Here is a 560109-nt window from a genome sequence, read left to right on the forward strand (position 1 = left end):
GGAAAGTTATTATGTAACTGTAATCCTATCTGGAAAAATAACTGTAGAGTGCTTTTTTTTGGAAAAATAAATTTTATCATGCTATCATTGGTTCTGTGTGCATTCAGTCCATTACGAAAACGTACGCAGGTAACAATATTAACATTTACATATCAGAAGTGAATATTCCTGGAGCTACAAATTAAGGACAGGTTCTGTTAGAAACTTAACTATCATCATTTTAAAGGTGGTAAAAGTATACGAAATATCGAAAAAAGGCATTAATGTCATAAAGTATTTCACCCGCCTTCTTAGCATTCCTTCGTGGTGTTGTTATTCGCGAGTACAGCTGTAATTACAGAGCTCGCTGTAGCTATTCGTATTAGAGTGGCGATTATTCGATTCCCGGCGAGAGCATTGCTCCTTTTCACGTCTCTCAGCATCAAAAAGTCTAATGTCTCTACATTGGCGCCCGAACTAAAAAAGATGGTAGATGATGATTCTTCACCACCAGGATTTTGTGATTGGTTCCCCTAATCCCCAGTCGCCCTTTAAAACGGGGAACATATAAGGTATTTCTCCCGTCTTCTTAGCATGCCTTCGTGACGTAGTGGCCAGCATGCTCGGCGCGTATTCGAGAGGTTCGTTGGAGTCTCGGCAAGGGCATTGCTCATTTTTCATGTCTTTTGCTTCAAAAATCCTAAGGTAAAAGCTTTCAATTATCTTTGTTCTTATAAAACGATGGAAATTGCGTGGAACTATATAAAATCCTAAGGTAAAGCTTTCAATTATCTTTGTTCTTATAAAACGAAGGAATTTGCGTGGAACTATATAAAATGCTCTGGACCACATTCCAAGCTAATACGGAGAAGTCAGAGATTTATCCCCAAAATAGTCAAACACAACCTAAACATTAAAGTGGATTTAAAATAATGGTTTGCAATAAAATATAACCGCAAATTTGCTAGAAGAATCATTAGAGAATATAGATTCAATGCGCGGTCAGGAAGAAGGAAGTTCTTCATCAGCAAGAAATTTACGGCAAGCAAAGATTAATCATATTAAAACAATATGATACTTAACCAATGATACAAAATTGAATACATATAGTTTCGCTGGACGGAATTCCTGTATGGCGAAAGTCGGATAAAAAATTTAATCCAAAATTTTCCTGTCTATTTTCCTTCTTAAGCGTGTTGATGGAGGTATGTAATGAAGATGTACGTTTCGTTATCTCGGAGATGGGAAATATAGTTTATATAAGAAATAATGAGTGTAAATAGTATATAAAGATTCTTAACGAAAACCTGAAAGTATGTGTAGAAAAACTTGGTATGCCAAATATAATTCACGTATTATCATGATAAAAACCATAAGCGTAGAACCCTAAATGTTGGCTTGTGGTTATTATACAGTTGCTCCTTCATATTCTTCGGTAAAGACGCTGAACACTGGTAGTTCGGTCTGAGGTTCGAATCCCGCGAACGGGCTGGCTGCATGGGCGTTTTCGTGGTTTTCCCCATGTGTAACGTGTATACGAGCCAGTTTCCCTTAGAAAGTCCTCCACGAAAGGCATCCCTCCCTTTAGGCAGATAGCCCTCGTGTGCTTTGCCATAATTAAATACACCACACCACACCACCTTCATATTCTTCGGACATAACTCCTTTCGATCGTGTATGAATGAGTTGGAGGGAAAAAGGTAGGGAAACATTATATTTCTTCAAAAGCTGTACTAAAAACAGTTCTTACAGAGGAATAATAAACAAAATGTGTACGAAATAGAACACAAAAAATGATAGTTTAATTCACGAAAAGTGTGTGAAAAGTGTAATTTTAGCTAAATGATATCCAATAAAATATTTAATGCCCCTTTACTTTCATGTGTTATTATATATAAACTATACTTCTCAAAACAATTAAGGCTATTGTGAGTTCGGTATGAAATAACCATATAATCGTTGGTGTAGGTGTATTTAATTATGGCAAAGCACACTATCTGCCTAAGGGGAGGGATGCCTTCGTGGAGGACTTTCTAAGGGAAACTGGCTCGTATACACGTTACACATGGGGAAAACCACGAAAATGCCCATGCCGCCAGCCCGTTCGCGGGATTCGAACCTCGGACCGAACTACCAATGTTAAGTGACTTTACCGCTCGGCCGCTGATGAGCCCATATAATCGACTACTGTTTTAATAAAAATGTAATAGAGGAGATTAAAAAGGAAAAGTAAAACGTTTACAAAGTTGAGAATATGCAAATTTTGTCTCTGACGTCCAAAAAGTACGCGTTTTAGATAAGAAGTGAAAAGCCACCTGAAGCATTCCTGCTGTAGGAAGAATTAAAAACAACTGATATGCGTTGAATGTTAGTGAGCACAAGGTCTCAAGCAAGAAGACTAAGCTGAATCGGTAGTCTGAAGGGCCATCCGTTAGTGTTTAGAGGTAAGTCAAACACAATCCGTTGGAGCGGAAGCGTTTCTCAAAGTGTCATTTACAGACTATGGAACCGGGTTTTGAAAACTGGAAATATTTGTCAAAGATCGGAACAAAGTCTTATGCCTGCAACACACAAAATGAGGATCGGCATTTAACACTATCCGCCAGAAGAAACCGCACGATGAACGTCACTTTTCTGCAACATCACTTTCAGAGGAGTACTAGTACCAAATTTCGACTCAAACTGTTCGGAATTGACTCCACCATGTGGGCTTGCATGTACTGCAAACCTATGGTTTGTGTTTCGTTGACATGTTACCAACGTGATGCCGTAGGAAGTGGGAACAGGAACGTCTAAGATGGGGGCAAGATAAGTGGAGCAGCGTGCTGTTACGGAAGAGTCCCGCTTTAGTGAACACCTGATAAAAGGCGGATTCTCATTTGGATGGAACCTGGCACACGGAATACTCTTGCATTTGTACTTGAAAGCATCCAATTTGGCGGAGGTAGAGTGATGATATGGGCCGATATTTCTATATGCGGTTGCACCGACCTGCACACTATCAGGAACGGAACACTAAAGGGCCGTTTCCACTGGGGTTTATCTGAGCTAACGAACACAAATAACCTAGTTGACCCATCTCCAAAATCAGTTTTTTCCCATAGGGCAGCAAGTTGAAAAATCTCAACTGCAGGCACAGCGGAGCTAGTCCGCACATGGAACTGACTCCGCTAGCTCAGATAAACTCCAGTGAGAACGGAGCTTAAGGGCTCAGTGATGTAGGGATGAGATCCTCTGACCTGTTGTTGTCCTCTACGCTTGCAGTAATCGGGTATGAATTCATTCTCGTGGACATGGATTATAACACTAGACTAAATCGCGATCAGTTAGTGGACAATTTCTTTTTCAACAAAGGAATTCTTCGAATGGATTAGCCAGCATGTTTTGGAAACATGTTTGGGATATTCTAAGGAGAAGAGCTGCTAGTTGCCTAGCACCCCCCGAAACAATTTAGTAGTTGAAAACCTCTCTTCTACAAGAGTGGAAGAGAATACCCCAGTCCCTCACCTCGTTGATTACATGCGTCGTAGATGTGCGACATTGATTCAAGTCGGGGGAAATGATACCCTTTATTGAAGTTCATTTGTACCCGAGAAATCACATTTTTTATTTGTTTTTGTAATATGCAAAAATTGCGTATTGTTAAGCGACAAATATTGTTAATAAAATTTAGTTATTCCTTGTCCGTTGCTTTCTTTTCTTTTTTCATATTATTTCGCTAGTATTTAGTAACTGATATTTACAAATAAAACTGGAAAACACGAGAATGCGAAAACAAATGTGAGTCGCTTTAAATCTTACTTTTAAAACGAGTTGTTTGTTAAAAATGAAGCACCTGATACAAATTTTGTTGTGACGTTTGACGACTTTAAATTAAAGCCATTTGGAAACATGCGCACTTATTTGGCAAAAAAAAAAAAGAATTACTGAATATATGCAATAGATATTTTTTTTTCTTGTTAAAACACGAAATCCGTTTCCCTGAAAATCTGAACATTTCTGCATGGTTTCTTCAATTAAAAAATATGGAAAAGAAGAAAAAAAGGGAACTTTTGATAAACCTTTGACGTGACGTGACGTTTAATTGATGTGTTATTCAATAAGACTCAAATAACAAATTAAATTATAGAGTCTCGTATGCTTTGATAACATAAACTCACGAGGTCTAGAAAGACTGTAGAGGAATTAAACTCAGGTCTTTAGCAATAGGCAAAGTTAGAAGAAGAGTATAAATAGCCCTTTTATTTGATCACAAAGGACTGACAGTCGACCGCACTTGGTTTCTCACAAGCCAACACTTCTGGCTTAACTTAAGGCAATTAATGTTGAACTTAAATTAAAATGTAATTTAGACCAGCCTAAAGGCTCAATGTATAAAAGTAAATTAGCAGGAAGGCTCTGATTTCTAGAAGAGCCTTCCTGCTCGTTTACTTTATACAATAAGTAGAAGAACGTTGAGTGTTTCTAGCCATTAGGCTTGTTCTGCAGTTCTCTAGAAGCCTGCGGAACAAACCTAGTGGCTAGAAACACTCAACGTCACAGAATCAAATCGCTGTTAAGTAACGGTAACAACGTGGCATCCAGCAGGCAGAACACGCTGAAACATCACCTTACCCATCGCTTGAATAGCATTTCTTCCTCCCTTAACCTGAATAAACGCGCGCTATCTTATTTACATTCTGGCATGGAAAACATGTGTGAAAAGGAACGTAAAAGGAAAGTAACTTTAATTAAAAATTAACTATTAGTCAAAATAAATAAATAAATCTGAAAATTTTCAGATATTGCTAGTAGCCAAAAGGACTTTTCTAAAACGTAATAGGGTTTATCAGTAGAGACTATCAACGGAGATTGCCCAGATGTAATAGCAAAACGTTTTATAGCATATTATATGAATATGCACTTATAACTAACATAGAAACGTTCTATATCAATTGTATACTTAAAAAGTAAAAAGAAAATGTATAACGTTATTCAGTAAAAATACTCAATATTTTAATTATATATATTTATAACGAAATGCATTTTATTTTAATCAATCAGACTCATATAAGCCAAAAAATAACATTCTTAAGGACCACATCTACAGTTTTTGAATACCGTATATTATAGCATATAATGCACACCTATAATCTCAAAATATATTTTTTAGTTTTTAGGTATATTCGCCATATAATGCGCACGCTTTTCTTTACGAAGTAGACTGAAAATTATATGTGTGATGCCTCTACTTTGAAGTCATTCATTAGCAAATTTTCCCCAGGCTTTGGAAGAATAGTATACTGAACTGACAAAACGATTAGGAGAACAATATATGTGTGAGGGAAATTCTTGAATGATATATAATTCTGAAGAGAAGGTGCATTGTATTCAATGCAGATGTACACAAGAATGTTATTCTAGTGTTTCGAGAAAAGAGAGACAATATTTGAAGTAATAATGCACTTCAGAGCAGAATGAATTCGTGGAATTAGCAGTTAGATACTTTCTCTTTCTGTAGCCTCTTGAATCCATGATTTTGGGGTGAAAAACCACAGTCAATAAAGAATAAGGACACCAGATGCGTCATGCCGGTCTAGAAATAGTGTATGAGTGAATAATAAAAGCATGGAAGGAAATCAAACCCTATTTAATTCAAAAGTCATTAAAAAGTGTAGTATATTTAACAATCTGAATGGAACGGAAGATAATTATTTATTTATGGATCAGAATAACAGTGATAGTGTTGATGAAATGGGATTCGATGATAACGGAAGACGAATGTGACAAACTTTTCATGCTATTAGATAAGGAAATTTTTTTAAGTTCATAGAAAATGGCATTTCTTTTAAACAAGCAGCATTTAGGTGCCCACGTACAAATAATCCCTAATTTTGCATGCTCATAATTTTCATAATAATCTCTAATTTTGCATGCTCATCCCTTCCTTATTTTTAAATCTATCATTTTTATATCCGACGTCAAAGCGCACCTGTAAATTTCGATCTTATTTTTTGCATTAGAAGTCCCTGTTATGCACCGGAATATATGGTAGATTAGTTTGTTCATCTGTAACAAAGGGATTCCGAATCTGAAGGATAAATACCTTACGTTTTTCCGAATGGCAACAAACTCGAATGAAAGTGAAACAAGCATCGAATTAAAAAAAAAGAAAGAAAAAAAACTGTACATGAAAATTACATTTTCACATGTGATGAGAAGGATCGGTTTATCACTGATCCTAAAGTCCTAAAACCATTGAATTAGGCACAATATTAAAAACAAAGTTTTAAACTATTAAGTAACAGGTTTATTTATTTTAATTTACTCAGCCTGTTAATTAATTATGATTTGAAGAATAAATTAAAGATATTAAGTTGCATCGAACATCAACACCTGAAGAAATTGTCTATTTGCCAGGTTGTTTATAAGATAAATTAAATACCTTATTTTCTCGCGTATTTTTAGTCCTAACTGTTTAACACTAGGTTCTGAAAATTTTAAAAATATTTACTTCATTTTGCCCTTCTTCAGCTGTACATAGTTGTTCCCTTTGAGAGCGAATTTAATGGTAAATTGTATTACTTTGATTATTTTTATTTTTATTCAGTGCATTAAATTTGTATTTGCAATTTTTAAATTGTTTTTTACATCAATATTTCATTCATTATTTCCTCCCTTGCATTTGTTATTTGAGACGCATTATTTACAGATTATTTTATAAACTACCCGGGCGTGGCATCAGAAAAAAATTTAAATGATAGATTTAAACTTAAGAAACTTCCCAAACTTTTAATTTCCCATTCCTTCTACTATTTGCGTTCCAACTTATTGTGGCGTTACGTACTGCTGATGGGTTCAATCATTCGAATTCCGGGTCTTTTGTTCGCTCCCATTCTCCTTCATTTCTCCGCTTTCCTTCTTGGAACTGAGGTTAAATTTTATTCATGCGAAGTACCCCAGAGTTTTACAAAATATTAAAACGGACACCGGCCTAATTACCGTTAGATAACTGCTTGAAATCAGTCAGATATTGTAATGTTAATATTACTACGTTTTCTTATTGAATGTAGGTTTCTTTTAAGCAAATAATACTTCAGACCCCAAGTGGTTGGTCTCTGTATTCCGAAGTTCCGGAAATCTCTGTAAAGATAGAAAAATAAAGGGTTTCGTATACCCTTCCTGTGTGTATTGTCTACTTCACAATTTATTGAACATAGCTTGAGTAAGCTCCCTGTTCCGACTCAGGACAGTTCATGTTTTGTTTTCAAGGCAAGTAAAGAGGAACACAAGTCCTGATAGTGGCGCCCGAAGACGAAGAATAACCATGGCCTTTCAAGAAGAACCTGAGGTGCCTGCAGCAGCTGCTCAGAATCGAGAAATGCCAGCTGCCGCCCTGGAAGGAATTGGTTACATTGTCCAGACCATGCGCGCATCGATGAAACCAGCAGCAACCTTTGATGGAAACTCACCGGTAACCAGTTTTTTGGAAAAATTGGATGATCACTTCATGCTCTACCCCGTGCACGAGTTTCAAAAAGTTACCTTAGCTACCAGCGCTTTGAGGGACCAAGCGCTTAACTGGTTCAAATGTATAGGCAGAAGTCTCTTGGGTCAAGCGGGAAGCCCCACCTACACTTACGAAAATTTCAAGACTGCCTTAGTAAAAGCCTTCCCTGTCGTAAGAAATCGTTCAAAATTAGAAGCGGAACTCTTCAGCATATACCAGCAACGAATTGAAAATCTCTCAAGCTTTATTTCAGGAAACATTCCCGTCTTTAAACTCTTGTATGGAAGCCGTCCGGATCCTGAGATAATCCAAGTGATTTTGCCGAGGTTACTTCCCCAAGTACAAGACTTTATTGAATTAAGGAATCCGACTACAATGGAAAAGTTATTTGAGCTAGCAGTCCAGTTCGAAAGTAGAAGAACGGCGGACATTGAAAGAAGACGCCGGTATGAGCAACGAAGCCAATTTGGTGCGCCAAAACCACAGCAAAGGCAAGAACACGGCTACGGAAGCAAATCGAATCAGTGGGCAAAGAAACCTGAGTATCCAAAAACAACCGGCGAACGTCGACAGTTCAATAGTAAGCCAGAAAAAAAGTCTGAAGGCCAGCGGAAAAAAAAGGAAGGCATGGAAAGGAAGAAAGAAAATTTAAACTAAAACGGATTTCTGCTGACGGGAGGGTGCGGAAATCCGAAGGCCAAGAAAACCCCTCTTCCTTCAAATTAAATACAGTTATTGTGAAAATTTGACTCTTCCAAAGATTGAAGTTTTGGTGAACAACATCCCAGCTACCGCACTCCTGGATACAGGCGCGCAGTGTTCCTGTGTGGCAGAAGATTTTTTTAGGAAGTACTTCCGTAGATACCGAATATATAATTCGGATAATAGGACAGTGTTAGCTGCGCAGGGAGAAAGATGCAAATGCATAGGTAAAATACCATTATATATTCGCATTAAGGACGAGCAAGTAAAGATCATGTTTTTTTACCGTAAAAAATTTACAAGCACATGTCATTTTAAGGGTAGATTTTCTTTCAGAGGCAGAAGCAACGCTGGATTTCAACCAAGCGTCCCTTAAGCTGACCATGCAACCAGTTCGGGAAGAAAAAAGAGAACCACCCACATTAAACCTCAACCACTTACCTAAGGGAGAGCAACAAAAAATTCGACAAGTGCTAAGTGAATTTGCTTCGTTAGTTAGTGATATTCCCGGATTTACTCAAGTTACTAACCATAGTATCGACACAGGAGATTCACTGCCAGTTCGCCACAAACCGTATCGGTACGATAAGAATAAAGAAAAAATTATAGAGTAGCACATTCGAGATATGTTACGTAAAAAGATCATAACGCCCATCTCAAGTAGTTATGCTAGCCCGGTTGTGTTATGTAAGAAAAATAATGACTGTCCAGTAACACATCCGAAAAGGTGGCGTTTTGCAATTGACTATCGTCAATTAAACTCCATGACTAAATATCCGGTATATCCGTTACCTATTATTGAAGACATTTTAAGGAACATAACTTCTACGAAATATATGACTACGTTAGACTTAACGACTGGTTATTTTCAAATACGTGTTAGACCAGAAGATGTACCTAAGACTGCTTTTATAAACAAGTCTGCCACTTATGCATTCTTGCGTATGCCGTTTGGCCTTTCAGGGGCACCGGCAACATTTCAGCGATGTATGGACATTGTGCTAAGGCCTGTTCTAGGAAAGACCGCATTTATCTATTTAGACGATATCACTATTAGTAGTGATAATCTGGACCAACATGTACAGGATTTAAGACAGGTGTTTTCATTATTAAATGAGGCCGGTCTAAAAGTTAATGTCGAAAAGTGCAAATTTGCAGCCCCTGAATTAAAATACTTAGGTTACAAAATATCTCAGAAAGGAATCGAGACAGACGAATCAAAAATAATCGCTGTGCAAAAATATCCGCCGCCAAATACGGCGAAGAAGCTCTCTTCTTTTCTAGGACTTTGTTCATATTATAGGTCCTTTATAAAAGATTTTGCAGCTATTGCTGAACCATTGTTAAAATTAAAAAGGAAAAAGACAAGATTCTCGTGGACGGCCGAAGCCAATAGTGCTTTTGAAAAATTAAAGCAAGCATTAACGCAAACCCCTGTTTGAAATTTCCTGAAAACGATGAGAATTTAGAAATTTCAGCGGATGCTTCGGATTATGCGGTAGGAGCTGTACTTTCGCAAAATCAGCAGCCCGTGGCATTTTTTAGTAGAACTTTAAATCAAACACAAAGAAATTATTCCGCGACTGACAGAGAGGCACTTGCAGTTCTGTTAGCAGTGCAAAAGTTCCCAGTCTATTTTGGAAGGGCGCCAATAACAGTGTATTCTGATCATGCGGCGGTAACTAGATTGTACTCAGGGAAAAACTTGTCCCCAAGGTTAATAAGATGGGCTCTCAAGTTACAAGAGTATAATTTGGTAATTAAGCACACCCCCGGAAAGGAAAATATCGTAGCAGATGCCCTATCCAGAATAAAAATAGATGAAGAAGAAAATACTGTAAAGGTGGCAATGCTCACAGCATGTACGATACATTCCCGAGAAACTGTAATAACCGAACTGGGTAAGGATCCTGAATTTAAAAATATTTATGATTATTTAAAGGATCCTGAAAATTTTAGCCACCAAGATATTGTGGCGATAAGAAATAGGGCGGCCCATTACGATAGACTAATATAATTACCATAACTAATAGATGGTCTATTATTTTATACAAAAACTACGAATTCCAACAACGAATTTCGACCTGTTATCCCAGCTAGTCTTAGATTAAATATACTGCAGGAGTTACACGACTCCCCTTTAGCTTCTCATGCTGGTATTCGAAAAACCATCCAACGCGTACGCGAAGCAGTTTATTTTCCTGGGCTGCAAAACTTAACAAGGGCGTATGTCCAGTCCTGCCCAAGATGTCAAGCAATTAATTATATTAATTTCCGCCCGGTCGGGTTTCTAAATAGCATTAAATCGGAATTTCCAAATGAAATAATTGGCATCGATTTATTGGGCCCTTTCCCAAAAAGTCAGTTAAATAAAAGTCGGTATCTCCTTGTTATGGTTGATCATTTTAGTAAGTGGACCGAAATTGTTCCCTTAAAACGAGCCTCCGCAAAATTAGTTACTGATTCTATTTTAAATAAATATATTTTAAAATACGGGGCGCCCCTAAAAGTTATATCGGATAACGGTCCTCAATTTGTAAGTAATATATTTGAAGACATGTGCCAAAAACTGGGCATACGTCATTTAAAAATGGTCCCGTATCGGCAGCAATCAAATATAGCGGAACAAGTCAATAGAAATACAGTGAAAATTATCCGTATTTATGTTAAAAATTTTCATAAAAGCTGGGATAACTATGTCAATGAATTTGCTTTCGCCCTTAGGACCGCAAAACGTGATACGACGGGCAAAACTCCTGCTGAGTTATTTTTAGGCAGATAGATTATAACGCCGTTAGATAAATTATTTTATGTTCAACAAAGAGCCCCAGAATTTAAAATGGGCGATATAGAAAAATTAATTGAAGAAGCAAAAAAGAACACTGAAGTAGCACAAAGAAAACAGAAGCTCTATTATGATATGAAACGACGGGGAGTAACTTATAAAGTAGGGGATGAAGTGTTAAAAATTAAGCATTCACTTTATTCAGCACCAGAAGATAAAACTGCCAAATTTTATCCACGATTTGAAGGACCATATGTCATAGAAAAAGTAACTCAGGCTGTAGTGGTGTTAAAAGCCAGGAATGGTGAAACCTGCACCGCAAACGTTGACCAGATAAAACCATTTTATACTCGTAATAAAATGCCAATATTTCAAGATCTTTTGCAGGATCCGGCACGGCAGGCACAATCTCCAGAGGTGGAACAACGACAATCACAAGGGCAAGCCATTAGTAGACAGGAGCAATTGAAAAGAAAGTTCCCCCGTTGGAAAACTGAAGGTAACAAGAAAAAGAAGCCGTTCCACCGACCAGAAAAAAGAGGGCACGACCACCCCCAGAATGAAGAAGGGAGAAGTACGACTAATGCAAAGAGAGCCAGGAGAAATGGCAGCAAATATAACACGGCTCCAAAACGGAAGATCTACCCATCGGATAGGAGTCTACGCAGCAAATGTCGACGAATTGATGAAGGAAGACCAGCTGCAGATGCAAAGAAGCAAGAAAAATTTGAACAGCCAGCAACGAGATCCAGGCAACAACGAGAGACAGTTGTCCCGGTTCCGCCGAGGCCAGCTGCCATCAAACGGCCGAGACCACAAGCAAATGCTAAAAAGAAGGTCTTCAAGGGTGACCGAACTGGAAGAAAAAGAAAGCTCATGGAGGAAGGAACCGACGCGAACCCGCACAAGAAGGAAGATAAACCAGATAGTAGTCTTCGCCAATTTCCAGGACTGGGCAGAAAAAAGGATGTCTGAATATCACAAAGATAAGTAAAACTTTATGTTACTTTGAAACCTTAATTTTTCATTCTTACTGCAAGTGGCAGAATTCAAGAAGTTTTACCTCATGTGAGGTCTACCTTTATCGCCAAAAAGGCGAGAAATGAGTTGTTACCTATTTTGGTATTGTTTGTCAATTACTCGCCAGTAAAACTAAAATTAATGTATAATAGGAATGTGTAAATACTTGAATATTGTAAAAGCATTGATAATCTTTGAGAAAGGTACCTTAAGAAAATTGTAAAAATTATTGTATAAAATTTTATTTAAAAGATTCTGGCAAGAAAGAAGTTTTAGTCTGAAAGACTTTTGAAATGTAGTATTTCAACGTAGAAGAATTGGCACTTGCTTGGAAAAGAATAGAAGTTAACAATGTACTACTAATGTATGTTTTAAAATGCGTAAAATTAACGGCATGTTAATATGTCCTTATATACAATGTGAACTGTTATCTTAAAAGTTAAGAAATACTGTGATATGTTAAAAGTGAAAATATTAGAGTAATGCCAAAAATTTTAACTTATTGGTGTGACTGTAAAAAGTGCAAATTATTGTGATATGTGTTAAAGGTTGAATGAATGTAGTTAGGCTCTCTGACGCTACACTTCAGAGTTAGCCACTTTTCAGAATAGTACCTCAGGGTTTAGAGATGAATATAAGGTGTGTTCTGAGGTCTTGTTATGTTGAATTTTAACACGTTAGTGTTTTGATTGCAGGCGGTAGTGTTGAACACTTGTGCATAGACACGCTCGTGTTTGGTGTTTTTCTTTACAACACATGTCAGAGAGCACGGGGAGATAATTAAATAACGTCATGAATGAAATAAGAATTTTAAAAGAGAAATATAAATATTCATGTTACTTGAAATTTGATTGTGTAACATTTCATTAAACTAGTTTTCCTTCCAGATCTCTAGAACGAACCATATTTCAACTAAGAAACTTCTGTTTATAGATGCAGTACAGATGAAAATTACTTGTCCATGGAGTTGATAATGTAAAAACGACTTTTTAATTTCTAATTTCTAGAGAGAAATGTTTTTAAAAGATTGGCCTTGCGTTAGATTCTAGAGCTAAAAGTTTTCAACAAGGTCGCTTTAGACCTCAGTTTCAAACTAATTAACTCTGGCGGGAAGTATGTAAGGATCCTAAGTTTTACTAACGTTTATTTTATTTTAAATCTTTATTATCACTTCTTATTTTCTACTTCCGGCCAGAATTAAAAGCTTTAACTTATTTATGCAAATTTGTCTTGCTAACGCCAAGTACTTAAGTTGTGACTTTTTGCCAAGCAAGGGAGAGGAGGGAGTTATTAGAAGCAGGCCGCTTGCCGTAGTAGTTTTACTCGGTTGCTGGTTGCCTTCAAGGCCAGAGGTTTAGTCCTCTTGATAATTTCAAACGTATTGTAGTTTTAGCAGCTCTCTGTACTACATACGGATTTTGTTAAATAACGGCCAATCTTAAAGTTAGGTACTTGTATATTAATCCAAAGTTAGTTTTAGTTAGAGTTTTAGTTAGTAGTTTTACATTCTTACGTTCAGACCACAAGTGGTTGGTGTCTGTATTCCGAAGTTCCGGAAATCTCTGTAAAGATAGAAAAATAAAGGGTTTCGTATACCCTTCCTGTGTGTATTGTCTACTTCACAATTTATTGAACATAGCTTGAGTAAGCTCCCTGTGTACGAGTCAGGACAGTTCATGTTTCCAAGGCAAGTAAAGAGGAACACAAGTCCTGATATAGTTACCAGTAGTTCATTGAATGGCTACTTTTCATTTTTTATTTGTATACTGGTAACTGCGTCGTTCTAAAATTAAATTATTTGGAAAATTTCCCAGTCTCTATTTTCGTACCATAAAATTAATTTAAAAGAGGGGAATGCGCTATTTTACGGTATTTAAGGTACGATAACAATGCTTGCGTAGTAGTAGGAGTAATAAATACTTTAGCAACTTAATGTGCAGAACAAAAAAAAAGTGGAAAGAGTCAGGTTAGATATTTTTAATTACCGAAAAAACTGATTCGGAGATTTTTTTTTTTCATAGACTATGTCTCGAACTGCAAAAATCTCACTTTGTGTAGCATTTAAACTGTTAACTTGGAATCTGAAATATCCCTCTGTGATGTTAGAATCCTTTTATTAAAAACAGAATTTTAAAAAAAATTTTCAGCAAATTTTATTAAAAAGATAAAAGTGTGGAATACCTTCTGTCGGGAAATAAAACGGAAATTAACCAATTTTCATTCAACGATTCGATTGAATAAAAATACTTTACTGAAAAACAGAAACAGATGAGATAAAGATATAAAAATAAAAGTTTCTCTTCTTCAATATTGGCAAACGGAATGCCTTATTGGAAAACGAAAAACTAAAGAGAATTCTTTTAAGTTTCGACAGGAACTTTATTCTTTCTCCCTCCGCAAATCTAATGAAAATTCTTGAATTTCAATTCCTTGTCTGTGGATCTCAAATATTCAAAGTAAAGTTGTTTACAAGAAATTTGAGAATGTTGTGCTTTCCAATAAATTCTAAATTAAATATTTTATCAGCTTATTCATATTTATATAAAAGAAATTCTATTATTAAATTTGTTCTGATTTTTTTAATATCTGATACGAAGGTTTTTTTTAACTGATAATGAAGAAATAGAATTAAATACTATTAGTTTGACGTATGTTTAAAAATGTAATAAAATATATTAAATTCACGTGTAGAAAAGTTATCTCTACTCTAAATTTGTCCCAAACATTTTTCTGTCATTAAGAATTTTGCATTTAATAATTAAATTCTTTCGCGAAATTCGAGACGTCTTTTCGGAAGTTCTAGAGAGATTAAAAAGATAATTAATTGCAAAAGAGATCTTGTAAAGAAAAAGAAGAAATGATTGTAAAGACCTTGAAAAGATTGTAAAGAATCTGTACATGTAAATATGTATGTTTGTTCCTCGCTTTCTGGGAAAGCGATAGAACATAGAGCAAACAAAGTTTGAACATACAGCATGAACATGTGGCACCTCGAAATCCGAATATTGAATTTCGAATTTCTTTTTGCTTCATTGCATATTTTGTAAGAATTTAATCAATTCTTCATTAATAAAACTCTACGATTTGAAAGCGAAAAGTGGCAGCACTGTTCAAAACAAAACATTTTAATTTTCAATCCAGATTATTGCCAGTCAGCAGAATATAAGATATTTATCTTTCAGTTTTAATGAGCAACCTTGGTTATCCGAAAACTATTAGTTACCGCTATCTGAAATAAAATAATTTTATCACCTAAGCGCCAGTGTTTTGTCATTTAGTAAAGCGTAAGAAGTATTATAACTGTAAGAAGTATTATATATCTATCTTTCATAGAGTAAAAAACTAAGCAATATAAGGTATTTTTCCCGCCTTCCTAGCGTGCCTTCGTGGTGTAGTGGTCAGCACACTCAGCGCGTAATTGAGAGATCCGTGGTTCGGTTCTCGGCGAAGGCGTTGCTAATTTTTCATCTTGCCTGCTTCCAAAAAATACCAAATGACTCTATAGTGGCGCCCGAAATAAAAGGGTGGTGGATGATGATTCTTCCCACCCAGGATTTCACGGTTATGTCCCCTAAAAACCCCAGTCGCCCTTTAAAAGAGGGAGTATATAAAGTATTTCTCCCGCCTTCGTGGTGTAGTAGTCAGTACACTCAGCACGCAATTGAGAGATCCGTGGTTCGATTTCCGGCGAAGGCGTTGCTAATTTTTCCTCTTGCCTGCTTCCAAAAAATACCTTAATGTCTCTACAGCAAATTGAAAGTAACAAACGCATTTCTTGAGGATATTAATTCCGCTTTTTAATTTCATTGGTTTATATAAAAGCGCATTTTAATCATGAGATATATATTTAAAAATATTAAATATTTTTATTAAATAAAAAATAATCTAGACTCATTAGAATCATTATATACTTTTTATAATAAATATTAAAGGTAGCTGACCGCACAAGTGACTAGTTAAAAGACAAAAAAAAGGAAGCGAGAATATTATTGCAAATATAAACAGAAAATGCTAAAATCTGCTTTTATGCAAAGTCTTATACTAAAAGACGCCGAACAGGAGTAGTTCGAAACCCGGTGAACAATCTCGCTGCATGGAAGTTTTCATTGCTCTCACCATGTTTAAAGAATACGAGCCAGATTTTTTACAAGGAACGTCTTACAACCTCGAACTTTCAATTTTTCTCAAACACATATATAAAAGTAAATATGCTTATCAAGAAATGCTCAATAGTGAAAAAATGTGTGTGGGGTTGATGCACTCGTTGATCTATGTTTACGTTTACAGAGTGGTAAGTCTTGCCATACCTTTTCTTAGTATTCGCTATATTATTATTTTTTTTTTTTGATGAAGATATCCGGATTTGCTTCGGTTATTTTTCACTATGTTATGAATTAAAAGAGCTTTAAGTTATACGAGTTGTCTATTTTAGTTATTGTTCACTTAAGTAATTACTTATTGTTACTTTATTTATTATTTCCAGCGTTAGCAGTGATATCAGTATCTTGGTGAATGTGAAATTGGATTGAATGTTAAGTTGGATATATTCTCTACTTGTTAATTCTACCATTCTCATTTCCATGCAATTCACTCTAGTATAGCGAGTGTCACGTAGCTTATTCGATTCGTTAGAGAACCGGGGAGCTTATCGGTTTATTATTATTTTGTGTATTTCTTTATTTTCAATAATCCTAATTGTTTTTATCGAAAGCCCATCCTTAATTTTTAGTAAAATTGTAATCTGTAGTTCCGTGAGCTTTGGAAAAAGAATGCAATGGATTCCACGTTTTTAAAATTCCACGTTATTAACTTTAACAGTTTATCATATACTTTACCGTAATCTAATTAAAACAACCCAGTGTATTAAAAACAAATTACAATTACAATTAGTTTTGAGCTTGACATAGATTTTAACCAAGATTCTTTCGATTTCCAGGAAGAACAGCTACAAGTCCCTTTTCACCGTGAGCAAAGAACTTCTGCAAAGATAGATGTCACCAAAAGCGAAATGAAATGAACGTGAACGTTGCGCCATCTGTTCACAGAAATAGTAACAAAGTGAAGAGTAAATAGAATTTTAAAAATGTTAGTGAGGATCATAGAGGTAAGAATAAACTTCCTTTCTGCCTTCATGAGGACTGGGTTTGAATTAAAGCCCTCACTAAACAAGATAAATTTTTGTGAATGTGAAACTCTTCAAGGAAATCCAGTTCACCAACTGAAGAAACTTATTTGGGCAATTTTTACAGACTGAAAATTGTGATTAAATTTCCAACTACGATTAATATCAGACTTGCTTATTTCTTTCTTCTGGATATAAGATTCTTGTTTCTTGATCAAAAACTTGAGCGCTACTTTAGTCTCAAACCACACTGATAAAATATGTTGTAAATTCCCAAGAATTAAAGTCACAGATGGAATCTGTAAGAAACGAAGTAAGGATTCTGTAGGATAGGCGAGAAAAATTACGTAAAAATTGAATTTATAGAGAATCCGTGCAATTTTGTAATTGAGAGAAGGATGAAATGGGAGAATCGTTAATCATAAACTGATTACATTTGGTTTAAAATAGCTTTTAGTCCTTATTAAATAGTTTATAATAGCTACACATAAATAGTCTATCGAATTATCAGGCTGAATACATTTTCGCACATAAATTCCAAAAATGAAGGTTTGTTGTCTTTGCTTTGACGCCGGTTTTAAGCAAAACAGTGCTTGTTATGGAGCTAGAGCATTTACAAATTTCACAGCTATTCATGTCACAGAACTTTCCTCAGACTGTCTTATCTGAACATTACAATGTATATCTAAAACGAAAGCTCATGTTTGGGACGAAATATTGAAGCAACATAAAGAGTGTAACACTAATGTAGAATGACCAATAATTAACGTTACGATTTAAATTGCAAATGGCTTTTTGCACCAGAAATGCTATTAGTCTCGAACCTCACTATTTTTGTCCATATCACTTTTCAGGAAAAAGAATATTGCTGCCATGTGTTATCGCCATATTTTTTCTATTATTAAAAAATGACGAATCTATACAAATGCATGTGTATATGTATGTATGTTCATCGAATTGTGCAGAAACTGTGGCGCTTAAAGCCACCAAATTTTGAATATACGTAGTTTTTCACCAGAATATGGGCTCTTCGAAGCTAGAATTTTGAACTTGTAATTTGTTTTTGATTTATTTCATATTTTATACAAATTTCGAATTAATGAATTTTTGATTAACAAACTAGATTATTTAAAAGCGAGTAGTGACAACAACATTTTGTCTTCAGCGCCACAGATTGCTGCCATTGCGGAACAGTTATGTTTTAGTTTTAATCAGCAAACTCGACTAAATGTGTTGCTACTGTATGAGACAAAATACTTTATCTTCTCCACTCCATCATGTCATCATTCTGTAAAGCATCAGTTACTTAGCTTTCACGCTAGATCCACCTGTTATTGAGTAAAAAAGTAAGCAATCTAAAAGCAAAAAATGAAGTTCTTAAAAATACTTTTTCTACTTTTCAATCAGATTGATTTAAATGAAAAATGCATTTATATCACGCATTGCTTAATAATAAATATGAAATAGCAATATCTAGACGCATTAGAATTATTACATACATTTTCCCTTTTTATGATAGCTACTTCTAGCAAGAAACCGCGCAAGTGCGTAATATTTTTAAAGAAATAAGATAGTGAATACCCCCCCCCCAAGAAAAAGGGATTGCAGCGCTTAACACTCTATACGGAATTCTAAAGGCATGCTGCTTTTAAATATTTTGGGACTATGCTGTTGAATATTTTGTGGCGTAAGTGGGAAGAAAGTTTTATTTAACAATAAAGTGAAGAAAAACCATTGCTTAGGTCATCTTGTTAAGACAACGGATCTTGTTAAGACATCTTACCATTATGTTATTATGAAACAGAGGAAAGACTGAAAAATTTTGAGAATGTATGTCCATGCTTAACTTTCTATCAATAATTCTAAAAATAGTCTGCTTTTAAAAATTTTGTGATTTTTACTGTTGAATTTATGTGGCGATACTTAACAATAAAGTAAAAAAAAAAAAAAAAAAAAAATAGAAGGAGCAGTGGCGTTAACAGGACTGATTCTAAGAGCAGATTGTTAAGCTGTAGACGCAGAAAGGTTTGGTTTAAGTTGATTATTCACGTTAGGCTTTTTCTTGCCTAAAAGAAGAGATGGCTTCGTGGAGGATTTTCTTAGGAAAACTGGCTCGCATCCACGTGCGGAAAACTAGGAAAGCGTCCATGCAGTTAGACCGTTCGTTCGAATCTAACCGAGAGCAAGCTATGATTGTTCAGCTATTTTACCGCTCAGCTACTGGAGAATTACGCGAGCTCAGCGAGAGCATAAAAGAACGTTAGCAAACTCTTTTTTTTGGGGGGGGGCAAATTTTTGTTGGGACGTTAAAATCTGAATCCTTTCAAATCTTTTATTATTGTAATGATTATTATAATTACTTATTTTGGGGCTCACTGCTTAAGAAGAAAGGTGTGTGGAGCAAATAAGCCAGAAACCAGCCGTTTTAAACGAATCTGCGAAGATCAGTTCGAGTTAGAGTAAGAGCTTTGAAGAACATCTCGATAAAGCACATCAGTTTGAGGAAAACGATAACCCGAATTTACTAAATATTAGAGTAGAACCCCGATTATCCGAGTTTTGATTAACCGCGCAGTTTTGTTACTGGAGGAGTTTGTTACTGGAGGCAATAAATAATAAAATGCCATTAAAATAGTCTCGTCCGAAAGGCAAGCAATCAATAGACTTAGGTTTTAGCACTAATTACAAAGTAAAAGTGAAGATAACTTATTTAGAGAGTGTAATGTTAATTTATCATGTATTCTTAATGGAATGTAAGTTTCTTTTAAATAAATAATACTGTGATAGCAATAGTTTATCCACGAATATTTCTTACTTTTATGTTCTTACTAAAGGGAAATTAAATTATTCGCCTAATGCTCATAATGATTGAAAACCTCTCTCAGAATGAACTCTGGAGGAACAGCAACTCCCTTATAATAACTACTAAAGGATCTAAAAATCGTTTATAATGACTTCGGCTGAGCCATTTTACTGGAATCAATGGACATGCACAATGATAATTCAGTGAAAGACAGGGAACATAGGTGCAGAAGCTGATGCGCACAGCAAACATTTTTCTCTTTATAAAGCAGTTAGTGTTAACACTACTAATTTTGAAGGTGAATTCTAAGCAATTCGTGTGTAATAAATGGATCTTTCTCCAAAGCCATCGGACTTCTCGGAGTCTGTCCTTCTGATCCCAAGTCAAGTCAAGCCAAGTTTGAATTACAATGGACACCAAATGTTTAACAACATGTTATGTGAGTATAGTCCAACTGCATTAAAATGATTTAGACTGCAACACAAAGAGGACAAGGGACCGGCCGAGTATCCGAAGATTGTTTTGCAGTTGGTGTTTTTCGTACTTACATTTAGAACAGATGATGCCTTTCGCTTGTACAATGTTTTGAACAGTTTGTATCTTCTTACAAAAATTTAGAACACTTGTTTCTTTTTGCACTCATAATGCTTTAAAGCAATTAGCAGCTTTCTCACTTACGTACACATAAAACAGTTGGCGCCCTTTTCTTCTAGAACGACTAAGAGAAGTTGGTGCCTTTCGCACTTGTGCTTTTCACACAAAAATTTAGAATAATTCATTTTTTTCGCGATCACAAGGATTTATAACAGTTAGCTCCTTTATCACTTACATAAATACTGAGTTCTCTACAGTCTCCAGCCAAAGACCCTAGACTAATCATTAATGAGAGTAAAACAAAATTTATGGCAATAGTAAGTACAACACATAATCCTCTCCCACTGGGGGAAAATAAATTCTTATACTTTCGAAGGGATTTGCTCAGTTAAAGTACCTCGGTGTTATCTCTTTAATGGCAACAATATTAAATTTGAAATTTACAATAGATTATTTAGAGCTAATAGATTTTATCATGGTAATTAATAAACTTCAAGACAAAAGTAAATCTTTATACAACTTTTATTAGATATATCTATCATATTGTATAGTAGTGAATGCTTGGCCATTAACAAAAATAGATGAAAAAGTACTTCTAATCTTTAAAAGAAAAATACACCGAAAAATATATGGCGCAATTGGAGAAAATAATAGATGGAAAATTTTATTTAACCACAAAATCTATAGAATATACAAACTACCTAATATTGTCCTAGTCATCAGATATTATCGTATCAGGTGACTTGGGCACATTTTAGATGTGACAAATTGAACCCTGTTTAAAAAGAGACATTTGCAAGTTTAGAGGGTATGAGGAAAAGAGAAAGCCTCACACAATGTGGATAGACTGTGTGGAGGCAGATCTCAAGACTTTAAAAATCAATCATTAGAGGACCGTAGCTACTGATCAGATCCATTGGAGCAAGCTTGCTGAAATGGGCTGTAATAGGCTGTCCTTGGCCTGTAATAGGCTGTTCTGCAACTGTAGAAGAAATATTGAACAGTTGGTGCATTTCGCTTTTACAACGATTTATAACAGTTGGTGATTTTTCTCACTTACAAAATTTGCACATTCAAATTTTCCATACCCATGTTCAATTTGAATAAAATACTTATTTGTTACAAAATGTATGTGCATAATATGCATTATTTACTAGTTCATTTGTGAAAGGATTGTTAATGCAACAGAACTTGTGTCTCAAAATGCATTATGAATGCAGATATCTTTTGAACAATTTTGCTAACTCAGTGGAACTATATTAGGCACCAGAGCTTTGTAGAGTACAAAGAAATGAAAGTGCAGATTATCCGGCAAAGAAGATAACACGACTGTCCTTGTGTGTCCAGAAATCTTATGAACTTTCTTTATGCTAAAATACTTTTTACTTCCTTGTACGAAGTAAAAAGGAAGTATTGTAATCGTGAAAAGTTTCAGGCAACATATTTCAACGAAAATATCCATTTTGACCGCTATCGAATGCAATTTAACGATGTTTTTGCGTAATATCTGCGCGTAATGACAGAATAAAAGACACCTTTCCTCCAAAAAAATTATAAAACTGCTTTAAAATCAACTCTGAAGAGAATTTTTCGTGACGTTTGTACGAACGTATGTACGTACGTACGTATCTCGCATAACTCAAAAACGAGTAGCCTCAGAACGTTGAAATTTTGTATATAGGACTGCTATAACATGTAGATGTGCACCTCGTATTTTGGCTGCAATCGGCCGCAGCAAACGTATATAAATATATTTATATATATATCCACTCTGTTACCCGGCTCAGTGATTTCAGTATCTTTACTCTTATATGTTTGTGAATTGGACATTTTTTGCTTTAAAAATGATTGAATTATGTTGTTTTTATCTTCCGGTTAAGGTTTTTATGCCTTTCGTGATTCTGGAAGCAATATTTGTACAATTATCAACAATTTAAACGCTGTTTAAGTGCGAATAAGTTTTTGGCAGACATATTTGTTTACATTTGAAACAGCAGAATTGTAGATTTGTTGCCAATCTAGAGAGACTAAGCTTCGCAACACTAAAATAACGCCTTCATTTATTATTTCGAATTAAATCATGCTTAATCTTTTCTGGAATTTTTTCGAGGAAATAAGTGTCAAAGATTTACTTCGTAATTTTTAATGCAGTTATTTTGAGTTTTTATGTATTTTTGCCTTGTCGCGAAGTGAGAGCTGAATTAATTGAATGAGAAATACTAAATCGTCTATGAAAAACTGTTTCTTTTCTGTTTTGTTTGCTTAATTTCTTTCATACATCGTTTTAGCTTTATTATAGTATTTGAATAGCACATGTGGCAACGATAATTCTTCAAATGATATAAATTTTGTGCGTTCAGAGTGTCGTTATAGTAAACAAGTATAGTGAATTTTAAAGAGTGCATTTATTCTATTGTCGTTTATGCGCTGTCGACGAAGTAGATTTAATTCAATCCAATCAATTTAATTGAAATTCAAGAAAGAATGCGTATAATTTAATATTCCGTACAAGGAAGTCCTGTGGTGGACACATCAGACTTTTTCTATAAAGTGATGGCACAACAGCCACACATAAGATTTTTTTAATTTCTGATGGCACGCTACAAGGCAACTGAACATCAAACAAAATACAAAGCAAAGACGAGGTAAAGGAAATTATACATTTATAAACTCAGGGCGTTCCTCCCCACCCAGTAGAATTTCAAAATCGAAATACGAGTGAAAACAGGGCGTTTGCGGATATGTGGCAAGTCCATGTCTTTCTTGAGACTGCATAACGGGAATATAAAGTCAGGAAGGACATTGATGCGTTTGAGATGCTTACGAAGGCATTCGTGGGCAGATATAAGAAGGAACAATGTAACAGATTTCTTTCTAGGCCATTCGGGTACTTCAAGAATTTGTCTAAACCATAATTTACTTTTATTTCTATCTACATGTTTTTAAAATAGGAGTCCCTGAGGGCTTTCCTAACAAATGACTTGTTGCAAGGGAGATCACTTGTTGCAGGTTGTGGGACAGAAGCTCCCTTTTTAGTCATGAAATGGAATTTTGAAAGATCCATAGTTGAGATCTGTGCACAAAAGCTAGAGGTGAGACTTCACAATGGATATTGTTGCGTGCGTACGAGTTCGTAATAGATTAAATTCACAGGTCGATAATAGGTTAATAAAATTTATTCTTATCAAAAGAAATATATCAAAACTCTGGAAATTTTCTCAGATATTCGTACAAGTGTTCGCAATATCACGCAGTTTAATCAATAGTTATACTTCAAACCACTACAAACATTAAAATACAGCGCGATGCAATGCGTATTTAAAGAGAAAACTAACTCCGATTTATTTCAGTTCACGTGAAAGTACAATTCGTAAAAACAGTAACCAAGAAATTAAACAACTGAACTGAGATGCTGTCTCTCCAATCGCGATAAATTACTAGTAATTTCTGCTTCTCTAGATTTCTGCAAAGCAATGAAAGGATGGAATTACGATTACAGCTAACATAGCTGTCAATTACATATATTCAGTTTAAATACATATTACCGAGATATTCATTTACTCACTTGCTGCCATATTTTTACTTCTCCGGCAGAGCTTTCTCTTAAAATTTGTCCCGAGCTGCATTGCACGGAGAAATACAACAATTTGAATTATAATTCTACTAAAATTAGCTATCTAAATACAAAATTCGTAACAATATAATATCCCTGATTCTCCTCAAGCTACAATTGTGACTTCATTCCGTTTTTTGACTGGGCACGATTACCTTAACTCACTCTTTTTCATCAGGTTCAGGAAAATCTCCAGAGTGTTCGCTTTGTGACCTGCTTAACATGCAGACGAAGGACACTTAAACCCTACTCTGCGTTTAACAGTTTCAATTCCATCATCCAGAAGTACTAGGAAACAAGACGACTAATGCCGTAAGTGCAACAAGCAAGCATTTATGTTAACTAAACAAATACTTTTAACGCTGTAAAATATTTATATTCTAATGAAGCAAATACAGATAAATTCAGGTTAAACAATTCTTGCATTCCTGATGAAATGAAAAGTGCATTTGTCTACAGAAAAAAAAAAAATAAGTAGTAAAATCCCATCATTACTTTCTCGAAAAGATTTTTCATCACTGAAATTTATACCAGTTTGAGTCCCCAATATACTTTTGCTTTTCGTGAAAAGATAAAAATTTCTTGTTTTAAAATAGTACTCAGTATTCTTTCCAGCACTGCAAGTAGACAATGCTTGTCTGTCTCTGGATTCTTAAAGTGCTTTCGGATTTACAAAAATCTAAACCAAGAAACAATTTCTTTTTCGCCTTTTCCTAAAAGGTAGAGAAATAAATAAACGATTTTGTACTAGGTACTCATTTTAGTATATTTCATAAAAGTATTTAATATTTCTAATTAGGTATCTCATGATAAACGTTTTGTTTAAATCAATCAGATTAAAAAGAAAAAATACTTTTAAGAAGTGCGTTTATTTTTTTTTTCATCAGTTGGTTTGAACAGAAAGATCAATCTGGAAAATTAAATATTTTAGTCTTCATTGAATGGCAACACGCTGGTGCATGAAGATAAAAAAATATTTTATTTGAGGCAGTAGCGACACATTATTTTCCAAAGGCTGAATTTGTATATTAATATTGAAAAACAAATATCTTACGTTTTGCTGAATGTCAGCAGTTTGATGTGCTGGGGATAAAAATGTGTCATTTCTAACAGTGTTGCCTCATCTCGCTTTCAAATCGCTGAGCTTTCTAAGCAAAAATAATTGTAATTTCTAATTACGGGTAGATATCTCATGATTGAAATGCATTTTTATTTAAAGCAATCGGATTAAAACGTTTTAAAAAATCTTAAGGAAAGTGGTTATCGCTTTTAAATCGCTTGGTTTCTTAAACAGTAACAAACAGATTCAATTTAAAAGTTAAATATTTTAAGCTTTATTGAATGGCAACAGGCTGGCGTGGTGATAATAAAAGTACTTTAATTCAAAACAGTTGCAAAACAGGCTTTTAAATAGTAGAGTCATTGGTCTTCAAGATACAATAGGCATTTAGTATTTAAATTATGCTTTTTACTTGTATTTGAAGGTTCTGCCTGAGGGCGCTGGCGTTATTTAAATGTTTAAGAGCACAGCAGTGCTCACGCGTAAAAGGCCAATCCATGGATGAGTGCGCCACTAACGACTGAAAGAGTCTTTTGAGTGTAGGGCAGGGAGAATTCGAAGATTTAAGCTTGAGAAACAATTAAAAATTTACCATTTTGGATTGTGATGAACGGTTCTTGGCCTTTTGACAGTATGTTCAATAGTTGGGACATAGTTTACAAGTTCTCTTGTATGGTGGTATTCTGAATTTTTCATTTTCTGGAAAAAGTTATGGCAAGTAGAAAGTATTTCGTTATGTATGGAATCGATCTTCATTTCTTTAAATATTTGTTTGTTCCGAACATACCACGGGACGTTTAAAATTATCCTTAGTAATTTATTTTAAAAAACTTTTAAATTTTTACGATAGGTGTTTAGCAAAAGTGCTCCAGACAGGAATACCGTATAGTAATGTGGGTCGAATCATAGTGAGATATGGCATACGCATACGTTTAGTTCTTATGTGAAGTTTCGAGTTTCTTCGTAGGAGAGGATAAAGGGCAATAACCCTTGTGCTAGCTTTTCGTAATGCATTCATAGTTTGTTTTTTAAACAATAGTTCGTCAAAGAGTACACCTAGGTATTTAATGGAGCTGTTAACTGGTATCTGCGCATTATTAATTTGAATATCAATGTCAACAGGAATAGTAGGTATAAACCTACTAAAAATAGTCACGTTACACTTATTTGGGTTTAATTTAATTCTCCAGATCTTGAAGCAATGATCAGCAATGTTAACTGTGAACTTCAGTTTGTCAATAGCGAGTTACGGCTTTAAAGACTTCGTAAGAAGAACATTATCATCAGCATATTTAGCGATTTTTGCATTTAATGGCTGCGGCATGTCATTTATAAAGATGTTAAACAGGATCGGCGCTTTCTTGAGGGGCGCCACTTTTAGGGAGAAGCGCTTTTTGAATTTTAAAGAGAAGGCCGGCGTGCCACACTCTGTCAAATGCCTTTGCTTTGTATGAAAAGCATGCAGCAACAGCATTTTTCTTAACAAAAGCTTCAGCAATAAATTCAATCACATTAATGAACTGGTGGGCGGTACTATGTCCTCGGCTAAATCCATATTGTTCGGAGTCGATAATATTATTCTTTTCTAGGTTATTAATTAGTCAAATTTGAATAATTTTTTCGAAAATTTTACCAACTCAGGGAAGCAGGTTTATTGGGCGGTATCATTGCCGTCTAAAACGAAGACAGCGATTGATTTCAAGTGACAGTGAAACAACATTTCTTTGACACAGTTAAGTTAGAAAATGTTAGGTTTTTTGGTGAACATACCTTGGATTAAAGGTCGTCCCCCACTTCCAGGTAATTTTAACCTTTCTTTTAACCTAAGTTTCAAAATTTTACCATCAAATTTTAATCTAGGGGGTCGAACGGGGCGACCGGACTTAGGAAAAAATAAAATTTTAGTTTTGGCAGCATTTGATTTCATTTGTTTCTCAGAGCACCATTGATTAAAAATTTTGTGTTATTAAATTTATTTTCAACTTTTCCTAATGATTCAGCTGTAATTAGGAAAACCAAATCGTCCGCATAAGCAACCACGTCGACCCCCGAATCAAATTCTGCCTTTAAAAATGTATCGACTATGAGGCCCCAGAACAGAGGATCCTTGTGGACAGCCTACAGGATCCTTGTGGACAACCTTTGAAGATACTTCTCAATCATGTTATTCGGTTTATAGACTATAATCCTATTAATGAAAAAAATCTCTAATGAGTCTGAAACTATTTGAGCTAATACCAATATTACACAAGGAGGACAGAAGAGAAGGCCACGAAAGGGCGTCAAAGGCACCTGAAATATCGATACAGACCACCGTGACATGTAGATTAGGTTTATTACATCTTATAAAACCAACCACCCAGTAGAGGGCACCCTCTGTTGACCTACCAGGGACAAAAACAAAGCCCTGTCTTAGCAACATTTCTCTTTTATTTGGCAATTTTTATAATGTATTTTGAATTTATTTGCAGACTTTACTTCAATTTTAAAAAATTATTCTATAATAGTTTTATCTTAATAACGAATTGTTGATCTCAATGAGCGATGTGTTTCCCATTCTTTCATAAACAAACGGGTGGACCTTCAGCAGTTCAATAACAATAGCCGAAAATTAAAACTAGCCGCGATTACATTAAGCGGCATATAAACGTGCTTTTATATATTATTTTTGGCTCACGGTTTACAAATTCGATGGCGAGCACCATTTAAAGAATATTACCCTTAGATCAATCTAACGAACATGAAAATCGTTAATTTAAAATGTTTCTTCTCGCGTATATTAAAACGTCAGTATTGATGCCTGTTCATCATGGCAAAAGCATGCTACATTAAATTCTCATTTAAAAATTGTTAGTTGCAAGAATAATATATCGCTTCATCATTTTAACGCAAAACTTGCGTTTACTACTGTTTACTCCCTTGCTATGATTACAGCACAACACGCAAACATTTAGAATGCAAAACGACAGCTGTTGCCAGCGGTGGAAAGTAAAAGCTTTGTAGTTTCCATTAACTATAGAGGAAAAAAACATTAAATATTAAAGTAACCTATTTTCATCTTCAACTTTGTTCATATGATTGGATTACGCAATTTGGAATAATTACTCGTGCCAGGTCCTCCCGTTTATAATGACATTAGAATTGTTTCAGTACCTAAGAACTATGAACACTAAATGGTGTCTATATAACAGCATTTTTTAATTTCATTTACAAACAAAGAGTTAGGGGAAGAAATGTTTGTTTTTATTATTTTTTATTGAAATTGACTATATCTGTAATCATTAATTTAGATGCTAATTTGATTTCAGCTTAATGAACGTCTAAGATTATTGCTACGAATTTTGTCCGTATGTAAATAATTTTAGTGAATTATATGTGAAATTGTAATATGTTTTTCCATTGTGATTTTTCATAATGATATGATGCTTTGGTTTCATATTATGGTTTACAGCGGGAATTAGCTCTTACCAGAGCTTATCACGGAATCCCACGAGGGGCCTTATACATAAGGGCTCATGAAATTGGTCCACCATAAAGGTGTGTACCTTAAGATAAAATACAGTAAAAAATAAGAAAACATTGAGACGCATTGTCTCTGGAACCTCACTGGTGGGTCAGTATGAGATGACAGAAGACTAGCATTGTCCTGTTGGGGCTGTGGCGGCAGTCCTTTAACTCTTGCTGAGCTACTGGAAGTTTTTTTTAAGTCCAAAAGTTTTTGCAATAAAATTAATACGAAGGCTACACATGTTGATCTTGTCCTTGCGTGTTTGCGCTTTTTAAGAAAAAATCTGAAAGTGGCCTATTATTTCTGTCTTTAAGTATTTCGTAAGCGAAAATACCTGCAAAGACGGCGGACGTATTCTGCGTAGCTTTATCATTAAATTTAGCTTTTATTCTCTGCAGAAAATCAGAAATATGTTCCACTTTCAGGTCTGCATGCAGATTTTTGTTTCTAACATAGTATGAAGCTCCAGTGATTATCCTGAGAATCTTGTTTTGAATTTTTTGTAGGGAATAGATGTCATTTTCGCTGGCGCTTGCCTAGGTAGGCGAGACGTATGTAAGAACAGACCGGATGACTGAGGTGTAAATTAGCATTTTACGATATAGTGACAGGAGCCGATCCTTTAGAAGGGGATATAATTTCAAGGCTACTCCCCACGTCTTGCTGCGCACTCGTTTGCTGTGAGAAGACCGTATAAATGAGCGATTTAATGTAACTCCAAGGTATTGAATTTTTATAATGTAACATAAAATGCTTAAAAAGTAGACGAAGCTCTGCTAGAAAATTAAGATAATAGGGGCAAGTCTACTCAATACTGAGTATATGTCTATCTCGCTAAGCTGGTGATGGATTTGGCAACTAATTTTTGTCATAAAATGTAGCGAGAGATTGCTACATTTTATGACATTTTACGCCAAGTCACCAAACTTGGCGATGATTTGGGGACATTTTTATCCGGTCCTTGTATTATCAGGTTCAATGTTCCGTCTTACTTTCTTCGGGAACATGCAAGGACCTGACTCGGAACAGAGAGCTTACTAAAGCTATGTTCACTAATTGTGGGAAGTAGACAGGATACACAAGAAGGGTATACAAAACCCTTTATTTTTCTCTATTTACAATAATTTCCGTACTTCGGAATACAAAGACCCACTACTTGTGATCTAAACGTAAGAATATAAAAATATAACTAAACTCTAACTTGACTTTGAAATAATAAACGTGGAAGATTGGCCTTATATTAACAGGAAGCCGTATGTAGTACAGAGAACTGTTAACACTACAATACGTTTAAAATTATCAAGAGGATTAAACCTCTGGCCTGGAAGGCAACCAGCAACTGAGTAAAACTTCTAAGGCAAGCGGCCTGCTTCGTCTAACTCCTTCCTCTCTCTCGCTTGGCAAAAAGCCACAACTTAAGTACTTGGCGTTCGCTAGACAAATTTTGCATAAATAAGTTAACGCTTTTAATTCTGGCCGGAAGTAGAAAATAAGAAGTGATAGTAAAGATTTAAAATAAAATAAACGTTAGTAAAACTTAAGATCCTTACAGTATAACTGTAACTAGTATTGTGATTGAATAAATGTTATTGATTCCTATATGTAACTGTAACAGTATCCAGTCTTCCAGTAATTTCCAGAAGTTGAAGGTACTAGAGATTTCTCGGTGTCCTGCGGAAAACGCCATAAGACCGGAGACAGCATCAGAATCTCAATTGTAAGTTAGAGCTGAATTCGGAATATTGAGATATCCATGAGCGCTTCTCCTTTTTAATAGCGCTTTGCATTTCTTTGTGTTTAATGTCGTTAGTAATTTAAAGTGTAACTACTGGTTGGGCTCTGTAATATTAAGAAAAGCTATACGCGTATTTTGTAAAAAATTTCAGAACTAAAAAAATTTTTTTTTTTTTTTTTTTTTTTGTAAAATAAATTTTATCAAGCTATCATCTCTTCTATGTGAATTGAATCTATTACGAACTCATACGCATGCAACAGTTTTGGGTTCACTGGGGTGACTGAATGCCGCCGACCACAGCGATAGCGAGCAACTAAGATAGCTGTTGACTGACTGTGTGGCATTCTAAGAAAAGATGGTAGGGGCTATCAACTCCGTTAAAATGTGAAAGCTAACCAAGAAAGACGAAAGGGACCAAACAATCAGTTAAAGACGAGATAAAAACTGGATGTGAAAGAATTGAAGAGGCCCTCAACTAAGTCCAAAAAGAGATGAAAGCGGGCCAAGAAAAGACGGAAAGAAGTAAAAAAAATGAGAAATTGCTGCCAAAATAGCGTTGCGTGAGTATGGGTTCGTAAGTGTGAATAAGTTGTGATACCATAAGCGAATTTTATATCATCTTGGGGCCCTATGTGAGAGGAATCGACTGATATCACGTGCTAGGCAATAGGATTAACCATCGAAACGTTATTAATCGAGCAAAATTAAAAACTTCACAGATTAGAATTGTAATTGTAAACAGTTATGAAGTAATGCAATTGTTACGTATAGCATTATAGCATTGTTCATATATAGTCAACTAGTGTAGTATTATTTTCCCTTTATTTTTGCTTTGTGACAACAATTGTAGAAAGTTTTTTTTTTTTTTTTTTTTTTTTTTTTAAAGAAAAGAGTAAATGTCTTAAAGGAGCAGCAACTTTAATACATTAGGTATGAAATTTGACAGAAAATTTAACATTCCTAACACCCTCCTTACTTCAGTTTTTGATTTTAGTGTTGGCATATCAATAATTGCTCTAATATGACTAGGATCGGCTTTTACACCTGACTCAGAAATAATTTGGCCTACATATTTGACTTCCGGTACCCTATATTGTAATTTATCAGGATTAAATTTTATATTTAGAGACCTAGCTCTTTCAAGAACCTTAGAGATAATTATATCATGAGTAACCTCATCATATCCTGCAATTATATCATCAAAATAAACTTCCACACCCTCAATATCACCAAATAAATTTTTGGTTTCTTTTCTGAAATATTTCTGGGTCGGAGGATATTCCAAATGGCATTTTGTTAAATTTATATCTTCCATAAGGAGTATTAAATGTACATATCAATATCATTAATAAAAAGAACTAGCTTCATCTAGTGGTACATGCCAAAATCCATCTTTTAAATCTACAACTGAAAATCTTTTTTACCTTCTAACCTACTAATTATATCATCTGGAGAAGGAATTTGATAGTGTTCCCTTTTAATTACTTTATTTAGATCTCTAGGATACAAACATAATCTCAGACTCCCATTAGGTTTTTCAACTATAACCAAACTTTGAGCCCAATCAGTTGGTTTATTTACTTTCGATACTATCCCTTCTCTTTCAAGTTTATCTAAAGTATCTTTTAATTTAGGCTGTAAAACCTGAGGAACACGTCTTAGGGGTGTATTACTGGTATTGCATCATCTTTAAGGGTTATATGATATGGTTCGCCAGGAAATTGCCCTGTACCTGTAAATGCATCTTTATACTGAGCAATTAAATCATTTTTATTAATGATATTGCATTTTAAGGAATCAATCCTTTCAATTAGCTTTAAAGCAGAACAAGCTGTTAACCCTAATATAGGCTTACATCTTACATCAAAACATAAAACTGTAAAGGTACATTCTTAAGCCTTTCAGTTGAACAATTAATTATAAGAGTACCTTCTGGTTTTAACTTAAAATTACCATATGCAGATAAGAACAAATCAGTTTCATTAAGTTTAGGCTTAAGTTTAACATTATTTAAAACATACAAAAGCAAAATATTTACTTCTGCACCAGTATCTAACTTAAAATCAACCTTGAAAGACTTATTATTTACATACATTGTAATACTTTTCACCCATGTTTCACTTACCTTGTGAATATCCTTATTTACTTCATCAATAGAATTTGTTAGATCTTTGATTGATTTTGCACTTATTTTAATTTAACTATGCCCGTTTACTGGTTTATCTGTCATTACAGAGTCAACAAATACACTATGTTCATTATATATACTAAGTTCATTATTTAGTATTCCAACTTCATAAATGTTGTTGGGACACCTCGCGGCAAAATGGTTCTTTTCATTTCGCACACGTCTTTGCGAAAACTGGACAGTCCCAATATTTGTGCCTTCTTCTGCACTTCTTGCAGTCATATTCTAGTGCTGATTGCTTCTGCTGCGACGACAATTTCGGTGGCACTGACTGTTTTGATTGATGCTGCTGTTTTCTATATTTCTTCACGCTGTTCGCAGTCGCTGGATCATCTTTCATGTTCCGGAGTTGCTCTTTGCTTGTTTCAGCGGCACGGACTTATGGGCCGTATCCTCCTTGCGTGCGACGAGATCTCGATACGAGAGTGATGTCACATATGACGGGTTTTTCGTGCGGAGTGACAATTTGCAATCCTCCAGCAGCGATCGAAACCATTTCGTGCGGCGTAGCGATCGTCTGGTTTTCGGCTGCTTATATGCAACCGTTTAAAAATCTTGCGATCGAAAAGTAATGGCGTCGGATGAATGTTTAGCGATGTATCTTTCAAATTGAATACATCATCGTAATTCAATTCAAAGAAGAATGTTCCAAAGCATACTGGATACGTTTGCATTATCTGTTAAGCAGTTTATAAAGTTATTTAGGGGAGATAAACAGTTGTATTCTGTTCTGAACTAACAGCTTTTGTTCGAAGATCTTACATTTTACTGGATTGCCGCCTGAGCTAAGAGTAAGTTACTTATTTGAATTGTTGAAATTTCAGTCTAAAATTGTAAATAACTTAATCAATTATTCTATAATTTGTGTTTATATATTCTGCATGTGTCGTGATTTCTGGTTTTCTGATCAATTTCAGTTGTAGAAACATTTTTTATGAATTCGTCTATACTTAACAAATAATTTTCTGCTTAATATTTTTTATGTATCACCTGAAACATTCGAAAAATTCAATTGGAATTAAGTTCCGAATTATATAATAGTAAACAGAGAAGAATATGTTAGTTAAATTTCTCTCTGGTTTTCATAATAAATTACATCTTTGGTGCATAACATTCTGTTGAACACAAATAGATTCAGAGTCTCTAGCAATCAAGCAAACAACCCACAACAGAGTTATTAAAGTTGCCTTACATGTAAAACTTGCATTTCAATTTAGGAATTCATAATTAAATGATATATTTTTAGCCTCAATTTTTTTAGTCATTCAAATTATACATAAATTATTGGAATATATCTTCAGATTGTGCTGCAAGATATTGCTGTTAATGAAAACTATAAATAATCGAATTTCTATTCTGAGATCTGTTTAAAAATATATAGATATTTTTAAGTAACCAAAAAGTGTATAAACCTGATCTAAATTCACTGACCTAAACTAAAAAAAAAAAAAAAAAAAAAAAAAAAAAAAAAAAGAATAGTAAACAAATTTTGGTACTTTTCCATTTTGCCGGCGCTTGCGATAAAGTCGCCAAAAATGATACAACCGATACCAAACGAAATATCCTCGCTGGTAATCTTTTACGCCTCATTTTCAAAACAATTTGCAGCCATTTCTTATCGATTGATTGTTTCTTTCAATACTGGTATACAATTACATAGAATTTTGACCCAGATAGTTCAAATTTATACCCTAAGGCCATTCGCGGCAATTAAGTCAATTAAGATGTAATCACACCACTCACCCGAGGGCGAAAATATAGAAAAGGCAAAGTCAAGGGTTAAATTCATCAATTTTAATGAGAATGCACTAGCGAAGTAAAGCACTGCGGTTTTACATAATTTCGGAGTAAGCTATTCGTACGAATTGAAATAATTCTTGCATTTAAACTTGTATTCCAAATTAAGATATAACTTGAAATTAATGTAGATAATTACTGAGAGAATTAGATTTTTGTTGTACCGTGAAAGCGTAGCAATTTCTTAAATTAATGTCTTTTTACAAAATTTTAAACCATATTAAAATGTTCATATCTTCAAAATAAAAATTTCTTAGAACTAACATTTGTTAACACTTTTTATGTGTGTGTTGTCGCTAATAAAGTCTGCTTGGCGAGATTTACGCCGGCGAAACGGCAAAGTACCCAAATTTTGTACATCTTAGATTAAAAAACTTAAAACTGCATAAAAAACTTCAAATGAACAAGATTACAAAAAATTTAGTTATTTAATGATCCTAAATTTCTTGAAAGAAATGCCATGGTGAAAATGAATAACAGCAATCTAAATAATAATACATAAATATGCATGTGTGTGATGTGTATAAAATATTATCTTTAATGGTGCTTTTCCATGAAAGACACAAATGTCTCTAACTGACGAGAAGTTATCCGGGATGACGGCTTATTCTAAACAGGGATGGAAAAAAATACGTTGTTTACAAATCTGTTTACAAAAAAAAAAAAAAAAAAAAAAAATTAAAGTTGCGATTATTTTTTAACAAGTCTTCTCATTGATTGTTGTACTATCGTTTGACGTCAAAATGTGGGCGGTGCGAAGGAGGAGCTAATACCTCTTTCGATCGGCGAAAGCCTTAACGTTTCGCACGGTAGAGGCGCTTGAGGATACCAGTTTTCTCTCAATCGTTAGTAGCTGTCGAACGAGAAGGAATCGCTTGCTACGTCACTCTCGTATCGAGATCTCGTCGCACGGTAGGAGGATACGGCCCTATTTCTATAGCTTTTTCTAATCCTAGGTTAGATTCTCGAAAAGAATTTGTAACGTTCATATACGACGTTCTGCCGTGGAGAACAATAATCTTCAAAAGACTTCAAGACCTCTTCGTACTTCTCCTTATTCTCAGGTGGTTCAAATCGAAACGTGTTATAAATTTCGAGTCCTTCAGTACCGAGTAAATTCAAAAGGATTGCAATTTTAGTCTTATCTGGCTTGGCATCTTTTTCCGTTGCAAGTAAATAGTTTTCTAGCTCTTGCTTCCATTTTTTCCATTTCTCTTTAACATTTCCGACGGAAAATGTTAGCGGAGCAGGTGGTCTGAAATTTATTTTGCTCCTGACACCATGTAACTTCTTGTGTAGTTTGTTAAACTTGATAACTTCTATACTTTCAAAGTAGATTCAACTAATGAGTATATCTCAAGAATTCAAAATTTTATTATATATTTTTAAACAGTTCACATGACATTCAGCTAGCACAGTAACACGTGCATCACAACAAAGGAATCGCATAGCATGAGCGCCATTAAAGTTAAAGTTATAGTTATTTACAGTTACAGTTATAGTTGTAGTTATTTTAAATATACATCACAGCGTGGCCTTGATATGTTCGAATTTACATTCCAAATCCAGTTCCTCTAATTTCTAAACGTAATAATTTTTAGTATTCATATCCAAGCCGTCTTCCGAAGAACTGCTAGTCTCTAAGTTGATAGGATCAATTTGCATATCTGACTGCTCACCTCGAAGGGGAGAGTCATCACTCTATGCGGATATATCGAACTACCCAATGACTTCATATAACAGTATATATCTCGTTGGATCTACCCCCTACTTGTATGACAGCAGGAACCGGAAAGAATTAAAGTAATAACTAAGTTAAGTGAAGATAATCATTATTTTGTGCATCTTGTTGTAGACTGTAGCTGAAACTTGGACAATGCGTTGACTTCTAGATATTCTACGCCACATAATATTTTTTTTTCAGTCCTCAAAAAAAAAAAAAAAAAAAAAAAAAAAGGAACAATGAATGACTTTTGATCTCTCATTGCAGATTCTACAGATGATCCAAACAAGCTCTTTAATCCAAGTGCCGCTTGAAATCACATCATAAAATGTGTGTCTAATTCTAAGTTAAACAAAGATCGTTAACGATTTTCGCAGCGTCTACTAGACGGTAGCCAAAATCTATATGACGCCTTGATTTCTATATTTTAATGATACAGGGAAAAAAATAGAAACTTTTTGGCAACTTTTAATACTGAAAAAGGAGCAACGAATAGCGTTCGATTCTCCGGACAACGCAATCAAGTTTATTAACCCCAGTGCTCTGAGAAATCACATTTATTTTGTTTTCAATTTTTTTTAAAAGGGGGGCACAATAAGGAAATAAATATTTCAAAAATTCTCAAAATTTGTAAAGAGACAGAAATAAAAGATTAATCTCGCGCCCTTAATTATAATATGCTTCGAAAACATTGCCTTCTAGTTACGTCTTTCTTCATTTAACTCGAATGCTTCATATTTTCAATTCAATTTCCTTTTCGGTCTACCTCATCAGCCAAATATAATGAAACGCTTATCACTCTATACTTGGATAGAGTGAATAATTTGAATTGAGTAACTAGGATTGAGTGAATAACTTGGATTGAGTGCACTAAACTTGGATTGAGTGAATTTATTTTTGTTCCATCTCTATAATTCCATCTCTATTTAATTCTGAAGTTTTTTGAAAAAGGATAGATGAATTTTTAAGCTTTCAGATTATTTTGCCTTTCTTAAAATTCATTTGTAAGATTACATCAGAAAAGGTATATTTCATAAGATTATATCAGAAAAGGGTATATTTAATAGACAGCAGTTTTATGATGACTGAATTTTTTTTTTTTTTTTTTTGTGTGTGTGTGTTCTTTGTTTTTTAGAATACCTTTCTAAAATTTGAATCCTAGCTGGCATCAAAACAAAATTTCAAATAAATATCTATTGTTATCGTAATCGACAATTTTGCAATTGTTATGTCATGGTCTAACAGTCAATTGCGGAAAGCATTGTCGTGAAATGTACGATTTTTAAATTACATCTTTTCTTAGTTCTTCTTTCCTAATTATTTTTCAAGCAAAACTGTCTTTTTTTTTTCCTTAATGTGGAATGTAATATGCATGCGAACTCTTTTATATGCGTGACATAACATCTGTTTTCAGTGAAGTATAGCGACGTTTTGCTTTTATTTCAGTTCTGTGTGCTGAACTTCACGTTTTGTACTTGTTTTGATTTCCGATCTAAATTTTTTAAATATTATTACATATATATTTTGGGAAAAGTATATGAGTATTTAAACAAAGGTAAAGAAATCTGCATATTTAATCTAAGACTTTCCTTGTGTGAAAGATGTGTCTCTGATTTCCTTATATGCGTCATTTTTCCAGTCTGTAAGAATTAACAGCGCGCTGAAGCTTAAATTTTGACCTAATTCGAAAAAGATTTAGATCTAATCAATTCAGAAAATATATTTAACATACTTCAGATGCGAATATGTAAATTTCTATTTATCCCCCCCTCCCCAAAAAAATTTAAAAGGGTTTATGTAGACATCTATCTAATTTTATATTAACTTGTAACAGTTAATCCAAGAAATAAAAGTAATATTATTGTTCTGGAAAGGAATGATTTAAATAAATATATATCGTTACGGGATATATAGCATATCCATTTCTTTTAAAGACAATTTTGTTGAGTCTCAAACATATTTTGCAGATTCTAGCGAACTTTAGTTCCTTAATCCTTAATCCTGATTTAAATAGTTTGTTGGAGTAGCTTGATGTGATTTCTTGTGTATTGTTTATGCTTATTTTATATTCCTTGAAGAATAGGTTTGTAAAAATATGTTAGGTATATTTTTATTATTAAATATAACCATATTAGACTTTGCAAAAGTATATGCTTTTTTGTGTTTTCTTATATTGTACTGGTTGAATATCTAATATTAGCATCAGAGTCCCAAAGTTTAGACTTTCAACAAATATAGGTTTGTGCTATGGTCATCTAGAGAGGGCTGTAAAAAGCCCCTTTTTGAATTTATTTGTAAGCCCTTTGTTCATTGTAAGATTATATCTGGTTTTCTTTATGATCAGCCAAACACAATGTAGATAATTTTAAAAAATTAGCAGTACTTAATATGTATCAAATTAATATTAACTTTTCTATAACAATGTAGAATTTAACAATACTTTATATGTAATATAATATGTATACCTATAAAAATGTGACTGGTTGAAAAATTACTGCAAAGGTATTTAATATTTTTTATCGTTCGTGTTTTAAAAGAGTATGAAGATACATTTTTTGAATACAATACAAAAATGTATCTTCATACTGTTTTAAAACATGATGAATACATACTCTTTTAAAACAATGATGAATACATTTTTTGTATACAAAAACAATTGGTTAATCTTTGGATTATGGCAACTTGGCGAAAATTTGGCGACCAACTCTGCTACAGCAACCTGATAGTTTTTGTTTGGACGTCATTTTGTTTTCACGAAGTAAAGGCATGTTTTTTTTTACTTAACATTTTTTTCCAACTATCTGCTAGCCGAATTACACTTATGCTAGAACTTTTATGGAACAAAAGTGCTTAATCATGATGAAGATTAGGTGCGAAATTGGGAGAAAGTGCAGAATCACGAATTGCTTGCCATGTTTTTAAGAATTGCACGGCTGATCTTTGGAATATGGTAACTGGTAGTTTGGCGACATTTTAGAGGCGATAAAGGTTACTACCTAGGACTTTGGTAATAATGTGAGAAGCACTCAGTTCCGATTACGCATTATTTTGTGTGAGGGAAATGAGAGATCATGAGATATGTCATGTGACATTAATGGACGAATTACAGTTGTTTTTAATCGGAATAGGGGGGAAATCTGGAAATTTCGTATTTAGCTATATTCTGTGTTGTGTGAAACATGACATTAATGGACAAATTTATAGTTCTTTAATCGGAAAAGGGGGTTAATTTGGAAAAGCTTCATTGTGTGTTGTGTGAAATAGTGTTGATTAATTTTCGGATTGCATGACGCAATCCATGGATCGGATTGCATGGCGTAAAGTGAATTCTAAATTTTTAATGCGTTTATCTGATAATAATAATAAGTTGAGATTGTGTGAAAGGAAGGATATTAGAAGTTTAAATGGCTGTGCAAGAAATATGGTGAAAATGGACATTTTGTGAAAAGGAGTGTAAGGAAGGGTACGTGGTTTGCTGAAAGTAGTTTGAGTATAGGTGAAATTTTATTAATTTCTTATTACTTGGTGAATAGACTTCCAGTTGACTACTGGATTTAGAAATTAGCAGTAGTACTGCAGCTACATAATGAAGATTCTGAAGAAGATTACGTAAGTTAGTATTTTTAATCATTTGAGGATATTATTTTTATGCATTGTTCTAAATGTAAGGAGTAAATAAATTAAAATGGTATTATTTGAAAATTGTTATTAGCAATGATTTAGTTTAAAGTAATTAGGATTGTAATCTAATTTTTATTGATTTAATGTATGTGCTTATTTATATTTTAAGTAGTGTTTTTAATTTAATGATCGTGATTTTGTGAGTTATATGTTTGTAGTATTTTGGAATATGTTTAAGTAGTAGTCGTTGAGTATTTTCATGCATTTTCATGAAATTTTTCTAATTTATGAGAAAAAAGCAGTGTACATGGATATAGTGAAGAGTGTGCGCAATGCCATTTTTGTGCAATTCTGGGATTTTTTTTAAGTAAAAATAAGTCGACGTGTACATGGTTTAGTGATATTTTAATTAAATGATAGTTATTTTGCGAATTTTATGTTTGTAGGAATTTGGTATACGTTTTAGTTGAAGTAAACATGCATGAAAATAATTTAAATATTTGACACTAAGTATTTGTAATGTTTGCGGTATGAATTCGTTGGTGACGTTTATAATATAATAGATAATTTAGAGGTAAACGTTTTTAGATATTTTATTTATTTTATACGTGGAAATGTTCATATTTGGAAAGGGTATGTACTTTTTCGCGATAAGGTAATTTCATATATGTTCTTTTTACCGGGTTTAAAGATTCAGAAAATTGTCATGCATTTTCGTGAAATTTTTCTAATTTATGAGAAAAAGGCAGTGTACATGGATATAGTGAAGAGTGTGCGCAATGCAATTTTTGTGCAATTCTGGGATGTTGTTTTTAAGTAAAAATAAGTCGACGTGTACATGGTTTATGTGTATGTGTTATTGTGAAAAACGCGCAAGGAGTTTCCGATTGTGCACTTTTTCCCAATTTTGCAGTGAATATTTGTCATGATTAAGCAGTTTTGTTAGATAAAATTTCTAGTATAAGTATAATTTGGCTAGTATAAGTAGATTGTTGGAAAAAGTGTTTAGTAAATAAAAAGAAAAGAAACATGTCTTTACTTCGTGAAGACAAAATGGCGGCGGGAAAAAAAAAAAAATAGAGGGTTGCTGTAGCAGAGTTGGTCGCCAAAAAATCGCCAAGTTACCATTATCCAAAGATCAACCAATTGCACATACACAGTATCCATGTACACGTCGACCTATTTTCACTTGAAAAAACATCCCAGAATTGCAAAAATGTGGCATTGCGCACACTCTTGACTTTATCCGTGTACACTGCTAAAATCCTAGTTAGTAACCTTTATCGCCTTACCAAAATGTCGCCAAACTACCTGTTACCGTATTCCAAAGATTAACCAAACAACTTTTTACTATTACAAAAATAGATAAAGCAAATAATAACTTTAGCATTATATGAAAACAATTCTAAGCAGAAATTATTCATAAAGAACTTCTCAACGCAACTACTTATCAATTAGCCAACCTTACAGAAACATCTATAATAAACAGAATTAAAACTTTTAATAAAAAACTAAATATTACTTTAAATCCAAACTACAACGGATTTACTAACCTATGTGCACTTCTCAAATTCCATAAAACGCCATTAAAATTCAGATTTATAGCTAATGGAACTAATAATTACAAGAAAAATGTAGGCTATTATTTTTCAATTCAACTTTAAAAAATCTGTCAATTTATTTTCAACGATTATAACACTAATCAGAACTATTGCTGGATCATCCATAATAACACTCCTGTCATTAATGCCATTCAAACAATTAACATACAAAACATTAACTGCTATGACTTTGAAAACCTATATACCTCACTTCCTCTAGATGAAATCTATACTAGTCTACTAGATCTACCTAAACTCTTCCCTGATATGCTCACAATTATGCCTCTTAACAAATAGAAAACCTGCCTAAAATGCACACATTTTCATAACTACATCAAATTTCAAAACTTTTTAAACAAGTCAGAGGTCTGCCAATGGGCTCACATTCCAGTACCTCTGTAATGTCTTTTTATTTATCAAAGAATTTAACTTCCAAAAAAAATCTGCAACCATAAGAGTTAAATTACTACAAGCACACTTACAGATATATTGATGACCTTATTACAATTAATAATTTTAATAAAATTGAACACTCCAAGATTTATCCAAATTGTCTTACACTTAATAAAACTAATAATTCACAAAGTAGCATAGACTATCTAGATCTTCAAATCATTAACTACAAAAAAATTTTACTTTTTGACAAAATAAGAAACTTCAATTTCTATACTAACAAATTAATAAATTGGAATTCCAGCATATCCAAAAAAAGTAATTAACAATACAATAATAAATCAAATACAACGAATTAAAACTATCTGCACAGATACAATAGATCTACAACGCAAAATTTTGCTCCTTATTAAAATTCTCAAAAATAATCTAATACCCAATCAATTTATTAACCATTGCCTTAAAAGAGCAGGCATTAAATACTCACTCTAAATCATTTAACTGATAGGGATATGATAATTTGTTCCGAAACCTGAGAAGGCGGTATAAGTTGGATGACTATCAGTTGAAGGATTTGTATATAGTGTAATTACTCAGCTGTATATAATGTAAAAAGCTAATTGTCTTCAGACTTATACTGTTACTAAAAAAATGGGCCTATTTCATAATCTTTAGTCTGTCAAATAGCTCTTTGACAGTGAAAATTCCTTTTTTCCTTTCTTAAATTCTTAATCATTTCGACACGACAATTAGCCAGAAATTAATTAATTTCCATTCACTAGTATTTTCAAAAAAATTTTATCAGACGGTTTCACTCAAATAAGAACTCCACAGAATACATCCCTCAAGAATTCCTAGTCCCACCCACTATTGTAAATTACTTTACACAAGTCTTATCGACTGATATTATTCAAAGCCCCTGCTGCCGCTAAAGAATTATCGGAAACACTACCCTTCCGAGTCAGACGCGAAGAGAACACTTTGCCCACTCCCTATTAAAAAGAACGTAAGTTAATTAATACTTTTTCTGGCCTTTATATCTTCATGTACATTCACTTTTCTTATTATATTTTTTATTTTTATTTTTTTATTTGTCTTTACAAAGTTTAAATTATTTTTCTTATATTTTGCAGTTTTCTAATGTTTATTTCAACTACTTTGAATGCTATTTTATAATGACAATTTCCAATGTTTAATTTTTACAAATAATATTGAACTCAAATGCATAAACACGAGAGTGTCGGGGGACGGTTACTCGAGCATTATTAAATTTTACTGCAGAAATTGCTTTTCACTCAAAATTGAATTAGCTAAAATGCTTAATAGGAATTAGTTCTTTGGATCTCAGCATTGGTTCATAATCCCTTCTATTTACAGAAATATTTGGCCTGACTTGAATTGCCGATTTGGCTTCGCCTTATTACTCGAGTAAAGGACAAAACACCTTCGTATTTATTTCTTAATTATTGTTCATTGAACGGGAGTTGGTTTGTTCCCCTTGAAAAGTCAACTAATTTCCGATCAATGACAATGATTACATGCATTTAATTTAAATCTTGCCTTTAATTTATTCCTTTTACAATTTAAATTTTGTTATTCATGATTTAATTCCAGTCTTCGTTAAAACATTTTTAACAATTTATATTCAAGTTACTTCAAAGCATGTTTCAAAATAGAACTTACTAAGTATGGATTCACTCTTTTAAGATAATTCTACTGTAATTAAACTTGGGAGATAATATAACCAATATTATTTAGTAAATAAATTATTATATTTTTAATAGATGCATAAAAATTTCAAATCTTTCTAATGGATACATTTTTGGATGTTAGAATTTTGAAGTCTCATAACAGAACATAACATTAAATATCACAATAAAATTAAGAAGCTCAACTTTTAAACTGAAATGCTGACAAAAACCCCATATACACTTACGGAATGAGAAAAATTAAAAATAACAGGGAAGATTTCAATGCAAATAATTGTAAACACTAATAATTTTGTAAAGTGTATTATTTTTGAGGTAGTAATATGCAGAAATGATATGAATTGTGATGTAATGACATCATAATATTGAAAGTAATATGTCTGCACGCACTTGCAATGGCCGATAATACCGACTCCCCCTTCTGCTTGAAAGTGCAGTATGTTAAAAAATATAGAAAATTCTCAATTTTGTTTTTAAAAATTATTGTTTTGAAAGAGGGTGAAGTACACTACCCGACACTGAAAATGCAAAATCTAGAAGGAGTGGCCAGAAAGTGATGAAACTTAGCAAATAGAGAGAGACAGCAATGAACATTAAGTGATCTTTATTTCGAAATGATATACATAAAATAGAGTGAGAACAGCATTGGCTCAAGAGGTCGTAGAACGACTTTGGATGGGATACATGAAGCAACACATCTAAGTACAGAGTCAATGAGACTATGCATGTTATCTTGAGAATTGGCTCTCCATTTCCTGTCAGCCATTTACCATAGTTTGTCTTCTGAACGCGGCAATGGCAATCTCTCCAAATGGCATACAATCACATCCCAATTGTGCTCAGTTGGTGAGAGAGAGATAAGGAGAGAACGGTGGCCAGAGAATCATCTGTCATTTTGTTATCAAAGTTTCATATATCTTACTCAATGTTTTCGTTGTCAGATATTTAGTCATAAGGCCACTGACTGTACTCAATTAATAATTTGTTTACATTGTGCTGGGAAACATGATGGCCTCAACAAGAATGTCACAGTGCACCTGCTTGTTGTAACTCTTTAAATTCCAATCAGACACTGAGTACTTCATATAATACAGGACACAGTTCAAACTATCGAAATTTCTGGGTATTTAAGTTTTAAAATTATTTATAGATGGACTTAAATAAAATGAAAATGGCCTTAATATTTGTAGTTAAGGACCATAAGGATTGTAATCTGTTAATTAATTATGTCAATAATTTAATAATATAATAATTGATAAGTTATGATTATTATATTTTATAATGGTCCTTTTTTTCAATACATAATTTGTGTTAAGCTGGTTGTGCCCTCAATGTGTTTGTTTCTCATATTAATAGACTTATGTTTTTGTTTTCAATAATGTTGCTTTATGGTCTAAACAGATTTTATTTTGAAGGCACATCATGTTTTTTTATGAAAAGGTTTTTGATTTCTGAAGTTTTTGATTTTCTGAAGTACAGGTGCTTTAAGGCTTGATGCAAAACTTACATTTAGGTAGATTAACTTTGAATTTTGTTATATTTTTCTTGTTCCTTGTTTTTAAAATTGCGATTTACTTTTATCGTTGTAATTACTCAGAAAAATGTACAAAGCAAACTCTTTTTAGATAGACAGTGAATATGGAAATGTGATTGGAAAAGGACTTGTACAAATGGATAAATTATAATAAACTATGGCAATTACAAATGAAATAGTATTTTATGCTCTGCTTGAAACAGACATTTTGGGCTCTCCAGAGTTTTTAATGTTAAATAATTTACTGATCTCGTATTTAATGACCATTAAATATTATAGATGTACACATCATCAACATTGGTTTCAATCTATGTATCTTATCTTTTGATTTTAGTACTTGTGTGTCTTAAGTGTGTACTGCACGTATTTAGTGTGTAACCTTTGTATTTTTCCATGGCAGCCGTCTATGGATGTAGCAGATGTAGATAGTTGCATCAAGTGTTCATTTTGTTGCAAGTCTTTATTAGATGGTACAACTGCCACTTGGTGGCCTGACCTGTACCCCTTGCAAAGCACGTTGGTTGATACAAGCTGTATGTGGATGGGTGTTATCCTGCTGGTAAAGGGTATTGGGCAATCGCTGAAGGTAGAAAAGTGTCACTGGCCACAGCACATCATCCACATATCGTTGAGCTGTCATAGTCCTCTGTATTTGAACTTGAGGTGACCTGGAATCGTACACAATTGCACACCAAAAACCATGATGCCTTATCGCCGCCTGGTGAGGTGTTCCACAATTGCTGCCAGATTGGACCTGTTTCCACATAGACGACACACTCATATGTGGTGACTATCATTGGAGAACACGACTCTGTACCATTCATTCCGTTATCCACATTGCTTTAGGCCGGCACCATTGCAGATGTTGGCATCTATGATGTGGGGTCAGTGGCAGTCTTCTTAATGGATGCTATGAGTGTTAGCCACTAGCCACCAATCGATGGCAAATGCCTCTGGTCGATATGGGAACATCCAAGGTGGATGTCATGAACATGCTGCAGAATGGAGTTCGAAGTGGCTTGCGGGTGCGGTGGATGCATCGATCCATGCGTAGTGCTGACATACCCTTTGAATTTGCCACACATCCTTGTTCCAACCATCGTCAGTGCAGCTGGTGCACTGTGAATGCGTTCAGATGTGTGTCAGCTGAGATTTGCCATATGAAACAACCTGACCTTCTTGGTCCAATCACTATGCCCCTCAGTCTGTTGGAACTGCCTCCGTTGATGATAGTCTGACATTCTCTACTATTGCACCCATCCTCCGAGACAAAAGTTTTCTGTGGTAAATTTCCCCAGCAGTAATATCGGTGATTTGAATCTGTCCTGAAATTTGGAGAATTTTCAGGCCATTCCTTTTTGGTGTTGCATTTTCAATGTTGGATAGTGTATTTGTGTTATAATTTATGAAACATTCAAACCTCTTTATGTGATATATTTTTAGATGTTTGAATTTTAAAATCTAGATGTCTAATAGCTGGAAATAATCAAAAAAATTTTGAAAATTTGCCAAAAATTCAGAAATTAAGTTTCAATTTTCATAAAAGTTTCATTTTCCAGACTCTCCCCCCCCCTTGCTCTCTTTGATGGTGCATGCAGTAAAATTCAGGTATTTTTGGTTTGTTTATTAAGTGGAGATGTGCGAGGAAAAAATTAAACATTAAACTTTAAAAAATCTAAGTCAGATTTTTAAAAAAATTGTTTCATGGCATTGCATTGTCACTGATAAACAGTGTGTAGTATGTGTGTGTATGGAATTTAAGCTTGATAGCTTACCAGGAAATAAGTTAAAAGTTGATGACAAAATTACAATCATGGTGAAACATCATAAGTAAACTAAGTAAAAGTTAATATAATAAATTCTAAAAATTGTTGCTCATCCTTTGAACCTTCTAGATGAGCAACTGAGTTCGAAGAAGAAATAATGTGTGGGAATGTCTGGCAAAAATTATACACAGTTCATTAAATTAATTAATGATTTAATAACTTAGATTTAATTAATATCTGACTATTGAATCTATTCATTATTTTATATAATTTTTATGATTTTTCTCATCTTTAAATTTTAAAAGTTTATATTTTAAAACATTTTCTTTATTCATGCACAATTATTTATAATTTATGTTTTCATAAAAAGTAAAGTATTTAATTAAAATCTGATACTGTGTATGAAGCCTTTTTTAAAATTTGCATAGCTCATTACTGGTTATGAGATTGGGTCATAGATTGGTCACTGCTAGACCAGGTGTTTCGAATTGCATCAGTATTGACCCCTTTCAATAGACAAAATTTTAAAGGGAGTTCATAATGATCAAGAGGTCGGTAGCCAAATGTTCATCAGTATAGTCAAGATCTCATTGATTATAAAAAAACTAATTAATAAAATTCATAATTATGTATTGATATAAAGCCTCAGTGTGTAATAATGAAGATTATGTTTGGTTTTCCATTCAAAAATTGGCTTATTTATATAAACTAATGTATAAAATTGTATTTCCTCAGAAGATCTATTGTTATATATAAACCACTTGTAAATTTTAAAAGAAGATTTTAATGTTCACTTTCAAGATGCTGAAAATTTAACTATGATATGTGATCTTGATATGATGCAAGAAGAGTTGATTGGATTGAAGATGTACACATCTTATTCAAAACACATGGGTATGCAAAGTCATCTGAAAGAAATATCTCAGAATAAAAGTTGTTGAGCTAATATTATTGACTTTTTCTTATCTAGTGGAAGTACCAATAACTACAGAAAACAATAAACATATATTTTTTAAAAGTTGATTTAAAAATTAATTTAAGCAATTTTGTGCTAAATGTTTTTAAAAATGCATCAACCAATGATGCTCAGCTTCTGAAAACTTGTAGAGAAAAATGTAAGGGGGTTGATGAGGAAAAACAATCTTTTGAAATGGGTTGTCGCAAGGAAAGGGTGTTGAACCTCTGTGCTATATCACAATAACAGAACCTAAGGCATTTGGATTCTTATCCATTATGCACCTACCAAGCTTTTTGGCGGCTGTGAAAAAGAAGCCAAATGCATTCCGAGACTGAATGATAGCACCATATATAATTACAATAGTAATTCAGGGTGGGTGCATAATGGAAAAGTATTGATATTTGTTTAACCAACACATGTGTCAAATTGCTTTTAACATTTGTAATATGAAAAGGTTAATTAGTTACAAAACTTAAAACCATGTACATGCATGCTTTAATCAGTCAACTTCAGAATAATGTCACTAACTGCAGTAACTTCAGAAACCAAAATTAACTGCATTAGTGCTGCTGTAACATTAAGTTGCACAAACAGTATATAAAAAAAATAGTGTAAATAGTTTAAGAATGTGATGAATCATTTAAGGTATACTCTTATCATAATTATGGCATAAAGTCTTTATGCTAAGTTACATCATGTCAGGAAAAAATAAAATTAATGATTCAGAATAGATAGTTATTGCTTTCAATGAAATTAGTTTGTCTTTTATAGTAAGATTTGAAAATATAATTTCTTTGCTTATTTTGTACTTAAAATGTTTTAATTTGACAGCAAGAGTTAACTTTCACCGATCACCTTAATCCATTACTTGATGGTCTTAGCTGGGTTCAGGAATGTTTGTCGTGGAGAAATAATATGGTAGATATCCATATTGATATTCCAAGAAATTATCATCACTTTCAGGGATTATTACCATTATAGAATTCATTGTTTTCACTTTTATTCATTGGGAATATCCTGCTTCTATTTAAAATAATAAAAGAAAATGATAGTCTTTCATACAATAATCACTTTTATTGGGAATGTTCTGCTTCTATTTAAAAAAATAAAAGAAAATGATATTCTGTCATACCATAACATGAAGGTTGAGGGAATGGAAAAAAGGGGTTATAAATACTCTTTAAGCTGTCCATTTGATAACTTTTAAATAATAAAGAATCTGTGTGCATCTATATTCCTTACAATGTGAAAAAGCAACAGATTTAATGAAAAAAACTCATTAAAAGCTGGCTAGTGTCTTTAAAATCATCTTTTTTTTTTTTTCTTTTTAATTACCCATTTAGGTGACTAGTCATGGGGGGGGAAACTCTTTTAAGATGCTGTTTCCTGGATTTATAAATATCTCATGTATTGACGGATCAATCATTTTAGTAACTGACCTTTCATTTGTGAAAAATAGAGAACAAAGTCTGAGATCCGTACTTGTCAGGACTTTTGCATTTGCAGATTTAGGATTTTTCTGGATATTAGATCATTAGTTTAAATTTTGTAAGATGATGTGAAAAAATTCAAAATATGAAATAATAATTTATGAAATGCTGAAGCATTTACGACCAGAAGGAAATCAAAATTTATAAAACAAAGAACTCAGTGTTTATTTTTTGCTTTATTGAACATTTCTTTCGATGTATGTTGTTTGATTTGTTTTGTTTTTTGTGCCTAGCTGTTGTCCGCGTTACACTATTGCCGATGTATCATGAAATTGGCAACTAAAATATTGCTTCACTAAATTTGATCTGTTTTCTATTGTCTACTAATGAAATTAAGCCTGAATTATATTAGTTATTTATTATATGCACTTTCTTAATGCTTAGCTGAGTCCCAAGCAAATAAATTCCCATATATGCTTAAGGCAGGGACAGTGCTAGATATTTTGCAGGCCAGCGCAAGCTCTGCAGTCTAAAAGTCTGCTTCCAGGCATCTCCCTAAATTCTAAAAATTTGACCTTCTGATGGCTTTCCTAAATTCTAATTTTGCCATCCATTTGCTGCTCGCTGCTGCTCCAAATACTGCCAAGGGGTGCAGCCGCATCAGCTCAGGCACCTGTCTTGGGCTTATCTGAATAACAAATCAGTTATTCTCAATTCAGACAGCACTGAATATAATCTCCTATTTTTTGAATACGGAAAGAAATTTTTCCTCATCAACACATTCAGAAGCGAAGTTAGCTAAAGAATAATCATTGCCAAGCATAATATAACATAAAGGGCTTCTTACATGTTCTTCTATATTCAGCTACTAATATTTTAAAAAAGTTATTTAAACCTTTCTGCTAGTCAAGCTGCAGTGTGTTTATCATCATGTGGTGATGAAAGCAAACAATAATAAATAATTATTTTTCAGGTTTATGTCAGTACCGAAGTGAAATTAAGAATCGGGATTCTGTGCATGTTTTATTATGAAAAAAACTATCAAATGTTCAAGTGTAAGGTATTAAAAAAAAAAAAAAAAAAAAAAAAAAGGTGCTTGTGATCTAGAGGTTCAATTTTAGATCCTTCTGGGTATTTGATGTCCGGATTTCATACTTTGTACTGTATTAGTCATAATTTATATTTATGGATAATTTTTAATCTTTTAAATTCATTAATATTTCTTTATTGTTTAGGTTAATGCTATATAGATTTTGTAGTGGTCTCAGTCATGGCAACAACGAAAATTCCTGAGCAAAAAGTAATTTTGTGTGGAGAGTTTGGCGTAGGAAAGAGTTCCCTTTTTCGAAGATTTGCGACAAATACTTTTGTTTCCAACTCCGATCGTCATTCAACTTTAGGATTGGATCATTATGATAAAATTTTCACTGTGCATGGAAGAAATGTCCGTGTGAGTATTGCAGTTATTTTTTTTTATTTTTGGAGATATATATCTATATTCCTTATTCCATCTGTTTTTGTGAAATGTATGTGCTTCATTATGAATATCACTATTACAATTAGTTAACAGAAAAAGTTATTTTGTATATATCTTTTAATATTAAGAATAGTTTACATCTTTACATATTATCACAGTCACTTTAGTAAATTTGCTTAATTTTCAAAATGTGCAAAACTCTGGCAACCATGCTCATAACCATTCTTCAGACAACCATACTCAAAACAGTTAATAAATTTAGCAACATCGCCATTTTTGTATGTATTCTAAATTACAACAGTTTCTATAAGTAAATCGTATTTTTTGACTTGAACTTAGTTCTAAAATCTGTGCTTATGCAATTCGCGTGCAATGGAAAAAACTGTAATAAAATTTCTGCAGGAATATAGTAATTTGCAGAAAAATAGCTAAAAGGAACAGTTCTTTTGAATCTGTTAAAGCGATCACCACAAAATTTCCACTTGAATAAAAAAACAATAAAAACCTGCTTGTAAGTAAATTTATTGATTGATTTTCTTGTTAAATACTTAATTAGAACTTAAAATATGTATTTAATAATAATTATGTATATAATAAAAGAATTTTTACATCTGAATTGAACAATGACTTACATAAGCATTCTTTTTCATTTTTAAAAAGTCTCTAAATAACACTAATGTGGTTGCATTAATATGTACAGGGTTTGTACGGTCCTTAAAAGTCCTTAGATTTTTTTGGTTCTTAAAAGTCATTAATTTTGGCCAAAATCAGCAGAAGGTCCTTAATCGTAATCATCTGACATTTCTGTCTGTTTTTATGACTCATTTTGAGTGTGAATTAGCATTTTGGAGGAATATTTTTGGCGATTCACTGACGTATATATGGTTATCTTTTGAATGGGTTCATGAGTTATAACTTGTTTCGTTTTCTAATATAAATGACAGGATATTCGAGTTTCTAAGCAAGAAGTAAAACATAAGCATTTTGAAATTCATTTTTTCTAATAAAGAGCTCTTAAGCAACTTTTCTCTTTGGGGGATGTGAATTCTTTTATTAAACGGTTCTAAATTTGGCCACTTTTCAACATTTTGGTGATTTTAAGATCAGATCTTTCTTTGATTCTTTTTGCATAATTCTTCTCTCTGAGTATACAGCTGTCTGTTTTCATTAAAAAAAAAAAGAGAGAGAGAGAAAGAATTGCAGAAACAGAGGCATCACATGAACCTTGAACCTTAGTGGACCTTACCAAATGCATTTCTTGTCGTTCGCTTTAGACATTTTGCAGAATTCTTTATACCTACAAAACTTTTACCAGATTTTCTTCCATTGCTGGCAAATTCCACAAGTATATATTTTAAAATTAAGGGGGAAATATTATGATTTGTTTATAAAAAAATGTTGGAACTTGGAATGCAAAAAAGGAAAAGTGAACACATAACGAAAACAATGATGTTCTTGACTAAAGGAAGTCAAAAGTTGTTAATCCGGACTCGTCAGGACTTCGGCGATTCTGGATTATCAATTTTTCCGGATTATAGATCATCAGTTTAAATCTCGTAAGATGGCATGCAGAAATTCACAAATTAGAAATATGAAACAGTAATTTATGAAATAAAGAACAATTATGATCTAAAGGATATCAAAATTTACAAAAAAAAGCTTAATATTTATTTGTTTACTTTATTAAACATTTCTTTCAATGTAAGTTGTTTAAGTTGCTTCGTTTTATGTGATAATACTTTCTCTTTAATTCTATAAACAGACATAATTTCTTGTTCAGTTACAAAGTTCCGCTGTTCAAGTCCCGTTAATTGCTGTGCTGAAAATACCGACTAACTTGTCAATCAAAATTTTTTTGTTTTCACTAACCTCTCTGTCCCAGTCTTCATGTCTTTATCCATTTTTTGCAGCAATTCCACTTTTTGTTTGATGGACATCGAAACATACTTTCGTTTTGTACGATCTTTTGGGAGCTCCAGAATCGGAAATTTTATTTGACATAATCGAAAGTTCAAGTTTACTTTTATAGTATTGCTCTTACAGTCTGCAAAAAATAATAAGCCGGATCCAATTCGAAAATTAAGGAACAATGCAATAATTAACATTAACTGAAATAGATAACTAGATAATTTTAGCTTATACCGTCCGCTATACATAAAACGCTCACACGAAAACGTATTCTGCACTTGCGCACACGCATATGCGCAGTTGTAAAAGGTCTTATGCGCACGCATAATTGCCTATGCACATGTGTCAACGCGGCGCATGCGCAGAAAGTTTTTAGCTTTGAGGTCCGGATTATGGGTGTCCGAATTAACGACTTTTGACTGTATTATGAAAATGAATGCCCGAGAAATAGTTGTAGGCATGTTTGGCAGAGTTTGGTGCATTCTGAAAATTTGGTAACTTCTAAGATGGTTGCGATGATATGCAAGTACCACAAAATCTTCCCATCAAGTGCGAGCTATTATAGAAAATCATTAAATTTTAATTAGGTTTAATTTGAAAAAATACACTAGCAGCTTGCAGCTATTAGCTGGATTAACAGCAATTTTCTTAACGCAACTACAACATTAGGAACAAAGTTATTTTATTTTCAATTGCATGAAAAACACATTATTTGATAGAATTTTCGGTTATTAAGAGGAAAATTATTCTATTTACCAAAGAAGATGAATCTTGCATCAGTGTCTCTGTTTTCTTTATATATGCTCTTCCATGTTATTCTATTTACCGAAGAAGATGAATCTTGCATCAGTGTCTCTGTTTTCTTTATGTTTTAGAATTCTTTCTCAGCATTGATTCTTAATGTGAATTAAGATTATGTCTATGTGTTCTTTTGATTTTAATACTTAATACTAAATTAAAGATAAGTCAAATAACAATAACATGAAAAAGACAAAATATTGACTTTAAATGAAGAGATGCAAGTCCATTGAGACATCAGACATTAACCGAATACTTTAATCCTGTTATTCTTTGTTTCAAATTTTGTTTGGTACCCTTTTATTTTTATGTCAACCATGAAACTAGCAAAGCATTGCAATTTAGCACCAATTATGGATAAAAAACATACTTGTAACATCTATGTTTTCATTTGATGTAATCCCAATTGATTCTTGATCAACCCTTTTTTTTTTATGAACAAGAATATGTATATACATATATTTGCATTTTGGAAAACAAATATTAAGATTTGGGATTTATCTTCCACGGATCAGCAAGCAGTGGTTTATTTTCAAATTTAACTGTTAACTGTATTTTGATTGATGAAGAATACATGCCATCTTGTAGTCTTGTAAGTGAGACTGACATGGATTAAATTCCATCAGAGAAACATTCAAAAGCCTCATATATGAACACAAATAGAGTTGAATAATCTTGTGCATGAATTCAGATTAAGTAAGAGAATAAAGCCTAATTGACAGGATCAAGGCTTTAGAAGTGAAATGTGTAGGCTAATAATGTACAATAATGATTCCATATATTGTAACAGACATAAAGATTTCATTAGTTTTTATGAAAAAGATGGTAAAATATGCTTTTGCATTGACATTTCAAGTCTCTTGGAATCTTTAGATCTATGTCGTATCAGAAGAATGGAAACTTTTTATTGATACTTCTAAGATGAGCTTAAACGTAGTACACCTTCACATTGGAAATAAATATCCATTCCTGTAGGACATGCTTTGTGACGAAAGAAACTTATCATACTTTAAAGAAACTGTTACTTGTGTTGAAATATGATTTTAAGTGGAAATAATAATAATATATTGTAAGTAATTTCTAGATACTAAATTTTCTTGCTTTATGTACAAATGGGACAGCCACGCACAAAGTTACACTACCATGTACAGAAGTGGACTTCTTGGAAATCTCTGGAATTCACTGATCAAAATGTAATTAATTAACCTTTTGTAGTGCCAGTCGACGCTGGGATTAATAAGAATTTTCATGAAAGCACTTGATCGTTATGGTAAGATATTTGCATTTATCAGAGAATTGCTCCTGTTATTATCAGATGCTAAAATAAAAGAAGGCATATTTAGAAGTCCAGACATCTGGAAACGTAATGCAAAATAACTAGCCTGAAACTGCTCTTACAAAGATAGAAAGTGACATATTTCTTTCATTGTAAAAGAGTTTCCTAGAAAATAAAACAGTGCTGTACTGCAAAGCACAACAGTATAGTTCAAAATATGGTGAAAAGTTTCAAAAGCTTAGGTTGTTATATGTCATTAAAGCTTCATTTCTTACACTCCCACATGGACCTGGAGCCAGAGAACATGGGAGCAATTAGCGATGAGCATAGTGAATAATTTCACTATGAAATCTCATTATCAATCACAATGGTATTCAGCAATGCTTGTTGACTACTGTTGGTTCATCAAGAGAGAACTTCCTGAGCAAAAAATATAAATGCAAAAAGAGGCATGAAGGTATTTGATTTAGTATACTTAAAGCATGTTCTACTGTATAAAATCAACTTCAAGAGAGATGATGAAAACTGATTAGTATGATAATGTCAGAGTGCCTGATATCCCTTTGTGACTGTTTGAAATAATGGCTTGAAATATAAACTTCCAAAATAAAAAAAGGGTTTTATTCTTAAATTCTTTCATTATTATTTATTACTAAGCTATACTTCCTGGACAAAGTAATAAATGTGTTTGTGTATGTGTCTTTTTTTTTTTTTTTGACTCTATTTTTATTATTATTTAATTTGTATGAAATTCATTGAAACGCAGTGACACACCAGTCCATCATTTCTCAATCCTTTTAAAATGTGTTCAAGTACACTGCGGGTAAATTTAAAATTTTATTGTACAATCTCCTCTTGAATTGATAGTGTAATAATCCATAATCTTTCATTTTGTTAATTCTTAAATATATAGCCTTCCTTTCCATTTTTAAGCATAAATCCACATATAGTGTAATAATCCATAATCTTTCATTTTGTTAATTCTTAAATATATAGCCTTCCTTTCCATTTTTAAGCATAAATCCACATATAGTGTAATAATCCATAATCTTTCATTTTGTTAATTCTTAAATATATAGCCTTCCTTTCCATTTTTAAGCATAAATCCACATATCATTCATTTTTTAAGAAACAATAATCAAGTAAAGATTTTTATCATCATTTTTATGTACCCTTGAGTATAATTAAAATTATATTTATATTAAAAAATTTAAGAAAAAATAAAAGTAATTTTTTTTTTTTTTAAATCAGTGGAATAAATGGAATTTTCTGGTAGTAATGAATGGAATTTTCCAGCATGTTTATGTATGTTATTTTAAATAAACTGCTTATGTAATTGTATTAAAGAATTAATATGTATGTTAAGTAAGTTCTGTTGAATTATGTTGTAATTTTAAATAAATTTCTCAAATACTATAATAAATATAAATTTAAATTCCTTCTTTATATGTATAATAAATAATTCATATTGTGTAAATATTAAATCAGTTACTATTTATATATTATCGTAGTCAGTATTGTTTCGTGCATGCTTATAATATTTCTCAACAAATCACTCTTTCTTAAGCCCAAACTTCAGGGATACTATTTTCTGACCCATTACGAATGATAGGTACCAAATTTTGTCATTACAGTACAAAGTCCCAGATCCGGACTTCGTCAGGACTTCCAGGATTCCGGATGTGGGATTTTTCCTGATATTAGATCATCAGTTTAAATCTAGTAAGATGGCATGTAGAAATAATAAAATTAAAAATATGAAATCATAATTTATGGAATAATGAAGCATTTATGATCTAAGTGGTATCAAAATTTACAAAAAAAAAAAAAGGCTTCATTTTTTTTTTTTTTTTTTGTGCTAATACTTTCTTTAATACTGTTGCGTGCGTACGGGTTCGTTATGAAATGAATGCACAAGTCCGATGAAAAATGAACAAAAATTTATTATCACAACAAAAATGCTTAAATGTTCTCAAATTATCATACAGTATTACAATATCTCACAGTAGTTATCTTTTAACTACTCAAATGTACAATAGAACGTAATTCAAAACAGCTAAAGAACACTAATCCGCGAATTCGCTATAATCAACAACAGCAGTTTTCTAAACAACAACAAACTAAGCAACTACTACAAACTGAGATGTTTTCCTCCTTTTATAAGATTTTAAAATCACGCGCTAGAATTTTCCAGTACTTTCTCGAAATCAAAAAGAGATATTTATTTATTTAATGCACGCGCTCTTGTATTTTCAATTTTCCGGCTTAGCTTTCTTTTAATATTCGTCACGTGCTGCACTGCGCGAGAAATAAAACCATTTAATTTATAATTGAACTAACATTAGCTTTTTAAATACCAAATTCATAACACTGCCCCCTTCCCAAGGACTGCACGTCCCGGGCAGTACAATCCCTGGACAGGAAGCTAAACTTACAACTGTGGCATAAATGCAACTGAGGCATAAACATTACATTACAATATCAAACAACATGAACAATAAATGCAATAACTAACTTAAACAAATCAAATACTATCAAATACTAAATACAAAACAAATCAAATACACATTTAAAAACAAAAAGGACCATGGTCTGATACTATTTACAATTATTTACATTATGTACTATGGCCATAGTAATGAGCTAACCTGTCGTAATGAACGACTTTAGGTTTAGAGTTCGAAGACTTACGAATCCGAACCATGACGTCATTTAGTCTGTTCAGCACTGTATACGGATCATCCGAAGGTGACTGTAATTTAGGACTCAGTCCTTTTCGTTGAATCGGGTTCCACAACCACACCTTGTTTCCTTTGTTGGATCTATGTCTAGTAGCTTGCGTGTCGTATCTGGTCTTCACTTTCTCCGTCGCCAAGTTGACTCGCTTTCGTGCAGAACGGTGCATCCCCTCAAACCGGGCCTGGACATTTTGGATGTGTTCCTCAGGCGATGAAGGCGCATCCGTACGGCGAGCAAACAGGCGGTCACAAGGCAGACGAAGGTCTCGACCGAAGAGCTTCTGAGATGGAGAATAGCTGGTAGTCTTGCGTTTATTTTCGACCCTAGCATGATTTCGGCGGCTTCCCGAGCTGGGTCTTTCGGACAAGGCGTCGGCATTTCCAAGTGAGGATCTCTTCTGAGGATGGATAGTCATGTCACCAGATGCTGAAAGCAGTTTGTTCTTTTTGAAGTCTAAGGAAAAATTGTATTTCCTTAAAAAGTCCAATCTGAGTATGCATGGATCTGTGATATCCGCCACATAAGCCGTGTGATGGTAGGCGGCACTTCCAAACGTGATGTTTACGTTTAACTTCCCAGTTATGTCGATCTTATCACCAGATGCAGTCTGAAGGGTAACACAGGATGGCGTCCAAATAAGTTTATCTTTAAACTGTTCAGCTAAATCTTTCCTAATGATGGTAACATTAGCTCCTGTGTCAATGATCATATCGCAAGGAACTCCATCGATATTCCCATTAATGGACATTCCGTTACTGTTGCCACTCACTGTATAAATTTTAAGCGCTTTAAAACAAGGTTTTTCATTATCTGACAACCTCCGTTCCTCGATATGGTCACTAATTTGTTTACTGCGTCGTTGCTGGGAAATGGTCTTATTTTCCGTACCTCGGGATGTTCTGCAATTCCGTCTTAGGTGACCTTCACTACCACATCTCCAACACCTTAGAGCCACTTTCTTCTCCCTCCTACTCCGTATCAAAGCGTCGACTTGTCTGGCTAAATCATCTAAACGAGCCATCAGTTGATCCACTGGCTCATGGACTCGCACAGCTCTAACTGGGTAGCGATCTCTATTAGTTGCTTGCTGGGCTGCCTCGAACTTCATGGCGTACAACAGAGCGCTTTTTATGTCCTTTACATCTGCCATTCGAAGACCTTTCTGTATTTCAGGATCCCGGATGCCGTCGATGAAATATTGCAGCGACAGGATTTCTCTTGTTTCTGTCGGGCACTCCAAAAAGGCGAGGTGGGACAGCCTTTCAACATCCGTGGCGAGCTCTTGAAGTGTTTCGGTAGACTTCTGTTGACAAGATTTTAATTGGAGCCTGCTGTAGTCTTTTAAACACTTCTCCCCAAAGCGCAGCTCCAAGGCGCCGGACAGAGCTTCGAAATCTAACCTTTTGTTTTCGGGAAGAGTCTGAAGGATATCCGCTGCGTCGGCTCTTAAAGAAGCGGCGAGATGACACTCCTTCGCTTGGGAATCCCATCCATTCGCATCCGCAACTATAGAAAATTGTGTTTTATACACTTGCCAGGATGTCTTCCCATCATATGTGGATAGCTTCAGAGATGGACGAGCAGGCATCGGTAAGAATTTAAAACCATCACTATTATTCCCTGCCATCGCTACGAATTTCTTTAAAATATCCACTTCTTTGGCTACTGCAGAAACCCTATCATCAATTTGTTGTTCGATTTGGTGTTGGACGGCACAAACTCTTCCTTCTATATGTTCTTTTACAGAAGAAACTCTTTCTTCTATTTCTTCTTTCACCGAAGAAACTCTTTCTTGAATTTGATCTTTTACAGAAGAAACGTTTTCTTCAATTTGTCCAACTTTATTTTCAACTGTGTCAATTCTGCCTTCCATAGCTTCAAATTTATTTTCTATTATGCAGGTAATTTCTCTTTTCATTTCTTCTTGACCAGCTTGAACGGCTTTCATTTCATCCTTAACGGATTCCTGGCCCAATTTCATTTCTTCTTTAAATGAGGCAAAGGCTGATATTAAATGCCTTAATTGCTCTTCCATCGCTCTTGTTATTGTCATTCAAACCCCACTCCTGACACCAAAAGCTGTTGCGTGCGTACGGGTTCGTTATGAAATGAATACACAAGTCCGATGAAAAATGAACAAAAATTTATTATCACAACAAAAATGCTTAAATGTTCTCAAATTATCATACAGTATTACAATATCTCACAGTAGTTATCTTTTAACTACTCAAATATACAATAGAACGTAATTCAAAACAGCTAAAGAACGCTAATCCGTGAATTCGCTATAATCAACAACAGCAGTTTTCTAAACAACAACAAACTAAGCAACTACTACAAACTGAGATGTTTTCCTCCTTTTATAAGATTTTAAAATCACGCGCTAGAATTTTCCAGTACTTTCTCGAAATCAAAAAGACATATTTATTTATTTAATGCACGTGCTCTTGTATTTTCAATTTTCCGGCTTAGCTTTCTTTTAATATTCGTCACGCGCTGCACTGCGCGAGAAATAAAACCATTTAATTTATAATTGAACTAACATTAGCTTTTTAAATACCAAATTCGTAACAATACTATAGACAGACATAATTTCTTATTCAGTTAATAAGTTCCATTGTTGGAGTCCTGTAATTGCTGTATATAGACTTCCAACTAACTTGTCAATTGAAATTTTTTCTTCTCTCTGTAGCGGTATTTTTTGGATTTAGAATCATACTATAGATTTTGCCATTCGGTAATTGATTGATGAGCATTGTCTTCTTTTATATTCTCTTCATTTATTACCACTTCTCCACATTTCTTTACAAAATTCGCTAATTGGAAAATTTCACCTTTGGTTTGTGATATTCGAAAACCTTCAGATTCATGGCTATCATCATAAAATTTAGCTATCGTTCACTATACATATTTCGCTATGTATTATGAGATTGGGAACTAAAGACAAGTTATTCAGCTAAATTTTGTCTTGCTTCTATCGCACACTGAGACAGTTAAACCTGAATTGCATTAGTTTAGTTATTTATTATACTTATGCTTATTTCTTGCACTTATCTGAATCCTGAATAAAAAAATTCTCACATATACTTAAGGCTTATTGAGGGCCGGTGCCCTGATGCTGTCTCTATATGGCTCCTAATTTCTGCTAATAAGTGCCTCCCTTTGTCTTCCCTAAATTCTGCCATCTGGTGCAGCCATTATGAACTCTGATGCTGGTTCTGGGTTTATATGAATAACAAATCAGTTATTCTTAATTCAAATAGCATTAAATGTAATCTTTTGGCCTATGATTATTAGTAATATAAAAAAATTATATATAAAATATCAATATAAAAAATTATATAAAAAAATATCAATTAGTAATATAAAAAAAAATATTGTTTAGGCATCTCTCCATGAGTCATTACTCAAGTTGTTATGTGTTGATAAACATGCAGTGTTGAAAGCAAAATATAATGATGCTTTCAGCACTGCATGATGATGTGTCATGTTGGTGTCAGGGGTATAAAATATTAGTAGAATGTAAAATCAATGTATCTGTAGAATGTTTCAGTTTGAGATGCATGACCGGCAGCTATGGAGCCAAATTATTGATCATACAAATATATGCTAAAATGATTGTTTTCTTCAATAATGAGGTATTTTATTTAGTGCCATTAGTGAAGTAAAATTAAGAATCGGGACTCTCCACATGTTTTATTATGTGGGGGGGAATTAAAAAAAAGTTGGTAGTGGCCTTTGAGTTCCAGATTTTAAATCATTACGGATCTCGGACTTTGTACTGTATACGTTTTTTCAGGTTTGTAGTTATAAAATAAAAGTAATTGGTTTCCCTATTATTATTGATGACAAAAATTATGGTACTCTCGCATATGCCCAGCCCATCTGCAAAGTTACCAGTCTTTGAAAGCTTTTTTTTTTTTTTTTTTTGTGCTAGCCTAAAGTGAAAAACTGTAACCATTTTAAAAAATGGGGGCGCACTGAAAAATACATAAAACAGCAATGAATTAATGAAATTAAAATGCAAGAAATATCCATAATGAACCACTGAAAAGTACATAAAACAGACATGCATCCTAAAGCACTCAAAATTACATAGACCAGCAATTAATTTGCTAAGTTAAAAATCCAATAAACATCCATAATAAAACACTTGACTGTTTTTCTTTTGGTCTTCAGTCCATGCACACAGGTGTTTGTTTTATCTTTAAGAAAAATCAGAGAATTACAGAGCAAATTGGCCTTACTGTCCACATATACAATGGTTTTAACTTGAGAGAATTTTACAAATTAACTTTTCTACTACTAAGCAAAATGCCATATTTCTGAAAAATACAACTCTTCCTTTTTTTATTCAGACAAACTCCACAATAGCATTAAAATTTAGTGCAAGAAAAAATATTCCACATACTAATGTTAACAAATGAAAACCACAAACATAACACTAGAATTTCAAAACTTCATGCATTACCACTGCCACCAAGATTGATGTTGGCATATTGCTTCCACGACTGTTGCTGAATTACTTGATAAATACATCATTGTAAAAAAATTTTATTGCCTACTTCACCCGGTGGTTCTTGTATGGGTTGGTAGGATAATGTGATAGTACTGAAATTATATTTGAGATTATCAGTTTTCTCCCTTAATTTTTTAGCTCCAGTTATGGGATACAGGTGGAATGGAGAGGGTTGCATCCATTACTAGCAGCTATTACAAATTTGCTGAAGCTGCCATTCTAGTCTTCAGCTTCGATAGCCCAGACTCTTTTAATATTTTATCACAGCATCTACTGGATATCGTAACGTATGCAGAAAGTGCCAAAATCTTCCTGTGCGGAAACAAGACAGACCTGCTCAATCAGAACTCCGAAGACTCGATCACTGATGCAGATATTGAAAATTTCTGCGAGCAGTGCCACAATCTAGTGAGTGGAATCTACAAAACCTCATGCAAGACGGGGGCCGGAGTAGAAGAAATGTTCACAGACATTGCCAAACAGCTCATTGGCACTTGCCGCGTCAAAGACATTGAACTTGAAGTTAAAGACTCATTTAAAGTGAGTGCTCTAGATGAACCAAATCAGTCCTGTTCCTGCTGATTCTGAAAATTGGAGGGGGGGGAAGCCTGCTTGGAGTGTTATATATTTTAAAAAAGAATTTTTTTTAAAATCCTAGTCACTAACCAGTTATTTAGTGATTATTTTGTTTTCGTAGCTATTATGAGTTTTCTTGCCTGAATGTGTGAGTAGAATTCGATGCCTAATGTTATAGTTTTGCTTTATGTTTATCGTTCCTAGAAGGATAGTTTTAAAACAATAAGCTACTTCAGTATATGATTTTGGTTATTACATTTTATGTAATTTTTTGAAATTTTGCAAATGAATGAGAATTTTTGAGCGTGAAACTGTACATCAAGAAATAAAAAGGCCATTATTACCTGTAAAATAATTGTTTATGAAAAAAACAATGTACCATGAGGTTCTCTTTTGTAGTTCTTTAAAATCTTAATGTTTTTGGATGATGATGATGAGCCTATATATATATATATATATATATATATATATTATTTACGTCACAGAGTATGTTTATTTGTTGCCTAGTGAAATATCAATTTTTTATATATTCTACTTACATTTCTTATAATATTTTTAAATAGGGAAAGAAACTTGCATATGAGAGAAATGGTTGTGTTAAAAAAGCTAGTTTTTATCTGGTACACTTGTGTCTGTCCTCATTATGATGGCCTTATCTACTTACAGATGTTCTCACATGTAATAAATATCAATTTATTCTTTTTTACAGTTTCATGAAGATTTTTTTTATTATTATTATTTTAGTATTTTTTTAAAAGACTGTTTTTTGCTTTTAAAATTTCATCAGTTTAGTTTGTATTGTCTTTTGATGTCAGTGTATTTAATAAATATGTAAAATACTTTTTTTTCTCATGTGTAAATTTTATAGTATGTTGATTGAAATTTTGAATTATTTAAATTTTGCACTGTAAATTAACCTCTTGCTTCCGATGGAGAGAAAATAAAGTTTTCTTGTGCGTCCCTGATTTTAGAGTGCTGAATGTAACTATGTGCCCAAGTGTGTTTTGCAGTTAAGCATAACATACAAAAATAGTTCCTCTAAAATCTGCTTTTTATCAAAATATCTGGATTCTTGCATATGTTATTTAAATGCCATTTCTTATAATATAAAGAGAAAAATCATAATACTTAAAACAAAAATTCAAAAGAAATTAATGTGCAATATTAGTAATAATGATTGTGTTTAGATAATTAAATTATTTCCATACAATAATGAAGTGGTAAACTTAATAATTTAAATATCAGTACCTATTATATTCTATTGCCATATTTATATACAATATCCTAAGGCATTTGCAGTATGTGAAATGTGTCAAAATTCTGAATGTTAATAGTAAGCATCTTGCATTTTACACTTCTAGGTTAAAATAATAAATAATATTCATGCAAGGCTCTAATTGAATGATTAATAACTGAATTCCATTCAGTTAGGTTTCACAGTATTCTGATATAATTTATGAGCATTTTTAAAATTTGAAGTAAAGATTCCATTTCAGCATATTAAATATGATATAGGGGTCACTAGTGACACTTATCATATGTGCTTTAATATTACATTTGATGCAGTGGGCCCACAGAGAGAGATGAAATGTATTGTGTATGATATGCTAGTAGTAAAATGAGTAAAGATTGAATTGAATCATTTATTTCTAGTATTGAATCATAATTTTATGTATTTTTGCCAGTTTTCGGTTTATTTTATGAATTTTGAGAACTTACTGTTAAAATATTAACTGATACTTATGATTATCTGTAGACAAATAAATGCCTGACAAGTTCTTGGAGCTGTGTATAATTAGAACTGTGCTCTGTTAATCAAAGGTTTGATTGCGTATTTGTTTAAATTTAAATCCCCCTCCTCAGTGAATTCTGAAGAATCTGGGATATGCTAATTTATGTAAAGAGAAATTACCTCTTCTTCTGAAATAATGTTATTTTCTGGAGAATAAGAAGCGCACTTGCCTTAGCTGAAAATATTCATTCATGAAAACATAGGCTAGAAGTTTAACATTGGTAATCATTGATTAAATGTAAAAATAAAAGAAGAAAGTGGATCCCGTTTATCTTTACTATGCTGGCAAATTATTATCAACATTACTCTGAAATGACAGGTATCATTTAACATGCAAGTATCAAAGATTCATATTATTACTTAATATGCAGATATTCCATAGTTGTATTCTGGTAGAGCTTTTATTCATTTGCTTGAAGCATCTGTTTTAATATTTTTGTTAAAAAAAGTTTAAAATATCTTCTTTCATTTTTGGCAGGCTTGCAGGGAATGATCATTCTGAAATGTTATTGTATAGCTGTGATAGCTTGGTGAGCTTATGCTAATTTTTTGATATAGCATTGTCATAGATCATTAAATTTTCTGCATATAGCGAACTTTCACACGGAGGCTCCCTCCATAAGACCATCAGCCCTGGAAAGTCTAGTGTGTCTGAGAACATCAACAAACTTCAATATTAAACAACACCTCTTTAAGGAGACCAGATTTGACTGGAATAATAGTTGGCCATCTTAAGGAGATTCTGTGTAGTTAGAAACTTGTATTGATAAAGAGAACGATATACTTAAGTATTAATGGAACTATCTGATGGCAGCTTGGCTTCCTCCCCCCCTATCAAAAAAAGAAAAAGAGTGGTGACTTATAATTGAAAAAAAAAAAGAATTATTACATGCATATTTTACATTTAATAGGGTGTCTATCCAAAAAGTTCATTCCATAAACCTACTTACAAGTTTTTTTGTTTGTTTATTTGTTTGTTTGTTTGTTTTTTAGTTGTTGTTCTGGTGGAAATTTTGTGGATTTGTTTTGGAAATAGATTCAAAGCAAACAAATTACTATTTTTGTGCAGAAACCTACTGCAGTTTTCTTTATTGCCAGTAATTTCCTCAAACCTGTGTTTTAAAATTAGGTTGAAGATAGAAAATACTACACTTTGTCGAATTTTAAAAAAATTCAAACTTGGAATACAGCAGAAAGAATGCATGCAAAACTGGCAGTATTGCTTCTTAAAACTGAAGAAATGCTTCATGTGGTTGCCAGAGCTGGCACATTCTGAAAATATGGCAATTTCTACTAAGCTAGTTCATTGCATTAATACATGAGGAAAAATATAATAAATACTTCACACTTTGGAAATCACCCATGGTTTTAAAAAGTATGTATGTGCAAAACCAACAAAAGGAGTTTTATTTAAAAGTTATGATGTTAGCCATAAAAGGGAAGTTAAATATAATATAGAAGTAATTTAAAAGACTGTGGATTTGAGTTTGTGTAAGTTTCTTAATATGAGCAAATGCAATGACAAAAGTTTTAATAGGGGAGTTGGCTGAAAACAAATTAGGAAAGTAATCATAATGTGAATGTTAACTGAGAAATTATACTTAAATTTTTAGCTAGCTTTAGTTTAATAAATTTATGACTATTTTATAATAAGTGAATTTTAGGTGCTTTTTATTATATTTATTTGCCTTTTGTGTTGTATATTTTTCGATGTAAGTATAAAATATATAGCATGGAAACTAAAAAATGGCAAGAAAAACTTCTGTATTATCAGATGTGAGAAAATACTTCATGAAAGAATTGGGTTAATACAAGGTGTTCAATGTAAAAAGTCTCCTTTCTAAAAGCACTAAGTATGTATATTTACGAAACTTGGTTTGTATTTAATATATACTGGTTATCATTAATTAAAGAAAAATCACAAAAATGGCGAATACTGGAAAAGGAATATAGGTCTCTGCATAAAGATTTGCAAGAGAGGCCAGCATACAAACTGCTCACAGTTTGAGAATGTTAACAGTCATATCCATGTTTGGCTACAAAACCATTTCTGATGATAAATACTTGCAACCACACAATCAACTTTAGACATAGTTGTGAGATTTCATTCACACAAATGTTCAAGAGTATCATCCCATTTGCCCTCAGACTTCAAGATCAAGAGAAGTTGCTAAAGAATATCTATCATTTCTTTTCACAACCATTCACCTACAATGTCAGCTTTAGCAACTGCAACTTTTCTTACTGCATTAGCAAATTAGCTGTCCCAAGACTTTTTATTTGCTTTACTTCAGCTTGTTTTTATAATATTTTATATTTTAAATAATATTGTATGACTAATATATAGACATATAATAAATATTACTGTTTCTTATGAAGTTACTCTTAAGCCATTTATAAATTTGTATTATGTAAAATTCAAGTTACATTTATGAAACATATTACTTACATTTATTATACATTACATTTACATTTATTACACATTACATTTACATTTATTACACATTACTTTATAAACACATTACAGGATATTACTGCATAATTGAGTACCAAAAGAAAAAACTGAAACTGCAGTTTGCAAGTGATAAGAATATTGTTTTTTTGAAATATTTTCTTAGCAATTATTTAAAATTAAAGATTTCTTTGAAATTTTTTGCATGATTGTTTAACCATTTGAGTGGCCTGGCGGGCTTTATTCGATTATGAGATGTTCTGTCAGTTGGTAAAATATTTTGCTTTCTTACTTCGTTTAATGTAAATGTGATCTTAATGAATATAAGTTAATGAAAATGGGAGTAAAATAAGTAGTTATACAAATTAGCTTATAAAAGCTGTATAAATACAGGTATTGTTGACTGATAGAAAAACTTGTGCCACTAAGAGGGTTAAGCAAATATTAAATATTAAAATTATTTAAGCAAATATTGCAAATTTCTTCAGTATTAATTAAGTCACAACTGGAAGATTTAAAAAAATTCCTTTTTTTTTTTTTTAAACTGAGAAATCAACTGTTAATCTGAAATTATTAATGTTTAATTTTAAAAGTAAAAAAAAAAAAAGAATTAAATGCTGATGTTGGTATTTTAGGAAATGTATTTTATATTTTCTTAGTATTGTTTTAAAATTTCAATAATGTTTTATTTCTGAAGACCCGCTCTTTTTATCATATATATGTTCTTTTCTTTAGTTTCTCTTGTTTGTGTTAAGGGCAGATTATCAAAATCCTTTTGTTCAACTAGTACATTATCTAAAGTCAATAATCTTTCTTTATATACTGCACACAGAAATTTTGAATTATAAAAGGAACTTGGTATGCATGTTTTAAAACCTGCTGTTCATTAAACAAAATCTTCTTTGGGAATTTTGTTTTATTGCAAACATAATGTAAAATTAAGCAATGAAAATAGAAATTTCCCTAAGTATAATGATAAAAAATGTAAATTCAAGCATTTATTTTTATAATTAGATAATGACCTAACAAACATTACTCATGACAGTAATACTTAAAACATAAATTATGAGGGTTTGAAATTACAAGTAATATAAGAAAAATAATGAAACTGCAGTTCACATGTAATAGGAAAAAAAAAAAATACTTAATGCTTTTTAAATTTATTTACTTTAAGATCATTTGAGGTAGAAATCTTTTATCAGTTTAAACTTTTGTATAATTGTTTTTGAAATTATGTGGATTATTCATTATTTTTATGATAACATTAAAAAAATTACAACTATAATGACATTAATGGTTTCTTAGAACCACTATGCTTATTCATTTATTTATTGTGCTTGAATATTAGCACTTTGTTTTGCTATTTTAGGTAAATGAAAATTGTCACTTTTTTCAGAAACTAAACGATTTAAGTTCAGTAATTTTTCTTTGCTCAGAAGTTTCAAGCAAGGTGAATAGTAATCCATTCTGTATTAAAACTTGTTGTTTGTTGATTGATATATTTAAAGCCATATCATTTTGAAAGTCATCAAATGAAGAAAGATCACTGTCATTAAATTTGTTACTTAAGTGGTATTTAATTGGGACTTATCCCATTTTTGTAAGTAGTCAATACACTTTCATTGAAAGTTTTTATTTTCTGTCTAAACTGACCTTTGCTCAAACTATCGTGTGATAGATCTTTCTGACATGAAATCAAAATCTCAAATAACCATTTAAAATTTACCTGTTGATATTCATCATGATCTATAAGGGTGTCTTCTGTCATATTCGTATCTTCACAAATATGTGATTCAAGATCACTTGATTAGAATTTGCTTGAGGAATGTTTTAATATCACAATTAAGCATTATAGAATAGGTAGAATATTTTACCTTTTAGCCTTTACTTATGATGGTGGTTTTTGACAATAAATACATTTTATTCAGTTAACAGTAATTATGCAAATTTCATACCATCACTCCTGTTTATCTGCATATTTTTTTATTACATTTTATTGGGTCTGAATTTGTTGTAAACAATTGCTGAATTTTATATGTCAATTCAGCCAATGTTTAATCAGTAAATATTTGTATTTAATTTTATTTTACATCAGTATATGTTAATTTACTAAGTTTATTCATACAATAAATAGTATGTGTACCAATTATTAATTTTATTTTCAAGGAATTATAAAATAGAATTAGCCTTACAACATAAAAATTTAGAAAATCTCATTAAATATTAATATATTTTATAAATTTAAAATATCTAATTAAATATCTATGTATATTACTTCAGTTGAATAACCTGAATCATGTATTATAAAATGAATTTAAATCAGTTTGAAATACTTCCGAATACTTAAATTCTTTTGAAATACTGCTGCACTGCAGCTCAAAAATCTCCTGCAAACTTCCAGTTTTTCATATTTCAAAATTGGTATGTGTGATATAATGGTATACTGATAAAGTTAATACTCAGCTAAAACAGAGTCATTTTTTGGAATTGGTGTGGCTAATTGCAAAACTGATCAGTCTGAAACAGTGGATTGAGAGGATGATTGTTTGTGAGCAGCTTGACACTTGTCACAATTATATCCAGGAATGTTGCTTTTTTTTTCCAGTAGATGGTGAAATTCTGGACTGGAGGTTCTTGACTTTTTTCTTGAATTGATCTGTTTCAAAAGAATGTGAACATTTCTCGTATTTTGCTGTATAATATACACTTCACAACATAATTATAATACAAATGATTGTTTAAGTATTAAATAGCTTTAGCAGTTAGCTAAGAATATGAACAAGAGTTTAAAAAAAAAATGGTTTATTGGATTTATATTTAATTTTTTGTAAATATAAACAAGTTTTCAGAAACAAAATTACAGTTTCTAATTGCACAAAATTAAAATTTTAATTCATCTTGATGTGTTACACTTAATATATGATGTAGTATTTTTAATATGTTGTATTAAATTGCTTAACACAATTTTTAAATCATCTCATTCAAAAATATTCAACTTGCTTCCTGTTTTCTATAGAAAATTATTGATTTGACCAAAGCCTACTTCTATTGGATAAGAAAAGAAAAATGACAATGTTGTTGTTTGGTGAGAATTTTTATATTTGGATAATTCTCACGGATTGGATTCTAAAATTTAGCATGCCCATGGGCTTGAATATCCTGCTTCAATGCAATCAGCAGCACTTTATGCATCATAATATCGAGATCAAATATATTGTGGTTAGAATATTGCAATGAGCCATGTTGGTATATTCAAATTTTTAGTGTCTTAGAGGTGAACATTAAAATTTTCTATTAAATTTTGCAAATAGTTTATGTATAATGTAACTTCTGAGGAAGTTTAGCATTCTTCATATTTTTTGTCTTTATTTTGTATTATGTATAATTTATGTTTTCTTGTGTTCCTATGTTTTACTTTTTTATATTTCACTTTTTCCATTAAAAATTTATATATTTTGAAAAAGTATTATTGATTATAAAAACATATTAAATAATTGTTTATTTTCCCTATATATTTATTTTATATGATTTCTTCCTTGCAACATGGTGTATGATATAACTTTTTATCAATAAACAAATCATTAGCAGTTTTACAATATAAATAATGTTTTTTTTATAATCAAAGGCTTCGTTATGTCAATCAGTTTCCCTTGCATATTTGGCTCTTGACCACTTGTTCATCTTTGAAAATAAGCTTTAAATCCTTTTGTCCATAGAACTCCTACCTTGTTGAGAACTCCTGTCTAAACCTCCTCCTAGAGAAACTCCCCTTGTCTAAAACTGCTGTTCTACACTTTATTTTGTTATATCATGGACCTGAAATTCAGCTTCATGATTCTTGATTATTTATCACTCTGACTTGATTGTTTATCACTTTGACCAAATATAAATTTTTTCTAAGGTGCAACGGATTGCTCTAAATTCATGGTGTAGATTTCTGTGAGGTGCAATAATTAATGTGACCTTAATTCACATGTATTTCCCTTTTTTTTTTTTTTTTTTTTGGTTTATTATTTTTTATAAATATTTCATCTCATATTTTGCACAAAGGCATCCTTATCTTAGGCAGATAACTCTCGAGTGCTTTGTCATAATTAAATGATTTATCCTTACTTCACATTTATTTCCCAATCCAATCTATTTGTTTGATATTTCATCTCGTAGTTACTGTTATCATAAAATTCCATGTTTCCAAACTCTTGAAAAGAAGAGAATTGCAAATCTTCAGTTTTAATATATATGTAATACAAGTTTTCTAAATTTTCAGTAATTCTGCTTTTGTAGAACTAAAATCATATATACTTTGTTGTATTGTAGCTGTAACTTTTACCTTTGTAAAAAATTGAGCTTTGTATCTCACAAAATTAAATAACAATCATTTATTTATAACAAAGAGATTTAGCCAGGAAAAAAATGTTATAAAAATGCTCATTGGTGATTTAAAGCTACAAAAAAGGCCATCATCATGTGCAAGTTTCTGAATAAGTCTTAATGTAGGAGCTAATTCCTCCAATTTCGAATTACAGCACTTAATAATGTGCACCTGCTGATTTTTTTCGGAATGAATAGAAGTTCAAACATTCCAAACATAAAAACTTTCCATCCATAATAATCATAATAAGCTAGTATAACAAATAATTTGATTAGATAATTCGAGCTTAACTTCTGCAATGTACGATAAAAGCAACACAAATTTAACAAAACAACATGTATTTAGTCACCAATCTCATACATCACCACTAGTGTGTAGCTAAAGGCAACTTGGCATTAGTCATTTGCTAAAGCAAGACAATACTTTGAAAACCTTGTATCCTGTATTATCATTTGTTTGTGGAGAAGTTTCTGTGCCAGTGCTGCATATGCAAAAGTACATTTAAAATACTTACAGGTTATCTGTTTCTTTAAAGAAATCATTATGAGAATCTACCTCTATTTTTGATCTAATTTGTCAGTATTGAAAAGCATATGAAATATAGATTTTATTTAATGTGGTGGTACCTTGGTATACTTGTCATTAAACTTTGTATGTATACCAGACAAATTTTTCATATAAAAAATAAAGGGAAAATAATTAATCCGTTTTTATAAAATAATCCTATTGTTATTATTATAACACTGTTTAATTCTGAAATACAACTGCAGTGTCTGAAACATTTACTGTACATAAAAGAAGCACTGCTCCTGATATTATATATATATATTTTTTTTTTAACTATCCATATCAAAAGCAGTTTTTCAGTAAGCTCTAATGATTCCAATCTTTGGTAATTGATTTCAACCCCTTTGCAGCATTAGCCGATTGAGTTGTGTCTTTTTTCCCCCACACTCGTGGACACCATCGTACTGGGCATATGGTATGCAATAGTTAAGATCTGAATACACATGCCATCTTTATACTCCTCAACAATATCTTTTCTTTCACCTCCACTGTGGTTCTAATAATTTTCTTTTGTTGCTTGATTCTTCTTATTCATTTTTTTTTAAACTCAGTATTAATGAAATTACCAAAATTTATAGGGAAAAAACACAAAATCACTCAGAAGTTCAGCGTTTTAGCTTGTGTTGTTATACTAAATAATACCAACAAGCATATCGTCACTCATGAGTAATTGTAGTATTGTTTCAAAAGAGGTAACGTGTAGATACACAGTTGCGACTCGACGAGCAAATTTTTTTTTTTTTTTTTTTTTTTTTTTTTTTAAATCTGATGTGGGTTTTTTGGCTGTTCAGCATTGGCCTCTCCAGAAGTGGTGGTCATTTCATTGTGGAGGCACCCAATAGGTGGCCACTGTTGCCTCCTGTGAAGGGACAAAGTTACAACCATGCCTTCTTTAGGATTTGAACCTGGGCCCTTCGGTACTGCAGTAGGCTCCCCTAACCACTTTTTCATTTTATAAATGTCGTCTGCTTAGTCGGGGCTGCCCAGGTCTGCGACCTGGTAGCTAGTGGTTGACTCCCGCCGAGTTGGTAACCAATTCTGCATGGATATATCTATACCTGGGTTGGAAGCCAACTCGGCAGTTTACCTCCCCTAAGCACTATACTGTCTGGGCAGCTTATCCAACAAATGTATACCAAACTAAAATTTCCACATTAAAACAGGACATATTTCAAAATGGGCATATATTGAGATACTACTATATTTTGATACTTCTATTTTCAAGCCTTTGGTGGCATTTTAAATTTTTATGTTACAGATTAGGTGAGTAAGTAAGTTTGTTAATTTCAGTGATTATTTTCATAAAATATCAGCATTTTCAAAGGTGTTTAATTTTATTTGAATTTCCTGTATATGTGAAAAGTGGATAATGTTCATGTACTGCAAGATGTTTTTTTAAAATAAATATAGGACCTTTCAGTGGCAAATGTTTTCTATGCCAACATTTTATTATTTTATTGTGGTAACACATTCATAAAATATATGTTATGTGTTTATTAATTATTTGTTTCATATTTATGTTCTAAACTCTTAATTTATACTGAGGACTTTGTCATGATAGTGTCTAGAAAGGGTGTCTTTCACATGTATTCCTGTTGTGATCTGAAGTAAGATGTGTAGTTAAGTAAGCTTTAAAGAAGTTATGTACATAAAAGTTTTGAACCTTTATCTGATCTTAAAAAATCAAATGTGGTGAGAATTTACTAATGTGAAGAAAAGAAAAACTGAACTGCTTTCATGTTTTTGTCTTTTTTTTGTGTGATATTAAATTAAGGAAATGGGAAGAAATAAATAGGGGAAAAATGGAATACACAGATTTTTTAAGAATAATTTTAGCAATAATATAAACTCTGCAGAATATTGAAAAGCTATGTGCTTTCTAATTACCATTATTAATTTTTTTATTTAAGGTTTATTATAAAAACTATTTTTAGGTCGATTTTTTGTTATGCTTTTTCATGAAGTGTACATATGATAGCATTCGAAATTTTATTGATAATGAATTACTGATAATTTTAAACATTTTGCATTTAAAATTTTTTGTCCATTAATTGCCAGTATTACCAATATTAATAGTCAGCATTAACATTGCCAAAAGTTATTGTATTTAAATATTTTCATAATTACAGTTCTGGCCATTTATTTTTTGGTACATGAGTCATCTTAATGAGGGATTTTTTAATGAAGTATTTAAAAAACAAGATCATAATTTAATTGCTTATTAATATAATTATGAAAGTAAAATCTTAAGGTTGAATTTTCTTCCATAGACTAAATGTCACCTTTATTAAGAGGTGCTATGGCAAAGAGAAGTGTAATATTCATAGTTCTCCACTTAAAAACCCCCATTCCAGATATGATCCCCTGGAGTATATACAGGATTCCATGCTAATGCTGTTTAATTTATATTGGTCAAACTAAGAGAGCTGTATATCGAGAGGGGCAGACAAATACATAAATACTCTGTTGGCCAGAAAATTTCAATTTCTATTTTTCTGCAGCCAAAACTATTCAAAAAAAGGTCTTGCATTAGCGAATTAGATTTTCTGGAGCCATTTCACATTCATAAAAATCTTTCAGTTTTCTAGTTAACGATCTCCATTCCAGTCCATCTTTACCTTCAGCTTTTAAGGAAATTATTTCATAGTTGTTTTAATTTTTCTTCAGTAGTTGGCACCAGTAGCTTGACTTCCTTCTAATTGTTATCGCTTGACTGTTTTTTCATCATTTGCACTTCTGCAGCTAAAGAAGATTCTGTATTTAAAATTTTGAAATTAGTCCTGGCAATTTATGAATATATTGCTGATTCTTGCCTTAGCACCTCGAATAATTGTCACTCGACATGTTATTTTAATGACATGTTATATAAATGTCTTCTTTTTTGCTAATTGTTGAAAGATTGAATGTATTTAAAGTATTCAGGTTTGCATTTAATTCATTTATGAATGTAATCTGAACTCCTGTGAGCTATGTAAGGCATATTTTTGCATATTGTTATATGTGGCAGTTATTTGAATGTTGCATTGTGATCAAACATACCAAAGACTGAATTGTGATATTCTGACATTTATTATGTCCTGTCTTCCTAGAAGATAAACAGCACATGAAAATTATGACAGCAAATTAATATTAAATGGTTTTAGTTTTGTATAACTGAAAACATAAAATTACAGTTAAAATTAGTCAGAAAAATTAATTTGTATTATTAATAAAGTGTTTAATGGAATAAAATAACTAATTTTATTTAGAAATATCAAAAATTCAATATTTAGTTTTAAATTTAAGACAAATTGTTTAATTTATTTGCATCTAAACTAAACTGTTTAAATATCTTTCGTAATGAGCTTGATATTATAGCAACAGAAGTGTCATTTGATTTAATTGTAAAAATACAATAATCTGAATTTTATTTTTTGGCAGTTTGTCTATTTTGCTTCATAGTCTGAATTTAAATATAACATATATAGTGAAAATAAAGTATAATTTGATATTGTATTAGTTATAAAAATTAATATTGCTTTGTTATTTAGGTTTCATTTGGTATTTTACCTTTGTAATGTGAAAATGCATGTAAAGGATTTATAGTTCGAAAGTTTGTATGAAGAGTTGATCTTTTGAAAAGCTTTCTCATGTCTAAAATTTTTTCCTTGATTTCTTACAATTGAAATTTGTTGCATCATTGTAGCAGATTTACTTTTTATAAACATATACATACAAAAAGCTTGCAAAACACATTTTATTGTGCACATAATTATATTTTTCTTGTGTGGTTGAATTTTTTTGCTTTGTGGAATGAAACTTGGAGGAAAATTACTTTTAGTTTCAGAATTCAGTTGTTTTTTAAACTGTAATTTTTTTTCAGCTGGTGAATAATTTTGTGTATTTGGTACCTATGTATTTTCCTTTTGCCGTTGGTAAAGATTTCACGAGACTCGTGCCAACCATATTTCTACTGAAATTTAAGAAACATTGTTTTTTTATTTAGATACTTATGGGTTGCTCATTATTGAATTAAATCGTCTATCGAAACAATTGTATTAAGAGATTTAAAAAACTTTTGTAATTTAAATCTCTGAACTCCTGCTTTCAGATTATCTGGCAAGCATGTTATTAAAATTAACCATATTTCTTAAATTTATTCCATATAATTTACTTAAAAACAAATCTATTAGGCAGTGGTTCCACGGCATCTTTTAATTGCACCATTTTGCTGTCCTTTGATGCCTTGAAGATTCTCATTTGAAAATACTTCATTGCTGGCTCTTCTGTGGAAGCAGGTCCCAAATTTTAATTTTCCCCCTTCCTCTTCTATCTCATCTTCCAGAATACAAGAAAAAACCAGGAATAGCAGTTAAGATGTATCTTGCTTAACATAAACTAAACTGGCGCGAGCATCCGAGTTGTATAAAGCCAAAGTGAAGATCTTGATGAACACATTTATACATTATTGGTGCTATGTCTCACTGTTTAGTGACAATTTTCATTTGTTGAAGAAATGTAGACGGGAAAATACATGAGTACTGAATACTTTTTTTAATTCGAACAGATTTCTGTTCCACGATACAGTTGTTTGTTTTTAATTTTTCATATTGAAATATTTTATTTATTGTATGCTTTTAAAATACAAAAAAAGAATAGTTTCCCCCCCCTCGCTCTTGGGATGAATATTTTGCTTTCCCAGATTCTTCAGTTTGGGAAGGATTAATCAATGTCAGAGAACGTAAATTTCTTATATTGACTTCAAATGAATATGGAAAATCTACAATTTCTTCCTGCCAGTTCCCATTTCCTTAGCACTGCGTATTAGCTTAAAGGAATGTTTTGTGGCAGGTATCCGAGCATAAACTTGGAAGTGTGGTAGTTTTTATGCAGCTGACTTGTGTTGAAACAAATATTTGAAATATTTTACATATTAAGCCTTAGTAATGTTTTTTTAGCTAATGTTTTTTACTATGGAACAAAGAGTTCAAAAGTAGATGTCTGATGTGAATAATATTTTTAAATTGCTTTTTTATTTCTAATAAATTATTAAAGAAATTATACTTATGCGTTTGTTTTATTTAAAACTGAAGCAATTCCTTTATTGCATTTATAAATATTGTTATAAATGTGTGACGTCAACCCACAGGTCGCATGCAGCTCCGAATACATTTCAGCTATGTATTTGTTGCAAATATGGTGCTGAAAAGATTTTTAAGATTTCAGTCATTTGAAGTCCGAGTGAAAATTAATAACGCACCAAAAAATCTGAAAATGGAGTTAATTAATATGTGGTGTTATATAAATCTTATTCAAAGATTTGAAGATGCAGATCTGATTAGCTTTTTATGCTTATTTTTCAAAAGATAAATATACGCTCAGTTACGAATTTTTGCGCTAATAATCCCATAATTTGGGAATACATTTATATGTAAACAACCTTTTTTCAGGATTGAAAATTAATAAGGAGAGAACCCGATTGACTGATGAACATCTATAATCCTCTATGAAAATAATTTCTAATAATTTTTCTTAAGACTACAAATTTTATCAGAATTGAAACACTGTCAAGCTGTAATAAGAAATTAAAAAGTTAATAATTATTTATACGCAAACAAACATATGTATTTCTATTTATGTGCAGGGACAAAATTTAATGAATAAGACAGACAAAATTGTCATTATTTAATGTCAAATTTTGTCCCGCTTGAAAAGTTTCCTCCGAAAACATAGAACGGTTAATTTATTTATTTTTAGTTTAATTTAAAGGAAAATATTTAACGGTTAATTAACATACTAAAATTATTTGAAATAATTGTCAATCTGATTATTTCATATTTAGCTGTGTATGTTTTATTTACAAAGTGTAATCTGTATCTATTTAAAGTGTGTCTGTATGTTTTACTTAGAAATCAATTGTTGCTGATGTAGCAATTTAATGTAATTTAAATTACATTAAATTGTAAATTAATTTGTAAATGTGCTTACTACAAATAAGCACATTTACAAATATCCAGCCTAAGTTGAGTCTTAATCAAGAACTTACCTACGAGAAGCACTGTAAATATCTGGGGATTATCCTAGACTCTGAATTCTCATGTCACAAGTTTATTGAACATATTGTTGTTCTGAAGAATACAAAGCGTCTAAACATTCTTAAATACATTGCGGGTAAAAACTGGAAAGCTGATGTGACTGCCCTCAGAACTACTTATTTGGCACTCAATTTGTCCCATACTCGAGTTCGGGTTTCCAATTCATTTTAATGCCTTTAATTTTAACCTAAGAAATTAGAAAAAGTTAAATTAAGTGCTGCCCGTATTATTATTGGAATGAGGCACAGCTGCCCTATGGAAATAGCCCTTTTTGGAGCCGATTTACAGATTAAAAGACTAGCTGGTCTTGTTAAATAATTTAACAAACTCTCTAGTTTTGGCGAATACAACAACACTTCTGTGGACCTAAATAAATGGTAAAACCGACAAAAACTTGTGGGGTTCCACCCTTTTATCTAACAGCTAAATGTGTATGAACCACATGAACAATTAAGCGAATAATCACTTTAGTTCAGGGACAGAGATGTAAATTTAAGAAAGTTTAATTATCCTTTATTTCTCAAAATAAGAATTAAAACAGTTGGCCCCCTTCTCAGGGTGTACAGCAAAGCCTCTATTTGGGCTTGAACTCAAAGTAAGAAGACTTAACTGATGCTTAACTAAAAAGATATAGCCGGTTTACCTTGAGGCCGGCTTCATTTAACAAAGTAAAAACTTCTTCCAGATGTTTAAATACTATGTTCATCTATCGTTTCGCTAGTGACTATAATGTCATCTAGCTATATTATTGTACTTTTTCCTAATACTGGCCTGAAAACAATGTCCATAACCTTTTGAAATGTAGCTAGAGCTTCGCTGAAGCCAAACGGCATTCTCAAAAGGGCATACACGCCTGATTTCTTGATAAAAGCTGTTTTCTCGACATCGTCGGGTTTTACCGCAATCTGATAATAGCCTGACGTCAGGTCTAGTGTAGTCATATACTTAGTAGAACGAAATTGTCTTATAATTTCATCAATTAATCGGGAGGGGCTACGTGGGGTATTTCGTTATGATATTTAACATGCGGTAATCAACCGCGAATCTGAGTTCGGGTCTGAGGGTGGTAGTCCATTTTTCTTTCTGCATAAAACTACTGAACTTGCGTAGGAGCTGGTACTTGGTGCTATAATTTTGTTGTCAAGCATTTTCTTAATATGCTGTTCCAGAATGTCTTCGCTTCCTCTTCGTCAACGGTGTCCATGTGCACCTGTAATGTAGAATTCTGGAAATTTAGTTTTGCACCGCCTGCACGTAAGAAATCGACTCCCAAAATAACCGAAGTTTATAAATTCTTTACTACCGAAAGAACCTCGTTCATTATTTCAACGTGCGTGAACTTTTCCAATGCAGATACATTGCTTTCCTAATTGTCCCGTTGTTTTAAACAATCTATAGCAACAAAAATAGTCTTCAAAGAACTCTTGCGAAAAGAAGCAGCACTGAGCTCCGGTATCGAGGATGGCGGTAGTAGGAACATCGTTCAGTAAAATATGGATCTCCGGCAAGGCCAAATTGTGTACGACAACCGTATTCAACTTAATTTCTGAGGGATTTTCCTCCCCACAACGGATGGCACTACGATCACCGAGGCAAGCGGCTGCACGTTCGCAGCGGACTGTAAATAAGTGAAAAACATTCCTTTCCCCTTAGTTATTATCAATTAAATTACTTTGAAATAGTGTTCTTTCTAGAAAACATACACCTTTTCCAAAGATTTTCAGCTCCGACGTTGATGAGAATGAAACAGCGGCCAATGTGAGGCTGTAAAGAGAAGTACCCTTCTTTTATCTAAACTAAATCAAATTTCTATAAATAAGTGCCTTTAAATCAATTAATTGTAATTTTTCATCAGTTTTTAGCATTAAATAATACTTGAAATTGCTCATTGCTTGTGGCTTCCTTTGTGGTTATAATTCCAAACAGACGCCAACGTTATCAGTTCACGTATGTCACCACTTACAGAGACCCCCTTATCTTGTCTTGAGAAATCTCGTGAGAGGGAAAATTGGGGATTAGGGACATCGCGCTAAGGGGGTTCGCGAATTTAATATTGTAATAGCGAATTTATTTAAAACGCCATTAAAATTTAAAAAAAAAAATTTAAAGAACAAACCTACTGTAAAACAGATTGTTCGCTGCCTGTTTATTAAAACATCTATAATAAATTTCAATATTTTCATTTCTTTTTTCCTTATTTATTTTTCAAAATTACTTCATAAATATCAAATTATATCAACAATTTTATACATTATAATTTATTCCTCTTATTCAAGTAATCAAATACTATTCTCTTTTTATTACAAACATTTTTTTTTTATATATATATATATATATATTTAAAACATTTTATCAATGTGATTAGTATCATGTTCTGCTTTATATTTAAAATCATTGCAGCAGTTTTCCCTTCTATGTAATATTTTTTTTACAATACAATTGGAAATAAATATCAAAGTAAGACAGTTTACTACAGATTTTAGATAGATACTTGTTCACAACCGAGAACTGGGAGAGTAGTGTTGTATTAACTGTCTATTTTGTCTGTCTGTATGTTGACGTTCATACATACGCTTAGCACTTGTAAAGCTTGAGTGATAGTGATAGTGATACTGTGACTGTCAAGTTCTCGTGTAAATGATTTAATAATTATTAATTTCATTATTAGTATAGCTTATTTTTATTATGGATCGATGGTTAAAAACGGATCGTTTACAAACGAGACATGATAATCGAGATGATAGTACTGAAAGCTGTATTGAGGCACTGTTTCACCAGACAAAAAACAAAGGAAATGATGATAGAAAAGGGAAAAAGCCAAAATATGACAGCGACTATATACAATTGGGTTTTCATTTTACTGGGGATGAGTCGGAACCTAAACCGCTTTGTGTTATATGTAACGAAGTTCTTGCCCACAGCAGTTTAAAACCATCACTTCTTCGTAAACATATATTGAAACAAAACATCCGACACACAAAGATAAACCTCTTGAATATTTAAAAAAAAAAAATTTAACAGATATTAAAAAGTGTAGCCTTTCTTCTTTCTTGACTTCAAACGAAGATAGTAAAATGGCCCTTGAAGCATTATTTCGAGTATTGCAAGATCTGGACAAGCGCATACAATAGAAGAAAATTTAATTGGACCATGTGCGAAAGATATCGCCAAATATATGCTTGGGGAAAAGGCAGCAAAGAAAATTGAGCTAGTTCCCTTATCAAACAACACGGTGTAGCGTAGAATTAATTACTTGGCTAATTATGTGGAGAACGAACTTCTAAAAAGAATAAAATTGAATTATTTTGCAATTCAACTTGACGAATCGACGATGTAACAAATGCCGCAGTCTTGCTTGTCTACATTACATATCTTTTTACGAGTGTTGTTCAAGAATATGTACTATTCGCAAAACCTTTGGAAACCTACACAACTGGAGAAGCGATTTTCGATATGATCAATGGGTATTTTGAAAAGAATGGAATAAGCTGGTCTTATTGTGTGGTTGTGTGCACAGATGGTGCAAAATCAATGACAGGGAAATTTTCTGGTTTTGTGGCACGGGTGAAGAAGATCAACGAGAAAATTTCAATGTACTCATTGTTGTATTCATAGACAAGCTTTAAAGTATGTAAGCGTATTCCTGCAGAGTTATCTACTACTTTAAGTGATGCTGTAAAAATTGTGAACTTTATAAAATTGCGTGCTACAAATTGCCGTCTATCCCGTACGCTTTGTGAGGATTTTGGAAGTTTCCACGTTTCTTTACTACTTCACACAGAAGTTAGATGGCTTTCCTGTGGTAAAGTTTTGACGCGTTTGTTTGAATTGAAGTCTGAAGTTCAAGTATTTTTTATTCATCATCCGTTTTATTTGTCTTCTTGTATATCCGATGTTCTTTGGCTGCAAAAGCTTGCGTATTTAGCTGACATTTTTTGTAAACTGAATGAATTAAATATGTCTTTACAAGGCGATGGTGTCACCATTTTCAGTGTACATGATAGAATTGAGGCTGTGTTGAAAAAGATCAATTTTTGGATTCAATGCCTACAGATGAATGAGTATGGATGTTTCGATTCTGTCAGCACTTTTTTATCAGAAAATTCAATTAAACTTTACGAAAACACGAAAAGGAGTATATGTAAACATCTGAACTATCTTCGATTAACTTTCAATGACTATTTTCTCAACAGATGCAATATATCCATCTCAAACAACTAGATACGTAATCCATTTCAAGGAAATGTAAGTTCAGAAACCTCTCTAAATATACTGGAAAAAGAAAAACTCATAGAGTTATCTTGTGACAGTTCTCTAGAAGCAATTTTTAAAGATCAATCTTTAATTGACTTCTGGCTCAGTATACAAAATGAATATCCTGTTCTGTCAAAAAAAAGTCATTGAAGTTCTATTAAACATTTTGCACAACATATCTATGCGAGAAAGGATTTTCAATATATACTTGTCTGAAAGATAAATACAGAAACAGGTTAAATGCAGAACCTGATCTAAGACTGAAAATATCAGATATTGAACCTAACTTTGAATTGCTTTGTTCTATCAAACAGCTACAAATATCCCATTAAGAGTTTTTCCAAATGTAAAACATAAGAACCAGTTTGTTAAATTTATCTTGTTTTCAACTTTTATAGCCATCATTTTAGTCTTATTAATGTTTTATTTAAATGTTTCACGATTAATATAATCAATTATTCTGTAATATGAAAAATATATATTCTATCAAATTTTACTGCTTTTTTTTTTTTTTTTTTTTTTTTTTTAAACCTGTCATTAACAACTACATAGGGGTTCGTCAAATTTTTCGGACCTTTCTTTTGGTTCGCGAGGAAACAAAGGTTAGGAAACACTGCTCTATCGGATTTGTTGGAGGCTGAGGGACTTGAAAGGTCGGAGAGGTCAACAAAACCTCTCGTTCTCTAATGGCATAGTTCGTCAGGAATGCTTCGGGCACCAAATGTGGAATTTTACCCTTTTATATAACAGCTAAATGTGTTGGAATCTCGTGAACAATTAAGAAAATAATCGCTTTAATTCAGGAACAGGGATGTAAACTCAAGAAGAGTTAATTACCCTTTATTTCTCAAAATAAGAAGTTAAACAGTCGGCCCCTTTCTTAGGGCGTACAGCAAAGCCTCCACTTGGGATTGAACGCAATGTAATAAGAAATAAGACATAACTAATGCTTAACTAAAAATATATAGCGGAAGCTATCAACATTCTAAGTAGTTGGCCCGTAAATATCGAATAAGCTGGCGAAGCTATCATAAAGGACCTGAAGTATGGCAGAGCGTAGTAGTAGCTTAGAGAGAGACGTAGCCATAAGGCGAACGCGCGCTAGTCAAGAACTCTGTCTCTCGAAGTCAGTGGAACTTCGCCTTAAATACCACTCTTACTCATTTGCATTAAACGCAATTCTAAAAACACATTCTGTTAGGAAATTGTAAGCTGAAATTAGGAAGAACATCAAAGTAGCTGTTACTAAAGATAACTGTTAAAAGCTTAGGATAAACTTTACAGACTAAAGAAAAACACCCCTTTTGGCCTAGTTCGGGGGTCGCCAACCTTTCTGGAGTTAAGAGCCATTTTTTCCTCGATGTGGTAAATTACTTTCTTAAAGAGCCAATACAAGTACATACATCGGTAAAAGTAGAAAAAATAACATAAAGATTATTTGCTGCAGCTCTCACAGAAGGGGGCGCAGCCATTACGTTTTAGGAATATGCAGTAACGATAGTCGAATCTAGCGGTTAGTTGCCAATGCGTAAGTTTCGCCGAAGCGAAGCCATCAGTTCCGAGCATGGAGGTAAAGGTTTTGAATGTCGCGTCCGTGGGAGTGGGGAGCAAGGTTTGCTAAAGCTAAGTTTATATGCATGTGATCTGCTGCGGGATTATTAAAATTTGTTTGTCAGTGGCAGTGTTGCAGCCAATTTTTCAATACTATTGATCTGCAGAAGAGCTACAAGTGTGATTCAATTGAGCCGAATGCGGCTTGCGAGCCAGAAGCTGCCGACCCCTGGAATAATTGAATCCAGCCCCTTCCCCCAAGGAAAAATGACACTCCTTCAACATAATCCAGATCACTATACAGTTTTCAGAAGTAAACTGATAGCAATCAATTTACGACTCGAGACTATACTAATGGAGAAGAATTTTGAAGATATATGGATCTTATCTGATAGCCGAAGCTCCCTCCAACATCTTAGTAATTGGATTTACGTAGGCGATAAGACTACTATCTCTGTCTTACACAAACTACGCCGAATTTCTCCGAATCATAATATTTATTTTCAGTGAATCCCATCTCATGTGGATCTTTATGGCAAAGGAGGGCTGTGGCCTTTTAACTTCCTCCTCTTCCGCCCTTACCTATTCGGAATTATACAGAGGCTGTTCGTACATTTTTTAGACGATTTTGGTAAGCGGTAATAAAAAATCATTTGCTGCAAAAGAAGTAATTACAATTGTGCTATGTTTTTAAAAGTCAAAATTATCGTCTGTGGCTTGAAAGTTATGTTTTTATTCAAAATGGCGAATTTAACAAAGCAGTGGTTGGAAGGCTACATTTACGCTCTTTCCGAAGAGAAATATGCATACTCCGTTATGCAAAAACGATGTGAGAGTCATGGTTTTGTGATATCTAAAGCGTCGATAGGTAATATCATTAACAAGAAAGGAATAAAACGTCAAATTGGAGCCTCAAAGGGGACAAAAATTCCAAACAAGTATCCAAGGAAAAAACGGACATCTTCGAATATTACAAAGGTACGTTGTTTAATGTTAAAAGAAAATCCCCCTAGTCAAAAGACAGTTGCAAAATCATTAAAATGCTCGGTGTCCACTGTAAAAAAAAAAAAAAAAAATGCTAAACGTTGATTTAAATCTTAAGAAAGCGAAAAAACGCAATGTGCATCGTTTTCTTCCAAAGCATATCGCTCAACGCTCACGCTGCAGAATTCTAGATGAGAAACACTTATCCAAAGAAAAATGGAAAACAATAGTCACAATAGATGAAGCATGGGTGTATTTAAATGATTGTAACAAGAAAAGAGCCATTTATTATTATAAAAGGGGAGAACAAATTTAAGTACATGGTTCAAAGAATCGAAAGAACGTTTTTCTAAGGGATTCATGATTGTTGCTGGTTTTTCTTATAATGGCAAGTTAAAAATAAAGAGAGTGCAAAAAAATGTCAAGATTAACTCCAAATACTATCAGGAACATACTTTATCGCCAATTTTTCTGAATGAAATACCATCGCTTTACCCACAGTGCCATCAATCTGTGAGACTCCATCAGGACAAAGCTAGCTGTCACACATCAAAATCCACTGTAAATTTCCTAAAAGAAATGGAACAAAAAATTGGTATCAAGGCCATACCCTTCACTGATATCCCTACTAAATCTCCCGATGTGTCACCTATGGATTTTTGTGCTTTCGGACTTTTAAAAACTGCATTATCCGAACGTTGTCCCCAAACCCTAACAGGAGTCTGGAAAGCTGTTCGGAAGGAATGGGATAGAATACCTCTTCTGCCACTTCAAAAGGCATTATTATTCTGGAAATTGGGGTGTCGAAAGATAGTTCAGAATAAGGGATGTCAAATAGAACATTTAAAACACAAGGATTTTATGTAATTTAGTTTGTGAATACAAAATATACATCGTCTAAAAAATGTGTGAACAGTCTCTGTATTCTCTGAAAAACATCTCAAATCATGGTGGAGTGGTTGGTGCCCCCCCCCACCCATCTCTGGTACCTGGACAGCCAGCTTGGTTGAACTCTTAACTCTTGAGCGTGACAGGAGCTCCCGAAATGCGCTCTCACGTACTGCCGGCGGTCATATTATGAGCCTCTCTTTCAAGGAGGGCATGAAAATCTTTGCCACATGCTCCAAGCGCCGTGAACATCAGGCGTCTGACGAGCACATATTAGGCTGCTTGGGCCTGTCTAGGGAGGATATTTACTCCAATCCCCTCCTTGTGCTCCACTTTCTTAGAGTCAACGGCCTTTTGGACCTTGTCTGACTCCGTCAGAAACCGGAGGGAAAGCAACAACAACAACAATTAAGTGTAACTAACAAGAGTATCTCGCAGATACCAAACGTTTTATTGGAGATAGAAAATAATTAAAATCTGAAAGTTTTCAGGTTTTATATTACGCCCAAAGGGCTGTTTTTTTAACGTTTTGTGTGTTATCTTTGCAGAGACATTAGGTATTTTTTGGAAGCAGGCAAGATAAAAATATACAGGTGACAGGTGAATGCAGGGCCCGGACACCCGGACGGCTTAATATTACAAATCGGGTGTCGTCCGGTACCCGCACCTATTTAGAACAACACAACCCTGGCGACTTCCTGAAAGGGCTGCATCGGAAATATATTAATGGAGACTATGTGGTATTGACGTGGCCAAACAAGGGCGTGTGCATATATATGCTTCAGTATACAATTAATAAAAAGTTTCATACATAGGTACATTGGTGGTATAGGTACATTGGATACACATGTATATTGGTCTAAGGGGTTAATGAGATAGGCAAACAATAAACACTTATACATTAAAAGAAATGAAACACTGACGCAACTGGCGCAATAATGCAGAAGATGACAATTAATGAATACACGTAATCGTGTGTCATCCTATATGACTATACATAAACTACTAGAAATGATATGCATAAACACATACAAATGATGGCGATAAATGAAAACACATAATCATACATTATTCTACTGGACTATACGCACATCAATAAAAATAATACATACACACCTATACGTTGACAGAAATGATACACTGAGAACGAAAATTGTGTATCAGTGTGAACGATGACAATTAAAGGTTACACATATTCGTGTATTACCTTACTTGGCTATACATATATATTAGTACAAATGATACACTTAAAGACTTATACATTAATGGAAATGAAATACTGAAAATGGCACTTATACATTATACGATAGATGAAGAATAATGGTAACACGTAATCGTGTATCATCCTAAGTGGCTATACATACAGTAATAGAAATGATACACTTATACATTAATATACATTTACATAAAGGATAGGGTTGTGGTTAAGCCGAATCACACAAGTCCTGGCCTAATGCTTGCAGTCTGTACATAATACTTTTGAGTTTTTTAAGTACCGCTGGTTGGCGAATGAAGAATCTTTTATAGGCTGGATCTGTGTTGTAAAACGGCATGTGCCACTCTCGTGTTAGTGGGCAGAAGGTGACATAATGGTTCGGGCTACCTGGCTGGCCACACACAGATGTTGGTGTTTGTTATTCTTCGCTCTAGAAAATAATCGGGGAATGGACCATGACCTTATAAAATCTAATAAAATAATAAATAAATAATCTGGTGATGTGTGGTGTTATAAATCTGGTGATGTGTGGCTGAGATATCTGTCTCTCAAGGCTGACTTTGTGAGCGAATTCGTAGGTCCTTCTTCCTTGCGGAATAGAATTCCACTCTTCCTGCCATTGCTTGAGTGCGGCGTTTAGAACAGCCTTCTTTACATAGGATTTTGGTAATTTTATTGCCAGTTGTTCCGCATCGAGATTGCTCGCGGCTTCTTTGGCTAGTAAATCTGCCTCCTCATTCCCCTGTTGTCCAGCGTGTGCTTTAATCCAGAAGATGAGGATTCGAGGGCGACCCGTGAAAAAGGTTCCGAATTGCATGAATTGCTGACAGGCTGTCGGTGTGTATTTCTGCGGTGGAGTAGCTAAATTGACTCGCTGCTAGGATTGCCTGGCGTATGGCTTCGGCTTCCGCCTGAAAGACCGAGTTGCCTGCGCCCAGAAAGCCTTTCCAAGACCTTAAGGTGCTTCCATTTCGTTTGATGGTATAGCTACAGCCTGTCGTTCCATTCACCTGGGAGCCATCTGTATAAATCTTAAGGGCATTAGAGTGATCGTTGTTGTCTTCAAGCATCGTTGTATAAGCATGGACATTCTTGCAGAAAAGGGCTGGGTGTACTTCCGTAACTTGTAGATTGCTCTCAAAGTCCTCCGGTGAGAAATGGAGGTACTGGTATTGAGCAGGTTGCTTAAGGAGAGTAACTTTTGCGATGACCGCTTCCATTTGGGCCCGTATGTGCAGTGGAATAAGTCCAGCCAGCACTGTGGCTGCTGCAGTCGCTGTGGTCCTGTAGGCCCTCGTGATGGCCAAAACAAATGGGCGTTGAACGCTGTTCAAAATTTGTTGCTTCCTTGTAGTCATTGGAAGTGCCCATATGGCAGCTCCATAGATAAGTATTTTTTCTACCACTGTGCTGTATATTATCTTTAGGATGTGGGGCCGGAGCCCCCAGTCTGAGCCTTGCATGCCCTTTATTCGGGAGGCTATTCTATGAGCTTTAATGCGTTGAGCTCGCAAATGAGGGAGCCAGGAGAGTTTTTCATCGATTAATAAGCCGAGAAGCTTTAGTTCTTTCACTCGTTTTACTCTCTTTTGTCTAAGGTTAATACATGGATTGCGATGGAGTGTCTGGCCAGGTTTATGGAATATTATATATTTCGACTTGAGCTCCGAGATTCGTAGCTTCTTTTGGTTGCAGAACATGTCAAACTGCGAGATAACGTCATTGCAGCGGGCTTCGAGAACGTGCCTGCTGTGTCCTCTGACGATGAATGTAGCATCATCTGCAAATGCAAATGCCTTTGCTCCTTCCGGCCACTGAGTGCACAAGATCGAATTGAAAGTCATGTTCCATAGGACAGGACCAGCGCATGATCCCTGTGGACAGCCCTTGGTCTGTTGTCTGGTAATGATTCCTCCGTCGTGCACAACTATGAATTTTCTGTTGCTGAGGTAACTTTTAAAAAACTGTAAAATATTGTTTGGAATATCAGCTGTGTGCAGGGCTTCGAGCACAGCAGGCCACCACAGGGAATCAAATGCACTTTGGAGATCTAAACTTAGTACTGCTACGTGTTGATTGTTACTGCGAGCTTCCGTGATTTCTTTCTGAAGAAGATCAAGGGCATGGACCGTTGATATGCTTTCCCTGAAACCGAATTGTAGCTGCGACAAGAATTTTTTCCGGGTGAGGTGATGCTTTAGTCTGGTGACTGCAAGTTTTTCTAAAACCTTCCCTATTGCCGACAACAAGCATATCGGGCGGAAGGAGGTAGGGTCATTCGGATGCTTCTCAGGTTTGGCAAAGAGGACTACTTGCCCCTTTTGAATGCCACTGGAAAATACCTGTGCTCCAGCAATTTGTTGAAATACTTGCAAAGGAATCCGGGTTTTGCCTGGTGTACAACTTTGACTATGCTGTAATCAAGCGAGTCAGGGCCTGGTGCTTTTCGCTTGGGCAGAATACGCATGATAGCGTTGACTTCCGGATCCTGAAAGGGAGAATCGTCAGTAAAAATATACAACGCCTTCGCCGGGAATCGAGCCGCGGACCTCTGGAATACGCGCCCAGCGTTGAGACCACCACACCACGAAGGCATGCCAAGAAGGCGGAAGAAATACCTTATACCTTTATTAAATATCATGTTTTTCACACTTAAACCATAAAATCCAATTCAACAGCAATATCCCAAAATTAGAATTTCCGATACACTGTCTCGCGCTCTTTTTTTTTTTTTTTTTTCCGTGCAGTGTTCCTATTGTTCGCTTTGAAACCCTTGAGTTTGTCAATCAAAAACGTTTTACAAAATATGCGAGAAACATAGATACATTCATACAGATTCTTCATTATTTAATTTCTTTAAATATAATGCAGGGCTCTAATATTTAGTGGCAACAATTTGAAAAGTGAAACGCCGTTTATAGGGAACCAACTCAAAATGCCAAACAAAATTAGTAGCCCTTCTGGACAAATTGCCCCTTTGGCTGAATATGATCCTTTGGGCTTTGAATTTTTTTTTTCCGTCATTATTACTATTGTTCACTTATGTCCTGATATATATCTAATAAGCAAAATGTAAAATTTAGTTAAAATATTTCTATTTTTTTCGCCCAGAAGGGCTATTAATTACGTTTTGGCATTTTGCGTTGAAAACTTTTAAATATACGTTTGACTTTTCAAGTTGTTGCCACCAAATATTATCGCCGTGTCTTACATTAAAAAAATTTTAAAAAATCTGAAATTTTTCAGATTTTAAATTACGTCCAAAGGGGCGTTTTTTTAACGTTTTGAGTGTTGCCTTTATTTATTAAATATCATGTTCTTTGCACTTAAACCATAAAATTCAGTTCAAGAGCAATATCGCAAAATAATGTTAAATTAAGCATATCTTTAGAATTTCCGATATACACAGTCTCGCGAGCTGGAGATAAAAGTTTTTTTTTTTTTTTTTTTTTTTTTTTTTTTTCTATATAACGTTGCCATTTCTCGCTTTTAAAGCATTGAGTTTGTAAATCAAAAATTCGTTAAAGTTTTACAAAATATAAAATCTATAATAAAACAAATTCCAAATTTGGGATTTCAAATGCCCATATTCGCAGTAGGATTTCGTCATTCAAAATTCGATGGCTCTATGTACCATTGTTTTATCACAGTGCGAGAAATAGACAATTATTTATGCAGATTTTTCATTATTTAATTTCTTCAAATATAATGCAGGACTCTAACATTTTGTGGCAACAGTTTGAAAAGTGAACCGACGTTTATGAGTCCGACGCAAAATGCCAAAACGAAAGCAATAGTCCTTCGGGATTGAAATCCCTTTGGACTAATAATGAATAATCTGCATAAATGTATGTATTTTTCTCGCATTGTGATAAAACAACGGTACCTAGAGCCATACAACGTAATCCTCCACCGAATATGGGCATCTGGATGCCCTAATTTGAAATTTGTTTTATTATCGATTTCATATTTTGTAACACTTTAAAGAATTTTTGATTAACAAACTCAACGATTTCAAAGCGAGCAATGGCAACACTATATTGAAAAAAAAAAAAAAAAAATATTTTTATCTCCAGCTCACGAGACTGTGTATCGAAAATTCTAAAGATATGCTTATTTTAAAATTATTTTGCGATATTGTTGAATTGAATTTTATGGCTTAAGTGCGAAAAACATGATATTTGATAAATAAAGGTAATACACAAAACGTTAAAAAAAAAAAAAAAAAAAAAAAAAAAAAAAAACCCTAAATGCGTATTGTAAAATCTGAAAGCTTTCAGACTTTTTTATTTTTTGATAAGTTTATTTTGTTTATTATTTAAAAAAGATTCTAGCCTGTCAGTTTTTTTCAGATTCAACATTGTGCTTGAGTACAATTTGAGTTGGTATAAATAATTGCATTAATTATAATTTAATTTTCCTTTTCCCAGCAATTAATTGCTTTTAGAAACATTTATGAAGATCTTTCGTCTTAAAATGTATTATTGCATTTTATAGAATATTTCGAGTTATTGTAATCACCGTAGGATGCTAAATATGACTTCATAAGAGGTTACTAGATCAGAATTCTTTTCAAAACAAGTCACGTGAAAGTTTAATAAAGTGTGTAGAATTCGTCAGTATCGGCAACAGATATATAGATATTTTTCAGAAATACTTAGTTTTCAAAGTGAAAGAATTCATTAAGCCGCAAATGGAAATAGCAAGTGCAGAAAATCGTTTCTTTACACCATATACGTAAAACGTAGGAAGACTTCTTACTGATTGGAATGCACCAACCAGTTTACCTGGCTGTCATTCCTTCAGTAATCCTTGAAGCTACTGTTGCCCCATAATTTAATAGAATTTAAGTCTTCAATAATTAATTTTTGTTAAAGCCCAGAAGGAGCGGTTAGTCTTAAAATGGGATTTTCTTTGGTTCTCTATAAACGGCGTATAACTTTTCGAATTTTTGCCGCCAAATATTATTTTCAAAGAAATAATGAAGAATCAGCATGTATGTATGTATGTTCCTCGCATTGTGAAAAAATGACGGTACTTAAAACCATCCAGTTTTGAGTAATGTAGTCCTCCATCCAAATTTGTGCAGCTTGAAAACTCGAATTTTGAATTTCGAATTTGTTTTATAATTTTTTATTTCGTATTTCGTAAAACTTTAATGAATTTTGGATCAACAAACTTATTTACGATTTAAAAGCGAGCGCTGTTCGAAATAAAATATTTTTATCTCAAGCGCGCGAGACTGTTGCCATTCGGAAAACTGTAAGATTGTCAATTTTAATTACCGTATATCCCGGCTTATAAAAAAGTGACAGTCGGACTTTAGCTGAGTTCTGCCCCTAATTCTGAGAAAGAGCACAAGGAGGGAGGGTCCGAGGGACTTCCTCCCCTACCACTAGCTCCTGGAGAATACTTTAGTCTTTGACATATTTTGTATGCCTCCATGCCGCACAGCCAGTATACATTTATAAACATTCATCTAAGATTTTGAAATGGACATCGAAGGTCTTCTCTGTGATTCGAACCCGTGCCCTTCGGTACGGCAGTCAGAGTCATTAACCATTGTCCCGGTTGTCGGCACTAAAAAACCTGAAAGATTTTCCCCAGGTTGCAAACAGTGGTATGCTGAACTGATAAATGATAAGGGGAACAATATGTGTGTAGGGAAAATGCTTGAGGGAGTAAATAATTCTGCAAAAAGGGTGGATTGTGTTAAATGTAGGTGTGCGCAATAATGTTATTCTAGGGTGTTGCGAAAAAGGGGACATAATTTGTGGTAAAATTGCACTTCGTACAGGAATTTCCGAAATTAAGGTGACAGATGTTTTCTCTTTTTGTAGTCATTTGAAGCTATGATTTCGAAGTGAACATCAAATGCTTAGATGAATCGTATTGAAATACAGTTGATGTGGTATTCCTTTTAGTAGTAAATGTGGCTCTTGCCAAACAAAACAAAGTACTGGTTTCAAATGCAAAGTCATTCAGTTTGCGAAAGAAAATGGAAACCGTGCTGCAGCAAGTGCATCCTAGAAAATCGCCAGAATGGATTAATTCTAAAAAGAAAAAGCGTACGTGTATTGCTTTAAAGTGGACAAAAACAGAATGCAGATGAAAGTGAAAACTTTAAAGTAACTTTGGATTGTTGTAGTCAATTTTTCTCATGGAATAATAGTATAATTCTACGACAAAAACGAAAAGTTTCGCAAAAGCTTCTGAAAGATTTGAACCACAAATTGAAAAGTTTCCAGAAGTGTGTTATTAATCTACGAAGGGAAAAAAATTATTTACTGTCACATACCTGATGTATGGATGGAACTCGAGTGGTGTTTGGTATCACAAATAAAAACAGCTGATGTGCAAGGAACATAAACGGTTTACATAAAAGCTACAGGTTACGAAAAATCTCACTTCAGTGTACTGCTTTCCTTCTTAGTGTGACCCACCAGCGGCCGAGCGGTAAAATCGCTGAACACTGGTAGTCGCGAACGGGCTGGCTGCATGGGTGTTTTCGTGGTTTTCCCCATGTGTAACGTGTATACGAGCCAGTTCCCCTTAGAAAGTCCTCCACGAAGGCATTCCTTCCCTTAGGCAGATAGCCCTAGTATGCCGTATTCTCAATACACCACACCACCACGTTCTTAGCGGACGGTATAAAATTAAAGCCCATAGTTATTTTTTAAATAATGATGATGCCAAAATGTAATTTCCGAAATGGTAAAGCTCCTTGTTGCCTTTTAAATCCAGAAAGTATTTTACTTTGGGACATGCTCTGATCCTATTTAACGAAGAATGCGAAGAAATTGTCGAGAGTATGCAAATGCAGGTGCAGCGGCAGCGCCAGACAGGCAATACAAACTCAAAAACTCTACAGAAAATCGCCAATTGGCGAAACAGTAAACAAAGAAAGTAAACCATGGTCAGATTTTTCCAAGAACGGCGCGAATTTCCGACAAGATGAACATCGGATCAACCGGATAAAACTTATAACAATGACTCCGCAAGTATACAATGTCTTGAGGGCAGCCAAAGAGTAGTGAATTAATAATTTTATCAGTGTTAAAGGATTCAACATCTGTTTTATCAGTGGAAAGCGAAATAACTTTTCGACTTCTTTTATTAGTACCAAATCGAAAAGGGTAGTAGTTATAGTTCTTTGTATTGAGTAATAAACATAACATTATAAGCCCTTTTAGTCTTCTTAATAAATTTATGATATTTACCTACAGTTTCTTTGTATTTATTTTCCTTTGTAATCATGTATTTTCATTGATATTTCTTATTTGCGATGACGCCCTCAAGGCATGGACCCTTTTGTAGAAAGCGACCAGAGAGTTATTCCACCAAATATTGTTAATTAGATTTTTGATTTGATATTCAATCATTTTCTTGTCTCCTTCATCAAAACAGATTCAAATTTGTCAACAAAGGAGTTCAATTCACTCTTATTGTGAATGTATTGTAAACTATTTTGACAAGTATTAATAAAAGGTTTGATCGCAGAATAAATTCTTTGCAAGCGATAACGATTGGAAGTCAAGATATCGCAAGAACAACTTGCAACCGCAAAATCGGTTATTTCAATAATAACATTCTTATAATCTGAGTGAGTTTCTTCATTTGAAATACCGGATGGCTATACTCCCCAGCCACCCAACGCTGGAGATCCGATGAAGAGGTCGGTCCAACCCCGACCGACCGAGCAAACAAAAGTTGGCTGACAATCGGGTTTATTGAATGAAATAAAATTGCTATTGCAAATAAAATCATTCGTTAAAATACCATGTTAATCCACAGAGTCAGCCCCCAATAAAATTTTTTCGACTTAAAACCCCCTGAGATAGTAAAACAATCCAAAAATTTTAAAACATTTTCCAACTCAAAAAGGTAATTACGAAGCTTCTCGATCGGAGAGAAGTAGACCGAAACCACTGCAAGAGATCGGTTACCGCAAAAGATCTTTATAGCAAAAATGTGGTTACGCATGTAAATTGTAATATACACATTATCATGAATATATCTAGCGGATCTGCCTCCAGTCTGCATTATAACCGTCCAGCTACCCGGAACATGTGCAGGGAAGCCGTTGATTAGTAAGGCGCTTGTATTGTTATAACGTCTAGCTTAACTTGCAACAATGACTCAACAAAATAAACGGTAAGAGAAGCAAACATATGCAAAAAAAAAGCAGAGTACGATAAAAGGAAAGGGAACCGGTCATCGTTACATAAAACGGAATAAAATGTTCGTCAAAATACAATTAAAAAAATGTATGCAATAAAAACACGCAACACAGTAAGAGAAGTTTAATTTGATACAATAACACTCAATTTCAGATAGCAGTAATCATTCAATTACTGTTTGAAATATTTTTTGTTCATTTTATGCAGATTATTCTTATGCACTTTGCACTGGTATATGTGTTGAGTAAGTATTTTAACGTTTAAGTTTTGCTATTAATTAATATCGGTGTTCGTAATGTCTAATGAGTTGAAAGAGTACAAAATATTTATTCCAAATGCAGATCTAATTGTAGTATTTTGTCATTGTGCATCCGATAAATTACGCCTTAAATTGACCGTATTATTTATAACTAATTATTCCAAAATTTAATCACTATTGTGGTATTTAATTGAAACAGTAAAAATTAATCATTGTTAGCGTTCGTTTGCAATCGTCTGAACAAAGAACATTTGACATCTTTTTCCCGGCAGGCCTTGCGAGAAAGATTTATGTAAAAAGAATATTTAGAATTCTGAATAGTAATGTATATATTTTTTGCTTATTAGCTTTAGTTTATTCTTTTTCTACGGTTACCTGATTAATTATACTTGGTTTATAACTACTAATATATATTATACTAATATGTTTATGTACGAGATGTGTTATGAATTAAAATTACAAAAACTTGAACAACACGGCCTTGCGAGAATCTCGTTTATTCTTTAGTGTAATAATATATATTTTCAGTGGTATTAATTTCTTACTATAATGTTATAATTCCAAAATGAAGTAATTATATTGATTAAAAATATGTCGCATCATACTTTTCGTAATGTTTTGTTTTACTAATTACTAGATGCAACTTAATTATTCCATATATTTTAATATACCAATATCAGCAGGCGAAAGATGGAAATGACCTAAAATATTTTTTCTAAAAATTCGTTAAACTAGTTATAAACAAAAACTCAAATTTTGTACATTATTTCCAAAATATCATTTCATTAATATTTTATGAATGACAAAATTTATTTTATTGTGTATATAACTACCATTGCATACTTATACGTTTTTAAACATTTAAGGTAGAATTTATATTTATGTTTATTTTATTTTGCCCAGTTTTAATACAGTTTTGAAGTATGATAGTCTTACTAGGATAGCATAAATCTGCTGATACAAGTTTAATACATTTCTTGACGAATGTTTCTCTTATTCATGTAGTATAAGAGCCCACCAGTGGACGAGCGGTAAAGTCGCTGAACACTGGAAGTTCGGTCCGAGGTTCAAAGCCCGTGAACTAAAAATATCTGTATTAAAAATTACTAATTATTAAAAATTAAATTAATAATTATTAAAAGTTGAATTATTAAAAATTAAGTAAATCTTAAACACTTATTTCCTCGAAAAAATTCCAGAAAGGATTAAGCATGATTTAAATCGCAATAATAAATGAAGGCGTTATCTTTGTTGTTGCTAAGCTACGTTTCTATAGATTGGCAACAAATTCACTACTCCGCTGTTTCAAATGTAAACAAGCAACGGCCGCCATCAAAAAAATTATTAGGCTTAGCGGCACTTAAACAACTTTTAAATTGTTGATAATTCTTAAAATATTGCATACAGATTTACTAAAGGCATAAAAACCTTAACCGGAAGATAAGAACAACATAATTCAATAATTTTTGAAGCAAAAAATGTACAATTTACAAGCATATAAGAGTAAAGAAACTGAGATCACTGAGTCGGGTAACAGAGTGGATATATATATATAAATATATTTATATATGTTTGGTGCGGCCGATTGCAACCAAAATATGAGGTGCACATCTACATGTTATAGCAGTCCTATATACAAAATTTCAACGTTCTGAGGCTACTCGTTTTTGAGTTATGCGAGATACGTATATACGTTCGTACAGACGCCACGAAAAATTCTCTTCAGAATTCATTTTAAAGCAGTTTTATAATTTTTTTGGAGGAAAAGAGTCTTTTGTTCTGTCCTTACTTACAGATATCACGGAAAAACATCATTAAATTGCATTCGGTAGCGGTCAAAATGGATATTTTCGTTGAAATATGCTGCCTGAATCTTTTCGCGATTACAGTACTTCCTTTTTACATCGTAGAAGGAAGTAAAAATTTTCATGAATGAGCTAGTGGTAACTATCATAATATTATTTAAAAGATACCTACATTCCAATAAGAATGCTTAGTAATATTAACATTTCAGTATCTGATAATAATAGTTTCATTCCTACTTTCCTATACCTTGAGTTTCACCCTTATTATTGTCCACTGCTACCCCCTTGATCTCAAAGCATTTAATGCATCTGAAACTGCAATTTGTGTCGGTCCTCTACAGCATGCAAGTTATCACCGTTCAGTTTGTACTACCTCGAGCAATGATATTCAGAATTACAGTATTGCATTGCATATTCCACCCCACCCAGCTTTAGAACCAGATTTTGAAAATTTAAAAACTATTTGCATAATTTTCCCCTTTTTAATGCATTCAGAAAATGAACATTCCAAGATTTTAAAATGGATTTATCGACATAATGATTGTTTCGTCATACTAACAAAGGCAAACTTTTGCACACTAAAAACTCCGTTGAACCTTTCTCTTCTAACTGTTGAATATTATGTCAGCCTAATACAAAAAATGATCTATGATAGTGAAAGCAAATACAAACTGCCATTCATTGTGCAATTTTGCAATATAAGCTGCATATTCCCCTTCTCTAATTATTTATGTATGATCTGAGGCCTAAGGAGTTGCAAGAACAACAATGAGAATGAGAGAAATTGAAATTATAGAGAAGTAGAAATGAGATAACTTATTAGATGTTGCAGTTATGTGTATTCTTATTGAAATATAGATTTCTTTCAAAGAAATAATATTGTGATAGTAGTAGTTTATCCATGATTACTTTTCATGTGTTATATTCCTACTGTGATTGTGTCCTTTGGAAATTATTCACCTAATTACCCCTCTCAATTTTCGGAAGATAAAATTAGTAAAAACAAGTGGGAATATGCAGGGGCGTAGCTAGAGGGGGGCATCTGTCTCCAGGCGCAGAATCCAAGGGGCGCTAAATTGATGTTACGACATTTTAGAATTAAATGTTTTCCATCCTTGGCAAGCAGTAGGGGGCGCGATCAAGAGCATTAGATATCCCCATTTTCTTGAAGCTGTTCCCTATTATTATTTCATCTATGATAGGCCATGCACCCAAAATCCACTAGTAAATCAGTTAGTAAGATGAAAACGACCACTACGCGGACGAAACTTTTAGGGTAATTTAGGGTAATTAGAGCACCTAAATCATTAAAACAATTTCAGAATCCTGTGCTAAAAGAAAGCTAGGGGGAAAATGTCCGAGTTCCAGTGATTCATTTGGAACAATATGTAATATTGTTTTAGAAATTTAAGGTAATACATTATCAGGTTCAATGTTCCTTCTTACCTTCTTCGGGAACATGCAAGGACCTGACTCGGAACAGAGAGCTTACTAAAACTATGTTCACTAATTGTGGGAAGTAGACAGGATACACAAGAAGGGTATACAAAACCCTTTATTTTTCTCTATTTACAATGACTTCCGTACTTCGGAATACACCGACCCGCTACTTGGGGTCTAACGTAAAAATATAAAAATAGAACTAAACTCTAATTTAACTTTAGAATAATAAACGTGGAAGATTGGCCTTATATTAACAGGAAGCGTATGTAGTACAGAGAACTGTGAACACTACAATACGTTTAAATTTATCAAGAGGATTAAAACCTCCGGCCTGGAAGGCAACCAGCAACTGCGTAACTTCTAAGGTAAGCGGCCTGCTTCGACTCACTGCTTCCTCTCTCTCGCTTGGCAAAAAGACACACACAACTTAAATACTTGGCGTTCGCCAGACAAACTTTGCATAAAAACCTTAACGCTTATAATTCTGGCCGGAAGTAGAAAATAAGAAGTGATAGTAAAGATTTAAAATAAAATAAACGTTAGTAAAACTTAAGATCCTTACATACTTCCCGCCAGAGTTAATTAGTTTGAAACTGAGGTCTAAAACGACCTTGTTAAAAACTTTTAGCTCTAGAATCTAACGCGAGGCCAATCTTTTACAAATATACTTCGCTAGAAACTAGAAATTTAAAAGAAAGAAATTTGTTTTTACAATAGCAGCTCCCAGGATACACAATTTTTTTTCATCTGTACTGCATCTAAACAGGAGCTTTTATTCAAATCTGGTTCCTTCCAGAGATCTGGAAGGAAAACTAGTTTAATGAAATGTTACACAATGAAATGGCAAGTAACATGTATAATTATATTTCTCTTAACATTCTTATTTCATTCATGACTATTTTAATTATCTCTCCCCGTGCTCTCTGACATGTGTTGTAAAAGAACACCAAACACGAATGTGTTTCTGTCTACGTGTTCCACACTTCCTCCTACAATCAAAACACTAACGTGTTAAAATTCAACATGACAAGACCTCGTAACACACCCTAATTTTAACTCTGAGGTACTATTCTGAAAGTGTCTAACTCTAAAGTGTAGCGTCAGACAGCCTAACTACATCATTCAACCTTTAACACATATTCGCCATGCTTTAGTCTTTATACAGTCACACGAATAAAAAAAAATTTAACATTCACATTTACCATATCACGGTATTTCTTAACATTTAAAATAACAGTTCACATTGTATATAAGAACATATCAACATGCCGTTAATTTTACACATTTGAAAACATACATTAGTAGTACATTGTTAACTTCTATTCTTTTCAAAGCAAGTGCCAATTCTTTCTACATTGAAATACTACATTTCAAAAAGTCTTTCAGACTAAAATTTCTTTCTTGCTAGAATGTTTTAAATAAAATTTATACAATAACTTTTTACAATATTTAAGTCTTTACACAACACTATTATACATCAACTTTAGTTTTACGCGCGAGTAATTGAAAAACATAATACCAAAATCGGTAACAACTCATTTGTCGCCCTTTTGGCGATAAAGGTAGACCTCGCATGAGGTAAAACTTCTTGAAATCTGCCACTTGCAGTAAGAATGAAAGATTAACTTAAGTTTGCAAAGTAACATAAAATTTTACTTATGTTTGTGATATTCGGACATCCTTTTCTGGGCCCAGTCCTTAAAGGTATTGCAGATAGTTGTTTGATTTATCCTCCTTCTTGTACGGGCTCGCCCTTCAGTGCCTTCCTCTGGAAGCTTCCTTTTTTCACCAGTTCGGTCACCCTTGAATACCTTCTTCTTCTCCTCTGCTTGTGGTCTTGGCCGATTGATGGCAGCTGGTCTTGGCGGAAACGGGAAACTTCTGTCGTGTTCCTGCTTGTACCTCGTTGCTGGCCGTTCAAATTTTCCTTGTAACTTTTCCTCCGCCGCTGATGGCCCTTCCGCAGTTCGGCGACATTTGCTGCGGAGAGTCCTGTCGGATGAGTCGATCTTCCGTTTTAGAGCCGGGTTATAGTTGCCGTCATTTCTCCTGGTTCTCTTCATATACGTCGTCCTTCTCCCTTCTTCATTCTGGGGGTGTTCGTGAACTCTCTTTTCTGGACGGTGGAACGGCTTCTTTTTCTTGCTACCTTTAATTTTTCCGCGAGGAAATTTTCTTTTCACTTGCTCCTGCCTCTTAATGGCTTGCCCTTGTACTTGTCGTTTTTCCACCTCTGGAGCTTGTGCCTGTGGTGTCTGCCGTGCCGGATCCTGCAAAAGATCTGAAAATATTTGCATTTTATTTCGATCAAAGTAGGGTTTGATTTGATCAATGTTTGCGGAGCAGGTTTCACCATTTCTGGCTTTTAACACTACTACAGCGTGAGTTATTTTTTCTATAACATATGGTCCTTCAAATCGTGGAAAAAATTTGGCAGTCTTATCTTCTGGTGCTGAAGAAAGTGAATGCTTAATTTTTAAAACTTCATCCCCTACTTTATAAGTTACTCCCCGTCGTTTCAAGTCGTAATATAATTTTTGTTTTCTCTGTGCTACTTCAGTATTCTTCTTTGCTTCCTTAATTAGTTTTTCTATATCACCCATTTTAAATTCTGGGGCTCTTTGTTGCACATAAAATAATTTATCTAACGGCGTTATAATCTTTCTGCCTAAAAATAACTCAGCAGGAGTTTTGCCCGTTGTATCATGTTTTGCGGTCCTAAGGGCGAAAGCAAATTCATTGACATAGTTATCCCAGCTTTTATGAAAATTGTTAACATAACTACGGATAATTTTCACTATATTTCTATTCACCCGTTCCGCTATATTTGATTGCGGCCGATACGGGACCATTTTTAAATGACGTATGCCCAGTTTTTGGCACATGTCTTCAAATACATTACTTACAAATTGAGGACCATTATCCGATATAACTTTTAGGGGCGCTCCGTATTTTAAAATATATTTATTTAAAATAGAATCAGTAACTAATTTCGCGGAGGCTCGTTTTAAGGGAACAATTTCGGTCCATTTACTAAAATGATCAACCATAACAAGGAGATAGCGACTTTTATTTAACTGACATTTTGGGAAAGGGCCCAATAAATCGATGCCAATTATTTCATTTGGAAATTCGGATTTAATACTATTTAGAAACCCGGCCGGGCGGAAATTAATATAATTAACTGCTTGACATGTTGGGCAGGACTGGACATACGCCCTTGTTAACTTTTGCAGTTCAGGAAAGTAGACTGCCTCGCGTACGCGTTGGATAGTTTTTCGAATACCAGTATGAGAAGCTAAAGGGCTGTCATGGAGCTCCTGCAGGATATTTAATCTAAGACTAGCTGGGATAACAGGTCGAAATTCGTTGTTGGAATTCGTAGTTTTTGTATAGAATAATAGACCATCTATTAGTTCGTAATGGGCCGCCCTATTTCTTATCGCCACAATATCTTGGTGGCTAAAATTTTCAGGATTCTTTAAATACTCATAAATGCTTCCAAACTCAGGATCCTTACCCAGTTCGGTTATTACAGTTTCTCGGGAATTTATTGTACGTGCTGTGAGCATTGCCACCTTTACGGTATTACCTTGTTCATCTATTTTAATTCTTGATAGGGCATCTGCTACGATATTTTCCTTTCCGGGGGTATGCTTGATTACCAGCTTATATTCTTGCAGCTTGAATGCCCATCTTATTAACCTTGGGGATAAATTTTTCCCTGAGTACAATCTAGTTACCGCCGCATGATCAGAGTACACTGTTATCAGCGCCTTTCCAAAATAGACTCGGAACTTTTGCACTGCTAACAGAACTGCAAGTGCCTCTTTCTCGGTCGCGGAATAGTTTCTTTGTGTTTGATTTAAAGTTCGGCTAAAAAATGCCACGGGCTGTTGATTTTGCGAAAATACCGCTCCTACCGCATAATCCGAAGCATCCGCTGAAATTTCTAAATTCTCATCCTTTTCAGGAAATTTCAACACAGGGGCTTGCGTTAATGCTTGTTTTAATTTTTCGAAAGCACTATTGGCTTCGGCCGTCCACGAGAATCTTGCCTTTTTCCTTTTTAATTTTAACAATGGCTCAGCGATAGCTGCAAAATCTTTTATAAAGGACCTATAATATGAACAAAGTCCTAGAAAAGAAGAGAGCTTCTTTGCCCTGTTTGGAGTTGGATACTTTTGTACAGCAATTATTTTTGATTCGTCTGTCTCTATTCCTTTCTGAGATATCTTGTAACCTAAATATTTTAATTCAGGGGCTGCAAATTTGCACTTTTCGACATTAACTTTTAAACCGGCCTCATTTAATAAAGAAAACACCTGTCTTAAATCCTGTTCATGTTGGTCGAGATTATCACTAGTAATAATGATATCGTCTAAATAGATAAATGTGGACTTTCCAAGAACAGGTCTTAACACAATGTCCATGCATCGCTGAAATGTTGCCGGTGCCCCTGAAAGGCCAAACGGAATACGCAAAAATGCATAAGTGCCAGACTTGGTTATAAAAGCAGTCTTAGGCACGTCCTCAGGCCTAACCCCTATTTGAAAATAACCAGTCGTTAAGTCTAAAGTCGTCATAAATTTGGTTGATTTTATGTTCCTTAGAATTTCTTCTATGATCGGTAACGGATATACCGGATATTTAGTTATGGAGTTTAATTTACGGTAATCAATCGCGAATCTCCACCTTTTCGGATGTGTCAAAGGATAGTCATTATTTTTCTTACATAATACCACCGGGCTAGCATAACTACTTGAGATGGGCGTTATGATCTTTTTACGTAGCATATCGGTGATATGCCATTCTATAATTTTTTCCTTATTCTTATCATACCGGTATGGTTTTTGGCGAACTGGCATTGCATCTCCGGTGTCAATACTATGGTTAGTAACCTGAGTAAATCCTGGAATATCACTAAATAACGAAGCAAATTCACTTACCACTTGTCGGATTCTTCCTTGCTCGTCATTAGGGAGGTGGTCAAGTTTTAACATCGGCGGTTCAGCCTTTTCTGCACTAACTGGTTTCATTGTCAGCTTAAGGGACGCTTCATTAAAATCCAGTGTTGCTTGTGCGTCTGAAAGAAAATCTATTCCTAAGATTATATGTGCTTGCAGATTCTTTACTATAAAAAACATCACCTTTACTTGTTCGTCCTTGATACGGATGTATAGTGGTACTTTACCTATGCACTTACATCTTTCTCCTTGCGCAGCTAACACTGTCGTATTATCCGAATTATATATGCGATATTTACGAAAATACTTCCTAAAAAAATCTTCTGCCACACAGGAACACTGCGCGCCTGTATCCAGGAGTGCGGTGGCTGGGATATTATTCACCAACACTTCAATCTTCGGAAGAGTCAAATTTTTCACCATTACTGTATTCAACTTGTAGGAAGAGGTGTCTTCGTGGCCTTCGGATTTCCGCACCCTCCCGTCAGCAGAAATCCGTTTTAGTTTAAATCCTTTTTTGTTTCCATGCTTTCCTTCTTTTTCCACTGGCCTTGAGACTTTTTTCCTGGGTTGCTATTGAACTGTCGACGTTCGCCGGCTGTTTTTGAATGCTCGGGTTTCCTTGCCCACTGATTCGCTTTGCTTCCGTAGCCGTGTGCTTGAGTTTGCTGTAGTCTTGGCGCACCAAATTGGTTTCGCTGTTGATATTGGCGTCTTCTTTCAATGTCCGCCGTTCTTCTACTTTCAAACTGGATTGCTAGTTCAAATAACTTTTCCAGTGTAGTCGGATTTCTTAATTCAATAAAATCTTGCACTTGGGGCAGTAACTTCGGCAAAATCACTTGAATTATTTCAGGATCCGGACGGTTTTCATACAAGAGTTTGAAGACGTGAATTTTTCTTAAAATAAAGCTCGAGAGGTTTTCGATTCTTTGTTGATATATACTAAAAAGTTCCGTTTCTAATTTCGCACGATCCCTTACAATCGGGAAGGCTTTTAGTAGGGCAGTCTTGAAATTCTCGTAAGTATAGGTGGGACTTCCTGCTTGACCCAAGAGACTTCTGCCTATACATTTGAACCAGTTAAGCGCTTGGCCCCTCAAAGCGCTGGTAGCTAAGGTAACTTTTTGAAATTCGTGCACGGGGTAGAGCATGAAGTGATCATCCAATTTTCCCAAAAAACTGGTTACCGGTGAGTTTCCATTAAATGTTGCTTCTGGTTTCATCGAAGCGCGCATGGTCTGGACGATGTAACCAAATCCTTCCAGGGCGGCAGCTGGCATTTCTGGATTCTGAGCCGTTTCTGCAGGCAGCACAGGTTCTTCTTGAAACTCCGCCATGGTTATTCTTCTTCGTTGGGCGCCACTATCAGGTTCAATGTTCCTTCTTACCTTCTTCGGGAACATGCAAGGACCTGACTCGGAACAGAGAGCTTACTAAAGCTATGTTCACTAATTGTGGGAAGTAGACAGGATACACAAGAAGGGTATACAAAACCCTTTATTTTTCTCTATTTACAATGACTTCCGTACTTCGGAATACACCGACCCGCTACTTGGGGTCTAACGTAAAAATATAAAAATAGAACTAAACTCTAATTTAACTTTAGAATAATAAACGTGGAAGATTGGCCTTATATTAACAGGAAGCGTATGTAGTACAGAGAACTGTGAACACTACAATACGTTTAAATTTATCAAGAGGATTAAAACCTCCGGCCTGGAAGGCAACCAGCAACTGCGTAACTTCTAAGGTAAGCGGCCTGCTTCGACTCACTGCTTCCTCTCTCTCGCTTGGCAAAAAGCCACAACTTAAATACTTGGCGTTCGCCAGACAAACTTTGCATAAAAACCTTAACGCTTATAATTCTGGCCGGAAGTAGAAAATAAGAAGTGATAGTAAAGATTTAAAATAAAATAAATGTTAGTAAAACTTAAGATCCTTACAACATATATTTTTCGAATTCTAGAACAGTTCGAGAAATTTATTCAAGTTATGAATTCTGAATATAAGTATAACTAATTAGTTATTTTATGAGGAATGCTGGTTAAATTTAAAAAGTGATTGCTTGAGGTAGCTTGTCGTAATGAGACGATTCACTGTAATCCAATTTTTTAAAGAATTTAAGCTGTTCTTAATTACTTAAGATATTATAAAGAAATATGATTAAAAGTGTTATATAAGCACATGTTTAAGACATCTATTAAAATAATTTTTATAAACTTTTTAAGAGCATAATTATGATTTTAAAAGAAATGTTTTTTTCTTTATTTAGGAGATATGGTTTACATGTGCCAAGAGGGAAAAACCATTCATTTTTTCCAAGCAGTCGAAACGAATTTTTATGAAATGTTATATTGTGTTATTTTTTAATTATTTCTTTTTTCAGGTTTTATGTAAAGTTTATGAATTAAGTAATAAATTATTTTTACTTCTGTATTTTAATTAGCATATTATTTGCTTCACAGTGTTTCACAATAAAATTATAAATTCAATAAACTTTCTTAATTAACATGCTATAATATATATATATATATATAGGGTATAAAGTTTGTTTTCTGCTGCCACATATATATTTCACTATTTTGTATACAAATCTCGAAATTTATAATAACTAGGAATAATTTTTAATCTCACTTTCTAAATGGTAAGTATTAAGCTTAGATTTATTATATATCATGTTTGTAAAAAATTATAGGTAAAATTAAAATGCATTAAATTTTAAGCTAAACTGAAGTATTAATTTTTTAAACAAATTTGTTAAAGGCATAATTGTATTAAGAATTTTAATGGAAGCCAGGCTTTAAAAATTAAGGTCAGTTGGTGAAGTTTTATGCTTATTTAAAAAGCATGAGATTAGGTTTTAATGAAAGATTCAGAGTCGTAGCTAGAGTTTTCAGCGCCCAAGGACTACTGAAGATTTCGCGCCCCCTACTGCTTGCCAAGGATGGAAAACATTTAATTTTAAAATGTCCTAACATCAGTTTGGTGCCCCTTGGATTCTGCGCCCGGGGGCAGATGCCCCCCTCTAGCTATGCCCCTGGAAAGACTTCTATCTGTTAAATCAAAGGAAATTATTTGAAGCTAAGGTAAAGAAAGTTATTCATTTACCACCTATTATTTCAAACAATAGCAGACGGTTGACTAACACTGAGTGCAGATAAGAATAAAAAGATTAGTTGGATGATGTAATTCAAGCGTATGAACAAAATTTTGAATTCCTTGTAGTAACAAAATGAAGTTCATTGCTATGTTGAATTCTTTAATTTGCTGAAAATGTCATGTTTTAGAAGGAGAGAATATAATATTTTTGAAACATGATAAGAACAGCTTTTCTGAGTTCTTCATAGAAATATTTCACAAAATGTCTTTTACTGTAATAATATGATCATATCAACATGCAACACGTTTACTCATATTAGTTAAATCTAAAGCAACATGTGTCTATTTTAGCTAAAATTACTAAAAAGGAAGTTCTAGAACATATCTTATTAATTGACACTAAGACAGGCAAATAAAACATACTGTTTTTTTTTTTTTTTTTTTTTTCAGCTATTTTACAGGGCAAATATAAATTCCAGATGCCTTTCCATTATTTTATGTTGTAGATACATTGGGATGTTTTGGAAAAGTAAGAAAGATGAAAAATATGCAACGTCTTCGCCGGGAATCGAACCGTGGACCTTTGGAATACCGGCCCAGTGTGCAGAACCACTACACCACTAAAGCACGACAAGAAGGGGGGGAGAAATACCTTATATACTTCCCTTTTAAAGGGCGACTGGGGACCCAGTCGCCAAATCCTGAGTGTGGAGAATTATTATCCAACACCCTTTTAGTTCGGGCGCGACTGTAGAGACATTAGGATTCCTTGGAAAAGCCGGAGAGAAAAAAATATGCAACGCTTTCGCCGGGAATCGAACCGCGGACCTCTGGAATACCAGTCCAGTGTGCAGAACCACTACACCAAGAAGGTGGGAGAAATGCTTTATAATGTAAAGGATATACGTGTGATTTAATAAGGAGTAGCATATCAACTTAAACTTATAAATTAATCAAAATAATAATATGAAAGGTCTTTCAATAATATCAGACATAAGTTTCTCTTCATAAAATAAAAATCCTCTGCAACAGAATAATGTTACTTTTTGAAAAAGAACATTGAATGCTGTTGAAAGCACATCTTTTAAATTAATGCTATTCTGAGGTCAAATTGGCTAATTCAAAAAGCCAAACTATTATGCTTCACTTGCATATATCTGTATGTATACAGATATTCTTTTACTCAAGACATATTGACTTCAATATATTTCATTATAATAAGCATCATTTTAGACAAAAGATCTATTATAGTCATATCCTTTAGTATTTCACCTATGAAAAATATATTCTGCGTACATAATTACTTAATGGGATATTAGTAGGAAATAATCTGAAATCTTTACAGATAGAACGATTGGAAGTTTACAGAAGAAAAGTAGTATCTTCTAGTCACATAATAACTTGCTGTAATAATACAAGCAAATAACCTGTAATGGTTACAGATATATCTGTTGAGATTTTACATGAGAAAAACATGTTCTTTTTACATAATTATTTGCTGTAACATTACACGCAAATAATCTGTAACCATTACAGATAAATCGTTTGGGATTTTACATGAGAAAAACATGTTCTTTTTACATAATTATTTGCTGTAATATTACGCGCAAATAATCTGTAACCATTACAGGCAAAATTCTTGTAAAGTTACAAAGAATACACCTGTTACTGTTACTCAAATAACCCATGGCATCCCAGTTTCTATGAGTTTTCTTAGTAACCTTACAGATTTTTCTTTACAGTGCTTCACTGGTCACAGCGGGATACGCCATCCACTACCAAGTATATAAGAAATATAAAATCCTATTTGAAACTTCGCCCAAAAAAGAGTTAATCTTATGCGTAATGAACTTCTTTGAAGTATTAGTCAGAGGGTCATTTTTAATGGCTATTTTAAGAGTTTTCAGCTTCAATACCTTTATTTGATATATTATATCTTATGTAACAAAGTTCTGTAGCTGCGAACTTGCAATGCGTTTACATTTAGTCCTGCTTCGTTTAGAAGCGAAAATACTTCGTGTAAATCTTTAAAGTGTTCGTCAATAGTTTCACCAGTAATTATTATGTCGTCTAGATAGATAAATGTGCTTTTTCCTAGAAGTGGTCTCAAAATGATGTCCATCGCTTTCTGAAAAGTCGCGAGAGATCCGCATATGCCGAACAGCATCCTTAGGCAAAGCATAAACTCCGACTTTGCGATAAATGCGGCTTTCGGAACGTCTTTCTTTCTTTACGCCTATTTGAATATATCCTGTCATCAAATTTAAAGTAGTCGTAAATTTCGTTGATTTAACGAAAAACTTCTTCAATTATGGGACAAGATATTTCTTCACACTTAAGTTTTCGGTAATTAACTGCAAAACGCCATGCTCTAAAGTCAGTAGGTGGGAGATTATTTTTCTTCCTACATAGAACCAACGGACTAGCGTAAGGGCTACTTGTTGGATTGTGATTTTACTTTTAGCATTTCTGAAAATGCTGTTCTATAATTTGTTCCTTTTCTTTGTCGTAACGACAGGGCTTGCTCCTACTGGGGCCGCGTTGCTGGTATCAGTGCTGTGGTTAACAAACTGAGAGTTAACCAGACCTATCATTAGATAAAGTAGAAAACTGACCAAACTCTCCATCCTTTCCTTTCCATCCGCAACAAAATAGTTCATATCAGTCACAGGTGGCTGTGTTCTTCGTACTTTGCAGAAGATAAATGTAATAAATGTAATCGGTTATGGATTTTTGCCATAAGTATAATCGTTTTGTTTGAGAATACATTTATATGTGAACAGTTTTTCCCGCAGTTGAGAATTAGTTAAGTCCAAAATAAGACAAAAAGCATAGTATATTTGGCTATAGCAGGCTGACTATAATTCACGATACGGATAGTTTCTAATAATTTTTTACCTATACAAACGTTACCAAAATCGAAACGCCATGATGTGTTGAAGCTGAAAACTGCAAAAAGGAAAAATATTGTTGCTGTGCTCACTTGTCTGACATATAGTCAGCCCAAGTCCACGAAATTACTCGTGGCAAAGAGCACAAGATTACCCCTGTCGTTGGCAACAGCCGTGAGCATTTAACAGGTGACAGTGCGATTTGTCTCAGTTCCGCCCCCCCCCCCAATTTTAGTGGAGAGCATCCCGGGGACGAGTCCGAGGGTCTCCCACCTCTCTCCCCTTCCACCAAACCTCAAGAGAGGACTTTTGGCTCGCCGCATATTTTAAATGCCGTCATGCTGGACCTACACTATATATTTACAAACATCCATGCCTTCTGCGAGATTCGAACCCTGCACTTTCGGCACGACAGTCAGCGACGCTAACCAATTTACTAGTTGGGCGGCAAAAGAGAAAAATTTGCAAATTTTACAAAATATGAAATAAAAATCTGAAAGCTTTCAGATTTTATATTACCCTGAAAGGGGCATTTTTTCTACGTTTTGTGGGTTACCTTTATTTATCAAATATCATATTCTTCGCACCTAAACCATAAAATTGAATTCAACAGCAATATCACAAAATATTTAAAGAGCATAGCTTTAGAATCTCCGATACACAGTCTCGCGCCTGAAGATAATTTTTTCCCCCTTACAGTGTTGCCACTGAACGTTTTGAAATCGTTGAGTTTCTTAATCAAAAACTTATAAATACTTTAAAAAATAGGAAATAGATAATAGAACAAATTCCAAATTTGGTCTTCCAGAGGCACATATGCGGGTGGAGACGTACGTTATTCAAAATTTGATGGCTGTAGGTACCATTGTTTTATTACAATGACAGAAACATACATACATTTATTCAGCTTCTTCATTATTTAATTTCTTTAAATGTAATATAGGGCTCTAATATATGGAAGTAACAATTTAAAAAGTGATTCGTCGTTTATAATGAATCAACGCAGAATGCCAAAACGAAATTAATAACCCTTCTGGGCCAACGTCGTTTGGGCTAATAAAGAAGTTCATAATTATTTACATTCAAATGCATTTATTTTTTCTGTGTGAATCAGAAAATATTTAATATTAAAAAGAAGAGAGAGAGAAAGAAAAGAAAGATAATAGGTCTTTATTCTCAAGTCTTGTCCCACGTGGAAATTTTTCGTACTTTGTTTAATTTAAGTAAGTTATTTAGTATTCCATTCAACATATTAGAGTTATTTGAAATGAATGTCAGTATTTAACTTTCAATACGTTTGAATTACAAAGCGTAATCAACAGAAATTTCTTGTAGATACCAAACTTTAGATTTCAGAAAGGAAACTAAATATAAATTGGAATTTTTTTCTTTTGCGTCATTATTATATTACTGTTTACGTATGCTTTGACAAATATTTAGTAAATGTAATTTTTATTTTAATTAAAAAATTGGTTTTGTAGAAAAAAAATTACTAAATTTTCTTGAAGGTTCTAAAAAAGTTTTTAAAATACTTAAATAAAAGTGTAAGTTTTTTTAAGGAATTTTTAAAACTGCCGCGTACAATTTGAGTTTGAGACCAATGGCCTATAGCGTTTATAATGAAGTAATGAAAGACGATTTTAGTAAACATTACGCACACATATTTAGATCTAAATTTTGTGAATAATTTAAGGAATTATTAATTCCTTGCACGAATGAGGAGGAGAAGCAAAGATTTTTGCTCCTCGATTAGAAACTTCGGTTCTATATGTTAGTAAATCATTTCTGATTAATACTATTATATAGTTTTGATTTAAATGAGTTAATGAAGTCCTTTGAAATTATCGTCCCTTTTTTCAATGACCTCGAAAATCTTTTGAAAAAAAGTGTGCTAATAAACTGGAATAATCCGGCTTGGCGCACATTGGCGTTGTTCTCTGATAGTGCAGCGTGCGGCAGTTCCACAAGCAACAACTGCTGACCAACTTGCACGTGGAAATACTTCCAAAGACCGGTGGAGCTTTTTGAAGACCTTAGAACGGGAGAGATCATGACAGGTGAGTTTCAAATTTCGTTCATTCTACTCACTATTCTATTTCTTTAACTTCTATGGTTCTTTCCGGTCAGCAAATAATTAAAAAATTGTAAGAACTGTAACAATTTATTTCTGGGGAGGGGCAATAAATTCGTCACTGCTATGTTCAATTTGACGGATATGGTAACAGTTTCTTAATTGCAATCATTTTCAGAACATTTACAATTTTTTTAAGGGATATTTCTAGAAATATTGTGTTCTAGAGGACGTGAAAGGTTTTAAATGACATAAAAACTTGTCTTGAAATTTGTCGTTTTGAGTCCAGTGAAATTTATTATTTCAGTATTAGTTGAAAATGCTTTCTCGTCTTTTCAAAGCGTAGAAAACATAGTTAAGAAATCTTTTCTGTAACTTTCAGATTAACATTTAAACAAAATTAAAAGAATAATTAAATATATCATATTGGGAATATCTTATGATTTTTAAACACTTTAAATTTTGTGAGAAAAGAATGAATGTACGGTAGTATTTTTTATATTGTTACCGGCAATGTTTGAAACGCCGGCAATCTGTAGAATACCTGGGTTTTAATAAAATGTCGGGTGCATTTAGGCAAAATATGAAATACGATATTTATTAAATACTTTCCTTAGGCATTTTATATACTATTTCGGCAGTTTATAGAAGGACAACTGCTATTTAGACAAAGTATGAAAAAAGGTCACGGTAAGGCTATTATTTAAAAGGCGCGCATTCATCGACCTATGTATGAATATACTGAATGTGTTGATATTCGAAATGAATCAAAGATTTATTTGAATACTTTGCCAGTTTGTTACTTGGCATTGCATAAAGCCCTAGGAATCCTTTCATACATTTTTATACTTTTCGCCACTTTTTGGCATTCTACAGATTCTCGGGTTTCATACATGGCCAGTAACATAGAAGAGAATATTTATACAATTAACTATTGATATTGCAGTAAATTATTTTGTCATACTGAGAATTTTTAATTCTTTAACATTTATTATTCATACGATGAAGTTAAATACTGTTGTGTTAACTTTTAGCCAAACGATATTCTTTTATTGCATTGATTAGGGAAATTCTTTTTTGGCAAGCGTAGGAAGAAAAATTGACATACTTTGTATTAGCTTTCGTGTATAAAGTTTCTGTAGCATTTAGAATAATCATTTCATTTTTAATGTACTGCGGTACACATTTTTATCCCCCGACACTTGTGTGTTTCAGTTTCGTCTACAAGTATCCAGTTTACTAAATAATGACTGTTTGAAGGACTTTTTCTTCCTCGTTTACTATTCATCATCGTTTTTTTTTTTTTTTTTTTCAAAACGGCTTGTTTGGGCAAAAGTTATTCGAAACGTTTTTGGCAAAAATTACAATTTATTATAAATTTTGAAAATAAGCTCGCATAAGTTTGCGCATACTTTGAATAAGCAGTTGGTATTTAATACAAACATGAAAGTGAGAGGACATACAAGAATTAGTTGGCTAAAATTACTTTTCTTGCGCTTTGACAAATTTAACCAATGTTCGTAACGTGTAAGAATGTTACACATTGTTCCTTTTCCACCATAGTTGAAGTTTTAGAACTGTTATGTTTTCTCCAAACTCTATAGGTTCGATAGAATTTAAGAACATGGAGCTGTTTTGATAACTTCTAGAGAGTTGTATAGGAAATATAAGCAAGCATTTAGGGCTGTATGTTTAGGATCATTATCCTGACAGAACTTAAATGTATTCTGCATTCCAAGTTTTCTTATAGATGTTTTCAGGTTGTCATTAAGGATATTTATGTATTATGTTATAGTAATTCATACGGGTTTCGATAAACACTAAATTTCTTATTTCAAAGGCAGGGAAACATCTCCAACCCATTATGCCTGTACCCTCGTGCTTAACATTAGGCAAAGGCTTTTCGAATTCAATTCTTAATCCAAATTTTACCTCATGTTAATTAATCTGTCAGACCCAAATATAATAAATTTTTGACTTTGTTGTTCCAGTATTACATAACTTTGCTTACCATGCATTTTGCTAATGAATTTTAATCCAAATAGTGTCTCCAAATTCCAATTACTATAAAATAAAATAATATATTTCTTTTCCTACCGAAAAAAAAGTTGCTTTCAATGGAGTATTAATTGAAACAACTGCAACAGTGTAAAATCTGAAAAATAACTTTGACAGTTGTTTTGAAGGCTCAGCAGCAGCCGAGAGTTAAAAGTTGTTGAATACTTGTAGTTCGACAGAGGCGCAAATCTCGCCCAACGCGTATGGGCATTTTCGTGATTTTCCCCGTGTGTAAAATGAAAACATGAGTTTCCTTTAGGAGGTTCTCTCCGAAGGCGTCCCATCCCATAGACAGCCTTTCCGAAATTTAGTATAATAAAAATTATTATTTTGAATTGTAGAGTCGTAGGAAAGCACTGGACATCAGAATTTAGGGGCGACAATTTTTTTTTTTTTAACTTAATGATGCACTGAGAAGCAGAATTTAGAATCCGCAGAAGAACGCATGAGCTGTAAAACATCTAGCGCAAACCCTAATTAAGTTATGAATTTGTCATCCAAGAGTATTGATAAAAGTTTTCACCACAGGAAAAATTTCACTTCTTACAGAGATTTTTAACCACGGGCCATAAGTTTTAATTCTCAGCTTAATTTTAATAATCTATAAAAATTTACTGATCTTTTCACATATGAGTGAATTTAACCGACAATCACCGGTGATAAATGACCTTGATGGCCACTCGAAGCCGAGCGAATAAAAGCACTGAAAACTTGTAGTTCAGCATAGGAAGTCGTTCACGAAGGCATACATAGATAGCTCTCGTGTACTTTGCCTTAGTCACTTTACATTAAAATTTGGATTCATAAATTGAATTTATTCTCTTATTACTAGGGCCGAGTGGTTAAAACCGCTGAATACCGGAAGCTCGACCTGGTTTGCGATCGATTCCAGGCGAATGTATTGGCTGCATAGTCAGTTTTCTTAGTTTTCCCCCTGTGAAACATTAATACGAACTAGTTCAGAAGTCAAACAACAAAAATCAGTTCTTCCATTGGAGAACTGGATTTTCTAGAGGCATTTCACATTCATAAAAATCTTTCTGTTCTAGTTAACGATCCTAATTCCAATCCAAATTTGCCTTCGGCTTTTAGAGAAATTATGTTTTAGTTCTGGTTTCGCCAACAGATGGCGCCACTTGCTTATTCTTGTCCAGGCTTTCTTATCTTATCTAATCATTATTTCCTATCTTGTTCATTTGCGGTTTTGCAGCTGAAGATGATGGTTCGGTAAAACCATCGAAACTAGTCAAAAAAACTGATTTCTGTTGTTTGACTTCTGAATTAGTTTATTCGATGAACTAGTTTTTCTCGAAGTTTCTCATGAAGACATCCGACACCTCTTATGCAGCCAACCGTCGTTGCTTTGCGGTATTCAGATAGCCTAACTTAACCCTGTACTTGTCCTATGCAGGTGACCTGTAGGTTAGTTATGCCTTTAGCTTTAATATTAATAACCTGATATAATGTAAAATGCATTTAGTTTCTAATGTGTTCAACTGAATTTTTAAGTTGCCGAGCGGATAAAAAGCACTGAAAATTGCTAGTTCAACTAATATTTAAATCCAGGTGAAAGATCAGTTCGCAAGAGTGTTTTCGTAATTTTCCGCATGTATACCGTAAGTACCAGTCAATTTTCCTCAGAAAGTCGTCCACGAAAGAATTTGATATGACAGGAAATGAAACGAACAAAAACAGTTCACATAAAAGCAAGTCACGTAAAATCTCACCACACCGTTATGATTTCCAGCTAAAAATAAGCGCGAGTTATACCCCATAAAAATCTATAAATCGTGCTAATTAATTTACATGAGATTAATCTTATTCAAAATTTGAAGATGCAGATTTCATTAACTTTTATTTCTACTTGTCAAAATTTCCGAATACATTTATGTGGGAACATTTTTTTTTAAGTTGAAAATTAATAACCTGAAGAATCAGGCTTATCGGTGAGATTCTATACTTCGTGATAAATTTCTAGTTGATTTCTCTAAGGTAGCAAACTATCGTAATCAAAACGAAATGAGGAGTTGTAGAGGAAAATTGCAGCAAAAAATAAAATCCTTTACAATTATTGACAAAGATATGCCTTTTCCGTATACGTCGAACACAATTTAATAAATAAGAAAGTTAATAGATTGTCATTGTTTGTTCTCAAGTTTTGTCTTACAGCTTCGTAATTTGTTTATTTTTCAGTTTTAAAGTGATTAAATAGTTCATCTTACATATCAGAATTATTTTAAATAAACGTCAGAGTGCAAATTAACTATCCTCGATACGTTTTAATTACGAAGCATAATCAAGAAAAATTTCATTCGGATCCCAAACTTCGAATTAAACCGAAAATTAATATAAATTGGATTTTTTCCTTTGCGTTTTTATTACCGTTTATGTATGCTTTAATAAATATATAATAAATAAAATTCAGAGTACAGTTTAACCAATTTTTGTAAAAAATAAAACTTTTCATTTTAGGGTGTGGAGAAGAGAAAAATTCTGGCCCCTTAGTTGTTTTCGGATTGTGCATTCAGCCCGCATGCAGTTCGATTTCAAACCATTGCCATGTGCTACGTTTCTGATATATGTTCCTATAAACTAATTGTTATAATCATTACAAAAATTTAAAGAAAAAGTTTCATGATTTGGTGCCCCAGAAAAAACTACAAATGAAGCTAATTAATTTTCACTATAACTATTTTCTCTATTCGATATAAATCTTATTCAAAGATTTGAAGAGATCTGTTTAACTTTTATTCGTGCTTGTCAAAAGGTAAAGACACTCGGTTATTAATTTGCGTACTAAGAGGAACCGTTTCGTTTGGAAATGCATTGAAATAACTTTTATTTATAGTTGAACATCAATAAGAAAAGAACCTAATTGACTGACGAGCATCTACAATCCGCGATGATAATTTCTAGGATTTTTTTTCCTTTCTCAGACTATAAATGATGAGGGTCAAAACGGCATCATTTAGTTGTAAAAAGAAATAAAGAAGAGCGTAATTAAGAGGTTAGATGCAAACTTAATTATGCATCGAAAGAGAAACTTAATAAATAAGAGAGACAAAATTATTATTCTCAAGTTTTGTCAAACTTAATAAAGTTCCTCTGAAACTTTAAAGTATTCATACTTCTTTTGTTTTTAGTTTAAAGTGAGTTATTTGATTAATTTAACATGTTAGAATTATTTCAACAAAATGCCAGTCTAAGAATTTAATATTTAGCCTTTTAAATTACAAAGTGTCGTCAACAGTGCCGTACTTTAGATTTCAGATCAGTATGTAAGTTTGAAATTTTTCCTTTGGCATATTATCGCTACTGTTTATTTTAAGTTTTGATAACTATTTAATATACAATCTGTTTAAAATATTTTATATTGTGTTTTTTATTTTTATTAATAAAATTTTTCATTTTGTTAAAAACAAATTCTGGCCCGTCAGCTGCTTTTAAATCCTGTAGTTCGGCGCGCATGCAGTTTAAGTTTTAGGTTACAGAAAACTTCTACTTAAGTCGAAATGAGTTCATGACGAAAGTAAGGTTTTTTTTTTTCTCCCATGAAATTTTAAGCTTGCAGTGTAACTGTAGAAAATTGTTTGGCGCGTACTGTCCCCAAAACGGAACAGATCGATGAATTTTCATGAACATTTGCTACATTATTTTAAAGAATAAAAGTTGTTCATAACACCATGTATCTCGTACAGAATAAATTTTAGTTTACATTTCTTGGAGCATAATTTAGAAAGCTGTTAAGTACTGCCATCGCCTTAGCCGAATTTCATATCTTACAGTAGAAAAATTTTTAGTTTCGCAAAACTAAAGAAAAAAAAACAAAAGTGATGTCTTGTTCAAGAAACTTATATTTTTATCATTTTCAAGGTGGCGTGGGAAATCCTGGCAACGGCCATTGTGAGAAGATCAGAGATTTTAATCACGTTCTAGTCACCGGAGGAGCGGGTTACATAGGCTCCGTGCTTGTGCCTTTGTTGCTCAAGGAAGGTTTGGAGGTGAGTAATGTCTCTTATTTTTTTTTTTTTCGTTCGAATTCCTGTTCTTTTTTTTCTACAGACTTTCACCGTTTGCTCAGATGAATCTTAATGTCTACTATTAAATAATGAAAAATTTGTTTCCATGTTCCTCGCATTGTGGGGGGGGGGATGGCACCTAAAGACAGAAAATTTTTAATACACTTGGTCCTTCACAAGCACATGGGCACCTCAAGGCCAAATTTCGAATTTGTTTTATAAATTTTATTTCATATTTTGTAAAATTTTAACAATATTTGATTAACAAACTTGACTATCAGTGACTGAAATGCAATAAACGTAGTTCTTAAAATATTTTCTACTTAATCTGATTGATTTAAACAAAAATGCCTTATCTCTACTCCTAAATAATGAAGAATATGCACAGTAGGCGCCGCTTAATGTGATCAGATTTGTTGACGCTGTTTTGATAACTTTAAACGATTAAAAAAATAGCCTACGAAATAATACTGAGATTTAACCAATTTAAAGTAAATACCATCAGAAACGTATAAATAGTTTCACAGTATTTTTTCAGAAAATGTAAGTTTCTTTATGAACTCCTCATAATGTTTTCATAACTTCTCATAAGCTTAGTTATGAACAGTTAATAAATTCTAGAAAGCATTTAGTGATGCTGTACTCCTAATACTCATTGGAAAAAAACATCAATGTAAAATTTAGGCAAAAAGTAGCCTCGTGGATTTGAGCCAGCTTTCCTTAGAAGGCCCTCCAGGAAGGCATCCTTCCTCTTAGGCAGGTAATTCTCGCGTGGCATCCCTCCTCTTAGGCAGATAGTTCTCGCGTGCTTTGTCATAATTAATTGGAGCAAATCAAACTTTAATATATTTCATGTCATCCCATCGGCCTTGAATTAGTCTGGCGCATAATAACCTTCAAGGTTTTGTGCCATTAAAAGTCAGCCAACCCATCGACATTGAAATTGTCGCCAAGCAGTGTGATTTAGCTTCAGTTATGGATAAACGTGACATTCACAATATCTGTGCTTGCTTTCATTTGATGTAACCCACACTATTCTCAATAAGCCACTTTTTCTTATGAAGGATATCGCTGGTCTGCCACTAGTCTGCTGTTTCAAATGTAAACAATCAATGGCCGCCATAAAAAAAATGGCTTAGCGGCACTTAAACAACTTTAAAATTGTTCATAATTCTAAAAATATAGCACACAGATTTACTAAAGGCATAAAAACCTTAACCGGAAGATAAAAACAATATAGTTCAATCATTTTTCAAGCAAAAAATGTACAATTTACAAGCATATAAGAGTAAAGAAAGTGAGATCACTGAGCCGGGTAACAGAGTGGATATATATATGTAAATATATTTATATATGTTTGGTGCTGCCGATTACAACCAAAATACGAGGTGCACATCTACATGCTATATCAGTCCTATATACAAAATTTCAACGTTCTGAGGCTACTCGTTTTTGAGTTATGCGAGATACGTACGTACATACGTTCGTACAAACGCCACGAAAAATTCTCTTCAGAATTCATTTTAAAGCAGTTTTATAATTTTTTTGGAGGAAACGAGTATTTTTTTCTGTTCTTACGTACAGATATCACGCAAAAACATCGTTAAATTGCATTCGATAGCGGTCAAAATGGATATTTTCGTTGAAATATGCTGCCTGAAACTTTTCGCGATTACAATACTTCCTTTTTACTTCGTACAAGGAAGTAAAAATACTTAGATAAATAAGCTTTCTTTCACTTCTAGGGATTTTCTCTGTGTAGAAGTGTGCGAACATTCAAAATGGGAATCAGCTTATGAACATGAAATTTAGACTATCCAATTAAATGCTAATATATTTTATATCAGAATTATTATTAAAATCAGTTCAATAACCTGAACGGTGCATTATAAAGTGAATTAGTCATTTCGTAGTTCCTTTAAAATGATGTTGCAACATGAAAACCTTCCGGTTTTTAAAGATTTCAAGATTGGCTAGTATGCAGTGTTGGACGATTTTACCGCTCGGCTGCTGGTGGCAAGACACAAATTTTCACTTGCGCAGCTTTTAGGCGAACAAAGGTATTTGTCACCAAGTACATTAAAATGTTACTATATAAAACTATAAAATTAGGCGTAAATAACCTTAGGTGAATATTTTAGTGAAGACTGTATCGATTTCGATGGCAAATAGGTAAGTTATCAGGAGCAAAGAAATCTGCAACGAGAGAGTTTGTTTTGTATTGGCGTGTTTCTTTTCTCTTATATGAAAATTACTTAATGGTGTATCTTCTGAACTTGAAATAATTCATAGGCATCGACATTAGCATTTTACTTGATTCTTTTTTTAATAGCTTCTTTAACACACTCTTTTTTTTTAAATCTTATTCGTTATTTTTAGTTTAGCTTTAAAATTCTTGAGAACTTAAAGCTGTGACTGGATAATTCATGTTTGGAGTTGATTCCGTGCAATGTTCTACTCACCAGCAGCCGTGCGATTGAGTCGCTGAACACTGTTAGTTCAGCCTGAGGCTCGAATCCCTCGAACGGGGCTGGCTACATAAGCGTTTTCGTGGTTCTTCTCATGTGTAACATGCATACGAGCCAGTTTTCCTTAGAAGGCCCTGTACGAAGGCATCCATCCCCTTAAGCAAACAGCTCTCGAGTGCTTTGTCATAAAAAATTGACCAAACTGTGCATTATCCAGAAGGTAGTGACAGTGGTAGCCCGATAGTTATCGAAGCTCGAGGCCAACATGTTTCCGAGGTCTTCTCTTATTGGAATGCTCACCATGCAGAATGTCAACCCAAATATATAAACATTTTGTATTCAATCGAAATAGTCTCAAATATCGCTATTTTTTCGGAATCGCTTTTCAGATTTTGGCACCGAATTTTATCGCCATGTAGTTTTAAAGAAATAACACGATGAAAGTTTAAAAAAGTATGCCTTCTATTGGAAATTTGAAGACGAGCTATTTTTAAATATTTTGTGATTCTGCTGTTAAATTTTATGCGGCGTATGCGATAATTAATAATAAAGTTAAAAGCACAAATAAGTTGTATAAGCCATCTTGTTAATAAAAAGGTACTGATAGAATGAATTAAGAAAAGACTCGGAAAAATAGAAAAATGGATGCAACACTAACACTCTATCGGGAATTCTAAAGATGTGCTATTTATAAATATTTTGTTATCTTGGCGTATGCGCCAAGAATAGTATGTTAACTTTATTACTGTATGTGGGGTAAGTTCAAAATGTGGGGTAAGTATGTGGGGTAAGTTGTCACGTTAGGAGCGAGTCCAATAACAAATTGGAAACCTGCGGCGCTCAGCGAGATAAAAAAAAAAAACTTAACAAATTTAGTACGACGTTCTTAACTTAATTCATTGCAAAAGTTTGCGTATCTTGTTTAATATTTTGTTCAAGGCTAGTTTGCATTTCTTTCGAGTTTAAATTCTGGAGGATGGGTGGTTCATAGTTAATCAGTAGCATCAGTTTTAATATGCATACTTTTTCGAACAAAACTCGAATTTTCGATCTTTGTAGAGTATCTTAGCACGACTTCCATGCACACAGGATTCTTTGCAATTTCTCATGCTTATCTTATATTAGAAAAAGAGAATGTATATGCTAAGAATGCAGTCAGTTGATCAAGGTCAAAGGATTTCTCCTTTTCCCACCTATTTACGAGTAAGTATCTCATTGTTCGCAAAGTTTGAGTTATGTTGGAAAGTAAAACGATGGATCCACCTTCGTTTAATATTTACCTAATATTATTCACCTATTATTAATTTCGTGTAATATTATCACCAAGTCTCATTATGTACTACAAATCGTCAGAAGTTTGATTTTCTATTTGTTAGAGAACCGAGGTCTTATTAATCATTAAATAATTGAATGTGTGTATGTTCCTCGCGTTATGGCGAAACGATGACACCAAATTTCGAACACAAGGGTTTTACTATACAAGAATAATTTCTGCGGGTAGAAAGCCGATTAGCAGTTCCATTTTCTGCTACCTGCCAAGCATTTTAATGAGCAATTAATTTCTTTTATCTTCTGTTTCTATTTCCATGTAAATTTATCAGTAAACTTAAAAGCGTAAATGAAGAACATTTTAAAAACTAAACATAATTAGTTTATTTTATGCATAATTTATTCAAAAAATAACATTGTCAGAAATATATATAAAAAGGAGCTCTTTTTGTCATTTTAAGCAAATGAGCTTAGTCAAGAATTCTGGTGTTATGCATGATTTTTCCAGTTAAGGAAAAAAACCTGACAGCTTAAGGTTTTATGCGTTTTTTAACGTTTTATGTGTTATCTTTATTAAACAGCATGTTCTTCCCACTTAAACTGCATAAATTCAATTCAACAGCAATATCACAAAATATTTAAAAAAACAGCATATCTTTAGAATTTCCGAGAGACATCCTCATGCGCTGGAGATAAATGTTATTTTCGTACAGTGTTGCTACTGCCCGCTTTGAAATCGTTGAGTTTGTTAATCAAAAATTTACAAAATATGAAATGGATAATAAAACAAATTCGAAATTCGGTCTTCCAGGTCCGCATGTTCGGGTGGAGGATAACGTTATTCAAAATGTGATGGCTCTAAGTACCACCGTTTTTCCACAGTGCGAGAAACATACATATATTCATGCAGATTTCATTATTTAATTTCTTTAAATATAATACAGAGCTTTAATATTTGGTGGTAACAATTTAAAAACTGATTCGCCGTTTATAGTGAACCGACGCAAAATACCAAAACAAAATTAATAGCCCTTCTGGGCTAATGAGAAAATTTTTATATGATAACAAAGAATTCGCCAACTTATGATTTGATAAAATAGAATTTGGTACAATGGTACAAATTAAGTTGGTATAAATTTTAAATTCGTGGTAACTTAATGCATTTTTTTTTTTTTTTTTTTTTTTTCCATTTCTGTTGGAACATTTTGGAAATCGCTTATAAAATAGCTTCGAGGAGTTTTTTTTTATTTTTTTTTTATCGTGAGCTCCTACGTTTTGCCCACCACATGTACTTCGCTAAGTACGACTTCAAATGTTTTGATGTTGCAACGTATTATGCTGTCTTACGGTTGCAACATCGTCATGCCCTCTTCGAATGACTAATAAAACTTCGCCTAGGGCAAATTGGAACATTGACGCTTACTTGGTAATATATTTTACTTGTGTAAGAGACTAATAGCATCCACTTCATTGTTTGGAACCACACCTATAGATCCATGATCAAATTATGAAATCCGTTGGGGGGGGGGAAACTGCGTTGTTAATACTTCAAGAAACAAGACCTTCCAACTGTTGCATTAGTGGTTAATTTGTGTAACAAAATTGGCAACTATTTGCTCTTTTTTGGCGAAGTTTGGTATTTTCTCAGTTAACATACAAGGACCCAGAAAAGGAGGCCTCTACTCTGACAAAGCCTAAGTCGATAAATATATGTATTTTACCGGCAAAGTATGAAAGCCGGCCTTTTATAGAATACCTAGAAATTTTATAGTAGGCCGAAAATTGGCGAGCAGGTATGAAAAGATTAACATTTCATACATTTCTTTTACTGGCAATCCGATAAGTAGGAAATCGATTCGTTTCTAATATCAATACAAACAACATTCATTCATACATTTCATTTGTCTTCTTGAAACAGAGAGGCGTACATTTTGGTTTGTATAACTTTGAATTATTTTTATGTATTTTGAATATCACTCTTTTATTTTTTGAAAATAACATTTGTATTTTTAAGAAATGCACGTCTTTTAAACGATAGCTTTATCATGATCTTTTTTTCATACTTTGCCTAAATAGCAATTGTCATTTTGTATATATAATGCCAAGGTAGTGCCTAGGGAAAGTATGATAATCCTCATATTTTACAATTTGCTTTTATAAGTGCCTTCCATAAAATAATTAGGTATTCTTTAGAATGCCGGCGTTTTATTACACTGCCTGTAACATAGGCATCACCTTATTCACTACAGTTCTTACCGGCCTTTATTTTCGCAACCGGTGATCGCACATATACTTCCCGTTACGCAACTATTCCTGTTTTGGAATTTTTTATGTAAAAAAGTCAATTTTTAAAACATTACTCAATCTAATTTGTTTTTCCGGTCTCTATATTTTAATAAAATTTTATTCTCTTTATGAAAAGTAAAATACCAAAAATTTCCTTCCCCATGCGACAAAAACTTACCTTGATATTTGACCTTAAAATTCGGAAAAATGTTCAGGGACCATGCAGAAATTGAAGAGCAAATTCTTTGCAAGTGTACTTGGCTAAAAATGAAATACCCTTTAGGAAACGTTTTCTGATAGATATTGCGTTAGGAGTATTTCTATGCAGAATTAATGCGAAAAAATATTGATCAACATAATGTTTTTCAAAATGAGGATCCTATTTACAGAATCTTGTGTTCCAGAAGGCACCGACAGGCTTGTGTATTGGCGCGTAGCGAACTCTTAATACTATTTACGTTAATTAAAAAATTAAAAACATTTATAGTTTAATGAATTTTTTACTATTACCAGGTTTATTCTAAATAAAACTAGATGACAATATTAACATATCTATAAGACTTGTGTGAGAATTCTTTCTCCGTGCCCAGTGTAAACTAAAGACTTTAATAAATCAAAGGAATAACAGTGAATGGAATTTAGCGGGGAAAATCTACCTCTATCTTACAGAGTGTGTTCACACATTTTTAGAATAAATTCTCTTAATTAACGTTTAAATTTAGTTTTTTAATGTTCATTTTGATAGCCCTTTTGGGGGGACATTATTTGATTTTTATATCAATCTTATACCATCCATTTCTGCCACAAAGCCATTAGTCGCATAACTCATGTATGCATTTCTCATTTCTTTCTGAGGTAACGGCTCTCTCTATATACTATATTAAGTCTGCTTCGCGATTTTCTATCATAGAAGGGCTTTTCGTAAAATTTCCATACCTATTGATTTCTGCCCACCAGCGGCCGAGCGGTAAAGTCGCTGAACAACTGGTAGTTCAGTCCGAGGCTCGAATCCAACAAACGGGCTGGCTGAGTGGGTGTTTTCGTGGTTTTCCCCATGTGTAACGTGTATACGAGCCAGTTTTCCTTAGAAAGTCCTCCACGAAGGCATTTCTCCTCTTAGGCAAATAGCCTTCGAGGCTTTGCCGTAATTAAATAACCTAACCTATTGATTTCTAGTTCTTTTCCACAACTTTCCAGAATTTATCCAGCATGGTAGTTTGGGCTTACAAAAAGCTCTTTTCGAGAGACTAGACACAATAGTACATAGGTGAAACATGAGCGACCTTCGCAGAAATACGTTGAGAAGTAGTATCTGCAAAACCTGTATCAGTTCATTTTTTCCAGGAATACAATGGTGCTCTTTGAAGTTTCACTCCGAAAGTCATTGAGAAAAACAAAATTTCTTCTGTGAATATCAAACATATAAATCTTTGTCTTGATACTACGTTGATTTTAATATTTTTCCCATTCTTCTTATTTTTAATTTCTCATTTCAAAAGAACGCTGCGAAACTCTTACTTAAACTGTCGTTGCATTCACGAAACCAGCTCTATACATTTTTTTTTCTCTACGTTTCCGATAATAAATACACCTTTTTATCGTTGATGTCATTTAGTTAAATCCATGCTTTATCTAAAGTCAGAATATACATTTCCGTTTATCTCCTGCTAAATAGATTTTCGTATAGTTGCATGCCTCGGCGTAAGCTGGTGAATATAATGTTTTTAACTGGTATGTCATGGTTTATTATTTTATTGTTACTACAGGTATATTTAAATACTCTGCAAGTGATTCTTTATCGAAATCGTTCTATTAAGTGTAAACACCCTTTGTAGTTTGTTCGTTAACTGGCCTCTTAATGCAAGTTGTAAATGATATCGACTATCGAACATTTTGGAGTTCAATATCTCTATAAATTTTTGTCGTACTTTTTCAAATTTTGGTGCGTTATTTTTTAACAAGTACAAAGTTTTCCTAAATATATAGAAATATCTAGGGATTTTCCTACCGAGACCAGAGGCATGTATAATGTTAGATTTCGAATTTCGAGCAAAACTGATTTTTTTTTTTTTTTTTTTTTTTTTTTTTTCAAATTCAAAAGTGTGAAAATAGGAATTTTTGAACCATTTGAAACAGTTTTATAATTGGAAGCCTGTACGACCAAGGGTTGCGAAAATAAAAGCTGGGTAAGACTTTTCGGGATACGGTGTAGAATAAATTATATTGCAGATAAAAATTTTGATGCTTTATAATTTGTATGAGCCAATTTGTATTAAAAGTATGAACCAATGTTATAAGTACATTATTTTAAGTTCTAAAAAATCACCTTCTACTCCACTGCAAGTAGCGAAAGTCGGGGGTAATAATAGGCAGGAGGGTGCCAAAAACGTTTCAATTTTTCTTTCTTGAAAGACGGTAAAGTGCCGCCTTCAAATGATGCTCATGGCTATGAAAGAACAGCGTGAGTTGGGTATACGTTTTTTTCATGAGGTCGGTGGTTCGTAATTTTGAAATGAAATTAGTGTTTGGATGATGCTGATGCTTAATGCTGTAGTGAAAGTTGTGAGCAGTTCTGGAAATGTATCTTTGGACAGATTTCTATTTTTAAATCTGTATGTAATCTTACAAAATTGGCAAAACAACCTTGTGTTTTTTGTAGATTTTAGGCAAGCCTCGATTCATTTCTAGAGAAAACAGATACAGGTCCATATTCATCAGAAGCTAGGAAATCTGCAATGAAAGAAAACCCACGGTTGTATTTATACCCAAAAGGAGTAAAGCGAACGACAAGGTAGCTCTATCTGTGCGTGAATACCGTAACACAAATTGAAAATTAAGTTCATAGAGTTTTAAAGGCATTAGGAAGAGCTGGATTGGAATTAGTTATTAACTAGGCAAGATAAATCTTTGTGAAGGAGAAAAGCTTTAAGGAAATCCAATTTGCTAAAGGAAGAATTTTTTTGGATAATTTTTGCAGACTCAAAATTGTGATTAAATTTCCAACTATGATTAGATATCGGTGATTAGTTAATTTCGCCTTTTCGAAAAAATTCATAAAGATTTATCTTATTTATTTAATGAATAGTTCCAAACTAGTCCTTCCTAACGCCTTTAAAACTCTATCAACTTAATTCTTCTCTTCTGATTACTATATCTGCCGATAGATAGTGATACCTTCTCGTTAGTTTTACTCCTTTTGAGTATAAATACAGCCGTGGCTTTTGCTTCGTTGAAGGTTTCTTTGTTTCTGCTGAAAAGGGACCTGTTCCTTTTGCCGTGTGGTAGTTTTCACTAAAAAGTAAGCCAAAGATAAATGTGTTGCTTTTCTGGTTTTATGTTTTACTTGTGCCGCGTGTGTTTGTCTTCTGTCTTAATAATGCAATCTTATATTATATAAAGAGAATGTGTCTGCCTTGGGCGCAACAATGGCTTCACCCGAAACATTGTATATACTGAAGTTTTTGACTTATTTCATTACCTGATTAATTCTAACTTTACTGCTCCTTGTTGCTCAAAGTTTGAGTTATATTTTCATTCAACCACATTCGTTTAATATTTAATTTCGTTTAAACTTATTGCCAAAACTTCTTAATTCTTCCATTATCATTGCGTTTGTTCATTCGATTCGTTAGAAAGTGGGAGTTTTACTACGCTGGTTAAAAAAACGTATTGGCAGTTTCCTATAATTGATCATATTAGTTAAGAAAGGAAAGGCTTCAAAATTTTAGCTGGACATAACGAACACGGGAGGTAATAAACACCCTAATCTAATGAAATTTTCATTTTAATATTCCTTTTACGCAAAATCCACAACAAAAACTTAAACTTTCATGTCAAAACAGTATTGTTAAAATCATACAGCAAAATGTGGGAACAGTTTAATACTTTGTATTCATACCTTTTGCATTTATAATAACTTGTAGTCTCTTTCTCATAGAGAAAACCAAAGTCTGGGTCGTACTATTAGGAATTTGGTGCCATTCTTGCAAGAGTATTTGCTTAAATTCATTTTTGTATTGAAATTTTATTGTTTATTGAACAACTTCTAGGGTTCAGTTTGTTGCATAAAATTTCAATTGGATTTATCTTGCGTGATTGGGCGGTGTCTTTAACTGGCGAGGAGCCTAATAAAGTAACCACTTTCCCCACTCCCGGGTAAGGTTCGCTGTATGCTTAGGGTCATTGTCCTGTTGAAACATGAATGATATTCCTAAGCCAAGTTTTTGGACATTGAATTTCAAATTATGATGCAATATGTCAATGTACGTGCTGTCATAATGCCCTCAATTAAGCATGGGTTACCAACTCCGTTTGGCGGCCATACACCCTCAAACTACGACGCTTCCTCTACCATGTTTCACAGTCGGTGTTGCATGTTGTTTTACTAGTTGGGTGTTTGCCTTTCTCCACGCATATTGTCATCCATCACTCCCGAAAATGCTAAACTTTGATTCGTTGGAGAAAATAACTGTGTTCTAAAACTCCTCTAATAAATTAGCATGAGATTTTGCAAAATCAAATCTCTTTTTACTGTTTATTTCTGAAATGAAAGGTTTCTTTCTAGCTGCCCTTCCATAATAACTTCCTATAAAACATTCGTATAGTCTGTACACTAAAAGTTTTATGTGAAGTATTAGCAATAATTTTAGCTAACTGGGGGAGGGAAAAAGTGCACTTATTTTAGGGTTTCCTTTAAACTCTTTGATAATGCCACGTTTTTCCCTTGCAGAAACTATTTGAGGCCCTCTACTTCTAATCTTATTTCCTATCGATCCTGTCTCTTTGAACTGTTTTATAACGCTTCTAACAATAAATAAATAAAGGAGACTGCGCATGTTCACGCCATTGCTGTGTGTTTTTTCTTGAGCTCTGGTTTTCAGCTTTATTTTGCGGTAATTAATGTGTGTAAACTATTTATTGTGTATAATTTTATTTGTGCAAGTGCTCTGCTTTATATTTGTGTAATTTGTTTCAAATTGAAAGAAGTATTGTTAATATTATGGCTCTTGCAAGATTTCGGCATAGTTAAGCCTAGCTTAACGATTTGTTTACTTCTTTTAGTAGTGCTATGAAGTAAAAGAATGCCAAGATGGACGAAGAAGACGCTGATGTGTTTTATAGTGAGCTTAAATGTTGCTATGATAAACTTGAAACGACTGAGTCAAAGTGTAATATGAACCAGAATATTCGTGAAGAGGCAAGGCATGTAATGTGTGAGTTAGTGTTTGATTACTAAGAATTTTGAACGTATTAAGTCGTTGGGTTACCGTGAAGCTTGTAGGGAAAGTCTTAGACATTTTCGTAAAACCAACGTATGCTAGTGCTGTGCTGCCATCTCCTGTGGAGAATGCAAAACAAAATTCTTTAAGTTGTGGTCTTGTTATTTCTTCGGAAAATCGTTCGTCAGAGTATATTAAGAAGATTCTTAAATTACAAATTAATCCTGTAGAGAAAAAAGTGGGTATTCTCAATCTAAAAAATATTGGAAATGGCAAGGTATTCATAGAATGTCCCTCTGAAAATGATTTAAAAGGATACAAATTGAAATTCAAGTAAAATCACCGGAATTAACTACCTTTCCTTCCAGACGAAGGAATCCTACGATCTTAATAAAAAATGTCCCTAATGAGATAAGGGATGAGGATGTTCTCGATGTTTTAAAAAATCAAAATCCAGATGTTATCGCCTCTGAAAATAAATGGAGTGAATCTCGAATTCGATTTACGTTAAGGAAATTTCAAAATACGAGACATTTAGTTGTTGAGGTGCATCCAGACATGCGTAGAGGTATTTTACAGGAATGTAGACTAAAAATTTCTTGGAGCATCTGTACTGTGGATGATTTTGTCGTGATTAATCGGTGTTTTAATTGTTTAGGATATAATCACTGTGCTGAACATTGTAAAAATCTACGCGCTTGTTATTTCTGTGCACGTGAACATGAAAGTAAAAATTGCCCACATAAGAATTTGAAAGTCTGTATCAATTGCATTAGACGCAATCAAAAAGTAAAAGATGAGGAAAAAAAATTAAATGTAAGCCCTTTGCCTTTTTCTGAAAGTTGCTCTTGTCATGAATTTATAAGAAGTCAAAATATAGCAAGAACAAATTATGGATAATAGTCATGATTCTATTTTAAAATTTGTTCAAATTAATTTACATAGATGTAAGGCTGCTACTCAGCAACTTGTTTTGAATATGGAGGTAAACAATGTTTCTGTTGCTTTTATTCAAGAACCTTACTTTTATCATGGTCTTATGCCTGGCTTTCCGAGTTCCTTTAGGTTATACTATGATTTTAACTCGGAAGTCATAAAGGCTGCTATTGTTCGAGCCGGATTTCTACCTACTTTTTTAGATTTGAGATTCTTGGATTATAATATGGTGACTTTTGATATTATTTTTAAAAATACTAAATATTCTATTTTCATACTACTTTGAGCCCTCCTGATGTATTGAATTTGATTTGCATAAAATAAGTCGGGTCTTCCAGGCTAAGGATCTTGCAAAGCTTATTTGGGGTATGGATTCCAATAGTAAATCTGAACTGTGGTTTAGTCCCTACAGTGATGCTCGAGGAAACAAGCTTGGAGATTTTGTCAGCTCCTATAACTTATACGTGATCAATGAGGACTGTGGCCCTACCTTTTGTTCGGAACAGGGATCAAGCTATATAGATGTCACAATTATGGGAGCTGATTTGCTAGCAAATGTTACCCGCTGGTGTCTCTCGGACTGTGAATCATTGTCAGATCATGCAATGATTGAATTCGACTTATCTGTTTCTAATGCTTCTTTAATTGCTGTCAGTAGAATTTTGTTTAATACTACAAAAAAAAAAAAAAAAAAAAAGGCAAATTGGGGATATTTTGAAAAATATTGTTCACAGTATATTTCTTTGATCATTAATGGTTTGGATTCTTGCTCAAGCACCGACTCACTTAGTGTGATTGTAGATTTTATAACTTCAGTTATTTTTCGGGCATGTATTAAATCTATGCCTACTAGAAGGACTGGTAGGCGAAAAGTACCCTGGTGGTCATTGGAAATTTCCATTATGAGAAAGAGTCAACGCTGCTAGACGGAGGTTCCAGAGGACTACTAGCAATGATATAAGGGACTTGTATAAGCGGAAATACCTTGATTTAAGGAAAAATACAAAGAAATGCTTATTGAGGCCAAATTCGAGTCTTGGAGGAAGTTTCTTTCCGATATCAATAATGAGAATGTGTGGAAAAAAATTTACACTTATGGTATTAAAGAAAATTTTATGAGGAAGATCGAGATCTCGGGCCTTCGGCTTTCAAGCGGTAACTTTACGTCTTCCTTGGAGGAAACTATCGATGCTATTCTTGATAAAGCTTTTCCTCCTGATTGTGTGAGGCTTGATAATGACTTTCGTACTCAGTGGCGCTCATCTGCTCGCACTAATTATGCATCTCAGATTGATCCTCCTTTTTCGCAGGCCGAGGTTGATGATGTAATTCGTAATTTAGGGCTTGGCAAGTCTCCTGGCCCGGACTCTATTCCCAATGAAATCATAAGATACTTCCATCGGCTTTTTCCTGCAGTTTTTCATAGATTATTTAATATATGTTTGAATCTTGGTGCTTTTCCACGAACTTGGAAGAACGCCCACGTTATTGTGATACCCAAGAAACAAAATTTTACTGTTCCACATGAGAATAATCTTAGGTGTATCTGTCTTCTTTCTTCTTTAGGTAAACGTTTTGAAAAACTAATTACTAACAGAATTACTTGGCATCTACATAAAGAAAATATTCTTAGTGCTGACCAATATGGTTTCATTGCTCAAAAATGTGCTGAGGATGCAGTTCTGCGTCTTAGCAACATTGTACAGAGGGGCAAGATGAGAGGTTTGTACACTATTTTAATTTTTCTTGATATTGAAGGAGCTTTTGATAATTCATGGTGGCCTGCTATTCTTAATTTACTAAAAGAAATGAAGATGCCTCAAAATGTGTTTAATGTTGTTTCTGATTTGCTGAAAGACAGGACCGTCGAGCTTTCTTTGGGTGGCACCTCAAGTGTTCGTCGACCTCAAAGAGGATGTCCCCAAGCTTTGGATTATTATTATGAATGATCTCTTACAAAAACTTTCTGATCTCTTCAGTTGTGAAGTCATTGCCTTTGCAGATGATTTGTTGATTTGCATTCAAGGAAAAGAAATGCAAAAAGCTTTTCGTCTCACCAAAGATGTTTTAGATTTCATTTATCATTGGTCAATAGATTTTAAGTTAAACTTTAACGATGCAAAATCCAAGACCATGTTTATTGATAAAAAAAAATACTACTTATGAAGGATATCAATTGCTTTTAAATGACAATCCTCTTCAGAAGGTGAATGAAATTAAATATCTAGGTGTTTTGTTGGACAGCAAATTTAACTGGAAAAAGCATATTTCCTACATTTCTAATGAATGTGAGAGACTTCAGCGTGGGCTGAATCGAATTGCATGTAATAGTTTTGGTATTAAATCGAATGTTAGCGCAATTATTTATAAACAAGGCATTGTACCCTTTATTTCATATGGATGTAGAGCTTGGGAATTGTCTCTAGAAAAGAAAATTAACTCTAAACGCCTGCTTTGAGTTCAAAGACGAATTTTGCTGCGAGTTATAAGCGGTTACCGAACTATTAGTTACAATGCTGTTTTCTCTCTTGCTGGATTTCCACCACTGGATTTGTTTATTCTGACCTTTATAGATTACAAGAATAGTCTTGCAAATTACTCCAATTCTCACTTTGATCGTTTATTGCCGTTGTCTGTTCTACCACATCCTTCTGTAAGACAACCAGTACAGATTCTGGATAGTACGGACACTGATGTAAATTCATTCTCATTTGTGTTGTATATGGATGGTAGTAGGATTGATGATAAAGTTGGTTTTGCTTTCGTTATTTTTTGAAGATGATACTGAAATTGTCACCAATTTCGCATTAGAAATGAATGTACTGTATATATTTCTGAGCTTCTGCGTATTAATTTTGCAATCAAGTGGATAATTAGCCAGAATGGACGTGGTTCCAGCTACTTAATCTGTACGGATTCACTCTCTTCCCTGGAATCTCTTAAAAATACCTCTTTATGTAATGATATTATTGTCAATATACAGCAGTCTCTCGGAGATCTGGAGAAAAGGGGTATTTCAGTGTTTTTTACATTTGTCCGTGGTCATTCGGGTAATTATGGAAACGAGAGAGCTGATTGGCTTGCTAAGAATGCAACTAAAAATGATATTAACGTTGATGTAAATATTCCAAAATCTTATTTAAAAAAAAACATTCAAAGCTAAAATGATTGAGCGGTGGAACTGTGATTATATCTCTTCTGATAAGGGATCTGTTACAAAAACATTTTTCCCAACTATTTTTGAAAGACTGAAAAGTAAGGACTTGTTGCTCAATTTTAAAGTTACGCAATTTTTGTCTGGACATGGTAAGTTTAATGTTTATCTTGAACGATTTAAGCTGACATCTTCCAATTTGTGTAATTGCAATCTTAGCGTTCAGCAAAGTGTTTTCCACCTACTTTTTGATTGCCCACTGCTTGATAAAGCAAGAAATCTTTTGAAATGTAGATTGGAATTCATTGGCCGCCGAAATGTTATGATTTTGTATCCTCGACTTCGGCCTACCGAGCTTTCAATGATTTTGTCGACTTTTATTTTTAACACTGTTAATGATTTCTTTATACATTTTTATACTTTTCCATTTACTTGCGTTTTTTTTTCCTTGTTATGATTTCATTGTGTTGTTGAAAACTGATGATATTACTTCTATTTTGCCTTTTTTACTTACGATTTGTAAGTCTCGTGTGATACTTTGTGGTGCACGAGGATTTCTTTTTCTTTAAAAAAAAAAAAATAATAAATAATTAAAAAAAAATCTGAAATTTTTCAGATTTTAAATTACGTCCAAAGGGGCATTTTTTTAACGTTTTGAGTGTTACCTTTATTTATTAAATATCATGTTCTTTGCACTTAAACCATAAAATTCAGTTCAAGAGCAATATCGCAAAATGTTAAATTAAGCATATCTTTAGAATTTCCGATATACAGTCTCGCGAGCTGGAGATAAAAGTATTTTTTTTTCTATATAACGTTGCCATTTCTCGCTTTTAAAGCATTGAGTTTGTAAATCAAAAATTCGTTAAAGTTTTACAAAATATAAAATCTATAATAAAACAAATTCCAAATTTTGGATTTCAGATGCCCATATTCGCAGTAGGATTTCGTCATTCAAAATTCGATGGCTCTATGTACCATTGTTTTATCACAATGCGAGAAATAGACAATCATTTATGCAGATTTTTCATTATTTAATTTCTTCAAATATAATGCAGGACTCTAACATTTTGTGGCAACAGTTTGAAAAGTGAACCGACGTTTATGAGTCCGACGCAAAATGCCAAAACGAAAGCAATAGTCCTTCGGGACTGAAATCCCTTTGGACTAATAAAAATAAATAAACCTATGTTCAGTTGTATTCCTATAGCACGATAAGTTAATTTCTCATTTCTGAGCTGAATAATCATGTTTTTAACATCCAACTCCTTCGACTTCGAAGCCACTTTATAACAGTATTGGCAAAATAACGTTTTAAAAAGTTTCGAAGTAGCACTGCAGTCTTTATACTAACACGGTTTCTTATCAGTCTAAACACGTGACCTCAACATAACAAAATTTGCATAGCAGTTAGAACTTTGCCAACACATTTTGACATGCAAATTTACGTTTTTATTGTATATTTTGTGTAAAAGGCATATTAAAATGAGTTTTGTTAGATTTTTGGGTTTGTTACCGCCCGTGTTCGTTATGCCGAGTTAAAATTGTCGGTTTTTAGCTAATATAGTAATTTTCGGTAATTGCCAATATTTTTTCCCACTGTAATTCTGTATACACCAAAAAGCATCCGTTATTTTCTAAGGGCTACATTTCTCAGAATTTGAATTTCAAAGAAATTTATTTTTGCAATACGTCTCCATATGAGGGTGGCTTAAAGTAAGGCTGGATGGATTATCGTTTAGTGCGAAAATTCTCGGTGAATTTCCTCAGGTCATCAAATTTTCATCAAAATTTCTTATCTCTGAACATTGTCAAGCATCTAAATACTACCCCCCCCCCAAAAAAAAACCCGTTGTGTATTGCTCAACAATAGCACTAATAAAGACTTTACTCAAAGGCGCCAAGTTTTAGATAATGTGTGTAGTAGTGTTCACTTTTATTTACCATGTCTGGGATTCTAACGTCACGTGCGTTCTAAACTAATTTACACGTGACGTTTACGTAAGTTGATGCAGATAAAACGGCTGCCTGGAATGTAAGAACTGCTTTCATCACTTATCGTGCAAGTTCAGTTAAAGTAAGATTTTTGTAAAACAGCAATTTGATACTTTGTAATTACAGTAGAATGTGGATTGTGCGAGATAACTAGAACCGTAATGACCTTGGATAATTGAATACTCGCTTAACAGTGATTTAAATTTCAAATCATACTAATTTTTCTTTGGATCCGATTTTCTGAAATTGTTAAAAATTCTAAAAGTAAGTGCACAAGTACTATTAACGTTTTACTGCACAAGTAGTTTCAGAAATCAAACAACAAAAGTTAATAACATACTGCACAAGTAGTATTAACATTTTTAAATTCTTTTAATTAGTAGATAACATTTTAGTTTCAAAAACAACCTATGCAAGATTTTATTTCATGATAAAAATAATAATCAAGGGAAAAACTAATTAACTCCATCAAAATTGCGCAAATCAAATTTCTTTATGCAATTTTGAGACATTTATTTGAAAGTTTGCTATTTTTAGTCCAAAGAGGCTTTGTCCCTGAAGGACTATTGCTTTGGTTTTGCGATTTTGCGTTGGTTCACTATAAATGTCCGTTTCACTTTTCAAACTGTTGCCACCAAATGTTAGAGCTCTGCATTATATTTGAAGAAATTAAATAATGAAAAATCAGCATAAATGTATATTTCTCGCATTGTGATAAAACAATGGTACATAGAGCCATCGAATTTTGAATGACGTAATCCTACTGCGAATGTGGGCGTATGCGGAAACCCAAATTTGAAATGTGTTTTATTATCGATTTCAGTTTCGTAAACAAACTTTTGATTTACAAACTCGAAGATTTCAAAGCGAGAAATGGCACCGTTGTACAGAAAAAAATTTTTATCCCCAGCGCGGGAGACTCTGTATCGGAAATTCTAAAGATACGCTCAATTTAAAACTATTTTGCGATATTGCTCTTGAACTGAATGTTATGGTTTAAGTGCGAAGAACGTGATATTCAATAAATAAAGGTAACAGACAAAATGTTAAAAAACGCCCCTTTAGACGTAATTTCAAATCTGAAACTTTCGGATTTTTTTTTTTTTTTTCCCCCAGTGGTCTTCGCAGGCCACATGCGGCCGCCGAAGACATTATGTATTTGTTGCAATGATTTCAAAATTTTTGACATTTGGAATCCGAGTATATAATTCCATTAAAAACGAACATAGATAATACACCGTAAAATCTATAAATGGAGCTAATTAGCTTAAAATGTGATATAAATCTTATTCAGATTTGATAATTTTTTCGAGTTTGTCCAAAAATAAAAGCTTAGCTACGAACTATCGCAATAATCGTTTTGTTTGCGAATACATTTAAACTTGTAGCGCTATCTTTCTCATTTGAAAGTTAATTAAAAAAGGAACGTGATTGACCGATGGGCATCTGCAATCCGTGATGAAGATATTTCTAATAACTTATCTTCAAAGCTATAAACTTTATAGGAATTGAAATGCTATCAAGTGCTAAACTGACGTAAGAAATAATGAATTTTGTAATTATTTATGCCTCGAAGAAAAATGCGATAACTAAGAGTTAAAATTTCGCCCCATTTAAAAAAGCTTTTATTAAAGTTAAATTATTTAATGATTAATTAAACATGTTAGACTGATATTTCTTTCAAATAATTCTAAGACATTATTTAGCAGTCGGAATAATTTGAACAACAAAAATGTCTCGAGGTGCCAAAATTTACGATAGAAATTAAATTTGAATATTTTTCCTTTGCGATATATATTGTTTATGTATGCTTTGATTAAATATTTATAATTTTTTAACGAAATTGAAAATTTATTTTGTTAAAAAAATTTCTGCCCCATCAGCTACTTCGAGATCGTGCATTCGGCCCGCATGCAATTTGAGACCACTGAAATTAGGCTCTACATTTTGCTATTATATGCTAAGAAAGTTTGAAGTGTTCCATTTAGTTTTAAGAACTGGAAGCACTGCAAAAAGTGTATTCATCATAGTTCTGCTAAGATTTTTATATCATAATCTTTATATCGCGTAGTCAGCTGAGATTTTTGAGTACAAGATCGGTTTGTGCCCTATTTCAAGTTTTCCCAATTGAGGCATTTTTGAAAAATCGTCTCATTTCAGGGTCTTTCGGTGGGGGTAAACGGGAGGTATTCTCATTTCAGCCTTTCATTCGAAACTAAATTTAAAAGTACGGTAGAAGATCACGTGAAATATGTATGTAACGATCTCGCAATGATACTTGCCTTGGACTTCAAATAAAGTTTAAATTTTATTGCAACTGTAGACTAGAACATTATCTAAAAACAAAGGTTTAACTGTGGTATTACTGACGTTGATGTTACTTGTTACTTGCAATGATAAAATTTTAAGCTATTTCCTGATAAGCTATAGAGTTCTGATTTTGTTACACACACTGTTGATCGATGACAATACAATGTGGTGAAGCGATATATTTATTATAAAAGTCTGCTCAAATTTGCATGAAAATTATAATTTCTGAATTTTTGACAATTTTCATAAAATTGCTCTATTTTGTTGTAGACTGTTCGAGCTCTATGATTTTAAAATTTTAACATCTAGAAATGTATCGGATATAAATTTTGAGATTATGAAACAAAATTTTCCCCCTCTTTTAAAATAAGAATGATAAAATCGAGCTATTTCTAAATTTTGTTTTAAAGAAATGTCTTGTAGTCTGATGCAGGCGGGAGGAAAAAAGCGTTTTGATTTTGTCACCTTAGGGCATTTAATCTCGAATTGGCAATATTCGTTTTTTCATTTTAGCTTCAAGTAAAACGCTCGCTTTAACATTTATTGCTTGTTATTACATCTGATTTCTGAAACTAAATATTCAAAGCGATTTCTTTATTCTCTGAATGACATTCAATTATTCATTTCATAATTTTCTCATAATTTATTGCTTGTGTTTTAATGACAAAAAAATTCATCATTGATAACGTGCAATTGAGTGTAAAAAAACAGAAAATCGAATATAATTAAATGAAAGCTTATAGTATAAAAAGCATTTTTAATTGCATTTTAATGATTACAGTTCATACTTAAGATATACTCACGTTGATTTTTAAAGAACAATGGCTTTTAAACATTTTCAGAAATATACAGTTTAAATGAAGCTAAAAAAATAGGAATCTGGCTAGTATAAAATTGTAGAGTTTCACTTGATCTGTTAGTCAATTAATGCAATAACCCCGAACAGATGTAAAGCGAATTATGTAGTCATAGTAGTCTGAAGTAACTACTATGTCGTGGAAAGTTTTTTAATAACATTTTTATTTAAAAAGGAACATAAATGCAATTTCTTGTACTAAAAGTAATAAGCCACAGCTGATGCAACTAAACAGAACAGTCAAATTCAAGTTAAAACGTGGAATATACTAGTCAAGGACAATTTAAATATTCTCGAAGCTGGTTCAGTAATTCTTCTGTGAGCGTCAAATCAAGGGTCGGAAGATATATATAACACAAAGCCGAATAATTAAAGCTATCAGACCTGACAGGAGCTAAATGTGGCGTGCACATGTAGGCCTGAACATGCTCTGTCTGAAAATCCTAAACATTTCAATTTAAATGATAGTTATCTCATTTACATTCTGATGAGGAAACTGAAAGGAAAAGTTAGTTTATAACTGGTTAATTTTAAATAACATTACAAAATTTTAAAATGATTTTTTGTAGTTATATCTTTAAAGAAAATGAAAAGTGAAGAAAAGCTGAAGTGGGACAGTTTTTTGCTTTTATCTTGACCATCTGCAAAGCAAAATAAAGAGCACAATTTTTGTTGCCACCTCCAAAAAGCCTGAAGTGGGAAAGTCTAAAATGAGACGTTACAAGATCTAAAATCTTGTCGTTTCTAGCCAAAATCAATAAATTATTTTATATATATATATATATATATATATATATATATATATATATATATAAAATCAATAAATTATTTTATATATATATATATATATTTCTTTGGTAGGTGACTGTCTACGATACATTTCGCTTTGGCATTGCTCCCCTTCTATCCCACATTCACGACAAAAATCTACATTTTGTGAAGGGAGACATACTTGACGAAGGACTGCTGTCGCAGAAGTTGAAGAATGTAGACGCTGTTGTCCATCTTGCAGCCATTGTCGGATATCCAGCCTGTGAGAAGGATCCCGATCTCGCACGCAAAGTGAACGAGGAAGGTACCAGGAACGTTGTCAACTGCTTGCATAATCACCAGAAGATAGTTTATTCTTCGACAGGATCGTGCTACGGAGCCGTGAAAGACATTTGTCATGAGGTAATTTAATGAGTTTTGAAAAGATTATTAATTTGTCTGGCTGTAACCTGGTTTTTTTATTTTACAGGCTCTCGTTTATGATGGCAACTAATTTCGTTGCGTTTTGATGAGTTAGTTGAATTCCTAACGGAGTCGGTATTGAATTTTATGAAATTTTAGACAGAGTCGAGGATGATCATAGGGTCGATAGCCGATTATACACAGGCCTAATCAAGATACCATTGCTTACAAAAGGATTTATAATTAAATGTTTATTAAAGAACGTAGAGGGGTGCAGACATGAAGTAAAGAATAGGCATATACATATAGCGACGTAGACGATAAGTACGTAGACATGTAGTAAGAAAGAAATCATATAGGATAAATATAAGGGGGAAGGTATACTGAAATTGTTTAATGTATATTAAACATTTTAAATATATAAACTTTTTATGCAACAACTTCAATATAAAAAAAGGTAAAACTAAAGTATGAAAAGAGGTTATAAGTATAAAAAAAGGAGCACAAGAAAAAGCAAGCTATTCCAGTTCCGTAAAATTCGATATTTTCAGTAACTCTTCACCCTTTCGGTGCTATATGAGGTAGTGTTTTCAGGCCTCTACTGTATTTAACAAGTTAATTCTAATAGATCTGCTACAGTGAAGTATAAAATGAAAGCAACAGCCATTTTTAGAAGGATGCATTTAATTTTTGAGATAACCAAAGTAGTTCTTTGACATCATTGCTGGAGTTCTTTTCGCAATGAAATTGTAGCACTTTTTGATTATCCTCACCCTTTCTAAAGTATTCATGAGACAACGCGATATATCGCCAAAATAAGCAACCCGTGGTGGTTAAAATGTGTCTTCCAAACCAGATGTCCATGCACGTGGCAGATTTCCATTTTCAACAAGCGCATAAGAAAAAAAAAAAAAAAACTGTCGAAACGAATGGAACTCTATTCACAGGCAAGAGAATACTTTATTTACAATCAGCGTAATAGATGGGAAAAGCTGTCTTTGTAATCCCCGTTAAAATTATCTACATATGGACCTTTCTCTGCCTATTACTACGAGAGAAGTACCTCTTCCTCAGACAACTGTATTTGTAGGGGAAAAATATCTCCAGAAAACTACTTCCTCAAGCCCATTTAGCACAAGCACAACGCAACGTTCAGCAACTACCTACGAACTGAGTTTCGAAGCTATATGATAAGTAAGCCAAAATTTCTTCAAAATCAACAATACTGTAAAGTACTTTTAGAACAAGGGCAAGATATTTTGTGAGCAATAACTGTTGCGGAAAAGGCTTTCTTAAGTAGTATATGCATTCTTCTAAATATAAAATATTCTTCTAAATAATGAAAATGTATTGGAAGGTTTTCATGGAACGTTTGTAAACGCTTCACTTGATCAATAGAATCACGGGACAGTATCTGTATCACCATATGGTAAAGTTCTGGTGCTTCGTATGCTTATTCCTGTGTTGCAATTAGTGTTTGTTGCAATGAATGCTTTTTGTAAGGAGAAAGCTTTTATTTCTTGCGAAATGTCACGTTATGCTTAAAAGGAATGCGAAAATTCATATTTCGTGATGTTGTACTTCCTAAACGATCTAAATTTAAGGATCAAATTTTGTGGGCAGATGCGGGATTTGTGCAATTCTCTGTTGCTTTTTTTAAAAAAAAAAAACTTCGCTGCTTACGTGCGAAGAACAGCTTGAAGAAAGCTGTTTGGTTATAGATGTTTCTTGCGTTTTTGTTTTTTTATTACCATTTTACGTATATTTTTTGAAAACTGCTGTTACCTTTTTCTTTTTATCTTGGCGAAAACTTAGACTACTTAAGTAATAGCGCAACCATCTTGGCGCAATATAACAACTTTTTATAGACAAAAAGGTAAGTTGCATATATTGCGGAAGTTGATGATTTTTGCGAGTTTCCCAAACTATCGATATTTAAGTCGGAAGACATTACCATCGTATGAAAACACAATATACTTTAGCAATTTAAAATGCACATTTTAATTACTAAATAAGGATTATGCGACATGTTAAAGAATAGAACACGCGCGTTCTTTACCAAATCTTTACTTTTTAGCGCTGTTTTTGAGCCCCAAGTACGCTGGATCTGTTTTCATTTTTAAAAAAAATCGGAATTAAAGAGACTCGTCATCTCGGAAATCCCGGTGTAATCGGCTGTATGCCATTCTCGCAAGTTCCACAGGCACGTATTTTAAAATTAAGGTAAAAAAAAAATATAATTTGTTTATAAAAACCGTTTTAAACTTGAAATACAACGAAAGAGAACACGTACGAAATATGGCGACGTTGCTGAACTAAGGAGCATTCCCTACTCGTCATGACCGATTTCGCTCAAATTTATAGGACAATGCAGGGCTTGGCTAGAAATGATGGCTAGAAATGAAAGAACCCAAAGTGAGAACTCCAAATGGCCAAGAAACTTAGAAAATAAAAATGTCTGACCCGGCTCCCTCGCACCGTATAAGCTATTTACGTTAGCATGTTTGCCAAGCAGCAGTTGGCATAGCGGTATGAGCTCGGACTAATAATTCGATGGTCGGGGTTCGACTACCCGTGTGGAGACTTTTTTTTTTTCCCTATCTTTTTCTCAATTTTTCTAAGTGAGTAAAGAGGTGAATACTTTATTTATACGCAAAAGGCATAGAAATGGTAATTTGGTAAATTTAGATTTCGGACTTTTGAACAAGGAATTGTAATTAAAGCGCATACGAAAAGACTTTGCACATGAAAATTCAAAAGTTTATTCATTGGCATTCGATGATTTACATATGTCGGGATGATATTTATGGTAGAAACAGGGGAATCGATAATTATTTCTGCATTTAGCACACGTTATAAACGCCGCATATAACCACATCGTTGTTTCACAAAGTCTTCATGGAAAAACATACTTGATTTACATTCATAAAGCATTCTCTCTCATTTCAAAGTTTAGAAGCGAGCAATGCGTAATGTAACATGTTACCGAATATTGGCGCGGGTAATTGATGAACAATCGAGTGTATTTTATGCAGGCTTCTCGGGAAGTTATTCCTTTTCTTGCTCGATTAGGTAAGAGCAATTCTGTATTTTTTAAAAAGGTTTTAACCTGACTATAAAAATATACATCACAGGGTTGCACCAGTGGAGTACATTTAGGAGGAATTACTTTGATACTACACTTTGGCAATCCTTCATCTTGGAAGAGTTCGTCGCATAATTGCAGATTTCTTTGACCTCCCCACGAGTCGGTCAGCAGAAGAAATTTGTTCGCTTTGTACGTACCAGCACAAATATTTGTGTACAATGGTGTTTTAAGTTTTCCCAGACTTTGAAGAAGGTGATGACGAGATTCTTGAATTTTGCTACGTATTCATCCACCGTTTTTTTGAATCCTCGGTCCAAAAGAGCCAGTAATCTCTCGTAAGCATACGTAAACTTTTGCTAATAGCTTTTCGGAAAGGCTCATAGCATATTACGCGGTATAACAAGTGGGTTACTTTGTTCATAATCTTTTCTTTTTACCCCTAAATGTTCCAGGGTTCGGTGATACGTCTGACTGGTACTGGCAAACCTGAAAACAGAATGTACGTAAATTTGTTATACGTGCAGTTAAACAGAGTATTTTCATTTGAGGTAGGAAAAATAAGAATTCTTGACTTACCTGTTTGGTCAGTGTTGATAACAAAATCCTTGTCGTATTGAGGAATGAGAGCTCGAGTTTAGAGTCGGAACTATCTGCCGCAGCAAGCATTTCCTCTTGTGTAGCCATCTTTTTCCGACACAAATCTTGTAATTTTCTTCTGATGACATCTTAAGCCTTTGTTTAAAGTCCATGACCCCACAATTCGGAGGCTTTGAATTCCAACTCTGGAAATTGCCTGACATCAGCGAGTGCCCAATGTTGCAAGTTTCTTGTGGTGATCTGCCTTGTTACAACATCGCGCTTCTACGAAGCGCTATCACGCGAGATGCATCCTTTCGTTTGAAAACTTTTTAAACTCCACGTTGCGCTTTGGCAAGATTGACCACCATTATTTTGTAGTCGAGTGGAACATAATCTGGGATCCTCTTCACTTTTTTTCATACTGTCTCATAATCATCACTTGACAATGGTCTGGCACCCTCCAACATTTGATATTCTTCTTGGTCGATTTCTTCGCGCCAGATCAACTCTTCGTCGCATATAAACTGATACTCCGATAAAACTTGCACTACTTTCTCGTGTACTTTATTTTCCATCTGAATAAGATTTTCGGTTATCACTTCAAAACTTTCTGATGAGATTAGATTTTCTTCGGCTAAAGATGAAAACTATAATTCTCTTCAATCGTTGCTTCGACGCTTCGCTGTGGATGCTATCGATTCTCACACAATTCAAGTTACTTGGCCAGGAGCTAGCAAACGAATGAGCTCCCTAGCTAGCGTCATCGCTAACGGTCAGGGACATCTTTTTTCTACCTGCGCCAAGAATATATTGTTCGTGTACAGCCGCCAGGAGCGACCTTCAGGTGAAAACGAATCTTATTGTGAAACAACTATTCACGTTTATGGCACATTCCCCAAGGAGGAGGGAAATATCCAATAAAGGAGAAAGAATATCCTGTGTGAGCACGTTGGAAAAGTTCCCACTTCCATCTGGTTTCCCTTGGCCATCTGGAGTTCCCACTTCGAGTACTTTCATTTCTAACCAAGCCCTGCATGCCCTATTAAAGTTGAGCGAAGTCGGTGATGACGAGTAGTGAATGCCCCCCTTGTAAGATTGTCATAAAAGTGGTTGCCAAAATTTGGAGAAGTCTACTAAGATTATTGTGGCAACACGTCAGTACCAAAATTAGTCACGAAGGTTTGGTGAGTTTCCGGGAGGAGAGTGCGGACTAGTCAAAGTACCAAAATAGCGAATATACTTGGATTTCAGACATTTAATTATCCTTTTTATTTGACATAGGAGGACATCTCTTTCGCCATTGACTCTCTACGGCGAAACCCAAAGCGGAGGCCGAAAGAACGGTGTTGGATTATGGTGGTGTGTCTCTGCGACTTGCCACTTTGTTCGGCGTCTCACCACGCATGCGCCTCGATCTTTTGGTCAATGATCTCACTATGGAAGCTCTGACAAAGAAGAAATTCAACGTGTACCAAGATGAATTTCAAAGAACTTTTCTTCACGTTAGAGATGCGGCCCTAGCTTTCCTTCTTGCTTTAGACAATTACGCCAGCATGAAAGGTAAGTTCTTGTTTTGCTCTCTTCAACACTTTATCTGTTAAAATCGATCACATTTAAAACGTGTTTGCTTTTTAAATATTCGAATGATATGTTATTTATGTCAAGTTACCAGATTAAACGCTTTTGGCAGCTTTTGAAGTCTCATCTTGATCTACAAAAGTTATCAATGTAGTTTTATAGTATTGTTGCATGAGTATAGGTTCATAATGGATTGAATGCACACAGAACCGATGATTGCTTGATAAATCCATTTTACCAAAAGAAGCGCATCACAGAGCAGTTACCACTTCAAACAGCTAAGAACTCCAAACACAGCGCAATGCGAAACACAGCTTAAAAGATAAAGCTGCCATGGAGGCCTGTCAATATTCAGAACTCGCGCTGAACTAAACAACTGAGAACTGATGGCCTCTCTAGGCTTGTATAGTTTTCTCATGGGCCCCCTTAATCTCTAGTAAATTCTACTTCTCGAAATTACTGGAAGGCATATCCGGTAAAAGTTACATATAAGGACCAAATACGTTTATAGTTATATATAGGGATCAATTAGTTATTCAATTACATTTATACAGGGAAAGGAGAAAAATGTCCCCAAGTCGCCACGCTTGACGACTTTTGACTATTTCTTGCCAAATTTAGCAACAAAATTGGTCACTCAAACCATCCCCACGTTGGCAATTTCCTGCCAATTGAGCGAGATAGCTGTTTATCTCAGTGTTAAGTACACTTCCCTATTATTTCGCCAGAGGTTTGTTTTTTCAAGAATTTAATGTTACATCATAGAAAAAGTACTACAGATTCATATAATTTTGCTAAAATTGTTTACATATCTACAACATTTGTAACAGTATTGTACGTTCAAATTCTTGCACTAGGATACCTTGAATATTTAATGATGGAACTGATACTTTCTCGTGTACTTTATTTTCCATCTGAATAAGATTTTCGGTTATCACTTCAAAACTTTCTGATGAGATTAGATTTTCTTCGGCCTAAAGATGAAAACTATAATTCTCTTCAATCGTTGCTTCGACGCTTCGCTGTGGATGCTATCGATTCTCACACAATCAAATATCAAATATCTGCAGCAATCATTTGAAGAAAGCAGAATTTCAGTAAACCAGTGCTTACGAAATAACGTAACCATCTTAGTAGAACTCGTAAAATTTTTAGGATGTGCCAGACTCTTGACAACCATGCACAAAGCAGTTCTTCGGGTAACCATACTCTTAAATTATTCAGTCAACGTCGACATTTCCATATATGTTCTTCTCTTTCTTGTATTCTAAGTTCGAATGGTATGTATAGGCAAATCGTTTTTGTCTTAAACTCTTAAAAATTTACGCTTGTGGAATTTGCCTCCAGTGGAAGAAATTTTGATAAAATTTCTGCAGAAATATGTTTTGCTGCAAAATCGCTAAAAGAAAAATCTGTTGTGAGCATGGAATAAAAGAAATGCATATTAACAGAAAATTTACTAGAATTATGCATAATTGTTATAATTAACAGAATTATGATAGAGAACAAATTATTAACAGAACAGATTAAACAAACAGAACTTTAAGTAAGAACGATTTCAAGTGAGGCCCACTTTTATACATTAGAATGTTCTGTAGATCACTTATCCTTGCCCCTTTTGAAAAGCAATTTTTTAGCATATATCACAACCAATGTGCATATGTTTTCAAAATATTAATTAAAATGAATAATTAATAGGAGAAAGTTGAATTAATTTATGTGCCAACAATAATATAGATTTCGGACCTTTGTTTCTGAGTTATGAAACCCCTTTCCCATGCAGATGTATAGAAGCAAACTATAATTTTTGAAGCATCATTATACTACGTTTTCCCATGTTCTGTTTTTCCTGGTCACAATTTCACAGGCACATATTATAAAATTGGGCTTAGCCTAAAACAATCACGATTTACGTATAAAAACCCTTCGAACATAGAGCCAAACCAAGTTTCCTCTCAGAACCATTTAATTTGACATGGGAATTAAGAAAATACAAAGAATTACCTTGTAGACAGTGATTTAGTTCATTTAACTTTGAGAATGTATCTGAAGGATATACCAGTGTACTCAGCCAAACATATATCAGCAAGAAAATGTAAAATCGATATTCTAGGGCCACCGTAAGATCAAGCTTCAGGGAACATACTTTCGAGAAATGCTGCAGCATTATACCATTTCTGAAAAACTGCGTTTTTTAGAGACCAGACACTGGTAGATGCATATTCATTATGAAATATTTGGAAGTTTTGAACAGAAGAAAATGCTGAATCAATTGAATCAGGAACTAGCTACATCTAATGAATGCTGAATGAAATGCATTAAGCTGAGTGAAATATGAACTTCCATACGAATTTTGCCGTTTTGTTGAGAGCTGCGTGCAGATTGAAGCACACGTTATGAAGAAAATTCGTCTTTACATTCTAGGCAACTTTAATATAATATTTACGCATAGACAAGGTTGGCGAAACAAATTCTGAAGTGCATTATAAATTGCACATCCTCCACCCCCAAACGTATAAGTTTACCCCCACGATTATCAAGTTTACCTCTTTTTTTATCATCAGCTGTTGATAATTTTTATATGGAATAATTGTTTTAAATACATAAGAAAAACCAAGAGCGGGACACGAAAGACAAAAACCTTCCAAAATTAGGTAATTTTGATATTAAAACATGGCCAGAGAAAAAATTCATTAGCCAGTAAGTCTCAATTCATTAGCCAGTTAGTCACTGCTCTTAAGGTTAAGACACCTGAGCAAAAAACTATAGTATCTGTTGAAGTCACCTGTACTAATAAGGGTCAGACAATAAACACACAGAAGGAACAGATACGTCCACGTTAGCAGATATAGGCAATTATGTAGGTAAAAATATTACCGATGATATAAAGATTTCTAATTGTGATGAACTTATGGGCACATTTCCAAAAGATAATAAACGAGTAATGACTAAGTACAGACTACGACATTGGTTGTGTCACTAAATCATATCGCTAACAGTATTATTTGTTTCCTAACTAATAGTTGGCTTTTGAATACTAGAAATTGCAAAAATTTAACCCTAACAACTAAAACTCGCAAGTCTTTCAATTCACATGTTGAAGCACGTGCTGTGTCTCAAGCACGAGGGAAAAAAAAATCTGAAAATTTGAAAGTAGATTCCAAAGATAAATTCGATATGAGGCAAATTTTTGGAAAATGGTTTTAGAACGTTATTTGCATTATATTTAAGCTGTCAAAAATGTGATAGCTTTTCTTGGGTATAGTTATAATGAGAATTCCTTATCGCAGGTTAAATTAAATAAATATGGCGATGTTGTGAAACAAGTTTTTGAAATGCTGGTTGGAAGTGAGCAATATTTGAGCCCTGCAATAAAACTTATATGCTGATCATAGTTTAGAACAAATTTTTGTGAATCAGAGAGATACATGCATATCCCTTTTATTCTTATTAGACTCTTTTTAAAATATATCGAAGACGTTTAGGGATCCCTTTTATCTATTAACTAAGTATGGAAGAACCTAGTGTACCACTAAGCGAACAATCGCTTAAGTCCAGAAACTTAAAACTCAAGAAGGGTTAATTACACTTTGTTGCTCAAACTAAAGGTGTGCAGGCGGTCCCTTTCTCAGGACGTACAACAAAGCCTCCACTTGGGCTTAAACTCAAAAAATGTAAGCAATGAGAATTTAACTAATGACTAAAGAGACTTAGCCGAAGCTAACACAATTTCTAACTAGTTGACCCCTAATATTAAATTAGCTAGCGAAGCTATCAAGGGCACGTAATACGGTCGAGCGTAGTAACGGCTTAGAGACTTAGGCAAACGCGCGCTATTGGGGAAATCTAATTCTCTTTCTACCGAAGTCGATGGAACTTCAAATTAAATACACTTTCTCATTTACATTTGACGCGATTCTAAAAGTTCATTCTGGTAAGAAATTGTAAGCTGAAATTAGAAGAGATAGAAAAGTGTGACAAACTTAAAATAACTGTTATAAACTTAAGGTAAACCTTACAGACGGATCAAGCGAGTCTCGTTTTAAGACGCGTTCATTTTGCAAGGGATAATTCAGAGCCCATAAATTTTAGAATTGAAGAAACATTTCTAAGATTTTATGTAAACTAAGTAAAAGGTCATTTTTCTAAAGGACTGAAGGAACTCATTCTCAATTTCTTAAATGAAAAATAAATTGCAGTTTCCTGAAAGTTTTAAGTGAAATCCACTTAAAAGCAATAAAAGAGGAAATGGTTGAAGAGCTGCAGGTGAAAAAAAAAAGGATAACGGCAGGTTTTGAATTTATTATTTGTACATTTATATGTAAAGTATTAAATGAAATAAAGTTTCAAAAATATTAGAAAACAAATATATATCTACATAAAGCTTCGTAACGACTGCATAAATATCAAGAAACTACGAAATGAATTTTAACTTACTTTAGCAGAATCAAAACAAATGGAATATTTCAAAATTTCTAGCTAAGGGGGGGGAATATCATTTAAGAAAGACAGACTTTGACCCACCATATTCACCAAGTCGGAATCAAGGAGAAAAGTTTATAAAGTGCTTACTATCTATAACTGGTAAATACTCTAAACTTTATCTGGCCAAAATGCGTTACTTCATATCTCTATTGTGTGCTCTATCATGACATACGCATCGCCTGCTTGAGCTGCAGCAACTAAAAACGGTATGATGTCCAAACTGCACAGAGAGCATAGGAAAAAAGACCAAATTTGCATTATTGCGCCCAACTCTGGCAGCCATAGGCATAACAATTTTTTGTTTTTAACAAGAGGCGTCGCCATTTTGTACTTATTATTTTCGTTGTATTGCACGCTACAACAATTTCTATAGTGACATAAATGACTTTAAACTTCATTTGTGAAATTTCTTTGCAATAAAAAAGTTCTGTGCTTTCCGTAAAACTGCTGAAAGGCACGATTGCTTTGACTTTATTACTGATACAATCTCCACGAAATTCTTACCGAAACAAAAGTGACAAAAATCCTCTTGTAAGTGTGTATATTGAATTAATTTTGGAAAAATAGCTTAAGAAAATATAATAAATGCAATAATATGTGTGTATGTAATTTTTTTTCTATTGTAAATCCTTCTTTTCTTCAGACTTCAAGGTTGGTTGCTCTAATGAGCAAGTGCGGATCAGACAAGAGAACCTTTAGATTCCTTTAAATTGTATCTGAAATCATTTAAAGTTTACAGAAATCGCCTCGAATTGCTGGTTCACCCGAGTCAAAGGTCTCGTGTTCGCGTGGTTTTATATTGGATTGTATATACATTTTAAAACAAAAACAATTTTAAGATATTTTAACAACTTTATTTTTAAGCTTTCCCAAATTCTGCTTCCGATCAAGCATAACTAACAACTACTTTAAGTTATTTAAATTACATTAACGTAGCAACAGAAGATTGCTACATAAAGAAGTACAAATATGGCCTGTTTAAAGGCGCACGAGTTGCATTATTTTTTTACAGAGAGCGCAGAAGATTAAATGCAATGTTGTTAAAACAATGCACCTGTGAAGTGCCGATGCTGCTTGGCGAGGACAGAACTCGTGATCCTCGTACATGTAGCCAGATAATAATAAAATAGCTATTATTGACTCGGGTACTCTTTGTGGGCGAAAGTTTTGACACATTTTCTTTCTGGTATTTCATTCCACTTCAGCCATTATCTTCTATTTTACAACAGGTGCCGCTTTCAACGTTGGGGATGAATCTATGAATATGACGAAACTCGATGTGGCCAAGAAGATTCAGAGTCGTGTCCCTGGATGTAAAATAATTCCAGGTACAGGCGAAGACAAAGACCAAAGAAACTATAAGGTCTCCTATGCAAAAATTAAGAAGTTAAATTTCAAATCAAGGATCACAATGGACGAAGGGATATCTGAGTTGGTCAACATCTTACCTCTTATGACTTTGGAAGAAGTAAAGGCCAGCAGGAATGTTTGACATCTCTTCTAGAACTGGTTTTAGGATCTAAATAATTGTTTTTGGAAGTTTCCTTTGTAATTGCTTCGAAAGAAATGAAAAAGTGGAATTACTTTTGCATTCAATAGCAAAATTTTATCTGGACATTCTGAATTCTTTTTAGTGCAGTATTAAAATGGACTTTTAATAAAAATCATTAAAAACTTGATTATCTTTTCTCACCATTTTACAACTTATGTGGCTCACATTTGCTTTCATACACTTGCGTTTTTAAGATTTGTTTGCAAGTATGAGTCACTAAATATCCTGCTTGTTTTCGAAAAAGTTATTCCAAACGTTTTTGGCATTTATTCAAAGTTCTGAAAAAACTCAAGTATTCAAACTTCAAATATGCAGTTAATATTTTATAAAAACCCGAAAATAACGCGACATCCACATACTCAAGGATTTAACAAATATTTTTAGGTAAGAACGTTTCATTTTGTTCCATTCCTGCGCAAGAATTTCTCTTATTAGAGCTTTCGAAAAAATGCCATGTTTACTTGTTTTCCTCCCCTCCAAATGTAATAGGATTTAAGTCCGGAAAATTTTTGATAACTTCGAAACAAGACAATTTGTATAATAACTATAAACGAATATTTAGGGCTGTATATTTAGGATAGTATCCTGACAGAACTCGAGTGTATTTTGCCTTCTAACGTTTCTTGCAGCTGCTTTCAGATTTTCATTAAAAATTTTCATATAATATTTATACTAATATACATTATTTTTGATGAAATGTAAATTTCCTATTTCAGAGGCAACAAAATATATCGAAAGCATTATGCTTCCACATTCATACCTATCAGTAGGCAATAGGATTTCTGCATTCATTTTTTAATTTTCGCTTTCGCCTCGTAAATTCGTCCATTAGATCAGAGTATATTAAATTTTGAACAGTTTGCAAATATAAAATTATTTCAATATGCTAAATCTTTGCCCAGTATGGATTTTTGCGAAAGTCTGGCATATTTTCATTGTTAATGGGGAATTGTCCTGCGAATCGCTTATATTCATGTGTTCAAATGAGTTTTCTAACAGTTCCGTCGTTAACTTTTACTTAAATCCGCAGTAAGTTTAGCAGCACTAATATTTGGGTTTCGTGCGAATTTTTATAGGATAAATCTTGTGTTAGCTTGGAATGTGGTCCAGATTTCAGTGCATTTTGAAATGTTCCACACAATTCCCATTACATCAAAGATGGCTGAACGCTTTACATCAAGAAATTTGGAATATTTAGAACGCTTTTATCATTTTTAAAATCGTGAAGAATAAAATTTCGATCAAAACTGAATTTATAGCGTTTTGCCATGTTCACTTCAGGTACCGAACTGTTAATATATTTTGCAAAACAAGCAGTTTCCAAATGCAGACGATAAATAGTTTGATTATTTTCATTTAAAATAAAGGATATCAGGAAATCTAAGTCTTCCAAAATATTTCAACAAAACTTTCTAGTGTTCTATTAACGCTTTTCGAATAAATTATTGCAAAGAACATTTTGATATTTGTTTAGTAACATGTAGGTCTTAAAATATTCGAAACACAGTATATCAGAAAAAAAATGAAGTCTATTTCGATATTGAGTACAAAATCTGTAAAATTATAATCCATGTAATTTTCTAGATTTTAGCACTACAGGTGTCTGAAAACAAATGTGAGGCACTGTAATTGCTAAAAGCAACATTTAGATAGCTGGGAAAGGGAATCTAGCATGTAAAAATGAATATAGTTTTAAACTGGAAGATAAGTGTATGTACTAAACTGAAACAAGCTAAAGAAGCTTATTGTAAATCCAAAAATGGCAAAAACGGTAGTTGCTAGTATAATAACAAAATGCAAATTGTTTCTTCTTCTGTATAGTTCTTATATGGAAGTTGGCAAAGTAAGTATGGAAAAGTTTAAAGTAATTTCATACAAATTGCTAATTTTTTAATTAATGCTGCAATTGCACATGGTTGTACACAGGATGTTCTACACTTAAACTAAAACTAATTTCAATAAGGAATTAAAAATAAATTAGAGTAAAACGTTCTGGCAACAGCTTATTACTTTAAATGAGCAACATTGCTACTTTTAAACTGATTACACTTCAAATGTCGCATGTAGGCTAGGTGTGGATTGAAGGATATATTCTGGTGCTTTCCGAAGAAATATTCGTATTCCATTTTTCAAAAAACTGTGAACTATTAAAATTTTTAAGTGCAAAATAAACATTATTAATCGGAAAGGGAAAAACCATTAATCATTTAACTTCTCCATTGAAAGAAGACTCAAAATAAATACCTGAAAAAGCATGCATTGTTTCTAATGTTTTTAAGTTAACTTCTTGACAACAAGAGAAAGAAATCGATAGCAAAGTATTTATAAATACATCTGTAACTGCAATAAATAAAATAATAAAGCAAGAGTTGCAACTTGAAAAAGCTGAAAAGCAGTGTTGAACAGCTTTCCGAGACATGGGGCTCAACGAAAAATGATTTATAGAACCTATGAAAACTATTTAGCAGGAGATAAATGAGAATATATCGGGACTCTGGAAGAATAAGTTTACCTAAATGACTGCAAGAAAAAAGTCTATTATTGGAAACGAAGAGGGGAAAAAAAGTTAGACCTGGTTTGCTTCAATGCAAACAAAGTAAGGAATTTATGATAATCACAGGATTCTCTTACAGTGGGAAATTAAACCTAGGAGGAGGGAAAAAGTTCAAATGAATTAAATTACTATTAAGAGAATTTTTAAGTCTGCTATTTAGAGAAAAAATTATATTTCTTTATCCCAATGACTTTCAAAGATTGAAACTTCATGGATTCAACGGAACAAGCCGTAATTCGAAAATTACCATTGCATTTCTTGAAAAAATTAAAACTGATACAGGTATTGCATATGTCTCTTAAGTCCCCTGACGTTTCGCTTCTGGATTATTGCCTTGTGAATAGCTCTTTCCTAGCTGATACCACTATATTATGGACATTGAAAATTAATGGAAGGTGAATGGAAATTTTACGAAAAGCTCCTCTCTCGTGAAAATATTAATAGTGACTTATATAGTCTAGAAATAAAAATCTATCAGATCAGACGTTGAAAAATATTCGTTACATTCTAAACATTCGTTAAATGTTATATAATAGTTCTAAATATTTAAATAGTTCTAAAAATGTGTGAACATCCTCTATATCTTTTGAAAAGTAACTCAGATTTTACTTAGTTATTAAAGTAAATGAAGTTTTTTCCTTTACTAAAGGCTCATATAAGCAACGTTTTCTTTTTTAGAAACTATAGGGGGTCTCTACAAAAACACTAGATTTAGTATGGCCAATAACACATTTTTAGAAAATGGGAAAATATTTTAACACGCAACAGGTAAATGTTCCAATTTAAGAATGAAGAATAAATGTATGACATGTTTTCTACGACTCGCTGTGCACCAGCGCGTTCTTTGGATGAAATTCGTAGTCCCTGTATCATGTATCTGACTATCTAGATAGCTAATGTCTCGTTCCAGTTCCTCTTTAATTTTTTCTTCTTCCAAGTTTTTTTTTTTTTTTTTTTTTTTTTTACCTCATTTTGGTTTTTGTTGTATTTTGAAGTTTTTTGGAAGTTGCAATAACATTATTATGCAAAATAGCGGTGTTTTCAAAATGACCGCCTAAATCGAGACCGAGGTTATTTATGTTTGCTCCCGAACATGTATTTTAAGTTTCTTTATCAAACTGCCAATCGTTGTTTCGTTAGGTGCACTTTCAGGTCTAAAACTAGGTGAAGTTTCCTTAAATAGGTGAAAATACTCCCACTCTTGCAATGAGTTTTCCTAATCAAAACTCTGTTCCTTTGTGTAGCGTTCCATGTCGATTAATTTGCGAAATGCACCAGGTAAAATCAAACGCGATATTCTTATATGGGAACACTTACTTGTTGTTTGTATATATATATAAATATTGCCCATTTTCTAAAAATGTATTTTTTCACGCATACTAAATCCAATGGTTTTGTTGGGATATTCTTTAAGTGTTTCGGGAAAATTCGATGTTTAAACTCAGCTCTTTTTTTTTTATTAAAAATCATGCTTTGAAAAATCCATTCAAATTAAACCCATCATTATGCCATCCGAATTTAATATTTTTCTGGTTTAAAGTTTTTCTAGTGTTCGAATACTTGATTCTATTCTATACACTAGAATTGTCTTGTAAATGTTTATTTTAAATAAAATACATAAAATAGTACATAACTCTACAATGATTCTGCAATATCGTACAATACAAAATGTAACAATCGGAACAAAATAAAATACATTCATGATTTGAAACAGATTTAGAACTCGGAGATAATACTGATTCTACATTAATGCAACCTATCAGCAATGATTATATGTTACTGGTTAATGGTTAGGTGAGTTTAAACTTTACAGCAAAGCAAACATTTTTCCTTGTTTACAACTTCTTACTAGCATTTTATCTTCCTTGCCTACAAACAATTATTTTTCTACTTAATTTTTCGTACTTATGTATTATTGCAACCACCTTACTAGAAGTCACCAAATTTTCAGAATGTGCTCAATTTTGGCAACTATACGCATACCAGTCTTCAGGCTACCATGCTTAAAACAATCCTTCGGTCAAGCAAAATCTCCATTTTCCTTTGCTTTCTTTTTGCTGTATTCCGGGTTTCAACAACAAGAGATAAATCGTCTTTGTCTTAATTTGAATTTGAAGACATGCGTTTGTAGAATTTGCAAGCAGTGAAGGAAACTGCAAGAATAGCGATTCTGAGGATAAATATGGCAAAGACAACAATGATTAGATTTGTTTGACAGGTAGCTGATGCGTCATGCCGAGTTTGTGCAATTCTCTAATATTTTTTAAGCGAAAACGGATAGCTGTGTTCATGGGGATAAGAATAGCACAAAGGAATTATAGAAAAAGCATAAGCGTTTTGTTTTTCATGTATCGTATAATATTTCTTTTATATTTAAAATTTGTATTTACAGACATTAAAATAGGTGTTTTTTTTAATATGCTGATAATGTTTGCTAACTTACGATAAACACCAGTAATTTGGGAGCGTTTTTAAAAAAATCGCCGACCGATACCTCATAGGTAAATTTTACCTTTTCATCTTCAAAAAAATCGCCAGATTGCATTGAGGTGGTTGCGTTAATACGTTTAAGTACCAATTTTTTAGCGTTCGTTCTATTCTTAAAAACAACAAATACAGTGATGAAGAATGATACAAGATGAAATGCCTATTCTTTTCTACGTCACAGACATGTATTCTTGCCATCAGAATTATGGAAAAAAAAGTATACTGTTTTTCGTTTTACACTACAATTTTCGGAAAATATGGATACCGTGATAAAATGTGATAAAAATGGCTTCATATAAATCCACTGATTCCATAAGTCCATTTCATAGCAGTGAGCCACTGATTAAATTTCGCTCTTCGTATAAATTTTCGTGTTAAACTGAAAATAAAATAATTTTGTAAAAAATGGAAAATTTATTCACCATTGAAGTTGATTTCGCAGTTATTGCTGTTTAAAAATGACTTAATAAATGATCATGCTAAAATCATTGTCACGAAGGTGTCTTAACTCCTGTTTCCCAGATTCTGACTAAACCGTGCCTGTGAATTATAACGCTTATGATTCATGATGACTTATATATTTACGATAATTTGGGGTTAAAAGGAGCTCTCTGGGAGAGCTTTCTCTACTGCACTGCTGTTTGGTCATTTGATGTTGCCAGTTCATCATCACTTATGATTTTCTTTTTCAATTCTGGAGAACGAGGTGGTGTATAAGAGTCCGATAGCTCGCTGTCTGAAGATTTTCCAGGAAAAGCTCCGCCACCAACCACGAACGAAGTAACGCTGCAATTAAGAAAGTCGTCTGCGACGTTTTCTGATGATATTCCAGAGTCACGAGAGGCAGAAGTGGTGGTGTTCGTTTTGGAAGCATCTAGTGACGACTCTAGGAGGTCCATGCTGGTGCCTGGTGCACATGCAGCTGACGCAACAGGTGTCAGAGGCTTCTCGAAAATGAAATTGGGTATGTCCAACAGGCTTTTGACCTGTAAAAAGAAAATCGTATGAAATTTGACAAATAGAATAATTTGGCAAATTGCATTAGGCGCCGGTTAATCTGTTCGGGGTTAATGTTATCGAAATTCCAAATCCTGATCTATATATGAAAACATGGCAAATGTATCCCTTACTAAGACCAACAATTCGGTTAATAGGATCAAAACATAGAACGAATTTTTTAAATTGAAGTAGTGTCGCTAAATATAAAACTCGACAGATATGATCGAAATAGAACACAAAAATGATTAAGTAACACAGCTATGTCGTCAAATTAAGGATAATGTTGCCAAGCATCTTGATTTGATCTAAGGCAGCATTAAAGGGTCTTGGAACCACGTCTCAGAAAAGAGAAGAACTGTTTTAAACATGTCAAACTTTAAATAAATGATAAAATAAAAAATGATTATGAATCAAAAACGTCTCCAACTAACATGAAATGGGAGAGATTTGCTGCCAGGCAAGATGCTTGGCAGGAATTTCAAGCTGCAGGTTAGGTAAGTTCTTGGCTGCCCCGCCCCGTGAGCTAAGCGCACTACGGGTCTACTCCTCCTTTGGGCACTTCGTGGAGGTTCATCCTCCACTATTACCCTTCCAGGGAAGCAGCGCACCACCTGGATAAGACACCAGGCAGCACTGGTCGTCAATTGATCCTGCCCGTCGCAGTGGGCCGTTACCTAACAAACCGGGGGAGAACAAGCCCCCCCCCGGCTACGGTTCCACACCGCTCAGAACATGCCAGACCCCGAGGCCGGCCAATAAGTGACCTTTCCCAGGGTCTTCAGAAACACCAAGTTTATAAATTTTATATCTCCGTGGCCGAGACTGCCTAGGTACAGATCCTAACCAGTAGCTTCGCAGAGTTCTCTACGTCGACCCCCGGGGGGGCTGCTGGTTATGTAAAAGAAGATATCTTCCTTTCACTTTCTGAAACAAATCCAGACATACCATTGATAAATTTACTGAAGAAGATGACAAAAAAATTCGGCGAATTTCTTACAAATGATAAAATGAGGGACACTCTATGAGTATTAAGATTATGAGTAGAGCATCGGACAAACAACATCCAGAAACATTCTGAAATGTTCAAAAGATGTATACTTATGTGTAAACAGCTAAATATTAATAACATCTTTCTTAACTAAGCTGCTGTTAACTATTTGTATGTTTCTAGTTATATACAATTAGTTAAATTCCACATATTTTAAAGCATATTTTTTCTTATCACTTAATGCTATTATTTGGTTAATGCTATCAAATTAGTTATACACAAACGTGATCACATTAAGCTGCATCTACTGTAAGAAGTTTATGAAGGTATTTTTGAGCATCTAAAGCGGTTACCACAAGTTTCTTGGAATTCAAATTAAGGAATGTCTGCACCGTGCCAATAAAAATCCTTACCCAGCCTTTATTTTTCTCAACCGTTGTTCGTAGACATATACTTCCAATTAGAAAACGTTTCAAATGATGCTAAGATTCATGTTTTGTCAGCTAAAATTTAAAAAAAAAAAAAAAATCTGAAATGTTTCAGATTTTAAATTACGTCCAAAGGGGCGTTTTTTAACATTTTGTGTGTTACCTTTCTTTATTAAATATCATGTTCCTCGCACTTAAACCATAAGATCCAGTGCAACAGCAATATCGCAAAATAGTTTTAAAACGAGCATATCTTTAGAATTTCCGATACAGAGATTCACGCGCTGGAGATAAAAATGTTTTTTTCTGCACAACGTTGCCATTGCTCGCTTTGAAATCCTTGAGTTTGTTAATCAAAAATTCGTCAAAGTTTTAAAAAATAGGAAATCGATCATAAAACAAATTTCAAATTTCAAATTTGGTCTTCCATATGCTCATATTCGTTGGAGGATTACGTTATTCAAAATTCGATGACTCTATGTACCGTTATTTTATGACAATGTGAGAAATATACATACATTTACGCAGATTTTCATTATTTAATTTCTTCAAATATAATGCAGGACTCTAACATTTTATGGCAACAGTTTGAAAAGTGAACCGACATTTATCCGTCCGACGCAAAATGCCAAAACGAAACTAATAGTCGTTCGGGATTCAAATCCCTTTGGACTAAAAAATTTGTAAAAATTACGAAGTCTAACTCTTTATATGTTCTTCTGGTCCCTGTACTTACACTTAGGAAAATATTATATTCGTTATAAAACATAAAGCGTAGAAATTTTGTTTCCCGAGTGATAAAAACTGACAGGGATATTTATTTTGAAAATTACTGATTTTTGACTTCACATTTGTTTGCATTGAAGGATCAGTTAATAAATAAATTAGAATAACTTGATTTTAATTTTTCTTACCTTAAATTCCATTCAATGATATATTTTTGCGATTTACTTGTCTCTTTAATTTATAATTATGCAATATTTATTGTGCGAAAGGATTTTCACTCAAGTCTTAAGTTTTCAAAGTTTAAAAACAGGTCCTTAATATTCTCATGAAATTTCATTACTTTAAATCATAATCTGGTAATCGTAAAAAGTTTGTTTAATTTTTAATTAATGTAAATAGTATTATGTTACCAGTAGCAATATCTAATCACCAATTAATCACCACCAATAGTGAATCCTGCAAGTACCTTCAGAACATGAATTTTGAGATTCTGTGAATAAGATAATTTTGGAAAAAAAAAAAAAAAAAAAACTTCTGTGGACACCTCGTGACTTTCTTGTACGGCCTATTAAACTATACACATTATGCACTTCATTTAAATTTATTTTCTCGAATTATTCTAGTTTAATAAACCGATCCCTCGAGGCAAATTGAAAATGACATCGAAAATTCCAGATTCTGAAATTAAATATCCCGCTCGATTAAGTTAAATTAAGTTAGATTTCGTTATTTGGCCAAAATTAAGTTTTTTAAAAAAAATTTGATATTGCCAGAAATGAAAATTTACGTTATTTAAATCTCTTCTATAATTGAAAGTGTATGACTGCGACCAACATTGCAAAAATAAAGGATTTTTGGATTCTAATAAAAAAGTGAGGTACACAACTAGATGTTATAATAGTCCCACATACAAAATTCAACGTTGTGGAGCTGAGTTATGCCCGATATTTACATAGGTACGTACGTATAGACGTCCCGAAAAAAAATTTATTTGAATCCATCTCACAATCCGTTTTGGTATAAAGAGTGCTTTATTCTGTCCGTACGTACAGGCGTCATGCAAACAAGTAGTCAAAATGGATTCGAAAAAGGTCAAAATAGATATTTCCATTAAAATATGATACCCTAATTTTTTCGAGATAATAATGCTTCGTACAAGAAAGAAAATGTACTAACGAATATTTTTCACAATAATATGAATAAGAACTGCTCATCACTTTACCTCTTAATATTATAAACTATATTTTACTTTTAGTTGCGTACAAATACAAGCATTTCGCTCTTCCATGTGTGTACGGCTCCTAAATGGCTCCCGATCTCCGAATTTAATATCAAATATCTCGGGCAAATTTCGTCGTATGAGAGTCAAAAGCTGTTTTTCATAATGCGAGGAACATGCATACCGTGAGTGAAAAAAGTATTGTGTTAGAACAAGCTTTCAAATAATTTTTGAAAGAATAGTTAAATACTTAATTTAAACAAAATGCTTTTTCTGCATGCCATCTCTTAGAGCTGAATGAAATCGAAAAATTTTTAATTAATTAAAAATGAAGTTAAATAAATATTAAATTTTACACTTTTCAGGCACAAAGAAAGTAATGGTCAAAAACGTACAGAAGGTCTAGACTAAAGACAAGCATTATAATTACGTGGGCGCATTCACATAATGTCTACAATCCGCAGTTTGGATTATGCTTCAGATCGTCGTCATGGTAAACTTTAATGTTATTTGTTGTGCGCTGTACTTCAAATCTTATTTTAAAACATTCAACTACATAAAATTATCAATTTAATCATCAATAAAATATAGAATTTAAACTCTGAAGGCACTCATATAGCCCAAGATCATATGGTTTTCTTCACTATGTTTTGTGTGTGTGTGTGTGATTATGGCAAAGCCTCGAGGGCTATCTGCCTAAGAGGAGGGATGCCTTCGTGGAGGACTTTCTAAGGGAAACTGGCTCGTATACACGTTACACATGGGGAAAACCACGAAAACGCCCATGCAGCCAGCCCGTTCGCGGGATTCGAACCTCGGACCGAACTACCAGTGTTCAGCGACTTTTACCGCTCGGCCGCTGGTGAGCCGCTTACTATGTTTTAATGATGGAGTAAGATCCATCATTTAAGCTCACTATTGGGTTTGCGCTACACCATTTGCTTCTAATCACTTCCAAAATATTAAATTTACTTTCATCTACAAATACAGTTGGATTCCAAGAATTTTGAGGGCTTTTAATACAGATTTTGATGAATTGTAATCATGGCCTTCAATTCGCTTTACTGAGAAATGGTTTTCTTCTAGCTATTCGGCCATAAAAGTTACATTTAAATTCTTTCTATCCCTTTTCTGGATTACTAGATTTCTTAACATTTGTTGAACTTTCAAAGTCAATCTGACTTCACTGGTTTTAGTGTTATAAAAACATTTATAGCAATCCACTTTTTTTTTTTTTTTTTTTTTTTGCATTCGATGAATCTCCTTGGATGCCTTGTTCGTTGTTTGCTTTCAAGCAGATTTGTTTTACTGTATTCCAAAATTAAACTTAAAAGTATATTTTACTTTAAAGGCAATAATTCAGCTATTTTCTTCTCTGATTTTTCACAATTCCAATGAAAAATTTTTAATTTGTTCGCAATAAAAGAAAGATGTATGCTGCTATGGTACTTTTAAACTTTCTGTGATTTTACTGTTAAATTATATATAGCGCAAGTGCGAAGAAAACGATGCTTAATAATAAAGCTAAAAAGACAAAAAAAAGGGGGTGAGTCCTGAGTGCAACAGCAGAATAGCAGACTGCGAGTTCAGCGCAGACCCGGATCGAATAGGGCCCAGTTGGAATTTTTTTTTTTTTTTTTTTTTTTTTTTGATGGTAACGCGGGGCCCCTTAAAATGCGGGACCCGGTTGGGCCCAATCACTCCAATCGCCCTTTATCCGACCTTGGTTCAGCGAGAACGTAAAAACCTTAACAGCACTTTTCAGCGACCGCTAAAATCCGACACTTTTCAGATTTTTTTTAACCTTAATTTCATATTAAAGAGCAAGGTATTTAAAATATCTTATGTATCCATTAGTGTTATTTAATATTATTCCTCGTAATAGATTTAGCATGGTATTTGTATACCCTTATAATAGCAGATTTAGCATGGTATTTAAACAGGCTAACATGGTATTTACATTTGATTGCTTTAAAACAATGAAAAGTATTTAGATTTGGAAGACCAGCTGAATTTTTCTATTACAGAATGTGTGAAAGTGTCTTATGCCCCAATACTTATCGTGGCCATCATTTACGCAGTATGTACTTTGTGCTCCGAGTGTTCGATTTGTAGATTGCATAAATTACGTAATAAAATTACGTATATGATTTTGGAAGAATATTGAAAAAAAAAAAAAAGGTATGTGTTCGTAACTAGCTTTGACAATTTTAGGAATTATTATTAGTGAAATTATACAATGATTTAAGTCACTATATGTAATGATTTTAATTAAGCCCACTAACGTAATTTCGCGGGCCCTGTAAGTAATTAATAATAACTGAAATGAATTTCCGTTTATTGTTTTTAATTTGTTTAGTTTGTTCATTAATAACAGATTAAATTTCAAATAAAAACTGAATATATTAAGCTTTTTCAAATGGTAATAAACTGGTGCGTATAAAAATAAGAGTATTTTATATTGGGCGGTGGCAATACATTTCTTTTAAATTGCTGAGTTTTTACGAAATTTCAAAGCCAAATATCTTATAACATTTTGCCGAATGGTAATGTTCTTTTCTATCGCTTGGTTTTCTGATTAAATTTTGCGTATAAATAAATGCCTTACGTTTTCCGAAGCGGCAAAATAAAGAGATTTTAATCAAAAGTTTCTTAAATTCGTACAGAGCATGAAATTAGGAATTTAAAAAATTCGAAATTCAAAATTCGTACTGCAAAACGGTGATGTCCGGGTAGAGGATTATGTGCGTTCAAGCTTGATTAGGTGCAGCCATTTTTTTTTTATATTTGACTGAAAGCGAAAAACAAATATACCGTGTATTCTGAATTATCCCGGCTAATACTGAGGAAGCAGGTCACGGATAACTGAAAAGCACGGATAATCCAAACTATCATTATTCAAACATACTGTATTCTTTTATTTCTTTAAAAAAATCAATCATTTTGGTTTGTTTTTGAGAACGTTTAAATATTTGTCGAATTCCATTGCTTATTTTTCGAAGTTCTATTTTATCATTGTATTCGAATCCCCTTTGATCGACTACGCGAATGCATGATGAAAGATACAGATTTGACATTATTTTTTAGTAGTACATGTTATTAGTAGGAAAAAATTATTTTTTCTTCCAGTTCAGCTATTACCAAACTCCAGCAATTTCTTACTGTGATTGAAAGCTTGCGTCTGAAATCTAGCTTGCTGGACGAAGTGGCCTTGGGCAAGGTGATAAATAATTCGCATGGGTGACCTTCTTGAGGATTCCCATCCATTTTCCAAAGAAAGCATGTCTGCTTGAAACGTGAGTAGCGTCCTTAAACTGAAGCATACGTGAGAATGCTTATGCAATGAAATTATGAGTAAAAAGAAAAACTTTTGAAAATTCTAACGCACTTCTGCGATTTTTTCTGCTGTTCCACGACCTTTTCTGTAGGCGGTCAGTTGTTATATAATTGAAATGAATCAGAACGAAAAATACAAGGAATTCTATTGCTGCTATAAAGTTAAAAGCGTAATATGTTTGGCTTCTTTTGAAATCACGTTTTCGTTTTTTAACCAAAGTAATTCTCAGCAGTTTCAGAGGTGATAAAGTATTTCGAAGCCTAGATCTGAAGACAGAATGCTCTTTGGTCTGACTTTGGACTTAATAGGAATATGTATTGATATATATCTGTAGCATAAATCAATTTCTGCAGAATTTGGAACCTCTTATTTCAAAACTAAGATTTCTTTTTAACTGGAAATCTTTATTTAATTTTGTGTGACTCATTTGGTACTTTTATACAGGTATCCTGGTACATTCTTATAACGAATTTATACAGGTATACTCTTATAACAGGGTTTCGCTTTTACACGTTAAGAAAATTGCGGGAACCCTCGTACAGCATGACAACACAGTTCCATTCTATCGCGTTAGTGAATACTCGTAAAATTTCTTGCAATACTTTATGGATGTTCACGTTCCAATAAAGGATTTTTATTCTAAATATTTACAAAATTAAGTTACATACTCTGCCATCGTATGTAGCCCGCATTCCGGAAATAACCGTATGCAACTCTCATGTCGAAATTCTTTCGAAGCTGAATCGTGGCTATCATTTACGCAGTATGTACTTTGTGCTCTGAGTATTCGATTTGTAGATTGCATAAGTTAGGTAATAAAATTACGTATATGATTTTGAAGAATATTGAAAAAAAGGTATGTGTTAGTAATTAGCTTTGACAATTTTAGGAATTATTATTGGGGAAATTATATTTCAGCTCCAAACACTGTCTGAAAATAATTATCAAAATAATTTTAATCCTTTGGAGATGAAAATATAAATTTTGAACCGTTTGTTGAAGGGTGAAAAAAGCATCTGACGGTGTAAAAACTCTAAGCTTAAATGAGAAAACAATAAAAAAATTGTTTTTAAAAGTTTTCAAAACGCATCTCTCTATTTTTATATTGGTTGATAGTCTCGCATAACACGGTTTCACACAAGACGGCATTTTCAAAAAGCCTATCTATTGTGTTGTAGGAGCGATACCTTCGTTTCACTTCTTGCCTGTCCTATTGTCATAAAATTTTCTGGGTCTTAGTTTGAATTTTAAAAGGTAAAAATATAATTTTTATGCGAAAAAAATGCTTGAATGAAAGCTTGATTTACGCTTGAGGTAAAATTTTGGCATCGTTCAGCTAGTTTCATTTTTGCAAAAAAAAGCAACGTAAAAAAATGCCCTCGCCCAACAGTTCGCATTTCAAAATTAGTCAAAAATTCTTCTTTAGATTAATGTCGGTTTCATAGGAAATTATGCATTTCGAAATACAAGAACCTATTTCTTTCTTTTCCTTTCTAATATTCTATGTGTCATAAAAAAAAGACCAGAGTTAAGAACAAAATTACCAAAGTTTATCTATAAACATGCTTGCTGTTCGAGAACATCGCGGAGAAGATACATATACATTTGTCGTGCCCTTGAACGAGCGTTCCGTTCTCCTCTTCAGAGAACGATGTCTTCAGTGATGTGAGATGGGTCTGAACGTTGTCTTGAAGCTCTGCATTTTTCTGGAGTCTTTAACCGCCCATCAATTCAAGGCAATCAGTTACTAATGAATCTGCTGTAACCCAACAGCCGTAAATAAGATGTGTTTGACAACCCGACTTAGCTCCAAGTAATTTTCATCTTTTCTCTGAATGGGAGAACTGGCTAGGAGGCCACAGATTCCATTTGAATGAGAAGCTTCAAAGCAACGTTTAGGCCCATTTCGTCACGAGCGCCACTGTTCTTCGAAAAGGGAATTGGGAAGCTCGTCCATTGGTATAACAAATTCCTTGATCTTCACGGCGATTAGTTGAAAATAAATCGAAATAAAAAGTAATGTAGGCTTACTATATATTTTCGTTGTCCAACACAGGACATATTTTTGAAATTACTAAAATTTTAACAGTTTAATTATTTATTCAGTTGTATTTCTCACTAGACATGACTTTTTGCAGAAATGGTTTGTTTGTTTTAATTATATCATAAAATTCACAATAGAAAAGTTTTGAATTCAGCAGATGTTTAACAGTAGATACTGAAAGTCTACCCCTTTCTGCAGGCCAAACGTTCCCATAATTGAAAAATCTCTCTCAGCTGGAGCAGATGTCCCAGGCAAAGACATCGCAAACCCACTTATTTTAGAAACATTCCAGCGAGAAATATCAGTCTTTCGAAACACCTTAAAATTGATTTCTACTTCTCCTCAATAGTATCTGGCACTTTTTCATAATTTTATAATAATGAAGGAGTAGAGAATCACACGCTGTTTTTACTATGTATAATGGGGCTGAACACTTATTTTCTTTTGCCCATTGCTAAACGATGAGACGAAAAACAAACAGAGACAAAAATGAGCAAAAACATTTAGCCAAGTTACTTCAGATAAAAAGTTGTGGCGCCTGAATCTGTAGTAAGAAATAATTCAAAATCGACGTCAGAGCTTGCTCTAAGGTCGGCTGAGAGATGCACGGCCGTAAAAGAATACTGAATACACGATGTTGAACATGTGGGTCTAAAATTTTAAAAAGTTCTTGCCTCGCTAGACATAAAATTTTCAAACCCCAGATATTTTTGCGATCCCAGACATTATTTCAGAAAGCACTAAAAACCAAGACTATCTGGATTACGCTTCGTTTTTTTTTATTTTTATTTTTATTTTTATTATTTTTTTTTATGGTATATCGGAGGTTGAAGAAAGACATCCGATGTAGTTACCACATGACTTCCTTGTACGACCTAATAAATTCTACACATTTTTTGCTCAGCTTCATTTAAATTTATTTTCTCGAATTATTCTAGCTTAGTTATCGGATCTCTCAAGGCAAGTAAAAAATGACAGCAGAAATTTCAAATTTTGAAATTTAATATCTCAGTTCATTTTGTAATATGGGAGTAAAATTTCTGATTTTATTTTTTCATAACTAGTATAAAACTGTCTCAGATATAAGTATCGGTACCGCGAGACCATATTAAAAGTTAGATTTCGTTGTTTGTCGAAAATTAAACATTTTAAAATTTGCTACTACAAAAGCATTAGTACTTTCGTCATTTAAAAAACTTTTGTAATTGTATATGGCTATTATAAGTATATGGCTACGACCGATGACTGCGAAATAAAGGCCGGGTAAGGAATTTTAAGAGCCATGTAAGGGGTGTTTTGCCGATTGCAATAGAAAAGGCAGATGCGCAACTAGGTGTCCTATATACAAAATTTCAACGTCCTGCTGCTAATCGTTTTTCAGTTTTGAGATAGATACATCATACATACATACGTACATATGTAAATACAGACGCCATAAAAATATACATTTGGAATTCACTTTACATCCATTTTGAAAAAAGATGTTCTTTATTCTGTCCGTATGTACAGGTGAAGGAGGGCGGGGAATCCTGGCCTCTAACAGAGGTAAGCAAATACACGTCCCATGTTTTCCTCTGGCTAGAAGGAACAACTCCCTGGAGCTCCATTGGAACACCCTTCGGGAGTTCAGACAAATACATTTTTTTTTTTTTAGCTTTATGGCGGGCACTTGCCTATTCAGCACTGGCCACTCCTCAGGCCAGAAGTGGTGGCCATTCTATTGTGGAGGCATCTAATGGGTGACTACCATTGTTTCATACGAAGGGACAGACATTCACAACCATGCCTCTCCGGGATTCGAACCCGGACCCTTCGGTACCGTAGTAGGCTCCTCTAACTACTATATCGTCTGGGCGGCTTAGATGAATATAAATATGTGCTTATATTCGCCGTTCATTGTAAGTTGTATATCGCACTATATGTTGCACTAAGTGTTTAGATTATGCACGGAATGCGTTGCAGCTATGCAGTGGGAATAGCTCAGTGAGTGAACGCCTTACATGATCTGGCAGATGTCCTGTTTCAGGGCTGCAATCGTGATGATAGTCTGACATATCTTATTCACAGTCACATGATTTTATATAATAAAGCGTCTATGTGTCAACATTACTGAAGCACTAACATAGGCGAATGGCGTTGGTAGGATGGCATTGATAGATGTAGTGGTCTGCGGAGGGCTCCACAGACACACGTTGCAGTTTCTGAAAGGAAAAGCAGAGGGAATAAATAGGAAACGATCCGTGGCTCGTGACAAAATTGGTTATTTGTGGTATAGACATGTGTCTTTAAAAGTTGACTTTCGGGAAGAAATGTACGTCCCCCCGGTATCATCTAAATACCGTTCCTGTTCCAATTTCAGGGTGGCTTTTTGAAGCAGCTAGTATTTTATTGTTTAAAGTTTCTATGTAGTTTTTTGTACCTAGGTTAAGGTTAAGAGCACGTTCGTTATTAGAAACCTTTCTATGAAGTAAGTAGACTACAAAAATAGTTGATTTTTGTTCTGCATAAGCTAGAGAAACTAAATTTGAGTTTTTTCCTTAAACAGAGCAATCTGTTTAAAGAATTTTAAACAACTGCCGTTTTAGTACTTACGTATTATCCCATCGACCGTGAATTTTGGCTACCATCGGACCATGAAAATTAGAGGGCATCCCGTCGAAACTGTGATAAACGTTCCTTTGGAATTCTAAAGGAACTAGCGCTTCTTTATTTAATAAACGATTAGTATTCGACCATCTTCTTTTTGCGCCTCGTAAAATGGCTTTTGCCGATTTATACTATTTTGTTAGGCCTTCTGATTTTACCAAAAGCTTTGTTTAGAGCGCTATGAGTAAAATCTTCCGCATATAATTGTTCCAATTTATGATTGTTTTGTCGATTATATTCTGCTGGCCATATCGTGTTCAATAATACAACGTTTTTTTTTTTGATACTAGGATCGTATAACATTGAAAATAATCCACTGCTTGCTCTTCTGTAGAAGACATATTCCAAATTTCAATCTTCTTTTTTCATAATACAATAAGAAGTACAGCAATGATAGTTAATTTATATGCTCGGTCTTATCGAAAGTCAATAGAGGTTATATCAAGCAAAAGCAAGATGTTATGAGGATGTTTTTACGCCCCGCTTATTCATAATCGGTGCTAAATCGTGTTGCTCGGGGACAGTTCAATGGTCGACGACGTAATACGTAAGTACCAATGTGTCCCCTCGCCTTCCTGACAAACATTATCTTACCTGTCTAGGAGGTACTTTGTAGTACTCTTCTTTCGTTGTCTCATCGCATGTTGTTTGAGTAGTTGCAGGCAACAACCATTCAGCGATTTCCTCTAATTCTTTTTGGTATTTTCCACCTTCTTGCTTGCTATGGAACGAAAGGACATGGTGTATTGTAGTGGCTAGCGATTGAAGAAGTGCCAGACTCTCTTTGCAGTACATCAGAATTTCACCTTTTCCGGTAGAACTGTCACTGAAAATACATTTCAATTTACAGTCAACTGTAAAATGTATTTAGTTTTATAGAATAATTAGCCGCTTACGCAACCAGCCGCCAAAATAATTATAATAAAAAAGGAAACTATGTAACGGTTTTACTGAGTCCAGCTAGTGTCACTTCATAAAAATATTTAATATTCTGATCAGGCATGTAGAGATTTAAATGCATTTTAATTTTTATCTATCTGCTTACAAAGCGAAAAAAATTATTCTTGGGAACTGCGTTGATTGCTTTTCAATTGCTTGGTTTGTTAATCTGTAGCAGACAGATTAAATCTAAAATTCAAGTACCGTACGCTTTACTGAATGGCAACATGCTGACGCGTGGAAGATCAAAATATTTTATTTTAGGCAGTGTAATGTTTTTAATGATTCTGTTTCAACTTCACATCAAAGGAATATTAGTCATCAAAGCAGTTATGGTTTATTATTGTATGTTATTCTACATAGGATCAGGATGTGCAGCGCAGGAGCTTTCTATTACTCGCTCACCACAGTAGAAAAGTGAAGGATTGAAAGGCAAATACATTTTTCTGGATAGCAACATTCTGGCGTGCTGGAGATAAACGAGTTTCATTCTGAACAGTGTTACCATAATTCGCTCTTAAATCAACGAATTTGTTGATAAAAAAATTCTTTAAATTGATATACTAAAATTGGAAATATTAAAAAAAGCAAATCCGAAATTCAAAATTCGAGCCTCGAATTCTATAGCCACATGTTCGAATAAAGGATTACATATATACATAGCTGGCTCTAAAAACCGTATTTTCTTCATCCTCTCCCCCGTATGTGTGACGAACATACATGCATACACACATATATGCATACAGATTCTTTATTCTTTAAAAATAGAGATTATTTAAAAAAGCGGATTCTATTTATCACTGTATTTTTGCATTTATAATATATTCGCTACATTTTAATTTTTTTAGTTTAGACCTCCTTATAAATTTTATATTTACTTAAATTCAAATAAACAAATTCTTACGTTTTTATTTAAATGAAAATCAACTGAATTTGTTACAGAACTTCATAAAAATATTTAATATGATAAATAAAATACCCTTTCTATAAATAAAAACCTTGAACCCTTTCTAACGTTAATGAACCTACGTAACCGTTATAAAAGGTGCTCGAACAGATTTATTCCAGTGTCTCTAGAATGCCCATCATATCAAGAACATCTTTTGTGACCCAAATCGTGGATATTCAGATTGCTAATTTACGTTAGGTTACAGTCTGAAAGGTGGTTTCATACAATCTACCTTTGAGGAACTTCACGAGTGAAAATTTCATATCGACATGACCTTACAAGGAGGCACAATTGTTCTTTTATGAAAATATCAGAAATTGATATCAGGGATAGTCGAAATACACGCTGTCTTGTTGGAATAATGTTCTTGCATTCTTGAAGACTATTCTTCATAGAATTGATCGAAGATGCCTATGTATACGAATGTATTTATCACCCCCCCCCAAACAAGACATTGACCTCACATGCACTCGAATGCAAAATTAAGAGAATTTGCAAATTATGTTTATTTTTTCGAAAACGTATTGAACCAAGGGTATTTATTATGGGTCGAAATATTTCGCAAAAATTCAGAGTCGAGTAGGTGGGTGTGCACATCCGGGTCAGCGGAGCTGTGATCGGGATATAAGACCAAGAGGGATTTGTGTTCGTACTCCTTCACGACATTTGCCGTGTTTATCGCAAACGTTGACTAAACTTTGCAGGGTGTCAGGTAAAACGAGTAACCACGATCGTACGGATAACGGAATGAAATGGAGAATTTTTGGAAGGTAGACCATCACAAGCCTAGAATTTCTCGAAACAGTATTCAGGGCACTGGATCAATATTGAAAAGACATGGACTAGGTCGACCAAGATCCACTACGGCGAATGAGGATCGTTATTTGACACATTTAATGCGGCGACTAATACAGTTTCACAGCTCCCACGTGAGCTATATGATACCACTGGAGCTCGAGTTTCACGATCTACAGTTGCCCTAAATCTTCGAGAGATACTATTGTATGCCAGAAGACCCGCTATTTGCGTTCTGCTCACTGCAGCACACAAGACAGTGTGTTTAGCATGGTATAGACAACATACGCTTTGCACCAAACTTCAGAGGAGCACTGTGCTTTTTACAGACAAGTCAAAATTCAGCCTGGACATGTATTCCCGCGTACTTGTATCTGAGGAGAGCTTGAAACACGGTACCATCACTCTCTGATCAAGGAAAACGATCATTAATTACCATTGTTGGTGTGCAGTGGATTGGACAGGCATCATGTTGGACTACCGCATACCCGTGCATGTATTTGACAAAGACTCTCTAGCTACCACGAAGTAAAGAGAGAAGGTCCTAGAGCCTTATATTCGACTTTTCAAGGACGCGGTTGGTCCTGAATTCCTGTTTTATTGGATGATAACTCTTGTTCACATAGGGCTCAGCTGGTCTACAGTTACCTGGAAAGTAAGAATATTCGCCGCATGAATTTTCCAACCGTATCACCTGACATCAGACTTATACAGCATATCTAGGACAAGAGGGAGGTCAACTTCATCTTGTCATTCTCCTCCGAGAACCATCCCATAGTTGAAGACTGCTTTGTTGCAGGTGTGGGATCGACTGCTACAAGTATTCCTCAGCTGCCTTCTGTCTAGTATTCCGACACGCTGTGTGACCTGTCTGGCTATGAAAGAGGACCATACTCCATATTAGACTCATTTTCAATTCGATATCACAGCGGGGAATTTGGTCATCCCAGCACAATGACCTTTACTGATAATCACGTATGATCAATGACTTTTGAAAAGCGCATCTCTTTCTCTGTTATAAATGTATATCCATATCAAATTTCATTGAAATCTGTCTTATTCTATTTTTTCGGAAATTTGACATAATATGCAAATTTTCTAAATTTTTTAGAGATGCTAAGGAAAAAAGAAGTAGCGTAATATTCATAAATTTCAGGACTAGTTTCGAAGGTTTGAATACATAATCTGCAAAAGTGCAAATGACGAAAGAAACGTCTGTGCTAAAGCAATACCGATGACATAAAGAAAGTCTAGCTCCTGGAGTCATCTACTAGTGAAAAGGGAAAAAACAATGAAGTAATTTTCATCTCACCTGCAAGTGGTCATCGCAAGAACTTTATGTACGTCTTCTATTTTGGATTGAGGCATCAACTGGAACTTGTCAACTGTGTTAAGGTACCACTCTTGAATAACATATCCCTGCTGAGGATGAATCAGTATCAGTTTCTTGGGGGTGATAGTGAGGTAGCCATAAGTCCCGAGAAGTCCGGCGTGGAATGCAAACTCGTTGTCGATCATCGACACTTCGAATTCATTTCCATACAACACTGAAAAAAAATTAAGTTGTTATTTGACTCTCGAAATCTCTAAATTAATTGCAAAATTAATGATATGAGATTGAAGTTATTTATGTATCAGATATGATCAGAAAACTCAGTGAAGAAATGTTGTGCCAGTGACCGATTTTTATCTTCCATGTGCTAGTGAGTTGCTTGTTGACAAAGCATAATTTTTTTTATTTTCCTTTCGAATTTAATTTCTTTGTTATTAATTAACAAACCAAGCGACATAAAAGCAACAATCTCAGTTCTTCATTCCGTAGGATGAAACTGTGGAGTACCAAAGAAACACTGACTTCAAGGGAAGTTTCTTGTGTAGTTTAAAAAAAAACACAACAAAAACTGATAATTAAAATTATCAGTAAAATATTTATTATGAGCATGTAATTTTAACGAGCTCGACTCTTTGAAATCGTTAGATATTTTGTTCTTTTTCATAATAACTATTTTAGACGGCTAAGTCTAAGAAATATTTATCATTTTTACATGATTTAAGAATACTCTGATGAACCTGCCACCCATACATGGACTTATGGTGTGACTTGCCCGACGTGGCCAATCTGCATAAATGTTTGTAAGTTAACCCTTCTGCAATTTAGCTATCGTTCATCAAAATATTAGACACTCTTTATGAAGCTCATTTTAACGCCACGAAAAATTCAACTTCATCAAGATTCCGAGACCTTTCCTTTTGAAATCTAAGTAAATGGTCGCCGATTTTAGTAAAAATGCCGACACCTTTTTTGAGTTAACCATTATTGATTAAGACATAAGGAGTACTGGCACCGTTGATGAAGTTTAGTTTTACGATGAAGAATGCAACTTTCATTAAAATTATGCGAGACCTTGTGAGGGTCTAAATGAATAGTTATAGATTTTAGAAGAAACACAGTCCCTCTTAGGAATTTTAGTTTATACCATGAAGAATGCAACCTTCGTGAAGAAAGCGGGACGCTTTTGCAAAGATTTGGCGTCAATAGTTTTCTACTTCAACGAAGATACCAATACCTTTTGCAAGTTATTAATTATTCATCAAGATTTAAAAAGTGTTGGGAACTCTTAAGTTCTCTTTATGAAGGATGCAGTCTTCATCAAGAGGCTGGGACGTGAAGTTTTTTTTATTTCAGTTAATATTTACCAGTATGCATAAAAGTGCCCTCACCCTCATTAAGTTCACGACTTCGATAAAGCAACTTTGATAAAAGTGCCGAGATCATTTATGATGGTTTATGCCTCGGCATCTCCATCATAAGCATGCAGACATCTTTAAACAAATGAACGAGGTTTGCCAAGGATGTCGTCACACAAAGCTGCCAGCATTGTTATAAACCCTCTACTATTAAGTTCACTTTAAGCAACTTTCATCTAGGTGCTGGTACCTTTGTATCAGGACACCTTTATTATAAGTGTTGGGGAAACCCCTCATAAGGATACCGCCACCTTTATCAAGTTCAATTTATAACTTGGAAAAAGTAAATTTCGTGTAAGTGCCGGCATTTATATGATGGCTTCTATTTTATCAAATAGTTACTGGCTTGCATAAAGGTGCCCATACCCTTATGAAGTTCAGTTTGGAACCTGTAGAAAGTAGCTTTGATCAAAGTGCTGCGATCATTTATGATGGTTTCTGTCTCGGCGAAATCTACATCTTAAAGTGCCAGAACCTTTCTGCAGTGGATTTCTATAAACCAAGGTTGTCCTGGCATAAATGTGTCGCACTTTTATGAAAGCTGGTACAAGTTCTGTTTACGACTAAAGGAAGCAACTTTTGTCGAGGTGCTGGTACTAAGAACGTCTTTATTATGAATCTTGCCGAAGATACCGGCACCATTATGAAACACAGTTCATAACTTAAAGAAAGCACCTTTATATTTCTTGTCGAGGTGCCAGCCCTTTTCTGGTACAGGTAGAAGTGGGCTGGTGTCCCACCCACGTCTCCTTGTAACTGTACCCACATGTAGAAATTTTAAGAGTGCTATGTTCATAAAAACTTACTTTTCTCAAGTTGAACAACTGGACTTGGTGGCCAGAAGATCGCCCTTATGGCAGCCATCCATTCTTGACTCATTGATTCGCTGTCGCCAGCCAAGTGAATAACTGCTTTGCTGTCGTCAGAAACAGTGAAGGCGTAAGGATGTGTTCTGGAATTACTTCTGTACACCACAGCTTTCTGGCAGGAGACCGATTTCCAGAAAATGGCGCCATGTTTACCACTGTCTGCACTGTATACGCTTATCATAAGAGACGGATATTTGGGATCGTTAACAAACTCATCGAGTTGGATGGCCACACAACGTTTCTTCCACACCTAAAAATCAATCACTGTTTTCATTTATCATACAATTAAACATCATTTTTCTGTAACGTATTATTTGCATTGAATTTTTTATTCTTGTAAGACTTGCATAATAGTAATTAAATTAGTAAGCCCTCGAATCCCTAACGAATCGAATAAGTAAAAGCAGGAAATTTGCTGCGGTATGGACTCAGAGCTCTAAATAATAACTAAAGTAACAACAAATAATGATTAAAATAGGCCGCACCTACCTTAAATCTCATACATCTCATAATTTTGTTAAGTGCATAAGGGTTCGTAATGAATTGAATGCGCACAGAACTGATTATTTCTTGATGAAATTTATTTTTCCAGAAACATTTTATAGTTCTAGAACTTTTCACGCAAAATTACTTGTACAGCCCTTCACAGTATGACAGAGCACAATAAATAGTTACACTCCAAATTACTAAGAACGTTAACATTTCATGGTCAAGCATTACACGTTACATTATGCAAAAAAATACAATTTCACATTTAATTTTACTAAAACTATTTACATCTATTCAAAATTCGTGAGACTGTCTCTTTCCCAAGGACTGCACGTCCCAAGCAGTACAATCCCTGGGTAAGAAGCTATATTTACAACTAAGGAAAATAAACACAATACTAAAACAAGAATTTCAGTAAACTTCATAAAACAAATCAATTAATAAATGCATAAATTTACAAATTTATGTACAAATGCAACCATGACTTTAGTATATTATTTACGTTATATACGTTAGTGTTATTTACACTAGGGGATTATGTACATGGCCATACTAAGTGGCTAGCCTATCTTAATGAACGACTTTAGGCTTAGAATTTGATGACTTATGGATCCGAACTTCAGCTTCATTCAGCCTGTTTAGGACTGTGTGAGGGTCATCCCAAGGTGACTGTAGTTTAGGACAGAGTCCTTTCCCTTGAAGCGGATTCCACAACCACACCTTGTCTCCTTCGTTGAATCGATGTCCTGCTCGTGTCGTGTATCGGGTCTTCATCTTTTCCGTCGCCAAGTTGATTCTCTCTCTAGCAAAACTGTGCGTCATTTAAAACCGTGCATGGAGATTCTGAATGTACTCCTGAGGCGATGAAAGGCTCATACGGAGAGCGATCAAACAACAGATCACAAAGCAAAGGTCACGACAAAAGAGCATCTGAGAGGGGGAATAGCGAATAGATTCGTGGACAGCACTGCGATAGACCGGTAAGAACAGAGGTAACTTTTGGTCGTAGTCCTGTTGGTTTCTGGAAACCGCCGAAGAGAGATTATTAAGAATGTCTCGATTAAATGTCTCCCATCAGTCTGACTACGATTATAAAGTTGTCGTTTGGGTTTTGTCTGTGCCAAATAGTTTATAGACTTATTTTAATTACAGCCCATGTGAAATTCCTTCTTTCATCGGACTGTAACTGATGAGGCACTCCAAACCTAGAAATCCAAAGCTATATCATTGCTTTGCTATCGTGACCGAAATCCAGGGCTCTGTTACCGTTACAGCCTCTTAATCAGGGATAGGATACGCTTCAGGCCATTTTGTAAAGTAATCAACGAGAAAGAGGTGTATTCGTAGCCATCAACGGTTCAAGGTCAATTTTCTTAGCGACACAAGAAAAACCTCGGTCATCAATTTTTTGTTCGACAGTATAAACTCTTTCTTCGGTTTGTTGTTGGACACCAGACAATCTTTCTTCGATTTGTTGCTCGATAGCAGAAAATTTTTCTCTTCACTTTTTCCAACTCTACCTTCAACCGTGTCTATTTTACCTTCCATAGCCTCAAATTTATTTTCTATTATGGCAGAAAGTTTTCTTTTCATTTCCTCTTGATCTGTTTCAATCATTTCTTGGCCCGCTTTAATCTCTCCTTTAATGTTGAGAGTCCCTTCCATCATTTTTTGGCTCGCTTTCATCTATGCTTTGAATGCAGCAAAGGCTGCCACCTATTGTCTTAATTGCTTCTCCATCGCTCTTGTCACCGGCATTCAGTCCCACTTCTGATACCAAAAATTGTTGCGTGCGTACGAATTCGTAATGGATTGAATGCAAACAGAACCGGTGATAGCTTTATAAGATTTATTTTCACCCAAAAATCACTTTACAGTTCTGAAACTTTGCACATAAATACTCATACAGCTCTTCTCAGTATCACAATAGTACAATCCGTAATTACACTTCAAATTACTAAGTACGTTAAACATAATGCAATGAAAAGCTCATTTAAAATGCAAAGCTCCTATGGAGATCTCTGAGTGCTCTAAATTCACGCTGGACTACACAATTCAGAAATTATGCTCAAAACCATATCAAAATTTCGTATCGACAGAAAAATTTTTAATATGCTTTCTCCGGTCTTATACAGCTTTCACTCGGCCTCCGAGACATCTATAGTACTTCCATGTCTTGAAATTACAGTAAACGTATGCAGTAATATACAGTAAAAGTTACATCTAAGGGCCGGATACGGTTACAGCAACATATAGGGATCAAATACTATTCAGTTACAGTATCAATTAGTTATACAAGGACGGGATCGACTTGTCACCAAATGGTCACCAAGTTTGGCCACTTTTGGCGATTAATCTTCAAATTTGGCGACAAAAGTAGGCGCCAAAAATAATCTCCAGCTTGGCGATATCTCACCAATTCAGCGAGATAGCCATTTACTCAGTGTTAAGTGGACTTGCTCCTGTGCTCTTGCTTTCTCGGCAGAGCTTCCCTTATTTAGATTTTGCTGTTACATTATACAAAAAATACTAGAATTTCACTAAAATTATTTACATATAAACGAAATTTGTAACAATGGGGGGAGTATGTTCTTTCATATACCACTTTCATCCCAAATATAAATAGTATAGAGAATGTAAAAACGTATGACAATAATTAATACTCTGTGGACATGAATATTGATCAGCTGATGCACCCTTGGCACATAAACTACACTGGTAAAATAAATTAAGAGAATTTGCATATTTTATCGAATTGCGTGAAAAGAACTGAACTGAAGTAAAACAACTGCTTCTAGATAAAAATGTAAATCTTGTACAGCAAATACGTAAGCTACACGTATGTGTAGGCGGAGCCAGCAGAAAAACAGGCTTTATAAGCGCGTGGAGGGTAAGACGAATTGCGTTCGGTAGCAAACCTCAGAGAATTTCTTGGTGTTATCTTGCAGCAATCGGTTAAATTCACAAAGTAAAAATGAGCAACCACCAGCGTTTAGATGATGGAATGGGGAGTCTAGAGGCAGACCAATCGCAAGTACAGATATGCAGAGAGCTTAATTTAATGCCCAGCGTCATGTGTAAACTATGGAAACAGTTCCAGGATACTGGATCTAACAAGAGAAAGCCTGGGCAAGGTTGTCCAAGAGCCACGATGGCCAAAGATCGCTATTTGTCCATTTTAGCGAGGCGTAACAGAGGGGCTACAGCTTCTCAGCTCTCTCGGGACTTGTATGCAGCCACAGGAACCCATGTAACAAGGGTGACTGTTTCCAAAAGATTGAATGAGAGAGGGTTGTTTGCCAGAAGACCGGCTATTTGCATCCCGCTCACGTCTACGGACAGGACAGTTCGATCAGCATGGTGCGGGCAGCATAGTGATTGGAGTACGGAGCAATGGGCGACCGTTCTGTTCACCGACGAGTTGCGTTTTAGCCTAAACACCGATTCTCCCCGTACTTTCATATGGGACCCGCTATCTACCCTCCAATGTCCGCGAAATCAACAATTATGGCGGTGACGCTGTAATGGACTGTTTAGGCATCATATTGAATGACCGCACACCTTTCCACGTCTTTGACAGAGGCTCTGTGACTGGTGTGAGGTACAGGGATGAGGTCTTGGAGCCCTATGTTTGCCTTTTCCGGGGCGCAGTGGGCCCGAGTTCATCTTAATGGACGATAACGCGAGGCCACATGAAGCTCTTTTGGCCGATGAATATCTCGAGAGTGAGGATATTCTCCGTCCAGCCAGGTCTCCAGACCTCAACCCTATAGAGCATGTCTGGGAAGCTCTGGGAAAGGGCAATTGCAACTCGCAACACCCTCCAAGAACCATCCAGGAACTGAAAAGAGCGTTGCTGAGTGATTGGGACCAATTGCCACAGGCACTGATAAACTGCCTTATTTCCAGTATGACATCACGCTGCGAGGCCTGTATGGCTGAAAGAGGGGACCATATCCCCTATTAACTCGTTTCTTTTGTGCATTCGGCAACAGCTGTTTCAGACCTTCAGACTCCCATAAGTGTAACACACGAACATGTATGTCTAATAAAACTGTTGAATGTTTATTTTGTTTGTATGATATCAACCTATGTTCACACTAAATTTTATTAAAATCTGTCCAGTAGTTCTGGAGATCGGGTAGATCAAACATGAAAATTCTCTTAATTTCTTCCACCAGTGTATTTTTCTCTTCGCCCTTTCTAATATAAGATTTGAAATAATAGCAGAATTTTAGGGAAAAAAATTCAAGATTATTTAATGATCGCCTTAAAAAGCAGGATGTTCAGGATGAGTAGCTATAAGCTTAAGTTTCACGATAGAAAGTGCTAGCTCGAGGGTACCTGGGCCGAAGGCCCTTACCCTTACCGAACAATTTGGGTATTTTTTAATTTTGTAAAACATAAGGTAAAAACAATAATTTTAACAATGATTATATATTGAAGCTAGGAAAAGTGCAAGAATTTAGACAAAACATTAACTATGCGTGAAACCAGTCGAAGGAGTGAAAATGCCAAACATCTGGGAAGTTGTTAGAGCTGGGGATATGAAATGCTGTAAGAGAGCTGTTTTTAATACATGAAAAATATGAGACAGTACGAAACATTCGGTTCCATACAGGGTTAGGAAGACATCCTAATCAGTGTTAGCAATCTGACGGTTAGGCCGCCTTTCCACCTTTTACATTAATCTTTAGTTTCTTGGATATAATTATTTTCATTCACTTGCTTCATTATCTCTAAGATGCCCTTGTTTCAGTAATAGTCCGTGAACAGTCTATTCACAGTATATGTGATGTAGTCGGAAGGAAAGAACTGCTGTCGAAGGTGCTCTGTCAGAGGGCAGAAGTGTGTGTGTGATTATGGCAAAGCCTCGAGGGCTATCTGCCTAAGAGGAGGGATGCCTTCGTGGAGGACTTTCTAAGGGAAACTGGTTCGTATACACGTTACACATGGGGAAAACCACGAAAACGCCCATGCAGCCAGCCCGTTCGCAGTATTCGAACCTCGGACCGAACTACCAGTGTTCAGCGACTTTACCGCTCGGCCGCTGGTGGGCGGTCAGAGGGCAGAAGAGCATGTAATAAAGTGCATCCGCGTCTTCCCCGCGAAAACCGCAAGAACAGTTGACGTCCACCATCTGTAATACGCTGGGAATTTCCCATGGTTGGTACAGGCCTGGAGGAAGAGTCGTTTGCATTTGAGCCTCTTGACTGTAGGTATTGCGAAGATGTTGTATGTTGTAAGTAAATTTCCCTGTCTCTTCTTCCTGCCATCGTGATGACCATGTCTCTTGGAATGTTGTCTTGAGGAGCCTTTTTGCAACTTCTGCGGAAAGCGGAACTTCCTAGTCAATTTCTGGTTTGAGAGCTGCGGTCTTAGCTAGTTCATCCGCTCGTTCGTTGCTTTCTGCCCGGTGTGTCCTTTTATCCAGTTGATCTTTAAAGGGATGGAGGAGCCTAATGTTAAGAGGATCTCTCTAAGTGCTGCCGTGTGCGGATGCTTTGGTGGAAAGGCATTCAGAACGCTCATGCTATTTGTGAAGATTAAAGTGTGAGCTGCTGGTTGCGTACCTAACCATAGTGTTGCTTCTTTGAGTGAGAAGGACTCGACTTGCAAGACTGAAGCGTGGTTGCTTAGACAGAACTGTGCTTGGTAAATTTCTTCATTGTTCGAAAAGACCGTGAACGCTGCCCCTACTCGTCCTGAAATTTTTGATCCGTCAGAGAAAAATCTCTCTTTGTTGTCCTGAGGGTGGCGATTTGCACTAGGAAAGGATAGGTAGATCTCTTGGGTGTAAGACAGGGGGATCTTGGAAGCTTTCTATGCTGGCATAGGATAGATGTAAATCTTCTTCAGTGTGAAGTTCCTCTTTCTCGGTAGATTGGTCTCTCTAATTCTACTTTTAGGTCGAGTGCCAGCTAGAACCTGAAGTGCTGCGGTTGATGTCGTGGTATACGCACTGGTGGTTAATGCATAATGAATATTTTGTGAAAAATCGCTATATTGACACCATGCAATTACAAAAAAGCAGTTAGGTCGTTAGGCTTTTGTTCCTCACACATACACAGATCAGTAACTGTTTACTTTTTACACATGCGCAGATGGTAACCGTTTGTTTTTCGCCAAGGCCGTTATACAAGACAAAGTACCCTTTACTTCTCTAGACATAATAATTTCAGAACTTAAGTTTCTCAGAATGCAGTAGAGAATTTACCGCCGTCAGGAAAGAGCGATTTTTAAAATACAGAACTAATTTTTTTCATATGATCCCTATATACAAGCAATATTTATAGCTACATCAAAGCTAATTGCTATATATGATCTTTCTATATCAGGATGCGCTGCTGTAAAATATTCATTATATTTTAGTAAGGTAAATGCAAAAAAGAAAAAAAAAATTTTTCATACCTTTACGTGCAAAATTCAGAAAGAACTAAATAATAATAATAATAATATGAAAGGGTTCAGATTTTAAGGATCGCCCAAAAGGTTAAGGTCTTTTACGCTCTCGCTGAGCTCGCACTCTAGCAGTCTGCTGTCGCACATACTCGTCCTCACCTATTTCGTTTTGTCTTTTCAGCTTTATTATTAAGCATCATTTTCTCTATAATCAGTTCAACAGCAAAATTGCAAAATTTTTAAACGTAACATAGCAGCATATGTTTAGAATTATCGATACAGAGTTACGTGTTGGCATACATTTTCCCTATTTTTTCAGTCTTTTCTCATTTCAACTTATCAGTATTCACTTTTAGTAAGATGGCTTATAAAACATTTTTTTGTTTTCTTTTTGCCTGCTTATAATTGATATTGTGGCTTAACTTTACGTATTAAACATAACGTTCTTCTATATTTACACAGTATCCGGTAGACAGTCTCGCGCGCTGAGTTCAAAATGTTTCCGTCAGTACTGCCACTGCTAGCTTCTAAATCGTTGTATTTGTTAATCAAAAATTTATTAAAATTTTACTAAATATGAAATATTAAATTCAAAATTCAAACTTCAGACTTCCTGATGCCCATATTAGGGTAGAAGACTATTTATAATTTGATGGCTCTAGGTGGCGTCGTTTATTAACAGTGCGATGAAGATGCATGCAGATTTTTCATTATTTAATTTCTTTAAAAATAATGCAGGGGGGTAATATTTGGTGACAGCAATCTGAAAAGTTATACAGCCGTTTATGGTGGAATACGCAAAATCTCGTTTCGAAATTAATAGCACATTCGGGTTAACGCCTATTTCGGCTAATAAAGATCAAATTTCTTAATTTGGGTACTGATCATATCGAACATTGGTGCAATGTAATATACCAGTGCTCATTCTGTTTGTGGTAAATTAACAAATTAAGTAAATAAATAATTAACTGCAAGCGTAACTAAAAACAAAAGATTCTTTAGCAAGATATGTAATATATGGCTTCAGAATTATCTTTTATTGATTCCATTTATGCTGCATAAGCTTATAAAAATTATCAATTGATATCTCGACTCTACAGTTAAATAATAAAGAATCTGTCTATATGTTCCTCACATTGAAAAAACGGCAACACTTAGAGCTACCAGATTTTAAACACACGTAATTCTTCACCCTGCAATCGAAGGCATGATTTTGAATTTGATTTTTAATTTATTTCATATTTTGCACTAATTTAATAAATTTTCGATTAATAAACTGGGCTGTTTGAAAGCGAGCAGTAGCAACACTGTTCAAAATGAAGAATTTCTCCTAAGCACGAGACTGTTGCCATTCGGCAAAATATTATAAGATATTAGTTTTTCAATTTTAATCAACAGACTCCACTACTTAAAACGGATGCGCTGCCACTAGACGAAATAAAATGCTTTTATCCGCCATGCACCAACGTGTTGCCATTCAGTAAAGCATAAGATATTTAACTTCCAGATGTATTCTAGCTGATATTCAGTAACAAATTAAGCGATTTCAAAGCAATCAACACATTTCTTAAGAATACTTTTTTCACTTTCTAATCTGATTGATTTAAATAAAAATGCATTTAAAGAAGTCTAATCAGAAATATTAAATATTTTTATGAAATGGCACTAGTTGGACTCTATAAAATCATTATATGTATACATCTCATTTTAATAATTATTTTAAGTGGTTAGTTAATTTAAATTTGGTGCCTGAAAAAAGTTTGGACATTATGGCGTCATTTTTCTATTTTAAGCAACATTCATACGAAAGAATACCGATAAGAATATGAAGTACACCTGTTTTTTGATAACGAACAAATACCATTTGATTATTGCTCTATCAGCCTCAATGACCTTTATGTATCTTTTAAATGGTGACTGAATTACAGTCGTGTGATCAAGAGATACTCTTATCGTATGATATTTTGCTTTATCTGAATGACAAATAAACCAAAAGTTCCTTTCCTTGCGTCGTTTTCCATCAGATACTTTTAGCAATGCAACAGAAAATTCATCAGCAGTATGTTAAAATTTCTAGCATTTAGTTCAGCATATAAAATAAGAGTAAATCAATTAGACCAGAGATTCCCAAATTGTGCTCTGCGGAGCCTGCTCCAGGAAAATAAAATAAATAAAATTTCCTAAGATTGAAGAATGAGAAATAGAAAGTAGAAATAAATAAAGGAAGAAAGAAAAAAATTTTAAAGAGGAATTTTTAACTATAAATGATATTCTGAATAGGAATTTGCCAAATTCAATTTTCTAGCTCCTTTAACGGCCAACGCGTCATTTGCTCGAAGGCGCACGATTTAATCGCGTTATTTATGACGCAAAATGTGAAAATAAATGTTTTGGATCATATACCATGTTTCTCCTCCTCTCGCTTTAAATGGTAGAAAAGTGTCGGCTGTGCAACACGTTTGCTATTACGACACCTCTCATATGTATAGTTAGCGATGTTGGGCTGCTGTATCGTTGGACCCGTGTTCGAATTCCGAAAATGTATAGATGCTTTAAAGCGTATAGTGTCAGTATGGTATGGAAATACTGGTGAGCCGAATGTCTTCTAAAGTACTTTGGCGGTAAGCAAAGAGGGGTAGAAAATCCTTGCATACATACATCCTTACATACTCTTACATACCATATTTTGCGTGACCATATTTTGCGTGACGCCTATACTTACTGACAGAATAAAGGATTCGTTTTTCAAAACAAATTCTAAGAAGGTTTCAAATGGGATTTTTCGTGACGTCCACATGCGTATGTATGTATGTATTTCGCATAACCCAAAAACGATTAGCCGTACTAAGTCGGAATTTTTTATATGAGACTGCTATAATATCTAGTTGTGCCCGTCTTTTTTTTTTTTATTACAATCGGCAGTAACCAAACATATATATTGTATATGTAAACTTATATATATATATATCCACCCTCCTTACCCGGTTTAAAAGTCCTTAAGCGACCTTTATTTGCGCAATCGCTGGTGGTATTTGGTTATACTTCCCATAATAAAAGCGTTTAAATTGACGAAAATGTTCATGTTTTGGCAATGTCCAATTTTTTAGAAAAATTAATTTTCGACAGTTAACGAAATCTAACTTTTAATGCAGTTTCTCGTTTTCTATACTTATATTTGGGAAAGTTAAATTATAAGTTATAATTATCCCGTACAACAAAAACTGACCGGGATATTTAAAATTTGCAGTTTTTGACGTCATTTTCAACTTGCCTCGACAAATAACTTAATTAAAATTAGAATAATTTGAAGGAATAAGTTTAAATGAAGTGTAGCAAAAGATTTGTATAATTTAATAGGCCGTTTAAGGAAGTTATGGGGTATTCACATCAGATTTTTTATTGTTGCTGTCACGAATAATTAATTGTTATGTAAATGATGTGATTTAACCAACTCAAATAACTTCTCTGTATAGCAGAGTTTTGACAAAACCGTAGATATTGGTTGCTATTTGAGAATAAACCAAGATATTATTGTATATTTCAAAATATTTAAAATAATTTCCTCGCATGGAATTATGGTATTTTGTAGATGCGTCTTTGATTTATATTCCTTTTTAATTTATCTTATCTTTATTCTCCTAAGGCTACACTTACACACTATTAACTTACAAAGTAAGCCTAAGTGGCTCCACCGTAGAAATTGATTTTCAAAAGGTCTCCACGAGAGAAAGGGTTTAGGAACCGCGGCTTTCGATAGTGAAAAACGCGAAATAAATGCGTTAGACATCAGACCTTAATGCTTAACATTAGGTATCACCGTCTTCCATCATTTGGCCCCTGTACTGCCTTGTTGTCGTTCAGGCGGTTTAGTGAACGCTATATAGTTCAGGCAGTATAATTTGACGCTGACTGCCGTACTGAAGGACCCTGGTTCTAGTCCCGGAGGAACATGGATGTTAGCAAGGTGATGTGACACATGTGTACATGGCTGTTCCGCACGAGAGACATTCACGAACTTCACCCCTGCGGGAAAATGAAATTTTTCTAACAGGTGTAACCAATTACGGTGAATAAGTGGATCTTCTACATAGCTTCTCAGAAATTGCACACAGTTTCTCCTGCGTATAATTTATTGAGAAGCTTTCTCTTAAATAGTGTATATTCCTGTTTTAACAGTAGATTTCTAATAACTATAATTTTCTTGCTCGCGTGCACGATTCCTTCGAAACCATTTTTTAGAATTTCAAAAAAATATTATTTTATAAACTCTAAATGAGTTTAAAAGGAACAACTGCTGAGTCTCTTGCTTAGAAAATTTAGAAATTATCTTTAATTATGTTAAAAATAAATGATTTTTTACCTACGAAAGTAAAATAAATTAATTAAATATTGTTTTTAAAGAAAATATTGCTATTTTTAAAGTAGGTATTTTAATTGGACATTAAATTTCTATTTCGAGGAAAAAAATCAGCTAAAAATACTGATTTCTTTATATAATGCTGCGTGCTATACATATTACTATACTAAAGTTATTTTATTTAAAATGTTTTAATATTTGGAATATAAAATAAAAGCAGCAAATACATTACTCTTAAAGTAAAGGAAGGGTGTAATGTATGTAAATATAATAAATATAAATATCCAAACTTTTACACTCATAAACCAATTATAAAGACACTGAGCTTTAAAATGTATTTTGAGGATATTTTTATATTTCTAATGTACCTGACTCCTTGAGGTAATTGTCATTCATAACAAGTTAACACATAAATAATATTAAAAAAATTGTTAAAAATCTGTGTTTGTGCATTTCAGTAACATAAACATTTTGTAAATCAAATTTATATATTAAGTTGCTGTTCCAGATTATCGGAAGCTAATCAAGATGATATGTTTTTGAGCGGAAATTGTCACTTAACCAAACAAACTACTAATATTCATCCAGCAATTAATGTTTTTGTGGGCAAATATCCTCGCTTTGTGTGGAACTGCCATTAAACCTTAGTATCTGTACAGCAAGGATACAGTCGAAATCTTCTCGAGAGGTATGTAGTAGAGGAAGAGGAGGGATACCTTTGGAAAGCCCTCGGAGTGTGCTTCCTCAGAATTGGGATGGAAACTTAATAGTGTTCTGTGATACTTGGGGAATGCACAGGTGCTGGCCTTGTTTCAATCTGAATCAGTACTGCGAAACAATGCAGTACACGAAACTGTTTATTGAAAGGCGGGATCGTTTGATTAAACTTTTAAATTTTTGCAGTTTCAGTTTTTTTTTTTTTTTTTTTCTTTTTTTCATACCCCAGTTTTCGATAATTTCCTGATTTTTTCCTGAATTTATATTTCGTTATGTCATCCCATTTTCTTCTCCCTCTTTGTCTCTCTCTGGAGACTTTTGTATACAGGCTTTCTACATTCTAAAAATCTGATTTGGAAACCACAATATTTTCTGCTATGACATATTAAATTATATACATCTTTCTCTGCACTTCATTTAAACTTTTTTCCCGAATTATTCTAACGTAACCAATTCCTCTAGGTAGTTGAAAATAACAACAAAAATGGCAAATTTTGAAGTTAAAAATACCAGTTACTTTTGTCGAACGGAAGTCAAATTTCTTTTAATTTTATTTTTTCATAACAAGTATAAAAATTTTCCAAATATAAGTATAGCAACCGAAAGACCTTTTAAGAGTTAGATTTCATTATTTGTCCTAAATTAATTTTTTTTTTTTTTTTTTTTTTTTGAATCTGACAATTCCAAAGCATGAAAATTTTCGTCATTTAAAACATCTTTTGTAACTGGAAGTGTATGACTACGATCAACGATTGTGAAAATAAAGGCAAGGGAAGGACTTTTAAGCCGGATAAGTGCCTGATATGTATACACACACACACACACACACACACACACACACACATATATATATATATATATATATATATATATATATATATATATTATTAGTAAAATGTTTTTCGTATATCATCTTTAAGGAACATAGTCAATTTAATTAAAGCGATGAATTGTTTGAATAAATTTTACTCAGTATTTTAAGTATAAGATATTTGGATTCTACTGTAATAAAATTTTTAACTTTTTTTAAATGTAAAGAAATAATATATACTTTTAGTGCTGTAATTTCAATAAAAAAAAGTAGGTGCACATCTATATGTTATAGCAGTTCCATATACAAAATTTCAACGTTCTACAGCTAATTGTTTTTGAGTTATGCAAGATATGTACGTACGTGTAGACATTAAGAAAAAAATCAAATTTGAATGCATTTTATAATCCGTTTGGGAAATAAGAGTGCTTTATTCTGTCCGTACGCACTTAAAAAAGTAGTCAAAATGGATCCGGGAAGGGTCAAAATGGATATTTTCGCTGGAATATAATATCCAAAAATTTTCGGGATTGCAGTACCTCATTTGCTTCGTAAAAAGAAAACATAAAAAAGAAATTTCGCTTTTCAGTTTAGTTTAGTAAATTATAAGTCATTATTTAAGTTTTAGGAAATTTCCAATGATTAACATACTTTGTACTTCGTTTTAAATGAGTGGTGAGTCGATAAGCTTCTGAACCTACTAAAATGTGTGTGCATTACAACATCCTTCGTAAGAATGTTAACAAGAGCGCTCCTGCATGTTTTATGCGCAATATTTGAAATTACATTGTGCCATTGGAATTATATGAAACCACAGATTATGCAAAGGGATTCAACTGAGCGCGTACGAACTTCTGAGAGAGAAAGGTTGCACAAAGAACAGACTTGGAATCATACTGCAATGTAGTATTGGAAACTCCATTTTCGTGAAGTTTGCCGATGCCCGCAGACGTACTACTATATTTTAATCACTTCTTAATTACATCGAAAGATTAACCCACTGTAAGTTATGAGGACCTTATAACGTTATGAAGTACCACTTGTGAAATCTGAGATATATACCAGAAATTCTGCAAAATGTATGTGCTTGTTTGGATCGATGATGCCAAGCATTGCTGCAACCCATGGTTGCAACTTTGAACACATTCTGCAACCTAAAGCATTTCTCAAATGTTCTCTGAAAAATAAAAAAGCAGTTTCTCTTTCGCTGTTTCATGTTGCATCTTCTCTGTACACTAAAACTTGAAAATGGCATGTCTGGCCTTGCAATGTTAACAAGCTATCGATCTTAGATATTATGCTTAACTGAAACATCCTGTAAACACGGCCGGATTAAGAGTCCCAGAGGCCATAAAAAAGTTTAAAATGTTTTGGTGCCCCCAGCAACCACATATATTTACTCTTGTCTTTTCCCATTTCTTCTCTATCAGTCTTGGTTTAGCTGTACCATACATCCCATGGTAGAATTGCAACGGTAAACGTTTTTGGTGTCCTTTTCCTTCAGTCCCTAAGTATTTTTATCTGGTGCCTTTTTTCCCTGATGCCCTAAGCCTCAGCATATTTTGCTCAGTGGTTAATCTACTTAAACTGCTGGACCACGCTACAGCTACTTTCTAAATTTCAGTAGGTGAAAAAAGTCATGAATAACATTTACACAGTGCAAATAATGAGTTACATCTTCAAACACATTCTCGTATAACATTAATAGGCACATGCATATTTTTAATAAGAAATCCTGACTGAATTTCGAGTTACAACCTTTTTCAGAATTAACACCTGATTGCTTAACTTTGTGATGATATCGTGACATGTAAAGAAACGTCAATGGAGCTGATACACGCGCTTTTTAAGAGTTTAGCGATAAGATTTAGATTTTAACATCTGGAAGACACTTCTTGAGATAATTATATTTATTCAAGAAATATATTTTGCATTTATATTTCATGATATTTACCCAGTTTTTATCGAGATATTTCATACAGAATTCAAACTTAGGTGTTAATACTGTATTTTTCGATTAACACTATCAAAGTATTTATTCATACTACTCAAAAAGTTGGCTAAAGTGCATAAGTCATTGACATCGCTGAATCAGTGCTGATACGCCAATCAGTTATACATTGTGTCCTTAAAAGTTCTTACCGGGTCTTTATTTTCGTAACTGCTGTCACAGATACAGACAGAGAGATACAAAAATTTTTGAAATGGAGAAAAGAGTAATACTGAGATTTTTAAATTTAAATAAATCAATTTTGTAAATATTACGAAATGTTTTGTATATATTTTTCCGATCTTTATACTTAAGTTCAGGAAAATTTTGTACTGGTTATGAAAGTAAAATGCAATACGTTTGATTCCCGTACGACAAAAATTTACCAAGATATTTGCTATTAAATTTGATATCATATTTATGGACGTACATAAACTGAAAAACAAACTGTTTTCATGTCTACGTAACAATACATAAACCAGTAGTTTAGGGAAAGGTTTCTTGTGAAAATCACTTGACAGGTATTTTTTAAAGCAGATTGTTATAAGATCAATAGAGATTTTTCAAACTAGGAAATTTTATTCACAGAATTTTATAGATATTCTGTAGATAAAACTGATAGGCTTCCCTATTCAACCAACTCGTAATGCTATTTACATTAATTAAAAATTAAAAATATTTGTAGCGCAATGAATTCTTTGCACAATTACCAAATTACGATGCTAAAGTAATAAAACTTCATGAGAATATTAACAAAAACCGCTACTTCTGAAATTAAATAATTCGGTCATTTTTTGTAGATATGGAAGTCAAACATTTTGCAGTTTATTTTTTATAAGGAGCACAACTTTTTCCTAAATATAAGTACAGGGACGGAAAGAATGTATAAAAATTTAAGATTTCGTAAATTTTATAAAACTGATTTCTATAAATTTAAAAATGCCAAAACAAAAATCTTTGCGTCATTTAAAGTATTTCTGAAATTGGAATTATATGTCTACGGTTGCAAAAATGAAAGCCGGGTAAGGACTTTTGTTGATAAAAGGTGTATATAGACATTACTTGTATTTATCCATACCTATATATCTTACTGCTCATTACTCTTAAGATGAATATTTATTTCACAGTGAGAGAAGGAAAATTTGCTACTTTATAAGTAAGCTTTACAAAATCCATTGGAAAATGGATTCCCTAGCTCAACAAGATTCATTCACAGGCAATCAAAAAGCACATATTTGTAAAATTACATGGCACGGGGATTGTTGTTATGGCTAAGGCTAAGCATTAAAAATATAGTATTTCCTCTCTTATTTTCCCTCTTTTAACTAATTTTATCATCCAAAAATGGAGAGGTGAAAATTATGCGAATCTTTTAATTTCCGAAGAATGCGGTTACACTAAGAACGTAACAAATGAAAAGCAGCCCGAATTAACTACACATAATCCTACACAACATTATTTTTTTTAAAGAAATCCACATTTCAATAATACATAGTAATGTTAACGTTACAATATCTGACGGATATTGAGCTGATATCTGATGGTAACCGAGCCGGATACGTCGCACTTCGGCTCAGTTACCTTTTAAAGTTGTAGAAGCACCTCGCGGGAATAAGTCTTGAGCGCAGTTCTCAAAGGGGACATAACAGAAACAAAAACGAAGGGAGGCGACCAAAAGACCGGATTTCGTAAGGTCGAACACATCGGCAATAGATAAGGCTACGATGAGCTGGAATACTAAAACAGAAGAAAGGTGAAATAACATGTTTCGAACGTTTCTTAAGTGAGATAACATCTGCTGCATCCTGGTAACTTAAAGAAGAATATTCACAAAATGTGTTTCAAATAATAAATGCAAGGGAAAATAAAATGATTTAAATACTAATACAAAAATGTAAATACAAAATTGAAGTCACTGAATAAGAATAAAACTAATTAAGGAAATACGTTTCACCTATTAACTAGCTCTCAGATAAGGAAAAAAAATATGTGCGGAGATACAGTATATCAGAAAGCAGTTTTAAAAGAAATTTAACATTACCTTTAAATGGCCTTTTCCCCTTGACTTGTGGGGTAGTTTGACATGCAGGTACCCAACTTTCCAATTTACTTTTTTTTCTTCTTCTGAAAAATTCTGCTCTGTGAGATTATCTGCGAAGTCTTGAACGTTATCGGATGTACCAGTGTCTGTGGAATTATTAAGACTTTGAGAACTTATATTTTCGTCTAAGGACATAAGAATGAGTTCTGAAGATTCTGTGATCGTGCTGCCTCGTGTTCGAACGAAGTCAGAAGATTCTGTGATCGTACTACCTCGAGTTTTAGATAACTCAGGCGATTCTCGCCCTTTATTCTCTTGTAAATTACTTCCTTCTGGAAGTGAAGCAGCAGTATCTATATGAGTTGGAATTCTGTTTGAAACATCGAGATCCTGTGATAGATTGCTATCATGCTCACAGTTTGTTTCGCTGATGGTCATTTCTTGGCTGTCGTTGGGAGTAGTGTTTTCCAAATCAGTTTCTTGGGTTTCGACTTTCTTGAAGCTTGAATCTGAAACTGAGGAATAAATGCTTGAGTTTTCTTCGCAGTCAGCTTGGTAGCCATCGAGGCCATTGTCTCTAATATCTTCAACTTCACAGTCTGTGCTGTCTTCATCCTTATGATCTTCTCCTAGACAATCTGCTTCGTCTCGCGGAATGTTACTTCTACCAGAATTTGAAATGTAATCTTCTTCCACATACTCATATAGAGCCTCACAAGGCAACTTCTGTTCAACAACGTACAATGCACACGACTCGGAACTTTCTGAATCTCTACTATCTGTAAAACTCATTTCATTTGCTTTGTAAAGACTGTTTAGGTTACCACCATCAGCTGCTGTCGCGATAGATCCTCTGATTATTTTGTTGACGCAACGATTAATCAGTTGTTCTAAGTCTTTTTCTTTCATTTGGATTATTCTGTCCTCGCAATCTCCAGAGATTTTCAGAACTTCGCTTTCACTGCCAAATTTTCTTCTACTTGTATCTCGTTCTATGGTCTTTAATGTTTCTTCCGCTTGTGAACCAGATCGATATTTGTGCTTCCTTACCCTTTGCCCGCCATTTTCTTCTCCTACGCAACGATTGTCCTTAGATGTTATAGCAGAGGAACAGTAATCTTTACCCTGCTTTCCATAATCATAATTGCAAGTAGACTTGATGGTTGCAGAACTTCCTTTTACCGGGAAAATTTTCGTAACTTCACCTAGACTCCCCTCTGCCAGCTGCTGCGCAGTATCTGTTTCAATAGAACTTTCGAAATTTTCCTCTGGTCTATGGATTAAAACGTTTTCAGTTTGCGGTTTATCGCCTTCATTACTATCATTATGAGGAATACAAATCACCGGTTTACATTCTTCTTTGGTATTTTCATTCGCTGTTATTTGTATTTCTTCTGCAATTACATTCTGTATAGATGGCGGTTTCACTTCATTGACCTCCTCGACAGATGGTACCTGAACATATTCGGAATAGCGGTTCTTAACAATTGGTAGCTGATGATTTACAATGTCAGTTTTAGCAAATTTTGCACTGATGTTTTCAACAAATGGGGGTTGCAGCTCTTCATTCACTTTCTCGACATATGATGGCTGAATAACTTCTGAGTATTGGTTCTTAACCGATAGTAGTTGTTGATTTACAGATTCAATTTTAGCATCTTCCGCACTGACGTTTTCAACAGCTGATAGTTGCGCCTCTTCTGCACTTAATCTTTCGACAGGCAATGGTTGCACATCTTCTTTCCCACATTCGGTAGTAGGTAAATGAGTATCTTCTACTTTCCCGTTTTGAACAGATGATAATTGCTCTTCTACAGTTTCCACTTTAGCACCAGACGACAGGTTTTCGTATGCAGTATTCTCGGTTTTAGTGGATACTTCCTTCTTATCCTTTCGGCTTCCTCTTTTCTGAAATAATTTACCCAAGGGCATAATGAAAGTATCACTAGAGCACTAATATAATAACTGATCACAAGAGGACATTTAGCGAGATGTTCAAACTACCATGATGTACCAGCCGGAATTTTAATATTTTGTCATAAAAACATTTCTCCCGATAGAATTCGACGAAAGGTGCAGTCTCAAGAGTAAATATAAACTTCAACAAATGCAGCGAAGTTTGAAAGAAACAATACTAACTGAGATATATAAACGACAAGGTGAAATTGATATCTGTAGCCAATCGATATCTTCATGCAATACAGACAATGCTACTGCGCTTTTGTGATACCAAATAGAACGCACTGACTCCGCGATTATCGCATTGTTTGAAACAATAGTCTTTCGAAAATATGGAGCGCAAGTACAGAAAGGTTCCTTTTTTAATAGTAATTCGAGGATATAATCTTTATTTTAATGCGCCACTTCAGTGCCGATTAAATTTTAGACTTTATGTGTAAGTCATGTTAGCAGATAACAGAAAAAGTATTTCTTTTTTTGATGAAACGTAGAAAACATTTTATCACCTTCAAAACTGGTCTGAAATGGTAATAATCTTAAAATTATAACTTGAAAGAAATATATATATGATGTGGTTTTAATGAATCCAGCTAATGTAATTTCACGGGTCAGCTGGTGATTAATAATAAATGGATTGAATCCTCTTTGATTCTTTCAAATCCCTTAATTGTTAATTAATAACAGAATAAATATTTATGTTGGAAGCCAAAATATTAGAAAGGAAAAGTGAAAGACGAATTTTATGATTCGCCAAATGGTAATAACTGGCCCGTGGAAAATAAAAATATTTTATAATGGTCTGTGCCAACGAATCTCTTTTAAATCGCTGAATTCATTTATTAAATTTGAAAGACGTTGCATAAATATCTTGCGTTTTGCAGCTCGTTTCTTTCATATCGCTGAGTTTCCTTATTAAACTTCAAACATAAATATTTTAGGCTTTGCCAGAGGCAACACAAAGCTGAGTTTTTCCACAAAAGTTTCTTATATTCGCATAAAACATGAAATAAAAAAAAAAAAATCTGATAAGGATAACGTAGAAGAACATAACTTCCTTCTACGGTATATTAAACCAAGCACATTTTTCTGCACTTCATTTAAACTTATTTTCTCGAATTATTCTAACTTAATTAACCGATTCCTCAAGGCAAGTTGAAAATGACATCAAAAATCGCAAATTTTGAAATTAAATATCCCAATCAAGTTTTGTCGTATTGGAGTCAAACTTCTTATAATTTTATTTTTTTCATAAAGAGTATAAAACTTTCCCAAATATAAGTATAGTTTCCCAAATATAAGTTCTGTGTGCAACCGGAAGAGGGCATTAAAAGTTAGATTTAGATATTTGTCCTAAATTATTTTTTTCAATCTGAAAATTCCAAAATGCGAAAATTTTCTTCATCTAAAACACTTCTGTAGTTGAAAATATATGACTATGACCAACGATTGCGAAAATAAAGGCCGGGTAATGACTTTGAGGCTAGATATATACAAAAGTACAAATATATACAAATTTAAAATAAAAACTGTAATGGAATTGCTATTATAAAAGGCCTTGTTCTAGATTTTTGCCCAATTAAATTCAATGACAGCAAAAAGAAGGCTTCGAAGATTTTCTGTAAATGCGACTTTATGATTCCTTGCATAATGATATTAATCGCAACCGTTATTTCGTGGGATATAGTACAAATCCGCTTTAAATATGCTAGGACACAAAGTGACTAGTTAACCAACCATCATGAGGAAGATAATGAAAGCATACTAATTTTGTAAAGACCCACAATATTCTCCTTATGGGGATTCTTGCCATGAAAACATAATCATAGCTGATCTGGAAATAGTTAAGAGATCATACATTAGTACATACTTACGTAAGTTAAAGCCACTCAGAATAGTTTCTACGGTACTTCGCATACAATACACCGAAGAAAACTTTGATAATTTCATTTTGAATTCCAGCTTTAAGCTTAGTTTCGCAACTTCTTCCTTTATGGAAGAGAAGCAAGTCTTAAAAACAAACAGAGTTGCACTAAATAATACTATAGATAGTATATAGTACTTGGAGCAATGTTAAAAAGAAAACTTCTGAGCTCAAGAACAAAATTCACCATTAAAAAAATTGGCAAAGCCAGCAATAATTTCAGCATTACTTCCCACCCCTATCCCAAAAAATAAAAAAAAAACCTCTAATTGAAAAAAAAAAAACTTAATTCACCTAGTACCTATTGTGTTTCGAAATGTTAAGAAAAAGCTGCTATTAACAAGCTTCATGCTTTTCATAAAGGGTTTCATCTTTTACTTAGTCTGAGAATAATAGATTTGCAAATTTATGTGCATTTCCTTCACAAACACCCTATTAAATTCAGATGTATTGCTAATGGGACAAGAAATCATAAGAAAAATTTCGACTACGCCTTTTTAAATCGAAGAAGATCTGCAAGTTTATTTTTGTAAGAGCTAGGGAAGAACACCTCGACAGTTTGATCATTTAATAGTAGCAAACATATGTAGTGAGTATGGACATCAAAGTAGCCCACATATATTATAGTTATATTGGTTACTCATTTTCCGGAGGCAAATCCGGAAGGCAAGAAACCCTCAAGGACAATCTTTAATATCATTTAACATCTAGTGATCCCACAGCCAGAGGCAGACTTGACAGTACCGCCGTAGGAATATGGTTCTAATCCTGCGCATTCATCTAATCTCCCCCATACTGTCCATTTCCAACTTATGGACGTCACGAGTTGCCAGCTCGGGGGGGAGCGATCAGCCTCGTAAGCAGGACACCTATTCCGCCCTTCCAACACGTCGAGGAAACGCCCAGGCAGGGTGCTAGTAAGAACGAACATCATGCAAAACATTGATCAGATAGATTCGGGAACTGTTAAAATGGACATAAATATGACACTCGAAATTTTTCGAGATTGAGATACTTCCTTTACTTCATACAAAGAAGTAAAAAAAAATCGTTAAAATTAGCAAACAGAAACATAGGTAAGAGCCAAACTATAAACATAGGTGAGAGAGATAATATTTTCAGTGAATAAACGCCAATTAAATTCGCTGGAAAATAGCTTCGCTGGAAAAACAGTGTTACACGAGTAAATCCGTTTAACATTGAGGTAAATGGCAATCGCGACAAATTTCTCGAAGACTAGTTTCTGTCGCCAAACTTGGCGACCGTATGTCGACATTTTTGTCCGATCCCTATATAAATGTAAGTTTATCCTGCCCGCATGTGTCTGGAACTGCCCCTACTAGTCTTCCAGCAATTTCGGGAAACAAAAGGTGCCGGAAATTTCTTGGTAGACGGAGGAAAATTATTTAAGACCACGAGAGCCAGAGTTTATCTCAGTGTATTGAGAGATCACTCTGCATTTGAGGCTACTGCATTACCTTGGGAAATTCGTGGCAAAGGGGTCAATGTTATGAATTTTGCATACATGTAAATAATTTTAAGTAATTTTTTTTTCTCTTGTGTGTAATGTAACATGAAGTGCTTTAACATAAAACGCTAACGTTCGTCATAGCTTGAAGTGGTAAATATTGACAGCGTTCTGTCATACTGAGAAGAGCTGTACAAGCGCCTTTGTGTGGACAGTTCCAGATCTGTAAAGTGTTTTTCCAAAAATACAAATTTTATTAAGCTACTAACGTTTCTGTGTGCATTCAGTCCATTAACGAAACCCGTGCCTACGTAACAGTCTGTGGTTAATAAAATGTACAACACATTTGGACTATTCTTACAATCATGTTTTTCTGTCTGTGTGTCATAATTTTTTCGTCCACGATAACTCTTAAAATTCCAAAAATTTCTGTTTTCCTATTTAAACTTTGTACGTTCACAAAAGGATTTGATTAAATTATGGATAAAATCGTATAATCTGATGTTACAGGAAGCCCATAACAGTCTTTAATGAAATTCTACTGTATTAAACTCTTATACAAAACATTTTAATTTTAGTATTTAAGACTTTTATATCCATAGGAACAACATATTAGATTTGGGCTAAAATGGATAAACTGGAAGTAATACTTTACTTGAAGCTGTGAAGACACTTACACGAAACGATATATTATGCGATAACCCAATGCTTCTAAAATTTGGTATTTAACACATGTATGTCATTGAGAACAATTTATTACATTTATAAGCATTCAATGTATTATTAAGTGCGTACGAGTTCATAATGGATTGAATGCGCACAGAATCGCTGATAAAATAAAATTTATTTTCACAAAAGAAACAATCTACAGTTCTGAAACTTCCCTCAAAAATACTCCTACAGCTTTTTTTAGTAATACATATTACATTCAGTAGTCACCACTTCAAATTACTAAAAACATTAAACCAAACACAATTCAAATTCAAAGTGCATGTAAAGAAGAGCGAATCTCGCATCATTTCAGTATCCCGAAGTCAACTCTGAACTAAAAACTGAGAACTGATGCTCTCTGCAGTCTTATATAGTTTCCTTCCGGTAACCGAGGAATTTTCAATACCTTGAATTTTTCAAAATTACTTAAAGTTATATACGTTTAAAGATACATGTAAGGGCTGAATACGGTTGTAGTTATATATAGTGATCAATTACCGTTATTCAATTACGGTACCAGTAACACTTATACGGAAACCGAATACAAATGGCCGCCAAATTTGGAGACATTTGGCGGTTTCTCGTGAAATTTGGTGACAAAAATTAATTGCCAAAACCATCGCCAGCTTGGCGACGCCTCGCGAATTTAAAAAACTAGTCATTTGCCGATATGTTAAATAGTCTTGCCCTTGTAATCTTATTTTCCTAGCAAAGCTTCGCTTTTCTTCAACTTTTTCAGGCTATAGAAAATGTTTAGTGTCTTGGAATTATGCTAAAGGCAGAGGGACTAAGCTCATTAGTAAGAGAGCCGCTTCTAGGCCATTGGCTGGCCGCGTACTTTCCTAAGATTGCCGCCCCCAAATTAAAAAAAAAAAAAAAAAAAAAAAAAAACTCATTGATTAATAAAAATTTTATTTCATACTAAGTACTTACATATGACAACTTGTATAAAAAGTACTTACATATGACAAATAGTTAATTTAAAATATTTAGGCGTGGTATCGCCGAGATTCCGGCCGCCCTCGATTTTCTCCTCCCGCATACTATTACGCGCTACAACCTCGCAAGGAAGGGTGCTGCTCATACACATAAAAAAAGGCCGTTACAGTTCCCTGTTCTTAAAGGATTTTCATACTGGTACTGATAGACTTAATAAAACATATTTTTTAAAGACAGCAAGTTGCAACAACGAAGCGGAGAAGTAAGGATGCATTCAGAAGAGCATTTGAGAGAGAGTAAAAACGTTTCGGTTCTTGAAAAAGTGGTTGACTATAACACACCTGCTTCCAAAGCATAATGCGGAATAATTTTCAAATGAAGCAGTTTAGATTAATATTGTTGCGGACGTACGGTTTCGTAATAGATTGGATGTACAAGTTACATATAAAGTTAATAAAATTTATTCTTATCACAAGAAATGTAACGAAACGCTCAATTTTTCCTTAAAGATATTCGTACAGTATCTCAGTATCATGCAATATAATCAGTAGTTATATTTTAAACCACTAAAACATTAAACAGAACGCAATCCAAAGCGCAGAGAAAGGTAATCCGATCTCACCGCCAATTCGCTACGATCAGCAAGAACAGATATCTAAACAACTGAGCTAAGATGTTTCTCTCTGGCTTTTACAACTTTTTAAATCGGCGCGCGAGACAGTTCTAGCAATTTCTGGAAAGCAAAAAGCGTACAATTACGGTTGCACCTAACATAGTAGTCAATAACATTTATTCAAATCAAAACCAAATGCAAAGATAAATTTTTATTCAATGTTAAATGCACGTGCTCTTGTATTTTGACTTTCTCGGCGTAGCTTTCTCTTAAAACTCGTCATGCGGTGCATTGCACGGGGAAATAAAATAATTTAAATTATAATTCTATTAAAAATATCTGACTAAATAGGAAATTCGAAACACTGTCCCCTTCCTAAGGACTTCACGTCTTGGCAGTAAAATCTCTGGACAGGAAGCCATATTTACAACTAAAGCATCAATTCAATAATACACATTTCATTACGACAACAAACAGCATGAACAATAATTGTAATAAGTAACTTAAAACAAATCAAATACTAAACACATATAAATCAAATACAAATTTAGACACAAAAAGGACCATTGTCGTATACTATTTGCATTATATAGACTACGTACTATGGTCATAGTAAGAAGCTAACCTGTCGTAATGAACGACTTTAGGCTTAGAGTTCGATGATGGATCCGAACCAAGACGTCGTTCAGCCTGTTTAGTACTCTGTACGGACCATCCCAAGGTGGCTGTAGTTTCAAACAGTGTCCTTTCTGTCGAGTCGGTTTCCGCAACCACACCTTATCTCCTTTGTTGAATTGATGTCCAGTAGCCCTCGTATCGTATCGGGTCTTCATCTTCTCCGTCGTCAAGTTGGTTCGCTCTCGTGCAAAATTGTCCATCACTTCAAACCTGGCCTGAAGATCTTGAATGTATTCCTTAGGCGATGAAGGAGCATCCGGAGGGCGATCAAACAAGAGATCACAAGGTAGACGTAGGTCGCTGCCGAAGAGCATCTGAGATGGGAAATAGCCGATAGTCTCGTGGACAGCACTGTGGTAAGCCTGTAAAAATAATGGTAACTTCTTGTCCCAGTCCTGTTGGATTCCAGGAACCACTAATGAGAAGTTATTAAAGACGCTTCGATTAAACCTCTCTACCATGCCGTCCGACTGGGGATGTAAAGGTGTCGTTTCGGTTCTGTCAATGCCGAGTAGCTTCTAGAGTTCTTTTATTACAGCCAAATGTAAAATTCCTTCCCTGATCTGAATGTAACTCAAGAGGCACTCCGAACCTAGAAATCCAGTACTGTATCATTACTTCTTCTACTGAGACAGCCTCTTAAGGGGGCTGTGTACCTTCGAAACATTTTTTTTTTTTTTTTTTTTTTTTTTTTTTTTTTTTATTTTTAAGTTTGTGCATTTAATTTTGGCTTTAAAGTAATTAATGATGAAAAAATTGAAGAAGCTGAGTTATTTAATGACCATTAATTTTGTATTTTTGTAATAAAGTAAGAAAACAAGGGAAAAAATCTGCAATATATACAATAAATTAGAAACACTGTGTTAAAAATGTATAATATATTTTCATATTTTGTAAAATGAAAACCCATCTTAATGATATTCTGAAGGAGGTAGACTATTATTTTAAAAATAGGAAGTAATTAAAAATTTTTCAAGCTAGAATGTGTAATGTAACAAAGAAAAAAGTACATTTTCCCATTAAAATTCATGTTTAACACATAATAACTTCATAAAAAATGCATTTATCAATTAGTAAATAGTCTGTCTCCTAACACGAAGTGTTCTAAATATATATACCAAATTGCATAAGATTTCAATCATAATTTTTAAAGACATTTTGTTTCTTGTCAGCATTAAAACACGAAAAATGAAAAACGAGATAAACGCATTTAAAGAATTCAAACACTCAATTACCTACTTTTAATCAGTTTGTAAACTTAAAATTCCCTGATTTATAACTAATGCCTTCTTAAATTTCAAAATTGACTTTTTTTTTTTTTTTTTTTTTTTTTTTGTTTTTTCGCAGCTTTTAAAATTTTTCTCTTCTTTTTAAACCCAAATCAGGGAATGACGTTTTGCATTGTCGATACGGTTACCATCAAACATTTCATACTCGTTTTCAGTGTAGTAACCAATATTTATACCTAATTTACTATATTTATACCTAATCTATACCAATATCTATCTATACCTATAAACATTAATGAATATTACTCAGTAATAAATAAAAAATGCTTTAGCAATGTAAACACAGAATCAACACACGAGCGAAAATGCGTTAGAGAATTCATAACACACAGCTTGAAAATATGCTAGGACTTTGTTTTTTTGCCATCATAAAAATACTTTTTGGTCTTTACAATGCAATTAAATAAAGTTTTAAGGCCCGAAAATAAAAGTAAACAACTCTGACACACCCACTTCGGCCTTTTAAATATTTACGTCTTGTGCACTTTCTGTATGCTTTTTGAGGACAAGGTGTCAAATAAAGTATCGTAACTCCGGTTTACATGAACGTAGGAACAAAATTCAAACAGTTTTGGAAACATAAGAAATAAGACTTTGTTCGAGAGTTAGAAACAAAAGAAGTTTTTTGACCGAAATATCGGTTTCTAAGGCATACAGCCCCCTTAATCACTAATAGGATATGCTTCAGGTCACTTGGTGAAGTAATCAATGACAACAAGGATGTATGTATTGCCATCAGCAGTTCGTGGCAGAGGTTCCAAGATGTCAAAGGCGATACGTTCAAAAGGCAATCCTACGTTGTAACGTTTCAGCTTGCCTCGGCTGTGTTTCTTCTATTCTTTCCGACCCGCACAGGCATTGCAAGATCGGCACCACTTTTGCACGTCATTTACTCCAGTAGAAGCTCTCACGAACTCTCTGCAATGTCTTCATTATTCCGAAGTGGCCTTCTGTAGGGCTGTTATGTAGTTCTTTAAGGACATACGGAATACGGGATCTTGGAAGTATCAGTTGCCATCGGAACGTCTTCCCATCATCCGATTCGAATTTCCGGTATAAGACGCCGTTTCGAATGTGAAGTGAATCCCAGAGTGCCCAGTATTGTTTTCTGTTTGATGACTCCATTAAATCAATTATGGGTTTAATGTCGAGGTCTTACAGCTAGTCTTTCCTGACTTCATCATTACTCCACGGGTCTCGATCAGCCAATGTTGATGTTGTAATTTGTCTTGCGACCGGAGTCAGCAGCTTGTATTTCGACCCTGGAACAATATCGGCAGCTTTCTTGGCAAGGTCTTCTAGACAGGGCGTCGGCGTTTCCGTGTGATGATCCCTTATGATGACGGATAGTGATGTCATATTCCTGGAGTCTCTGTATCTACCTGGCTATTTGACCCTCAGGATTCTTGAAATTTAAAAGCCAGGTCAATGATGCGGAGCAGGAATTCTCTGCCGTATAGATAGTGATGGAAATGTTCTACAGACAAAACAGCACCGACACTTTCATTGCTCGCGTCCGTGTCAAGAATAAATGGTCTGTCGAGCTAAGAATACGTCAGGATTGGAACAGATGTTAAAGCTTCCTTCAGGTTCTTAAATGCATCCTCACATTAATTTGTCCACAGAAACTGTTGCTTTCTCTCTGTCAGCTTGTAAAGGGGTCTTGCGATGGAAGAAAAGTCCTTCTCGAATCTCTTATAGTATGTTCAAAGCCCTAGGAAGCTTCTCAGCTGATGGACATTTTCGGGACGTTTCCAGGATTTAACCGCTGATACCTTTTCAGGATCCGTGCGCACACCTTCTGCAGAGATGACATGTCCCAAGTAAGTCACTTCCTTTCGGAACAATTTGCATTTAGCGGGACTCAGCTTCAGATTGGCTTCTTTCAGTTTCTGATGCACCTTTCTAAGATTATCTAGATTTTCTTCAAAACTCTTCCCGACGATGATGATGTCATCCAGGTATATCAGACAGGCTTCGTAGGAAAGACCTTTCAAAACAGTCTCCACGAGGCATTCGAATGTCGCCGGTGCATTACAGATTCCAAACGACATCACCTTGAACTGCCAAAGTCCTTTTCCAATAGTACGTAAATGTCGTCTTTTCTCGGTCATCAGGATGTAACGCTACCTGCCAATATCCATTTTTTAAATCAAATGTTCAAAAGCACTTGCTTCTAGGAAAGGTGTCCAAAATGGCATCAATTCTAGAAAGAGGGTAGCTGTCTTTCTTCATAACTTCGTTCAATAGGCGATAATCAACGCAAAATCTAGTTGAACCGTCTTTTTTCTGAAAGGACAATGGGAGATGCCCTTAGACTTGTTGAAGGCTCGATGACGTCGCTTTCTTGCATGTCACTTAGAATTGTCACTTCTTCCTGTCACTTCTTCCTGGTTAGCAATCGGTAGACATCATGGATGTTACTTGACTGGGGAATGATCGGCGATATCAATTATACGTTGTGTCAAACTAGTTCGACCCACGTCAGAAGACTAGCGGAAGAAAACATAAAACATCTTGAAATTCATGAATGACACGTTCGGCAGCATTCCTCTCTTCAGAGTTTAATTTCGCATTCTGCAACAACTCCTATATAATGCTCTCTGAAGACACGAATTCAGGAATGTTACTCTTTCTTTCAACTCTGGTTACTGCAGTACATGCTGCAAACACTTCACCTTTCTCAATAACTCTCGCCTTCTCAGTTACATTGGCAAATCTCACCGGAATGACGGATCTCGACAGGTCGACGAGTGCTGAAGTTAATAGTACTCCTTTCGGGCTATTACAGTTCTTGAGATATTCCATGACGCCGTAGCGAAAATTTCTTTTTTCGGCTATGGATAAAGGAAATAGGAATTCTGTTCTTGCTGGTACTGTGATATGGTCTTGAACTTCTTTATCATTAATTCCGAATAGGGCTATGTCATCAGAGGCAGAATGCATTTCTTTATTTTTAAATTCGAAGGAAAAATTGTATTTCCTTATAAAGTCCAATCCAAGTACGCAAGGATCTGTAATATCGGCTACATACGCCGTCTGATGGTAGGCGGCATTTCCAGACGTGATGTTAACGTCTAATTTCCCCTCGATGTCGATCTTCTCGCCGGACACAGTCTGGAGGGTAATGCGGCGTCCAGATGAGTTTCCCCTTCAATTGTTGAGCCATGTCTTTTCTAATGATGGTAACATTGGCTCCAGTATCGATAGTCATATTGCAAGTAACTTCAAGATATGTCCCATGATGAAAAGTCCATTACAGCCGTCTTTCACTGCAGAAATTTGAAGCGCTTTAAAGTGGGGCTTTTCATTATCTGGAAAACTCCGCCCCGCGAGATGGCCACTAATCAGTTTCCCCCTTCTTGATAGGAGCGATCTTAACATCCATGTCCTGGGGTGTTCTGAAGTTTTTTTGTATTTGGCCTTCAGCACTGCAGTTCCAGCACATCAGGTTCGTTCCTTGCCACTAATATTCCTTCTCAAGTTATTGAATTGTCTGGTTAAATCCTCTAGACGAGCAGAGACTTGATTCACTGGCTTCTTTACTTGAGCAGCTCTGATTTGGTGGCGGTCTCTATGAGTTTCTCGCTGAACTTCCTCGAATTTCATGGCGTACACTAGAGCGTTTTTTAAATCCTTCACATCCGCCATTTTCAGAGCTTTCTGTATTTCGGGATCCCGGATGCCATCGATACGGTACAGCAGAGATAAGATTTCTCTTGTTTCTCTCGGGCACTCCGTAAAGGCGAGGCGAGACCTTTCAACATCCGTTTCAACTCCTGGAGTGTTTTGGCAGGCTTCTGTTGACGGTATTTTAAACTGAAGTCTGCTGTAGTTTTTCAAGCATTTCTCCCCGAAGCGCAGCTCTAGCTTCGAAATCTAGCCTTTGATTTTCGGGACGAGTCTGAAAGATATCCGCTGCGTCTGCTCTCAAAGAAGGGACGAGATGACAGGCCTTAGCTTGGGAATCCCATACATTCTCATCCGCCTCTATAGAAAGTTGTGTCTTATATACTTGCCAGAAGGTCTTCCCATAATGCGTGGATAGCTTCAGTGAGGGACGAGCAAGCATGGGTAAAAATTTAAAACCAGCCGAATTGCTCTCTGCCATTGCTATGAATTTCTTTAAAGTATCGACTTCTTTCGCAACTGCAGAAATCCAGTCATCAGTTTGTTGTTGAAAAGCAGAAACTCTTCCTTCGATTTGTTCTTTGACAGAAGGACTCCGTAATCTATTTGTTGCACGACCGAAACTCTCTCTTCTATTTGTTATTTAACAGAAGAAATTTTTTTTTCAATTTGCCCAACTTTATTTTCAACCGCGTTTATTCTGTCTTCCATAGCCTCAAATTTCTTTTCTATTACGCAGGTAATTTCTGTTTTCATTCCTTCTTGGTTTGCTTCAATCTTTGCTTGACCAGTTTTCATCTCTACTTTAACTGATTCTTGACTCGCTTTCATCTCTTCTATCACAGACATGACTGCTCCTTCCAGCTTTTCTTGCAATACAACAAAGGCAGACATGAGCTGTCTTAATTGTTCTTCCATCGCTCATGTTATTGGCATTGAAATTTCACTTTTGACACCAAAACGTGTCGTATGTGTAAATGTTCGTAATGGATTGAATGCACAAGTCCGATAAAAAGTTAATAAAATAAAATTTATTCTTATCAGAAGAAATATAACAAAACGCTGAATTTTTCCTCAAAGATATTCATACAGTACCCCCAATTTCACGCAATATAATCAGTAGCTATATTTTAAACCACTAAAACATTAAACAGAACGCAATCCAAAGTGCAGAGAAAGCTAATCTTATCTCACGCGAATTCGCTACAATCAACAATAACAGTTATCTAAACAACTGAGCTGAGATGTTTCTCTCCGGCTTTTATAACTTTTTAAATCTGAGCGTGAGACAGTTCTATCAATTTCTGGAAAGCAAAAAGTTACGGTTACAGTTAACATAATAGTCAATTACATTTATTCAAATTAAATATCAATTACAGAAATAAACTTTTGTTCAATGTTAAATGCACGTGCTCTTGTATTTTTACTTTACTCGTCATGCAGGAGGAAATTAAGCAATTTAAATTATAATTCTGCAAACAATATCTAACTAAATATACGAACTTCGTAACAATGTATTATAAATAACTGCTATTTTGAGGGCAGAAAAGGCATATACCGAAATTAAAAAAAAGGATAAAGGGCCTGCTGCAAAATTTAAGTTTACAGTTTGCTTTACTTATTTTTATGTTCCTAAAAAAATAGCACTATGTAATCGTACTTGACATGTTCTTTACACTATATAATCATTTATACGTTCTTTATTGTTTATTTACCTACTTGTTCAACACAGGAAAGCAGGAATTTAAATGCAATTAAATTATTTTGCAATAAATAGCGGTAGTGCTTCCTGCATTGGCACTCTGCTTATACCTGGCGTGATACTTCATTTGTTTCTCAATAACAGACAGATTAAATCTGAAAGTTAACCAGAATGCACCTTACTGAATGGCAACACGCTGACTTTTGGGATATAAAGGTACTTTATTTCAAACAGTGACAGCATATTGCTTTTAAATACCAAGTTTGTTGATTAAAATTGATACATCTTACATTTTGCCGAATGGCAATAGGCTGGCACGCTAGAGGTAATGATGTTTTGTTTGAAACAGTGTTGCTACTGATCACTTTCAAATCTCTGAGATTATTAATTAAAAAATTCATTAATTCGCATGAAATAATAAAAAAAATCTGAAAACTTTTCAGATTTCATATTACGCCAAATGGGGTTTTTTTTTTAATGTTTTGTGTTTTACCTTTATTTATTAAATATAATGTTCTTCACACTTAAACTATAAAATTCAAGCCAACAGCAATATAGCAAAATATTTAAAAGGGCAAATCTTTAGAATTTCCGATACAAAGTCTCGCGCGCTGAAGATATTTTTTTTTTCCTCGTACAGTGTTGCCATTGCTCGCTTTGAAATCATTGAGTTTTTAATCAAAAACTCATAAATGCTTTACAAAACATGAAATGGATAGTAAAACAAATTCCAAATTTGGGCTTCCAGATGCCCATATTCGTGTGGAGACGTACGTGATTCAAAATTTGATGGCTCTAGGTACCGTTGTTTTATAACAATGCGAGAAACATACATACATTTATGCAGATTCTTCATTATTTAATTTCTTTAAATATAATACAGGGCGATAACACTTGGTGGCAACAATTTCAAAAGTCATTCGCCGTTTAAAGTGAATGGACGCAAAATGCAAAAACGAAATTAATAGCCCTTCTGATCTAACGCTCCTTTTGGCTAAAAAATTGGAATTTCGGTCTTCGAGATGCACACATTAGGTTAAAGCACAATGTACATTTAAAACTGAGTAGCTATAAGATGCCGTTGTTTTTGACCAATGTGACGAAAATACAAACTTATATATATATATACATACAGATTCTTCATTATTTAATAGCAGAGATAACCAATATAAAAATAAAAACCAGTTTAATATTTTAGTTCAGTTCAACTTCATTTAAATGCATAGTTACTGGTCCATAGATCCGTACTGCGATATAACTGGATAGCATCAGAAAAATCCGCTCATTGTTCCGCATTCACCATACTCTTCTTATCAATTCACATGTCCTTTGTTTTTGCATGTGAGAATCACAGTTAATTAATTATGATAAAGCACTTGTCCGTTATTAGCTTAATGAAAATAATTCTTCTGTGAGGGTATTAAAAAAATCTGGTTTCGACCCCACGTAACTTCCTTGTATGCCTATTACTTTATACACACTTTTTGCTGCACTTTTCTATGAATTAATCTAATTTAATGAACCGATTCCTCAAGGAAAGTTGAAAATGACATCAAAAATTGCAAATTTTCAAATTAAATTTTTCTTGCACTGGAGTCAAACTTCTTGCATTTTTAATTTTTCATAGCGAGAATAAATTAATTCCAAATATGAGTATAGGGACCGATAGACAGCTTTAAAATTGATATAGAATTCGTCATTTGTCAATTGTTTTTTAATCTGGTATTGCCAACCATGAATATTTTTGTCATTTAAAATACTTTTGTCATTGGAAATGACTACGACTAATGATATCGAAAATAAAGGCTGGATAGGGACTTTTAAGCCGGGTAAGAGATGTATATATGCATATAAATGTAATTTGCTGTACTTCTGGCAGAAGATGAAAACAATTCACGTTAAGCTACGGCCGAAACAACATTTATTCTTGAATGACGAATTTCTTAACACGTAACTGTTCGAATACTAGGGGTGCTATACGCGTCCCATAATTTTATATATGCAATTACATTTTAGATAACGGCGAATAGCTAGCAGAGGCTGAGCGACACGCTGTCAGCAGGCAGGCGAAGAGGCGAAACAGAGAGAGACTACTCAGTTAGTAGCTATTTATACTAGATAGGTGTATAAGTATAGTTAATCTGTGATTGGATAATTTTAGTTTTAGTTACCTTTCTCAAGCAGCGTTATGTAACATGGAAAGCACTCGAATTTGGCAGAACAGATGAATTTAGGAGAGAGAACATCAAATCTAGAATATTTAATTTTGGGGTCGCCAATTATTCTTAAAGCAGCCATCGTATTTTGCTATATCTTACATATTCCCTCTTCCTTCAGAAGAAAGGTTGGGAGAGCATGGTGGAAAAAAGTATTAATATTAGCCAAGCAGAGAAAATTTATCATGTGAGAAAAGACATGAGGAAGCATCAAGGACATAGCCTGGAGTTTTTCCTATTTCCCGTCATTGTCCACGACCTTTCTCTTATACAGATTATTTAATACTTAAACAACTAACTTACAATTATTTCAACAACAATATAATTTCTGAATAAAACTAAATAATAAATTAACACAAATACAATTTTTATAGTCTTTAAGCGCTTTTGAATGTCCAGTGTAAATTTTGTAAAGTCTCTTGACGAAAACAGTCTAACGAAATTCAAATGTTTTCACAAAGTAAATGTTCAGATGAAAACTTCCTTGAACTTCCTTGATGAAAGTATTTCCATTATAATACACATTGAGCTGTCAACTTTCATGTGGAAATATAACACATAATTTATGATTAATTGAATAAGTTCTTATTCTTATACACATATTTAATACAACAGAAAATTCAATATAAAAACATAATAATATAATGCAATGCTAAATAACACAATAATGCATTGACGATTACTTGGCATGTCCTCTCCAAGAAAATCAGCGTACGAGCTTGATGATGGTTGGGATATGCTTAAGTATAATATATCATAAAACCTCCATTCCTTAGTATAAGTTAACTGGTTTTTAGCATTGTACAATTGTCAACGTGTCTTGTTTCAAAAATCTTTCATATTAATTAATAAAATCCAACATTATATAAAATTGATACTGTAAATTAAGACAAATAACTCGTATCTCTGTACGAGAAAGGTCATGAATCATAAAGGGGCATAGGAAAACTTGCCGGCTATGTCCTTGACGTTTCCTTGTGTCTTTCCTCATATGATAAACTTTATCTTGCTTCGCTAATTCTTTTTCTGCCACCCTGCTCTCCCAACCTTTCTCTTGAAGGGGGATATGTAAGATATAACAAAATACGATGGTTGCTTTAAGAAATAATTGGCGACCTTTAAAATTAACGATTCTATATTTGGTCCTCTTCCCCCCCCCCCCCATAAATTCATCTGTTCTCCCAAATCCGAGATCCTTCCATGTTATATAACAACCTAAGACTACCCAATCACAGATTTGTTGTACTTATACATCAGATTTAGTACTATAAATACTCTTGGCACAATAACTACGTCATTTCTTTCCCTAGCTTCGCCACTGCTAACATATCTCCGCTGCCCTGCTTGATCGTCTAGAATGATGTCGCCCCCGTTAACCAGTGTATATAAGAAGTTATTGTATTCAAATAAATATGTGGTTTTGTCGCTAAGCAACTGATGAGTGAAATCTGGTGAAATTAACACTTTCTCAATACAAAACAGTCAGAGACAAATTCTGTGAACAAGTTAGGTTTTCGAGTGCCCAATATTTTATACTTTCCCTTTTCTTTTATTATTATTGGCAGCAGAGGTCCTAACAGTCTAGATCCTCACTTTCTGTCTGTATCACTTTTCAAATAACAGGATGTTGCGAGCAACGTCATGTATTATTTTGAAAGAAATGATATAGTAAATATGAAAAAGTGTATGTTAAGACAAATAAAAGAGTGTGTAAGGCTCTTGCATTAACTAAATGGTTATTGTGATTTTGATTTTTACTTTAACTTCTTCTTTTCGTATTCCTCAATAGAATACAAATTAGCTTCTTGTACATTTCAGCTGTGGCTTTTTTATCTTAAAGAGAGAGAGAGAGTTTCTAGCATTCGCGTAGCCTGGTTAGAATTTTGCTAGCTCTAGCTAAGTGTACTTATCTAGTCTTTGCATGCTGTCGAAGCCGATACTTATGCGCCGTTAAAATATTTGAGCCAACTTGTAGCTTATATACGTATTTAACTGCGTCTTTTTTTACTACTGATCAACGTTTAAATTTATTTGACGGTTAATATCTAATTCGCATCGCCACAAGTCGAGATTATCTGTAACACGAACCGTACAATGTTTTCTTAAAAGTTCGATTCAATAAAAAGTTTGTTTAAACCTTCGTAAATCATTTCATACTGTTTTTAGACACAACGATGACTCCCTACTTGTCTAGTAGGATTGCAGGACTAGAAGTTCAAATATCAGAAAGTACTACCTGATAGATGTTGTCACCAAATCTTATCGCCATGTATTATTTTGAAAGAAATAATATAACGTATATAAAAAAAGTGTATGGCAATCCAAATAAAAGGATGTCGTCACAAATGGCTATTGCCGTGTATTACTTACAAATTATAGCAAATATAAAAACTGTATTGTAACACTTAATACTCTATTGTGAATTCTAAAAATACGCCAATTTAAAATATTTTGTGATTCTGCTGTTGAATTTTATGCGGTATAAGTACGAGAAACGTGATATTTAATAAATAAAATTGAACACACAAAAAGTTAATAACAAAAAGGCAAAAAAATATTGTGAGTGATCTTACTAAAGAAATTGAACATCGATGGAATAAACTGAGGAAATACTGAAAAAAATTAGTGCAATACCTTTACTTATTTTATCTAAACATATGCTGCTTTTAAAAATTTATGATTTTACTGTTGAATTACTGAATAACGTAAAGAGCGAAGAAAGTGATATTTAGTAATAAGGCTAAGAAAACAGAAAAAGTTGTGTTAGCAGAAATGAGTCCGAGAACAGATTGGAAACTGCTAGCCTCTGGTGGCCCGTTAAATTCTGAATCCTTTCAGACATTCTTTCCTTTTTTTTTTTTAATATATAAAAGTAAAATTGCTGTATATTCTACCATCTTTCGACATAAAACAAAATTATTTTTTATAACTGAAAACAGTTTCATGTATTTTTTAACAGGAATTGATTGTATTTGTTTATTTCTGTGATGGCTAAGGCGCAGATACAGAAAGGTTCTACTTTTAATCTGAAACTTAGAAAAAAATAAATTCGAAAATAATTACATTTCTGAATTGCCAAAAACGCTTTATTTTTTCCCAGCTAGCAACAGTTTGTTATCATAGCATTTGCACTGATTCTTGAAAAAGAATTTTTCTTTTCTCCTTTTCTGAATACTTCGAAACCTCCCTCCAGTAAAACAATCAAAAAGCATTGAGAGGGAGGCTCACAACTCGATTTATCACTAAGATTTTTTTTTTAATAAGTGCAGACATACACGAAATCAAAGGTCATTCAAAGATTAATTGGTTGGCACTTCTCTGGTAAATTATCACCAAACAAATAATTTTTTGAAGAGGTATGGGAAAATTGTTATCATATTGAAATAAACTTGTTACTCATTTCATACCTTCTATACATATCATACAGGTTCTAAAGAACTAAGACTCGCATTTTAGCTGTGAAACTTATCTTTTTCACTAACCTCTAAATACGATGTCCGTCATCCTTCTAAGCCTGTTCTAAGCCAATGGAAATTCTAAGCCTGTTTTTCCTTAACTAATTACTTTCATGGTCAGATTAAATAGTTATTCAAAAAATGAAAAAAAAATGCGCATAAGGATTTTAATGCCATTTCACGAGTCCGTATAATTATTAATAATGATTTAAATGAGTCCGCTTTTATTCATTTTAAATCGCTTAGTTTGTTAATTAAAAATTTCTAACACTTTATAAATTACAACACGCTGTTGCGTGGAAGATAAATATATATTTAATGAGGACAATGGAAACCCATCTCTTTTAAATGGCGCTGAGTTTGTGGATTAAATTCGAAAATCAAATATGTTGCGTTTTGTTGAGTGGCAACACACGTCTTTTATATAGTTGAGGTTTCTCATTAAATTTAAAAAACATAAATACTTTACGCTTTCCGAATGGCAACACAAAGTTTTTATATCACTGGGTTAATCAAAAGTTCGATAAGTTCACACCTAATATGGCATAAGCAAATTTGAAATTCAAACTTCCCATATTCGAGTCGAGGATTACGGGTATTTAAAATAAGGCGCCCCCCTTTTTTCTGTTACGTAGAAAAGATTTAAATTTATTTTTTATATTTAACCGTCTTTTAAACTGACGAAACTGGTGCCGCGACAAAAAAAAAAAAAAAAAAAAAAAAAAAAAAAAAAAAAAAAAAAACTAACTACTAAACTTTGTACTTACATAAACAAAACTTTTAAATCTAAAAGACATCAAAGAAAGATATCCTCCCTGGTGTTTCGGTAGAATCACGATTAATTGACAAAAACAAATTCGAAAATGCACTTCCACAACCAAATCTTTAACACGCTATCTCTCACTAAATTAAAACTAATTTAGATCTCCAACATGAAAAACCTTCTTGGGAGTACCCAAGAAGCAGTAAAAGATCGTATGCAATATTGCAGTTCACTTTGCCGTCACGGACGTTGCCTACAATGCACCACAAGGAGGTAAATTTAAGTTGCATCCCTCAGTAAGAACATAATAAATGCAATGTAGCCATGGATAAACTATCTATAACTAACACAATATTATTTCTTTAAAGGAAACTGCATTCCATTAAGAATACATAATAATATTTCATGGCTGGAGGGCCTCAAGTACAAAATCATAAATCTGAGTTTCCCAAATTACATTACACATTATTCTTATCTTATGGATCGACACTTTGTCATTGGTGTCAACAACACAATCTCCTCCCCCAGGCCCATTAGGGCTGGTGTCTCACAAGGGTCCCCTATATTTTAATCTTTACACAAATGACATCCCACACACACCAACTTAGCAATGTATGCTGGTGACACGGCAATTCTATCACAAAACGCATCTCACGGGTCAGTCATCCAAATATTACAGAGTCACATCCACACAATGGAGTCCTGGCTTCTGGCTTGGACGATAAAGATCAACGTGGATAAATCGGATGCTATACTATTCACTAGAAAAAGAAATATTTATCACAGCATCCATGTCAATATGTATGACAGCCCTATTTCATAGACCAATCAGGCCCGATACATTGGCGTTAATCTTGATCAATGTCTCACATAGACCCCACACACCACACAGCTAATTGCCAAGTTCCGAGTGCGTAAACGTACACTCGCCCCCTTAATTGCTCGGAACAGAGTTCTCTCTGTCGATAATAAATTACTCATTTACAATGCCATGTTACGTTCCATTCTTACATATGCCTGCCCTGTCTGGGGATATGCAAGTGATACCAATATAAAAAATTTGCAAGTTTTACAAAATGTTGCCTTAAGGCAAGCGGTGGATTGTCCGTGGTTTATAAGAAACTCAGCGATCCATCGTGAGTTTAATATTCCTTATTTACAAGCTTATATGGCCACTCTGGCCGACAGATTCTTTAACAAAATTCCACAGGTGCAGAATCCCACTATACCTGTTTTAAATACAACTTTAATGTTTGGGCGTATAAAAAAAGGCCGCTTTCGGTCCTTAGACATTTAAATTAAATCAAAAACAAAATATCTTATGCATATCATTGTCCTGGATGTACCTGTTATATTATATCCTACGTATTACTGTGTCTCATACTGTATATTGCATTGTTATATTTTATTTTATGTATCCCCATGCATATATGTTATGCCTCTTTTCATTTGTCATTTGGTACTTATTTGACTGCTTTTTTGTTGTATATTCAAAGATGTTGTCAATTGCTGCACTTCTGTAATGTAACTGTATTTTATGTCTTCCGCTAAGAAAGAACTCTCTTGCATACTGGCATTTATTTTTAAACTCCGCACTGTCATACATTGTATATGTACGCACTCTTCGCTGGACTTGGCATATCGGCCACAGTAGTAGCATACTGGTGTCGTTTCGACTCATTTCACTTACTCGCTCGTGGACTCACCCTGTTATGCGTAAATTGCTATTAATTGCATTATTCATCTCTTTTAGTTATGCCTTCTACTAAAGAATTCGAAACCTCATAGATTCGAAAATCGGCTATGTTGATATTCCAGGGTAGCGCGGACACCTACTTGCAAAGACAAACTTTGCCTGAACCGACAGAAAACTCTCTCCTGAATAGTAATGCTGGTCCGACGTTCAACTTTTTTCGGTTCTTCTTACGCTTAATTTCCTATTGTAAGAGAAACCAGCGACAACTGTAAGCCCCTTACTAAAATTTTCCTCGCTTTGTAGGAATCAGCTTCGCGCAATTTTCCTCTTCATTTTCGATAATAAATAGACTTTTTGTTCCAGTCATTTAGGGAAACCCATGCTTTATTCAGGATCACAATGTGTTCCCATTTATCTCCTGCTAAATAGTTTTTATACAGGGTTCTAGAAATTGTTCTGCGTTGAGCTACATGCCTCGGTAAAAACTGCTGAACATTATGTTCATTGGCTTATATTTTTATTACGTTTTCAGGTTTTCTAAATTGTAAATTTTATTTTATTATTGTATTTATTGTTGCTGAAAATATGATTATAGATTCTGCAATTATTTTTTGTGTCGGTGGATTTTCTCGTTACCAAAGATTTAACTTTAGAAATATTTGAAACACTACCTACTTTTTCCGGTATTCGTTTGTAGTCTTCTTTCTGTGTAGAAATAAAGTCTGACAGTTCTTCCCTTCCCGATGCATTTCTCAACATTTTTTAATTGTGTAATAGAAATACTTCTGTTCTTAAAGCTCCAAATCAAATCCTTCAATTTGTTTGCATGCGACATTTTGAAATAAGAATCAGTTAAAGCATAAGGAGATATTTATTATTTCAAATAATAAATTACTGTCAGAAATTGTTATTCTAAAACGTTTGCATTTTTTTTTATTTTAAATTCTTTAACGAAATCGTTCTAAAAATGTATAAACGCTCTCTGTATAATCTCAAAATTTAATAACAGAATTTTTTGTTCTTATATTTGTGGAAAAATTACCTAGATATGAGACAAATCTTTAAAGAGTACTACGTGCTATCACAGCCACCTTAGTGGATGTCGACAAATTTTCAGAATGTGTCGAACTCTGGCAGCCTTGCTCATAAATATTCATCAGGCAGCTATGCTCAAATCAATCCTTCAATAAAGCAACGCTATGTATATAACGGAAATATAATAAAAGGAAGCATTTTCATATGCTTCCTTTTGTTATATTTCCGAGTTCCAGCTATTTTTATAAGCAAATCGTAATATTTTTTGCCTTAAACTTAATTTTAAAATATGGGTATGTGGAATTTGCCAGCAACGGAAGGGAAATACGGAAAATTTTCTGCAGTAATCCTGGACTTTGCCGCAAAATTCTCAAAGCGAACAAAAAGGAGGTGCCTTTTCTGGACGGCCGCTGTTGTCGAGGTTTGTTTGTGAGATACATAGTCTCTGCAATTGTCCTTTTTTTTTTTTTTTTTTTTTGAGCAAAACAGATTTCTATGTATTTAGAAGAAGAATAGCGCAAAACAAATCTAAAAAATAAAATTTGGAGAAGAATGTAAGTGTTTTATTTTTTAATGTGTCTTATGAAATAATTAAAATCTGTATTTTGAATTGCTAAAATGCGTTTTGTCTTCATATGTCGATAATGTTTGCCGACTAAGGTAGATATCGATGGTTTGGAAATCTTTACAAAAAAATTGCGAAAACTAAAAGATTGCACCCGAAAAGTAACTTTTATCTTTTCATGTGTGAAAAATCGCCGAATTGTAACAAAATGGTTGCGCTAATACTCCTTAAACATAAGCTATTGTAATTCGGCTTGGATAGAGCGATTAGCATTTCGATAAATTTCCGAAAGCGCTAATTGGCTATACATCTGCCTTGTCTTCAAAGACCTTTATGCAAATTAGTGATTGTTTACCAAGACAGAAGCCACCATAAGGGTGTTGACACCTCAACGAAAGATGTTTTCTCCAAGTTATAAATTGAATTTCGTAATACTGTCGATACTTTTATGAAAAGATTCCACGAAAACTCTTAATTAAGATGCTCTGTTATAATGGTACTAGCACTTCGACGAAAGTTTTTTTTTTTTTCTTCAAATCATAAACTGAGCTTAATAGTGTACCGGTGTGTTAAATAATAAACGAGCACAGTGCCATCTAACAGTTTTAGTAGGAACTGATAGCGGGAGTGCAACAACGGTGATGTGAACCTAAGATCGGTTTTCAGAATTCAAACTGTATAGAAATATTAACATTTATTTCTTGTAAAAAACATTAATGTGAATTCCTTGCTTAACATGTATGACTTTCACTGATAGCGGGAAAGTGACAGCCTGAGATGACGTGAACCTAAGGTAGGTAATGAGAACGCAAGATGGGTGTCGTGAGTGCACTATTCTGATATAGTTCTCTGTTCTATTCTGATCATATTCTCCGAGTGTGGAGCCCTTGGGGTGGGTTTTCGAAACTTCATGTATACAATGACCTTCCTCTTGTTTTCGACCATGCTCATCCTGGTATCTTGACGAAGGTGTCATTCTTTGTGGTTTAAAGTACATTTCATAAGGGTCCCGGCACCCCATGTTTTTAGTGAATTGTATCTAACTTGCAAAAGGTGCCATCACGTTTATTCAAGTCGGCTACTGTTCATTTAGACCATCAAAGGAAGGTCCGGGAACCTTGGTGAAAGTTGCATTTTGCATGTTATAAACTGAAAGTACTGTGGGTTCCAGCATCTTTACTGAAGTCGTCAACTATTCACTTAGATCTTCACATCGGGGTCCCAATACCTTGATGAAAGAGGCATTCTTCGTGGTGTACACTTAACATCATAAGGGGCTGGGTATTCCTTACGTCTTGATGAACAATGGCTAACTTGCAGGAAGGTGCAGGCACATTTATGCAAATTGGTTACGTCGCTCAGATAACTCTTATCCGCCCTTAACTATAATTGTATGTTTTTCATGTTACAGATCACGAGCAACTAAGAGTATATATCAGATATAATTCATTTGCAGCTGCAGCCAATTTTCGTTATTTTAATTTCAATGTATTTTAAAACACGCGAATCAATGCTTGTGATTCAATTACACATAAGGAGGGAAGGAGAATAATAATTTTAAAAAAGTATAAAATTACGTGAATGACATGTTCAAGTACAACTTAAAGCTGATATTATAACAACAAATATAATTTTAAGATAATAAACCATAGCAATTCATTACAAAAGACTTAAGAAACATGAAAAAATGTGCAGCTTTCGTTTTATTTCCCAAGCCTGGAAGATATGAGTCTAACCGATAGTATTTTGCCATCAGATAGTAACAGATGTCAAATTCGGCCGGCAATCACAAAGTCGTATGAACCTCTTATCATTAATGCAGTGTATAAGGGCGATACGTTGTTGACGTTGATAAGATACAATTGTTGTCAAAATTCCTCGGCATTTTTTTCATTTAATTATGTCACATAGTTCCCTCCTGCAGAGCGTGAAACGCCACAGCAGTACAGTTGGCGCATTTTTCCGAAAAATACTTGACTTTTGCGCTGACAAGTATCGAAATCTTTTGTTCTAACTCTTTGTTTGTTGCAGATTCATTAACCCGGTATTTCACTGAAAAGGCAAAATAGACTTAAAGAGTTTTGGCTACCATATGCAGCACTCGTTACTTTTGTCTTTAATTTCTTTTTAGCCCAGATGGGTTATATGTCTCGAAACACGATTTTGCGTTGCTTCACTTTTCGTCCGAGTCTTTTATCACTCGGTAAAATGTAAGATATTTATTTCCAAATAGATTATGTCTGTTATTCATTAACAAAATAACCTATTTATAGTTGTTCCTCTTTGTTTCGAACACTTGCATTTTTTAAATTTATTTGCATAGATCTTGCACTGAGTTTTGAAATATAAACTTCAAATTGTTTTCTAATATATTATTTTTTTCTCTGTTTTAAATCTTGCTCATTATAAAATAAACACTATTAAAAATATTCCTAATAAAATGTGTAAGAATTTATTTATTTTTATCCAACCATTTATTTTAATTTCAATTGCTTTATTGTATTTCTCGCTTTTGGTTTTCTTGCCAGAATGCAAATTTTTAGTTAGCGCGTATTCAAATGCGGTAGAAAGTAATAGTATTTAAAGGAAGGCTTTTAGATTGTTGAACCAGAGCTTGGTCCGCCTGCTGAAGGCCGCGTTAGTAGTTGAAACTCTTCAATAGCTGTCTGTTTGCGGCGTTACGTTAGTCTTGCCATTAGTGCTCGTTATTAAACAAACTGAATTTCAGGAATCAATTCTGCAGTTCGATATGAATAAGATGAAAAAAAAAATAAATATAGCCACCGGTGACGGAAATAAATAAATCCTCTCTTCATCGTTAGTTTTCTTTTCTGCAGTAACTCCGATGTTAGTCCTCTCCGAAGATACAACGACTGGAGAACTGTTGGTTCTTTTAACGCAGATCATCGGAGTACATACTGCAACAGCATTGTCTTTCCTACGGGTTTTCGCTTTATCACTTCTGTTGGCAACTTTCCCCGAGATAACTGTCCCCGATGTGTCGAAGACTGCTGAGGCTACTATTACTCGTTTCGGACTGTTACAGTTCTTAAAATATTCCATTATGCTGTGCTGAATATTTCTGTTTTCAGCTGTGAATTCAGGTAATAAAAATTCTGTTCTTGCTGTTACTGTTATATAGCCTTGGGCTACTATTTGGTGAACGTATTTAGCTCCTTTATCTCTGATTCCCAACAGGGTTATATCCTTAGAGGCAGAATGCAGTTATTATTTTTAAAGTTTAGGGAAAAATTATATTCTCTTAAAAAGTCTAATCCGAATATACAAGGGTCTGTAATATTTACCACATATGGCGAGTGATGGTAGGCGACACTTCCAAATGTGGTATTAAAGTTTCTTTCCATTCACTTGGGGGCGACATGTTGCCAAGTGTTGACCGAGGGACGCCACCCCCCGGACAACCTTCGATATCCGACCATGTAACGTCCCCACATACAAGGGGCAGAGAAGACAGTACCAGTATGGTCCTTGCCAAGCCTAAAACAACCACCTAATATACGACTGCTCTAGTCTGAAGGGTAACGCAGGGTTGTGTCCAGATGAGATTTCCTTCCAACTGCTGAGTGGAATCTTTTCGGATAATGGTAACATTGGCTCCTGTACCGATGGTCACACTGCAAGTAACTCCATTAATATGCCTCATAATGAATACTCCATTACTGTCGCCACTCGCTGCAGAAATCCGAAGCGCTTTAAAATGGGGCTTCTCTATATTTGGCAACCTCCGCCACGTACGATGGCCACTAATTAGTTTCCCTATTTCTTTCTGGGAGAGGTCTTAACTTTCCTTGGGGTGTTCTGCAGTTTTTTAGTTCGTGAACTTTACAACCGCAGTTCCAGCACTTTAGGATCGGTTTGTTGTCGCTCTTATTTCGCTTCAAGGCATTGATTTGCTTGGTTAAATTGTCTAGGTGAGCAGTCACTTGATCCACTTGCTCCTGGACATGAGCAGCTCTGACTGGATAGAGATCTCTACGAGTTGCTCACTATGCTACTTCAAATTTTATGACGTATACTAAAGCTCTTTTTAAATCCTTGATATCCGCCTTCGAAGGGCTTCCTGTATCTCGGCTGCCAGATGCCATCAATGAAGAATTGCTGGGACAGGATTTCCCGTTTTTCCGTTAGGCAATCCGAAAAGATAAGATGAGACAGCCTTTCAACAGCCGTGGCAAGCACCTGGAGTGTTTCCGTGGGCTTCTATACTAAGAGAGATTTCGGCTGACCCTTGCCCAATAGTCTTTCAAACACTTCTCGCCGAAATGCAGCTCCAGGTCATCGGATAGAGCTTCGAAGTATAGCCTCTGGTTTTCGGGCAGAGCCTGAACAATATCCGCTGCGTCTACTTTCACAGAAGCGGCTAGCGGCTAGATTCTTTAGCTTCGGAATTCCGTCCATTTGCTTTTCCATTTCAGAAAACTGAGTCTTGTACACTTGCCAAGGAGATCTTTCCATCATAATGGGACAGCTTTTCAGAAGAAGGACTTTGTTAGGACTTTAAAGGCGTCAGAATTGTGTGCAGCTATCGCTATGGATTTCTTCAAGCACTTCAAGGCTCTTACCAACAGCAGCAGAAATTCTATCATCAGTTTGTTGTTCGACAGTAGAAATTCGTTCTAGAATTTCTCTAATTTATCTTCAACCATGTCTAATCTGCTTCGATATCCTCGAATTAGTTTTCTATTATGGCAGTAGTTTCTCTTTTCATTTTCTCTTGACCTGCTTCAATCTTTTCTTCGCCCGTTTTCATCTCGGGAACGGACTTGAGCCCCCTTCTAGAATGGTGCAAAGGCTGTCACCAGCTATCTCATTTGCTAGTCCATCGCTCTTGTCACCGGTATTGAATCCCATTTCTGATACCATAAATTGTTGCTGCGCATGAGTTTCTAATGAATTGGAATTGAATGTAAACAGAATAGATGATAGCTTGATAAAATTCCTTTATACAAAAGGAACACTTCACAATTCTGAAACTTTCCACAAAAGTACTCCAGCAGGTCTTCTCAGTATCACAGAGCAAAATCAGTAGTTATGATTTCAAACTACTAAGAACGTTAAACATAAGGCAGTGCAAAGTGCATCTAAAGAGCGAAGTTTGCACGATCTCTTAATACTTCGAAGTCAATTCTGAACTAAAAACTTAAAAATGATGTTCTCTCTTGTCTTACATAATTTTCCCTAGACGTCTAGGAATTTCCAGCATCTTTCATTGCTCGAAATGTACGATTAAAGTTTTATATAAAGTCCGTATACGATTACAATTACAGTACAAATTATAATTATACAGAGACGAAACCAAAATGTCGCCAGGTTTGGCGACATTTGGCCATTATCCGTCAGTTTAGCAAGATATCCATGTACCTCAGTGTTGAATAGACTTATCCATGTAATCTTGTTTTTTCGGCAAAGCTTCATTTTCTTGAGGCTGTAATGTTCCCTAGAAAAAATTCGTTAATTCGCAATAATATCTATTTGGCTAAGATTGATATCTTTAATACCTTTTTAGCACTTCTGCAGCTGAAGAAGCATGTTGTGTATTTAAATCTTCGAAACTAGACCTGCAAATTTATGAATATTATGCTGAATCTTGTTGCTTTAACTCCTCCAATAACTTATAATTAATTCAATCTCATGACAAAGGCAAAATATTTAGAGAACCCTTACAAACTTAAACAGATGTATTAGCATAAGCAAAGACCCAAATTTCATCTCCAGTCACAATTTATTTGCTGAAAAAAAGAGTCAGGTTTAATCTACCATTTGGATAACATCATGACATACAGAAATTCAATTTTCTTACTGACCTGCAGTCAGTGAAGTGCGAGAGGAATAAAACAACATATTTTTTAAAGATTTAATGCATTTTATAATTAGCGTCTTTATTGACGTTAAGGTTATCAATTCTCATTCGAAGAGATAGACGAAAATTTTTGAGTAAGACTTGTTAAATTTTTTCGAAGTTCTCATCACTGGCGTAGCTAAAGAAGCGGCATTTTTCTTCCGAAACCTTATTCCACACGAGTTAATCAAGTGGACTGCCGAGGTGGGAAAGGAATGAGAAGATTCTGAATTTACACATGGTATTCTTTTTAAGTGGGTAGAGGCTTTATTTTTTATAACCATTAGCTTTACACCACTATAAGGGCCGGAAGTGGTAGCCATTTCATTATGGAAGCACCTAATAAATGGCCACCGTTGCCTCCTATTCAGAGATGGACAATTACAACCATGCCTTCTCCGGGATTCGAACCTGAGCCCATCGCTACAGCAGTCAGGGTCATGAACCACTATAAGATTTTAACGCCATTGGACAAGCTTGCTTTTTGTGCAGCAAAGGCAAGAAGAATTTAAATTGAGGGATATCCAGACAATTATTAATGAAGCAGTTAAAAGCTCTGACGTAGCAAGGCAGAAGCAGAGGCTCTACTATGATAGAAATAGACGAGATGTAGTAGAATATACGGTCGGTCAAAAAAGTTTTAAAAATTAAATATTCGTTAGCGTCTGCACCCGAAAACAGAGTTGCAAAGTTTGAACCCAGGTTTGGAGGGCTGCTCATCATTGAAAGAATTAAATATGGCACCTTTTATTTAAAGGCTGCAAATGGCCAGCAAGTAATTCCTAATATTAATCAAATAAAGCCATATTATAGTCGTACTGACTTCCAAGTTTTACAAGATTTGTCGCAGGTTCCTGGAAACAGGCCAAGAATTTTACCAAGTCAGACTCCGAGCTGAAACCCCGAACACCGAAAAGAAAACAGCGGCCAAACATATCAACCGGCACAAGTTCCAGAATCAGCAAAAAAGAGGAAAGTAAAACCTACGAAAAAATCTGCCAGGAAAGTGAATCCACAACCAACACCAGAACCGGTGGTGAAAAAAAGGACAGAGGATGCCGTTCCAGTAAAACGAGTACCACAACAACAAGATCTGGATTCAACGAAAGAGAGTCTGCGTTTGCTAGCGGAAACCATCCCAAGGGAGGTCAAGAGAGTTTCAGAGCGGAGAATCGCAAAGGGCAAAAAACAGCCGACGCGGGAGCCGTGCCGTTTCAACAAACCAGAAAAGCCAAGCGGAGGTTTAAAGATTTTGAAAACGAAGTGGCACCCAAGAGGTAAAGAGAAACTGCAGTTTCAATTATAAGGAATTGGAAATATTTGTAAAAGCTAGACTGATATTGTTTCTTTCCAGATAATTTGGAAGGATCAAATCGGAATATCGTGTTAAAACTCAAAAAGAAAATTTATATTTTGAGATGAATGTTTCAGTCCAGTTGTAAAAATTATGAAGTTACTTTTTTCTTTGAGAATGAAACGATATATACCGTTTCATTCTAGCGCCGTCGCAGAGCTGTGGTAGGCGCCCCGCGCATGCGCACTAGTCTTTCTTGTTCACTGACTTTCAATTGTCGCCATTTTGGTTGCTCTGGGCGGTTGTTGGGACTGTCTTTCGTGGGCATTTGGTCTGTTGGACTGCCCCCCGGGTTGAATTTGGCTTTGGGTTTGGGAGCCCGGTGCGTGGCGTCTTGTGATTCCTCTTTAGGCTCTAGATATAGGTGGACGTGGTGCTATATCGATTAACCTTTTGGTAAAGGGACAGTGCCCACGTCCTCCGTTGCTTATCGCTTATCTATGTTGTGTTTTCAATTTGCTGTGCACATTCAAAATGTTTAAGACAATTAGTTCTCCCGCTGACTGTGAGATTCGTGCCGTGATTAAATTTTTGAACGCGAGGAATGTTAAACCGGCCGAAACCGGCCCAGAGGTGAAACCATTAATGCGGCACGATATCATGAGACTTTAACAAAACTAAGGCGTGCCATTCAAAACAAACGAAGAGGAATGCTCAGTAAAGGAATTGTGTTACTCCATGACAATGCTCGGCCCCATACTGCTGGTGTCACTCAATCGTTAATTCGACAGTTTCATTGTTAGCAGTTCGATCACCCGCCGTACAGCCCGGACTTGGCGCCGTCCGACTATCACTTCTTCCTGCACATGAAGCGGTGGCAAGCGCTTTGGATCTGACGATGACACGAAAAATGATGTGGAGTCGTGGTTATCGAAACTGGCGGGAAGTTTCTTTGATGATGGTATACAAAAACTGGTCACCCGCTATGACAAGTGTTTGATCATCGGCGGAAACTAAATAATTTAAGACATGTATTTTCATGTAAAAATAAAATTGGATTCGAAAAAATTGTTTTACTATTTTTTTTTTTTTTTCCCCCAAAAACGGTACTTAGTTTCCGAATACGCCTTGTATATCAATAATTTGATGATCCACAGGAACAGATCCTATTTTTGGTGTTTTTATATATTAAAAAAAGAAAAATCTACCAGGTACTGGTGTTAGTACACCCATCATGTCCTGCAAACAACATGGGCACCGCCAAAGATTGTCACTAAAAAGACCTTTTTGTCTTGTGATTAAAAGTATTTGCTCACCTCCGACAGGGTTCGTACACATTTCTGCACACGGAAATTAAGTACTTTTAAGGACCATTAATGAAAAAAAATAAGGACCTATGAGCAAATGGGAACTGAATAAATTCAATTAAAAATATTATCTATGCCTGAACTTCTCTTTTGTAATACCATCCTAAAAATAAAATAGATCTGTAAGTAGGATGTATTATCATTAAACATGAATTAACAAAATTATTAATAAGTTTGAGAATAAAATCAACTTTATAAAATGTATCAATTAGCATTATATGTTTTACACTTACAAAAGTTGGACATATTTGAAAGAAGATAAGTGACATTATATTTATGCTTTACTAACAGTTAGCTTTATGTTGACCCCCCCTTTTTTTTTTTTTTTTTTAATGTTTCATTTTTGTCCCATACAAAAAGTCTCAGTCTAGGGGTTTAGTAAATAGCAGATAGATTTTATGTTCAAGCAGTATGTATTAAAATGAGAAGTAAGATCATAATCAGCATGATTCATAACAAAAGACTGAATGTTGTCACCGGTGCTGCTTGCCTAGAAAGAGACCTGAAGAATAAAATGACGTCTTCCATATACATGACAAAAATTTATTTAAGCTATGAAGACGTTGAACAACAGAGTAGAAACATGATATTACACAGCGCTTAGCAACATGCGATACTCACCAATGACGTTGGCTAACTGAGTAGAAAAGTATTACGCAGCAGAGAACGTGCTTATCGTGCGCATGCGCTAGGGGAATCAACGGCGGTTGCCAACATACCCCCTTTCGACTTTGATTCTCCTGTTCCTGAAAAGTAAAACAAAATACATATTGAACAGTATTCAATCCTATAATTGTACAACAGTTTTGATGTTTAACAGGTGTCAGGGGTTTGGTTAAGATATCAGCTCCCATTTCACTGGTAGGTATGTACTGCACATTCAATTCACCGCGTTCATATGCTTCACGCACAAAATTATGGCGAATGTCTATGTGCTTTGTACGGGAGTGAAAAGCCGAGTTCTTCGTAATTTTCTGAGCTCCTTGATTGTCGCAGTATATTGTTGTTGGGTTTTCTATGTTGTAACCCAGCTCTTTCAGGAAACGACGTAGGTAGACGGTTTCTTTGGCGGCCTCAGACAGAGCCATATATTCGTCCTCCGTTGAAGATAGAGCTATATATTCCACCTCCGTTGAAGATAGAGCTACACTGCGTTGTTTTCGTGATTCCCAGGTTATGGCTGAACCACTTTATATATATATATATATATATATATACAAAACCTGTGTAGGATTTTCGATCATCGAAATTTGATGCCCAATCTGCATCCACAAAGGCGATGAGTGGTTTTCCTGTTTTCGTATAAATTAGTTCTTGATCTTGGGTTCCCTTTAGATAACGAAGTATTCTTTTCGCAGCATGTCAATGTTATTTTCCGGGATTGTTGTTAAATTAAGAAATTCACGGCGTATGTGATATCTGGCCTAGTAACTACTGAAAGGTACATTAGTGATCCGATCAGATTTCTAAATGGAACATTTTTCATGTCAGCGATTTCGTTTTCGTTTTTAGGACTCATCTCTTTTGATAATTTTTTGCTATTATCTATAGGTGAACACACGAATTTAGCATTTTGCATATTATACCGATTTAAAATATCATCAACGTATTTCTTTTGAGAAATTTTAATTGCATTCTCATTTTGGCAAAATTCTATGCCTAAGCAATAACGTAATTTCCCCAAGTCTTTCATTTTGAAAGCAAAGCTAAACTATCGCGAATTGTCTCCTACGTTTGCTTATAATCAGTAAAAACGATAAGATCGTATACATAAACAATTATAATATAGTTTCACTGTTAGACGTCTTTTTAATATAAACACAATTATCTGAATTAAGAGATTTAAATTTCATAGATTTTAAGTTTTCATCCAACTTTTTGTACCACTGACGTTCTGACTGTTTAAGACCGTATAATGATCTCTTTAAAAGACACACTGGGTAGAGTAGACTTTAAGGTACCCCTTGTATTATGACGAAGTTGTTGTTTGATTTATCGCTAAGTTGTTGTTTCATTTATCGTAGCCTGAGTAGTTGAATGTTATGGAAAATCTATTGTGACGTAATCGGGTGCATGATTCTGGGAATTTTTGAATCATGGGATATTTTGTAAGCGTTTTTGTGGTGTGTGTTGGCTTGATGCTTTAGACGGTAGAATGGCCTAATGTAGTAAGATTAATTTGAAGTTTCTGTACGCTTTGGAGCGAAAAGAGCTTTAATTGACTGGTGTGTAAACAAAGGTTTACTTAGTAGCCATTATAAGTGTTCTGTATGCAGGAAGGATATGCATCTAGTCGAACCTTAAAACCGTTTAGATGGATTTGAATGGGTTTGTAGGAAGAAAGGTTCAGATGGTCACTATGTGAAGCGTTCGATTAGAAAGAGTACCTGGTTTGAAAAAAGTCATTTGAGTATGATTGATATTTTGATTTTTACGTGGCTCTGGGTGTACGAAGCGAACTCGAAAATCATGGTAAGTGAATATTTGCTTTTGGTAGTGCTTAAATGTATCACATGTTTTCCCTTTTTTATGTTATTTTATTGAGATTATGTATTTTTTGTTTGCCTATATTATAGAATTTGGTGCTCCTTTGGCTTTTTAAGTGAAAATATATCGATGTGTACATGGACAAAGTAAAGGGAGTGCGCAATGCAAGTTTGCGCAATTCTGAGATTTTTTTTTAAAGTGAAAATATGTCGACGTGTACATGGATAAAGTTAAAAGAGTGCGCAATGCCATTTTTGTGCAATTCGGGGATTTTTTTTAAGTGAAAATAGGTCGACGTGTACATGGATAAAGTCAAAGGAGAGCGCAATGCCATTTTTGTGCAATTCGGGGATTTTTTTTTTTAAGTGAAAATAAGTTGATGTGTACATGGATACCGAGTTTGTGCAATTGTTTGTCTTGTTATTTTGGCTTTGTGTAACGGTGATTTTTGGCCAAAAATCCATGTACCGCCAAAAATCGCCAAGGGGTACCCTAAACTATACTTTTACCGACACACTTTATCTGAATTAGTTTCATCGCGGAAACCTTCGAGAATTTCCATGTAGATTTCTTCATCTCAATTTTCATTTATATAGGCCATTACAAAATCTATTTGGTAACCTTTGAGACTGTGTTCTACTAAACTGTTCTAAAGACTAGTTTTAGACTAAAACTGTTCTTATGGAACTTAATCTAGCAACAGGGGAAAAGTTTTCAGTGAAATCGAGACCAGAGATTTGGGCACACCCTATAGCAACTAGCTTAGCTTTGTATTTTTCGATAGTGCCGTCGTGATTATATTTTAATTTAAGAACCCATTTACTACCAATAACTTTCTTGTTTTCAGATCATTTTACTAATTTCCAAGCCTTTTCTTGAACAAGCGAGTTATATTCTGACAGCATGGCATTATGCCAATTTTCAGCATATGGTCCATTTAATGCTTCTTGCACCGTAGTATTAATGCTTTCCTCAACTACATTTTGAGTTTGTTCCTTTTTATTTACAACTGTATAGTGATATTCATTTTTAGGCCTTCCTGGCAAACCTTGGGTCGACCAGGCTCCCTTTTAATCAGGATAGGAGGCATTGATTCGCTATCTAAATCACTTCCGCTTTCATTTTCAGAGTCAAGTGGCAACTCGCTGCCGTCCAGAGGTGATGATTTATCACAACATGCTTTATTTATAATTTTTTCCTCCGGAGCGAAAGACAGATATATTTCTTGCTCTGAGTCATAACTACAGCAGTTTTACAACTCATTAATAAATTTTAAGTCTCTGCTTATTATCACTTTACGCGCCTCAGAATTCCAAAGTCTATACGCTTTTAATTCATCAGTGTAGCCAATAAAAATACATTCTTTAGATCGAATATCAAATTTGCCGATTGCTGGCCTTTTATTTAGTGGAAATGCTTTTTTGGCTTAAGGTTCTGAAGTGAGATACAACTGGTACTCTGCCAAACATCACTTTGTAAGGTGTTCTTTGTGGCTAATCTTTGGAATATGGTAACAGGTAGTATGGCGACATTTTGGTAAGGCGATAAAGGTTACTAAGACTTTAGCAGTGTACATGGATAAAGTCGAGTGTGCGCAATGCCATTTTTGTGCAATTCTGGGATGTTAAGTGAAAATAGGTCGACGTGTACATGGATGATACCGTGTATGTGCAATTCTTAAAAACGCGGCAAGCAGTGGGCGATTCTGCACTTTCTCCCAATTTCGCACCTAATCTTCGTCATGATTAAGCACTTTTGTTCCATAAAAGTTCTAGCATAAGCGTAATTCGACTTGACAGATTCTTAGGGAAAAAAATGTTGAGTAAAAAAAAAAAAAAAAAAAAAAAAAACCCATGCCTTTACTTTGTGAAAACAGAATGGCGTCCAAAAAAAAAAAAAAAAAGCCAGTTGCTGTAGCAGGGCTGATCGCCAAATTTTCGCCAAGTTACCATAATCCAAAGATTAACCGTTTTTGTTTCGCCTTTTAATCCTCGCATTGAGCAGCGATTTCGAATGTAAGAAGCCGTATTGACGGCTTCGGCCAGAATTTCTGAAGCAGATTGGATTGCAATAACAAACATCGCGCCACTGGAACTAAAGTGCGATTTAATCTTTCGGCGACGCCATTCTGGGCTGGCGTGTAAGGAGTGCTCATTTCGTGTTTTATTCCCGCGTCGTTAAGAAATTTATTAAAGTCTTTCCCTAAATATTTTAACTCGTTATCGGTTCGCAGTATTCTGATTTCAGAGTTAAGTTTATTTTCAAAAGATGCTTTAAAATTTATGAAAGCCTCTTTAACCTCATCCTTAGATTTCAGAAAATAAATACGAACATATCGGGATTTATCATTGATAAATGTTGCGAAATAAAATGATCCACCTATTGATTCGGTTCTCATGGGACCACACAAATCAGAATGAATTAGATTTAACAATTCAGTACTTCTTTATTCAGATTCTTTGAGAAGGGGTGTTGCGGTTTGTTTACCCTGAATGCATACCATACAAGTAGAAAGAGAGTCATTTTGAGAAAAAGAAAGACCTCTAACCATGTTATTTAATTTCAGTTTTTTAAGATCATTTTCATTTAAACGGCCAAATCTTATATGCCACTGATCTATTTCTTTAGCAATTGATACAGATTCAAATATCGGCATGACAAAATAAAGATCATTTTCGCGTTTAACTAAAATTACTGTTTCGTTATTAGAATTAATTATTTGAGCCCATTCTTCTTTGAAAATTACTGAAAGATTATTTGCAGTTACTTTAGACACTGAGATTAAATTATTTTTCAAATCAGGTACACACAATACATTTTTGAGTTTGATATTTTCAGTTTTAGAACCTCTACGAACTTTAATTTCAACAGTTCCTTTTCCGATAGCTTTAACTGTCTTATCAGCAGCAATTTAACATAAGTATCACCTACCTTGTGAATTTCTTGGAACAATTCCTTGCTGTTAGACATATGCGATGTTGCACCACTATCCAGACAGAAAATGTCTTTAGAATTACTATTTGAGCATGATACGGATTGCTCCAAGGAATTCTGATTTTCTGCAGACATCGCAGTTTCACTAAGCGTTTGCTTTTAGTTTCTTTACTTTTCTTCCTACATTCCGATGCTCTATGCTCATAGATATGGCAGAAGTTGCATCTGTAGTTAACTGGATACTGCCTTCGGCTTGCAGACTTATCTGGTTTCAGTTTAGGAATCGGTCGTTGAGTATACTTCCGATCTTTTGAATAGAATGCATGTTGTGGTTCAGAAAACGACGAATCTTTATCTTTGTGAGCGCTTACTTCTTCCAACAGTTTAATTTTCAGCATTTCTGGAGGAGGCAGTTCATCACGAGATTCGATGGCTATTCGAAAGCTTTCATAAGAGTCCGGTATGCTATATAAAAGCAATATTGTAAGGAAATCATCTGCAATGTTTATTTCCATTTCTTTCAGTTTGTCCACAAGAATGAAAAAATCATTTAGAAGATCAGTCATTTGTTTAGAACCACTCATTTTTATAAAAAGCAATTTTTTTTAGAATTGTGGCTTTTCTAGCTAGTTAATTCGTAAATAGAATGCAATTTACTCCATAGTTCATGAGATGTTACACAATTCTTTACTTGTGGAAGTTCACTGCGTGAGACGAATAGGATTATTCGCTCGTGCTTTTTGGTCAGTAGTTTTCCATTTAGCAAATTCTTCATCACCAGGTTCTGGTTTCGGAATTTTCCCAGTTACATAGTCCCAATGATCATTTTGAATCAGTACTGCTTCCATTTGCAACTTCCACATGTCAAAGTTGTCCTTGTTTAGCTTTTCAATTGAAATTGTATTTGTTGTCGTCATTTTCATTTCAGTCGACGCAGCTTGGCTAGCCGAAAGAATTTAACAATGGTGGTTGGGCTGCACAGTTAAGCATGTCTGGGCCCATAACCAATGAAGAATAAAATGACGTCTTCCATATACATGACAAACATTTATTTAAGCTATGAAGACGTTGAACAACAGAGTAGAAACATGATATTACACAGCGTTTAGCACTTCTCGCTTACATGCGATACTCACCAATGAGGTTGGCTAACTGTGTAGAAGAGTATTACGCAGCGGAGAACTTGCTTATCATGCGCATGCGCTAGGGGAATCGACGGCGCTTGCCAACAAGGCCTGTTGATCAGAACAAAACCGAAAGGCTGCATGTAGGCACAGTTGGCAAGTTCTGAAAGTTATTTGGGCTCTGTCTGACACAGTTAGAGTCGTAGCTTTTCTAGAGTTCCAGGGGATTGTATCCCAGTTAATATACTTTATAAAGTTCCAATCAGTTAGTAAAGCACCACAGGTGATAAGTTGTTTTGTATGATTTTAAGTATCACCAGATGTGAAGAATAAGTTTTACATGAATGACTATGGTAAGGATTAATGAAACGCAACAACTCGCTTTAATATGCAGAGATAATTTTTAAGGGTAAGCAGTTACTTACAAAAAATTGAATTAGGTAATTAGATATCCTTAGTCATTATGAATTTATATGCCACTATAAAATGTTACTTATTTTTTTAACAATATTTGTTACAAAAAAAGCTCTATCAAAATTGCAATCTAATAAAATTTCACAGTTTAAAATACATGTAATTTATGACATTGATTCTTTAACGATATTAGAATTATACATTAAAGCTACAAAACCACTCACCAAAATATTTATGCGTTTTTTTTAATTTGAAGCCTTCCCAGACATTTTGGCTCATTTACATCGATTTCCTTCTCTTTAAGCATCTTTCCTAATAATCAGAAATTTGTCTCAATACGCAAACCAGTGTTCTTAGTGGTTTCTGCGCGCTTTATCTCTTAACCTGTCAATCTCTTTCCAATGAGGGTTTACTTAATCTGTTAAAAGCTAATTAGTAAAAAAAAAAAAAAAACTGACAGATGTGAAGCAAATTATCGCTATGTCTGAAAACAACTACAATGCCAAACAGAGGTTTAAATAAGCCTCTTATTTAAAAAGAATTCAGAACATAAAGGCAATGTTCTGATGCTAAAAATATCAATTACAACTCGTGGTGATGTAATTAAACAAGAACAGTCAAATTCAAACTAAAAATGTGGGCTACTGATCAAAGACTATTCAATTTAATTTTAATTTAAGCTGCTCAGTAAGTCTTATTATATGAGGAAACCGAAATGGGAAATTATAGTAAAGGCTGAAATCATAAACAAGGTAATTCACATAATAAATAACTGTATATATCTTTGAAGAATAATTTTCTTTATATATTCAGTTTCTTTTTTCAACACATTTCCTTTTCATTTTAGAATTTTTGGATTTAATTAAGGATTTCTGTTATTCTAAGAAAACTAAATGCATTTAGAATGGATAGAGAAAGCTGCTAATTTTATTTTTTTAGCAATATCAAAATTCAGAAGAAATATGAGTACTATTCGGTTTCGAGGGCTGTAAAAAATTGCCAAACTATTGTTAATGCTAATGCTGCCAAAAGTAATTGCGGCAAGAAAGGAAGTAAAATAGTAAATAACTAAGATTGGTGTTTTAATTTAGATGAAAGGTTAATTTCCTATAATACTTTTTTATTATTATAATTTATATGAAAAAGGCTAAACATTACTGAATGGAAGCAAAAGAGTAAATAACTATTTCAGATCATTATTATAATTTATATAAAAATTGCTAAACATAACTGAATGGATACCTGCATCGCTATTTCGCTACCGACTTAGCGCCAAAGCATAATTTCATCTCGTTCGTTGTTCAAACGTAATTTTATATAATGAATGATGCCTTTTCTTTGAAAATATTCTCGGTAAAGTGCAGAATCGCTCACTTATTTGTTCGCCGCTTTTTACAAGGGTAAAAACGATTGGATTTTTGTCAATTTTCTTTTACTTTTTAAGTGAAAATAGCTCAATGTGTACATAGATAAAGTCAAAGGTAAGTGCAGTGCCATTTTAGTGCAATTCTAGGATTTTTTAAAGTGAAAATAGGTCGATGTGCACATAAATACCGAATATGTGCAGTTCTTAAAAACGCGTCAAGCAGTGGTTGATTCTGCACTTTACCATCTTAATATAGAACTATATAATCTTACGCAATCTGAAATCAGCGCGTACGATAGATTTGGCGCTTTTGTGCATACATTTTTGCTGCAATTTTTTTACGGCCCTCAAAACAGAATAGTACCGAAATATGAGCATGGCTCGAATGATTTATCCAGTTGAGAAAAAACCATGTTTAGTTTAAGACTCGAGGACATCGACTCACATTTCTTTTCCAGGTTTTAAGTACTACTTCCACCAGCAAAGCCCTCACCCGAAGATTATTTTTGAAATTGAATAAAGTATCAGTTTCATCCTCACCTGATCATTTTAAAAATTGTATGAAGTTTCGGTGTTATCTTCACACCGAAGATAACAGATAACAGATTTTTAATTAATAAACTTAATAAGAAGACTAGAATTTCACTTAATAAGCAATATAAAATTCTAACTATAATGTCATTAATACTTTAATAATATGGAATGGAATGTGTCGTTAAAAACAAAACAGAATCATATATAACATATAAGCTCTAGGTGTTTCCATATAGCTATGTTACACTTTAAGAATTTGGTACTTTTCCATTTTGCCGGCGCAAGCGATAAAGTCGCCAAAAATGATACAGCTGATACCAAATGAAATATCCTTGCTGGTAATCTTTTACGCCTCATTTTCAAAACAATTCTCAGCCATTTCTTATCGCTTGATTGTTTCTTTCAATACAATTACATAGAGTTTTGACCCAGATAGTTCAAATTTATACCCTAAGGCCATTCGCGGCAATTAAGTCAATTAGGATGTAATCACACCACTCACCCGAAGGCGAAAATATAGAAAAGGCAAAGTCAATGGTTAAATTCATCAATTTTAATGAGAATGCACGAGCAAAGTAAAGCACTGCGGTTTTACATAATTTCGGAATAAGCTATTCAAACGAACTGAAATAATCCTTGCATTTAAACTTGTATTCCAAATTAAGATATAACTTGAAATTAATGTAGATAATTACTGAGAGAATTAGATTTTTGTTGTACCATGAAAGCATAGCAAATTCTTAAATTAATGTCTTTTTACAAAATTTTAAGCCATATTAAAATGTTCATACCTTCAAAATAAAAATTTCTTAGAACTAACATTTGTTAACACTTTTTATGTGTGTGTGTGTGTTGTCACCAATAAAGTCTGCTTGGCGAAATTTGCGCCGGCAAAACGGTAAAGTACCAAGAATTTATATTGTCTTACATTGTTTTAAATAATTGATTTCTATTTGAATTTCCCATGTTCTAATTGAAGATTAATTTTGATAACGCTGGAAGTCAACAAGTTAAATTCCGTTTCTGTTCTGAATGAAAAGTGTTTACGTGGCAAAATGTTATTTTTATTCTGATTGATAAATGTTTCCGGGGTGCATAATACTTTCAGTATTTTTATAACTGTATTGCTATCTATGAATGAGTTGTCTGTTCTGTTTTGTTTTATTTTATGAATAATATTAACGGATATTTTTTTCCCTCTTTGAGAATCAACATGTTAAAAGTGAAAAGGGTTTTATCTAGTATATTATTTAAACTGTGCCACTAATGTTTTGTTTTCATTCAATAAGAATACTTTTTTTGAATTAATATTTAGTTGCATTATTCTGAAAAGGCATTCTGAAACTTGCTACATTTTCGAATTGTGTGTTTATCAGATTTTTAAATTATTATTTTGTAATATTTGAGAAAAACTTATATATCTAATTGTGTTTTTCAAAGAGAACTACAGTCGAAATTTAATTTCTTAAAGCATTTAGGATTTTGTAGACATCATAGGCATTACTAATAGAAGATTTATCAAAGTTAAATTCTATTTTGGGGATTTTATGTTAACTAAATTTGTGCATTTTATTGTCCATTAGCAAGTGTACCAATCCTTGTGAAATGTTAATTTCGTTTTCGAAGTAATCTCAGATTAATAATTTTGTTCGATGTTGTTTTTCAAATATTATGTAATTGTTAAGTGTAATTAAGAAATTCATAAAATTTCTGAACATATAATTTTCTTCAAACATATATTGAACTTTTCAACAGACATTGAAAGCCCGATAATATGGAATTTTTCGGACTAGCCAGAAAAAGGATCTGCAAGTGTTAGCCACAGAACTGGGTCTGCCTGTCTCAGATAATTCGAAAGTGATTCAACTCAAAGAGCTAATTACGCACGTAGACAAAAATTCAATAAATTTCCAATTAAGCTAAGGTTTTGAAACATCCACTTAAGTGAATCTTCGAAGTGATGACGAACATCTGCCTACAAAACGGCATACTCAACTAAATTGCTTATTGCAAAAATTCAAGAGAGCTGCTGCGAACCAGTGGAAGATCCAAACCCACGTAGTAAACTTTTCTAGAATCGTCCCGATTCAGTAAAGTTTGAAGAAAATCATCCAGATTCTGTGCTGTTGAATGAATCACCTCGATTCTGTATTGTTGAATGAATCATTCCGATTCAGTGAAGATTTGAAAAGAATCATCCTGATTCTGTGCTGTTGAATGAATCATTCTGATTCAGTACAGGTTTCAAGAGAATCATCCTGATTCTATGCTGTGTGATGAACAATCCCAATTCAATGAAGTTTGAACTGAATCATCCTGATTCAGGAAATTTTGTGTGATGAGTCATCCCGTTTCAGTGTTTGAAGAGAATCATCCTGATTCAGGAAATTTTGTGTGATGAGTCATCCCATTTCAGTGTTTGAAGAGAATCATCCTGATTCTGAGGTGTTGAATGAATCATTCCGATTCAATGAAGTTTGAGAAAATTCATCCTGATTCTGTGAATTTTGAGTGAATCATACCGATTCCACGAAGTATGAAGAGAATCATGCCGATTCTATGCTGTGCGATCAATCATCCCATTTTAATGAAGTTTGAAGTGAATCATCCCGATTCAGTGAAGTTCGAAGTGAATCATCCGATTCAGGAAGTTTAGAGTGAATCATCCCGATTCCATGAAGTATGATGAGAATCATCCGGATTCTATGGATTATGAAGAGAATCATACCGATTCAATGAAGTATGAAGTGAATCATCCTGATTCTATGCTGTTGATGAATAATCCTGATTCAATAAAGTTTGAAAAGAATCATCCCGATTCAATGATGTATGGAGTGAATCATCTTGATTCTATGAAGTTTTGAATGAATAATCCTGATTCAACGAAGTTTGAAGAGTATCATCCTAATTCTATGATGTGCCATGAGTCATCCTGATTCAATGAAACTTGAAGGGAATCATTCTGATTCTATGTTACTGATGAATCATCTCGATTTAATAAAGAATACGACGAGCAAAAAATATATTATGGTCGTCGACGTCAAAAGGCTTCTTACAAACCAGATGTTAGAGTATGGATGATGTTACATCCTATTTGCAGACCAAAGAAACATACTTCTGGTTCTTTGTTGAGACGTCGTATGAGCCAGAGGGGAAGTCTGTAACCCCACAGCTCAATGAGTGCCACCTAGCAGCCATCCGAAGAAACACCTGCCCACCAGCCACACACACACACACACACAAAAAAAAAAAAAAAAAAAAAAAAAAAAAACTATAGCCTTTAATCAGTGGAGTCAAGAACTAAGCATGTTGTCCTCGAGATTTACTTTGTAACTTAAATGTGTAATTATAACGTCCTTAATTGTAATGTTTTATCCTAATTGCGTTTTGTTAATTAAAGCTATTTAAAAAGGCCAGGTGAGTCTTTTGTTTATGGTAGCTTTGGTTAGAATAGGTAATTTTGCTTTTATTCAGAACTGTTTGATAAATTGTGCTTTATAGTATTATATCCTGTTTATTTTTCAGATTCAAAATATTGTATAATAAGATCCTTTAATGGAACTTTATAATATGAAAGCGAAAAGTAAAAATGTTTTATTTTAATGTTATTTTTAAAATCTAATTTCAATATGTTACCATTATTTTAATGAAATTTATCAACGTTACAATGTTTTAGGAAAAAATCGAAAAATTCTTAGATCTAAGAATTAAAATTTTTTTATACAAGCTGATCTTAAAATCCCCAAAATGTTAATAAGTCGCCAAATTTAGAACCGTTTAATAAAAGAATTCACATCACCAAAAGCAAAAAGTTGTTTAAGAGCTCTTCATTAGAAAAAATGAATTTTGAAATGCTTATGTTTAACTTCTTGCTTAGAAACTTGAGTATCTCATCATTTATATTAGAACTAGGACCAAATTATAACCCAAGAACCCATTCAACAAATAATCATATTTGTTAGCGAATCGCCAAAAATATTCCTCCAAAATGATAATTCACATTCGAAATGGCAGTCGTAAAAATAGACAGAAATTTCAGATGATTAAAATTAAGGACTTTGAAAAGGAAGGGGACTTAGGGATGAAAAATCGATTCCAAAAAAAACCTAAGGGCTCTTAAGGACCGTACGAACACTGTCAGAGTGTCTCGTTACTGGATGCTAAACTCTCAACCCCAGTTAAAGTGTCTTATTACAGAATGCTTCATTAAGGTGTCTTGTTATTAGTTGTTATGTCTCTTTTATTAGAGTGTTACAGACAATTACAGTGTCCTTACAGAATGCTCCAGTCTCAACCCCAATAACAGCATCACAAGTGACATACAGTAAAAGCAAAGCTTGAGATATACACAGTGACAGGTAGCAAATTTAGTGCTATTTATGAAACTATGGCACATGGTGCCATTATTCAGTTTCTGTATTACTTTCTGTAAATGAATTTCATACAAATTATATTTTTCAGAATTCAACAATTCATTACATAATTTTCAAATAATAAAAATAATTCTTTTCAATGTTCAAATATCAGTTTTATTTAAGGAAATATTACATTTGTAAATGTAAGTCATAGACCTTAATATAGATTTCTTTTCAGGAAATCTTGGAAATAACAAATTTATAAACACATAAAACTATTGAAATAATTTAGCTGTCAGTTTACAAAATCTGAATATTAATGTCCCTAAGTGACTTGAAGTAATATCAAGTGAAAGTCCTGTCATAAAAAATATTAGATACCTGAATGGTTTATAATTTTTACTTCTTTTAGAAAAGATACTAAATCTTTATTATGCATCTTACATAATTTTAAACTATTGGGGAAAAAAGAATATTTTAAATGCAATTAAATTCTACATTAATAAAAGGTTTCATTTAAGGAAAGATTTGTCCTTCATGCAGTATCTTTTAATGAAATATTTTTGAGCAACCATTTCTAACTCTGCAAGAATTTCTACAGTTGGAGCCATCTGTGCAGTATGTGTTTGATAATTGCTACCTGTAACAGAAATAAAAATTAAAATTAAGTTATTAAATAAAATATAACCAGATTTCAGAAGCAAATTCCAAATAAAAATAAATGGGCATGAAATCAAATACATAACTGCCAACTTTGAAATATGAAAAACTGGGAATTTCAGAGAGGATTTTGCACTGTGTGGTGATGCCATTTCAAAAGAATTCCAGATTAACTAAAATTTGCTTGATAATGCATAATTCAAGTTACTGAGCTATTTACAATGATTATGATGTAAAATATAACTTAAATTAGATACTGTATTATTTTGTTTTCTTTGGCTAATTTCCCTTTTTTTTTTTTTTTTTTTTTTTTTACACTTTTACATCAGAAAAAATGCCAAGTAGGAAAAACAGCTTTTATTATCAATTGTATGGTGAAATATTGGTTCATGAAAGTAATGCACTCTTGAAAGCCATTTGTTGAATGAAATGCTTGTAAACTAAAACAATTTTCCGCATATGAATTAATGTAAAATCGATTCATTTGTATGAAAGAGAATGGACAGGATAAGTGGAAAATGATGTTTGGGTGTGAAATTCCTTCAATAAAAACACCTAGAAGACATATTTTTCATATCTTTTTGCTCTAAGTGTCACTCTGCTCGAAACTCACTAGGCTTCCTTTTATCTCAAAATCATACATAACACATTTGTGAAAGTACTTAAAGCCTGTGTCTGCAACCCAAGCTGCCATAGTTTCCTCCAAGCCAAATTCATGATCCTGCAAGTCATTTGCAACCAAACTTTGTTAAATGAGAGTTAAGCAATGGCAAATATTAAAAAGATGTATCTTGTGGAATAGGTTAGCTCAAAATATCTTTGAAAATTATAGGTTGCTGGATCATAGAACAAGTGTTCATACTAGCTACTTTATTTTTTTCATTCATCCAAGCTACTTTAAGTACTACTATTTGTATTTAAGTACATGAAGATTCTAAAAATATAGAGAGAATTAATATATGTACTTACCCATTTGAGCCTTTTTCTGCCCATAGACAACTTTTCCATCAAATTCATCACAGGGTACTTTCAGATCAGGATCTACTTGCTGAATGGTGCAATTCAAATGCTCTTCTATATCCGCTAAGTACTACAATAAATGTTCACATTTTAAAATACAAATCTGAAAAATTTTGAAATAATACCTAACAAAATTTTGTTTTAATATGCTAATTGCAAACATGCAGTGCACGGGATTTAATGTGACTATGGCTAATTCAGATATTTTTATTGATTTATCGAAGTCCTACCTTTCTGTATACAAAAACATGTCACTTATTCTGATCAATAATTTGGTTAATATGATCAAAATACAGTAGAAGTCCAGAAATCCGCAAAGCTTGGGACCAGAGGTTGTGCGGATTTCAGGACGGAAAATATAAAACATAATATTCGGACTAAAATTGCAAAATAAATAAGGCATATTAGATACATTTAATTAAATTATTATATACATTATTGTAATAATTTATTATACGCATTAAATTATTATTACATATATAAATTGATTATATTATTCATTGTATTATATGTACATAGCATATAGGTTTGCCGATTTCGCCTCATGCAAAGATTTCCGGTTTCGAATTCCGGCGTTAAAATCACTGTTGCTGTAAAATTTCAGCAGCTTTTCTTTATTTTTCTGTATATCATACAGAATTATGTCGCAATTCCATACCATTCTGCTATAAATCGAGGAGTAGCACCTCGAATGTATTAAAAAGGGCTGAAATTTAAAATATTCTTAATTTACCCACAAAATATCCGGATAAAAAAAAGGTAGCACTAAACAATCTCGAGGAAATAACAAAGCTCAGAAAATACAACAACGTGAACTTGAACGAAGAGTTGAGTGAATCCGTTTGCTTTTTTACCTCGATGCAGATTATAGGGGGAAAAAATTTTTATCTTATTTTTTAAAACTTTTTTTATGTCAATAATTTGGTATTTCCGTTATGACTCATTATTATTCGGTAATTATGATGTCATTATTCAGTAAGTATTTTTTCTTTGATATTTCGTACTCAGTGTTGCGGTTGTACCTATAAACTGAAGGTTTATATTTTGAAAGGCAGCAAGGATTTCAGGTCAGCGGATTTTTGGTATTTGACTGTATACATTTATTAAACAGAAATAAAGTCATCATTGCCAGGTTACACAGAAATGTTGTCAACTAAAGTTGCCAAACATCTTGGTTTTAATTTTGGTCAAACATTTAAAATTAGTCTCCCCCCCCTAAAAACACCCTAGTCTGACACAGACCTTTAATAACTATTGATTTTGAGGGAATCAGACATAGAAAACCTAATCCTCTCCTTTTAAAGTTCTCTTCCAACAACAAGAGCTCGCATATGCGGTGAAAGTGCCTGTTTATATGTCTCTAGTTATATTAAAATAATTTAATTCCATTATTTCCATTTGCAGAATTCTTGATCATAATGCAGGACTGCAAAATTTAAGATTGTAAAAACGTTAAAAAATTTATAATGAATTTATTTAATAGTGTTGGAATAAATGACCTCGGTTCCCTTTTCCATCAGTCGTAACTTAAGAGGAGTTTGTCTTAAAACTTTATAAGATGTATAATTTTATACATCAGTTCAAACTCAGTAAAGAAAATTAATTTAATACTAACCTTACCTAACAGTTAGTTAAATTTTTATCTGACTCAGTGGTTTCAAACTGGCCACCTGCAAGTTGCATGTGGATCCTGAAGAAATTTTATGCAACCCCTAAAACTTTTCAATTATGTACTTTTGCTAATACATTGTTGCTGCCAAAATTTCAAGATTTTACTTACTTGAAGATCAACTTTACATTATTTGCATTTCCATTAAAAACAAACATGAATAACACACAAGAAAATCTATAAACAGAGCTAATTAAATTTACAGTGTGATATAAATCTTATTTGAAGATTTGGAGATAGAGATTTCCTTAACTTTTTTTCATACCTGTCAAAAAAATAAATAAGCTCAGTTAGGAATTTTTGTGCTGAGAATCACAGCTTAGTTTGGGATATCATTTATATGTGAACAGATTTTTTTTTATAGTTGGAAGTTAATAAGGAAAGAACCTGATCGATAAGCAGCTACAATCTGCACTGAAGATAATTTCTAGCAATTTTTCTCTAGGGCTACAAACATTATCGGAATCATAACTTCATCAAATATTAAGCCGTAGTAAGAAATAGAGATGTTTATAATTATTCGCATACAAACATGCATACTTTTGTTCATGCATTGAAGAAAAATTTACTGAATACAAGAAGAATAGGTTATTATTTATTCTTCAATTTTGTCCCATTTGGTGAATTTTCTCTACAAACTTGGAAAATTTTCATATTAATGTTTAATATAATATGTTAGAATTATTTTACAGTTTAAGAATTTAATATTTAGTTGTCAATATAATTGATTTACAAAGCGTAACCAACAAAAATGAATTTGCTTCTGAAATTTACAGAGGCTGTTCGCACATTTTTTAGACGATGTATATTGAATTCACAAAACTAAATTACATAAAATTCTTGTGTTTTAAATGTTCTATTTGACATCACTTATTCTGAACTATCTTTTGACACCACAGTTTCCAGGATAATAGTGCCTTTTGAAGTGGCAGAAGAGGTATTCTATCTCATTCCTCCCAAACAGCTTTCCAGAGTCCTGTTAGGGTTTTGGGATGACATTTGAATAATGCAGTTTTTAAAAGTCCGAAAGCACAAAAATCCATAGGTGACACATCGGGAGATTTAGTAGGGATATCAGTGAAGGGTTATGGCCTTGATACCAGTATTTTGTTCCATTTCTTTTAGGAAATTTACAATGGATTTTGATGTGTGACTACTAGCTTTGTCCTGATGGAGTCTCACAGATTGATGGCACTATGGGTAAAGCGATGGTATTTCATTCAGAAAAATTGGCGATAAAATATGTTCCTGATAGCATTTGAAGTTAATCTTGACAATAATTTTTTTGGCACTCTCTTTATTTTTAACTTGCCATTATAAGAAAAACCAGCAATAATCATGAATCCCTTAGAAAAACTTTCTTTCGATTCTTTGAACCATGTACTTAAATTTTTTTCTTCCCTTTTATGATAATAAATGGCTCTTTTTTTGTTACAATAATTTAAATACACCCATGCTTCATCTATTGTGACAATTGTTTTCCATTTTTCTTTGGATAAGTGTTTCTCATATAGAATTCTGCAGTGTGTCCTGCGTTGAGCGATATGCTTTGGAAGAAGACGATGCACATTGTGTTTTTTTGCTTTCTTAAGATTTAAATCAATGTTTATCATTTTGTTTACAGTGGACACCGAGCATTTTAATGATTTTGCAACTGTCCTTTGACTAGGGGGATTTTCTTTTAACATTAAACAACGTACCTTCGCAATAGTCAAATATGTCCGTTTTTTCCTTGGATACTTGTTTGGAATTTTTGTCCCACTTGAGGCTCCACTTTGACGTTTTTTTCCTTTCTTGTTGATGATATTACCTATCAACACTTTTTATATCACAAAACCATGACTCTCACATCGTTTCTGGATAACGGAGTATGCATATTTCTCTTCGGAAAGAGCGTAAATGTAGCCTTCGAACCACTGCTTTGTTAAATTCGACATTTTGAATAAAAACAAAACTTTCAAGCCACAGACAATAATTTTGACTTTTAAAAACCTAGTACAATTGCAATTACTTCTTTTGCAGCAAAGGATTTTTTATTACCGCTTACCAAAATCGTCTAAAAAATGTGTGAACAGCCTCTGTAATGTTTAACAAATACCAAACATTAGATTTCAGACTGAAAATAAATATAAATTTGAATTTTTTCCTTGAAATATTATTATTTTTTATGTATGTTTTGAAAAATATTTAGAAATGGAAATTTGAAATTTATTTAAAATACTTTTAATTTTTTAATAACTTTTTTTTTCATTAAAAATAATTTTATAAAAATCAGTCTGATCAGCAGTTTTCAGATTAGCATTTGCCAACATGTTGAAGTAACACATGCATAAATGTGTAGCGAAACCATCAAACAAATATCAGTTCCTGCTTGTTCGACTGTCATAGGTCAGTTGTCATATCAAATTAACATACAGCTGAAAGAACCTTTAAGCAAAATCCTTAAACCAGTTTTTGTGATGTAGTAAGGCCTGGGTGCCTAGCAATGAAACTTAGCTTAGACTTACTATGACTGAAAAGCCATTGTTTAAAGAGAGCCTATATCACCAATAATACCACCTATGATCAGGGCCGTTCCTAGCAGGAGAGCAGTGCATAAACAGGCAGCTGAACTCTTGCAATACCACACCTAAATATTTTAAATCCATTAAATTCATTGTAGTACTTTTAGCTTGAAATAAAAATTTTATTTATCATTGAACATTTTTTTAAAAAATTTTTGGGGCGGCAATCTTAGAATGTATGCAGGCAGCCAATGGCCTAGGAACAGCCCTGCCTATGATTTAGCTTTCCTGTGAAAAGTGAACAGTGTTAGAAGTTATTCCAGATGCTTCTGAAAAAGATATGTTTTTTTTTTCCCCCATTTCTTTTTTATTACTTTTTTTTTTCTTTGTAATCTTTTCCCCATAAAAAAACATTGATTACCTTTGTCTTACCAGGAAAGGTGTAAAGATTGATCATTCTTAATGATGCTTCTAGATTTTCTCAGGATAACATTCAAAAGCTATCTTCAATCATATTACAGAATACAGCAGGTGACACTTAATGTGATAATTGTTAATACTATCATTTTATTGATATCGAATTGCTAAAGTTCTACCAGTTTAATATATAAATATGGAAAATATATCACTTTTTGCAGTGGTCTCAACCTTTTTTTTGCCCCATGCACTCTTTTCACCATCACTAGATCATTCCCTGTTTCCTTATCAAAAATCGAAAATACATATATACAGTTATTTAAATTTAGCTTATTTTCTAACAGGTTTTATAAATTAAACAACAAAAGGTTAAAAAACAAAAAAGGTTGGTAAATACCAAAACTTGATTAAAGTATTTTTCATACTCATAAACTTAAAAATAAATACCTAACAGCTAAACAAAATGCTGACTGCATTCCCCTCCTGAAACTAGGAAGAGAGAACTTCCTCTGGTTGAGAACCCTGGCTTATTGGAATAAAAAATTCAGCTAATACGACCAAAATATTATAGAATAAATTTTTTAAGCTGAAGTAAAGTCAGCAAATAGCTTCAAAATTGATAATAAAAATTGCCAAGCAAAAGAAAAATGTTGTCAGTTAAGGGATTAAGTTACCAGGCAGCTTAGTTTCAATTTAGACATAATTTCAAATTAGGCAAAAAGTAGTAGCAGCTGGTGAATGAAGCAGCTCTGAGAAGGCAGAATTTAAAACTCTAAAAACTGGCATTGAACAACAAAGGCCAAATGCCAGCTTCTGGGGTGGGGAACGTTTGACACCGATTTTCAATAACCCTATTGATCTTCAAGAGTACAACACTAGTCCCTTTTCTATAGAAATTAAATAAATAAATAAACTGCAGAATTCTTGCCCCATACCCACAGACATCCACAGCACACAAAGATTGCTTTTTTGCCTAATGTTAAATTTTACATTGGCAAGTTCTCTTCCAATGAGAGATGCCTTTGGAGGGATTAAGATAAGGGGTACAGTAACAGTTAAATAATTTCCAGAAATGTTAAATGTTATGTAGTTCATTAATAACATTTGCATTAAAGAGAGTATTAGCAGTTCATAAATAAATTTTTGTCTTTTCCTCATTAAAATATACTGAAAGTACTTGTTTATACATTTCTGGTTATTATTATTCAAATTCTATTACTATTTTAAAGGGAATTTTTTCTTTGTTGCTTAATGTTATTATTCAGTCAGTGTTATCAAAATAACCTTTGACAAATATGATCACATTAAGCCCTGTACCGCCATTTTCATAAAATTCCAACTACATCCTTTTACAAATTGTTGCATTAGTACAGAAAATTATGTATTCAGTTATGAACATTTACACAAAAATTTCTTAGAACAGTTAACTAACTGTTCCAATATATATAACAAATATTTTATACCAGCGGAAATACCCGATGCTAGTTAGATTAGATTGAGAGTAATGCATCTAACAACAGAGAGAATGATACCACTGTAATCCTTCTCTAATTATCGATATTTGATATAACAAAACCGGTTGAGGGTGTTTTCTTCTGTTACGAGGTATTTTTATTAAAACAAGACAATTCATTTAAATGCATTTTTATTGTAAAGCTATGCAATATAAAATATTTCGAGTTTTACCACCAGGAGCGAAAATGTAGCATTATAATGTATACTGTATATATAAAGAAAAATTTCTGTGTGTTTGTTCACAATCAACTTAGTCACTATATCTATCGTCACCAAACTTTACAATTCTTTTCTGGGTCCTGGAAAAAGTCAATGTCCACTACCTCCCAAAAAAAAAAAAGACTAAAATCAGAGCTATTAATTAAAAACTCTGAAAACGCTAATTTTTGCCCTCACTCTTCCGAGTGGCAACAATCTCACGATGGTGATAAAAATGCTTTATTTTGAAAACTGTTGCCACTGCTTGCTTTCAAATTTTAAGTTTAATAAAAAATTTACAAGTTTTACAAAATCTGAAATAAAAGTAGAATTGCCAAATGTTATATTATTCCCGATTCCAAAAATTCATAGGAAGCCATTTGGACCATTAACATCTGCGAACGACTTTAATCAGCCGAGACATTAATTGAAAACTCTGAAAACATTAATTTTTGCACTCATTTTTTTGAGTAGCAACAGTCTCGTGCGCTGGAGATAAAAGTGGTTTATTTCAGGGGGAAGGGGGAGAAACGCTATACATATATTACGGAAAAAACTACAAAAGTATTTCGATTGTTTTACTCTTGACATCATTTGAGAATTCGTATAATAGCCTATTACACATCATAAAGAATATGAGGCGTCATTGTAATGCATAAAGAATATGAGGGGTCATTGTAATGCATAAAAAATGCCAAAGAAACAAAGTAATACTCAATATATGCACCACAACTGACTAGGTAATCACGCAACAATGGCACACAGCCATTGTTGCTGATATATCACTGTTGCCATTGTTGTTGATATCAGCGCTGTTGCCACTCCAAAAAATGAGAGCAAAAATTAGCATTTTAAAAGTTGTTAATTAATATTTCTGATTTTAGCCCTCTTTTCAGTCTAAAAGGGCAATTTGTCCTGAAGGACTATTAATTTCGTTTCGGCATTTTGCGTTGAAAACTTTAAAAGGCTATATCCCTTTTCAAATCGTTAACACCATATATTATCACCCTGGATCATATTTAAAGGTGTATTTAATTATGGCAAAGCACACTAGGGCTATCTGCCTAAGGGGAGGGATGCCTTCGTGGAGGACTTTCTAAGGGAAACTGGCTCATATACACGTTACACATGGGGAAAACCATGAAAACGCCCATGCAGACAGCCGATTCGCGGGATTCGAACCTCGGACCGAACTACTTTACCGCTCAGCCGCTGGTGGGCTGATCATATTTAAAGAAATTAAATAAAGAATCTGCATAAATGTATTTATGTTTCTCGCACTGTGATAAAACAACAGTACCTAAAGCCATCAAAATTTGAATAACATAATCTTCCATAAAATATGGGCATGTGGAAGCCCTAATTTGAATCTGAAATTTGTTTTATTATCAACTTCAGATTTTGTAAAACTTTAACAAATTTTTTATTAAAAAACTAAACGATTTCAAAGCAAGCAATGGCAACACTGTACGAAAAACAAGATTTTCATCTCCAGCGTGCAAGACTCTGTATCGGAAATTCTAATGATATGCTCATTGTAGAACATTTGGTGACGATAGCTATAGTAGTGACTGAGTTATTAGCGAACAAACAAATACACAGGCTTTCTTCTTTAAATATATATAGATAAATATGTGTATTTGCATTTTCGAGATAATATGGCTAGACTTTCAAAATGTATGCAGTTACAGTCATCCAAATTTAACACACATACATACAAAAAAGATAAAAGAATGAAAAACAAGAAATTAAGTAACATTAAGTACACACCTGAGGTTCATTATACCAAATGCAACAACCCCCCTGATCTGTTAATCGGGTATTCCAGCAATTCTTCCCTCGACTCGAACAGTTGGAGTGGTACCAAACCTAAACATTGATCATGAATCAATAAAAATACTGTAATTAAAAAATCATCAGAAATTTAGATTTGATAATAATAAACTTAAAAGAAAATACCTTCTCAGGAACTGCAGAAACTAAAGAAATAGCAAGGCCCATTCTAAAATAAAATTGTACATGTAAGTGATCATGAAACTTACTAAATAAACAGATGACAGTCTTCACATAAAAGTCAGAAAAATTATCCCAGATAAAAATTTTTAACTGAACTAGTACATGTGTAGAAATTCTTAACTGAAATTTATAGTGGCATTTAAAAAATATTTAAGTAAGACTTAAATAATGATTATAGGTTAACCCCTTAACTGCCGCGGGCATATAAATATATGCCTTGCCCAGCCAATGCGCTAACTGCCACGGGTGTATATATACACCCTACCAAAATACTATCATTTGCTTTGCGCTGCTACCTGTAAAATTATTCGCAAAGCTTTGGAATGCAACACCACAATGACCTTTGCAAAGTATGTGAAGGAGGATACTATTTCAGAAAATAGTGGGGAGAAATTGGAGAGAGGGATGTGTTTAAAGCAGTGAAAGTATTGACTGTGCGGTATTGGCTGGTGTTGTTTGAGTAAAACGTATTTTTTTTTTTATTATTCTGTGTCCTCCGTTTTTGTTTACTTTTTGTAGCAGGTTCCAGGAATAAAGAAAGATATAACGGATGTTTTAAACCCACTTATCTTTTTTGAATTATTTTTTGATGAACTGCTTGTGCTTCATATTGTTACTGAAACTAACCGTTTTGTAGACGAGTATATAAACCAACACCTTGCAAACGAAAAATCAAGGCATTCAACCAGTTCAGAAGATATATGTTTTTTTAGGCATACTGATTTCACAAGGTATAACACTGAAACCTGATATTACACGTTACTGGTCTAAAAATGAATTGATCGAAACTCCATTTTAGGGATCTTTTTTATTATAAAAACATCATTTTTATTATACTTACATCTTTTTATTATACTTTTACTAAAAACATAAAACTTTGTGCATTCATTTTTTTCTTTTATTCTTTATTTTATGAAAGTAAACAGTTTTTAGAAAGTAAAACTTGCACTTATTTTCCCCCTAATACATCGCATGACTATGCGCGCCTGTGTGAAAAACTGTGGCACTGGGAAATGAATCTTGTATGTTTTCCACGGCAGTTAATGGGTTAAGTAAATGATTATAGAATACAAAGTGCAAAATCTAGAATGATCTTCAACAGCTAAAATAATAAAAAAATCCACCATGCTTACAAAATCTAGACACGGAGAACATAATACTCAACAAAAGGAAGCAGATATGATGTAAATGCGGTTTTTCTCCAGTCTAACAGAGATTCCTGCAAGTCACTTTCAGACATAAGCTATAGAATTGCACTGTGGGCAACAACAATGTATTAATAGACATTGTATTAAATTAGCCAAGATCACACTGGCATTATGCCTTTTGTTTTCTAATCCTTCTGCACATGAATCTTGATGCCAGATTTAAATATAGAAGTAAGATCCAAGATCGAAAGTTCTAATGAGGTTGTGGATATTGATATGTGTGTATGTGTGTGTGTGTAGTGAATGAGGGAATTATGCATATGTGAAATATCAGGTGGAAATCATAACTATTATTACAATTTGATGACAAATATTTTAGCATGTAATGTTAAAATGGGTTTCATGTAATGTTTCATGCAACATGTTATGTAAATATCTACATCATTTGTATTACATATGAATCACATGACAAGGACTGATTTTGAAACAAAGCAATTCAGATTGATTTTAGTATGTAATTGTTTTTAAGAAAGAAAACGAAAATGAATTTAATGTGAGACAAAAAGGCATTGATACAAATTAAAGTCATGATTTTGTTTTATATACTTTTTATCTTACAGATATGCTCTATATAAATATTTATTTGCTTACTTAAAAATTCAGTAATTAATACAAACTAAAAAATAAGAATTTATGAAAAAACATGTATACAAAATGATCCAACAGGCCAGTTAGACCAAAAAGCAAACTTAATACCCACCAAGTGAAATGCATGCTCAAGAGCTTTTGAAACTCAGATCAGCAATGCTTTTATTTTGCTCATATGTTGCTCTGAGTACAATGCACTGTATTTTATCTCTGTAACTGGCAACAGATAATTCATTTGTGATAAACAAATGTTGATAAAACTATGACTGATTAAAGCAACACTGGCTAAAATAAATTTATTGTATTACATATCATTTCAATTGAAATTTTCTCTCATGAACCTCTTCTGAAGTTTATTTATTAACACCAAATACATTGCAGTTTCCTTTAGTTGATAAAATCCTTAGCATCATTTTGTTTCAAACAAAATGTTTGCCATCAAAGCTGATAGATAAAGAAAAATAATCCACGCATCAATGCTCAATGAAAATAAATTGTCAAACAACAGTACAATTCTAAGTAGGCATATCAGACATCCGCTTTGACTAGAACTGTTCCACTTTGATGGTATGGTCCACATATCACAGCCAGCTTGTCATTTTGTTCTGGTTATTTGGAAAAATTTTAAAAGCAGAAAGTTTATGAGAAGTAAAAAAGTGCAGCTTCCGGTAAAATAGCAATTTGGCATTTAAAATACATGCTCTGTTATTCTTGCTAATACCAATTTATATATTTTGTATCTAAATCTTGTTGTCTAGATATTTTGTATCTAAATCTTGTTGTCTAGATATTTCTCCCCAAAATTATAGCATGTGACCTAATGAATTCAGTTTTTTATTCAAAAGGGTGTTATCCCAGAAGGGCTGTTAATTTCATTTTGGCATTTTGCATTGGTTCATTATAAATGGTGTTTCATTTTTCAAATTGTTGCCAACAAATATTAGAGCCATGCATTATGTTTAAAGAAATTAAATAATGAAGAATTTGCATGACTGTATGTTTGTTTTTCGCACTGTGAAAAAAAACAACGGTACCCAAACATATCAAATTTTTAATAACATAGTCCTCAATTCAAATATGGGCATCTGGAAGCTGAAATTTGAAATCTGGAATAGGTTTTATTATCTATTTCACATTCTGTAAAACTTTAAGTGATTTTTTATTAACAGACTCAACGATTTCAAAGCAAAAAATTGCAACACTATACGAAAAAACATTTTTATCTCCAGCGCAGGAGACTGTGTATCAGAATTCTAAAGATATGCTATTTTTAACTTATTTCGTGATATTGCTGCTAAATTGAAATTTTATGGTTTAAGTGCGAAGAACATGATATTTAATAAATAAAGATAACACACAAAATGTAAAAAAAACCTTGTGGGCATAATATAAAATTTGAAAAGTTTTGTCCCTAAAGGACTATTGTTTCTGTTTTGCGATTTTGTGATGAATCACTATAAATGTCCATTTTACTTTCCAAACTGTTGCCATCAAATTTTAGAGTCCTGTATTATATTTGAAGAAATTAAATAATAAAAAATCTGCATAAATGTATGTATATTTCTCGCATTGTAAAAAACGACGGTACATAAAGACATCGAATTTTGAATTACGTAATCCTCCTATGAATATGGGTATGTGGAAGACCAAATTTGAAATTTGGAATTTGTTTTATTATCCATTTCATATTTTCTAAAACTTTAACAAACTCAAGGATTTCAAAGCGAGCAATGGCAACACTCTATTGGGGGGGGGGAACCTTTTTATCTCTAGCGCACAGAACTCTGTATCAGAAATTCTAAAGATATGCACATTTCAAAATTATTTTGTGACATTGCTATTGAACTGAATTTTATCGTTTAAGTGCAAAGAACATGATATTTAATAAATTAATTAACACAAAACGTTAAAAAAATGCCCCTTTGGACGCAATTTAAAATCTGAAACCCTTCAGATTTCTTTTGTGTTTGATACACTGAATATAAGTTTCTCTCTCTCTCTCTCTTTTTTTAATAATTTCACCTGTCCCCTCATTGTTGCGGGGGAAAAATCTTTCATTCCCCCAGCACATCTCCACTGTGCATGGTTTATCTTAGTTGAATTGGAATTGCAAGTTGGCATTTGCAATTATTTTGTGCTGTACATTAAATAAATTTAATCTTCATAATACCAAAAAAGAAACTGTGTATATTTACGAATTAAATTATGACTATCCATAATACCAAACAAGAAACTGTGTATATTGATGAATTAAATTATGATTTTCCATTTTCGAAAAAAGTTTATGATTATACTGGTAAAGTGAACTACGAATTGTGCTTTTCAGAATTTTCAGTAGCTCGTAGGCATTCAGATACTGCAAATCACTTAAAACATACGTGAAACATATGGGGAAGCCCAGTTAGCAGTGGCTGGAACTTCCCCAAATATATTATAAAGATACTAATTTAAGAAACAAAGATTTCTTAACGGCAGCTAAAGAAGCAACTTTTACATTCCATGTCGTTATTTCTCCGCTTCAAATTTCAGCTGAATGCCAATCGGCAAAAATGGAGGAGAAAAACCATTTTTTTTTTCATTGCCCAATCTTGTTTAAATAATAGAATGCATTTTCGGCACGTTAAGTACATCGGCACCAGTCAAAAGAATATTCTCAATAATGAATATCATATGGTCTGAAGAAAGAGGCAGAATGGCTGAATCAAACATAAATGCTTTATTAAATTACAAAATTAACAATGAACTAAATTGCAGCGAATTTTTCTATGTGATTAAAATAACAGACAATTTTTAAAGCCTAATTTAAAGCAGAATGCTAAAACTGATGTAGAAAAACTGCAAAAATGTAGAATATTTATAAATCTAAATTGGTTAATCGAAATACAATTGTAAATCATTAGAATATTCTCAAACATTATTTTACTTCTAGAATTTGTTAGAATTCTATTGCTTAAAATTAATAAGTTTCATATACTTATTAATGAAATGCACAAATTAAAAAAACAAATGAATTGTTATACTATTGTCATCACCATGACAAGCAAAATTGGCAATAATTACGTGATATAATTGAACATCATTAAATTTAATTGTTTAAGTCATGCACAGAATTTTTATGAAAAGGATATTCCTTAAAATTAACTTCTTGATACCATTTTACAAACAATCCAAGCTCAGTAATTACAAATATACATACCTCTCAGCCCGACCTACTCTACCAATGCGGTGCACATAATTATTCTTTTCATCGGGTAATGTCATATTTATCACTGCAAAATAACCAAAAAAAGTTTACACAATGTGAATTTATGTGGATATCTTCTTTACTGCAATGTTATTTATTTAATCCAGTAAGTAAAAATAAATTAAAATTCCTGGTTTTACCTGAGAAATGAAATATGCGTTCAAAAATTTGCAAAATTAAATTATACATGTTTAACTGTTTTTCTTAATATATATACATGAATAATTTTTTATTAAAAATTTTATTATTAGCATTTTTTAAACATTTTAATTATTAGATTTGTTATTCACAACCCAATTAAGAATAAACCTTTAGAAACAGATATTCATAAAAGGAAGTTACATCATACATTCATATAAATTGTAATACAAAGAAATTTCTATCGATTAATTTTAATGCATAGAATGATGTATACAGTATTCATTACTAAACATTATTTAAACAAACATATGAATGATTACTTATTTTGGAATCTACATTCAAATTTAATTATTTAAGAATAATACTTCATTACAAAATTTCAGCATTAAGGATAATAAATATTTTCTGTAATAAAATAATAATAATGCTTTCCACATTTATAAGTAAGGTTAAAAAATGGAAGTAAGCCATCCTACCATATGGCACACCAGTCACATCAATGCCTCTGGCAGCTACATCAGTGCATATTAAGAATTTCACTTCCCCCCTCTGAAAAACAAAAAGAAATATTCAGTTCTCTTTATGTTAACATGGAAAAAAAAAAGAAAAAAAATAACAATAAAAAATTTTAAAAATCAAAAAGCTTTTAGATTTTATATTACACCTAAAGGTGTGTTGTGTACTTTTAATGGGGGGGGGGGAGAAGATCAAAACTTATAAGTATGCATTACATACCAAATATAAAAATGATATATTTAAAAATAAGGAAAGGACGAGCATGCAAAAATTAGATTTCTACATGTAACTAAATGTTGTTTATTTAAAAGAAATGGAATATCTTATGAATTAAAAAATTTTCATTATCGGATTATTTGAAAAGTTTGTCTTCTGTTATACCTTCAAGCATACCCTCGAATTCTGTTTCATCTTCACCATCACTTTAACTCTGATACATAAATAAATCATCATCTTCCATTCCATCTAGATTGGTAGATACACTACATTTTTTAAGTAACTTTTGTATTATATCGGGTTTAATTTCATTCTATGCTTTTATTATCCACTCGCACATTATTTCTAGACTTGCATGACGTATTTGGCTTCCTTTTGTAAATGTTTTTTCACCTTCTAACATCCACATACTCCTTTGTTATTTAAATTTTTTTTGAATGGTTTACTGTACATATATCTAAAGGATGATTTAATGGCAGTAATTCGGCAGGAATAACTGTCATTTCCATATTATATTCATTCAACAAGTCCTTCATATTATCTGTTAAATAGGACCATAATATGTTCCAAACTAAAAGATTTTTTTGGATTCTTTAAAGCGACAAGACTCTTTTGCCAACATTTCTTACCCACAATTTCATACCATTTTCATCCATCCATCCTTTCCCATGAATCTGAATGAAAACACCATTGAGGAAATTACATTTCAGTGCTGTCTTTCTTTAAAAAAAACCATGGGTTTTAATTTTGTACCATCTTTTAAGCAAGAAAGAATTACTGTGAGGTGAGTTTTTTTTTTTTTTTTTTTTTTTATCGAAAAACACAAACTGTTATTAAGTGCACCACTGTTTTTATGTGAACCATTTTTGTTCCTTTCACATCTATTGCTTTATTTTCAATCATATCAAACATTGCTGGATTTCTTCCATATTTCCAGTACATGAGAGTAAATGATCTTTTTCGCCTTCGTAAGTCAATAAACACACTTCTGGAAACTTATCAATTAGTTCATCAAATCTTTTGGAAGCCCTTGAAAAACTTTTGTTTTTTCCTTGTAAAACAAATTTATTTTGTGCTATAAATCAAGTGCACCAACTCAAAGTTGCTTTACAGTTTCCACTTTCATTTGCACTCTTTTTTGACAACTAAGGTAAATAAACATATGCTGTTTACTAATTCAGAAGTCAAACAACAAAAATCAGCGTTATACCTACAAAATTTTCACAGGACTAGTTTCGACGGTTTCACCGAACCATCATCTTCAGCTGCAAAACCGCAAATGAACAAGATAGGAAATAATGATTAGATAAGATAAGAAAGCCCGGACAAGAATAAGCAAGTGGCGCCATCTGTTGGCGAAACCAGAACTAAAACATAATTTCTCTAAAAGCCGAAGGCAAATTTGGATTGGAATTAGGATCGTTAACTAGAACAGAAAGATTTTTATGAATGTGAAATGCCTCTAGAAAATCCAGTTCTCCAATGGAAGATGTTTTTTGAATAATTTTGGCAGCAGAAAAATTGAAAGTGTGATTTTCGGACCAACAATGTTGAGCAACAGAAGACTTCTGTGTTTCCTTTTTTCTAACATATGCCTCATGTTCTTTGACGCGAAATTTTAAGGCTCTCCTAGTTTGGCCAATGTAAATTAAACCACACTGGCAAGGAATCCTATAAATACCCCAGGAATTCATATCCGGAATGGGGTCCTTGAGTATAGAAGTTGGAATTTTATTGATGGGAGAATAAACAACCCGAAAGTTAAACTTCTGCAAAATATGTGCAACTTTATAGCTAATTGATGGAAAGAAGGGAATGACAACAGAATTTTTATAATCTCCTAAAATAAGAGTGTGGCTTTTAGTGTGTTGAGATGAGAATTTTTTAACTGCTTGATTAATAATGTTGGGTGAAAAGCCCCTGTCAATAGCTATTGCTTTTAAATAATTTAGTTCTTCATCAAGGGCTAGTTTGGAGGAGCAAACTTGAAGAGCACGGAAAACATAGGAATAAAATGAAGCTAACTTTAGTTTAGTCGGATGACATGATTTAAAGTGTGGTGGAAGGCAAACCGATGAAGGTTTACGGTAAACTGTAGTACTGAAGTTGGATGTGTTGCGTGTGACCAGAATGTCGAGAAACGGAAGAGAATTGCAAGTCTCAAGTTCAAAAGTGAACTGAATAGCAGGATCAATAGAATTCATTGTTGAAAGAACTTTATTTAAATCATCTTTATTACCTTCAAACAGGGTAAAAGTATCGTCTACGTAGCGGAACCATGCCGGGAAGTTTAAAGTTTCAAACAATTTTGATTCATAATAATGCATGTAGATATCAGCCAGGATGGGACTGAGGGGGCTTCCCATGGCTAATCCCTCAGTTTGCTTGTAATATTTATTTTGGAAAACAAAATGTGTTTGTTTCAAACAGAGTTGAGTGAGAGAAATTAGCTCATCAATTTCGATGCAAGAGAAATGAAATTCGCGAAGTCTGGTTTCTAGACATCTTAATGCACCCTCCACTGGGACATTGGTGAATAATGATTTTACATCAAAAGAAACCATGAGTAAATTACTAGGAGAAATGTTTTTAACCTTTTTTACAAACTCTATTGAATTTTTTATGGTGTAAATGTTATTGTCTAAGAGAGTGGAAAATCTAGAAACTAAATATTTAGCTAAAGGATACGAGGCAGTACCTAAATTTGATACAATAGGGCGGAAAGGAATACCACTTTTATGAATTTTGGGAAGAGCATATAATCTGGCACAATTCGCAACAGATGGGATAAGCGAATGTTTTAAGTTGCTTGAAATGATTTGCGAAGATTTGATCGCAGTTTTTATTTTGGATAAGTCCGAAGGTGAAGGATCTTTAGGGATCGGATTATATGGTCCTTCGTTTAAGAGTTTAGTGACACCATCGATGTAAGTGTTCTTATCCATGACGACTATCTGGCCACCTTTGTCGGCCTTTGAAATGATAATATCCGGGTTAGAATGAATTTCGCGCATTGTAGCTCTTTCTCGCGCAGTTAGATTTGGTTTCAAAGGTTTATTATTGAATTTCACATTATGAGCAATAAGATGCCTAATCATTTCTTTCTGTGAATCTGAAACTTTACTGAACTTGAAAGCTTTTTCGATAGGAGCCAAAATCTTTGGAATCGAGGGTTTACAGGTTTGTGAGAAGTTAAAATTATATTTTAGAATTCTCTCTTGTTCTTCTGAAAGACTAACATTAGAAATATTAACTATTGGCTTGATGTTTACAATGGGAAGATTTTTTGAACTACTTGAACTGGAAGACCATAAAAGAAGTTTTTCGAATTTAACTGCAAGGGTGTTTTTATGAAGGTTAACTGCATTCTCCGTTCTAGACCAAGACTTTTGTTCAAGGGCAGTGAATTTTGGATATGATTTAGCGAGTTCCAGATGAAGCTTATAGAGTTCATGTTCAATTTTGGACAATTGTTGACGTGTATCCCTTATCACGGACCGAAGTAAGGCAAGCTTGCAATTTAACAGAATTCTTGAAACGCGACTCGAAGGTTTTTGATTAGATTTGATTTGAATAAAATTAGGGATCAATTTTTTACATTTACATTTAAGTAAAAAGTCAAGATGATTCAGGAATTTTTGCCGTTTCAGGCGTAATTTAGTGAAACGATTAACGGATGAAGGCATGATAAACAATGCAGAAAATCAAACCAAATTAACTGAGCAATAATAAAGTACACACAAAACAGCAGAAAAATCCCTCACTGAAATGAATAGAAAACAAAACGTTTGTAAGCAAAATGCAAAAAATCAGACAAGCAAAGCACAATATCCAAATGTACAAAACATAAACACTTGAAAATTGCAAAAATGTACTCACCGAAACTCCTACAATCACAAAATGGCAGCCACACCACGTGCAAAAAAGAAAGCAAAATGTAAGCCTGTTTGGGGCTTCTATAATTAAGACACAATAACACGCCGAATAAATACTAATTCAGAAGTCAAACAACAAAAATCAGCGTTATACCTACAAAATTTTCACAGGACTAGTTTCGATGGTTTTACCGAACCATCATCTTCAGCTGCAAAACCGCAAATGAACAAGATAGGAAATAATGATTAGATAATATAAGAAAGCCTGGACAAGAATAAGCAAGTTCACCCAACATTATTAATCAAGCAGTTAAAAAATTCTCATCTCAACACACTAAAAGCCACACTCTTATTTTAGGAGATTATAAAAATTCTGTTGTCATTCCCTTCTTTCCATCAATTAGCTATAAAGTTGCACATATTTTGCAGAAGTTTAACTTTCGGGTTGTTTATTCTCCCATCAATAAAATTCCAACTTCTATACTCAAGGACCCCATTCCGGATATGAATTCCTGGGGTATTTATAGGATTCCTTGCCAGTGTGGTTTAATTTACATTGGCCAAACTAGGAGAGCCTTAAAATTTCGCGTCAAAGAACATGAGGCATATGTTAGAAAAAAGGAAACACAGAAGTCTTCTGTTGCTCAACATTGTTGGTCCGAAAATCACACTTTCAATTTTTCTGCTGCCAAAATTATTCAAAAAACATCTTCCATTGGAGAACTGGATTTTCTAGAGGCATTTCACATTCATAAAAATCTTTCTGTTCTAGTTAACGATCCTAATTCCAATCCAAATTTGCCTTCGGCTTTTAGAGAAATTATGTTTTAGTTCTGGTTTTGCCAACAGATGGCGCCACTTGCTTATTCTTGTCCAGGCTTTTTTATCTCATCATTATTTCCTATCTTGTTCATTTGCGGTTTTGCAGCTGAAGATGATGGTTCGGTAAAACCATCGAAACTAGTCCTGTGAAAATTTTGTAGGTATAACGCTGATTTTTGTTGTTTGACTTCTGAATTAGTATTTATTCCGCGTGTTATTGTGTCTTAATTATATGCTGTTTCTTATCTCAATTAACCCAGTTACGACCCAGTTCACAACACTTTCTTCTAGGATAGGCCAACACTTCGTTACTCCTTTATGCAAAGCACATTTATTCTTTGGCATATTAATTATTGTGATTTCATATTTCTCCCACTCACATATAGAGCATATCACACCAACACCAAACATCCTTGCAACAACACACTTTCCATTTTCCTTAGCAAATTAACTAGCTTTTCATTTGAAACCAGCAGTGTTTGTTTCATTTGGCAGGAGCCATATTTACTAGTAAAAGTAACACTAGTTCAACTGCATTTCAACTAAAGGATATGCGATTTACTAAAGCCTTCAATGTTTGCTTCATATAACTACAGAAAGAGAAAACATCTGACCCCTAATTCTATGAATGTATTTAAATTGGAAGTTAATTCTTATCCCAAATTATGTTCCCGTTATCTTGAAACCCTAAAATAACACTTTTGTTTAACCCTGCATTAAATACGCCCCTCCCTCTTTGCAGAGTTATTTACCCCCCAAGCCTTTCTCCACACACATACTGTTTCTTTATCGCATCTTAATTCAGTATACTATTGTTTGCAAGCCTGGGAAAAATCTTTGAATGAATGACTTCAAAGGATAACAGCATCGCACATGTATCTTCCAGGTCTCTTCATAAAAAAGAAGGATGTGCATTGTATGAAGAATAGACTTAAAAATTTTAAAATGTGGTTTGAAATTATAGGTGGTGTTACACATCAATGTGTATTATACGGTAACATATATGGTAATTTACAAAAAAATATATTCATTGGCCACATATAATTGCTTTGAGAGTAGCCAGTTTGAAACTACTGAATCTTTTTGCTACAATTTTACAATGGAATTCACATACCTCACTTTGAAATTAAACGATTAAACATTATTTTCAAATCTATATATCCAACAGACAACTTTAAATGTTAATAAAAACACTAATATATCACATGATGAATACAAATTTAATATAAGATATGAAATGGATGGTTTACTTTGAATTTTTCAAGATTCTCTTTTCTTTCAGCAGGCTTTCTATCACCATGCAAACATACACAGGAATAGGGATTATTTCTATTACGTGGTCCTAAAAATAACATGTACAAATTTTTAATACATATATAATATGGACTTGATTTAAAGTTTAAAAAGAGCAGCAAAAATAAAATTATACATTCCCATAAAATCAATGAAATTAAACTTTTAATAATTAGAGTTTAGCTCCTTTTAATTCCTTTTCCATAATGCAGGAAGCAAAAACCAAAATGATTTTTGTTTACAAACTGAATATTCTTATCTTTTTGGTTAATCAAAAACATTTCAACAGTTATTTAGCAGAATATGGTTATGCAGCCATTCCACATGGCCTTGTTTTTCTAGTATGAAAAAAAGGTGCTCATTACAGCATTTCCTCTTGTAAATCACATATTTTAAAACAATCAGAAGCAATAATATTTATTGTATTGATTAACAGAAAAAAAATTATGACTGCAAGTTTAAATTTATTTAAAATAACTAAATAAAATAGAAAACTGCATGATTATGGTTTTTTTTAATTTAATTTTATTTATTTATTTATTTTTATTTAACTAGCTCTCTGCATGTTCTTAATCTAAATGACAGGCTTTAAAAAAAAAAATAAATAAATAAATAAATAAAAAAACGGGGGGGGGGAGACAGGTAGTTTTCAAGGAGAGTATTTTCAAGATGAGCACAAAGACATTTAATTTAAAAGCAATTATATTGTATTTTAATTGATTATGTTCACAATCTATTTTAGAATTAATGCATTTTTAATTAGACATTATATGTGCAATTTGAATGAAATAACTTTAAACTTAAAATGAAATAACTTTTTAACTTTTGCATAATTCAAAAACATGAACAGTTTAATAAATAATAGTATGTTTTATTTCAAATATTTTTTTAAGCTGCATAACTGCTAATATCACAGTATATTTTTTAAATTAAATTATAAACCTACCTCCACCCAGTGCATTAAGATGATTCTCCATATTATCACAGTCAATTTTGGTCCGACAAAAAATAATGCCTTTATCCATTTTATGCTCATTTATAGCTGTAATCACATACTCTCCTTTCAATAATTTTACTGCTTCAGACAACATTTCTGAGACAATAAATTAACAGTAATTAACAAAAAATCTTAACATCTTTACAAGTACTCAAACATTTATTATAACAAAAGTACAATTACAGTCGCATTTGTTCCAGGATATCTTGTACATATTAAATGTCACAAAAGGAAAAAATAAGTCATTTTTGCAGATATAAAAAGTGAATATTTAAAATGTACAATTAACCATATCAATATATGACATTATAGATAACTAAAGTCTATGAATATAGGTAACTACAAAATACTGTGTCTTAATCATAAATGTATGAAAATGACATCCTTAAAATAGTTTTTATTTGCTTAATTTCCAAATTTATTGACTTGTATGCTACTCTATACAAAGATATTAAAAAAAAAAGAAAAATAGAATTCAATTTAGCTAAAAAAACTATAACGCATGAAAATGACATTGTCATAAATTTCTATAAATATTTAAATTCAATTGATTGCATTGCTTTTTTTTACGTATTGTTATAATAATGCACAATGTTTTATCTACTTATTTATTTACTGCTTTCAAGGGTGATAGTTTTAGGCTTTGTTTTGTATGTAATTGAATTTGTGGCCACATGTTTCATACATACCCTATTTACTCACTTAATTTCCCCCCTTTTCCTACTAATTTTATTGCTTGAAAGTTGCAGGGGGAAAAATACACAGTATTTTCAATTTCTACACAGACTGCTTAAATGATAAACAGAACACATTACAAAGGACACTTATATTATGCATTTCAAATAAATTTCAGTAATATTCCTTTTACTTACACAAATTACTTTCCTATTTATGCATGCATTTTACATTATTACCATGAATCAGAAGTTTCTAAATTGTATGCTGAAATACTAGGTTCTTACACATTTCTGCACATGGAAATTAAATACTTTCAAGGACCATTAATGAAAAAAATTAAGGGTCTATCAGCAAATGGGAGCTGTATAAATTCAATTAACTTATGTCTCAACTCCATTTTTGTAATAACACTCTAAGAATATAATAGAGTAGTAGGGTGCATTCTTATTAAACATAATTTAGTCTACAGGTTTAGTAAATAGCAGGTAGATTTTATGTCAAATGGCATAGGTTAAAATGAGAAATAAAATCATTATCAGCATGATTTGTAACAGAAAATTCTTGTTAACTTGTTAATAGTACAGAACAGAAGATAACTTGTTGGCCAATGCCGCTACTTGCCTAGAGAAAGATCTGTTGATCAGAACAAACCTGAAAGCCTGATGTAGTTTTGAGGTTGGCAAGTTTTGAAAGTTAGTTGTGTTCCATCTGCCTGATGCAGTTACTGTTATAGCTTCACGAAGGGTTCCTGGCATTGTAACCTAGTTGATATATTTTAAGCTTCCAATACACCATTAATGCACCAGAGGTGATAAGTTGTTTTGTGTTATTTTAAGTTTCACTAGATGCAAAGGATAAGTTTCACATTAATTTCTAAATTTATGTGCTGTATGTTGTGACCACAGTAAGGATTAATGAAAGGCAATAACTTGCTTTAATATGCAGAGATAACTTTTAAAGGTAAGTGGTTAGTTACAAATAATTAAATTAGGTAGCGTTATAGGTTTACATTACAACTATTAAATTTTATTTATTTTTTAAAAACATTTGTTGAAAAAACAGTATTGAAACCACAATCTAATAACATTTCAGAGTTTAAAATGCATGTAATTTTAAACTGTCAGTTTCAAATCAATGTCATAACATTGATTCTTAAATGGTATTAAGATGATTTCACATTAAAAGCTACAAAACATTCATGTTTTGTAGCAACAACACATAACAAAATATTTATGTGTCTTTTTAATTTGAAGCCTTCCCAGACATTTGGGCTTAATTTATATCAATTTTTTTCTCTCTAAACATCTTTCCTAACAATTAAAAATCTGTTTCAATACACAAACCAGTGTTCTCACTAGTTTCTGTGTGCTTTTTCTCCTAATTTGCCAGTCTCTTAACAATGTACATAATGAGGTTTTACTTGATCTGGCAAAAGTTAAATGGTTCAAAACCTCTTATAGACATGAAGCAAATTATCGCTATGTCTGAAAGTAACTACAAAGTCACATAAAGGTTTAAATAAACCTTTTATGTAAAAAAAACTTAGAACATGCAAACAAGTTTCCATGTTGACAATATCAACTACAGCTTGTGGTTATGCTATTAAACAGGAACAGTCAAATTCAAACTAAAAAAGTGGACTAGTAGTCAAAGGCTACACAATTTAATTTTAATCTAAGCTGGCTCAGTAACTTTATCGTCGTAACAAATTCAAATGATAGCGGCAATTACACAAAGATGAATAATTAAAAATTATCAGAGCTGGCAGAAACTAATGCATCCAAGTGGAAAGCAAAAACACTTTGTCTTTCAGTCCCCAAACCTCAGTTTAAAAACTATCTGATTTGCATTATGGAGAGGAAACTGAAAGGATAACTTATAGTAAAGGCTAAAATTATAAACAGCTGGTTAATTTGCATAATAATAACTGTACATAACATCAAAGAATAATTTTCTTCAGTTTCTTTCTTCAAGTCTTCTTCACATAGGAATTTTTGGAACTAATTAATTTTTAGAATTTAGTGACACACTGAGTAACAAAATCTAGAAATGCAAAATTTTTAGAATTCAGGACAGGCAGTGAGAGCAGAATTTAGGATCCATGGAGATTGCATCAGGTGGGAAAATGCCTTGTGTCAGCCCTGTGTATGATCCATTGAGATATATAAGGTGAATCTTTTAAATTGTTAGTTTTCAATTTCTTTATTAATAGAAAATTTCTTTTATATAAATGCCTGTCCATGCGAAAAGATTAGAAATATTTTTGAAATTTTCCATACATGTATCTAGTGAAAAGTTGAGAAAATAAAGGGAAGAAAAACATGTTAAGAAAAAAACTTCTAGTATCAGAAGTATAACATTCAAACATTATGTTTTCTTAGTCCTTCCAAAAATTCTCCAAAATGTAAGAAATTCATCACAAACTTTCTGTTAAATATATCCATTATGTGTTAATACAATGAAGACGTTCTCATTTTGTCAATTATTTCTGGAGCCTTCTAGAATTGTGGGTCTATAAACCTTGCCTTCAAATCCTTCTAACTTTCCAAGTTGCAATGTGTAAAATTATAAAGAAAAATTAGCTTTACCAATTCTGCAAGAGAAAATAGGCTAGAAATATATTGAAAAAAAAAAAAAAAAAAATCAGTTGAAAAAATGGAAATTTTATGCAGAAAATTTATATATATTCTGACAATTCAGAATATTCTGAGACAATTACATGGGAAAAATTCTTACCATGAAAAAATGAAAGGGAAGAAATTTTTAATTAATTATATAGTATTTTGTTTTTGCTGTGAATTGTTTTGTAAACTGTGCTTTATAGCATTTATTACCTTGTTTATTTTTCAGATTCAAAATACTATAAAATAAGTCGCCAAAATGGAAAGTAATGCCACTTTACAATATGACAGCATAAGAAAATAAAATTTTATTTTAATGTTATTTCTTAAATGTAATTTAAATATATTACCATTATTTTAGTTAAATTTATCAATGTTATAACGTTTCTCCCCCAAAAAAATCGTCGAAATATTCCCAGATTTCCGAATTAAAAATTTTCTATAGAAATTGATCTTAAAATTTCCAAAATGTTGATAAGTTGCCAAATTTAGAGCCATTTAATAAAAGAATTCACATCCCCAAAAGCAGAAAGTTGTTTAAATCCTCTTCATTAGAAAAAAAATGAAATAATTTTGAAATGCTTATGTTTGACTCCTTGCTCAGAAACTCCAGTATCCCACCCCTTACATTAGAAATAGGAACAAATTATTTAATAAAACATAACTATATCCATGAACCCATTCAAAAGATAATCATATTTGTCAATGAATTGTCAAAAATATTCCTCCATAATGATAATTCACACTCAAAACAGTGGTCGTAAAAACAAGGCAGAAATTTCAGATAATTAAAATTAAGGCCTTTTGCCGATTTTGGCCGAAATTAAGGACTTTTAAGAACCAAAAATCGATTCCAGAAAAACCTAAGGACTTTTAAGGACCGTACGAACCCTGTGAAAAAAACTAGGGTGGAAAATATGTGAGAAGGAGACACATGCTAGCATATACGGTACATGTCCATTTCTTATACATAATTGCAGATCTTTCAGTTCTGAATCTAACAACATTTAAATTGTAAAAAAATACCTCAAATAGAATACAAGATATGAGCAAATATGCTCCTAAATAACCTTGATGATAATTTTAGTCACTAAGTTGGCATTTTTCACTCACCTGGTAACTTTTTTGAAGACTCAAGAAAACTTTCTGAAACCCTATGACAGACTTTTCACTGAATTTCTAGAAGCCTGTGCAACTCTATATAACTCCTAGTTAGTCGCTAATAAGCTGCAAGAGTAGTAGTTCAAAGAGTGTTAACGGAACTATGTTTTAATGATTTTAGTGAGTGATTTTTGGAATAATTGATATTCCTAAGAAACTGCTTAATTTTTACTCTCTCCTTATGCTATTTATCATTATTAATTACGCTGTGTATCATTTATTTTTATAACAAACTGAATTTCTTATCTGGAGTGATCGCTCAAAGAGAGAGCCACAAAAAGTTAAAGTTTGAAATATTTTAGTCAATTTCGACTATATTTTGAATTCTAAAGTTACAAAATATTTTCTCCCTCTTTTCTGCAAGTCTTTGTGGTGTAACTAGAAGCACACTTAACGCATGATTGGGAGGTCCAGAATTCAAATCCCAGCAAGAGCACAGTACTTTTTTCATGTTTCTTGCATTGATATAACCTAATGAGTTACAAAACAAAAGGCACCCAAACATGGTGGGCAATAATTTATCACCATCAGGATTTGGTGATTGGGTCCTCTCATCTTCATCATCATCCCTCATCATTTTCTCATTCATTTCTGTGTGCCTGTGTAGAGTAACTGGAAGCTTACCTGATGTATAATTGAGAGATCCAGAATTCAAATTCTGGCAAGATCACATCACATTTTCAATGTTTCTTACATCAATATTACCTAATGGATTCACAAGTGGCACCCAAACTAAAAGGTGGTAGATGATAATTTATCAGCACCAGGATTTGATGGTTGCATTCTCTCACCCACAGTCGCCCTTTAAAAGGGGAAGTATATAAGGTATTTTTTTCTCTCCTTTCTAAGTGCTTTGTGGTATGTAATTGGGAGCACACCTGATATGTAACTGAGAGGTCTCGAGTTTGAATGCTGGTGAGGGCAGAGCACATTTTTCAAAGCATTTTTGATAATTTCTGACTGATTTAAATTGAGAATAGGATTGAGATTTTTTACTTTTACACGGCAGCAAAGATGCTAGAACCAACCAGTTAAATCAGCAATTTTCAACATATTTCATCTCATGCCACGTTGAAAAATATGTACAAAATTTTCCTGTCAGTAAAGTAAAAAAATTATTGCATTCAGAAGTTCAGCAGTTGATACATGAATCCTGCTGATAAAAGATTTTTAAAACATTTCTCTCATTTATGTTCGTATTTGTTATGATGCCAATTATTGGAATATTACATGGTTTTAATTTATTTAAACAAATATAAAAAGGTTTATTTATTTTTTATTTCTTTAAATAAATTTTCTTTCTAAGCACCAGACTGAATTTTCTCAATGTAATGAGCGAAAACAGTTCATAAACAACATTTTCAGAAGAAAACTGGTTCATTATATTTTCTTTTTCCTCTGTCTCTTTTTCATTCTCTTTTTTTCATTAAAATTAATTCTCATTTTTCAGGGGAAGCATTAAAAATGCTATTAGTCTCAAACCTCACCTTTTTTGCCCACCACAGCATTTCTGAAGCAAAGTTCTGCTATTCTGCTAAACATTGTTTAGGTGTTCAGCAATGAATATGGAAATAACATAAATGTCATAAAGAGGAAAACATTGTTTTTCTCTTATTCGATATTGTACTCAAGTAAATTCAGTAAATTTTTCCTCTGTCTCTTTTCATTCTCTTTTTTTCTTGGGAGGGGGGGAAGCATTAAAAATGCTATTAGTCTCAAACCTCACCTTTTTTTGCCTACCACAGCATTTCTCAAGCAGAGTTCTGCTATTCTGCTAAACATTGTTTAGGCGTTCAGCAATGAATATAAAAATAACATAAATGTCATAAAGAGGAAAACATTTTTTCCCCCTGATTCAGTATTGTATTCAAGTAAATTCAGAGGATGAAATAGGTATTTTTGTGACAAGAGTCTAGCCTATAATGATTGAAAAGCTGCCTTTGTCTGTTCGGATATACTATGTTACGACTCATCCCACATCATCAACATTTATATGAATTTCTTTGTTATTTGTGTTACCAATTAAACTGTAAAACAAAAGAAAATGATAATTTAATTTAATAACAAAAAATTGAAGGAGGTTAACTTATTCTTTAGCAATTTTTTGTTAAACTGTACATTTTGACATTGCAAGGCTATGCATGCAGTACAAATCTAACCGAACATAGCTGAACAGCCAAAGGCAGCTTTTCAATTGTCACAGACTACAATCTAGTACGATTGGATACGTGTTAATGATGCAAGAATTGTAGAAGCATGTGGTTGGTTAAAAAGAGTGCTAGTGTATATTTTTTAATTTTACTATTATTTTTACTCTTATTTTATTAATATTTTATTTTGTATCACACTTTTAAATTCTTATATAGATTTTAAAAGTTCAAATGTGGCAATTCTAGAAGACAAATAACCCCAATAATTATGAAAAGACTAGAGATTGAAGCTTTAGAATTTCAAAAGACTGATGAAGAAAGAGGTGCAAAAAAATATTTGTTGTTACAATAAAAGTTATTTATGAATAGGCTTTACATGGACTACCCAGAATATCCTCTTCCACTGTGTCTCTCTTGAGGTAAAAACTTTCAAATACAGCAATAGCTCCAACAAAATTGAACAGATATTTCACGACAAATCATACTAATATGAAAAATAAAACTATTGGTTATTTAAAAAAAAAACTTTTTTTTAAACCTCAAAATAAATGGAATGCAGCTTTTGTAAACACATTCACTTTCAATAAAAAGGCTCAGGAAAAAAAATCTGGGGCGGGAGGGGGGGGGAAGAACTTTCTTGGAAAATTGCATTGGTATTTGTACTGTTGCTTATACAGTATGGTCAGCTCCATAAAAGGCTTTGTTGCTCTTGTAAAAGAAAAAAAAAAATTAATGTTATTCCCATACATTATTTTTGATAATGTTATAAAAACATTAAACTTCATTAAATGAAAGACACTTCACTCCAGAATTTTTAAAAAGCTCTGTGAAAAAATGGATAAAGTGTACACAAATCTTTTACTATACATTGAAATAAAGTGGTTAAGTAGAGGCAGAGTTTTTACTAAAGTTTTTGAACTAAAGAATGTATGCATATTTTCAACAAAATGACAAAGAAAAAAAAAAATTACCAAATGCTTTAAAGATCAAATGTAAGCACAGATGCTAGCCTATTTAGCAGATATTTTATATCACTTGAATCAAAAGTATAAGTTACTGCAAGGCAGCGGAGATGATATACTAACTTCAAGTGACAAGATACTTGAATTTAAGAGAAAAATTAATTTATGGAAAAATCATGCTGCAAAAAGGAATTTTGACATGTTTGAATAAAAGGCCAGACTAAAAAGTGAAGATGGATAGAAACAAATTTCAAATTTCATTGTATCCTACTAGAGGAGCTGTCGAAGAAAAGGGATAATTATTTTCCATCATTGTCAACAGAGCTATACAACTGGGTGAGGAACCCATTCTCTCACATGTCATTTCATCCTTAGAACCTAACTTTAAAGGATGAAGAATCCATTTTGTAATTTACTATTGGATGATGAGTTTTAATGGCATAATTTTGGGATAAATTCTGTATTTTTGTTGAAAGAGAGTATCCAAAATTCACATGAAAACAATTAATATATTACTACAATTTTCAACACTGTACATGCGTGAACAAGCCTTGTCTTGTTTAACAAGTATTAACAATAAGGACAGAAATTGCCTTCTTTCTGTGGAAGATAAAATTTGCATATGCATATTGAAAATCAAACCCCAAATTCAGCATTTATGCCCCCCAAAAAAGGCACAGATTACACATTAATATTTGTTATAAATTGTTATACTAAAGAAATTTATTATTCATGTATACCTTATATTTAGTATTATATAACCTCACGGTACTGTTATGTTATTGGGACTGGATTAAGAAATGTATGCACGTATGTATGTATGTGCATATATGTGCACACATATCTTCATACAGTACCAACCTTCCTTTTTTTTTTTTTTTTTCTTTAATAAATGACTAAAATGATAGTTATTTTTGTTTCCATTAATGGTCGATGATGAAAATATTATTACATGCATTGGGGTTCTCCAGAACTTGAACATTGTCAGTGTTCCATAAGCGTGAAAAAGGTTGAAAAATGCTGATATAAGCGAATATAAGAAAATATATGGCAACATAAATGAACAGATATAACACCAAATGTTATCTCTATTAGTCAAGAAATAATATAGCAAACATAAAAAAAAGTACGGCAACACAAATAAAAAGATGTTGCCACTCAGTGCTATCACCATGTATTATTTTTGAGGAAATTATATAGTGAATACAAAAAACAAAAGAAAAAGTAAGGCTATACAAATAAAGAGATGCTGCCACCCAGTGTTATCACCATGTAATATTTTTGATGAAATAATATAGTGAATGTTAGAAAAAAGGATGGAACATTATTTGGGGAATTCTAAAGATATAAAATATAAAATATTTTTAACTTGTGGCACTTTGTTGCCATTCGGTGAAGTGTAAAATATTTAATTTTTCTTTTAAATGTAATCTGCCTATTATTGATTAACAAATTAAGCAATTTTAAACAAATAAATACAATTCTCTATTTTTTGTTTATGAATTAGCAGTTGGAAATATGAAATTACACTTGCTGATTTATTAAAAGCATTATAGTCAAAAGTCTTTAATCCGGACTCGTCGGGACTTTGGCGATTCTGGATTATAGATCATAAGTTTAAATCTGGTAAGATGGCATGCAGAAATTATAAAATTAAAAATATGAAACTGTTATTTATGAAATAAAGAGCAATTATTATCTAAAAGGTATCAAAATTCACAAAATAAAGAGCTTAATATTTATTTGTTTACTTTATTAAACATTTCTTTCAATGTAAGTTGTTTAAGTTGCTTCGTTTTTTTATGTGATAATACATTCTCTTTAATTCTATAAACAGACATAATTTCTTGTTCAGTTCCACTGTTCAAGTCCTGTAATTGCTGTGTCAAGAATATCGACTAACTTGTTAATTGAAATTTTTTCATTTTCAATAACCTCTCTGTCACTTTCTTCACTATCAGAAGCGGTACATCAAAACATGCTTTCGCTTTGTAGATCCTTTGGCAGCTCCAGAATCGGAAACTCTTTTTGACATAATTGAAAGTTCAAGCTCACTTTTTATGAAATTGCTCTAACAGTCTGCATTTATTAAAAAAAAAAGAAAAAAGAAAAAGAAAAAAAAATTTGCCGGATCCAATTAGAGGATTAAGGAACAATGCAATCTGCAAGTTTGTAGCTTTGAGGTCCGGATTATAGATCATTCTGGATTATGGACGTCCAGATTAAAGACTTTTGACTGTATATTTTTTTCTTGTTTATAGAAACTATTTACCGGGTGACCAAAAAGTCAGTATAAATTTGAAAACTTAATAAATCACGGAATAATGTAGATGGAGAGGTAAAAATTGACACACATACTTAGAATGACATGGGATTTTATTAGAACCAAAAAAAAGTTTAAAAAATGTTATCAGGCCTTTTTTCTTCGAGGAAATGAGTGATTCTGGTTTTGTTACTGCTACCATGACGGGCGAGAGGTATGCCGATATGTTACAGAATCGCATCGTCCCCAGCCTGGCTGATAAACACCTGCTGGAACGTACGATTTTTATGCAGGATGGCGCTCCACCCCATATTGTTAGACACGTGGAAGATCTCTTGCACGCGTCGTTTGGTGATGATCGTGTGCTCAGCCACCACTTTCGTCATGCTTGGCCTCCCAGGTCCCCAGTCCGTGTGATTATTGGCTTTGGGGTTACCTGAAGTCGCAAGTGTATCGTAATCAACCGACATCTCCAGGGATGCTAAAAGACAACATCCGACGCCAATGCCTCACCATAACTCCGGACATGCTTTACAGTGCTGTTCACAACATTATTCCTCGATTACAGCTATTGTTAAGGAATGATGGTGAACATATTGAGCATTTCCTGTAAAGAACATCATCTTTGCTTTGTCTTAATTTGTTATGCTAATTATTGCTTTTCTGATCAGATTATTGCTTTTCTAATAAAACCCCATGTCATTCTAAGTATGTGTGTCAATTTTTACCTCTCTATCTACATTATTTCATGATTTATTAAGTTTTCAAATTTATACTGACTTTTTGATCACCCGGCATTATAAGTCAGCAGTTAGTTATTTGAAAAGTGAAATGGACAGAAAAATTTAAATTTTAGAATAATAACAAAAGAAAGTGAAAAACCAAAGAAAGTGATATTTCATTATAAAGTTAAAAAGTGTAAAAATGTTGACTTGGCATGAGTGAGTCCATGAGCAGATAGATAAACTGCAATTCAATAGCAGCACAAAGAACTCCAAACTTGCTGGTACAATTATACATAAAAATATCATGTTTGTGAAAAACCTATGTTTAATGATATTCAACACATCCATAATTCTGATATGCATTATGACTGCATTCTATTTGCCTCACATATTAAATCTTTTGAATGTTTCAAATATTAAAATTAAACATTAGATAGTAAAAAAAAAAGCTCTCCCTTATATTCTCAAACTTTACATGAGATTATCAAATATAGCAATAAAGATGAGCATATACACAGAATTATAATTAAAAGAGTAATATTACTTGAAAAGAGAGTCACATTAAAGTATTTTATCATTTTGTAAGATCTCAGTTGCTTCGTTTTTAATAAAATTCATAGTTCAGATACCATATCAGATTTGAATTCATAGGCAATTATTAGCAACACTGTCATTTTTGTTACCAGACCAAACATTTTAGTTACCTTTGAAGTTTTGCATTAAAGAAGCCTGAATTCTCATGTCTGATAAATCTTTAAAACTAGTATTTATTGGCCCTTTGATAATTATGCAAAAACCTATTTTAAACCTTAATTAGTAAACAGGAATTTTTCAAAGCCTTTACTAAAATTTCTTAACTTATTAGTTTTAACTCTATTTAATCCTGTCTTAACAAAAAGTTTGAAAGCTTTACATCATCATCTTTTACTTGCTTCAGTTGCAGTATAACATAGAGAAATATATGTGTCAAAAACCATTCATTTACTTATTTTTGCTTTATTACGTTATTTTATTTAAGGAATAAAGTTTCAATAGAATTATTTTTCATGAAAAAAAATTGGTTTGTGCCATTCACTAAAATAAACAGAACATTTCAGGAAAATTAACAAGCTGAAATGCTTTCTTTTCTTCTGTTAATACACTGATTTCACAAGAAATATGACCTTCACACTAATTAGGATTAAATGCATCTCAATAAGAAACATGGTTTCACATATGTAAGGATTTAATTTTTCTTCTTCATAAGTATCTGCAATTCCTATTTCAGTTCAAAATTTATTGCTGCCCAACAACTAGTAACATTCAGGTTTGTGTTTCTGAAATATGTACACTGCACTTAAAAAAAAAAAAAAAAAAAAAGAGAGAGAGAGAGAGAGAGAGGACAGTTATATATTTCCAGTTCTACTGGGCTGAAGCGTGACTTAGGATATATATTAGATTTATATATAGCATTGTTCTAACATCAGTATTTTGACACAAAATCGGATTTTTTTCTGAACTAATATAGTAAGTCGCGCTTTCGAGAGATGAAAAACGCAAGTTGAATTTCGTCAATCGGCCCAGTAGAACGGGAGATACAGAACTGTCCCCCCCTTTTTTTTTGTGCAGTGTACATTATGTGACGTTTAATTGCGATCACATTTGTCCATGGCTATTTTGATATCATTCAAAAGTGAAAAAATATTCTACAAAATTGGAATTTAATATAAAAACCATGGAATTTAATATAAAAACGACAAGAAACATATAAATAAGGACCTTCAAACAATTTTAATTAGAAAAAGGCAAAATTTTGTTTATGAACTTTTCATAATGTCTTTAATGCAGTAGTTCATTTATGAATTGTTCATAACATTTCTGGAAGATATTTGATAGATGCTCTACTCCTAATCTTAATACTCAAACAGCATCCCCTCATTTACTGAAAAGAGAAAATACAGATGTAGAATTTAAAATTTAAATAGTAACCTAACTTTAACATAGATGTTTTGAGGTTCGCCCCCTCTCCCTCTTTCCTTCTTTTTTAAGTAGTAGGGGGGGGTAATTCTGAAGAGTTTTTTTTTATCCTTCAGAATAGGGAACTTTGTATGATCATCCTCAACATGAACAGAGTTATTCAAAATCGAAATTAAACTAAGGATACTTTTTTGCATAATTTTAAATGGTCAACTAAAATTGGAACCAAGCTTTTTGGTAACATAATTTCTTATTTGGTGACATTTTTCTGAATCTTGGTAAATTTCATAACCTATTTTGACCTTATTTGGCAACTTTGTTTTGATTTAAAAAAATTTATTCTATAATATTTAAAAAATATTGACTTGTTGATCAAAATAGCGATGTATTTTCCATGTTTCCGTACACAAATGAGTGGGGCTTCAGCATTTTGATAGCAATATCTGAATGATAACACTAACCGCAATCCCATTTACCTCCTGTAACGCTAAAATATTTTAAAGTATTTCTTAAATAATGAAAATGAAATTAAATCAGTATTTTCAGGACTTATTTTATCTTAAACATATTGTATAAATACAGTAAATGTATTAGAGGTTGCTACTTTATTCACACTTACATGCATTATTATAATTAACAAAATAACAAAATTATGAAAAATATTTACAACATTATTATTGAAAAAAAAAATTTTTTTTTCCGATTTAATGATTTAAAAAAGATTTCCAACATGAAATTTTACTAAACATGACAAATATTTTAAAAAGTTTATAAATGAATATATATATGGGTGTTAGGATATTTATGTATGTGAAACATACCTGGTGTATTACTTCCAAACCTAGTATTATCTTTCGCATGGACTTCATCAGTCTAAAAAGTGGTATTTAACAAATTAAAATTCATTAATACTTTTTTAAAATTTATTATCAACAGAATTTGTTGACTAATTCTTAAAATGTTACTTTAATTGGTCTTTTCAAATTTCGCCATGAGGTGTCTGTCCTTGGATCAACCATGCAAACCTAAAATGAAAAACTTTCCATTTTACAACTTCATTTTTCAAACTACAACTGAACATACTAAGCTTCAAAATAAACGGGGCAATACCTCACACAGTCTGGCTTTGAACAGTCTAATTATCAGTAGAGTAGTCCAGTTTAAAAAAAAAAAAAATAAATAAATAAATAAATAAAATAAATAAATTAAATTTTAATTGAAAAAATGAAGATAAATCCTAAAAGAATTAGTATACAAAATTATTTGTTAATACATTAAATAATCATTTTCTGCCCTTTTTACAGCATTCTATGTTCATTTTTATGTGATTTTAAGGTTACGCGGTAAGAAACTAGATAAAAAAATAAACGCGCATGTGCAACTTATTAGATGATGACTGCATCAAATTCTGTGCATGAATAATAAACAAAAATTACTGAAATGGTCGAAACCTTTGTAAGATCATATTATGAAAATTAATCACAATATGTCACCTTATGCAACAAACAATAAATAATACAATCCATTGAAATAAATAATAATGAAAAAATAAAAATCTGAAAGCCTTCAGATTTTACATTACGCCCAAAGGGCCAATGTTCTTTAACATTTGGTGTGTTACCTTTATTTATTAAATATCATGTTCTTCGCACTTAAACCATAAAATTCAGTTCAACAGCAATATCGCAAAATGCAAGGTGTGACTCAAAAAAGGAAAGAAAAAAAAAAAAAAGAAGAAGAAGGAGACTGATCCAATAAATTTTTGTTCTTACAGAATCATATCCCCGTGCCATTATCACCTTCAAAGTAGTCCCCTTCAACATTCACACACTTCTGCCATTGCTGGCAACAGTTCTGGAGCGAGGTTTTTGGAAGGTTTTTCAGGAGATTCTCCATTTTTGTCTGAATGCCTTCAAATGAGATAAAATAAATTAAATAATAAATAAAAAATTTGTTGAAGTTTTACAAAATATGAAATAGATAATGAAACAAATTCCAAATTTAGTGCCCATATCTGGGTAAAAATGTACGTTATTCAAAATTTTATGGCTCAAGGAACCGTGGTTTTATCACAATGCAAGAAACATACATACATTTATGCAGATTCTTCATTATTTAATTTCTTTAAATATAATACAGGGCTCTAATATTTGGTGGCCACAGTTTGAAAAGTGAACCAACATTTATGGTAAACCACTGCAAAATGCCAAAATGAAATTAATAGCCCTTCTGGGCTAAAAAGAAATGCATGAAGAGAATGGAACAAAAGGAAAAATATGCAGATAACAATATTGTCATTTTTAGAGAGCAAAAAAAGAATAAAATTAGCCTTGCACCCACAACGGCCAGAAGTGGTAGACATTTTATTATGGAAGCACCTAATAGGTGGCCACTGTTGTCTCCTATGAAGAGAAGGACAGTTACAACCAGTTACAGTTACAGGATAGTTACCTTCTCTGAGATTCGAACCCAGGCCTATGTTAAAGCACTATACCAGTTGGGAGGCACAAACACTCATATGTAACCTGTAACATAGGCCACTATACCAGTTGGGTCACTAACCACTATACCAGTTGGGAGACACAAAAAATAAATAATAAGCATAGATTTAAAAAAAAATATTTGTAATAAAGATATTCTATAGTGAAAAGGGGGAGAAAATATATTTTTATGGAAGCAATTAGAATTTTATAATTTTTTCCATATATTAAGCTCCTAGATGAGTGAAGTTTCAAACAATCCCAGATATTTACGGATTTGCTTACCTGAACTATGCAAGATATTGCTATATTATTACTATGCTGAACTTAATAAAATAATACTCTATTTATGTAGCAGTTTGAGAAAGAACATGATATTAAAAACTCACAAAAAGTTAAAACTTACAACATGATGCACAGTTTCAGGAACACTGTCTTCTCCCTTCAAATCTACCCAAGTTGGAAAATGCATCAATCTTTCCTAGAAGAAAATAACATCCTTAAAACCAATAAGTGAAAATTAAATAATAGAGAACCATTGCTTTAATTGATCTAAGCTGGAACTATAGAGGAAGCTGAAATTCAATATAAATTTTAAACTAAAAATAACTATAAAAAAGTGCAGTTAAATTAATTCTCTAATTTGCAATGTTTTATTTTAATATTATATTAACTTACTATCACTTTCCTGATTTCGACAGACAAATCATTTGTCCATTACCCTCATAATAAAAAAACTGCACCTAATTTGTATTAAAAATTTTATTTAAAAATGAGTAGTTTCTTAATCATATTTAAAAAGTGCTTTCTTTTCTATGCATTAAAAAGTTTTGCTCTGGAAATAGTTGTCATTTGGGAGCACTACTGCTTTTCTAGCCTGTCTGTATTTCTCAATGATTTTGCTTACACATGAGGTTATTTCAAATATGGTATTGAATAAAACATCTCCTACAGAAGAGAAGGGCATAACCATAAGCCAAAAAATGCCTCTTTTAGTGCATCATGCAGGCAGGGATGTGGAGATCGTTTGCAGTACCACTATTGTTTGTAGAATGTGATCAGGTGAGAAAAACAACCCTCTCTCATAGATTTTTGTCAAAAACAGGATGTTTCAATTAGTCATCAGCGTTACTGTTTCATTTTCAAATACAAATTTAGAAATTAAATGTTCTTTCCTTGAGCTCTTTTAATCTCAACAATATATGTCATTTCTAAATTAATGTTGCTAGAAATAAACAGGACTATATTCTTCGGCAGATGCACATGCTTTCTAGCATACCTACTGTTCTCAATTTAAGTTGATCACAACTACAGTCATGTGTCTATATGCACACAGTCATGTCTACATACACTGTAACAACCGATGTGCACTCGGGCTGATGGTTTTGGTAATTTATGTGTAAAATCAAATAGGAAAGAGATAAAAATATTATTGCATATTATTTCATAATGGGCAGGATTAAGCAATTAGAGGTCTTGCTTTTGGTCCTAGAGGTGACCAACAGACACTCTTTCTGAATGAAATTTCTGATGAGCTTGGCCTCGCAAGCCACTTGGAAGAGTTGCTTGTACAGAAAGATATGCAAGAAAGTTCAAATCACTCACAAGCAAAAACGTATTATTCTTGCTTTCCTCCACCTACAGAAATATTGCAATAATTCAGGTTCATTTACAGCTTGCCAGCTATATAATTTTCAAGTTGATTTTCAGGTGTTTTGGGTACTTCCCTTTTTTTTCTTTCTTGGGTTGAGACATATGCTCTTTTATTCAGCAAAACCTGTGCAGCATAGCAGCCAATAAAAGCCTTGAATCTTTCCTCCCTTTATCTATTACCTACATATGCTAAAATATGTATATCTATCAATATTTACACAACAAAATTTTACTTTTCAAAAATAACAGTACAGTATGTGCCCACTTCATGTGATCATATTTGTCCAAATTTCTGACCTTATCTGATCATTTCACTTCAGTTTAAAAATTATTGTACAATATTTTGATCATATTAACTGAATTATTGTTCACAAAGTATTTACTGTGTTTTTGTATCCAAATGGACAGGACTTCAGTAGTTCAATAGCAATACCTGACTGACAGTGATTACAGAAAATGATGTCTACTATACTAATATTTTAAAACAGTAGAACAAATTTATCAGGAGAAATTTCATTATGCAGCAATGAGAGAAGCATACTACAGAATACAAAATTAGGAAATTATAAGGATAGTGCTGCATATTAAATTATGTACTTTTTCTTTCTTTTTTTAATGTCTTAGAAATTTTTTTTAATGCCTTACGTCTTAGAAAAAGAAAATGCTTACTTTGCATCTCCATTTCATATTTATTCTCTTTTCATACAGTCTGAATAATAATTTTTTATCATCTAACTAATTTTCATATCATCTAAATGTAATCACATGAGGAGATTTAAATTATTTACACTAAAATGTTATGATAATACTAAACATACAAGAGGAAAACATTACTTATACATACAGAAAGTATTTGATAAAAGAACTATAGGTGGTATTTCTTTAAATATTCAATCATATACATTCATTTTGAATTCCAAAATATCTAAAAATAAATCAGAGTATTTTATGAAAAACACATTTATAACAATGGCATGGGCATTGCGATCCCATTTAAAAACTCCTGAAAACTAGCGAGCAGTATAATTCAGAACATTAATGTGAAACACATACATGGGACACCTCCTAATATTTTGCCGTGGGTATATGATATTTACATTATTTACACTTTCATCTATATTTTTCATGGTGTTACTTTTCGAAGAAAGTGACACCACCTTTAAAAAAGCACAACCCAATATTGCATGTTTTGCACATGTACCGGGATCTGTATCAGATTCACTATCTGAAGGCAATTTGAGTAGCACTTTTAGTATTTGGAAAATAATTAAAAATAAAATTTTTAAAAAAACTAATATTATATCAACAAATATGAACTATGAACTATAAAATAAAATTAAATAAACAACTACAACTCAAAACTATCAAATATAGCACTAACAAAACTTCTTTGAATGAAAGCAAAAGAGGAAAATCAAACAGCTAACTGATAAAATTACCCCTGACCTTCAGAGAATCACCCTAACAATTTCTTAGTTGATAACCAAACCTCCTCCCCGCCCCCCCCCCAAAAAAAAGGAGAGAGAGAGAGAGAAAAGAAAGAAATAGAAAAACAGGAAATAAAACCCAGATGTGGATCCACTTTTCTATTGTCAATGAACTGACCGGAGAGCTGCAGAGAAACAAAGATGTTGGTCTAGTTTTAGTCTCTCAGTGAGCACACTCTGGGCACACTTGATGTTCATCGTTCGATTATAGGCAAGATTTCAAGGTAAAAATTTAAAACTAATATAAAATAAGGAGATTAACATACAGCCAAGAAAATAACATAGAAATTTCCTTTTCAAACAATTCCTTTTATATCCTAAAAACAATCAGGAAGATTTCTTTCAAAAATGAGGGTCTTTAAAAACTAATAGCTAAAATATATGACTGGTTTGTGTTGCGCTGCCATCTAGTATAAATAACGAAGCTTCAAAGTAACCTATAGTAAACTATAAATCATTTTTTATTCTTTTGTGTGTGTGTGTGTGTGTTTACAGAAGGAAAGTTTTACGTCACCGTGCCGCAAAGGGTTAAAGCACCTTTCTACATGCAGTGCAAAAACTGTTTTCGAAACATGCTATACCCTATTTTAAAGAAAATTTGTAATTTCAAGTACATGTCTACAGCAAATTTCAAGGGAAAAAAGCATGACACCAAGTTTTTCAAACTTGCTTTACTTTATTATGTATGCACTTAGTAAACTAAAGTTTTACTTTAATGATGTGTACATGTGAATGCTTTCATTCTTGAGTAAAGATTTCAGCTACAGTTTTTACATTTTTCTTTCTCAGATGCAACTACTATTATAGTATTCAGATACAGGTTTAAATAAATTTAAATGAAATAAGTTATGCAAAACAATTATTAAACCACATAATGAGATCCTAAACTTACGGCTTCTTTAACCCATTAAAAAATGCTCTTACTTGTAGGAAAACCCGAGTGTTGCATTCGCGCAACTTCAGCGGAATAAGACTACGGATGTTTACTGAGTAGAATTGTACTCGTGCGATGTTTCCTTTAAGTGGAGCACTGGATTACTTTTTAGCTGTATAATGTTTTATAAATCTACAAATCACTTTACTTGTAATTAATTTAATATTAAAATATACATTATATTTCTTTTACAAATACAGATTATTTCAATTGAAAGATTCAAGCATGAAAAGCTTCACTACAATCATGATGCAAAGCTACATTACATACTTTGCATCTATAAACAGTCTGGCTATGGCACTCTTTACAACTAAGTCCTTTGTTATTATCGGACTTTACAATAAAATGTCTACCATCTCCATGCAATGTTTTTTGAATGCTGAATTTTCTAGGTCTTCCTGTTGCTGATCTATTTCTGGCTAATTTTATACTCTCAATAGGAGTTTGCAAAAGGAATAATGCAATCTCGCATCTGAAATCCAAAAGAAGACTTTTTATTTCCAGTAGTAGAAAGTTGTGATATTTTCCATGCATTTATCAAACCTACATCAGTGTAATTAGTAAATATTGGCCACGATCATTTTTTGCCACAAACTCTTATTCTGTACTTGGCTACTAAATTGTTACGTAAATCGACTCCACCCATTTTGGCATTGTATTGTTCAATAAGATGAGGCTTTTTCCTTTGTGTTTTTACTCCTCTCCACTAGTTTTACCTTGTATTTTGTCTTTTATTAGTTTCTTTTCTATCTTTTTCTTCATTTTCTTCCTGAGACTAGAAATGGATAAAAAAGGAACCGTCAATTATGACGGTTTCTTTTTTTTTATCCATTTCTAGTTTTCTGCTTTTTAAACTTTTTCGTATGACTACCACTGCTTTTAGAAGGCTGAAATTTACTTCTTACGTGAATTTCAACTTCCGCAGCAGTATCATTTGGTAAAATATTATTATCATTTATTTAAAACATTGTCATTCCCCCTTCTTCATCACTAGCTTCTGCAATTTCTGACGGAACAACAACAAGATCAGTTTCCTTTGGTCATTATTAACATTATTATCATCTGTTTCTTCATCAAAAAATCTTTGAAGGGCTTCTTCTAATGTAAGATACCTTTTTCTAGGAATTTTTAAAGCAGGCAGAACATGAACCAGAACATCAAAAGGAATGAGTAAAAAAGGAGATTACCTGTTTTCTGCTGACGTCACGTCAGCGTAACATGTGTTTTCCCTTCCTTCCCAACACAAATATAAAATCTGATTGATGTTATGTGCTGATTAATGGTGACCTTGACTACATATAGATCACTCATAAAGACGGCGATTCTTTTGTTAAATATTTTCAGCAAAAATACCCAGTCAAAAATTTTGCTTAAATTATGAGATTAATTATTATAAACAAAATTATTGTTGAGGGCAAATATTTTTTTACAGAAATAATCTACATAATATTCCCTACACAAAATCATCTGCTGGTATAAAATATATTAGGTAGTTACACCAGAGGCTAATGGGTTAAGCAATTAAATTTTTGAAACTAAATTTCAAAAAATGAAAGTTTTGCTATACTTACAGTAAGATTGCAGAGGCATCATCTACTTAAGCTTTGTATATTTAAAATTGAATTTAACCTTGAGTTTTCTCAAAGGAATAAATAGATTAATAATTTACGGGAAAAAAAGCTGAAATATAAGGTGCCAATACATTAAATTCATAAATTTAAAAAATAAAATGGTGATTCCTTTATTGTAAGCTTAAACTATCCTAAACAACTGAAAAATTTCATTAAAAATATCTACTTTAATTTACCTTAAAAAATTTCTTATGTTGCTAATCAAAATCAATGAATAATCTGAAATATGCTCACTGACTGAAGTTTTCAACCAATGTTCAAAGATGTAATTATTTAATTATCTGGAACCGAATGCAAAATGGGACTTTTGTATATAAAATATACAAATCACGCAAGTAACAGCATGTTGTACAGTGGACGCATGCTGAAATTTAGTATAACATATATACTATAGAGTTTAAATAGAATTTATATATATATAAAATAGAATGTATATGAATACAGTATAAAGTTCAGAGTATAGTTTATGGTTTTTGAGTGTGATCAGTATTCATTAGTTATGACTCAGAAGCATCATTAAAATGAAATGCAAAAGTGGCAGTTAATCCATAGACTAAAGTAAAGTCTAAACACAAACTGAGGTCAAAATTTTAGCAACCCCCAAAGCACAATATAAAGAACTTAAAACTGATTTTTAAGTAATGATTGAATTAGCAGATAAATTGGTCAAAAGCAAATGAGAGCAACAGCTACATCCAAAGGTAGTTTTCTGACATTGCCATTTCAAAGAAACCATGAAGAGACAATAAGAAAGTTGGTTTGAGACTTTCATGCTGTTGCAGGAACTCAAACCAGCCACAGTTCTACTGCTGCCAAAGGATTTCTTGAAGTTGTATTACATGGAGAAAAGCCACTGGTTTGTGTCACTTTATCCTTCAGAGGAATCCATTTACGTGATGCTGTTGTCATGTTCATCAGAGGAAAGATAAATGCATCCATGTAATTTTTAATGGCAAGTCTAGATATAACTGTAACTGTGGTTTTTAGACATGTTTTGATATGTGAGGGAGCAAAGGAAAACAGCCTGCTTCGCCAAGTCTATGAAAAATCTATTTCCATGGAAATGTTTCAGGGTTTGGAGTGAAATTAAAAATGACTACCACACTGAGACGCACATTTCTGACAGAGGTTCTGTAAACAGTCACAGATGCAGGACATCTGCACTGAGCATTTCTGGTGTCAGAATACTTGAAAACAGAAGCTATCAATTGAATAAATTAGACAGCTTAATTACCAAATTATGAACCTGACTGACAATGTAAGGGATGCTTTAGGACACCAAATTATAGCATGCCAATGAATTCTCTAGCCCACTAAGATCTAAAAAGTGCATTTAAGTGGCATGTAACTCCACAAGATGTGATCAACAAGTTGGTAAATTCTATGAAATCAAGATGTAAGGTTCAGAAGTGGCCATACATTATATTAAAAAAAATTGTTGCAAAACAGAGGATATCAATATTTTGAGATTAACCAACTGGCAAACATAGTAACTTTTGTTAAATAATGCTTCCTTACAAAATTGTTTTTGATCATTTTTCAAAAAGTAACAATTAAGTTATATTGTAAGGATCTTAAGTTTTACTAACGTTTATTTTATTTTAAATCTTTACTATCACTTCTTATTTTCTACTTCCGGCCAGAATTATAAGCGTGAAGGAGTTTATGCAAAGTTGTCTGGCGAACGCCAAGTATTTAAGTGTGGCCTTTTTGCCAAGCAGGAGGAGAGGAAGCCGTGAGTTCGAAGCAGGCCGCTTACCTTAGAAGTTACGCAGTTGCTACTTTGCCTTCCAGGCCAGAGGTTTTAATCCTCTTGATAAATTAAACGTATTGTAGTGTTCACAGTCTCTGTGCTACATACGCTTCCTGTTATTATAAGGCCAATCTTATTCTAAAGTTAAATTAGAGTTTAGTTTTATTTTGATATCTTTTAAGTTAGACCCCGAGTGGAGGGTCATTGTATTCCGAAGTACGGAAGTCATTGTATATAAAGAAAAAAAAAATAAAGGGTTTTGTATACCCTTCGTCTGTATCCTGTCTACTTACTACAATTAGTGAACATAGCTTTAGTAAGCTCTCTGTTCTAGTCAGGTCATTGTATGTTTCCGAAGAAGGTTAGAAGAAACATTGAACCTGATAGTGGCGCCCGACGAAGAATAACCATGGCCGAGTTTCAAGAAGAACCTGTGCTGCCTGCAGAAACAGCTCAGAATCCAGAAATGCCAGCTGCCGCCCTGGAAGGATTTGGGTATATTGTCCAGACCATGCGCGCTTCGATGAAACCAGAAGCAACGTTTAATGGAAACTCACAGGTAACCAGTTTTTTGGAAAAATTGGATGACCACTTCATGCTCTACCCCGTGCACGAGTTTCAAAAAGTTACCTTAGCTACCAGCGCTTTGAGGGGCCAAGCGCTTAACTGGTTCAAATGTATCGGCAGAAGTCTCTTGGGTCAAGCAGGAAGTCCCACCTATACCTACGAAAATTTCAAGACTGCCCTACTAAAAGCCTTCCCTGTTGTAAGGGATCGTGCGAAATTAGAAACAGAACTTTTCAGTATATATCAACAAAGAATCGAAAACCTCTCGAGCTTTATTTTAAGAAAAATTCACGTTTTCAAGCTCTTGTATGGAAACCGTCCGGATCCTGAAATAATTCAAGTGATTTTGCCGAGGTTACTACCCCAAGTGCAAGACTTTATTGAATTGAGAAATCCGACTACACTGGAAAAATTATTTGAGCTAGCAATCCAGTTTGAAAGTAGAAGAACGGCGGACGTCGAAAGAAGACGCCAATATCAACAGCGAAACCAATTTGGTACGCCAAGACTACAGCAAACTCAAGCACATGGCTACGGAGAAAAAGCGAATCAGTGGGCAAGGAAACCCGAGCATTCAAAAACAGCCGGCGAACGTCGACAGTTCAATAGCAACCCAGGAAAAAAGTCTCAAGGCCAGTGGAGAAAGAAGGAAAGCACCGAAAGAAAAAATAATTTAAACTAAAACGGATTTCTGCTGACGAGAGGGTGCGGAAATCCGAAGGCCACGAAAACCCCTCTTCCTACAAGTTAAATACAGTAATGGTGAAAAATTTAACTCTTCCGAAGATTGAAGTCTTGGTAAATAATATCCCGGCCACCGCACTCCTGGATACCGGCGCGCAGTGTTCCTGTGTGGCAGAAGTCTTTTTTAGAAAGTATTTTCGCAAATACCGCATATATAATGCGGATAATACAACAGTATTAGCGGCGCAAGGAGAACAATGTAAGTGCGTAGGTAAAGTACCTTTGTACATCCGTATCAAGGACGAACAAGTAAAGGTGATGTTTTTTATAGTAAAGAATTTGCAAGCACACTTAATACTAGGAATAGACTTTCTTTCAGACGCACAAGCTACACTGGATTTTAATGAAGCGTCTCTTAAGCTGACGATGAAACCAGTGCGTGTAGAAAAGGTTGAACCGCCAAGGGTAAATCTCGACCACCTGCCTAATGACGAGCAAGATAGAATCCGACAAGTGGTAAGTGAATTTGCTTCCTTATTTAGTGATATTCCAGGATTTACCCAGGTTACTAACCATAGTATTGACACCGGAGATGCATTGCCGGTTCGTCAAAAACCATACCGGTATGATAAGAATAAGGAAAAAATTATAGAATGGCATATTACCGATGTGCTACGTAAAAAGATCGTAACGCCTATCTCAAGTAGTTATGCTAGTCCGGTGGTTTTATGTAAGAAAAATAATGATTATCCTTTGGAGCATCCAAAAAGGTGGAGATTCGCTATTGATTACCGTAAATTAAATTCCATAACGAAATATCCGGTATATCCGTTACCGATTATAGAAGAAATTTTAAGGAACATAAAATCAACCAAATTTATGACAACTTTAGACTTAACGAATGGTTATTTTCAAATAGGGATCAGGCCTGAGGACGTGCCTAAGACTGCTTTTATAACCAAGTCTGGCACTTATGCATTTTTGCGAATGCCGTTTGGCCTTTCAGGCGCCCCAGCAACATTTCAGCGATGCATGGACATTGTGTTAAGACCTGTTCTCGGAAAGTCCACATTTATCTATTTAGACGATATCATTATTACTAGTGATAATCTAGACCAACATGTACAGGATTTAAGACAGGTGTTTTCTTTATTAAATGAGGCCGGTCTAAAAGTTAATGTCGAAAAATGCAAATTTGCAGCCCCTGAATTAAAATATTTAGGTTACAAAATATCGCAAAAAGGGATCGAGACAGATGAATCAAAAATAATCGCTGTACAAAAGTATCCGACTCCAAACACGGCAAAGAAGCTCTCTTCTTTTCTAGGACTTTGTTCATATTATAGGTCCTTTATAAAAGATTTTGCGGCTATCGCTGAGCCATTGTTAAAATTAAAAAGGAAAAAGGCAAGATTCTCGTGGACGGCCGAAGCCAATAGTGCTTTCGAAAAATTAAAACAAGCATTAACGCAAGCCCCTGTGTTGAAATTTCCTGAAAAGGATGAAAATTTAGAAATTTCAGCGGATGCTTCGGATTATGCGGTAGGAGCGGTACTCTCGCAAAATCAGCAGCCAGTAGCATTTTTTAGCCGAACTTTAAATCAAACACAAAGAAACTATTCCGCGACCGAGAGAGAGGCACTTGCAGTTCTGTTAGCAGTGCAAAAGTTCCGAGTCTATTTTGGAAAGGCGCCGATAACAGTATATTCTGATCATGCGGCGGTAACTAGATTGTACTCTGGAAAAAATTTATCCCCAAGGTTAATAAGATGGGCACTCAAGCTGCAAGAATATAATCTGGTAATCAAGCATACCCCCGGAAAGGAAAATATCGTAGCAGATGCCCTGTCACGAATTAAATTAGACGAACAGGGTAATACCGTAAAAGTTGCAATGCTGACAGCGTGTACAATAAATTCCCGAGAAACTGTAATAACCGAACTGGGTAAGGATCCTGAGTTTGGAAGTATTTATGAGTATTTGAAGGATCCTGAAAATTTTAGCCACCAAGATATTGTGGCGATAAGAAATAGGGCGGCCCATTACGAACTAATAGATGGTCTATTATTTTATACAAAAACTACGAATTCCAACAACGAATTTCGACCTGTTATCCCAGCTAGTCTTAGATTAAATATCCTGCAAGAGCTCCATGACAGCCCTTTAGCTTCTCATGCTGGTATTCGAAAAACTACTCAATGCGTACGCGAGGCAGTCTACTTTCCTGAACTGCAAAAGTTAACAAGGGCGTATGTCCAGTCCTGCCCAACATGTCAAGCCGTTAATTATATTAATTTCCGCCCGGCCGGGTTTCTAAATAGTATTAAATCCGAATTTCCAAATGAAATAATCGGTATCGATTTATTGGGCCCTTTCCCAAAAAGTCAGTTAAACAAAAGTCGCTATCTCCTTGTTATAGTTGATCATTTTAGTAAATGGACCGAAATTGTTCCCTTAAAACAAGCCTCCGCGAAATTAGTTACCGATTCTATTTTAAATAAATATATTTTAAAATACGGGGCGCCCCTAAAAGTTATATCGGATAATGGTCCTCAATTTGTAAGTAATATATTTGAAGACATGTGCCAAAAACTGGGCATACGTCATTTAAAAATGGTCCCGTATCGGCCGCAATCAAATATAGCGGAACGGGTCAACAGAAATATAGTGAAAATTATCCGTAGTTATGTTAAAAATTTTCATAAAAGCTGGGATAACTATGTCAATGAATTTGCTTTCGCCCTTAGGACCGCAAAACATGATACAACGGGAAAAACTCCTGCTGAGTTATTTCTAGGCAGAAAGATTATAACACCGTTAGATAAACTATTTTATGTGCAACAAAGAGCCCCAGAATTTAAAATGGGTGATATAGAAAAACTAATAAAAGAAGCAAAAAAGAATACAGAAGTAGCACAAAGAAAACAAAAATTGTATTATGACTTGAAACGACGGGGAGTAACTTATAAAGTAGGGGATGAAGTACTAAAAATTAAGCATTCACTTTCTTCAGCACCAGAAGATAAAACTGCCAAATTTTTCCCACGCTTTGAAGGACCATATGTTATAGAAAAAATAACTCACGCTGTTGTAGTATTAAAGGCAAGAAATGGTGAAACCTGTTCCGCAAACATTGACCAGATAAAACCATTCTATGACCGTAATAAAATGCAAATCTTTTCAGATCTTTTGCAGGATCCGGTACGGCAGACATCGCAGGTACAAGTTCCAGAGGTGGGAAAACGACAAGTACAAGGGCAAGCCAATGAGAGACAGAAGCAAGTGAAAAGAAAATTGCCCCGCGGAAAAATTGAAGGTACAATGAAAAAGAAGCCGTTCCACCGTCCAAAAAACAGAGTTCACGAACACCCCCAGAATGAAGAAGGGAGAAGGACGACGTATGTGGAAAAGACCGGGAGAAAGGACGGCAACTATAACCCGGCTGTGAAACGGAAGATTGACTCATCCGACAGAACTCTCCGCAGCAAGAGTCGCCGAACTGCGGAAGGGCCATCAGCGGCGGAGGAAAAAGTACAAGAAAAATTTGAACGGCCAACAACGAGGTCCAAGCAGGATCACGACAGAAGTTTCCCGGTTCCACCAAGACCAGCTGCCTTCAAACGGCCAAGACCACAAGCAGAGGACAGAAGGAAGATGTTCAAGGGTGGCCGTAGTGGTGAAAAACGGAAGCTTCCAGAGGAAAGCACTGAAGGGCGAGCCCGTACAAGAAGGAGGATCAACCAAGCTACGGTCTGCAGCACCTTTAAAGACTGGGCCCAGAAAAGGATGTCTGAATATTACAAAGATAAGTAAAATTTTGTGTTACTTTACAAACTTAAGTTAATCTTTCATTCTTACTGCAAGTGGCAGATTTGAAGAAGTTTTACCTCATGCGAGGTCTACCTTTATCGCCAAAAGGGCGAGAAATGAGTTGTGACCGATTTTCTTATTATGTTTTTCAATTACTCGCGCGTAAAACTAAAGTTGATGTATAATAGCGTTGTATAAAGACTTAAATATTGTATAAATTTTACTTAAAACATTCTAACAAGAAAGAAGTTTTAGTCTGAAAGACTTTTTGAAATGTAGTATTATTTCAATGTAGAAAGAATTGGCACTTGCTTTGAAAAGAATAGAAGTTAACAATGTACTACTAATGTATGTTTTCAAATGTGTAAAATTAACGGCATCTTGATATGTTCTTGTATACATGTGAACTGTTATTTTGAATGTTTAGAAATAACGTGATATGGTAAAAGTGAAAGTAATGTTAAAAAATTTGTTATTCGTGTGACTGTAAAGATTAAATCATGGTGAATATGTGTTAAAGGTTGAATGATGTAGTTAGGCTCTCTGACGCTACACTTTAGAGTTAGCCACTTTCAGAATAGTACCTCAGGGTCTAGAGTTGAAATTAGGGTGTGTTAAGAGGTCTCGTATGTTGAATTTTAACACGTTAGTGTTTTGATTGTAGGAGGAAGTGTTGAACACATAGACAGAAACACATTCGTGTTTGGTGTTTTTACAACACATGTCAGAGAGCACGGGGAGAGATAATTAAAATAGTCATGAATGAAATAAGAATGTTAAGAAAAGTATATTCTATATGTTATTTGCAATGTCATTCTGTAACATTTCATTAAACTAGTTTTCCTTCCAGATCTCTGGAAGGAACCAGAATTGAATAAAGCTCCTGTTTTGATGCAGTACAGATGAAAAAGAAAAAAGATTGTTGTATATTCCGGGAGCTGCTATTGTAACAAATTTCTTTCTTTTAAAATTTTCTAGTTTCTAGCTAAGTTATGTTTGTAAAAGTTTGGCCTCGCGTTAGTTTCTAGAGCTAAAAGTTTTCAACAAGGTCGTTTTAGACCTCAGTTTCAAACTAATTAACTCTGGCGGGAAGTATGTAAGGATCTTAAGTTTTACTAACGTTTATTTTATTTTAAATCTTTACTATCACTTCTTATTTTCTACTTCCGGCCAGAATTATAAGCGTGAAGGAGTTTATGCAAAGTTGTCTGGCGAACGCCAAGTATTTAAGTGTGGCCTTTTTGCCAAGCAGGAGGAGAGGAAGCCGTGAGTTCGAAGCAGGCCGCTTACCTTAGAAGTTACGCAGTTGCTACTTTGCCTTCCAGGCCAGAGGTTTTAATCCTCTTGATAAATTAAACGTATTGTAGTGTTCACAGTCTCTGTGCTACATACGCTTCCTGTTATTATAAGGCCAATCTTATTCTAAAGTTAAATTAGAGTTTAGTTTTATTTTGATATCTTTTAAGTTAGACCCCGAGTGGAGGGTCATTGTATTCCGAAGTACGGAAGTCATTGTATATAAAGAAAAAAAAAAAAATAAAGGGTTTTGTATACCCTTCGTCTGTATCCTGTCTACTTACTACAATTAGTGAACATAGCTTTAGTAAGCTCTCTGTTCTAGTCAGGTCATTGTATGTTTCCGAAGAAGGTTAGAAGAAACATTGAACCTGATAATATTTCCGTTTACATCCTTTAATTTTGACAGTGTAATATCAGACATACACAATGGCAAGTATCTGCTATGTATGATTTAAAGCATCCTGAGTGTAATAACCATTCAGTTAACACATCACAGCACCATATTCACATTTTTTTTTTTTTTTTTTTTTTTAAATGGGGAATACTTACTGCAAGCTTCTTAACATCAAATGAATGCAAAGTGGCAGAGCACACAACCATCTGAAAATTATAAAGCACCATTTAATCCAGTAAATTATTAAAAATAATGCTACAAATAATAATAGCTAAATGGTTCTCTGCAAAGACTATTTAAGGTAGTTTTTAAACTCACAAAATATTATATTAGTTATAAATAAACTTAGAAAACCCTAAATTTGAAATTAATTATTTGCATACACAAAAACAAAGAATCTTAATGCTTCATAGATAGTGTAGTAATAATATGAGTATATAGAGAACTGAAGAAAACTTAGAGGCCAACATACCTATGCAGGAAATTTTACTTATAATATAGTAAATTATAGCCTCTAAATCTAACTTTAAAAATACTGAGTAAATATGCTTATCAGCTTTACGTATCTTGTACTCCTGTACGTAAAGTAGAAAAGTTTTGTGGTGATTTCTCTTACTACAAGTAAGTGTTCATATCATTCTTCATACTGCATGATGCCAAAATATGAACATTTCAGAAGCCACTTGCTGCAGCATTTCATGCAGAATTTCCGGAACTTTTTATATTATATTGACTTCTTGGATCATTTTTAATACACTCTCCTTTTAGCCAATGTCCAAGAATGAAAAATTCAGGTGGGAGTGGGGATAAGGGTTGCAGAACATGAATGGACAAAGCCCCTGGATTCAGTATAAAATAAACATTAAACCAGGAATATCCATATTTTCGGAACTACTGGGCCTTGTAGCCAAACAAAGATGTATCAACAGTTTCACTGCATAACAAAAAATGCAGTGAATAAAGAATGAATGAATCATGAGGGAAATACAGAGTTTAAGATTTACAAATAATCACAATATAAACTGTATTAATATAGCAGTTGTAAAATTACATTTGCTTTATATATATATATACATAAATAAGATATTTATAGCCTAATCCACAAAGACACGAAAAAAATAAAATCCAAAATCAATAAAATTTAAAAATCCCTGTTAAATATGTAAAAATTAACCAATAGTGTTAAACCAGAAAAATTATAGACAGAGGAAATACAAAAATTACAAGAATACAAATTATATAAAACTAAAAATAATATAATAAGGGAGAGGAATGCAATCAAAATCTGATTCAACATTATCAAAAGGAGGTAGATCAGATTCAACTAAGCCCCTGTCCCCAAAATTATCCCAAAATCCAAAATTAGCTCATTTTTTGCTGAACTGTTATAATTAAATAATTTAGAATGGTTCATCAGCTAATTTTAGATTAATAGAAATGCAGTAATTTTTCGGGGGACAGGGGTTCAATTGAATCTGATCTACCTTCTCTCGATAATGTTAAATCCAATTTTGATTACATTCCTCTCCCTTTTTACAGCTTTTGCATTATTACATATTTCTTATTTCTCATATCAGTAATTCTTCTGGTGTAATATGATTGGTTAACTTTTTATATATTTATTGGGGATTTTTAATTTTATTTTTTTCGTGTCTTCGTGGATTAGGCTCTAAATTTCTTATTTCTTATCTATAATTGATTAAATTTCAGCAATATATTGCGTAGAAAAAATATTAAGTTAATTTTGTTTTAAAATAAAAATTTTTGATATTGTAATATAGAGGGTGTTTACACATTTTTGTAATGATTTTGATTTTCTCCATGAATTTAAATATTAATTTTAAAATACAAGGTTTAATTATTGTTAAATAATCATTTAATTATTGCAGCATTAAAAATATTCTTCTCTTTAAAATGTCGCTGGAAAGTAAATATTGCATCAAAGGCTATATATTTGCACTGTCCGAAAAGCACTGTCTTATTCAATTATTAAAACAAGATATGAAAAACATTGATTTAATGTTTCTACACATAAAATAAATGACATAACTAATATGAAAGAAAAGAAAAGTTTGCATCTGACAGGGAAAAAGGCAAAAAAATGTGATGTGACTTGAGATTTGACATCTCATGTTTTAAAGGAAGATTCAGCCCCCGAAGAGCTATTGCAAAATCTTTAAATATCTCTGTAGGAACTGTGAACAAAATTATAAAATCAGTTTGATATCAAAACAAAAAAACATGATGTTCATCGCCTAACGTCGAAATATATTTCTCAGTGTAAGATTATGTGGAGATTGCTCTATGAAAATGATTTGGCAGGTGAAAAATTGAAATATATAGTTACAAATGATGAGGCTTGCATGTAATTATCTGATTGTAATAGAAAAAGAGGAAAAAAAGCCTTAATATATTGGTTCAGAGAAAACAAGGAAAATTTATCTAAAGGTTTTATGGTTATTACTGGATTCTCTTATAATGGAAAACTTAAAATAAAGAAAGTAGAAAAAAATGTCAAAATTAATTTGGACTACTATCAGAAATATGTTTTAACACCTATTTTTAAAGGAGAAATTCTATCACTTTAACCATACAATCTTCACCATGTTAAGTTCCATTAGGATAAGGCTCCAAGCCATACCTCTAAAATCTACTGGTCTATTTTTTGAAAAAATGAGAAATGAAACCGGAATTGAAACTATTCCCTTTAACCTTTTGCGGCACGGGTGTGCCCATAAATTTCCTTTTGTACTCACACAAAAATTGAATGAAAAAGGATTTATATGTTACTATAGGTTATTCTGAACCTTCTTTATTTATAGTAGATGGCAGCTCGACACAAGCCAGTTCATATATTTTAGCCATGTTTAGTTTTTTGAGGCCCTCATTTTTCAAAGAAATCCCCCAGATTTTTTTAGGGTATAAAAGGAATTGTTTGAAAAGAAATTTCTATGTTATTTTTTTGGCTGTATGCTATTCCTTCTTCTATATTAGTTTTAAATTTTTACCTTGAAATCTTGCCTAAAATCAAACGGCAAACCCAAGGTGTGCCCAGACCGGGCTCACCGATAATCTAGGACAACTGAGAATCTGTGTTCTTTGTTTCTCCGCATCTCATCGGTCAGTTCATTGACAACAGAAAGGTGGGTCCACATTTGTGTTTAATTTCCCGTTTTTCTCTTTCTTCTCTCTCTCTTTTTTTAAGTGGACGTTTGGTAATCCAAATTGCTGGGGTGATTTTCTGAAGATCAATGGTAATTTTATCAGTTAGCTGTTTGATTTTTCACTAGAGCAGTTCTCTTCTTCTCTTTCGCTTTCGTTCAAAGATTCACTGTCGCTACGTTTAATAGTTTTGAGTTGCAGACCTTTATTTTATTTTATAGTTTATAATTTCTAATTGTAGATATAATGTTAGTTTTATTTTTTAATTTTATTTTTAATACTTTTCAAAACAGATTGGAGAGGGCTGACCATTTCTGAAGCACTGAAAGTGCTCTGGTACATGTGCAAAACATGCAATATTGGTTTGTGCTTTTTCAAAGGTGGTGTTACATTCTTCAAAAATTACCACCATGAAAAAATAGACTAAAGTGTAAATACGAAATGTAAATATCATATATCCATGTTACTTTTTTTCATTTATATGCATGTAATCATGGTATAACCAAGAAGAGCCTTTTTAAGGGAGTTGTAGCATGCCTCCCCGTGGCACACCCTGGGTAATGCTAAATCTGCTACAGAATTCAGAATAAGAAATATTCAGAATCTACGGTTTTTTAATCATAGGTAAAATCTCTTGCTCTTTTATGCGCTTCCCAGCAATGCTCATTTTGGCACTCTTTTCGAAGCTCTATTCAAACAATGTGCTCGAAACGGGCACACCACAAAATTAAAACGATAAGTGCTATCTTCACAAAATTTTACTTGTGTACTATTCTAGGCCTAATTATACTGCCTACCTTTTTTTTGTTTTTTATCGAAATTCCAACTTTGAAAGGTAGCGTGCCGGAAAGGGTTAAATGCATAACGCCCAAGTCCCCTGTTGTTTCCTATGAATTGGAGTTTTAAAACAAGCTCTTTATAAGTTGCATCCCAAAACATTGGATGGACTCTGGAAGATTATAAAGGAGAGTGGAATAAAATGAACCTTGATGTTTTAAGAAAACAATTTTTATCTTGAAAATCAAGATGTAATTTGATATTTCAAAAAAAGGTCTATTAGACTGAACATATTAGAAAATAAAATTCTAAGGTTTGTTTATTTTAATTTTTGCAAAATCATTAAAAAAATATGCAAACACCCTGTATGTGTGTGTATATTTACATATATACTCTTTTGGAAAAAAATCGAAGTACCAAGAAGGACTTTTGCGATCTTGATGACATTTGGCATGTAAAAACATCTTGATCGAACATCAAAATGATCAAAGTTTCAAGGCAAATGAACGGGAATTGCGATCATAGCGCACATTTCCATTGCACAATTCACAAAGTATAATACCACTAACAGAGGCAGAAAATTTATCTTTTTTTTGTTGTTGCCATTGTAGTTCTGTAAAAAAACAACTAAAGATACGATTACGACAATAATGAAGACCTTACAGACAACTAAACGACTCCGAATGTGATTGCATTGTACGATTGCGCGAAGCTGGGTGGTCATACTGAGAAATAGGCAGCCACCCGCAGCGTACAGACACTACTGTGCAAAGATGTTGGCAGCAATGGTTGCTACAAGGAAATTGTCGACGAAATGAAGGCTCTGGAAGGCCAAGGAGCACAAATGCGAGGCAAGATAAGATGATTGTTCGCAAGGCCTGAAAGCCCCAACAGTATCATTGTCGACTATTCAACTCACTACAGCCATGTCTATACCTCCCGTGGTACCGTCCACCATCTCACAGCGCTTGTCTCCGAGGTGGAGTTACACTCACAGAGGCCTTTAAGATATTTGCCTTTGACCCCACAACATCTGCGGAGTCATCTGGAGTGGTGCCCCAGCTGATCATTATGGTTGCCATCAGACTGGCATCGTATAGTGTTCAGCAATGAACTCTGCTTCACTCTTGAAGAAGATGACCACCGTGTTTGTGTGCAAGAGGACGGGGCCAGCAGTCCCAATCAGTCTGTGTTTTACAAAGGCATACAGCCAATAACCCCTGGTGTGATGGTGTTGGGGGGCTATTTCTTATGACCACAGGTCATCTTTAGTCATTCTCCATACGTCTTTAACAGCTCAACGATATGTTGATACTATCCTGCGGCTGGTTGCATTACCTTTCATGGCAATTCATTCTGAGGCCATTTTCCAACAAGATAATGTCAGGCCACCTACTGCTCGCATATCTCTGGACTGCCTCCGAGCGGTTGATACTCTTCCTTCACCAGAAAGGTCTCCAGACCTTTCAGGAATTGAGTATGTCTGGGACATGGTAGGCCGCCAGATTCGGGCACCACAAACTATGGCAGATCTGGAGCGACAACTGATGAATGCCTGGCAGAATGTGTTGCAGAATGACATTAGGAACCTTTACCACTCCTTGCCTCGACGAATTATGGCATGCATTGCCACCAGGGGCAGTTCGACCAACTACTAATTTAAATACTCAATGGGTGATTGTGAGCTGTGAGCAGGTACTATTACCTTGATATTTTAATCATTTCATTATGTGTGTATAAGCTATACACATATTCAATTTCATCAAAAACAACCACTTCCTTCAGGGTGCTTTGATTTTTTTGCAAAAGAATGTATATATATATGCATGTAAGATATAACAAAGTATGATAGGTGTTTAAAAAAAAATAATTGGCGATTTCAAAATTAACGATTCTAGATTTTATGCTCTCCCCCTAAATTCATCTGTTCTCCTGGATTCGAGATCTTTTTACGTTACATAACATTTTAATGCAGATACCTTTTTGACCAATCAAATTAATTGCAAACCAAAACTTTCATTAACAATTAATCATCAGGATATAATCTGCTCAGGTGTGACCCCAAAACAAAAATACTGTAACAATAAGCAGAAGTAAACAGGCAAAGCCAGCTCAAAATGCTTCTCAAAATAAAAAGCCAGCAAAACCACTGGGTAAATAAAAAGCAGTGCGTTACATAAATACTTAAATTTCAAACTAAAGAAAATAAAATTGGTAAAAAAATTTGTAAATGAAAAGAGGCTTTTGGAAAGCCAAAGTTTAAAAAAAAAAAAAAAGAAAGAAAGAAAGAAAGAAAAGAAAAGAAAGAAAAAAAAATGCCTAAAATTGGACAAAATTTAAACTGAATCAATTATTTCAATCAAATAATTAAATTAATTTGAATGGAATACAAAAAAGGAAAATCTGAATGAAGTAATTCAACACATGGGGATGATAATAATATATAATCTTAATCTGAAATTTCTAAACTTAATCTATTTCTTAACTCAGTACTATGTCATCAAACTATAATGATTGCAAAGAGTATTTCAATATGATCTTAATAAAACTTAGTTTTCATTATAAATAATGAAAACTTAAATGACTTAAAACTTAAACAAAAACTTAATTTTCATATTATTTTTTGTACGATTAATCTATGTAACACCTGCTTGCTCTGGAATATTTTTGAAGCATTCAGAGTTTTTCAGATACAGTCAAAAGTCTTTAATCCGGACTCGTCGGGACTTTGGCGATTACGGATTATCGATTTTTCCGCATTATAGATCATCAGTTTAAATCTGGTAAGATGGCATGCAGAAATTATACTTTGTAATAAATTTTTTCAGTAAAATAGCTATCAATGACACACAATTTTTGCTATTTACATATGCCCAGAGACAGTTTTGAAGCAAACAGAGTTATTGCTCGTAAAATAAGCTAATACAGCTATTAAATATACTCAGAGTAAAAAGCTTTGCATTTTCTACGAGTATATATTATGTATGCTATTAATTTTTGAAGTTAATATTTTCTGATTTCATAAACAGCTGAATTTGAATAAGCCAAAATTAAATGGACTGGAAAGGGAGTGGGTTCTGATTAGTCAAAAATTTTAATGATAGTACTAAAAATTATCACTAAGATTTCTGCTGTAGGTGTTACAATTAAGAATAATTTCATTGGCTATAAAATTAATTGGCCTCACTAACCTGTAATCGTTTACCATCGGGAGTTATTTTGGGGATCTGTTGATGGATTCGATTAATCAAATCACCATAGCCAGCAGAGAGCAAACCATCCTGAAATAGAATGCAAAAATAAAATAATAATAATAAAAAAAAAAAATCTGATGTGTACACTCCGACTTCCTTGCACATAATATTAAATTATTCACAATTTTTTCCTGCATTTTATTTAAACTTATTTCCTTGAATATCCTTAAAGATATATTTTCTCATTCAATTAATTAAGGTATCACTTCGTGACAAGGCAAAGATACTTAAAACCTAAAATATTTTGATTAAAAATTGAAAAATATAAAACATAAATACAGTTAAAACAATTTAAAAGAACAACTTTTACAATTAAAATTAGAGTTTCTACACAAAAAAAGAAGCAATTCGGCCAGCTAGCTTTTGGTGTACAAAACTAAAAGTTTACTTTTGTTCTCACTCAGCAAAGAGACACTGATGGCATAGAAACTGACTTAATTTGTTGTGGAAGCCATGCTGAGTCAATATATGGGATAATTTAATAACTTGATTGTTAATTACAGAATAGATTAAGCATGATTTAATTCACAATAATAAAGGAAGACATTATCTTTGTTGTTGCGAAGCTTAGTTTCTCTATATTGGCAATGAATCTACTATTCTGTTGCCACACTTAAACAACTTTTAAATTGTTGATAATTATACATTTATAACATTATAAAGAAAGAAATTCAGAAACAAGTATTAAATATTTTACATAGATCCATTAAGACAATACTATAACTAACAGTTTGAATAGTGAAAAAAATTAGCAAATTTCTAATAAATATTTTCTAATACCAGTTACTAAAATATCTGTGATTTGATTACTTTAAAACCATGACTACATTATATGATTCTGTACCAATTATCATAAACAAACCCTTTACCTTGTTTATAATTTTGTATTTTTAATCTCAAATTAGAACCATTCATTCACAGAATTTTTTTTTTTACATTAAAATACAAGATTTTCAGAAATTTACTGTATAACTAGTTCGCATGGCATTTTTTTATACATTAGTATGCTTCTACTTTTCCTTCTTTCTAACAACTAAATTTATGTGTTTAAAATTTGATCACATTTTTCAGCAACGAATGAAGAAAAAGAAATAGCATTAGTGCCTATCATTTTAGTTTTAATATCTTTAGCCTACATCTTTAACTTGAGACAAATTGAAATCATTAATTTATTACAAAAACTTATCTTTTCTTCATTAAAATATTCTCAGCTACATTCATGACTTTAATGTATTTACTGTTTTTTCTTTTACTGATTATACTAAAAATTTGAGTTAAATGCACACTCAAAATTATATAATACAGATTTATAATAAAGTTCAAATATCACATTTAAAAAAAATTATTTTTTTCATAAAAAGTTTTAAGGAAAAGATTTTACAATAGATGGTTTAAAATTAATTTTATTTAACAACATTTTCTTTTCAGTTTAGAATAACTGAACAATTTTTATGTTAGAAACTCAGTTACACTATTAAATTAACTAAGTGACTAAAAATACATAAAATGTTTTTAATGAATTTTTACATTAAATTAATAAAAAATAATTTCTGAACAAATATGTGTTACAAAAACTAGGTAAAAACTTACTGCTTCATCCAGAACAAAAAACTGAACCTGTAAAAGCAATAATCATAAATTACCGAATGCAAATCTCATAACATAATTCACACTTGTGGGATACACTGGTTATCATAAATTAAGGAAAAATCACAAAAATAGCGATAACTCCCTCAAAAATAAGCCAAACCATGTAAAATTTGAATATGTTACCAAATAAGAGTAGCTGAGTAAAACTGTGATATGCAAATTAGTGGCGCTGCTTTTGGAAAATACGTCATCTGCGAGGAGCATAAAAGTCCATGTTTGAGAGCAAGCCCACATATTTCACAGTGACAGTGACATCAGAAATTTGAGATAGCCTATTCGTAACAATGACCTCCAGGCATCATTTGCCTGCAAAACTGCGATGGAGAGCCATTGGGAGACTAGAGGCAGGACAAAGTCAAACAGAAGTAGCCAGATGGCTAAATGCGAGTCCTTCTGTGGTTCATAGATTTTGGAGGCAATTTCAAACCACAGATTTGGCATCTAGGAGGACGGCCAACTGCTATGACACCAAGGACGGCCAACTGCTATGACGAGCGCCGATGACCGATATTTGACATTATATGCACGCAGGAATAGAACCGCTACTACTTGTCAACGTCAACTGTGCATAGAAGGCTTCACGAAGGTGGTCTGTATGCGAGGCGACCAGCTACTTGTATGCACCTCACGTCACGCAATAGGAGAGACCATTTTCAGTGGGCACGACAACATGTCCACTGGGCGCCTGATCAATGGAGGGCAGTTCTCTTTACGAATGAGTCCAGGTTTAATCTAGAAAGCGATAGTAGGCATTATTTGATATGGAGAGAACCTAGAACCCGTTATCATCCATCAAACTTTCGTGAAAGAGATGCATATGGAAGGGGCAGTGTCTGTGTCTGTGGTGGCATCTCTTTGGGTGGATGCACAGACCTCCATGTCTTACCAAGGGGAACCATGAATGCTCAGATTTATAGAGATGACATCCTTGATGTTTATGTGTGCCCATATGCCGGGGCAATAGGTGATGCTTTCCTGTAACAGGACGACAATGCAAGACCCCACAGGGCTCGCATCGTAGATGATTATCTTCAACAGGAAACAATTATGTGCATGGAGTGGCCAGCTCGATCCCCAGACTTGAATACTATCGAGCACGTTTGGGATGCTTTAGGGAGACGTCTAGCTGCTCTCAATCTGCCCCCTCAAACCCTTGTCGCGCTTGCAACTGCTTTGCAAGAGCAATGGCTCTCGCTTCCTATGGAACTGATAGACCGCATAATTGAAAGCATCACATATCGCTGTATGTGCTGTATTGCTTCTAGAGGCGATCATATTCCATATTGAAGGTACTTTTCCTATAGCAAACTGACATTTTCGATTTGCTCGTTTTATACATGTGCTAGTTTCTGTACTACCATATTTGTCTGGTAATTTCTTTTTATGTTATTTGATACCTTACTATGTGTTGTATATTGTGGGTAAGTTTCATTAAATTCAATATGTAACTTTTTCAGTAATCATGATTTTTCCTTAATTTATGATAACCAGTGTATTTACGTATTTAGAGATATATAGATTTGACATCATACTTGAGTGAAACAAAATATTTGATATTTTATTCATGTTATTTCAGAAAACTTATGAAGAAATTTATACATAAATTGATCTGTGATATGATTTCAGTATAAAAAATTACTCTTATGATCTTAACATTTACCGTAATTTCCGGAAGAAATGCTGCAGCATTTATGCATTTAAAACTTAAAATTTTCAGCGGGTGCGGCGTTTAGGTGCACTAATAAATAAAATATTTCCTATAATGGTCATTGTACATAGTTTGAATGGCCTTGTCATTGTACACAGACTGGTGCTGTTCCCACACAAAAGACCACTCAGTTGCTTTTTGCGAACATTATTTTGTTTACATTCTTTTCCTTCAACGGACCTACAAGCCTTATTCACCCTAAATGAGATCTCAGAACAATAACATTCTTCCCCCTTTCAAATCAACATTCTCATCAGTTTGAATAGTCTCTCTCCTCTGACATTCTATGAATCTTCCAGGACCCATCCTCTCCCCACCCCTGCCTTTTCTGCAATTTTTTTCAAAGGCGGACACGACTCCACCTGCCTCGCAATAACGAACTCTGACGTATTTCCCCTTCATGAAGCATGAATCGATTTTTCTGGGCATTCTCTCAGATACGGATCCCATCAGTTTGGGTACAAGTACTTGTTAGATAGTTTTTAAGTAAGAAGGGAGCGGAAAATTTTTTAAAATGTCACCTAAACGGCACAGAAGCTATACTGCTGGTTTTAAGCTTAATGTAATTTCACATGCTGAACAAATTGGAAATCGAGCAGCAGCTTGAGAGTTTGAAGTGGACGAGAGATGTATTTGAAGTTAGAGAAACTGAAAAAGAACTTCTTAAAAATATGCCACAACAGAAACGAGCCAAAAGAAGTGGTACTGTAAGGTGGCCAAATCTAGAGGATGACCTTGCAAACTGGATAAAGGAGCAACGAGGAAAGGGAATAGCAATTTTGTCTGTAAAAATTCGCTTACAAGCAAAATTTATAGCAAAACGAATGAACATAAATGATTTCAAAGGAGGTGTAGCAGATTTATGAAAAGAAAAAAAATATTTCTATGCGTACTAGAACAAAAGTCGGGCAACAATTACTAATGGACTGGTAAGATAAAAAGTTATCTTTTCTAAAATATGTGACAAATATTATTGAAGGGGGGGGAAACCACTTCTTCACTCACAGATAATAAATATGGATGAAATGCCAGTAGCTTTCGACTCTCCTGCAAACAGAACTGTTGATGAAACTGGTGCAAAAACTGTATCCGTGCTTACGGCGGGACATGAAAGAACGTCATTTACATGTGTGTTATCTTGTGCCACAAACGGTGACAAGCTAAAGCCAATGATCATTTTCAAACAAAAGACTATTCCGAAGGGAGAGTTTCCTAATGACATGATTATTTGTGCAAATGAGAATGGCTGGATGTGCGAAACAATCATGCATGAGTGGCTACAAAAAGTTTGGCAGTGTCGTATGGTATCTTTTTTCCAACCAAAGGGGTTATTGATAATGGATTCCATACATGCTCATTTCTTCGAGTCAGTAAAAACCAGATGTCAAAAATTGTCTATGACTGAAGCAATAATTCCTGGTGGTTTGACAAAAATCTTACAACCGTTAGATTTGTCAGGTAATAAATCCTTCAACACTGAAGTCCGAAAGCGTTGGGAGTGTTGGACGAGTAAAGGATTGCATACATATACCAAAAGCGGAAGTTGCAAAGTGAGCAGCAAGTGCGTGGAAATCGGTAAAAACATCGTCAATAACAGCAGGGTTCAAAGAAGCTGAAATTATATCCTTAGATAAAGAGACTGTAAACCAAGAGGATGAATGTGACGATCTGGAAGACTTGGGACTTAGATCAGGATTTACTAAATCTTTTTAATTCAGATAGTGAACAATTAGATTTTGATGGCTTCATATGATGTATAGTTTGTTGTAATTCCTTTTGTAAGTAAAATTTAAAATTTCCTTTTGTCATCCAAATTTAATATTTTGTTGTTGCAACATTTTTTATAATATAGTCTGAGTATTACAAATATGGACTTCTTTAGTAGGTAAATATAAGTATATACATGAAGGCAAATATATTTTCCACATTTTTTACCTTTAATTTATTTTTGAGTTATGGTTTCATTTCATGCATTTTTCTTAACTGGTATGTCATATATCAGGACTTCGGTTGAGATTTTGCATCTATACAGCCCACGACGCTGTCATGCACAATTTAATCTATTGCGACGTTTATGCTGATGCAGCGTTTCTGTTCAATTTAAATTTTTTTCCCGCTATTTTTCTCGAGTGCGCCGTTTACGCCGATGGGGCCTTTCTTCCGGAAACTACGGTAGATATTATTTTTTAAATAAATATAGAAATTACACTAGAAATTAAAAAAGGGCAAAGTATAAATTGTCTTTTGCAATAATATAGTTAATGCAACAGCGAATTCATAAAACTAGAAAAGCAGCAACCTTGTGTCTGGCATAAATTTAGTCAAGATCTCAACTGATTTTGAGGGTAAACAGGCACAGGTCCCTCTATCTGTTTGCTTTCAAAATCGATTCACAACAATGAATTCGTAAAATTAAAAAGCAACAACCTTGCGCTTGATGTAGATTTAGTCAAGATATAAATCGATTTTGAGTGCAAACAGGCACAGGTCCCTCTACCTGTTTGCCCTTGAAATAGATTGAGATCTTTACCAAAATCAAAAAGCTAACAGGTGTTGTAGCAAGAAATAAAGGAATTGATAATTATTTACATAAAAATATATGTATTTTTTCTGTATGCATTATAGAAAAATTTAATAAATAAATGAAAGAGAATAGGTTGTCATTATTTATTTTCAAGCTTTCTCCCACTTGCAGAATTTTCATAATTTGTTTAGCTTAAATAGTTGTTTATTAGTTAATTCAATATATTAATATTACTGGAAAATTTTTCAATCTGAAATTTAATATCTGTTGTTATAATTTAATATTAGTTCTACATTGTAACGTTCCCCTTCTCTGAAGAACACTTGGTCACCCGCCCTAAAAGAACAGAACAGAACATCCTCTTCTCATCTCGGCCGGAAGAAGGGAGCGGACTTTCTCCCTGGTCGCAGGTGGGAGTAAGAGGAGATTGAGATGTAGAAGAGAAAAGAGCGGACGCTGGTCTGCGTGCTCTACTGTAATGAAAATGTATTTTAAAGTTTTTTCTAAAATGTAACATGTATATAGTTGTATATATAACTAAATATTTAGCCTAGAACAGGTCTCGTTTATTTGACGGAGTATGACTATGGTACAACGTGAATTACAAAGTGTAACTAACGAAACTTCTTGCAGATACTAATCATTAGACTTCAGATACAAAATAAATTATTGAATATATAAGTTATCGAATTTTTTCATTTTTCTTTTTGAATTTCTTTCCCCTTTTTCTTCTTATTATTACTGTACATGTATGTTCAGATAAATATTTAGTCAGTAATATTTAAAATTTAGTCAAAAAATTATTCTGTTAAAAAATTAAATAAATGAAGCTCATCAGCTACTTTTAGATTGTGTATTCAGCCTGCATGCAATTTGAAAATCTAAAATATAAACAGAAAATAAAATAAATATGTAACATTCACCATTATTAAATAATCTATCTGTAGAAATTTACAAATTAAGATTTCAGCTGAACTACTAATACCAGATTAGTTTATTGAATTAATTGAATTTAATTATGCTGAAAAATAAAAATTTATTTGCACTTCCTCTATAATCGAAAATTTTATTAATTATTTTGGAAAAACATTTTCAATCAATATAATTTTAGGTTGCATAAAAATTTTTTAGCCAGATTTCTGAAGAACAGTTTTTAGCCATTGCCTGAACTGAATCAGCCAATTCTGCACAGACCTTTCAAAGATCAATGCAAAATTCCATATCTTCCCCTCTTGAATCAACAACTAAAAAATTTAAGTTCTAGAAGTTTTATCCAAACATAATGTTCTAAAAGTTCTATCTAATCATTTATATTCTAAAATATTTCTATTTAGGAACAACAGAATTCATTCTATTTGTATTTAAAACAGCATCTTTTAGATTTAAAACAGAATATACGTTAAGGAAAAAAAAATTATTTATTTAATATTAGGCCTTATAAACTAAAAATAAAAATAAGAAAAAAATAATTTCAGGAAATCAGAATAAAATGCTTTTACGTTATATGCAAATTTGCAGAAAAAGTCTTCTCATTGGTTCACAAATGAAAAAATATTAAGATCTATAATACAGCTATAAAAGACAAAAATTTTACCTGAGAAAGTGAAAGCTGCCCTGTAGATATGAGGTCTTCTAATCGCCCAGGAGTTCCAACAACAATATCAATCTGTGCAATAAAAATGTTAATAAATGCAATATATATAATACTTTATAGTTTTGAATTATTCAAAAACATAAATTGTACTCAGACAGATATGAATGCCGTTATTATAGCCACCGATCAACAGAGAAAACACTGATATATACAACAACTAGCAGTGAAACAAAAATTCTAATTCAATTTCAGTTGAATTATTATAAGTATCACAAATGTTTCCTTCTCTCTGTTATTGTCAGCTATGATTTTCACTGATTCTTAGTTCTAGGTTTTGATTTTAAAATATAGTATAGTTGACTTGTGTGTGAAGTGTTTTGTATTCCTATCGATGTTGTAAAAAAATGTGCCTGTAAACTTCATGTGTATTCAAATGTTTCAATAATTAGAAAAGTGTTGTGAATTCCAATAAACGTTTGGATTTTAAGCATGATTTTCACCATCTCCAAATGTGCTTACAGAATGTGTTTACAGTAGAGCAAACCAAAAAGGTATGTACTCACTGTTACTTTATTAAAATCACAATAAGAACAGGAACACAGACATCATACATATGTGACAGGTCATGTAATGCAAGTCAAGATCCAATACTACATAAAAACATAAAAAGAGTAAGTTTTATACACCAAAACACAAAGTAGCAGCCAGGGTTACCAACAAAGTATGTAATCTGTTGGACTTGGAAAAAAACACAATCAGAAGCCAAAGATGCTAACATATCAGAACTGAGCAACTTTAAAAATGCTCGTATATTAAAGAGTACCAGGTCAAAAAGAATAAACCAGTTTCGACACAGCATGTGAGAGAATGAACTGTACATGTGATTGATACTAAATTATTAAAATGTTAACTTTCTATTGTTGCTCAAGGCAAGGGAGGAGCTGCTTTCAGTCATTTAGTCTTTCAACAAACCTACAGCCACCAAAATGTTCTGAAGTGAACAAATTGTTGTGATTCATGCTGGTGGCATTATAAACAAGCAATATTAAAACTGGATCTTAGTTAAGAAGTCTCTTTTCTTTCCTTCCTCCAGATTCTGAACTTCTGATGGCCTTCATCTTAACCAGTTAACTGTGGCACCCTCGCTTAAGAGTGTGCACTATTTTTTGTCGCCAGAATCGAGCCATGACGAGTATATTCGTCAATCACAGAGTAAGTTGTGCTGGTAAGACATTGGATGAAAAAGATGGGTTCATTTTATAAAATTGAAAATTTTATTACTAATATTTACTTAATTGGTTAATATAAGCATATACTACATACATATTAAACTAAAAACACAATAAATTAAATTAAATATTATACATATAAAAGTAATAATTTAAATTCCTTCTGTGGAATGATATTCAGCGAAACAGGGTACTATACACAATGGGACTTTGCAAATTGAACACCAGTAACGCGATTCCTTCCTGATCTTACGTTTATAGCAATGCAAACACCTTCGCGTAGGGCTGTTTTTTCCCCCCCCAATGTTCTGGGTATATAATCCCGAACATGATTCCTGCCTAATTGGTTTATAATTTTTTAATTTAATATAATCAATCACTAGCTCCGGTTTCTTTGCTATTATTTTTCTTTTCTCTGTTTCTATTACATTGTCATTATGTACAGTACTTACTAAGTAAACCTCCCTCTTATCTTTCCATTTCATTATATGCATGACGAGTATACTCGTCAATACACAAAATCATAACCGCTTCTACATGGCAAGTATACTCGTCAATCACAGTTAACTGGTTAAGATACAAGATATGATTAAGATACAGTGGAACCTCGATATACGAGCAGCACCTCCATACACAAGAAATTCGAGATACGAGGTACGAAGTATGAGCAAAAATTTTGTCTCTAAATATGAGCATTGACTTGAGTAACGAGCAATGAGCCAGGCTGTTGGTATGCATGGCACCATTTCCCAATCTGGCTTGACTCGGGGAATCCCCTCATCAGATCACTTAATGTTCTTTGATCTTCATGATTGTGTGCTTGCGAGTCAATTGTTTATTACATTTAAAATTGAAATTAAGAAAGAAATCATAGATAAAATAAGCGTGGGTATAAGTGTGATGGAATTGACAAAAACTTACGGCCTTTTGACATCAAAGATTTGCAGTGTTCTGAAGAAATAGGAAGAAATTAAGAAACTTAATGTAGCCTAAGGAGTTACCATTACTTCCAAGCTTCATCCAAAACTCCTAGAAGGTGCTGAGAAGCTGTTGTTGGTGTGGATTAACTAGAAGCAGTTAAAAGGTCGGTGTTGGAAGCTATCATAAAGGTAAACTATGGTAATATTATTTACCAGTGTTATTTATTAGAAAAATTAATTTTTATTTGATATTTTTGGGGTTGTGGAATGGATTAACTAGATTTCCATTATTTCCAATGGGGAAAGTTTGTTTCTAGATACAAGAAATTCGCTATACGAGGTCAATGCTGGAACGAATTAAACTCGTATCTCGAGATTCCACTGTATTTTTAATTAAATAGTGAGTAATTTAATTTTAATAATTAGTTAACTCATTATTAATTAGTTTTTTAATTATTTAATTTGGGAGCTTCTTGAACAAAGACTCCTTGTGATAGCATCATATGCAATTCTATAAATCTCCTTCTGGATCTGCATCATCCAAGAAGCACATTGCATATAACAACTCAATCAACAGATCTCCAGGTATAATTTTAAAAAACACCAGGATGGTGGGATACTGCTAAGGTCTAAGTTATGTTTCGTGGCAAAGAACTTTAATGGGGGGAAAATTAAGCTTCAGCAACACCAAAGAGAAAAATTCAGTTGAAAATGAGCACTGCAAAGGATAAACTCTACTGATATATAGGTTTTGAAATTCATCAAACCACCAACAACATTAGAAAATCTGTCAAGAGTTACTATACTGAATGATTTCAAAATGTGAATTATTTACATAAAACTTTTAATTCCTTGTTTACTTTTCAACCTTGTGTTTCACAGAAATTTTAGTTAAGACCAGGGATAAATAGAAGGGCTAGCTCATTTCTTTGTTCGACTCCTCGCCGACGCGAGTCTAATGGGGGGGAGGTAACAGGCAATAATCTGACGTCACTGTGATGCCACCTGTCCCGATTTCCCGCGTTTAAAACAGTAGTTTCATTGAACTGCGAGACTATTTTCTAGGGGTTACATATCCCAAATTAATTTTAATAATATATATATCTATTTTCTAATAATGTATATATTTAAAATAATTTATATATATGTAATTTTAGTCAGTTTTTATTTTAAATTCTATATTGTAAAGTATCATTTACGTAATATGGCTTTTTGCGCTGCAGTAACGTGCCGTAGCACTTACAGAAGTATGAAAGGATGAGATATTTTATTTCATGGGACCAAAGGATCCAAATGAGAGTATGCTTTTGACGAAAGAATGGATACACAAATGTCAAAGATAAGATTCTATTAATGTGAAGAGCGGATAAATCTGCAGCGAACATTTTCTATGCAGTGTTTATGAAGAAGATATGAAAAATCGCTTGTTTGGATAGCCACAAAAAGAAACTGTTGAAATGGAATGCTGTGCCGAAAGTAAATTATGATGACAATAATAAATCGAAATTGATGATGATAATAATAAATCAAATTTTAATGATTTTGAAATAAAACTTACAAATGAAAATATAGATCATCCTGAATGTATAAGGATAAACAAGAATGCATTGATAATTTGAAGAACAAAATAATATCCTTAGAGAATTGTATTAAATTGTATTAAAGTATTGAAAAATAGAGAAAAGAAAAATTTTAGAATGTTTGTTCAGCGACAAAGAAGGTGGACGACATCTAGACAGAAATTGGTATCAGAAATTAAAATCTCAAATAGCGAAATTTAGGAAGGGGAGCACAAATCGGAGAATTTGGAAAAATGTCTAAAGCCTATTTTTATAAAGATGCAGATTAATGCATTACTGAAAAAGAAGAAAAAAATCAGGTGGACTAGTGAAAATATTTCACGTTGCATTGTCATAAGAGCTCTGCCATCTTAAAGCTATGATTTTTGGACAGAAAAAAAAGTTAAGAAAAAAATTGGAATATCTTTACCTAGTATTATCAAATTAAAGAAATGGTGTTTATTTTATTTTTTAGTGTTTTCTAAATTTTAGTGTAGTCCAAGAATTCAAAGTAATGTTCTTACTCTAAAGAAGGAAAGAGGCGAATATTTGTATTCTGTAGAAAAAAATATGCGTTCTCAGTTTCGATGAAATACATATAGATTGAAAACTCTGCTATGACTCTAAACTGGACTAAGTTGGTTCTTTTCAAAATGTGCAGTTTGTTTTAATCAGAGGTCTCATTTCGAGAGCTGCCTCAAATTACTGAGAAACCGTGTTTTAGATAGAGGATTTGTTTTAGAATATGTAACTGTTTTAAATTTTGATATTATTAAAGAGGTTTTAAATAGAGATTGAGAAGAAATCAAATTGTGTCACAAACTAAAACCAAATTATTTAATGGTCAAGGGAAACGAGAGACAAAAAGGTCGCTCCAGAGAAAACATTATTTTCAAAAAGTACCGCAAAAGGTATACTCTACCCCACAGGAAATCAGAAAGCATCTGACTTCTATGAGTTAATCGATAATATCTTCAGTATTATGAATAGTACCAAAATAGCACCAACAAAAATAACAAGTATTTAACAAACTAATTTTGTTAAGTACTTGTTAAAGTTATTCTTATTGTATCCTTTGTAACTAATTATTGATTAGATTTTGTGCTAGATTAGCATTCCAGATAAAATATAATAGCATAAAACATCAAAGTAATTGGCATAAAAAGACCTGCTTCCTTTACTCACACTTTTGAAAAATTAAATAACTGTTTTAGGTACTCTGAATAAAGCTATTTTGTCAAAATTAAGGTAACAATCTTATATACATTTATTTAATTGTAATATAGATATAAGTATAAATTCCAAAATTATTTTAAAAATATCTATTATATTGAATCGGAAGAGAATTATAACAATGTAAAATTTACAATTAGGCAAAAAATAAAACGTAGGTTAGCAGAAATGTTGTCATATATGTTTAAACCTATGTCAATGTAAAGTTGGTTTTTGAGTAAATTTAAATAGCTGCTATTGTAGTTATCTTAGAAGCAGTATAAAAATTCTCTCAGTTAGCATGCAAATAAAGAAATGATTAGAAATAAACGTGCATTAAATAAAAAAAACCTGCAAATAAAAATATTAAAAAACCACGGAACTTTATGTTAAAAGAGTAGCACATTTTATCTATTATTTTAAAATTGAGTAAGCATTATTAAATTTTTTAATGGTTCAGTCTAAAATGCATAAAGCAGTAACATTGCCTCTTCCAAATTATAGCTATTTTCACACACAGCTCATTTTAAACGCTGGTTCAAAAACGCTAACTTCCAAGCTGTGAATTATATTGGAGCGCTCAGTGTCATCATGGCTACGTCATCACTTCTCACTTTCTGCTTCAGGGGGAAAAGCTCTATGAGCTAACCCTTCTCTTCTAAGTCCTGGTCAAGACTATTAATTTCGAGGACAAACATGCACAGGTTTCTTGTCATCAGAAGCAAAGAAATCTATATATTGGCAGCAAAATTCAAGACAGAAAATAAACACAGCAAAGAAATAAATTTAGCAAAGCAACAACCTCGTGTTCATAGATTTTAGTCAAGACTCGATATATTTCAAAGGCAAACAGGTACAGGTCCCTGTTCATCTGGAGAAAAGAAATATAGCTTAACTGATTCTCCATGAATGAATTTTGCTTGCACTTTCTGCATTTGCTTCACCACATACTGGCTTAGATTCAAAAGTCACCAGAGGCAAGTGAATTGGTTTAAATTATGTCTACGAAAGCTTGTTTTCTTCTCCTGTTTGTGTTCTTTGTATGGTATGTTCAGGATTTCCTGATAGTTATAAAAGGTCCTTTGAAAATAAATAAGGGTGCACTGATTAACACAGATCAAGTGTTCAAAACAAATGTACACCTAAAAGACAACAGTATCTATCAGGAGACCAACATATAATCTTACAATACCAGCAAATATTCATGAATCATTTTATGTACACAATGAAGACTCTCACTATTACCTTAAGATTAGCTTAATCAATACATTTGGTGGACTGATCTTCTATTAAAGAATCTATCTATCAGCAGACCTACATATAATCTTACAATACCAGCAAAAAATATTCATGAATCATTTTATGTATATAATGAAGACTCTCACTAAAGATTAGCAGCTTAATCAATACATTTGGTGGAGTGATCTTCTAATAAAGAATCTATAGGACCTTAGTGTGAACAAAATCTGCACAGTCATAGGTACACTCTGCAAAAAAAAAAAAAAAAAAAAGGAAGAAGAAGAAGAGGAGGAGGAGAACGAAAAAAAGAAAAGAAGAGGACAGTTCTGTATCTCCCATTCTACTGGGCCGATTGCCGAAATTCAAATTGTGTTTTTCATGTCTCAAAAGCGTGACTTAGGCTATATATTAGATTTATATACAGCATTATTCTAACACAGATATTTTGATACAAAGTGCGACCTTTTGCTGAAATAACATATCATTTTTTTTCCATATTCTGATTCTAATGTTTGATTCGATATTCAAATTATGCCTAGATATTAAATTTTGTAATTTATAGAGAAATTTAAAAATTTATCTTGCCACATTTTTTTTTAGTTTGCACCAAGAATAATTCACTTGGCAGAATTTTTAATCTATAGTAAACTACTTTTCTTCCTTTTTTTTTTCCATTGATGCACGAGAAGAAAAAAGATCCATCATTCATTCTTTCAAATAATTTTAACAAAAAGCGTAAATCACATTTTCGTTATTATTGCTTATATTAAATATATGCCAAATTTAAAAATGTGCCAAAATGTAAATTCACTTATATTTTAGGAAATTTTGAACTAAAAAACTCTAATTTTTTGAAGATATGCTCAGAAATACATCTACTTTAAGATGATGTTAAAAATTTTTTAGGTTATAATACAAAAATTTTTTCAAAAAATTTACAAAAAATATTTTTAAATACATATTTAAAAAATAAATAATAAAAAATGTGCAAATCATACTTGGATTAAGCCTAAATTTCGAATCTCTGGTAGAAGCAATCAAGTAAGTTTAATACAAAAAAGAGATATTAATAAATATATATCAAATTCAATAAACACTGAGGAGCTAAACTTTGGAAAGCTAATTTTTAAAAAAGTACTCATGCGGCTTTAACAAAACTTGGCAGTTTGGCATAAATTGAGTTTTCGAATCGAAACATGGAAAATAATTAGCTTGTCATTTCAGAAAATGCCCGATTTTGTGTCAAAATACAATTAAAACAATGCTATATATAAATATAACAATGCTATATATAAATATAATATATATCACAAGACACGCTTTGGAGACAAAAAAAAAAAAAAAAAAAAAAAACGCACGTTGAATTTCGTCAATCAGCAATAAAAATAGTAATAAATTTACTATTTATTACAAGAGGTTATAAAACTGTGTTCCCCCTTTTTTTTGGTGAAGTGTATCTAATGTGACTTTCTGCCATCTTATAAAGTTCATTAACATAATTAAATGCAATGTTGCAAGCAGTGCATGTTTGGTTTACTAGATAGATTTCAACTATAACGGGATTGCAGAATTCTATATAAAACCATATTATCAGACATAATTTATGCATAAAATTGTTAACAGAATTTTTTTAAATTATGAAATACAGTTAAGTATATTTTTTAGAGATAAAATGAACAAGTCTCCCTGCACATACATAAAAAACGAGGACAGACAAAATTAGGTAATAAATACTAAAATACACCAAATTTATGTGTGTTAGAATTCATATTAATTCACTTCTATCTGCCTAGATTCAAGAATTAAAAGGAATAATATTATATATACATATTTGTTCCATAAGAAAAAATAGTATAGAGAATGTTTGTTAAATGTTGAAATATATACACACATACTTAAATGATTATTAATTTAACCCAATGGTGTTCAAACTGTATTGTATGGAATTTAATGAGTTTTAGGCAACTCTCTTATGCATTCTGGAAATCTAATCAAAATCTTTAAAAAAAATTTTAGCCTTATATTGAAGTTAAATATCTAAAATTATTTATTACATAATAACTTTTGAACAGTTCTTTTACTACTGTTACATGAAATATGAACAAGATCTGTTTTTATGAGCATTTTATCAATGGAATATAAATGCAGCAATTTATGGAACAACAAGAAAGCATCAAATAAACAGGCTGCAGGAACTTCAGTTAGCCAATCTGGAATTCTGATTACATAGCTAAATTGCTGTTTTCAGCTTCAGTCTGATGCCAAGAAAACAGTACACTGGCATATTTCAAATACTTCTCCAGTATTTATTTCTCTATGGAAGGAGAGGTTTAAAAGTTAGTTTCAAAAGTTTCTTTTGAGTTGACGAAGTTTCAAATAACTGGTTCAGCTTAATATACATTTATCATAAGTCAATGCAGCACATGCAAATTATTACAGTCAAAAGTCGTTAATTCGGACACCCATAATCCGGACCTCAAAGCTAAAAACTTTCTGTGCATGCGCCGCGTTGACACATGCGCATAGGCATTTACGCGTGCGTGTAAGACATCTTACGACCGCGCATTTGCGTGTGCGCAAGCGCAGAATACATTTTCGCGTGCGCGTTTTATGTATAACAGATGGTATAAGCTAAAATTATCTATTTCAGTTAATGTTGATGATTGCGTTGTTCCTTTTAATTTTCGAATTGGATCCGGCTTATTATTTTTTGCAGACTGTAAGAGCAATACTATAAAAGTAAATTTGAACTTTCGATTATGTCAAATAGAATTTCCGATTCTGGAGCTCCCAAAGGATCGTACAAAACGAAAGTATGTTTCGATGTCCATCAAACAAAAAGTGGAATTGCTGCAAAAAATGGATAAAGACATGAAGAATGTGACAGAGAGGTTAGTGAAAACGAAAAAATTTTGATTGACAAGTTAGTCGGTATTCTCGGCACAGCAATTAACGGGACTTGAACAGTGGAACTTTGTAACTGAACAAAAAAATTATGTCTGTTTATAGAATTAAAGAGAAAGTATTATCACATAAAACGAAGCAACTTAAACAACTTACATTGAAAGAAATGTTAATAAAGTAAACAAATAAATATTAAGCTTTTTTTTTTTGTAAATTTTGATACCTTTTAGATCATAATTGTTCTTTATTTCATAAATTACGGTTTCATATTTTTAATTTTAGAATTTCTGCATGCCATCTTACGCGATTTAAACTGATGATCTATAATCCAGAAAAATCGATAATCCGGAATCGCCGAAGTCCCGACGAGTCCGGATTAATGACTTTTGACTGTATTACTCTTCAATGATATACACATATTTCACTAGTGTTAGCATTCACCAGAACACTTTACAAAATTTCAAAGTTTTTCCCCCCAGCAACCTATATACATAGGTAAGGAAGGTAATGTTTTTAGTCCAAAAATTCAATAATAAGTTTTAACCTTTTCGACCTGATTTTTGCATGATTAAAATTTAACTATGAAAAGTAGTTTAATTTTAAATTTTCCTGTTTCCTGGAAACCTCCTGGGACATATTGTCAAATGGAACTATTTTTGTACCAATCATCTAGGATATTACCCTTTCTCAGAAAGCAAAACTAAAATTTATGGTAAAAAATAATGTAAATATTACAAAACATAAATTATGTCATATGCACTAGTTCATACACAACAGAAGTTTTCATACATGTTTCATAAACACAAACATAATATATCAGCATGTAGTAATTTGATCACACGTGGGACATATCAGCTCACTGTTAAATATGACTGGGACAATATATCCCACAAGAATTTATTGAAAATTTCCTAAATCTGACATTAAAAATGTTAAATTACTACTTAATAAGAAGAATAAGAACTATTTTATACTATGTATGCCTTAAATGAAATAGTACTTACTGTAAAATTTAAAAAAAAAAAAAAAAAAAAATAGACAAATCGAAGCTTTAGTAATCGGCGTGCTCAAAAACATAAGTGCACCATCTCCAATCTGTTGCCAGGTTTCTTTAATCATATATTTGTTCCCTAATTCTTTACAAACACTGCAAATCTAACAATCCATTTAATTTTTTTTAATATATATATATACAGTGAAACCTTGTTACAACAACATTTTAGGGACCAAATAAATATATTGTTGTAGAGAGGCATATTGTTATATCCAGGCCCACATATTTTGAGCATTTAATAAGTTTTATTATTATTATTATTATTATTATTATTATTATTATTATTATTATTAGTTTAAGGTGCATAACATACTACTTTTAAGTCTATATTTAGAAGAAATTAATTTGCAAAATACTAATAATAGTGGTTTAAATACTAAAAAAATAAATAAATAAGATAAATTCAGAAAATAAGCACAGAAATATTCACATACCTGAAAAAACTTTTTATTGAAAATAATCCAATACTTTTGTTTGTTTATTGATTTTTTTAACTGTTAAGTTCACCAATACTGTATGCATTGAGTCTAGTGCACGAAAATGTTTTTCATTTGTCGACGGAAGGCTTGAAAAAAATGTCCGTAGAGAATTCACAGATTGAAGAGCTTCCTGGGATGACAATAAGGACTGCGATGGACCTGTATTATCATCATCATCTTCATCATTGTTTCCTATCTCATCAGTAATTTCAGAGAGAATATCTTCATCAGTAACTCCTGCGAAAACCATAAGATCATCATCTGCTGTTAAATAGTCTTCTATACTAATTCCAAACTTTTTACCGCTTGTTTCCTCAAGTTGGGATACGGATTTTTTGATGTGCAAAACACATTCTTGATCACCTGAGAGATCATTGTCTATGGAATTTTCATCATTATCAGATTTCTTATCTTCCATAACACAAAGACAGGCCTTTTTCCAGCAATTCCGAATGGTTTTTTCTGTTACTTCCCACCAACTTCCAGCAATATTGTCACACGCTTCCTTGACATTTACAGCTTTGAAAGGGTCTTCTACTTTATTTTCAAAGTTTACAAGTATGGAGTCCACCAACCATTTTCTGTAATATCCTTTGAAGCACTTAATTATGCCCATATCAAGAGGCTGTAAAATTGAAGTGCAATTGGCAGGGAAAAAAGCGATTTCAATATTTTGTAGCTTTGGAAATGAAGTGTGAGCACCGCAGTTATCTATCAACAAAACGATTTTTTTCTTTCTCTTCTTCATTTCATTGTCTAACTTCTGTAACCATTCGGAAAAAAATTTAGACGTCATCCAAGCCTTCTTATTTGCTTTATACTCCACAGGAAGACTTTTCACGTTCTTAAAGCACCTTGGCTTTAATGATTTACCGATGACGAGAGGTTGTATTCTATGCGTTCCTGTGCTATTTGTACACAGAAGAACAGTCAGTCTCTGCTTTGATTTCTTCCCTCCATAACACTTTTCACCCTTGAATGCCAATGTTCGATCGGGTAGGAGTTGGAAAAACAGCCCAGCTTCATCTGCATTATAAATGTCTTTTGGAGCATACTTTTCTAAGATTTCTTTCATCTTGTTTCGCCGCCATTCATTTGCGTCGTTTATCGGGGCTGACTTTTTCTCTCCGTGAACTTCTTGGAAAGTTATTCCATGACGATCGCGAAAACGCATTAACCAACCATTGCTAGCTTTGAAAGTTTCGTTCCCTAGCATTGCTGCAAATTTCTGTGCTTTTGCACATAATAAAGGTCCATTTATTGGGACATTTGTTGCTCTCATCTCTTGAAACCATTTTAAAACAGCAGCATCAATGTTTTCATTTGTCGCAACTTTCTGTCGTTTTTGCTCTGGGTTAATTTCATTTGAAGTTACAGCATCTTCGATTTGCTTTCTCTTTTTTAGGAACGTTGCAACTGTAGATTGCGATAATCCATGTTTCTTAGCCGCATCAATCTGCTTCATTCCCTCATCAATAACATTGATAACGTTCAGTTTATCTCGAAAAGATAGTTGCTTTCGCCCTGCCATCTTAGGGAACAATATCGCATGAAAGAAAGAAAAGTTTAAACCAAATGTTTCGCGTAGAACTCAAAATCGTAAAGACTATAAAACAACCTTTGAACTCACTTTTCAGTACATCACTTAACAACACCCCGCCTCCATCTCCCCCGTTCCGCTAACAAAGGGCACTTGTTCTGTGACAAGGTGACCAGACAGGTCTAGATGTCCTTAAACCTTATCAGAATTCCAAAGCTTACTGGGAAATGAGACTAGGCATACATTTACACTTCACCCCCCACCCACTCCAATTCCCAAAAAAGTGGTCTTCATCTGTTTTGAAATCTGAACAATAGCTATTTATTCAGAGATAAGTTGAATATCCACAATGAGTCTTAATAGACGGACGAAAAAAAAAAAAGCATTTGAAAATCAAAATATTATTATAAAGGGAGAAAACAATACTGAAATTTAGATTGAAAAAATCATTTTACAGAGGTTTATTGTTCTAGAGAATATAGCAATATTGAGGGGAGATTAACATTAGTTTATATGCAAAATCACCGGGACCACAAAACATTATTGTAGTAGAGGGAGTTATTGTTGTATCTGGTATCGTTGTAGCGAGAGTTTACTGTGTGTATATATATATATATGTATACAGTCAAAAGTCGTTAATCCGAACTCATCGGGACTTCGGCGATTCCGGATTATAGATCAGTTTAAATCTGGTAAGATGACATGCAGAAATTCTAAAATTAAAAATATGAAACCATAATTTATGAAATAAAGAACAATTATGATCTAAAGGGTATCAAAATTTACAAAAAAAAAGCTCAATATTTATATACAGTCATAATCTCTTCCTCTGTGACACAGCTCTGTTGTTTTACAAATTTTAGGTATTTTTCACCACGTTCCAAACCCTCATTAAAATATATTTTCTCACTTCTGTCAAATTTACTATCTGTGTCGGTGTCGGAATCATTTTCTTTCTGAGACAAGTTCAAAACAGAGCCAATGATTTCATCATCGGTCATCTGATATGGCAGGCTCATCTGAACACATCATACATTCAATGATATCTTCTTCTTGCAAGGCCCCCTCATTTATTCTTTCTTTTGAATATAAAAGCAATTCTCTTGCTTTAACCCTTGCTGCAATGGCCCTAAAACCTGAAAATTCACTGTCATCATTCTCAGTTTCAATAAACAGAGAAGATGGCCATACATTAGGCTAGGAATTTACTAGTGTTGTTTGGGAAACATAATTCCATGATTTTGCTAACAAATAAATGCAGGCTTTGATGGTGATTTTTTTTTTAATAATCAGAAAAAGACATAGAACGGTCACATGAAAGAATTTTTTTCCGAAACTCTGATTTATATTTTACCTAGATACAGATTGGGGGGGGGACTTTCACCATGATGTCAATAATTTGGTAGTTTCGGCTCTGATATTTCCGTTATGAGTCATTATTCAATAAGTATTTTTTCTTCGATATTTCGTTCTCCATGTTGCGGTTTCCGGAATTATAAATTGAAGATTTATTTTCGGTATTTGACTGGTGTTGTATATGGTGCTTTTAAAAATTCTGAGACTGTTCAGTCATCGATCTGTAAATATGAAACTTAACATTATAAGACCAGAGGAAAGTGATCATGCGCTATAAGATTTTTTTTTTTTTTTTACTTAGTATTCTGAAAATCATTTATGAAATGATTGTATACAATGTCACACAGAGTTTGGATAATCTTCTGAAAGAAAGATAATCGCAATGGATGAAAGCATTGCTTTCTTGGAATGGGTTTTCCTAGTATTAATAATTTCAGTTCAAGCAAATATAAATAAATTGCCTCAAATTTGCAACAGCTAAAAATATTAAATCATAAAAAATCATCTGTATTTCAAACAAAAATACTTACACCACTCTGAAGCTCCATAATCTGTTCCTTTGCAGATACTCCTCCAATGATTAGCAGCTCCCTAAAAAGGAATACAAGTATGTACATTAAATAAACTAAAGAAAAATTACTATTCACAAGGAAAATTCTAAAACTTTCAAGAAATTCAGGTAAAGTATAGATTTTGTAAACTTTGGGAATCCAACTTCAATATTCGTGATAGATTATAGTTTAAAAAAAGGTGAGGGAAAGAACTTAATTACCTCCTTAGGACTATATTTCAAATGTATTTATTCTGCACACAATGCTTGTAATGATAGTTATTCTAAGAAAGAGATTATTTTAAACAAGACAAAACTGAATTTTCACAAAATTAAAAAAGTAAACAATTTGCAATATATAAGTTTAAAGTTTTGCAGTTTGAAGCTTAGTTTTCAATCTGTATTAATATAGTTTATATTAATTTTATATTATTATGCATTAATATAGAGCATATTAATTACATATCATTATGTATTAATACAGTTATGCATATAGTAATGCAGATTTCAATCAATATTAAGATGAATGTGTCAAGATAAATTCTTTAACTATTCTTCAATTATGATGAATCACAAAATTTTAGGACATTTGTTAACGATAATTGCTCAGCTTTGTGGGCTGTACAGTTAGTTACACTCATTACAGATATATGACTGTGTGATTCAATATTCAAATTCACTAAATATCCATTGCGAGAAAACTGTGCTTACAAGCACCATGATACAGTTATAGAGTGGTACCTCGGTATACAACATTCATTCCGCCCAGAACCTTGGTCATATACCAAACGAATTGAAACAGAGGAAAAATAATTTGAAATAATTTACAAAAAAATCCTATTATTATTATAATAACACTGTTTAGTTTTAAAACACATATACAGTGGGTGAAATATACAAGTGTACATATAAATGAAGCACTGCTAATGACACTATTTATTTTTAAATACGCTGTTAACATTTTTATATACACTGTAAACACACACCACACATTTTAAAAAAAACAGTGTATTTTAAAATATATAACACTGTTTAAGTTATAACACTATGTAATTTTAAAATACATATTCCTGATTAGGTAAATAGATAAGTGAGATAAATGAAGCACTGCAAATGACACTAAGTACTATTCTGCTATCCAGATCAAAAGAAATTTTTTAACATGCTTTAATGGTTCCAAACTTTGTTTCATAATCGGTTTTCTCCCCTTCCCAGTGTTAGGCAATTTAATGGCATCACTGATTTTTACAATCACAGGTGCAATTGTATTCAGCACATGGTATGCAATTGCAGAGTCCCAGATACACATGGTATTTTCAGATTTTTTAAAAAATCCCTTTCTTCACCTCCATGATGATTCTAACAACTTTCTTTGTTGCTTGACTCTTCTCATTAACTTTTCTAAAATTCACTGCTAAAAAATTTTTAAAAATTTATGCAAAAAAAGACAAAATGACTTTGAAATTCAGAGTTGCAATGAAGGTTGTTTACTGAATAGTAGCAACAAGCGTACTGAAGCTTGTGGGCAGTCATTGAGCTGTTTCAAAAGAGTGAACAAATGTAGTGTGCACAGTCATGACTTATCAAATTGGTTGCGTCCCAAACAAATGTTACACACACGCACACAAAAAAAGTTTTCACATCCTAACAGGATACATTTCAAAGTGGACAGATATCACTTTATTTGCATAATAAACATAACTTGATATAATACTGTGGAAAAGCGAATATAAGAATCTCAAAAGTAAATAATGGGGATTACTCTGCAACTGGTAATATTTTTCTAAATATGTGACATGACTAGCAAATTTAATTTCAAATGCAGTTCCAATCTCAAAACTATTTCTTTCTTGAATAATCTCAAGATTCATCAAATTGGATCCCATCTGCATCTTCTATATAACTTATATACCTTCTATATAACAGCTTATCATCAGCATTTACAGTTACTACTCTAAAGAAAAATCCTAATTATTTTAATATAAGTCTTATGTAGCTTGAAACATCACAAAATTAAATGAGACAATATACAACATGGAACTCAAAATAAAAGCATGTAAGATTATAACCTGAGCAACATAATACATTAACAAGCATCTATTCAATATGCATTCTTTTTACTTCCTTGTATGAAGTAATAGATGTATTACAATCACAAAAAATTTCGGGTGTCATGCTTCGATGAAAATATCCATTTTCACCACTCTTGAATCCATTCGAACATTTTTTTTTTTTTGCATGACATCTGTTGGTACAGACAAAATAAAGGTCTCTTTTTTCCAAAATGAAATGTAAAATAAGTATGGATTTTGAAGGAATTTTTCATGTCGTCTGTACATATGAACACATGTATCTTGCATAACTCAAACATGAACAGCCATAGAACGTTCAAATTTTGTGTATGAGACTGCTATAACATCTAGTTGTACACCTTGCTTTTTTATAGCAATTAGCCACATCAAACCTGTTTGTGTATGTATATACAGTGGTGGTCAAAATTGTGGACACTTTTGGAAATTTTTATGTCTTTGAACTTTGTATGCTTATAGAAAATGTTACGTTTCACAAAATGCAAAATTGTATATATCATTTTAAAGAGAATTTATTACTGAATTCAATACAAAACATAAAATTCAATTATTTGCAATACAGGAAAAGTTATATGTACTTTAATATAAATAAAAAACACAGTTATGAAGTGGTTTGTAATGTCTAGCTTTCCTGGCCAATCACTGTTCTTGTTCTGAGAACCAATCAAATGTTAGTAACTGCCAGTAGAAGCTGACATCATGTTTACACTTGAAACAATTCATTATTTTGCTTTGTTCTGTAGAAGGAGGACCTGTTTCTTATACACTGCAATTATAAGTATGAATTTTCGTAAAAATTTTTAATATTTAGTCAAGAAGCAATGACATCAAATAAAAGAGTACATTGGACACCTAGAAAGAGATGTAATATTATTGTGTTACGAGAAAGTGGTCTTTCCTAGGCTGAAATTGCAAGACAGGTGGGTGGTTCAGTGACTACATCTGGAGTCTGAAAGTTTTGTTTATGATATCAGGAGACAAATTCAATAAAAAACAAAGAAGGAAAAGGCCAAAAAAGGTGCACCACATTTATTGATGACAGAAGAATAAAAAGACTATGTCTCCAAGATAGAAAAATGTCATCAGCAGCCATCAGAAGTGATCTGAATGATGCTGGTGTTTCTGTCAGTTCAAGAACAATCAGGAGAAGATTAACAGATGTTGGACTGAGAGGTAGAATTCCACGAAAAAAGCCTTATCTTAATTTTCAGCAACAAAAAAAAAGACTACAGTGGGCAAAGGAACACATTAATTGTACAGATGATCAGTGGTCACAAGTTATATGGAGTGATGAAACCAAGATATCGTTATTCGGTAGTGATGGGCGAAAATATGTAAGACGTAGAATAGGAGAAGAGCTACATCCTGACTGCATTCAAGCAACTGTGAAGAACCCAGTTAGTGTTATGATTTGGTCATGCATGTCAGCAGATGGTATTGGTCGCCTTCATGTCATCGATGGGACACTGAAAGCCAGAAAATACATTGAAACTATTCTAGAACCAAAACTTCTATCTTCCATCAGAGATCTCTTTCCCAACAATGCTTAATTTATTTTTCAGCAGGATTCTGCTACTTGCCACATGGCAAAAATATCGAAAGAGTGGTTTCGTACAAAGAGCATTAAATTATTGTCATGGCCAGGAAACAATCCTGACCTCAATCCTATCGAAAATTTGTGGCACCGTTTGAAAACTCTTGTCCGAATGAGGCGCCCATCAAATAAAAAAAAACTAATTGAGGCTATAATTGTTTCCTGGCATCATGTAATAACGAAAGAAGAGCTTAAAACTCTTGTCAGCTCAATGAAACGTCGATGTGAAGCTGTAATAAAAAATAAAGGGTACCCTACTAAGTACTGATAACTCACTGCAATCATCACTATCTAATGTATATCGATAACTATTATCGTTTAACTTTTTTTGTATTGCAAATAATTGAATTTTGTATTTTGTATTGAATTCAGTAATAAATTCTCTTTAAAATGATATATACAAGTTTGCATTTTGTGAAACGTAATGTTTTCTATAAGCATACAAAGTTCAAAAACAAAAAAATTTCCAAAAGTGTCCACAATTTTAGCCACCACTCTATATATACTCACTCTTACCTCGTGACCCACTAGCAGCCAAGCAGTACAGTTGCTGAACACTAGCAGCTTCAACACGGATTCGATACCAGGCGAATGAACTGGCTGCATGGGCATTTTCCTGCTTTTCCCATGTGTAATGAGTATAGAATTCAGTTTTCCTTAGAAAGTCCTTGACGAAGGCAAACCTTCCCTTAAGCAGGTAGCCCTAGTTAGCTTTACCTTAATCAATGAAACTAAATCCTCTTACTATGTGAGCTCCCTTTTTTATTATTATATGTTGCTAAATTGTGCATTTTTTGCTTTAAAAGTGACTGAACTATATATATACATATATATATATATATTTATGTTCTGGTTACGGTTTTCACGCTTTTGTTTATGTACATGGTAGAATTATTGGCAATTTAAAAGAGTATGTGGCACTATACCTAATATATCAGCTATTTGTTTACATTTGAAACTCTTAGTAGTATAGTGAATTAAGTCAGTTGGTGCTCCAACTTCAGTATCATTTTGCCAAGTGGGATCAAAAGTTACCTTTAAATTTTTGTGCCCTGAAAATTTTGTTTCTCTGCTTGTTGGACAATTTGCTTGTTTTTGCACAGAAACTGTAATTTTATTTGCAAAATTTGTTTTAACTGTATTTGATGTTTAAGATTTTTCTATATTTTACTATTTTTTATATATTTGTTTTGAGTTTTTAGATATTTTTGTCTTGCAGCAAAGCAAGAACTGAATTGATTGAATGAGAAATAAATCTCTAATGAAATTTGGGAAATAAATTTAAATGAACTACAGAAAAATAAATAAATAAATAAATGTGTATAATTTAGCACACCGTACAAAGAAGTCATCTGTCACATCAGATTTTTTTTAATATGCCAAGTTTTCTTTTCTAATAAATATTTCTTAATTAAATTTTAAATTTATGTTAGCTTTATACAAATCGAGAAGATTTGACGTAACTAGAAAATCATATCTCTTTGCTTAATAGTATGACCATAGTGCATTTGTCAGTCTTTCCCCAGAAAAAAAATTTAGATGATTCAAATGCAGACCACAGAAGAATTTTAAATTTAGACAAATCCAGATTAAAAAACTATTTTGTGAGAGTCAAGTAAAATAACTTAAGTTTTACTTTAAGTTAAACTTTCTTAATTATTATATTTTGAACCTTGGATGTTTTCATTGTGCAGATATAGGAATTCTTTGTCATAGGGAGAACAGTCGAATAATTGAGTATAAGGATTGCTTTGAAAGTTGCGAGTTGACATATAAGGATTGCTTTGAAAAGCTTCGCTAGTTTTCATTAAATGTTTCTGAACGCTGATATGCTGATGTTGGTATACTATAGTAACGATTATTTGGATAATAACAAAAACTACGAGAATTATTTGCCTAATGACAAAGTTGCTCTCATGAAGAACATTTTAATTAAACTGGCTGGTTTTCACCCTACACATACAGGATGGATAAACAGGTCATAAGCTCTCTGCACAAGTGAACTGTGATCATGAATGCAGTGAAAAATGAATCGTGGCTATCATCTTCACTGTCCTCACCATGAAATAGGGTAGCTGGCCATAAATTATGCAAAGCATTTTTTAACATATCTGGAGACACATCCTCCCACGATCTTGCGATGCTCCACACAGCAGGTTTTATGCTAAAAAATATCAAAAAGCCTTGTCATTGTTCAAGAAATTTAGCATATGACACCCAAACTGCCCCACATGGCCGTACATTCAGACAATCAGAACTGCCCGAAAATGGCCAAGATAGTGATCTTGTTTTCTTCCCTTACCCCCTAAGGTTTGCAGTAGCAGGTACAGTTTGCCTAATGCATTATATCAGTTTAGTGCAGACAGCTTGTCCTAAGAGGTTTCTTATCTTTAGGTTGCACATGACATTTCATTGTTAATTCTTTTTTGGTACAGTGTGCTTTTAAGCTTTAATCAAAATGCGCAAATAATGCAAAGTTTTAACTCAACAAGAAATTGAGGTTATTCTTTTTAACAATGCAGATGGGTCAGATTTGAATTAAAAAACTAAATAAATGATAATGAAGAAGCATCACTTATAGCAGAAGATGAAGATGAGCATAGAGCAAATCTGGAAGCAGATGTTTCAAATTGTAACGAAGAGCCAGTAAAAACCTGGTCTATTAATGTTAACAATGGTGCCGTAATTTTGTCCCCATTTAACAGCTTTTCAGGACCAATTCATAATTTACCTGTTGGTGTTTCACTTTTACAATATGTAAAGTTGTTTCTCACGAATGAAATTTGTGAATTAATTCTCATAAATACAAATAAATATGCTGAATTCTGTGCAAGAAAGTGTGACACTGTTGATCTGTCAATGGGAAAAAATTTCATCTATAAAAGAAATGTGGGCACTCATTACAGTCCTTCTCATAATGAGTATTATAAAATTATCAAGAATAAGTGATTATTGGTCAAATAATGCAATGCTTGCAAATGGTGAAGAAAATGATGAGCAGAAAGATATTTTTGGAAAACAAGCATTATTTTCATTTGTCAGTTGGGGAAACTGAAGTTAAAAATAACGAAGATAACTTTATGTATGCACAAAAATTAGAGCCCATCATTACATATTTCAGAAACAAATTTCAGCAACATTTTGAGCCTTATGCTGAAGTATCAATTGATGAAGCACTAATTAAATTTAAAGGTAGATTAGGGATTGTGCAATATATGCCTATGAAACCAGCTAAGTGTGAATTAAAGATATGGATGCTCTGCACATCTCGCTTAGGATATGCTTACAACTTTGAACTTTATTGTGGTAAAAAAGATTAGATACCAAGATCAGGAAACGGTTTAGGATATGATGCAGTTATGCACTTAATAAAAGCACTTAAGAACAAAGGCCATGAAATCTATTTTGACAGATTTTTCACCAGCATAGACTTGATGTCCGAGTTATACAAATCTGGATAATTATCATGTGGAACTGTGATGTCAAATCGGAAAAACATGCCTGAGAACATCAAGCAAATGAAGATAGGAAATCAATACGACAGTGTTGTTATGCAATGCAAAAGCCTGCCGAATTTACTTTATTCATCCTGGCTTGAAAAAAAATTGATACATATCATTTCCACAAACTGTAAAAATAAACCATGTTTTACTACAAGAAAAAAAGGCCTCAAAAAAAAAAAAAAAAAAAACATAGTACCATGTCCACCTACATTTGTCACGTACAATAAGAATATGGGAGTCGTAGATCTAGCAGATCAGCGTCGAAAATATTACTCAGCTTCTAGAAAATCCTCAAAATGGTGGATGTACATATTTTGGTTCCTTTCAGGCACGTAGTACGTTTAGAATAACGCCTTTATAGTTCATAGAGTCTCTAATTATCCAATCCTAAAGCGATCAAAGCAGCTATACGACTATACGAATTAAGAATCCGCATCACAAAATTCATTTCAAAAATGAATCTCGGGCATATTTTCGCCTAGTGCATTTCATGATAACAAACATGCAAAAATTAATGGTCATAAACGCACTTGTGTTCAATGTAAAGAATTAGGAAAAGAGACAAACGCAAAGAGATGTATTGAAAGTTCTTGGGAGTGTGATATATGAAAAATGTGCTTGTGCAAATCATGCTTTTAGGCTTCGAATTTTAGTTACTAAAATACAAAAAAGGCCCTTTTCAGAACCATACAATTTCAGGTACAGTTCTGCTATCAGGACCAGATTCAGAAATGTACGTATGTATGCATGGATGTGTGTGTTCATGTACGCATATATCCCTTTCAGGACGGGCGTCCCATATACGCATTCCCTAAGAACATCTTTTTCAGCCGGGCGTCCCATCCATGCATCAGTAAAGATCGCATTCAGAGGACGGGGGATGCGTATATGCATTTTAAGGTGGAACGTTTTCTGAAGGCCACTAGATGGCATCCTGTGTCCATTACTTTTGAAATGAACACAGTTTTAGGTTCCTGACCTTGAGTTTGATATATTCTGCTTGACCTTGATATTTTACTCATCAGCTGTTTGAGGGTGGGGGTAGAGGGAAAGCGTAAATAGAGGTGAGCTCTTTAATTTGCTACGTGCTAATGAAAACATTCTCGTATCCAATTTATATCCAATTCCTTTTTTTATTCTATTTCCTCTACTATGTACAGTCTCTCTTTTTTCCTCTACTATGTACGGTCTTTTAGGGTTACTGTGCAGAGTTGGAGTTTTTTTACGTTTTGCATAGCCTTCAGATATATTTCTGTTCCTTCTTTTTTTATTTAGGAAAGCCTCACCTCCAGTCTATTACGGCGGGAAGGCGCTATTTATCAGAGGAAGAATACCCTTGTGTGGTTAGTGAACCATTTAACTAACGTAAATGAGAATACTGATTCATTTTCTAAAGAGTTAAAAATAGATACTTTTTCTAAGAGTTACAAAGTGATACTTCTCTGTGCTTTGAGATTTACCACACTTGTTCTCATTTTAAATTTTGTTACTTCTTACTGTAAATAGTCTTTATTGTATTCTTTTTATTAATTTTAAACTTTATTGATGTTTATCAATTAAAACTTTGGAATAATTTGAAAAGCACTTCCGAAAATTATTTTAGAAGATAAGCAATTTTTTAAGTATATTTTCATGTAAAATAAAGAAAAAAATGTTTTAAGGGCTACTTTTAACGTATATAAGAGCTCAAGTAATAATCTAAAATGATACCAAAAATTACGATGCTAGAAGCAAAACTTTTGTTTTTCTGATTTTTGTTATAAAATTAGGCTTAGCGATGCAAAACCTCCGTCCTGTACAGTGACTGCCTTCGATTCTCTTCCGTCCCGCACGAGCGTCTTAAACAAAGGTGTGCCGTCGCGAAAAGGATATATATTTTAAGTACGAATGTATGTGTGAATATACATAGACACATATATGCATACACATGTGCATACACTCATATATTTCTGATCTGGTTCTGGTTACAGAACAGTATCCAATTTCAAAAATGTGAAAACATTATTGTATCATCACAAAAACGTGTATAAAATGTGTATATAAACATAGATACATTTATGCAAGTGACGCATTTATGTATGCATATATCTACCTACAAATTTATATGAGTGATAATATGCACATGCATATTTACCTATAACATACGCAGAAATAATAATATACATACACAACTAAATAAATGAAAACATGGAAAAACAATGACATTTATAAACGCACTTTGAAACTCATACTATTCATAAAATCATAAAAATGTCTATAAACTATTATACTGTCTATAAACTATTCCACACAAAGATAGTATCAAACAACTAATCAATAAATACAAAGACCCTCATTATTTTTGGAAAAGGAAACACAAAGTCAAATAAAGTAAAATGAAAAAATAACGCATCACATTAACTAAAAAATAGCAACTTAACGTGCAAAGAAAGTAAATGAAGTGAAATCTTAATACTCCATTCAATAAAAGAAAAAAGCAATTCCTGTAAAAATGGAATTTAAAAAAAGAAAATTATTTATTTATATTATATTCATCACAGGGTGTTAGGGTAGCCCATTGTATATGGCAAAGTACAACAGGTATCTGCTTGAGAATTGGCGTGCTTTTCCCAACGGAAATTGGCTCATATTTATGTTACACATGACAGCAATAAAATTGCTGTTTAAAAATTTAAGGATTATATTTATTTTTAATCAATTTATTCCTTCGTATAAAAATAACGGAAGTAAACAAAATCTCAGTCGTGATCATAACAAAGTCAGACAGGCTTGTTGGTCTGACCTTCAAGGATAGGTTTATAAAGAATGGGGTTAAAGACTAATGGAATCTTTATTAGAAAGTACACTCATGTCCAAAATTATGTTTACATGCATAAATTCACGGATTTCTCAGAGACTAATAATTTAATGAATTTTCGTGGAATCATACATAACATGATGGCACATAAATGCAAAAGAAAAAATTGAAGATTACCTCATATGATATAAAATTGTAGCATGAAACAATAAAAATGGTAATAAAGTGTGACAAAGAGAGTTAACAAAAAAAAGGAATGATTCAGAAAAAGAATTAAGTCTTATGAATTTAATATGGAATATGATCTCCCCTGACTTGTACACACATATCACAACGTGTTTTAAGGCTGGAAATAACGTTGTTAACCACAGTTTGGGGAATTAATCTCCACTCTTCCAGCAATGCCGTCTTCAGAGTATTTACATCTCTAGGAGGAGGATGTATACATGCAATTGCTCTTCCAAGGTAGTCCCATAAGTTCTCTATCGGGTTAAGGTCAGGAGAGTTTGGTGGCCAAGGTATTCGCTTAATGTCTTCCCTTTCAAGGAATTCATCAACGAGGTTTGCTCGATGTGGACGGGCATTATCATCCATAAATAAAAAGTCAGGTCCATATGCACCCCTGAAAAGTCTTACATAAGGATCAAAGCCCTCATCCCGATATATCTGGCCTGTCACAGATCCGCTGCTGAACACATGTAGGGGCGTACGTCCATCGATCATTATTCCACCACATATCATCACACCTCCACTATCGAAACGGTCACGTTCCACAATGTTCGAGGGATCATTTCGTGTTCCTGACTCCCTCCAGATGTAAACACGTTTAGAATCACCAGTTAAACTAAACCGCGACTCATCAGTAAAGAGAACATGGGACCATTGATGTTCAGTCCAGTTTTGATGTTCTTTACACCAATTAAAGCGATCCCTCTTTTTCTGTGAAGACAGTAAAACACATACCCTTGGCTTTCTGGCATAAAGGCCTTTTTCATTAAGTCTTCTGTATATTGTTTGCCGTGATGCAACAGTTCCAGTGGCGGCTGCAAGCTCTGAACTTAACTGGCGAGCAGTAGCCTTTCTGTTACGACGGGCAGTTAATGCCAGATACCGATCTTCAAAAGCAGTTGTCATTCGTTTCCGACCTTGTCCAGGCCTCCTTACAACACTTCCATCATTTTGAAACTGTTTCCATAGCTTAGAGACTGTCTGTCTTGAAATATTCAGACATGTGGCTGTTTCCATGATTGACTGCCCTGCTTCTAAACGGCCGATAATTCGCCACTTTACAGATTCTTCCAAATGATACTTCGAAGCCATAACAAACCGCTTTGAGTCCCTACACACTGAAATCAAACGCTATGTTGCAGAAATTCACTCAAATATTCAGTTTGCGCAAAGCGCTTGATTCACCCTTGGATGACGTAACGCCTAGATTTGCATATCACAAACCGTTTGATTACTTTTGATTGGATAATGCTAATTAGGCTTGGTTTTCACACATTCCCTGAAAATACGGATCACATTGATTCGATATTTCATTGAATATCATCTTTTTTGGGTATGTAAAGATAATTTTGGACATGAGTGTACAAAGGGTGTCATTCGAAATCTTCACACTTATTTTCTGTGTTAATGGATGGGGAGGGCTAGAAACTGCTGTGAAAGTGGAAAAGTATTTCGGGCGGTTCAGCATTTTAAGGATACAGGTTAGCGAAGGGTCTGGATTTCAAAGAGTTAAAAGTCTGCTAATAATCACAATTGAAAATTTAAAGACAGTTTAAAAGAACAAGAATACAAAGAAGAAATCTAGCATTAACTCTTCACATTAATTCTAATGGAAAGCTATTATAAATATGAAAATATCTAGTGACATAGTTCTTTCCATCTTTAGAAACTACTACATTAAAACTTGTTCTTGGTTGAGCATATCCTCATATTGTGCCTAAGCCCAAGGCAAAAAATTATACATATTGAAATATTTATAAAATATATAATCCTGTCACCTATTTATTTAATTAGTGCCTGGCTTACAGTTATAATAATTGATTGCAGAATACTACTAGTTCTCACCATTTTACTGGAGTTAGAATGTACAGCTTGAAATTGTGTACTTCACTTGAAACACAAGGCTGTAGATGACTTAATGATGTCACCTGTCATCTATTTACTGGCAGCAATTGAGAGAAATTAAATTATAAGCATGAAATTTTTTTAAACTGCATAATTCAACATCTTGTAAAGGCAAAAACGAGTACAGTATTTGATTAGGTAACAATCAGTAGACAGACAGACAATATACTGCTGATTTACAAAATTCCAATTAAATCACAAGAGTTTAAAAATAAGGAACACCAGAGTTGGCATCCCATCTTTTCCAGAAGATAGACATTAATGAGCCAAATCTATGCTATATCATAAAGAAAAGTTGCACAGGTGTTTAATATTTGCTATTAAACCATATGCCTATACACAGAAGTCACTGATATTTTGATATTTTTTTAATGTCTGTTTTAGCAAGAATTTTATTTTGCTCTTACTGGCATCTCAAATAACCCCCATTATGGGATTATTTCCTCATGGAGGACATCAATTTTGGTGAACTGCAAAGATTGAAGAAGGACAGTGAGACCCTAGCCTTTGTACTTTTCATGTGTAGTGTGGTTGCACATGATGCCAAAATGTTGATGTCAGTATTAAATAAATGAGAAATGTATACAATTGTGTAGCAAATAAAACAGAATTTGTAGGTGGGAATAGTAGTTTTTTTTTTTTTTTTTTTTTTTTTTTTTTTTTTAACCTTTTAACTGTTATGCCCGAGATTATCTCAGGCACAGCACTGGTGTTCGAAAATGTCCCGCCCGAGTATTTCTCGGGGTAATTTTTTTTTTTTTGAGTGCATCGTATTGTCATTCCCGAATATATATTGGGAGATGTTTATTTCAGCTACATTTGGTTTTTCCAATAAAAAAATTTGACAATTTGTGTACCCAAATCATCAAAATAACTTGACAGTTAAAGGGTTAATGAATGGGAAGTGCAAAAGAAAAATAACTGTATGCTAAGCTAGTGTAGCTGCAAGAAGTCACTGGTAAAGCAGAATAGCTTATATAGGTTCGTGCAAATTGTATCTATCTATTTTGAGTTGGCAACCCTGGCAGAATGCAAGTATGCATGTGTCATGTATCTACAACTGTGGAGAGCAAGGAATTGGCCGATTAGTATATCATAAGAAAAGCTACCAATGCAGATGTAAATTGCAGCAGTGAATACCTTCATTTAGAAAAAGCTGTCACAGATGCTTCCTAGGAATTGTGGCAGAATAGTGAAAATCAACAGAACTGAGGGCAAGATAGCTGAAAGAAACAATTGATTTCCAACATAATGATACAAGTATAACAGTACTTTGATTCTATTCCATAAGACACGTTGAGATATGGAAGCCTTCCTGTATCACTTTCCACAGCACATCCAAGCAGAAGAGGACATTTTTAAGGTTTGCTGATGTCCATATTATTATATCTGCATTAAATACTTATGTTTATACCATTATTTCACAAGCACATAAAGTTGCCAAAAGCACTCACCTCCACTTTTCCTTTCTTTTTAAATTTAAAATTGGCAGATATAATACAGCAAAGCCTTGCAATGTACGAATTTTAAGAAGGCAATTTCACATATATGTGTTATTTCATTTGTTTCCATTTAATTAGTCCAACACTAGAACTTCATTCGTATGCAATTCAACATTTATTTATCACATCAAGTGGCTGCTGGCATCAGCTCTAGCCAGAAGTCATCAACCATTTTGATGCAGTTCCACTGACTGAAAGCACAGCCAAAGAAATTGTACAAATTGTAAACACATTTATTGGCAAAGAAATTTCAGATATGGAACAAGGAGAAGTCAAAGAACCAGTCAAGAAATGATGAACGAAGAAAAAGATAATCTTGTAACTCTGATAGTGAAAGCAATGATAATGAAGGAGATAAAGAACTCTTCACTTGGACGTTAAACAAATCATTAAACAAGGCCCAGAAAGTCTGATTTTGCAATGGAGATTGATCAAAATAAAGAAAGATAATGACACTTTATGAGAGGCATTGAATAACTTTGTTATTTTTACTGCGAAACGTTTTTGCTGTCTTAAAACAAAAATTATCAGTTTTTTAAAAAAAATTGTTGTATCACATATAAATAAATATCCTTTCAATTAACATTTGTTTAAGTTTTTATTTCCCTTTAATTGCAAAAACATTTAGCTTTATTTAAATAATACATATTTTCTTAATCTGAAATATACCTAATAAAACTTTTCCTTGCGATTTTCCCATATGAGCAATATATTAATGGAATAACCCACACATTCGGCAAGGGTTTACTGCAACATTTCCTATCTTGGGTTTCCCGGAACCCTAAGGTTCCGAAAAGCATTGCTAAAAGTTCCACAAGAAATAAGGAAATAACACGCAAGTCAAACATGTGGAAAACAATATTTTTCTGATTTGGTAAACTTAACCAACTTCAGTGGAGAAAGCAGGTGTGACTGTGACAAGAATCTATCCAATGATAATTGAAAAACTGCCTTTGACTGTTCGGCTATGTTCGGTTACACTCGTCACTCATCAACAGTTGTACAAGTTTCTTGGCTACCTGCATTACCAATTCAATTGTTTTAATGAAAGGAGATTAATTTAATTAGCAAATTTCATTAAACTGTACATTGGCATTGCAAGGATATGCATACAACATGAGTCTAAGTAAACATAGCCAAAGGCAGTTTTTCAAATGTTACGTACTAGAAGCTTGTGGGGCTGTGTATGCATTAGTGCTGCAAGAAGTGTAGGAACATGTTGGTTGGTTAAGTAGAGTGTTGTGCAATTTTTTTATTTTACTATTATTTAGTTTATTTTACTATTATTTTTACTACTATTTTATTAGTATTTTATTCAGTTTTGTTTCTCATTTTTAAAATTCTTTTATAGATTTTAACAGTTAAAATGTGGTAATACTTAAAGACAAAAAATACAGATATTTCTAAAGAGATCAGTGATGAAGATTTAGAATCTCATACAAAATTTCAAAAGATTAATAAAGAAAGAGGAACAAAAAAGGTTTGTCGTCACAATGAAAGTTATTTATCAATAGGCTTTACATAGAATGCTGATCCAGAATGTCCTCTTCTATTGTGTCTTCATTGTGGTAAAAAAATTTCAAATATAGCAATGACTCCAACAATATCAAACAGACATTTCATGACAAATAATACATAGCACAAATTATTGCATAAAAAAAGAAAAAGTTACACAATCAGTGAGAATCTGATAATACCCACATGTAAATTTATAGTGGGGAAAATGTTGGAAGAAGATGCAGTGAAGAAATTGAAATTATTTCACTTTCGAACAATTCAATAAGTTGATGAATCAATGATATGTCACATAATATTGAAGAGGTTTTGTGTGATAAACTGAAAAATGGCAATGTTTCAATTCATGTCGATGAGTCAACAGATTTAATCAATATATGTTATGTTCTAGTATTTGTGAAATTTATTAATGACAGAAAAATTCAATAAAACTTCCCCTCCTTTAATGAATTACTTGAGACAAGTAAAATTTCTTCATTTTTTGTTTTTTTCCACATTTGCAAACAACCAACATTTAGTTCTTTCATCAGTAACATAATTTTACCAATGACATCTCATCAAAAAGATCATTTTCGATAACATTATTTTTCGGAAATGGTTACTAATATATTAAAAAGATTTTTAATATATTAGCAATTCCTATAAGTCCCATATACATATTCCCATAAAATCTCCTTTTTTAATGTCACCCAATGAAAGTTTTTAATATCCTCGAATTGAACTGTCCGTTCTTAAAGATGTTCCAAGCAGTTATTATAAAAATTTCTGACTTCTTTCAGAAAATCAGGTCATTTAATATGGCACCTTGTTCTTCCAACCTAGTGATGTCCTTTCGAATATCTAAAGGAATGTAATCATTATCAATTCTTTCTTGCAATTTTGTGTTTAAATTATTGATTTCATTTGACACTTCTGTAATTGAAATTTTGTCCCCTTCAATAATTTTCACAGCATTGTAAAATAATGTAGCTTGGTTGTGGATAAACTGAAGATAAATTTGTGATGTGTCATTTTCAAAAAACAGCTGGAATATTCTTGAACATTTATCTTGTGATAAAAAGTATGATTTTAATGGTATATTTTTAAAATATTTTCTACAGCTGGTAAAAGAGCTAGCCATCATGTTTTGCTGTAACCAATAATTCTTTTATATTCGATTTCTACGCTTTCACAAAAATCCTTCAAACTTTCGACACGCACAGTATATATATATATATATATACGAATGAATTTTTGAAATAATATTTTCAATATCCCCTGGAAGTAAGTCAGATGCTGTTTGAATAGTATTGTGTAGAATGTGCGCTGTCCAACCTACTCGAATAAATTTTTGGTTCAAACATTCGTTAAATTTCATAAAAACGTTATTGACGCCTCTTCTAGCTTTTCCACCAAAATTTGCGTTAGTGTCAAGGCAATAATTTTATTGTTCAAATTATTCTTTTTTAAAATAGTGCTTATTGAATCAAAAATTATTTGTGAAGTTTCACCCGGCAGCCGCCCAGAAGGTATAGTGGTTAGGCAGCCTGACTGTGATACCAAAGGGCCTGGGTTCAAATCCCGAAGAAGGCATGATTGTAACTGTTTGTCCCCTTCATAGGAGGCAATGACGGGCCACCTATTAGGTGTCTCCATAATAAAAAGACCACCACATCTGGCCTTAGTATAGATTAATGGACTTTGTTACAAAACTGTAAATGTTCACAATCTGCCATTGAAAAAAAAAAAAAAAAGTTTCACCGGCATTGAAACAAAATCTAATATTCTAATTTTAATTCCTGTTTCTGGATCAAAAAGTCTAACAATTGTGGAAAATAATTTGAAATCTTTGTGGTTGGAAGCATAATAATATATGATAATAATAATAATGTGCATTTATCTAATTCTTTCTGAAATTATGAAAATGAATATGGTGAAAAAACATTACAAATAATTGCTTCGTTTCTTGTCCTTGTACGTGCAAATTTTTTGTCGTACAATGTTTTGTTTGTTTGCGGTGTACACTCAATTGATCTGACACTTGTTGAAACTCAATTGGTTGTAGTTTATGGTGTGGAAAGCAAATATCCCTTCAGCTAATGCTAGCTATTCCTCCTTTAACAATACATATTCCTTGACGAGATGTAACAACAAAAATCGAACACCACCTAGTAAATGTAACTCGTTACATCACCTAATTTAGTTTACTCAACATGCATTTTATGTGGTTTTTTTTAATTTCTTTATATTCACTATAATAATCAATAAATAATAGGTAATATATTTTACAGTACATTTAAAATAAGAAGTGCAGATGTTTTCTAAAAAGTGCAACATTTTTAAAAATCGGCGAGATGTGGGACAATCCTTCAAAAAGTGGGACTGTCCCACCAAAATCGGGATGAGTGGTCACTTTACTCTAAGAGTAACTGGTCATCACCTCTGCACATAGTACATAAAAAGCCTACTGGCATTAAACCAGTTGGAGATTACAGAGTACTTAATTCAGTTACAGTTTTCGATTCATATCCTATTCCACATATACAAGATTTCGCTCAATCTCTGCATGGCAAAACAGTGTTTTCTAAATTAGACATTGCAAGGGCTTATTATCATATACCCGTCTATGAAAAACACACAACTAAAACAGCGGTAATTACCCCTTTTGGTCGTTTTGAGTTTTCCTTATTTAAATTTTGGACTCAAAAATGCTGCTCAAACATTCCAGCATTTCATGCTAGAAGTGCTATGAGGACTAGATTTTTGTTACACATACTTAGATGACATTCTAATAATCTCAGAAAACGAAACACTTCATAAACAACACATTTCCAAAGTTTGACACAAATTAAACGAATATGGATTTGAGTTAAATACTTCAAAATGTGTTTTTGAAGTCCCTGAAATAGAATTCTTAGACAATTTAATAAACAAGGATGGCACTAAACATTTACCCGAACTGGTGAATGCAATTCTGAACTTCAAAAAATTAGAAACTCTTAAAGACTTGAAGAAGTTCTTAGGCTTACTAAATTTTTGCTGTAGGTATCTGCCATGTACAACACATATTCAAGCACTACTCTGCGAATATTTAAAAGGTTCAAAAAAGAATGACTGGCAAAAAATTCCTTGGTCTTTGCAAACAAGTGAAGCTTTTGAAAATGCTAAACAGTTAGCAAATGCTACATTATTAGCACATCCTTCTACAGGTCGATGTATCTGACTATGTTATTGGCAGATCTCTAAATCAAGTTACTAAAGAAGGGCTCAAACCTCTAGTATTTTTCTCTAGGAAGCTCACAAACACTGAGGCAAAATACAGTGCCTATGATAGAGAGTTATTAGCAATATAACTCATTCATTCGCAAATTTAGATACATCATGTATCTAAATTTGAATTAGATGTATGTATCTAAATTTGAAGGACACAAATTTACAGTATTTAATGACCACAAACCATTAATATTTGCTTTCAAACAAAAACTTGAAAAATGATCCCCACGTCAAACTCATCAGATAGATTTAATTTCTCAATTCACAACTGATATTCAGTACATTAAAAGAACTGACAGTATTGTGGCTGACACATTATCTCGCATTCACAAAATTAAAATCGATGGATCCATTGATTATGAAGAAATTGCTTGAGAACAATCAAGAGATGATGAGTTAAAAGAAATACTTAACACTAACAATTCTTTACAAATGAAAAAGATTAAGCTCCCAAATTCAGAAATAGAATTATATTGTGATATATCTACAGGTATAGCAAGACCTTATATTCCTAAGGCATTTCGAAAACTGTGTTTTAATTGCCTACATAATTTAGCTCATCCAGGCATTTGAACTATGTCAAAAATAGTTCGTAGTCGGTGTATGTGTGGCTAAATATCAACAAAGATGTCACGAACTGGGCAAGACAGTGTATTTCGTGCCAAAAATCTAAAATAAACATACTTCAGCCCCTTTACAACCATTTAGTGAAACTTCTATGTGATTTCAAAATATTCATATAGATCTTATTGGCCCAATTCACCTTCTAGTGGATTCACATATTGCCTAACAGCTATCGACCAGTTTACTAGATGGACAGAAGCTATCCCCATCATCAATATTCAAGCTACAATGGTAAGGAGGCCTTCTATGCCAACTGGATCACCCGCTTTGGTGTACCAGCTACTATTACAATCGATCAAGGCCATTAATGTGAATCTTGTTTATTTAAGGCTCTAACTAAACTCCTAGGCATACAACGAATACACACAACTGCTTATTATCCTCAAAACAATGGCTTAATTGTGGAATTTCACCGTCCTTTTAAAGCTGCATTAATGTGTCGCGACTAAAATGGACAGAAGTTCTACCAACTGTGCTACTTGGTTTGAGAACAGCCCTCAAAAAAACCATCGGCTGCATGCTTGCTGAACTTGTGTACGGAATTACCATTTAACTCTCAGGCAATTTTTTTCAACACATTGAATGTTGCACCTGATCCTGTAGAATACGTCGAACTTCGAAGTTACACGTAGCAACTTAAATCAAATCCAAATGGATCACATACAACAAAAAGCAGGGTTTATTCAAAAAGATTTAAAAATGAGTTAACGTGTTATGTGATACAGTACGACGGCCACTTCGACCAGCATACGACTGCCCTTTTAAAGTTCTAAAACAAGTGAAAAAGTGTTCAAATTATGCATTCATGGAAAAACTTGTTTTGGTCTCAACTGCTCAGGTGAAACCAGCATTTCTGCTGAATACCAACATGGATACTCTCTCTCCTGATACTTTGAAACCTAAATATGCTCATCACGCCAAACCAAATATTCGTCAAACTCGTTCGGGCAGACATGTGCCTTTGCCTGATTTTTACATATCATCACGATGATACTGGAGGGGGAGTATGTGGCAGACCACACAGAGATAAGTAAATCATGTGTGTGGTCCCTGCAATTCACTGCTCCCAGCCTTTACGATGAGTCACACAATATGTTTTTGACATCATTGAGACATAACTTCCTGACTAGTGTCAGGAGATTTTAACATTGTGCACTGTGTCTGTCGTCAAAGCTTCTCAAATTCAAGAGGGGTGACGAACCAATGATTTTTCCTCTGATATCCTTCCAGGTATAACGAATGAGAGGATGTAAAATGCTACTGTTAAATTAAGGAGGTGCGGCTAATTCTGTCTGAAAATTTTCATCATCGGAGTTATATCAGAAGAACACTCCTAAACTTTCGACTAGACAGACCTCTGCGATGCTCCTGAACTCTCGACTAGAGAGAATTTCGTTAGCAGACTTCTCACACTATGAGGACTACAATTCATTTTAATACTTATCTATGCTATTTATGAATTATATATGTGTGTGTGTGTGTGTGTGTATAAACAGCCTCTCGTTATTGTAATAAATATGTTTTGAATTAAAATGCAGGAGAAGTACACAACCTTGCAACCTTACCCAATCATTATAAGGAGTCAGATACACTACCAGCCGCTACTCAACACAGGGTAACCTGACAGTCACTCCCACAGTAATAACCAAAACCCTCCAAAATATACTTATGGAAATATCATGTTATAAAAGGGAATCTGGATATGTTTGAATTACTGGTGGGACTAAAAAGTGAATATAGGTACCAGCAAATTAAAAATTTTATTCTATCCCACGTAAAGAAGCTGTCGAAGAAAACTAATTATTACTTTCCCTCCCTGTCAACAGAACTACATTACTGGGTGAGAAATCCCTCCTCTCACAAAACAAGAACTTCATTTTTGTTTTTTACTAATTTTTTTAATTGTGTCAATTGTCGCAGCAGAACAGGAGATATAGAACTGTCCCCTCCCCCCTTTTTTGTGCAGTGTACATGAAACAACCTGCAGCTCTTGTCAGTATTAGCCTACTGTTACAGGATAATGTTATATCTTACTCTAAACAATGCAGAAAAATTACTATTTCGACATAAAATGCTACAACCTAATAGAATACGAGGCTGGAATCCAAGTCTTTCAGAAAAGATTAAACTTTCTTTCAGCATTTTAAATAGTTTTATTCTTTATCAATGGCTCACCAGTAGTGCAGTTAAGATTTTTAAATATAGAAACTTGACCTGGGTATAGATGTAAAATGCATATGAACCAGTTTCACTCAAACATAAAGTTCTCCACAAAGAAATCCCTCCTTTGAAGCAGATGGCACTTTCTGTTGCTTTGGCATAATCCAAAAAACTAACCTAGTCTTCAACAAATTTGATATTACTGAATTTACACCTTGCAAACTAATTTTCTTTTAACCACTCTTTCTTCTCTCTGGACTTTTTTTTAAATCTATTATAAGAAATTTGAAATGAGGAAAGAATAATTTTTTCCTTTTCATTGTGGAGGTGTCAGTACAGATTTTTCAACACTCTGCTTTTGATATTTTTGTCATTCAGTGCTAATATTTTTTTTTTTTTTTTTTTATTTTTTTTTATTTTAAGTCCAAATTTTTTTCACAAACTACTGTTTTACCTTCAGATCACTTTTACACAATATGATTTTTCATATACAGGACCACACATATAAAAAATGTGAAACAAAATTATTCAAAGGAAAGCATGATTTGGAATTATCAGGACCTTCAGCAATTCTAGATTTGGGAAACTTCATTCTAGATTTGGGATATTTGATCATCAGTTTAAATCTTGTATTATAATATGTAGATAGGTACAATTAAAAGCTAGGCCAGCATCTCTGGACTACCACAGCTGATTAAGGTACTGCTGAACCTACCTACTTGTTAAGCTTCCCGCCCAATTTTAAAGAAGATCATCATGGAAAGTGGTCCCCATCAACTTCTTGAGGGGACGTTTGACTCATTTTGTATTTTGAGTAGCCCCTTGCTGGACAGACATTATACGCTTACAAACATCCATGAGTTCTATAAGTTTCAAACTTAAGCCCTTTGGTACAACAGTAAGCATCATTGGCCACTGGGTGACTAATACATACACATGGCAACACTGCCGTTTCATTTATAGTTTATGTCAGGTAGAAGAATGCTATGCTCCCAACACGACTGCCATCAGAGTTAGTGCAGCCACACCAGGCAGCAGAATTCAGGAGTGACAAAAATTTTAGAATTTTAAAAAAGTACAGAGCAGCAAAAATTATAGATTGAAAATTTTTTAGAATTTTGAAGAAGCAATGAGCAGCAGAATTTAGGGGTGGTAAAATATTTAGAATTTAGGGGAAAACTGCAGAATTGAAAACCTGCAGAGATTGTATGGGGTCACAAATGCTTACCTCTCGTTCTCGTGATTCTGACCAACATCAATACAATGCCTATCAGAGATTTTTTTTATTTATTATTTTTTGGCTGATGATTCAGGTGTCTGGATATTGAACATTTGGATTTCAGATTTCGTACTGTGATATTAAAATATATAACTCCACACTCTTCTTTCATAAAACACACCTAATATTCTTCCTCATAAAACATCCAAAAATACTTTCTCTGAAATCAAGTATTGAAACTACTTACTTAACATTAGGACTATGAAGATGTTTCTTGAAATTCTGTATACATTTCAGAGTCTGAAAAAAAATATCTTTGTGAATATATAAAGAATTAAAAAAAAAAAACAATATTAGAAGAGAACTACAATATTTGCAATAAAAATTTCATATGATTACCAAAAAGTGAAAATTCACAGTTATACTAAAGAAGAATACTTGCTTATACAACACCTTTTAGGCCTTTACAAAATGAAGAAAATTTGAAACGTAATGTTACTTACCTGTTCTGCTAATTCTCTTGATGGCTTAAAAAAAAAAAAAAAAAAAAAATCAGAAATTTTTTATCAAAGTTACATGGCCTATGATTTTGTAAAGTCTGAAACCGTATGCACATATAATTATTTAATGTGAAAATATAATTTGAGCTATGGCAACACATACATAAAAAAATGAAAAATGAAAAAAATAAATTATTATCTAAAAACACTGAATTTTCTGTATTATCTAATGATATATTAAATGAAAAAAAATACTTATTTTAATTTTTACTCATAAATTTAAACAAGAAAAATGAAATTTAAATGTCTTTCTATTTTTTCTAAAAAGCTGTTTTTAATTTACACTCACATACAGCTTGAAAAATATCACATAAAAATTATATTTGCATGGACAACTTTTAGTTAATAACTGGAAATTCATAGTTATCTAAATTTAAAACTATCAAAATATGCTATTTCCAATATATAAAAATAATTCTACTGAATTACCTCTATAATAATTGCTTGAGGTGCATTTTTAATATTTTTTACAGGACCAGATGATTCTCCTAAAAGTAAAAGAATATTAATCAAATCAATGATACATATTATATACAGCCCATTATATTATAATCTATTATAATTGCTTGAGATGCATTTTTTTAAATATTTTTTACAGGACCAGATGATTCTCCTAAAAGTAAAAGAATATTCATTAAATCATATTATCATCAAATCATATCATTAAATTTTGCATAATAGATTATCATAATTAATAAAATGATGTAATATTGATTTAGGGGTAGTTTGAAATAATTTTGCACATTATGGGCTATGTTTTGCAAGATAAAGAAGAAGCATTTTTCATAAATGACTATAAAAACTTTAATTTTGTATATCTATTAAGATGTGTCATGCTACAAAATTACAAGTCTGCAAGTGCACATTATTTGATTCAACCCTATTTTAAAGCTGTGTTAAAAGATATTAAATTATACAATATTTTTGAAACACAAAACATAATAGATAGCAACAAGATAAACAGTAGTTTTACATTACTCAAATAATATATATATTTTCTGATAGATAAAAGAATTTTATTTCCTTTTGACTAACGCTTTAAGCTCACTGGTATGTTTTAGTGATGCTAGCTTAACTGTTTAGACATCACTGCTTTTTTTTTTAATTTCTTACACTATTCTTAAATCCACGGTTTTATTTTTTTCTAAAAAACACCTGGAACATCCAGTGAAAAAAAAAAAAACTGTAAAACACACATTTTTACAGTTTTTTCCCAAAATGTTCCAGGTTTAACATTTGGTTATTGAAATAAATGAAGCCTATTATTATAAAAGTGAACTGATGGTTCAGCAATGTGAACAAAAATTTTGGGCTTAATGCCTTAAGTACACTTGACGACAGAGTTTCATCATGCACTATTTTTGCCTAAGTTATGGATGACAAATCTAATTCATCATTCAAACTAGGATTTACAAAATTAAACATGTATATTCTTGTTCACAGCAAGAGTGATTTGTAACAGTTGTAAGAGGACATTTCCTCCAGTGATTCAGTGAACCTTGTTAGTGACAAACTGGCCCAAAGTATCAGAAATAAGTAATAAATTTTATGAAAGTGTTAACAAAAGTTTTAATGAAAGAGGAGACTTACGATGATGAGAACTGTAGTGAATTTCAAGATGAAAGTTTCAAAGATAATATCAAATTAGAAAAAGATGATGATAATGAAATATTACCAAGATTTCAAAAACAAAACAAATGCTTATCCAGCAGTTATTATGAATGTTCTAGTGAAGATTTCCCAGAGGAACAGATTTGGAAGGAAAATCTTTTGATGTAAAATGATTTTGTGCAATACCTGGGATCATTTCTATATGTCTGTATACACTAGGCTATAATCCTAAGGTTAGTTGTTTCAAAAGATTATTTTCGTTCAATTTATTTTCACTTTGTTTCTTTTCTGAATTTAAATTTGATTTTCAATTCTAATTACTATGTACAGCATATCGCTTAATAAGTTCTCTTGCAAAATCTACAGCCTTTATATAGTATTCCACACATTAAATTAAATCCATTCCAAACACGAAATTTTTTTTTTAATAAATCTGTACTCAAATGATTAATTTTACGCAGGACCACATTTTAAGAAATGCAGCAGTTTGTAACAGTTTCTGCACCTCCAATTTCACCAGCTGATAGTGTTGTTATTTTGCTTTAGTATACTTGCAACAATATCCAACCCATACAAGCACATACCTTACATGCATTTCAGAACACATTCTTTACATTTAACTAATATTTTGTTGATCAGTGTTTACCTGCTTAACAATATAATGTAACTGTAGAGCTACCAGATGTAGAGTTTACCTGTGTTTTGCCTGTCAATAAAGAATGCAAAAATTCAAATGCTATGAAGTATACTAACTGATTAAATCTGTGGCTATGCAATGTCAAACACTGCAAAATATTAGAATGCAGGTCAGAAACTAGTTTGAAGGCAAGCATACCATGAGATAAAGAATAGTCAACTCACGAAACCACCAATAAACAGGTAACTTTTTATAAGGTTACACATAATCAGAAAGTAGATCAGCAAATTCAAGGTTAAAAACATACCTTAGAAAACAACTGTAGCAATAAAAATGGCATAGAGTAAAAATCTAACACAAACTGAAAATTTAAATTTAGATTTTTTTTTTAAATCAAAAGAGTATCCACTAATATTCAGAAGTTATTCAAAGAACTATGATTGTAGATATACAGTAGATGCCAATTAATGTGATCATGATTAACGTTATCATTTGGATACTGATACTGAACCCCCACCAAGTCAATAAATAAGAGATAATGTCATCAAATAAGATCAAACTATATTATAAAAAAAATTGCAAAATGACAGAGAAATGTCCTCATGTGAGGAGTCAAGTTTCCAAATATCTTATTTCCAATTTTAACCAACCATTTAAAATAAGGGAATAGGGAGAAAAAACAACCTGAGTTTGACATAGACTTTGAATAACTCTTGATGTTGAGGGTAATCACAGAGAAAACCCTCTTCTTCAAGAAGAGGGAGGGGATAGATACTTTTCTATTCTGCTTCCTAAAAAAATTAATAAATAAAAAAACCTGAGAGCATATATGCCTTTTAAATTTTCCATTGGCATATTTTCATCCAGTAAATTATAGATGATCTTCAAGCATTTAGATTAGGGATATATCACCAGTTAAATAATTTTCAGAAGCATTATGAACACTTCATAGGCAAACTTTTGCACATTCCTAATTAACATTTTATAAGAGTATTTATTGGTACACTTCTAGTTACATTTGTATGAAATTAGTTTAATTCTATTGCTGTTCTGAGTAATATTTTTTAATCAGTTAATGTTATCAAAACAGCGTAAACAAATGTGATCACATTAAGCAGTGTCTATGGTAAAACACCAGATTTAGCTGAGTTAATGTCTAAACTTATTGTGTACAAAAATGTTAAAAAGGGGGAAAATTAATAACAGGAAATTAAAGTTTCATAAACTGAAAAATTATATATTTCAACATAAAAATGAAAATTAAAAAAAAAAAAATTTTAATTAAGAAGTAAGTTTTAGTACTTGAAGAGATTCAAAATGTTTCTTTTCCAAGTTTCAAACTATTTACACACATTAAATTCTTTAAAACATATCCTTTCTATTATTGTAAGACATGTTGGCTTTAGGCTCCTAATTTTTTTCTTTACTGTATTTCATATAAAATTTAAATAAAACATGAAAAACAACTTTTTTCTAGCATTGTACATAAGATATGCATATTTCTTAACATTATGCTTTTGTAAAATTTGGTTTTAAATTCTTTGTTTCAGAGAAAAGTATTTGGTACCAATTTAATGTTAAGAATCCATTTTGACTTAAGTCAAAATTTAATTAAATAATATGAACAGAACTCTGATATTTTATGATAATTGAGAAGAATTTGGTGCATTAGAATGCTGAAATCACAAGAACAATATTTTTTTTTTTTTTTTTTTTTTTAAACTTTCAGCTAATTTATAAGCTTCTTACTCTGGCAGTTTTAAGCATTTCCCCCCCCCCCAGTTCGATTTGAGTAATCTGACAATAAATTTTTTCATTATGAAGATTTTTAGTAATTCCTTGAATTTGATCATAACATCCTACATAAACAATTGCTTCATTTATAAAACAGAAAATAGAACCAAATTTTTATATTTTACCTGTGACTGTTGAATTCACAGTACATTCTTTAGAAGCTGAGCATACTGCAACATAGCCATCCTAAAATACAAGAACCATATTCTATAACTTGATTAAATAATTACAAGAGAATAAATTGAGAACATAAGAAGTACCATTTACCTCTGGTGGATACTTGAAGGAAGTTTCACCAAAGTTAAATTCCATCTCAGCATTCTAAAATAGAAATTTTTGATGAACATATAAAAAATAAAGTGACTAGGTGATGTTTTTAAAACACTAATATATATCTAACAAAGTATATGGAATAAAATTTTACAATATTCAGAACAGTGGATAAAATTCAACTTGTAAGCATGTCATGTCTATCAAACAGAAAAGAGATATGAGAAATATGAGAAAGTAACAAGTTTAATAAATTTTACAGCTTACCTTTAAAACAACAGCAGGAAAGAATGCAGATCTACGTAAATTATCAGGAATTTTGAAAGCATCGCCCAAATCGACACCTAAATTTTTTATTAATATTAATATTAATATTTTCTTAAACATTCAATAATATGATTATGTCAAAAGTAAAATATAATTAAAAATTCTTACCATTTTTTGAAAATTTAATAATCATGTTATCAAGATTCAAAAAGCAACCAATAACATCATGCATTCCAAATGGCTAAAATAAAATCAAAAAAAAAAAAAAAAAAAAAAAGCAAATAATACATATGCACATAAAATGAATACTATGTAAAATCCATAAATTTAAAAGAAAGAATCAGTTCAAATGATGTGAATAGAAGCAGTCATCTCAAAACACAGAATGTGGACCAAACATTTTTCTTCCAGTAAAATCAAATTTTCATCAGCAAAATTAAAAGTACTTTAATTAAAATTTTGCTTATTAAATATTTATCAAAACATACATTAATAATAATAATACGGAGGAAAAAAATAAAAATATATATTTATTTCCTATCTAAATCTAAAGTTTGGTACCAGCATGATATTTTTTGTTGGTTATAGTTTGCGATTCAAACGTACTGACAGCTAAATATTAATATTTTAGACTGAAATTTATTTGAAATAAATCTAATATGTTTTAATAACTTGAGAGTATCTTTAATTTATTTAATTTTTCTTTAACACTTAAATTAAAATACATATGTTTTGATATACATGTATACAAATACAAATGTATATTATGTACATAAATACAAAATGTGTTTGCATAATATTTGTGCATTGGAGATAATTACTAGATACTATCTTTTTCATGGATAGTAGATGCTGTTCAGTCAGTTGGGTTTCTTTTCTTATGACAGTGAAAAAAGGCAGTTCCCATATAAATGGGCATTACACAAACAAAGCCATTATTATGAATAATTCTTAACTAAGAAAACTTATTTTTTAACAAGTATAGATAAATGTTAATTAAATCTGTATCTTCAAATTTCTGAATAAGATTTACAGCCCACTGTAAATTAATTAGCTTAATTTTTCTGGTGCATTATTCATGCTCGTTTTTAATGACAACAAATATAATGTAAACTCAGACCTTCAAATAATTAAAATCTTGAAATATTTACAACAAATAACATAATTGAAATGTATCTGTGGGCCACTAGTTTGAGACCACCGACATACAGCATTTTGATAACTCTTTCAGGGTTCATACACATTTCTGCACACGGAAATTAAGTACTTTTAAAGACTTTTAAGGACCATTAATGAAAAAAAAAAAAAGGACCTATGAGCAAATGGGAACTGAATAAATTCAATTAAAAATATTATCTATGCCTGAATTTCCCTCTTGTAATACCATCCTAAAAATAAAATAGATCCCTTAGTATGCATTATTACTAAACATGAATTAATTAACATAATTATTATTAAATTTGAGAATAAAATAAACTTTATGCAATTTATCAAGTAGCATTAAATATTTTACACTTATAATAGTTGGACATATTTGAAAGAAGATAAGTGACATTTACGTTTTACTAACAGTTAGCTTTATGTTGATTTTTTTTAATGCCTCATTTTGTCACATACTTTGTCAGTCTACTTGGTTTCGTAAATAGCAGGTACATTTTGTCAAACGGCATAAGTTAAAATAAAAGGTAAGATCATAATATACATGATTCATAACAAAAGACTGAATGTAGTCACCGCTGCTGCTAATCTAGAGAGAGACCTGCTGATTCGAACAAACCTGAAAGGCCTGATGTAGGCACAGTTGGCAAGTGTTGAAAGTCAGTCAGGCCCTTTTTGATGCAGTTAGTGTTGTAGCTTCATGTAGAGTTTGCGGGGTTGTAACCCAGTTAATATATTTTAAGGTTCCAATAAGCCATTAAAGCACCAAAGGTGATAAGTTGTTTCGTATTAAGTCTCACTAGATGCAAAGAATAAGTTTTACTTGAAGTTTTACATTTTTGTATTTTATCTTGTGACCAGATTGGATTGAATTTGATTATTTAACTATGACAAAGCACACGAGGGCTATCTGCCTAAAGAGATGGATACCTTCGTGGTGGACTTTCTAAGGGAAACTGGCTCACATACACGTTACACATGGGGAAAACCACGAAAACGCCCATGCAGCCAGCCCGTTCGTGGGATTCAAACCTCGGACTGAATTACCAGTGTTCAGCGTCTTTACCGCTCGGTCGCATATGGACCTGACCACAGTGAGTATTAATGAAAGGCAATAACTCGCTTTAATATGTAGAGAAAATTTTTAAGGGTAAGCAGTTAGTTATCAATAATTAAATTAGGTAGGTTAATAACCTTAGTCATTATGGATTTACATGGCCACTATTAAATTTTATTTTTTAACAATATTTGTTAAAAAAGCCCTATTAAAATCAAAATCTAATAAATTTTCACAGTTTAAAATACATGTAATTTACGACACTGATTCTTAAACGATATTAGGATAATTACACATTAAAAGCTATAACAACACAACAAAATATTTATTCGTCATTTTAATTTAATAATTAATTTTAAGCCTTCCCAGACATTTTGGCTAGTTTATATCGATTTTCTTCTCTTTAAGCATCTTTTCCAACAATTAGAGATTTGTCTCAATATGAAAAAATCAATGCTCTTGCTAGTTTCTGCGTGCTTTATCTTCTCACTTGTCAACCTCTCCACAATGCACCTATGAGGGCTTACTTGATCTGGTAAAAGTTAAATAGTTCAAAACCCCCACAGACGTGAAGCATATTATCGCTATGTCTCAAAGTAACTACAATATCAGACAAAGGTTTAAATGAGCCCCTTATTTAAAAGGAACTTAAAATATAAAGGCATGTTCTGATGCTAACAAAATCAATTACAGCTCACGGTGACATAATTAAACAAGAACAGTCAAATTCAAACTAAAAATGTGGACTAGTGGTCAAAGATTATACAATTTAGTTTTAATTTAATCTGGCTCAGTAACTCTATCATATGAGGAAATAGAAATGGGAAATTATAGTAAAGGCTGAAATCCTAAATAATTGGATAATTTATATAATAATAACTGCACATATCTTTGAAGAATAATTTTCTTTATGTATTCATTTCTTTCTTCAACGCATTTCCTTTTCATTTTAGAATTTTTTGATTTAATTAAGGATTTCTGTTATTCTAAAAAACACTAAATGCATTTAAAATGTACAGAAAAAGCGGCTAATTTTATTTCTTTAGTAATATGAATATTCAGAAGAAATATGAAATATATATGGTAAAGGCCAGTTACAGAGCTGATGTAACAGAAATTTTAGAATTCAATGACACACCGAACAACAAAATCTATAAATGGCAAAACTTTTAGAATTTAGAGCTGGCATTGGATGCATTTAGAAAGGCACTAAGCAACAGAATTTAGGATCCACAAAGATTGCATCAAGTGGAAAAATGCCTAGAGCCAGCTATGAGTATGGTGCATTAAGAAATATTAGATTAATCTTTTAAATTGGAAGTTTCCACTTTCTTTATTACTAAAAAATATCTCTTTCTATAATGCCTGCCCATGTGATAAGATTAGAAGCATTTCTGATATTTTCCATGCTTGTGTCTACTGAAAAGTAGAGAAAATAAAGGGAAGATAAACATGTTAAGATTCTAGTATCAGAAGTAAAACATTCAAATATTATGTTTTCATTGTTCTTCCAGACATTCTCCAAAAGTAAGAAATTCATTGCAAACTTTCTGTAAAATACATCCATTATGTGTTGATACCATGGAGACATTTTTCATTTTGTCACATATTTCTCGAATCTTCTAGAATCATGGGTCTACAAACCTTGCCTTCAAATTATTCTAAACTTTCCAAGCTGCAATTTCTAAAATCCTTAAGAAAAATTATCCCTAACAATTTTGTAACAGCAAAAGGTCAGAAATAGTTTGGGAAAAAAAAAAAAAAAAAAAAAAAAAAAGGAGGGAAAAAGTGTAAAATTAATTTTATAGAGAAAACTGATGCATATTCTAAGAACTCTGAGGCAATTACATGGAAAAAAATTCTTACCATGAAAAACTTAAAAAGAAGACATTTATAATTAATTACATAGCTAATTTTACTTTTGCTAAGGGCTGTTTCGTAAATTGTGCTTTATTGTATACCTTGTTTATTATTGGGCTGTATTGTGCTTTTTAGTATACCTTGTTTATTTTTCAGATTCAAAATATTGTATAATAAGTTGCCAAAATGAAACTTTATAATATGACAGTGAAAAATAAAAATGTTTTATTTTAATGTTATTTTTTAAATATAATTTCAATATATTACCATTATTTTAATGAAATTTATCAATGTTACAATGTTTTAAAAAAAATCGTTGAAAAATTCTCAGATCTTGGAATTAAAAATTTTCTATAGAAACTGATCTTAAAATTGCCAAAATGTTGATAAGTCGCCAAATTTAGAACCATTTAATAAAAGAATTCACATCCCCAAAAGCATAAATTTGTTTAAGAGCTCTTTATTAGAAAAAAATGAATTTTGCTATGCTTATGTTTTACTTCTTGCTTAGAACCTCGAGTATCCCATCACTCTTATATTAGAAATAGAAACAAATTATAACCCATGAACCCGTTCAAAGAATAACCATATACGTCAGTGAATTGCCAAAAATATTCCTCCAAAATGCTAATTCACACTCAAAATGGCAGTCATAAAAACAAACAGAAATTTCAGATGATTAAAATTAAAGACTTTCTGCTGATTTTGGCTAAAATTAAGGACTTTTAAGGACCAAAAACCGATTCCAAAAAATCTAAGGACTTTTAAGGACTCTTAAGGACTGCACAAACCCTGTCTTTTAATAGATTTGAAAATGACAAGTATAAAAACTAAGCCATTTCCTGAAGATCTCACTGACAACTATCTGTAACTATTAAACAAGGTATCAATACAATCAGTTTATATAAGAATACACATTAAGCAATATCTTCCATAATGCTACAGTAGTTAATATCTAACTTAAATTGTACAAACCATTAATATGTTTCATGTATTGTGTATTGTTCATAGCATTAAAATCACGGCATGTGCTCCCATTGAATGATATTTGATCTCAAAGACACAGCACAAGAACACTTGCAATTCTTTTAGTAATTCTTTCTTTTGGATGGAAAATATCCCAAACCCATTCATTCATTATAGATCAATGTTCCCTGCTTAAAAGAAAAAATCCAATAATATAAGATTTCAGCTCTGAAGGGACTAAGGAATGGCTTCATTTCAATAAGTATACTATACTATCCTACATAATGAATACCTGGTAAAAATTTGGTGGCTTTTTATCTCAGTAAAAGATATTTAATTAAAATTCTTCAGGATTCTTGGTTTAGAGAGATAACAAAACATCATTATTTTCCTTCAGAAGAAGGCAACTGGAATTAGGATTAAATAAGATTACCGTATTTGACGGCATATAAGACGCACTGGCATATAAGATGATTATTTAGAAGGATACACATGCAGATGTAGAAAAAGTTATGTGTGTCTAGATCTTTATCCGGGCTAAAAATAGCATTCAGTATTGAAAGTTAGCCTGTGTCCTTCACATATAAGACACAGATAACTTTTTCAACTTTGCGTATAAGATGCAGATAACAGAGACCAAATTTAGGAAAAAAAGTGCGTCTTATATGCCGTCAAATAAGGTACTTAATTAATAGCAAAACATACTAATGCTAAGCTAAACTTACATATGAACTCTGGAATACACAAATTGGAACACTGATGATTACTTGGCAATATATTATAGTCTTGTAAGAAACTAATAGCATCACCTCCACTGTTTGATATATCCTACAGATCCATAATCAAAGTATAATATATATATATATAAGTAAATATGAAGGCTTTCAGATTTTATATTATGCCAAAAGGGATTTTTTTAACACTTTGTGTGTTACCTTTACTTATTAAATATCATGTTCTTCGCACTTAAACCACAAAATTCAACAGCAATATCACAAAATGTTTAACCAGTTAGAAATGTAAAGAAACCTTGTGTATAAAATGCTCATGCTTGAAGATGCACATGATGTTAATATTAATGGAACACTTTTGAAATCATAGAGTTTGTTAATCAAAAATTCAAAAGTTTTACAAAATATGAAATACAAAAATTCAAAAGTTTTACAAAATATGAAATAGATAATAAAACAAATTCCAAATTTGTACTTCCAGATGCCCATATTTGAGTGCAGGACTAAGCAATTCAAAATTTGATGTCTCTAGGTACTGTTGTTTTTTCACAATTCTAGAAACATACATACATTCATGCAGAGTCTTCATTATTTAATTTCTTGAATTATAATGCAGGATTCTAATATTTGGTGGCAACAATCTGAAATGTGATTCAGACTTTTATAACCAATGCAAAATGCCAAAGCGAAATCAATAGCCCTTCTCGGCAAATTACCACTTTGGGGGGGGGGGAAGCTCCTAAAAATATCGCTTGTAAGCATTCTTAAAACTTATCAATGTCATACATTTGCAAGTGTTTCATTTGTGTTATGGTGCCGAATTTGGCAAATATTTGGTCTCTCTCTCTCTCTCTTTTTTTAAATGAATTTTGCCCTTTTCTCCATTAAATGCATAAACAGCACAAAAATGCTAAATGTCACAAATTAATATTTTTCAGCAGCTTAAAAAAAATGTTTAAGCTATAGCTCAAAGCCAGCATGGTACAAAACATTATACTGTGGTGATTAATGTATTTCACTGAAATTATTTAGCTGAATCAATCAACATCTAAAATTTAAATCAGATTAATTACTAAGGGCATGCAAAACTGTTTACTAATTAAAAATACACCATTTGGGTTCATTACCTACTCTTGCATTATGGGTTTGCAAAATGCTAACTAAGGGGCTTTTTGGACATGGTAAACTAAATATATGTAAGTCTCTAATAAATCCGACTGGATCAAATGTGAAGTAATAAACAGAGGAGCGTTATTCCACACAACGTTTATTGATGAACTGATACATATACATAATTATGACATCACAGTTTCTTTTTACAAACACTACCGCCATCTATTGGCAATCTAAGGATACATAATCCTAAACTTAACATATGGTAAAGGTTATCTGTCTAAGGAGGTGCCTTCAAGAGGTTTTATAAGATTGGCTGCATAGGAGTTGCTCTAGTTTTCTCCATGAGTAATGTGAATAAGTTTCTCTTAAGAAGTCTTCAACCTGCCTCAGAAAAATAGCTCTCAGGTGTCTTTCTTGCCCTAAGTTAAATAATCCAATCAGAGCCCACATAAAAAGATGTAGCTAGTCTTACAGAACCATCACTTGAAAAACAACACCAGTGCTAAATGTACAGTATGAACACCAGAGAATTTCCCAAATATATAAACTAAAAATAAGCAATGCACTTTTCTACAGCTAAAACTTCAAAAATCTTTAAACCAACATTCTCAGAAGTCACTGATTTTAACTTCTGTTCATTTCCTCATTTGAAGGTACACTTCAGAAAATATATGTAACTAAATATAACTAAACTATATTAAAACTTTTTATGGCTACAGAGATCAAGACATTAATTTAGAGAAATAGCATATCTTTCCAATTCTTAACAGCAGCCAAAAGTAAAAAAAAAAAAAAAATTTTACCTCACCATAAGAGTCAAACTGTTTGCCAAAGGATTTCTTCCCTGTTCCACCAAACCCAAAGCCTTGTTTATCAGTACCTGCAAGAAAATTAGAAAAAAAAAAAATTAAAATATGATTTATAGAGAGGAAGGTAGGAAAAAAGAAAAAAGTGAAAAAATATACAGTTCCCCAATAAAAAAAAACTAAAATTTTAAAGTCAATCTGTTAATAAATTGTTATTAGTAAATAAACATTTCATTTAGTAATTTAGTATACTATATACAGTGGATATTCTAAAACATAGCTAGCTATATTACAGGGTGACACTCATTTTCTAAAGAGCATTACACATTCAACATAACGGGAAACATTATTATTGTTGCTGTAATATATATGCAAACTAATGCCATTTATTTTTCATTTACTATGGAGTCATGGTTAAGAGAACATCATGTCTCATATGATTTCTATGACAAAATGGTGACTCAGTGACTGCTGCTTATTACTTTGCATCATCAAGCAGTTTGCAGGGCCCCATCAAGCAGTTTCAATATGAAAGAAAAAAAAATCTTACAATGGATTAAACAGTTTCAAATCACAGGCAAACCAATACTCTAAAGCACCACTAGGTGCTTGAATGTACTATAAGAACACCAGAAAATGTGATGAGAGTTAGAGCAGAATTTCTCAGTAGTCTTCAATATTTGGTTCGGCAAAACTTGTTAGCATTACTTTTGGAACAGGAATTGGTTAAGGAAATTTTGAAAATCGATCCATCCATGCATGTGGAGCAACATCAACCTCTTGACTTAACGCTCTGGCTGATCATCCTGCGATTTCAACGGGCAACTCAAATGTAGCAAAATCTGCTCATCCGCAATTTCTGCGAGCATGTGTTTTCCTTTCTTTATTGAGTAGCACATCCCGCTTTTTCCCCGTTTAACCACTGAAATAAATTATGTACGGTATTAGACGTTTAGTTTATGTTTTGGCCAACAGATATCGTTAGTTGTTCACTAAATTGCGGCATTTGAAGGCATGTGGTATTACCGCTCAAACTCCACTTTTTGCACTTTTTCTTACAGAAATGGCTGCTGGAAAACATTCAGCGACTATCTTGATTATTTAATTAAATTATTGAATTATTAATTAGATTTATTTAATTTTGTGCAAAGACTGTGAAGTTGGACTTTGCCTTGAAACCTGTTTTGAACTCTATCATACTAAACTGCATTTCTAAGGTATTTTTCACTCAGTGCTTTATATTTTCTTAAATTTTATAACTTTACTTTTTTTATATTATGCAATAAATAGAAATTAATTGTAATTCGACTGAAATTTATTTTGGGTGATAACATCTGAAATTGGTATTTCTGGCAACTTAGTTTCTCATGATAAAAATCTATATAAAAAAATATTTTCTAGAAAAGAAAATGCATTTTTCAATTCTCCAATATATAGAGATTTAAAATATGAAAAAAAAATAACACAATAGAGATATTAGATAAATTTTGAGACAAAAGAGATTGAAAAATCAGCAACGCTTTAAACGGGAATCGAGCCACGGTCCTCTGAAATACCGGCCTAGTGTGCAGAACCATTACACTGCTAGGAAGGCGGGAGAAATACCTTCTAAATCAAATCATAAAGCTTTGTATTAAATTAATTCTGTAATGCTCATTCAAAAATCAGTACACTTCCCTGTGCTATCCTGTACAAATATAAAATATACTTCCAAACAGTTTGTTAACCTGAATATAACCCAAACAGCATATCTCCAAAAATATACATATAATTTTGGTGAAATAAGAGTGTCTTTTTTTTTTTGCACATCATTTTTATGAAAGTTATACAAATTAAAAAAACTGTAGATATTATTGATGCTTTATCATATTTTATGCACATAATTTTTTTTTTTTTACAAAAATGATACGAATTCTAAAAACCTTCGCAAAAAATCTATGATTCAGAGTATCTGTTCTTTTTTTTTTTTTTTTTTTTTTTTTTTTTCAAATTTCATTTTACAGTTCCTTTTTTATCTTCGAACAAAAAAAACATAGAATATAAAAAAAGGGGATTTTAATAATTTTAATGTCATATATTAATTATTTTTACATTTTAATAATAATTTTATGAAACTGAAAGCCTAATCCTGATATTTTACATAAATTTCAATTGCTTTAATCATTACTGTAAAAATCACACGAGGCTAACTTTTTTCAATAGTATTTAATACACTGGGAAAATTATATGGTGATTTCAATAATTTTTTATATGAGATAAAAATAAATGATTATATTAGATTTTATATTTTTCCTGTAAAAGTTAAGGACATTCTTAATCTGGAGGTCTTCAGAATAAATATAATGTTGCCATTAAATGAACGCAAAATTTAAGTGGTTAATTTTATGCTAACTTATCAAAATACCTGCTTTTATAATTATATACTGAGCATGTGCATATAGAGACATTTCTATTTTTCATAGAAAAATTGTTTTATTGCTTTTTTACAGAAGTGTTCTGATTAGAAATAAATTTTATTTCATAGGTTAATTTAGAAGATTTCTTAATATGTTTAATTACGAAAAAAAGGAAAAAAATCTCTTTCACTGACCAATGACAAAGAAGGAAATACCTGTTCTACTTCCGGCTATATGGCGGGATGTTTGTGCAAAGACTTTGTGAGTCAGTATGGTATTAGTTTTTTGAGTGAATGCATTGATGTTGCTGTATCAAATCTAATATTACAGTATTATTTGAAGAAAGTAAGTGAAATTTTTTTATTTTCATGCTTTCTTCACTTATGTAAAATTGTATGAATAGTGTGAGGTCTAAAAAATGTGATTTTCTTGTATCATGTTTAGACTTTGTGAACATGCCAAATGATTCATTTTCAGCATTTTGTCTTGTTAATGAAATAGAACACCAGATCAACAAAGTGAAAACTTTGTGTTTGGCACTTATGTATTTATCACTGTTTGCATCACTCCTATTCATGTGTTTCCTACTTTTTTATAATTACATTGTTTTTTTTTTACTCAAATGTTTTATATTTTGATTTATCGTATTTACTTACATATTCCATCTCCCTTTTCACTAATATATATTAGTATTTCAAAAGATATCAATTTCAGTAATATTCTTTTTACCCACACAAGTACTTAGCTATTTATGTATGCAGTATTACTGATTTACGGTAACTGATTTGTTACCATAAATTAGTTTCTAAATCATACATGCAAAAAAAAAAAAAAAAAAAAAAATTAAGGAGAAATGTACATGAAGAGGGAAAAGATACACTGATAATAAATATGGATATTTAGTATTATTTAAGTTTGTTTCTAATATTTGTACTAGAATGCAAAAATTAACAAATGTTAGCTTATATTCTGCTTTAAGTTGAAAAGCTCCTTTGCAACCAAATGACTAAAGCTTCCCAAAACTGATACCTTGACCTAACTTCTATTCCTAATAATAGTTCAGGTGCAATGAGTTTTCTCAGTTTCTGCCTCATGTGATGTAAATATGATATGAAACTATTCCATTTTGTGTAGATTAATTTCATATTTTGCATTAAATAAATCATCCTGTTAATTAAGAATGTATTAAAAATTTGATTACTGCTATTAGCAGGTATAATGTATAATTTTACTGACCTTATTTTATTTAAATTATTTAGTATTTAATTCATTGTAAGAATGTATAAGGAAATGCATACATTAAGAGTTATGCAGAAGTCGCCCAGTCGGTATTGTGGTCAGGGAAGCTGACTGCGATACCGAAGGGCCTGGATTCGAATCCCAGAGAAGGCATGGTAGCAACTGTCCGTCCCTTCATAGGAAAGGCAATGGTATCCCACCTATTGGGTGCCTCCATAATAAAGAGACCACCACATCTGGCCTTGTATAGATTAATGGACTGGGTTGCATTTATAATTTTTCACAATCTGCCATTGGAAAAAGAAAAGAGCTATGCCGAATTATATTTTGAGTACCTACCTAACTCATAAATTTGTGGGATTTTTTTAGCAAATTTATTAATGATAAATACCATAAACATATTATTAAAAAAAATTCTGCAGTTTTTATAAGAGAGTATATATTTTAAACAAGCTTTTTGAAACAGCTGTGTCAAACAGTAGAAGAAGAAGCTTCATATGGATCATGAATTAATATTAAATGGGAATTTTTCATTTATTTAATAAAGAAAGTACTCAAGCCAAATGAATTTTTTTCACTGGATTATATTTGCATACATAATTGGCAACAAATACTTCCTGCTGGTGAAATGACAATTTCTATTCTGCCAGGACAGGAAATTTACATAGTGAAAGCAGTAAACCTGTTTTGAGATGCAAAAAAATGAAGATAAGAAAATTTTGAATTTAAACTGATTTTTGTAGGAAGGCTTCAAAAATTTAATCTTGCTATCATTCTACATTGCATTTTTAAACTTTTTTACAGTATTATTTATAAATTTATTGCTAGTTATCTTTGTTTGCTTTCTCATTTTGAGAAGAATGTAGACATAAATATTTTATATTGCAAACTGAGATGCCATTGTTATTCTAATTAAAGATTTGTATTCTTTTTCTAGAGAAATTTACTGATAATACTTTTAATTGTGTATTGGTTTCTGGTTTACTGAAATATGTAAAACATATATATGACTAATAATTTAATGCATAAAACTTCCTGTATTAAATAAATTTTTTAGTACTTAAGTAAAGTAAACAGATAATGTTAACGATAAAACATCACCAACGTAGTAATTTAAATTATTTTTAGCTTTTATTTTAAATCAAAGAGCCTGAATGTTTCAGTCATCCTGAGATACTAGAACAACAATTTGTATTAATTCAAATAGTATTAGGCTACTTGAATTTGCATTCTGTTTAACTTCATAAGTTAAATTTTTATGGAGGCAATTCTGGCAGATGTTAGATGTAAAATTTTATTATAATTCCACACTAATATTCTTCACAAAACGAGATTAAATTCCCCCTTAAGCAAATTTAACTTCAAAAAGAAAATGAATTGTAGTTTCTTATTTTTAACTACAGCATTTTTAAACATCCTTTGATTTAGATTAAATTCTTTATACTTAAATTCTGTTATTAAATAAAGATATTACATTTTGCTATCCAATTTCATTCTAGTTCTTTTCAAAGCAAATTATGCTACTGGTCAAAATGCTAATTTAGTATATACCTCTTCTTGCATTTAATTAAAATAACTCTCACTCTGATATCTCTAAAATTTAAGCATGACATATTTAGACAAGATTTTAAACCACAGTATGTATATTTATAAGGTATCCTCCTTTTTATTCTAATGCATTATATGCTAATTTTAAAAGCAAAAAACATTTGCTTGTCTAAAAATCAAGTTGAACAAAACATACACATTGCGTAATTTTATTACATTCATAAATTTCATAAATTCATGTAATGTTTAGAATTGACTGTTAATTGATTGCTCTTTTTGTAAAATGTTCATGATGCTAAGCAAAATGTTTTTTTTTTTTTTTTTTTTTTTTTTCCTCTTCAATAGGTTAATTAATGTATTTTAAAATAATTTATTAAGTATTATAAAATAAAGTAAAATATATATATATATACATATATATATATTTCTTAACAAACATGTATATATGTTAAAAGCAAATTTAAAGTTAAAATAATTAAATTTCAAAATCATTTTGAAATTTCATTTCAAAATCATTTCTCAACTTTACTTCAATCAGAGTTCTCTTTTTATGATATTTGCAGAGCAAACTTATATCTCTTGATTGGCTCAGCTACTAAACTCTCTACCTTAAATAGTTGGTCAGTTAAAATTAAAACTTGAATTACATACTTTTAGGATATTCTTTGATTTTGAAAGGAAAAAAAAAAAAAAAAAAAAAAGATAGCAGTTTGGCACTCAACTTTACTTACATAAGTGCCATCTATATAATTTTCAGAACACACTTACATCACTTAAGAAATACTTTTACAAACCCCCAACGCTATACAGTAGGTAAGTTAGACTTAAAACTTACTATTTACTTGTTTTTAAGTATTTTTTATGTAGTATTCAAGTATTTTGTAGATATGTAATTATATTTTTAAGTATTTATTTGTTTTTTTATAAATTATGAATTAGTTCTTTTTAGTTTCTTATTGGTTTATATAAATTATGTCTAGTTCCTTTTAGTTTCTTTTTGACTGATATGCATATTCGTGTCGGGTAGGTTTCTGTAGACAAGGGTTTCTAAAATGCATTGGTTTCTAAATTAATTTTTCTGAAAAATTTAATTAATTTTTTTTTTAATTTAATTTAACTAGACTTTACATTGCTTAATTCTCAAAATACTTCATTATTGGTATTTTTCTTTTAGACCTTTATTTTAATTGCTAATCTCTCAAGGTATCACTTTATTGGTATTTCTTTTTGGACATTCTTCACTATGTATTTACTTTTGGTTCTGACTTTTACCCTTGCCTGCATGTATGACGAAACACGAATTGAATGATTGTAGAGTTAGGTTTGGAGGCAACTTCCCCTTGATAAGTCTGTCTCCTGCCTGCTCAACAGTCATTCACTTATGCATTTTTTTAAAAAAATTTTAGATTAATTTTAATTTGCTAAATTAGTGAATTTATTTTTATGGTTTGGTTTTGCACTTTATTTACTTATTCTATCTGAATTTAAATGATATTGTAGATTAGTTCGAAAATTAAACCTTTTATATGTTTGCACATTTTTTAATTATTTTAACTTTAAACTTGCTTTTAAGTATATACATGTTTGTTAAAATTTAAATTTCATTCCTTGCAGCAATGGTGCAAAGAATTAATTAAATTTGTATTTAAATTCAATTTATTCTTTTGATTTTTTTTTTTTTTTTTTTTTTTTTTTTTTTTTTAATTTTAAATTTTAAATTTGCTCATTTTTTATCCTATAAACTCAGCTTGATTTTAATGCATCTTTCTTTATTATAAAGTAAACCTGTCTAGTAGAAATGTTACAGATCGAGTGTAAGTTCAGTTATATAAAAACACATATCTCAGAGATTATTACATGTAATTAAAAATTTGATAACTGATGTTGCAAAGAGCATAAGAACAGCAAATGATGTGATATATATATTATTTACTATTCTTGAAGAAATGCTTCATAATGGTAACAGTACTTTTATTTGGGCCAACCCATGTTCAAAATGTCACAAATACAATTATGAAAATTTTTCATAACTGTACCTTGACATAAAGACCTTCACAACTTTATATAAATTAATTTCTAATGTAGACGAAAAGCTACCTTCCTGGTGTCTACTTTTATATCCTTAATATAAGTAAATTTTTCATTTATTTTGCTAATCCATATAACAAAACAAATTAATTCGTAAGTCCACTACTTAGGTAGCAAACATTTGGAGTTTGTTTTTTAAAAGTTACAAATTGGTCTTTATAAGGGTAAGAAAACCTTTTTGTAAAAGCACTTTTATAAAAATTTATGCCTTTCAAATTGTGGCCAACTTTCATAAAGGTGTTGGCCCACATTATGAAGCTGTTCCTCCTCAGCTACTGAGGATGTTATCTGTCCTTAGTATTAAATAGTCTCTAAATAAGCATCTAAAATGTGCTCAGAATAAAATAGAGGAATTAATGTTAAAATATGCAATTATTGTAAGATATTTGAGGACATACTATTAATTATTTTCGTTTATAATACAAGGTAAACAAAGAGCCATTTCTTATATGATGTTGGAAGAGTAAACCCCAACATAAAATAGTTGCCAAACCTGGCGATGAAGTGGTTAGGATGGGATTCCGGACATTGGACTAAGAGTATACAAATGTGTTGCATCAGTACTTGAAATACAACTCACACAACGACTGATTGAAATCGACGCATCAAAGACACTCATTTGGAGTTGTTTGCTGTATGATTTTAAAGTGGGTCTGACAGCAGCAAAATCAAGTCGCTGAATTTGCCAAGACTTTCGGGATGATGCCATTAACGAACAAACTGCTAGGCAATGGTTCCACAAGTTCAGGTCAGGAGACATGTCTCTTAGTGATGAACAACGCAGCGGTCGGCCACAAGCGCTGGACGATGAGACCCTGAGAGCAGTCACAGAGAATGACAGTATCCACACATGTGGTGAACTTGCTGCACACTTCAAGGTATCTGATGAAACAATCAGACTCCATTTGCACTGCATAGGAAAGGCATATAAGCTCAGCAAGTGGGCACCCTACATATTGTACGATGCAAACAAGCAACGGCGTGCCGCTGCCTGTTTGTCATTGCTTACTCATCACCGCAATGCATCCATATTTAATCGAGTACTCACCAGCGACGAAAAGTGGGTCCAGTATGACACACCCAGATGTTCCAGGCATTGGTTGTCACCACAGGACTCTGTGCCTCACACTGCGAGACCTTCTCTCCACCTACAAAAGATCATGGTCTGTATCTGGTGAACTAGTCGCCAAGTGATGCACTTTGAGCTCCTGCCAGTGAGCCAAACCATCACGACAGGCCTGTACTCGCAGCAGTTGGAACAGGTGCATGAGGCACTGATGCATAAAAAGCCAGCATTGGTAAATCGTAAGAGTGTACTTCTCCTCCATGAGAATGCGAGGCCGCATGTGGTTCGGGAGGCCAGGAACACCATCCAGCAACTGGACTGAGAGACAATACCCCATCCACCATACTCCCTAGACCTCGTGCCAACAGACTTACCACCTTTTCCATTCCCTGGACAATCATCTTTGGCCCTCACAGACATCTCTGCGTCCAAGACTTCCGGAGTTTTACTGCGATAACTTCGCACAGCTAACCACTCTTTTGGCAAAAGGCACTGGATGCTGGTGGTGATTACTTTGAAGATTAGCAGTGATTATTTGTTTAATGACTTTTTCTTTCTGACTGTCCAAAATAGCAAGAACTTTGAATGGTTCATCTCATTACTCTATTTGACAGTGAGAAAGGAACTTTTTTTTTTTTTTTGTTAAGTAATTGCTTATATTGTTATGAAAGGGGACAAGTTACACCACAATATTATTTACTGGCACATGTAGCATAAAGATTAAATTCATTTGCTACATTATTTACTACACCTATAAAACATTGGTTATGCCAATTTTGCTGTTGGCATTTGATTTGGTTTGGTTTATTTAATTATGGCAGAGCGCACTAGGGATTTCTGCCTAAGGGGAGGGATATCTTCATGGAGGACTTTCTAAGGGAAACTGGCTCGTATAACATGTTACACATGGGGAAAACCACGAAAACACCCATGCAGGCAGCCCATTCGCGGGATTCGAACCTCGGACCGAACTACCAGTCTTCCGCGACTTTACCCCTCGGCCAATGGTGAGCCTGATGGCATTTGTATTTAATACTTAATTTGGTATTATTGAAATTAGAAAAAAGTATATAGCAATTATTTTCAAACCATTTATACTTTGATAATGTTTATTTTTTTATTGCTGTCTTGACTTACTTTTCAGATGCTGAATTTGGGGGGGGGGATTGGTTTTATATTTTTGCGAAGACTTGTAAATTTCTGAAATTTGAGGTAAAATTAGATAATTAAAATAATATGTATAAATATCATAGCTTCATCATTTTGATTTTTGCAGGCATTTTCTGAAATCAATAAGGAAATTAAGACGTAAAAGGTTTTCTTTTTTATAAACGGGGAAAAACAAGTAACATATTTAACATGTGAACAATTAATCATTAATTATAATTCATGTTTTCTGAAAGGTCTTAAAAATTACACTGAAATCATAACACATATCATTATGTTTTCAAAAATTAACCTATCCATGCATTAAATATTAGAATGTCTGTTTACAACAATATTTTATGCTAAGGTACCTAAGACAAATGAAATTTAATATAAATGGAATAATATATTTTAAGATTAAGGATTTCTATTATTATTATTGATGATAAACTGAAGAGAATTATTCGTCCCTCTCAAGTTAAGCATGATAAAGCACCATGTCTAAGATGTATTTTAGTTTATGTTGAACGGCATTTAAATTCCATTGACTTTTCTCTGAATAATAACATTAAGAGGGTTTTTTTAAAAAGCAATTGCTATTTCTAATTTATGCAACCTTTATTATTATTATTGATGTAAATTGGCTTTCAATTTACATGAGATATATCAAACCAAAATTTTAGAGACTGCCATATATACTATATTAATTAATATATATATTTTTTTTTAATGTGTAAAATATCTATAGTACTAAAGCATTAGCACAGCAAAAGAACAGCCAAAAGTCTTTAATTCGGACCTCAAAGCTACAAACTTTCTGCGCATGCATCAACACATGCGCATAATACCTTTACGGGTGTGCTTATGCGTTGACGCACATACGTTTAATGTATAACGGACGCTATAAGCTAATCTAAAATTATCTAATTATCTATTTCAGTTAATGTTGCAGATAGCGTTGTTCTTTAATCTTCGAATTGGATCCGGCTTATTATTTTTTGTAGACTGTTAGAACAATTTTATAAAAGTAAGCTTGAACTTTCAATTTCGATTATTTCAAAAAGGATTTCCGATTCTGGAGCTGCCAAAGGATCTACAAAGCGAAAGCATGTTTCGATGTCCATCAAACAAAAAGTGGAATTGCTGCGAAAAATGGATAAAGGCATATCCTTTGTTTCTCTAACCATTCCGAAATCTGTTTATCAATTTCACACTGCTCTGTATGGGGGGTGGCATGCAATGAACTAGAAGTTGATCTGTCAGCACTATTCTTATCTTCAAGGCAGATGTTTTTATTTTATTCGGCTTATAATTCCTTACTAAATGTAGTATTTCCTCCCGATGTACTCCTTTGATATGATTTAAATCAAATTCCTCGTCATTATAAATATCACAAATACACATCAAACAGTTTTCTGGTTCAATTTTCTAATTTCGACTATGCGTAATGTATGCTTTACGCATGCCCGCATTGAAAGAAATGTTTAATAAAGTAAACAAATAAATATTAAGCTTTTTTTTATAAATTTTGATACCCTTTATATCATAATTGCTCTTTATTTCATAAATTATGGTTTCATATTTTTAATTTTATAATTTCTGCATGCTATCTTACCAGATTTAAACTGGTGACCTATAATCCGGAAAAAACGCTAATCCGGAATCGCTGGAAAACATATAAAAGTAATTTATTTTTGAAATTTGCTTAGTTATTTGATCATTCAATAAAGAATACTAAATATTCTTCAGCGACTTTAAAGTTATTTATATTTAGCATTTCAGTAATGCCTTTAATATAAAATTCAACAATATTAAATTTACATATTTTTCGATAACTGATTTACTTAAAAAACAACTTTTTCGTTTCTTATTTCAGCTTATGACATTTAACAAATTGTGGAAAATTTCAGCCCATTCAGGGAAAAAATTTGTTGATGGCATTTTTAAATACTGTAAAGATTAACTATGTCCAATACATATATTCTATTTTATCACTATGTAAATAAAAGCACGGGTCTATGAAACCCAAATGAGTATTATTAATCATTTAAATTGGCTTTCAATTTTTACATAAAACATATCAAACCAAAATTTTAGAGACTGCCATATGTACTATTAGTATGTATTATTTTTAAATGCACAAAATATTTATAGTATTAAAGCACTTGCTCAACAAAATTTTCAAAATGACTTAGCCAAAAAAAAAAAAAAAATCTTGAAAGTTTCACTATATTTTGAAAACGGCATTAGCTGTCATACATTAAATTAACAAAAAAAAAATCAATTTACAGAAACAAAATCACATTTAACAAATTGTGGAAAATTTCAGCACATTCAGGGAGAAAATGTGACTTTTTACATTTGTAATGCACATATATTATCTGCATATAATGACAGAAATAAGGTATTAAATAAATGTATCATGACTTGAAAAAAATATGGTATAAAAATATGGTATTAAATAAATGTATGAAGTGAAAATAGATGTAGAATTCAAGAAATATGAATTTTTACCAAAATTATTAATAATATGCATAGTAAAAGAGGGAAAAATTACATAAATTTCTGCATGAAGTATACATTTGTCAAAAGTAAAAAAAAAATTGTGCAGATTTACGTAAATTTTCACTAAAAATATACGAAGTAAGAAATAGGAAGATTTACATATATGCAGTAAATATACGTAAATTTTCACCAAAAATATATGTAAATCCTTAAAATGTATGTATATTGTATGTAAAAGCTACAAATAAAGAGCGACAATTTGCATGAATACACCTTAATTTTACATACATTGTAACGTAAAAATATATGTAAATATCTACTACGTTTTTCTGAACACTTTTTTTTAATGATATTTTTACATTCAAGTTTTACATTTTTTATACGAAAGGCCATTCATATATTGCACATACCTTTTACGAGCAATTTACGAATGCATGCTGCTTGGGAATAGTATGTGAATTTGTTTAAATTAATATTGAAAAATCACTTGACTTTTACAATCTATTAAATATCACTTGTACAATCAAAAGTCGTTAATTCGGACACCCATAATCCGGAATGATCTATAATCTGGACCTCAAAGCTAAAATCTTTCTGCGCATGCGCCACGTTGACCCATGCGCATAGGCGTTTTACGCGTGCACGCAAGGCATTTACAACTGCGCATATGTGTCTGCGCAAGCACAGAATACATTTTCGCGTGCGCGTTTAATGCAAAACGGACGGTATAAGCTAAAATTATCTAATTATCTATTTCAGTTAATGTTGATGATTGCGTTGTTCCTTAATCTTCGAATTGGATCCGACTTATTTTTTTCTGCAGATTGTAAGAGCAATTTTATAAAAGTAAGCTTGAACTTTCGATTATGTCAAATAGAATTTCCGATGCTGGAGCTCCCAAAGGATCTAGAAAATGAAAGTATGCTTCGATGTCCATCAAACAAAAAAACGAATTGCTATAAAAGATGGATAAAGGCATATCCTTTGTTTATCTAACGGTTCCGAAATCTGTTTATCAATTTCACGCTGCTCTGCGCGTGGGGGGGGGACATCGCAGCGCGCAATGAACTGGAAGTTGATCTGTCAGCACTATCGCTATCTTTATTGCAGATGTTTTTATTTTATTCGGCTTATAATTCCTTACTAAATGTAGTATTTAATCTCAATGTACTCCGTCTTTGATATGATTTAAATCAAATTCCTCGTCATTATAAATATCATGAATACAAATCAAATAGTTTTCTGGTTGCAATTTTCTAATTTCGGCTATGCGTAAGGTATGCTTTATGCATGCGCGCGTTGAAAGAAATGTTTAATAAAATAAACAAATAAATATTAAGCTTCTTTTTTTTTTTTTTTTTGTAAATTTTGATACCTTTAGATCATAATTGCTCATTATTTTATAAATTACGGTTTCATATTTTTAATTTTATAATTTCTACATGCCATCTTACCAGATTTAAACTGATGATCTATAATCCGGAAAAATTGATAATCTGGAATCGCCGAAGTCCCGACGAGTCCAGATTAAAGATTTTCGACTGTATATTTATTTCCTAACACAAAACTGGTATGGCATTTGATAAGATGACAAGTTAATGTAAAACTTATGATTACATTTCAGACTAAATTTAAGATTAAAAAATCTGATAAGTACACCACATGACTTCCTTGTACGGAATATTAAATTATACGCATTTTTTCTTGCATTTCATTTAAACTTATTGAATTGAATTAAACCTACTTCGCCGACAGCGCACAAACCACAATAGAATAAATGCATTCTTTAAAATTCACTCAGTATTTGTTTACCATAACGACATTCTGGCGCTAGATTCATTTAACAGTATTATATTTTGTTCATATTATAACTCATAATGCACAAAATTTATATCATTTAAAGAATAGATTTATCTAATCGTAGCCACATGTTCTATTCAAATACTATAATAAAGCTAGAATGATCTATAAAAGAAATTAAGCAAACAAAACAAAAAAGAAACTTTTCACAGACGATTGAGTATTTCTCATTCAATTAATTCAGTTCTCACTTCGCGAGAAGGCAAAAATACATAAAAACTCAAAATATCTATATTAAAAATTATGAAGTAAATTTTAATAAAGATATTTATAAATTTTAATATAGATATTCCAGAAAGGATTAAGCATGATTTAATTGGCAATAATAAATGAAGGTGTTATCTTTGTTGTTGCGAAGCTCAGTTACTCTAGATTGGCAACAAATCCACTAGTCTGCTGTTTCAAATGTAAACAATCAATGGCCGCCATCAAAAGAAAAGGCTTAGCGGCAATTAAACAACTTTAAAATTGTTAATAATTCTAAAAATATTGCCCACAGATTTACTAAAGGCATAAAAACCTTAACCGGAAGATAAAAACAACATAATTAAATCATTTTTAAAGAAAAAACGTACAATTTACAAACATATAAGAGTAAAGAAACTGAGATCACTGAGCCGGGTAACAGAATACATATATATATATAAATATATTTATATATGTTTGGTGCGGCCGATTGCAACCAAAATACGAGGTGCACATCTACATGTTACAGCAGTCCTATATACAAAATTTCAACGTTCTGAGGCTCCTCGTTTTTGAGTTATGCAAGATACGTACGTACGCACATACGTTCGTACAGACGCCACAAAAAATTCTCTTCAGAATTCATTTTAAAGCAGTTTTATAATTTTTTTTTGGAGGAAACGAGTCTTTTATTCTGTCCCTACGTACAGATATCAAGCAAAAACATCGTTAAATTGCATTCGATAGCGGTCAAAATGGATATTTTTGTTGAAATATGCTCTCTGAAACTTTTCGCGATTACAATACTTCCTTTTTACTTCGTACAAGGAAGTAAAAAAACAGCTTACGATCTCCACATAATGTTTTAACCCTTTGAGGGGCGGTATATAAAATAATTTAAACTGTGGTAAAATTTTGCATGAACTATAACTTATGGACCCTAAGGACACAAAATTGAAACTTAAAAAAAATATAGAGTGAAATCCTGAATTTTGAGAGCCGGTATATATTTTATACCGGCGCCCCTCTAGGACATTTTTTTCCAGGTAGTTGCCAACTGTTAATCTATGTTTTTTAAATTAATTTTGGGTACTTTTGATGTGCGTCTGTAGTGATGAGTGCTTGAATATAGTTATGAAAGTCTAAAAACAAAATTTTTTAGACTTTCGGGAGAAATTTAAAATTTTAAAAATAAAATTTATGTTTTTATGCACTTTGATGATGCAACCCAGCTGAACATACTTATGTAAAATATGGGTAAAAAGCTTTTCAACTTGATTTAAATTCAATATTATTTTATAAAAAAGATTTAGCAAATATAACACTGCATGTGTAAATCGTATCATGCTGTAACTGAGCTAGTATAATATTACAAGCAGATGTAACTCAGCCGAAAATTTAAAAAAAATTTTAAATGAAGCACTAAGACCGACTCAGAAAGTATGTTGCATTTTTGAAGTTGTATTTTATGCATTAGATAATATGTGAATATCCTTCATACTATCATACTTCATACTATGTGGTATCCTTCATACTATGATATGAAGAATTGCCCCCCCCCCATCCACGTACACACACTTTAGACCATGGAGGACCGCAAGGGTCCCTTTTTTATTTTTTGTAAATATAGGTTGTAATATATCTTTTTGTTCAGGAAGAAACGCCGTTAAACAATTTTATTATTTGATACACCTCAAAGCTCTTATTCTGATTTTCAACCCCTTTGGCTTCATAGGGGATCCTTTTCAACTTTTGGATAAATATTAGTTTGCATCTAAAACTGGGCTTAGAAATATTTTTCCTCCTTTCACCAACTGTGAAAATTTATTTCCAAAACAACCTATTTGTATCAACCAGAGCGCAAATTTCTCTTGTGTTCTCTAGTCTTTCATCTGAAATTAACAAAGAATTAAAAAGAATTTCCCTAAAGAATAAAAGCATGCTTTCAAACCAGCAGTTTTTGTGATTACACTATGAGATGGACCTGAAGTACATTTCCATTTTAACCTTTTGAAGACGGGATGGCCATTATAGTGGTCATAGAGTCCTCTCTTTGAAAAGACGGGGTTGTCCACTTTAGTGGCCATGTCTTTTTCCCCCATTTTCTAGGCTGAAAAGTGGGGTGAAATGTCAAATTTGACGTCCCTAGGGTTTTAACCACCTATATCTTTCAAAGGTCTTCCTTTTGCGACATAGATGCACCTCTCTGAGAATCCATTAAACTACACACAAGAATCTTTGTTGCAAATAGGAGGTGATTTCTTAACCCTTTGCGGCATGGTGGGTCAATATATGTCCCACCTAATTAATATTTATTTTCTCAGTTAGCAATTTCCGTTAGAAATTTTCTAATCTTTTAAAAATAATCTATTTTAGTTATTATTTTTCTCAGTAGATATTACTACTATACCAGGGCTTAAGTTTATAAGCATAAAATATTCAAAACAGGATCACAAGAGTGATATCCATGTATCTCGCATTTTTCAATATTTTAAAAATTTTGGTATACAATTTATGATATGTATGATTCTTTTTAATATTCAAAGGTATTTTATTTTCAAAAATCTTAATTGGATTCAACATTTTATAACATTAATTTTGCAGTTGAAATAAGTGGGTTAAAATTTGTCCCACCACACACTTGATTTTCCGCTCAATAGATGGCAGCACTCACGATTATTTTTTCTTTTCTTTCTTGCATCTTTTTTTTTCGTGATTGTGTGCGCTTTTACATCCGTTGTATGCTCTGATGTGCTAAAATGTCTAGAAAAAAATTAAAAACTCAGGAAGCTTTGGATCTTTTTGCTGAATTGCCATCCGATTGCGACTCAAATGCTTCAGATGTCAGTTCTGATTCAGATGAAATTGAAATCCAGGAAAGAATAACTGAGGTTGAAGTTATTGCTGAAGAAGAAAGGGAAGTAGTTATAATTTGTTTCGCTTTTTAAAGACACAGACTCATCTATGCATGTGGCACTGTAAATATGGATCGGAAGTATCTACCCAAAAATTTAAAAGACAAATTTATGTTAAGAGAATATATAGACTTTTCAGTTAGTGATGATTCAATTTATTGCATAAAATGGAAGGATAAAAGATCCATTTCTATCCTGTCTTGCTTGGAAAAGGCAACTGAAATGAAAGAAATTAATAGAAAAGAACTAGATGGAAAGACAAAAAAAAAAAGTACTGTGCCCAAACAGCATTATGTCATATAATAAGAATATGGGATATGTCGAGTGATTGATCAACTGAAAGGACTATATGAAATAGACCGCAAAAGCAAGAAATGGTGGCACATGATTTTTTTTTTTTTTTTTTTTTTTTTTTTTTTACTTTTTAGATGCGAGTATAGTAAACACATTTATTCAAGTTCGTTCGCGAACCTGATCATGATGTAAAAACAATGAACGATTTTCTTCTCTCAGTCATAAAAGGTCTAAAGGCATTTGCAGGCAAGAAAGAGCTGAAAGAAAACTGAAATCCCCAGTTCAAATAAAAACTAAAAACTCTTTCGTACAACCAGAAAAGAGACTAAAATATGTAAGTAAAATGCCAAAGAGAACGAGCAGGAGAAGATGTGCATATTGCAGCATATCGAAAGAAGAACGATGAACATTTTGGGTGTGTGAAACATGTGAAGTGCCTCTATGCTTACAAAAGAATGAAATAACATGTTTTTCAAAGTTTCATGAAAAATGACTTTTTTTCAATTTTAACCATATATAAATGTTTTTGAATCAAGTGCCAATTTTATTATTTTATTTAGTATCATATGTACGAGTATCAAATTTTAATCTTAAAATAATATTCAAGAAAATATTTTCTTTTGTTCCTAAAATTTAAAAATATTAAATATATGTATGCAAAATGTGCATATGCAAAATTTTACAAGTCATGCATATATGCAATAAGTACAAAATGCATTTTAGTGTGTTTATTATGAATATTTTAGAATGCACACTTTATTTTGTTTATTCATTTCACATAGGATTTTTTTTTCCCTGCTATACACCAATATGCTGTAAGACATGTGCTAGTTGCATGGTGGGACAAACGGTATCCCACCTTCCACCGTAAAAAATAAAAGCGCAGAATTTTTTTCAAGCCTTAAAGGCACTTAAGTAAGTCCATCTGACTTATTCTAAGGCATTTTTTTTAAAGATTAAAATATATTTTAAATATGCGTGTCGCAAAGGGTTAAAGGGGGGAGCATTCGGTTCAAGATTCAACGTCCTTTGGTAGCTTTTACTGCTACCAAAGCCCCGGCCCCAAAAAGTGAAGTGAGCTTTCCCTTTGTGTGATCTTATCACACTTCACAAAGGGAAGAAGGCATGACTCCCGAATGACAAATTGGTTGTCAATCACCTCTTTTCATTTTCTTACATTCTAGGATTTTGGAAAACAGGAAGCAACAGGTGTCTTTTGGGGGCTAGCATGCCAAGTTTAACCCCCACAATTGTGTAAAGTTTTGACCCCAGACGGCAATTTTGAAATCGATGAGTCTTTCTCTTGGGAAAGGGATAAGTGCTGAAATTAAAATTTTAGATAAACACAGACGAATGAAACTTGAGCTGAGTACACAAAGAATAAATTAAACTAATATACTTGTATTCAGTCCTAGCGCAGAGTCAGTAAACTCCCCATTCCTCCATGAACATAATATTTAATCCTAAACGACTTATAAGTTAATCATGAAAAATTATTACTTCATAAACTGTTATAATAATAAAGAAATTCTGTCACGTACAGAGTAGAAAAGGAAAGGAGAAGACTGGTGCTGCCATCTATTGGCGTGGTACCCTCAGTGTGAGCGCAGGTATATAATATATACCGGTTTTAAAATCGTATAAATAATCTACTGTTAATTATCACTTCTGACTGAAATGAAGTAAATATATAAGATTCAGCATGTGTACGTCATATATTTGCAGATTTTGAATTTTTTCTTTCCCTCCAATAGAATTTATCAATCTTCCAACATGATACCTTGGAACGAGGTATATTAATTTCATAACTGTAAAATATTGAGCATTCATAGGGTGATGTTGCCATTTAGAATCGAAAGAAAATGCTAGACACTTACGATTATAGCTTTTGGTGTAGAAAAATTAGCATTTTTTCGGAGGTTAAAAAATTGACAAACAATCAGTATATATTATATACCGGTGCCCTTCAAAGGGTTAAGCAACATATAGGCAAGATACTTAATATATCAAAAGGGGGAAAAAAAGTTTAGATAAGTATTTCATAATATATATAATCACATATGCTTTTGTGGAATATAAAAATACACATACACAAACCTCTTTAAAAAAAATTAATAATATATGTGTGCCTTCTAAACGTATACTGCTGAGCTGCCTTTAAAATTTTTGTAAGTTTGCTGTTGAACTGCATATGGCGTAAGTGCAAAGAAAATTATACTTAATAATAAAGCTAAAACGATAAAAGAAAAAAAGGGAAGGTTAGTAGGAGCGAGTGTAATAGCAGACTAGTAGATTGCAAGCTCACCGAGATCATAAAAAACCCTTAACAAACACTTTTGGGCAACTGTTAAAATCTGAAATTTTTCAGATTTTGTTTTTCACCTGGAGAGATATTTCTGCTAAAATTTCTCCTCGTCAACACACTCGACACTTCAAGCGGAGTTAGCTGAAGTCTGTAATTATTGTTAAATGTATTGTGAAGATAAAATGTTACCATGTTCTTTGGTATTCAATTAGTAATATTAATTGTTTTTAATTGTTTAGACATTGCTGCATGAGTCATTTCTCTAGCAATGTTTGTGTCAACACAAGTGTGCTTGAGTGTATTACATTATTGGCTGAGTGTATTACACTATTGGCTTGAGTGTATTACACTATTGGCTTGAGTGCATTTCACTATTCAGGGTTGCTCAAACAGAAGAATGAAATTCTCTCACTTTTCCAGGTTTTCTAGATTTTTTTTAAGGAAATTCCAGTCTACTCGCATAGTGTGTGTTGGCTGTGCTAAGGGTAAATTAATTATGGTACCATTTGAAAAACAAAAATTTGACAATTACATATGACTTATATAATCCCCAAAGGATTAGTATTATAACTATAATAGATATTGTTTTCTTCAATGACTTTCAAATTAAGTTTTTGCAAAACTAAGAAAATTGGCAGCTATACAATACTTGCATACTAAACCACCATTCTCTTAGCAATCATCAGCTGTATCACAAAATTAGTTAATTCAAAATAAATTCCCTTTTTAACATGCTACGAAAACTGGCTCAATGGCCGCTGCCCGAATGATGCTCACACAATGCTTTAAACGTTAGTACGAAAATTGCTTTTGGGGAATCATCGTATGAAAGTCCATGACTTTTCCAGATTTTCACTAAAATATTTTAATTCCTTGACTTTTCCCTGACGTTTTTGGTCAATTTTCGAATTTCCAAACTTTTCTCAGTTTTCCAGGTAGTGCAGCAACCTGGACTATTTGAGTGTATGCACTATTAGATGTTACCACTGCACAATAACTGATTGTGTGGTGATGAAAGCAAAACATAAAAAATAATGATTAATTAGGTTGGCATCAGGGATAATAAAGTAATCAACAAATGTAATGATAAATTATTGTTTCTTCAATACAGAGGTATTTTATTTAGTGACAAAGTGAAATTAAAGAATAGAACTCTTAACATGCTTTATTGTAAAAAATATCAAATGTGCAAGCATAAAGTGTATATATATATATATATAAGGGATTGCTGGTGATTCGGATGTCTGGATTTTAGATCATTCTGGATTTGGGACATTGTATTGTATGCAATACTTAACTGCATTCATACAACAATCAGTGTACATATTAAATAAGTTCTGCTGAAGTATGCTGTTATTTTTAATAAACTGCTGTCAAAAATGTACTAACTACTACAAAAAATACAAATTTATATTAAATTCCTTTTACATGGATGTATTAAATGACTTGTATAGATATTGAATGAAATGCTGATTTATCTTTGCTTTAGTCAATTTCATTTTCATTAATGTTTATAACATTTGGAAACAATGGTACAAGGGTGCACTTTTTTTACACCCTAATTACACCAGTGCCATTTTTTCTCATCAAGACCACTACAGAAGGGAAGTACCAAATATATTTTATACACTGCAGTTTTTTTCACATCAGGATAGTGGATTTAGTACTCTAATTTAGCCATGGTTATAAAGAAATTTTAAATATATCGTTTTAGTTATATGCCATCTGGAGCTTAAAAAAAGTTCTGTTAAATAGCAAATGATACATTAAAAATAAATAAATAAAGTTATATGTAAACAGAAGCTTACCAAGGTCAAGGGAAGCAGCAGGTGTGGACCATCCAACTCGGCAAAGACCTTCATCTGTAACTTTAGCTTCATAATAATACTTTCCTAAATGAGGAAAAAAATTCAACATGTTACCAGAGGTAAGATACAAATAAGGGATCAACTCAAATATAAACACAACATAATCATACCTTTCCCCTGAACCCCTTTGGTAGCACGACAACCATGCCATTCCTTAGGTTCTCTTGATTGGCACATTTTACCATCAGGACTGACAGCTATAAGTAATTTTAAAAATTCAGTAAAATACACTAAATCTTGATTTGCAATGTCAATATTTGGTTAGCTACAACTCCAACAAGAGCATTTTTTTTTTCATTGAATTTTTATTTCACTTTGAATTTCCACTGAAATATACTATTTTGTTATTTGTAGCTAGACCATTTGAGCCAACTTTCATGGTTGATAGAATAATACCTACGTACCAATAATTTTATCTGCTCATCTAACAGGTTGATTTAATTTTCAATTCAAAGTAATAAAATACCTAACTCAAACTAAGTGGTCTCAAACTCAAATTGCATATAGACTGAACGCATGACCCAAAAACAGCTGATGAGCCAGATTACCCCTCCCCCCAAAAAAAGTATTAAAAAAAGATTTTCAAATACATTTTAAATTTCACTTACTAAACATTTATTAAAACACATATAAACAATAATAACATTATAGTAGAAGAAAAAAAATCCAAATTTAAATTTATCTTCTGTCTGAAATCTGGTACTTGTAATGCATTTTTGTTGGTTATACTTTGTATTTCAAGTATACTGATCGCTAAATATTAAATGCTTAGACTGACATTTCTTATACCGATATCAAATAATTCTAACATAGTTAATCAATCATTAAATAATTTCATTTTTATTAAAAATAAACAAAAATATTATTAAGTGGGGTAAAACTCAAGAATAAATAATAACTAATCTCTTTCTCTCATTTATAAAATTGTTCTTCGATGCCTAGACAAAAATATGTACGTTTTGATCATCAGGTTTTTTTATCTCTCAGGATAGCCTGACACTTAATATTTCGGTTCGGATAAAGTTTGGAGAGAAATTACTGGAAATTATTTTCATATTTGACTGTACATGCTCATCAATCAATTGGGCTCTTTCTTTATTAATTTTCAATTGTGATACAAAGCTGTTCACATTCAAATGTATTCCCAAATAAAGTGAGTATTCTAGTGCAGTTTTGTTACAAAGCTTATTGAGCTTGAAAAGCCTGATGTAATCACAGTTGGCAAGTTTTGAAAGTTTGTTGGGGGTTGTATCCCAGATAATGTACTTTAAGGTTCCAAAAAGCTGCTAAAGCAATAGAGATGATAAATTGTTTTGCATTATTTTAAGTCTCACCAGATGCAAAGAATAAGTTTTACATGAATTTTTACATTTTCATGTTTTTGGCTCAGTAATTCTATCATATGAGGAAAAAGAAATGGGAAGTTATAGTAAAAGCTGACATTATAAACAACTGGGTAATTTACATAATAATAACTGTACATATCTTTGAAGAATAATTTTCTTTATGCCTTTAGATTCTTTCTTCAACATGTTCCCTTTTCATTTTCGAAATTTTGGATTTAATTAAAGATGTCTGTTATTCTTAAAAAACTAAATGCATTTAGAATGTATAGAAAAAGTGCTAATTTTATATGAACAAAAAGTAATATGAACATTTAGAAGAAACATGAAATATATATGGAAATGGTTGGTTAATCTAGAAATGGCAAAACTTTTAGAATTTAGAGCAGGCATTGGAAGATGAATTTAGAAAGGCACCAGGCAGCAGAATTTAGGCTCCAGAGAGATTGCATCAGGTAGGAAAATGCCTATCCATGTCACAAGATCAGGCGCATTTTTGATATTTTGTCCTTGTGTCTAGTGAAAAGTAGAGAAAATAAAGGGAACATAAATAAGTTAGGAAAAAGATTCTGGCATCAGAAGTAAAACATTCAAATATTATGTTTTCATTGGTCTTCCAGATGTTCTCCAAGAAGTAAAAAATTCATCGCAAACATTCTGTAAAATATATCTACTACCTGTTAATACTATGGACACATTTTTCCTTTTGTCACATTTTTGTGGAATCTTCTATAATAGTGTGTCTATTGATCTTGCCTTGAAATCCTTCTAAACTTTCCAAGCTGCAATGTCTAAAATCCCCCTAAACAAATTATTCCTACCAATTCTGTAAGAGCAAAAGAGCAGAAATATTTGGGGGGGGGGGGGAAGAGCAAAAGTGTAAAATGTTTTTTACAGATAAAACTGATGCATATTCTGAGAATTTTGAATAATTTGAGACAATTACATAGGAAAACTCTTGCCATGAAAAAATTAAAAAGAAGACATTTTTAATTAATTATATAGGTAATTTTGCTTTTATTAAGAACTGTTTTGTTAATTATGCTTTATAGCGTTATACCTTGTTTATTTTTCACATTTAAAACATTGTATAATATGTTGCACAAACTAAACTTTAAAACGTGATCAAAAATTAAAGATGTTTAATTTTAATGTTATTTTTAAAATATAAGTTAATATATTACAATTATTTTAATGAAATTTCTCAATGTTACGATAATTTAAAAAAATTGTTGAAAAATTCCCATTTTTTGGACATCAAAATTTTCTGTAGAAATTGATCTTAAAAATCGCCAAAATGTTTATCAGTCACCAAATTTAGAACCGTTTAATAAAAGAATAATTTGTTTAAGAGCTCTTCATTAGAAAAAATGAAATAATTCCAAAATGGGTATGTTTCATTTCTTGCTTAGAAACTCAAGTATCTCTTCATTTAGATTAGAAATAGGAACAAATTATAACCTGTGAACCCATTCAAAAAATAACCATATAATATGTCAGTGAATCGCAAAAAATATTCCTCCAAAATACTAATTCACACTCAAAATGGCTGTCATAATGAGACAGAAATTTCAGATGATTAAATTTAAAGACCTTCAGCTGATTTTCGCTGTAACTAAGGACTTTTAAGGACCAAAAAAACTAAGAACTTTTAAAGCCTCTTAAGGACCGTACGAACCCTGCGGTTCCGACTTTTTATAACTCGTTTTTAGGCTCCAAATTTATAATTGTCCTCAAAAACAGTAGTATGAGAATGTAAAAGTTTAAATGCCTATATTTGTTTATATATTTTTATTTGTTTATATAAGTAATGCTGATTGCAAACTAAGAATGCAAGCATAAGTTAAAAGACGTGTGCCATACCAGCTGCATAAACAGGAGTTTCCCCATCTAGCGTTTACCTTAGAAAAATTGTAGTGAGAGAATTCTATTTCTCATTCCTGTATTTCTCTTCCCAGCCTCCCAACATACATGGAATTTTTGCACACTCACAGTTGTAATTCAGACTATCACTTACTCACAGTACTGCAATTTTTAATTGATATATTAATTCGATTGTGATTTGAATTTATAATACATAAATATTATTTTTAATTGTCAACTGTGCATTAACACGTTATTATGTATCATCCCCTTATATATTTACTACACAACATCTAAAAAGAATTCTTTAAATATTTACTGAAATTTTATTGGTGATATATGCACTGAAAATCATCTTCCTTTTGTCATATTTAGATTGTAAAATTTTTATTCCATCATCAGTTTGATTTTGCATAATAATTAAAAAAGTTTAAAAAAATCTACTAAAATGATGATGCATAATAACGTTTTCTGTTTGGCAGTAACATATATTTTTTTATTTATCAGTGGTACATTACACACATGCTAAGGATATATTTTACTGCAGTTCAATTTATTGTTTATTTTTACCATTGATTTTTTTTAGTAATGGGTTAAAAAAAATAAGAAAGTGTACCTTTAAAGAAAACCTATAGAAGAAATAACTATTTAATGGGAAAACTATATACGATTATGATCTACAGTGCAATACATGTTCTTCAAAATTTTCAACAGGCCACCTTGGGCGTGCAGATATTAAAGTTTATATAAACAATAATAATTACAAAATGTCAAACTGTACTGCTGCATCTAGCTTGTCATTAAAGAATTTCTTCAAACAAGAGAAAATGCGTCATACATAAGAAGAATATTAGCTGCAGCAGGTACTACTGTTGTATACCATATATACTATTGCCACAACCATAGCTTTAGCTCTATGGATTGTCTGCCCAATTTGCTTCAAGAGGCATCTCAAGCCTGTTGAGATACATCGTAATCGTTTGTAATTGTATTCCTATTGCTTAAAAAGAATTATAGCTTTCTGTCAGGTCCAATGTATTCTGAAACTTCATCATGTTTTATATGTTTATATTTTATTTATGTTATTTTTTGATTGGTTGTTTTACGTGTTTTGTTTGTGATTCGCTAAACCATGATCTGCTGAAAAGTTATATATACGGTCAAAAGTCGTTAATTCGGACACCCATAATCTGGAATGATCTATAATCCGGACCTCAAAGCTACAAACTTCCTGCGCATGCGCCGTGTTCACGCATGCGCACAGGCGTTTACGAGAGCGCGTAAGACCCTTACGGCTGCGAATATGTTTGTGCGCATGCGCGTTTAATGTATAACGGAGTTATACGCTAAGCTAAAGTTATCTAATTCAGTTAATGTTGCAGATTGCGTTGTTCCTTAATCTTCGAATTGGATCCGGCTTATTATTTTTTGTAGACTGTTAGAGCAATTTTATAAAAGTAAGCTTGAACTTTCGATTATGTCAAATAGAATTTCCGATATATATTTACTACAAAGCAAAAGTATGTTTTGAAATCTGAAATCTGTTTATCAATTTCACGCTGCTCTGCAGCAGAGAGGGGGGGGGCAGAAACGTCATTATTAGATTATGATAGATTAGAAAGATTATGTCAAATAGAATTTCCGATATATATTTACTAATATGTAATTTGTATCTACAAAGCAAAAGTATGTTTTGAAATCCGAAATTTGTTTATCAATTTCACGCCGGGGATTGGAAGTTGATCTCTCAGCACTATCCGTATCTTCAGGGCAGATATTTTTATTTTATTTGGTTTATAATTCCGTACTAAGTGTAGTATTTCATCTCGATGTACTCCGTCTCTGATATGATTTAAATCAAGTTCCTCGTCATTATAATTCGCTTCCGATAGTGAAGAAAGTGACCCAGAGGTTATTGAAAACGAAAACATTTCGATTGACAAATTAGTCGGTATTCTCAACACAGCAATTATAGGACTTGAACAGCGGAACTTTGTAACTATACAAGAAATTATGTCTGTTTAATAGAATTAAAGAGAAAGTATTATCACATGAAACGAAGCAACTTATATTGAAGGAAATGTTTAATAAAGTAAACAAATAAATATTAAGCTTTTTCTTTTTGTAACTTTTGATACCCTTTAGATCATAATTGTTCTTTATTTCATAAATTACGGTTTCATATTTTTAATTTTGTAATTTCTGCATGCCATCTTACCAGATTTAAACTGATGATCTATAATCCGGAAAAATCGATAATCCGGAATCGCCGAAGTCCCGACGAGTCCGGATTAACGACTTTTGACTGTATAACCTCTGTAAGCTTTTTCTCTCTCTGCGTAAATCTCTGCGTATTGCTCTGTAATAAATGTTTGTTTTTCGAACCACAGCAATTTAAATGTTCAACAGCAGAGCGTGGTCTGTCAGAGGTTTAAGAATTTGTACGCATTATACTGAAGGTTGTCTATATTTAGATCAGAAACCATATACAGTCAAAAGTCGTTAATTCGGACACCCATAATCCGGAATGATCTATAATCCGAACCTCAAAGCTACAAATTTTCTGCGCATGCGTCTCTTCGACGCATGCGCGTAAGACCTTTACGGCTGTTGGAAAATATAGCTTATTTTTAAAGCTTTTACTGCATCATCTCTCCTCCTTGAAATGTTTATTTAGTTTAGTCCTTATTTTAATATAATATAGTAGTTACTCCTACTTCTTTTTCTTGCTGCCACTGTTTGCATTGAGAACAGACTGTTTCAACCTAATTGAGATGCAAAAACGAAACATGATGTTACATCATCTGAAAGGCCGATTCGTGCCGATAGCTGATTGGTTGCCGTGAGATGACGTCATTCCTACTTCTGCTATAAGTATCTCGCGTCGCTCTGGCTCAACCCTTCTAGTTCCTGCTTTCCCGGCACGTGAGTGAGTGGTTTCCAGCCCCTTCAAAAGGATGCATGCAGTCCGGTGAATAAAATGCCTTGATTCCGGTTTGCGAGATGATGGTTCCAGATTAAAGTTCTTCGGTTCCAGAGGCTACCATGTGAGTGACTGCCGTGGGCGGCATCCATGTTCTTCAATAAAGGCGGCAATTAAAAATACGTGAGCGGCGACTCCTTGTGCAAACGGGGTTAGACCTGTTTTAAGTGCTTTCAAGAACTTCATTTAAATTTTCAGGTGTTTTTCTTGACCATTGATTATGGACTGATTAAATGTGTAGCCAGCTTTATTTTTAGGCCGCATAATTACTGTTTAGGGCATTTTTGTTTGTATAGAATGCCAGTGTTTTGGAGACCAGGTAAAACTATTTGATGAATGATGATTATATTATATTTTTCCTAAACTATGATATTATTGACATTTATTTTTTGTGTTATTCTTTATTATATTGTTAATAAATTGGTTAAGTTCAAAATCTTTTATTGTCTTCAATGTCTGCACAACATATCTCAGGGAGCTTTTATTGCTACTACTGCTAAATGTTTAATTTCTTTAAACCTTAAACTTTGCTTTAGCATCAACGGCTGCGAATATGCTTGTGCGCGTGCGCAAAATACATTTACGAGTGCACGTTTAATGTATAACGGATGGTATAAGCTAAGCTAAAATTATCTAATTATCTATTTCAGTAATTGTTGCAAATTGTGTTGTTCCTTAATCTTCGAATTGCATCCGGCTTATTATTTTTTGCAGACTGTCAGAGCAATTTTATAAAAGTAAGCTTGAACTTTCGATTATGTCAAATAGAATTTCTGATATATATTTATTAATACTAAAGGATCTACAAAGCGAAAGTATATTTCGAAGTTCATTAAACAAAAAGTGGAATTCCTGCAAAAAATGGATAAAGGCATATCCTTTGTTTATCTAAACTTTAACGTTTTTTTATCTAAACTTTGTTTATCTTTAAAGCCACGGCGCGCGTGCGCAATGAATTGGAAGTTGATCTGTCAGCACTATCCTTATCTTCAGGGCAGATGTTTTTATTTTATTTGGCTTATAATTCCTTACTAAATGTAGTATTTCATCTCGATGTACTCCGTCTTTGATATGATTTAAATCAAATTCCTCGTCATTAAAATTCGCTTCCGATAGCGAAGAAAGTGACAGAGGTTATTGAAAATGAAAACATTTCGATTGACAAATAGTCGGTATTCTCAACACAGCAATTATAGGACTTGGAACAGCAGAACTTTGTAACTGAACAAGAAATTATGTCTGTTTATAGAATTAAAGAGAAAGTATTATCACATAAAACGAAACAACTTACATTGAAAGAAATGTTTAATAAAGTAAACAAATAAATATTAAGCTTTTTTTTTTTTTTTGTAAATTTTGATACCCTTTAGATCATAATTGTTTTTTATTTCATAAATTACGGTTTCATAGTTTTAATTTTATAATTTCTGCATGCCATCTTACCAGATTTAAACTGATGATCTATAATTTGGAAAAATCGATAATCCGGAATCGCCAAAGTCCCGACGAGTCCGGATTAACGGCTTTTGACTGTATTGAAAAGTTACTTGATAAATTTAAAATGTCTGATTGTAAAACAGCCCAAACTCCCATTGAACCAAAATCTACAGCAGCTGATTTTCAGAAAGGAAATGCATTTTATAGCCCATACAAAGAATTAATTGGATCTTTACTTTATTTAGCATATATTACAAGGCCAGATATTTTATTTGCAGTAAATTGCTTAAGCAAACTGGAGAAGCATCCTACTGATGTTGCCTGGTGTGCTCTAAAGAGAATTCTTGGGTACTTGAAAAACAACTTAACTTTACAAATGATACACAAAAAGGGTGATTTGGAAAGGGCAAACTTATGTTTGTATGTAGATGCAGATTGGGGGGGGGGAGATACTCAAGATAAGAAAGCAATTACTGGTTACTTTATAGTGTTTTCAAACTGTCCTATTATGTGGTGCCGTAACAAACAAAAGTGTATTCACTTGCATCAACAGAAGCTGAAATAATTGCTTTATGCAAAGGTATTCAAGATGTCTTATGGATAAAAAATGTAGTAAATGAAATTTCCAGTGTTAAAAATGTTTATATTTTTTAAGATAACCAGTCATGTATGAAAAGTATTGTTAATGAAAATGTTTCAGGTAGGTTGAAACATATAGATATAAAATAAGTTCACGTGTAAGACTGTTAAAGAAAATAATATTAAAATTGAATATGTATAATCAAGTTTACAATTCGCAGATATGTTAACTAAGACTCTGTCTAAAACAAAATTCTATGAACTATTGTCATTGAGCTGTTTAAAAACTGTGTACTATAATGTGAATCTTTACTATAATGTGAAATTAAGGGGGAGTGTTGAGATATTTGTAATCGCATTCTTATTGCTTAAAAAGAATAATAGCTCTGTCAGGTCCAATGTATTCTGAAACTTAATCCTATTTTATTTGTTTATATTTTCTTTATGTTATTTTTTGATTGATTGTTTTATGTGTCTTGTTTGTGATTCGCTAAACCATGATCTGCTTCAAAGTTATATATATAGCCTCTGTAAACTTTTTTTTTTTTTGTGGAGGGTGACCTCCTAGTGACTGACACCGCCCATTTGTTTGCGTTCTTCATAAGAACTCTGAAATTTTCATGCATATTTGTCTCCAGTGTGCCATTTGCGTTGATCAATTACCTTATTTCAAGTGTTATATGATTTATTTAATGAACTTTTATAAGTTTCTCATTGAATTTAAAGTAAATAATTTATTGTTTCAATCTGAAAATAGTAAGATGGTCGTTACCCACGTTGTAGTACAAGCCTATCAGCTTGTAAAAGTATTTTCATATTCACAGCTCGAACGGCTTTCTCAGATGCTGCTTCTAAATTTTTTTAATTTAGGTATTATTGTACCTTTCCAGCTTCGTCTCTTTAGGGGGGGGAGGTTATCTCCCATTAATATTTTTCCCCCTCTAGCCTTACGGGCAATCTCCAAGTTAGGCAGTTAAAGTAGCAGAGGCTACTAAAGGCTGCTCTTGCAAGTTTCATAACATTTTTCTCTCTCTGTGCGTGTTGCTCTGTAACAAATGTTTGTTTTTTGAACCATGGCATTTTAAATGTTCAACACAGCCTAAATTAACATATGCATGAACCAGGGACGAAGCAATAATACTAAATGTTTTCCTGTCTTATGCTTTGAATGCTTTGCACATTGATTTGGAAAAATGTTGATTTATTTCAATCTTAACTAATGCATCCAATCACAAGGAAATAAAACTTTTTCCAATACTTATTAGATTTATAGATAGGAGTTACAGAATTAAGAGTAAAATTTTTAGAATTTAAATCCTTACCTGGTGAAACATGTGATATTGTCAGTAACTCTTTAACTACCTGTCTTGAGAAAAATAATTTAAAATGAAAAAAAAAAAAAAAAAAAAGCTTTTGGTCTTTGTGCCAATAATATGAATTCTAACTTTGGAGCAGCTGATAGATGTGCAGAAAATAACTTTTTTGCTAAAGTGAAATGGAGCCTTAACCATGGTTTAAATGGAGTCAAAATGTGCAGCATGTATTATCCATAACACTATAAGAACAACAGCTGATGGTTTCCCACTTAATACAGAAATGATTATCTCTAAGATACACTTAAAATCTTATATTGTTCAAAAAAAAACATTGAAAACTTTCTGCAACTTCATAGAAACTGATTTTTCACTGATACTAGAGTATTTACAAACAAGATGATTAACATTACTTCCCACCATTGAAAGGGTACTCCAAATGTTTTTGGAAGGCTTATTTTCATCCTCAAGAAAATGTTGAAGGCTTATTTTCATCCTCAAGAAAAGTATTCCATGCTTATTTTATTTTAAAATTCATTGAAAATCCACAGGCAGAAACTTGGCTACATTTTATTAACACTCAGGCTTTAATATTTAATAAAAATATTACAATTGAAAAATCAAACTGTGTTTGTATTTGATGTAATTACTTCAACAGATGCTCTGAAAGCTTCAATATTGAGCAAGATAGAGAATAAAAGAAACTCTGGAAAAACATGAAGATGATGGCAATGTGTCACAATACGAAGCTATTGAATTTCAAGAAGCTATTGTTTCATTTTATCAGACCGTTGTTACTCATGTGGAGAAATGGGCAAAAAAGTATTTCAAGAGATGGAAATGTACAGCTGGATGATATTAAATGAAATCCCTCCTTTAAGTCAAGTTGAAACAGCTTTTTTGTTAACTAATAAAATTACACCAAATAATAAATTATTGGAAATTGATATGTATGAACAATATGTTTATCTTAAATTTTGTGTTATATATATGATATGTATGAACAATATGTTTATCTTAAACTTTATGTTTTATGTTATATCATGGAAGAAAAATATTGGAATGGCCAAAAAATAAGATATGCCCAGTTAAGGGGTGGATGGATCTGTTAAATTTTAAAACATTTGCACAGATTACTTGTTCAAATGTTTTAATATTGCTGGAGTTTTTCCTTTGTCTTCCTGGCACTAATGCTGCAATTGAGCGAGTATTTAGCACTTGAATAGTTTTGGACTAGTGATAAGACATAGCTTAAAGTGGACACTTGGAAGGGTATATTAATCACTGAAATAAATTTTAATGAAATTTGCACGGACTTTTATAAGATCAAAAAAAGAAAATGATGTTCTAAGAAATATTCATGCTTCAGTGAAATATAAGACTACTTTGTAAGATTCTAACCTGTGTACTTTTAAATTACAGAATCTTAAGAACTGATAAGCGAATAATCGCTTCAGTTCAGCAGACAAAGAACAAAATGTACGAAAGGTGAAATTACCCTTTAATATTCCAATAAAGTTTAACAGAACTCCTTCTTGGAGTTTTACAATAAAGCCTCTACTTGAGCTTGAACTTAGGAAACTAAGGAATAAAGCTTACCTAATCTTAACTAAAAAGATATAGCCAAAGCTATAAAAATTCTAACAAAGTTGGCCCCTTAACGCTAAATAATGGCGAAACTATCAAGGGCCTAAAGTACGGAAGAGTGTAATAATAGCTTAAGAGAGAGTAGCCCAAAAAGGCAGATGCACACTAGTCAGAATCACTGGTTCTCTCTAACGAAGTCAGTAGAACTTCACAGTTAAATATTTCTCCTCATTTGCAATCAAACACGATTTTAAAAATACGTTCTGGCTGGAAGTTGTAAGCTTGAAATTAAGAAAAGATAGGACGGTAACTTTAACTCAAAATAACTGTTAGATAAATTAACATAATGCTTACAACTTCATTAAAACAATTTAGAAAGATTACAAATTTATTATTTTGTTTAAAAATGAATAATGCATTAAAATTTTTTTAATAAAAATCATTATTAGAAATTAACTTATATATTATTATTAGAAAATTTAAAAAAAACTATTTATTTTGATTTAAATTTAAATTTATTTTTTAATTTGATTTAAATTTTTTTAATAAAAATCATTATTAGAAATTAACTTATATATTATTATTAGAAAATTAAAAAAACTATTTATTTTGATTTAAATTATATAGATATATAGCATCCTGAATTTCGAACTTTGAAATCTGGTCACCTTACATGTAAGCAATTTTTAAAAATACATCAATGCAAGGTAAATTTTGTTTTTCTATAAAAATATGCAAATAAACAGATAATAAGATGAGTTTACCTAAAGCACTTCCTCGGTCAAAATAGCTCATTCTCCATTTAGATGCTAAAAAAATGTATTCAAGTTCTTTAATTACAAAATAGATACAAAAAATATATTAAAAGATATTATAAGATCATTTCAAAATTTTGTCTGTGAATATAGCAAATTTTAAATATGTGCTTTTTAATAATAAAAACACATGCACAATAAAATTAATAAATACATAGATAAAACATACTGTATTTGACAGCATATAAGACACACCCTTATGTAGAAGGCCACACACACTGAAAAAAAGTAACAATAGTCCGCACGACAGCGCGGCACCACAATAACTTAAAATGTGGTTTCTTTTAGTTCTCACGTTTCGTAAAAGCCAAATAAACATTTATTTATTTTTTAAATTGTATTTTTTTATAAATTTTGTATTTTTTTAAAACAAATAGTTTTAAGCACAGATACCGACATGTTTATACAGAGTAGCACTGATACCGACACATGTGTCGGCTGAGTCAAATAAAGTCTATGTAAAGAAGGAAAGGCCCCATAGACGTAATGTGACCGTCGAACCTGTTCGAACTCCGACATCAGCTTCGAGCTTTGGTGCTTTTTAGCGACAGATATTTCACACATGCGCAAAATAATTATGTCAGATGTAGAAAAAGTTATGCGTGTCTAGACCTTTAACCGGGCTAAAAATAACATTCAGTATTGAAAGTCAACCTGTGTCCTTCACGTATAAGACGCAGGTAACTTTTTTGAGACCAAATTTAGGAAAAAAGTGCATCTTATATGCCATCAAATACGGTATCTAACTATTTAATACAATGAATTATTTGATTATAGTAATTATGGTGGTATCAAAATGCTGTAATAAGTATTCCAAAAATTTTAAATAATAAAAAAATTACAACTTTATGACAATTTAATTTTTTTAAATATTTATGTGATAATGTTAAGAAATAGTTTTTTTTTTTCCCCCTTGACATTGACTTCTATACTGCTGACTTATTTTTTAAACTCAAATCGCAGAAGAGAAAAAATTGGCAAATTAAGATCACATACAAAAAAGGAGAAAAAAAAAAAGAAACTTTAAATGACAGAATTTTGAAGGAACCACTGAAAATTATTATTTTATTTTCAAAAATGTAAATTCTTATTCAAACAAGTTGTAATTCATTTTTCATGTGGCCATAAATCAGCAATAGCAACTTATTGCCATGAGGAATGTAATTTTGAAAGCAGCAAACTAGTCACCAATGTGAAAGTGCCTTTTTCCAAGCAATGTTTCATACTATAGCTGCATATAGTTCCTGCTGTATATACCTGTTGATAGTTATTCTCGAAAATTCAAGTGGATGCTATACTGCAGGTCATCATATAATTTTCCTGCATGATTTCTACCATTAAGTTCTGAAACTAAAAAATATTCATGCAATTTTTACCAAGCTCCCTTAAATTTTAAAATGGACTTGTCCACCAACTGTTTTTGTCTTGCCAGCAAAGACAAACCTTCGCAAACTACACGCAAATGGTCATGCCATTACTTCTTACTGCTGAACTTTAAGTCGGCTTAGTACAAAAACTGACCAATCACAGCGAAACGAACATAAACTGACATTCAGTCTGAGATTTTGCCAAGTAGGCTGTATATTCACTTTCTCTAACTATTGACGGATGATTTGAAGCTTAATGAGTAGCATAGACAATAAAAATGGATGAAATTTAAGTTACAGAGAAGTAACACATTGTTCAGTAAGTCCTGAAACTAAGAAATCAACATGCGTTTCACAAAATTCATGTTTATTCATCAACATAATCACTGTCAAGAGCTATACAATCATTCTAACGCTTTTCTAACTTTTCAATACCATGCTTGTAAAACGATTTTTCCTTGTACCCAAAATAAGCTTCAGTGGCAGAGATAACTTCCTTGTTCAAGGCCAAATTTTTTCCTTGGTTCATCTTTTTTAGATCAGCAAACAGCTAGTAATCACTGAGGGCTAGATCTGAAAAGCATGGTGGGTGGGGAAGCAGAGTGAAACCCAACTCATTCAATGTAACCAGTGCTTGCATTGACATGTGGCATAGGGCATTGTTTTGAAGATGTTTTGATGTTTTTTTTTTCTTCTTCATGTGCGGTTTTTTTTTTTTTTTTTTTTTCCTCCACTGTAATAGGCGCTATTGACTGATTTTCCCTTTTCAAGGTAGTCGATGTAAAATTATACCTCGCGCATCCCAAAACAATAACGCTATGACTTTGACAGCTGACTGTTGCGTTTTTGGACACTTCAGATGGCTTTTGCCAGGTGCACACCACTCAGCTGACTGCCACTTTGACTCCAGAATGAAATGGTGGATCCATGTTTCATCCATTGTCACATACCAACACAGGAAATCCTGTTTACTGCGAGTAAACAAAGACAAACAGCTCTGTAAATCATCAACTCATTGTTACTTTTATAGCATTGTGAGCTCGAGTGGCAGACTTTTTTTGGGGGGCGGCCTATTTTCATGCCCAACTTTTCATGTAAAATTGTACACGCACTTCCAGTTGATATGTTTACCATCTCAGCAATCTCATGAATTTTTAGTTGTGGTTATTCATTACGATTTTTTACACTTGTTTCACATTTTCCGGAGTGACTACTTCATTTAGCCTACCCGAGCATGCCGCATCATTTGTATTCGTGCAATCGTATTTGAAATCAGCATACCACCAGCAAATGGTTATTTTCGATGGAGCAGAGTCTGGATAACATTTTTCAAGCCATTGCTGAGCTTGCATGGTAATTTTGCCCATTAAATAGCTATGTTTGATCAACATTCGAATTTCGTTTTTGTCAATTTTGTCCACAAATGCACAAGTAGCGTCAGTTTCACCACAGTAGCTTCGCTGTTTCTGGTCTGACTGCCATGAAAATCAGACACATCGTCATTTGATTCTTTCGAACAACGAAGTCGAGTTGATATTACTAATGCCATCTGTCTGTTAGTCCCGGGACTTATTGAATGACGTGTTAGAAATAAAGGCATCGTATTAGATATTACGAGTTAATATTACAATGTGTTCTAATTGCAAGGTAGGTTTCTTTTAAATAAATAATACTGTAATAGTTAACTGTAGTTTATCAATGATTACATTTCACTTGTTATGTTCTTACTATAACTGAATCCTTCAGAAATTAAATTACTTACATAATTTTCCCCCTCTCAATTTTTGGACAGTAAGTAAAATAGGGGAAATATCCACCAAAAGATGATATTCCTTTCTTGGAAGAATGCAATAGCTGCATTTTTTAATTGATGAAATTCCACTCAAAAATCATATCATTTTGTCATGATTTTGAATCTGGTGAGGCATTTATTATAAATGAAAAAAAGCTTAATTTCACAGTTCTTATTACTTACTTTTGGTTTTGCTATACTGCCTGGCATTGAAGAGCAAAAAATTTAATTAAACTAATTTATTGGTTAACTGAGATACACGGATGACCTCATAAAACATAATTTTTTCTTTGCAAATGCTTTACAACAGATTCTCACTTTCAAAAAAAAATAAAATGTAAGAGTAAGATTTGCTAAAATTACAAAAAATCGTTATGTCAGACATTCCAAATGAACACATTATTTTATGAAGTTAGGAATTCATTAATTATTTTTCCCTAGTAATGGTGCTGATTGCAAAAAAGAACACACATTTTATTTATGGTTTTCGGCATAAAATTTGATTTATTGGGCTATACAGCTGTATTTTGCAATTATTTAATACTTTTTTACTTTAATCAAGTTTATTATCAATATTTTGTATTCCATTGACAGATGTGAAATATAACACTAATGTAATAAGATGATTTTTTTTTAAACAAGTCATTTTGCTACAAATCATTTAAAATTCTTCCAAGAAAATTCAAACTTTCCATTTGACCTAAATACAGATGACAGAAACAAATTTTTGGCCACAAATTCTCTAAAGAAACCCAGTTTACCCCCAACGTAACAAGTTTATTAAAAACCACAAATTTCAAAATGGTCACACGAATTTTGTGACAAAAACACAAGATACAATAAATACAGCTTAATTACTAATTAAATATCATTTTTAATATGTTTTATAATTTTGTTAATTAAATTAAATTGAACTATTTTTGGACATTTATTTACAGATAAATAAAAATCTCCAATTAGATAATTATTTCTGGATGGAGTGAGTACTGGTTTAGTAACTTTAGGAAATATATTTTAACAAAATCTAAAATGAGTCCTAGGTACAGAAGAATATCAGAAAATTAATAAACTTAAAAGAGAATTTTTTGTAATTGTTATATAAATTAACCCTTCCCCCCCCAAAAAAATAGAAGCAGGTTATAAAGAAGAAAAATAAGAGAAACACAAGTCACGTGGCCTTTTACTATTAAAATGTATACAATAATTTTTTCTAAAAGCTTATGCTATAACAACACAGTTTGATGTAAAAAAAATAAAATTTTTGTTTTGAAATCTGATTCTCTAAAAATCTGCTTTTTTACTGTTTATGTTCCTTTATCTCAATACAACTCAAACGTAGAAGCCACTACTTACAAATACACAATATTAAGATGAAACAAAATGAGCATTCATTCTGAAACATGCAATATCTCACAAATCACACACAAATTAACATTATCTGAATAAATTTAATATTAAATAGGTAAAGAGAACACATCATTACACTGTGCAGAACCTCCTCCAGTGTCAGACTTTTTTGATTTTCCACTTAATTGGTCACTCAGTGTTTCCCAAACAATTTGTAAGATTGGCAAGCAAAATGCTCCTGTTTTCCCACTGCCAGTTTCTGCTGCCTACAGAAGACAAATAAAAAGAAAACTGGTAAAACATATTATATGCACAGTACCTGCCACTTGTTAAATGCAGCTGCTTACTATATTCTAATTTTCAGGAAACAAAACAAATATATACTAACCAATAGAAGAAGGTGACATTTATTAAATTTATTTCCACCCCTTGAAAAATTCAAACTGTCAAAAAACTATTTCTTCAGATCCAAATTAAACTCTTTGTGACTGATAAAAGCCATTTACAGTTCATTCATTTATCTTGCAACTATGCATTGCTTCACTAAAATGGGTTTAGCAGAAGTTTCAGCCATATAGTTAGAATCAAGATCACCTGTAGGTGTTGGGAACCCTTCTTTAGTCCCTGTCAGACACTGTTTGTAAATTTCTTTGCCGGCACAAGAGCCGAAAGTGACAGAATATCTTTATTTTATGCTTAACAAAAGCAGTCCACCAAAGGCATTGGAAACTGATTCTACATGAACCAATGTTTCCCAGAATTAAAGGAAAGGGGATGTTTAAGTAAAAACTGATTTTCTTTCTCAAACACCAGCTGATAGAAAGTGAATACACACATTAATTTTGCAGGATACTCTCAGAAAACATCATGAAATGCTTTCTTGCATTACCGTACATTATTAGTCTTTGAATTTAAAAGAGAAGTGGTCACTGTAGACTGAAGAAACAAAAAATTTATTACATCTATAATAACCACGATAATAGTGACTTGACAGACAAAGTGCAAGTTTCCTGCTGGCTAAACAGGAGTTTGGGATTTGATCAAACCACTGGAAGAATTTTCTATTTGTTATGTGCTTGGCTTGTAGCACATGAAAAATGCCTGATAGAAATGATTTAAGCCTGAAAGAAAAGGATAAATTGCTGAAAAATTATATGTTTGATAAATGCAGCCACAGAGAATCAGCATTTAAAATGGGAATTTCCAAAACAGCATTGAGCACCTTACTTAAATAAAGAAATAAAAGTGATAAAAAACTAGTAAAAAATGCAACTGTCTCAAGGAAACATAAAAGAGATAGAAAATAGAGGGATGCTGAAACTCCTCTTCTAGAATGGTTTTAAGTTACAAGACTAAAAAATCTTCCAATTTCTAGATTTCTTTCATTCACAAAAGTTGATGAACCCACTAAAATGGTAGAAGAAAATTTTGGGCCAACTGGTGAATAACTCACAAGATGGAAAGAGAGAAATAACATTACTTATGGGTAACTACATGATCAGAAGCAAAGTGTAGATCATCATTTGGCTGAAAATTGGATAAAATATGTTTTACCCAGGCTTCTAAAAGAATATAAACCACATGAAATTTATAACATAGATGAAACTGGTCTGCTTTACAAAGCATTACCAGAGCTCCTTTTAATTTTTAAATTTGAAATAGCATCTGGTTTGGGGGAATTAAAAGAATGAGTATGTTATATGGATGCAACAGATGAGCACATACCATTAGTTATTTAAAAAATAGAAAAACCTAAATGTTTAACACTAGAATTAAGGCAACGGTCATTTTGACCATATCTCCATTTTAATTGGACATAACTTTTTAAATTCTTTATTTATAACTTTGTTATTTTTCACTTTTTCTAAAAACTCATGAATATTACATGATTTTTTTGTCCGTTTCAAATAATTATTTTTGCCAATATTATCGTTTGTACCTAGAACTGTGGTTATCAGTCATTTTGACCATATCCAGAAAATCATACAGTTTTCGTTATTTTTTACACTTTTTTTTAGCTATTTTTGGTTTGCTGATAAATATAAGGAATATTAATATATAAGGATTCGCAGGAGTGGATGGGGAGATGAGGAGGATGGAATAAAAACACCTGCTTGGAATTTTTGCATGCCACGTGTCTGCCCGTTTCTCTTGGGTTAGAAAGGTTATTTTTCAGTAGATACAAAAGTACTTTACTTCATTTGGATTGTTTTGTTGTTCTGCCCTGTTTATCATATCACATAGAATCTTTGGTAGAGAATATCTAACGAAAGAAGAGATGCTGAAAGTTTTTGAAAGCCTTTCTGATGATAATTCCGCTTCAGAAACTGAACCTGATGAAGAATTTTATACGAAACTATATCCAATTTATTCAATGAGGTCTGGTTTGTTCCTACAGAGATAAATGAATACAATTCGTCTGATGGAGAATTTGTTCACAAAACAGAAAAGAAAAGTAAAAATTTATATCAAGAAAATATTACATTGCCTTCTACTAGTATAGTTTCCAGAAGTGAAATCAACGGCAGTAAGTCGAGCTCGAGAAAGTAGTGAAAGGCAACAAACCAGAACTCGAGAATGAGGGAGATGTATCCAAAGTAAGAAAATTCAAAACAATGAACAAACAGCAAATTATGGTTCAGTTTAGAAAATAGGAAATATTTCTACAAGCGTTACAGGGAGACTTCCTCAGCAGAATGTCTTATGAGAAGAAGCTGGGCCATCTTTGTACACAAGGAGAAAAATAACTGATAGTAACTCAAGTAGTACATGAAAGTAATGCTGACATCGGACAATTTTTTTACTTCACTGAAATTAGAAAAAGAAATGACGAGCTCTGGGTTAAGTTGCATTGGCACAATAAATTGTTCAAAAAGAGAAGTACCTTATTCTTTTAGAAATATGAGAGATGAGCTCTCTTGTAGTAAGATTGTTAAGCATGTCAATATAACACATCTTATCAAGGGAAAAAACAAGAACGTCTTGCTCAAGAGTATCAGGCACCCAACATTGGAAATCGCATCTGATGAAAACAAGACATCAGAAGTTGTGAATTTATACGATTTGACCAAATATGGAGTTCAATTTTGGACAAGATGAACAGAAAATACTCAGTGAAGTCCTTATCCAGACATTGGCAAGCTCAAGATTTTTTTTTTTTTCCCCTTTATATTCTTGATTTGGCATTAAGTTCATGGATAATTTACAAGGAAACAACTGAATATAAGATTATCAGGTGTTGTGATTTTATTTTGAATACGATTGTGGATCTTTGAAAGATGTACATTTCATCCAAAATTCACAAGCTTCCTGTATCTCATGAAAAGAGAACTGATATTTGCATCAAGCCTTCCCATAAATTTAAACAATGCCAAATAAATGCATGCAAAGATAACAAAACTCTGAATACTTGTGAATACTGTAAAAAATATGTTTGTGGAACCTGTACAGGTAAAATTAAAAAGTTCGTAATCTGTATACACTGCAAAACCGAGTAATGTAAGTACTAACATGTGTAATCTTTAATATATTTATTTGATATAGAAAATTTTTATAATTTGTAACATAATAAGAAATTTAAAAGTATCTAAAGTGATTTTTTTTTTCTTTTAGCTCTTCATTATATTATATTATCCTTTGATTAATATATTTACTCACTTTATTTTGCTCTTTGTTACATTAAATTTTCTTTTGGTCAAATGTATTTACTCAATTTACTTTATTTACTTATTAAACTAGCAAAATGTATCATTAGAAGCATTAACTTTACATAATATTAGCAAAAAGCGAGCCTTTTCTTCTATTCGGAGCAAGCGGTCAAAATGATGCGGATGGTAGTTATAGGTAGATGGAAAATGCCGTAATGCTAGTATAGAAGAGCCAAGAATTTTCCTTTAACTAAAAATATTCAGAAAAACCAAAAAATAGCTTTACTGTTAGATAACTATGCTGCACGCCTCTCTGATATCATTCAGAAGAACATTAAATTAAAGTTTCTTCCTGCAAATATGACTTCTCTCATTCAGGCTTGAGACCAATGTATTACCAAAGCTTTCAAATGTCATTACAGAAACGGTATCATTCAAAACAGATACACAAAATTGAATGCTGTGAAAATGCAAGCACTTCAAAGGAGGTAACTAAGTTGCAATTTTTGCTAGAGGCTACCATATTACAGTCAGTGCATGAGAAGCAGTCTCCGAGAACACAGTTTAAAACAGTCCAGCTTTAGAAAACATGGTTTTTATTTAGACGCCACAAAGGAATTGCAAGGCATTTTTAATATTTTGAATATCAGTGAGGAAAATGGTAAAGATTCATTATAGGAATATACAGGGTGTTCGGGATAAATTTGACATATTTATAATTGATTATATTTTTCCGTAGGTTGGAGGTATTGACACACACACTCACACTACTCGTCATTTAAAAATTTGGACCTTTCTTCATTCATATACAAGATGTCAGAAAGGATGAATGACTGGAACCTACCTGAATCATGGAAGAGAATAACTTGCATCATAATGATTCGTGCCGGCCATCAAAATAAGGATATTATGACTGCTGCCCAATGCTCCCTAAACACAGTAAAAACAATCAGGCATGAATTAGAGACTTGTAATGGTGACTACGAGGATGTAGCAAGAAGAAAGATCCCTAGCAGACGATCTGATTGTGTTCATACAGCAGAATTCCTCGCAAATCTGCAGGAACAGGTGTTGAAGAACCCTGGCATTGGAATTCGGGCTTTGTCGTGTGAAATGAATGTTGCAGCCTCTACTATGAAGCTTGCACTCAATGAAGACCTTTGCTACTACTCATACAAGCGGATTTTCTTTTTCCTTACGAAACTGTCAAATTTATCCCCAACACCTTGTATATTGTACAGTCAAAAGTCGTTAATCCGGACTCATCGGGACTTCGGCGGTTCCGGATTATACATCATCAGTTTAAATCTGGTAAGATGGCATGCAGAAATTATAAAATTAAAAATATGAAACCGTAATTTATGAAATAAAGAACAATTATGATCTAAAGAGTATCAAAATTTACAAACAAAAAAAAAAAGCTTATTATTTATTTGTTTACTTTATTAAACATTTCTTTCAATGTAAGTTGTTTAAGTTGCTTTGTTTTTTATGTGATAATACATTCTCTTTAATTCTGTAAACAGACATAATTTCTTGTTCAGTTACAAAGTTATGCTGTTCAAGTCCTATAATTGCTGTGTCGAGAATACAGACTAATTTGTCAATCGAAATTTTTTCGTTTTCGATAACCTCTGTCACTTTCTTCGCTATCGAAAGCGAATTATAATAACGAGGAATTAGATTTAAATCATATCAAAGACGGAATACATCGAGATGAAATACTACATTTAGTAAGGAATTATAAGCCAAATAAAAACATCTGCCCTGAAGATAAGGATAGTGCTGACAGATCAACTTAAGGCCGCAGAGCAGCGTGAAATTGATAAACAGATTTCGGAATGGTTAGGTCATTTTTGCAGCAATTCCACTTTTGTTAATTGGACTTTGAAACATACTTTCGCTTTGTAGATCCTTTACATATTAGTAAATATATATCGGAAATTCTATTTGACATAATCGAAAGTTCAAGCTTACTTTTATAAAATTGCTCTAACAGTTTGCAAAAAATAATAAGCCGGATCCAATTAGAAGAATAAGGAACAACGCAATCTGCAACATTAGCTGAAATAGATAATTTTAGCTTAGCTTATACTATCCGTTATACATTAAACGTGCATGTGTTAACGTATTATGCACACGCATATTCACAGCCGTAAAGGTCTTACGCGTCAACGCGACGCATGCGCAGAAAGTTTGTAGCTTTAGATTTTGGCTTAGCTTATACCGTTCGTTATACAATAAACGTGCATGCATAAAGGTATTACGCGCATGCGTCAACGCATCATGCACAGAAAGTTTGTAGCTTTGAGGTCCGGATTATAGATCATTCCGGATTATGGTCGTTTGAATTAATGACTTTTGACTGTATTGTAAGCATTTTCTTCAGATTTTTCCTACGACTGGTTAAGACTATTGAATACTGGTAGTTTGATCTGGTTTCATATCATGGTTAAAGGGCTGGATGCATGGTCGATTTTTCTAATTTTCCTCATATGTAATGCAAATACAAGCCAGTTTCCCTTAGAAAGTTGTTCAAAATGACATCCTTCTTCAGGTCGATAGCCGGTATTCTTTGGCACATTCGAATAACCTAAACTTTCCTTCAGATTCTACAGTGACCTGTTATAAGCAGGACAATGATGATAGTGCTGACAGATCAACTTCCAACCAGCGTTAATGATAAACAAACGTTAAAGTTTAGATAAACAAAGGATATGCCTTTATCCATTTTAGCAATTCCACTTTTTGTTTAATGGACTTCAAAACATACTTTGCTTTGTAGATCCTTTACATATTAGTATATATATATCAGAAATTCTATTTGACAAAATCGAAAGTTCAAGCTTACTTTTATAAAATTGCTCTAACAGTCTGCAAAAAATAATAAGCCGAGTCCAATTCGAAGATTAAGGAACAACGCAATCTGCAACATTAACTGAATTAGATAATTTTAGCTTAGCTTATACCGTCCATTATACATTAAACGCGCATTTGTAAACGTATTTTGTGCATGCGCACACGCGTATTCGCAGCCGTAAAGGTCTTACGCGCATGCGTCAACGCTACACATGCACAGAAAGTTTGTAGCTTTGAGGTCCGAATTAACGACTTTTGACTGTATATAAATTCAGAATATGTATTATGTATATGTATATAAATATATTATATATATATAAACATTTATTAATCAGAAAAATGATCTTCCAGGAAGAGAAAGAAAATTTGTAATTTTAAATGTTAGTGAAGTAAAAATATTTGAAAATTTGTTGAATTGGTGAAAGCAAAAAAACTGGTGAAAAATAAAATCAATTAAAAAGCCTGAAATTCATATATATATATATACATGTAATATAAACAAAGTCAGAAATAACTGAAGAGCAGGAGGAGGAATTTGGATGGCGTAGAAGTGTTGATACATAATGACTAAAAAAGTAGAGGCAAATGCAGATTAAATCTTTGGTTTTATTTTCAGCAACATGTTACGGCTACACACAAGTCGGCGCATTAAATGTGCCTATTCCAAAAGGCTTAAATTTTTTATAACTTTGTAGCAAGAAAGCAGCAGCAGACAGACAGCAGTCTAGCTATGCCAAAGCATGGAAAGCAAGTGTGTTATGCTCATGCTGAAATCTTAAGTCAAACTTAGTTTTGGTTCTCAAAGCATTTTGATAGGACAGTTAATATTGCTGTAAAATTATTATTGGCTGCTTGAGTTTTAGTTCTATTTAAATCACGAGAATTACGTAACAGTCATATGATATAGATTTCTCTCGAAATGACGCAGTGCAAATAGATGCTGCTATTTTTAGAATAGAGAAAGGAAACCAACCTATGCTGCTAATCTAATCTTTTACATATTATTTATTTTTCTTACTTACGTACATACATATGGCCTAGAATATTAATTTTTTAATGCTTTTAAAAAAGTAGACATATATGTACATCCCTAAATATATCGAAGAAATTAAGACAATATATTAAAAGTACATAAGTCCCCGTATAAAGTAGTAAAGGCCGTTTGGCATTCAAGAAAATTCCTTTTTCTCACGGCAATTTTGGGAAATATGGGCTTCCTTAGAGAAAACCCTTGGTAGTCAAAGGGTTAAATTTAGCAGTAATACAGAACTCGAAAGTGAAAACAGCCAGTTAAAAAAAAAAAAAATGAAAGCTTTATATTATTATGTTCAAGGGGGGTTTCATTTACACACATATACATGCTTTGAGAGCATTTGGGCTAAAAATATCTAAAAACAGTATATCTTTAGACATTCTGATTGACAGCCTTGCACATTGGAGATAGAAATATTTTATTCCATACAGTGTGTTGCCACTGCTTCCTTTGAAATTGTTGTATTTCTTAATAAAAAAGTCAATAAAGTTTTTAAAAAAATAAGAAATACATAAAACAAATTCAAAATTTAGGCTTCCAAATGGACATATTTGGGGGGAAAACTATGTTATTCAAAATTTGATGACTCTAGGCAACGCTGCTTTTCACAATGCAAGAAGCATGCATACAATCATGCAGATTCTTTAAATATAATACAGGTCAATAAAATTTGGTGGCAACAATTTGAAAAGTTATACAGCTATCTATAGTGATTCAATGCAAAGTGTTTTTTCGAGACCAATAGACCTGTGCTAACCCTCCTTTGGCCTTAAAAAAAAAAAGAAATCTGAAAGCCTTCAGATTTCACATTACTCCCAAAAAGGTGTTTTTTATTTATGTTTTGTGAGTTACCTTTATATATTATATATCATGTTCTTCACACTTAAACCATAAAATTCAATTCAACAGCAATATTGCAAAATAATTTTTAAATGAGCATATCTTTACAATTTCTGATAAACAGTCTTGCATGCTGAAGATAAAAAAGTTTTCTTTTTTTTTCCCCCTGTACAGTGTTGCCATTGCTCGCTTTGAAATCGTTGAGTTTGTTAATCAAAAATTCATTAAAGGGTCACAAAATATGAAATGGAAAATAAAACAAATTCCAAATTAGGGCTTCCAGATGTCCATATTCAGTGGATGATTACGTTATTCAAAATTTGATGGCTCTAAGTACCGTTGTTTTATCACAATGCAAGAAAAATATATACATTTATGCAGATTTTTCATTATTTAATTTCTTGAAATATAATGCAGGGCTCTAACATTTGGTAGCAAGAATTTGAAAAGTGAAACGGACATTTAAAGTTTTCGATGCACAATGCCAAAACAAAATTAATAGCTCTTCTGGGTTAATGCACTTTGGGCTAAAAAGAGAAGGAGAATGGTAACTGAATGCACTTTTCCAGTGTGAACCTGAAAAAACATGATGTTATTATTACAAGCAGATGTAATGTACTAGCAGCAGCAAATCTTTGAAAATTTCAAAACTTACTGACTGAAATTACAATCCTGTTAAAAAAATGAAACAATGATTACACTGTGCAATGACAACTGACTCAGATATTTATAGCCAAGTCATATATTCAATTCATACGACCATCATTAGAGCTTTGGATTTGCGGAGAGTAGGACATACCTGGTGCAAACAAGTTCGTAAGTATTGTTATGTTATTTTCTTCCTTCTGACACCAGTTGTTACATTATTTTCTTCCTTCACGTTCGTACAGGGTTCGTAGATTTGGAGTGGATAACGACGACACTTGATGAAGTATCGAAACACACTTTATTTAGCCAATATTAACAGCTCCAATAACACTTTTTAATCATCGAAGATCTTACTATAAACACTCTGGAACAATCAGTGACACAGCCTTCACACTGTCAGGCAATAATGGTGGAGACAGCTTCCTGCAAAGCATTAGATTTCAGCTCCCGACTCTGCTTGGTCGTTCTCGAAACTCCACGTACTCTCGAGACACTTCACGTTACAACTCGCAATGCACTCGACGACACACGAGCACAGCTCTCGAATCTGGTTCAGTCGTTCCTAGAGCTCAACATGCTCTCTTGATGATGTACTAACTGCGATACACTAACAGACTCCTTCATAGCACTCGATGACCCACTCGGCACTTGTTGCCCGGCTGTCAACTCGATCGACTGCGCACGGACTAATTCGCTAGACAAGACACACTCAATACTAACTATCTCGCACTCTATGCCTCTCGACGAGGCACTCTTGATACTAACTGCGGACCAGCAGGGTTTATATAGCTTTTGGCTTGTGTTCGAGAACATTCTGGGCTAAACCGGTAAGAATTCGTTCTAGAAGGTTCTCCATCCGTCCATGGTATATCGCCCATTTTGTTGCCAAATGGGCGATTTCTCACCAAATGTGGCAACCCTGCCTTCCCTTGCCCTTTTTATGGCAACCCTGAAACTGCTCTGCGAGGAAGCCATCTTACCACGCCTGTACATTTCGTAACAGTATCTTATGTATTGTATGTTAGGATTTCTTATTATGTTAGGATGACTTCACAATTGACATTGCTTTGCTCAGGGATATGTTAGCGAAAGCTTTCAAAGTAAGGTTAAAATGGATAATTGTGAAAGGATAGGAGCAGAAATTGAAAACAACTAGGTTAAGGAAAAAGGCATAATTTTGCAGTTATGTAAGAATGGCACATCTGAGGATATTAATAATGCACTTACAAGCATTAAAATAAAGCATAATCAAATTATTCAGGGATATGCGAAAGTCGGGCCTAAAAGTGCTAAAGAAATTAGTGACCTGATAGAAGTTCTCAAATTTGCTCTCGATCAAAACAGCAAGACTAACATTGCTGAGGTTAATAAAAATTAACTGATGACCTGCATATAACCCAAAATAGTCAGCAAAATGCTAATAACAACCCTAATGATGAGCGGATCAAGTTAAGAAAAATGCACAAATGAAACCTGAGTGACACTAGTGACGTCTCGATCACTTCCACAAAAAATAATTATGCGCCCCTGCTGATTAAGGATGACATGGAAATTCAGGTTATAAGCTCGCAAAATTCACAGAGGATTACCCAAGATGAAGAAGGTGAATTTATTAAACCATATAAGACTTCCAAAAAGATACCCCCAATTATCGTGTACGATGTTCAAGACTGGAAAAAACTTAGAGACGATATTAAAAAATGCACAACCCAAATGGAGTGTAACTTAAAAGGCAATGAAATTCATATTAAAGTAAAAAATTCCGACGATTACAAAAATACTACTACTTTTGTGGATGAGAAAACCATCCCATACCATTCATTTCCATTACCCAACAAAAAACCAATATGTGCGGTTATAAAAAGACTGCCTGCACACACTAACACAGAAGATATTGTAGAAGAGTTAAAAGAAAGAGGAATTCCGATAAAATCCGTCAAACTATTTACAAAGAATATCGATGGTGAGATTATTAAAATACTTATGTTTTTAGCAGAAGTTAAAAGAAGCCATGAAGGGAAAGCTATTTATAAGATCACCTACATTTTAGACCTTCTTGACCAGATCAAGTCATTCAAAACTACGCCCAGCCCTAAGCAGTGTCACAACTGCCAAAAGTACAGGCATAGTAAAAACTACTGTAAACACAAGATGTGATGTATGAAATGTGCAGAAAATCATGCCACGTTCACATGTTGGAAAAACAAAAACCTCCCTGGTACCTGCACCCTTTGCGGAAGACTTCATGTCTCGACTTATCGTGGGTGCGAAATGCACTCTGATAATATCAGAGAAAAAATTGAACTTAGCTAGATGAGAACAGTTCAAAAATGCTAAAAACAACCCCCAACCAGAGACTTGGAAAATTTCCCGCCGCTGCCTGTCAAATATTCTGCTACTAGCAGTAATAGAAATGCAAACGAGGAAAAACCAGCCCGACCAATCAGAGCACAGATAATGTTAATGAAAATAACAGCTCCACCCAAGACTTCCTAAATTCGATTAAGAATCTTATCACTCAAGGAAAATCATTATTTTAAAGATTTTTTAAAGCTAAATCCCTGTTGGTTAAAATCCAGATTGGCTGTGAAACTTTTGAACTTATAACCAGTATTAATTATGAGTTCTAGGACCTATAGCAAAATCACAAGTTTCCACATTACTGCTCCTAGCAGTCTGAACATCACTTTCTTCAATGCCAATGGCATTCGGCATAACAATGCCGAAATTCTAAAATATATAAATCAACATGACATAGATACCTTTCTCGCAAATGAAACTCATCTAAATGCTAGCAATAAATTTAAAACTCAAGGCTTCAAGACCTACAGACAAGATCGCACTCATAACAGAGAAGGTGAAACTCTTATCTTAGTTAAGAATAACTTGCATTTGGCTCACTATGACTTAATAGGCAACACAAGAACAGAATTCACGGCAGTGCATTCATGCACCAACAAACCGGTTATCTTCGTCTCAGCATATTAATGCTCTAAATAATTTCATCAGTACCAGTGATTTGAGTTGCTTTAATAATATCATTCTCCTGGTCATCACAGGCGACTTCAATTCTAAGCACACTGCTTGGAACTCCAGACGTCCCAATGCTAATGGAAATATTTTCAATAACTATGCACTTGTTAACAATCTCAAAATTTCCGGCCCTAACAACCCCACAAGGTATCATCACACAGGAACAGGTGAAGTCTTGGACATCGTCATCACTAAAAACAACCAGCAAATTCCATATCTTAGCATTAAAAACCAGCTCCAGTCAGATCATCTCCCCATAAATTTCACTTATTATGGCTTCGAGAAAAATATTCCTCTCAAAAAGATTACCAACTGGAATAAATTCACAGATACCCTGATCAAACTACCTGTGCACCCGGATCTCACCGATATTTTCTACACTGAAGATCAGATTACAAAAATTAATCATAGTATTAACACTGCGCTTGAAAAGTCTACACATTTTGAAGAATATAGGAAACCTAGACTCCTGGAACATATTCATAATAAAATTAAAGATAAGAATTGCCTGACGGAACTACAGGACCGGCGCAGAATTGCACATGACTAATTGCACGGCGCAGGACTGCTGCCTCGGCCAGCAAAAACAATTTTAATAGAAAAAATTCATGATGTTAAAACTGCCTTAGAAGAGCAGAGATCAGAGACATGGGATAATCTACTCGATACTATAGATTATAATCAAAGTACCATGTGGAAAATTGCAAAAGCATTGAGGAAAAATCAAGACTTGAATATTGGCCCTTTGAACTCCGCTAACGGCATTATTTATTCCGAAAAAGATATGGCTTGAGAAAACTTTCAGTACGAATAATGTTTATCAAGACGAAGATGTAGAAGAAGAGGTTTACAACTTCAATACCCATCTCCCTGACCGCTAATCGTATTAATCCCTCTTTTCCTACCGAAGTCAAAGAAATTATTAAAAATCTAAAAGATCATAAAGCCCCAGGATTTGACGGTGTCTAGAACAGAATACTGAAAATGTTCCTCAAAAACTATGCTGTGCTCCCATATTATAAATGCTCATTTCAGATTAAATTATTTTCCACAGCAGTGGAAGCACGTGAACATTATCACCTTTCTCAAACCTGGCAAAAATCCTAAAGAACTGAACTCATACCAGAAGTTTACTTCCAAGCATGGGGAAGGTTTCTGAGAGAATTTCAAAGAAAAGATTAACCAAACATCTCAAAGACAACATTCATCATACGAAGCAAACAGTATGGTTTCCGTGCTGGCCACAGCGCTACTCACCAGCTACTAAATGTAACAGAGTACATTGCTAATTCTTTCTCTAAAAAGAACACTATTGCAAGCTGTTTTTTTTAGATGAGAAGGCTTTCGACAAGGTGTGGCATGAGTGCTTGCTCTACAAGCTACACCTTGCTCGATTTCCCATCAACTTTATTAAACTTCTAAAAAGTTATTTAAAAAATCGTACATTCCTGGTGAAAACCAATAATACATATTCTACCCAAAAATATATCAGGGTTTGTACACATTTCTGCACACGGAAATTAAGTACTTTTAAGGACCATTAATGAAAAAAATTAAGGACCAATGTGCATATGGGAACTGATTTAATTCAATTAAAAATATTATTCTATGCCTGAATTTCACTTTTCTAATACCATCCTAAAAATAAAATAGATCCATAAGTAGTAAGCATTATTACCAAACATAAATTAATTAACATAATTATTAATAAGTTTGAGAATAAAATAAACTTCATGCAGTTTATCAAGTAGCATTAATTATTTTACAAGTAGCATTTATAATAGGTTGGACATATTTGAAAGAAAATAAGTGACATTTACGTTTTGCTAATAGTTAGCTTTATGTTGATTTTTTTTATGTCTTATTTTGTCACATACTTGGTCAGTCTATAGCAGAGGTTCTCAATCGGTGGTACGCAAGAAAAAAATAGGTGGTACACAAAGAAGCAAAGTATTTTAACTATTTATTTCAAAAATTAAAACCCCAACATCCTGATCGAGTTTTTTCTCTTAACACTCGTAAATTGATGCGATCTGAGCTTTTGTTCACAAGTGGTAGTAGTAGTAGTACTTTGGTGGTACTAAAGGTTTTCAATTTTTATTCAGATGGTACACATTAGTCAAAAGGTTGAGAATCGCTTGTCTAGAGGTTTAGTAAATAGCAGGTAGATTTTATGTCAAACGGCATAGGTTAAAATGAGAAGTATCATAATCAGCATTATTCATAATAAAAGACTGAATGTTATCACCGCTGCTGCTTGTCTAGAGAGAGACCTGCTGATTAGAACAAACCCGAAAGGCATGATGTAGGCACGGTTGGCAAGTGTTAAAAGTTAGGCTCTGATGCAGTTAGTGTCATAGCTTTGTGTAGAGTTCCAGGGATTGTAACCTAGTTAGTATACTTTCAGGTTCCAATAAGCCATTAAAGCACCAGAGGTGATAAGCTGTTTTGTATTAAGTCTCACTAGATGCAAAGAATAAGCTTTACTTGAATTTCTACATTTTTGTGTTTTATCTTGTGACCACAGTGAGTATTAATGATAGGCAATAACTCGCTTTAATATACAGAGATAATTTTTAAGGGTAAGCACTTAGTTATAAATAATTAAATTAGGTAAATAGGTAACCTTAGTCATGGATTTACATGGCCACTATTAAATTTTATTTTTTAACAATATTTGTTAAAAAAGCCCTATTAAAATCAAAACCTAATAAAATTTCACAATTGAAAATACATGTTATTTATGACACTGATTCTTAAACGATATTAGAATAATTACACATTAAAAGCTACAAAACATTTATGTTTTGTATCAACAACACTCAACAAAATATTTATCAGTCATTTTAATTTGAAGCCTTCCCAAACATTTTGGCTAGTTTATACCGATTTCCTTCTCTTTAAGCATATTTTCTAACAATAATAAGAGATTTGTCTCAATATGCAAACCAATGCTCTTGCTAGTTTCTGCATGCTTTATCTCCTAATTTGTCAACCTCTCCACAATGTACCTATGAGGGTTTACTTGATCTGGTAAAAGTTAAATTGTCCAAAACCCCCGATAGACGTGAAGCAAATTATCACTATGTCTGAAAGTAACTACAATATCGGACAAAGGTTTAAATAAGCCTCTTATTTGAAAAGAACTTAGAACAAACATAAACGCATGTTCTGATGCTAACAAAGTCAATTATATCTCACGGTGACGTAATTAAACAAGAACAGTCAAATTCAAACTAAGAAGGTGGACTAGTGGTAAAAAATTATACAATTTAATTTTAATTTATAATCTGGCTCAATATATCTATCATATGAGGAAACAGAAATGGAAAATTATAGTAAAGGCTAAAATTATAAACAATTGCGTAATTTACATAATAATAACTGCACATATCTTTGAAGAATAATTTTCATTATGTATTCAGTTTCTTTCTTCAGCATGTTTCTTTTTCGTTTTAGAATTTTTGGATTTAATTAAGGATTTCTGTTTTTATAAAATCACTAAATGCATTTAGAATGTATAGAAAAAGTGAATAATTTAATTTCTTTAGTAATATGGAATTCAGAAGAAATATGAAATATATATATGGTAAAGGCCGGTTACGGAGCTGATGTGGCAGAATTTTAAGAATTTAGTGACACACCAAACAACAAAATCTAGAAATGGCGAAACTTTTACAAATTAGACAGGCATTGGAAGCAGAATTTAGAAAGGCACTATGCAGTCGAATTTAGGATCCACAGAGATTGCATCAAATGGGAAAATGTGTATGATGCATAGCTCTGTGTATGATGCATTAAAACATATTAGATGGATCTTTGAAATTATAAGTTTTTAATTTTTGTATTAATAAAAAAATCCCCTTCTATAATGCCTGCCCAAGTGATACGATTAGAAGCATTTTTGATATTTTCCATGCTTGTGTCTAGTGAAAAGTAGAGAAAATAAAGGGAAGATAAACATGTTAAGAAAAAGATTTTAGTATCAGGAATAAAACACTCAAATATTATTCATGTCTTCATTGTTCTTCCAGACGTTCTCCAAAGAGTAAGAAATTCATCGCAAACATTCTGTAAAATACATCCATTACGCGTTGATACCATGAAGACATTTTTCACTTTGTCACATATTTCTTTAATCTTCTAGAATCGTGGGTCTATAAATCTTGCTTTCAAATCGTTCTAAATTTTCCAAGTTGCAATGTCAAAAACACTAAAGAAAAATTATCCCAACCAATTCTGTAACATCAAAAAGCCCGAAATATTTTGAAAAAAAAAAGGAGGAAAAAGTGTAAAATTACTTTTATAGATGAAACTGATGCATATTCTGAGAATTTTGAATATTCCGAGACAATTACATGGGAAAAACGCTTACTACGAAAAAATTAAAAAGAAGATATTTTTAATTAATTACATAGAATTTTGCTTTTGCTAAGAGTTGTTTCGTAAATTGTGCTTTATAGCATTATACCTTGTTATTTTTCAGATTCAAAATATTGTATAATAAGTTGCCAAAATAAAACTTTATAATATGGCAGCAGAAAATAAAATAGTTTTATTTTAATGTTATTTATCAAAGTTATAATGTTTTTAAAAAAAATCGTCGAAAAATTCTGATTTCAGAATTAAAAATTTTCTATAGAAACTGGTCTGAAAATCGCCAAAATGTTGACAAGTCGCCAAATTTAGAACAAGAATTCATACTCCCAAAAGCGAAAATTGTTTAAGAGCTCTTTATTAGAATAAATGAATTTCGAAATGCTTATGTTTCACTTCTTGCTTAGAAACTCGAGTATCCCATCATTTATATTAAAAATAGAAACAAATTCTAACCCATGAACCCATTCAAAAGATAACCATATACGTCAGTGAATCGCCAAAAATGTTCCTCCAAAATGCTAATTCACACTCAAAATGGCAGTCGTAAAAACAGACAGAAATTTCAGATGATTAAAATTAAGGACCTTTTACTGATTTTGGCCAAAATTAAGGACTTTTAAGGACCAAAAATCGATTCCAAAAAATTTAAGTACTTTTAAGGACTCTTAAGGACCGTACGAATCTTGTATATCAGAAGTGGTGTAGCTCAGGGAAGTGTGCTTGGGTCCAGTTTGTTTAATATTTATACTAATGGCATGCCGGTTCCTTTAAATACCAAAACTGTAAAATATCTTGATGATACCGCCATCTATACAAGATTCCTCAAGCTCCTAACTGGCAGTGGATAAATTAGAAATTGCAGTAAATCATATCACCCATTATTTAAATTCATGGAAATTAAGCATCAACCCTACCAAAAGTCATGTTCTGCTTAGACGTCATAGGAAACATACTCCCGTTGTAGTGAACATAATTATAACTTAATTGCAGTTTTTCAAGAGGGGTGTGGCATTTTTTGAGTAGTGGTTTCAAACACAAACACATCCTGCCTGAATACACAATCTGAAAGCAATTGACAGGCTAGAACTTTTTTTCTTAGCAAAATGAAAGTTTTTCATTCACAAAATAAAAAACATTTGAACTAAATTCTAAATTTTGCTTATTTATCAAAGCATACATAAATCATAATAATAACACAGAAGGGAAAATCAAATTTATATTGATTTTTATATTTATCGATTGATATTTGTATTGATTTATATTAATCTACAGTTTTCTACCAGCAAACCATTTTCATTGGTTGTATTTTGTAATTCAAAATATTCATAACTGAGGTTTTTTTTTTATTTTATTTTTTGAGAAGTACAAATCAAAATTAATACAATCGATACATTCAAATCTCTGAATAAGATTTATACCCCATTGTAAATTAATTAACTTTTGTTTTAGATTTTCTGATTCCTTCATTATTCATGTTCCTTTTTTAATATTAATGAAAACAATGTAAACCCAGACTTTAAATAATTAAAATCTTGAAATCTTTTCAAGAATATATTAGCAGCAAATACATAATTCAAACGCATTCATCGGCCATATGAAATTAATTGGGGGCCGCAAACAGCCCAGTTCCACTAGTTTGAGACCACTGTGTCTGTTGATTATGCATAAACTATTAAGCTTTGGTGCATATTAATTGCTTCAAAATTAATTCAGTACTATCGGATTATCCACCCAAAAAGAATCGCCGAGCAAAGCGCTATGTTGCCAAAGTAGGTTACCCAGAATTTTACGACAATGTATTTATCTGGAAACTCATTAATGGTTGTGCGCACATTATGCTGTCATCTATCTCAAAAGCAACGATAGTAATTTGAACAGTTTTAACTTGAGGGTTATAATTGTTGTTTCTGCTTGTTTTCATTAACTGATGGAGTTGTAATGAATCATAATGCCACTGTGTGGAAAGCATTGTATTTTTTCTGAAATATGGCATTTTGCTTATTAGTACAGAACATAGAAATACGCATTTCATTAATTCATGCAATTCTCTAAATTTGTTTTTAATTTAAAAAAGGTCAATTTGTACATGAACGGCAGTTCAAGTTTGCTCTGCAATCCCAAAAAATTTACAGTTCTCCAGTTTTTACTTCCTTGTACAAAGAAAAGTAACTGTAATCACGAAAATTTTCAGGCTGCATATTTCAACAAAAATATCCATTTTGAGCACTATCAAATGCAATTTAACAATATTTTTCCGTGACATCTATATGTAAGGACAGAATAAAGGACTCCTTTTTTTTTTTTTTTTTCCCCTTCCAAACGGGTTGCAAAAAACGATCTAAAATGGATTCAGAAGAGATTTTTTCACGACGTCTGTGCTTATATACCACGTATCTCACATAACTCAAAAACAAGTAGCCTCAGAACATTAAAATTCCGTATGTAGGACTGCTATAACATGTAGTTGTGCACCTCCCTTTTTGGTTGCAATCGGCTGCGCCAAAAGTTGTATATATATATATATATATGTACTAAAGAATATTGATTAAATTATCTCCTAAGATTCATTTCAGTAGAATTATCTTAAAAGAGTGAATCCATACTTGTCCATACTTGTTTGTAGGTTCAATTTCGAAAAATGTTTTAAAGTAAGATAATTCTACTAAAATTAATCTTAGGAGGTAATATAATCAATGTTCTTTAGTAAATAAATTATTATTAACTTACTTTGCAGCAATTACACAAGTAGTAGAATAACTTGATTTCGCACTAAGTGAATTATATATATACACACACACACACACACACACTGTTACTCAGCGCTTTGAGCTCAGTTTTTTATTTCTTATATGTTGGTAAATTGTGCATTTTTTGCTTTAAAAATGATTGGTGCTGCTCTTATCATTGGGTTAAGGTTTTTCCGGTTAAGGTTCTTTTAGTTAATCTGCATGCAATAGTTGTATAATTATCAACAATTTAAAAGTTGTTCACGTGTGGCTAAGCCAATTTTTTTTTTTACTATAACAGCCATATTTATTTACATTTGGCACTTATCAGAATAGTGAATTAAGGTGGTTTCTGCACCTTCCGTGTCTTTTTGCTAAGTGGGGCCAAAAGTAAACTTTCATTTTTGTGCAACGAAAAATCTGCCTTATTGCCCGCTGGCCAAATTGATTGTTTTTGTGCAGAAATTCCAATTTTAATTGTAAAAATTCGTTTTTTAACTGTTTTAAATTTTTTGGTCTTTTATTTTTTTCTATATTTTCAATTTTTATTGAAGATATTTGGAGGTTTTATGCATTTTTTCCTTACGCAAAGTGACAACTGAATGAGAAATGTATCTCTATTGAAATTCGTGGAAGTAAGTTTAAGTGAAACGCAGCAAAAAATTAATATAATTTAATAATTCGTCCTAGAAAGTTATGTGATGTCTGCATCAGATTTTTTTAAATCAAAACAGACTACACTGCACACAGATAGAAGACCACGAAAGCAGAAAGGTAATTTAATTAATTTGTTACTGTTTTATGAAATTTTGAGAATTTCATTACAGATGTTTGTTTTATGTAATTTTTATTGTTTCAATATGGATGTTTCTTGCATGTTTAGTTTGTTTATACATGGCTATTTTATGTAATTTCCAGGATGCCATCCTTTTTTAAAATGGCTACTATTTTTCACAAGTTAGGTTGGCAAAAATTAGTCACCAATGACTGGCAACTTAGCAGGAAAGTTGAGTAGATTAACATGAGGGTGCTGTTAATTCTATATGATAAGCAGAGTGATGTTTCATCTATCAGCATATTTCAAATGAAAATTAATTTCAAGCATAAACGTGTAATATAAAATAAGGTAAAAGAAGTAACCATGTAATTTCAAGTTCGCATAAGTTGTGATATTATTGTATATAATACTATTAAAAAATTACTATTAAAAAATTAAAACTTAAAAAAATATTTATCTTCATATCAATGGCATAAATCCAAAATTTAATTACTATCACAAACTACACTAATATATTCTAACAAAGAATAAAACTTAGCACAAATATAATACAGTTTCAAAAAGCCTTATTTTGTAATTTACCATGAGAACATCACCACCTCCTAGGATTAGAGGTATGGCTTCTGCCTGAACATCAGTCGGCAAGCTAAAAAAAATAAAAAACTTTCTAAAATATTTACAATATATTAATTAATAATAAAAATACTAATAAAGTATTAACTAGAAGCTGGTAAAAATATATTTTATTTAAGAATGCAATCATATATCTATAACAAGTACTTTATTCAATTTTTCAATCATGCTCTAAAATTTAAAATGGCCTTTCAAATATATTTTTCTTAAAGGTTTCATTTTATCTTATTTTTCACATCTAGAAGAAACTGTCTAGTGAAAGCCACAACCAGCTAAGCGGTATTTTGTAAAACATCAACATTTTGCGAACTGCGTATATTTTTAAGCACATATTGGGCATCATAGATATGATATGTATAGACTTTTTATTAAATGTACTTTAAACTAAATTACTTGATGGGAATAATGATTCAAAAAATCAGAACGTACAGTGGTATTTTGGTACATGCCATTAATCCGTTTCAGATCATTGAACGCATAGCAAATGAAATTTCCCAATATACTATGCATAAATGAAACACCATACATAATACCGTACATAAACATTTTTCAGCTATACAAATCAAAGGAAATTTTGCTCTAATGTCTCTTAACTTTGTTTCGCAATTGATTTGGTACTGTTCCATTATTGAGACTGGATCCAGATATCATCAAAAGCTGATAATGTGGCAAAAAGATTAGAAGCATAAAATAACTGCCAAAATATTTGCAATACATTTAAGTTAAAGAAAAATCCAAGACAAAAAAAATAACATAACAGATACTTATTAATAAAATTAGAAATTTTTAACATAAATTAAATAACTTGCCAAAGAAATCAAGTGACAAAAATTGTAATATGACGACTTGGAGTAACTGCTTCCCCTGACTATGGTTTTCTGTATTATATCCTGGAAAGACTTTACTGCATAGTTACAAAGATGACACTCGACATGTAGATAGACGTGGCTGAATTGAACATAACTTTTATTGGAGGATACAAACTAATTATCAAAAACACATTTTTCATCATATAGGATCGTGGGTGCAACACGCACCCCACAATTTTATATAGAGTATCCCATTTTAGATAATGGTATAGTTAGTAGCACAAAAAGAAAATGAAGCGAAGCAGTATCTAGACTGCAGGAGAGCTGAAGCTAAAGATGTACAGTTATCCAATATGAAGGATCGCCAAGAAAAGGTTTTGGTTTAGATTAGAAAGGCTTCAGTTCTCAAAATTATGAGTTTAGGTTCTGAATTAGTTACGTCATCAGCGTTATGCAAGCCATAAAAGATGGATTGATCTAGATATGATGCAGTCCAGAAAAGTTATTACGATTTTTAAAATACAGAGGGGAATTACAGGGTTACCACTAATTTAAATTATAATTTTGATATACATGTTTTTTATCTTACATATATATATATACACTTTTGGTATTGCCAATTGCAATAAAAATGGGAGGTACACAAAATTTCAACGTTACGTGGATAAAAGTTTTAGAGTTATGCAAGATACGTACATACATATACATGTCCCCAAAAAAATCCATTTTCGAATTAAGAGCCTTTTAGTTTGTCGTATGCAAAAACGTCATGCAACAAGATAATCAATATGGATTTCGGAAACAGTCAAAATGGATATTTCGGCTGAATCCAAAATTTTTCGTGATTACAGTACTTTATTTCCAAAAGAACAAATTAATGACAGAAGGCATTTACACTCCCCATTCTAGAGATGAAAAAAACTATTACCTGATTAAAATATATTCAATTATAATTACACTGCTATCACTTATGATAGTTATAATAAATATAAAACACCTACTTTCTATTACTGCAGATATTAAAACTACTCAGAAAACTAACACGAGAATCATCAAAGTGTTAATATTCAAAATAAAATTATACCATATTAGAAAACTATTTTATTACTCCATTATCTACAACATTTATATTTATATGAAAATGAATATAAATATTTAAGTACTAATAAATGCATCACAATTTAAATATTTTAGTATTAAACCTAATTATCATGAATTTAATGAGATTATTATGATTCTAATTCCACCATGCTTTTATTGCTGAATTCCCAAAATTTGAAAATTACAAATTAAGCTAATAAATTTATTACACAAGTCAGGAAATAGTAGTAATGCTTAGCAAATAAATCATTATGGATCAACCACTTCATTGTTTGCCCCGAGAGAGATTTGTATGTTTGAGAAATGTCATCAGTAGCTTCAAACTAGCTTTGAACCCTAATACAGCGTATATATATATATACAGTCAAAAGTCGTTAATTCGGACACCCATAATCCGGACCTCAAAGCTACAAACTTTCTGCGCATGCGTCGCACGTAAGACCTTTACGGCTGAGAATATGCGTGTGTGTGTGTGCGCAAAATACGTTTACGAATGTGCGTTTAATGTATAACGGACAGTATAAGCTAAGCTAAAATTATCTAATTCAGTTAATGTTGCAGATTGCGTTGTTCCTTAATATTCGAATTGGATTCATTCTTATTCTAATGAATTCTTATTATTTTTTGCATACTGTTCGAGTAATTTTATAAAAGTAAGCTTGAACTTTCGATTATGTTGAATAGAATTTCTGATATATATTTACTAATATGTAAAGGATCCACAAAGCGAAAGTATTTTTCGCTTTGTAGATTAAACAAAAAGTGGAATTGCTGCAAAAAATGGATAAAGGCATATCCTTTGTTTATCTTTAACACCGCGGTGCGCAATGAATTGGAAGTTGATCTGTCAGCACTATCCTTATCTTCAGGGCAGATGTTTTTATTTTATTTGGCTTATAATTCCTTACTAAATGTAGTATTTCATCTCAATGTATTCCATCTTTGATATGATTTAAATCAAATTCCTCGTCATTATAATTCGCTTTCGATAACGAAGAAAGTGACAGAGGTTATCGAAAACAAAAAAATTTCGATTAACAAATTAGTCCGTATTCTCGACACAGCAATTATAGGACTTGAACAGCATAACTTTGTAACTGAACAAGAAATTATGTCTGTTTATAGAATTAAAGAGAATGTATTATCACCTAAAAAACGAAGCAACTTAAACAACTTACATTGAAAGAAATGTTTAATAAAGTAAACAAATAAATATTAAGCTTTTTTTTTTGTAAATTTTGATACCCTTTAGATCATAATTGTTCTTTAGTTCATAAATTACGGTTTCATATTTTTAATTTTATAATTTCTGCATGCCATCTTACCAGATTTAAACTGATGATCTATAATCCAGAAAAATCGATAATCTGGAATCGCCGAAGTCCCGACGAGTCCGGATTAACCCCTTAACTGCCGCGGGCGTATATATACGCCTTGCTCAGCCGATGCGTTAACTGCCCCAGATGCGCAGCCAATGCGTTAACTTTGCGAATAATTTTAGGTGTAGCAGCGCAAAGCAAATGATAGCAGTTTGAAAGGACATATATATACGCCTGGGGCAGTTAACGCATCGGCTGAGCAAGGCGTATATATACGCCCGCGGCAGTTAAGGGGTTAACAACTTTTGACTGTATAAGATAAAAATAGTAGTTTTCTATTTTTAATTTCTAAAGTACATTTTACATTGCTTTACAATTAAGAAAATGTGGATTGTTTTTTTAAGTTTAAATAATTAATTTTAATATAAATTTCATGAATACATAAAAGAACATTTTGGTTTTATATTGGCAACAACAATTTTTACAAAAGACATTTCAAGACAGGAACTGTAAAATATTACAATTATGATTATAAAATTCAAGCAAAGATTTTAAAAAACTGTAAACTTTTATAGTTATTTCTTGAAAAATTAGAACATTCCTTAGATTATTTTTATAGAAAAATGAAATTGCAGACTTTCAAAATTTCAATCGAATTTCCAATTTGCCTTTACTGTTCAAAATGGTATCTTCAAGATTTTGTTAAAGAATTATTTAGATCAAAATTTTATAATTCCCCCCACACACACACACACACAATTTTATTTCCATTGTTTCGCTAATACTTTTGTCTAAAAAGGGTTTTTTCCTGTCACTAAGCCTTTTTCTTGAAGGGGGTAAGATTAAAAAATATGTAAATCAAAATTATAATTTAAACTATTAGTAACCCCTTAATTCTCTCTCTCTCTCTAGTCTAAAAATCATAACATTTCTGGACTGCATAATTTCTAGATCATTCCATCACGTAAGCCTTGCTGCTGATGTAACTAATTCGAACCTAAACTCAAAACTTTGAGAACTGAAGCTTTCTAAACTAAACCAAAACCTTCTTTTAGTAAGCTTCCATATCAGATAACTGCACTTTATCTTCTGCCTCTCTTCCTGTAATGATGCTATTTCACTGTGGTCTCTTTCTATCACAAGAATGTAAGAAATGTAAATATTCTTGAATAGGTATGATTAGAGTGCCACGTAAATTGTGGCCATAAATTTCAATTGAAATAAAGTTGAATGTTTATTCTTGCTCGGCTGCCAAGTTTCCTCAACAGCATTGCTATGTCTTTTTCACTACATTTGTGCTGTGTGATCAGTATATATATATATATTACATAGCTTTTATATAGAATCATATTGGCGTGATTAACTGAAGCCCCAAGAAAAAATGCAGTAGTAGGGTTTGACATGTTTTCAAACCCGGTTTTTAAGGTAAATTTGTCACATTTGAAAACTGGTTTTCTTTCTTAATTAAGAAAACTGGTTTAAAGATTTGATATTATTATGTACAATTTAATTTTAAATTTATTTGATTTGCTATTCATTCTATGCAACTGGCAGCAAACACATTTTTTTCATCATTGGCCAGTGATTATGCACTCATGGAAAAGACATGCATAGCCGATTTATTTTAAGTTAGTACATATGTGCAATTGGTCACGAGTCACAACAGGTCCGCTTAATATTGTTCAGTGAAAACTGTAAACAAAAATATACAGTTGTTATATTTGGTAAAAATAATGTAAGTATGTTTCTAATTTCTATGTATTTTTCATTTTACATTTTAAAACTTTTATTTTATTAAATTTCTTCTCTCAAAAATTAATGTAAAATAAAAAGTTCTGGCTTCTGCTTAATGGAATTTTATAATACACTGGGTGTTAATATAATCCATATTTTCTTTTGCAGTGTTTTGATATAAATTATATCTTTATCAAGCTTTGGAATTAGATTATGAAGAAGAGTGTTTTTAAAGTTCCTAAAAAATGTGCAGATTAGATTTCCTTAAATTAGATTAATACTAATAGTTAAAATAATAAAATAAACTTCAAAAATATTTATTTAATAGCTTGAATTTCATTTTTAGATAAAAATGAATAAGTCAGAGGTTTGGAATAGTTTTAAAAAGTTAGGGATAGACAAGGTAATCTGCAATCATTGTAACAAAATGTTGAGCTGCAAAGGATCATGTATGAGCAATCTATATAATCATTTGAAAGTAGTTCATAAAATAATTATTGAAAGAAATCCGAAACGATCAGCGAAGATAAAATGCTTGGGTATTCCTCTCCTTCAAAAAAACAAATGAATATTTTAAATTTTATGAAAGTGAAAAAGAATAATTTAGAAGAAATCAGACCAAAACCTGAATGGATTTTCTATTAAAGCATTACAAAGCATTCTAGCATACAAATAGTTCATTCATACGAGAGTCTCAACAACAAGGCTATTCATAACAAGAAACAACTCTAGAGTAATGAATCTTATTCATGCGTTTTAAGCAAACTATTATTGAAACCGTTATTGAATTAGATTCAATAATTCAAAAAATTCTCTATAACCTTAGACAAGTGGACTAGAAAAAGAAACCATAAATATTTAAATATTAATATATACACCACTTGACAAAAGAATTCAAGTTGAGATTAGTGCCGGTTCCTGTGATGCTCAGAGAACAATAAAAATGATATCTGAAAATGATACAAAATTTCTACTTGAATCTAGAAACTGACATACTTGCAGCAACAAATGATGGTGCTGCTATTATGAAAAAAAATGCCAAATTATCATCTATAATTAATCACTAATATTATTATTAGTTGATTCATTATAGATGACAATTTGCCAATAGCAATTACAAATGATAATTTGCTATTCACACACCATCCACTTAACAGTTACTGATGTGTTATATAAACATAGAGAATGGCTGAAGCCAAAATGTTTCAAGCGAGGAATCTGAAAATGAATATGAATATAGTGATTATGAAGATTCTTTTTATTATGTTTGTAACCGAGAACATTCTATTCCTAATTTGTCTGACAATTACAAACAATCAGTTTCACAAATTAGAAAAATTTGTAAATTCTCCAATAGGAATCTCCAGTAAGAAACAACATTCTACAAAATTACATCAAAAAAGAAAAAGGAAAGGAATTAAATTTAATTCTTGACTGCAAAACACAGTGGAATACTATGGATGACATTATTGGAAGCTTTCTGGCAGTAAAAGAATGTGTTGTTTTAGCATTGAATGATACTGTTTCTTCTTGTATATGGAATGAAGCTCAATGATTTATTCTAAACTTTTAGAACTTCATAAAGTCTTCGGGCTGATTTGTCTAGCAGCTGAAAGCTTAGGGCAACAAGATGCCAATTTATTAACAACTGAAGGTATATTTGAATTTCTGTTAAATTAACTAAAAAATTTAAACATTGAAGTAGGTTTGAAATTATTATATATACTTTAGAAGAACAAATTCAAGAAAGTAGAATTATCAACTCTTTTGCTGCATTTTCAAAATCCAAAAAATATTTCTAGTTCAGCGAAAAAATCTAGTGTACTTTCTTTAGTTTCAAAAACCGAAATTATTACGTTATCTGGAAAGATAGTGTCTAGAAAATTTTCGAATTCTTATGTGGAAACCGATTCTGATGAAGAGCAAATCGAAAAAACTACTCATTAGAATAATGCTGTTTTAAAAGAAGACATGGAAAAATCAGTTCATAAGTTTCTTGAAGACCCTGAAGAAAAACTTACAAATCTAACGACACAAAAAGATGAATTTTCATTATTTGAAGCAACAAATAAAAGAACAAAAATCTTAGATTTGCTATTTGATGCCCTGAAAACTATAAAACCAAGCTCAGTAGCTAGTGAACTAGTATTTTCAATTTCAGGAAATTATGTCCAAAATAAGAACAAGACTTAGCCACCGTTCAGTGATATTTTATGTTTTTCAAAATCCTTTTTCCTTAAATTAAAATTAGTGAAAATAATATAAATATTTGAAATTTATGTTTGAGTTTTCTTTATTTTGTGTAAGCACTATGTAAATGTAATCCTTTTTTTTTTTATATATTTTGACTTTAATATTGATTTTGTTATTTTGTGTAAGTAACATGTATATGTAATCGTTAATTTTTTTTTTAATTTTTGACTCTGATTTTGATTTTGTTATTTTATATAAATTAAATATTTTTCCTATTCTATATTTTGACAAAAATTTGAAAACCAGTTACAACCTTTTTTTTTTTTTTTTTTTTTTTTTTTTTTTTTGTATTTGCACAATTCAGGCTTAAGAAAATGTGACATGTTCCTAAATATTATAAGCATACACAAAAAAGAATCTGACTATGGGAAATGGTAATTTATTCAATATCAACATGACATTAGTTATTTAATATATACATGCAGAAGGAATTTAATATAAATATGTATTTATAGCATTTTGTAGAATTCTATTTACAGTTTATTTAAAATAACAACATAATTTAACAGAACTTATTTAATGAATACATTTATTATCATGTTTAATACAATTATATAAGCAATTAAATCAACAACAAATATTAAAAAATACAGGGAAACTCTCAAGATTATTAGACATACCAAAAAATTCTACTTATTCCTTTATTCAATAAAATTTTGTAAAAAAAAAAAAAAAAGTAAACACAGTGGAAAATTAATTTTTTTACGGACCCTTCTGGTGAACACAGTTCAGCGATTCCTGCTAAGGATATCTCAGACATCTGCTATGGTTTCTCTTTCCAAGGATGCAAGATTGAAAATAGTAAGCATAATGAGTATTTTACACAAAAAACAGCTATACTGACACAATGCAATTACGAAAAATCAATTAGATCATTAACTGTTAGTTTCACGCACATGCATAGATCGGAAACAGTTGGTTTCGCACATGCATAGACAGTAACCATTTGCTTCTCACCAATGCAAAAATGCATCAAACCAATGTTCTTGCCAACACTGCTGCAAAAGACAGGTACTAAATGGATTTTGTCTATCGGAATTTGGAACACATTATTCATTATTTATTACATTACAGAAAATTTCCAGTCTGTTAGGAGGTAGAAGTGACAGTTTGTTGAGTGCTTTTGGAAAAGAAAAGCTAATAGCAAATTGTGTATTAAAGAGAAAATGCACACAGAATTCTTGAGAATTTAACACAAACTTGAAAGTCAACTTAACAGTACTAATAAGAAAAAGGCTATTTCATGCCTAATATTAAAAAAAGGAACTATTTCTCATCAAGTGGAAAGATAAACCACTAAAACACTTGCATTTGGGCCATTGAAAAGTCTAAAATTGCTATTGAAGTGGACTACAGTTTTTCTCAATGCCTTGCTAAGGAAACGTTTCAGAGAATCCAGGAATTTAACATAGTTAGGTCTTGTGACCTTTCCTTTTATCAGACTGGTTGGCCTGCATATAACATAGTATCAACCAGAACTTGTCATAATATACTGCAGCTAGAACCTATCATTGAATCTGTATACTTTCGATTTATTTTTATGAAAAGTTTCATATTGCATTTTGCATCTGCAGGTGTGACATCAGCTTTATGCCATTTTAACTAAACATAAATCTAATTTGTCAAAGATCAACAAGTTCAGAGTCAGTGATCTGACACTCAAATTACATGTGTGGTGAATACATGATCTGAAAACAGCTGATGGGCTAGAATTTTTTTTTTTTTTAACAAAATTAAAATTTTTATACACAAAATAAAATATTTTAACTAAATACTGTACTTCTTGCCCTATAAGATGCACTGAGATTTATCAGGTCTGAATCTATGAATCTTGGATCAGACAAAAAAGGATCTATTTAACTAGTAATGATAACACTTTATAAAATAAAAACAGAGCTGTTACATCACAAAATTAGCAACTATATCAGTGTTTATTCATTATAGAATCCCAAAAATTTGTCATAACTACTGCTAAAATCATATGAATTTATTTTCACTTTGGTTGTCCCTGTCACTAGGTTTGTCAATTTCCACACACACAATGTTATTATACGGAACCAGAAGAATTACTTGATGGTAATCAACATCTATTATTACCACAGCATTCCATTCAGATTATTTATAAAGGGACTGCCCGGATGTAGTAAACCAAATTTATTATTAAATCTTATTAATGCCTTTGAAAAGCCAAAAGATTTAAGATTAGATTTTGAGGCATTATTATACATATGCACAAAACATATAAATGAACCCAAATATTCTAAATTACAACATATACTTTCTTTGAAGATATTGAAAAAGATGATATCCTTAAAACTAAGAAATTAAAAAATACAAAAGGAATATTAAATTTTTATGATAAATATAAAAAAGAAGAAGTGTTATTTTCATCAGATTTAAATGAATTTATAACAGTTGATAATTTATATCCATCGCGTAAAAATCTTGTTGTTTATAATGATTGCGTAACAGAAAGAAATCAAAAAGATATTGAAGATATGTTTATTGGAGGAAGAAAGAAAAATGCGTCTATTATTTACATATTGCACGACTTTTATTCATCTCCTATCACTATTAGGAAAAATTGCAATTAATTTATATTTTTTAATACACAATCTACAAAAATTCAACAAATAATAAGAGATGTTGACGGCTATATCTCAAAAGAAGAATTAAAAAAACATATATTTCCTGATAGTTTCTTAATGCTTGATTTAAAAAATCCCAAAATAAGATACCAAAGGAATTTTGATCCAATAATTACGGAAGAATATTTAGAGAAAAATGAATATGTGTACAGAAAAAGTTATAAAAAATTTAAAAAGATAAACATATTATTATCAATCAGTATATTTGTTTAAAGTGCATCAGGTTTATCAGCTTTTGCAAATATACCTCTTACTGCTTTAAGTGTAAGTACAGGAGTTCTTGAAATCATTCGAGAAAGTAACAATATTTCAGAAAGAAAAGAACAACATAGACGACATTATAACTTTTATAAACAATTATTAAATTTACTGAAAGCTAAATCCATTACTGAAGAAGAATTTTATCTAAGAGAGCGAGATTTAATTAATACTTTAAAATATTTTCCTGATGAAAAATATGTAAAAAAAGCACAATTAAATGGATACAAATATATTCATAAATCCAAAGAATTTTCCTAATACGTGCAGGTGGTCTATAAACTTCATGAAAATTTGAACATCTTAAAACTATGATGTTTCATACATAGGCTGCTGATAATCATGGAAGTCCAGCCTAAACGTAGTCATTCAAAATGAGAATCATGATGCTAGCAAATTTTTAATAAAAAAAATTCCCAACCATTGTATCAGTTATTATGAATCAGATGACAGGATTTTCCATAAATGGCCCCAAGGTCTTTTGACCTTATTCTATAAGACAGATCTAAATGCTGTGTACAAATTATCATTATTGAAAACAATGCAAGAATTAAGAGCTTTACATTCTGAGTACACAGACATCAATGACTATAGCCCCCGTTCACAAGAGCAGATTCGAGCGGTAGCGAAAACCGGTTCTTCCAACGTGTCCCGTTTACATGGGACAAGCATTAACTGCCTCGCCGAATTGGAGGTAGAACTTGGTTGAATGTTCCTTACCTCTCAGAAGCAGGGCAAATGGGGAGATTTCCCGTACTATACTGCGTGGTTCACTTAATTTTAGTTACTGCTCGCTGGACTGTCAGCGAAACAATCGCGCTGATAGATGTCTGGGGATGTGATAGCATACCCCTCAAAATTAGACAGAACTGTACAACTGTACGGAAATTATAGACAAATGCAGACAAGGTTATCTGATGCTAGGTATTCCAGAAATATCGTTCAAATTAAAACTAAAGTTAAGACAAGTGTATATCGGCTTCAACACGACAAGGGACTTGGTACATTTTGAATGATTTTTTTTTTAAAAATTTTAAGCATTTTCATCTACTTTTTATGAATATTATTAAATGGTTTTGTGAAATAAAATAACTTTAAGCTGAAAAAAGTTTTTGCTAGTAATTTTTTTAATTTAAATTTTTGAAGAAAAATTTTACAATTAAAATGTTTTTCTTCTCCTACAATTTTCAATGTCTCCCCCAGTTTTTTTATTGTATTTATTAGATTGTTCTTAATAATTTCAAGCAATGATTTTGCAATTAATGAATTAGTTTCTGAGAAAAAATAAAAATACACTTTTATCTAAAATCTTTAAAAAAATGTGATCTCAGTCACACTTTCATTTCAAATAATTTTTCCTTTCAGTATTTTGCAAAACCCATCCTTGTTTCTATAAAGTATATAATTTTAAATAAGCAGTAAAAATAATAAAAAATTTAGTCCACACCTGTATATGTTTTAGGATTTAAGTAAAAAGATTTATTGAAAAAAATGCCAAAGGTTTCTCAGTTTGCATTTGAAATTTAAAGAATACAAACTGTCTAAATAGACATTTAATCATTTCAAATCTTTAAAATTTTATTACTGAATTTCAATACACACATACGTATATAAATCAAACCTAGTGCTATTTATTCAATTAGTAAATATAAACATAAATTACAAACCTTTTTTTAAAACCTTATGTGGCCAGAAAAATTGCAAAAACTCATAAAAAGAATTTTTCTTTACCTGTTTTTGTTTTGTAAACCACGTTCAAAACAATTTTAATACATTAATTAATTATAATATTGTTGCGTGCATACGGGTTTGTAATAGACTGATAATAGTTCATAAATGATTGACATTGCACTCAAATCCAATGATAGCTTAATTAAATTTATTTTATCAATATAAACACTTCAAAGTTATGGAATTTTCCACAGAAATACTCGTACAAGTGTTTAGAATATCACTAAGTATAATCAGTAGTTATGCTTCAATCTAATAAGAACGTTAAACACAACGGAATGCAAAGCACATCTTAAGAGAAAGTTAACTCAGAAATATCTCCAATCTCACGCTGAACTAACAACTGGCAACAATAACAACTTATATACCATAAATAATGTCATAAAAATAGTGTGGTATAATGAGATTATTACTTTGAAACCCATGTTTCGAATTGATGCCCAAGAAGAATCAATATTTCCCATTCTGCTTCATTGCATATCTTTCAAAAAAGTAAACAATCCATCCAATTAATTTCCTTTATCATTTTTTTAAATGCAAAAAGTTTGTTTTATAAGCTGTGAAAATGTCGGAAGTTTGTAACCGATATATTTTTAGATATGAAAATTTAAAATTAATGGGCGTCAAAAAGTCTAAAAACATGAACGATTTTTAAAAATTCTCCCAAAATATTTTTTAAAAAATTACGCTAAAAATTTCAGTTATTTTTTTTTCCTCCACAGTGTGTTATGGTGCAAACTATAATATTCTGAGATTCTCAGTTTATTTGTTAATATTTGCAAAAAGTCGTTTCAACTTTAAATTTGAAAAAAAATCTAATCCTCTAAAAATCAAAAGCGTGACACCACATCCACAACCAGTGTACAAAGTTTGAGTTCTATATCTTATCAGGAAGCAGTTTAAAAATCCATGACTATCTTTTAACCATAGCAACAAGCACCAAGAGTGAACTAAATAACAGCTTACAAAATAATAATAATAATAATAATTTAAAAGCATATACAGTCAAAAGTCGTTAATTCGGACACCCATAATTCGGAATGATCTATAATCCGGACATCAAAACTAAAAACTTTCTGCGCATGCGCCGCGTTGACACATGCGCAGAGGCGTTCACGCGTGCGCGTAAGACCTTTTACGACTGTGCATATGAGTGTGCGCAAGTGCAGAATACGTTTTCACGTGCGCATTTTATGTATAATGGACGTATAAGCTAAATAATTATCTATTTCAGTTAATGTTGATGATTGCGTTGTTCCTTAATTTTCGAATTGCATCCGGCTTATTATTTTTTGCAGACTGTAAGAGCAATTTTATAAAAGTAAGCTTAAACTTTCGATTATATCAAATAGAATTTCCGATATATATTTGTTAATATGTAAAGGATCTAAAGCGAAAGTATGTTTTGAAATCCGAAATCTGTTTATCAATTTCACGCTGCTCGACCGCGGGCGCGTAATGAATTGGAAGTTGATTTGTCAGCACTATCCTTATCTTCAGCGCAGATGTTTTTATTTTATTTGGCTTATAATTCCTTACCAAATGTAGTATTTCATCTCGATATGCTTCGTCTTTGATATGTTTTAAAACAAGTTCCTCGTCATTATAATTCGCTTCCAATAGCGAAGAAAAGTGACAGAGGTTATTGAAAACAAAAAAATTTCGATTGACAAATTAGTCGGTATTCTTGACACAGCAATTATAGGACTTGAACGGCGGAACTTTGTAACTGAACAAGAAATTATGTCTGTTTAATAGAATTAAAGAGAAAGTATTATCACATGAAACGAAGCAAAACTTAAACAACTTACATTGAAAGAAATGTTTAATAAAGTAAACAAATAAATATTAAGCTTTTTCTTTTTGCAAATTTTGATACCCTTTAGATCATAATTGTTCTTTATTTCATAAATTACGGTTTCATATTTTTAATTTTATAATTTCTGCATGCCATCTTACGAGATTTAAACTGATGATCTATAATCCGGAATCGCCGAAGTCCCGACGAGTCCGGATTAACGACTTTTGACTGTATTTTTCAGGAACCATTACGAAAGTTCAGGTACCAGTTGCAAAAGTACAGATTACAAAATTAACTACAATAAACAATGTTAAAAATGTGTAAACAGTATTAGAAATCTGCCAATTCAGAGACGTGATTGTTCACAGAGACTTAGGTGTAAAGGGGAAGGAAGAGGGTGGTCTTCTGAACGGGTCCGAAAGACGAAATTCTTTTATGTCTCCTTTTTCTCTTCTTGCTAACGGCAGCTATGTGAAGGAGCGTTGCATGTGAACGGGGCTTATGTAATGCTTCAGAAGCTAAGGTACACAATGGTTTTTTATTTACCCATTGCCGAAGTGACCCAGAACGTCAAAGAAAATCTAAAACATATGGAAACAAAAATTCAATTCCTTCTTTATAGTGCCCACCAGCGGCCGAGTAGTAAAATTACTGAATACTGGTAGTTCAACCTGGGTCTGATTCCAGGCAAACGGGGTGGCTGTGTGAGCATTTCCATGATTTTCCACATATGTAACCTGTATACAAGGCAGTTTCCTTTAAAAAGTTCGTAAAGGTGTTCCTCTTCTTATGCAGATAGCCCTAGCACGCTTTGCCATAATCAAATAAACCAACTTCCTTTATAATGTAAAATATGAACATTGTATAAATGTAAAGAATCACTAATTATTGATTATTGAAAATGACTTTAAAACTGATTACAGATGTGAAATGTGAAGGAAATTCCCCAGAAAACTCAAATTTATTTAAATTAAATTATTAAAAACACTTTTTGATGAGAAACAAACATGTTATATACATAAAAGCAGATAAACAAATTACTTCCAATCCATTTCTTCAACTGCCTGAGCAATTTCAGGAAGAACACCCATTTCTGAAAAAGAGACATTTGAGTATAAAGTAAAAAGTTTTGAAGAAACAGTTTCAAGATTTCTTGGGAAGTAAATAATTTGATAAAAATACAACAAGATTTTACAAGGATTTTTAACAAGGTTAAACAAGAATACAGTAGCCACCACTTAATTTGATCATGTGTGTTCAGTACTATTTTGATAAAAATAAAGAAATGATAAAATTAAACAATGAAAAAGTATCCTCCAGAATACAGTACAAAGTCCAAGATCCGAACACACTGGGAGTCCACAATTCTGGATTTAAGATCATAATTTTAAATCTAGTAAGATAATATGTAGATGTGGCAACACTGGAACTTCACTTATTGTTTGGGTCAAATAGAAAAATTATACTGGTTGAAATCCGTTTGAGGCATCAACTCAGTGTCAGAATTTAGGGATGCCAAAAATTAGGAATGGTTGAATTTTTAGAATTTAGGAGAGGCATTGCATAATACAATTTAAGATCTCTAGGTGTCAAACTACACAGCATTCATCCAAACAACCACTCAAGGGCCTAAGGTATGATTCTAGCCAACATCGATATATCTATCAATTCATTATCATTGGCTACGATGAGATTCCCTAGCCAGCAAGTATTTAAAATTGCATTTATTGGCACATCTGTCTCCTTTTGTTATTATATTCTCCCTTCTTAGACTTTGTGGGGGGGGGTAGATTTTATTACTTTTTGATTGGTGGTTATTGGGAATCCGGATGTCGGACTTCATACTATATCAATGGAATTTTACTAATTTAACCTAAAATATACCTAGAAGCATACAAATATTAGTACAGTACAAAGTCCGTAATGCGGACTAGTCGGGACTTTGGCGATTCCGGATTAAGCAAGGATTTTTCTGGATAATAGATCATCAATTTAAATCTGGTAAGATGGCATGCAGAAATTATACAATTAAAAATATGAAACCGTAATTTATGAAATAAAGATCAATTATGATCTAAAGGGTATCAAAATTTTAAAAAAATATATTTATTTGTTTACTTTATTATATTAAACATTTCTTTCAATGTAAGTTGTTTAAGTTGCTTCGTTTTTTGTGCTAAACGTGCATATGTAAACATTAAACGCGCATGCGTAAAGCATACCAAAAAAAAAAAAAAGTTTGTGGCTTTGAGGTCTGAACTATAGATTATTCCGGATAATGGACGTCCGGATTACACACTTTTTACTGTACCACATGATTTTTCACGATAAACTGCCAAATTATATAACCGTGTAGAATAATAATAGAATTTTTTCAGTTTAACTTCTGTTTGTTGAATCTGTGGAACCGTGCGATACCATAATTATCTTTTCTCAGTTTAAACATTTATGTAAAAAAATGGTACGGGTACTTCCACAAATTTGGCAAGTTATGCTGTGAAAGTACCGAGTGCTTTCTTGTTCAGGTTCCAAATCAAGAAGCAGGCATACTAATATCAATGACTGTAGACCACGTAGTGGAAGGATCGATAATATATTCAGAATATTGGTGAGTCTATAAAACAGAAGAGCTTGAAAAAGCTGGTTCCTGCCATTCAACTATGAATCCCAAGTTTAATTTTGTTGATCCAGCAACGGGCGTTCACACCCAAAATGCGAAAGGATTGTGGGGCTCTGTTAAACGGTGAAATAAAAAGCAAAGAGGTACGGCTTGACATCATCTAGAGTCGTATCTATTGGAATTCATATGGTGGAAATCCTGTGGGAAAGATACACCTTTTGATGCTATATTCAAAGCAATCATAGAAATATGGCAGCCACAAATTGTATATAAGTAGTTTAAATTTGGCATTAATCTTGACACACGTTTTAATAATAATGGGAGCAATGAAAATCTAGTAGTACCGAAATATTTACTTTTTCACAGCATTTTAACTACAAAAATGTAAAAGTTCATTAATTAATTGTTCTCAAAATTTCCGGAAATTATTTAACAGATGCTGCATTTCTAAATATTCAAACGGTATATTTCATTGAAAGAGAACAAGACAACATACAATTTTAAAAGAAAAAAGCAACCTTATTATAAGTTTCCAGAGAATTTGCAGTACTCTTCCGTCACTGGGATAAGATTAAAAAATGTATGTATGTGTTCATATATGCATATACACTGACTACCAATAAGTATTTGGACACCTGTGATAGGAAAGAAAAACTAACTTTATTCGAAATCAATAGTTGGTAGAACCTCCATGCGAGGTAATTACAGCGTGGACCCTCCAGGGCATACTTTCCACAAGTCTTTCTATGACAGCTAGTGGTATTTTCTTCCACTCGGCTTGGAGAAGACATAGAAGTTCCTTCACTCATTTTGCACGGGTAGTGCACACCTGAATTCGGCGATGCAACTCGTCCCAGAGGTTCTCGATAGGGTTCAGGTCTCGACTCTGGGCAGGCCAGTCCGTTCGATGAACTCCATTGGCACCATACCAAGCCTTGGTTAACGTCGAAACATAACAACTGGCATTGTCGTCCTAAAAGTAACAGGGGTCCAATCCGTAAAACTGCCACAACGTAGGAAGCACATTGTCATCCAAAATAGTGCAGTAGGCATCGGAGTTGAGCTTACCATGAATGGGGACCAAGGGTCCCAGCCCATACCAGGAGAAACACCCCCAGACCATAATTCCATCTCCGCCGAACTTGACTGTTGGCACAATGCATTCTGGCAGGAGACGTTCTCCAGGTACACGCCAGACCCTGCCATCCGAACGGTAAAGGGTGAACCTTGATTCGCCACTCTAAAGAACCCGTTGCCACTGATCTATGGTCCAATTTCGATGTGCTTTGCCCCACATTAACTGAGCAGCGCGGTTGGACTTTGTGATCAAAGGCTTATGGGCAGCAGCACGACCATGAAAACCAAGCAGATGTACTTCTTACGGATGGTACTCGTTGAAACAATACTCCCGGATGCCTGTTGAAACTCCTCGCGGATGAGGGCCATCGGTTGGGTGTGGTTCTTCTGAATTTCTCTGGACAGCACTCGTCGGTCTCTATCTCCCAGTTTCATTGGTCTGCCGACTCAGAACACATTCCGACAATCACCGCTCACCTTCCACTTCTTAATCACATAGGCCACTGTCGATTTTGGGTACTTCAGATCGTTAGATATGTTCCTTAGGGATCAGCCACATTTGTGATACCCGATAATTATATCTTTCTCGAAATCAGAGAGCTCCGAACTGCGGGGCATCTTGCATGCGACTAAAGCCGATGCTGTTTCCTACACGATATATACCGGCGGAGTCCGTAACATACCTTAAGACCGCAGATATTGTCATTTGCATAGGCGTCCAAATACTTATTGGTAGTCAGTGTATATACATAAGGACATATGTATGTATATACCCGGGCATACATTTTTTAACTCAGTCTCGATAACAGAAGAGTACCAAATTTTGTAATATTGATGCTTTTTTTAAACAAAACATAATGCTGCACATATGGGAAGAACAACAGTAATATAGTATGTATAATATTTTATGTAACCTTTAATCCTTATTTAACATATCAAATTCGTATTTTAAAAAATTGATAATATTTGCCAAGCTACAATAAATATTAATAGTTGGCAATCTTTTCAAAAAAAAACTACTAACTTGTCCCTTATGTAACTTTGGTCTAATATGATTATAAGTTACATAATGAAATAATGAATAAAATAAAATCTGTTTATATGAATCTGCACTACACTGAATTAATAAAATTTTGCAAATAAAAACGAAATTTTCTGAAAAATAGTTTTTGAATTTTAATTGGTAAAAATGATGGTATAATCATGTTAAACAATGGTTTTAAATGTATAATTAAAGTTTTTTTATTAATAAACCATTCTAGAATATTACGTTTTATGAAGCATCATGCACCTGGATATCCAAGAAAACGGATGAAACTTAAATGCTTACAAATGAAGTATAAATACCTAAAAATCTGAACAAGCAGAAAGAAAAATACATCTTTATGATAAAAGCTATAAAAGTAAATGCTCCTAAGACTATAAAATGGCATGCAAATTTTGCAAAAGCAATTTATGTTTCGCACTTTGCAAGCTATCAATATTGATAATTCTATTTCTATTGAAATGCAGAACAAACTAACTTTGGATTGCTTTCCATTAATTATACGTCATTGCATTTCCCATCTAATGAGATGCATTTCAATATAAAGATCAGTAAAAAACGATCTTACTAACAAATCTTATAAAAAAATAAGACTTCATTAGAATTTTAATTATGTGAATAAATATTAATTACAAATTAATGTAAAAATTATTAAAGAAAGTCCTTTTCATTCATACTTAAGTACACAAGGATGTATGACATTTACTAAATGATCTCTGTATATGAAATGCAGGATTTTTAAGAATGTTGTAAAATAGTCATTCGCCTCAATAAAAAGAACTTTAGGTATAAATCACAAAAATTTGGAGTCATCGTCTATTTACTTCCGAAACCTTATGCTCAAATTAAATATTCATATAGATGACATCTTATTACAATTTTTTAATTATTTTAAATATTGTACCTTCAAAAGCAGTCATTTTAGTTCAGAACACTTTCCTTTTCTAAGATTACAACTCTTGTCGGCATAAATACTGCCGAAAGTACGGTTGCCAAACATTTCTTTGATTATATTAGCTTTTTGCTTCTTCTGTTTTTTTTTTTTTTTAATTTTGTTTTTTAACTACTGTAGAATGAAGAATCCTGTTTTCCTGTTTATAATTTCCAATGTATTAAATAATACATAAAGGGAAAGTAATTTCTACCTCCTATAAATTTTAATCAATCATAAAAAAAAATCTTATTTTATTCCGACTGCTTTATTGAAATGACAGAGCAATCGCAGCGAATGAATTGAAAACATGAACCATTGCAACTTCTCATTCTTGCTTTATATAGATTAATAAAGTACTTTTAGATATTCAGTTTGAAAATATATTTTTGAATTCCTTTGCTATGCGTGAAGCCACACTGTTTATTTTCTAAGTCATTTATCTTCCACACCTTTATTCTATATTGGAAACCCCGTAGATTGTGGTGATTCTGTGTTTGTGAAGGAAGGAATTTAATTTCATTGAAGAAAAATTCTTGATATATTTAATTGTATTAAAAAATAGCTCATTAGTAAGTCGTTTACAGTATAGCATATAATAGTTTCTTTCCTTTACACATATTTCGGTGTAATCTCAATGAGTGAGTAATTTAAATTGTTACAGGTTGATCGAGATCTTAATTTTGTTGAAGAATGAGAATGAATGCTTTTATTGATTTTGATATGTTTTATTATTTACTTATTCTAAAGAATAGAGATTTTTTCCATTTATAGGAAATTCCTTTTTTAGATTTGTTAATGACTTTTGAACCTCCGATGAATTTAGTATGCACCCTAGAACAGTTGAAATTATGGGAAATCCTGTTTGATCAGCGAAATCGAAAAATGTTTCGTATAAATTTATGAGAACGATACAAACAATTTGCTAAAACAAATTTTACGGAAAAGTTCCTAAAAAAAAGAATGGATTTCAGTTTTCCGCTGATGGAAATATGGATTTTCTTCCCCAACAGATGAATATTTATCGCTGTGAACAAATTTAATAAAGTACAACTCTATCCGAGTTCTTAAAGGGAGAAACAAATTTTTAGAGTGATTGTGTGTATGTTCAGTGTCTCCCAAAAGTGTTCGTACACTTATGATTTTCATTGAAATAGTGCTCTGTCCATTAATTAAAAGTAAACTTTATGAATGAGATTTTAATTATAAGATCTATAATCTATTCTTAACAAAATTACATGAAATAATTTTAAAGGATCCGTTGACGCTAGTGCGTATTCATACGACAAGCTCACCAACGCCTAATCGGCCATTAATTTAGCGGTTTATAGATACGTTGCAAGATATTTAACATACGGAAGCGATGATTTTAGCGGTGTACAGTCAAGTTATAAGATGTATAGCATGTAGAAGTAAATAGGTTAACCATGACATTTAACGGTGTATAGTTAACCCTGGAGGACGCGCGGTGTATTACGTAACACGAGAATGCGCGTCGCAGTAAAATGATGCATTCTATATTAATTATAACATTTATTATATAAAATTGCTTAAAAATAATGTTAATTTTAAAATTAATAACAAATAAATCAAAAGGACTTATGTTTTCTTCATATGCCTAGGAATCATTGATTTCTGGGAGAAATTTGTGTTTTTTATTTTTGAATGCAATTATAATCCAAATTATGCAGAATTATTACATAGACAACGAGTTATATAATTAATTTTCAAATCAATTAGGCTCAAGAAAAATTAGATATTTTGTAGTTTGAATGAAGTTTCTATTTCACAGTGTTTTTGACATATATTTTTTGTTACATTTCACACATATAGTTTTTGATTTTCTGTCTTTTTCCCTTGAGCATATGTAACATCTCTGGTAACATAATTTTCTTTTCTTTGTTTGAGAATCTTCGTTGTATTCTTTCTGTTTCCGTCGTGATTTTAAATGATGATCTAAAGGTGCAAAGGCCAAATCAGAAGTGCCTCTTATTCCTGAACTTCTCTGGTGGAGTTTTAGTAGATAAAAGCAAGATCTTTGAATTTATGCCGGCAATAATTAAGAACGAAAAAAATATGCTCATAGGCCATCGGTTTGATATTCTGGCCACAGAATAAGTGCCACCCATTTTGTGGACTATATCAACTGCTCCTTTTATCATGGGGTCCACCAGCAGCTGAGCGGTAAAGTCACTGAACACTGGTAGTTCGGTCCGAGGTTCGAATCCTACGAACGGGCTGGCTGCATGGGCGTTTTTGTGGCTTTCCCCATGTGTAATGTGTATATGAGTCAGTTCCTTTAGAAAGTCCTCCATGAAGGCATCCTTCCCTTTAGGCAGATAGCCCATAATCTCAATAATTCAACTTTGCCATAATCTCAATAAACCAAACCTTTGGTCGTGTTATAAAACGTAATTGTTTCAGATTTTTTCAAATCTCCTGTGCTTTCATTAATATGGTCATTATTGTGCATATTTGACATTTGTTCTTTTTAGCCATATAAGATAGTAGCATTGTATCCTTTTGAAACCCGAAGAGGGTTGAATGCTGTTCTCTATTCTTATTTGACACAAATTCAGGTGGGACAATCTTCTCATCCCTGCATATTATTCCAACGATAGAAATTTTATTTTTCTGTAAGAAATTAGCCAATTTATAAACTGGTATACCAGCTGTCTGTGCTAACGTTGCTTTCAGAATGGTATAATGGAACTAAGATGTGCTTTACTTTTTCACAGGAACTGTTGACTTTGCTTTTTCACAAGAACTGTTGTATGGCTCATCTGGCTACTGACCTGAGTAAATTTCCATGTTGAAAGTATAGAAGGTTCTAAAATTAACCACAGTAAATATCTTTATACCATATCTTACAAGTTTCTTAGGCATATACTTAAGAAAGGAGCATCATCCTTGAAAAGGTTCTAGCTTTTCATCCAAAGTCACATATTCCCCTACATGATATAATTTGACAAAATTTTAAAACAAATCTCTTATTGGGGCTAATTTATCACTCTTTCTTCTACCATCTCGTGTTCCGACATCATCAAATCGTAAGGCACGAATGAATGTTCATTGTTTTACGAAAAATATTCAATCCTGTTCCATCAGTCGCCCATAATTCTCTAACATTTACATGGGAGGATAGATAATGGGAATGAGATTTAGATAAGTCCTAAAAAAGCAAGAAACACTTCTTTCTCCATAGGTTTTGCATCTCTTTAAAATTTCCCTAAGTATTTTTTACATAAATATTAGAGCATTTCACAATCATTGTGCCATGAAATATTAGCTTCCAAGCATCGATGGATAAAGCCACATCTTTAGATATATGTGTATTGCCAGGCAATTTTTTATGATATTATGGGACGCCATGCATCTTTGAATTCGAAAGGGTTCTTTCTTCCATTTTCCTGTTTTATCTTTTCTTCTAAAATAGTCACTTTGATCACAAGGAAGAGTTGCACTGTTTTTTGGATTCAGACTGATGATCACTAAATATATCTTGATTATCTGAATCTTGTAAGAAAGTCCATTTCTGGAAAGGTGTTTGTAAACTTATAAAAAATGATGTTCTGCAAATTTACCTTAAAATGGACATAATTCAATGCTGTATACATTAGTGCAATTTAGAATATCCAAAGCTAGAATGGAAAAAGCAATATTCTCATTTCCATTTATGAAATAACCAACGCTGTTGACAAATTAATATGTACCCTAGGATAATTCCAGTTCCAGGATATCATTGAAATTGTTTCTTCTTATAACAGATGTCGGAAAAACCAGCAGTTTCAGTATTTTAGACTTATTAAAAACCAGCAGTTCCAGTAGGTACTTTTCCGTTTTGTCGGTGCAAGCGATAAAGGTCGCCAATAATGGTACAACCGATACCAAACGGAATATCCTCGCTGGTAACCTTTTATGCCTCATTTTCAAAACAAGTCGCAGCCTTTTCTTATCAGATTGATTGTTTCTTTAAATACTGGCATATAATTACATAGAATTTTTATCAGATAGTTCAGTTTTATGTCTAAGGCCATTTTCGGTAATTAAGTCAATTAGGATGCAATCACAGCGCTTACGCGAAAATTTAGAAAAGGTAGTCAAGGGTTAAATTCATCAATTCTTAATGAGAATGCATTAGCGAAGTAAAGCACTACAGTTTTACATAATTTCTGAGTAAGCTATTCGTACGAATTGAAATATTTCTTGCATTTAAACTTGTGTTCCAAATTAAGATTTAACTTGAAATTAATGTAGATAATTACTGAGAGCATTAGATTTTTGTAGAGTAGTTTTTTAATATTTTTTATCTGTATGCTGTCGCCAATAAAGTCTGCTTGGCGATATTTGCGCCGGCGAAACGGAAAAGTACCTTCCAGTATTTTATTCTGCATCAGGCCTAATGAAATTAAACATGACAACATCATTTTCTTCTGAATGATGCAGCCATATGTATGAAAAAGGTAGATGAAACACTTCTCAAAATGTTGTATCTGAAATGAGTCGTAAATGCTTTGCGTGAAAAGTTCATGAATTGTTGCCAGACATTGACAAACCTATTTGTATCCTTAAGAAAGATCTTTTTAAATCTGTGTTAAAGTGAGAGTCTTTGGAGAGAATGCAGCTGATATAAGTGGGTAACATGGTCCAGTGAGATTGTTATTATGCCAAGCAGGAATAACTTTAGGCGGCATGACAGTGTGATAGCCCAAGATACTGAATATTGAAGATTCAAACTTGGGTCAAACTACCAGTATTCAAAATTGCATTGCTCAACTGCTTGTTAACTTGAACAAAAGTATGAATATCTTGTTAGTGAAACTCACGACGTAAGAAAATTGGGAAAATTTATTATAAAGTTTTCAAGATTAAAACATGGTTGATTTTGTTATAAATCCCATGGTTCTGACATGTTTTAAATATACTCCTGCGACACGGATAGAAGCTGAATCATCATTGTCCTGCTTATAACAGGTCACTGTAGAATCTGAAGGAAAGTTTAGGTTATTCGAATATGCCAAAGAATACCGGCTATCGACCTGAAGAAGGATGTCATTTTGAACAACTTTCTAAGGGAAACTGGCTTGTCATTACATATGAGGAAAACTAGAAAAATCGACCATGCATCCAGCCCTTTAACCATGATATGAAACCGGAAAAATCTGAAGAAAATGCTTACAATACAGTCAAAAGTCGTTAATTCAAACGACCATAATCCGGAATGATCTATAATCCGGACCTCAAAGCTACAAACTTTCTGTGCATGATGCGTTGACGCATGCACGTTTATTGTATAACGAACGGTATAAGCTAAGCCAAAATCTAAAGCTACAAACTTTCTGCGCATGCGTCGCGTTGACGCGTAAGACCTTTACGGCTGTGAATATGCATGTGCATAATACGTTAACACATGCACGTTTAATGTATAACGAATAGTATAAGCTAAGCTAAAATTATCTATTTCAGCTAATGTTGCAGATTGCGTTGTTCCTTATTCTTCTAATTGGATCCGGCTTATTATTTTTTGCAAACTGTTAGAGCAATTTTATAAAAGTAAGCTTGAACTTTCGATTATGTCAAATAGAATTTCCGATATATATTTACTAATATGTAAAGGATCTACAAAGCGAAAGTATGTTTCAAAGTCCAATTAACAAAAGTGGAATTGCTGCAAAAATGACCTAACCATTCCGAAATCTGTTTATCAATTTCACGCTGCTCTGCGGCCTTAAGTTGATCTGTCAGCACTATCCTTATCTTCAGGACAGATGTTTTCATTTTATTTGGCTTATAATTCCTTACTAAATTTAGTATTTCATCTCCATGTATTCCATCTTTGATATGATTTAAATCAAATTCCTCGTCATTATAATTTGCTTCTGATAGTGAAGAAAGTGACATAGACGTTATTGAAAACGAAAAAATTTTGATTTACAAATTAGTCTGTATTCTCGACACAGCAATTATAGGACTTGAACAGCAGAACTTTGTAACTGAACAAGAAATTATGTCTGTTTATAGAATTAAAGAGAAAGTATTATCACATAAAACGAAACAACTTACATTGAAAGAAATGTTTAATAAAGTAAACAAATAAATATTAAGCTTTTTTTTTTGTAAATTTTGATACCTTTTAGATCATAATTGTTCTTTATTTCATAAATTATGGTTTCATATTTTTAATATTATAATTTCTGCATGCCATCTTACCAGATTTAAACTGATGATCTATAATCCGAAGTCCCGACGAGTCCGGATTAACAACTTTTGACTGTATCGTGTAATTAGAAATTAACTATGTGTTGCATAGCAGGATTACTTTTCAAGTTTCGAGGTAGAGAATACTTTTTATTTGTTTCTTTTCCTTTATATAGGTTTTTGGACATGGTATTCATTACATATATTCTCTGTCGTTCATACAGAATACTAATATTTTTAATAAAAAGTTTTTTCATTAAGTGCTTTGCTTGTCGATATTCTCGAAATTATCTTTAATAATTAGTGCTACTGTACCTATAATAAATAGATTAATGGATTCATTACTAAGTAATACATTTAAAACATTCATTTTACATAAGCAATTTTTCAAAGTTGTTTTTTGAAATTACTTGCTGACAGCTTAAAATATTTTATTTTGAAACAACTGCCTTTTTCCTAATAAATTTGACAATGCCAAGAATCTTCAATAATATTCAAATCCTTTAAAGTAGCATTGTAAATAAAACTAGAAGAAACATTACACATCTTGTTATCTTTCAAGATTCATTCAAACTTTGATTAATTACTCAAAGCAATGGTTTACTAACTTTGATGACTCTGGGAATACATAAAAGTATTTTGTCATCTCAGACAACCAATAATAATTTTTATTTCATTCTAATTATTGTATGTAAACACCTAGCATCCTCTGAAAAGTAATCGTTAAAAGGCATTAAAAATATATCAAATTTTTAAGCACGGAAACTGATTTAATTCTTATTATTTTAAATAAAATAACAGTAATAAAAACAAAAATGTATATTATTGCGGCCCACGTTAATTATAATATTTTAGGTGCCTTATTGTTCTGTGTTTTTAAAGTCTTAAAAGTTACGTAAGAACACATCCATACTATTCTAAACAGCCGAGTTATAAATTATCATTCACCTCCTCATGCAGTGGTGGCGCGCCACTGACCAGCGGCAAAACGGAGCCCCGAACAGACGAAAAATATTCTTTTGTCTAAGGCAAGTGCTTGTAAAACCAGATTGCTACCTCCGACAATCCAATTCGCCGACCAGCTTTGAACTTTTATCGTCATTTTTGGCAATCTTTACGTTTAACGGATCCTTTGCGAAAGTGCTTTTTTTTTTTAAATATAGTGAAACTTTATTTTTAAGAAATTAGTAATAAAAAAATGACAAACATTTTATCTCACAAAAGTCTTTGTACACTGAAAAAATTTTGGATAAAATCAAAATTTTAATTATCGTTTGCCGCTTTTTTTTTTTTTTTTTTTTTTTCATTTTTGCATTGTGGTAGCATTTAAAAAATCGTTTGTTTTAATTTTTTATTGTTTACTTCATAATATTCTATTTGTTATTGAAAAATGCGTTGCAGTCGTAAAGAAATTACAAACAGCATTCAAAAATTGATAATTTTTAACCATAGTAGTGGCAAGTCAATTTGAAGTATCGCTAAATTAATTTATCCCATTCTACAGTGCAGTATGTGATAAAATGATTTGAAGAAGAAAATCAGATTTAAAACAAGGTAAGAAAAGGTCGACCGAGAAAGTTAACTAAACGTGATGAGATTTATTATTAGAAAGTTTGTGAAAAACCCACATTTGAGTGCTGTAAAAATTTCTGCAGAATTTGATGCAAAGTTTTCTACTTCAATTTCACCTGAAACTGTTCGACGAGTTCTCAGAGAAGCTACGCCCATGAAAATTTTTTTGTTAGTGAGAAAAACGGAAAACTTAGGCTTTCATTCGCAAAATCAATGATAAATACACCTGAAATGTACTGGAATAATGTCCTCTATGCTGACAAAGCAAATTTAATATTTTTGGTTCCGGTGGTCGAATAACCATATGGAAAAGAAAAAATGAGGAATTTCATTCCAAGAACTTAGTTGGAACAGTTGAGCATTGTAGCATCAGGACTAGGTAATTTGGTATTTATTGATGGCAGAATAAATCACTCTATTTAAATATTTTAAGAGACAATTTAAAAGTATCAGCCCAAAATTTGGGTATTGGAAACAACTTTATTTTTAATCATGATAGGGATCCTAAGCATACGGCTCTCAACATTCGCCTGTGGTATCTCTATAATTGTCCACAGATTTTGAAAACACCACCTCAGTCACCAGATTTAAACCCCATTGAACACATTTCGAAAGAACTGAAGATTAGAGTACGAAAACACATCAAAACTAAAAACGAACTCTAAACAGTCATGATGGATGAACATTGGATACAGAAATTACAAAAAAAAAATTAGTAAAATATATTCCCAGATGTTTAAAAGCTGTTGTGGATGCTAAAGGATATCCTACTAAATATTAATTTAACGTAAAATGAAACTATTTACTATTGTGTCAAAATTTTTTTTAAGTGTACGAAGACTTTTTGCGAGATAAAATGTTTATTTTATGATTATTATTTTCTTAAAAATAAAGTTTTGCTATATTTTAAAAATATTTCATGCAATTTTGTTATGAATGGATTATAGATATTATTATTAAAATCTCATTTAGAAAGTTTACTTTTAATAATGGATAGATAAAATCGTAAGTGTATGAACACTTTTGGGAGCCACTGTATATACGTACACATGTATCTCGCATAACTCAAAAAAGACTAGCCGTAGATTTGTGTATCCGATTGTTGTAACATCTAATTGTGCACCTCCCATTTTTCTTGTAATATGAAAAGTTTTTACCATATAAACCCAACCCGTCAAACCCATTGATATGAAATTCTTGTTGATAAGCAAAATTCTACAAGAACTGTGAAGCACATCCTGATGATATTCTTAACTAATTGGTTAACAATCAGGGCTGTGGAGTCGGTTGGGAAAATGACCGATTCCTTCATATATATGTATGGGTACAGCTTATTTTTTTAGTATAAAAGAAGTAATAGATGCTACAGAAAAAAAATTGATGCATAGCAAATTTTTTATATTAACATTTATTATGGAATGAAAAAACTCGCATTAGTAATTTCTAAGAAACTGTGAAACTTCGGCAAGATCTTTGTTAGAGGACCATAGATCCGATTTGATAAACTTCAGAACTGAGAAGTCTCCACAGTGACTTGAGTAGGAAAAAGAGCTGTTACTGTTAGAGCTACTTCCTTTAACTTTTCAGGATAGTTTTTTTATAAGTTCTAAAAGACCAATCATATTTATCTATTTCTTCAAAGGCCATATATAAATCTTGTTTGTATGTTTTCATTTTTATGTCTAAAGGCTCTTGGTTATTTATTTTCATTCGCTTTGTCTTAACCTTTTCAATATTATCCGAATATTTCTCAAAATCTAATTCATCAATGGAAGAGAATGATAGATACTCAGTTGGAATATCTGCAGTTTGACTGTCCTGATTTGAATACTCCAGTTGTTCTGAGAATAATTTCATTCTTAATAAAAGTTCATGATTGCTTTCTATGCCTTTTTAATTTGTTTATCATCCAACAAAATTCAGTGTTTTGGATCTACATATATTGAACCCAGCACGATCTTATTGTCTAGCAAACTAGTTTCTCTTTTCTTCATTGAAGAAATGATTCCTTTTGCAATAAACCCTCTATTTCAGAAAGAAACACATCACAGTATTCCAGTCTAGCCTTGTTAATTCTTCAGATTGTAGCTTTTTGGTGGCTATATATGGTATAAAAAGAAGAGTTTCCAATTCTGCAAGATCATTCCACAGTCTTTCTGTTAGTGATATAGTAGGGTTATTTACTTCTTCTGAAAAAGTTTTTAATTCTAACAACCACCGTATCATGAAATATGTACTTCTCCATTGCGTTGCACCTTTTCCTGCTTGCTTCCTAAGAATGGCATCAATTTTGGGAGTGCTTGCTGCTTACCTAAATTGTAACTAAATGAAGCAGTTTATTCAATAATGGCAAATATCACATCCATTCTCCTCCCTTATATTTATTTATTTATTAATATGTCAATAAAATAGAAAATACCTATTTATTAATATATATAGTCCAAAAATAAAAATATTAACTCAGTTTTTCGGGTTTTTTTTTTTTTTTTTTTTTTTTTTTTTTGTAACTTTAATTTCATTTTGAATCGAGTCGGAGTCGACGTGTTTTTTTTAGCAACTCCACAGCCCTGTAACCAAAGACTACATAACCGATCAACCCTTTAAACGTCCTCGCACCATGGAGCATAATATGAACTGGTAACTTTGTATATAGTACTAATTTATTTCCATTTATCCAAGATTTGTATTGCTAGTTTAATCATGTTTACTCCTATGTCACGTAATCACCTCACAGCCGCTCGAAAAAAGTGCTGTACTGCTACACTTGGCACAGAGGTAGGGTTCCCACCTCTCCCAGAATTGTCCTGAAAATTTAAAATCTCCCAGCTCCCGGAATAAATTAAAAATAAATATTACTCTCCCGGAATATCAAGTTTCTCGAAAATAATCACACAGTGTGCACGGACGAAATGGTTGAGAGCATCGAAAATCACACGACTGCGTGCGGCAGCCAAAGAACGTCTATGTTAATAGCAGTGATCTGATGTGAGTAGGCACCTTATGGGATGAGTTGTGGTTTTATGCCGGCATGTAGCGTGTGCACGCCCTCGTATCCCCTCACCCTCTCATTTTCAATCAATTCTTTCATTTAGTCTGCAGTTAGCTAGCTATCCACAAACAAGTGCGTATTTTGAAATTATTTAAATGCTTTCATAATAATGTGTAGTGGAAAAAAAAAACAATTCTGATTCTGCAAGAAAACAAGTACCACAAAAAAAAAGACAAAATATTCGATGTTGTTTCAAGACAGGTGGTTAACTCAATTTTATTAGCTTATGAAGAGAAACAACTTTGACGGTTAATACAGTCAAAAGTCGTTAATCCGGACTCGTCGGGACTTCGGCGATTCCGGATTATAGATCATCAGTTTAAATTTCGTAAGATGGCATGCAGAAATTCTAAAATTAAAAATATGAGACCGTAATTTATGAAATAAAGAACAATTATGATCTAAAGGGTATCAAAATTTACCAAAAAAAAAAAGCTTCATATTTATTTGTTTACTTTATTAAACATTTCTTTCAATGTAAGTTGTTTCGTTTTATGTGATAATACTTTCTCTTTAATTCTATAAACAGACATAATTTCTTGTTCAGTTACAAAGTTCCGCTGTTCAAGTCTCGTTAATTGCTGTGCTGAGAATACCGACTAACTTGTCAATCGAAATTTTTTTCGTTTTCACTAACCTCTCTGTCACATTCTTCATGTCTTTATCCATTTTTTGCAGCAATTCCACTTTTTGTTTGTTGGACATCGAAACATACTTTCGTTTTGTAGATCCTTTGGAAGTTCCAGCATCGGAAATTCTATTTGACATAATCGAAAGTTCAAGTTTACTTTTATAAAATTGCTCTTACAGTCTGCAAAAAATAATAAGCGCAATCCAATTCGAAGATTAAGGAACAACGCAATCATTAACATTAACTGAAATAGATAATTAGATAATTTTAGCTTACACCGTTCGTTATACATTAAACGCGCAGGCGGAAACGTATTCTGCACTTGCGCACACGCATATGCGCAGTAGTCGAAGTCTAACGCGCACGCGTAAAATGCATGTGCAGAAAGTTTTTAGCTTTAAGGTCCGAATTAACGACTTTTGACTGTATTAAGTACAAGGAATGTTAGATTCGAACCCCTACTTTCGCGCTTTATGTTTTTCCTTATTTGAACTACGTATCTTGATTTTAAAAATATTGTACTATTATTCTGCTTGCACCCATAGCTGTTTTTGCATTCTTTGGACTTATATATATATATATATATAATGTATTGAATGCCTAAGGAATTATAAGAATATGTTAAAATCAAGGCCTTTTAAAGGCTGTTTACATCACTATGAAGAATGGTAATACGATTTACCCAGCCTTTATTTTTATGCAGTCATTGGTTGTAGGCATATACTCCCACTCAAAGAAGTGTTTTAAATGATGAACATATTCATGTTTTGACAATGACAATTTTAAAAAAAGAAATGGAGTTTTCGACAAATAGTGAAATCGTAACATTTAGTGCTATCTCCTGGTTCCTGTACTTAAATTTGGGAAAGTTTTATACTCATTATGAAAAAATAAAATTATACACTCTAGTGTAGAATTGGGTGCCTCTTCGTTTAGCGACAATTTTTTTTTTTTTTTTTTTTTTTTTTTTTTTTTTTTAATTGCAATGAAACCTCATTTCTGTTTACCATGATAGTTTTAATTTTGTTTTAGCTTCCCGATTTTTTTTTTTAAATGAAAATAGATTGATGTGCACATGGACAAATTTAAGGCAGTGCACAATGTGTGAAATTCTGGGATGTTTTTTTAAGTGAAAACAGATCAATGTGTACATGGACACAGAGTTTGTGCAATTCTTTAACTTTTAATTTGGTTTTGTGTAGCAGCCATCTTGAAACTGGGCCTTCCTGGCGTCAAAAAAAAAGGAGCACCCAATTGTAAACTTTTATAAGAAATTAATTTTATCTAAAACTGGCCTGAGTGCATTTAATTTCCATGAGTAGAACTGAATCATGTAGTTTCTCTTTTTAATATAATAAATTGTCATGTGTGTATCAAGTTGTTTGTTTTCTATTGTAGGAGAGGGAATCGAAATGGCTGATGATTGGGATGTAGAAGCTATGCTTGAAGCACCTTACAGAAAGGAGGTGAGGAATTTATAAAAGAAACCCTTTTTTTTTAACTTGAATGTTATGTTTTAATTTTTATTTTTTATTGCTTCTAAGTAAAACTTTCCAGAAATATTCAACATCTTAAAAATAATGTTCTTGCTCTGTCTTGTAGAATGAACTGATTCGTCCCTGTTCCTATGGATTACTTAACCAAGGTAGTATGCATTGCCAAAAAAAGGGTACTGCAGCTAAGCTTTTGGTTGTATATAATACAACTGGCTTTATATTTTTATTGAAAAAGAGGCCGCAGGACACTTCGGATCATATAATTTCACTGTAATTATCTAAATTTAATTCAAATTATTACATAAACATTACTCAAATTCAACTTCCATTAAGTAGTTTATAGGTGTAGTCTTCTTCCAATTTTTGCTAGCAGTTTTCATACACGGGAAGTATGTTTTATGTTAGGGAGATTTAGTTCTGAAATTATTCTTGTACAGCATTTCATTACATGAAATAAATCTTAGCTGAGGACCTGTAGTAATGAGAAACAGTTTCATGTATTTATAATATAGTGTAAAGTTTTTTACTTTGAATTTAAAATGATTATTATATATTCATTAAATAGTAATCTAGTGATAGTTCTCTATCCATAATTTTTGAATATTTTCCCCCAGTTTTAATACTGCATGGTTTAAAGAAAAAGTTTATCACTGTTTCAGTTTTCTTATGAATTAAAAAAAATTAATTTTCGTTAATTTATCTTTTAAAAATACTTTTTAGTTTTTTTATTTTATTTACTAGAATATAAAACTGTGAGGTTGTTTTATATCATTTAAAATATTGCTTTCTTTTGTGCTTTCATCATAACTTATCTTTTTAACTAAAATATGTAGGTAGTCTGATTGGAATCAGTTGTTTTGTTAAATATGCTCTTGCTATACAGGAGAAGCAATATTCATAACATTCTGGGAAACAAGCATCAGCTTCTTACACAAACTCTTGTCTAGAATTATTTTTCATATTTTGTTTGTAATAAATGTTGATAAAGAATACAGAAAGTGCTGATTTGTGGTGCACACATAATCCTGTTATGTAACCATCAATGGAATCGGATCTCCTCTCAAAATGGTCATGGACATACCGAAATCCTTAGCTTTGCAGAGTGATATATATATATCTAATTTTAAAGTTTTTAAAACTAAGAAAATGTAAGTTCTTCAGTTCTCATGTAAGTGCAGAATCGCCTACTTATTTGTGTGTGGGTTTTTACTAGAGTAAAAATAATTGGATTTTTGTCAATTTTCTTTGACTTTTTAAGTGAAAATGAGTCGATGTGTACATGGATAAAGTCAAGGGAGTGCACATTGCCTTTTTTTTTTTTTTTTTCCCCAATTCTGTGATTTGTTTTAAAGTGAAAATAGGTTGATGTGTACATGGATACCGAGTATGTGCAATTCTTAAAAACGCGCCAAGCAGTGGGCGATTCTGCATTTTTCCCACTTCTTCTTTGGGGGGGGGGGGCTATCGAAGAATTACTGTTAATTCCATTTATATACAACTTAATAAATGTGCTACGTTTAAAAAGAGCAATGATTGCCATTAAACTAATATTTTGATTTATATTGTTAGCCAATCTAGTTTATTTTGTTATTTATTTAAATTCTTAGTATAGTTGTTCATTTTTCATGCTAGTTCTTCATGTTTTCTTGGAAAGATTCTTAGTGCTTTTTTTTTTTTTTTTTTTTTTTTTTTTTTTTACGATGTTTGTTTCTTAAGTTATTTAATAACGTACTTCATTTCACAAGAACTGTGCAACTTAAATATTTTTTAACAGCTAGCAGTGGATTATTGAATTGGATAAGAACCGCTAAACAGTAGTAATTTGCTCTACTTAATGGTATAATTGATTAAGGTCTGGTTGCTTGACTTTTAATGGTTTTTTCAAAAGTTCATGTGCAGTATTTATTAACTAGAGTATACAACTGATATCTTTCTCTTAAAAAAAAAAAAAAAAAAAAAAAAAGTTATCTAAATCAGAATCTAATAAAAATATATCAAAAATATATCAAACCTTTATCAAATAGTATAATTTGGTTGGAAGTCCTACGTAATTGTGAATAGTGTTTTGTATTCTTTTACTTAAGCATTTCAATTGATGGGATTAATAAATTTGTCTGTATTATATTTAGTTTTTTTACATGTTAAAGTGTGATATATGTAATAATTTTAAATACAGTTAATCTTTTGCAAGTCTTCTAAATTGTGTTAAAAATACTGTAGTTTGTTAAGAAAATTGTAAACAAAAAAAGTATAATAGTTTTCAATATGATTTTAAGTATTTAAGATTATCATGTTTTTATTATTTAATTATAATTTTATGTTTGCTACATTGGAACTTGCGAGTATTTTTTTCATAGTAGTATTAATGCGTGTATATACAGTCAAAAGTCGTTAATTCAGACACCCATAATCCGGAATGATCTATAATCCGGACCTCAAAGCTACAAACTTTCTGCGCATGTGTCGCCTTGACGCATGCGCGTGAGAACTTTACGGCTGCAAATATGCGTGTGCACGTGCGCAAAAAAAAATTACGAAGGCGCATTTAATGTATAACGGACAGTATAAGCTAAGCTAAAATTATCTAATTCAGTTAATGTTGCAGATTGCGTTGTTCCTTAATCTTCGAATTGGATCCGGCTTATTATTTTTTTGCAGACTGTTAGAGCAATTTTTATAAAAGTAAGCTTGAACTTTCGATTATGTCAAATAGAATTTCTGATATATATTTAGTAATATGTAAAAGATCTACAAAGCGAAAGTATGTTTCGAAGTCCATTAAACAAACAGTGAAATTGCTGCAAAAAATGGATAAAGGCATATCCTGTGTTTATTTAACCATTCCGAAATCTGTTTATCAATTTCACGCTGCTCTGCGGGGGGAGGGGGGATGCCTCCGGGATGAATTGGAAGTTGATCTGTCAGCACTACCCTTATCTTCAGGGCAGATGTTTTTATTTTATTTGGCTTATAATTCCTTACTAAATGTAGTATTTCATCTCGATGTACTCCGTCTTTGATATGATTTAAATCAAATTCCTCGTCATTATAATTCGCTTCTGATAGTGAAGAAATTGACACAGATGTTATTGAAAACGAAAAAATTTCGATTGACAAATTAGTCGGTATTCTCGACATGGCAATTATAGGACTTGAACAACGTAACTTTGTAACTGAACAAGAAATTATGTCTGTTTATAGAATTAGAGAGAATGTATTATCACATAAAAAACGAAGCAACTTAAACAACTTACATTGAAAAAATGTTTATTAAAGTAAACAAATAAATATTAAGCTTTTTTTTTTTTTTTTTTTTTTTTTTTTTTTGTAAATTTTGATATCTTTTAGATCATAATTGTTCTTTATTTCATAAATTACAGTTTCATATTTTTAATTTTATAATTTCTGCATGCCATCTAACCAGATTTAAACTGATGATCTATAATCCGAAATCGCCGAAGTCCCGACGAGTCCAGATTAACTATTTTTGATTGTATATATATTATGTGAAAATATTTAAAAATAAGAAATATGCTTGAAGGTTTTTCTTTCTATGTATTTCTATATTGAAGAAAGATTAATTTTATTAATTTTTTTCACTTTATTAAAAAAATTCAAATAACTGAATTTTTAAAGTTAGCTTAAAACTTACTTGTGGGAAGGAATTCCTTTTTAATGTAACCTCTGTTTTTGGAATAATAAGCCAGAAGCTTTAATTTTCAAGTATCTCAATTAAAACGTATTGTGAGTTCCACGTTAGCCTGGTTAACCTATCTGTGACTGAATTTAACAGTATTTTAAAGGCTAATGTGTAATTCACATATGATAAATATGTTTCCTTTTTTAGTAATTTCTTTTTCATTTTATATGCATTAAAATCTCTGAGGAAACTTAAAAGGTTGGTGGTCAGAAAGCAAATTTATTGGTTTCTTTTTTATAGATAGTATCTGGAATCTTGTTTGAAATCTTCATACAACCTGATTATAAAGAGCTTATAAAATCAAAAAGGTTTGTTTTTGCACAATAAAAAGTTAATTGTGCTGTGTTCTTTGGGAATTTCCAAATTGTTATGTTGCCTATTTTTTAGGTTGCTCCCATTTGATCCGGACAAATTGGTGCTCCAAAAGAAAAATCAACGGCATTATTTTCTGCAATAAATTTCTTGTTCTCTCCCACTGTTGTGATTTTCTAAATACTTAAAAATTTTAGCATTATTTAAAGAAAAATACATATCAAAAGTTGAATATTAATAATCATTATCATAAGATCTTAAATTCAATTTTACCCAGTGCCTTTTTATTGAAAGTTGAAATGTAACGATAATTCTGTTTTTTAAATCTTCGACAGATTTCCATTCCTCCAATTCCCACAATTTTTTTAATGCTTATTTTTCAAACTTTTTAGTCTATTGAAAGTCAAATCTAAAATTTTAGAAATACAAAGGAAATATATAATAAGTAATTTACCCTACTTGGTGTAATTTGTATCTGTTAGCATTCAAGTACAGAAGTTTGTCAAATTAAGTCCCCAAGTACATAAGAGACACAAAAAAATTAATAAGAATTATTAGTTCATAAAGTAAGCAAATGTAACCTCTTGATTAAAATAAATATTGTATTCAGCATTTGGTATCTAAAAATAATGACTCTGGTGTCTTCTTTGTGTATCTAAAATCCCTTAATAGTTGTAAATAAAAATTTAAGTTATTTATTTTATGATAGGGATTCATAAGATAAATTAATAATCATAATTTTGGTGGTATCATTAAAAACTTAATTTACATGCATTAATTTATCATATTTGGTACAATTCTGTTATAACGACCCTACAAAATTACCTAATTGTTGATGCCAAAAATACTTATGGTAACTCTAATGTAAGAAGGAAAGCATAAAAGTAAATAACTAGGATTATTATTTCAATTTAGATGAAAGGTTAATTTCCTATAATTCATCTTTTATTGTTATAATTTATAAAGAAATGGCTAAACATAATTGGAAGAAAGCATAATAGTAATTAACTATGTAAGATTATTAATTTGATGAAATGTTAATTTCGGGTGAAGTGTAGAACCGCCCACTTATTTGGCTCTTTTTACAAGAGTAAGGAGAAATGGATTTTTGTCAATTTCCTTTGACTTTTTAAGTGAAAATAGATCAAAGTGTACATGGACAAATTCAAAAGAGTGCACAGGGTTTGTAGTGGTTTTTACAATTGCTTATAAGTCTTTATATTTGAAAATAAAATATAAAGGCCCTTATAAGTGTTTACTTTTTCTCTAAAGCACTTATTTTTTTCCCTCCTTCCCCCCCCCCTCTTAACGAACACACATTTTTTCCCCGTACCAAAGCCGAAACTAAACTTTTCTTCCTTATCTAGAACATCAGATGGTGAATCATGCTTCCGTTAATAGCTTTTCGACCCTTTCTCTGCATAACCTTTGGTGGATGCGAGTACAGACAGATGGTGCACATCGTTCTATTGGTCAAAGAACACCGAAAGCGGTAGAAAATTCTGGTATATTCCGTATTCTTTTCCTCCCACCCAAGACTATCATGTTTTCTATCAAGATTTTAATAATTTGCATTCCCGTTCCATGTGGTCAGTTCATATTCACATTTATAATTACATTAGGAGCATATGTATGAATATTTATAATATATTTGCAGTAACTGCTGAAGTATAAAGTTGGGAGGTCTTCGAAAATCTCGAATATTGAAACCGTTACCGTTTGCAGAAAAACAAGCAACTTTTTTTAGGGGGGTCTCTTTCCAATCTGATTTAATAGGCCTAGTTCTGTGGCGAAGAAAGATTCTATTCCCGAAATTTAACGCAGTCTCTTCAAAATTACAATGAAAAACACAGCAGATTAGTAAATCTCTTTCTTCAGTTCAGCTGAGCCATTTTTATATGATTCAGATATCGAAATATCAAAAGCATTATTTAGCCAAAGAAAATGGCTACAATCTACCCCCTTCCAGTCACACATCCGGAATTTTCGGATATTCAACAGTTTCCGAGTATGCCGGTTAGCTAAGCTTTTACTGTTAAAAGATCACTGCAGGAAGCAATTTCCTGTCTTCTGATTTAAAAAATGTTCTCTATTTACTTAAATTACTTTGCTTGCAAAAACCGTTATACAATAAAAATTTAGACAATGTTCAGAATTTTGATTTTAAGTTAAAATATTTAAATATTAATGAGTTAAAAAATAAATTCTATTTATTTTTAAATGCCAAGCACATATAATAAATGTGGCTTATTATTATTTATTTTCTCTATTTTGAACTGAAATTTCATCATTAAATCTTGTAACATAGTTTAGTTATGAGATTTCCCCCCCCTCTCATTCTAAACTAGTTCTGTAAATTGAACTGTTATTTAAATTTTTTTAAATGTAATTGTTTTCCATAATAGAGTAATACTCATTCTCTCTTAATAAATACTGAATTTCTTGTATTTTAAATTACAAGTCTAATTTTTCTTTGAAGGTTATGCAGTTGTGTATAATGTACTTAGACAGGTGCTTATTTTTTTTTCTTAAAATATGCTTGAAAAGTGCTTATAGGTGCTTATTTTTTTAATTAAAATGTGACTACTAACCCTGGTGCACAATGCCGAGTTTGTGCTATTCTCTGATTGTGTTTTTTTAAGTGAAAATGGTCAATGTGTACTTGGATACTGAGTTTGTGCAATACTTAAAAACATGCCAAGCAGTTGGTGATTCTGCACTTCCCTTAATTTCATATAATGCATTTTTTTATATTTGAATTTATAAAACAAAATGGCTGGGCATGGGAAATTAAACGAGAAACATAAAATTTTTGATATCTTCCAACATTGTAGAGAAAATTTCACATAAATTCAGACAAAGAATGGAAATGCTGTTGAGTAGTTCTCCAATAGCATTTATAATGCCATTTAGCACTGCCCCCTAGCCGCTTTGTTGTTTGTGTACAACATCCACTTTTAAGATCTGCAAAATTGTAGTTGTGGTTGGCATTAAAATGTTTAAAAACTATCTAAATTTATGAGCAGTTAAATGGGCACATTGCTAGATTTGGCACTTCTGCACATATATTTTCACTGCAATTTCGTGCAGTCCTTATAACGGAATTGTACCTCATATTTGTGAAATTTATGTAAGTGTAATATTTTTGTCAGTGTGTTACTAAATGTTAATGAATTATTATTTTTAATAGGATGAATCATCTGAAAGGTTTAATGGTGGTCATAATGCAGACAAAGAAAATCGCAGGTAAGTGTATAAAGTACATGCGTACTGAACTGGAAGTTTTTGCTGATTAATTTATGAATTAGAATGACTTGCATAATGTGTTAGTTGCAAATGTAAGAAAGAATGATACTTTCTGATAATCCATATCTCCATCACAAAGCCATGAAAAACTATTGATAGGGCACTGCACCATGACAGCTTAAAAATACTTTTGTTATAATCTAGTTACGTGTGTAGCATCCCCTTCCCATTTGGCAATTTACCTTAGCGGTGGATGCTTTCTGCATGTATAGAGCATAATGTTCCTTTTTTTTTTTTTTTTTTTTTTTTTTCCCTCTCGTTTTAGGATTTTGATGCCAAACGTGTACAATTATGTCATTATTTTGTGGAAATGTATTGCTATATACACTAGCCAACAAAATTAAAGGATAATGACAGAAATAAAATGTAACAGGTACTTATGAAAAATTATAGAGATTATATTGAAGCATTAGTTAACATAAATTACAATGTTTGGTAGTTAATTATTTGCAAAATATTGAAATTAAAACCAAATTTATAGAAGTAGGAAAATGCTGTTAATCACTGAATTTGCATATTTCTGATGCTAACATGTGCACGTAAATGAAATTTTATCTTCAGTTATATTTAATTAGCATAAATAATTACAGCATTTTTGCATTAGTTGCAACATTAACTTATTGAATGTATTTTTTCTCATTATCCTTTAATTTTGATGACAGGGGCATTAGAACAACAGTGGGGGAAAAAAAAAAAAAAAACTCCTATTGTAGTTATAATACAAGTAATAATAATAATGCTTTGGGGATCCAAAAGTTTTTTTTTTTTTTTTAAAGTCTCATGCAATTATCAAATCTTTGTTTTCGAGTGATGTCATAATTTATTCACCCTCAGCACCGGGAACACACACTAAGGTGCTAGACTGGAATTTTCTTAACGTACCTGGTAAACCTGGAAAAATCAAGGAATATCATTCTCCTGTTCAAATGGCAACCCCGTATGTACATAAAATGAGAACTTGAACTTTTAAAACTTTATTTGTTAGGTTTGAAAAACCATGAGTAATTTTTTAAGGAAATGCAGATATTACTCTATCTATTCTATTTCAAAAGTATAATAAACATAAAGACAATGAAAATTTAGTGATTTGTACAAAACAAGCCATTTAAAAAAATGCTGAGTGCAAGGGAAGTGAAATTATTTTTCAGTGTAGTGTGAGATTTTTTTGGGGGGATGAATGCATTTTCATATATAATAGAAAACATTCCTCTAAGTATCTTGTTTCAAAAGCATGCTGAACTTTCTGGCATATTAAGTAAACTTTCATTTCTTGGTAAATAGTTTCCCATCCATTATTGATGAAAAAAATCTTAATCAAATGGGAGTTTGAGTTTTCTATGTATCAATTAGATAATGTGAAAGAAGTTGCAAATTTACGTATTGATGTTACATGGTGAAAAGAAATCGCAAAATTAGAAGATATGAATTAATTCATTAAATACAAAGCCTACTGTAGTGCTTGCTGCCCTAATAATGCTTCATTCAAGTATAGCTTGCAAAAGAATTTTTTCTGTTATGTAAATAAAAAAGAAAGGAAAAAAATCTGACTGAATTTCAACCAAATTTTTATACGAAAACACTTGGAGCAGTTCTGATTGAAAAGATAAACATGCAGGCAAATGAAGAACTGTTTTATAAAAATCATTCTCTAATTCAGAACTAAAGTATACTATATACAAATCTTTATAATTATATGTATTATTCTTGTGTATTTAGAATTTAATTTTTTAATTTTATTTCCCTGTAAAAAGAATCCAGAAACCTCATAAAGATAGATGACTAATGGGTGATTTCCTCTATAAATTAGTGGTTTAAAATATTTGCTACAATAATATATTAGTAAGTTTAGTGATATTTCTGCTTGAGGAGAAAAATGAAAATTTATAATTCAAGATGCATACAAATCACAAATATTTTTAATTAAGTGTAATTAAATGATTTCAATTGACACTTTCCGGACAGGTGTTCCATATATGCATTTCCTATGAACATCTCTCACAGCCGGGCATCCACCCATGGATCACTGGAGAATGAGCTTTAAGGGACAGGCAAATGCATTATGAATCATTTCTTAAAGACCATTAGATGGCATATTGTGTCCATTACTTTTGAACTTGACATATTTTTAAGATCCTAACCTTCAGTATAACTTTGGAGTTGGCTGTTTTGGGGACGAAGGAAAAGCAAAATGTAAATAAATCTCGGCTTCCTTTCTCCCTATGTGGTATAAGCATTTGCCTTTCTGATTTTTGCCCCCTCCCAACTGTATAGGATGTTTTAGAGTTATCATGTGGGGTTCCGTTACACTTTGCATTGCTTTTATGGCTTAAATTTTGCGTATTTCCCTTTTTATTTTGGAAAGCCTTAAGCAGGAATTATTTATCAGAGGAAAGATATACTCCCATGTTAAATGTTAAATTTCAAAAAGATTTAGTGAAACATATGTTAAAGATTTTTTTAAACATTCCACTGAAGCTTTCATCAGCTGTGCAAAATATCTGCAGAAGACTTTGCCATTGAACAACCCATTATTAAAAAGCATATTAGGAATTGATTCTACAGGCAGAGGTCACCATAGTATCTTACTTCAGTTAAAAACATTGCCTGAATTAATCCAGAAAGTTTTGACACAATAAGACAAAATTTCATATAATTTAGAAGTGCATAAATACCAAATTGATAAAAAATTAGCTTCACCGTTAGATATAGATGGAAAAATAATGAGACTTGATGAGTGGTGGGCCAAAGTATTTGAAGATGGCAGTTATCCAGCTTTATCCAAAATTGTAAAATTTATTTTGATTTGCTTCCATGGGCCACAACTTGAGAGTGCTTTTAGTTCTATGAGCAGTGTATTAGACGAGTGAGGCCGCATGAGCATAGACACATTGTCTGCTATACAAACAGTAAAATACAAATTTTTGAGATGCAATAAGTCAGCTGTGAATTTTTTAAAAGGGATGACCACATGCATTCTCCAGTACACAAAACTCTGAAAAAATTTAAGGAATGCTCATAAACTGTACAAAGAAGAGCTAGAGATAAAAAAGGGAGGAGCTATTAAAACATTTCAGAAAGTAAAAAAGTAATGAATTGTATAAAAGCTGCTGAAAATAAATTGAGACTAGCTTGCAAACGGAAATTAGAAAAGTAGCAAAAAAGAAAAAGCTTTTTCCTTAAAAGTTTTTAATCAGGATCGAGTGAGACTGAAACAAAATAGTTATTTTTTATATTCCTCCTATAACTGTATGCTATTTTGTAACTATATTATCTCTAAAACTTGTCATTGCTTGAAAATGGGCAGTAATATGTAACATAAATATGTATATTAGTGTATTGTAATGTTGTGTACAGTATTCATGTATCAACTGTTAAATTAAGTTACATAAAGAGCATCTTAAAAAAGGTTAATTCATTACAATCTCTTTTTTGATTTACTGATTTTTTTTATTTTTTTTTTTCTTTTTTACAAGTGGAGTATAAAATTAATTGCAAAATGGTAAGTACAAGTATTATTTTAGTTTAATTATATGTATAATACTTTTTATATTAAAAGGTTGATATTTTATTAAAATGATTTTTTTTTTTTTTTTTTTTTTTTTTTTTTTTTAAGGTTGTGCGTGCGTATTTAGTTTTTGTGTCTGTGCGTTGTTCAGCTTTTTTTGCCAACTTGCACTTTCATACCTGTAACTACTGTGTGTAGACATTTAAAATATATAAATTTTTATTTTCTCTTTTAACAGTATATACTTTTTATTAAAATTTGGATGTTTTTAATGCTTTCTTTTATTAATTCATTATTTGCTCAATAGTAGTGCGAAGAAAAAGAAAAGGAGCCGAAGTAGAAGCAGAGGTCGGGATGGTAAAAGAAGCCATAGTCGTGAACGCAGGAGTCGAAGTCGGGATAAGCGCAGCAGAAGTAAAGATCGTAAGAGAAGTCGCAGTCGAGACCGTAGGAGAAGCAGAAGCCGTGATAGAAGGCGTAGAAGCTACAGCAGAGGTCGCAAGGAGCGCCATCGTACTAGGTACTTTTCCAATGCATAATTTTTAATAAAAAAACAGATATTTTGTACTTAATTTTCCATGTTTTCTGCAGGTTGTTGGAATGGGATTATTTTTTAACTAATTTTAATACTGTTTTTAAAATTAGTCTCAAATTGAATTATAGTTATCAGTATATATACTGTGAGTATTGATCTCAGAGTAACAAATAATTTCATTTCTGTATCTTTCTGCTGTGATAGTGTTATTTTTAAAAGAACTTATGGCTGTCGGACTAGTAAAAAAGAAGAATAATCAGCAACATGCTGAAATTCAAGATGGCTCACAGAATCAAACAGAATGGTGCTTTGAATTGTATTTTAACCTTCACTGGATAAAACATATCTTATAGAATTTTTGTGAACTACCATATTTGTATGTTAATCCACATTTTTTATAGGAAGTAAAAAACAAAACTTGCATTTTATGCAGAAATTTTTGATAGGTTGAAAGCTGAGTAAAAAATAATGCAATTTCTCCTCAATGCTCTCTCTGCAAGAGTTTGGTGGCTTTTAAAAAGCCCTATCTATTTTTTGATTGATTTCAAATTCAAATTTTTTCAATTTACGTCATTGCAATAAGTAACATTTAATTCTTATACTGTTTGTGATTAACTGTATTATATTTATGTAGTAAACAGAATTATTAATTTTATTCTTACTTAATTTGGTAACTAGCTTATTTGTTCCAAGAAGTTGATAATTTGATCCAAGGAATTAAAAACTGAATTTCATTTTCAACTTTATATATATATATACTTGTTAGTGAATAGTCGCAGTAATTTTAAAAAAATATAAAATTCTTGCTTATTTAACTTGAAGGATTACTTCTTATTAAATAATTTATGCATTTTTAAACAGTATTGAATATGTAGTTGTGGCTGTTGAGTTACTGTCAAAACTGTTTAACACAAGGTGCTTGCTTTTGTATATGTAATGAATGAGACATTCTAATGTTGATCCATATTGAAAAACAAACTTGGCAGCTGAGGAGGATTAAATATTCATCTTTATTTCAATTGCAGCCATATTTTACCTGGCTCTGTAATCATGCCTATTAAAAAATATTAACATTTTTTTATGGGAGGAGAGCATCAAGGCAGCGTGTTCTGCAATAGAGGTAGGAGCAAAAAATGCCCAGTTATTCAATATGGAAGCAAACGGTTTTAGTTTAAGTTCTAAATTGGTTAGAGAAAGTTTCAATTTAGGTTTCAAATTAGTTATGCCTTCAGCATTATTTAGTCCTGTATGGATTGATCTAGAAATGATGCACTACAGGGAAATTTTGATGGATTGCAGATGCAGGTGGGGGACATATAAAAATCTAAAGACAAAATTTAAAGAGCTGTTGCCATTTAAGTTAGTAATTTATTAGAGATTTATTTCCTTATTATCCCAAAGGCTGTTAGCCCAGCAAGGTTCTTAATTTCGTTTCACATTTTGCGTTGATTCACTATAATTGGCGAATCACTTATTCAAATTGTTGCCACCAAATATGAGAGCCATGTATTATATTTAAAGAAATGAAGAATCTGCATAATTAATTGCTGAATTAAATAATGAAGAAACATACAAATGTATGTATGTTTCTAGCATTGTGATAAAACAACGGTACCTAGAGCCATCAAATTTTTTAATAACATACGTCTCCACCCGAATATAGGCATCTGGAAGCCCAAATTTGGAATTTGTTTTATTATCTTTTTCATATATTGTAAAGCATTTGAGTTTTTCATTAAGAAACTCAACAATTTCAAACCGAGCAATGGCAGCACTGTACGAGAGGGGCAGACATTTTTATCTCCATCGTGCGACACTGTGTATAGAAAATTCTAAAGATATGCACTTTTATATATTTTGTGATGTTGCTGTTAAATTGAATTTTATGGTTTAAGTGCAAAGAACATGATATTTAACCCTCTAAGCGGCAAAGCCGTATATATACGGCCTAGAGTGGTATCTGTAAGAACATATATATACGTGCATATTAAAATATGTCAACGAAATTAAGGCAATATATCAAAAGAAAACAAATCCAGGTATGAAATACCAGTAGAGTTTTTACATTAAAATCGAAAAAATAATTTGTTCTCGTAGTAGTTTTGTGAAATTTGTGCTTTCTTAGCGATATCCCTGGCCGCCCAGAGGGTTAATAAATAAAGGTAATGCACGAAATGTTAAAAAAAAAGCCCTTTTAGGTGTAATATAAAATCTGAAAGTTTTTTATAAATATATCATCAGTAAGAATGCAAATTATGTCTGTAAAGTATGTTATTTTTATGAAAAAAAAGTAATTTGTTGCTACCCATGCAGATAAATTTTAATGTTTGTTTAAAGGAGCCGTAGCAGAGAAAGACGAATTCATAGTCGTGATAGACGGTCAAGATCACCTCGACGAGAACGTAGGAGGTATAATTTTCTTAATTGTGCAGATTGACATTATATAAGTACATCTCTGATTTTATTTTACTGTTAATATTTTATTTTCCTTTTTCCCCTTAACAGGCATAGGACAAGATCAAGAAGTCCAAGGTATATTGACTAGTATTAGCTGAGAATTAGTATATAAACTTTTGCAGAACTAAGCTTTATATAAAACTTTGATTTATAACTATGTTAATTAGAATTTAGTTTTTAAAAGTCTTATTTTTATTAATATTTTAAATATTTATTAAATGCAGGCATAACCCCCCCCCTTTTTTTTTTTTTTTTTTTTTTTTTTTTTTTTCCAGGAAACATTCTCCTCCTAGAAGTCCATTAGGGTAAGGAATTTTTATTTTTAGATTTAAGTATTGAAAATAAGTTCTTTAAAGTTAATAATAGTGTTTGAAAGGATTTTATATCATTTTTTTTTTTTCTTTCTTTAGGTCTCATACTCAAGTATTTGATAGTCTTCGAAATAAGTAAGTGTCTTTTAAATGAATTCATAATAAGAACCTTTTTTACTTCTAATAACTCATTAAATATGTGTGGGAATTTATGTAAATGTAAATTTGAAAAGCACTTTAGTTTGGTATTAAAACACGTACATTCCCTTGGAATTAATTAAAAGCTCTTAACAAAAATGAAATTTATGTAGTCATTAATTTTTAATCATTTTACATGTAAATGAATTGTCTGTATACAATGATGAAAAATCTCGGAAATAAATTAGAAGTCCTTTTTTTAGTAAGTTATTTTCGTAATAAATTACAAATTAGGAATATTCATGTATTTTTATTATCATTAATTTATCATTTTTTATTTCTAGATTGCCGAATGATGATATTAGCCCAGAAGACAGAGATCTTCGCACAATATTTTGTATGCGTCTTTCACAAAAGGTTCGTGCTAGAGATTTGGAGGAATTTTTTTCATCGGTTGGTCCAGTAAGTAATATTGTCTCCCTCTTTATATTAATTTTATTATTCAATGTGATTGTGATACTCAGTAAAATGATTCAGCTTAATTTCATTCTTTCTGTAGGCTGATTGATGTCTTTGGTGAATAACTAAGTCCTAGCCTGTAGAAAGCTCATAACTCTTGTATCATTAATTTGGGGATGTTAAAAACTACTACAGTAGCATTGTATTTTATTGTTTTTACATGGTAATTTCTTTATGTGTTTTAACTGGTGTAAAACGAGTATTGAGCCATGTTAAGCTTTTAAATAAAATATTGGGTACTCGTGCATTAGCAGGGAGAAGTGATAAATTGCCAAATATTGTTTGAGCTTTCAGTTACTGATATTAGCAATTGTTCAGGTGGCAGTCTTAGTAACTGAAAAGAAATAATAATTTTACTATGTGTTTCAAAGTTCCACTTACAGACATTGAGATGTAGAGATTGTACTTTACTTCAATGTAGTAATGCTAAGTAACAGTCTAACACCTGGAAACCCACTCAATCAATAGAATTCTCTTAATAATGAGGAAGGCAATCTTGAATTTTTATATTAACGTTCATTTTGGGACTTGGGGATTATGGACGTGTCAACCGAATAGGTGCTTGCTTTTGGAATCATATGTAATAAATCCATGTTTCAATAAAAATGACAGCATATTCCAACAAATAGGGCTCATTTTAAATGTGTTCTAATATGTCTAATACACACAAGTTTTTACGGTTCTGTTTTTGGTCATCGGACAGAACTTTTGGAAAATTTATTTATTGAACAGCTTCCCTATTCAAGTTACTGTAATCACTGACCTTTGGTACCCACATCTTCCACGCTGTCCTTTCACTCCAAAAACTGTTTATGCCATTCAAACAGATAAAGCAGGGTTCGTGGCAGTCCTTATATTTGAAAATAAAATATAAAGGCCCTTATAGGTGCTTACTTTTTCTTTAAAGCCCTTTTTTTTTTTTTTTTTTTTTTGTGTGTGTGTGTGTGTGTGTGTGTGTGTGTGTGCTTATTTTTTTAAATGAACGAGCAATTTTTCCCTGTACCAAAGCTGAAATTAAATAAACAACTTTTGTTCCTAATATGGAATGTCAGATGGTGAATCATACTCCCGGAAATAGCTTTTCCCCCTTTCTCTGAATTAACATAACCTTTGGTGCACGCAGAGAGTACAGACAGGTGCCCATCGTTCTGTTGGTCAAAAAATTGCGAAAGCAGTAGAAAATTCCGGTACATTCGGCATTCTTTTCCTCCCTCTTAAGTACTACTCACGTTTGAATTTCTATCAAGATCTTAATAATTTGCATTCTCGTTCCGCTTGGTCAGTGCATATTCGTGTTTATTATGATCGTTATGCTTATATTATGAGTATATGTATGAATGTTTTTAATAACATAGTTGCAGTAACTGCTGAAGTATAGTAAACTTCCAAAAATGGTTGTGTTTTAACACAGATTAGCTTTCTAAGGAATAGTATTCGGAATGGCTTAAATAAAGGTAAAGTAATCGAATAGTCCAAATAATTTAATTTTTTAATTTTTTTTTTTTTTTTTTTTTTTTTTTTTTTTTTTTTGCCAATACATTATATAGTATGAAGGTTGGGAGGTTCTCCTCTTTCTCCGCAAAATCTCTAATATTGAAACTGTTACAGTTTGCTGCAAAACAAGCAACGGACCGCCCCCCACCCTTCTTTTTTTTTTTTTTTTTTTTTTGTTTGTTTGTCACATTCCGATCTGGATTGAATAGGACTAAAAGTTCTGAGGTCTACCAACCCAAGCGAAGAATGATTCTATTCGGGGAATTTAACGCACTCTGTTGAAAATTAGAATGAAAAACACCCCAGAATGGTAAGACTCTTTCTTTTCCTTTATTTAGTTCTTTATTCTCCCAATACCGGCAACTGTTGAATCCGATTGCATAATATCATGTAGGGAAGAATTATGGCTCATGTATTGTGCAATAACACTTGCGATATTTTGCAGATATAATTAATTTTGATGTTCGGTCGGAGATTTGTTTATGAACACTTAAAAGAGTTTTACTGTGCTTGCAAAGCAGAATATTTTTCTGTTCCGTTGGTTTGTTTGTATATGATGCACATATCGAAATGTCGAAAAGCATTTATTTAGCAGAAAATTCTAAAGAACGGCTAAAGTCTTTCCCCCCCCCCCCTTCTGCTTCTCTTTTTCAAGTTACACTCGACTGTCCGAATATTCGCCAATTTTCAAATATGCGGGTAGTTAAGCTTTTACTGTTAAAAGATGACTGCATAAAGCAAATTTCTGTCTTCTGATTTCAGAAATGTTCCTCTTTTTTACTTAAATTACTTTGCTTGCAATATCTGTTAAGGGCAAACTGATGTACGATGAAAATTAAGAAAATGTTCAGAATTTAGATTTAAATTAGTTAAATATCAATATGAGTGAAAAAGTAAATTGTATTTATTATTAAGTTCCAAGCGAATAGAATAAATATGCCTTATTATTATTTATTTCCTCAATTTTTGAACTGAAATTTCATCATTAAATCTTGTAATATAGTTTAGTTCTGCATAGTTTTTTTTTTTTTTCCCTCATTGTAAACTAGTTCTGTAAATTGAACTGTTATTTAAAATTTTAAAAAAAGTAATTATTTTCCATGGTTGAGGTAATGCTTATTCTCTCTTAATAATAAATACTGCATTTCTCATATTTTGAATTACGAGGCTAATTTTTAAGGTTATGCAGTTGTGTATAATGTAATTAGACAGGTGCTTATTTTTTTCCCTAAAATGTGCTTGAAAAGTGCTTATAGGTGCTTATTTTTTTAACTAAAATGTGGCTATGAACCCTGTAAAGTTCCATCTCCATGAGCTCAGTTAAACATTGAAATATATTTGGGGCTGTGTTCTTAAGTTTTGCAAGAAACTTGACTGTCAAAACTGGCAGCTTGGATAGAGGAGATGTGTATGTGATTATGTCACCAAAACAATTGTTGCTAATTCCTTTTTTTTTTTTTTTTTTTTTTTTTTTTTTTTTTTTTTTTGTCTGTATGCCAACTGATATGTTTCCAGATTCGGCATTCATAAAATGATGTTATGTCGTTACATGTGAGTATGCTGCATGTGCTGATCCGGTACCGCACATGTATAGCATATTGGTGTGTGTGCCATCCAGCGGTGTGCTTTCTTCTGGGTCCATCTGTGTGCAGGTTGAAGATCGTTTTATGGAATGTTGTATTAATGAGCAAAACTAAACATGACTTGGAACATCAAGGTTGCATGGGCTGCCACATAAAGCACCGTGTAAATGCTAGATGTTGTGGATAATTTTCTATCTGATGGTAATTGGATGCATTGCATATGAATTGGATTTGATGTTGCTGAATATGACTGGCTCAAGATGTTATTGTTGTAGTGGCAAATGTATATTCTTGGCCTGGATTACTGTCTACAACAACATGTAAGAAATTTCTTCCATGACAAGAGATGACGTCCATCACAGTAGCTGTCTTCTGTATCTAACCATAAAGGACCCATGTTTGAACAAGGATCGATGCTGATTTGTAAGTGTTTAGTGCTGTTTTACATGTCTGGTTTGGGTATCTTTCACAGTACTCTTATCCATTTTCATCAGCTAATCCATATGTGAAGTGCATGTCAATCAGCTCTGCATTCGTAAATGAATGCATGTCCTCTGTATGATGTTATAAGCTTTAATGAAGATGATTTTAATATGCACGCTTGAAATTTTGGTATACAGTATCATTATATGGTTCGTACTCATGTTTTCTACCTCTCAAAGTTCATGTGTGGAATTTGAAACATCTCATAAGTTTAATTTATTCAAATTTATGTTGTTTTATTTAAAGCCTTTGTAGGTTAAAGTTTTTTAGTCCTAAAAATTTGTATCTTTATACTGATGAAGTAGTTAAATAATTTACAACGTAATGGGTTTAATGAATTTCATCCGTTAATCATATTTGGCGGTTTATCATTTTCCTTAGCTTGACAAAATCAATTTCTGCTCAACTAATACTGAAGTGCTAAATACTGTATTCTAGTGTAAAATAAATTACTGTGCCAAGCATTGGAAATTTTTCAAAATTAAGCCAAATTTTGAAAATGCATATGACTGCTTAATATATGAGGCACATCCAGAAAGTAAGTTTCCTGATGTTTTCCCCTTTAAAGTAAGCATAATTAGCCATGTCAATTGCGTATGCGTAACGGATCTATAACGTTTCACTCATATGCCAGCCAGACAGGTCCTGCCTCGTTGTGCAGTGATCCAAAATGGAAGCTCTTATTCATTCTCCTGCCGCCTGCGATGTTCGGTCAGTGATAAAGTTCTTAAATGCACAGAGCATTGCGCCAATTGAAATTCATCGTCAGGTCTATGGGCCAAACATCATGAGTAGGCAGTTGGTGCATCGCTGGTGTAGGCAGTTTTCGGAAAGCCATCAAAATGTCCATGATGAAGAGCGCAGTGGGCGACCGTCCCTCATCAATGATGATTTTGTTAAGCTTGTGTGGCAGCGTGTGATGGAGAACTGTCGCTTCACATTTATGGAGCTAAGCAGCCATTTTCCGCAGATACTGCGATCCTTGTTGCATGAGATTGTCTCTAAGCACCTGCTGTTCAAAAAATTATGTGCCAAGTGGGTACAGTAAACCCTGATGCCCAAACACAAAATTGAACTCTTAGGAGCAGCACTGTCATTTCTGCAACAGTATCATGATGACAGCAATAAGACTTGGATTTCACACTTCATCCCGGAAACCAAGCAGCAGTCAATGCATTGGCGGCATAGTGGATCTCCAGTCAGGACGAAATTCAAGCAGATGCTGTCAGTTCGGTGCATGATGTTCTGGGACAGGAAGGGCATTCTGCTCATTGAGTTCCTTCCACATGGTAAGACAGTAAATGCTGACCGTTACTGTAAAACACTGCGGAAATTGCGATTCAAAACGAGGCGTGGAATGCTTACTGCAGGTGTTGTGCTCCTCCGTGACAATGCTCATCCTCATACGGCTCTATGCACATCAGCTGTTTTGATGAAATTTCGCTGGGAGTTGTTTCATCATCCGCTTTACAGCCCTGATCTTGCTCCCAGTGATTTTTAACGTTATCTTGCACCTCAAGAAATTCCTGCCATCCGGTGAGCGTTTAAGCAACAACGAAGAGCTGAAGACATCTGTAACACGCTGGTTCCATTCATAGGCGGCAGAGTTCTATAACAGGGAGAGTTATCCCACAATACGACAAGTGTCTCAATTCTGGTGGTGGTTATATTGAAAAATAGCTGAAACATTGCTGTACTTGTTGCCAATAAATATGTTCCTTAAAGTGTGAGTTTTTTTTTTTTTTTTTTTGTGTGTGTGTGTGTAAGGGAAACTTCCTTTTTGGATGCCCAACGTATATTTTTAATGATAGACAGAGATGGCACTTCTAAGAAATTCAAACAGTTCTTCAATGAAATGTTCCTCCTTTTTATATAAAATCTGTAGCTTACTAGTTAGGTTAATAAAATGAACATTGCTCTTTGTTATTGATAGTAGCATTCTCTCTCTCTCTCTCTCTTTTTTTTTTTTTTTTTTTTTTTTTTTTTAAGTTAAATATTATGTTTACCAGAAGTAATGGTATACATTTCATTGAAACAGAATTGACACTTAATGAATGTATCTAAAAGAAAAATATAATTTATATGCTTAATTTTTCTATATTATTTGATAAGAATATTTTTAATTTTAACAATGTATGTCAATTTAAATTCTTTTTTTTTTTTTTTTTTTTTTTTTTTTTTTCTTTTAGACAGGTTTTTTTTTTTTTTTACATGTTGAATGTATTGATAATGCATAAATCTAAAATTATGAAAGGCATATATTCCTTTATTGGTAAAGGAGTTTCTGAAAAATAAAGATGGCCTACTCTTTTTTGGATGTAGCTTACGAATTTGTGAAACATGCATTCAGAGTTTTTTTACTTGTGTTTTGTAAATTAATTTTTTTTTTAATTTAAGTAATTTTTTATGTTTTTAGTGTTTTGTGATCTTATAATTAGTTTAACATTATTATTACCTTTCAGGTAAGAGATGTTAAAATTATTATGGATAATAAAACTAGAAGATCCAAAGGTATTGCCTATGTTGAATTTGCCAGTGTGGACTCCATTCCTTTAGTGAGTATATCATATTTTGTTACGTCTGAAATTTTTTTTAATTGAAGTTTTTGTATTTAATAGTACTTTGAATGGTAAAATCAGTTATAAAAATTGATTTATTTGTTACCTCTGAAAATTTTTTAAATTGAAGTTTTTGTATTTAATATTACTTTGAATGGTAAAATCAGTTATAAAAATTGTTTTAAAAATGTATTTCATTGCAGTCAATAATTTATAACATGATCTCTCATTTTTATTTACGAATTATTTTATAGGCTTTGGCTCTTAATGACACAGAACTGATGGGTTATAAGATTCATGTTCAGCTTTCTCAAGCTGAAAAGAATAGGGCTGCAGCAAGTTCGAGTTCATTGCAGAAGGGAAATCCAGGACCTATGAGATTATATGTTGGCTCATTGCATTTCAATATAACTGAAGATATGTTGCGTGGAATTTTTGAACCTTTTGGGAAGGTAAGAATTTTTCATTCATATTTTTTATGACATTTCCTTGTAACTTTCTTAACCTTTAAATTGTATGTAAAAGAAGATTACCGTAACAGAAAAACATGTTGGGAATTTTATCCTGATATACCGGGTGGTTGTTATGCGGTGTTATATATTTTTTTATTATTATATGGATTTCATCAAGTACAAATATGTTTTGGTAACATACATTGGTATATTTCTCTTGAGATTCAATATAATAATAGGTAGTTTTTAAATAATTTTGTAACTTATACTTAGATCTATATTACATTTAAATAAATATGTGTAAGATTGTTACCTTAATTTGGACAAAACAGCTTACTCACAGTATCAAAAATAGTTAATTTAATTTTTCAAAAGGGGAGTAAGGAAGCAGGTCTTTTTATTCCAATTACTTTGATGTTTTATACTATAATATTTTATCTGGAATGCTAAGCAAGCATAAAACCGAATTGAGAATTAGTTATGAATGATACAATAGCTTTAATAAGTACTTAACAAAATTAGTTCTCATTTGAAATATGCTTTATACTATTAACTTCTGAAATGTCATCCAGAAATATTTCAAATAAAAAATATTATGTATAAATGCAAATGATATAAATGCTTACTTGCACATTTACACTGCAACTACAAGCTGTTCAGATATTAATTACTAACTGCAACATTCGAAACAATCCACATTTTTGCCTTCTGAGTTGTTTTCCTTTGGAAAAGAACATAATGCATTTCTATTAAAGAAACGTGTCATAATAAAAGTTTGCACTCTGCAAAATAAATGAATTGCTTTTTCATAAACTTCAGGATAATGTTTCTCCAGTTTAGTAATTAAAGAGGCAATTAAATGCTTCCCTTTACAGTAAGTTGTACCATGAAATACACAAAATAGTTTTTCGAGCTCGTAAACTGTATTCATCCATGAATGAGAAGGCGCGGTCAAGCCTTCTATGGAGAATAATATCCATTCTGAATGAAATATTATTTCATCAACACTATTTTTAAATATTGTTCCCAATGATGGGTCTTAGTCCCGCATGCAGTAGGCAATATAACCTGCTAATTATGCTTCCTTTTCTGCGGTCAAAAATTGTTTGGCAGAATTCAATTCTAATTCCCAAGCCATAGGAGTAGGCTCCTGTATGAAATCCAAATCATCAATAGTATTTAATGGAAAAGCAAATCTTCCTCCTCAGTTTTCAAAGCCCTTTCAAGTAATTCTAATGTTAAATATGAATCAATATTTCTGCTTTGTTATGCACACTTTTGAAGATAACTTTGGTAGCTTCTCAGCGAGTAATAACCTATCACTAGGTGTTGGATGGCCATACCAAGCCCTAGAATCTGACTAAAGAGATTTTTAAGTACATCCTATTAATCTAGAGGTTAAAATATATTAAGCATTTTATGATGATTTCAAATCCTTTTTGAAAAGGCAGTATATTAGATTTTCCTTGAACTCTTAATCCACTGTTGACTTGATGAGGTTCATTTCATCCAAATGCTGCTTTAAGTATTTTATTTGAAGGATGGTATGGCTTGGTACTATTCATAACATCGAAAAATTATCGTTGAACTCAAATAAGTCAGATGCTTTTTGATTTCCTGTGAGGTGGAGTATACCTTTGCGATAAATTTTGAAAACAATGTTTTCGCTGGAGCAACTTTCTGTCTCTGTTTCCTTGACCATTAAATAATTCAGTTTTAGTTTATGATACAATTTCTCCTGAATCTCTGTTTAAATCTCTTTAATATTATCAACATTTAAATCAATTCTATCTTCTAAAACAAACCCTTTATCTAAAAAGGGTTTCTTGATAATTCGAGGTAGAGTCTAAAATGAGACCTCTGATTAAATCAAACTGCACATTTTGAAAAGGACTGAGAATTTTGTCCAGCTTAGAGTCACAGGAGAGTTTTTAATCTATATGCATTTTGTCGAAACTGAGAACGCATATTTTTTCTGCAGAATTCAAGTATTCAAATCTTTTTTTCATTAGAGCAGGAACATCACTCTGAATTCCGGGACTACACGGAAATTCAGCAAACCGTATCTATAATGTGCTAGTACTGGGTTAAGAAATTCCCATTTTTTCTTTCCAAAAATCTTAGCTATTAGAAGATAAAGCTCTTATGACAATACAACTTGAAATATCTTCACTAGTCCACGTGATTTTTTCCTTCTTTTCCAGCAATGCAATAATCTGTGTTTGTGAAAATGTGCTTTAAACGTTTTTCCAAATTCTCTGATCTGTGCTTTTCCGACTCATATTTCTTTCTAGATGTTGTCCACCTTTGTTTGTCACTGAACAAATGTTCTAAAAATTTTTTTATGTATTTTTCAAATATTTTAATACAGTTTTCTAAGGATACTCTTTTGTTCTTCAAATTATCAATGCAATCTAGTTTATCTTTAAACTTAGGGCATTCAGGAATATTTACATTTTCATTTGTGAATTTTATTTCAAAATCATTCACATTTGAATTATTGTCATAATCAATTTCATTTTCGGCCTCAAAATGAGTTTTCCTTGGGCTTAATTCACGTAGCCTTTCAAAAGCACTCCGCATTTAGTTTTCCTTTCTCTTTTCTCCAAATTCTTGGTGTTATTTCGTTTATAGCACGCAGTAAATTTATTTTTGGCACGGCATTGCATTTCAACAATTTCTTTTCTGGCTATCCAAACAAGCCATTTTTCATGTCTTCATAAATACTGCATAGAAAATAGAAAATGTTCACTGCAAATTCTTCGCATTAATAGGCTCTTCGTGTTAATAGAATCTTGTCTTTGACATGTATATATTCATGTTTTCATCAAAGGCAAATTGTCGTTTGGGAAAGCATGAAATACAATATTCGTATATCCTTTCGTAATTCAGTAAGTGTCACGGCAGTTGCTATAGTGCAGAAAGCCATATCACATAAATGGTACTTTACAATATAGAATTTAAAAGGAAAAATGACTAAAATTATATATTAATTTTAAATATTTACATTATTAGAAAACAAATATTCATGATTAAAATTAATTTGGGATACGCAATCTCCAGAAAATTGCCTCTCAGCTCAATGAAATTACATTTTTAAATGTGCAAAATCAGAGCAGGTGCAACAGTGGCGTCAGATTACTGCTGGTTAACTTCCCCTATTAGGCTCATGTCTGCAAGGAGTCGAACAAAGGAATGAACTAGCTCTTTCTATTTATCCCTGTTTTGAAATAGCAAATGTCAATATCAGACTTTTTTTATTATTTTTTTTTTTGGGCAATACCCACACTATTAGTGACAGACTGCCCCCCTTCCCAAAATGTTTAATAAATATGTGATGATTTTTGATCAAGATGTATGATTGGTCTTTTTACAGCAATTTTGTAAAGCTACAGCTTCTTTCCCTATCAAGAAGACATTAATTGTAACACTTTTATTTAAATAGGATGTTTTCCCTTAATTTATAAAATCTGTATTTTTAAATTTCTGGCTGTTTCTTTTCAGATTGAAAGAATTGAATTGATCAAAGACACAGAAACTGGTAGATCCAAAGGTTATGGCTTTATAAGTGTGAGTGATTTGGTTTATTTCTGATTTCTTAACATTTTTATATTGAGTAACTTGAAGATTTTTTGGGGGGATCTGCATTTTTGTGTATTTTTTTATTTATCTCAAGTAAAAGAATGTCATTTACTTTTTAAAATGTTAGTTTAAATTTTTTTCAAATTACTGCTGTAAAACTTATATTGTAATTTATAAAGAAATTAATACGTTTATGTATTGTAACGTATATATGCATATTTTGAAATTTCAGTTCTATGACTCGGAAGATGCTAAGAAAGCATTAGAACAATTGAATGGCTTTGAATTAGCTGGGAGACCAATGAAAGTTGGCCATGTAACTGAAAGAACAGACATTGCTCAAGGGCCATCTTTTCTAGATAGTGATGAACTTGACAGAACTGGAATTGATTTAGGTGCCACTGGCCGACTTCAGCTCATGGCAAAACTAGCAGAAGGTATGTATGAAAATGTGTGGCTTCCCTCTTGCGAATGTATCACTTTTAGTCTTCCAATTGTAAATCTTGGGGTGATGAATTTTCAAGTTTCTTTGAAAGCAGTCTCTCTACTAGGATATTGTTGCTTGCAATATGAGTTTATAATAGATTGATTGAATGCACACAGGTCCATTGATAGGTTGATATTTTGTTTTTTATCAAAACAACACCTCAGAGTTCTGGAACTTTCCACAGAAATACTAATACAGTTGTTCACAATAACGCATAATATAATCAGTGGCGATGCTTCAAACTACTAAGGACATTAAACACAATACAATGCAAAGTGAAGCTAAAGAGTGAAACTAAACCGGAGATAGTACTGAGCTAACAACTACGACTATTACTGAAAGCAGATGCTCTGTCTTTAATAGTTTTCACCCAGCTACAAGACATTTCTAGTACTTTCTGCTACTCAGAATAACTAAAAGGCAATATGAGGGTTGAAATAGTGATCAATTACATTTATTCAGTTACAATGCCAATTACGGTGTAACAATGGCGAAACCGAAATGTCACTGTTGCCAGCTTGGCGATATGCTGCCAAATTACCACAATACCCATTTATTCAATGTTAAATAGACCTTGTATTCTTACTTTTCTGCCATAGCTCAGCTCTCTAGATTTTTCATGTTACATTACACAGATCGCAACAATTTTGCATATAATTGCACTAAAACCATCTACCTATGTACAAAATTCTTAACGATATCTTAAAAATCTAAAAATTGTCAGCAGTACTGAAGTTTTACTTTACTAATCTTGATAACTGAATGTCAAAAAGCATAAGCGGAAATGCTGGGACAAAAACTAGGTAATTTCTGTCTGTCTACATCCCTGCCGAAATTAGCAACTAATTTTTTCCAGGCTAATGCATTTAACCCCTTAATCTACAATGACGGGCATAGCCCACGTACGATGGTTGTGCCAAACCTAACTTCCACGCGCATAGCCCACGTACGGTGATCGGACCAGAAGTGAATATTACGTGGAATATATTTTATACGCAATTACAGTCTGATGCAATAATTGTGGTAGACGCAAGTATTACAAAACATTTATTTATACAAAAACTCCAAAATACAAAATTAGTAATCTGTAACGGTATGTATATTTCAAAGCATTCTGGTACGTGTAACGGAACTTTACACTTTTTACATTCGTGTTCTATGTGGATTTTCTCGTACTTGATCTGCATACTGATTCATTTCGGTTACAATATTGTTCCAAAATATGTCATCAAATATTAGATTAAATATATCAAATTCTCCTCTACTTCCTCCTAATTGACATACAGCTTCCTCAGTTATGCCAGGAGTCATCGTATAGTCCCAGATTTTTGGACTATTTCTTATTTCTTTCCAAAGCCAGAACTCTGATCGTCATCAGATGTATCATAAGTAATTATTTGCCTATACTTTCTTCGAAAATTACATAATTCGTCATGTTTACGATTGCTCGTAGTAGCGTGTTACACAAGTCATGCAAATGTCCCGAACGCTGCGTGAGCTTGTATTCAATTTCGGCCCAACATCTTTGAATCTAAATCGTAGGTTAAGGGTTAAAGGCAACAAGCCACTTTAAAAATGGCTATGCACTAAGAAGTTGATACAAGAGCAAACTTAATTCTTTATTCTGCTCAAATGTAAACAAGTATGGCTGCTATGGTAAGAAAAAATAGGGTTAGTTGCACTTAAACAACTTTCAAATTCCTGATAATTCTAAAACTATTTCTTGCATATTAACTAAATGCATAAAAACCTTAACCAGAAGATTGCAACAACATAATTCAGTAATTTGTAAAGCAAAATTGTGCAATTTACCAAAATATAAGAATTTTTAAAAAACATGGCCTCACTAAGTAACACAGTGGGTATATATATAAATATTTATATACTTTTGATGCAACCAAAAAGGGAGGGGCACGATTCCATGTTATAGCAGTTCTATTTACAAAGGTTCAACGTTCAGGGACTACTCATTTTTGAATTATGCGAGATGCATACGTACATACAGACACCACGAAAGAATCTTTTCTGAATCCATTTTAAATCAGTTTTATATTTCATTTAGAAAACAAGTCCTTTATTCTCTTGTTGCGAGCAAATGTCACGCAAAAATATTAGTAAATTGTATTCAATAGCAGTCAGAATAAATCCTTTCTTTGAAATATGATACCAGAAGTTTTTGTGAATACAGTACTTCTTTTACTTTGTACAAGGGAGTAAAAATTACAGACTGTAAACTAGGAGACATAAGATATCACATCCAATCATCCTGAGCTTTATTCCTAGAAATATCTTGAATACGGCACTTGGTTCCCAGCTTTCTCAGATGCCATTGCACTTCTGTATGCCAATGAGGTGGAGCTCCATCCTGTTGGGATATCAGTTTAAGAAACAACCAGTCTTACAGCGTGTGTAAGTACATTGTACACTGTGCAAGAAAAGTGGGGACAGTTATATCTCCCGTTCTACTGGGCTGATTGATGAAATTCAAATTGTGTTTTTCATGACTCAAAAGCGCGACTTAAAATAAATATCAGGTTTATATATAGCATTGTTTTAATATAGGTATTTTGACCCGAAATGACTTTTTCTGAAATAACATACCAATTTTTTTCCATGTTTCCATTCTACAACTCAAATTATGCCTAACTACCAAGTTTTATAAAAATCGCAAGAGTAGTTTTTAAAAATTTAACTCTTAGGTGAAATAAATTAAGAGAATTTGCATATTTTATCGAATTGCATGAAAAGAACTGAACGGAACGGAAAACCACTGCTTCTAGATAAAAATGCAAATCTTATACGGCAAATACATATGCGGACACGTGTGTGTGTGCAGAGCCAGCAGAAGAACAGACTTTTTAAGCGCGTGGAGGATTAGACGAATTGCGTTCGCTACAACACCTTGGCGAATTTCTAGATATTGTCTGGCAGCAATCAGTTAAATTCACATCGGAACAGTAAAAATAAGTAACCATCAACATGTAAATGCTGGAATTAGGTGGCGAATTGTGAGTAGGCTAGAGGCAGACCAATCGCAAGTCGAGATATGCAGAGAGCTTAATTTAATGCCCAGTGTCATGTGTAAACTATGGAAACAGTTCCAGGATACTGGATCTATCAAGAGAAAGCCTGGGCAAGGTTGTCCAAGAGCCATGATGGCCAGAGAAGATGGCTATTTGTCCATTTTAGCGAGGCATAACAGAGGGACTACAGCTTCTCAGCTCTCTCAGGACCTGTATGCAACCACAAGAACCCGTGTAACAAGGGTTACTGTTTCCAAAAGACTCATTGAGAGAGGGTTGTTTGCCAGAAGACCGTCTGTTTGCATCCCACTCGCGTCTACAAACAGAGAGTCCGATTAGCATGGTGCAGGCAGCATAGTGATTGGAGTACGGAGCAATGGCCGACCATTCAGTTCACCGACGAAACCCGGTTTAGCCTAAACATCGATTCTCGCCATACTTTCATATGGAAAGAACCAGGGGCCCACTACCTACCCTCCAATGTCCCGTGAAATCAACAGTTATTGCTGTGTAATAGTCAGGCAGGCATCATGTTGGATGGCTGACAACCTCTCCGTCTTTGACAGAGGCTCTGTGACTGGTATGATGTCTTGGAGCCCTGTTTGCCTTTTCCGGGATGCAGTGGGCCTCGAGTTCATCTACCGGGACGATAATGTGAGGCCACATAGAGAGCTCTTCTGGTGAACAAAATTTCTTGAGAGTCGGGATATTCGCCAGATGGATTGGCCAGCCAGGGCTCCAGAACTCGTCCTTATAGGTTATGTCTGGGACACTCTGGGAAGGGCAATTGCAACTCGCAGCCCCCCTCAGAGAACCATCCAGGAACTGAAAACAGCACTGCTTAATGAGTGGGACTAATTGCCACAGGCACTGGTAAACTGCCTTATTTCCAATATGACATCATGCTACGAGGCCTGTATGGCTTGTAAGAGAAGACCATATCCCCTATTAACCCATTTCTTTTGTCTTCGAATCCGCTGTTTCAGATCTTCAGACTCCCCATGAATGTTACACATAAACATGTGTGTCTATTATAACTGTTGAGTGTTTATTTTGTATTATATCAACCTATGTTCGCACCAAATTTTATTAAAATATGTCCCGTAGTTCTGGAGATCGTAGATGAATATGAAAATTCTCTTAATTTATTTCACAAGTGTATTTATTGATCTCTCTTTTTTTATTAAGCTTGTTTGATTCTTCCTTTCACATTTCGAAATGCAGGTTCATTCCAAATAAAATTTGCCCAGTTTTTATAATTTATTTTAATAATTTTTACATTTTTTTCAAAAACTGTGTAGAATTTTACTCTGCAGGAAACTTTTAAAAAAATATAGATGACATATAAAAACATTAACCATCTTTCCGTTGAAGAAAAAAATCATGCAAAACTTTTAAATATCTTACAAACGGTGAAATAAGCAAAAAATAACATGAAAGAGACTCAAAAAAACAAAAAATTCTGCAGAACAACTTTATCCAAAAGAAATAATAAATAAAATAATTCAAAAATGTATTTTATATATATAAAAAAAAGACAATGAAATATGCCAATCTCTTAAAAGCTGTGACATAAGAAATACGATGAAAAATTGCTGCCAAACCCATATTTCTAAAACAATGAAACTATTAAAATTATGCGATTTCATCAAAAATCTATCAACAACAATAAGACATGAAAATTGTTGTCAAAATCCCATTTTTAAAGATGTGAGACGTGTACTCGGAAGCTTCATTTAAATTTTTTTAAAAAAATACAAAATACTATTATTTTTCCAAAATTCTTTTTGTAAAAGCAGTCGCAAGAATGATGAAAGTTTAACATGTCCAAAAATCAAAGAAAAATAAACTGAACATTTTTAAAAATAAACTATTTTAGAAAAAAATCCCATTGAAAAGGTGTTAAGTTCCCTTTGTTAAATAAATTCATATTTAATTGATTTATTGAAAGACTAAGTTTATTTTAAGTTCGTACAATAGCTAAGTACTTGTGTTTAATGACGACGTGAAAATGGAGTGTGTAGAGTAAAATCTCTCTTTCCTATAGCCCATTATGTCTCAAAATGACGCGTTTTCGTCAAAAAACATAAAATTGAAAAAATTCGAATTTCGAAAAAATCGCTTCGAGGTGCACTGGCTCTTGTCTAGATGCACCTATGTACCAAATTTCGTAGCCGTGTGTCTATTGGCTTACGTGCAGCGTGAACGAAAGACACACAATTAGAATTCTTATGTATGTTGGATTTTGCGAAAGCCAGTCCGAGTTTTCTATTCTTTTCACTCACGAAGGATTTTTTCCCGGCTGCTCTACCGTAATATCCAGCAGATCAAATTACTCTTCTAATAGTCTCAGGATTAACAATTGCTCCATATAATGCTTGTAAATCAGCAGCAACTTTAGGAACACTCATTCTTGGAAATTTTTATATATATATATATATATAATTTATTTCCTAGACAGTATTTATTAATTGATTATATTATCTCCTAAGTTTAATTAAAGTAGAATTATTTTAAAAGTGTGCATCCATACTGGTAAGTTATATTTTGAAAGATGTTTTGAAGTAATTTGAAAGCAAAATGTTAATAATGTTTTAACGGGGACTTGGAGTTAAATCATCACGAAGAATAATATTACAATTGTAAGAGGAAAAATTAAACATGTAATTATTGTCATTGATCGGAAATTAGTTGACTTTTCAAGGGGAACAAACCAACTCCCGTTCAATGATCAATAATTGATAAAAATACGTAAATATGAAAGTGTTTCGTCTTTACTCGAGTTATAAGTTAAAGCCAAACCGGCAATTCTAGTCAGGCCAAATATTTCCGCGAATAGTTGTTACTCAAAGAACTTATTCTCATGAAGCATTTTAGTCAATTTAATTTGGAGTAAAAATCAATTACTGTAGAGAAATCCTGTAAAACTCGAGTAATCGTCCCCGACACTATCATCTTTATGTATTTGAGTACTATATTATTTGTAGAAATTAAACATTGGAAATTGTCATTATGAAATCGAAATCAAAGTAAATTTGAAATAAACATAGAAGATTATAAAAAAGATAAATAATGCAAACTTTGTAAAATCAAATCAAAGAGAATATAAAAATAATATAAAAATAAAATAGAAAATAATATAAATAAGATCAGTGAATGTACATGAAGATATAAAGGCCAGAAAGGTATTAAGTAACTTACATTCTTTCTAGTGGGGGAGTTGACAATGTGTTCTCTTCGTGTCTGACTCAGAAGTGAAAGATTTGTATATAGTGTAATTACTCAATTGTATATATTGTAAAAAGCTAATTGTCTTCGGACATATACTGTTACTAAAAAAAATGGGCCTATTTCCTGCCTTTAAACTATCTACTAGCTCTTGGATAGCGAAAATACCTTTTTCCTTTCTTAAATTCTTAATCATTGCGACACGACAATTAGCCAGAAATTAATTAATTTCCATTCACTAGTATTTTTTAAAAAAATCTTAACAGACGGTCTCTCTCAGATAAGAACTCCACAAAATACTTCCCTCAAGAATTCCAAGTCCCACCCACTACCATAAATTTCTTCACCCAAATCTTACCGACTGATATAATTCATAGCCCCTACTGCCGCTAAGAATTTTCGGACACCCTACACTTCTGAGTCAGACACGAAGAGAACACATTGTCAACTCCCCCACTAGAAAGAATGTAAGTTACTTAATACCTTTCTGGCCTTTATATCTTCATGTACATTCACTGATCTTATTTATATTATTTTCTATTTTATTTTTATATTATTTTTATATTCTCTTTGATTTGATTTTACAAAGTTTGCATTATTTATCTTTTTTATAATCTTCTATGTTTATTTCAAATTTACTTTGATTTCGATTTCATAATGACAATTTCCAATGTTTAATTTCTACAAATAATATAGTACTCAAATACATAAAGATGATAGTGTCGGGGACGATTACTCGAGTTTTACAGGATTTCTCTACAGTAATTGATTTTTACTCCAAATTAAATTGACTAAAATGCTTCATGAGAATAAGTTCTTTGAGTAACAACTATTCGCGGAAATATTTGGCCTGACTAGAATTGCCGGTTTGGCTTTAACTTATAACTCGAGTAAAGACGAAACACTTTCATATTTACGTATTTTTATCAATTATTGATCATTGAACGGGAGTTGGTTTGTTCCCCTTGAAAAGTCAACTAATTTCCGATCAATGACAATAATTACATGTTTAATTTTTCCTCTTACAATTGTAATATTATTCTTCGTGATGATTTAACTCCAGTCCCCGTTAAAACATTATTAACATTTTGCTTTCAAATTACTTCAAAACATCTTTCAAAATATAACTTACCAGTATGGATGCACACTTTTAAAATAATTCTACTTTAATTAAACTTAGGAGATAATATAATCAATTAATCAATACTGTCTAGGAAATAAATTATTATTAACTTAACTTTGCAGCAATTGTGCAAGTAATAATAACTTGTATTCGCACTAAATGGATTTAAGTTCATACAACATTATATATATATTTCAAACCATAATTCGCTTTATTCCATTGGATAGCTTTGATAGTCGGCCAGGTCTTTTATCCTGAATCATATGACAGGGTTGCCACGCTACCTGGAAAACCGGGAAAAGTCAGGGAATTCGAAAATTGACCAAAATATTCAGGGAATTTAAGTATTTTTGTCAAAATCTGGAAAAGTCAGGGTAGTTCATACAACGATCCCGCCAAAAAAAGCGATTTTTGCGCCGACGTCGGAAGAGATAACTTTTTTGGCGAATTATGTATCACGTGAGTGTCATTCCCGCAACTTTTGGTTTCCAGTATTCTCGAGAATAGCATGTGCAGTGCATGAACTAAAGAAAGTACTTGTTCTCGTATAAAACAAAATGGGTTTAATCCTAGTATACGGTATCATGGAGGTTAGAATCAAAGAATATGTATTGTAAAGAAGGAAAACCTCTCTGCAACAGACGTGGCTCCATTCCATCATAGAAGGAAACAGCTGTGCATGTCTGATATATCTGTCGCCAAAGCTCGAAACCGGTGTCGAAGTTCGAAGGTCACGTTATCAAGAGTTCATAAAATGAATATCGTTTAAAATTTCTTTAACCACTTGCGCTAAAAAGACGTGCCACGCACGTCAAGATGCTTTTGTCTCAAACCGCGAGCACCGTGAACACCACGTCGCACGCATTTTTGCGATAAGCATTTACCGCAAAAATGAAAATAACGTGGTGCACACGTCGCCTAACAACGACATTGTTTATTTCTTGAGTTACAGCTCTGGATTGCACTCGCAGATGCGGAGCGGCGTAAATGAGACACTTTACCGCTTAGCGCACGGCACCGCAACTGTGAAGTTTAGTCTTAGCGCAAGTGGTTAAACTCTAAAGGAAAAAAAATATTTTTTGGCGCAAGTAAATTAATTCATGGATTAGTTATTTTCATTGAAAAAAAAAAAAAAAAACTACGAAAATCCGTTTTTAAAATTATTGCGAAAAATCCAAGAAGAAACGTCCTTTGATAAAACGTTTCTTCTTGGATTTTTCGCAATAATTTAAAAACGGATTTTCGTAGTTTTTTTGTCAAAGAGCGTTTCTTCTTAACACGTGTTTCTGAATTTCCTGTACACATCGCGGAGAGGAAAATTCTGGCCGCCAGGTTCCGTCGCCAAGTATGGAACCTTTTCTTCTTTACATAGACGTTCTTTGGTTAGAATAATAATGGGATTTGGCGACATCATGATGCGCAGTAAACGGGTCATTTTGGTCTTGGCAACAATTTTCAAAATCGTGCCAAAGCCTTACCGTATACTAGAATTTTACCGCAAAATCTCTTTTTTTTTTTTTTATCTAGGCTAGCCATGTAACTATATTCGCTAAAATATCGTTGATTATTCTAATTCAATTTTTAAGTAATTATCTTTATTTTTATGTTATTCATATAATTTAATGTTGCTTCTTCCCTCTAAATTTATTTATTATTAGTAAATAATATTTCCAAATTTCAGGAAATTTTCTCTGGCATAATCCTGAAATTAATTATAGCAGTATGATGACATACCATCACGAAATTTAATGCACATATTTTTTCCTTATGTATGCTGCGAAATAAATATAAAATACCTCAATTTATTAAAATAGATTTCTTTCTTTCGTTTAGCTGCAGAATGTCTGCAAAAAAAGCCTTATTTTATTCCAGATTGGGAAGATTTTAATCTCAATCTTCAGTGGAGAAAACAACAACTATTATAATTATATTTGTGTTTTCAAGTGTTAAGGTGCCTTTTAAGAACATACCTCACGCAAATTAAATTTACCTAAAATCTAGCCTAACTTTTTAGCATTGCGTTGTGATTTATAAGGACCGGATTAGCCTCGTGTTGAACTGGTGATGATCATGAGTAATAATTAAATAAAACATACATTTGTTATCCAATGTATATATCTTAAATTTTATTAAGTTTCTTAAGTGGAAAACTAAACAAAATTATCAAACAAAGTATACCAAGAATAATTAAGAATAAATGTCTTCTGGGATTTATTGAATAATTAAGTGAATTTGCTACACAATACAAGTAATACCATAATTAATTTACCTCTTAGCACAGCCAACGTACATTACGCGAATAGACTGGAATTTTCTTGAAACACACCTGGAAAAGTCAGGGAATTTCATTCTCCTGTTTGAGTGGCAACCCTGATATGATTCGTTTTGTATCGTTTAATGATCTTGAAAACTGTTGAATGACTCAAGTTAACTGTTTCAGAAGTTTTTCTTATAGATCTTCCACGTTCAATATGCAAATTAATAACTAATTTTTGAACTTCAGGCAAAGTTTCTTTTTGTTTAGCATTCATGGCTGCACAGAGCTAAAAGCACAAAAATTCCAAAACAAACTGGAGAGAAATACTGCAGACGATTTTATAAATAATTGCCAATTGCTTTTGAGTAAAAATAAAAAACCCCAAAAATATTTTTATTATAGAACGTAGTAGTATCTAATGATGTCCCATCACTTATGCGAGCCATTTTTTGCTCCGTTCTAAACAATTGTATTTTTATTAAATTAATATTTTGAGAAAATGTATGTTATGTAATAATTGTTAGTAAATTTAAGTATGAAACACACCCACAAAATATGTTTACATGTTTTTTTAATTTATTTTATTACAGTTTCCGGTACTTTTCCGTTTTGCCGGCACAAGCGATAAAGTCGCCAATAATGTTACAACCGGTGCCAAATGGAATATTCTCGCTGGTAACCTTTTACGGCTCATTTTCAAAACAAGTCGCAGCTTTTTCTTATCAGATTGATTGTTTCTTTCATTACTGGCATATAATTACATAGAATTTTTATCAGATAGTTCAGTTTTATGTCTAAGACCATTTTCGAAATTTAAGTCAATTAGGATGCAATGACAGAGCTTGCCCGAAGCCAAAAATATAGAAAAGGTAAAGTCAAAGGTTAAATTCATCGATTCTAATGAGAATGCATTAGCGAAGTAAAGCACTGCAGTTTTACATAATTTCTGAGTAAGCTATTCGTACGAACTGAAATATTTCTTGCATTTAAACTTGTGTTCCAAATTAAGATTTAACTTGAAATTAATGTAGATAATTACTGAGAGCATTAGATTTTTGTAGAGTAGTTTACGTGAGATGAGATCACTTGGGGTCACGTGATATGAACCGGCAAATCAGGATGTTGAACCATAGTAAATTCTTAAATTAATGTTCTTTTGCAAATTTATTGGCTTTTTATAAAATTGTAAGCGATATTAATATGTTTATACATTCAAAAAAAGAATTCTTAGACCTAACATTTTTGTAATTTTTTTTATGTGTATACTGTATGTTGTCGCCCCGGCGAAACGGAAAAGTACCCAGTTTCCTTTTGTAAAGCACAAGTGTCCCATCACTTTTGTGAGACACTGTATATGGACATTGTGATAATTCACTTGACCGTTTAGATGGAACGTTGCTTCTTCATGGACTGTGGGTCAGGGATAAATCCATGGTTATTACCATTTTAAGTATTTTGAATTGCTTGTAGTCACTTTTGAGATCCTCTCCCGGAAAAATATTTTGAAGAGTTATGGTATTTCAAAGCAGCTAACAAACTCTAGCTTAGTGATATAAATAAATAAATTTATCCTGTACTTACTCATTCATGACCTCTCGTGAAATCTTACGACTCATCTTTTTGGGAAGATTCGAGATTTTCCAATGTCTTTTTTTCATAAACATTTGCCAATTTCATGTATATATTGAAAGGATAAACAAATGCAAAAATGCAGCATTAAGTCATATCTGCATAAAGTCAGCCATGCCTTTTTTATCCTGGTTAATTTAGTGAGGTGGAGGCTTGCAAGTATTTTCTTTTAAGTGCCATGTGATTGATGTTTATCTTTTATATAAGTGATAAGGAAGAGGCTTCAGCTTAAAACAAAACATCTAGTTATTTACATTTTGTCAATTGTAGTACTGTAAATCAGTAATACCATAGGTTCCAGGTAAAATGTGATTAGTGGTATTACATTTGATTCCTGAAATACTGAAGATTCATGCCATTTCAAGAAAACACTGAATGGTCAATAATTTTATGATAAATAATGCAATAGTATAACATGCTGTCATGAAGTAATTTTATTAATTGTTATTTTCGTGTTGCTTTAAAGAAACCAAATTACAGTGGTACCTCAGTTTACTTTATTAACGTGTTTTAGATCCTTGGATGTAACACCAAATGAAATTTTTTAATAAGAAATAAAGGGAAGACAATTAATTTGTTCGTATAAAATCCTATTGTTATTTTATATTATTTATTTAATACAAAAGCAGTTTTACGTGTTCCAGATAAAAAGCAGTTTTTCAATGTGCTCTAGCACCTGTAAACTTTGTTTAGTAATATTTTTTTTTTTTTTTTTTATCTCTGCAGTGTTCACCGATTTAATAGTGTCATTGTTTTTAATGATTATATACCATTGTGCTCATAGTGGCATCTTGCATATGCATGCTGTCTTCATAATTCTCAATAATTTATTTTCACCTTTGTGGGAATCCTAACTAGTTTATTAATTGCTTTGCTCTTCTCTTTAATTTCTTGGAATTCGTTGTCAACGAGTTTACAAAAATTTTACTTGAAAAAATATGAAATCATTTTAGAGTTATAATATGGGTTGTTTACTGAATAATAGCAACAGGCATGCAGGATTAGTTATATAATTTAAATCATTGTTCAAAACAGCACAACATTACAGATGAAAAAACAAAGCAACAGATCATTTGCTATAGTTATCACATGCATTTTCACTTATTTTTCATTGAAAATTTTGTTTTGTAGTTTGTGCATCATTCTGCAATAAAAAAGTAATAAAAGAGGGACAGGGTCCAGTTCATTGGAAGTGGCTCTTCCTTTCAGTTATTTTTCTAAAAAATTTTCTTACCCCTTTATTTTAAGAATATCCATAGAATTACAACTATGTATTGGTTTATAGTTTTATTTTTGGAGTGCTTTTATTCAGCAATGTGCTATAAATAGTTAAGTTCTTGGGAATAAAAAAATTATGTTCAAATGTCTATATAACTTGAAACTTCTTCACAATTTAGAACAGAAGTGTATGTCATTTTAATAGTGTAACATTCAGCAGTAGATGTCCAAGGTATTAATGTAAAAGTTCCCATTCTGTATGATATTAGGTACTTGACAAAAATGAAATTCTTTTATGGTTTGTATTTTTCTTCTTTAAAAGTTCATATATGTTATTTTATATATATATATTTTATTTAGGTACTGATTTAAATATACCTGCAGCAGCTGTATCTGCTTTGCAGATGTCACAAGGCTTAGTAACACCTCAACAAACAATAACTCCACCTATAGCAACACAGTGTTTTCTTCTTTCTAATATGTTTGATCCAGCTACGTAAGTTTCATTTTGTTTCTCTTGTGTATTGTATTGTACAATTTATTTAAGTATATTTTATGTAACTGTACAGCCGTTCGTGTTTTCTTTTGTTTTTAATTAATAAATTTGCTGTTGCAAAAATTGTTACTTTATTTTTAACTTTCTCTGAGATGAAATTCTTGTTGTTACGATCTGGGCAGCATTAGTTACGCCCTTTAGAAATATATGATATAGATGCTTTTGGAGGGCTGAACTTCTCTAAATGAATCGTATTTTGTAGTACCTTATATCCTGATTATAATTAGTAACTGTTAAAGAGAGGTTATGTAGTGAATAAGTCTGATATAGTATCAGTTTGGTGCAAGATTGGAAATACTGTTTTAAAAATATGAAATGCATGCCTGAGGGGAAAAAAATAAAAATAATAATAAAAAAATCAGTGTCACTTTAACTCAAAGGAGTTGTTTCAGTCTCCTCCCCCAACCCTTGTTTTTGTCTCTCCTCCTTTTTCTCATGTAACTGTTCTGTTTTATGTACATTTCACTTATTTTTGAATTCAAAAGATTTTCCTTGTAAATTCATTTTAAGAGGAAAATAAGCATGGTGTTCATAAGAATGTCTTGTAGTAGTAGGACAAGTAGAAGTGAGATGATTTTAGTAATAATATATATATTTAGAGGGGTCGGAATTATTCTGATTTTTTCATTTCTACGAAAGCTTTATTTGTTTCCTCCCCACCCCCAAGTAGTAAATTGTTAAGAATTAAATAATGTAAATAACAGATTTTTTTCGCAACAATCCTACAAATAGAATTTTCACGAACCTTTCGTTAACTGTTTATGCAGTATGTTAAAATTAACTTTTATCTATTGCAGAATTGAGATGTTGTTAATTGAAGGTTCTGTTATGGATATTTATAGTTTTTAGAATTTCCTGATGTTACTTCTAAATTTTGCTTTTTCCCAATGTTATTATTTTTTCACCCTCGTTTAGTGAAACTAATCCAAACTGGGACGAAGAAATAAGGAATGATGTCATTGAGGAATGTAAAAAACATGGTGGTGCTATGCATGTTTATGTTGATAAAATGTCCCCCCAAGGAAATGTTTATGTGAAATGCCCAACCATTGCTGCTGCAGTGGCCTCAGTGACAGCACTGCACGGTAGGTGGTTTGCAGGTATGTGTTTATTTTACAGTTATAAGTTCATAAGTATATTGTAAGTTACCGATTTTTGTTGTAAATTAAACTTGTGTTTCAGGCTTGAGTTTTTTTTTTCTTTTAAATTTAGGTCCCTTTTTTAGAACTTCTAATTATACAATAAATTCATTTTCAGTATCCCTGAGATATATTTATCACCAAAAGAATTCCATCAATTATAATATTGCTAAATTTCATTTAACTTTTCCTCTAGGCCATGGTTGACAAAAATAGCCCCAGTATGTAAAAAATTAACCTTTATAAGCCCAAGGGAAAAGTAAAGCTTTCCCTATATAAATTGCTGATCAGTAGTTATCTCTACGAATTGGTTTTAGCTTTTCATTTAGATGCGATTGGTATTGTTAAATCTTGGTAAAGGAAGAAATATTTCTGAATAAGGAAGGTAACTGACATAAATCATATTGACAAAACATAACTTTAAATTTAAGAATACTGAATAGCCATTAATTTTTAATGCATAAAGTGTTTTCTCTATCAGTTGCAGTGTTCTTATCACATAGTATTTGCATTAATGAAATATAAAGCTAGTTTATAAAACTTTTAAAAGTACTTTAAACAAAACATTTTTAATAATTTGGCTGGAAATAACCAACCAGATGCATTTGCTTTTCACTCATTGAATATAGTGTTACTCTTATAAAAAGGCAATAAAGGAGTTACAAATTACTGTGGGATAACAACAAATAACTGTAATCGGTAGATGTTACCATATAGCAAAAATTATTACACTTTTTGTTAACTTGGTCGCAAGACCATTGATTATAGTTAATGTTAAAATATTTCTGATTACTACCCTTTGCATTTTTAATGTAGAAAATAAAAGAGTTTTACAAAAGAGCAACTTCTAATCTGTCTGTTGTTTCTTAAGGAAGTAATTAAACGAAAAGACTTTGCATTGATCACAGGTCCTCAAAATTAGATGTAATTTGCTATAGGAATAATTAGGCTCTCCATTCTGAGATTCATAAGATTTTGTCTTGTATATTTTCCTCTGTGTGAGATAAATTTTTGACAGTTCAGAAAAAGTTGATGATAATATATGAAATTATAAATACATTCAACAACTTTTTAATAACTGTTCATAATCGGTATAAATTATCCTGAAGAAAAATAACTTAAAATTTTGTATTTTATCACAAAACTTTTATTTTTTAATAAGTCTCGTGCCTCAAAGAATCATTGTGGGAAATAGAAGTAAATATCCGTGTTAAGGTAGTTTAAAATTATATAATTAGGCAGTATAATCTTTAAAGTTACTAAAGCTATTTGAATTTTTTATAGTCAATACTTTTATTTGCTTTTTTTCAATGAATGTAAGTGTAATTTAATGCTCTGTTAGTAATGAAATGTTATTGAATACTTAATATCTAGTCTTTCATTTCCATTAATGCTGTAGCACATGTGTGTGCTAAGTTTCATCTTTGCTTTTAATTTATATATGTTGTAATTTTAATTTGTACAGTTCAAAAAGATCAAATCAATGTATTTCGTGTTAAAAAATTTTATTTTTTCTGCAAAAAAATTAATATTTTAGAATTATTACATCAAATATAATTTAATAGAATTTCAGCTTCCGTTCCCGTAAACTTTAAAATTTCATAGAAACTTTTGAAAAAATTTTATAGAGAAATTTATTTCTGAAAGATCTGGTTCTCTCTTAACGTGTATGTGAATATATGAATTAATTTGCCTACTAACATATATGAATAGGAAATGAAAATTTTAATCTCATTCATCATTAAGTTTTGTGTGTTAATTGTTTGGAATGTAAAAATTTTATATATATATGCTAATATGTCTTTTTAGGACGAGTTATCACTGCAGCGTACGTACCTGTTGTCAATTACCACAGTCTGTTTCCTGATTCCATTGTTGCTCCTATTTTAGTATGATGAAAAAGAAGCCATTAAGTATTTTTCTACGACGTTCAAAAAATATGTGAACATTTTTAGTCGCACTGTTCTCAAACAGTTCTGTACAGAATAATAGCTGGCCTTGGAAAATGGAGATGGATAGCATCTGTAAATCTTCACTTGTATATAAACGTTGTCATCCATTTTTCAATGTTGTAATTTTGTGTTCAGATGACTTATGGACCATTTTTTGTGCTACTCACTTCTAAGACACTGTAATTAAATTTGTGTGAATACTATGCTTAAAATAAATACATTTGATATTTATTGTCCTCAAGTTTATTATTGACTTCGAGTTCTTAACCAAAATTGAATTAAAAATAAATATGGAGATATTTTCTCATATTGGTTTTGTTGTAGTATTCTTTAAAAGGGGGGAGGAAAACATTTTTATATAATTCTGGGAAAGTCATAAGAATGCAATTTTGTTTCGTTATGTTGTTTTTGTTAGAATGCAGTTTTGTTTCAAGAAAAAATTTCTCAATTCCTCCCTTAAAGAATATAACATATAATTAAATTTTTTATTATATGTTATATTTCTCTCTCTTTTTTGTAGAATTTGCTTTAGTTTTGAAATAAAGTAATTGCTGTGCATTTTGCTTCTATCTGGTTGTAACAAAAGTTTTATACCAAAAAACATTAAATAAACATGAAAGCAGTACCCTTAGAACCAATAATTGCCAACCAAATCTATGATTTTTTTTTTTTTTTTTTTTTTTTTTTTTTGGTAATTTTTCAAAGCCTTTGGTCCAGAAACTTGGTGGCCGCAAGTCCAAAAACAGATCAACCTCTTTTTAGACGTTCTATGCGGAATGGAAGATAGCACCAGCAAAATGTAGCTGCAGATGTGGAAAAGGGTAGAAATCTGAAGGAGCAATGTTGGGGCTATATGGTGGATGTAGCAAAATATCCCATTAGAGTCCAATCGGTGAATGCAGACACATGTGGTTTTGCATTATTTTGCACCGGTGTTCATTTTGACGTTTTTTTCTTACAATGACTAACATTTCCCTGTACACCTTACTGTCAAGGGTTTTGCCTATTTCCAGATACTTTGTAGTTATAATAACACTACAATCCCATCATATACAAAGTGTGATCGTTTTGGTAGTCACTTAACAACGGACTCATGGGCACAGACCAACCCCCTTTTCCGCCTGTTTTGTTGAAGTAAATCCACTTTTCATCACAGAATTTTGTCTTTGTGTTGATATCCGAGCAGATTATTCCAGGACGGAACATGTCTGCCTTTATATGCTTGAGTCAGCTTCATCGTCAGTTGGCCGGCCCAAGAACTCTGCTTCTTGGATGTCACGGTCCTTGTTTTTGAACTTTTTGTACTAAACTTTCACAGTGTCATAGGAAACATTAGTACCTAAAGCTGTACACAAGATTTGGTGGCATTCAGTAGGTGACATTTTGGAATAGAACTGGAAGTAAATGTGGTTCTAATCTGGAATCTGGTAGCAGACACCTTCTCCTTATTAATAATGATTTTTTTTTTTTTTTTTACTGCTCTAAATGCCAAAAATCATTTGAAAAATATGATTAAACATGCCAGTGTGAACTTTTTATGCAGACGATATTTGTGGTGGCGGGAAACTTTCATTAAAACCCAATACATTCATCTCTAAGCTACTCTAGAAAAGGTTTGTAATTTATGCCAATTTAGTGTACTAATAGCTTAAGAAAGCCTTAAATACTCTATTAGTTGGCATCCTAAAGTAGTCATGAGAAACTGGAGGGAGGAAATCTTGTTAACTGATCTAATGATAGCACACTTCTCTGAGTCACCTTTTTATTGTATTCATGGTTTACATCTGAAATCACTAAGTTTAGTGTAACTGTTCATCTCAGCATTTATCATTTTGCTTCTTTATCTGATTTTCCGAAATTAAAGAATTGTCAGCAGCCAGTTATTCAAAAGTATCAAAGTTTTTAATATGAGAAATTGAAAGACTCATTGAATCTCTTTGAAAGATTATATGAGTTGAGTAATAAAAGGAAAGTTTAAAATTTTTAATCTTATAGAAAGAAACGAATACTAGCACGATTTTATTGCCATTTGAAATCTGTGCTAGTATTCAAAGCCAGCTAAATTAAAGAAAAAGAGATTTATATTTGCCTAATTATGCATTATTATTTGCTATTAAGTTAGAAATTGGTTTAACATATTAATAATTTTTACCCTGCAGTAGAAAACTTAAGACTCGATTGTCTTAAACATTACAAAAAATATATTTACTTAAAATCGTAAAAACAACCTTGTATTTAGCGTAAGTATAATGAAACACTCAATCGATTTTGAGGGCAGCTAAAGGTCCCTCCTCATCAGGAGAAAGAAATACCTAGAAAGAAGACAAATAAAGGGGAAGGAGTCTCAGAAACACGTGGTTATAACCGGAATTTTAATCAGAGTTACACTGGCCGCCTACTTTTACTGAGCCAGGCTATCTGATCAAACATGTAACATAAATTAGCAAAGTTAAAAATAGGGAGCGTGGGGCTACTGCACCTTCACGCTCAAAATCTGAACTTAGAATAATGGAAAGCAACCACTGAACGGATTTTTATATCCTCTGGTAGTACCAAACGTGAGGAGGTAACGCCATCTATCGACAAAAATAGTATGAACTGAATTGAGATAGTAGAATTTTAAAGGCATTAGGAAGGACTGGATTGGACTTAAAATCATTAACTAAACATGCTAAATCTTTGTGAATATGAAAATCCAATTCACCTATGGAAGAAGCCTTTTGGATAATTTTTGCAGACCCAAAGTCAAAATTATGGTTAAATGTTAAATGTCACTTTTTTGGCGAATCTTGTATTGCACGAGCGTCCTTCAGAGATCTGGAGTAGAGCCAATTTTTGAAGTGCCAATCAGGTTGTCTTAGAAAGGCAAAACAAGTTTCGGGCATCTTTTTTTTGTGTGTGTGTGTGTTGTCTATGTTTGTTTCCAGTAGCCTCTAGAATCCAGAGATTTGCATGTGCAGTGCATGTTGAACAAAAGTAAATCCCCTCCCCCATTCTCATATAAAACAAAATCTTATAAACCTTTTCTTCTTTCTTTAATGCCTTATTTTTTCATTTTGCAGAAAAATAATAATAATCTGTCATCTAGGCTAACTATTTAATATATTTATATTCGACAAAACACTGTCGATTTTTGCAAATTCAGTTTTTAATTTTTAAATAAATAATTTTATATTAATGTTATTTGTATCATTTAATGTGTCTTCTTCCTTTTAAATTTCTTTACTATTAGTTAATAATACTTTTGAATTTGAGGCAATTTCCTCTGTCTGTGAAATTAATTCTAGCAGTCATATGACCATGAAATTTAGTGCACATATTTTTTACGTATATATGCTGCTAAATAAATAATGACCATGAAATTTAGTGCAATATTTTTTACGTATATATGCTGCTAAATAAATATAAAATACTTGAATTTATTTTAAACTATCATTAAATAGATTTCTTTCTTTCTTTAGCTGCAAAATTTCTGAAGAAAAGACATTTCTAAATCCCTATTGGGCAGATTTTAATCTCAGCCCTCGGTGGAGAAAACAATTCCTATTATAGTTATAAAAGTAACACTTTGGGGATTATATATAAAGTCATATGTAATTGGCAAATTTTTGTGTTTTCAAGTGGTACCATGATTAATTTACCCTCAGCACAGCCAATGCATACTATGCAGATAGCCTGGAATTTCCTTGAAACACACCTGGTAAAGTTGGAAATTCATTCTCCTGTTTGATTGGCAACCCTGACATATAATCTCCCTGTGCACTACTTGTGTACAACATGGGGCTTATGAATGTAAGTTAACTAAAACATTAAATATTGCATGCATAAATAAAAGGAACAAAACAAAGTCCAGATGACTTTGCAAAAACAGATAAGCTCACTGGCTATATCATGCCAAGCTTTAAATATTTGCATAAATTATTTGATTTTAAATTGAAACGAAACAGGTAACTTGCAAATTTACCATGACCAGATAAAAACTGAGATACATTAAAATTAGTAGAGAGAGAAGACTTAAAATGCAGTCTATGCTAAATAGAAAGAAAGAATATTTTGGTGCCTTCAGCGACAAGATGAAATATATTTCAACTAGCTAAAGTGTTCTTATAATGAAAGGACTTCTAAAACAACCTGAGGTCTTTTCCATTGTGTGGGAAATACTCCTAATGATAAACAAAGGTTGAAAAGTCTGTGCAAAAGATAATTTCGTTGGAAAGAGGATCTAGCCCAGGTCTTTTGTTCTTGAGACTTTTAATAACACTGTTAACTTCTGAAGTAGAGAAATGACAGTCTAAAAATGGAATATATAGCCCCTCTGACTCAGTAGGTATAGCTCTATGAGAATAAGTATCATCAAGTGCATTATCTCTCGGGAAAATTCTTTGTCATAAATTGCAATAATTGAGTATGCATGTTTGAATGACACTAACTTTTAAAATTCATACACATGAAGTCACCTTCACAGTTTCTCATAAATTTAAATGCATTTTGCAAAAGAATCTTTCACATATTTTGAATGCAAATGGAATCCCTCAGGGATCCATATAAATAAAAATGACAACTCTGAACAGTGGATCACTTGGCTGAAGCATCGATGAAGAACTGGTTTGCAGGACACCTTGAGCACTGATTTTTCGAACACGCATTGCAGTCTTGGTTGATACCCAGGACCTTGCCTGTCTGAGGGTCGAAGGAGCTTTCTCCTACTTAGTCATATTCAACTTAAAGCTCCGTCTACCTAAGGTTTCGTATCCCCTTGGCCAAGAAGCATACCACTTAAGAGGGTGGGAGAGACGATGCTCAAAAAGAGGGCCTTAACTTCAGAATAATAGAAATGGATTTATATAAAACTTGCAAACTAAATATACAGATATGATTATAAAAATAAAGAGGAAGGTATTGGATGGATACCTGATATGCATTGTCTCTCATGCTCGGGCTTGCGGTATGTAAGATGGCTTGATGAAAAGGTACATGCAATTTTTTTGTGTATAACACGGGCATAAAATAAACTTATATGATGAGACCGGGAAATATATACTAGGCAACTCAACGTAGGTAAAAGACCACTTTGATTTCAATATTTTTCTGTTCTTCCATGGTGTGCAGCATAATGAAGAAAGGCAAGTTTCCCTTCTCGATTTTCACCAATGTTTTTGCCAGAAGAATCTTACCATTTGTAATGGTCCTTCTGCAGGTTCACCTACGGAAACCTTATTATAACTTTTACTTCCTCTAAATGATCAAGTTTGGTCATCTTTCCAACGCACCGACGTGACCCAAAAGCCCTCACTAAATCATTCAATCGGCAATTAGCGATGGGCAGGGACATAATCAACACAAGCTTATGACTCATGCATACTTAAAATTCTTTGTTCAAAGGGAACAATTACAAGCTCCTATTTCCAGCATGAAGGAGGTTTAACGGGTTACCCAGTCCTGTCGGACAGGGAAAGCACACTCTGATTCTTGCAGCCCCAGACATGTAAGGGCATCACAGACCTGTTATTGCTGTCTCGTGCAACTAAATGCCGCTCAATAGAAGAGTCGCTATGGTATCTTTCGGCAGGAAGAAATTTAATTTTCTTTGTATAAAAATTATTTATTAATGTTTGCATGGTGTATGTGTTTAGATAGAGGTGACTAAACTGTGGCTCGAGAAGCAAGTGCAAAAGAATTGAGACTCCATCCCAATGATACATTTTACTTTTGCCATTGGAATTCAAGCCTTTCTTTTCGACAGAAACAGAGGGGTCATTTGATGCTTCAAGCTGGAACGAAATGCATTTTTAGTGGAGTGGTAGTTCCAGATTTTCTTTCAACTTGTGCACAAAGTGATCATCTCATTTTGATATATTGTTGATGTTTGTACATTTTGGGGGAGGGGATATGTCTATATATTAAAAAAATCCAAGTTTAAATTATGTTTTAATGCATTTTTGCTATTGGTCATCATTAATGTTAGGTGATGGAGGCTCACCAAGTAAATTGCTAATTCGTTTAAAATGTTTCTATATATACAGATTTTCGTCTGTGTTTAATAAATTTTTCTATATATTACACGGGTCCGTGACACTTAACCGACACCAGTTGGCCGACACAGACACTTAGCTGACAGGTCATGTAGCCGACACGGACAGTTAGCTGTCAGGACATTTGGACAACACAGAGTTAACTGTCAAGACAGTTAGTCAACAGGATACTAAGCCGACAGTGACTTTTAACTGGCACGTACCCAATAATCATTTAAACATACTATCAAAAAGCACTTCATTTAATCAACTGGTTTCTTTTGAACACTTTTAGCTTATTAATGTTTTTTCTTGTTTACTGAATGATATTAATTTTCCTTGTCTCACTCTTCCAGATGCTTTCGATTTTCTAATACCTTTATGTTTCGTTACTACTTAATGCCTTCATGTTGCATTCTTTCCCTTACAAAATCGTTTCACTCCTCCCACTATTGAAATTTCCTTTCCTTGTCATGAAAAATCTAAATAATGCAATAAAAATTGTTATTCTTGAATTATTCTTTTTATAGAAACATATGTTGGTGAAGGGTTAGTTTAGCTAATATATTTTATTTTGTTATTAAAAATAATTAAGAAAAGTGAATTTTTAAGACAAGCAAAGGTATAAATTATGAGCTGTTCATGCCACCGTTCTTGAGATAAAAAATTCTGTAACATTTTATTGGTCACACACGTACCTGCTCCAATTTCCCGGCTGGGAACTAGCTGATATTTGACAGTCTGATTGTCCTTAGGGGATTAGATCAATATAGCTTATTAAAGCCCAACTGGGCCAATATGCATAAGCAATTAGCATTTAAACCTTGACCACGCATCTCTTAAAATACTTAGGTTAATGTTTATAGCACTAAACTGGTACATAATGTTTAATTTAGAAGTAAAATACTCTTTAAGGTTTTGTTTTATTCATAACTGAATACATTTCTGCAAATCTACATTTTCCACTCTTCATATATCGAAAACGTTTGTAAGGATTATGTTAATTTTATTAACAGCTAAATTTTGAGTTAAAGTTCCTTTCTTGTCGACTCTTAACTTCAACTTACTACTTCTGGCGAGAACATAGTTTTAGAATCATGTCTGAATCAGTGCCTCCTAGATTATAAAGCCAATGGACAGGTTGTAGAAACAAGTGTGACATCAAAGTTAGTAGGCCCACGTGATGTTCTCGAGGTTTGGATTTTCAATTGGGAAGCCATTGCTTTGCGGTGTACATAGACTGGAATGTTAGCACGTGCTGTTGGGGAGAAGAAATACTTGGTAAGTTCGTATTTATTGAAATGTAACTTTATATTTTGTTCATTGAAATAAACGCTTGCTATTACTAATGTTGAATTAAATTAAGTATTAATTGCTTAATTATTAGTAACACACGTATACTTATTATGTTTATCTCCGTATTGATTAGCCATTATTATTATTATTAATCTTATTTCTGAATTTACTTAATATATTTTGTTTAAGTGCATCACCGAAGTTTTAATTTTACGTGTGCAGTATCTAATGTTACGTATTTTCTTTTATAAAAGTTTTTTTTATTATTTCATTACTGTTTTACGAATTTTTAACCTAATCATTTATACAAAGCTTAACAGTTTTTAAAAATGTAATTGAAAGTAAACCTATACAATAAATCTAGTTAAATTAATAATTACGTATATCAGTTAACAAACGTATGTACGCTAATATGTGAGTGTGTAGAATAAATATAATAGCTAATATGTGAGTGCATTGTATAATGAGTGTAAGTATAAGTGAGAATGGCAAACTTTTAAAGTTATGTGATCAAAGCGTTCAGTATTTGAAGAACAGTCTAGTAAAAACGTTTGTTTTATTGTGAGTTTAATTATGTATTAACTTATCACTATTGAAAGATGTATTTTATGTGGTTTCTAAATTTATACTGTGTATTTGCATACAATGTATTTAAATATTAAAGCAGTAAATTCATCTTAACATTCCATAAATAGTGTTTAGTTTACCAAACAAAGTCTTTCTTCAGATTTCACGTATATATTTTACTGTTCAATATTCTAAATATTCTAAACATGATTCGCCTGAAGTTTGATATTATTTTCATTTGACTGTTTCAGCATGTTTTAAATATCAAAATTATCATCATTGATGCAAGTAATAATTTCAGTATAATAATAGATATCTTAATAGAAGCTTAGGTGTTCTTCAGATACGAATTTCTTGAAGTCTCATTTATTCAAATGTTTGAATGACATTTGAAATTCTCCACCGTTGGTTTATGGTGTATCGAATTTCAATGTATAATTATGCAAATTTAAATTGTTATAACATTTAGTATTTATATAACTGATTTTTGTACTGTTTTTACAGAAAATATGCCATTTAAATGCTGTGTAACTGGTTGTCGGGGAAATTATAAAGGTACTGAAAAGGTGCATACATTTTCCTTTCCCAAAAATGATGCTCTTAGAGAGAGGTGGCTAAGAAATATACCTAGGAAGGACTTCTCAGCAACTCCATATTCTCGGGTAGGTGTAATCCTAATTAATTTATTAAGATTCAATAAATTGTTGGTAGAATATTCTTAGTCTGCTATGGAAACTTTCTGCAAGCTATAATTTTTACCTCCCGCCAACATGTATAAATAGGTTTCAGTGTATAGTTTTCTATTTGATGAATCAACAAATTACATTTAATTTACAAACAATCAAGGGCTAATGATACTTCGAAGCTCGTTGCTGTATAAGCCATAGAATAGGCAGGAGGTCGTATGCTGTCATGATCAGATTTTTTATATGTAGTGTTAACTGATCTATTTGATGAATCAACAAATGCAAATTTAAATTGTTATAACATTTAGTATTTATATAACTGATTTTTGTACTGTTTTTACAGAAAATATGCCATTTAAATGCTGTGTAACTGGTTGTCGGGGAAATTATAAAGGTACTGAAAAGGTGCATACATTTTCCTTTCCCAAAAATGATGCTCTTAGAGAGAGGTGGCTAAGAAATATACCTAGGAAGGACTTCTCAGCAACTCCATATTCTCGGGTAGGTGTAATCCTAATTAATTTATTAAGATTCAATAAATTGTTGGTAGAATATTCTTAGTCTGCTATGGAAACTTTCTGCAAGCTATAATTTTTACCTCCCGCCAACATGTATAAATAGGTTTCAGTGTATAGTTTTCTATTTGATGAATCAACAAATTACATTTAATTTACAAACAATCAAGGGCTAATGATACTTCGAAGCTCGTTGCTGTATAAGCCATAGAATAGGCAGGAGGTCGTATGCTGTCATGATCAGATTTTTTATATGTAGTGTTAACTGATCCTTAAATATTTGAAAAAAAATTTTAATTTGCATATATGCATTTAAAATTTAACCTGCCCAAAGCATTGCCAAAGCTTGAATGTTTTTATTTATAAGGAAAGTGATTCAATCTTGCTTTACAGTTGGTTGTTTTAAGAAGTTAGTTACATGATGTCTTCCTTTTACTTAATAGGTGTGCCATAAACATTTTCAACCTGATGACCTCATCTGGGAAACATCAGCTTTCGATGAAAAAAATGGGAAAATCATTAAAGCTTCACTGCAGAGACCAAAACTAAAAGAAGGTGCTTTTCCTAGCATATTTGATGGCTGTCCATCGTATTTATCTTCACAAGCTGGTAGTTCGAGAAAAAGTCCGAATGAGAAAAAAATGGAACGAGAAGCAAACCTCATGATGAAAGCTATTGCTCATAGTAAATTATCAGCTGCTGAGTATTATAAATCGAGGACATTTTCAGACTTTAATGAACTTTTAACCTGTTGTATGCAATATAAATTTTCTACATTTTGGAACGTTGTGCACAAAGACAATATCTTGATGTTTTTGAATTTAAAATGCACTGATGGATGTGTAAAATTGCTTTATGCAGTCCACATTACTGCAGATCTTTTATTATCTGTATCATTTCAAAATAAGTTATTGACTCATATCAGTAGTAAGTATAATGAGTTACCTATAAAAGTAAGTAATATTAATGAAATTCATGAAATACTTGATCATATTGAAATGTTAGAAACTAAAGACTTAATGAATTTGATTGAAATTATAATCAACCTGATGAAATCTTTAAGTTTCACAAATGAAGGTGATAAAATTTTATTTGAGTTCATGATTGAACAACTTTCTCTTGTAAAATGTAAGCCCCAAAATCGTCAATATTCATCCAATACCTTAATTTTAGCTTCTATGTTTTATTTGTTATCGCCCCAAGCATATAAATTTGTCCGACAATCTGGTAATTTAATTTTGCCTCATCCAAGTACTATACATAAAATAAGTTCTAAATTAAATGTAAATCCCCAAAAGGAAACAGATGATATGTTGTTTTTTGGCATATGCTAAGCAAAAAGCTTGCTATCTGAAAGAGCATGAATTATATGTTTCATTAATGATGGATGAAATTCACATCAGACCTTTTCTTGACTACAAAAGTGGAGATATTGTTGGAATTGGCCAGGAAGTTGATAACTTAGCTTCTAGTGCACATGTATTTATGATACAGAGTATTTTGTGCTGCTTTAAAGATGTTGTCCATATATTACCATCGAAGAAAATGACAGCTGAAGTTTTGTTCACTGTTTTGAAAAAAATAATTTTTGGTCTTGAAGCAATAGGTTTCAAAGTAATTGTTGTTGTTAGTGACAATAATTCCATTAATAGAAGATGTATATCTCTGTTTAATAATCCATTATCAAATTTTGTATTTCCTCATCCTGTTGATGCAACTCGTCCATTGTTTTATGCAGTTGATTCTGTTCATATTATTAAAAGTGTTCGTAACAACTGGTTAAAACAGAAAAACCCTGAACAAGCTATGTATTTTCCAAATTTTGACTTGTCTTCAAATAATGTATGTACCTCTTCATTTCTTACTTTAAAAAATATGTATGAAGCTGAAAGTGGTAATTTGTTAAAATATGGATATACAATATCTCGTAAAGCTCTGTGGCCTACAAATTTAGAACGTCAAAGTGTGAAACTGGCTTTACAAATTTTCAACGATCAAACATCACAAGGCCTGAAAGAATTAGGAGTAAAGCATAATTTGTTAAATTTTCACGAAACATCTGCATATATTAAAATATTTTCGTCGTGGTTTTCAATAATGAATGTTAAAACACCAAACAAGGGGGTACATTCTTGTGATGACTTCTGTAAACCATTAGTATGGAATGAATCAGACAAGAAGTTTGTATTTTTAAATAATTTTCTTGATTGGTTGATGAAATGGAAAGAAATGAAGAGTGATACGGGTAGGTTGACAAAAGAGACACTTTCTGCTCTTATATTAACAACAACGTGTATGATAGAAATGTGTAGGTATTGTCTAGGTGAACTCAACATGTCGTATTTTTTGCCCGGTAAAATTCAGACAGATGAATTGGAACATCGTTTTAGTTTATATCGCAGGATGGTTGGAACAAATTATCATATATCACTTTGACAGGTTTTTGAAGTAGAAAACAAACTACGTGCATGTTCTGTATTAAATCTAACTATGATATCGAAAAGTAAAGGGACAATTGTTATCGATGACTTTTCTAACTCTTTTGATTTGATTAATGATAGTTCCCATGAATCTATTGTAAAATATTTTCATAATTTCAAGCATATTAATGTCACAGATAATGATCTTGAAACTATGGTTGATAAATTACCTTTAATTGCATACTTGGCTGGATATTGTTGCCACTCAGTTATGAATAGGCTAAAATGTGATGACTGTGGAGGTAATTTAGTTATTGAAAAACCACTAATAATTCCTCCCAATTTCAAACATATTCATAATTGTGATAGAGGTGGGTTAAAGTACCCATCTGCTGATGTCATTAATGTAATACTGCATAATTTTATTGTCATACAGAAGCTCATAAGCCCTGAATATGAAAATAGTTTCCTCCAAGTATGTAACCAACGTAATTTAATATCCACTATGACATTAGAAATTCTTATGTGTAAGGAAATTAAAATTATTTCCTGTAAAAACCATTTGTCACGTAAAATTATGCAACTGCTTATATACTCATGCACAAATACTCTTTTAAACAATTATTGTAAATTCAAAAATGATAGCTTTTCTAAATATTCAGATAAAAGAAAACTAAAAACACTTGCTATGTAAGCATAACAAACAAAGAATATATTAGAAATGTACAAATATAATTTTTTGGCCTGAAAATAATTTTAGTGCATTTCACTTTTTTAATTTTAATTGCTCTCTAAACATGCATTAGTAAATATATGTGTAATTTTATTATTTTTGTAATGTAATTTCTTGTTTCTGTATTAAAATATTAAAAATTATGGAATTGTATTTAAATATGTTATATAAATAAATAATTTTAAAGACTTCATTTGTTGTACTGTATTATTTTATATAGGTAACAGCAATAGTTGTCCATTACATACCAGCAATTAATTTAGATTTATGTTAATGTTTTTCACATCAAAATATTTTTTCATTTAAAATATAAACTGTATGCTTGGATGTTACTTTTAAGTAATCTTTGTATATTATTATATATATGTGATATATTAGAAGTTTGTACGATGAGAAAACTTAGTAGGTACTATGTGTATATATTTACATGCATGATATTTTAATCACAGGGTTAGAAATATGGATGCGTAAACCCAGAAATTCGGAAATATAATTGAATAATTTGGAAAGATCTTGAATTTGGGAGAACAGATGAACTTGGGGAGGGGGGAGAAAATAAAATTTAGGATAGTCAATTTTAAGGTCGCCAATTATTTCTTAACATAGCCATCATATTTTATTATATCTTACATATGTAATTATGTGTTTGTAGATGCATCTGAAGAAGCTGTTGGAAGCACCAGGATGGGAACCTACATCCAAATTGGTTTTCATTCTAGAAAATTAAGGTCTTATGAGCAAAATTATGCAATTACTGAATTAGAATGTTTTGTATTGGTGATGCAGATAAATTTTATTAATACTTACTCAGTAATTATTTTACTGTACACACTGATCACGCGGCTTTAGTTTGGCTTAAGAACATTAAAGATCTTACAGGTAGGTTATTTAGATGGTCTTTAAAATTATCTATGCATGATTTTGATATAAAATATGAAAATAGTTCTACTAATATTGAAGCTGATATGTTAACTAGAAATCCTATTTGTCAACATTTAAGTTTGGAAGTTAATTTATTCTCATTAGAAGAAATTAAAGAGCATCAAAATTTAGATAATGTATATAATCCTAAGTATAAAGAAATTAATAATGTGTTAACTATTAAAAAGCAAGGATTATACAAAATCATAATAGCAATCTCTCTTTGTACTAAATTACTTTAAAAGGCTCATATTAATCTTGTCAATATTATTGGTCAGGAATTGTCTGTCCAAGATGCTAAAATTTTTTGTAAACATTGCGAAGTATGTCAGTTTAATAAGAAAAGTAAACAAAAGAGATTTGGTTTAATGTGAACCTTTTGAATTATTATCTATTGATACTGTTGGTGGTTTAAACTATTATAATTATATTAAAATGTATATTCACTTAATTATTGATCATGCTACTCATTAAATATGGATTTTTTGCTTCTAAAAGTGTAACTACAGATAGTTACTGTCACATTCTTGCCACTAGGTGGCGGGCATCTCTTCCTTTACTTTTGCTGTAATTAAGTTCCGAGAAGCAGTCGAGATTGGAACCGCTTTGAGGAGCGTAAAGACTCAGAGTTAAAAATGTACTGTCTTAAAATAATTATCACTTACCTTGTAAATAGTGTATATTAGCGTTTTCATTGAATAAATAATTAAAAGACAAGATGGCCTGCTAATTGTAATAGAAACTCTTACTGGAAAACGTGATTATTAGAAGCCTGGCGTCGAGAACACTGAAGATGCAGCAGGTAAGGAATTTTACATTAATTTTATTGTAAATAGAAGAACCTGATGCAACATTTTTATGGCACCCGAACAGGGACGCCAGGTTTTTTGAAAAGTTCTAATAAAGTGAATTCAAAAGCTGAATATTAAAATTGAAGATTTTAATACTTGTTCTTGAAGTATTCAGCAAAAGAATAATTTTGTTTTCTAAGTAAGAGTTAAATATTTGTTTTTCATGAGACGTATATTTTTTGTGTAAATGTTTGAATCTAAGAAAGATAATGGCTGAAGTAGATAAATTAAAAAAAGAAAAGAAGTATCTTAAGAACTGCCGTTACAAAACTATTTAAGAAAATCGAAAGTGAATTAAATAAATCTGAAGGTAGTATTAATGAGCTCGAAGAATTGTTAGAACAGCTTAATGCTAAAACCGAAACGCTATCTAATGCCGATGTGGAAGTTGAACCAATTCTGAGTGTAAATGAATTCGAAATTACAGAACAATATCGCGAGAAGATAACGTTATGGAAATTCAGGCTTAAGAAACGGATTAAGGAACTTAATCATGACTTAAATGCACCGAACACACAGCAAAATATAAAAGATACACCTAATGTTAAATTACCAAAACTTTCGATTCCCGTATTTTATGGGAACAGTAGTCAATGGCTTACTTTTTGGAATAGTTTTGAGTCCTCAATACATAATAACGAATCATTGAACAAAGTAGACAAATTTAATTACCTGAAAGCATATTTAGGAGGAACAGCTGCTAGCTGCGTTCAAAGACTTCCGTTATCGCCAAAGCATTATGATTCAGCAATTCAAATATTACACGACCGTTTTGGAAGGAGAGACATTCTTATTAATGCGCACATGAATAATTTGCTGAATATAGAATCATTAAAAAATGCAAATGACATAAAAACATTTCGTAACTTGTATGATAAAGTACAAACGCAGATTAGATGTCTCGAAGTGTTAGATGTTGTATCGGAATCTTACAGCGCTTTGCTGTGTCCGATGATTTTGAAGTTATTGCCTTCAGAATTAACATTTGAATTTCATAGAACACAAAATGTTGGCACCGATTATAACATAAAAGATTTAATGTCATTTTTACACGCAGAACTTTCATCCCGTGAACGCACAAGGTCAACGGTTTCGCAACAGCAAAAAGTATCCGATCGGCGACAGTCTTCTTCCCCCCCTGCAACGAAAAGCGCATATGGTCTCTCAAATAGACATAATAAACCAAAGATTCCAACCGCTACAGATTTGTTTAAAAAATCCGAATGCAGAGAGGAAAATATGAACTGCGTCTTCTGTAATCAATTTCACAAGACTTATGACTGTAGTTTCGTTTCCGGCTTCTCATTACAAGAAAAAAGGGACATTTTAAAAAGAAAATGTGCTTGCTATAAATGCCTAAAATTACACCATTTGGCTCAAAACTGCAGAACAAAAATATATTGTTCTATTTGTAAAAAACAACATGCAACTATTATGTGTAATAAACAAAATCCTTCTGTCGAGGTTTCGGAAATTAAAAAAGACGAACAGATAGAAAATAAAGTACTTTCAAATCAAGCAGGATATTTGCAAACGGATATTTGCAGAAGTATATTTGCAAACTTTAATTGTTCGCATATATGGAAGAGGGAATAACCAATTTGTTCGAGCGATAATTGACACCGGAAGTCAAAACTCATACATAAGCAGTTATGCAGCAGAAAGGTTACAATTAAGAAGCTTAGGTGAACAAAGTGTAACCCACGGACTTTTCGGTGGCATAGAAGTTTCGGAAAAACATAAACGTTATAGAATAAAATTGGGTAGCGTAGATAAACGGTATAATTGCGAAATCAATGTATTGGATGAAAGAAAAATATGTTCTTCGGTCCCTAAAATCAAAAATATACACTGGATTGGGGAACTTAGAAGAAGAGGAATTTACGTCAGTGATGTTTTTGAAAATGGAAATTGCAGATTATTCCAGGAGAACACCCAAGATATTCATTTGTTGTTAGGGGCAGATGTTGCTGCAAATTTATTTACAGGTAAAATCGAAGTTCTTCCTTGGGGAAGATTAGTTGCTGTAAGTACAAGACTTGGGTGGACAGTCATGGGGAAAGCGAACACTGACAATTATAAAATAGAAAATTCCTTTTCCACGCTTTCGTTATCTTTACATATTTCTGATGCCACGTTGTCAGAACTGTGGAGGCTTGATGTTATCGGAATAACAGATCCAGTTACAAAAAAGGCTAGAGAGGAAAGGGATTTGCAAGCAAAATTGCAATTCGAAAATTCTGTATCTCTAAACGAAGAAGGGCGTTATGAAGTCGCACTTCCGTGGGCGGAGAATCATGTACCACCCTCCACCCACAAGGATTTAGCGTTGAAACGTCTACAATCTACCACCCAGAAACTTTTATCTCAAAATTTATTTTCTTCATACAATGCAGTTTTTAATGACTGGTGTAACTTAGGAGTGATCGAAGAAGTTAAAGAAAATATTGCGGTTGACTTTGGACATTATTTACCGCATAGACCGGTGATCAAAAAAAATAGCTCAACACCAATTCGACCGGTGTTTGATGCGTCTGCGAGGAAACAATCGTCTCCTTCTCTAAATCAGTGTTTGGAGTGTGGACCAAATTTGATAGAACTAATTCCATCTCTTTTGTTGAGATTTCGGGAAGGCAAGTTTGCTGCTATAGCAGACATTGAAAAGGCTTTCTTACAGATCAGTGTAAGGCCTCAAGATAGAGACTGGCTTCGGTTTTTCTGGTGGAATGATGTGGAAGAAAGGAAAACGAAAATATTTCGTCATACTAGGGTAGTATTTGGGGTTAAGAGTAGTCCTTTCCTTTTGGCAGCTGTTATAGAATTCCATCTACAAAAGTACATGAAAAATTCTTCATATGATACGGAGATAATAGCTAAACTCTTGCGTAGCTTCTACGTAGATAACGTTGTTGCCAGTTTTGACAAAGAATCCGAGATGATTCAGTTCATCGAAAAATCTCGAGAAATAATGAATGAAGGAAAGTTTAATCTTCGAGGTTGGTTACATAATGGAGATAACCTGAAACAGGAAACTATTTCACCCGTATTGGGTCTGTTATGGAACTGTCAGAAAGATAATTTAACTTTGAATCTGAATTGGCTAGAAGATTTTGAAATGGGTATAATAACGAAGAGAACAATTCTCGCTGTAACACACAAAATATTTGATCCTATTGGTATTGTGAGTCCTGTTCTCTTGTATCCTAAAATATTGTTGCAGAACCTATGTGTTAAGTTTAGGATTGTGTATCCATAGATCGCCAATAGATGGCGGTAGTGTTTGTTTGTAAAAGGAAACTGTGATGTGAATTATGTATATGTATCAGTTCGTCTTTGGTGTTTGTGAATAAATGTTGTGTGGTAGAACGCTCCTCTGTTTATTACTTTAACTGCGATCCAGTCTGTTTATTAGAGATTTACACATATTTTGTTTATGGTGCCGAAACCCGGGATTATTACGAGCCAGAAAATCGACAGACTGAATATTTCGAAAATGGAGGGCGTTCTTGAAAATTTGAAAAAGAAACGATCGGTTGTTAGACAATTAACTACGAAACTGATAACCAAAGTCGAATCGAATTTAGCAAATAATATTCCGCTAAATGAGAAAATTGAGATAATCGAGGATTTATATGAACAGTTAATTGAGAAAATCAATGAACTGAAAAGTTTAGATTCAGAAATAGAAACGAAAGTAACTTCGGAGGAGATTGAAAATGAAGTTACCTCAAGTCAAGAATACCAGGATAAAACTGTTATATGGAGAGGAAGAATGCAACGATTTTTGAAGAAGAATTCGGAATCTTCTAGAACAGTTCATCAGAACCAAACGGCTAATGTTGCACTTCCAGTTGAAATAAAACCAGTGAAGTTACCACGTCTGCAAATAGGAACTTATTACGGAGATTCGTGTAAATGGTTAGACTTCTGGAACCAGTTCGAAAATACAATTCATAATCATAGTGGATTGAGAAAAACTGAAAAATTTGCGTACCTAAAATCCTTACTTGGAGGTAATGCTTTAGCTGCCATTTCCGGTTTCGCTTTAAGTGACCAGAATTATGATTCCGCAGTAGAAATATTGAAAGAACGTTTTGGAAGACAAGATGTTGTTATCACCTCGCATATGAATAAATTATTATCCCTTGAACCAGTGGGAAACATTTCAAATGTTAAAGCACTGCGTAAGCTGTACGATGAATGCGAAGTCAACATTCGAAGTTTAGAATCGTTAAACGTTACTTCTGGAAGTTATGGAAATATTCTCTGTCCTATCATTTTGCAGAAACTTCCAGAGGAATTAAATTTGGAATTTAATCGAAGTCGAAATATGGAAGCAGGATTTGATATAAAGGAACTTATAGAATTCTTAAAAAAGGAAGTTAACTGTCGAGAAGCTGCAAGTTTAATGAACTCTACGAAAACGAATCAGAAACCATACTTTCGTCAAAATGAACAACGCACGAAAGTTTATCCTAATTATAAACCGAAAGTTCCGACTGCTTCAGCTTTATCAACAATTGGATATAAATGTATATTTTGTGACAAAGAAGATCATACGAAATATAAATGTACTGAGGTGAACGCTGATGAGAAACGCAACATTTTGAAACGTACAGGAAAATGTTTTATGTGTTTTGGATGTAAACATTTAGCTATCAACTGTAAGAACAAACAGTTTTCCTGCAAAAGGTGCCGCGGTAAACATCATGAAAGTATGTGTGTGAATCCCGCATCAGCTGTCTCCAGTGCAAAAAATAAGGAAACCGAGACATCGGCGGAAATTGTTCAAAATTCTTCTGCCAAAACTGGATCTAATATTATGCTTCAAACAGTGTATGCTGTGGCTGAGGGCAGAAATAAGAACTGTATTGTGAGATGTCTTCTTGACGGCGGTAGCCAAATCTCTGCAATTCGAGAAGATTTATCAAGAAAATTACAATTACCAGTGAAAGGAGAAACTGTTTTAAATCTGCATACCTTCGGTGAAAAGAACGGGAAACATTGGCGGCGAAAGAAAGTTGAACTTACGCTCCGGAATATTAATGACCCTGAAAAATCCATAAATCTCGAAGTCATTGAAGTACCAGTCATAACAAATGCCGATATACGAGTACCAGATGTAGAAATCAAATCCAAACTCCAAGCATTCGGCGTCACTTTGACAGACTGCGGCGGCGCCGATGGAATGAGTCATATTTCCGTTTTAATCGGCGCTGACATTATGTGGAAAATAGCAAGCGAAGAAATAAAAAGGATAAACAGAAATGCCGTAGCTATGAAAACCTTGTTTGGGTGGTGTATACAAGGCAAATTTCCTTCATCAGACTTTGAAATCCATGATGCGTGTTTAAACGTAAGTGTAGAAGAGAAACTTCTAAAAAGTGTCGAATCGTTTTGGGATATTGAATCTATAGGAATTAAAAATGTTTCTGACGAAGAACAAAATGAAATGGCCATGCAAATATTTAACAACTCGATTACACAAAAGGGTAATAGATACGAAGTTAGACTTCCATGGAAAGATCAGAATGTGACTTTAAGAGACAATTTTAAGAATGCTGAAAGACGATTTTTGAATCTGATCGAACAATTTAAATCAAACTTGAACTTTTATGCGCAATATAAAGAAGTGATTGACTATCAGCTTAAGGAAGAAATCATAGAAAAGGTCAATCTTGGTACTCCATCTGGGAGACGAACTTACTACATACCTCACCGTGCTGTCATCCGTGAAGATCATAATTCTACAAAGCTTCGCATTGTTTATGATGCTTCTTCAAAGGAAAAAAATCATGAATCTCTAAATGATAATTTACTACAAGGACCAAATCTTCTTCCTGAACTTTTGAAAGTTTTAATAAATTTTCGACTTCATCGAATTGCATTTACGTCAGATATTGAGAAAGCGTTTTTACAAATTTCTGTTGCACCTGAAGATCGGGATTCAATGCGATTTTTGTGGATTGATGAGAATTCAAGTTTGAGCAATCCGAGAATTCAAGTTTATCGGATGTGTCGTGTAATTTTTGGAGCAAAATCAAGTCCATTTTTGCTGAGCGCTTGCATTAAGCATCATATAAAGAAATTTGAAGACATCCATCCCAGAACTGTAGAAATGTTAGAAAACTTCATGTATGTTGACGATTTTATTTGTGGATCAGATACGGAGGAGGAAGCTATACAGATATATCATGAAGCCAATGATATAATGAAAAAGGCATCAATGACTTTGACCAAATGGAATTCTAATTCGGATACTGTAAAAAACCAGTATAAATCAAGTGACAACTTCGTTAGCTTTAAATTGCCTGACTGTGATTCCCCCTCAAAGATTCTTGGACTTCAATGGGATACAATTAAGGATATCTTCTGTTTTAATGCACAAGACGTTATTGATTTCATCCAGTCAAATGACCAAACAAAACGTTGTGTTTTAAAAGCTGCTTCAAAAATCTTCGATCCTGTTGGGTTTCTTACTCCATATGTTATTCAAGCAAAAGTTCTGTTTCAGGACTTATGGCTGAAAGGTGTTGAGTGGGATGAAATTATCCCACCAGAATTGCAAGACAAGTGGAATAAATGGTATAGGCAACTATGTGATCTACCTAATATCCAGATACCTCGGTGGTATTTTCGTGATGTTGATGAAACACCTGAAACACTAGAACTACATTGTTTTTGTGATTCATCTCAAAGTGCTTACGGAGCAGCAGTGTACGTGAAATTCCGTAGCTTAAAATATTGTGGAACAAGTTTAGTGATAGCCAAGAGCAGGGTGACACCCCTGAAAAAATTATCTTTACCAAGACTCGAGCTCATGGCAGCAGTGTTAGGTGCAAGACTTGTAACTACAGTCCGTGTGCATTTTCCTCAAGCTAAGATTCATTTATGGACAGATTCTCTTATTGTGCTTCATTGGATAAAAAACTCACCGCTGCGATGGAAAACATTCGTACAAAATCGAGTGTCTGAAATTCAAGACAAAACATCCCCGAGCATGTGGCATCATTGTCCTGGCTCAGATAATCCAGCCGATAAAATCACACGTGGTGTTAAAGTGAGTGATCTTGTAGTAGATCAAGTGTGGTGGCATGGACCTCCATGGCTTCATCAAGATGAAATAAATTGGCCTAAAGTGAACGAGCATTGTAACATAGTAGATAGTGCAGAAGAAAGAGTTGTGACTCAAGTTACTAGCAGTGTTCAACCTTTACAACCTGTGTTAAAAATAGAAAACTTTAGTGACTTAGGTAAACTTTTAAGAGTCACGTCATATTTATTTAGATTCATTAATAATTTAAAATCACAGAATGGAGTGATTGGTCCTGTGACCAAAAATGAAATATGTAATGCTATGTGTTATTGGATTATCTTATCACAAGGTGAGTATTTTTTTGAAGAGTTGAATGATGTTAAATGTAAAAAATCATTGTCTCATAATTCCAATTTGTTTGGGTTAAATCCAGTAATGGATGAAAAGGGTTGTTTAAGAGTTGGAAGTAGATTAGTGAAATCATCATTAGATGTCGATGAAATTCAGCCTATAATATTACCAAATAATTATTTTTCTCGTTTAATTATTTTGAATTGTCATGAAAAGGTACTTCATAGTGATGTAAATGAAACTTTAGTGCAAGTAAGAGGGAAATTTTGGATTTTAAAAGCCAGACGTTTTGTAAAATCTGTGTTACATGATTGTAGATTTTGTAAAAAATATAATGCTAAAGCTGGACACGAGATATCGGCTCCTCTTCCAGCTGACCGAGTGGAGAAAGCTCAACCATTTGAGGTAAGTGGCATAGATTTCGCTGGCCCTTTGTATTTAAAGGATGGTACAAAAGTGTATATTTCATTGTTTACCTGTGCAGTGACTCGAGGAGTCCATTTAGAATTGTTATCAAATTTAAGTGCAGAGTGTTTCATTCAAGCCTTACGTAGATTTTTTGCACGTAGGGGTATTTGTAGAGTTATATATTCTGATAATGCTAAAACCTTTAAGACTGCTGATCGTGAATTAAAATATTTGTATAAATTATGTAAAGATGAAAAGGTTCTAAATTTTCTTGGTAAAAATGGGTTTGAATGGAAATTTATTGTAGAAGGTGCTCCTTGGTGGGGCGGATTCTGGGAACGTTTGGTAAGATCTGTAAAAACTTGTTTAAAACGTATCTTAGGTAAAGCTTCTTTATATTATGAAGAACTGTATACTATTTTAGTTGAAGTTGAAGCTCTTATTAATTCTAGACCTATAACGTATGTATACAATGAACCAAATGAACCTGATCCTCTTTCACCATCTCATTTTATAACTGGATCTAGATTGACTGTTTTACCTTCACCTGAATCTAAATTAGAATCTACAAGATCTCAATTGATTAAAAGATGGAAGCATAGGCAATTAATATTAGAGCATTTTTGGAAAAGGTTTTATAAAGAATATTTGTTAGAATTAAGATCAGTCATGTTTTCAAAAACTCCAAAGAATTCTCCCGTGTTTAAAATTAATGATGTTGTACTTGTACGAGAAGATAATGTGAAACGCTGTAACTGGAAGATAGGTAGGATTAAGGAATTATTTCATGGAAGAGATGATAGAATTAGATCTTGTGAGATTCAGTTGGATAAGGGTGTTGTTAGAAGACCAATTGAAAGCCTTTATAATCTTGAAGTTCAATAAAATTGATGCATCCGTAAACGGACGCATGGGGGGGAGTGTTAAGTTTAGGATTGTGTATCCATAGATCGCCAATAGATGGCGGTAGTGTTTGTTTGTAAAAGGAAACTGTGATGTGAATTATGTATATGTATCAGTTCGTCTTTGGTGTTTGTGAATAAATGTTGTGTGGTAGAACGCTCCTCTGTTTATTACTTTAACTGCGATCCAGTCTGTTTATTAGAGATTTACACATATTTTGTTTACTATGGAAAACAGGAATTTCTTGGGATACTGAAGTTGACGAGAGTACAAAACAAAATTTTGTGAATTGGTATAAAAGCCTTTTTCTCTTAAAAGAAATATCCCTCCTACGTTGGATACATTCCAGCAAGGACAATAGGAAGTTCTGCAGCATTCACACATTCTGTGATGCCAGTAGTAATGCGTATGCTGCTGAAGTTTTCTTGAGAACTGTGATGAATTCTGGAGTTGAAGTTCATCTGTTGGCATCGAAGTCTAGAGTAGTTCCCGTAAAATCTATTACGATCCCTCGTCTGGAATTGATAGCTGCCACGATAGGTGCCAGACTATGCTCTTCTGTTTTAAATGGTTTGCAATGGCAAAATATGGAAACGCATTTTTGGACGGATTCTACAACAGTTTTGACATGGATTCAAAGGGAAGAGATTGTCTGGGCTGTCTTTGTGGAAAACAGAGTCAGGGAGATTAGGAAACTGACGGATCCAAAAACGTGGAAACATATTGCTGGAACAAAAAATCCAGCTGACCTCCCATCAAGAGGTTGCACCGCTAAACAACTTTTAGTAGTTAGATGGTGGGAGGGCCCCGACTGGCTGAAGAAAAATCAGGAAGAATGGCCTAGACAAAGGGAAATACCGGATATGGAAATAGTAAATTCAGAAAAAAGGAAATCAGTCATTTCTGCACTAAATACGCAAAGGGTAGAACATTTTTTTGAGAAATATTCATCTTACCATAAAATGTTAAGAATAACTGCTTGGATATGCAGATTTATCAACAACTGCAGAAGACCAGATTCTAAACAATCAGGAGAACTCACGGTCCCTGAAATAGAAACTGTAGAAAAGAAAATATGCAAGATAATACAAATAGAAGCATTTGGCAAAGAACTTAAAGTTAGCAACCTTTGTACCTTTCTTGACTCAGATGGCCTTATTCGGTTAAAGACCAAGATTACTAGAAGAGAGGAAGAAGAAAATTTTCTCTGTCCAATTGTATTGCCCTCAAATCATGACTTAGTTCATAGGTTAATTTTAGATTACCATTTGCGACTATCCCACGCTGGTGTGCAATTCATACTAGCCAATATTCGACAGAAATTCTGGGTCTTGAGAGGAAGAAAAACAGTACCTAAAGTTCTTATGAAGTGTGTTCGCTGTAGAAGATATAGCGCAAAGAATATAGAGACTGTTCCAGCACCTCTTCCTGAAGATCGAGTTAGAGATGCTCTGGTGTTTGAAGTGACCGGAGTCGATGTAGCCGGTCCTCTTTATTTACGAAAAGGAAAAAAGGCATGGATCTTGCTCTTTACTTGCGCGGTATATCGCGCGATACATCTTGAACTGATAGAAAGTTTATCAACAAATGCGTTCATCTTGGGATTAAGGAGATTTATTGCCAGAAGAGGTCGTCCAAGTATTATTTACAGCGACAATGGCACTAATTTCGTTGGAACTGAAAATCTTTTAAGATCCATAGATTGGAAAGAAATAGAATGTAATTCAACTAGTATGAGAATACAGTGGAAGTTTAATTCCCCAACTGCTTCATGGTGGGGCGGTTGGTGGGAGAGGTTGGTACAAACAGTCAAGAAGATGTTGAGAAATGTTCTCGGAAAGTCCTGTGTCTCTTACGAGGAAATGTTGACTATACTTTGTGATATCGAATCAGTGATTAACTCAAGACCCCTTACGTACCTTTCAGAAGATCCAAATGATCTTACGGCACTAACTCCTTCAATGTTTCTACAAGATGTGCACGACGTCGGAGTGCTGACTTAGACTACCTGGATACCATTAACCTGACAAAAAGATACAAGTTCTTGCAGAACTTAAGAGAACATTTTCGCAAAAGATTTCGTGATGAATATTTAGCTATCCTAGTGCAAAAACCATCTAAACGATCTACTCGGACTATCAACAAAAATGACTTGGTGTTTGTCGGCAGCGACAACAAGAAGAGAATAGATTGGCCAATAGGTCGTGTTGTAGAACTATATCCTGGGAAAGACAACGAAGTACGTGTTGTCAAAGTGAAAACTGCAACAGGTGAACTCCTAAGACCTGTGAAACGTATTTATCCTCTCGAACTTGATAGACCTAACTTGTTTAGTGACTTCACCATGAACAGAAAAAACACTGCCGATAAGTGTGACAGTGATATGAATTATCAAACTAGATATGGACGTAAAACTGTAAAACCTGTTACATATTTTTAAATTGCTATACTAATTTTTGTTTCTTTTCAGTATTTTAGAAATTTAATTGTCCTAACTATAGTCAATTGGAACATGTTATCTGGATATGATATGAATGTAATGCAGAAAATGTTTAGATGTGTAATCCTTCTTTGTAAGTATTAATTTTAGAGCATTAGTTACTTTTCATATTTGTGAAAGTTGTACTTGAATTTTTGTTTGATTATTGATAAATTTTGTTTTGATTTTCCCATCTTATCGAGGTAAAATCAAAAGGTGGGAGGATGTCACATTCTTGCCACTAGGTGGCGGGCATCTCTTCCTTTACTTTTGCTGTAATTAAGTTCCGAGAAGCAGTCGAGATTGGAACCGCTTTGAGGAGCGTAAAGACTCAGAGTTAAAAATGTACTGTCTTAAAATAATTATCACTTACCTTGTAAATAGTGTATATTAGCGTTTTCATTGAATAAATAATTAAAAGACAAGATGGCCTGCTAATTGTAATAGAAACTCTTACTGGAAAACGTGATTATTAGAAGCCTGGCGTCGAGAACACTGAAGATGCAGCAGGTAAGGAATTTTACATTAATTTTATTGTAAATAGAAGAACCTGATGCAACAGTTACATAAATAGTTTAAGACAAATTTTTCAAAGTCAAGTACCAAAGAAAATTTTAAGTGATAGAAATGCTGCTTCTTCCAAATTTAAGCACTTTTTAAGAAATCATAATGTAAAACAATTATTAACTACTAACGGGCCTCAAACTAATGGTAAAGTTGAACGAGTTACTCAAACAAATATAATTAAACTGTAAATTAAATTCTTATCAGGCTAATATTGCATGGACAAAATTGTTACCTCAAGTTACTGAATAATGTAATAATACACCTCATTGTGTTGCAAAATTCCCGCAATCTTATTTAATGTATGGAAAATTGCCTTATGATCCTCTACATGAAAATCAAGAAGTCTGTCCACCAATCCTTTCTTAACATAGCCAGAGTATTTAATTATATCATATATATATATATATATATATGTTATAATTTCCGCACATTTGAGAGTATATTTAAGACTAATAAATGTAAATTTTCCTTGATGAAATTTTAAATTCTGATTTTCAAGGAATATGATTTTATGAAAACATGATATTATGTCTATAGATGAGATAAAAACAACATATCAGAAATTTTTAAGATATTGAGGAGTTTTGGTTTTCAGAACTAATTTTTAATTGAATGATTTGAAAATTCAGCATCTACTAATCGTTTTATAAAGCCAAATTCGATATTCAAGATCAAGTTTTGCTGGACTAAGTATCAAATCTTATTACATTACATATGAAATTTTAATGCATCTTTAATGAGTTTTATTGCTCTTGCATTGTAATGTTCAAAGATATTCCGATAGTAAAATAAATTTTTTATTGCGGAAATATAGTTTCTGGATTATTCTGAGAGTTCATTATTTAACGCAAATTCATACTCGTATGCACGGAGAAATCGCTATCGGAAGTTCCGCCGTTTCATATTATACGGCCTAGTGCTCGTGACGTCACAGACCAGTCCGACGGCTTTATATCTAGGAGGCACTGGTCTGAATACATAATGAGGAAACGCAGTATTTAACTGTGAAGTTCTTCGGTCTTAGGGAGAGAGATACCAGCTATTATGTCTGCACACGTTCGCCTTTTTTAGACTACTCTCACATAAGCTATCATCATGCTCGGCCGTACTTTAGGCCCTTGATAGCTTCGCAGTCTATTAACGTTAAAGGGCCAACTCTTAGAATTTTGATTGCCTCTTTAGTTTAGGTTAATTCTTAGTATCTTAAGTTCAAGCCGAACTGTCGGCTTTATTGTACACTCCAAGACAGAATTCTGTTAAAATTTAGTTGGAAAAATAAAGGGTTAGTTTACCTATCTATCTTGATTTTTCCTTTCACACGAAGTCAAGCGATTCTTCACTTCCAACAGTAACTTAGAATTACAAAGTGAGGAATTCTACACGTTGCTGATACGAAATTCCGGGCATGGGAAAATCTCCAAAGAGAGATCGGATGAAGCTACAGAAGGGACCACAAACCAAGCAGGGCGGAGCAAAGCAAGAAGACATCCTGAAAAGTCACCGTAATGTGGTGCCATCTACTGATGATAGATTTAACTAGATCAGTCATGTCAAGGCCAACTTATACTCAAGGCCTGCCAGTGTGAAAATATTTTTTTGTGTTTTCGGTGGCCTCCGTGAAATTTCTACTGACCGCAATATGGCGCTACTTTTCTGCTACAGTTTTCAATGTTAACTATGAGCAGAAATGTACCAGAGACTAATATTGTCTTCTTATATGCAAAATTTAAAAACGATTAATCTGTAATAGTTGGAAATTATACATTTCCTTTTTAATAAAAATATATTTTTTTAGAAAGAAAGCATGTTATTCCATTTTTCCCATATATAAACATCAACTACTTGATTGTGATTTTAATTCCTGTTTGCATCTACATATACTCTATTTTGAATTGTACTTATTAGAGCTATTGATTCTAATTTAAGGGTAATATAGAGCATATGTTTTACTTTTCAATTATTCATATAGTATGAATTTAGCGGGTAGACCATAAACTACTTCAGCACAAAATTTTCACCATATTCTTATCTGCTGTCCTGTGCAACAAAATAATTTACTATTCCTTATTATAAATATGAAATTAATAACTTATGATCTAAAATTTGTATATTATTTCTAATACATGAGAGAAAAGGTATTTCTTAAAGAGATTTAATTTTAAAGATTTTTTTAAATTATTATCAAATAATTTTTTCAGGAAATATTAAAAATAAAATTTTAAATAATGCAGATTTCAGGGTTTGTACGATCCTTAAAAGTCCTTAATTTTGGCTAAAATCAGCAGAAGGTCCTTAATTTTAATCATCTGAAATTTTTGTCTGTTTTTACGACTGCCATTTTGAGTGTGAATTAGAATTTTGCAGGAATATTTTTGGCAATTCACTGACAAATATGGCTATTTTTTGAATGGGTTCATGAGTTATAATTTGTTCCCATTTATAATATAAATAATGGTGGGATACTCGAGTTTCTGAACAAGAAGTGAAACATAAGCATTTCAAAATTATTTTATTTTTTGTAATGAAGAGCTCTCAAACAACTTTTGGGGACATGAATTCTTTTATTAAACAGATCTAAATTTGGCAATTTTAAGATCGATTTCTATAGAAAAATTTTAATTCCAAGATCTGGGAATTTTTGACGACTTTTTTAGAACATTCCAACATTGATAAATTTCATTAAAATAATGGTAATATATTGGAAGTATATTTAAGAAATAACATTAAAATAAACTTTTTTTTTCATATTATAAAGTTCCATTTTGGCCATATATACAATTTTTTGAACCTGAAAAATAAGCAAGGAATAATGCTATAAAGCACAGTTTACAAAACAGTTTTTAGCAAAAGCAAAATAACTGTGTAATTAATTAAAAATGTCTTTTTAATTTTTTCATGGTAAGAATTTTTCCTATTTCTCAGGAAATGCATCAGTTTTCTCTATAAAATTAATTTCACACTTTTTTCCTCCAATTATTTTTTTAAAACATTTCTGGCTTTTTGCTGTTACAGAATTGGTAGGGGTAATTTTTCTTTAGGATTTTAGACATTGAAGCTTGGAAAGTTTAGAAAGATTTTAAGGCAAATTTATAGACCCACGGTTCTAAAAGATTCCAGAAAAATGTGATAAAATGAAAAATGTCTCCATGGTAGTAACACGCAGTTTCTTACATTTTGGAGAATATGTAGTTGAATGTTTTACTTCTGATTCTAGAATCGCTTTCTTAGCATTTTTAGCTTCCCTTTATTTTCCCTACTTTTCACTAGATACAAGCATGGAAAATATCAAAAGTACTTCTAATCTTATCATATGGACAGGCATTATAGAAAGGAATTTTTTTATTAATAAAGAAATTGAAAACTGACAATTCAAAAGATTCATCTAATAGTATGTCTTAATGCATCATACACAGAACTGGTGCTAGGCATTTTGCCTCCTGCCATAGTCTCTGTGAATCCTAAATTCTGCTTCCAATGCCTGCTCTAAATTCTAAACGTTTTGCCATTTCTAGATTTTGTTGCTCAGTGTGTCCCTAAATTCTAAAAATTATGCCACACCAGCTCTGTGACCAGACTTTACCGTATGTATTTCATATTTCTTCTGAATGTTTCTATTACTAAAGAAATAAAATTAGCAGCTTTTTCCATACATTCTAAATGCATTTAGTCTTTTAGAATAACAGAAGTCTTTAATTAAATTCCAAAAATTTAAAGTGAAAAGGAAATGTGTTGAAAAAGAAACTAAATATGTAAAGAGAAAGAAAATTATTCTTCAAAGATATGTACAGTTATTGTTATGTAAATTACCCAGTTATTTACAGTTTCAGCCTTTACTATAATTTCCCATTTCTAATTCCTCACCATAATGCAAATCACTTAGACATTTTTTAAGCTGAGGTTTTTGAAGTGTAAAACGAGTGTTTTTCTGACCTCCACTTGCTCCCTGCATTAGTTCTGTCAGCTCTGATAATTTGTAATTATTAGTCTTTCCATTACTGCTGCTGACATTTGAGTTTATTATGACAATAGAGTTACTGAAACAGATTAAATTGTATAGTCTTTGAGTAGTATTACATGGATGGACTCTGGATAGAATTTTACTCTCTTTAGTGGCGATGGTGGTTTTACTCTTTTTAGTGGCGATGGTGGTTTTACTCTCTTTAGTGGCGATGGTGGCTATGGAGTCGATGGTGTGTAAGGAAACTTGATGTTGTGGAGTTGTTGTCGTAGCTGAGTTAAAATATGTAATAATTTCAGATTATTATGATTTTGAAATGTTTAGTCATGTCATATATTTTTTTTTCTGCGATTCCTACTTTTATGAAACGAAAGATATGCTTTTTATGATGGGAGAAGTAAAAAAAAATTAAGTATGTAAAATGATTGTATTGTTAGTACATATGAGTTTTGAACGGAAACAAACATCAGGGTGGTGGAGATGTCGAAGGTGTGTTAGGAATCGGAGGATATGTGGATGTGTGTTGGGGAGTTGTTGTCGGAGATGAGTTAAAATATGTAATAATTTTCAGATTATTATGATTTTGAAATGTTTAGTCATGTCATATATATTTTTTTCTGTGATTCCTACTTTTCTGAAACGAAAGATATGCTTTTATGATGTTTTGGTGTATATACATTGTTTTAATTCGGTATCGAGTTGACACGTTTATATATATAATGATGAGACGCTATGTGATAATAATTATTCGCTTCCCTTGGAAAAAGGAAGGAGGAAAAATCCATTTTAGAACTAGAGGGGGAAAAATGAGAACACACGTCCGAACGAATTTAGATTACAGGATTTTTTTTGTTAAAAGGATGACAACTAGATTGGTGTGGTTCTTTATTAAGCCTATATGAGTATAATGACAAAATGATATATGGTATTTTTTTTTTTTACTTTCGGAAAAGAACAGAAAACGTTTTTAAAAGGAGGAAGGAAAAAGATTTAAAAAGAATGAGAAAAAAAACTCGAGAGAATTTAGATTACAGGAAAGGAACAGTTCTTAATTTGTGATTGACATATGACATGATTTATTTTACTTATGGAAAAAGAGTAAAAAAAACTTTAAAAATAATAAAAAAGGAGGACGCACGTTTTTTCCTAAAGAAATTAAAGATTGCAGGGGAGCGCACACATTATCAAAACAGATGAGTATTCCGAGGACGGGAACATAAAAAGATATGGAAACGAGGGTTGTTTTTTTCCCCTTCTTCCTTCTTTGAACGTGCCATCGAAGCTGCATAGAGGAAACGCGAATGGAGGTCGCAAAGAGGAAGAGGGGAAACCTCAAGTATGGAAAACGAAAGCAGTTAGTTTTAGCGCGGAGGTCAATCTATTGGGTCGAATGCGAAAAAAAAATGTGGGTCACTGAATAAAGTTTAGCAACTCCTTTTTCTTGGTAATAGAAATAATATTGAGGGGAGAAAAAAGTAAGCATATAAATGTACTGGAGAGGCGATGAGGGAAATTAGGACACGAATAGCGTATTTAAAGAGAAAAATTCGCAACGAAAAACATATTCCTCCACTCGTTTGATTTGCAGTTCCTGACAGAATGGAAAGTTGAGCTTCGACGAGCAATGGTAAGACATTTTTTATTTTATGCTTTGCGCTATGTTTTTCAAAAAACTATTTTTTGTTTTCTGCTCCCTAGAATTTCGTTCATAGTATGTGTAGTTTTAAATTATTTTTTTAGACTGCAAAGTGAAAAGACACATTAACTTGCTTGACGACGAAGATGTGGAATTGAATAATCCCCACCGTAAAAAAGCAAAGAGCTTCGATTTAGATTTAGCAAGCGAAGAGAAAAAAACCCTCTTCCCATCGTACTCAATACATCTTGGTCGTAATCTTGTCATGGAACTCAAGGAGTTCTGTGGATCTCATTACATCGGCTTATCCAGACAGACCTCCAATAACGACATCAAAAATCGGTTTAACATCCCCCTTGAAATGCTGGATACCTTGAAACAGGCCTGTGAGCACATGATCAATCACATTAAACGCAATCGAGTGGTTTAAAAAAAACGCTTGTTTTTTAAATTTAATTGTATTATTTTTTTATTTATTTATTTATTTTTCATTTTTCTTTTTTTGAAATCAGTGTGTTATTATGTATAAATGAATGTGTTATATATTTAACATTGACTACTTTTTTTAATTGTGTAGCATTTGTAAAGTACGTTTTGTTTAAAATTATTCAAAAAAATGAATATATCAATTTGAAGTAATTTAAGAAAATCATATGAGGTTGTTTTGTTCAGCACAACCTTTTTTTTTGTAACAATCCAAAATAATAGTTTCTAAAATCAGTATGCTAAATTTTAATGTGCACAGAAATGCCCATCGCGGCTTTGTGCGTTCGTATAGAGCTATTTGCAACAATTACAGAGATCCTCATCTACTATATCAGGACAGTCGACAAATAATTTTTTCATTATTAAGTAGTAGTAATATTCTTAGGTTAAGAATACTTATATGCTTAAGCATATTGTTTAAGAAAGGCGATGGAGACAAAGAAACAGAAAAAAGTTTCTATTTTTGCTCCAAATGTGAACGAATCCTAACACGAGGACAGATATTGATAGCGATTGACAATGCATTTCGAAAAATATTTCTAGGCATTGATAACTTTATTAGAAACGGTAATGGATGGACAATAAAGCGTCTGAACTACATCGACATTCAAGTAGGCAATTTAAGAGAAATAAGAGGCGGATGTAAACACATAGAATTGCCAGCAAAAATTAGAAACAAAAAAGCGGTTTTAAACATTAATTGTTATGATAATAAATGCTTTTTGTATTCTGTTATCGCAAAACTATATCCAAGGAAACAGAATAAAAACACGTTAAATTATTATAAAAAATATTTGAGATGTCTTAAAATTAGCGGGATAAAATTTCCGATTTCCTTAAGTGGAATTAAAAAATTTGAAAAGTTAAATGATTTAAAAATTAATGTATTTGCGTTTGAAGAAAATGAAATCTTTCCTTTAAGTATAAGCAAACAAAAAAATATCGACTTAATGAAAGAAATTGATTTACTTTTTTTTTAAAATCATTTTTTTTAATCACAAACTTAAATAGATTATTAAATGTTCGTAAAGGTATTCATCACTATTGTAAAAACTGTTTGCTAGGGTTTCAGCGAAAATGCAGTTTAGAAACCCACATAAAATTGTGCGAAGGCAAAGAACCTCAGAAAGTAAGCATCCCTCAAAATTTAGTAGTTAAATTCACTGACTTGTCTAAACAATTATATCATCCTTTTTGCATTTTTGCGGATTTCGAGTCTCTCACTAGAAAAGTTTCTTCAGCTTTTCCGTCTGAGTTTCAGAGTTTTTCAGTAGCAGTAGAACAAACACCACGAACCTATCAGCTATGCAATTCTTGTCACAAACATTAACGATGAAATAATATTTACGGAATACTACTCCGGAAATAATGTCATTAATAACTTTCTAAAAACTTTGAAATACCTATCACATAAATTGTTACAGAAAATGAAAAGGATTCTACCGATGGTGGAAAGCTCTGAAACTTATGACAGAAACTGTTGTCACATATGTCAAAAGCAATTTTTACCAAACGAGATACGTGTTCGAGATCACTGCCACTGGAGCGATGGACATATACGCGGATTAGCACACCAGACATGCAATCTAAATTATAGATGTACATATTTTATTCCAGTGGTAATACATAATGCGCGTAATTACGATTCCCATTTAATTTTACGAAATATGCCGAAAGATGTTCTCAAATGCATTAATATCACACCAGTAAATTTGGAAAAATTTACTATGTTTACTCTAGACGAAATCAAATTTTTGGATTCTTATCAATTTTTAGACGCTTCGCTAGATTCATTAGTTGAGAACTTAAAAAAGTCCGAACACCAATTCGAGATTTTTAATAGTTTTTCAAAGATGAAACAAACAGATTTTTACTGCTGAGGAAAGGAGTATTCCCATACAGTTATCTGGATTCAGAAGCGGTTTTAAAGGAAACCTGCTTACCAGATAAAAGTGCTTTTTTTAATATTTTAACAAATAACCATATAACAGATGATGAATATGAACATGCACAACTCGTGTACAAAACATTTCACTGTGAAACAATAGGAGATTATTTAGAGCTTTATCAAAATGTTGATACTGTTCTACTTGCCGAAATATTTTCGGCCTTTCGCCGAATGTCCATGACGTACTATAATTTGGATCCCCTCCATTTCGTGACAGGAGCGGATCTCACATGGAATGCGGGATTGAAATATACAAAAGTAGAATTACAGCTATTCAGCAATGCCAACGATTACATGTGGATAGAATCACAAATGCGTGGGGGGATTTGTTTATTAGGCAAGCGACATGTAGTGGCTAATAATCCGTATACTTCAGATTATGACCCATACAAACCCCATAATTATATTTTAGCACTTGATGCTAACAATTTGTATGGGTATGTCATGATCAGTCGCTACCATATGGACATTTCACATGGTTGACGACTGACGAAGTACGACATTTCGATATTTTGAACATCGATCCTAATTCAAGCGTTGGATATATTTTAGAGGTAGATCTCCTATATCCACCTGAATTGCATGATATCCACAATGATTTTCCGTTGGCCCCAGAACATTTAACAATAACATATGACATGTTGTCTCCATATGCGAAAAAGATGTGCGACAAATTAAACATGAAAAGTGTTTTACCCTGCAAAAAATTGACACCAAATTTTTTCAAAAAGAAAAATTATATATGTCATTATTTAAACTTAAAATTTTATCTTGAACAAGGACTTGTTCTACAAAAGATACATAAGATTTTGGCTTTTTCCCAATGCAAATGGTTAGAAAGCTATATAGCTTTTAATAACGATAAAAGAACGGCATCCGAAAATGATTTTGAAAAATCTTTCTTTAAAAAAATGAATAATAGTTTTTATGGCAAAACATGTCAAAACGTAAGAAAGCGTGTTAATGTTAAAGCGGCCTTAAATGAAATTCAGAGCAAAAAATACTTGCAAAGTCCCTTACTGGATTATTTTGAAGTGATAAATGAAAATTTATCATTATATAAAATGAAAAAACAAAATTTGTGTTTAGATAAACCAATTTATGTGGGTTTCACTGTGTTAGAATTGTCGAAATTGCATATGTATAATTTATATTATAAGTATTTTAAGAGCGTGTACAATGATAAATGCGAATTGATTTATACTGATACTGACTCATTATATATGAATATTGAAACTCACGATATTTTTAATGACATGAAAAAGTATTTCAATGAAATTTTAGATTGTAGTAATTTCGAAAAACATCATTTAATGTACAGTATAAATAATAAAGGCAAATTAGGGTTTTTGAAAAATGAAAACACTTTACCCATCAAAGAATTTGTGGGGTTAAAGTGCAAAATGTATGCATTCTCTTTCGGAAATACATGTAAAAAAAAGTTAAAAGGAATTAAAAAAGCTAGTGTCGCAGATCTGACCACTGAGTCATATAAAAAGATTTTGTATGATGAAACATTAATGAGACAGTATCAATATACAATTACTTCCAAAAAGCATGATATATGCACTGTTCTTCAAAACAAAGTAGGATTGTCGCCATTTTACGACAAGAAGTTCTTAAAAGCAGACGGCATAAATGCCAATTGCTATGGTCATCATAAAAATCTGCTTTTAGAAGATGAATGTATAGAAAACACATTTTAATATGTAATTATTTTTATATAAACAGCAGTCATTTCAAGAAAATTGAAAAAACTGTTTCATGTATTTTTTTTCCTCTACTTAGAATATAAAAACAACGAAATGTTGTTCCACGTCGATTATTCGACCCCGAATTTCTTACATCATGTAAAAGAAAGAATCTCACTACGAAAGAACTAATCAATATATTTGCCAATGGATTTTATCCACTCCAGTGAAAAACAGGCTACACACAATATGTTTTTTTTAATAATTTTTTGTATGTATATTTTTGAATGCTATGTTTTTTCATGCTATTTTATGTTATTCATATTCTGTTATTATGTATTTTGATTTGTATAGTTACTTTTTTCATGTAAACTAGTTTTTACAATAAAAGTGTAAAAAAAAAAAATGGCAAGCCCTTCAAGGGCTTGCATATTCACGATGAAGAGCAATCTGTCGAAATATATATCAGATGCTTTTTAACGTGAGTATGCCAGACAGAGGGAAAAGATATGGTATGAAACTTATAGTATAATTTGTATATTTTTAAAAAATATCTAGTCTGTGTGATTATAAAATAAGAGTGAGTAAAAAACATGTTTTGTTAAATATACATTTTTTTTATTTATTGCAGAAAAAAGAGATTACATAGTTTTTTTTAACATAATAATTGTTTACAAATGAAGTTCCCGAATAACTTCGTCGTCGGGAAGGATGATGAAGTATCCAATCTTCTTTTTAGTGCAAGGAACTGTATCTGGAACATCTTCACCGCCGCGTATATTTTGTTTCCCCATCATCACACAGTCAAATAAATTGTTAAACAAATTTAGTGATGAGTCATGCAATAACATTTTATCGCAGGAGAGTTGTAGTAGTAAATATCCATATTCATTTGCTTTCGAATGAGCATGAATGTGATTCATCACTTCCGAATTGTTCAAAATTTTAAAATAGCATCGTTTTCCAATCATTTCATTTTCAATTGAATTCCTGATCCAGCTAGTAATATCTTTAAATAAAACATTATGCACATAATAATATTCTGTGCCATTGGAATCAAACAACAGATATCCGTAACGTTCCATGTTTCGTCGATGAACTAATGTTTGATGGCTTTGCTCATATATATAAGCGCAGTACAACGTTGATTTCCCCAATGAAATGTGTGGTGGCAACATCTATTCAGTTTAAAATTTTTCTTCACGAATAGTTTGATAAATTTTTCATTTCTTCTTGTATTTCTTTGTTAAGATCCTTTAATGTCAAATTTCTTGAATACTGATATAAAAAATTAAGCGTAAAGTAACCGCAAGTAGATAGAAAATGGGGGTTCACCTGCACGCGGTGTGGGGTGTGGGCATGGTCAATGACGTCACACAGAGGGCGGGGCCAAAGGCAATGTCATCACACTAGGAGGCGTGGTTTCGAGTGGAGTTGAGTTGTTGGTAGACTACTGATTGAGTTGTAGACCTCCTGCTTTTCATTTAAAGTTAGTTTTTTTAATTTGGCAACGGGAAATATTTTCTGCATCTTAATTTTGATGAAATGGCGATGCTGCCCTCTCTTGACGGAAAAGTGAATTATATGTTTTAGAAATATATTTTTTAAGTCTGGTGTTAAAATTATTCAATGCGCGACTCTGAAAACAATGTAAAAGGAACAAATATAAAAAAAAAGACTTTCCTTTAATGATAGTTCATCATGTTATGAAAATGTAACTACAAGATAATTTTTTTTTATTACTCAATTTTATTCTGATACTTTTATCCTTTCTAGTTTTTCATGAAACTTTAACTTATTTCTCAGGTTTTGTGTTTCATAATAACATATTCATTTACTGTCATATTTTTTTAATACTTAACGTTTCTAATTTATTTGTAATATTTTATTTAATTTCCACATACTATTTTTTTTTCATACCTTTCATAAATTTCAGAATACCCTGATTTTTAACTTATATGTTATATTTCACAAAAGTTCCCGCACGTGCTGTTTATTTGTTATATTACTTAATTTTAGATGCAATTTCACACTTTTTTTAACGTTATAATGTTCAATATATTCTGAATTTTAACTTCATTTACTTCTTTTAAACCATTCTAGTATTCTATACACACTTTAACTTAGCGATATGAAATTGTATTTAAAAAGAAACGTTTATTTTTCGTAATCTTAGTTCTTTTACTAAATTTTCTACATAATTTCTAATTTCTTTCACGTGTTTAACAATATCTTCCTTACATTACGGAATATTTAAAAAAAAACTTAAATCTATAACTGTTAATTGCTTTTCTTACGTTCATGATTTCCCTTCTGTGTTTATATTTCTTAATTCTAGCTTAACTTATTTATTATAATGTTTCTATTTCTATCTCATCACTCGTAATTCCAACATTTTATCCCTTTTTATTCATTTTAACGATATGGATTGTTTTCATTTACTCCATATTCAAATATTTCCTTACAATTTTTATAATACTTGTTTTATTCCTCGATCATAATAGATCATCTACAGGTTTTACTCAGAAATTTCCATTCACAACTTTACAGTTTAATACCATTTATATCTAAATGTATTTCTTTCTCATATAGTTTTATAGTCTTCAAAGTTTCTAACAATCTGAAATTTTTAAAATATTATACAATTTTCAAATAGAGTCAGAATATAAGTTCAATATTGGTGATCAAGTGAGAATTTCGAAAGCAAAGAAGACATTTCGTCGTGGATATTTACCTAATTGGACTGATGAAATATTTACCATAGTTAAACGATATCCTTCGAATCCTCCTACATATGTGTTGAAAGATTTGAAAGAAGAAATTTTAAAAGGAAGGTTCTATGAGGAAGAGCTTCAGAAAGTGAACAAGCGATCAAGTGATTTTTGGCGAATAGAAAAGATTCTAAAAACGAAAGGAACAGGAGAAAACAAAGAATTCTATGTGAAGTGGAAAGGATTTGATCATCGTTTTAATTCTTGGGTAAAAGCATCATGGATGAAGCAGTAACTGATTTTTATGTTACCTTACCAAGCAATTCCAGCATAAAATATTTCCCACAAAACACTCAATCTTCATATCGTACCAAACTCTGCAAACCTCTTATTTTTAATGATAATAATTATGTTGTAGGACTTTCTGAGATATTCATTCCGCGAAATTGGTTTAACATTGGTGATCACAACAACAAATATTCTGTTTCTTTTAGAAAAGAGGAAAGCATAGTAATGGAAAATATACAATATGACATATCTTTAATGTGTGAATCAAAAGATAGTCTTGAGAATTTTTTGTTAAAAGTGAATGGAGAAACTGAAAAGACACATAGTGTGAACTCGAATGTAAGATTTGCTTCCGATGGAGACAGAAAAAATCGGATTACAATCGAAGTCAAAGAAGGATTTCAAGTCCATATTACAACAAAACAAGCTCCCATAATACTTTATATGTTGAATTTGACGTTTAAAGATATAATTATAAAAAAAGAATCAGACTTTCAGGTTCAGACCAACAGTTCAGAGACAAATGCAACAAACATTTACAATCATAAATAAAAATCCTAAAAATATAATTTCGCATATAATACCAGCAACACCTATCAAGCGTGGTGTAAATAATGAAAAAGACGCTTACAGCATCATAAATGAAACTATCGAATTATTGGGGCTTCAGAATTATGTTAAGTTTTCATATGAACCAATAAAAAAAGAAGTGGAAATTAAACTTTCAGATTATGTCGAATTGGTATTGAAAAAAAGAAACGCTAATTCAGTAATGCAAAACCTAAATTTGAATCATGATACAGTCATAAAAGGAACTCAACGATTCGCTTGCAACCCGTTGATTTTAATAGCAGAGAGAGAACAAATGGAGTTAATTATAAAAGAATATCATCAAACAAAAAGGACAGAAATGCAAACTGAACATCGATCAGAGAATGTGGGAATGTATAAAAATGCATTAAAATTATTCGAAGAATTTAAATACATTCGATTGCAACAGCTACCGAACCAAAAGGTTGCTTTAAACGTTCCTCCGAACATGAAGTAAATTTCGGAAAAGGTCTGGCAGATATGTTAGGATTTAATGTCTTGCATTTTAAGGCTGGAAATTATATCAGTAATTACCCACTAGAGTTGGATGCTGGAATAACTGAAATATTTGTTTAGACAGATTTAATACATCCACATCATGTTGGAGATTCTTACTCGCCTCTTCTTCGAGTTATACCATGTATGAATGAAAAGGATGAACAAGTAGTAAAACACTATCATAAACCGCTTTATTTCCCGATCAGAAAGAATTTTGTTGACACAATTGAAATTGAATTAAAAACAAGTAGTGGTAATAATATAATATTTACTGGTGGAAAAACGCTTGTAGTGTTGTCCTTTAAAAAACGAAACACTCTATAAATTAAATAGTTTGAGCACAATTTTGTCATTCTTTGTTTCCGAAACGAAACAACATGCATTTGAGCGCAAAAGAGTGCGAATTTTATTACTGTTCCCAGGTTGGTGGAGGCGGTCCCTACTTTCAAGGTATAGCACATCAACGAGGTTATGGAATTTTTGGAGATTTGAGGCGATATATTACTCCATTGGCATTAAAAGCTTCACGCTATTTAGGCAGGCATTTGCTACAAACTGGAAAAAATGTCCTTTAAGACGTCGCATCTGGTGCTTCTCTAAAAGACTCGGCGCGCTCTAGATTACGTGAGACAACAAAAAAAAAATAAAAGATGATATTTTTAACAAATTACAACATGGAAAGGGTATAAAAAGAAAGCGAAACAAAAAATCTACTCAGTCTACTAAAACAAAACGTCGAAAAACACAGCATAAAGATATTTTTCACGATGGAATCCATGTGCTTAAAAAGTGAACTGGATCTTTTTACATCTTCACCAACACAACTTGCCATTGAAGAATCCTCATTTTTAGAAATTCATCCTGTGGCCTCGCTGAATGATAAAACTCCGATAGAGTTTTATATAAGTGGAAATGGAGAGCATTATCTAGATTTGGCACATACTCTTATACATATACAGGCAAAGATTGTGAAAAAGAACGGACACGATTTAACAGAAACAGATGATGTTGCTCCGATCAATTATTTCCTAAACACTATGTTTTCCGAGTGCAGTGTTTACCTCAATGATAGACAAATTTCTTCACATGGAAATTACGCATATCGTTCAATCCTCGAAAGTCTTTAATTTCTTCTAAATCTAGCCAAGAGAATATGTTAACATCCTCATTGTTTTATAAAGATACGGCATCACAACATAATGTATTTGGCAAAAATTCAACCAACTGAGGATACACAAGAAGCGACACGAAATTTGTGCTAAAAGCAATTTAATGGATTTAATAGGACCTCTTCATTTTGATTTAGCTACTCAACCGAAGCTACTGATTAATGGTGTTAATGTGCGCATCAAATTAGAACAAAACAAAGACATTTTTTCTTTGATGTCCAAAGACGACGAATTTAAAACTGTGATTCATTCTGCAAAATTATACGTTCGTAAGGTAAACGTCTCACCTTCCGTTTTTCTGGCGCATGAAAAAGCGTTAGAAAGTGGCGTGATTAAAATGCCAATACGTCGAATAGAAGTTAAGACCTTTGCTCTATCATATGGACTACAATCGACAACAATAGCGAATGCATTTATTGGGCAGCTACCAACGCGCATCATTTTAGGTTTTTTTTATCAAATGAAGCATATAACGGGAATGTTTCAAAAAATCCTTTTCAATTTTCTCATTATAATTTAAATTATCTCTGTATATTAAATGGGAGTCAAATGATTCCTTCTAAGCCTCTCCAACCTGATTTTCAACAGGATTGTTATGCAAGATGTTATATGAATCTTTTTACTGATTTAAACCGTTACCATAATTTTCAGAATATTAACATTAATTATGAGGAATATAAAAATGGATATACGCTTTATGTTTTTGATTTGACTCCTGATTATGCGGCAAGTGAATCACATACAAGCGTGAATAAAAATGGAAATATCGGAATCGATATAAAGTTTTCCCATAGTTTACCAGAGACAGTCACTTTATTGGCATTTGCAGAATATCGTAATGTCATAGAGATTGATAAATCTCGAAGTGTATTTACGGATTACTAAAAAAAAATATCTTGTGGCGAAAGGAGAAATGAATACGATAAGTTTGTGTAGATTAGCTTGTAGTGATTTAAAAATCAAGGAACATTTTGGCGGAGTATATGCATCGGATATTTTACCTAAAGTAAAAAATCAATTTAGAAGCTTTATAGTGAATATAGATCCTCAAAATCTACCGGGCAGTCACTGGGTTGCTATTTATTTTAGAAACGATGAAGCGTATTATTTCGACAGCTATGGATTACCTCCATCAAATAAAAACATCCTGCGATTTTTGAATCAAAATTCTCAAAAAGTATTTTATAACAAGTTTTGCTTTCAGAATAATTTTTCTTCCTCGTGCGGTAGTAGATAGAAAATGGGGGTTCACCTGCACGCAGTGTGGGGTGTGGGCGTGGTCAATGACGTCACACAGAGGGCGGGGCCAAAGGCAATGTCATCACACTAGGAGGCGTGGTTTCGAGTGGAGTTGAGTTGTTGGTAGACTACTGATTGAGTTGTAGACCTCCTGCTTTTCATTTAAAGTTAGTTTTTTTAATTTGGCAACGGGAAATATTTTCTGCATCTTAATTTTGATGAAATGGCGATGCTGCCCTCTCTTGACGGAAAAGTGAATTATATGTTTTAGAAATATATTTTTTAAGTCTGGTGTTAAAATTATTCAATGCGCGACTCTGAAAACAATGTAAAAGAAACAAATATAAAAAAAAGACTTTCCTTTAATGATAGTTCATCATGTTATGAAAATGTAACTACAAGATAATTTTTTTTTATTACTCAATTTTATTCTGATACTTTTATCCTTTCTAGTTTTTCATGAAACTTTAACTTATTTCTCAGGTTTTGTGTTTCATAATAACATATTCATTTACTGTCATATTTTTTTAATACTTAACGTTTCTAATTTATTTGTAATATTTTATTTAAATTCCACATACTATTTTTTTTTCATACCTTTCATAAATTTCAGAATACCCTGATTTTTAACTTATACGTTATATTTCACAAACGTTCCCGCACGTGCTGTTTATTTGTTATATTACTTAATTTTAGATGCAATTTCACACTTTTTTTAACGTTATAATGTTCAATATATTCTGAATTTTAACTTCATTTACTTTTTTTAAACCATTCTAGTATTCTATACACACTTTAACTTAGCGATATGAAATTGTATTTAAAAAGAAACGTTTATTTTTCGTAATCTTAGTTCTTTTACTAAATTTTCTACAGAATTTCTAATTTCTTTCACGTGTTTAACAATATCTTCCTTACATTACCGAATATTTAAAAAAAAAACTTAAATCTATAACTGTTAATAGCTTTTCTTACGTTCATGATTTCCCTTCTGTGTTTATATTTCTTAATTCTAGCTTAACTTATTTATTATAATGTTTTTATTTCTATCTCATCACTCGTAATTCCAACATTTTATCCCTTTTTATTCATTTTAACGATATGGATTGTTTTCATTTACTCCATATTCAAATATTTCCTTACAATTTTTATAATACTTGTTTTATTCCTCGATCATAATAGATCATCTACAGGTTTTACTCAGAAATTTCCATTCACAACTTTACAGTTTAATACCATTTATATCTAAATGTATTTCTTTCTCATATAGTTTTATGGTCTTCAAAGTTTCTAACATCATGTTTAGTTTTAAATCCCGATTACCTTTAAGTGTGTTGATAATTTTCATTTCTAATTTTACAACCACGTTCAGTGTTTCATCCACACATACCAAAATATTTCTTACATTTTCTGATATTTAGTCTATGTCATATTTCAGTACTTAAAATGAATTTACACTGCTCACACTATTATTTTTTCATGTTTTAGAGACACTAACTATACTAATTTTACTATTTTTCCTGCACTAATTGCATCTATGTCAGCACTCATGATAAACTAGCAATTGTTTTGCATCACATGCATAAAGAAATTCTTAAAACCAACTTTTTCAATATCGTACTCAAATTACTGTTTTCCAGATGGGAATTACCAGTATTCTTTGGTTTTACTCTGTTACATCTTTTTAAATTTTAACATCTTACTTTTAATTCTAACATACATCTTTTGAACAGTTTTTTCTTTTAATGATAGCCTTACCTTATTTGTTCAAATTAATTCTTTCATTCACCTTCTTCACTACCTTTCAGTACCTTCATAATTCACTATGCAAACGCAATGTCTTTCACTGACATTCTGTTTAATAATACCACAAGTTTCCTTAATTGACAAAAAGCGAATTATTTCTCATTTCAAAATAGAACTACTATATTTTTGCACAAACATTACCTTTATCCATTCAAGCCACCCCTTAACCTGTAACTGACGTAGCGATAGGAAAGGAGATTCTTATCATATGCTCTTTCGACATTTGAGGTTTCTAGAACTTCTTTGACAAGTATATCAATACAATCAGAAAATATACTTAACACTTTTACCCAGTTTAAAGGCAACATACTGTTATAAGAATGGTTTTAGTTAAATTTATAACACAAATAAACACATTTTGTGCTAAATAGGCATAAACATTTAGATTCAGAATATTTCTTTTTAATCCGATGTAAGACTTGAATTTCATTCATGATACGGATTGTCTCTTGATTTTTTTTTTTTTTTTTTTTTTTTTTTTTTTTTTTTTTTGTTTACCTTACACTAATAGAAAATTTTTATTTTACAAGTTCAGCTTTTAACGAAATAGAAATAAAAACTACGATACACCTGGTGTTTTTAAGAAAAGGAACTTTGATATATTTCTGGAAATGTAAATTTTAGAGTTTTTTTTCTTTCAATAATGTTGAATTTCATTACTTTACTAATTTCAATAATTCTCTTATTAGCTAATATGAATGAAAGAAGATTGTCAAAAATGTGACACAGTATAATTCTTACGAACATACGTACCTTTACCAGCATACAGATATTACCGATTGAAATGAAGAAAGATACAGATATTTTACTCCAATCTACATTAAATTAAAAAAAATATTTAAACTTTCATACATTCCAAAGAATAAACGAAAACTCAATAGATATTGTCATGTTTGTATATATGAGATAAAAGTTTTATGAATGGTATTTAAAGTAATGCTTAGAACTTCATAAAAGCGAACATTCACTATGTTAATACACATATCATCAGTTATTTACATAATTCAATGTAATATTAATCATTACATGTACTATATGCATATATACTTAAAGTTTAATTGTCTTACAATTGAATAATTAACTATTGAGAGAAAGAGGTTCATATCTTACACTATTTAATTCACATGGAACAAATTTTTCCATCAACCACATTGAATCGCATTTATTAAATTTGCCAAAGCTCTTTTATTTCTGCATTTTCACACTCACGACACATTTTAAATGTAACTATTGATTACCATTTCAAACACCGATATCATAACTCAGTGTAAAACTACATCATAACTCATTTTTCCCTACTAACTACAATTTTATATATTCAAGAAGTACATCTAAGACATGATCATTTTCTATGTTCTAGCAAATCGATTCAATTGCGAACATACTATTAAGACTTGCGATTTTAGAAGACTTGCATGTATTAACGATGTCAACGTTTCTTCGTTTTTAAAGATTCACATCAAATCATGTCGCATTCGAATGTGGTGTAAGAGATCACTTTTTCTTTTAAACACTTGTAAACAATGGATGCAATTTATAAGAAGAGAAGTATCATGCTGTTTCAAAACATCATCATCAACATATTTCTGTTTCTTTTGACACCGGCAACATTTAAAAAAAAAATTTCCTGAGATATTCTTCAAATTCTGTTTTACTTGAAAAAGTGTCCGAACATTCAATACGATGTAAAGATTCATATTGTTTTAAATTCTTATGCTCACTAAATATTTTTTATCATGATTTACTCTTAAAAGTAACTTGATTAGTTTTCATATCCTTTTTACATGAAAAGAACTTGTGATTATTCACTACAAAATTCTAAGACGAGAAGCTTCGCGACTTTTCAAACTATAAACTTAAATTTCTTAGGACATACACTACATCTGATGTTTCTTTTATGAGATTTCAAATATCTCTTCAGATTACTCGTATTCAAGAAACCTCGCAAATATATGACATAAGTTCAGCGAATAATCGCTTCATAAACTCTTAAATTTTCAACACGAGTGAATCACTTGAAGCATATACTGCACTGTAAACATACAATACTTAAAAAAATTGTTATAAAAAATAAAAATACATTCATTTCACCAAGAAGCTTTTCTATTTAAATACAGTTAATATCAAATTAACAACAATATCCATTTACTGATATTTGATATACATGTTTGCTTTAAAATTAAAACTAAAATTTCAATATATTTCTATTAAAAAAAACATAAGGAAATAAAAATACTCATAACATCAACCAAAGACAGAAATTTAAATAGAAAAGCTTCTTGGTGAAATGAATGTATTTTTATTTTTTATAACAATTTTTTTAAGTATTGTATGTTTACAGTGCAGTATATGCTTCAAGTGATTCACTCGTGTTGAAAATTTAAGAGTTTATGAAGCGATTATTCGCTGAACTTATGTCATATATTTGCGAGGTTTCTTGAATACGAGTAATCTGAAGAGATATTTGAAATCTCATAAAAGAAACATCAGATGTAGTGTATGTCCTAAGAAATTTAAGTTTATAGTTTGAAAAGTCGCGAAGCTTCTCGTCTTAGAATTTTGTAGTGAATAATCACAAGTTCTTTTCATGTAAAAAGGATATGAAAACTAATCAAGTTACTTTTAAGAGTAAATCATGATAAAAAATATTTAGTGAGCATAAGAATTTAAAACAATATGAATCTTTACATCGTATTGAATGTTCGGACACTTTTTCAAGTAAAACAGAATTTGAAGAATATCTCAGGAAATTTTTTTTTTTAAATGTTGCCGGTGTCAAAAGAAACAGAAATATGTTGATGATGATGTTTTGAAACAGCATGATACTTCTCTTCTTATAAATTGCATCCATTGTTTACAAGTGTTTAAAAGAAAAAGTGATCTCTTACACCACATTCGAATGCGACATGATTTGATGTGAATCTTTAAAAACGAAGAAACGTTGACATCGTTAATACATGCAAGTCTTCTAAAATCGCAAGTCTTAATAGTATGTTCGCAATTGAATCGATTTGCTAGAACACAGAAAATGATCATGTCTTAGATGTACTTCTTGAATATATAAAATTGTAGTTAGTAGGGAAAAATGAGTTATGATGTAGTTTTACACTGAGTTATGATATCGGTGTTTGAAATGGTAATCAATAGTTACATTTAAAATGTGTCGTGAGTGTGAAAATGCAGAAATAAAAGAGCTTTGGCAAATTTAATAAATGCGATTCAATGTGGTTGATGGAAAAATTTGTTCCATGTGAATTAAATAGTGTAAGATATGAACCTCTTTCTCTCAATAGTTAATTATTCAATTGTAAGACAATTAAACTTTAAGTATATATGCATATAGTACATGTAATGATTAATATTACATTGAATTATGTAAATAACTGATGATATGTGTATTAACATAGTGAATGTTCGCTTTTATGAAGTTCTAAGCATTACTTTAAATACCATTCATAAAACTTTTATCTCATATATACAAACATGACAATATCTATTGAGTTTTCGTTTATTCTTTGGAATGTATGAAAGTTTAAATATTTTTTTTAATTTAATGTAGATTGGAGTAAAATATCTGTATCTTTCTTCATTTCAATCGGTAATATCTGTATGCTGGTAAAGGTACGTATGTTCGTAAGAATTATACTGTGTCACATTTTTGACAATCTTCTTTCATTCATATTAGCTAATAAGAGAATTATTGAAATTAGTAAAGTAATGAAATTCAACATTATTGAAAGAAAAAAAACTCTAAAATTTACATTTCCAGAAATATATCAAAGTTCCTTTTCTTAAAAACACCAGGTGTATCGTAGTTTTTATTTCTATTTCGTTAAAAGCTGAACTTGTAAAATAAAAATTTTCTATTAGTGTAAGGTAAACAAAAAAAAAAAAAAAAAAAAAAAAAAAAAAAAAATCAAGAGACAATCCGTATCATGAATGAAATTCAAGTCTTACATCGGATTAAAAAGAAATATTCTGAATCTAAATGTTTATGCCTATTTAGCACAAAATGTGTTTATTTGTGTTATAAATTTAACTAAAACCATTCTTATAACAGTATGTTGCCTTTAAACTGGGTAAAAGTGTTAAGTATATTTTCTGATGGTATTGATATACTTGTCAAAGAAGTTCTAGAAACCTCAAATGTCGAAAGAGCATATGATAAGAATCTCCTTTCCTATCGCTACGTCAGTTACAGGTTAAGGGGTGGCTTGAATGGATAAAGGTAATGTTTGTGCAAAAATATAGTAGTTCTATTTTGAAATGAGAAATAATTCGCTTTTTGTCAATTAAGGAAACTTGTGGTATTATTAAACAGAATGTCAGTGAAAGACATTGCGTTTGCATAGTGAATTATGAAGGTACTGAAAGGTAGTGAAGAAGGTGAATGAAAGAATTAATTTGAACAAATAAGGTAAGGCTATCATTAAAAGAAAAAACTGTTCAAAAGATGTATGTTAGAATTAAAAGTAAGATGTTAAAATTTAAAAAGATGTAACAGAGTAAAACCAAAGAATACTGGTAATTCCCATCTGGAAAACAGTAATTTGAGTACGATATTGAAAAAGTTGGTTTTAAGAATTTCTTTATGCATGTGATGCAAAACAATTGCTAGTTTATCATGAGTGCTGACATAGATGCAATTAGTGCAGGAAAAATAGTAAAATTAGTATAGTTAGTGTCTCTAAAACATGAAAAAATAATAGTGTGAGCAGTGTAAATTCATTTTAAGTACTGAAATATGACATAGACTAAATATCAGAAAATGTAAGAAATATTTTGGTATGTGTGGATGAAACACTGAACGTGGTTGTAAAATTAGAAATGAAAATTATCAACACACTTAAAGGTAATCGGGATTTAAAACTAAACATGATGTTAGAAACTTTGAAGACCATAAAACTATATGAGAAAGAAATACATTTAGATATAAATGGTATTAAACTGTAAAGTTGTGAATGGAAATTTCTGAGTAAAACCTGTAGATGATCTATTATGATCGAGGAATAAAACAAGTATTATAAAAATTGTAAGGAAATATTTGAATATGGAGTAAATGAAAACAATCCATATCGTTAAAATGAATAAAAAGGGATAAAATGTTGGAATTACGAGTGATGAGATAGAAATAAAAACATTATAATAAATAAGTTAAGCTAGAATTAAGAAATATAAACACAGAAGGGAAATCATGAACGTAAGAAAAGCTATTAACAGTTATAGATTTAAGTTTTTTTTTTAAATATTCGGTAATGTAAGGAAGATATTGTTAAACACGTGAAAGAAATTAGAAATTCTGTAGAAAATTTAGTAAAAGAACTAAGATTACGAAAAATAAACGTTTCTTTTTAAATACAATTTCATATCGCTAAGTTAAAGTGTGTATAGAATACTAGAATGGTTTAAAAAAAGTAAATGAAGTTAAAATTCAGAATATATTGAACATTATAACGTTAAAAAAAGTGTGAAATTGCATCTAAAATTAAGTAATATAACAAATAAACAGCACGTGCGGGAACGTTTGTGAAATATAACGTATAAGTTAAAAATCAGGGTATTCTGAAATTTATGAAAGGTATGAAAAAAAAATAGTATGTGGAATTTAAATAAAATATTACAAATAAATTAGAAACGTTAAGTATTAAAAAAATATGACAGTAAATGAATATGTTATTATGAAACACAAAACCTGAGAAATAAGTTAAAGTTTCATGAAAAACTAGAAAGGATAAAAGTATCAGAATAAAATTGAGTAATAAAAAAAAATTATCTTGTAGTTACATTTTCATAACATGATGAACTATCATTAAAGGAAAGTCTTTTTTTTATATTTGTTTCTTTTACATTGTTTTCAGAGTCGCGCATTGAATAATTTTAACACCAGACTTAAAAAATATATTTCTAAAACATATAATTCACTTTTCCGTCAAGAGAGGGCAGCATCGCCATTTCATCAAAATTAAGATGCAGAAAATATTTCCCGTTGCCAAATTAAAAAAACTAACTTTAAATGAAAAGCAGGAGGTCTACAACTCAATCAGTAGTCTACCAACAACTCAACTCCACTCGAAACCACGCCTCCTAGTGTGATGACATTGCCTTTGGCCCCGCCCTCTGTGTGACGTCATTGACCACGCCCACACCCCACACCGCGTGCAGGTGAACCCCCATTTTCTATCTACTACCGCACGAGGAAGAAAAATTATTGTGAAAGCAAAACTTGTTATAAAATACTTTTTGAGAATTTTGATTCAAAAATCGCAGGATGTTTTTATTTGATGGAGGTAATCCATAGCTGTCGAAATAATACGCTTCATCGTTTCTAAAATAAATAGCAACCCAGTGACTGCCCGGTAGATTTTGAGGATCTAAATTCACTATAAAGCTTCTAAATTGATTTTTTACTTTAGGTAAAATATCCGATGCATATACTCCGCCAAAATGTTCCTTGATTTTTAAATCACTACAAGCTAATCTACACAAACTTATCGTATTCATTTCTCCTTTCGCCACAAGATATTTTTTTTTAGTAATCCGTAAATACACTTCGAGATTTATCAATCTCTATGACATTACGATATTCTGCAAATGCCAATAAAGTGACTGTCTCTGGTAAACTATGGGAAAACTTTATATCGATTCCGATATTTCCATTTTTATTCACGCTTGTATGTGATTCACTTGCCGCATAATCAGGAGTCAAATCAAAAACATAAAGCGTATATCCATTTTTATATTCCTCATAATTAATGTTAATATTCTGAAAATTATGGTAACGGTTTAAATCAGTAAAAAGATTCATATAACATCTTGCATAACAATCCTGTTGAAAATCAGGTTGGAGAGGCTTAGAAGGAATCATTTGACTCCCATTTAATATACAGAGATAATTTAAATTATAATGAGAAAATTGAAAAGGATTTTTTGAAACATTCCCGTTATATGCTTCATTTGATAAAAAAAACCTAAAATGATGCGCGTTGGTAGCTGCCCAATAAATGCATTCGCTATTGTTGTCGATTGTAGTCCATATGATAGAGCAAAGGTCTTAACTTCTATTCGACGTATTGGCATTTTAATCACGCCACTTTCTAACGCTTTTTCATGCGCCAGAAAAACGGAAGGTGAGACGTTTACCTTACGAACGTATAATTTTGCAGAATGAATCACAGTTTTAAATTCGTCGTCTTTGGACATCAAAGAAAAAATGTCTTTGTTTTGTTCTAATTTGATGCGCACATTAACACCATTAATCAGTAGCTTCGGTTGAGTAGCTAAATCAAAATGAAGAGGTCCTATTAAATCCATTAAATTGCTTTTAGCACAAATTTCGTGTCGCTTCTTGTGTATCCTCAGTTGGTTGAATTTTTGCCAAATACATTATGTTGTGATGCCGTATCTTTATAAAACAATGAGGATGTTAACATATTCTCTTGGCTAGATTTAGAAGAAATTAAAGACTTTCGAGGATTGAACGATATGCGTAATTTCCATGTGAAGAAATTTGTCTATCATTGAGGTAAACACTGCACTCGGAAAACATAGTGTTTAGGAAATAATTGATCGGAGCAACATCATCTGTTTCTGTTAAATCGTGTCCGTTCTTTTTCACAATCTTTGCCTGTATATGTATAAGAGTATGTGCCAAATCTAGATAATGCTCTCCATTTCCACTTATATAAAACTCTATCGGAGTTTTATCATTCAGCGAGGCCACAGGATGAATTTCTAAAAATGAGGATTCTTCAATGGCAAGTTGTGTTGGTGAAGATGTAAAAAGATCCAGTTCACTTTTTAAGCACATGGATTCCATCGTGAAAAATATCTTTATGCTGTGTTTTTCGACGTTTTGTTTTAGTAGACTGAGTAGATTTTTTGTTTCGCTTTCTTTTTATACCCTTTCCATGTTGTAATTTGTTAAAAATATCATCTTTTATTTTTTTTTTGTTGTCTCACGTAATCTAGAGCGCGCCGAGTCTTTTAGAGAAGCACCAGATGCGACGTCTTAAAGGACATTTTTTCCAGTTTGTAGCAAATGCCTGCCTAAATAGCGTGAAGCTTTTAATGCCAATGGAGTAATATATCGCCTCAAATCTCCAAAAATTCCATAACCTCGTTGATGTGCTATACCTTGAAAGTAGGGACCGCCTCCACCAACCTGGGAACAGTAATAAAATTCGCACTCTTTTGCGCTCAAATGCATGTTGTTTCGTTTCGGAAACAAAGAATGACAAAATTGTGCTCAAACTATTTAATTTATAGAGTGTTTCGTTTTTTAAAGGACAACACTACAAGCGTTTTTCCACCAGTAAATATTATATTATTACCACTACTTGTTTTTAATTCAATTTCAATTGTGTCAACAAAATTCTTTCTGATCGGGAAATAAAGCGGTTTATGATAGTGTTTTACTACTTGTTCATCCTTTTCATTCATACATGGTATAACTCGAAGAAGAGGCGAGTAAGAATCTCCAACATGATGTGGATGTATTAAATCTGTCTAAACAAATATTTCAGTTATTCCAGCATCCAACTCTAGTGGGTAATTACTGATATAATTTCCAGCCTTAAAATGCAAGACATTAAATCCTAACATATCTGCCAGACCTTTTCCGAAATTTACTTCATGTTCGGAGGAACGTTTAAAGCAACCTTTTGGTTCGGTAGCTGTTGCAATCGAATGTATTTAAATTCTTCGAATAATTTTAATGCATTTTTATACATTCCCACATTCTCTGATCGATGTTCAGTTTGCATTTCTGTCCTTTTTGTTTGATGATATTCTTTTATAATTAACTCCATTTGTTCTCTCTCTGCTATTAAAATCAACGGGTTGCAAGCGAATCGTTGAGTTCCTTTTATGACTGTATCATGATTCAAATTTAGGTTTTGCATTACTGAATTAGCGTTTCTTTTTTTCAATACCAATTCGACATAATCTGAAAGTTTAATTTCCACTTCTTTTTTTATTGGTTCATATGAAAACTTAACATAATTCTGAAGCCCCAATAATTCGATAGTTTCATTTATGATGCTGTAAGCGTCTTTTTCATTATTTACACCACGCTTGATAGGTGTTGCTGGTATTATATGCGAAATTATATTTTTAGGATTTTTATTTATGATTGTAAATGTTTGTTGCATTTGTCTCTGAACTGTTGGTCTGAACCTGAAAGTCTGATTCTTTTTTTATAATTATATCTTTAAACGTCAAATTCAACATATAAAGTATTATGGGAGCTTGTTTTGTTGTAATATGGACTTGAAATCCTTCTTTGACTTCGATTGTAATCCGATTTTTTCTGTCTCCATCGGAAGCAAATCTTACATTCGAGTTCACACTATGTGTCTTTTCAGTTTCTCCATTCACTTTTAACAAAAAATTCTCAAGACTATCTTTTGATTCACACATTAAAGATATGTCATATTGTATATTTTCCATTACTATGCTTTCCTCTTTTCTAAAAGAAACAGAATATTTGTTGTTGTGATCACCAATGTTAAACCAATTTCGCGGAATGAATATCTCAGAAAGTCCTACAACATAATTATTATCATTAAAAATAAGAGGTTTGCAGAGTTTGGTACGATATGAAGATTGAGTGTTTTGTGGGAAATATTTTATGCTGGAATTGCTTGGTAAGGTAACATAAAAATCAGTTACTGCTTCATCCATGATGCTTTTACCCAAGAATTAAAACGATGATCAAATCCTTTCCACTTCACATAGAATTCTTTGTTTTCTCCTGTTCCTTTCGATTTTAGAATCTTTTCTATTCGCCAAAAATCACTTGATCGCTTGTTCACTTTCTGAAGCTCTTCCTCATAGAACCTTCCTTTTAAAATTTCTTCTTTCAAATCTTTCAACACATATGTAGGAGGATTCGAAGGATATCGTTTAACTATGGTAAATATTTCATCAGTCCAATTAGGTAAATATCCACGACGAAATGTCTTCTTTGCTTTCGAAATTCTCACTTGATCACCAATATTGAACTTATATTCTGACTCTATTTGAAAATTGTATAATATTTTAAAAATTTCAGGTTCCAGTTCAGACGTGACTGCAGCAGGAGCAAAGCCGGTACTGCGGTGCACACTTTCATTATAACTTTTTAAAACAGATTTTAAGATGTCTAAATATTTATAGGAATTCCGATGTGTAAATATGCGATATAATTTAGATTTTAGAGTAGGATTAAATCTTTCTACAACACTAGCTTTATGCTCACTATATGAGGAATAATGGTGTATCTTATTCTTTTTGAGTAGTGCTTGTACTTTTTTATTATAGAATTCTTTCCCTTCGTCAGTTTGCAAGTTTACTATTGTCTTTAATTGCTTAAATAATTTTGTAAAAGCTTCAACGAGTGCATCAGCATTTTTAGATTTTATTGGTATCGCATAGCCATATTTTGAGAAAACATCTATCGCAGTTAAAAGATATTTTACACCTTTATTGTATCTAGATACTTTTGACATGTCGACTAAATCACATTGGATCAGTTCACCAATTCCAAAAGATAAAACTTTTCTTCTCTTAAACTTGTATCTTATCGGTTTATGGAGTGTATAAGTGTCTTGTGTCATTAACCATTCTTTAGTCTTTTTTATGGGAATGCCACTCGTTTTTGAAAGACGTAATACACCCCCAAATGCTGCTGGATTATTTACATCATAATATATTTTTTCTAGAATTCTAGCCACTTGTCCGTTTTTAGATCGTGAGCTTTCCATGTTCTTGAATAGGGTCCAACAAGCGAAGGATGACTTCGAGTCTTCTTTCCTTTTAATATTCTACTTTCCGATTCTTGTAAAATTTCTTCACTTCTGCTTTTCTCTCGTGTTAGTTCGCTTTTTGTTTCGCGCAACTTCGATACTAATTTCTTATTTCCTATCCAATACAGAGGAATATTTATTTCTTTAATAGCTTTTAAAAATTCACTAAAATGATCGGGTTCAATTTGAGATTTTGTATTTCGAAACATGTAGGAGAAGAAATCGGCTACTCTGCTGCCTCTGACAGGAATACCATCATGGGTGAATTCTCCCTTTTCATTCCAGTAATATTGTCTTGTTTTAAGTTTTTCAACAATCAGCGGTACATATTTGGAATACTGATGAGGTGATGAAACCACAATATCTCTCACCTTGGGATCGTTGTCGTAATCCTCTTTCAAATGTCTCTTTTTGTCTTCCTTCTCATCATCTAGTAGTTGTTCATTAGTAATGCTTACCCGCACTGGATCTGCGGGCGTATGAATAGTTTTTTGATAGCGAGTGATAAGTTGACTTAATAATTTTACTTTCATATCATCTGGTAATTTGTTTCTCTCTAACAAAGTTTCAATATCATCCTCAATGCGAATTTCTGGTTTGTGCAAATGATACGATGAAACCAACTCTTCAGGAATAAGTGCTACCTTTCTCGCTATGATATCCTTTTTCTTTTTTTAAACTGTAATAATGTATATCATGAAATTTTTTTTTGCTTATAGTGTTTGTTCAATATGTTAATAATTTTTCTTTATATTCTTTTACCAATAGCACTCCCAGCAATACCAGCTAAAGCAGAAATGATAGCAGGAGCTATCAGCGGCAAAAAACCACCAGTCTGATTTATTAAAAGTCTTTTTTTACTTTGAATCGAAGACGTTCGTTTGGCCAATCTTCTCACGATATTTTTATATTTTTGAAGTTTTTTTACGTTTACAGGAAGATGTCCAGCTAAAATGTTTAAACAAATTTCGCACAAAGAAGCGATTTGTGCGTTATTTGCAGTTCTCAGTAAGGCTCGTTTTTGATTAGGAGATGATTTGGCTAACACTTGTAGAAAATGATAGTTCTTTTTCAAATTCTTTTTCATTTTGGATGGTAAATCCAAACAACTCCTTCATTAGTAGGAAATAAATTCCCTCGCAGACGATACTCTTCCTCCGTCTCGGGATGTAAATCAATAACTAAATATTTATATGGTTCAGCAGTAGCTTTTATATAAGCATCCAATAAAAATTGTGAATTACGCGGATATATTTGTCTTCCTAGACAATTAATTTGACTCATATCTCTTGCATTTTTAAATAAAATAATGTAATGAGAATTAAGACTAATGTCTCTCATAACTTTTAAACGAGGAAATAAATTTTGTAGTATTAGTATTACACTGATATTGCAATGATGAGATGCGGCTGTGAATAAATCTGCAATTTTTTCATTTAATCGATGCATTAAATCATCTATGATTATCAAATCTCCATTTTCATATACTTCTGGCAACCCGTGTATAAATTCAATATTTGGTTCTTCTAGAAACCATGGTGCACTATATGAATAACACCACTTAATGTTTTGTTTCGGAATATCGAAGATATTATTTTTTATCATTTGTCGAACTAGTGATGTTTTTCCAGATTGACTCGGACCAACAATCAAACACGAACTTGGATGTTTTAACTTTAACATCTTCTCAACAGTGTTTTTTTTCATAAGTTTTATTTTTAATAAATTGTTTTAATACCGTTTAACAACAACGGAAGGTAATGTATCTCATCTCCGCATAATGTTCCTCGAATACATAAATTTTTTGTTGTTATATCTGCGTTTTTATGTCTGTGGATTTCTCTCTTTTAAAAAAAAATGTTTCAGATCCTCATTCCTTATTGACTATTTGATTGTATATGGTTTTTCGAATTTTTTAGGAAAAAAAAATAAACATACAATTTAAAAAAAAATGTTACTGTAAAATGAAAAGTGTGCTTTTTCAAAATAAATAAAGATAGAAGAAAGTAAAGAGAAACAACACAAGAGTTTTTGCAATTTATCCATACCTTTTTTATTATTTTTTCTTTAGATTACATGTTTACATTGATAACAAACTTTCTTAAATTCATTTTGGTTTAACTGTACTCCAATAATTTCGGGTTTCAAATAATCAGTTTCATTTCTCCAAAAGTAACGTAAATCATATATCCTTTTTCCATCCTTAATACAAATATGTAGAAATATTCTTCTCCCAACATGTTCAGAATATATGCAAGATGTTTTGTTCAAATCTACTTTTGGTTCCTCTTCTTTCTGTCTTTCCACACAGTTTATCAGGTTCAATGTTCCTTCTAACCTTCTTCGGGAACATACAAGGACCTGACTCGGAACAGAGAGCTTACTAAAGCTATGTTCACTAATTGTGGTAAGTAGACAGGATACAGACGAAGGGTATACAAAACCCTTTATTTTTTCTCTATATACAATAACTTCCGTACTTCGGAATACAATGACCCGCCACTCGGGGTCTAACGTAAAAGTATAAAAATAAAACTAAACTCTAATTTAACTTTAGAATAATACACGTGGAAGATTGGCCTTATAATAACACGAAGCGTATGTAGCACAGAGACTGTGAACACTACAATACGTTTAATTTATCAAGAGGATTAAAACCTCTGGCCTGGAAGGCAAATAGCAACTGCGTAACTTCTAAGGTAAGCGGCCTGCGTTGACTCACTGCTTCCTCTCTTTCGCTTGGCAAAAAGCCACAACTTAAGTACTTGGCGTTCTCCAGACAAACTTTGCATAAAATAGTTCACGCTTATAATTCTGGCCGGAAGTAGAAAATAAGAAGTGATAGTAAAGATTTAAAATAAAATAAACGTTAGTAAAACTTAAGATCCTTACATACTTCCCGCCAGAGTTAATTAGTTTGAAACTGAGGTCTAAAACGACCTTGTTGAAAACTTTTAGCTCTAGAATCTAACGCGAGGCCAATCTTTTACAATTATAACTTCGCTAGAAACTAGAAATTTAAAAGAAAGAAATTTGTTACAATAGCAGCTCCCAGGATATACAACAATCTTTTTTTCATCTGTACTGCATCTAACCAGGAACTTTTATTCAATTCTGGTTCCTTCCAGAGATCTGGAAGGAAAACTAGTTTAATGAAATGTTACACAATGACATGGCAAGTAACATATACAATTATAGTGCTCTTAACATTCTTATTTCATTCATGACTATTTTAATTATCTCTCCCCGTGCTCTCTGACATGTGTTGAAAAAGAACACCAAACACGAATGTGTTTCTGTCTACGTGTGCCACACTTCCTCCTACAATCAAAACACTAACGTGTTAAAATTCAACATAACCAGACCTCTTAACACACCCTAATTTCAACTCTAAACCCTGAGGTACTATTCTAAAAGTGGCTAACTCTAAAGTGTAGCGTCAGAGAGCCTAACTACATCATTCAACCTTTAACACATATTCGCCATGATTTAGTCTTTAACAGTCACACGAGTAACAAATTTTTAACATTACTTTCACTTTTACCATATCACGGTATTTCCTAACATTTAAAATAACAGAACATATCAACATGCCGTTAATTTTACAGATTTGAAAACATACATTAGTAGTACATTGTTAACTTCTATTCTTTTCAAAGCAAGTGCCAATTCTTTCTACATTGAAATAATACTACATTTCAAAAAGTCTTTCAGACTAAAACTTCTTTCTTGCTAGAATGTTTTAAATAAAATTTATACAATAACTTTTTACAATATTTAAGTTTTTACACAACGCTATTATACATCAACTTTAGTTTTACGCACGAGTAATTGAAAAACATAATAAGAAAATCGGTCACAACTCATTTCTCGCCCTTTTGGCGATAAAGGTAGACCTCGCATGAGGTAAAACTTCTTGAAATCTGCCACTTGCAGTAAGAATGAAAGATTAACTTAAGTTTGCAAAGTAACATAAAATTTTACTTATCTTTGTAATATTCGGACATCCTTTTCTGGGCCCAGTCTTTAAAGGTACTGCAGATAGTAGTTTGGTTTATCCTCCTTCTTGTACGGGCTCGCCCTTCAGTGCTTTCCTCTAGAAGCTTCCGTTTTTCACCAGTTCGGCCACCCTTGAACACCTTCCTTTTCTCCTCTGCTTGTGGTCTTGGCCGTTTGAAGGCAGCTGGTCTTGGCAGAACCGAGAAACTTCTGTCGTGATCCTGCTTGGACCTCGTTGTTGGCCGTTCAAATTTTCCTTGTACTTTTTCCTCCGCCGCTGATGGCCCTTCCGCAGTTCCGCGACTCTTGCTGCGGAGAGTTCTGTCGGATGAGTCGAACTTCCGTTTTAAAGCCGGGTTATAGTTGCCGTCATTTCTCCTGGTCCTCTTCACATACGTCGTCCTTCTCCCTTCTTCATTCTGGGGGTGTTCGTGAACTCTGTTTTCTGGACGGTAGAACGGCTTCTTTTTCTTGTTACCTTCAATTTTTCCGCGGGGCAATTTTCTTTTCACTTGCTTCTGTCTCTCATTGGCTTGCCCTTGTACTTGTCGTTTTTCCACCTCTGGAACTTGTACCTGCGGTGTATGCCGTGCCGGTTCCTGCAAAAGATCTGAAAAGATTTGCATTTTATTACGATCGAAGTAGGGCTTGATTTGATCAATGTTTGCGGAACAGGTTTCACCATTTCTTGCTTTTAGCACTACAACAGCGTGAGTTATTTTTTCTATAACATATGGTCCTTCAAATCGTGGAAAAAATTTGACAGTTTTATCTTCTGGTGCTGAAGAAAGTGAATGCTTAATTTTTAAAACTTCATCCCCTACTTTATAAGTTACTCCCCGTCGTTTCAAATCATAATATAGCTTCTGTTTTCTTTGTGCTACTTCCGTATTCTTTTTTGCTTCTTTTATTAGTTTTTCTATATCACCCATTTTAAATTCTGGGGCTCTTTGTTGCACATAAAATAATTTATCGAACGTCGTTATAATCTTTCTGCCTAAAAGTAACTCAGCAGGAGTTTTGCCCGTTGTATCATGTTTTGCGGACCTAAGGGCGAAAGCAAATTCATTGACATAGTTATCCCAGCTTTTATGAAAATTTGTAACATAACTACGGATAATTTTCACTATATTTCTATTGACCCGTTCCGATATATATGATTGCGGTCGATACGGGACCATTTTTAAATGACGTATGCCCAGTTTTTGGCACATGTCTTCAAATATATTACTTACAAATTGAGGACCATTATCCGATATAACTTTTAGGGGCGCCCCGTATTTTAAAATATATTTATTTAAAATAGAATCAGTAACTAATTTCGCGGAGGCTCGTTTTAAGGGAACAATTTCGGTCCATTTACTAAAATGATCAACCATAACAAGGAGATAGCGACTTTTATTTAACTGACTTTTTGGGAAAGGGTCCAATAAATCGATGCCAATTATTTCATTTGGAAATTCGGATTTAATACTATTTAGAAACCCGGCCGGGCGGAAATTAATATAATTAACTGCTTGACATGTTGGGCAGGACTGGACATACGCCCTTGTTAACTTTTGCAGTTCAGGAAAGTAGACTGCCTCGCGTACGCGTTGGATAGTTTTTCGAATACCAGCATGAGAAGCTAAAGGGCTGTCATGGAGCTCCTGCAGGATATTTAATCTAAGACTAGCTGGGATAACAGGTCGAAATTCGTTGTTGGAATTCGTAGTTTTTGTATAAAATAATAGACCATCTATTAGTTCGTAATGGGCCGCCCTATTTCTTATCGCCACAATATCTTGGTGGCTAAAATTTTCAGGATCCTTCAAATACTCATAAATGCTTCCAAACTCAGGATCCTTACCCAGTTCGGTTATTACAGTTTCTCGGGAATTTATTGTACACGCTGTAAGCATTGCAACTTTTACGGTATTACCCTGTTCGTCTAATTTAATTCGTGATAGGGCATCTGCTACGATATTTTCCTTTCCGGGGGTATGCTTGATTACCAGATTATATTCTTGCAGCTTGAGTGCCCATCTTATTAACCTTGGGGATAAATTTTTCCCTGAGTACAATCTAGTTACCGCCGCATGATCAGAGTATACTGTTATCGGCGCCTTTCCAAAATAGACTCGGAACTTTTGCACTGCTAACAGAACTGCAAGTGCCTCTCTCTCGGTCGCGGAATAGTTTCTTTGTGTTTGATTTAAAGTTCGGCTAAAAATGCCACGGGCTGCTGATTTTGCGAAAGTACCGCTCCTACCGCATAATCCGAAGCATCCGCTGAAATTTCTAAATTTTCATCCTTTTCAGGAAATTTCAACACAGGGGCTTGCGTTAATGCTTGTTTTAATTTTTCGAAAGCACTATTGGCTTCGCCCGTCCACGAGAATCTTGCCTTTTTCCTTTTTAATTTTAACAATGGCTCAGCGATAGCCGCAAAATCTTTTATAAAGGACCTATAATATGAACAAAGTCCTAGAAAAGAAGAGAGCTTCTTTGCCGTGTTTGGAGTCGGATACTTTTGTACAGCGATTATTTTTGATTCATCTGTCTCAATCCCTTTTTGAGATATTTTGTAACCTAAATATTTTAATTCAGGGGCTGCAAATTTGCACTTTTCGACATTAACTTTTAGACCGGCCTCATTTAATAAAGAAAACACCTGTCTTAAATCCTGTACGTGTTGGTCGAGATTATCACTAGTAATAATGATATCGTCTAAATAGATAAATGTGGACTTTCCAAGAACAGGTCTTAACACAATGTCCATGCATCGCTGAAATGTTGCCGGGGCCCCTGAAAGGCCAAACGGCATACGCAAAAATGCATAAGTGCCAGACTTGGTTATAAAAGCAGTCTTAGGCACGTCCTCAGGCCTCACCCCTATTTGAAAATAACCAGTCGTTAAGTCTAAAGTCGTCATAAATTTGGTTGATTTTATGTTCCTTAAAATTTCTTCTATGATCGGTAACGGATGTACCGGATATTTCGTTATGGAATTTAATTTACGGTAAACAATAGCGAATCTCCACCTTTTTGGATGCTCCAAAGGATAGTCATTATTTTTCTTACATAAAACCTCCGGGCTAGCATAACTACTTGAGATGGGCGTTATGATCTTTTTACGTAGCATATCGGTAATATGCCATTCTATAATTTTTTCCTTATTCTTATCATACCGGTATGGGTTTTGACGAACTGGCAATGCATCTCCGGTGTCAATACTATGGTTAGTAACCTGAGTAAATCCTGGAATATCACTAAATAACGAAGCAAATTCACTTACCACTTGTCGGATTCTATCTTGCTCGTCATTAGGCAGGTGGTCAAGATTTAACCTTGGCGGTTCAGCCTTTTCTACACGCACTGGTTTCATTCTCAGCTTAAGGGACGCTTCATTAAAATCCAGTGTAGCTTGTGCGTCTGAAAGAAAATCTATTCCTAAGATCAAATGTGCTTGCAGATTCTTTACTATAAAAAACATCACCTTTACTTGTTCGTCCTTGATACGGATATACAAAGGTACTTTACCTACGCACTTACATTTTTCTCCTTGCGCCGCTAATACTGTCGTATTATCCGCATTATATATGCGGTATTTGCGAAAATACTTTCTAAAAAAGACTTCTGCCACACAGGAACACTGCGCGCCGGTATCCAGGAGTGCGGTGGCCGGGATATTATTCACCAAGACTTCAATCTTCGGAAGAGTCAAATTTTTCACCATTACTGTATTTAACTTGTAGGAAGAGGGGTTTTCGTGGCCTTCGGATTTCCGCACCCTCTCGTCCGCAGAAATCCGTTTTAGTTTAAATTATTTTTCCTTTCCGTGCTTTCCTTCTTTTTCCCCTGGCCTTGAGACTTTTTACCTGGGTTGCTATTGAACTGTCGACGGTCGCCGGCTGTTTTTGAATGCTCGGGTTTCCTTGCCCACTGATTCGCTTTTTCTCCGTAGCCATGTGCTTGAGTTTGCTGTAGTCTTGGCGTACCAAATTGGTTTCGCTGTTGATATTGGCGTCCTCTTTCGACGTCCGCCGTTCTTCTACTTTCAAACTGGATTGCTAGCTCAAATAACTTTTCCAGTGTAGTTGGATTTCTTAATTCAATAAAGTCTTGCACTTGGGGCAGTAACCTCGGCAAAATCACTTGAATTATTTCAGGATCCGGACGGTTTTCATACAAGAGCTTGAAAACGTGAATTTTTCTTAAAATAAAGCTCGAGAGGTTTTCGATTCTTTGTTGATATATACTAAAAAGTTCCGTTTCTAATTTCGCACGATCCCTTACAACAGGGAAGGCTTTTAGTAGGGCAGTCTTGAAATTTTCGTAAGTACAGGTGGGACTTCCTGCTTGACCCAAGAGACTTCTGCCGATACATTTGAACCAGTTAAGCGCTTGGCACCTCAAAGCGCTGGTAGCTAAGGTAACTTTTTGAAACTCGTGCACGGGGTAGAGCATGAAGTGGTCATCCAATTTTTCCAAAAAACTGGTTACCGGTGAGTTTCCATTAAACGTTGCTTCTGGTTTCATCGAAGCGCGCATGGTCTGGACGATGTAACCGAATCCTTCCAGGGCGGCAGCTGGCATTTCTGGATTCTGAGCCGTTTCTGCAGGCAGCACAGGTTCTTCTTGAAACTCGGCCATGGTTATTCTTCTTCGTTGGGCGCAACTATGAGGTTCAATGTTCCTTCTAACCTTCTTCGGGAACATACAAGGACCTGACTCGGAACAGAGAGCTTACTAAAGCTATGTTCACTAATTGTGGTAAGTAGACAGGATACAGACGAAGGGTATACAAAACCCTTTATTTTTTCTCTATATACAATAACTTCCGTACTTCGGAATACAATGACCCGCCACTCGGGGTCTAACGTAAAAGTATAAAAATAAAACTAAACTCTAATTTAACTTTAGAATAATACACGTGGAAGATTGGCCTTATAATAACACGAAGCGTATGTAGCACAGAGACTGTGAACACTACAATACGTTTAATTTATCAAGAGGATTAAAACCTCTGGCCTGGAAGGCAAATAGCAACTGCGTAACTTCTAAGGTAAGCGGCCTGCGTTGACTCACTGCTTCCTCTCTTTCGCTTGGCAAAAAGCCACAACTTAAGTACTTGGCGTTCGCCAGACAAACTTTGCATAGAATCCTTCACGCTTATAATTCTGGCCGGAAGTAGAAAATAAGAAGTGACAGTAAAGATTTAAAATAAAATAAACGTTAGTAAAACTTAAGATCCTTACAAGTTTAAACATATGTATATTAGAATTTCTATGATACAAACAGAGACAAATTAAGATTATTTTTTTTCGATCTTGTAACGTCCACTTCATTTTTATAGTCTTTCTATTAGGACAGCAACAACTCAAATGAACCTTCTCCAAACATTTCATGAAAATTATATTAAAAAAACACAAGAAAAATCATTTTTCCCCCTTACAATTTCTTGCAAATATGTGCTAAATATTTTAAAACCAATCGCTTGTATAACGTATTTATTACATTTTCAGAAAAATGCTTATTTAGTATTACATCGCATTCAGATATTTTATGCATATTTCTTGAGATAAAATCTTCTGATATTTCTTGATGAATTAGCACTTGATTCCAGTCAATGACATCTTCTAGCTTCTCAATTGTATCTTCATCCAGCTTTTGATATTTTGCAATACGCGACATATCCAAAACTGCTGCATTATCTCTGATGAATTTTCCACTCAAATCCTGATACTGAGAAATTTCTTTCCAATCAACTTTGTGAGCAAACTGAACCATAAAATCTTCTGATAAAGACTGACATCTAGATATAAATTTCCAATTCACGACATCTTGGTGGGCTTCAATAAATGATTGAGATAAAGTTTGATATGCTGAAATGTTATCCCAATCCACAAGGTGTTGAAATTCAAGAATAAAACTTTCACTTCATTTCTGATATTTTGAAATAGTCGTCCAATTCACCATGTTCTGTAAATCTCTAATAATCTCTTCGCTTAGTTCATTTTCCTTCCCAAAATTTTCCCAATTCTTTTCTGTTTTCGACATCTTCATCAATTAAAAAGCACTCGTCAAATCAGGTTATCTAATCGTTACGCCTTATTAATATAGTCTTTTTTTTCAAACATTTCTTCACTTCTTTTCTTTCTGCATGTCAAAACATGTCTATTAAAAAGTATTTCAAATTCCGCAATTCTTTGACGAAAACGTTCAGCGTCTATTTCCCAAAAACCTCTTCGTTCTTCACTTTTGGGGATATATATCACATCGACATGATCCGAAAATCTCACGCATTTGCTCATTTTTTAATATATTTCTATGATATGTACAAAATTAAAAAAAAAATTATTCAATATGCATCAGTCAAATTTTGTTTTCCCTTCCCATTTTTTAAACATCAAAATAAATGTTTCTTTTGCAGAGCGAATACGGAAAGATTTCATGAAGATGGAAAAGGAAAATACAGAAGGAAAAAAGCGATATTTTGTTTTCCCAACGAATGTCTACAATTAATATGCGTTTCTTTTCGTGTCAGTACACACATAAATTTGATATTTGAAATAGTTTATGTGCGTACTGGCACGCCAAGCAATGCACACATCAACACTCCATCCAAGACGAAGATATCTCCATATCGAAAAAATCTTAAAATATTCAGAGAAGAAGAAGAATATTCACAGTTAATATGCATTTCTTTTCGTGTCAGTATGCACATAAATTTGATATTTGAAATAGTTTATGTGCATACTGGCACGCCAAGCAATGCACACATCAACACTCCATCCAAGACGAAGATATCTCCATATCGAAAAAATCTCAAAATATTCAGAGAAGAATATTCACAGTTAATATGCGTTTCTTTTCGTGTCAGTATGCACATAAATTTGATATTTGAAATAGTTTATGTGCATATTGGCACGCCAAGCAATGAACATATCAACAATTTGTCCAAAACATTCCCAAGAATCGAAAATATAAGTATGTCTTATTATGCCAATATGCTCACAAAAAAGCTGTAAACAATGTATATACACCAAAACATCATAAAAAGCATATCTTTCGTTTCATAAAAGTAGGAATCACAGAAAAAAAATATATGACATGACTAAACATTTCAAAATCATAATAATCTGAAATTATTACATATTTTAACTCAGCTCCGACAACAACTCCACAACATCAAGTTTCCTTACACACCATCGCCACCATAGCCACTAAAGAGAGTAAAACCACCATCGCCACTAAAGAGGCGATCGCCACCATCGACTCCATAGCCACCATCGCCACTAAAGAGAGTAAAACCACCATCGCCACTAAAGAGAGTAAAATTCTATCCAGAGTCCATCCATGTAATACTACTTCTTTGACCACTAGTCCATAGTTTTAGTTTGAATTTGACTCTTCTTGTTTAATTATATCACCACAAACTGTAATTGATTTTGTTAGCATAAGAATAACAGGCCTATATGTTCCAAGTTCTTTTTGAATAAGAAGCTTATTTAAATTTATTATCTGATTTATAGTTACTTTCAGACATAGTGATAATTTGTTTTACGTCTGTCGGGGGGGAGGGGGTCGGACTATTTAACTTTTACCATATCAAGTAAACCCTCATAGGTAGTACATTGTGGAGAGGTTGGCAGTTAGGAGATAAAACACGCAGAAACTAATGAGAACATTGTTTTGCATATTGAGACAAATTTCTAATTGTTAGAAAACATGCTTAAGGAGAAGGAAATCGATACAAATTAGCCAAAATGTCTGGGCAGGACTTCAAATTAAAAAGACGCATAATTATTTTGTTGAGTTTTGTAGCTTTTAATGTGTAATTATCCTAATATTGTTTAAAAATCAATGTCATAAATTACACGTATTTTAAACTGAAATTTTATGAGATTGTGATATTAATAGGTTTTTTAACAAATATTATTAAAAAGTAAATTTAATTTAATAGGGGCCATGTAAATCCATAATGACTAAGGTTATCTAATACCTAATTTAATTATAACTAAATGCATTCTCTTAAAAATTATCTCTCTATATCAAAGCAAGTTATTGCCTTTCGTTAATACGCTGAGCCTGGCGTCGGCCCCTGGAAACCGGCACTGGAATTTTCATTTGGCTGGCGTCGGTCCGCGGGACCGACAGTATTAAAGTTAGAAAATAAGTATATTCTCAATGAAATGTGATCAAACGTAGTTTTAATGAAATTTGTTGAAACATTCTAAACAAAAATACGGCTTAGCTTTACACATATTACAACACGAAACAACCATTTTGGTAACATTTTTGGCTATCTTGCATCCAAATAGTTTTGAATTGTCATCATAACATTTCAAACAATACTTTTGGTGTGTCTCCTTCCTTTTTGTATAATTTATGAATAATTTAAGTTGGCAATATTGCACCGCTTGATCGCAATATTGCCGGCGGCTCATCGCTGCCGGTTGAACGAAAAGGATAGCAAATTCGGCGCCGGGCTCAACGTGTTAAACCTTTACCGTAGTCACAAGGTGAAACACAAAAATATAAAAATTAATGTGAAATTTATTCTTTGCATCTAGTAAGACTTAATGCAAAACAACTTACCACCGCTAATGCTTTAGTGGCTTAATAGAACCTTAAAGTATATTAACTGAGTTACAACCCCTGGAATTCTACACAAAGCTACGACACTAACAGCATCAGACAGAGGTCAGCTAACTTTCAAAACTTGCTAACTGTGCCTTCATCAGGCCTTTCAGGTTTATTCTGATCAGCAAGCCTTTCTATAGGCAAGCAAGAGTGGTGACAACAACCAGTCTTTTGTTATAAATCATGCTGATTATGATTTTAATGCTCATTTTAACCTATGCTGCTTGACATAAAATATACTTACTATTTACTAAACCTCTAGACTGAGCAAGTATGTGACAAAATGAGACATTAAAAAAAAGCTAACTGTTAGTAAAACGTAACTAAAATATCACGTATCTTCTCTCAAATATGTCCAGTTATTATGAGTGTAAAATACTATTTAATGCTACATGATAAATTTTATAAAATTAATTTTATTCTCAAACATATTAATAATCATGTTAATTAATTTATGTTTAAAAATAATGCATCCTACTCACGTTCAGGTATAGATATAATATTTTTAATTGAATTTATTCAGTTCCAATTTGCTCATAGGTCCTTAATGTTTTTCATTAATGGTACTTAAAAGAACTTAATTTCCTTGTGCAGAAATGTGTATGAACCCTGGATTTAGAGCTCTGAAGTGTAAATGCAACATTACAGATATTCAAATTCATAACAAGTATCTCAATACCAACGACAGCATGTAATAACATACATAATATTAATGACAATTAATCGTGCGTAAAATTATAAGCCTGTTAGTGATGAATACCAAGTATTTCACTATCACCTACAGCCTATAATAATAACACACATGATATTAATCGCAATGAATCATATACTCCCTCTGTCCCAAATTAGTTGCTAGTTGCTACATTTGAATAATTTTGTACTGAAGATATTCATTTTCTTGTCAAGAATTTTGTACTTGTTATTTAGACTGAAGATTTTATGATTTCGTTTGAATATTTTTCAGAAATGTCAGGGTGCTACGTTATCAGTGAACAACAACTTACTAAGCATTCCCTCCTTAAATCAGGACGAAATTACTTTAAAAAATCCAGGGTCCACACCCTTAAGCCACGCTCCATTTTGTAGGAACTCTTTCATCAGTAATCGCATAAATTATCTTTTAGCTAATGAATTGCGAATTCAATGATTTGTCTCGTCTACACGATACAGTTTACCTTAAAAAGTCTTTCAGCAAGACATCTCTCCTGTTAGGCAGACAGCCCTCGAGGTTTTGCTTTAATCACATAATTTTTCTGATTTACTGACGGTAGAGTTCTTACAAAATGGGGCATGGCTTAACAACGAGCAAACCCTGTACATTTGCTTCGATAAAATTGTTCCAAAATAAGTGTTACTTTTGTGGAAAGTAAAAACTGAGAATGAAAACCTAGTATGCAGCATTACATTCATTGTAGTAGTACATTATATAATTTTACTAATGTCGATCAGTAAACTACATCGAAAGTTATTTATGACTCCACCTATTTGAAATGTAACAACAAATTTGGGGCAAAATTTTCGGATAAATGTAGCAACTAGTTTAGGACGGAGGGAATATAAAATTTTGAGACTGCTAGTGCTGAATACCAAGTATTTCAATATCATTACAGCATGTAACAAAACATAAAGCCACATTCTATAAAATAAAAAGTATTATCTCTATTAATTACATATATATGAATACCGCAGGAATCTCCATTACATCAAGTACAACCACAAAACACTCAGCCAAGTAAACACAAATTCATGTTTCATGTACAACATACTAATACATGACACTAATTAAAGTGAGATATGCACTATAAAATTTTGAAGCTAGCACAGAGAGTATTCAAATGATCCTGGATCAAAGATAACAAATAGGAGATCTAAAAAGTAATAAATTTTGTAAAATAGGTAATGCAATTACGTATCATTTCTTATAAAATATTTATATGCATGGATGCATTCTCATTTGCATTAAATTCACTTCTCAAAGTGTTAACAATTGGAGAAAAATTAAATATATGTCAGCTCAGGGGCGTAGCTAGAGTTTCCAGCGCCCGGGGACAACTGAACAATTTGCGCCCCTTTCTGTGTGACAAGAATGGAAAACATTTCATTAAAACATTTCGTAGCATCAATTTGCCGCCCTTTGGATGGTGCGCCCGGGGACAGATGTCCCCTCTTGCCCCACCCTAGCTACTCCACTGCGTCAGCTATATATATAGTAAGTTAAATTATCATTTATGTAGAAAACAGAGATTATCTCCAATATGATAGAAAATTTTGTGATATTTTTATGGCATGAAGATGAAAAAATGACATGAAGCTGAACATAAGAAGCTTGTTTATTCACAAAAGCTGGGGGAAAAAAGCCTTTCAAAAGTGTTTTAAAGCTTTAAAATTTTTCGTCATGATGGCTTTTGTTTAAGAAATTTTGTACTGTCCATTTGTATTAAATCCGTATTAGATGCAACTGATGGAAATGCTATCCGTCCATCAGTGATATGTCTGGAATAATCATTTAAATACAATCGTAAAAAAACTGTTAAAAGGAAGAAAACTTTTCAGTATGGCCTGCAACAAAATACCATTCTGTATTACTATTATCAAATAGCGATATTTTTAAATAAAATACACTTGTGTAGCGGTAGGCGAGCGCCACCTAGAGATGAATTTCGCAAAACCCACTGGAAACAGGAATTTCGTCCTGTCTGACAGGCCTTGAGTATAAGTTGGCTTTGGTACGTAGCGTATTCGGAAACTGAAATGAAAAGGCCCGTTTCCACTGCTGCGTATGCGTTGCGGTGCGTATGCGTTTCTCCAATCAGCGAGCGAATTCACTTTGATTGGCATCTGCAATCCGGTCGGTGTGCGGTGACGGATGACATACGGATGGAGTTCAACCGTATGTCTGCGGATGCGTTGGGGTCACGTGGTAAAAAAGGAGCAATCAAGTGCAGTGACTAAAAATTAATGGCGGCAGAAGTAGCGATGAACGCTCGCTAATCAAGGAGGTTAGAATAGAAGGAGGGAAGGTTCAACTCAAACAGTGAAGCTTCGCGGCCATGTTTCTGTTATCGCTGTGACTTGTGCAAGAAGTCTGTAATTGCAATATTTTTTTTTCTTTTCTTTTTGAAGCATGTCAGCTTGTGTTGCATATGGATGCACAAACAGATTTTCGAAAAAGATTCCTAAGATTACTTTTCATTCGTAAGTATTGATTTTCATTTTCTAAGTAATTTGATAAATATGTTAAAAAATATCACAATGTCATGTTGTTTTCTTTCCAGATGTGAAAAAAAGTACTTAATAATAATCAAAATACCTTAAATACATTTTAATGTTTCTGTTTATAGCTGGTATCTTCGTTCCTTAAAATAAAGAGAATGATATATGCTAGGATTTAAACTCTATAATTTGAACGTTTTAGGTAGTTCGTTTTGTAATTTTCTTTAAAAGTAAGAAATCAATTGTTACTGTTTTTATGAATTGTAAAGGTGTTAAATAAAGTAATGCTCTTCTTTATGTATTAATTATTATTCATTTTTAAGTTTTGTGAACTGTTAGGAATATAATTTGTGCATTTGATCAAGATAAACTAACTGTTCTGTTGTTAAAAACTTTAAATTTGCGGGCAGTATAGCGATAAAAGTAAGTAAAATATTTACACAACTGAACATGCGGAAAGATGTATCCAAAAATTTATATAGGTATATTTCTGTAATTCAGCTTAATTCAAGGCAATTTCTTTGAGATTCATAAATATGAAATGCGCATAAACTGAAATCACTGAATTCACATAAATCTGTTTTATTTTATTAATATTTATTTTCTTGTTGTTATAAGGTTGTTGGTTGTGAAAAGAATCTATTTAAAACTTTCATTTAAAAAAAATGCAACCTATGACTATTTTTTTAGATAATTCTCTGCTATTAATTTCAGGTTAAAATTATTTTAAATGATTCTTTAATAAATTATAATATTGTGAATAAATCAGAAATATCACTTCTTAAAGGAAAAATTGGAAAGTACACCCAACAGGTTCCTAATAAAACCAAAACAAATTCTTGAAATATGCAGAAACAACATCATTTTTAAAGGCTTCAAGGCACATGCATTTAGATGTCGAACTATTTCTTAATGATTTTCTGTACGTAGTAAATTACGGATATCATCTTTATAACTTTAAAACAAAAAAACTAACAATATAAAGCATTTCATTATAAATTTTACATATTTTTATTGGAAAATGCATGCACGGAACAGCTTAAAAACACGTACGTTTCACTGCCGTAATGCAATGTTTTGAAGTTACAAACATGGACGCCGCTTGTTGGGTGAAGTTTCATTCCCCGATAGTGGAGGAAACTGCGAACCCTCCCTCCTTCTATTCTAACCTCCTTGTCGCTAATAGGGAGAGAATGTTTTGCTAAAAAATGCTTATTTCTGAACTAACATTATAGCGAGAAATCTACGTGCTGAAAAAGACAGCAATCAGCTGAATTTAGTTAAAAAAAGATAAGAAAAACAAGATAACTGCAACTACAGTACTAGTTCGTTCAGGAAATTCAGTTCAAGAAAAAATTATAATTCCAAATCCATGAAATAGCAAAATTTGTTCTGATAATCATTTTTTAGTTCTGCATACTCATTTAGCTTTAATGAAAATGAATGTCTGACTATATCAAACTGCTATAGCAAATTAGATAGGATTAAAATATTTGCTATTTTTTTCTTTTGAAACAGGTAAAAACTAAAAACGTTAATTATAAATTAAATTTGATAGCCTTTTAAATACTCCAGTTCATTGAAGAGTATGTTAAATTTGTATCTCCCTTTATAAATATATCTTTTTGGATAATATATATAAGCACATGAAATATATTTTTAGCAGCCCGTTTAACTTCAATCCGAACGCCACTTTAAAAGATAATGATTTTTGTAAAAAATGTACTAGAAGCTGAAGAACAAACTCTGGTAAATTTTTCCGACGATAGCACACTGAAATAGTACCGAAAAAAAAGTTTTAAGAATTGATTTAGTTGATTATGTATATAAACCAAAATATGCATGCGACTTATGTGCAATCCTAGTTTAGTGGTAGAGCTGATGGTAAGGATGTTCATATTTTTGGAGTCGTGAGTTCGAATCCCATACGCTTTTTTCACCCTGTCTGCAACTTTCTTACCTTTTTATTCCAATTTGATCTATATTCGTGTTTTATAATTTAGTTCTATTATTATATGCATTAAATATATTGTTTTATTTATGCTCTTATTTATTTAAATTTTTCCCGCAAAAAAGTTTGAAAATTATATAATACTAATTTAAAGCATATCCTGTACATATATATTTGAATTTAACAAACATTCTCTATTCGTAAAAAGCAAATTTAAAGTGAATTAAATTTAAATGAAATTTAATGCAAACAAAGAAATGATTAATTATTGCTGCGAACTAATCTACAATATCATTTAAATTCTGAGAGCATATGTAAATCAAGTGCAAGTATCAAAATCCATGAATAAATATATAATTCCAAAAATTTATTAATCCTAAAAAAATTATAAAAATGCATAAGTGAATAATGGGATAGATTATTAATCCTACAAAAATTATAAAAATGCATAAATGAATAATAGGATAGATTTAATCCTAAAAAATTTATAAAAATGCATAAGTGAATAATAGGATAAATAAATTTTTGGAATTATATATTTATTCATGGATTTTGATACTTGCACTTGATTTACATATGCTCTCAGAATTTAAATGATATTGTATATTAGTTCGCAGCAATAATTAATCTTTTATTTTTTTGCATTAAATTTCATTTAAATTTAATTAACTTTTAATTTGCTTTTTACGAATAGAAAATGTTTGTTAAATTCAAATTTCATTCCTTGCAGCAATGGCGCAAGAGAATTATTTAAATTTAATTTACTTTGAAACCCTGCAGATATATATATATTTTTTCGTTTCACTTTTATGTGAATGTATATACATCTGCTCAGACTTTGGGATGTTTACGACTCTAAACTTTCATTCCAATTAACATGAGACAATATTAATGACATTTTTTTAACAAAAAATTACTATAATAATTGCTTTTAAATTCAGTCCTCTCCAGCAGAAGCGCAGGAATTAATTAATTAAATATTTCCATTTTCTTTACCTAATGTGTGTATATATAAAGAGAAAAATCTTAATTTTATAACTTTTATAAAAAGAGATATGAATTAAAAATGTTTAAATTAAAAATAATATTTTATGGATTATGCATAAAATATAACTGCCCATAGTGCATTTTAAAACAAACGAGATTTCTAATAAATTATCCAGCTATGACCCTGAAGTCAGCGGTATACAAGCATAGCAAATTTTGCGTAAATTTTGTGAACCTTTCTTTACAGTTACTCTGTACTTTTAAAGTACCAACTATTTTTTAATCCCCTTTAACTTTTTTATTTTATTTATTTATTTGTTTACTTTTTCACTAACAGTACATTTTAGTTTTAATATTATATATATTATTTCATAATATTTAAGGCTTCTAGAAACACAAAATTTTTTTTTTAAATTTACTCAAGCTTTTATGGAATTAGTGATGTTCATAATATGCATTATAACTTTACTTATGTAAAAATTGCTAGCGTACTTTACTTTCGCAATTCATAAGCAGAAATAAAAATTTCCAATAACATGAAATTTAGTAAACAAAACTTTTCTGCGTTTTTACGTCAGGATCCATATCAAATCCAAAAGAAAGCGGGAAAAATTCAGATGTTCAGCGTCGTAACTCGCGAACTGCTTGTTTGGCGCCAAAATATTACAGTGACACCTAGCGGCGGAAAATGAAAATATTTTACGGATACGCAGCAGTGGAAACGCTTGTACGGATGCCGTAGGCGTGTCTTCAATCGACGCAACGCGTTCGTTCGCAGTAGTGGAAATCATGGAATCAGAATCCGAATCGTCCTGTAGAGATTTTACCTGTTATCCATTCAATCGCTTTTTAATTTTGTGCAACGTCCAAGATGTAATTGTACCAGTTGACAACAACAGATACGTAGCGTATTCGGGGAAGGGGGAACTAAGTACCGTTTCATTCTAGCGCCGTCGCAGCGCTGTGGTAGGCGTCCCGCGCATGCGCACTAGTCTTTCTTGTTCACTGACTTTCAATTGTCGCCATTTTGGTTGTTCTATGTTGTGTTTTTCAGTTTGCTGTGCACATTCAAAATGTTTAAGACAATTAGTTCTCCCGCTGACTGTGAGATTCGTGCCGTGATTAAATTTTTGAACGCGAGGAATGTTAAACCAGCCGAAATTTATCGTCAAGTGACAGAAGTTTACGGTGAATACGCGGTAAGTGATGGAATGGTGAGAAAGTGGGTAAGAATGTTTATTGCAGGTCGAACAAATGTCCACGCCGAGGCTCGGAGT

At 32.6% G+C, this 560109-nt stretch overlaps 6 protein-coding genes and 1 pseudogene across 10 annotated transcripts; 5 read left to right on the forward strand and 2 right to left on the reverse strand.

Annotated features, from left to right (window-relative positions):
* The first annotated feature begins 37250 nt into the window (after positions 1-37250).
* On the forward strand, positions 37251-64201 carry RabX6 (RAS oncogene family member RabX6). 2 transcript variants are annotated; one of them, XM_085825248.1, is made up of 3 exons: positions 37251-37391; positions 50366-50580; positions 61986-64201. In XM_085825248.1, the coding sequence occupies exons 2-3, from the start codon at positions 50401-50403 to the stop codon at positions 62427-62429; spliced, it is 624 nt and encodes a 207-aa protein (XP_085681374.1). In that variant the 5' UTR covers positions 37251-37391; positions 50366-50400; the 3' UTR covers positions 62430-64201. The 2 variants fall into 2 exon arrangements, with proteins under 2 accessions (XP_085681374.1, XP_085681375.1); XM_085825249.1 differs by lacking the exon at positions 37251-37391 and adding an exon at positions 37519-37673.
* A 46858-nt stretch (positions 64202-111059) lies between these two features.
* Positions 111060-150443, forward strand: LOC118196940 (uncharacterized). Its single transcript, XM_085825137.1, is given in 7 exon segments — positions 111060-111277; positions 117223-117350; positions 138723-139034; positions 142575-142705; positions 143983-144022; positions 144024-144261; positions 149994-150443. Coding segments are annotated over 7 exon segments (1119 nt in total). The 5' UTR covers positions 111060-111270; the 3' UTR covers positions 150257-150443.
* Positions 150444-154454: 4011 nt separating this feature from the next.
* On the reverse strand, positions 154455-193088 carry LOC118196938 (uncharacterized). Its single transcript, XM_035368411.2, has 5 exons — positions 190852-193088; positions 173982-174294; positions 171740-171974; positions 168339-168570; positions 154455-156343 (listed from the first exon to the last, which is right to left on the reverse strand). The coding sequence occupies exons 1-5, from the start codon at positions 192781-192783 to the stop codon at positions 155984-155986; spliced, it is 3072 nt and encodes a 1023-aa protein (XP_035224302.2). The 5' UTR covers positions 192784-193088; the 3' UTR covers positions 154455-155983.
* A 44286-nt stretch (positions 193089-237374) lies between these two features.
* Ddx1 (ATP-dependent RNA helicase Ddx1) lies at positions 237375-431091 on the reverse strand. 2 transcript variants are annotated; one of them, XM_035363517.2, is made up of 31 exons: positions 430986-431091; positions 426381-426432; positions 411635-411698; positions 391245-391374; positions 386552-386596; positions 374793-374879; positions 374623-374706; positions 353264-353340; positions 345741-345813; positions 345573-345649; positions 345303-345356; positions 345161-345221; positions 341423-341481; positions 340937-340960; positions 340681-340733; positions 318025-318085; positions 304003-304074; positions 298117-298143; positions 296464-296553; positions 289489-289539; positions 275528-275602; positions 273607-273666; positions 273463-273514; positions 260075-260221; positions 259086-259177; positions 252883-252955; positions 252218-252290; positions 247169-247211; positions 246980-247078; positions 238856-238976; positions 237375-237866 (listed from the first exon to the last, which is right to left on the reverse strand). In XM_035363517.2, the coding sequence occupies exons 1-31, from the start codon at positions 430999-431001 to the stop codon at positions 237739-237741; spliced, it is 2220 nt and encodes a 739-aa protein (XP_035219408.2). In that variant the 5' UTR covers positions 431002-431091; the 3' UTR covers positions 237375-237738. The 2 variants fall into 2 exon arrangements, with proteins under 2 accessions (XP_035219408.2, XP_085681377.1); XM_085825251.1 differs by lacking the exon at positions 426381-426432 and having other exon boundaries at positions 430986-431046.
* Positions 431092-431495: 404 nt separating this feature from the next.
* Caper (RNA-binding protein 39-like protein Caper) lies at positions 431496-485741 on the forward strand. 3 transcript variants are annotated; one of them, XM_085825252.1, is made up of 16 exons: positions 431496-431653; positions 443861-443928; positions 451161-451216; positions 455089-455301; positions 457654-457725; positions 457822-457848; positions 458049-458078; positions 458184-458219; positions 458567-458684; positions 464764-464856; positions 465114-465311; positions 468816-468881; positions 469126-469330; positions 482219-482354; positions 483330-483514; positions 485363-485741. In XM_085825252.1, the coding sequence occupies exons 1-16, from the start codon at positions 431650-431652 to the stop codon at positions 485446-485448; spliced, it is 1593 nt and encodes a 530-aa protein (XP_085681378.1). In that variant the 5' UTR covers positions 431496-431649; the 3' UTR covers positions 485449-485741. The 3 variants fall into 3 exon arrangements, with proteins under 3 accessions (XP_085681378.1, XP_085681379.1, XP_085681380.1); XM_085825253.1 differs by having other exon boundaries at positions 431497-431584; XM_085825254.1 differs by lacking the exons at positions 431496-431653; positions 443861-443928 and adding an exon at positions 444065-444107.
* A 4323-nt stretch (positions 485742-490064) lies between these two features.
* Positions 490065-490195, forward strand: LOC146995033 (5.8S ribosomal RNA; annotated as a pseudogene).
* A 4155-nt stretch (positions 490196-494350) lies between these two features.
* LOC146995034 (uncharacterized) lies at positions 494351-497888 on the forward strand. Its single transcript, XM_085825255.1, has 2 exons — positions 494351-494566; positions 495024-497888. Exons 1-2 carry the CDS (start codon positions 494414-494416, stop codon positions 495912-495914), a joined length of 1044 nt encoding a protein of 347 aa, XP_085681381.1. The 5' UTR covers positions 494351-494413; the 3' UTR covers positions 495915-497888.
* The last annotated feature ends 62221 nt before the right edge of the window (positions 497889-560109 follow it).

The sequence above is a fragment of the Stegodyphus dumicola genome, chromosome 10, assembly GCF_044657685.1.
Source record: "Stegodyphus dumicola isolate Sdum_Otavi_A_Nest chromosome 10, ASM4465768v1".
NCBI lineage: Eukaryota > Metazoa > Arthropoda > Arachnida > Araneae > Eresidae > Stegodyphus > Stegodyphus dumicola.

Coding starts and splice junctions, on each gene's coding strand:
- RabX6 (XM_085825248.1), top strand. CDS start 50,401: ATGGCAACAACGAAAATTCCTGAGCAAAAAGTAATTTTGTGTGGAGAG. Junction 50,581..61,985: donor TGCATGGAAGAAATGTCCGT/GTGAGTATTGCA, acceptor TTAATTTTTTAG/CTCCAGTTATGGGATACAGG.
- LOC118196938 (XM_035368411.2), bottom strand. CDS start 192,783: ATGCCCTTGGGTAAATTATTTCAGAAAAGAGGAAGCCGAAAGGATAAG. Junction 174,295..190,851: donor GGGGAAAAGGCCATTTAAAG/GTAATGTTAAAT, acceptor ATTGATTTTTAG/GTGTGGAAGAAACGTTGTGT. Junction 168,571..171,739: donor CTTGCGATGACCACTTGCAG/GTGAGATGAAAA, acceptor ATGTATTTTCAG/TGACAGTTCTACCGGAAAAG.
- Ddx1 (XM_035363517.2), bottom strand. Junction 289,540..296,463: donor CCGATGGTAAACGATTACAG/GTTAGTGAGGCC, acceptor TATAATTTTCAG/ATGGTTGTGTGCTCTGCCAC. Junction 260,222..273,462: donor GTTTGGAAGTAATACACCAG/GTATGTTTCACA, acceptor TTATTGTCTCAG/AAATGTTGTCTGAAGCAGTA.
- Caper (XM_085825252.1), top strand. Junction 443,929..451,160: donor AAGCACCTTACAGAAAGGAG/GTGAGGAATTTA, acceptor TATTTTTAATAG/GATGAATCATCTGAAAGGTT. Junction 464,857..465,113: donor GTGTGGACTCCATTCCTTTA/GTGAGTATATCA, acceptor ATTATTTTATAG/GCTTTGGCTCTTAATGACAC.
- LOC146995034 (XM_085825255.1), top strand. CDS start 494,414: ATGCCATTTAAATGCTGTGTAACTGGTTGTCGGGGAAATTATAAAGGT. Junction 494,567..495,023: donor CAGCAACTCCATATTCTCGG/GTAGGTGTAATC, acceptor TTTACTTAATAG/GTGTGCCATAAACATTTTCA.